General features: G+C 39.1%; 24 protein-coding genes and 1 long non-coding RNA gene across 54 annotated transcripts; 10 read left to right on the forward strand and 15 right to left on the reverse strand.

Annotated features, from left to right (window-relative positions):
• Nucleotides 1-3,477: 3,477 nt before the first annotated feature.
• Nucleotides 3,478-78,979, reverse strand: unc5b (unc-5 netrin receptor B). 3 transcript variants are annotated; one of them, XM_081616271.1, is made up of 17 exons: nucleotides 78,243-78,979; nucleotides 28,788-29,018; nucleotides 28,399-28,542; nucleotides 27,986-28,089; nucleotides 26,455-26,635; nucleotides 24,604-24,771; nucleotides 22,875-23,039; nucleotides 18,937-18,969; nucleotides 15,470-15,664; nucleotides 13,958-14,320; nucleotides 13,787-13,874; nucleotides 13,346-13,520; nucleotides 13,024-13,263; nucleotides 9,519-9,668; nucleotides 8,818-8,982; nucleotides 8,555-8,733; nucleotides 3,478-7,008 (listed from the first exon to the last, which is right to left on the reverse strand). In XM_081616271.1, exons 1-17 carry the CDS (start codon nucleotides 78,325-78,327, stop codon nucleotides 6,843-6,845), a joined length of 2,832 nt encoding a protein of 943 aa, XP_081472397.1. In that variant the 5' UTR covers nucleotides 78,328-78,979; the 3' UTR covers nucleotides 3,478-6,842. The 3 variants fall into 3 exon arrangements, with proteins under 3 accessions (XP_081472397.1, XP_081472399.1, XP_081472398.1); XM_081616273.1 differs by lacking the exon at nucleotides 24,604-24,771; XM_081616272.1 differs by lacking the exon at nucleotides 18,937-18,969.
• A 114,358-nt stretch (nucleotides 78,980-193,337) lies between these two features.
• On the reverse strand, nucleotides 193,338-204,315 carry ly6pge (lymphocyte antigen 6 family member pge). Of its 2 annotated transcripts, none has more exons than XM_008430151.2 (3): nucleotides 198,323-204,315; nucleotides 196,402-196,518; nucleotides 193,338-194,869 (listed from the first exon to the last, which is right to left on the reverse strand). In XM_008430151.2, the coding sequence occupies exons 1-3, from the start codon at nucleotides 198,411-198,413 to the stop codon at nucleotides 194,688-194,690; spliced, it is 390 nt and encodes a 129-aa protein (XP_008428373.2). In that variant the 5' UTR covers nucleotides 198,414-204,315; the 3' UTR covers nucleotides 193,338-194,687. The 2 variants fall into 2 exon arrangements, with proteins under 2 accessions (XP_008428373.2, XP_008428374.2); XM_008430152.3 differs by having other exon boundaries at nucleotides 200,223-203,442.
• Nucleotides 204,316-204,406: 91 nt separating this feature from the next.
• tacc2 (transforming, acidic coiled-coil containing protein 2) lies at nucleotides 204,407-262,913 on the reverse strand. Of its 13 annotated transcripts, none has more exons than XM_081616589.1 (26): nucleotides 262,083-262,172; nucleotides 258,638-258,724; nucleotides 257,913-257,981; nucleotides 251,763-251,980; nucleotides 250,582-250,689; nucleotides 242,719-248,199; nucleotides 240,849-241,439; nucleotides 233,492-233,767; nucleotides 222,474-222,580; nucleotides 219,934-221,353; nucleotides 219,774-219,809; nucleotides 218,712-218,769; nucleotides 218,413-218,620; nucleotides 217,922-217,971; nucleotides 216,852-216,961; nucleotides 215,922-216,075; nucleotides 214,854-215,003; nucleotides 214,439-214,531; nucleotides 213,118-213,177; nucleotides 211,786-211,932; nucleotides 211,615-211,691; nucleotides 209,930-209,973; nucleotides 208,398-208,558; nucleotides 206,451-206,557; nucleotides 206,108-206,228; nucleotides 204,407-205,314 (listed from the first exon to the last, which is right to left on the reverse strand). In XM_081616589.1, the coding sequence occupies exons 2-26, from the start codon at nucleotides 258,668-258,670 to the stop codon at nucleotides 205,249-205,251; spliced, it is 9,945 nt and encodes a 3,314-aa protein (XP_081472715.1). In that variant the 5' UTR covers nucleotides 258,671-258,724; nucleotides 262,083-262,172; the 3' UTR covers nucleotides 204,407-205,248. The 13 variants fall into 13 exon arrangements, with proteins under 13 accessions (XP_081472715.1, XP_081472714.1, XP_081472717.1 ...); XM_081616588.1 differs by lacking the exon at nucleotides 262,083-262,172 and adding an exon at nucleotides 260,880-260,999; XM_081616591.1 differs by lacking the exons at nucleotides 257,913-257,981; nucleotides 262,083-262,172 and adding an exon at nucleotides 260,880-260,999.
• A 150-nt stretch (nucleotides 262,914-263,063) lies between these two features.
• nsmce4a (NSE4A component of SMC5/6 complex) lies at nucleotides 263,064-271,109 on the reverse strand. 3 transcript variants are annotated; one of them, XM_081616600.1, is made up of 11 exons: nucleotides 270,672-271,109; nucleotides 269,198-269,426; nucleotides 269,040-269,120; nucleotides 268,016-268,146; nucleotides 267,139-267,290; nucleotides 265,973-266,072; nucleotides 265,528-265,618; nucleotides 264,526-264,617; nucleotides 264,388-264,436; nucleotides 264,173-264,258; nucleotides 263,064-263,333 (listed from the first exon to the last, which is right to left on the reverse strand). In XM_081616600.1, exons 2-11 carry the CDS (start codon nucleotides 269,400-269,402, stop codon nucleotides 263,268-263,270), a joined length of 1,053 nt encoding a protein of 350 aa, XP_081472726.1. In that variant the 5' UTR covers nucleotides 269,403-269,426; nucleotides 270,672-271,109; the 3' UTR covers nucleotides 263,064-263,267. The 3 variants fall into 3 exon arrangements, with proteins under 3 accessions (XP_081472726.1, XP_008428375.1, XP_081472727.1); XM_008430153.3 differs by lacking the exon at nucleotides 270,672-271,109 and adding an exon at nucleotides 269,626-270,110; XM_081616601.1 differs by lacking the exon at nucleotides 270,672-271,109 and adding an exon at nucleotides 269,504-269,603.
• Nucleotides 271,110-271,339: 230 nt separating this feature from the next.
• On the forward strand, nucleotides 271,340-273,449 carry LOC103477207 (uncharacterized). Of its 3 annotated transcripts, none has more exons than XM_081616599.1 (2): nucleotides 271,340-271,361; nucleotides 271,603-273,449. In XM_081616599.1, the coding sequence occupies exon 2, from the start codon at nucleotides 271,758-271,760 to the stop codon at nucleotides 273,441-273,443; it is 1,686 nt and encodes a 561-aa protein (XP_081472725.1). In that variant the 5' UTR covers nucleotides 271,340-271,361; nucleotides 271,603-271,757; the 3' UTR covers nucleotides 273,444-273,449. The 3 variants fall into 3 exon arrangements, with proteins under 3 accessions (XP_081472725.1, XP_008428386.2, XP_008428387.2); XM_008430164.3 differs by having other exon boundaries at nucleotides 271,359-271,446; XM_008430165.3 differs by lacking the exon at nucleotides 271,340-271,361 and having other exon boundaries at nucleotides 271,396-272,111; nucleotides 272,193-273,449.
• A 3,343-nt stretch (nucleotides 273,450-276,792) lies between these two features.
• LOC103477208 (zinc transporter ZIP9) lies at nucleotides 276,793-281,167 on the reverse strand. The gene is made up of 7 exons (XM_008430166.3): nucleotides 280,730-281,167; nucleotides 279,924-280,029; nucleotides 279,526-279,687; nucleotides 279,369-279,437; nucleotides 278,479-278,564; nucleotides 278,236-278,370; nucleotides 276,793-278,137 (listed from the first exon to the last, which is right to left on the reverse strand). Exons 1-7 carry the CDS (start codon nucleotides 280,823-280,825, stop codon nucleotides 277,874-277,876), a joined length of 918 nt encoding a protein of 305 aa, XP_008428388.1. The 5' UTR covers nucleotides 280,826-281,167; the 3' UTR covers nucleotides 276,793-277,873.
• Nucleotides 281,168-282,210: 1,043 nt separating this feature from the next.
• Nucleotides 282,211-305,987, reverse strand: LOC103477210 (mechanosensitive cation channel TMEM63B). Of its 3 annotated transcripts, none has more exons than XM_008430171.3 (24): nucleotides 305,729-305,987; nucleotides 300,475-300,681; nucleotides 300,155-300,234; nucleotides 296,699-296,761; nucleotides 295,394-295,481; nucleotides 294,550-294,587; nucleotides 294,288-294,430; nucleotides 293,427-293,478; nucleotides 293,207-293,315; nucleotides 293,044-293,114; nucleotides 292,331-292,411; nucleotides 292,072-292,195; nucleotides 290,236-290,369; nucleotides 289,940-290,077; nucleotides 289,548-289,701; nucleotides 288,505-288,611; nucleotides 288,314-288,400; nucleotides 288,135-288,200; nucleotides 287,139-287,301; nucleotides 286,870-286,975; nucleotides 286,504-286,671; nucleotides 286,268-286,383; nucleotides 286,117-286,185; nucleotides 282,211-285,727 (listed from the first exon to the last, which is right to left on the reverse strand). In XM_008430171.3, the coding sequence occupies exons 2-24, from the start codon at nucleotides 300,643-300,645 to the stop codon at nucleotides 285,548-285,550; spliced, it is 2,508 nt and encodes an 835-aa protein (XP_008428393.1). In that variant the 5' UTR covers nucleotides 300,646-300,681; nucleotides 305,729-305,987; the 3' UTR covers nucleotides 282,211-285,547. The 3 variants fall into 3 exon arrangements, with proteins under 3 accessions (XP_008428393.1, XP_008428394.1, XP_008428395.1); XM_008430172.3 differs by lacking the exon at nucleotides 296,699-296,761 and adding an exon at nucleotides 297,062-297,109; XM_008430173.3 differs by lacking the exon at nucleotides 296,699-296,761.
• Nucleotides 305,988-306,093: 106 nt separating this feature from the next.
• Nucleotides 306,094-308,145, forward strand: mrpl14 (mitochondrial ribosomal protein L14). Of its 3 annotated transcripts, none has more exons than XM_008430167.3 (3): nucleotides 306,094-306,284; nucleotides 306,590-306,692; nucleotides 307,713-308,145. In XM_008430167.3, exons 2-3 carry the CDS (start codon nucleotides 306,613-306,615, stop codon nucleotides 308,077-308,079), a joined length of 447 nt encoding a protein of 148 aa, XP_008428389.1. In that variant the 5' UTR covers nucleotides 306,094-306,284; nucleotides 306,590-306,612; the 3' UTR covers nucleotides 308,080-308,145. The 3 variants fall into 3 exon arrangements, with proteins under 3 accessions (XP_008428389.1, XP_008428390.1, XP_008428391.1); XM_008430168.2 differs by lacking the exon at nucleotides 306,094-306,284 and adding an exon at nucleotides 306,294-306,414; XM_008430169.3 differs by lacking the exon at nucleotides 306,094-306,284 and adding an exon at nucleotides 306,320-306,374.
• A 172-nt stretch (nucleotides 308,146-308,317) lies between these two features.
• capn1a (calpain 1, (mu/I) large subunit a) lies at nucleotides 308,318-320,124 on the reverse strand. The gene is made up of 23 exons (XM_017309021.2): nucleotides 319,972-320,124; nucleotides 318,426-318,453; nucleotides 316,742-316,988; nucleotides 315,332-315,401; nucleotides 315,132-315,250; nucleotides 314,888-315,021; nucleotides 314,618-314,786; nucleotides 314,455-314,538; nucleotides 314,289-314,374; nucleotides 313,645-313,719; nucleotides 312,703-312,863; nucleotides 311,244-311,413; nucleotides 311,118-311,129; nucleotides 310,603-310,814; nucleotides 310,475-310,514; nucleotides 310,311-310,376; nucleotides 310,098-310,155; nucleotides 309,880-309,944; nucleotides 309,685-309,753; nucleotides 309,531-309,609; nucleotides 309,327-309,440; nucleotides 309,147-309,205; nucleotides 308,318-309,072 (listed from the first exon to the last, which is right to left on the reverse strand). The coding sequence occupies exons 3-23, from the start codon at nucleotides 316,985-316,987 to the stop codon at nucleotides 309,046-309,048; spliced, it is 2,115 nt and encodes a 704-aa protein (XP_017164510.2). The 5' UTR covers nucleotide 316,988; nucleotides 318,426-318,453; nucleotides 319,972-320,124; the 3' UTR covers nucleotides 308,318-309,045.
• A 3,359-nt stretch (nucleotides 320,125-323,483) lies between these two features.
• LOC103477212 (calpain-2 catalytic subunit-like) lies at nucleotides 323,484-331,468 on the forward strand. Its single transcript, XM_008430177.3, has 21 exons — nucleotides 323,484-323,886; nucleotides 323,965-324,034; nucleotides 325,302-325,420; nucleotides 325,597-325,730; nucleotides 325,820-325,988; nucleotides 326,101-326,184; nucleotides 326,251-326,336; nucleotides 326,889-326,963; nucleotides 327,334-327,494; nucleotides 327,591-327,760; nucleotides 327,849-327,860; nucleotides 327,960-328,171; nucleotides 328,250-328,286; nucleotides 328,379-328,444; nucleotides 328,554-328,611; nucleotides 329,188-329,252; nucleotides 329,357-329,425; nucleotides 330,334-330,412; nucleotides 330,932-331,048; nucleotides 331,166-331,224; nucleotides 331,309-331,468. Exons 1-21 carry the CDS (start codon nucleotides 323,650-323,652, stop codon nucleotides 331,330-331,332), a joined length of 2,103 nt encoding a protein of 700 aa, XP_008428399.1. The 5' UTR covers nucleotides 323,484-323,649; the 3' UTR covers nucleotides 331,333-331,468.
• A 153-nt stretch (nucleotides 331,469-331,621) lies between these two features.
• LOC103477213 (calpain-2 catalytic subunit-like) lies at nucleotides 331,622-345,891 on the forward strand. The gene is made up of 21 exons (XM_008430178.2): nucleotides 331,622-331,947; nucleotides 338,967-339,036; nucleotides 339,873-339,991; nucleotides 340,082-340,215; nucleotides 340,292-340,460; nucleotides 340,541-340,624; nucleotides 340,704-340,789; nucleotides 341,748-341,822; nucleotides 341,919-342,079; nucleotides 342,657-342,829; nucleotides 342,922-342,933; nucleotides 343,441-343,652; nucleotides 343,731-343,767; nucleotides 343,849-343,914; nucleotides 344,003-344,060; nucleotides 344,154-344,218; nucleotides 344,472-344,540; nucleotides 344,629-344,707; nucleotides 344,795-344,911; nucleotides 345,005-345,063; nucleotides 345,154-345,891. The coding sequence occupies exons 1-21, from the start codon at nucleotides 331,711-331,713 to the stop codon at nucleotides 345,175-345,177; spliced, it is 2,106 nt and encodes a 701-aa protein (XP_008428400.2). The 5' UTR covers nucleotides 331,622-331,710; the 3' UTR covers nucleotides 345,178-345,891.
• Nucleotides 345,892-349,808: 3,917 nt separating this feature from the next.
• On the forward strand, nucleotides 349,809-351,871 carry cfl1l (cofilin 1 (non-muscle), like). The gene is made up of 4 exons (XM_008430179.2): nucleotides 349,809-349,962; nucleotides 350,754-351,043; nucleotides 351,166-351,242; nucleotides 351,382-351,871. Exons 1-4 carry the CDS (start codon nucleotides 349,960-349,962, stop codon nucleotides 351,492-351,494), a joined length of 483 nt encoding a protein of 160 aa, XP_008428401.1. The 5' UTR covers nucleotides 349,809-349,959; the 3' UTR covers nucleotides 351,495-351,871.
• Nucleotides 351,872-353,515: 1,644 nt separating this feature from the next.
• Nucleotides 353,516-369,027, reverse strand: rrbp1a (ribosome binding protein 1a). Of its 5 annotated transcripts, none has more exons than XM_081616256.1 (27): nucleotides 368,675-369,025; nucleotides 365,667-366,693; nucleotides 364,289-364,452; nucleotides 364,063-364,185; nucleotides 362,746-362,898; nucleotides 362,486-362,604; nucleotides 362,180-362,333; nucleotides 360,068-360,206; nucleotides 359,805-359,986; nucleotides 359,688-359,722; nucleotides 359,520-359,595; nucleotides 359,393-359,430; nucleotides 359,237-359,318; nucleotides 359,115-359,152; nucleotides 358,358-358,430; nucleotides 358,194-358,271; nucleotides 358,024-358,110; nucleotides 357,840-357,929; nucleotides 357,664-357,756; nucleotides 357,533-357,583; nucleotides 357,369-357,449; nucleotides 356,647-356,730; nucleotides 356,335-356,412; nucleotides 355,728-355,811; nucleotides 355,549-355,647; nucleotides 354,113-354,256; nucleotides 353,516-354,021 (listed from the first exon to the last, which is right to left on the reverse strand). In XM_081616256.1, the coding sequence occupies exons 2-27, from the start codon at nucleotides 366,673-366,675 to the stop codon at nucleotides 353,983-353,985; spliced, it is 3,393 nt and encodes a 1,130-aa protein (XP_081472382.1). In that variant the 5' UTR covers nucleotides 366,676-366,693; nucleotides 368,675-369,025; the 3' UTR covers nucleotides 353,516-353,982. The 5 variants fall into 5 exon arrangements, with proteins under 5 accessions (XP_081472382.1, XP_008428404.2, XP_008428403.2 ...); XM_008430182.3 differs by having other exon boundaries at nucleotides 359,688-359,725; nucleotides 368,675-369,024; XM_008430181.3 differs by lacking the exon at nucleotides 359,393-359,430 and having other exon boundaries at nucleotides 359,237-359,362; nucleotides 368,675-369,027.
• A 4,600-nt stretch (nucleotides 369,028-373,627) lies between these two features.
• Nucleotides 373,628-380,618, reverse strand: snx5 (sorting nexin 5). Its single transcript, XM_008430186.3, has 13 exons — nucleotides 380,461-380,618; nucleotides 378,152-378,256; nucleotides 377,929-378,039; nucleotides 377,630-377,751; nucleotides 377,417-377,540; nucleotides 376,985-377,080; nucleotides 376,779-376,884; nucleotides 376,609-376,684; nucleotides 376,466-376,505; nucleotides 376,286-376,372; nucleotides 375,692-375,851; nucleotides 375,107-375,192; nucleotides 373,628-374,859 (listed from the first exon to the last, which is right to left on the reverse strand). The coding sequence occupies exons 1-13, from the start codon at nucleotides 380,491-380,493 to the stop codon at nucleotides 374,809-374,811; spliced, it is 1,197 nt and encodes a 398-aa protein (XP_008428408.1). The 5' UTR covers nucleotides 380,494-380,618; the 3' UTR covers nucleotides 373,628-374,808.
• Nucleotides 380,619-381,715: 1,097 nt separating this feature from the next.
• Nucleotides 381,716-384,886, forward strand: mgme1 (mitochondrial genome maintenance exonuclease 1). The gene is made up of 5 exons (XM_008430188.3): nucleotides 381,716-382,398; nucleotides 382,657-382,894; nucleotides 382,964-383,096; nucleotides 383,226-383,356; nucleotides 383,904-384,886. The coding sequence occupies exons 1-5, from the start codon at nucleotides 381,885-381,887 to the stop codon at nucleotides 383,938-383,940; spliced, it is 1,053 nt and encodes a 350-aa protein (XP_008428410.1). The 5' UTR covers nucleotides 381,716-381,884; the 3' UTR covers nucleotides 383,941-384,886.
• LOC103477218 (glycine N-acyltransferase-like protein 3) lies at nucleotides 384,140-386,713 on the reverse strand. The gene is made up of 5 exons (XM_008430187.3): nucleotides 386,451-386,713; nucleotides 386,203-386,313; nucleotides 386,018-386,126; nucleotides 384,658-384,784; nucleotides 384,140-384,539 (listed from the first exon to the last, which is right to left on the reverse strand). Exons 1-5 carry the CDS (start codon nucleotides 386,520-386,522, stop codon nucleotides 384,140-384,142), a joined length of 819 nt encoding a protein of 272 aa, XP_008428409.1. The 5' UTR covers nucleotides 386,523-386,713.
• A 98-nt stretch (nucleotides 386,714-386,811) lies between these two features.
• Nucleotides 386,812-389,946, reverse strand: LOC103477220 (glycine N-acyltransferase-like protein 3). Its single transcript, XM_008430189.3, has 5 exons — nucleotides 388,884-389,946; nucleotides 388,700-388,807; nucleotides 388,162-388,276; nucleotides 387,791-387,923; nucleotides 386,812-387,576 (listed from the first exon to the last, which is right to left on the reverse strand). Exons 1-5 carry the CDS (start codon nucleotides 388,956-388,958, stop codon nucleotides 387,177-387,179), a joined length of 831 nt encoding a protein of 276 aa, XP_008428411.1. The 5' UTR covers nucleotides 388,959-389,946; the 3' UTR covers nucleotides 386,812-387,176.
• Nucleotides 389,947-396,996: 7,050 nt separating this feature from the next.
• On the reverse strand, nucleotides 396,997-398,153 carry LOC103477221 (cystatin-like). The gene is made up of 3 exons (XM_008430190.3): nucleotides 397,884-398,153; nucleotides 397,573-397,683; nucleotides 396,997-397,439 (listed from the first exon to the last, which is right to left on the reverse strand). Exons 1-3 carry the CDS (start codon nucleotides 398,079-398,081, stop codon nucleotides 397,365-397,367), a joined length of 384 nt encoding a protein of 127 aa, XP_008428412.1. The 5' UTR covers nucleotides 398,082-398,153; the 3' UTR covers nucleotides 396,997-397,364.
• Nucleotides 398,154-398,728: 575 nt separating this feature from the next.
• Nucleotides 398,729-429,849, forward strand: ephx5 (epoxide hydrolase 5). 3 transcript variants are annotated; one of them, XM_081616014.1, is made up of 12 exons: nucleotides 398,729-399,003; nucleotides 399,102-399,238; nucleotides 424,429-424,477; nucleotides 424,629-424,693; nucleotides 424,781-425,003; nucleotides 425,197-425,377; nucleotides 425,458-425,667; nucleotides 427,361-427,490; nucleotides 428,022-428,233; nucleotides 428,352-428,460; nucleotides 429,207-429,332; nucleotides 429,418-429,849. In XM_081616014.1, exons 4-12 carry the CDS (start codon nucleotides 424,671-424,673, stop codon nucleotides 429,617-429,619), a joined length of 1,416 nt encoding a protein of 471 aa, XP_081472140.1. In that variant the 5' UTR covers nucleotides 398,729-399,003; nucleotides 399,102-399,238; nucleotides 424,429-424,477; nucleotides 424,629-424,670; the 3' UTR covers nucleotides 429,620-429,849. The 3 variants fall into 3 exon arrangements, with proteins under 3 accessions (XP_081472140.1, XP_008428418.2, XP_008428419.2); XM_008430196.3 differs by lacking the exons at nucleotides 398,729-399,003; nucleotides 399,102-399,238 and having other exon boundaries at nucleotides 424,357-424,477; XM_008430197.2 differs by lacking the exons at nucleotides 398,729-399,003; nucleotides 399,102-399,238 and having other exon boundaries at nucleotides 424,416-424,553.
• On the forward strand, nucleotides 418,548-419,596 carry LOC103477222 (cystatin-like). Its single transcript, XM_008430192.2, has 3 exons — nucleotides 418,548-418,820; nucleotides 418,985-419,095; nucleotides 419,289-419,596. The coding sequence occupies exons 1-3, from the start codon at nucleotides 418,620-418,622 to the stop codon at nucleotides 419,385-419,387; spliced, it is 411 nt and encodes a 136-aa protein (XP_008428414.1). The 5' UTR covers nucleotides 418,548-418,619; the 3' UTR covers nucleotides 419,388-419,596.
• On the reverse strand, nucleotides 420,243-421,704 carry LOC103477223 (cystatin-like). Its single transcript, XM_008430193.3, has 3 exons — nucleotides 421,430-421,704; nucleotides 421,039-421,149; nucleotides 420,243-420,836 (listed from the first exon to the last, which is right to left on the reverse strand). Exons 1-3 carry the CDS (start codon nucleotides 421,634-421,636, stop codon nucleotides 420,738-420,740), a joined length of 417 nt encoding a protein of 138 aa, XP_008428415.1. The 5' UTR covers nucleotides 421,637-421,704; the 3' UTR covers nucleotides 420,243-420,737.
• Nucleotides 422,837-424,306, reverse strand: LOC103477224 (cystatin-like). The gene is made up of 3 exons (XM_008430194.3): nucleotides 424,027-424,306; nucleotides 423,337-423,447; nucleotides 422,837-423,098 (listed from the first exon to the last, which is right to left on the reverse strand). Exons 1-3 carry the CDS (start codon nucleotides 424,225-424,227, stop codon nucleotides 423,015-423,017), a joined length of 396 nt encoding a protein of 131 aa, XP_008428416.1. The 5' UTR covers nucleotides 424,228-424,306; the 3' UTR covers nucleotides 422,837-423,014.
• Nucleotides 429,623-432,050, reverse strand: mad2l1bp (MAD2L1 binding protein). The gene is made up of 3 exons (XM_008430195.2): nucleotides 431,629-432,050; nucleotides 430,681-430,937; nucleotides 429,623-430,592 (listed from the first exon to the last, which is right to left on the reverse strand). Exons 1-3 carry the CDS (start codon nucleotides 431,975-431,977, stop codon nucleotides 430,080-430,082), a joined length of 1,119 nt encoding a protein of 372 aa, XP_008428417.2. The 5' UTR covers nucleotides 431,978-432,050; the 3' UTR covers nucleotides 429,623-430,079.
• Nucleotides 432,051-432,812: 762 nt separating this feature from the next.
• On the forward strand, nucleotides 432,813-465,443 carry kif16bb (kinesin family member 16Bb). The gene is made up of 18 exons (XM_008430198.3): nucleotides 432,813-432,969; nucleotides 433,054-433,117; nucleotides 433,203-433,313; nucleotides 433,397-433,513; nucleotides 435,304-435,401; nucleotides 439,061-439,176; nucleotides 439,265-439,407; nucleotides 439,637-439,805; nucleotides 442,435-442,560; nucleotides 442,691-442,866; nucleotides 442,953-443,018; nucleotides 451,394-451,513; nucleotides 451,901-451,949; nucleotides 452,032-452,169; nucleotides 453,498-453,580; nucleotides 455,030-455,118; nucleotides 461,162-461,246; nucleotides 462,907-465,443. Exons 1-18 carry the CDS (start codon nucleotides 432,923-432,925, stop codon nucleotides 465,070-465,072), a joined length of 3,963 nt encoding a protein of 1,320 aa, XP_008428420.2. The 5' UTR covers nucleotides 432,813-432,922; the 3' UTR covers nucleotides 465,073-465,443.
• Nucleotides 465,444-476,151: 10,708 nt separating this feature from the next.
• LOC145555198 (uncharacterized) lies at nucleotides 476,152-485,183 on the forward strand. Its single transcript, XR_014091282.1, has 3 exons — nucleotides 476,152-484,115; nucleotides 484,269-484,391; nucleotides 484,471-485,183. It is a non-coding gene; the product is annotated as an uncharacterized LOC145555198 (long non-coding RNA).
• The last annotated feature ends 200 nt before the right edge of the window (nucleotides 485,184-485,383 follow it).

A 485,383-nucleotide genomic window follows, 5' to 3' on the forward strand; every position in this document is an offset into this window, starting at 1 on the left:
TTCATTAGCTTTTCAGAAATTGCGACCAGTATTGACACTCTTGACAAGTAGGGCACGAAAGTAAAGAAGCAGTCAGCAGATTATTTGGGAAGATTGCGAATCAGTCACAAGACGGGTACTGCAACTACCCATATGGGTCCCAGATAGACACATTTTCCGGGTTTAACTTGCATTTGTCCTAGTATGACCCATGTAGTTGGACCAGGAGGGCCCCACCTGTGTCATCAGTTGTAAAACATTGATTATCCAAGTTTGTCCACAGGGGCCCACAATTACAGGTTAACTCTGAATGATTGTGCCAAACCCATGTAACAAAAACCCAAATGATTTGTGTATATCTCTCATTTTTGAACCAATTGAAACATTTCCAAGAAGGACAAGTTTGCTGAAGCTTAGTGTAACGTTTGCCATCATCTGCTGGTCAGTTCACTGTGTTTTATCTGGTCAAAAGTCAATACTGTGGAAAACCAAGAAATTATAGAAAACTTCCTGCTACCTTTTGGTTGACAACATTAATGATGTTGAATTTATTTTCCAGTAGGACTTGGTACCAACCTGCACTGTCAAAAATAGACCTACTAATGTCTTCATAGGAGAGCAATTTAGCCAATATAACCCTAAAGAGAATCTATTGAGAATTTTCAAGAGAGACCTACGTGAAAGCAGTATGTACAATCAGATGACCCAGATTGCTTTTAAAGCAACCTGGGTTTCCATTACCCTTCAGCAGAACCACAGGCTGATCTCCTTCATCCCATGTGGCATTGATGCAATGATTCATGCAAAAGGACTTATTTTTCAGCGGGTTGACATTTCTCTGTCATAAATCCTTTTATTATTGGTCTGATGAAATATTCAAATTTTCTGAGAAACAGATTTTTATTGTTTTATTAGCTGTGAGTTATATCTGTAATATATTGTAGGTAAACCTTAAAATATTTTACTCTGCGCTTAATAAATATGTGTTTTATATACATTTAAATTTTAAGAGTTACTGAAATACACTTTTCAATAATAAATAAATAAAACACATCTTAGAATAGTGGTTGCCTAACTTCTTATAATAAATAGGGGCTGAATTAATACCACATTTATCAGTTATTCTGTTTGGTAGACTTTTAAAACGGTATCCCAACAGGATTTGGACCTTTTCAGTTCATGATATGAGTAAACTGTTATCAACACAAAAACTGTAACTGAAACCTGAAAGTGAATCTGTTACTATTAAAGTGCTAGTAATTTCACCATTCTGGGCATGTCCTGTTGTTTTTGAAGATTCAGTTTTAATTAAGGTCTAACTCTGTGTGTAATTTATTTAAAAAAAAATACAAAATTTAGGATTCCAGTAGGCCATATAGACCAGAAGATGGCGCTGTAGGACAGTTTGTCCCGTCATTCTGCTCCTATTGGAAGAAACGAGGCTGGACGTTTCAGGCACATAAGTCACAAGAGATGACCTGCTTTGCTGCTGGAAAGGAAAATCTGTAGACTCCTTTCTTCTGGTGAAAATTATGGAAATAACAAGATTAAATCTGTCACCATAAAAAAAGAGAGTGTTAAAGCTGGCTCCTTTCTAAATTATTAATAGAGAGCATTATTATATGTACCCTAAATGTCAGCTAGAAGAATTGGGAGAAATGTTGCTTTTGGGTTTCAAATAAAAGCAGTCATCATGTGAAGCAGTTTGATTTTCCATGTTTGATGAATTCTGTGTTCAGATTCTCATTTTGAGTTATTTTTGGGATTTTTTTGGGTTATTTCTTAAAGCTTCCTTGTGTTTAGATATTTCTCTCTCTGTTTTTTTGTGTAATAAGTCTCCTATAATTCTTGCTGTTTTCAGTATTTAATCACCGATGTTTAGTATTTATACCTCTTCAGTTCCATAGTTCCATAGTTGGATTCATTTGTTTGCTCATCTTGTGTTTCTAGTTTGTGAAATTTTCCCCTCGAGCATGATTTTGCTGGTCTCTTTCCTGATGTTGGGTTCTACCAGTCTGCATAACAGATCATGTCACATAATGCTATTTTAAATGTAGGTGTGATTACAAGGATCACTGCAGTGCATCTACTCAGGCTTATGACACCATAAGAGTCTCACATTATTCTTTTCAGTTCGGGAATCCCTGTTGCGATGTTGTAATGCAGCACACAGATCATGCCATGATTAAACAACAAACAAGAAACTTAGCAAAGGTGGTCACCAGAGGAGAACATCAGACAAAGTCATTATTGATGACCCCCAAGACTTTTGAGAGCATTTCTGTGGACTGACGAGACAATAGTGGAACCATTTATACAGTGTTTGTTGTGTTACATCTGGTGTAAGGAAAAAGAACATGAAATCTAGAGTCAAACATGTCGGTAATGTGATATTTTGGGGCTGCATTATTGCTTCTGGACATGGATGACCTATAGAAATTACAATAATTAACAGGACATGCTGACAGTTTGTCCATCATTTTGCAATTTTACACTCAGGCACATTTGTGTTATGCAACAGGACAATAATCTGCAACACACCAGCAAGTTGACCTCTGAACGTCAACTTGCTGAAAAGAAAAGGAAAATTCCCGGAATCATAGTTCTGCTTCATGCTTGGAAACTTCTAATTAAGCTAAATCAAAATGATTGTGGAAAGAGGAATGGGACGTAAAGTAAAAATCTCATTGAGATTTTTTCACACAGGTTGAGGTTGGGTTGGATGTTTTTTGTCCCCTTTAATAAATTAAATAATCATTTGTCTTTACTTGTCTTTGCCTGATATTTTTTAATGATTTAAAACATTCAATTTTGATACAAATAAGAAATCTTCAAGCAGGCAAATACGTTTTCACAGCACCATACATGCACCAGGTTTGTAGCTCTGTATTTTCACTTCCCACGATTAAGTTGTGTGAAGAATGAAGGCAGCGTTTTAGATATTACTGAAGACCCGCTTCATTTGTGCGTTGCCTGTCAAGTCAGCTCCCAATTAGCAGCGCAATAATTAATACCACAGTTGCCAAGTGTTGCTAGGCTTTGAGGCTACATCCAGGTGCACAATCAGTAAAAATGGGATATTTATTTCTGACAAAATGGAATAATCCAACAATTCCCCACACAGGCTGCAGTCATAAAAGGACTGAGGTTAGAACCCTTGATGTAAATGCCCAAGTCAGTCCTTGAAGGGCACTATTAGTGTCTCCAAGACCTGTTAATGTGAGGACCCGTCGGCCTGCCTGTTAAAAGCCTTCGAAGCTAAATGGACCTAAAGAGAATTTGTCGGCGAGGTGTGAAGCAAAGTGGTGCAGGTTGAGCTCCTTCGCATTTTCAGTTAAAATGGGGTGTAATTGACACAACAGATGCCATTTAGGAGTCATTTTGTCCAATAGAACCATTTGAGAAGCATTCCAAGGGATTTTTCTAATACATTATTTGAAGTAAAATATACAAGTATAATGGAACTAAAGAAAAAAAAGGACAAAACACATATCCATGTTAATCTAAGAAATATAATTTATTGCATAAAAATTATATTTAGTTACAAGTAAGAAGGCTAGACAGGTATTTACAATTGGTACTTCACAGAGACAAAATAATGTCACTGAACCCATTTAGATTTTCTGTAAAAATGTCTGAATATTTGAACAAAGGCAGAGTTTGTCTCCTTCAAGTGAGCCGACGAATCATGTTCAGCTTTAGCAACTCCAGCGATTATGGCCAGCAATCCAGCAGACACAGAGAGATCTGCACGCAAAAAAAAAAACAAAACAAAAAAAACACTGTATAGTCATCAGCAAGGAGGTTTCTGCAACAAGAACGACAAAAAGAGAAACATCCCGCAGTGCTCACTGAACCGGCTGCAGTCTGGTAAAGACCTGCAGGGCATGGCCTCACCATGTAAGCCACGGCTCGTCCTGAGCCCGTTGCACCACTCTGTTTTTTGTTTTTCGTCATGTATGGCATCCTCGGTGAGGCGAGTGATCCAACTCTTCCAGTCCAGACGGAGAAATCTTTGAGCAAGATTAGCATCCTCTCCCACCGCCCCGGAAAAGAAGAAAACTAAATTACCGTTAGACCACTTCAGGATACAAAAATCAAAAACCCTATGAATGCTGTGATCTGTAAAAATAGAAATACTCTTGGAGGAAACAAAAGAAGTTGGAAATGCTTCACTTTTCCTTTGTACTTGCATAGCACTTACAGAGAGAAATGACAGCTCCAAATGATGTATACATTTTTTTTTTGTTTGTGAACACCAATCTGCCCCCACAAATGCATTTACTCACGCACGCTCACTTCATTCACACAAAACAGTTGCATGACTCACAGCTGAAGAGGAGGGATACTGGCGCTGTTTTGGTTTCTATCTTTTTAAAACTATAAACACTTGCTTCTTCTTTCTTGCAGACACAAAAGAGAGGAAAAAACTGAATCTGTGGAGGATGAAATTTCATTTTCTCATCTAACAATAACTGATCGATCGATAATGATAATACAAATAGCTTGAGGAGCCTAACCACAGAGCAGGCAGCTCAGGAGAAAGATCGTCAATAAGCCATCACTGTGAGATAAAGGAGGATAGAATGTCTTACAAGACATAATTAAGCTTGTGTTGCGGTAAATTAACATATATGGTCCCTTGCTGCCAAATTGATTTCAGGTAAGGCTAATTTATTCTATAATCGTCTCTTTTTCAGACGCAGCAAAGCAGGGGTCCTATATATTATGATGCCTCACAAAAGTACTCATCCACCTTGAACGATCCCCAATTTTGTCATGTAAAAACCATAGACATCAGTATATTGTATTGGGAATTATGTCTTATATATATTATTGAGAAGAACGACAAAAAGGATTTATGATTTTCAAAGGTTTTTTACAAATTGTTTGGAGGGATGTCTCGACCAGCTCTGCACATCTACAAACTGGAATATTTGCCCACTCCTCTGTGCAAAATATCTAAAGCCGAGTTAAGTTAAACAGAGAGCATCTGTGAACATCTCTTTTAAAATCTTTGGATTTTGGGTGTGGACTTTGACTGGGCCAGTAAGTTTTAACTCTAAACCAGCTCTGGTGTTACGTTCAGGGTTAGTTGCTAACAGATCCATCTTCCAATCCACTGACCAGTTTTCTGGTCATGCTGAAGAAAACTATCCCGGTAGAATGATGCTGCCACCACTATGTTCCATCATGGGGATGGCGGGATGTGCAGCATTTATTTTCTGCCACACAGTTTTCCATATCTGACCAAAATAATATCATTTTGCTTGTTTGCTACATGGTTTGTGACAAACCTTTAATGGAATTTCTCATAAGTTTCTTTCAGAAATGCCTTTCAGTTGCTCCTGACCCATAAAATACAGTTTTCTGTGAACTTATTGTCCCACCTGAGCAGAGGATCTGTGTAGCTCCTCCCAAGTTAACATGGGCATGTTGGCTGCCTCTCCTTGCCTGGCCTCCCAGCGTAGTTAGAAAGTTGAATTTTGGTTCATTTGAGTAAAGGGGGGTTGAGCACAGATGCATGGCACATTTTCACAAATTCTTATGTGTTAAAACTTTTGAGTTAAAACAATCCTGTGGCTGGGAAAATGTAGAAAAAATTCAACGGGTGTCAATACTTTTGCAAGGCACTGGAAATGTTAACATTTTGAATCGGTGCACAAAAAAATATAATTTTTTTTCCTACCAATAACCACCATCTATTCACTTCGCTGTAGAATGAAAATACAATAATCAAGAGCAGCTCAGTAGCCTAAAGAAGCACAAATGGTAAAACAGGTCCTATATGATAACTCTGTCAGCAAGAATGAAAAAACAACAACAAAAAAATGCAATCCACAAATATGGATAATAAATTAAAAAGCGTTCCCCAAAGGAAACTTTTAAGGGATGATTTAGTTTATTCTCGGCAGAGAGGGAGCGCAGCAGAGCGATGGAGGAACGCACGGAAACATGAAAGAGAAACACCCCGGTGAGTCGGAGCGATATGCCAAGGCTTTGAGGCGTTTGTTGGGACAATAAAAAGAGTCAGTCTAGTTATCTGCCAATCCTGAAACAAACTTTGCAATTTAATCTCCCACCGTTAAGGAGAGGCAGACCCTTTTTTTTCCTCCCTTTTCCAGCCAGAAGCAATATGACTGAAACCTTTAGGATCCGATTCTTATCTGTCCGTAAGACGAGAATTCTTCGCCTGCCTGTTTCCGAGTCGATTAACGACCACTTTGTCCATGTGTGTATTTTGGAGAGCGCGTGTGTGTGTGTGTGAACGGCTGCAGGCAGCTTGGTGCAGCCTGTCATTCACAGCCTACTCTGAATGAGAATGAAGAAAACAAAACCCTGTACCATGAGATGAGATGGTGTTGAATCATTAAATCATGCACTTCCATGCTGCTACTGAAATAATCCCATGTCAGCAGTTAGCTGCGTTTTGACCAAATGGATTTCTGTAGCTTAATTTAAAACAATGTTATTAAATATGTAAGAATAATGTAATTTTCAGCACTTAATAACACGTTACATCACAATCTTGGTAGACTTTGCAGCATTTGTTCAAGTTGGTGCGCCCAGAACGGTTTTCCATCTTGCAAATCCAATATTGCTTTGGAGAGCTGAGGCTGAATCAGGCTGGCAGTTGGACGGCACACATGGGGACGGGTTATGGTTCATATGCAGCTACAATGGCTGGTCAGGACTCAGCAAAAGAGTGGGTAGTACAACAGAAACGCTCTGCTGATGAAAGATCTGTGTCAGCATGTGCATATTCATAGGCAAGGATTCTCATTTTCATCACTGCGGTGGAACGCCCCCCCCCGAAACAAAAGTCCTAAAATGTCTTGCTTGGTCTTGTGTATCTTGGTCAATCAACAATCCCCATCTGTTGTCATGACAACCAGCACTTCGCTTTTGCCCATCTCCTCCAGAGCCGTCGCCAGAGAGACCAGGTCTGCGTCACCTTGGTGACACGCTTCCCATAAGTCCAGCAGAACACCTGTGGGGCTGGGCTTTGTGGCGAAGTAGTTCAAATACCTGTGATGGAGGAGAGGACATGTTGAGAGAAGACACGCAAACTTAATTTCTAAAAACATCATAACAGTAACAATTAAAACGCCTGTTTTATCTTTAAAAAAAAACAACAAAATCACAGGTTAAGAAATTTCTTACGTCTTTGGAAATTTAGGTACAAACACAGATGTATATTTTTTTAGTTGGTGAAAATGAAAACAATACCTTCTATTATATCCAGCTACACTTCAATGATTATGGGTTATGAAAAAAAACCCCAAAAAAACCTGCTTCTCAAAATGTTACCAAAGAGCAACAGAAAAATGTTTTAATACAGAAATGTTAGATTATGATCAACACAACCATGGAGAAGACAGCAAACATAACAGTTGTCCAGAATACAGTCAGTAAAAAACTCCACAAGGAGGGCACAACACAACACAACACAACACAACACAACACGGTCACTGAAAGAGACACAGGCTGTTCTAGGATTAGAAGATTGAATGGAAATTGAAAGGAAAAACTACACAGTTTTTTTCTTCTGATCTTGGTAGGATTGCATTCTCTTATGTTGGTCATTTTTAGGAAAAACTAAATCATAATGCTTTGGTTTCTCTGGGAAAATTTAAAGATGTTTTAAACACTCTTTTACTGGAATAATTTATTGGGTATTCCCAAACAGAACTTTGCACGTGTCCATTCAAAGGAATCGGGGCTTCCTCAATAGCTAGGCAGAGCCACAGGCTGATCACCTGCTCACCACTGATGCAGTAAAAGGAGCCCAGAGTCCATACAGTAGACCACAGATGGGCATAAATCTCTGCAGCCTGACATTTTTATATTGCATATAATTTTTTATTCGACCTGAGAGCATGTAGTCTACTAAAGTTAAACTAAGTAATGCCAGTTGTTCACAGATCTTTCGCACATTATGCATGTAATTTCTGAACCAGATTTACAATTCAGATTACACTCAAGACATACAGGCACAAACACACTTATCAAATCCAGCAAATGACCAAATTTTTATTATTTTTCATTTTTTTTGACAGGTTGCAGCTGTTCTCCTCTCCAGTCCCAATTAGAGAAGATGCAACCTGGATTAAGGAGTTGAGGAAAATAGTTTTGAACAGAGAGTTTAATGTCTTGATAAAGGCTGTTCTCATAACAGAAAGAACATTAACAATCCAGATTATACTGGAAAGGAATCTAGTTTGTAGCTCTCTCTATGTGAAAGGTTGTTTGTTTTAAAACATTTGTATTCTGAATTGAAAATATGCAAATGCTTCTTCTCAAATCTTTCAAGTCAAATGGGATTTTCGTTAACATTAATAACTGGACGCTTTATTTTAATTAGCTGCACAAAATATGGTTTGAACAAATGTAGTTCATACACAGAGCTCTGAATTTGCTGCTCTGGTTTTCGTGCCATTTTTGAGATGGAAAAGTCTTTACACAGATTTATTTTCCTTCCTTCCAAACTGCTGGTGAAACTTTCTCTTGACAGCAAATGTCCATCATGTATAAACCATCTCACCCGGATACGAACATGTGAGATGGACCTGACCTGTCAAAGCCCAGACTGCGAGCCAGAAGTCTCCAGTCGCACCCTCGAGCGCTGGGCGCGTCCAAGCTGGCGCAGATCTTCTGTCGGATGGAGTCGGGCAGGCGAAAGGCATAAGGTCCCACCTGAGAGGAAGGCAGGCAGGTGCTTCCCGACGGGAGTGGTGAGTGAGGTGGGAGAGTCTGTTTTGACAGAGGAGTTCAGATTAACCGCGGTGCAAACACGTGAGCGTCAGTGCAGCTGAGGATCTGTGTCGTAAACGTTACCTCCTGGATGTCCGTGTGCAGCTGGAATATCTGTCCCTCCCCTTCCACCTGCCGGACGCAGATCTTGCAGGCGAGCTGCGACACGGCCAGGCTGGCTCGCTCCAGGCTGAAGGTGCAGTGTAAAGGTCTCTGGCTGCCACTCCAAATGTGATAGAAAGGGATCTCCTGTCAAGCAAAGACGCGTGTTTAAAACCTTCTGCGGCACGGAATCATCCACAGCAGCATCTGGTTTCTATTCAAGGAGCATATGTTTCCTACAACTGTCTGATTGCGATTTATTTCAAGCGCACAAGGCCCATAAATTAGGACCGCTATCAGCTTTCCTGTTTGTTTATTCTGAACAGATTCAGACTGTAATCTTATTTCTGCAGTATCTAGTCAGTGGAGAGGCACGATGTTTACTGCAGTGCTGAAAGAAGCCCCACAAAATATTTTCTCTGATAAGAAAATCTCTTCAAATTTAATATTTGCACACAAAATTTCCAATCAGTGCTTTTTGCTTTTGTGCAATTTTTAATCATTAACATTTCATTGTTTTTCATAGACTTTTTTATTATTAACAAAAAATAAACCATTTCTTCTGCACAGGAAGAATCAGTTCAGACTTACAAATAGCTTTTTAGTTGCAAAATCAAATGAAAGCTTTATTTGTCTCATGAAGAGATGATCCAAAATGAATGCAGAATGTTTTAGTGAAGCACCTGGTACTTGGCCAGAAGTTTGCTCCGCCAGTGATTGTGAGGAATGTCGTGAATGGACAGGCGGAGGTTGTGGTAGCTGTCTTTGAAGGACAGCGGCTTCGGGTCTTCTAGTAAAACTCCACCCAGACTCCTCTCCAGATCCAGGACTTCCTGCGTACAGACAGAAACCACACACAATTAGGAAAATGCTGACTTTATCACTTTAATGCATCGAGTTTTGAAAAATCCATCCATTTTCTTTACACCCTTGTCCCTTAGTGGGTTCGGGAGGGTTGCTGGTGCCTATCTCCAGCTAATGTTCCGGGCGAGAGGCGGGGTCACCCTGGACAGGTCGCCAGTCTGTCACAGGGCAACACAGACACACACAGGACAAACAACCATGCACACACACTCACACCTAGGGACAATTTGGAGAGGCCAATTAACCTGACAGTCATGTTTTGGACTGTGGGAGGAATCCAGAGTACCTGGAGAAACATGCAAACTCCATGCAGAAAGACCACAGCTGGGAATTGAACCCAGAACCTTCTTGCTGCAAGGCAACAGCTCTACCAACTGCGCCACTGTGCAGCCTGTTTTGAAAACTGTTTCGCTTAAATGTAAATGTAAAGTTTGTAGGATGCAGGAACAGAAAGTGCAAACTAGTGCAAAAACAAAACAAAAAATTACCAAGTATCTTTTGTCAATTTCAATTTCTAGTGAAAATATAACTTCCTCACTTCTAACATGAGAAATATTTCTTTATATAATGATCTGTCAGTGGAACTAAATTTTTTCCATCAAAATAAAGGAGTTACTTTCTTAAAACAAGCTCCCATATCTTGCAGAAAAGTTACTAATAAGTTATCTATTGCCTTACTTCAAGTGTATTGAGATATTTGCACCAAAAATACTTGGTATGATGTTGTTTTAGAGGTATAAAAGCTAGGCAAACTTTAATCTCATGTTTCTTTGGTGAGCATTTTACAGAAAACTGACTATATTTGAATATTTACCTGCTCAGAGTTCAGCTTGTTCTCATTTTTAGAACGAAGTTTGTATTATTTTTCTACTCTACTGCTCTGTTGTTTCTTGAGGGATTTGAAGGTTTAATATTAATGTGTTGAAATTTAATTTGGATGCATAGCTGGAGAAAGACTGACAGAGGCCATGTGCCACTATTGCCACGAGCCACTATGGAAATAAGGTATATTAGCTTTTATTATTATTCAGAGTCATGCATCCATATTTTGACCCTTTATGACTTTTGTTTTATTGTTTGAGACTTTTAAAGTAAATTTTATATAACATATTTTGAATGTAATTTTCCACCCTTATTTAACCAGAGGGAGCTCCTCTACATTTACGCAGTATTTGCAATTGTTGGTGCAATTAACAGTTAGGTGATCAATTCAGTTTTCCTTCTCTTCCTTAGCTGCCTCTTTTCTCCATGGGTCCAACTGATACTATTAACTTTGTGTTACTTTTTCTACTTCAGTTCTGGAGGAACGATGTTCTGCATAGATATTTTCCTGCCTCAACACACTTTTCCTTGACTGAGTCGTTGGCATGCAAAATCTGTCAACTGGCAGAAGAAATTTGAAACAGGTGTTGGACCACAGACACACCTAAAGCTTGCAGAACGCCACTTCCTCAAGAACTGGAGTTCCTGGGTTTGACTGTAAAACCCCAAGAATGCGGATGAGTATTTTGATCTACAGAACTTCAGTGCTTCTGTTTTTAGCTGTCTCTATATTCTGGATGGATTTATTGACAAGCTTTTGGTGCCATTAACTATGAAAGATACTTTTGTATTTTTCTATCTTTCGAAGTAATCTTTACTGAGTGCTTCTGTCTCTTTCTCTTGGTCTGAGTCATTGGCAGACATACTATTTTCTGCCATTAATTATTAGAACTCGCTCGGTTTTTCCCCTCTAAACAGAAATCACTGCTTCTTAGAAAGGGTGGAAACTTAATAAAATATTTGAAAGAAAGAAAAATCAACTAATTTATTATAGTAACAGTAGATGCTTTAGCAATAAACAAACAGTGCTTTGTTGTGTCAGTTTGCTCTTCAAAACTCCAAGAATCTGGATGAATATTTTGAGCTATAGAAAGTGTCCCTGTTCCTGTGCCTCTGTGTTTAGCTGTGTCTTATTTCTCGATGAAACTTTTTAAGGTGCTCCTGATACCTTCAACCTTTTACATTTTCTTTTACACAGAAAGTTCTTCTGGGCCGTCTTCCAAGTTTTTTTCCTGCCTTCTGATCTTTGTCTCAAGCCAGTAGGGACAGATTATCACATGCGTTAAACCTGATTCTGCTAAATGTTTCTTCCTGTTAGAAAGAAGTTGTTCACGATATAAACGACTCCATAAACGACTCCATGCGACTTGATTATTAGGAATAAAAGATGAACTGAATTTGAGTGTAGCGTATGCTTTATAATTGGAACTGCAAGTAACTGATGATCATTGGACCAAACTTTATTCAAAATAATTTAATATGAATTAAATCAATCTGAGTTACACTACTGTGTTTGTTTTAATCCACTTTTATAAACACATATATGTTCCATAAAGAAACCATTAAGAGTGCTATGAAGAAACATTAGCGCAACTTTAGCTCTTTTAGAGACAGTCAAACCTGAACATTAATTTTAAGCGTCCCATGTGGCTTAGAAAAAAGCTTTCCGCAGATAAAAGTTACTCAAAGAGCATCTTGGCTGCAAACAGCCGGGATTGGTGAGACAGGCTTTCAGAAGGCTTCAGCAGAGAGGAAAATAAAAGGTTAGAAGAATTTTCTCAAACACAGAGAAGCCGAGTTAGTGAAGCAGTACAGATGAGATCATGCAGACGGAGATTTCTTCTGACGTGGAGTTCATTAGAGACACAGTGTAGGAGACAATAACACCAGAAATGTGAGCCATGAAAGCAATTAGATATTCTGAAAGTAGACCTTTACAATGGTTTTGAACTCATCACCTAATTTAAGACTTGAATGCAAACCAGCACCGGCAATCACAGACGGGATACAGCTACAAAGCGGCCGCCATGGTGTGAAACAGCGTCTTAGTGTTTTATGTGCCTATTTAAAAGCACTTTTAACAATCAAGTGAATTCAAAAAATTATAATCACACAGTTTTGAAAGGTCAGCGTATAATAGTGCCTTTGTTATTTCTTTTTCCCATTTAATCAATCATACTAATAACCCTAATGTGTTTGAGCTCTCAAAGTGATGCCCAGAGGTTCTCCTTCAGAGAGCGGAACGACGCTTCCATCGATTACAGCAAGTCATCCAGGTCCTGAGGCAGCAGAGCAACTCCAGACCTTCACAGCACCACTAACATTTTGACTTTAGGTACAATCATTTTTTTTTTTTTAGATCTAACAGGATGCACACAAAAGGTTCTTTATTCCCTTTAATCTACAAAATATTCGATATTTTCTTCAAGAATACTAAGGCAAGCGAGGCCTGCACAGCTTTTATATGCTGTGGAGGGCAAAATGGGAGAGTCGGAGCGGCACCTTGAGAGCGTGCGGCGTGTCGTGGATGCAGTAGATGCGCAGGCTGTAGTCCAGGGAGAGGCATGGCGCGCGGGGAGCGAACAGAGCCAGCTGCAGGCGCTTGCAGGCCGGCCGCGGAGGGCAGGACTGGCCCACCAGGCCGTACGTTCCCAGCTGCTCCATGAGGACATGGCAGCATTCCTCCTCCAGCTGCAGGTAACAAGGAGACGACAAAGTCTCCTCCCCGACCGTCAGCACCTCCTGGAAACGGCGAGTGGAGTTTGACTTAATTGTAAACAAAAAGATCTTTGAACGATCTGAAAGCAGCTTAGGGATGACTTACCTCCCATGCTCCCTGGTGCGTTTGCGTTTTGAGCGTGAGGGTCCAGTCGGGTGTGGGCGTGTCCAGCTGAGCGCAGTGGGGAAGCGTCAGGACAACAGGCCGGTTCAGCAGCATACTTGACGGACCACAGCTCACCACCGGACTTAGCACAGTCTGGCTCCCCTCTGAGGGTAACCTGCAAAACCCCCAACACATACATGTTTGCAACGAATTGCCAAACTTAATTTATTAAAAGCTAATTGCCCCGACAGCTTGGAATTCGCTCAAATTTCTGACCTCGGAAAAAGAGACTCCAAAAGGACTTTTTTCTCTTATTTTTTTTCATGGCAGCAAGCCTTGCATAGGAGAAGTTACTGATTGAGGTGAGAGAAAGGTCTATGCTGCCCTGCGGCTGCTGAAGGAGGGTGGGGGAGAAAAGGAATAAAGATGAAGGACACTCACGTTGTTTTGTCCCACTTGTTAATAATGAGGTACATCTCGTAGAACTTCCCCTGAGGGATCGTGCCAGGCGGGACCAGCAGGCTCACCCCTTTGGGAGAAGACGTGCCGACTTGTTTAATCTGTAATCAACATCGCTTGACATTGGCTAGTCTTTCTTGGAAGGAGTTTTACCCGTGTTGGGGATGGTAAGCCGTCCGCCCAGATGCCCCAGCGTGGCGCTGGTGCTCAGCCCCGGCTCTCTGGACAGCGTGTGGCTGTGAAACTCTCGCTCTCGGCCCACGGTGCCCACCGACTTCAGGCTCAGGATCTCGCCGTCGCCAATGCCCATGTCAGCTGGGAGCTCCAGGGAGGACAGAGTGGACGAGTTGTACACCTTGATTTTGAGACTGGGGAGCGGGTCCAGCAGGGGGGAGGTGGTCATGTGGATTTTATGCGGGCTGTCGTTGATGCCCTGAGGCAGTGAGAAGAGCGGTCCGCGGAAAGCACCGGCTGTCGCTGTCAGATCTGGAGGAGCCGAGGGGTGCAGAGGATTATCTGCAAACATAGGGGTAAAAATGGGGCTTTTAGGCCTGGAAATGACACAGGCGGGGCTGAGAGCGCTCAAAGTGAGGCGAATAAAATGGATTAATGTTGCTAATTAATATTTGATAGCCAGAGCAGGAGAAAAGACACTCTGATAAATGCTTAAAGTGTGAAAAATGTGATGCATTAAGAAAGGGATCCAGACTTGACTGAGAGGAGGTAATGGTACATGGGAGCTGATTCATAGTAGGATTATATTTAGTAATGCGATGGTGAAATATAAGAGGTGCTTCTTTGAAAAGAATATCAAGAAAAATATAGAAAGTTACATCCATAATGTTCAAAACCAAAAAGTTCACTGAGTGCCTTTCAAAAGCATTAATACTCCTTTAACGTCATATATTTTCACAATAAAACGCTAAATTTCAGTGAATGTCATTGGAGTTTTATTTATTTGCAGATACAGTGTTCAAGTTCAAGGAACTGAATGTTATTATGCATCACCAGGTCCTTTCTGATATTTCTGTTAAAACTGTAGCTCAAATGTGGTGTTTGTCATGCAAAGTCAGGAGTTTATGTTTTTTTCTTTTTAATTTTGCAAAGGTTATTTTGTCAAAGTAAATCTAGTGTGTTTGTGTTTAAATGCCCTACTGGAAATACATGAAAACAATTTTCTAAAAAGAAGACACAAAGTGAAGGTTTTTTGCTCGTAAAGTAAAAACTTTGATAAAATACATCAAAATCAACTGCCGCCAGAAGCATGATTAAGAATTTGCTGTTCTCCATCCAATCAATGAGCTGTTTTAGTAAATCTGTATATGTGCAAAGCTGTTAGAGGAATACCCCAAACAGCCTGCAGCTGTAATTACAACTGTGGTGGTTCTGCATGGTCTTTACTCAAAGAGGCAAAAAGCAAATGCATGCCACACTTTTCAGATTTGTATTTTTTTGTTTTTGTTTTGAAATGATGGATCATTCTCCTTCCACTGAGCAATATATTTTTTATCATCAAAACAAAGATGTATTGAAAATACAGTTGAAATCCAAAACAAATATATATATATTTGTGTGTTTGTGTGCTCGTGTGCGTGCGTGTATGTGTGTGTGTGTGTGTGAATACTTCTCCATGCCCCTGTATGGATGTAATGTGTGCAAACTCACCCTGTCTGGGAGGCTTGTAGTTGCCGGGATGAAACGCTGCAGTAAGAGCAGATGAAGAATCTGTGATGTCTCCGTGGAGATGGCGACATCGGCGGCGATACGCCAGCACACCCACACCAAGAGCCATGACCACCGTCAGCAACAAGGCTACCACCAGGCCTGTGTACACCGCTACACCCATACCAGGAGACAACGCTGCAGGGAAAAGGCAGACAGTGTAAGATGAGATGACAAGGACGGAGATAAATCATGTTGTTATCTACATACTGCTAAAAACAAAAACCAAGTTGTTCGAGTTCCTGCTGAAACTACACAATGACTCTGAAGAAAATATTAGCTTTGATAAAGTAAACAGGGCTGAAATAATTAATTGATTACTGAAGTTGACTAAGGGCTGCACAGTGGCGCAGTTGGTAGAGCTGTTGCCTTGCAGCAAGAAGGATCTGGGTTCGATTCCCGGTCCCGGTCTTTCTGCATGGAGTTTGCATGTTCTCCCTGTGCATGCGTGGGTTTTCTCCGGGTACTCCGGTTTCCTCCCACAGTCCAAAAACATGACTGTCACGTTAATTGGTCTGTCTAAATTGTCCCTAGGTATGAGTGTGTGTGTGAATGGTTGTTTGTCCTGTGTGTCTCTGTGTTGCCCTGCGACAGACTGGCTACCTGTCCAGGGTGACCCCACCTCTCACCCGGAACGCTAGCTGGAGATAGGCACCAGCAACCCTCCCGACCCCACCAAGGGACAAGGGTGTAAAGAAAATGGATGGATGAAGTTGACTAATTTAGTAATCAGATAATCGTTAACTGGAGCATAAAATGGTTAAGTCTTAAAACATGCCATTTGCTAAGGGAACCAAACTACATTTTGTGTTTAAGATGAAAATTCTTCTTTGTCTGTTCTACCCAGAATTCCAAACAATTAAACAAAAATTCACAAACACTCTAAACAAGTTATAATAGAATGATATAAATAAAAGTTTCAGCTGCATTTATTTCACAGAAAAAAAAGTAAGAGCACCAGTTATTGCGCCACCTGTGATTTTGTTAGCAACCATTTTCTATCGCATGACTTTTTCCCTCTGAATTAACAAGCACGAATAAAATAATGGATTGCTGAAATCGCTCCTCGTGTCCCCAGCAGACAGCAGCAATCTCTGCTCATCGCTATCTCAGTCCGACTGCCTCCAAACATTTTACAATACAACAGATTGCAGATGATATCAACAGTCCTCAGTGCAGGCCGGTGGCAGAGTGCTCCGAGCGTAAACCACATGGGCTGAAATACCCCGAGCACCAGAGTCTTTGGTTTGACTTCAGCCGGCCAAACTGTTGCTGTGCGTCATTCTCGACCCTTCTCTCTCTCTGTCCACATTTCCTGTCTGTCTTTGTCACTTTATGAGCAATCCATAAAAGCGCCACAGAAACCTTCAAATAAAAATTTTTTTTTGATCAAAACTAGTAGTTAATTTATTGGAATTTATCACATTTTAATCAGAAACCATATATCGACAATTCAAAAAAATTTTTTTTGCTAAATTGTTGAATAAACCGACATATGAGCTCAACAATAATTAAGTTTACTGTTTTTTATTTGATATATGGATTACTCAGCCATAGAATTAGTGCAAAGTGTGATTATACACATTCAGTTTTCAAGTGTTTTAGGAACCTCATGTAGCTTTAAACACATTTCTTTAGCACTGAGGACGGTGGACCCTGATATTAGCATTGCGGACGTCTCCACTGCTGCAGCATGTTTAGCATTGAGATTGCATTTACACTTGAATAGCTGCGGTGACAGGCCAAATCCTTTTGGCACAACTTGCTTACAACAACAGTCTTTTCCAACAATCCATCAGATCATATTTTGAAGCAAAAAATCTGTTCCCTGTGGGCCACGAGAGTCCAGGGAAACTAAATACAAATCCATGCCACACTTTTCAGATTTCTACAGTTCGAATAAATAGAAACACCTGTTGTTGTCCTCCACTGCACAGTTTTGTGCTGGTTTATAACATAAAATCTGAATAAAATATTCTGATGTTAGTGTCTGTAAGTGTGGCTGTGAGCTGAAACACGTTTGCAAGCAGCTATAGATTTTTGCACAGACAGGCTACAACTGCTCATGCATTTCTTCACAACATGCTGACCGTTAAAATGCACCCCGTGTTCAGTTTAAAGAAAAGGGTTAATAGAGATCACCTCATTAATTAACAGCCTCCTTCTACCGAGAAGAGATGCATCTCATCCCAAAAATAATCACGAACAGAGGTCGGCTGTGGGGGGGTTATTTGGCCCGAGCTTCACCTGTACCCTGTTGAGCTCGCTGAGCCTCCCCTGCTGGGTGATTGGTTTTGACTGGTCAGTGGGCTGTGCACCGCCTGCTTAGCCCAAACTCCCCAACTCTGGCAGAACCAGACGCACGTGAGCCAGTCACACCACAGCAGAGAGGAGTCAAGAAGACAAGGAGCAAAGTTGGCGGGAGGAAAAAAGAAAAACAGAAAAAAAAACAAGAAGACGTAAGACAGGCTAGTTGAGAGGGCTAGATGAGAAGCAATTTGGCAAAAAGGACAGGAAGGAGGAAGATAAGGTTGTGATTTGTGGAGAGGCATTGTACGTGTGTTGAGGAGGGGAGATAAGCATAGCCAAAGACTCTTCAGCAGGAGGAGAAGAAAGCCGGAGGCAGGCGAGCTGGCAGAAGGGAGCCCTGTTGCTCACGTGGCGCGACTCAACCGAATCCGACAGCCGTCCGCGCTTATTACAACAAATGGAACAATAGCGAATTAGGTGCGTTGCTGCAGCTACTCTCCCCTTAGTCCACATCGTATTAAGCCAGAGGAATTACCATCAGTTCGAATGTAAACCAAGTCATACAGATGAACTGAGAAATCAAATGTTTTAATGCCAGAAAATACTCTGAGCTCTGTGTGGGAGTAAAGGAGGGAAACGTGATTAAGTTAAGGTCAACGTTTCAGCAGGGTCCAAGTTTTACTGATTTAAACCTCCGGAGGTTTCAGGGCTTTTATAGTAGTTAGAACATAATTAGACACAAAACGGAATGTGGGTGGATGGATGGATGGATGGATGGATGGATGGATGGATGGATAAACAAATGAATGGATGAACATGGAATAAGATACAAAATAAAATCTTGAAACAAACATTTCTCCATTCTCTATTTCCTTGTCCCATACTTTTTCACGCCTGGAAAATTCCTGAATGAAACTTGTCTAAAAGCTGCCAGACTGTGTAGGACGCCTGTTTCAAACAGACTAAACAACATCAAACTTTTCTGCTGGACAGGAAGGCGACGCATAGGCTTCACTAAGCACCATCTGCGCTGACACAAGACGCAGAAGATGCTGACACACACGTTCAGATTCCCAACGTGTATGAGCACACATTCGCTGAAACACGTAAAGGAGAAGTAGATAGAGTGGAAAGCAAAGTCGTGTGGAAGGTGGACTTACGATGGCTCGCATGTTCTATTGAGACCTTTTTATCTGTTAGAACGAGAGAAAAAAGAAACAAAAACAGAACGTAAGGAAATGGGAACAAAAACATAAAAAGGATGAACTATTTATGCAAATGGAAAGATGCAGTAATTTAACGCTGTAGAAAACTAGAAATGAAGAAAACCTAATTTATGAGCAAAAAAAAAAAAAGTAATAATCAATGATTTAAAAATGACACTTGTATTTGTGTGCTACAAAGTAAGAGACATTATAGATCTAAGCAGACCGCTCTCTATCCCCCGCAGGGTAAATTATAACCTCCATCCCACAAAAAACAAATCCCAACATCTGTCCCTATGGGAGCAGTAACTTCCACCGTGAATCATAACTGAACAGTTGGAAGAATATCAAACCCATCTTTCAGGATTGTGTCACTTAGCAGATCTCAAATCAAATAACTTTCCCTCTGTAGCATCATCAAAGCACCAAATGGTTTCCTGGAGTTCGTCTTTCGTCCAATAGCAATTAGAATCTAGCAGGGATGTAATGAGCGCATCGGGTGGAGATGTCTCACGGCATTGTACATTTATGACGAGGGGGAAAAGCGGGACCGAGCGCCGGTGATTTGATCGTGTGAATTTCATCAGAGCAGCTCGTGACCCGCGGAATAATCATTTAAACATGCAGGGGGAAATCAAGATGTCACCTGCAGCCTGCCATGTTACACATTTACAGATCAGGAGAACAGCGGTTTGTGTGTTCCCTTTAAGTAAAAACCACCGCAGAGACCTTCTTCCTGATTCCCTCCTGAGAATGAGAACAGATCAGCTGTGAAGAAGCCTCTTTCTGTCAGGACTTGCTCGCTTGTCTGACAGATCTGAAGCAGAGAGCTGGGCGCCATCTCGCAATATGAATAATGCTCACAATTTTAGGGAACTTTCTCTGTTGGGTTGGATTTATTGTTTTGTCACTTTCTTGTGAGTTTGTCTATGAATTGAATGCATCCCTCTGCCTTTTTGGTTGTGCAACTGTGAGAGGAGAATGCGCTGTCGGTTGGATTCTTGCCAGCTCGTCACGGGCAGCACATTGGGTGTCAGAGTGAGTCTGACTCACTCTCATATGCTCTCCTCCGCGCTAATTTTTCGACTTGGCTGTGTCATGCTCACTTCCCACTCGATCCGCTCTCTTAGCCCATACTTGCACCGGCTTTCCTTTTCACTTCCCCCCTTTTTTTTTTTTTTTTCGTTGAGCGTTTTAGATCCGGAGCGGTTGCCTTCTCTTTTTATAAAGCTAAACATTTTCCTCATGAATCATCTGTCTGTCTTGCTTTCATCTCTCAAAACGTCGGCGCTTTAGTGGCCTAACACCCTTGGAAAACTGCTTTTTACAAAAAGACAGCTTTGAAATGCGCTTTGCTTTACAAAACGCTGAACTAAGAGCAAAGAAATCACTGCAGGCGAGATTTTTATAGTCATCTTATGAACGGCCACCTGAAGCACCAAACATGCTCTCAGGGAATGGACACCTATGGCTCCGACTGAAATAGTCTTTTTAGTACAGCGGGTAAAAAAAAAAGTACTGATCACACCACACCTTTTCTAGGAAGATATATATCTCTGAAGGTGCATTTGTCTTGAAAATCTGACCAGACGTCGGTAGCAACGATAAATATTCTCAGTAACGAATGAGATAAACAATAATATTGTTGTGTTAAGACCATTTCTAAATAATGTGTTGCATAAAAATGCAAATTTGGTTTGTCTAAGACTGAGTTTTATAAAGAAATATTTACACTAGAACTAGAAGATATTTTGTATTTTAAATATCCAAAATAAAACACAAAACAAGTGAAATATAAACAACAGAAACCGTAAATAAAATGGATCATGACGTCTCTTTATACAAAATTACCCTTTAAAAAAACAGTAATCACCAGGATGGAAATTATCAGGCTAATTTTAATTCCTCATGTGATTAATTAATTAATTGTGTATTGTGACAGGTTTATATATACCCACAAATTAAATTCTGTGTAAGACAACTAGAAATGACACCAGCTGAAATCTGTCAGGAATTAGGAAGCAATTTTGCTCCTTATTGTAAATCAGTATCAGACGTTCAGTCCCAATCTACTGCCTATAAAAAGGTTTCCCATTACCAAAGTGTCACTAAAGGAACGTCTCATGATGGGCAAAACCAGTGAGCTCCCAGAAGACCCTACAGCCTTATTACTGCCAAACACACTGATGGCATCACTGACAGAAGAAGACCAGGAGCCTCCTGCTAGATTTCAGACAAAGGAGTGAAAAGGAGAATCACTTATAGGGAGCTTCAGAAACACCTGGAATTAGCAGGTACCTTTAATTTAAAGAAAACAAGCCACAAGTTACGCACTCAACCTCCATTGCCTTCTCACCGTGCAAGACTCCACTGCTGAAGGAAAATCTGCTGCAATTTCTCAGTTCCAACAGTCTGGTTTGATGAGACCAATATTACATTCTCTGAATGCAATAACAAGCATTCAAAAAATGTGTGGTGATCTACCAGGATGATAAAAGTGAAACCAAGGCACATTGATCCCTGACACAAGTCAAAGAAACTGTCATCTGGTTTCAAAGAAAGAAACTAAAGCTGACTAAATGTTCCACCTAAACACTTGACCCGAATCCTGGAGAAAATCTGTTGGATGAGTATTTTTGTGGAAGAATGGGTGAAGATCAAACCTGAGCAATGCAGGCAACTAGTTCCTTCATACAGAAGGCGACTGGAAGCTGTCTTTTAGAAGAGATGTTTTTTTTTTACAAAGCAGTAAATAAGGTTCAGTAACTGTCTTTTCATGTGTCAATTCATTTTATTACACAAAACTTAATTTATGGGCAGCTAGAGTCTGATTTATTTGTATGTGTTGACAGGATGGGTCGTTACTGAGATCTGGTTATGATTTCATGTCAATTGCACCTTCAGAATTATATTTCCTTAAAAGCAAGTTAAGGCAGATAGTCGCCCACACTGAGTAAGACTCTGCTGGAGGTTTCTTCCCGTTTATTCTTTGTACTGGTTTGAAAAATAAACCATAGTGTTTTATCACGGGGATCAATTTGTAATGTATGTTATTGATTTTAAATCTTTTTGTTTGATTGGACTGAATTGTGTATATATTTCTGCATATGAACTGGATCTGTTTGTCTTCTGAAGTGCATAGAGATGACCTTTGTTGCCAGCCCATATATAAATAAACTGAATTAAATATAAAATTGCTGATGTGTTCAAAATGTGTTGTACACGCCATCTATCACTATCTCAAGGCAGGTGAACTTCAGCTTTTGGCAAGTTCATCTTAAAAAAAAAAGTTTTACAAGAACTTAATTTCATGATGCTAGAAAGTTTGTTTTCAGCTGACAACATCATTTCTACCCCATTATTTCGAGATGATGAGATCTTAAGCTTGTTTTGTTGTGACAACGTTTTAATTATGTGATCATTTTGAGATGACAAACTCTGAGCGCTTGACGTAAGATGACACAGAAATGTTAAGAGGATGTTGAATTTTCCACAACCTCGTAAAACAAGGCTTCAGTTCGTTTAGACCGTGTGAAGGAGCAATATAACAGGAGGGCTAAAAAAGAACTTAAAAAGTTGCTATTTGGAAATTTTGGACTGACAGTAGGCATCTTCTTATTACACACAGAGACATTTGAGTAATCCCAGCTGTGCAAATCAAACTAACAAATAACTTAAGATTGTAAGGAAGTGTGAATTTTGACGGAACATAACAATAGAATCTCGTCTTACAGCGACTGCTCTTTCAAATAATGGATTTTTTTGCAGGAAGGTCAATAAACAAAGACTAAAATCAACCAAAAATTCAGATTGGTGCATCAGTACCAAAAACTTTCTACTTTGATCCACAATCATGCAAAAACCAAGAAAGTTCAAAAAGAAAAATAACTTACTTCTTGCACAAAGGCCCTCAGTGCAGTTTTTGCTCTCCATCATGCTTCCGCTACAGTGCTTCCCTCCATTTATTGGCGGCGGGGCTTGGCACTCGCGACTGCGCCAGTGGGTGCACTCTGTCCCACAGGCGGACCACTTTGCCCACTCTGTCCAGCCTCCGTCCACTGGAAGGACAGAGATGTGAGTCATTTTACAGCCCAGTATTTCCATTAGTCCAGGTAGAGGAGGATTGGACATGACGTTCTCCTGGCATCTAATGTAATGGCTGGAAGTGTCTGAGTTTGCTGAGTTGGACTCTACCCAGATTCTTACACATTTATTCAGACTTTCAGATCATTTTAAACAGGCAAATATAAAAAAGAGTGATTTGGTTTCACTATTTTAATAATGTTTGTGGATTAGAGTATTCTAAACATTAAAAGCTCTAAAACTTTGCACTAAAAGGCTCAAAACATTGTAAATGTGCATGCGCCATATCCTATACTTATATGTATAGGAGTTGTTTATACTATCAACTTGAGATAACAAAAACCTGAACTTTTTTGCCAACATAAGTTTCAATACCCACTATATGAAGATATCACAATTCTGAACTTGTTTTGTAATGACAGAAAATTCATTATCTTGTTTTGTAAGAATAACATTTTTCTTGTTTCAGTGTTTTCAGATATCAAGATCACAAGCATGTTTTTGTCATGATAGCAGTTTGACATTATTATTATTATTATTATTTCTTTTTACTTGAACAGTTACATTGTGTCAGTTATATCATTAGGTTAAAAGCAGGATTTAATGTTAATTAAATGGTATTTACAATATATTTCATTATCTTATTATGTAGATAAATACAATATTGCAGGCTTGTTTTCTCATCATAATATTTTTGATGTTATTATCCTAAGATTTTTAGTTATGATTACAGACTGAGTGGCTCATTGTCATGAATTGAGCCACTCGATTTTAATTCATATTTTATTAGCTTATTTAACTGAGTCAAAATTTCTTGATTGCTTGTTTTGTTGCTCTGTTTTTAATTTGGCTTGTTTTATCAATACAGGTCTCTCTTGTAAATTATATTTCAAAGATTTAAAAAATAGAAAACTAAACATATACTTTTAGATAATTATACAATCAGGTGACAAAACGTTCAATAGATTAAAATGTATGTTTCTTCTCATTTTTAGCAGTTTTTCATGTGAACGTTGCTTCTTCTCCACAAAACATTCCACATTTTAACTCCTTGCACAGCAGCACAAAAAACTTTTCCAGAAGTTTTAAAATTATTAACACTCTTACATGATAATTTCCTTCCTTTACAGAAAATAATGTTTTAAATATTATCTGCATTATCTTTTACCTCTCAACACAATTTGAGCTGTTTAGAATTTCACAGAATCAGCAAACTTCCATATGTCAAGCTGCAAAAATAACGAATACGTTTGGTCTCTATGCCACACATTTTAAATGAATTCAGCTTTTTCATAGAACAGAAACTGCACAGAAAACAGAATACAGAGATGAGTCTAGAAGCCCCAGTTTTTCCCATCTTTAAACTAAGCTGACTCAATGCTTTTAAACAGTGTGTAGGAACCATAGTCTAAAGGAGCTTTCACATACAGCAAAGTAAAGATGGTCTTAATGGTGAATGACTGTATTCCTTCTTCTAGCAGTTACAGTTTTGAGTAAGAAGCCTTTTCAGGCTTTAGCACATAAAGGTTTCTTCTTTACCTGGGCACAGTGTGGTGCAAGTTACTCTCTGCACCGGCGGGCCCTCACAGAAGATTCCTCCGTTCAGAGGGGCCGGATTGGTGCAGCTGCGTGTACGACGTTGCCAGCCACGCCCACACCGAGCGTTACACTCTGACCATTCAGTCCAAGAAGACCAACCTCCGCTTACTGACACAGAGACACACAAACAGCAAAACCTCTCAGTTTTCCTGCTTTATGTTTAGAAGGAAGAAGCCTATTACTCCAAAAGCAACATTAAAAAAAGGTAGATTATAGTTTACAGGTGCACTCAGGGACAAAGATCTTCATTTTTGAAGACATGTCTTGTGATCTAATGATAAAGTGTTTGGTCATAAAAATCAGTAGCTGCCTTTTCCATTTACCATATAATTGTGTAATTTGATATTTTGAAAATATATTGGCATAGTGGAAACATGCCAATTTTGGAAAAACTCCCATTTTTCAATTGAAAGTTTCGGAGACAGGATGAGGTGGTTTTATGGCTGCATCAAAAGTGGTTTAGGTAACACTTTATTTGAAGGGGGGTGAATAAAACTGTCATGACACTTTCATAAACATGACATAACACCTGTCATGAACATGAATAAGCCTTCATGAATATTTATGACTGTTGTCATAAAGCGTCATTCGGTAAATTATGACACTTTTAATACAAAGCTGACATTATTCAAAATGTCTTTGTTATGACAACTTGACATTTACCAAGAAATCATTACTGTTTAAACTTTACCTTTAATAACATAAAATTACCTAATTTTTAAAGTGCAATCAGTAATACTTTTATAAAAAAATTATATCAGTAATAAAATAAAATGCTACCGTGGTTTATTTTGCAAAACTGGAATGGAAACACTTTTTTTTTTGCAACACAGGGATCACATGATCAATAACTGGATGTTGCCACTGGTGCAAGCAGAAGACAACAAGAAATAGTCGGAGGATCACCTCATGTTTTTTAATGGCTTTTCGCTTTAATAAACTTATTCCTATGTGATTTTAATTGTGTTTCTTATTTAAGAAACAGCGCAATTGTAAAATTATGTTTTTCAACAGTAGTGCAACATCATATGTAAGGGAAATGCAGCTACTGTTATATTTGGGGAAAATTGTGGGAAGCTTGAAAGCCCCAAAATACCATTCCAACTGTAATGTGTGGAGGTTGCAGCATCATGTTTTGCAGCAGGAGGGACTGGTGCATTACACCAACTAGGTAGTGGCATGAGGGAAGAGGTAACTGGTCCTTCAGAGCAGACAGTGACACTAATAATCCCACCAAGTTAGTTACAAAGTTACTTAAGAATGACAAAGTCAATATTTTGTCAAGTGACCATCAGAAAGCGCTGAACCCAGTCTGTTAAAAACATAATGAGCGCGAGGCGGCTAATAAACCTGACTCAGTTAAAACATTTCTACGGGGAGGAATGGGCCAAAATCACAGCCAACTATTGTGAGAAGTTTATGGAAGGAAAGTCAAAACGTTTGAGTTAAATCATACTGTTTAAAAGGCGATTCCACTAAGTTAAATAACTGTGTATAACACTTTTCAGTTATTGGTCTGGTTTGATGTCACACAGAGTGAAAAAGACGCTATTTTTGATACTATGTACCTAAACATCTGATTTCAACTGTACATAAACTGTACATAGATAAAATTAGACAAAAGTGTTTCATGTTACTGCTAAATCAAGGAACACAGGAATGATTATGGTGACACAATTACCTCAAATGCTCCTCGACTCCACGAATCAAAGTTGTTGACAAACAATCAAAGATGAGTGAGATGAGGTTTGAGGAATGAAAAAGACAAACATGTGGTGCAGCTTAAGTTACCATAAACAATGAGAGTGGCTGTGCTGCTCCGCCGTCTGGCCACCACATTTCTCGCCACGCACGTGTAGTTTGCCGTGTCTGAGAGTCTGGCCTGTTTGATGATCAGGTCGTGATCAATAGTGATCAGGAAATTGGAGTCCTGTGACGGATCAATGACATCCTCGTTCTTCAGCCAGTCCACCTTTAAATGATGCACGGGAAGAAGAAAATCACTTGCTGATGTCATTTACCAACAGTTATTAACAGAGACAGAAATGATCAATGTAATTTCTTTAATGCTTTTAGCTGAAAGTCCCTAAAATCAACTGCACAAATCAGCAGGTGTTTATGCAGGAACATGACTCAGCACGCCATCCACAGAGCCACTCAGTAAACACGATAAACCTGCAGGGTATTAAGACTCCACAAAACACGGTGATGATCAAACACTTCTGAAACTTTATCATTCTGTCTGTGGATAGAAAGTCTGTTGGTTTGTGTTGATTCTCAAACTCCAGCTTTAAGCCCCTCTCTGATCAAATAGCTGCTTTCCATACACAGGTGCAAGTCAATTAAGTTGACTTGCAATTGATTTTATTTGATGAACTTAATTGAAAATTTTGAACTCTAATGTTTACATTTGTACAGTTTTTTTAAATTATTTCTTGGTTCGGCTGACAGTGAAAAGTCAAACTCAGTTTCTTAGCGAATTACAGAAAACCAATAAAATATGATTTTAAATGAAGAAATGTCAACCTACTGAAAAGTATGTCCACATACGGTATATTATATGTGCTTAATATTTGGTTGAGCCTCGTTTTGCATGAATTACTGCGTCAATGTGGCGTAGCATGGACATGATGAGCCTGTAGTTCTGCTGAGGAGTTAAAGAAGCCGGTGTTTCTTTGAAAGTAGCTTTCAGCTTGATTGTATTGTGAGGCCTGGTGTCTCATCTGCCTCTTGACAAAACTATGTGGGATATTCAGGATCCATGATTAAATTACAATAATATTAGCTAACATTAGGTAAAACATTAATTCCTTTATTAGCTTTTATCCAGCAATATGTGTACGTTTAATTGTCGGTAAGAAGTTTGTTGGCTCTCTACTTTAGTTTTAATTTTCTATTCTGTTTTGTCTCCTATATATAATAAAATTATATCAAAATTTTCTCTCAAGTCACACTGCAGTGCCAAGTCATTGGTATGAAAGTCCAAGTCAAGTCCAAAGCGTTTTATGACTTCTTAACTCAAATCCATAACTCTGCTTTTTGATGATATTCCAATTTATTGAGATGAGCAGAAATTATTTGTCTCCTCAGGTGTTTCATATCACATATGAACATTTGTTATATTACTTTAGCCCAAGAACATAAAGTCTATCTGATATGTTGCTGAAGAAACAGTATGTGTTAACGTATATACCAATAAAAGAGCTCTTTTATTGCCACAATGACAGATGGCTGCAAAAGAAGGTGTAAATATTTCACCAAGAGACGAACAACAGTTAAGTGAACATGTTAAGGTAACGTTGATGAGGAGAGAAACGTGTACCTCCGCAGCGGGCATGCCCTCCGGGGGCCGACACTGCAGCAGCACCTCCTGCTCCAGCCGCACTTCCCTCCCGAGGGGCTCCTGCTCGAAGTTCTTCCTCAGGTCTACAGGGGGCGACACACATACTGTGACTGACACGCAGGCTTTCTTGGTGGCTCTGTCTGCCACACAAACTCTCTTGCATGCTATGCAAAACCTCTTCACCGAATCGCATTTTTCACTCCACAACCTCATAAACATGCAACATGTCAATCAAAGCGCAGCATATATTTCCATGGGGGGACGGCGGCGGGATGCTGCAGCCAATTTATTTGCATTTATGCTTAAGCTGACACATACAACAAGCAGAAAATCAGGAACGTCTCATTTCTTTCTCTGTGTTTTACACAAGGACCGACAGCCTTGATACTGACAGGCAATGCGAACGTAGGCGCGGTTGCTCTTGGTGGTGCCGGCCGAGCTCCAGGCCACACACTGGCACCAGTAGTCCTCCAGGCCGAACAGCTCCTCCACTTGGGTCCGCGACACGGAGATGTCCACTTCCCTCACCACCAGACCTGCACAGAGAGGGCAGAGGGAGGGAAACCGCTGAAGCAAATATTACACAGTGCATGTAAATTATGCAGTGGCTGAATGCCAGAAGCAGTTAACGCGCACATTAAATCCTAAAGGACCTAATGGGTTATATAGCTGAAAATGATGTTGGTAATTAAGTTTGATGTTTATCTCTGTATAATACAAGGTGACATTACTGTGTGTGTGTGTGTGTTGCTGTGTTTACAGTTCTCCGCGTTGTGCTTACCTGTGAGCTGGTCCAGGCTCTCCCTGGTGACGTGGTCGTTCTGATTGACCCACTCGCCGTTACATTTGAAGTAGATCTGGGTGGCCGGCGACGCCCGGCAGCGCAGCTGGACCGGACGGTTCTTCACAATGAAGGCGTCTTCGGGTTCCAGCAGGAACTCCGGGAGGGGCTCCGCTGGAGCTGACGGGAAGGAGTCGGGCAGAACCTCGGCTTCGCTGTAGTCGCTGCTCTCTGAGAAAAAAACCCCAAAACAAAACAAAAAAACACATGCCAGATGTCATTCAGTGTCAACATGCTGCTCCTGGGTTATAAGAAATACAGGATTTTTTTTTTAAAACTCTGCAAATCCAGAGGCAGTAAATGTGCAGCAGCTTATCTGGTGAATCTCAATCCAACTACAGGGTGTTAGGTGTATTTTGGGAAGCCATTTAAGGTGTTGACAGTGTGCACCATAAGTGGTGACATTTTTGCTTCCACATATCGACACCAATCTGTTCAAGGGAGGCCTCCTGCTTTGGTCTCCCTGGAAGAGTCCGCACTTCTCGGCTGAAGAGCAGAGCCGCTGACCTTTCACATATAGGTCCCGTTGATCTCACATTATCCCCTGACATTTCCGAGGTGACACATCACTCCAGGCAGCGCTGCCAAGACTCTTCTGGCGGCAAGGACAGAGATTTTCTGACCTCTTCAGCCAGACTTTTTCACCCTAATAAAGATGGGTAGATCGCACTTATTGATGTCTACTGGGGTTCATCATAGGAGAGGTTAACGCACAGTTCCGCTCACAAATTTAAAGGAAGGACAAGTCTCTGGAAGGGACATTTCTAAGGGACATTTAGACAAATTAGAGCTGCAGCTAACAGTTATTGGCGCATTTGCAGATTTTTCATTTTATGAAATATTAGACCAGATAAAGCTGAAACTTGAGTTCTGGGTGGAACATATTTACAAATACGGTTTTTCATCTTACATGGAAAGTGTAAATGATTTTTTTTTTTTTTTACAGTTTTGACCTTACTACTCTTAGTGTGTTGTTCTCTCATCAAATGGTATGTTTTAGAGTCTACGGCCTTTTATACTCCAGTCAATGATTATTCAATTACTTAATTAGTTGCCGATTATTTCAATAATTGATTAATCATGATTCATCTGAATAATTGCTTCAGCTCTAAAACAAATACAAGTCGGTGTGTGTTACTATGGATGAGTGAAAATTCACAAAACTACAAACTTGTTTTTAAAAAAAAATAATTTCACCCTGAAAAAATCTGCATTTTAAGTAGAAAAGAACAAAATCAATATGACATATTCAAGATTGGTGTATGTTAACTTCTGACCCGCGCCGCAAACTAATGCACTTTTTATGCGTGTCTCAAAAGTTCAGTTTATCTAGTGGCTCTTTTTTTTTACATTTATTGAATAGTTTAATGTTGTCTTTCTTTGAGCTATTATCATCACTTTCCCTTTAGCCTAATCTAGGATATAAATTTTAAATAGCGCTGACCTTCCAGCAGAAAACTTGCTTCAGCACATGAAAATGATCTGAATTCAATAAGCATTAAGTGGAAGACTGGCGCAGACTGACAGCATCAGCTCCAGACAGGAGGCTTCCAAAAACCTACGGGCATATTCATTCCACTCAGCCCATTTTCCTCCTCTATCGTAAACACACACACACGCACCTATGCACCCACATACACACGCATACACACGGATGGAAATGAACACAAATAATAGCTCTGCCTCTCTTGCACAGCAGTCTCACAGTTCCTAAATCTCATTTGCTACACTCTGTGGATAAAGAGGTGTGTGAGCAAACAGCCGATTTAAAACCAGGCAAATTTGCAGAGCTCAGTTTTCTGAAAGCATCAAGCCCCACCTGGTCACTTTGCTAACAGAGTACAAGAAAAACTACCCAGAAAGTAAGATGCCATCTTCAGCTATTGTGTGCCACTATTCCCATGAATAGATTCTGTCTGTCTGTGCTCTGAAAGGCTGAAGGAGGAGCTCCACAAAGCTTGGAGCTCCACTGTAGGATACAAGGAAGGTCAACGGCTTCTCCAGGCTTAAACCAGGATGAACCCATCATCCTGTTTCCATCTCTGTCTTTGAAAACTCTGGCTCACATGTACTTCTTCCTCAGCCAATTCCTGAACTTACAGTTCACTTCTTACCTGTGAAAAAAGATGTCTTTCATCTGCAGTCAGCTAACAGTCACTTTCTGTCATAAAGTACAAGGGTGCTCGGAGAAAGCCACAGCAGCAGGACAGATTATCTCCATCAAAAACACAAAAATGTTCACGCTTTCTGTCAGTAAGTGATTGTAAAATTGTGGATTATTACAAGAGAAATTGACAGGTTGATTTTGTGCCCAAACTACCAATTACACTTGACAATCAGTGAAGATTTTACAACGACTGACACACACTGGCTCGCATCTGTGTCCTGGCCGACTGCACTCTTATCTTGGCTTGGAGCCCAGAAGAAGCAGGACGTTACCTTGAAACATACAAGTCATATGAGAAGAAGCCAGCAGATCTTCTGAAGGAGCAAGTAGAAAAAGACTATCTGTCAAAGGTTACAGATTGCCTGACTACTGTGAAGTCTATAAACAAAACCGATGCCATAACCTTGCTATCCACACACACACACACACATATATATATATATATATATATATATATATATATATATATATATTTTACAAAGACTGACACACACACACACACATATATATATATATATATATATATATATATATATATATATATATATATATATATATATATATGGAAATAGACTCCAACAGTCATTGCATACACACTCACACCTATTGGCAATGTAGAGACACCAATTGATCAATGGTAGGAAGGTGGAGTACCCAGACAGAAACCACGCATGCACAAGGAGAACATATTAAATTCCATATTGTGGATATTCTTCAAATTAAAAACGCTTATCTCGACAAAGCTTCACCCTGAAGCTTCAAAGTCTCATCAAAAGCGTTGCTTCTCATCCATGATCGTTTCGTTTGGTAAATTTCTGCTCACAGCTAATCTGTTTTCACCCTGGCAGCAGCACTGAAAATGGGTCTGGAAATCGCTTCTGGATAAAGATGCCTCATTACAGAAGAATTACCAGAAACTATTCAATCTTTAACTGACTGGAATCAGAAATACTACAGTAATTTCTAGGCTGTAAGCTGCTACCATTTTCACACTATGTAGCTAGTATACGGTTTTTGAAAGTCTGGACTGCTGTGTGGTGAAGAGGAGTGCACAGGATTAAGAGCAAGACAGAAGTGACACTGAGAGCGACGACAAAAGAGAGGCTGAGAGAGTGTGTGTGAGACCAGGGACGCCTGCCGGATATTATCGGAGGCCCACACAAAAACCGTCACTGCACCTGACCCACATGAACACAACCACATCCTCAACGCGCATCGTGTGTGTGGCGCACAAAACCACCACCACCTGACCCACACAAATATAGGCCACATGTATGCCACACATAAACATTGAATCTGACCCACACAAGGACATATACACACAATGTGACCCAGGCACACACATACACATATGCCTGTATAGCCTAGTATTGACAAGTTACAGTACAAACCAAAAAAGGAAAGTGAAGTCTCTTCCTGCTGGTTCCCAGGCTCAGGTACTACACTATTCTTTTAGGCAGATATTTTGGTTTAAAAGTCTGTTTACTTATTTTTTAGTTTTAGTTAGCTTCACTGTACAGTTGTACAGTTATAGAAAAAGTGTCAGCCAGCAAATAACCAATTAGACAATTAGATTTTTGTTTAGGATGGTTTAGGATGTACACAGACAAACTTAAAGGATGTTTTTGGGAATAATAATAATAATAATAATAATAATAATAATAATAATAATAATAATAATAATAATAATAATAATAAAAATTATATATATATATATATATATATATATATATATATATATATATATATATATATATATATATATATATATATATATATATATATATATATATATTTACTTTTCCACTGCAGGAACCAAGGCGCAGATATATATATATATATATGTTTTTTTCCACTTCCTACTTTACAAGGTATTATAAGAAACACAACAAAGTTTTACATCTGCAAAGCACAAGAAGAATAAAAAAACATAACAATGTTAGAGACGTTAGATCAGTGATTATGGTCTAGACTGACAGAAAGGCACGACTGTATGTGAAAATAACTGCATGTCAGGATGTGTCAGAGCACTCAACTGTTTTCACTTCGGGTTCTCTGAAAATAATCAGAAAAGCTTTAAAGTTGATAAGTGAATGATTTTCACTCAAAGAGAGTACCCAGGCAATTACATTGCAAGAATTTTGATGATTTCAGGACAGGCTGTGCAAATAACATCTTCCACCCCATTCCTGATTGATTTGTACAGTCCCACAACATATGGCAGGAGAATACAAATACTGTGCATCCTGCACTGAGGGTTGTGCAATGCAGAGCTCCAGAAGAAAATCAAAATGCATTAACGTGTAGTGATTTGCAAAATTAATAATACATTTCCACCTGTTTTGCACATCTAGAAACTGAAAGGTTTTGTCTAATCTTCATGGTAGAGCTGCTCCTTTGTGACTTGCCTTGTAAGAGAGAGTCTTCAGCATATTAAATAATGTTATTACATGTAATAGTGGTAGTCTCGTTCTGTATAAGTTCATATTATACATATATGCATGATTTTCTATGCTCACCCAGCAATTTCAACAATGGTATCAGGGGGAAATGTGACAACGCTACACCTTTATGATTACATCTAACACAATATATTTGCACCCTGCTTTAATTTCTACTTCAGTCCATCAAAGTCAGAAGTCTAAAGCAAAAACTCTTTAGATTTATAGTGGTTGTTGATTTGATCAAATCAACAGACAAGTCATGAGTGGCAAGTTATGGGTACATTTTTGAGCTAGCTATTTCCAACTTTTGTAAATTCTGCTGCCTATGAGCCACCTACTATGTGTCCAACTTCCACAGATAAATAGCTTCACTTGAACAAGTAGAAACCTTGGCTATACTAACAAGAAACACTTGGGAAAACAATCGCAGTTGCTATGTTCAATACTATCGTCCCTCACATTCGACGTCCGTTAAGGGATCTTGGAGTAGTTGCAAAGGGTCAGAACTTTATTTGTGTTTACAATGATTTTTTTTTTTTTATGGGGTGGGACACCATTATGAACGGGGGGCCCTGTCCCCTGTGTCCCCCCCCTAGGGTTTCCACCTATGCATGCATCAGTCAAAAAGTAGCAGTTTTCTGTTCATAGTCTGGCCAGAGTCGGCCCTGCTAAATTAAACACAATCAGAGCTGCAAGTAGGTGTAAATGCAAGTGAGCACAAACAACTTGGGCAGTTAACACATCTCAACCCGATGCTTAACAATGCACGTGAACTGCAATCAGCGCGATCCTCCCCTCCTCTCTCCCTTCACTAAGCCGTCGCCTCCACTCTTTCAGACTCTGAAATCTTTGTCAATAACCAATTGTGTTGTCCCCCCACTAAATCCCCCCACGCCCCTCACCCTCGCTCCTTTTCTCTTTGTCCGGCATTGATCGGTCCGTGTTCAAACATCGGCTGAAAACACAGCCTGTCAGTCTTCAGGCATGACGGGCGGGAGAGGAAGAGACTAGATGGGAGGAGAGGTCTGCATGTTCCCACTCTGTGCAGTATGTGTGTGTGTGTGTGTGTGTGTGTTTTCTGAGCCCTGCAGGAGTGCACAGTTTAATTAAAATAAGAACACTTTTGGATAACAGAGGTAGGAGACACAAACAGAAAAACAAGTTCTGCCTCAGTCGGCCCGACGTGTCTCACTGTAACATAATGGAGCCAGGAGTTTAAAGCAGAACCTGTGATTTTGAGCCAGCATACAAACATCCATCACAGCTCAGCAGCTGGCAATTTGTGCAAAACAGAGGAGCCTTAAAGACGCGAACTCCTCGCTGTGCAGCACAGCAAGTCTTTTATTACTCTAATGACAGACAGATAGACACCAAACACTGGCTTCTCGCTATTCTTCCTCTCAGAGAACAATCATGTGAACACGCACGCACACAGCCACACTGGAGATGACAACCCATGCTTATGCGGCACCATTCTCACTCTATTTATGCATGCTGAATTCGACCAAAGGTGAGGCGGTCCCTTCCATTGTGTGGCCCGGTCCAGCTGGGAGACGGAAGGAAGGAAACATTAGGGATGGAGACAGGGTTGCCAGATCGGACTGACGGTTTCCATCCCAAACACAACGTAAAACCCGCCCAACTCCAAAAAAAAGGCCCAAATCTCAACCTCTAATGAAACACAAGTTTATAGCGCTAGAGTCATATATATGCATAAACACAATCTCATATGTCCTCTACAATTCCCAACACTTTTGGTTGTCCTTTTTTATCTTCTGACCAGATACCATTAGGATTTTACTCTTTAAATACAATGAGACTTGAATGTTTTGTGGCACTATCTCCTTTTAAATCATGATGTTGCAGTGTAATGTCTGTTTTACAAAACTACGCCTGATTAATTGATCACTAATCACTGACGATGACACATTTGACAAATTCTAGACATTTCAAAGTAAATTAAATAATAACAATACAATTTTGTGCTTTTCAACTTTTTCTAAATTATTTTCACTTGAACACTTTCTAAAAAAAAAAAAAAAAAAACGTAAAATGTTGTTAAAGCAGCCCAAATTCTAACAATCCACCCAAAGCTGTTTTTTTCAGCCCGTATTCAAAAGGAACCCAGTTGGGTGGAAATCCACCCAATCTGGCAACCCTGGATGGAGATGGGAGGGAATGTGGGAAAAGGTGACAGGCTGGGAAGACAAGAGGCGCTGGCCAGAGACGGGTCAAAGAGGAGAGACGTACAGCGGCGGATCGCTACAGCATCTGGCAGGGCGAATGAATCATGTCTGTCCCCGTCTCCCGTCTGACTGAAACTCTCTCTGTTCTTGTCTCTTTGTCTTTCTCCACCCTTTACCTCTCATTCTCACACACACAGACACACGCACGCACACACGGATGACTGTAATTTTCTTACCCCCAGTGCCTCTAGCCAGAGTGGAGTCTAAAGCATCTGTACTTTATCATTACCTTTACAGAGTTAGTCATTACTGTCCCCTCCAGTGCCCTCGCTATCCCAACACTGCACTCTGAAGAGGAGGAACAGGAGGAAGAGGAGGTGGGGGGCACGCAGGAGAGAATAAAGCAGGAAGAGGAATACTTTGAAGCAGCCAAACAACTGAGACGCACCATAACAGACACGAGGTCAAGCTGCATTTGGCAGGATCAGAAGATTTTTTTCCTTTTTTCTTCCTTTAAGTATCCTATGAGGTCAAAAAGAAACAAACAACAGCATCCCCCCCCCCTCCTTCCGCCTGCGACTCTGGAGTACTCTTCTTTTTGCCCTCCCTTGACACCAGTCCTCCTTCCCTCCAGCCTGCTGGATTCAAAGCTTTTGGTCGAGCTCTAGTAGACTTCAAATGGTATTCTATGACCTTATCTGAAAACACACACAGAGATATGCAGTGCCTTGGAAAAGTATTCGCATTGGATAAGTCGCCAGTCCAACACACAAACAGAACAAACAATGATGGATCTTCTTGATGCAAGGTACCAGTGCTACCAAATGCAGCGCTGTGCAGCCAGACCAGTTTGATATTAAGTTGTCTCCTGAGCACCACTAACGACTGTCCAAGTAACAATGGATCCAGAACCTCCCCACTGTAGCCTTGAATGTGTGTTTAGAACTGCTTTTTGTTCCCAGTTTCTTACAGGTTTTCTTTTATGATTTTCATGTTTTTAGTCACTATCCCCACAAACCTTGCATCAAGGGTGTTCAGCTCGAGTCCTTCGGTGCTTTTCTTGTTTGAGATGTCTCCAACAAAACTGAACTCATGTCAACATTCCCTCCTCCGTATGTCATTAAGTTCTGTAGAGACCTGGAGTGAACCATTTATGTAGATGTATTGAAACAGGGAAGCATTTACAAAATAAGGAATGGTAGCTTTTAATGACTGGAGTCGTTCTCAGGTCCTACCAATCTCAGTCCTTTTCCATCTCATAGATCTCTTGACCAAACCCCAACCTTAAACACAGACTACCTTGATAAGTTGTTGCCTTCTAAATTGTTAAATGTTATAATGTTATTCTCTCATCAAAAACATACCTGATTTGACACTTTCAGGCATGTTTAAGGAATCCTTGGATCTCCTGCAGCAGCTATATGGGGGTACCGCATTTTCCACACTATAAGGCGCACCTAAAAACCTTCAATTTCCTCAAAAGCCGACAGTGCGCCTTATAACCCGGTGCGCCTTGTATATGGACCAATATTGAGCCACAACAGGTCTAGCAACTATGGTAAGCAGCCGCCGACTTCATTTTCCCCCGTAGACGAAGAAGTGCGCGGTGCATGCTGGGATAGTTGTCAGAACGCTGGTTTGTTAATAAAGTTTGATAATACATTTAAAGCCAGGGGGGAGGGGCGGGGGAAGAGAGACAGAGACTGCGGCGGCAGCGTGTCAGTTGGTCTGTGTTACCCAGAAAGCAGTTGGGCACAATATCACAACACCGTGTGTGAAACAATGACTGGGGCAGCCTACTATATAAAGAACTCGGGGACCACTTCTTTACAAATGTGGATGTGTAATAATAGAGTACGGAACAAGTTGGCAACCCAAACTGAAGCGTCTATTCTATGCGCCTTTTATATGAAAATTAAAAAGTTTTAAAATAGGACATTCATTGAAGGTGCGCCTTATAGTGAGGAAAATACGGTACCTAAATACTTACATCTACACAAAGCTCCTCTTTGGAGCTGTAGCCTCCAGCCGAGCTTCTGCCTCACGGAGCAGTAGCAATTAGCAAACACCTGGTGTAACCGCGAGTCTGCTGAGCTTATCATAGGAACTTCTTAGTCAAACGTTTCTAAGAATGGTTGTAAACGGCTTATTGGAGGAGCATTCTACTTATAATGTGTGGGATAGAGTTGGATGTTCTTAAGGGGGCAGAAATTATGTGAAATTGACTTGTGCTAGTTATATTGTTATGATGTTACTCCCTCATCAAAAACATACATAGTGTTACTGTGATTCTTTAATGCATGTTTGATAAATCCTTTACTTTCCCTTGGCAACCATTCAGCTGTGCAAAACGCCTGTTTGGACCTATGGACTCAACACATATATTTACATATATTTTTGCACCTTGGCTGAAAAGTCACATTTTAGTCTCACCTTCTTCCACAAGTTTCCTACATGGCATCTTGCATCTCTTCCCTAAAAGTCGCAATTGTGCAATGCACAACAGATCATCCCACCTGAGCTAACGCTCTCTGAAGATCCTCCAGAGTTAGTAAGGCTAGACTCTGTTTACCACTTCCATGAGGCAGCTGGTTGCACATTACAGAAACTGTTTATCCTTCACTTATGCTTCACAACTATTGACTAATACGCGTAACTGTAATCATGGGTTCACAATCTAAAATTGCAATAAATACTTTGAAGATCTAACACGACAAAATGCTTTTGCAAGGCACTATTAGGTGGAAGTGTAGCCCACAGCTACTGCAGGAAGCACAAACGCCTGGATGAGTCCATTAGGAACAAACAGATTTTAAAGGCAGTCATATTATAAAAATGCTCCTGGTGACAGACGCCAATTAATACAGTGATCAGCAGCCATTATGTAACATCGATTGACTGAGCATATACATCATCCTCATCCAATCTACCTCATTACCGTCTCTCTTGCGAGGACGCCCCGGGGTGCGAGTCTCGCACACCGAGTCTGGTCGAAAGAGACAGAGATGGATGAAGGGAGGCAGTCTCTCCTTGCCTGCCTTAAAGGACAATTACGCTGAATGATTGATATTCACACTGACCTCATCTTCATCAGCCTGAAAGAAACTCAGGGCTGCAGGAGAGAGGAGAAACCAGCAGGGGAAAAGATGAAGAGAGGAACACGTGAGGACGGGTGGGGGAAGGGACGAGAGTTGAGGTTTGAGAGAAGTTCTGATGGAAAAAACTGTATTTTTCCGGGGGTGGACAGCTTCAGAGTGCATATGCATGTTGGCATCGGGTGACAGGAGTGAGGGTTGATTCGACAACATCACTTCCACCTCAACAAAGACAGGAGGATCATGAGGAGTCATGCAGTTCGCCATCTTTGCGCACTTAAATCAACACGGTTTTAAGCAGCCCTTTTCAGGCTAAGGAGGGGGGCTGAATTGGTCATCTTTTTTAATGGGAAAAGTCATTAATTCAGTCAGTGAGTGACAGAAATGCCATTATTTTTATGCCATCAAGAGGCGACAGGAGGCAGGAAGGAGAGGGTGACTCCCTGCTATGATGAACACAAATTGAACCTCTTCAGATTCTCTCAGGAAAGCTTCCACGTGTTGGCCCTGAGAGCTCTGCTTCTGCACCAAGACGCTCGCTAGAGGTGGCTCCATATGGCTCTGCAGTCGGCTTCTTTATACTCAGCATGAACACTCTCTAACGAAGAGATTTCTCAAATCGACAGGCGCATAGCTTACTCTTCTCATCCTCAATGATTGATACTTCTGCCTATATAATTTTAAAGGAGCTATACTGTGCTTTCCACCTGGTGCAGAAACAGAAACGAGCAGGTCATCTTTTCAAATAAGGGCAATCCTTGTGCATAAAACTGAAATGTTTCACCAAATATTTAAGCTATGTAAAACTGAAATATTTGGTGAAATATTTAGATTTCACCAAATATGAAGGATGCTTACCATATGCATTCTCCGTATGGTGAGCCCAATCTAAACACAAAGACAGTTTAATGATGTGGAGACGCCTTTTTTTTTTTTTTTTTACAAAATGCTGGTCTTTTCTTTTCTCTTTGAGATGTAGCTCTCTAAAACTAAAGAGGAAGGATGCTTTAAATATCAAAGCTGATCCTAAATTGTTCCTGCACACTTGGTACTGGGTGCACATGCAGGGACATTGATCATGCAACAGCCTCCCTTTAGATCTCAGCATGCAAAGCAGGAGGTGGAGAATGTGAGAGAAAAAGTAGTAAAAATAAAAGTGAATACTCTGCTCTCTTTTATTTGTGTAAATAGAGGTTACATAAACTAAAACCAACTTTATATTACAGCAGAATTAACCTGATGGGGGCTCTGGAAGGGAAATGTTGGGAAATGTCAAACGTATTATAATAAACAAAAGCTAGAAAAATATGGCAATCTAAGTATCTTTACTTGGAACATTCAGTTGATATAAACTAAGCCTGTGTTGTCAATTTAATTGCAAAATACTATTTTTGTTTTTATAAAATAGATCTGCAAACCATTAGAGATTATAACCAAAACAATGGTTTGTTTTCACAACTAAAATATTTTTGAATTTTCAATTTTCTAGATCTAGAGTTTTTTCTGTGCATTTTGGGAACAATAACAGGAGTTGGGTCACTTTTTGTTAGGAAATGGTTAAGTTATTTAGCTAAGTTTTCAAATATTTCTGACCAAGTCTGCTACGTCTTTGTAACTGAGTCTGCAGTGGTGTAAAAGTCAAAAGCTGAAACCAAAGGTAGGAAGACACTGAACTGACATTCAGGATTTTCTTCCTCGACTTTTTTACATGACCATAAAATGCATTTACACAACCCTTTTCAGATTACTTTTCTGCTACATCTTCAACAAAAATGGTTCCTCTGTGTTCTGGTATATCGATACCAAGGTTTCAAATCGTTCTGGTTTCAAATCGCTACAATTTTCCATCATAACATTCCTGTAGTTTAAAGTTCTTGTAGTGAAACATCAGAGAAAGTGCTGGAGTGACACGTTCTCATTGTCTCAATAGAGCATAAAGTATTTCTATAATCAGTCTCCCATCCCCTGCTACTGTGCACTGCTGGTCAGCTGGCTTAAAGGTTTTACTAATTGAGAACAACCTAAAGGTTTGTTTTATAAATTGTAGCTTAAAGTATAAATCAAAAATAACAAATATGCAATATATAACTGTAATAATCAATGTTGTGTAAGTTTTGCAAAAATGGGAGTAAATGTTGCTTTTCTGTTTTTAATAAAAGTCAAACAATTATGTTATTCCTTTAAAAACAACATGGTATTTTTAGACATGGTTGTCATGGTCATGCTAAGTAGACAATCAGAAGAAGCTCAGTCTATCAAGAGGAGCGCTTTAAATAAATAGGAACTAAAATAGAGCCAAGAGGCAGATTGTGACAGTAAAGAAAGTTTAAAACTAATTTAAAAAAAAGTTATATTTACCCACAAGTGACTCATTGTATCTTAGATAATTTAAACCTTTTGCTGTAACATTAAAGTCTGCAATCTGCTCCACTAAGCTCTCCCACATCCGCTGCTTAATTAAACACTTTGCCAGAAACTACACCAGGTGCTGCTGTTCAATTAAAAGCTACAGTGTTACTTTTTTTTTTTGTGCATTCCTGCAAACAACTCTGAAGCTAAACATTTTCAGAGGTTGCAGTCATCGGCAGTGTCCTGCATTGATTATGCTCAGACAGAAAGAGGTAAGCGACCGAGGGCTGGAAAGCAGATTGGCAGAGGGGAGAAGGCCAAGCAGGTGATGGAGATGCACAGTGACAGGAATGCTTCGCTTGTCCATCCAACATGTCTGGGTGGCATGAGGAGAGAGCCTAGGGACGGGTTAACAACACACACACACACAAAAGCACACACACGCACAAAAGCACACACAAACTCACGCAACAATTGCAGAGGGTTGCAAGACCTCATTTGCAGACCTGCTTGTAAATAGAGTGTAATCCCACGCTCGTAGCTGCAAGGTGTGTTGCTCCAGAAGCCTCTAATTGTACATGAAGTGTGACCTGCCCTTTTTCAAAAAAGAGCTCCTCTACCCTGATTTTTTCCCACAGTGACATAATAACGCTTAATCAGCCACGTTGGAGGGGAACGCCATGTGGGATCCCACCAACACACACGTGTAAACATGCTATCCAACCTCATGGTTACAGAAGGCAAATAAGAGACAATTAAAGAGAGGAGTGAGTGGTATTTTTCTCTGATAACTGGGCGAATGCGGCAGCATTTGTTTTTGTTTCACTATATATACACTGCTATAAAAAATCATTTTCCTCTCTCAGGTTCACTTTTTATCATTTAAATGTATCAGATTATCAAAAAATCTTGAAAGATAGCATGATTGTGCAAAAAGTAGTTTTCAAATGATTATTTCATTTATCAAAGCAGAAAAAAAAGTTATTCATACCAACATTGTGAAAATGTAAACATCTTCCTCATTAAACTATGAATCTACTATCATTGATAACATTTTCAGAAAGTTGAGTTCAATTTTATTAATCACATCTAGGCCTGGTTTCTGCCTGTAGAATCAAAAAATCTCTTTTGTAGAAACTGCATGAAGAAGGCCTGAATGTCTCAAGAAAGTAAAAATCATGTCCGATCTAAAGAAAGTTTGACTTGTTGACCAATTGACTAATCCTCAAGTGACTGTAAAAAAGCTAGAGCAGAATTCAAAGAAAAGACTGGGCAGGCATTGTTCAAAAATGGCAGAAGTATCGAGCCAAAACTACTCAAATATTGTTTTGAAAATAAAAGTAAAACAACTTCCTATTGATCTTCACAACTTTAGGGAGAATACTCTATTACCAACATTTTTCTGAAGGTGTGGGTCGCAGTATACTATCTGAAGTAAAACTAACATATTTACCAAAAGTAAAACATAGTGGTGGTAGTTTGATGGGTTGGGTCTTCTTTGCAGCTTCAGGAGATGAACAGGTTGCTGTAAGAGATGAACTTGTGAACCATGAATCCCATTCAAAGTTTCCCATTCAAAAATCTAAATAAAAGTTTAGCACTGGTCTAGTCAAACTGTCAATTTAAGTCTTATTGAGATCCTAAGCAAGTCATTCATGATGACAAAAAATAAAAACCTCCATCAGTTCTTCACAGCTGCGTGAAAAACGAACTTGTTGGCAGTCGTTACTATCACTGGTGGCACAACCAGTTATTAGGTTTATGAAACAATTTAGTTCTTCACATAGAGCCAAGTCCATCTGGATAGTTTTCTTCTTCAATAAATAAAATGATAATTTAAAAAATTGCATTTCGTATTTTCTCAGATTATCTTCGTCTCATATCAAATTTGATGATTGCAGTAATTTAAGCATTTTAAGAAGCAAAAGAAGAAATCTGTAGGATGACACATGCTTTTTCCATATAATCTGCGGATGGAGTGTGTGTGTGTGTGTGTGTGTGTGAGAGAGAGAGACTATGGATTATTCTTACTCAGAGTAGATTCAGCAGACAGTCTCCTCCAAGTAAGACGCTGTTTTTAAGAGTGTGGGTGAATGTGACTGTGGGTGCTCTAAGATGATTTGTGCTTTTTTTCTATATAGCTTCAACTCCCCTGCTGAATTTGAATAGAAAGAGAGAAAGAGAGAGAGAGGCTGAAAGTGGGCACTGTCGCAACTAGGGGGCGCCACCCCCCATGGAGCTCATTAATCACTGCCCATCAAAAAACGGCCCTGTGCTGTTTGTGTGCGCCCTGATGGCCACCTACGGCATGGGAACACGGGTGTGCAGCAGAAGTACTATCAATCACTATCAGAAGTGGAGACTGGGAGAGCAAGAAAAGAAAGGGTGAGGGTGAAGAGGGGGATGAAGAGCCGGAAGAGTGGGTGAGACAATGATGTTTTGCTATTATCCTCTCTAAATTACAGACCAATGTCACGGCTATTATACATGGAGGTCAAACTCGATGGTGCACAATGCGACCGCTTCCCTTCCGGGGTGAGGCTCTGTGTTGAGACGCCATAGCTCCAAAGCTGCAGATCCACTCCACAGTGGCCAGTTGCCATGGCAGGAGTCCACAAGGAGGCGGCGTCTCAAGAGGCCTGCATGTAGACTACACAACTGTGATGTAAACACTGCAGCTGCACTGCAGTCCATTTTGTTTAAAATCTGCCCTTGTTGCTGTCTCTCCGTAAGCACAAACAGCGAATAGGTGAGCAGTGGAGTGGGATGAGTGTTTGGGAGCCGGGGTTGTTTAAATGACCGTAATTACATGAGAAGATGAGCTGCATTCCTTCCTGAGGGCAGGCTGATTACAGGCCTCTCCTCTTAGGGCCCCTGTAATTACACACCCTATCCTGGCTACCCTCCCCAAATAAGCGCCTCACCCTCCACCCCACGGTATTTGCATGGGTGAGGCTACAGCCCCCACCCCTCACTCCCATGTGTCCTCTGATCCACCTTTCTTTAACTTCTGCAACACTCTGCTTCCACCTCCTTTTGCCTCTTTCATGCTGACCGCTTTGATTTTCTTCTAAAAAAATGTATTTATTTAAGATTTCTTGGTGTTAAAATAAATGATATAATCCAAATATTAAAGCTGAAGCAGACATGTCTCTATTGGAATAAGGTGGAGGCTAGTGCTAAATGCCAATCAGCGCTAATGGCCGGCTCTTGACAAGAGACAGCTCCTGCCCTAAGGCTAAGTCTCGGCTCCTTCCCACCAAATTTCAGTCTCTTTCACACTCAGAGTGCATGTGGGTGTGTTTAGATGACACCTTCAAATAAGCAGGTTCATGAGTGTCGTTAATTTTAATGACGAACCGCATTTTTCAACACTGTTGTAAGAGATTGGCAAATGAACGGGAAATAAACAGCTCAAGAAAACCAGTAAGTTCCCAGCAGTCGGTGAGCTGGAGGCACAGACAGCTAGGCTTCACGCACAAACCGAAATCTGAAGGCAACAAAACTTTCCCATTAAAAAAAAAAGACAGAATTCATGTTCGAGACGCCGTCTTTAGGCAGCTTAGCATTATGCTGTGTTCAGTCAGTAGGCGTGAACTACGATTGTGAGAGGAAGGTCTAATGCATCACAACATATGTGTTTTTTATTATATGATACGACAACCCAGCTGCCCCAGGAGACAGGGGAAGACGGCTGTATCAAACTTCCTGTACAAATCACATCAGACACCCGAGCAGGTGATAATGAAGTCGGAGGAGAGCGTTAGAGGGGGGCTTATGGAGCTGCAGAGTGGGAGAGAGATAACTAAAACATCACAGGGAGAAGACGGATGGATTAAATATGAAAAGTCTTGATCTCTTGGAGCATTACGGAGACGGAGAGCAGAAGGGAGGGAGACAGAAATAGAGCCAGTTGAGGAGTGATGCTCAGGGAAAGAAGAAGGACACGAAAATGGGAGAGATGGTGAATGTGTCCCAGCTAAAGTTAGGGAATGATGGAGAGGAGGAGGACGATTAACAGTGAAGATGTGGCTGTGCAGCCATGCAGGAGGGAAGGAAGGAAAGTAGTTAGGAAGAAAGAAAGGAAGGTATGAGGAGATGTAGAAACACTCCCGAGGTGTGGACTGAGTGTAACTCTTGAATGGTGAGCGTAAATACGTGAGCAGTGGGCACCGGCCACGCTCAGAGACGCCAGCTGCCGTAATGTGTTGTGACAGGAGCTGATTCTTGTGACTAACTGCTTTGGCAGCGGAGCTCCTCTGTCATGCTAATGAACAGATGAGGAGATGAGCCGGATTGACAGCGGATCGACGGGCAGCGCTGGTGACCTCTTCCACACACACGCACACACACGCACGCACGCACACACACACACAAGCAGAGGGTTGGACAAACCCACGAGCCGACCTCGCTGTCATAAATGTGCGCTGCACACTAAACACACTGACATCTCCATTCCTGCTAGTTTCCAAGCAAGTGTGACAGAGGTGACAGCCCATGGACAAACGGAGAAAAAAAAAACAAAGCATGATCAAAGCCCACACAAACACAGCAGGGTTGGCGTCACGCCGTTGCTCCATTGCGTCTCCTTGCATCAGAGAGCTCCCCAGATATGCGGTAGACAACAACCGAGAGGCTGCAGGATGGCCTCAGTTGTTTGTGAGCGTGTGAAAAATTGGTAATAAAACTGGGAAATGCCTCGTATCCAAAACATTATGAAAGAGCATTACTATTCTGCAAGCAGCTGCAATAAAGAGGTTTAGAAAATGTGTTTGGGATTTGGATGAAATTATAGTGACAAATTGTCTGGTGAGTGGAATTGGACAATTTTCAGCGTGGCTCAAAAATTCAGTGTTTTTCTGATCAGCGAACGAACCATAGCTGAGAATTACCAGGTCATGCTCACCTCGATACTCTTCAGAGTGGAAGTTGTTACAGAGGGACGAAGATTTCCCTGGCTTCAGGCAGTTAATCTTTGAGGCACAGCAATGGGTGGGGGAGGGGCATCGCTGCATTCCAAACACAGTGGAGAAAATGGAAGATATGTTTGTGGAAACTATGTGGCTTTTTTTGTCTGACTCAAAAAGATGGTGAATGGAAAATGAACAGAGAACATGTACTTTTATGTACATCCACTTTTCAGGCCAGGCTCACCACAACATGCTTCATTGTACCAGAAACACCCAAGTTGTTCGATTTTCCAAATTTAGATTTCTTAGACATGATGTGTGGTGGATTTAGAAATACTGAAAGTTTTTCCTGAAATTTCAGAGGTCAGGTAAGGATCTTTAGTCTTTTAGTAGATAACCGCACTAAGACAGTTTATTCATTTCGTTTTAAAATAGTAAAGCACCGTTCATCTCTGGTAATATTAATAATACATAACCGCTCACTGAAGAAGAGCGAGAAACAAATATTTCAAACACTATGAATTATAATTCTGAAAGAGAAATCAGAATAGGTTTAAATCAATATTAGCAGCTCAGAGCCTTCCAAAACTCAAGATAAAAAAAATAAAAAAAAAACAGCCTAAAATCTCCAAGGTGAAGACATAAAATTGCTGCTTACATCAATAATAGAAGCTTTGAAGTACATTTAGGCAAAAGTCTACTTTTCAAGAAGATTAAAATAAAATGAAAATGTCTGAGATAGAAATAGATGAAGAATGGAAGCAGAGAGACAGGCAGACAAGGATGAGTAAAGATTAGGGCACTAATAGCTTGAAAATCCACGTTGGAGGAGATAGATGACGAGATGTGATGTGGCGATGGCACAGGAGGACAAATGGGGAGGCAGCAGTTAGAGGTGAGATTCAATCTCCCTACTCTGCAGAATGTCAGGGTTCTGCAGGCAAGAGAAGCCCTGTGCAGAGGCTAATGGCTGTTTTATCCTTCTGATCTTTTTCTTTCATTCCCCTTATTCCTCTTCATCATTTGTTCAACATAAATTTCCTCCTCCATGAGCTTAGCTCTTATTAACTGAGCTGATGAACAGAAGAAAGAGACAAGATTTCAAACCAAACCTATAGCTTTAAGGAACAAAAATACTGTCAGTTTTTGATTTGGATTCAGTAATGCCATTAGACACGGGCCAGTATGAGCTTCCCAATGAGATAACTTTAAGTATACACATGTATAAACTTTCTCTGGCATTCAATTAAAAGGATCTTAAAACAATACAATAGCAAATTGTTGCAGTTCTGATAGTGCAACTATTTCATATTTGATGTACTTTGATTTTGGAAACATCCCAAAAGGGCACCTGCCATCGTGATTTTCAAAATTCAACCATAATTTATTCAGTAAAAAAAAAAAATCCAACATCTAAATCTAGACAAAGACGAAAATGTGTCGCTCAGCAGCAAGAGGAAAAATAATTTAAAAAAAAGAGGGAAGGAAAAGGAAATGTCAGTGAACAGCTGCAACAAAAAGCACAAGTCATTCTGACAGAGTATCACTTTTGGTCAGACCAAACTTCTCCCCATTCTTCAATCTCCCTAACGCAGCGTGAAACTGAGAAGTCTGCAGCAAGCAGAACAAAATGGGAACATCTCAGCAACCCCTGCGCGTCTCCGCTTCTCCTCTCAACAAATCTAAATCTTGTTATGTTTCAGGTCAAAATATTGCTGTTTTTCCCCAGTGTGATGAGTCAGCAGTCAGGCATCAATCATTCATGAGCCTCCGATTCCTGTCTTATGTCAAAGTTTTTTTGCGGTTCTCCGCTGCAAGCACATGGTTGTCTCCTTGACCTGAAGGAGAGGACAGAAAGTGGCTCGGACTGGAAAAAGAGGGCATCACAAAGCCTGGAGGGGGGCCGGACCAGAATACGTCTCTGGTCTGGCAGGGTCGGCGGTGACGGCCAGCGCTGACGATGATGAGAGCATGACAAAAGTCCCTTTGGCGTGAAAGAATAAAGGAAGAGGTTGCGAATGTGAGAGAAAACGTACTTGTGTCTGTGTGTATAATCTAGAAGAAGGAGAAGCAGAAGGATGGACGGAGAGACACCCGTCAGACGCCCAGGGCCAACGCTGACGGATGGTGACTCTGCGTGGATAGTGTGTGACACCATGACAATAATGATGAGAGACTCTTTCACAAGCCCTCTGTCTTCTTCTTCTTCACTCTGCCTCCCCCTCTGCTGCCCCCTACATCTACATGTAACCTTGATCCATACACTGTGTCCTTTTCATGGCCCTAGTCAAATGAATTTGACAAGGTAAGTCATTCTTCACAATGTTGAATATTTAATAAAAGTTCAGTTTGAGTACAGTGCCAGATCCATGCATCAAAACATTAGAAAAGAGGCATGTTTACAGCTTTGTTTAGAAGGTACACGTCAGCAAAGCCTCTCTAGAATAAAGCTTTGGTGTAACAAATATTGAGGGCACCACAAAGACTACCTTACATTATGACCTAATTAAAAAAGTTCACTTCAAATCTGGTTCATAAAAAGCAATAGTGTGCTGAGTCAGCTTTACATTTTATAGCTCTGTAGGGATCTATCTGCAAACTGACAATAAAGACATTGAAGGTGAAATGTTTGCTGATTCATGTTTGATGTACCGTCTAAGTCCTCTATAAGCTCTGATTAGCAAGCAGACTTGTTATACACCTGAAGGATTGCAGCACACATTACTAATTCAAACAGTGGGTGTCCATTGGCATCTTTTAAAGGCTATTCAATGTTGGCTATTCCTTGTCCATATTCAGCTACAAAAATATGTAGAAAGTTAGACTTTGTAACCCAAAATTAGCCTCCACAAACATTTCTCAAGACAGGCTTGGTTAGCCCTTTATAGCAACCCCTTAATAAAAACTTTTCAACCACATTTGGATATCAATAGATATATATTTCACTTTTTTTTTTTAGCTTTGTGCTCAGAAAACAAGTATTTTCTGACTGTCACAAGGAAATCCAGGGAGGTGCTATAATTATTTTAATCAAAAATGAAATGATTCCATCTTATGCAAGTTTCTTTGCTAGAGGTGAACTGATATTATACACTAACTAACTAGTGGCAAAAACCTCAAAAATCAAGTCTTTTTCTGATCTGTGAATCCACCGTAATAAATATGACCTGACCACAACACTTCAGTGTGGACGGTGTTACTGAGGGTAGAAGACTCACAGTTACCTACTGCAGTACTAGTGAGGATGAAGTCAAATGTGAAATGTAAGAAGCTTTTTCAAAGCAACCATTGCAGTTAAATCAGACAGTAAGATAGCAAGAGAGAGTGAGACATAAAGCAGAAACAGGAAGGCTCACCATTAATCGCGGTCTCTCATGAAACATGGTAGACTTGCAAATGTCTGCAGTCCTTTGAAACTAAGTGCTGTAGATTAGACACACAGGTTTCTGGATTTTTTATGCTTGGGGCGTTAACCTGTACAAGATGCTACATGCAATTTAAAAAGTAACCTTTGAAATAGTTTTGCCTTTGAAAATAAAATTACAGTGAAACCCGGCATTGTGATGTTACCTCTGCTGCAAATGTAAATACTTAATAACCATTCAAGGCTAAAAAGCTTGAATGGGGAAATAATTTTAGTGCTGCTTTTTTTTCTTTTATACAGTTTTCTTCAAGACAAATCACAGTTATAATTGGTATCAACAAGGATCAGATTCAAATTGTGATTGGCACATCTGCAATTTACAAAATCCAGGATTTACAAAAAAAAAAAAGTTTCACTGGGCAGCTGGGCAATTTTCCCCAATCAGTTAACTCTGTGCCAATAGTGGAATTTCATTTTGTATTTTCTTTTTCCAATATTTGTAGAGTTTTAGATGTGGGCCATATCGCTCACCGTACAAGGCTGCCAGGCCAGAGGCACTTTCCTCATTTTGTTGACTTTCTTCAAAAAGAAAGAGAGTCAACAAAAAGCAAAACAGAATCTGACAGGTTTGATTTAAAAAAAAAGTTTTCTATTGCTTATTTACACATCCTGTCAGTTTGGAATATGCATCACCTGTTTTTGTGCAGAGTGTAAACAGTCTGGTGTGGGTGCTAATGATGCTGATTTTTAGGGAACATAAAAGAAAGGGCTTTCAATCCAAGAAACACAATTGTCTTAAATAACTGTGCTAACAAAGGCTGTCAGTGATTTCATTTGCAGACTTAAAAAGAGTTGTTCTTTCCCCTCTGTCTAATTTTTCTTTTTTCAAATCGACATACTGTTCAAAAGAAAAAGGTAAAAAGGCTTGGAACCAAAAAGAAAAAAGAAGAAACTAAAATGCAAAAATCTCATAAAATTGTCTTACATTAAATTATAAGACAAATATTGAATCAAGTCCAATATTTTCATATATTTTCATAATTTTGCATTAATCTTTTCTAATGCAAGAAAGTGTATTATTCTGTAAAACATCAATATACAGCTGAAATATGTGATGTTTTATACAGTTCAACTGTAATTGCTACGCTAAGTGTGCATTCAGTCCTTCCCCATATTATCTTTGCAGAATCTGGATATTGATTTGTTGCCAGGTAATTTAATTAACCGTACAATGTTAAAGCAGGTGCTTCCTTTTAAACATTGCACAATTTTTACAGGTTGTTTTGCTATTTCTAACTTTTTTAAGGACTGCTGGGTTCAGAGGCTCAGAACAAGGTTTGTCTGTTTCAAAACAATACAGATAAGGCTGTGTACTACAGGTACTAGAGGTTGTACTTCTCCAGAGCCGCAGCTGAGGCTCAGCTCAGGTAGATAGAGGTGATTAGTTTTGAGAAAAGTTACATAGAGAAGCTGTTCTGTTAAAATTTACCTGATAGTAACATTTATCCATGATCTAAACCCAATACTAGCGATGATCAGTGAAGGGATGGTGGTTATCTCCACTGGCCAAAACAGAGATTTGAACCCATGCAGGACCTTTTTCCTGTTCCAACATCTGTGCAACATTGCTGTACAAAAACACAGAAAGTATAAAAACTGATGTGTGTCCTTCAAATGCAATGTATTCTGCAGACGTTCCATAAGGTTTCATGAAACATTTCCTTCTGAACATTGAGAGATAGTCTCTGGGATTTATCTATCATAAGAAATAATCTCAACCATGCACTCAAACTGAAGCTAAGCTTACCTGGGAATTATACACCATGGAGTAATTGCTTCTGTTTCTATTCAGATGTTAAAAAGAGTTTAAAGGGATTGACCTAAAAACAATATTTGAGATATTTAGGAGTTCATGCACAGACCTTTGGACCTCTGCCAGAGGTGAGCCGGGGCACATGTCCACGGTTTGTGTGGACAGCAGGGCATTATCTCTGTCCCAGATCTGAATACCCATGGCTCACTGAATCTCTCACAAACCAAAGACCGCCCAGAGTCAAGACTTGTCCATTTCCACTGGCTCCCAGCAGCGCTGTCATGTTTACACCGTGTATAGTCTGACCCGTGCACTTGTGTATGTTTTTCAGTGTGGTCCTCTGATTGCACACTCGGCCTGGCCTTTTCACTCCTCTTCCTCTTCTCTCTTCCCCTTCGCCCAGCTAAAGCCAAGGCAGCAGTGCTGGTTAAGAGCTTTGTGTATCCCATTAGGATGATGAAGAGCCCTTTCATCAGTCCGCTCCCTCCGGCCCGGCGCTGACAGGAGCTTTACCTCGACAAGCCTCTCAAACACACGGCTCGACGTGAGACAGCACCCAGCGAAGAGGTCCGCAGGCGGCTCTGATAAACAATCACAGCTGCCCACACAAACAATCACACACAAACACACGTACGCACACGCACACACTCAGGGTCGGGAAAAAAGGTTAAAACAGGAACATTTTCCTGTCAACTTTTCATCCTCAATTTTCTATTCACCTCCAACCGCTGGGGCTCATGTATAAGAAAAAGCAACAGAATGAGACACTAATTCACTCATTCTGACTCTGAACTCTGATCTATTTTTAATCACAACTGGAGGAGTAATAGCCCACCGTCCGGGCTGAGCTAAGTCCAGATGGGCAGTCATTTTTCAAGAGTCCGGGAGCAGGAACAAGAAGATGGAAGGTAAGGATAGGAGAACGTGAAAAGATCCAAGAACGGAGACTCTGACAGCGATTGATGGATACAGAAGTGGAGATGGACGAGCCACAGCAGCCAAGATGACCTGGATTCTTCAGAGCAGTATTGATTACTTAGGGATGAAAAGCTGAAGAAAAAACCCTGCTTATAGACAAGATAAAGGAGCTCAAAGACGCACAAATCAAAGTATTATAGGTGCTTTGCCTTGAAGCAAAACAAGTAGGATGAAAAAACTGTCAAAAAATAGAAAATAGTTAATGTTGCAGCAGACTAAATGAGCAATATGAATGATCTTTAGGAAACAATGTGTATATATTTGTGACCTATATGCAGGTTTAAAGCAACAGGCACCCAGTAATATTCAGTGTATCCACAGCCACAACACAGAGGCCAATCTCTTCTTGCCGTAGTCTGGATTATTAAAGTCCGCCAGATTAACTCTCTATAATCGCTTTTGAGACCTTTGACCTTAAAACTGATGCTGCCCAGAGACTTGCCAATAAGAACGCACAAAAAATGAAAGGCAGGTAGTGAATAAACTCCTGGCTTGGCTTCACATAAATAAGCATTTTTGCTATATCTGAAATATAGCTGGAATTATGATAGAAGGATCTAAATGACTCAAGCATTTTGCATCGTTTAGAGGTATTAAACAAGGCTGACTTTTTTAAAACTGTCAGAAGATTTCTAGAATTATTTATGACGTTATCGTGTTCCTGGAAAGTCAATTTTGACCACAAAACAACCTAAACTGCTTCGTAAGGCTGGTGGTAGCAAGTATAAATCTAGTGACTTTCTATTTTATAGCAGGGCTGTGTGAGATAAATTTGGGAACCCAGGGTCCTTTCTTGATGTTCTTCATTATTTTACCAATTTGCCTCTTTGTTTTCTTGCCAATGGATGGACTGATGTCCATTGACAAATGGATGTCCAGTGAATGAACATCATTCATTTTCCTTCGCGTTAGTTGCCTGAACCCCCAACAGTGGAGGTAAAGAAGACTATAAATGTTACTGTGTGGCTTCCATTGCATATTATGGTATATTTGGTGTTTGAACTACTAAAATGGGCGATTATAAGCGTTCTTCAAGGCGGTTTCAAGTATTTATGGATTTGAGGGCAGCTGTGGTCCCCAACAGGAGCCGTCTGTATAGGAAATGCTTTTTACATAGGGAGTTCGCCTGCTTTTATTATATTCCTTTAGTATAACTTAATGTATTCTATGACTGAAAATCTAAAGAATCAGTTTAAATTATGATTTTCTTTTTCATGCCACTGATATTTCTTGAGCCTCTGTTATACTTCTGGTTGCACAGAGCAACAACATCACAGCTCTGTAAAAGCCACACGGCTGCGCTGGAAATTGTAAGAACACAACAGCTTGACCCTCATATGGCTGGGTCATTTGTGAGGCACAAAGGCAGTCAGCAGATATAAAGGTGTTTATACTTCACTCACAATTTACAATCTATTCAGCATGACTGACTTCACAAGTGAAGCTCCATTTTTCACAACAATAAGGAGAACCAGCTTTTGTTGTTGTGCGACTGAGTGCAGAGCAGAGTGCAGATGATGTGCAGAGGAACATCCAAGCAGATTACAGAATCCATGTGGTGTATATGCATTTCTCTTAGTGGTATGAACCAAATTCGACAGTAAAATGCCGCCCTGTTTAAGTAGATCCCAAATCATATAAACAAATGACAGACGGGAGTGAAATTAAACTCTGTTTGCAGCTTCTCTGCAAATATGCATGAAGCAAAATTTATGCCAGACAATGTGGGTTTATCAGCTTTACAGCATATTGAAGTCATTTCCTGAAGTTTAATATTCATGCTTTGTTTTTCTGTGACTCATATTGGAGCAAATCGGCAAGTCAGACGACCTGGTCTTTTATTAACTTCATCTCCCAAACTTTTCTGGTCACATATGATATTTGTGCAATTTTGGATGGCCTGGAAGCACTGCTCTTATGAGGTCCACATGCATTTTGAGATGTATGCAGATGCTTGTTGCTCAAATCTGCTGAAATCACAACACGACCTTCTGCCGGTGAGATTTTCCATCTTTCACTTATGTGTGTTGAGCTGTTGGTCTGTCTGTCTGCAAAATGCAACAACACGGATCCGCCTCTGTTCTTAACAGATTACTGTGTCATGTTCATTCTCGCCTCCCAAAGAGTTTGTTTTAATTTTAGCAGTAAGAAAGTTAAGAAAATTCATCGGAAGTGTGTCAAAGTTCATAAATGATCATTTTCACACTTCTGAGGATAAATACTCCGCTAAGGACGTAGGAAAGGTGTCTCTCTCTCTCTCTATATGACTCTCGTGATTCATAATTCATGATGACCATATTTATATAAGCGTGGCTGCACATTCAGTTCATCACCTCACTAAAGTGAGATGAAACTTTCCGATGGTCTTTCTAAGCCAAATGTGCATTTCAAATCTTTTTATAGAACTACCAAACAATTTTCTTGCTCATGAAAGCCTCAACTTGACTTCTATTGTTCCTTTCAACTGTCATTACAATTTGATCTGAAGAATAATAGGTTGGTATAATGGATACTTTTAATTTTCAGAGTGTGACACATGAAAAAGGGAGCAGAACTTACTACTTTTCTGCACTGCTTGAGGTTTTGGAAAATTTTCTTGTTACCCGGTCCTCTCTACATTTTGAGCTGTGCTTGATTTTTGCTCTTCTGTGCAAACGACTATTTATGCAGAGATTATAATCAGCAAGTAAGTAGCTTTTCTCCTAATCATCAATAGGAAGTAAAACATAAAAAAATATTTCTGCTAAATAGTGAAGATGCACAGAGATATCAGAGATGTTTACACTTTAGGGGATAGTATTTGTGATCAGCCAATCAGAAATAATAAAATCCAGATCTTTTTCCAATCTTTATTCACATGATGATTCCTTATTCATCACGTGAATACTAATGACACTTCGGTGTTGAATTGTCTTCCTATTCATTTGACACTAACAGGCAAAATTTAATTTTTTGGACATAAAATTCAACTATATTAGCACCACAGTTCACACGTCATACCCCACATGCACTATTGTGACTCAAATATTGGAACAATAATAGTAGATCCAATAGCAATGTCACACACTTGGATGGATGCACTAAACTGAAAGTGAAACTGGCAGCAGGACCTACTTGCTTACTTACTTGGCTAATGGTTACCTAACAATAACTTAGAATTGACTTGACACAACATAAGATTACGATTTCCAAAAATTGTGGAAAAATCTTGTGGAAATGGTAGTCCATGTTCTACATATACATGTACTATTCAGAATAGGAACACACTGAAAGCAACACACTCCCAAAAGTGGCCTTGATGCTCCACAAAATTCCCTCCATCTTCTCACATTTACACCCAAGTAACTCCCCAGCATACGCGTCAACAAACACAACGGTGAGACAGCAGCTTCAGCAATTTCAATATCAGTGAGTTTTTATAGGATACCTTAATAAAAGTTGTTGGGAACCTCAATAAGGGAAGGCGTATTTTTTTTACAGAGGCATGTTGATCCTTCAGTCAAGCTGCCACAAGCTGGAGTTAGATGTCAGCAGATAACAACAAGCTGAGCAGAAGTTGCTCGGTTTAGTTGTTGCGAAGAGTCAGATTTGTCTGAACCTGCCGGATGTTTTCATTCTTTCGGAAAACCCTCAGGTGAGATAAGGATCCACTAATTTTACAGTGAATTCACAAAGGGTCTACTGCCGGAAATACTAATGGCGCTAAAGAAGCTAACAACACTGCTATCATTAATCTCTCCTATCATGCTAATTATTGTAATTGCTAAAAGAATATGCTGCAACAGACAAAAATGTCAACTCTGGTTTTAGGATTCCTTTATAGTAAAAAGAAATAAAACATTAACAGTAAATCAAAGCTTCTTCCTGTCAGGTATTACATTTGACGCTTACTTATTTTGTTATTCACAACTATTCTTCATGCATTACTGACATCTTACTTTTTTTTAATGGTTTTCAATTTATTTATAAAGTAGAAACTGGCTTAAATCAGTATCAGCAATTAGAACGTCCATTTCTGGCAGCTCTCAAATACAAACCCTTGCCAAGGTTTCTCTGTGCTGCACTTTACAGTACTCCAGTGCCGCCTTTTTCCTGGTTGCTTTTTCCAATTTAGGATAAATTATAGGATCACGTTGGGAGACAAGGACACAAGGTGCTTATTGAAATGTTACCCAGAGGTGCTCAGTCAATGAGTTAGAAAGAGGGAGAAACAGAGTAGTTATTTTATTCTGCGCGCCGCACCCGCCCGTTCCTAATGGACCCACCGATACGCAGCTTAATTCAAACAAGAGACCTTGAGCATGTTCAAGCAAAGAAGGAAAAAAGAGGGAAGAAGTAGTAAAGCTTGCATTTATTGCTCATTTGGCGACAATGAAGATATAGAGGATGTTGATGACTAGAATATGGACTCGGCTTTCATCAGTATGTTCCCCTCCCAGGGTCTGAGTGTGGGTTGCAGCTCCTATTGTGGGCAGCAGACAGCAAGATGATCAGATCAAGTGCACCTAAGTACATGGATGGTATTGATCTCCACACCTTGTTACACAGAACACCTCATGATGAGTCTAAGACAAAATGGTATGATGAATCACACACCAGCCAAAATTGCCTCTTCTGCTCAGCTAACCGTCTCTTCTTATCAACTTCAAACCCCTTAAATACACAGGTAGCTTCACTTCATCATATTCGTTTTACTTCCTTCTGTCTCTCTTTTCTTATTTGCCACACTGATTGCTTTCTGTGTCTCCACAGCCAGTAAAATGATTGGAGACCATGTAATGTATATTAATGTATTTGTACCTTCAGAAAAGTCTAGCTTATTGCTTCACCGAGGGATAAAAGAACAAACAAAGTTTTGAGCCTGGTAAACAACCTGAGAGTAAGTTCTTATTTTGCTCTCAAAGCACCAAAAAAAGGGTTTTTTGGCACAAGTTAAAAATAATTATGTGACTAAGCAAAAGAAGAAGAAATCCCAAAATATATGTACAAACTGAATATAAGAACTAATGATTTACATGTTAAAGACACTTATTTCACTACAGCACCCTCAATATTTACCTGTAACTCTTGTAAAGATGTGAAAAAGGCCCATAATAAATTCATTTAATTATGCGGCAACATCATCTCACATATTTGGAGATTGTTAAAAGCCTCCTTATTGTGCACGGTGGCAAAAAAAAAAAAAAAAAGTGCCTGAAGAAAGTTTTACAAAGGGGGGTTCACATGGGATTTCTAATTTTGTCATAATATATCAAAGCTAAACAAAATATTCAGGAATTTTTTAAGGCTAATTCCACATTAAAGAAGGGCATTTTCATATGATAAATTAATAGATAATAATCACAATATCACTGTGGTGTGTCTGATACTCCAGTAAAGTAAAAGAGAGGAGATGAAAATTTAAAAATGCAATTTTAGAAAAGCAATAAAAAATCAGATACAATGCCTTGCAAAAAATAACAAAAGACAGGAAATATATTTTCTATCTTCTTCACTTGCAGCATTTTTTTTATTTTGTTTTTACACACAGTAATTCGTTCAAGGGTTCTACATTCAAGATTACTGAGCTTGAAAAACAGCCATTATACCCAGATGGTTTTTCAGCAGAGTCTTGAAAATGCACACTAAACATGACATCTGAATATTAAACAGATGAACATCTTTCTGGAAGCTTTAATACAGATGGAGCATCAGCTTTACCAGCATGAATACAGTCTCACTTTAAGTACGTAGCAGCTAAAGTTACACACTATTGACTGGTTGATAAAGGCAATTTCATTATAAATATGTTCAAATGCAAATACAAGTAGAAGGGGTGCAGCTGGGTAAAGCACACTCGCCATCATTTCTATTAAATTGAAGATGTCTCATTTGCTTCTTTTTTCTTTATCCAGTTCTCTGAGTCTGTACTATCTGGGGCAGTGGTCAGCAGTTTTAATCAATTTTCCGAACACAGGAGCACTCCAGCAGTCAGGAAATCCCAGCAGGACAGTGGGGAATGGACACAGCAATAATAATAACACAAAGTATAATCAGAATTATGGTCTAAAGAGATTAGGTCAAAGTAATCCCCAGAATAAACACAAAACGAGGGAGGATGGGAGGCCGCTTGTGATCAAGTGCAGGGATGGGAGCTGCGTCTCCTCTGCGTTTGGTGCTTTTATTCTTGGTTATGGGGATTTGTGTGAAACCGTGTTTGATTTGAGTTTTGATGGTGTTTATTTTGAGAAACAGGAATACGTTTGGGGCTCAGTCCTGCTTTTATTAAAGAACAGCATAACGCTGCTCAAACAACCAATGGTTTCCTCTGTTATGCTTTGCAGAACTATTTCAGAGAGGAATCCAAACTAAGTGCATCGTTTTCCAACATATTGCAGACATTTTGAAGCAAATACTAAATAAAAAAAAAACTTATTAAAGGAAAATTAGGGCTACATGATATTAAAGCTGCAGTATGCAACTTTTATAATCAATTTGTCTTTTGCATATTTACATTTTTGAGCTTTAAGTCATATTATAATTTTATTCCCTCATCAAAAACCTATCTGGAGTAAGAGGAGCTTGATTTTTTTTCCCACACATCATCTGTCTCATACTATGGTGACAGTTTTTGTAAATATGTAACTAACACATGTTTTTATAAAAGTTACCTTCTGCAGGTTTAAGAAAACATGCAGTACGCAAACATTTGGGCAGACTGTGAGTTTCTGAGTTGCGTTCATTGCAAACTGCAGGTGGTGAGTGGTTTATACAGCAAGTGGAAAACAATTAAACTCATTATTTCTGTTTTAAGAACATGTTTTTATTGAAAAATTGGCATCTGCTGTTTTAAGAATGAAACAACCTTATTTTAATGCCCACTGAAAACATTTTCTGCTTCAATGTAAAACCAGTTACCAATTATATTGCTTGCATAGAGAGCCTGAATGCTTAGAACCTATAAGATAACATCCATAGGAGTCCAAGTATCTCTTTACAATCCAAATATTGCTCACATTATCATTGCTATAAGTCTACATTTGTGCTATGTTGTGCAGCCATACTAAAAACGGAACATTTTGAGTGTACATCACTTTACAAGCTGACAGGCTTCACTTTAACCGATGCATTCAACGATCACAGTCCGAACGGCTCATTCAGCTGATTACTTAGTGCATTTCCAGAAAGAAAAAAAAAGGGTTAGAAAAGACAGATTTCCAGTACCATGCAATATTCTGACCTCATATAACATTAGAAATATTAATTTGCATCATTTCAAGTGGGTGCGGCTGGTATTGTTCAGCTCTTTCAACACTTAATCTAACCATCTGCTCTCTGTTCGTCTTTAACAAAACGCTAATTCTCTTAATTCATTAATCGTCTTTACTTTCCCACTAGAAGCCATTAGAAAAAACACAAGTTGGCAGCTCAAAGATGTAATTTTGGTTGATTTGCCGTGTTTATGACAGGTCTCTGTTGCAGTCCCCCCGGTGCTGACTCCAGGTAGAAGGGGCTCAGGGATCAGAGAGCCACACCTCGGGGTCACTGACCGCCTTTCTGCTGAGCAGGCTTTTGTCCAGCAGCTGTATGCTCTCAGCCTATTCAGCAGCCACAGCTGAGAGCAACAAGAGACCTGAGCCCATTGTCTGACGCCAGATCTGTTTGAGGAGCAGAAGAGGGCTCTCTTCATCTCCCACAGAGTTCAGAGAGACAGTTAAAACTCCATAAACGCAGGCAAATTTACAAAAGGAAAAATACGTGTTGAGCAAAACTACAGTTCTCCTCAATATACTGAGGCATACCTTTACAGGTGAGTGGAAATTGGATTCTAAAATATGACATTTTCCAGTTTTTTCTAAGGCTAAAACATAAGGAACTAATACATCAGAGTGCATAATGACTATCATCAAAACATAAACCTGACAAATACAAAACAACATCATGAAACTTTGATCCAAGAATCTGCAGGAACACTCTGTGTCTCACTTTTGCATTTGCACACAAGCCAATAACGAATGAACTAATTTTTATGTTGCAATTATGAGCTCAGTCTTGTGGAATACATATTAATAAATAATTTTAGGAATCAGAGAGACTGAACTGAATCTGAAAGTAAGAGTTTTACAGAGCTACTAAGCAAACAGAAGAGCAGTCAAGACGAAATCGATTATGGAGAAAAATAAGGGAAAATGACCCAAATCAATTCGAAATGTTACATCAGGGTCCTGATCATGATGTATTTTTAAATTAACCATTGCTACTTAATAAAAGCAACTCTAGATCCCTTCCATTGGTGTCATTTGCTTGATATTTATGCTTCCTGCACTAATGGTGTTAGTCAGTCAGCTGTGAAGTCATATATTAAGTGATCAATGTTTAAAAGTCAGAGTCTTTCTCAGTGACTTGCAAAGCTGCACAAGCTATTCACATTATTTTGCTGATCAACTTACTTTGGAGTTTTTCCTGACAGTTTCAGTTTTTCACCACTTACAACAACAAAGTGGAAGATCAACTTTATTGGCTTATCTTGTCTGTGTTGTGCGACCTGCTCTATGTGCTGTTCTCTATCCTCCTTCTGTTCCAGAGGAACCATAATCATCAAGCATCAAAACATCTAATATGAACAAAAATACAACAAAAAAAAAAGAACAACAACCTGTTTTTTTTTAAAGCTTGGAGATACACAAGAACTGCACTGACATATTTTACAACACAAATGATCAAAATGCTTCAGAAATCTGCTTTGTATGAAAACATTGTTAATTAGGTTTACTGAAGAGTGAGGCTGAAAGGACTGAATCACATAAATGATTAATTAAATCATCAATGGGAAGACTGCTGCAGTCTTCTCAAAGCTGTGGTAATGCTTCTGTCTGAGCACCATTTGCCAACACAGTTTTTCCTTCCATTCAACTTTCCATTAATTTCATTTGAAACAGCTTTCTGAACAGCCGGCTTCTTTAACAACGGTCTTTCATGGCTTACCCTCCTGTGGAGAGTGTCAGCGGCCATCTGGAGGACAACTGTCAAATCAGCAGTCTTACCTACTGTTGTGGAGAACATAAGATTTCTGTGTCAAAAGTGAAATTTTTTTATATTAAGATTTTCTGAGAAGCTGAATTTTGGGTTGTAATAGTTGTCATAATTCTACAAAATTTACAGAAATCAGTTGAAAAAGACAAAAAAAATCTCTGTGTGCAATTACTCTATACATTGTATAATTTTCACTTTCCAAATTGAAGTAGTCACAAAATATACATTTTATCGACATTTTAATTTATTGAAACATACGTATGCTTCAACCTGCAGATAACAGGTTGGAAGGAACAAAAGGGGAACGAGAACAGACTGAAAATTATGATTATGTAACACACTTTCATGGACAGGACCAGCTTTGACCATTTAACACCTGATTCTGTTCTGTTGCATTTTGAATTCGTCTGAGCGCGTCGTCTCAGCAAGCTCTATTTGCATTTGCCCACTATTGCAAGCATGCAATGAGAAGCAATAAAGGAATTATACTGCAATGACCAGTGGCGTTGCTAGAAAGTTAGCAGTTCCCAAAGTACGAGCTAAATGTCTGATCATGCACACAAAATGGCCATATCACACTCAGTAAAAAATGCCATCTGGAGGCATCAGCACTTCTACGAGCAGAATTAAGTCAGAGTGCGGTGACTTTCTCATTTACAGTGCCTCCAAAGAGGCCCATTATTAACTTCCCAGAATGCAAATGTGCTTTGGGCCAATTAGCGATTAAGTCACTACCATTGTAGGCCCATAAAAATCCACCCTTTCCTGATCATTCAACAACATGACTCATGGGCAAGACTAGAACAGCAGCCTCTAAATGTGTCACGATTATGACTGTGTGCCTAAAACGAATCGAGGAGCGACGCATTTCATTCCCACGGTGCTGGAGCCGAGCCATGCCTGTTAGCGTCAGGGCTTCTAATGAAATGAATGGACTTGTGATGGTACCAGGCCTCCATAAGTGGCAGGTAAAGAAAACTGATCAAAGGCAGCTAAGCGTCTCCTTTTAGATCTCCCCCCAATCAAGAGGCATTTAAGGAGGAAAAAAAAAAGACGGGAGGGCTTCCTCTTTTTTTTTTTATGTGCATGTTTTTGGAGACAGACGCCCTCATCCAGGATGTCTCTGTGTAATTACACGCCACAGAAGACCTTCATTCCTCTCCTCTTCACAGAGAGAGATGAAAGACAAGAGAGACACAGGCATGTAATCGCTCCTCTGACTGAAAGAGGGGGAGAAGAGGTGAGGGCCACTAAGAATAGGGGGACAAAAGGATGGTGAGTGCTGGTGGGGTTTTAATAAACCTCCTCTGTCTCTTGTTTACACAGTCTCTCCTGCCGCTCCCACACACACACACACGCACACACGCACACACAGACTCAGAGTTTCTCTTTGACTGAGGCTTTCATTATTCTCAGAGTTGCCTCGGGACAGATGTGTAAATTGTTGTGCTAATGTTAGGCCCACAACTGAGAGCTTAAAACGGCAGGAGATTTACACACTCCACACTGCTGCATAACTGTCACTCAAAACAGCACAGAGAGAACGGACGCCACGCAAAACAGCGGCGCGAACACACGGAGCCGACATAGCCACGCGAGCTTATGCAGGTAATGCAGGTACGCAAACACGTTCGAACTCCAGCGCTGACAGCAGCGTGGGCGGAAGCTGACACTCAGTCATAAATGTTCTATTTCCCTCCACTATTCACAGTTTCCTGAGCTGAACCCGACATAAAGACTCAATCATCTCATCTCACCCACCAAAGGAGCAGGAGTGAAGTCACAATAAGAAGCTATTTTATTATAAAAACTGAGATTTTTTTTCTCTCTCTTTGTTCGCATTTTTTTTTTCTTGTTTCACTTGAAATGGGAATGGTTTGCTTCATAGCATAAGAGCATGTAACACTCTGACTCGGTGTCAGATGCATTTATTTTCACCCCTGGAACCGATGTGTAAAAAAAAAAACCTGAAAATGTATTTAATCCTGCATCACCACATGGAAAAACAAATTAAAAAATAATTCATCTGATTAAATGTATTCAGTGAGGAAAAGAAAATCCCAGCTAATGAGTAATAGTTTTTAAGATACATTCTGTTAAGTAAAGAAGAGGATGTGTGATTCTGTGGGCCTGCGTCTCTTTGCAAAATCTACCTCTACATGAATTTTAAATGTAAACTTTGTCACCTGATCTAATAATAAATAAGTCAGGCAGATAATCATCCAAAACGTATTGAACACTGTATTTAAAATCTTTTTTTCAGTGCTACACAAGAGAAAGGCTTTTTATATCCACTCACTCGTTAATGGGATGGGTGCTGTAGGTCTTGAAATTGTTTTTTTTTCTTGTTATTGTTGTTGTTGCTGTTGGTTTAGAAAACCCAGACGCATAATAACCGCAGTGTGTAACATTTATCAATAAAATTACAATAAATTTGTTTCATGACAATTATAGAATATTGTTCCCACTTTCTGTGAGTTATACACAAACAGAGGTGAAATAATTTAATGAAATAATGTAACACCAGTGAAGTTAATCTCGTTTTAACTGTCCTAATCTTCATTTTAGGAAGCCATTTTTAATAAAACCTGAGTGTGAATGCAGCATAAGATGCTTCTTGCGGCTCGTTTCGAGAGAGTGATTAGTACCATTTTTCATCCGACACAAGCCAAGTGCAAATTTCATTTTTTTCACAGGAGAGAGTTGCCATGGAGTTGCATAATTACATATCTATGTACAATCTGTTCAAACTGTTTTCTTTCTCTATGAACTTATGCCAAGGACGCGTAATACACAACAAACATTTTGCCTAGTTTTTGTGGCTCTTCCTTGTCAGTAACTCCTACAGTTCGACTAATTCAGACTTAAGCTTAAACTTCTGCAGGACATACAGATATTTCTCCTGCTCTTACTGCTGCCAATGACTTTGAATACTTAGTTTGTTTTCTATAGAAGGTACACCTATTAACTGTCTCTCTTTTGAGCCAAAGCAATCAAAGAATTTATTCTTGCCATTAACTTTGTCGTTTTCTTACTTTTCTTTCTTGTAGAAAGACTCCAAGTATCAGTGCTTTAATATATAGCTGCCTCTCTTTCCTGGATGATGCCATTGGCAGATATATAGTTAGCACTAACTTTGCCAACAACTTCTGTGTTCTTGGTCTTTTTCTTTCCATAGAAAGTAAACTTGGCTCAGTGGTATACCAAAGTCAGTATACTGACTTTAGTTTGCCTCTTTAGCTATTGACTGTCATTAACTTTGTGTTACCTCTTTTGTTTTCCTCCCACAGAAACTAATACTTCCTTAGGGCTTTTGTGTAAGGGTGTGTCACGGGGCGGATCTACTGAGTGGGATATTGCTGCTAATTGCTTGATTTCCCCTCCATGCTTTTGTTTAAGGCTGTGTGCTTCTTCTGGGTGCGTTCAGACTGAGCTTTTGTTGTCATTAACCCAGTGTGTTTACTCTGCTGCTTTTTATTTCTGTAGAAAGTACTCCTGACCAGGTGTGTTTCTGGTTAGCTAGTCTGTCTTTCTTGCACAAAACCTTTGAACAAAATATTCTTACCACAAACTTTGTCAACTAAGTGACAACCGTGACACACCGTGTCATAGAAACAACTCCTTACTAGTTGATTGAGATTTTATCTTTGATTCCTGATATTACTGCTATTATCTTTGCATACTCTCCTAGATTTTCTACAGAGTACTCCTGGGCTAGTACTTCAGTGTTTAAAAGTGTCTTTTTCCTAGACAAAGTCAATGAAATTAATACTGGCCCCATTAACTTGTTTTTTTTTTTACACAAAGTGTATCTGCTCCGGTGTATCCGTGTTTTATTTTTGCTGCATAGTCAATAACATGATGTAATCACTTGGGTATCTTTATGCTCAAATTGGCTTGATATGATCAACTGTATTCAGCTGAAGTGTATTAGAATTGAATTATTTGTATGTAATCAATTAAATCAATAGTCCAGTTGAATTGAGAAAAAAAAAAGAACTGAATGGGATTTTATATGTTTACACACGGATGGGCATATTTGTTTTGTGAAGTGCCCCAAGATGAGAATTGTTGAATGTACTAGTGCAACAGATAAATGAATTTAAGCAATAATAATGATAAATGCTTATGCAAATGCTGTGCTAATTCTTTTATTGGTTACAATGAGCCCGCCAACATGTCCTGGCGACTGTCCTACATGTGGCATCAAGCCACTTCTAGAGATGTTTTGATTAAAAATAAATGTGATTTATGATGTAATGCTTCTGGTGTGGGCTTCTTTGCCTTAGTGTTTTATCAGACAAAAATGGGATATGAAAGATGATTTTTTCTTACATTTTTTCTTCTGCTTTGTTGACTAATTATCATTAACGCATTCTAAGGAAGTGAAGGCAGTGAGCGCTTGCCACTTTCATTTGGAACAACAAAGATTCAATATCATCAAAAAGACCATTTTTCTTTTTGTAAAATGAATGATTAATCACTGTGTTATCAGCATTCTGATTTTTTATTTTATTTTGTCCCCCACTGACGTTCTTACTTCTGGTCACGCCTCTAGCTCTCAATTTGTCTGAGTCTGATAGCTGTGAGGCCTCAGAGGAGCTCCAAACAACCCATCTGTCCAGGAATCTGCCAGCCCGTCTGTCTGCCTGTCTGCCTGTCTGCCTCTCCACAGGTTTGCGTCTGTCTGTCCCTACGTGATCCATGTTCCTTTAATTAAGCCACAGAAGATGAGGATGAGAGCTGGCTGTAGTGTGAAGGTTGAAGCCATAGAAAGGGAGACAATGCTTTGTGTTTAATGATCCGCTGTAACTATTCATCTCCCTTAGCAGAGCGGAAGAATGCTGCGGAGACGCTCCCCGGCCTCAAGATGCTGGGTCACCCCAGAGTAAAGCTTCTCTGCTGCCTGTGGCTTGATGGGATGAAGTGTGCTTCACCTGCTGCTTTTTATTTTTTAGAAATAATTCTGGTTTATAAAACAGGGGAGCTCGGGAAAAACATTTAATTTGAATGGAAATAAGCAGAAAAACTATGGAAAATTAGGGAGGTCAAATATTTTTTCTGATCTGGATAAGAAGTCAAACCATCCATCCATCCATCCATCCATCCATCCATCCATCCATCCATCCATCCATCCATCCATCCATCCATCCATCCATCCATCCATCCATCCATCCATCCATCCATCCATCCACCCACAAATAAATAAATAAATAAATAACTGGGGATAATTGGAGATGTTACCAATTTTCCAGACTTCAGAAGTTGCTCCAATGGATGTTTCCAATTGTGATGTCAGAATTTCAATTAACAGTGGAACGCAGCATAATATTGTGCAGGAACAATAGTTTAACCAATCAAGCAGAATTTTCAAGCTCATTCTGAATAGCCAATAAATACCTATAATTCCTCTCTATTTCTACCCATATTAGGACTTTGTATTGACTTCCATTCATTTTAGTAACTGCATTTAATGCATTTAATGACTAAACCAGACATTTTCCCTAAACCTCACAATTACTAGTATACAGCTAACCCTGATCTTAACCAAAACCTAATTCACACCTTACCTCTAAACCTATATTAAAGGGGGTCCACTATATCAGGACCAGATTTTGGTCCCCATATGGCCGATTGGTCTTCAGTAGTTTATTAAATATGCCAGTAATGGACTAAATAGGATAGCTGAATAAGTACACACACACACTCACCCCCACACGCACACACACACTCACACGCACGCACGCGCGCACACACACGCACACACACGCACACACACGTTCTGGCTGCTGAACTAGTTGTGAGCTGAGCCTAAGTAACAGCAGCACGAGAGTCAGAATAGAGACACCCAGAGTTAATGAACCCTCACCAGTCAGCATGTCTGTCCATCTGCTTTCATAATCCCCATAAACAGCAGACTGTGCTGCACACACACACGCGCACACACTCAAAGGAATGCATACGCACAAACAACATATTGTCATCTGAAATATCTAATGTGAAGAATGAGGTCTGCATATGTGCTCTGCATTTGTTTGTGCATGTGTGTGTGGGGAGGGACTGGCCGTTGCAGTGGGGGGTGGTGGGCTTCGTATGTCCACCACGATGCCTGCGTCTTACTTCGGCTCAGCTAATCTAAGCAGAGCGGAGGGGAAAAGAGGTGAGCGTGAGGTCGTCTGCAGAGCCCATCTGGTCAGCAGCAGGTAAGAGGCTTGAAACACACACCCGCTGACACACTCAATGCGCATGTTTGCTCCGACACTTAAATCTAGCCTTAATTACATGCAGGTACATCTGCCACATTATATGAGATCTCTCATCCCTCTGCTTTGCACAAATGGCTCTTTACTCCACAGCGGCTGATGCATGACGCTTTGCATGGTGACCACAACAGGATTCCTTCTGCGCAATCCGAAGAGCTGCCAGAAGAGCGAAGAAGCGGCGCGTCGGTATGAGCAGACTGATTGAGAGAGAGAGTACGACCCCTTTGTGACCCGAGCAGAAAAACGGAGTGATACCTGAGTAATTCAGTTTGTTTCCCCATCAATGTGAAGCACACACACACACACACACACACCAAACACAAGCCAAAGACATGCTTGTCAACCCTTGATTAAGACCTGAATCCAAGTGAGAAGGAAGTCTTTTTTTTCTGTGTTTGCTCCCAGTCAGAGCATGGAGAGGAGAAGTAAGAATTAGGTCCCAAAGCTGAAGATGGGTGGAGGAATTAAAGAGTGGATGAGGCCAGATCCCGTTCTTTCACGCTGCTCTTTGCTATGGTTCCAAGAGTGTTTGCTCAGAAATGGGGATTATTGCCGCAACTGTGGCTGTTTGTATGCATCTGCTTATACTCAGAGGATGAAGCTCTATATTTTGCATAGCAGACTTTTTTTCTACACAAGATCTTAAAGGATCAAAAAATGGGAAAAGGTTTAAGAGAAGCTGAAAGAAGGTAAAATGGTAGAGATGCATGGATTAGGCTTTTCCAGACCAATGCTGATTTCAAATTTTCTCAGTCCAACTTTGACCAGGGATGTAACATCTAAAGGAGAGTTATTGTATCAATCTTCAAAAGCATGGTGGTGGCAGCATCATCCTCTAGGGATGCCATCCATAACCGTTATTAAGGGAACACAAGTATACACACACACTAAGGGACAAATGAAGGGTTTATTTTTATTTTATTTGATTCTATTTGGAGCAATTAGATTATTTAGAGTTGACATTTGTTTGTACATGACTCTGGGTTGTTTTCACTCAAGGTGATCAGATTCCTGGAATCTCATTTAAAATGTTAAATGTTGCATTTGTTAACTAATAATGGATTTTTTTTGTTGTTATGCATTTAATAAATAAAAAATGTACTCAGATGTTTTTAACTAATTAAGCCGCAGATCATGTATCAGAGCCAATCAAGGAAAAATTGGCCAATTTTGATCACCTGCCAACTGATTAGTGTATTTCTGGGTGAAAATAGAAAAAAAGAAAGTTAAAAAAAAAAAAGCAGAAGAGTCAACAAGAGTTTAACCGCGCGCTTTCCAGCCTCTGATTAAGTAGCAGATCAACGCCCTGAACAGACAGGGACAATGAGCTTAAGAGACAAACATGATGCTTTGGCTCCACAACAAGCACTACATTAAATCACAGAGTAGCAGCCATCTGACATGCAGCCAATCACACACAATCCATCAAAGCAGTGCCCCTTTCCTTCTTGCACACACCTACACTCACTAATACATAGAATAGACATAATTCGAGTTAATTTTAAAGCCAAGCAAGGAAAAAAAGTAAATGATCTGAAAGTCCTGCTGTTGCTTAGCTGCGTGCCACAAAGACTAAGGGCGCTAAAAAATTTCCGTCTTCTTTCTTTTGCCAGAGGTGTGCACATGCATGGCCCTCTCTCCAGGGAGGTCTGTGTGTCATTCCCCTGCTTTAAACACACCAGCTGCTCAGTGTGCACTCTGCAGCGTTAAGAGACTGATCACACTTCGCATGAGCCCCCCCAGTGGCTCCCACATCCACTTACACACAGGAATGACAAAGCCCCCCCCCCTCGGACTCCCCTCTTCTGCCCTTCCTCGACAACCCAGACACCTCCCCGCATTCATGAGTACCTCAAGGGCAGATGGGACCCTAATAAGCGTTACACCCAGAAAAATGGGATTTTTCACGCTGCCTTCTAAAGAGCAATTCCCAAACTCTTACTGAAAAAAATTATGATGGAGTGAAAGAGATGGACGACAGAGGTTGGCATACGTGAGGATACAAAGCTATGCATATATGCCCATTAGAGTTTCATGAAACTGAGGGAAGAAGAAATGAGTTATGACAGTGGTAAATTAATATTGATTTTAAGGGTTGTAGCTTTGTGTGAGAAATTGTTAAAAAAAAAAAAAAAAAAAAAACACTAGAGAAAGGATTAGTCCTTCATTTCCAAAGCAGAGTTTTCTTAAACATCGAGATGCAACAGGTGGCTGAAATTGATTTGACCTGGCCAGCGAAAACTCAAAACTACAAGGTTTTCCTAATCAGTGTCGCCTGATCACCATGTGTAAGCAATGACAAGTTGGGCAACACGACTTTTAGAAGATGCCACAGAGGGAAGAAGAGCTAAAGTTATTTGTCTTCAGAATCAGTAGCTGTGTTTCCATCTGACTGTCATGCGAATTCTAAGCAAACATTTGAAATGTCAAAAAAATAAATAAAAAAAAATACATGAAGAAATGTGAATTGGACGGGTTTCAATCTACTGATTTGGAGCGATTCAAACAGATTTTAATTTCAGCAGAAGTTGATAGTACAAATCTCTAGAATAAACGCAGAAGTTGAAAACTAGCAGGAACCACAAAGATGGAGAATTCTCATCTCCGTGCTGAAAGTTTGGCTTTAAAAATGTTGCTTAATTTAGTGCCTTTTGTAATGCAGAAACCCACCAGTGGATGGAAAAGTTTGCCATGTCAGAACTAATTCAGGAAATGTGTTTTCATGTCCCGTTTTGCTCATTAACTCTTTTTTGTAAAACTCAAAAACCATCTCAAGAAAGCATAGAAGCTCTTTTGCAAAACTAAAGTTGCTTTCTTTTTGGAAATTTGCCTTTTCTAGCAACTGTTTCTAACAAGATACTTCAAAATGTGCATAAAACTTGATGGAAACTGGGAACTGTGGTGGTGCAGGGGTAAAGCGCAACCCATCTATAGAGGACTTTGCCCTCAATGCGGCCGCGTTTTGTATTTTGTATCTACTTTGATTGTAAACACTAAACAATGTTGACAGTTTATGGTTCATCTACAAAAGATTGCTAGTACACTGCCTCCATTTATTGTTCTAATATCCACTGACTTCTGTTTACATGCCAATGTGGAAAGGTTTGCAAAAGATAATTCCTGTAGCTGCTATGATGTGGTTGAAATAGAAGTCCACTCTGTTCTTGGCCCCTTTTGGGACTAAATGTTAGCTCCAGCCTCTGGGACCAACAAATCTGAATTTATACTAAATGAAAATACCAAGAGAGTGATGTAACATATTAAGTGCACATAACCACTTAGCCGAACCTCACTTTAAAAATCCTGAACTATCCATTTAAAATTGCTGTCTTTATTAGTGCAGCACATTTTTTCCACTGATGTAAACGGCAATAACAACACAGCCTTAGATATATTTTCCTGCAGTTATCCAAGCCCAAATAACACACTGACTCACACACACACACAAAAGCATTAACAGACTGTGGTCTCAGAGATGACTTGGCCCTTTGAAGACAAAATAAAAACCTCAACTAAGAGGATGAGGGGAATCTATATGTTCTGAAAAACCCTCTTTTAAGACGAGGAGACACGCAGAGAGCTGGACCAGAGAGCGGCCAATCAGGAGCTGACACAGTCTCCGATCTCTGGTCCTCACTGCTATGGCTTTTACAACATGTGTATGTGCCGACTTAGGGTAAAAGTGGTTGCTCTGGATCTGGCTGGATCCCCCGCAGAGAATCCAGATCCTATTGGTCACGACGCTCCGAGTGCCACTGAAATCTTTAAATGAAAATTCCAGCGCTAACTCACTTTTTCCTCCCGGCGGCCAAGCAGGTCTGCCAGTATTAGACACACAAACGGTACCTCTTCATAACGGGACGTGGGTCTGGTTCGCAGAAACCACAGTGGGTGTATGCAAGCATGTGTGGGAGGCTGCTGTCTTCTTAACATTCGATGTCACCAAGCTTGGTTTAGCATATGAATCGTCGAGAGAATCAGACATTTTCAGCTCAAACAAGTTTAACTTGCATGAATTGTTGGGCAATAGTGACACACCTTTTGAAAGCAGATAAAAGGAAGTTGTGAAATCCTGGTGAAGTTGTGAAGGAGTGTGTGTGTGTTCTCTTGCTGTCCCTCTTTACTCCACACAAAGGGGGCAGAAAAAGCCCTTTGGAGTGTCCTATTCATCTAAAGTACAATGGAACCCCACAGAGGTTTTCTTCATGTCTCCATGTCGGCTCCACCCAATCTGCCCCCACAGGGCGTGATGGAAGGGAAGGGGGTACCCCGTCCTGCTGGCAGAGCAGAAACTCAACTCCCATCTGTCACTGAAACTATCCATCCATCCATCCATCCATCCAACAAACAACTGGGGTGGTGATTACCAGATGACAAACAGGTGAGTCTAATTAACAACAGGGTGCAGCTGTGGGAGAACTGGAGGAAAACTGTATGAGCTGAAAACACCAGGAAACAGGAACTAAACAGAGAATAAATAGAGATACGAGAAGACAAATCAAAACAGAGCCTTTAAGCAACATGTCAGTGACTTAAAAGTGCAAAACAAAAGTGACAAAAGAAACCAAAAGCAAACTGAAGCCCCCACTGACACTGAGAGAAAAACTGTTTAAAAAAAAGACACTTTTTGAAAGTCACAAGGTGGGATGCAGTCTTTATAAAATAACTTTAAAAAAATTAGAGGGTATTTATGGAAATTATTTGAAGTCTATGTGATTAAACAGGTCCGAATTTCTCTTTCAACACATATAGGGCGGTTGATGAACGACCCCAAAACAGCTACGGAAAACATTATTTCAGCATAATCTGGATTACTGCAGAGGCATTTAGGCTGAGCCCTCCACATGCATTCCTCCATCATATACATGGACATGGTCAGACTCTGGGCACAACACTATCACAGCTCCATGTCTGAACCTGTGGAGTATTCAAAATGCAATGAGTTTTAATTTCAGATTTTGCTCATTTTCACACATACTTCTTCTGTGAATACTATGATAATGTGAAACTGTTATTCTTACAGAATATTATTATACTCTGACAATTTAATACTGACTCAAACCTGGGACACATTTTAGGAGTCCCTCTAGTCTGAGACAAACAAGACAGTTAAACCAAAAAGATTAAATCACTATAAATACTTTAAGTTACTATCTCTGCAGAAGAAACAGTGGCTCGTGCTTGAAGCTATCTCTCAGCCACGACAGTATCAGCTCAAAGCCTTTCTTCAACTACAACTGTAATTTCACTTCCCACTCTTCATAGTCAGCTCCCTCTCCCATTTACCTTGTTGTTTTGCTCTCTTACAGAGCCCTTTGCTGTTTGCTGCAGATTTATAGCATCGTCTAACATGCACCGTATTGGCAAAGCATTAAACATGTCTGCTCTTAATACTGCAAGCTCTTTCCATCGATAAGAGCCTTAATAAAAACATCCTCTTGGTAGATTTGTGTGTCTCTTTTCACTTTCAACCCCCCACCTCCCTTCTCAACAATATCTTTCTTTTTAACTACTGTTTCTCCTGATGTTGCTAGCAATAACTTAGTTTCTGTGCACATTGAATGCTTCTCCATCTTTTTTTTCCCACCTCCCCCCATCTTAGTACCTCTGAGTCTGGCTTGTGCCAGAGGTTTAATGATGCTTGAATGCTACTGCTATAGTTTTCTTCTTCAGCATTTTCCCCATAAAGAATATTTAAAAGCCTTGCCCTGTGATTAGTCTTTCAATGTCTTTCTCACAGACCCATTTCTCTTCCTGTTCCTCTTTTTTTTTTGCCATGTTTGCCTAAAGACTGAAAACATCATCCTAAATAAATTTTTTGTTATTCAGCTCAAGGGCATCATCTCTAATAGCTCCCAGCTGCGATTGGTTCTCTTGCTCAGACGACACAGTTTATAAATGTGGACTAGGACTTTAAAAATCCTTCACCACCTCCTGCAGCCATCCGTGTCAGTTACTCTAAGGAGAACTCAGCGGCGGCTCCCCTCCCACCTCTTTCTCTTTTGCCATCTCAGATTTCAAGAATTTGAGCATCATAAGCACATTTTAAATATTAAAAAAGACCACTTTGCACATATGAATAATACAGCAGAGAGGGCAGGGGCTGGCCAGCCTTCCCTTCCCCTGCCGCCTGACGGCCATAAAACTAATGCACTGCCTCAGGACGGAATGCGGTCCGGCTTGGTGTGCAAGCAGAACTGGCCCGCGGATCCGGCCTGGTTCGCAGAGAGCTGCTTATCCGCGCTGCCCAACCACCTGTCCAAATCTCTGCAGATGCAACGGCCCGACAGCACTTTTGTTATGACTACATGTTTCAGACACACTCGAATCTAATCTGACATCTCAATCTGTTGAGTGTCTTTGAAGCCAAATCTACTTAGGTATCTGCTCAAGGTAAGCTTTGTTGTCACATTCCTTCCTTCCCGTGAATATAAACCACACGCTCTGGAAGTCTGAAAGTTGCAGAAGTCTCCTGACCCCTCCACAGAACAAGGGCACAAATATTTCAGAGCCTTTTACACGCTGGCATGTAATATTAAAGAACAAGAGTCTCCAGAGGCTTCAAGCGTTGTTCGTGGGGAAGAGGATTTCAAAACTTGACACAAATGAGAAAGCAAGTTGAATTTCTCTTTCATTGTCTGACATGTTGTGCTTTTTGATGCTCAACACCCGACTGCCCATTTAAATCGCACTCGTTCCCCTGCTGTCTTACAGTCTGGACCCTTCCACCTGCTTCATCCTTTACCTGTTGGGAACAGAAGTACCAGAAATTCAGCTGCTAGTCAAAATTGTCCAATTTTCAGCCTGATCAATCCTGACCTGATCAGATACTAAGCTGCAGTGAAAACACCATGGTTACTGAATGCAACAGGATATTCTAAAGATCATAGCATTTTCTAAAACATGTCAAGAACTGCCTGCGGTTCATCGGCTGTGAGAGAGCAAGCGAGAGCAAGACTGTCGTCAGATACGTATTTTCCTCTCTATGTTATTATTTTTAAATTCTGACTTTTATTTTGGCACATGTTGGATTTTTGAATCTTGGCACCCTTGGGAAATCTTAAGATTTGAGGTCATACTCAACTTGGGCTGCAGTAATCACTGAGATGCTAAAGACCATCTAAAAAGTCAACTTCGGGATAATTTTGTCTTTTGTTTTAAAACGGCTTGGCAGATGGGAGTTCTTTAAATGCTGATATTTTACCTTTCTATTATCAGGCTATGAAAGAGCGAGAACGAACTGGCTCTACTAAATACTAATAAAAAAATGCTAAAAACAGTGAAAGAACGGAATAAAGTAAATAATTACTGAACACTACCAAAAGATTTAATCATCTAAACTAAACAAAGCTCACGAGTTTGCCTCTGATTGTGCTGCTGGGAATCTATTCATCTTAAAGACACCAACTAAACATCCCTTTCTTCTTTCAGTTTTATAATGAAGCCTTGAATGGAGCAGTACACACACACACACACACACACACACCCACACGCGCACGCACACGCACACACACACACACACACACACACACACACACACACGCTGCAAAAACAGTGGACATCAGGGTAGTAACTCGAGACAAGTGTTCCTGGCAACACGGTAATTAATGTATATGTCAACACAGAAAAAAAAAGCTCTAAAGTAAAAAGCTCAGCAGATCCACAAAATGGTGAGAAACTGAGACAGGATCGTGGGGAGATGATGCAGCAGAGGAAAGGTTTACCCACAATGGGAGAGAAGATAAATGCAATCCGTCCATCCAATCATGACTGCCATAAATATATCTCTGGCTTCCTCTCTCCCAGACAGAAACTTTACTGGTGCCCACTGTGCTATTGTCTCCTTCACCCTCCTCCCCCTCCTCCTTCTACATGTGCTCTAAGCTTAGATCAGCATGAGATTCCCATGGCATGATAAAGCATATTTATACAAAGTTTTAATAATAAAATGAGTGACTTAGGTGCTTTTACTTAGGATAGACAACATTATTCCTGCACCTGCTAGAGTCCTATAACATATTAACATGGCATATTACAGTTATAATACTATGACTTTAACTTTTCTTTTAACATTCATTCACAAATAAAAACACAAATGCTCTTAATTCAGCTACTTTTGTTGCACTCTTGCTCAAACTATTAAACTTTTATGCTGTTTATGTCTTTACAAGGTTTAAGAAGCTGGTCTCAGATGACTATCTATAGAAGACTGTTTAACAGAGCTTGTTCTCAGCTTGCCAAGTGAAGTTTCAAAACAAATGGGCTGTAATAAAAGTAATGCGAGGTGGTCCTTTAGTTTTCACATCACTGGCCATGTTTTTTATGTATGCCATGGCTTTCTTTTCAGACAGCTGACCGGCAGTGCACTGCAACAGGCAAAGGAGGGGGAAGTGCTACTGGAGGAACTGGCACTTCCTCCAGTTTTTATGGAGATTTTATACATCTGGAAGGACAAGATGCAATTTTTTATTTTACTTTTAAGCATATTTGAAATCATTGATTTTTTTAAACCGTGGTATGATACCAGTAACCGGCCCATGCCTAATCTGGTTCTCTAATCGGAATTCCCTGCAGTCCTATGTTTTTTTTATTTTTTTTTATCAACAATTCTCATGAAAGGATTTCAGAATGGCTAACAACTTTAATAAACCTAAGCTGCTTTTCTGCCCTGCTTCAGGGAATAACAAACCCACAAGGACCTTGGGAGCTATTGACAGCAGAGGTGGTAGTGGTGCTGCTGATGAGCCGGGATATCTTATTGGCCTTTAAAAAAATTATGAACATCTTGGGAGACTGTATACATTTCTATAAAAGATTACTACTATAAAAGCAAAAAAAAAAAAAGAGGATCAGATTTGTTTCTCAGAGTCGTCTAAGATTTTGCCCCCAAAGCACGCTGCATTGTTCTTTTTTTAACCAACTGTACGCCACGCTTAATCCACAATCCACTAAACCCTCTGATTTCGGCCTTGTTTTTCAATCTGGTCGGACAAAGGGAGGGGAGGATGATTCTATACTTGGCTGCAAACAGGCTAAACCGAAATGAGATTTAAAGAGTCATTACTATGACGTCGGAGTCTCAGAGTGTTACATTGACATAGGAGTCACCAAACGTATCATACTGGGGGTTGCGGCAAACACCAAAGCATCCAAACATCCAATTTAAAAAATTACAGGTCAGACTGGCTGGGAACTCTATGGCAACCTGAACGATGAAACTTTTGAACTGTTAACAAATGTTGCGTTTATTTATACAAACTGCAATTTTCTCACGTCAATTCTAGCTTTAATTTCCAAATAGGTAGATAAGTGAAGAAGATTTGAAACCTGCCATTTATAACCTTAATTTAAAAAAGATGTTTCTCAGTTCTGCTTTCAGGTTTCACATATGTTTTAAGTTATTGTCACACATTAAGAAAATGGACTTAAAATCTGAGTTTTTAAATCTTTAGTAACGTTTTTTGCAGTCTAAAAAATATTTGAACCATTCAAGTTTTGTGTTAAACTGTATATAAAAGAAAATTTGGGGGTTTGCACTTTATTAAAGTCTAGTTTTATGTCTGGCAACACGCCTGCTCCAAAACCAAAATGGTCCAACCAGGGATGGGCTGATCACCAGTGTCAAGATTTTAATTATTTTTTAATGTTCACAGACTAGTGCCAAAACATTGATCCAACCATTTAAATTGATGAGATGTCAGGAAAAGTGCCTGAATGCTCCCCTTCCTCTGACCCTCCTGCTGTCACACTTCCAGACAGCTGGCTGAAAGAAGCTATCTACACTTTACAAAAATCAAATTGTTGTAAATTTTGTTTGCATTCCAAATTAAAAAGATGTTAAAAAGAAAGTAAGACAAACTATGCCTCTGTGAAAGCTAAAACCAACATGATGGTGGCAGCATCATACTATGTGAATGCCACCCAACACTTTGAATAAATAAACATCTTATTAAACTACAGTTGGAAAGCTTTGAGAAGTATTTGTTAAGCAGCCAGTTGTGTTTTTTCAACAATTTTGTTTAACATCAAAATAAAATAAAAAAATATTATAATGACATTATTACAATATTTAAAATGTTTTAGATGCAGTGGAAATAGTAGTTGCCCTTAAGATGTTGGGGGGAAAAAGCAATTATGAAAATGTTTAGATTCATTTTCTGTGTATACATACACAGAAAATGTCATGTTGTGGTATTTTTACACAAAGTTATCACAGTGTGAGAACTTTACGCCAGTCCATGTCACTCATTTATAAATCCCAGCCTGTCCCTTCCTCAGTCTGAGCTACTCTGAATGCAACTTTCCAACATGATGAAAAATACATTGAAGAAGCATAAATAGTTTACAATGATAACTTCAGGATTTCATAAGCGGGTTCCCAGGAAATGTAGCAACCCGTGCTTAAAAGATGTATCTTTTATTGAGGATGAGAAAGTTTGTCAAGTGTTATTTCATTTCACATGGCTTTTTCTTTGCTTTTTCCTCTGTGGAGAGGCCAGGAAGGCATGGAGCAAAACCTTAATTACTCCCTGCGCACCGGGGGACTTTGATTTTTCCGCTCCAAGAAGAAAAGAGAGCTCTGAGCTCAGGTTTACTGTAACACTGAGACTTTGCTGTGTGGAAAAGAAAGAAAACGCTCGCCAAGCAGGAGGTCCCAGACCCCCGCGCTGCTTCCCTCCTTCATAGACAACACTCTGGGGTTTAGAGGTAACCTGGATGACTCCGATTTAAATTCTTCAAACTGATTAAAATGCTCGCTTTGTGAGCACAGCTGGATGCTGTGCGCGCGTCTCGCCATGTGAGTTGAAACTTACCCGTGCCAGACGCCACAAATCCACAGACCAGGAGAAGAACCAAAGGACCGGCAATTTGGTCACGCTGCATCCGAAGAGGGCGCATCTTTTCCGGCTGCGCCTCCGCACCGAGGGGGGCTCCTGTCCTGCACGGTCGTTACCCACAGGATGAGGTTGGCTTCAACGAACCTCGAGTTCATCAACTGTACAAAAACGCGAGTAAATCTTGTCCTTTGGTTTAAAAAGCATCCATCGCCCAAACTTTAATTCCGTTCGCATTAAAAGTTTGTTTTTTAGAGGTTTCACGATGCTTAAAGGCAGGATCTGTCAGGTTGGGTTGACCTGGTTCCCAGCCCTTGGCGCACAAATGCACTGAGAGTCACCAAAAACTTTGACGCATCGCTGCGCTGGACGGAGAAATTAAACGAAAGCGACTCCAGTTCTGCGCCAAAAAAAATTAAAAAATGTTATGCTAAAACAAAAACAAAACAAAACAAAAAAGAAGCGCAAAAGATAAAACGCTGACAGGTTCCAGCAAAAATAATAATAACCCAAAGACTTTTACTTCCGAGTTTGTCCACCGGACCCCGGCGTGCCGCGTCTCCTCTCGTCCCGGTCAGCAAAGGTGTAAACATGAACACCGGGAGCAACGAAAAGCCTCGCAGTGCCAACCCCCGGACTACCAGTCCCCGCCTGGCCAATCACATGTCATCATCATCCTCCTCCTCTCAGACTGAGGGCTGAACAAGTGAAGGTGCACTGTAGTAGCAGGAGAGGAGGAAATAAGATGAAGAGAGAGAGAGAGAGAGAGACAGAGAGAGAGAGAGAGAGAGAGAGAGAGAGAGAGAGAGAGAGAGAGAGAGAGAGAGAGAGAGCATGGGGTGAGAGCGCGCAGATAGATTTAAATGCGCAGATCTATCTATCTATCTATCTATCTATCTATCTATCTATCTATCTATCTATCTATCTATCTATCTATCTATCTATCTATCTATCTATCTATCTATCTATCTATCTATCTATCTATCTATCTATCTATCTATCTATCTATCTATCTATCTATCTATCTATCTATCTATCTATCTATCTATCTATCTATCTATCTATCTATCTATCTATCTAGCAGCCCACGTTTTTGACTTTGAGAGTGGGATATTTCCTGTCAATCCAAGCGTGGGTCATATTTTACTCTCAGTGGCCACAAGAGAGCACCCTCTCATAAATGAGACCATCTGCAGGGGAGACCAGAGGTGACTTGATCTCCAGCACTGCCACGCGTCTCTGTGGAAGTCGTTTTTCTATAAGGCTGCGTCTAAAAGTGGCTCCACGCAGAGGACAGAGGATGGAGAAAAAAAGAGCATCGTCTGTCTTAGTGATGGTTCTTTTTGTACTTTGTCCTTTTATTATTATTATTATTATTATTATTATTATTATTATTATTATTATTATTATTATTATTATTATTATTATTATTATTATTAAAATGTATTTTATATAATCATGACAAAAATCCTGTTTGTTTCAATTGGTTTTTTTGTTTTTGTTTCTCAAATACAAATCCTAAATGTTGTCATGTTTGTTTTCAGCCTCTTTTTGTTTGCTGCCCCTAAATAAAATCCAGTGCAGCTCTCAAAAGTAATGAGATTTAGTGAATACAGTCAGAGGCAGGTAGAAACTAGTTACATTTACTTGAGTAATGTTTTGAAAAACAAAACCTATAGTCGTTTGGTAACACTTTTTTTTGAAGCGGTGTTCATGAGACTGACATTATACTGTCATAAACATAACATCTGTCATGAACATGAAAGAGTCTTTATGAATGTCATTCAGTAAATAACGACACGTTTCATGCAAAGTTGACTCTTTTAATTGACTTTTAATGTAAGTTTTAATGCTACTTTGCATAAAGTCATTATTTACCAAATAATGCTGAGTGGACACTTTTAATGCAACTTTTAATGCAAATTTGCATTAAAGTGTCATTATTTACTGAAAGACACTTATTCATGAAGACTCCTTCATGTTCATGACGGTATGTCATGTTTATGTCAGTGCCAGTCTTTTGCACACCCCTTCAAATAAAGTTTTGCCATAGTTGTATTACTGTAAGTTTTACTTTTAATTAAACTAATTTATTACTGCTCTTACTTGAGGAAACTATCTGAACACTCTACCCAATGTGAGTCATTTCATTGGATAAAATAAACAAATAAACGTATTTGAACCCAAAATGCATGAGACACAGAAACGCATAGTTTGTTAATGTGAGACATCTTGTTCCTACACAAGTTTTATTGTTCTCATGTGTTTTTCCGTTCTACGTTAAAAGGAAAGACAGTAAGCATTATATCACTGGAAGAAATATAATCTGTCCTAACGCACATATATACATTACCTTACGTAAGTATTGGTTTGTTACAGTACGTTTCATATTATAATCAGCTTTTGGGGAAAAAAAAAATCTGTTTAGATTTGTTATTTTGTAATTATTTTACTTATTTGCATTGACTTTTGTATTTTAGCTCTTAAAATACCATAATTTACACACAGCTATAATTTTGTCTGCCTGATGACATCATTTTAAAACTGATTTCAAACGTATTTCAAAGAATACTTTTATACTCTTGAGTAATTTCTCGGACGGCTACTTTTTACCTCTACTTAAATTATATCATTGGCTACTCTCCACCTCTAAATATAGTCCAGCTGTATGTAATCCGTCTCAGTATAAATCCAGCTGCTCTCTGAAGGCCTCAGCGATTTCTTGGAGAACATTAACAGCATCGAGAAGACCAAGGAACACTGAGCTTTGAACGTCTGCTCAAACCTACAAATTGTAGGTTCATTATTCTAAAAAGTTTTTATCTTACCTAGAGAGGCGGTGAGTGACAGACAGAGAGATCCTTACAGTCAAAGCAGGAGCAACATCATGTGTGAAACAGAGTTTGCAGTTTGCGTCTGAAACAAATTTCACTGGCGGAGCTGCAAATTTGTTTTTTGTTTGCGTGTCTGTGCAAGCCACAGTTTGTGATTATGTTTTCTTCCACCTTTCATCTCCGGTTAGTATTTTTCTTTCACTCTTAGCTGTAAACATCAAGACTACATATCTGATATGTGCAGTCTGGAAATGTTACAATAAAATTGAGTTTTTTGTAAAAATGTGTTTGTTTCGTAGCTCGTTTTTATCTTTTATGCTTCAAGGTTCTTCATATATATTTCTATCGGTTTCATTTGTTTCAGAGAAAGCTGATCTGGAGTATTTATTTATAAATAAGTTCTTTGCTTAAAATAAAATCTATTTAAAAATACAGACTTCTGCTTTCAGCCACTTCTCCAGCTCTAACATGTCATCCTTGATTTTTTCCACCCTGCACATTTAGCACAACTAGATCACATGTGACACTTCTCCTAAGTATTATTTAATAAATTAATAAATAGATACCAGTTTTCACTGGTATAGTACTTGTGTCCAATGCAAACACATAAACTGCAGAGTGGAGAAGAAAAAGCAAAGTTTAACTGGCTGCATTTTTAAGCTGCCATGGAAAACTATTTATATCGATTTTCTTGACATTTCTAGATTTCATTTACTGTAAATTCAGCTTTTAAAATAAATATTGGAGCACATTTTGAAATGAGGTTCAATTTTGATTTTGTTTTACATCAATTAGACTTTAAAAATGAAGTTTGGAGTTCTGTTTCCTGAGTTATAAACATCAAAAACTCTCCTGGGTGAAGCAGAGTTTGGCTCTAACCTCGATTTTGCTCTGATTTGGCGCAATAGGATGAAGGTTTGGGGAAGTTTAATGGAAAAACACCTAACAAGCGTCCACAAAAACAGCATGTGAGGAAACTAAGAACGCATTTCTGAACTCTTGTTACAGTTAGGCTTGAAATGCTCTCAAGTCCAAAGGGAAATTTATAACTTCCAGCTCATATTTATGTCATCTATAGACACAAAACAGCAGATTGAAGTTTTATGAGCAGCCAAAATAGCAAATGGTCTGTCTGTTGGCACTGACAATAATACACAGAGCAAGAGTTGCTTGACAAGACAGTGTTTTATTTTTAAGCCTCATCATCTGCCTGTGACTCATCACACTTTGGGGGAAAAGAACCTCCTCTGTCGGTTTTACGTTTCTGAGTTTTGTGACACTTTGCCTACCTCGACCAGGCTGACCAGGATGTCAGTGGTTCTGGAGCTCTGATTAAACCAAACGTTTTGTAGCCCCACTTACTACCACATAATGAAGAAGCTGAACCTGCTATAAGTCATAATTTCCCTCTGCCTTTTGTTAAGGCTAACCGATGATATAAGTCAAGGACATTGAATGGAGCAGCGGAGAGAAAGGCTGAGGAAGAGGAGAGGCGTAATCGAGTGGGATGGAGCTCATATGCGGTGCACCACACAGAGGAAGACACAATAAGAAAGCTTGGGCTATTATTAAGGCATAATAGGTTACCCAGCAAGTCTGTTTGGCACCACTGACTCTCTGCTGCTTTGTGTTGCAGGCTTGACATAAAAAGGATCAAATTCCCTATCTCTGTAAAACGTAGGAGGTGGGGCTCTAAAAATAGGAGACGTGCTCTAGAAGTTGCTGTGGAGATAATTGAATATTATTTTCAGGAATGATTAAGTTGACCTATCCAGTAGACTAATTATTTCTTGCAGGCCAGAGCAGAACTTGTTTAATAGATGTTGGTAGCAGTGAATAAGGGAAAATAAAGCAGCCAATCTCCGAGCTGTCTGCTGACCAAGAACACGGTATTCGTGGAAAAAATGAATAATGCCCGTCATTAGAGTTCAACTTGAGGAATGAGCGTGAATTTATCTTATTTTTTTTCCCCTGGTGATGTCCTGAGTTTGTATGGAAGCTGGTGTCCTACTTCCTTTCCCTCAGTGGTTCCCAGGTTTGTGCACATTTACGCAGGTCAGGGTTCTGCTCTGCAATTCCCCATGCTTTTCTTTCTTTACAAAATATTAGGTTATAATAGCTTCACTTCAAAACTTTCACAGGAATTTCTGCAGCCTGTTCACCTGCATTACATTTACATTAAAATCATGTTCATTTGATCCCATGTGTTCATTTATCAATTTTGTGCACAATTTCATTAGTCAAGCTTTGATTCAGTTTTTCTATTACAGGAGTTGGTCAACTGATCCAAAGTGAATTATAGTCATTATAGCAGCAAAACTACTAAATTATATAGCTCTATTTAATTTAATCAATATTAAAAGTCATACCTATTTATTGTATTGATTCACCAGACAGATGTATTTCTTTAAAGCATTTATTCCTGTTATTTTTTTCCCAGTTTATGTAGCATTAAGCTTCTGTGTGTGAAATAAACTTTTCAACAATAGAGTAAAACACATGATGTTTTCAAGCCTGTATTTCTTTTATGATGGGTTTCCACTTGCTTATAATTGAGCAAAACAACAATTTCTTAGAAATGTTATATCATACCAATAAAAAATAATAGCTGTTTGAAGGTTGTTATTTTCTAAAGATGCTTTTAATCTGGCAAACAATCCTTATTGGAATGGATGTACGACTTAATTGAAGATTATGTCTGTCAATAACAAAATTGTTACAAAAGACTTGCAACATCAGATGCAGGATCACCAGACATCAGGATATAAAGTTAATTGTTTGAGATCCTAGAAAGAGGCTTTCTTGTTTCTTTGTGTGTAAATTGAAAAAAGGCAGCATCTTTCTTTACCTTTGACCATGATGATACATTTCAGTCAGCAGAAATGTTCTCAACATCAGTTCTCATTACTTAGTGGCTGCTTTTAAGCACAAAATTTCATTTTAAAAAGAAAAATCATTTCCAAGAAGAGTTAGAAATAAATATAGGAAAAAAAACCCCACTAACATTCATCAACTTACTCATAGGAATCTTTTCATTTACCCTCACTTTTTGATGCAGTGTACTTTAGAGGCATTTTACGTGATTGTCCAACATAAGATAACGGGAAAATAATTCATGGTTTTCAATATTTAAAAAAAATAAAATGAGTTTTGTTGTTTGTATTTTACTCTCTTTTACTTGGAAACTCCAAAATAAAACCTAACCATCTCCTTGCAGAGGTCACCTAATTAGTCAGCCTGTAGTTTAATCTCAGTTTGAATCTATGTTCAGTGAAGGCCTCACAGGTTTGTTAGAGACCATTAGAGAACAAAAATGAGTCTAATCGACATGCATAATCTTACGTGTGGTTGAAATCAAACTACACATCACCAGGAACATACTGTCTCCGTAGTGACACATGGAGGTGGTAGTGTTAAGCATTACTTCAACAGGAACAGGGAAGCAGACCAGAGTTAAATACATGAGAAACCTCCAAGAATTTCAGCTAGAGGCTGTAAAAAGTACTGGGTCAGAGGTTCGCTTCTTAGCAGAAACATCACTAAACACGCAGCCAGAGCGACAGTCAGATGTTTTAGATCAAAGCAAAGGTTACTGTATTGTGTTTTTTATGATGTTGAGCACTTTGAACTGTCTTGCTGCTGAAATGGGCTATGAGAATAAACTTGACTTCAAAGAGCTAAATCCGATCGAGAATCTGTGGCACCACTTTAAATGTGATGCTCACAAATACTCCTTGTTGAAATCTGACTGAGCTTAAGCTATTTTGCAAAGAAATTAGAAAAAAAGATTTCTGTGCTCTAGATGTGCAAAGCCGGTGCAGGCAAACCTCAAAGGACTCGCTGCTGTAAATGTAGTAAGCACACCTCTGCACGTCTCTGTGTTGGTCTGAGAGATGAAACCATAATCAAGTATATTTGTAGTTGCAAGATGAAAAAACGTGAACATGTTCAAGATGAGTGAATACTTTTGAAATGTTTTGAAACAGTTGAAGTTTATCCTTTCCCCTGACCTTAGCTATTCGCTTCAACAGCTAACATGTATAGCTAAAGTATTTAAAACATCTTTTTGATTAAAAGCTAAACATTTTTTTATTTCCAGCCATTTGTTCCTCTGTTGTTGTGTTTTATGGGTTTTTGTAACCATGAATTTTCTGCTACAACACAGCAGATTCGCAGCAGTGCTATTTCTGACTCGCAGCTGTATTGTGTTGCAAGAACTTAATTCTTTTCCTAGCTGTGTTTCTTCACTGCTCCTGTCCTGAAATCAGCAGGGGACTTGGTCCATTTGCAGCATGTGAAGAGAAGATAGTCTGTCTTCTTCTACAATGCATGTTCCTGTTGGCTGCAGACTGTTGTAAATAATTTTACTCAAGCATAAGCCTGACTCACAGAAAGGAGCAATAGCACCAGGATTATTCCCATTATGCTGAAAACCAGTTCAGAACAAACCACAATAAAATTAAACTTTCTTTTTTTTCTGATGTACAGTCAATGCTCTGCACTGTTGCAAAGGGAAAATACTGATTTTGAAACATGGAATCATAAATGCCAACTGATTACACTGATCTTCACGGAAAAAAACCCTCACAATTCTCTCTAAAAAATTAGTGATTCAAAGTTGTACTTCGTGCCTCATCAATAATATGCAGTGTTTATTTTAAATTATTAAATAGCTCAAGGCCAAAACATAAGCATGTGTTGTCTGAATATAGCTGTAAAGCTTGATAATGGTTGAACAGTTACATAAACCCAAACTCTTTATATCTAATAATTCAAAAATTCAATTTCATACATTTTCTATTTGCCTAATGCACAGTGATGTTTAAAGTATTATGCTCGTGATAGATGTTTTATCCAGGTTTTAGACTAACCATTTTCATACAATCAAAGATTATTGCTCTCTTGGTTTGAATGTACTGTTTTCTGCTCCATTCTGAATGCTATGGGCACTGACATCTCCTCATTTCTGTAAATATACAAGAATAACCAACTTTTAATGTTATTTTTTACAAACATTTCTACTGATTTCTTATATATTGGCATATTGACAGGGTGCAGTTGACCTGCCGTGGGTTGCTGTGCACCTGCTAGCTTTAATATTTTCTTGACACCAGCAGAGACACTCCTGCAAGCAGTAAGCTATTGAGAAGTTGTTTTCTCAGTATCAACAGACAACAATTTATCAAATCAAGTCAAGTCATAACTACTATCAGTTCTGAAGATGTACAGGAGCAAAAGAGAATGGAAATTGTTTCTGCATGACCCATGGTGAGCACTACAACATAAAGACATTCACAACAATGAATAATAAAAATCAGTTAAAACATGGTTGATTAGTGTCTATTTACAATTTTTAGAGTCTTAGAGGTCTTCAAATCCAGTCTTCGTGACCAGGTGTCAAATGCTCAGGTCTCTGAAGAACTTAACTGCATACTGATGAGGTATTTCAGTCATTTGACTCAGGTTGTTGGACCAGAGACACATCTTAGACGAGTTGAAGACCTCTGTTATAAAGTGACATTATGAGAAGACGTTTGGGTGGGTGGCGGTGTTTAAATGTGTTCACTGCTTCATATGACGATGTATAAGCTACTTCTCTCTCTGGTGGCATGGCTACATTGGTACCTTCTCTCTGATCAAAGGAGACAGAACTGATTGTGTGGTGGGTGAGTGAAGTCATCAGCAATTTTTGTGGCTTTTTAGGTAAGTCTGTTGTTGTGAGGGAAGGGAGTTGGTGACTAATGATCTTTTCTGCTGCCCTCACCGTCCACTAGAGATGTTTTTGGAGTCTAATGGTGCAGCTATCAAGCCACACTGTTAAGGCTAAACCCAATGTTGCCACAATAAAGGGAGGGACTGAAGATTGGGACTGAAGCTTTTGCTCTTCTGAGTTTTTGAAAAGTAGAGATGCTGTTTGGTCATTTTTAATCAGTGATTATTTATATAAACAGCCCTTGAGTCATAATGCTATAAATAGCCCAGTGGAGAATAAGAGTAAGAAGTGATTAAATTCCAGGGATAAAGGTTCAAGGTAACTTCATGATAGCGCAGGCTTTGGTAAATAAAAATAAGCACAACCCAAAAAACACTAGAATTTTATGATGGCTTCCTTTCGTTTAGCATTAATGATAAAAGACAAACAATAATTACATAAACATTATCAAGGGCAAAAGAAACTACATTCATAGCCATTTATTAGTACTAAATCATTTCTGCACTTCAGTCGTGTAAATATTCAGATCAGAACCTTTTTACATATGAACCTTGTTTATATAATCTACTCATGCGTCAATATAAGCTTTCAGAGCTATGAGGTGGATCCACATCTGTGACACCTTATGAAACTTTGAAAAATTTGTTTACTAAAGCAAAACAAATGCAAAGCCCAGGGAGACTATATTAAGGTTAGGTGGCTTGTGTATGGCTGCGTCTGCTTGTGTGTCTGTGTGCTTGCCTTTGAGAAGACTACTGAACAAACGTGTGCATGTGTCACCATCATTGTGCATTGACTTCACCTGTCCTCCAGCTCTGTAATCCCTGGGTACACCTGGGCCTTTTGGGCTTCAGGGCTTTTAGCAGATTGCATGTGTCAGACTTAGGACAATTACATTGATTGTTGCCCTAGAAACTCTGCTGTGCCTCTGCTGCTGAGGGAAGTAGCAAAAAAAAAAAAAAAAACTTAATAAAAAAAAACTTAATAACATTTAAGGTGACAGAACAATGCTGAAAATAAGTGAGCCTGTCTTCATGTTGCTTTTAATATCACTTCTACCTCTGGTAGGCTGTTCAGCACATTGATTTACAAACGGAAATAGATTCATATAGTGAAAGGTCAGTTCTCCGTCTAACTTTGTTTAGTTAAAAACTTTAGAGAGCTGATTTTATTGTGAGCTTAGGTAATAATGTTCAGAGAACTCTATAATATTGGAAACAGATTTAGGTAAAAACAGTATGAAAATCTGCCTCAATCCTGTCTTATAGGAACGGTTTAGGCTTGTGTTGTAATAGTGTAGGGGGATATTTTGGACACAATGGACCCTTCAGAAACATCCAATTTGTCTGATGGCCCCAGTCTTCCCAAATATTGTTGACAACAATTTTTATCCCTTTAAAACAATGTTGCAGTCAGGAGTGGCGGAGGTGCAGGGGTAAAACATGTGACCCGTATAAGGAGGCCTTGGTCCTCAACGTGGCTGTCACAAGAACGAGTCCCGGCCCGCTGACCTTTGCTGCATGTCTTCCCCCTCTGTCACAACCTGTTTTCCTGTCACTCCACCATGAAATAAAGGCCACTAGAGCTGAAAAAAATCCTTAAAAAAAAATTAATAAAATAAAATAAACCTGCCAAACGCATAGGGGGGCAGTGTGGTGGAAAGCTAAAATATGTCAGTCAAAAAGATTGCTTCAAAACAACTATTACATTCTTGCATGAATTAAGCCTGGAGCCAATTTTATTTGTGTGGACAAATATAGAGGTTGAGCTACTTAGAATGTAAAGCTATAGGGAATCATGTCAAAGCTGGTATGGGGATATATCGACGTATTATTTGTCGCAGTCTGTGCGGAACCCGAAATTTCAATTTAATCAAGTTTCAATCAAATTTACTTGTATAGCACATTTCAGCAACAAGTGTCTTTCCCTATGTAAGTGCTGAATAACTTCTCGGATGTAAGGTCTAGCTCACTTGCCTTATGGTCTGAACCTGATATATACAAGAGTAACTTCATTATTGTCTCCAATACTGAATGGAATCGCTCTTAACAGCAGCGTTTATATTCCAGAGTCATACTGTCTGAGCTAATCTCTGATGGACATCTTGTTGTTTGTTTCTGAATATTGGGGCAGAAGTGTGAAAAGACCTTGAAGAGACATCAACTGATTCATTTCTTCAGCAGGTTAAAATTAAACATGCAGCATGGGTGCACTGGTTGTACGTTAACTGTCTGTGTACGACACACTGGTCTACAATGAACCCAAAATTACAGCTCCTGTTAATGCCACCAAATACTGACGCACTCTTGTGAGATTCTGTAAGTGTTTACACAGCGCGAGTTGTTAGAAACGGAAACATAAAGATGTGCGCCAGCGCTGTAAATGTGTTATTGTGAGGGGGTGAGACTCCCGGCTGCAGAGAAGAGTAGGTGTGAATGCTAATTAAACTTAACATCTGTCAGATTCAGAGGCTCCGCCAGACATCAAACCCACAGTCAAATAATCAGCTACCAGATTATTAATGTTACATCAAGCCTAAATTCATTCTGTATATTGATAACCGGGGGAGGACGCTCTTCCTGAAACATACCCGTAGCGCCGTCTCAGTGTGGAGGAGTTTCTTACTCACTGTGGGCCTTTGTCAAGTAACGCCTCAGTTTATTAGGTCTGATATGAACTATAAACCCAAAATTTGTTTATGTTCGGGGGCATCAGGGTATTGTTGAGTGATAATTTCACGAGGGAAACATTATGTGCACTTCATAATATTGTCTACTCAGCACATAGAGCGGTCGAGTCCAGACTGGTTTTTATGTGAGAGAAGGGCTTTAGGACGCTGCACATCAGAGTGTCATCTCTGAGAGCACCATTACGGCTTCATTGCCAGTATGCACTTTAGTGTCTGAGTTGTGTTGCGTCTGTGTTTGCATTTGTGTGGATTAATGACCACTGGCATAAGCAGTGCCACAGACTAGTGTTTTACACAAACAACAACTGGTTTTGTGACGGCGTGGGGAACGCCTCGGGGTGGAAACACGACTTTTGCTGTCCTCTGTTTCTCGCTCTATATCCCTGTCTCTTCATCATCCGCCGCTCTTGCTCACCTGTGCCACCTCACTAATGATTGCTCAGCGGCTGCGAGTCTACCATGCATCATTTACCAGGGCTCCAGAGGCAGCAACGGGGAGTCGTAAAGGAAGTAAGGGGAGAAAGAGAAACAGAAATATTCTCTCTTAATCCAGGTATAGGAAGATGAAAACGACTGTTATCCAGAAAGAGGTTCTGAGAAGAAGGAGAGAGGATGAGAGATGTGCAGCCAAAAAGTAGACAAGTGTTTGTCACAGAAGCAGAAGAGAAGGTGAGAGAAGGCTGGAGGGGACCAAGAGACCCCTTTTATTAATCACAGCCTTTATCTGGTGGGAAACATAGACAGTTCTGGATGAAAATAAAACTTTTGTCTGTGTAGCAGCGAAGAGTAAGTGCTTATATATTGAAAACATAACTACACAGCCTTGGAAAAGTATTCACGTCCTTTTTTCCCCCCACATTTTGTCATGTTAAAACTAAAACCTTTACTTTTTTGTTTTACAAGGCTTTGGGAGATGAACCTATACATATTTTTATTCTGCCAAGTACAAATCTGAATAAGTTTAAGATGTTTGTATATTTCCGTAAATCTCAGTATAAATCCACCTGTCCTGTACATACCTAAGAGGTTTTCTGGAGAACGTTGGTGAATAAACAGCATTGTGAAGACCAGGGAGCACAGACATGATGCAGAAGAAGAAGTAGCTGAGAGGTTTAACGCAGGATTAGGTTTTCTAACAGTATCCCACGCTCAAAGATCTCATGCAGCATTGTTCAACTGAACACCAGAAAGAGGATGGCACAGCTGAAAAACCCGGCAAACTGAAAGACCAGGCAGTTGTCAAAGAAACAGTCAAGAGGACCACTGTAACTCTGAAGGAGCAGATAAAATCCTGAGCTCATCTGAAAAAAATTTTTTAACAGGACAGCTATTAGTTCTATGCTCTCCTTTGAAAATAAAAATAGTCATTGTGTGAGGAATGGATTCCAGATAGTCATTGGAGTTTAGGGACCACAACTAACTGTGAACAGCTGAAATATGCAAATACTTGAAACTCCTATAAAAATGCTTATTATTACCTAATTTAACAGATCACACACCAAATGCACCTTAATATGCATTAATACAGACTCTTAGCATTGCCATACAAGCTCATCTACAGTCTTCAGTCAGGTGAAACTGAAGGTTGCAACATTGTCCAGGTATTCAGCTTCTCAAGTTACCTTTTTAAATAAATATGTCTTAAAAATGGTCTACAAAAGTCTGTAAATATGTGATTTTTCCATGAATAATGTGGAGTTGGGTTCCAAAAAAATGGAAGAGGTGAATGAGTGAGCATTGAACCATGAATTGCCTGGTCTGAACATGAACTGGCAGACACTGTTACTAATGACTGAGGAGTTAAACTGACTTCTTGATGATTACCTCCAGGCTCTGGCCAGGAGAGAAGTTGGTTACCAAGGAGACTGAATGTGGACCAGTAGATGGATGTTACCACTGATCGAGGAGTTCCACTGACTTTCTGGGCAATGTCACCAGAGTGTTGAACGAAAGAGATAAATTCAAAAGCAGGAATTGGTTTCTTAGGAGTTTCTCTGCTTATTGACCAGCTTAGCAGTTGGTTACCTAGGATACTAAATGTGGGCTGCGAAAAGATGTCACATTCCTCTGTGTCCATCAACACAGAGTTAAAACCCAAAGCACAAATGGATTTTGAGGACTAATGATGTCCACTGACCAGTGGTTGGTTACTATGGAGACTGAATGTGGCTTTATGTCACTGCTGACTGAGTTATTTCCCAACTTCCCCTGTGTGTCGCAATAAAGAGTTAAAACCTGAAGCACCAGCAGATATCTTGAGCACGACTTGCGTTCATACAGTTAACCTGGAGGTTGAACACAAACTGGTGGAAACATGTTATGGTATTCCTAATCAAAGAGTTACACTGTGTTTCCCCTGTGTGATGCATCAAACATAGTGGTAATGAATGTCTCAGGGACCACATCTACCTTTCGGCAAATACAGCAGTTTGTTTCCATGGAGACTCAGGATGCAGGCTGACCAAGGAGTCACAGTGATTTCTTAGGCAAGTTTCCCTGCTGCTTGAGCATCAGGAGATGTCACAGATGCTGCTTCCCTCCCAGATAGTCTTTGATCTCCAACATCTAAAGGAAAATATCATCTCATATTTATCATATTGGACAACGGAATCACTATTTTTATTCTTTTTATATTTTTGATGCAAATAAAATGGACAAAAAGAACTGTTCATAAAGTTATCATTGGACGTTTTAATGCAACAGCTGACTTTTGTCTGGCAGATTCCTGTGTTTTTAAGCTGTAACATCAAACAAACGAGAGCCAGCCTTCACAATGCAATATGTGGTGAGAAAAACAGGAAATTCCAAGTCTTCTCACAAACATCACAACTTGCTTTTCCTTCTATCAGAGACATGATGCAACGTTTAATTCGCCACATACGCGTTACAGGCCCTGACAAGATCCGGTGCCATCCCACGATATGACACGACACAGCGGGATGGCATCATGAGCTTACAGCACACTTCCTGCCTTTCGCAAAGAATTATTATTACTATGTTGCTTTTCAGGCATTTAAAACGGAATAAAAAGTCAAAAACACTCAGTGCCAGTTTTTCCACATTCCCAGTACAAGATGAACACACTATTAGGTGTCTGAGCCGACAGCCAATCAGGATTGTAATGATGGGCAAGATTTGTGCAGACATCACAGATAACACACACGCTGACCCTGCAGTACCGCCATCCAGCGGTCATCTTATTAGGCTATAAAAAGCTCAGGTGTAGGCGTGCTCTGTTTGCCTGCTGGTGGCCTCCCCAACACACCAATTTCCGTTCATTTCTGGAAGAGGGAGCGGTGGGTAGAGGTGCAGGGAGAATGAACAAAATGAAAAACATGGATAGAGAGAAAATAATAGCACTCTCTCAGCACAAAACTATTGTTTGCAACATATGCAGTGCAATAGGTCGTATGTATCTAACTGAAAATCTATAAAGAAATCATGTTCTTTAAGCATCACAACAAAGATGTGATTAGTTCATTACGGGATCATATTACATGACTCTACATTTACTTTAATATTTATATCCAAGCTGCCAAAATGTGTTTCTGTACAGACGGATGCAAATCCCTTATGCTCAAAGTCAAATCCATGCAAAGCAGCCAGTCGAGGCAGGAGACAAAGAAACCACGATGAGTGTGTGCTGAGTGGAGGTCACAATATTGTGCTCATCAAGTGGGTGTTATAACCAGTGCAAAACCGGGGTGCGCAAATTTTTTGTGACACTAGCAAGTTTTAACAAGTGATTTATGCCAATAGATTTATTTTGAATACTTCATTTGCCTAGTAGCTGTGAAATATGACTCTCTCAAAGAGAAAATACAAACGGCAGGGTTATTGGCTCCCAAATAGACGAGGCAAAGTGCAGAAATTGCTATGCAGTGCAATTCAGGGACTTTTATTCCAGGACTGAATTATGGTACAGCAAATAATCTCAACCATTTTTCATGAACAGTTATTGAGTGCAAAAGTTTGAATTTAATGTGGAGTTCCTCAAACACAAACAACAAAACTATACAAAAAAACTAAAATCCGTATACTGCTTGGACAAAAGAAAAAAAAGGTCACGCTCTAACATTTTATTGGACCGCCTCTAAGTTTCTGCAATGTCACAAGATTTATTTCCAACCATTGCTGAATTCATTTTTCACCAAGCTTTTGCATTGACGATGGAAGAGTCTGACCACCGAGCAAAGCCTTTTGCAGAACATCCCAAAGCTTCTGAGTGAGGCTGAGGTCTGAAGACTTTGGTGATCAATCCACGTGTGAAAATGACGTGTTATGCTTCCTGAACCACTTGTTCACAGTTTCAGCCTGATGAAGCTTGGCATCATCATCTTGGAACAACACCATGGCATCAGGGAAGAAACTATCCCATGATGGAATAATCTGGGAAGTCAGTATACACAGGTAGTCAGATGGTCCCTTAATGTTGCCTCTCGTCTTGCTCTGATGTGCCCATCACTCTGGAAGAAGGTAGAGAGCATGAAATTCTTCCATTGCTCTAGATTACATCAGTATCTTTATGCTTCGTTGCAAATTGATGCCTTTTTTCCCTTTAGCCTCTCTGATTAATGGTTTTCTTATGGCTACGCAGCTGTCCAGTCCCAATCCTTACGTTCCCTTTGCTTTGTGTGTGTAAGTAAAAACTCTTACTTTCACTATTAAACACTCCTCAGTTCCACTCTTGTTTTCCTTTGATTTGAGGTCATTGATCACAGTCATTTCCAGGAGTTTTTTTCCAACCGCATTTCTTCTTCCTTCTTTTTTCCTTCCTGTTTTTAATAATGTGTCGGACAGTTCTCAACTCAATTTTAGTAGTTTCTGTAATCTGTGCTTGATGCATACCAATGACTTGACCTTTCTCAAACAGACGAACATCTTTTCTGCAACCACCGAATGTGTCTTTCCACACGGTTGTCTAAGAAATGAGAAGCTACTCATTGCATCAGCTGAGGTTTTATAACTTATTTCCTTGCAGTAACTGTCCAATAAGAGGCTTATTTCACTAAACAATTTGTTTAGTGAAATCCAGGAGGTGGCTTTTTTTTTTGTACATGTAGCTTTCATCAAGGTCTTGCCTTATTCCAACTGAGTAACTAACCACTTTTTGTTTCTGAAATATTAATGTTGTTTAAACTGGTTGGTTCTCAGGCAAATGTTTTAATCATTAAAACTTGTTGATGGTTACAGAAAGCAAGTGGATCACGTGGTTTCCATAAAACTTGCAAAGGGATATTATTCCAAATGTTTGTGAATACATTTCTCTTGTTTTTAGGTCATTGAAGTATCTAATATCATTATTTCATTTTGAAAAAACAACAGTTCAAATTAATAATTAAAACCCCAAAATGAAATGACAGTAATAGCTGTGATTAGTGTGTAAACATTTGACTAACACTCCCTATACAGATAAATATGCACAACATTAATATCTGGAAAATAACACTCAGTGACCTCTCCCTCCAGATGAAAATAACTAAAATGACATTTTTGCTGCAATTAAAAAAATAAAAAAAAAACATACAGCAGGCTGCGTCTCTGGTTATAACCTGATATGAAATTAATGAGCATGTATCGCAGCAGCTTGTCGGGAGCAGACAGGGGTTAAAAAGGTGGGCAAGCGATGCCGGAGACCCACCTGCTCCTCTCATCCTCTGCATGATTGTTAGTTTAAGAATTGCAAGGCGATGGTGTCACCCGGACAAAAACTTCATCTCTCTGATTTCTGACCTCCCGCACCGTGCAATCTCACAAAGTTCAGCGACGCACAGAAAGTAATCCAACAATGTAAAGAGCGAGCAAGGATGTGAAATTGAAACATCAGACCTGTAGTCTCTCTCATCTCATGTTTCCTGGGCTTTAAAGCGGCTCCTTCTGCTGCTAAAAGGGACAAAGGAACGATCACACAACTAACTAACAGTGTGAGCAAGCGTGCTCCCGGGCTCTCACATTCCCTTCGGAGGGCACACCGCAGCCTTTCATCTTTTTTTTTCTTCCCTCTGCATCTATCCTCTCATCTCTCCGCTTTATGTTCTGCTTTCTGAACAGAGTTCAAACACTGGGGACCAGTTTAAATACTGAAGGTTCCCACTGCACTGCTCCAGTGAAGTAGAGCATATAGTGAAACATAAGAAGCTCTGGCCTTCACTCGAATCAAGCTCCTTGGTATTCTTTTTTTCTTTTAAGTTTGAGCCATATTAGACCCTTCTAACTTATTGGCAGTCCTGGTTAAGGTCTGCAAAAATCCATAAAATAAATGAATCTTTTCATACTGTAGCAAATTGTCGCACTGAGAGATTTTGCAAGACGCAGTTAACACTTCTGCAACCTCCAGTTGCTAATAGGACAGCACTGACACAAGCAGAGTCATAGATCCTCTTCTTTTCTTGTCCTCAGTTTGCCCAAAGGTTTTCTATGATGCTTAGGTTTGCAAACAAACAGCCCAAATCCAGCAGCTGTGTTTGTTGCCAGAAAACTACATTTTTCTCTCCTATGAACACAGAAACACAGTTCTAGGTAAAGTCTAAATAGAGTTTAGCTAACTACCTGTTTGAGTTTGTGATGGTTTTCTGGCATCCTTAAACATCACAGTAACAGTTGATAGCCTCTGTTGGGTTCAATTACATCTATTTTAAAAGGATTAATCAATGCCTATACAACAAGAGATTTTATTAAGCAGGATTTTTCCTTTGACAGAATAAATAACTAAGTTAAAGGCTGTTCTTCTTATTTCTTTCTGTGAGTGTATGCCACTGAAATAATTTTTATTTTTTATTTTAAGACAATATTTTCAAAGGGTTTCAATATATTTGCTCACATCTTCATCTTCTTTTCAGTAAAGCAGCTGTATCAGTAACCTACAACTTATTTGCTCGTGCTCCAGTCTTAATATTCCAACTATGCTATACATATCACATATCAGAGGAAAGCACTTCTTTCATTTTGAAGATTTAACTACCAAGGCTGAGAAATATTTGTTTACAGTAATATCAAAGTTCATACTGAGGAAGCCGAGATCATTGCATTTTTCTCCCCACTTTGCAAATACTGTAAAATATTGGAATATGTTTTGATCATATTGCTGTTTTATGTTTTACTAGTGAAGATTTCAAGTTATAAGTTTGATTCTATTTGGTCGGTGAAAGTTGAGGTGTTGTTGACCTGAGTCTGAAGAAAGCAAATCAAACAGTTCCAAACAAGCAAAGCATTTTTTTCTAGCCATTGTTGTCGTCTTCTTCTTTAGAGCAGTTGGCAAAAAGCAGCTGGACTTTCTTGTTAATGGGTCTTTTGGCTTCAGGAAGGAAAATATGGCGCAAATCTTCTGGCTTTGTGAGAAAGCAGTCTGTTCTCTAAAATGCAAGATTTTAGTCTTATCTGCCTAAAAACGTTTGAACAATTGGCAGATCATATCTAATGGTTGTTATGGAGACTTGATGAGCAAAAGATGTCACTACTTGCAGCAGTTCTCTGACAGTGAGCTTTCAAGACCCCTTTGGTGTAGTTTTAAATATTTTAATTGTTGCTCCAACTGCAGACATAAGCAGATTTTGCAGATTAATGCTGTTATTTAAAAATGCCCATGAGAGAATATTCCAGAGAAAACTCAGAAGAAAACCTCAAAATGTGAATTGTAAAAGGAATCTCCAAAGAAACTACAGTATGAACAAGGGCTCCATTTTGTACCCTCCCATGCTCGGACCCATGTAGTATCATATTTGTGCTATTAGTCGCTTGATATTTTTTAATTCATTCCTTAACATATGAGGATCAAAAGGCATACAGTCTATTTGAAACATGTGTTCTCCTTCCCATTTTTAAAGAGAGGCCACTCCTCTCTTTAAAAATGTGTCATGGAATATTTATTATACCCCAGGGGAAAAGTAACAAATTACAGATGACAAATAAAAAATGACTGCGACAGACTGGCGACCTGTCCAGGGTGTACCCCGCCTCTCGCCTGGAACGTTAGCTGGAGATGGGCACCAGCAACCCTCCCGACCCCACTAAGGGACAAGGGTGTAAGAAAATGGATGGATGGATGGAAATAAAAAATTATAAAACATAAATAAAAACAGAACACCAGTGATTTTCCACCTGATTATTTGTTTTTATAGTGAAGAAATGAACTCACATTAAATGTTCTGCTACTAAAATAAAAAAAAACCAAAAAAACATTTATTTTAAAGTTCTCTATAGCTGGAAGACTAATGGGTTAAGAGAGCACTAAATATTTATTCTTATTATTTTAAGCAAAAGATAACATTAAACATATTGAACGGCACACAATTGTATTGTTAGGATAAATCCTGGAGTTACGGTAAAATAACTGCATGGATAAAAAAAGACAAGTCAAACTCAGAATATGATATTTACACACTGTGGAATACAACCTTAAAAACGTCAATGTCAAAAATCAATACAAGAAAAAAGTGAAACAAATGAAAGAGAAGATGTATACCCTTGGATCAATAGACTTCCAGGTGACTAATAGGAAACTGGAGTCCTTGGACATCCATAGTTTGTGAACTCTAGTAGTTACCTATATTTCACAGGTATTGCTGCTTGTGTATATTGAGAATATGTCAATCTTTGTGGAGTTATTCTCTTAGCTACTCATCTCCTGTCTGCTGTTGGGTCTGTTTGAATCTTTTGCAGGAAGCGTTTTCTTTAAAGCAAACCTCTGGCTGAGAAAGGGCCTTGAAGTCTGTCAATAAAGAGGCTGACGGACAAACTGCGGTACAACAGAAAACCCCACAGGACTCCACAGACAGTAGCAAACACAACAAGCCAGACAGTGTCACAGACGAAAGCAAAAACCCACTTTTAGCAGCAAAATGAAACCCGTTTTATCCGTCGCTTTGACTTCAGGCTCACAGTAATATTCTTAGATCCTGTGCTTCTACAAACACAATTTTATGGATTAGGTAAGAAGAAATAATCTGCTGCTCAATCCCCATTACTATGAGGATTAATCCACTGTGATTACCTCATTGTGATTATTGTAATGGAATAAACATCAGCTGTTCTGCCAGCAGTAACTATGATGATTGGCTATGTGTTGCATCCTTGTTGTACAAGGCAGTACGTGTGTGTGTGTGTGTGTGTGTGTGTGTGTGTGTGTGTGTGTGTGTGTGTGTGTGTGTGTGTGTGTGTGTGTGTGTGTGTGTGTGTGTGTGCGGGTGTGTGTGTGTGTGTGTGTGTAGAAATACACAATGAGTTGGCTTCCACCTGGCTGACAGGAACGGTCAGACGCTTGAAATGAGATTACACAATCACAAACGGCCTCATCAGGACTCATGCAATATTCATACTTGGTTTTCATAATTACTTAATTAATTCCCAGCTCTGAGCAGATATTGCCAGTGCTAATCCTCCAAGTATCCCCAAGGGCTTCCTGAGACTGTTATAGATGTTCTGTCCCAGGTTGCAAAATATAAGGGAGACACGCCAAACGATTGCAAGCACAGAGCTAAATTTGCTCTCTTATGAGACTTTGCTTTGTTCTTTTCTTATTTCGCAAATATAGGTTGAAACTCAGGATTCAAGCTTTCCTGCAAAGCTCACAGCTGGAGTTGTCTGCAGGCAAAGTGTTTCCTCCCCGCTGGGAGAAACATCCAACCCACGCCTTGTGCTTCCTTCGAGAGGAAAAAAAAAAAAAAAGACTTCTGACTGAACTGATGCATGCAAGAAGAGTGGAGAGGACGCACCTGCTCTCGTACTTCTACCAGCAACATGTGTTCAGTCTGTTTTAGCAGCTTCTTTATCTCTTTCCTCCTGCAGTGGGGGAGCATGATGTCTCAAGCACTGAGTCTAAACTGGAGGCAAAGAAGAAAACAAAAGGGGAGTCATATTCACTCCCAGATACTTAGGTGGATGCGAATGTCCTGTAAATTTGCATTTTGATGTTCCTTGACTGCTTTTAGTTTCATCAAGGTTATACATTAAGAGGGAAGTAAAAGCAATGCATATAACTGCATCAATTCAGCTGGTGGAACAACTTAAATACATTTCATTTGGACATATTTGATTCAATACTTCTACATAGAAATTGCCAACTTTAAATCCTAAAAGATACTTATTAGCAGTGGAGCTCAATTAAAAATTTAATTGAGTTAATTGCAGGGCCTGTAATTAATTCATCACAATTAATTGCATTTTAATAAAAAAAAATTAAATAAGCTTCATTTTCAGTTCAAAAATCCTTTTGCTGCTAAATTATTGAGTAGACGTATGAGTCCAACTACCATTTATTGTTTTTAATCTGTTACTTAGGTTATTCAACCGTCAAATAAATGCAAAGTGCTATTGTACCTAGTTAGCTTCCAACTGTTTCAGAAACCCCGCAGCATTCAAGTAACTACTTGGGGGGGAAAAAAACACCTCTTTAGTACACAGACATTGGGGATGTCTGTGCTTGCTGCAACATGTTTTGCATTTAGTTTGTATTTTAGGCTTGAACAGCTTCAGTGATAGGCTAGATAATTTTTCACAACTTGCACACACAAGTCTTTTCCAACTTTGCATCAAATTGTTTTTTTTAAAGGAAAAATTTACCTTAAATTTTCCAGAAGATCAAGAAAAGCTGCTTTATTGTGATCAGACAAGGGGGGGACAAGAGCGAGACCGGTAACAGTAGCTTAGGACAGCATCAGCAGGCACCCAAAGTGAAACCAGTCATGTCTTGGGGGGGAACCAATGCTATGGGAAAGGCAGTCAAGCACTCTGTCCCTGGAGTAAGTACCCAAAGCTTTCCAAAAGCATTTGCGTCCTGCCAATCCTTGAGGACTGGGGCCCTCTTCTTCTTTTTAAAAGATGGCTGTTGATGGAGTGGAACCACAAAGGGGCTTGCTCAGGAGACCTGGAGGTTTCTTCCTAAAGGGGACGTATTTTGCAAAATTCTAATTCGGCCCATTTTTGTACTTCCATTTGGGTCTGAACTGCTTCTAAAAATAGCCTAAGCACAAAAAAGAAAAGAAAAAGTTAACACCAAGCCATTTGTCCATACATGAATGATTTGTTGTTCACATGTTATTCAGAAACCACTTACCGAATTCTTGTTGGTAGTGCAGGAGCACTGGACTTTTAGAGTTTTGCATAACTTTAGTTTGACTTATTTTATATATATTTTATGGTAATAAATGTACTTAATTTTTGACTGTGTGATCATTGTTTTGCTTTGCCTTTTCTACCTGGTTAAACAACATGTGCCCCTGACGGATATAATTGTCAATAAGTATTTGTGTTCCACAAGATAAGTGGGAATTTTATAGAGACACTAACATTCACATTACCAACCATGACTTATGGTAAGAGTGATAATCTGTGCCACATTGAGTCCCTTTAGACTGAAATGTAAAGCCTAATGAACCAGAACAAGATTCCTACTGGACCTGGAACCACTTAATCGCTGATGAATGATTATAATGAATATAAACATAATAACATTCACTTAATCACACCTCTATATGACCAGGATGGTCATGGCAAATAACATCTATTAAGGGGAATTATGTTGACCCAGTGAGGAAGACACCACGGCCTTTTCTCCCTCGCATCTACCTGAAAAATGTTCTGTCAAATCATTTCTTAACAAATTAATTATACGTCCACTGAGAGGCAAACTAAGCACAGTCTACGCAGTGTGTCAACACTGAGCTGAAGGACCGGTCACCTGCTGTGCACTGCCTCAGTCCCCACCGCAGGACTCCACTGACCAAGGGTTTTCACAGAGAAACAGCTAGATAAGGCAGCGTGAGACCAGAGACACGTTGAAGACACACGATCAATCAGTACTATGACTCAGGGCTAATTCTGTGTTGATAATTAGCCAGTCGGAGCAGGCTGGGTAAAGGGAGCTCGCCAGACAGGTGCCCGGAGGTCCTCAGGGAGCCTGAACCGTCTCTTCCCTTCATTAACTCTTTTCGTCCTCTCCCCTTGTCCGTCTGATCCTGCGAGCAGCCGGGGCTGCTGGGTAATTCACTCTTCGGTCTCTGAGGTGACCCTGAGCCGCAGGGCTGAGGGAGATGAGGATACAAAACTTCATTTTAACCTTTCCTCCGAATCTCTTTTTCTCCATTTCTCCAGGACCTAAACGGCTTTCTGTACTTAGCTCTTTGTTGCTGAAATGGACCAGATACCATAACCTTTTTCTGTTTTTCTGACCTCCCAGTCTTTAGACATATAGGTCAGAGCAAAAAGACTGCCGACCTTCTCTTTTGTATTTTTATCTTGCTTATTCCCTCAATGTCTCTCTGCCTGTCCAAGTGTCTTCAAAGAAATTGAGAGAAAAGGAGAAATGCATTTTCCATCCATCTCTCTATTTGTGGCATTTTATAGGGTTTTTATTGCACTTCTTAGCTGATTGCTCACATTTATTTACAACAAATGCAGTGATGAGGTACTGATGTGAATGCAGCTGGCATATAAATGCCACACTCTGCTCCTATTTCCCTATAAGAATGTACTGCTTAGCTTTCATCTGAGCATCTTTTTCAATTTGTCTCCATGACTGCAAACTTAAATCACCCGGAGTCCACCCGTTTTCTTTTCTTTTATTTTTTTTAAGTTGTGGCAATGCTTCTTGAAATTAAGAAAAGAAAAAAGAACACAAAGAGGTTTTAAAAATGAGTTAAAGTCAGACAACTGAGCCATCATCCAGTTTTAATAAGAGAAGTGCAGAGTTCCTTGTCTCGCAGTAATCTGCACACACACACACTTATACGTGCTTGCACTTTAATCAGTATGATTTCACATTATGGCTTTGCACATTAAACCAGAGTTACAATGCGATTATTGCCTGTGACAAATGAAGAGGTTATATTCAAACTGTTAAACAGCTCATAGCTTTTGATCAGAGACATATATGACCAGTTAAAATGCTTCATGCATAGAAGTGCCGCCTGTTTTTCTATAGATTCTCATATTTTCCGTCAACGTTTCTCACTGCAACAAAGAAAAAGACACATCCTGTTTTCAAACCAGACAGGATAGAAATCTTAGCAACACGGAGAGGATGGAGTGAGTACTTTTTCTTACTTCCACCAAGAAAAATCTTGGTGGAAGTAAGCAGAGCTAAGGAGGATTTTTATGGACCACATTGTTTTTATATATATTTTCACATTAATTTGATTAGAACCATCATGTGGTATTAGCCCAAACACCATTGGGAAGGAAAATTAGAAAAAAAAATGACAATGCAAGACTCCCTTTTAAGATGCCAGAAGAAACTGTCTCATTTTCACACCATCTTATTCATTTATGCACATGATTTCTTTCGTGTGCAAACATCTCTTCTGATGAAGACGCAGGAACATAATCACCTCCGCTGCCTCTCCGGAGAGTGTGCACCTATCAATACAAACTCAGGAGAAATAACACGGGGCGAGACATGCACACTCAAAGCACACGCGCAGGCTATGACACACTCACAGATGACAGGTGCATCACGCCTCACTGAGTAGCTTTGGTTACTGACAGATTGTGGCAGGCGAGCAGGTCTGAGCAAAGCGATGACTGTCACCTTTAATCTCCTAAAACTGCATGCATAGACGCACACACACACACACACACACCTAAATACTCCCACCACCACTGTGCACTGCATTATTTTTTCTGCTCTGCACCCCGCATGTCTGATTGCTATCCTGTCTGCTGGGAACTGGGATTACCCAAGGGGGGGAGCCAGCACAGAGTCAGTGATTTAACTGATCTGCCTTTCCTCTGGGACTTCTTTTTCTCTTCCACCAGTGCCTGCACGCCTGAAGTGCCACTGCTGTCCCATGTCATCCTGGCCAGGCCTGTGCAGGCTCCTGCAGGGAAGGCTTTAATGACTTCCTCTCTCCCTTTCCTTCTTTGAGCATTTAGGTGTGGCTGCCATCTGAATGGAATTGGAGGGAGGCAACATGAGAGATTAGCATATCAGGGGTCCAGATTAGCACCTCTGTGGTGTGTACACATACTGACAGAAGGTGGTAATGAGAAAGAAAGGACCTCCCTCCCCCATGTCGAATCTCCACCCTCGGCTTAATAGAGGGAGCTCAAATGGAACCGCAGATAGAGATGCGGGGTGTCTTTATCTCGGTTTTACAGGTAGAGGCAGTGACATGTTTTCCTCAGTTTAGATGAAGAGTTAGCAAATAATAAGATGAGAAACCAGCATGAAGACGGGAAATAGCATTAACAAACTTTCATTGTCACAGTCTATGTGTTATGTCTTTCATTATATTAGCATTTTGATTACATCAAGGAATAAATTACTTGTTTCTAAAACTGAAAACTTGTGGGTTTGACTGGTCCAGTTGATCCATCGGCTGCTAACTGCCACCCAACAAGAGGAGCAGGCTCAGTGTCACAAGATACGACAGAAGAGTCCGACCACTGGTGCCCTGTTTCTGCCGCAGGGCCGAAAAGCTGCTCACCCTGATGGATTTTTCATTTGTGGATGTTGCAGAATCAATGTTCTGTGTTGCTCATCTCAGATGGGCTTGGAGGATTATTATTTTTTTATTTTACTACTACTCATTTCGCATATTTTAATTTCTTTATGTTGTAAAACTTTACCTTCCATAGAGTGTCGTGTAGAAATATTTGTACCTTTTCACATTTTGCCGATGGACCAAAGTGGGAACTGCATGCAAAAGGATGAAAGGTTTCTTAAACTCTTTTATAAATACAATCTGCCAATTTTATCCTAAAACACCCCTAAATAAATTTCACTGTAACCAAATGTCTCCTAAATTCACCCTATGATTTATGCATAAATGCAGATGTTCTTTGAAGATCTGAGAAGTTTGTCAGAGAATCTTAATGAGAAAAAAATCACAGTGAAGAAAGTAGTACAGCAGGCAGCTCAGAGATCAAGTTTTAGAGGACTTAAAAGCAGGGTGAGGTTATAAAACAATACCATGAGCATTTAACATACCATGATGTTCAATCCAACATGGGATGTTGGGAGTTCAGCAGAATTGGAAATCCGCAAACACGACCGATCACCAGATTTTCTCATTGCAGGCGACACAGAAAACATGTGCAGCTAGCTGCTCGACATGATGAGAATAGAACAGCGCACTTGTGTGGAAAATGCTCTGTGGTGTCTTAGGCTCTGAGACTGAACTCAAACTGTGCAGATCCTGTGCAGCAGGAACTGTGCAGCTGTTCAGAGTTGATCAAAAGTGGATGCAGCTAGAAGCAGTGCAATCCTGGAAGCAAAAATAGGTAGTAATAACTAGTTGCATTTAGTTGAATAACATTTTGAAAAACATGTACTTGTGGGAGTAGTTTTACTGCACCATACTTTTTGCTTTTACTTCAGTAAAACTTTAATACAAATATTTTTTAACTCATAACTTTACTTTTTTCCTGTCCGATAATACTTTAAACAAATAAATCAGATTTTATTTTCTGTTACTGAGTACTTCAGTAGCTTATTTTTTTAACCAGATACATTTATACTCAGGTAATTTTTTGGATGACTACTTTTTACTTCTACTTGATTAAGGTATATTTAAGTAGGGCTATTCTTATTTGAGGACAATTTCTAGAAACACTACTCACCTCTGCCTGCAAAAAAACCTGTTAGTAGCTACAAACCTGCATCCAGATACTACCAAAATTACAACAGATCAAAGTGTAACACAGAAATGAAGATTATTAAATAAATTAAACCAATGGGTCAATAAGTTCGGCTATCGGAGCACAGTGGGGTGTTTAACTGAGACACAAAGGCAGTTAGATGAATTTAAAGAACAAACCAGCTTTAGTGAACTAAACCATAAAATTGTCAAAAGAGTTGTACAAGACTTAAACAATTATGAAAATAAAATTACACAACATCAAATATAGAAGGTAGTAATAATATATTTGGCTAACTGCTAGTTCTCAGTTTAAATCTCTTGGGTGCACCGTGTTAACCTGAGCTCCAAATCGTGATAGAAAACAGATTCATCAAATCCAGTTCCATTTCTGTTTCAACTCAAACACAGTTCACATGGGTATTTTGCTACACAGCACTTTGTTATAATGTCCCAAATTAAAAATAACTTGTCCAAATAGTACAGTCCAAAAATTCCCGCGATGAAAGAATAGGAGTGAAGAGACGTCAGTGGTCTTACACAAACCACTGTGTGATGACGTGAGTGAACCAGGCCTAATGCACCGCAGGGTGCAGCAGGACTCCAAACTCAGCAAACGTTTACATTTCAACAATTAAATAATTCAGATAAATTCTATTATTCAACACCAATATGTTAAACAGAATAAAAACCTAAGTGAAAGTCAAAGAATATGCTCACCGTGTGAAGGCGACAAGATGGGGACAACAGTATGATGGCTCTTAGTCCGAACATGTGGGGCACTGGATAAGTAACAAGGCATGTTTTTTATGCTTTAACCACAGTAACATTAAAGTAAACAAATACTATTCCCTTTGCGTGGGGTCTCATTTGCCGTCTCGACTTTTGGCATGATAATGACGCCATAGATAAGAGGCTAGCGAAGTAGCTCCAGCAATACTTTTTAAAAGTTGGCTGAAACATTGAAACGCCAATCTGTTTACTCACTTCAGCTACTTCCAGCTCAGAAGTTGGCTGAAAACAGTAAAACAGTTTGTTGAAAGTTTATATCCAGTAATTTTACGTCTTAAACTACACAAACTCACACGCAGTTTAGCAACCTCCTACTCATGTCGGCTCTACCATAGACATAATATATATTATGTCTAGTAATATAATATATATTATGTCTATGGGCTCTACAGACACACAATGCTGGAGACCAGAGAAGAAAGACGGGACCTACAGCGACACTCTGCATTCTGATTGGTTGAAACACACTGGAGTCTGGATATTCTGATTTGTTAGGCAGGCTATCCGGCTTTCCTAACCTCTGTTTTCTTAAAGAAGCACTCTCATTTATGTGCGTTACACAAACATTTCCATCTGTAAAAAATCCAAACTGAACTTAAGTAATGCCCAAAAGTTGTAAATACAGTAAAAAAAAGAAAAGAAAAAAAAAAGCGGTTCTACAAAGACATAACTAAAGGGCGATGAACTGAATTTCTTTTCAGATTGCTTTTTTTTTCTGTAAAAAATGTTGAGTGATAAGTTTCATAAATCCCATTTATTACTCTATCATGCAAAATCTCAGTAACAAAAATTAATATTTGTAGCTTTATTGTGACAAAATGTCAAACCATTTAAAGGATATGAACACGGTAGCAAGAAGCTACACTCCCAGTTTTGTAGATGTTTTATCTTCCTCCCTTCCCTCTGTTCCTTTCTACGTCTTGTCATTGCGTATTCTGTTTATATAAAAATGAGTCAAACACCCAATTTGTGAGCTCACTTTTTTAATATATTCCGTTTTTTTTTTTTTTGCAACATCAAGGACTTTATTTATTTAGATGATTCTCTGCCCCAGGAGCTGTTTTTATCTCACCAAAGACCTGGCGGCAGCACAGGGAATAACCAGAAACTCCCATAAAGCAAGAGAAAGTAGGTCCCCCCACTTGAAAAAAAACTAAGTTGTGTGAACTGTTTTTTAAAGCACAGCATGGGGCAGCTACAGAGCTTTGCTTCTCCACCTGTTCTCTGTCAGACAGAGAAGTCTGGTAGCAGGTTTTTTTTTCCATCGCTACCCTGCGGAGCGTTGCTTCCTAAGAGACTTTCAGTTGGGTAGGATTCATTGTTACGAACGTTGCACCTCACCATGACAATGGCTGCGTAACTGGAAGTCTAGCTGAGCTTTGCTACTTTAAGAGCTTCGCTGGACACAATGTAAATGACTTCTCTCCTGTGCTGTCTTTCGTTCCGCTGCCCAGCAGACCATTGGAAGCAAATAATGAATCACATTTTACACCTCCTCTGTAGCAGAGTGGCAAAGTTAAAGGTAAAAACTTCACAAAACTGCCCTCGCAAAGCACACACATACACAGGCACACACGCACACAAGCTACAAGATTCTGTATCTGGTTCTCACCACACAGCTGACATCCAAGCACAAGACGGAAAATAATTGCATTCTCTCAGCACTCTCAAATACTCCCTGCAGACATTTGGGTCAGTTAATTGGAATTTCACATAGTGCCAACACACCATCAAGTAAAGGCTGGGTTTGTGCTGGCTGCTGTTCATATTGTGAAGCATTAGGAACGGAAAACCTACCACTCCTCTCTAATTACCAGTCTCTTGATGGTTTGGGGGAAAAGTGCTGGCTATGAAGACAAGATGGCTCTAACAATTAGAATAAACCTTCAGATTTAGCTAACACTGTGATTATTGGGTTAGTTGTCAATTACAGTTATTTATTGTTAATTGTTTACCATATTTACAAAGAGCTTCTTGTTTGGTTGGTTTTAATTGATTAAAGTGTAAAAATGTTGAGGGATCATCATTTCTTTGGAAATTATGCCAAAGATGCATAAGGTTGGAATACGTGGCAAAGTCAAAGCACAATCTCTGTACATGTTTGCTGCTGGTGTGACGGATATATTTCTGTACAGCACTGAAAAGGAAAATTGCAATTATCAGAAATATGTTGGTCATTAATGTATATTCTAAAGGATCTCATTTGGGACTCTTTCTGCCCTTTTACATACAAAGACCTGTCCAGATAAAAAATAACCTCATCAGTGACAGAATTTACAGATTAAGTATTTAATGGAAAATTTAAAAAAAGAATTGAAAAGCATTCTAAAAGACTTCAACTACTTCACTTCACTGAACTAAAAAGAAAACAAAGGAAATTAAAAAGTTTACCAACATTTTGCAAAAAGCAGACTGATGTGTTGGAAATAGTTGAGAAGGACATGCCTGCCTGTGTACAGCAGTAAATGCAATCTTTAATACATGTCATAGTTGTAACTAAAAAGCCAAAGAAAGTCTGTGTTGGGATTGATTTATGCTATATAATAAATAATCCCTTTTAATACATTTCTACAACTACTTATGAAAGGTGCTCAAATAAGCTTTTTAGATTTATTCATTGGGGAAATCACGCACAATGAACTAATCTGTTTTCAAGCTGATCCAGTTTGAAAGAAATATTTACATGAGAATTTGTTTTTTATTTATTTTTCCAAGGACAAGCTACTGTACTTACACAAGCTGACCACAGAATTGAAGGTTAATCTTCTTTTAAGGGCTAAATAGCTACTTGATGGACTTTGCAGGGTTTTTTTCACAATAAAAATCAAAGTCTACAACCTGTTGCCATTAACCTCTAGACATTTGATCCCTCAGCATGTGGCAGTTAGGTATTACACCTGTTTGGAATATAAAACAGATACACAGATAAACAGGCAGTTTTTCTAAAGTGTTATTTTGAGTGTCACCCATAGATGTTTGCACAAACTTGCTTGTAGACTTGAAGTATCTGATCTATTCTTCTTAAAAGAAAGTGTGTCACCCTGCAGAGGCTTATTCAAACAGTGTCCACATTTACAGAAACTGCACATTATATTTATTTTTAATATGTACAAAAATGACAATTGCAAGATTATGTGTTACTGATGAGACAATGATGTTACTTGAAAAACAAAATTCACCATTTCCATCATCGATAAATACAAAATTGTATTGTGAAAAGCATTCATCCCCATTTTAGTTTTTATTTCTCACGCATCAGACAAATAAGAACAAAACTGAAATGTTTTCAGGATGATTTGATTGAAGGTCACAGCCTTGGCAGTGACAACTGGAGAAAGTGTTTATGATAATTGACAATGCGGGTTTTTCCAATGTCAACAGCTCAGTTTAGGTTAAATCCAGCTGTGGCAAACAGGTGCCCTGAGGGGAAATTAACAAATAGTAATGGGAGTTGAAATGTGAAGAAACAACAAAATTTTGTAAAAAATAAAAAAATAAAAAAATACCAATTTAAGAAAACAAAATCCAAAACTCTTAAATAACAGAACACAAGAAAAAAGAATACAGAAAACAAACACAAAGAAAGTGAAATGTCAAGATCAGTCTAGCAATTAGAATGTTTTCTTTTCTTCTTCTTCTGAAATAATGTCTTAGTTTCACACAAGATGTAACAGGAAGAAACTTCCAGAAGTTGATTTGTATAACATATTTCAGTAACTAGGCAGTTCAAAGTGCTTTAGATTTGTCTTATTAATCCAGAGAATATTATTCCCGAAGCCTGGGGGATCATCAAGGTCAAAGACTTTTCTGTTGCTTTTGGTCAGCAGTGTTTGTTTTTTAATTCAAGTAGTAAAATAAATTAATGTTTTGATGATTGTCTAAATGAGTGAGAGCCACCTGTATGTTTTTAATACTTGACAATTAACACTTTCTTGTAACTTCTTGTTCTTAAGCCGCTGTACAATCATATAGTGCGGTTTTTCGATGTCAGCCAAGACGAAGTGGGTGTAATGTCACTCACTTTGCTGATAAACAGCATAAGACTTCAAATTATAGCAGGAAGAAAGTGTTTGTGATGCATTTGTTGTTAGCAGGATAGACCTGAATAAAGACATTTTGTTACATCTTTCTTCAATCAGCACCTAATAATAGCCACAACTGTGAAGTCCCTCCATCAAATACCCACACACACCACTGCCAGCGCCAGCCTGAAGGTAAGACAGCGCGCGGAGAGAGATGCAGCTCCACACTTTCACATCACAGAAGCCGTCAAAGTTGTGCAAACAACATTAGTTTCTGCTTTATCTATATCACTACATTTCTGTCAATAGATCTCGTCTGATAAGGAATGGAAGCACATACATATTAATCCTGTGGTGCTTTTCCTCAGTGTAATCTGTCTTCTTTATGTACCTGTTCTCCACCTGGGTGCTATTTATAATTATAGTTTTCCTTACAGCGTGGCCTTTTCTCTCCTCATACCTGCACATCTCTGGTGAACATTTCTTCATCCTGTATTCCCCCATCACACAGCTTACACAGTACAGCCAGATAGCACCGGTGTCCGACATCATTTCCAAGGCTCCTGACTCTATAGCCAGGGGAGGTGTTAAGGGCCAGGAAGAAAGCAGTGCGGGTCTAGTTTCAGCTCTGTATTCTGCCTCCTCCACCATATATTAAATCCCACCTACTCCCTTGGATAGGAGAAGGGCCATAAAAAGCTCTGCAAGGGAGAGAGGAAAGGAGGAATCATTACATGCAATTTATAAACCATTAAGAGCCATATTAAAAAGCCTGCAATCTAATTCACCCAGCAGTGGGCTCTGGCTGAGGGGGAGAGGAGAGTTCATTTAGGGAGTGTGTTTTGGCCGCTCAGAGTGTGTATGATGTTAATAGGCTCCAGGGGGTCACCTCTAGCCAAGGGAGGCTGCTTACCTCCGCATCGAAGCCCAAGTCAGCATAAGGGAGCTGAGAAGAGAGGCTGAAGGCTGACATACACACATACACACGCACACACACACACACACACACACGCATGCATGAGAATGAATGACAGAGATGGAAGGAGAGGGAATAAGAGAACTGAGGAGGTATGATATTGCTCACCCATCCCACCTCGTCCGGTGGGTCATCTTTTTTTAAAGTAATCATTGTGTAGTTTCACAGCTATAACAGTTATGCCAGGGAAGTAAAAGCGGAAATATGCCTCTTTAACTTCAAAGACCTTGTGGTGGGAGCAATATTATATTCCTGCATTGTGTGAAAAGGGATTCAAGAGTTTTATTTAGGGAATAGATTAAACTTAAACATTTCTGGAAGAATAAGTAGAAAAGGTGTGGGAGATACTGTAGAACGGGTCCAGTTTTGAACAATTAGTTTCTGTAAATAAACTTTGAATTGAGTTCTGAAAAAGGAGTGTTTAAGTTCTACAAGAGTGATCTTTAAATTATGAAAAGTAATCTCTAACTTTTTAAATATAGAGACCTGTAAGTTCTAGAGAAGTAACCTCAGAGTTCTGAAAAAGTACACTTTCACTTCTGGAAAAGTAAGAAATAGATTCTCAAAATATAACCTTAAAGCTCAGGAAAGATAATTTCTAAGTCAGGCCTGCTCTAAGTCATGGAAAATTAATCTCTAATTCCAGGAGACTCCACGCTGTAGTATTTAATGCTACCATTGTTTCTAATGTAAAGCCAGCGGTTGTTTTTTTTTTTTTTTCAGATACCAACAGACTTCAATTTTTACTAAAATAGTTTCAGAGAACATAACTTTTAATATAGAGTGGTGATACCTCTCTGCCTGTATTGGTTTTCATTGTGTCTCGTCGATTTAAATTAGGATTTGTGTCTGAGCCACTAAAAGAAACAATAGATAAGATTGATTAAGAATCAACACTTATTCAAGAACACGAGGTCATTAAGATACATCTGTTTTCTTCTGATGAGAGAATATTTAAAGCTCATCAGATGTTTGTTGACAGAAGACACTTGGACCCACACGAACAAGTGGATCAGTATTCCATGAGCGTCGAGGTTCAATAAACATCTATAATAGGAATTGTGCTGGAGAGAAACATTTTCAGCATTCTCGGTCCTGATAAGAGGAGAGTAAGTGGGTCTGTTTCTATCTCTGCAGTGTTGATACAATATACAGGGAGCAACACAGACATGCTTATATTGTCTTTGCAGCGAGAAGGTCAAGAGGGTCAATAATTGTGGCGTTGAGAGCGTCTGGCCGGAGCCTGAGGCCTTCTCCCACCATATCACAACAACACAGTGGTCAATACGCTCCAAAACGAGCCCTCATGCAGAACACTGCACAAATCAATATTCTTAAAAAGGTTACATGTCAAACTATTAAATACGCGATTGATTCAAATGCAATATGTAGTGCCTGGTTAGAGCACTGTAGATGTATTTTCTTTATTTTGACTTGTTCGTGTCACATTACCAATGACTCTCATTAAGACATATGCACGCACGGGTCATTTATTTCTGTCAAAGTCTCAGTTTAAGTGGCAAGACTTGACAGATAAATGGTTATGGTTTGACATAGTTTTCCCGGTAATAACACAGAAAACAACAAATAGCAGAAATGCATCTCAGAGAGAAAGAGAAAAAAAGTTTAATGTCTCCCCTCCCTAAAGCATTCACCATTTTTCACACAGCTGTCAACATTTGGAGAGGAAACTCTTCTAGCTGAAATAACATCTTGCACCAAATGCACCTATCTGAAAGCCTAACATTTCCCTCTTTATTAGACACTGCCTGAATGTTAAGCAACTGCAGCTAGATCCTTGGGTTCAAAGCAGACTTGTCAAAGCTTGTTAAAGCAGGATACTTGAAATTATAAGCGCAAACAAAGAATAAAACAAGAAAATTTGAGTGAGGAGGAACACTTAAAGCGGTCCAGGTGTAAGTCTGATAAAGGAGCGGCAGTATAGATGGTGTCAGAGATCGGCAGTGTGATACTGAGTATCCAGGTAACAGTACAGCCTCCACAGCAAAGAAAAAAATAGATAAGACTAGTTAGGGCAGCTCTTAGTCTTCTTTTGCAACATTTCACAATGTTGGACGAGAGAAGGAAGGATGTTTGACCATTCTTTTTTGAACAGTCTCTGAAGATTGTCCAGAGTTCAACTAACTTCAACTCACCTCAGAGCTCTTTTAAAAGACGTAGTTTTCTTCAGCAGGTTTTGTGTCTGTGTCCATTTTTCTGTTAATTTCACCATATGGTTTGGATTGTTGTCCTCCTAAAAGACCCACTGACGGCCTTTTATCAGTTTACTGGTAAAGTCCACCAGATTTGAAAAAATATATACCGGCATTTTATAAACTTCATGATGCTTCCCACTTGGACAAGGTTCCTTGAGCCTTTGGGAGAGAAACAGGCAGCATCACAGACCTTCTGCTGTATCTAACACTGGACATTTGGTGTTTAATTTTTGATGAACAAAAAAATAACATTCAAAATTACATATTTTTGTTAATCTTTGTTGAACAGTAAATTTAATCCGGATACAGAATGAGTCACTCTTAATAGTCAGGAAAATACTGATGATATTTATTTATTAGAGATCAGATTGTTCCATTACCTTCCTAGAATCTCTAAAACTAGAATGAGAGGCAGATCTATTAGTTATCTGACTCATCTCCTGCTGAACCACCTCACAGTTTTCCAAGAGACAAACACCTTGTCTGCTTTTAGGTCTAGGTTCTGTTCTCTTTAGTGGTTAAACCTTCTTTAAGCTGGGCTACTGCTGACAACAACTTGTCATGGCATATTTGTCATGGCAGATGGCTTCTTACAGGTTTCCTCTCATTAAAGTTGAGTTTGCCTTTCCACTGTCACCATATGCATGAGAGGTTTCTGCAGAGTCGAAAACACAGCCTCAACAGCTTTCTACTGTTGCTACATGCTCATCCAGGAGGAGTAAATGCTGCAAGGGACTTTTAATCATTTTAATAATAAACGGAATTTGCCTGGATTGTTTGCTAACTAGGATCAAACTGGAATGTATGCAATTAACTGCGAGTCTGTCTGTATGATTGGATTGAATTGACTTGATATTTCTGCAGATAAACAAAATCTTTTTGTTTTCTGAGGTGCCTTGAGATATTTGTTGTGAATATGTGCAATATAAATAAACCGAATTGAAATTGAAGAAGTAAATGAAATTAGAAAATGAAAAAAAAACAAAAAAACTTTTATTCTAAAGAGATGCTAAAGCTTGCCAATAATTGTGGCACCATTGCACGAGTTTTTTTTCTCCACTGAATAAATACATTTTTTTTTATTAAAGCTCGGTTTTCTTTAGAGGTTTTCTACCACTTCTTTTCTAGAGGTGCCTATAAATGTAGCCTACACTGCAAATACTGAAGTTGATTGGATCAATAAAATGTACAAAAGTGTTATCAACTGAAAAATAACTTGTATTATCCCTGTAGGCGTTGTTCTGAAATGTGATGCTAATAATTAGGCTGCATCACAGAAGACATCAGAAAGATAATAACAAAGGGCAGAAAAGTGGTAAACAGTGTGAGAATGCAGGCAAGCAAAGGGATATCGAGTGGAAATAAGCGACCAGAGGTGGTTATGAATTCACGCTCAATAGAGATGCGGAGAATGAGCAGGAAAAGGAAAAAGAAATGGGGAAAAAAGGTCAGAAGAAAGCAGGAGAAAGTAAGTGGGATTGAAATAAAAGGGCCTGACAGTGAAGAATGGAGGCAGTTAAAGATATCTGCCATGCGATCTGTTATTACAGAAAGAAGGAAGAAAAACAGCTTCTTTCTCTCCTTCTTTCACTCCAAAATAAAGACACTCATCAATTTAAATCAGCAGGGTTCCCGGACCTCACCTTTTCTCTTTCAGACGCCGGGTGGTGAAGGCGTCTTCTTCCTGCCGCCTGTCCATTCATCACGTCGAGGAAGACGACACCCTCTCACGGGGCATCCTGGGTAATCTTGCGTGGCCGGAAACGCGGCAACAGTGAACGGGTGGCGGCGGGGCCCCTTTGTTATTTACTGCTCACTTAGCCCCTCTGCACCCCGACACACATGCAATTTATGAGGACAATTGTCGGACCCGCCGCGCTCCGCTGGAGCACTCCCTGATGGATGTACACAGAGCCAGGAAGACGGGGCGAAGGGAAGAAGCGAGGGTGGAAGGCAAAGCTAGAAGTTGTGATGCCATCTGGTTTTCATTAAACTCATCAATGAATGAGACCCGCTTTAATAGAGCGGTATGCATTGGGCTGAAATATTTCCTCTTTTTAGAGGATGTGGCTTTATATGACGCCATGAACCGAGCTGCCGCCTAATACGTCTTCCTAAATGCCACCAACACACCAAATGTCACTGGAATGTCAGCAACTCCACCGTTTGTGTTTTGGGATTTTATTTTGGTGCCTTCATTTTAGCAGATCTGTCCGCTCCTCTTCCCACCATCTTCCATCTTGTCTTCACACCTGCAAACCTCCGCTTCATGCTTTTCTATTTTTTTGTTTTTCCTGAATTGGGTGCAGGCGTCTGATTCAGTAAATGCTCAGTCACAATAATCCAGTAGAATAATCGCTGATTACAATTGCATTTTCATGAAAGATGGAGATTAATGAGCTTAACCCTACTTATGTTCCATCCATTTTGTGCTGTAAATCAATAATCCCATAATAATTTTCTTCAGTGAGGGTAACAAAGCCCCCGGAGCAGCGCTGCTTCCCCCCCCTCTCTCTCTCTCCATGAGTTATTTGAGCTGCCCTGCTATCTCCTTTGTTCTCCATGAAGTTGCCTTTTGGGATTGCCAGGACCAAACACATGTATTTTTAGTATTTTCTACACAGTCTGGTGTGAAACAACACAAGGGATTGGTGAGACTCCAAGAAGCAGAGAATGCTCAGGGTGGGAAAAAAGGGGGTGCTGGGGGGAGGAGGGAGAGAAAGCAAATAAGTTGAGAGTGATGTTGCTGAGAGAGCAGGGGAGAACATGAAATGCATCAGAGGAAGACAAAAAAATGGAGGAAACAGTAGTGGTGAGGTAGGCAGTTTTACAAGGCTGTGTTTAATCAGCCTTTCCTCCCTCTGTATAACTACGCTCTGAGGTATAATTGTTCTCTCTCTTCCTCTATGCCCTTTGTTCGTTCATTTAGATTTTAAAGGAGATGAAATCAAAAAGTTTCAGCTGCCTTTTGAAGAAAATGTTGGGCAAAAGTTTGCTCAGATTTGTAGAGTTAAGACAAAGTCATTTTTCTCTTTATACTCTGAACTTCTTCGTATTTTGCCAAGTTCGAATCACAAACTTCAGCTTAATTGAGATGGATGAACACAAAGCAGTGCATAACATTCAAATTTAAAGGTAAGTAAAAAAAAAAAAACTTTTTTAAGCAAAGCTTTGTGATGGAGAGTTATCAGAGATAAAGAGCTCCAGCTCAGTCAGATTTGATAAAGCGAGTATAATTTAGATCTGGACTTTGACTAGCACAGGAGCAAACTTAGATCAAAACCATTTCATTATAGCTTAAGCTGACCTTTGATGTTGTTCTCCTACTGAAAGGTGAACCTCCTCCTCAGTATGATTTCTTTGGCAGCTGATGATTGGTTTTGTTGAAGAATTGTTCTTCCCTGTCCAGTTTCCCTGTCTCTGCTGAAGAAAAGCATCTCCACGTCATGATGATGCCTCCGTCCTTGTTCATGGTTGGGACGGTGTGTTCAAGATGATGTGCAGATTTTGCATGTAAGCCAAAACATTCAAATATTCAAATATGACCCCATATGACCAGAGCAACTTCTTCCACATGTTTGCCGTGTCCTTCTGCACCCTTTAAAAGGATTTCTTTTGGTTTTCTATCAGGAGCCACTTTCTTATTGCCAATCTCCAATGAAGGCATTATAACAGATTGTCTTGTTAAACACGATTTACCACCTGAACCATTGTAAAAGTTTGCTAAATGGGGATGAATACATGTGCATATCTTTTCAGATTTCCTTCCTTTCTCTTCAAAACTATGTCCTGCTTTGTGTTGGTCTGTTATATAAAATTAGAATAAAATACATTGAAGTTAGTGGTGGTGAAAATGTTCAAGGCACACTTTTGTAAAGGCACTTTAATAATAATAAATCTGCAGTTATTTAATAATAACCAAGGCTACACATCATAATGGATTGTGCCAAAAATCCACTGTGAACAAGAAACTTGTGTGAACCAATTAGTAGTTCAGATAAGTTGTCTTGGCAACTTAATTTTTACCTCACAGCAAATGGTAAAAAAACGAAAAATAAAACACTTAGTGCACATGTGGGTTGACAGCAAAACACAATAATTGTTTACCTACCGCTATTATTCTTTGTTGCCTTTGTTAGATCATTGTTACCTTATAGCTCCTGTGGACCAGAGGAACAGTGGGAAACCACTTACTAAATGGTGACTAACATCTACCACCTGACACTCACTAGATGAGAAAAAGCACAAGATGACTCAATGGAAAAGTGTCTGAATCTTATGTTGTGTATCCCAGGATTGAGCTGTTTTTGGCAGAACAATTTTTGAACAAATATTCAACTGTCATTTGTTATGATGCATAACACTATCAACAAAGTTACTTGCAACTTGGCATAGCTGATTAACATCGCAAAAGCTCAAATGATACCTCAACTGCATCAACAAAACAAAAAGAGTTGCCATGGATCCAGAGCAGGACCAGTAATGAGGAGGAGAAAGAAAAAGTTCAAACCATTTCTTCTACTGATCGTAAACAGAAAACACAGGCAAACAAGCTGGATGCTCTGTTATAAAACAACAGTACAGGAGTACAGGAGATCATTCCTGCCAACTGCCATCAGCATCTTCAACACATTTTTAAAGAAAAATTTAATTTTCCTATAATAATAATAGGATAATAAAGTATTTTTTTGAATTAATTAAATTATATATGCAAATTAAAACAAATGTGAAGAGGTGATTTCAAGTCAATGAAGCAAGGACATAAGTTGTAGTTTTAGGAACCAGCAGTATGTTGTAACAACTATGGTGATGAAACCAGAACCAACGTTTTGTTTCTTTTCAGAGTTTGTTCGGCCAAAAATTCTGTTTAGAGTGATAAAAAAAAAAATACTAGCAGGAAAAGCCGTGCTCTGTCGACCGTGGAGAAGATGGAGGTGGAACTAGGGGTTAATTTGAAATGCAGGAAGCATCAGAGTACAAGCAGAGTCACGCATCCTCAGCTGACAACTTCCTCTCTCCTCACTCTGACTCCCTCGCCCCCACGACACTCAGGGAGGGAGAGCTGTTGGAGAGAAAAAAGCTGGCAAATTCTGTGCCTCATGTGCCAACACCAAGCCCCAACACTGCACTGGCTGCCTCAGCAACAATATCAGCAACAGCATTTGGGACAGGAGGTAATAGCCCACAACATACCCTGACGCTGCATTTATTCCGATAATGGATAATGTGAGCACATTTGAATGCAAGGGATCAACATCTCCTTCTGTCTTTCTCCAGATTTCTGAGTATTCTTTGACTAAAAATTCAGCAGATCCTCGCTATCAGTGCATTGGTCCATCTGTGTTTCAGCCGACAGCAACTAAAAGATCCTCAGGTGCTTTTCTTTAGTTCTGCAAACAAAGGAGAAAACAACCCCTTCGATGGAAGGAAGATGTGAGAAAATATGTGGCTTTCACCCCTGAACGGTGTAATCATTTTACAGTGTATTGCTAAAATGTTCATACCCTGGGAACTTTTTCACATTTTTCCACACATAGGAAGAAACATTAGTGTTTTTATAGTTGTTTAATGTGAAAGACCGAAGTAGCAAAGTAAAACTGAATCTAGTAGTGAAGTGGAAGAAAATTAGTTTTAATTTGTTTCATGAATAAAATTCTGAAAAGTTTGGAATCCATTTTTATATTCCGATCTCATCAACTTTGATACCCCTATATGTAAAAATGAATACAGCCCTTCAGAGGTTCCCTGATTAGTAAAAGCCTTTGCCTGGACCCATTTAGGATGTAATTGTCAATGAATTTGGTCTCTGCAAATCTGTGAATGGGTGAATTTTTGGTGAATAATTTGAATTAACGTCCCACAGAAATATGTGTGAATCTGCGAACACTGAACCATGAATAGGCATGGGTCCACCACACTTCCATTTTATTTGTTACGAAATATTAAAAGCCATATATCATTTCTTCCCACCTCACAGTTCTGCTCTGCTTCACATAAAATTCCCCCCTAAAATGCATTAATGTTTGTGGGTGGAACTTCACAAAATGTGAAAAATTTAAGGAGTGAAAAACCTTTTGCAGTGCAGTGATGGTTTAGTCGAGCTCACAGAGCACTAGTACGGTCTTATCCTAATTATTTTCATGAACAGGAATAGTAGAGCGCCCTCATTATAAGTGTTGCCAGACTTTTAAGGCGCTACAGCGTAAATCAAGTGCAGCATCTTAAAAGTGCAACATCAGTTCACCATTTCAAGATAAGATGAGGATAAGAAACAGGCAGTGAGAATGAAGAAGCGCCAGAGGCCATCTGCGTGTGTTATTAAACAGCGCGGACTGGCTTTAAATCCCAAATGCAGGAACAAATCCAGCAATCAAAGCACATATGGTGAATGACCGGTGCTTGAATTATCCTTCAAATGTAGGTTAATGAATTCAGGAGCAGACCGAGCGCGCGGGTGTCATATTTTTAACAACCTGACAGACACACCCGTCAATCCACAGTGGGGTTCTCTGCAGCAGGGGGTGGGTTATGAGTCGGGGGTATTGATTAGCACATCAAAATCACATCCCACTGGATAACAGCCCCCACTTCATATACGGGGACACTCTGGCGCTAATGAAACACATTCAGAGGGTTATTAAGACATGGACATCCTATTACAAGGGGGGTGTCTGATACGTTAATCACAGCAACTTTGTGCTGAGCTGTGAAAACACATGTATCTGAGAAACAGCTGCCACATAGAGGCCCCCAGGTGTTCTACACAACCTTTGTCTCCGCCTATGCAAGGTTTCAGTCATGTTTTCAGACATGTGGAATCGAGACGGGACAATCTTAAAAATGAAATCAGTGCTCATTTTACAGAAAATAACAAAGGACAGGACTGTGACGAAGTAGGAGGAGTAGAGGTTAAGTAGAAACAACTGAGTTTTGAGCTGATCTGGTTGCTGGATGAATGTGAATGGATCTAAAGGCTCGGTGGCGGAGTCCCAATGTGGAGGCATAAGCTGGATCCGTGGAGGTAGGTGGTTTGTGAGCTGATGAGGATCATGTCTTTATCTTCATCTTGGAGAGTGGGCAGGCAGGATGCGGTGGAGCTGAGGACAATCTGGAGCTTGCAGAGCTTAAACCGGCAGTATTATGTACTTTCCAGGCACATAGTGCCATTTTATAGCACAATTAAGTAAATATGTTAACTATAGTTGTTATAAAAGTGCTCTCTCTCTCTCTCTTTATATATATATCTATATATATCTATATATATCTATATCTATATATATATATATATATATATATATCAGTCAAATATGACTTAAAAGAAATTGTACTTATTAATTTAGTGCCTTGAAATTGGGCCTTTGTCTCTTTAAAACGTCCTGCTCTTTCTGAACTCCACCTTAATGAAATCGTCACATTACATCACTCTTCTATCAACCTTTTAACGTTTTTACCTGTGTTGCACTGAGAGCTCCTATCATGAGGTCAGCTGATGCAAAGTACCAAAAAGTGTTTGTTTGCTAACTGTTGATGGCTAGTCTGAAGGAGCTGAATGGAAAGTGCAGGGGAGTAAACTGCAGCTCTAAGGAGGAGATGTGTCTCAAAGGCGACGCTAATCCACCCAGGTATTTTGCACAGGTGAGTGGTTGCCAAGGGAAGTTAAAGTATATCTCAATCAGGCATGACAGAACCAAAGCAACACTCCAGGTATGATGTTATAGCATTATAACATGATTTTATTACTTCCACTTTAAGGCGACATGAAAAGAGCTGAGGCTGGAAAACTGGAACTGGGATGTTATGGGAACCACCAGGCATTTGACCTGAGAAACACAGAGGAGGTGATGAGGGAACAAGGAAGACACATTGGGATTCTCTCAAACTGGATTTTAAGGGTTTCTTTAGTTTGACTCCTCCAGGTATGGCAATCATCAGGCGCCGAATGGCTATGCAGAAGCTCCTTAAAAAGCCACAACATCAAAAGACTTAATTGCTGCCATGTGTGGATGAGGCCTCAGGTGGATCACGCCCTCCTGCAGATCCTCAGTTCAGGAAATGCAAACACTCACACAAATCTTAACAGTTTCATTTAACGCTTGCACATTTGCAACAAGTTCTGCTGATTTAGAACTTGTCAGAATCTTATTCTCAGCATGAATGTCATATTTACTTGAGGCTTAGTGGCTTCTTTTTAGCTTAATTTATCAGAGTAAAAAGATGCAGCTTACATATTTAACAATTTTTTTAAATAAATCAAGTTCAAATTAATTTTGTTTTTTCCCATTAATCACACAGAGACTTAAGGTTCATTAACATAAACATCAACTTGTAATTAAAGCTGGTGTTAATCTCGATCAATGTTAGGTTCCTTTTCTGGTTCCATTCTCTGTTGTTCCACCCTTATTTCTTTTTTGAAATGCACCAATATCACTGTCAGTAAAACAGCCCCACGGCAGTATGCAGCCATCACCGTGCCTGACAGCTGGCAAACTGGTCTTACTTTTAACACTTTACTTGTGTCAGTCATGGTGCTTTGAAAACTGTATCTTGACTCCACCAAACATTCCTCGGGTCATTCAGGTCAAACAAGAATAAAACTTGCTCTTTATTTGGGTTGTTCTCGTGGACTTCTTCAAATTTCAGTGAAAGTCTGGAGCGCAAGCTTATTTTTTGGTCAGCAGCTGGGTTATTCCTGGAAAAAAACTGACCTCCATTTTATTTTATTTCCATGAGAATTACTCTTTTCCTCACAGTTTCTGAACCACAGACAGCAAGAGAAAATATACTGAAACGGGTTTAAATCAGTCAGCTTAAATTTCTGGAATGGCTGCACAATTTTCAGGAAAACTTTACATATGCAGTAAAGTTTTCCTTGCATGGGGAATGCACACTAATAATATTATATGTTAGATATGTTCAGCAAAAAAATAAAAAATCCATGGATCGGCAAAGGTTCCACAAACAATTTAATCACAATCCACAGAGAAATCCACTAATATTGACTCGCAAGTAGACAGGGGTCCTCCATTCTTCAGTAATTATGGCATTTCAGACAGCTCTCAACTTTAAGCAGATATTAGGATAAATATTCTTTTTGTGGCATGTGGGACAGCCCCAGCCTTGACCTCAACCTCACTGAAAATAAAGGGACTGCACACAAAAACTATAACACACTAGAAGCTGGGTAAGGACTACATATGTTTCTACTGGAGAACTGAAGAACAGCTCAAACAGAAAAAGTAAAAGCCACAAATTAATTACCGACTCATGCTATTGATGGATGTGTGGAATCTGAACCCTTCCGAGTCCTAAAACGGCCCACCCTTGTTGAAATGCAATGGAAACGGAACAAGTGTCTGTTTTTATGATGGTAAGAAACTGTTTTGTTTGTTTGTTTGTGCCCTCTGCAGTGCAATATTACATAAGTTTGTCAAAGGAAGTAGGCTGCTAGAGGCTCCAGTGTCTCTTAGGGTAAAAGACACCAAGACAGCAGCCCTGCAACAACTCAGATTCATGAGGTGACTTCCAAGCACCATCTGTGGAGTCACTATCAGAGAGAGAGAGAGAGAGAGAGAAGCTGCACGTTGTTTTTGATGAGGCTTTAAGATGAGACGAGGTTTTAATCGCCTGTTTTATTGCTCAACAAAAGAAGACGGTATGAAGGTGATTTTTTATTTCTATTAATGAAGTTAATTAACGGGACTGGATTTGCTTCCCTCTCTCTTGTTGTTAATTAGATCAGTGTCTACACTGCAGCCCTGACACAACAAATACAGATGTCAGCCCGGAATGGGCATACGTATGTTTGTGCGCACCGGTACAATGTGCGCAAACAATATGGGCCTTAATTATCAGCTCTACTATAATGAAGACAGCATTTAATGCAAACGATCTCACCTTTCTCGTTTTGTACATTAGCAGCTACTAGGCAGACTCTGTTATACAATAGAAGTGAAATATGTGTAATCCCTAAAAATGAAAAAGACATTATCTCTCGTTGTGCTCCATGCGTCTTTGTCCAAAGCAGCCCTGTTCGACCTGCTGAGTGAGCAAACCTGCTCTCTCTATCTCCTTCCCTTCATCGCACACACTCCTGCTGCTGCAAATGGGACGGCGACCAAGGGGTCTGCACTACAAGCAACAGATTAAAGGATTACCATTAATTAGATGTCAGGGACAGAGAGGGGCTTTGCCTGTCTTGGCCATGATACAATATCTGTTAATCTGCTGCGCTCCTGGATAAAAAGAAATCAGTCTGCTGGCAGGAACAAAAAAAGAGAGGCAGAAGAAGAAAAGACAGATGAGGCCGAGAAAGAATTGGAAACAAGAACAAAGAAGTTGAAGGAGTGAGAGGTGGGCTTGGAGATCGGAGGATGAATGAACGAGGCGGAAAACAGCAAATTTGCTCTTGGTCTACTCAAGTATGCATTGAGCTTTTCTTTTAAGGAGAAAACCAGTCGGGGATGATAAGACGCCATGGGGTGTAAGAGACCAAAAAGAAACAGCAATGAGTCAATAAAAGGCTGATTTCAGAAGAAACAAGGGGATAAAGGCGGAGGTGAAGAGGCTGAGGGCTGGATATGCAGTGCCTTACAGAAGTAGTCACACCTCTTGATCTTTTTCCAAATTTGTCCTGTTTCTCCACAACTTCATCCTTCATCTGTCTGCTGTGTTCTTTGGTTTTTGTGATGTTGCTTGTTCTCTAATGTTCTCTAACAAACCTCTAAGTGCTTCACAGAACTTCAACCACTAAAATAGGTGACTTCTGACAACAGTCACATTTATTCCATTTAGGAATATCAGATTTAAGGAGGTTGAATAAATCTACTTCAAGCACCTCTTTTGATTTTTATTTGAAAAATAAAAAACTTAAACTTCATAATTGTTTACTACTTTGTGTTGGTCAATCATAAGTTGAAAAACTTCATGAGGTTTTGCAAGATCAGTGCTTCAAAAAACAACTTTGACAACTTCTAACCTTCCACTGCGTGATTGCATGTGTATAATTTTGCTAAAGGTGTGAAAAGGCTTCAAACTTGCACCTAACAGATACAAGGTGCCCTTGTGCACACGTGCAGCTACTGCTAGAAAGATTGGTCAGATGGATAGGGAGTAAGTCATGTGATTGACAGCTGACAGGCCCGAGTTTGATAAGGCGCTAGCCCGTAATAGGAGTCCTGACCCTTACCTTTGGCGCCATTAACCCAAAGCAGCCTTGTTCGAGTTGACTGTCTTTGAAAGAGGAGTTTGATGCTGCGCCTGAGGCCGGGTGAGGGCAGGCTATCTGAGGTCCTGTTAAACACCCGCCTTCTGCTCGGCTGATAACACCGGCCCTGTGGCCATCCTAGTCAGACGCCATGTTTGGACAGATCACACACATTTAGACTACAAATGGTTCATCATTGTTGCATGGTGACAGCATTGCTTGTAGGAATCTGGAAACCGAGTTTGATTCTACAAGATACGACCATATTTTTTTATTTATTTTGCCGAGTTGCTGAAAAGCCTTAAGGGCAAAGGCAGGACAGTACATTTTTTGCTCCAGTGAGTAGCTGATAGTGTAAATTTGAATTGTGAGGGGGGTAATTGATGGAAAAGGTCTGGGACACCATTTACTTATAGCCAGGCGTAAGGGCATTCCCTCTATTTGAGCAGAGGGAGTGTGGGTGCCCCTGTGAGCCCCACTCGCCTGAGACTCTAATTACTTCAGGGACCTGGAGAATTCAAAGGGTTTTAGATATGGGGGAAAATAAATTTCTAATTTATTGCACCACTTGATGTTTGTCTTTGGTTTTGATGTGACTTGTGCTTTTGAAGGCAAACTGGGGATTCCAGTGGGTGAGCACATGGAAGAAGAAGTGTGATTCCAGTGGGTGAGCACATGGAAGAAGAAGTGTGATTCCAGTGGGTGAGCACATGGAAGAAGAAGTGTGGTTTTGTCCTTCAGCATTCCAAAGCCATCAATTAAATACATTCTGGTTAAGGTTTTATCTACTATGAATTTGTATAAAATGGCAAATGAGAATTAAAAAAATGGGTGAATGAAGAATATTAAATTGAGTATAAGAAGGTAACAAACCTCCTGGCGTTCACGGCAAAGATTTTGCACAAAAACAAGAGTTTAGCCCTTTCCTTTGTTAACACGAGTAGAATTTTAAACAGATTTTACCGGCCAGTGGAACAACACAGCTAACATTTATCCCTGATTAAACTGGCTGCAGAAAATGCAAGTCAGCAAATCAAATTCAAGAAGTATGCTTTTACATCCAAAACATTAGCTTCAAGCTACATCATAGAGTAATTGAGCCCCCCTTACCTCAGACAGCGGTTACTTCTGGGAGAAGAGATCTACAGCTCAGACGGGAGAAACACTCCCGTCTGAGCTGTAGATATTAGTTGCTATTAGTTGCACACACCATCTAATTAGTTTTTTGTTGTTTAAGTTGAGCACACTGTCCCCACCATTGTTCAGGGAGGAGGCAGCATCATGCTGTGTAGATGATTTTCTTTACTGGAACAGAAAAAAAAAATTGTCAAAGAGGATTAAAAGGTAAATGTAGCTACATATTCAACACTCGGTTAAGGAACCTGTCTGGAGGCTGAAAAAGACATAAGACTGGAGTGAAAACTCATCCAGAACTAGTGGAATAGTGTAAATCAAAACATATTCATGTGACAGGATGGCCTAGTCAAAGTACAGACCTTCAATCACTCAGAATAATGGTCACAAAACACTCCATGCAATCTAACTCAGCTTCAGGTATTTTGGAAGAATGGATGAACATTTCAGTCTGTATAGCAGCCACATTTACAACAAAAGGTAGTCCTACAAAGTATTGACTGAATACTAACGCATTCCAGATTTCTCTTTATAAAACATGTAGAACACCATATTACAATTCTTCTTCCACTTCATAATGATGCACAACATTGTGTTGATTTATCACGTAAAATCCCAGTAAAGTGTACATAAGTTTGTGATTGTGGCTATTTCATGTGTCCCTGCATTTTAATATCAACCAACAAAACACAATACAATTAATCTTGCCCTAAATCCAATCTGACGGTGTTGAAGTTTGTGATTGTTGCGTGTCAAATGAGAACAAGCTCTGGTGTTAATCGTTTACATGTTACTGTCATGATGGAACTTTTACGACTGCAGGCTTGGACACCCAGCTCACCTCCACAGAAGGTCAACGGGAAGCAAACAGACACAAAGTGCACATTTCTGATTGTTGATAAAAGTGAAACACTATTAGAGCGCTGTCTCTGCTGTGTTTATCCTCGGGGACTGGGCGCGTGGATAAAAATCTGCGGGTCAAACATACTGTAACCTCACTACCCCACACAGACACTCTCTCTGCAGGCGATGTCTTCATCTCACACTCCTCAGCTTCTTCCTGTCTCGCCACTGATGAGCAAAAAAGTTTAAACATAAATTCCTATTATATCTTGATTGAGTCATATCTCACTCTCTTTTATGACTTTGTAGCTTGGACATTTACACAAACTTGTGAAAAATTCACATTCAGTCCAGAGTCAGGAAGACGTTTTGCATATTTGAGTCTTGAAGACATCCGCCACAGTGGGGATAATGATTACTTTCTCATTCCCAGCGTCTTGTATAATTAGAATTTGGTAATCAAAAACTGAAAAGTGTTAACAAATAAGCAGATTTTTCACATTACATTTTCACCTGACTGAGAACTGTTCCCTGTGGAGGAAAGAAGATGCCATCCAAACATCTTAAACGCAGCTTTATTGACGGCAGGCCTTCTGGAGCATGATAATCAGAAACACATTTTGGTTGGGAGGTCAACCGACAATAATCGCCCCGCAGGTTGGTCAATTAACACTTCTCCCCCCACAAGTATTTGGATTTGCAGGCACATGTTTATGTTTTACCTCCATATACTGGTTCAGAAAGGTGTTAATTTCCTTCCTTTCCATGCCTACGTCAGGCAAATTCAAATCACATACATGAAATTAGAGTACCAGAGAAAGAGATCAGTGTGCATTTCATAGTTATTCAGCCTGACACGCTTTGGAATTACGAAGCCACAAAAGCTTAATTTGTAAGGCAGCACTGTTACCGACTGAAGGCTATAAGAAAGCTTAATAGCAAAATGAGGATTTAATAAAGAAATATATATATCTTCTCAGTGATTCGGTTGTCATTCGCAGAGAGTGCTTCTCTATGCATATGCACAGATCCATGACCAATGAAATGAGAGAGAGGGAAATGGATGGTAAACTCCCCATCATCTCCATTCTTTCCAGTTTAACAAGGTGAGGTATTTTGCTCCACCGCTGAGTGGCACAGACCAGTAAAGTCGCGGTGTTTTACAGCCTCCTGGGGCAGCGTTGACAAAGATTGGGCACCAGAAAGTTCTGGTGAGAACGTCCCAAAGTCACAGAGGTCAGAGAGTGGACGTCCGTCCCCAGTGACATAGTCTTAGTGGTTTACAGGCACAGTTCAGAAGTTCACCTTCAGTACATAACTTTCTTGGAGTCTCCTTTATAATTTGTTTGTTCTCTGACTTTTTCAACCAAACCCATTTTTCAGGGGAGTGTATGTTTGATGCATCCAAAGTAGCAATATTATAAATAAATGTAAAGGTTTTTTTTTAGTTTTTTTTTTTAGATGTTTGACTTTGTTTTTACTGTTTTAAAACTTTTTTTGGTCATCGGATGTAAATGCTACAGGCTACTCATGTTATGCCGTCGGACCAAATAGAGCTGAACAGATTTGCTCTGAGAGAACCTGCCAGTAGTGGTCCACCTGATTGGATGCCTGTCGAGGTGAAATGAATAATAATTAAATTGCCAATATGCTTCTTTAAAATTTAACAGGACAACCCCAAAAAATTACAAAATCAATAATCAATGATAGAAACAGATTAACTCTGTTGATCAACCCACCAACCTTACAAATGTAGAAACATGTAGGAGGAAATAAACAGAAGTCTAGGGATGCACAATATATCAGCACTAATATCGGTATTACTCATTTTTTAACATATTGATATTGGTCTGATGAATAAAACCAGTTTGAGATTATAAAACAATATTTATTGTCGCTGTTTGTTTATAGAGGGAAAGTGTTGGAGCTTGGTCAAGTATTTGTTTGGTCATGTGACAGGTGACAGTGATGCAGCACAGAATTGTGGGAAATTTAACTGGAGCAGGGACACAGTGGTTTTCAAGGTGTTGAAAAGGCAGTGAAATATATATACAATATCAGTTAATATCGGCAACCTGTCATAATAGCAATATTTTAATACCAGATATTGACATCGGGACAAATTTCCATATCTGTGCAACCCTAATAATAATCAATCAAAACAAGTTTCTTTACATTTTCCTCAAAGTAAATCTTTTGTTAGTTTTTTTTTTTTTGCTTTAAAAAAAATCCCAAACTGCCCCATTAAGGCATAAGCGCTGTGCTTTCCTAGTTTAATTGAGCACCTGGTGAGCTGGATGTCAAGCCGCAGCTCCCTAAGGCTGGCATTTGTCGTTTAAGTAAGGTGTGTGCAAGACTGTGTGCATCTATGTATAGATGGATTGGGCTTGTATGTGCGTGCCTTACCTGTGTGGGAGTGTGACAGACAGAATGAGACCTCTCGACAGAAGGTGCCGGGGAGACAATCAATACAGCTCACCAAGGTGTGCGGCTCCAGCCCTCTCTCTCGTTATGGGTCACAGGGGAGTCTGGCTGACGAACAGCCAGGGGAATATGGACACACACTCACAAACACCACCCTCTGCTGTCGTCTTTATATGTGACAAGATAATGACCTTACAGCATCCCTGGAAATATCCCCCACGGATGTATTATCATTTTGTATGTTTTTATGCTCTTTCTTAACATTTAGGGTGAATGGTGAAATCAGACATCATCGTTGTTTTGAGAAGGTGAAAAAGAGAAAATGATTCCTACACCATAGCATACCTCCCTGTACGCTGTGGGGCTCCTATTATCTACAAATAAACTGAATCCCAAAGGTGCATTTGGATTAAATATAACTGTGAAAATAATGGGCATATTTAAAAAATCTGATAATGCAACATGATCCCTTTAGGGACCATTTTCTTGGACTAAGGCTGTTGGATAGTTCTGAAGAGCTGCTCACCATCCCCATCCATTTTTATGCACGCTGCCAGGAAGCTGTGCCAAAGTGCTGATATCCCTCATTAGAAGAGCCGGATCCAGGAAGGAGTCCAACTAATGCCTGCCCCACACTGCCACGGCGATGGTGCAGGGTCTCCACACAAGATTTGAAGGTCAACAAGAAACCTGTTCGTAACAAATTTTAACGGTAAGTAGAACGAAAAAAGAAAAAGCTGGAGTGGTGCTGTTGCAGTGCTCAGATAGGGGAAGTGGGAATGTGCTCTCTCGCGCTTGTTACCACTAATACGATTTGACTGCAGAAGGAAACAAGCTATGCTGATGGAGGCGATTGTGTTTGCATGTGGATCCAAGTGAAGCATGTGTGATTTCCATGCCAGCATTCAATTTATCCACACTAGAGGAGGTGGAGTCACTGCAATGCAAATCCCACACAGAGAAAATGCAAAATGTTTTGTGTAGATTAGTGGAAAAAAAAAGAAAACTAAAAGAACTAAAAAGTGAACTGATTCTAACAAGTATTTATTATGTACTTATGCTCAAGACCATTCACATTGAGCACACCAGCAGCAATGTTTATGTAGCCCTCAGGGCAAAGCCTGCAGGGGGCTTAACTCCAAGTCTGCTGGAATACAGAGAAAATGGGGTGGTTCAGACTTTTACTGTGGTTCTCTGAAACTTTCACCAGTAATAATTAAAACCTGCTACTTCAGAGTACGTATGTGTAAGTCTTAGAAAAAAAAATCTTTAGATTGGGTCTTTACATTGCACCTGGTGTCAATTTTACCTGGTTCTGTGGAGCCAGAACCAAAACATCAGGTTGGTTCTGATGTTTAAACTATAAACATCTGTAAATATTTCATCTTCTTCTGTTTTATAATGACAGAAAACCAACTTAACTATGCAAATCATATTTATCTTAGTATCGCAGCAAATGGATGTTTGCAAGTGTTTCATAATGCAGACATTTTGATCTCTAATCAGTACCAAAACTCTGGAAAACCAGAGTAAAACACAGCAGCTGGAGTAGGATTTATTAAATATATCTGACACAAATATGTCAAAAATTAAAAAACATAGGCTAATTATACTAAAGCTGGGCATACAGGAGTTGTGTAGGAGGGTTGCTCGGTGGGGCAGAAGCTCGGCTGAGGACTGGAGCTCCAAGTAGGGGCTGTCAAAAAAGGTGGCAATTTGTGATAGCAAGCATTTAGACATCCCCAAATGGCTGCCAGGATACATAAAAGAATCACAACACTCCAGGTATGTCCTTTGACGAAGACATAAAATTATAACATGATGTAAAGCTCAAAAAAGTTAATTTTATATCTCTCGCCCCCTTCCGTAAAATTTTTAAACCTCTGTAACATCTTGATGAATTACAGATTACAGTTGTTATCAGACATACATGCAAATGTCCAATCATTTTGCAATGACTTCATTTTATGATTTCTAGCTCAACCAATAACTAATTTACTTCCTGAGGTGTTTATTTGAAAGTATAACTTAGCATAGCAGAAGTACTTGCAGTCCTTTTATGTCCACATAATTCTAAAAATTACCTCACTTTTTTGTATTTTATGACCTGATTTCTTTGTTTTTCCATTTTGTTGATGTGCCACACTGTGGATTCTCTTTCAGTTCTTACTAAAAAGCCATTTTTCCCTCCTGCGGTTCCTTGTGAAATCTCAGGGATGCTATACATACAACACAGGCCTTTTGGCACCAGATAGCACACAAGGATTACACCCACGACTAGATTAAACCACCACTATTGCCTGCTGGGAATCCCAACAATTATCAGCCTTGTACTCTGTGGATATGGTACTGATGGGGGGGACGAGGGGTCTTGAGGCAGAGGAGGGAGTGGTGGTTGGGGGGGCACGGATAATGTCTCCATCTCAAACAGTGGTCTGTCACATCGAGATAAACGCTGCCTGCCAGGCAAGAGTATTGCAACACATAAGGAGTCTCAGATGTGCTGTTAAAAAAGCACAGTTTGAGACACGGCATTGATTATTTTGTTTTTAAAACGCCGCCGCTTATCTTCTTTTGTTGGTTTCTCTGCATCCTCGGCCACAATGTGGGTCACAGATGCGGCTGTTGAGCACCTAGGTAAACATTTCCTTTCACCGCCCACATGAAGTCAGCCTGATCTCTTATTTTGAACGGAATTAAACCAACTGAGGACAGTGGGAAGAGAAAAGAGGGAGAACCATAATGACAGCATTAAAACAACATATGCTACTTTTTTCCACCTCTGCACTCACGACTGGCTTTTATTTCACCCCTTTACCCACTTTGGCACCCCTGTGTTAGATTCCCATTTGCCTATTTTTGGAAAGTCATTGAGAGACTTTGACAAAGACAGAGTAAAGACAATGTAAAAGTGTGCTTCTGGCTCTGTTGCCTTAAAGCAGAGCAGGCCATCTGACCAGCAGCAGTGGGTTGGGCCATGAGGGGCCCTTAGACCCAACCTGGGAGTGACCTGCAGTCACCGCAGCAAAGTTGCTCTACTCTCCTTCAAGCTTCAGACTACTCCGTTCGTCACCGGCTCTCTTCTGTTCTCATCCCTGCAGGTGCCAGCCCTTCTGCTCTGCCGGATCCCACCGGAGCACCTTTAAAGAAATAAAACTCTATCCAGCCAGCACCATTTGTGCATGTGGATGCAGGGGCAGACATGTGAAAGAGCACCGGTGGCGAAATGGGACTCGTGCACGGCAGTGTCGGAGAGGTTCACTCCCCGGAGAGCTAATTTTATATTGTTGTCCAGATGACCTTGAGCTCAGGTACCATGGAAACATTTCTACCTTGACTGCAAGGTGTCTTGGTGGCTCTGCATTCATGTTGTGACAAAGCCCTCTAACCTCCGAACAGAGAGAAATCGCCAAAGGCAAAGGACTGGAAATAATAGCAGAGCGCCTTGGCTACCCAGGGAAGGAGCGAATTAGCAGGAAATCTTTTGAGGTGCCGCTGTTCATGCTCCACAGCTCCTCTTCAGACAGGTCACTGTATTTGAAAGCTATTGACGTTCCTGTTTGGTCGATGAAATAACAAAGTCTGGAACCAAAGTGACTCCAATCAAAGTGAGGGTAAGTGGGTGTGCACGTGTGTGTGAAAGACATGGAGACGGAGAGTGGGGGGAACTTGTGATTGCAAGTTTAATACTCACATTAGAGGTGTTCAGAGTGTAAAAGAAAGATAAACAGAAAGAGAAAAGACTCCTCTGGTAATTTGATGATTCTGTATCGCACTGAAACAACACAGACAGACAGATCGTCATTAGCTAGCAAGTTAGCTCGTTATGGCTCTCCATGGTAACCACTGTGATCTGCAACTATGGGATCCTTGGAACAATGGTGAATCTTTCCTGTTTGTGCCAGCCAACCTAAATGATCTTAAGAGTCCATCAACAGTCCACTAAAATACCCAAGAACAACTTTCCAAAGCATGACTGGACTCAGTTCCCTTAGTTAAGGTCAGTGTTCATAAATCAACAGTTATTAGGCAAAAAATATCCTTCATGTTGGACTTCACGGTCAATACCATTGCTTACCAAAAGGAGTTCTTATCTCACAATTCGCAAACGTCTTTAGAATTTTAAAAATATTCTGCTGACTAATGAGACATAAGTGAAGCTTTTAAAAGCTGTACCTGCTGTTAGATCTGTTGTAAAACTAACAGCATTTCAGAAAATGACTATTATACTGACAGTTGTAATTAATACATTTCGATTCTCTGTATTAAAGAGTCATGGCAGAAATCAATAAAAAAAACTGATGGACCAACTCATAATTATTAATATCATTAATTATCAACATATTGCATGTTATACACATACATTTACATTTATTCTATTAAATTGAATGGCTTTCTAAATTATTTTTAACGTATGACTGTGTAAAAGACTGATATTAGAAACAATAATCTTAATATTGCTGTGACCACTTCAAAGGAGAACTTTGTACTCCTTGCTGTTAGGAAGGTGTGACTCGCCTTCTTGGATTTGAATCTCACACTAAATACTAGAAGACAGGCATCGGATTGAATGCAGTAGGTTTTTGAAGAAAGTCACAACTTTGCAATAGAGGTTTTACTAAGCAGAGGAAAAGTAACTAACAATCATTTCAGATGCTGTCAGAAATGATATGCTTGCCATCGTAGAGTTGACACTTCAGAAGTGTCACAAGCTGAATAATTCATGCATAAGGATCCCTGAATAAACTCAGCACACACACTGTTCAGTAAACAGAAATACCTTAGGCAGACCAAGTATCAAAAATGCTTTTGTCTTGCAATATTCACAGTTTCTGAGAAAATAAATTTCGGGTTAGTTACAAACCATTAAGCTCTAATTTAACAGAATAGACACTTGAAATATAACTCCGTGTGTAATTAATCTATTCCAGAGTTTCACTTTTTGAAATCAAGACCCTGATAAAGAAGTTTACTGAGACACACCTGTGAGTGAAGCTGCGTCTGTGTTCAGAACAACACGTGCGCCAACCATCTAAATTCACGTCAGTCTGTCATTACAGCTGTATTTGTCTGCTGTGTTTTGATGCCCAAATGAAGTCAGCTGGATTACACCAGACTCACAAACATTTACTTCAGGAATTAGACGATATTAGGCTTTGATTAGCAGAAACTGTGCCGAGGCAGGACAAGACAATATTTGTATGCAAATTCAGTCAAAACAACAGTTGCAGAAAATGCTAAGCAGCAGCACGATAATGATTCTTCTCACTCGCCCCGAAGACAAATGCAAAAATCTCAAACTAACCAGGCAAATATTTGTCATTAGAATTTGCAACACAGTTTGATTTGAATGCATTTTAAATGCCTGCACCTGCTGATGATACCTGCCTATGGTGGCTTAATGATGTCACGGCTCATTGTCACAGAGCCCATCTGTGGCATAACGAATGGCAGGTATACGCATCGTCCTTTGTGCTTCATCTGACCTGCCGCCACAACTCCTGCAACGACACGCCAGCCCCGATTGGGTCACCTGTTCGCACCGGTTCAGATGTTTCTGGCATCGTTTAAAACAGATTTGCTGTTGTATACAATTTGCAGAAGTCATTCTGATTGAGAAGGAAGGCAAATGTTTATGTAAACAAGCCCTGATTAATCCTGTTCTCTGCCTCCGTTGCCCATTGAAACATTAATAGAGTTAGATTTTGTTGTTAGTCACTAATTACACAGTGTGTACTATGAACACGGGTTCCTGTGTCACTGTTAGGTGTTTACACTGAGCAAGCATTTGTTGCTGGCATTTCTTTTCTTGTGAAGCACCCTTGGAGCTACGTATTCCATATCTCAATTAAAGTGTTTTCCCCCGAGCTCCCTCGCTCTGAGCATGGCCATTATCACCATGGCTCCCAACAGCCTAATTATGCCAACTCCAAACATCAATCCCCTCCCCTCCTTCCCCGTCCACAACCCATCCCGCGCCCACGCCGCTCTACGGTGGAGCTTTGTGAGCTCACCTCAGCCTCCTCGCCAGACAATCGGAGAGTGATGCATGGAATCGCGGCTAAACACGGCCGGTGTTCTGCTGGGCTCGGTGTCTCCATGGGAGGCATTGATGGAATACCCCTGGGCAGACCGGGCACCGCGAGGTTGCCGATAAAACTGAACCACTTGTCAGTTGCGCTTTGTCTGGAAAGGAAATGTTCCTGTGAGGAGGCAGAGACGCCTCAAAACCTGTGCCCCTCTATGAGCAGCGCATAGGCCTGCAACATTTCTCAGAGTGTCCTCCGCTGTCTTTATGGTAGTGGATCTGTAACAGTGGTAACTACTTTAGAAATAATTATCACATCATTACAGCATGTGGTTAGCTCCTCTTCTTCACACCAAAAAGGTCTGAATCTGCTGCACCTGCTTCCCCTTTCATCCCAAGAAACAAATGTTCAATGGTTCATTTCTTACACTGCCTTTTTACTTTTGATTCTTGTTTTAATACTGTGTTGTGTGTCTTTGTGTTGCCTTTGTGAAGGAGCGGCTAAAATGTCCAAGATTCACACTCTGCTTCTCAAACAGCGACAGCTGAACAAACATGGGGAAAAAAGGAGCGCATTAAGTTCTCTGAGGATAATACCTGGTACTCCACGGAGACCTTTCTCTTTAGATATGTTGACCTAAACTGCAAATGTTTAAGTTAAAACTTAGCATAATGGGAATAAAGCCTATATGGCTGTAGCTATGTTTTAAAGCATATAAATATTGATTCAGTTAGTATATGTAATCAAATCATTGTCAAAGCAACAAGAGTGAGAACTGAGCTACAGTTGAAACTTTTTATAAAATAAATCTGCACAGCCCGCCTATGTATGACTGACAAATATATTAGCTTCAAGTGCAGATCACTTTCCATGTATGTTCAATGTGCAGTGCATTTTTAACCACTTCCCTAATGTTTAGAGTCCTATTTTTGGTAAAAACAAATAAGAACTGAAAAAAAAAAAAATGGTCGCACACAAACTGAAGGTTGCCAAAGGCTGCCAATGTTGCGCCAGGAATGCAGGCCCAGAGGTAAACACAGCTGTCAGATGGATTTTCAACAATCTATACAGTGAGGAAGAGACCCACAGAAGCAGTTTTCCTAAATATCTGGAGGATTTAAACGGAGATTTTTTTTGTGATAAAATAAAAAACAGTAACACTTTATTTGAAGGGGTGTGCATAAGACTGACATGAGACTGTCATAAACATGACATAACACCTGTCATGAACATGAAGGAGTCTTTATGAATGTTTATGACAGTTGTCATGAAGTGTCATTCGGTAAATAATGACACCTTTAATGCAAAGTTGCTCTAAAGGCTGCATTAAAAGTTCATCAAAAGTGCCAAGTTTGCATGATTTTGTAAATAATGACAATTTAATGCAAAGTTGGCATTTTTATTGGACTTTCAGTGCAACTTTTAGAGCAACTTTGCATTAAAAGTGTCATTATTTACCAAATGACACTTCATGACGACTGACGACATTCATAAAGACTTCTTTATGTTCATGACAGGTGTTATGTCATGTTTATGACAGTGTCATGATAGTCTTATGCACACCCCTTCAAATAAAGTGTTACCAAAAAAAACTTGAACAAAGTTGTTTTATTGCCAATCCAGATTGCCATCTTCAGCTGCAGAATTAATCTAGATGTTTCTAAACCCTTCTGGACCATGAAAAAGACACTTTTTCATTGTTCTGACTCAGATTTGTGCTTTTAATGAATACCAGGGTGGCATGTAGATGGTGCACAGGTTTATTGTTAGTAAAGAAGAGAGGCGTGACTGACTGCTATCAAGAAAGCACGCTGATTATGCACAAAAAGACAAAGATGAGCTTGGAAATGGAAGCTGTAAAACTACCTCAAAGCCAGTGGTGATGTATTTTTGTTTGTTTGTTTTTTAAATGTCCCCTTGCAGATTTTTCCTATTTTTTCTTTTTGCTATGCTTGAATGTTTCAAATTATGAAAAAATATATTTCCAGACAAATAGTAGAGAAATTATATTTATAATGCCACTTATTGCACCTGGGGATGGTTACCACCAAACCTGTATTTAAGCAATTCGAGAAATCACTTAAACAACCTGCCTGGCAGCAAAAAGATTTAAAAAAGCAACTAACATTTTCCCCAACAGATGAGAAAGCCATTTCTAAATTATGGTTCACAATGTACAATTATTGTCTGTCTGAGACAACTTTCTTAGGCATGAAAGAAAATTTTCAGTCATCTTTAAATTAATAATGGGTGTTAGTTCAGTCTTCCTTTTTTCAGTCTTCCATTCATTAGTAGACGTAAATTTATGGCAGATCTGACTAACCTGAACCTACTGACGCAATAGGTCATGGAGACTATAGCTTGACTGAGCTATTGCACCCTTATGTTGCAAGGGTACAATAGGTCATTGTTCAGTGTTTAGTTGGAGCCAAATGTTCACAGAATCAGAGGCAGAAAGATAATGTGAAGGTTTTATAACAATGCAAATATAAAAAATTATAAAATGGCACAAAAGAATCAGGAGATGGAACTGGCATGAGTGAATTTTTAGAAGGTAATGTTCAGAAAACCCATTGAAAACCAAAAAGCTTAAATACTGAGACTAAATTAGCTAATCAGAGGCAATGAGGAATAGCTGACAGAGTACAAGCAAAGAAACTAAGAGAGAAACTAATCAACACAAGGTGAACTAACACTCAAAAAACTACAAACCAAGGGGAAAAGAATGAGACTGTTTTAAGGGAACTAAATCCAAATGCACAAAACAACACAAAAAATGAACTAAGAATCTAAACACAAAGGAATTAACCCTACATGGCAACACCAATCTAGCAATAAATCACAAAGAGAAGGGAATTGAAATATAACAAGACCTAACAAACATAAACAATAAGGAAATGATCAAAATACCTGCACAAAAGACAACCAGAATCTAGGGGATTGTGACACTGACAACTTTGATGGAATTCGATATCAAAAATAAAGAGATGATTTCTGTTTTCACCAATCCTCACAGGTTACAGAGGGTAACAGTTTTACTGCTAAAAGTCACAGTTTCTTCCACAGAGACAGAAACACACTTTGCTTCAGTGACTTGCAGCCTTCCATAGGCAGGATGGCAGTTCATTGAAAAAGCAACAAACATACCTGTTCTGCATTGAGAGCACAAATGAGACTTTACTATCATTAATCATAACAGCTACAGAAGGCAGCCCTGAAACAAGGAGGGGGCACACACACTTTAGACAGAGTGAGCACTGGAAGACTGTGTAACTATATATAGATCATTAAAATACAAGGAAGAAATAAAAACAACACTAAACGGCAGTAGGAAAACACCATTGCATACGGAAAGCTAGCTTTACGAGGGCTATAAGCTTAATTGAAAAATATGAAAGACGTAAAAATCTAAGTCACACTGCTGTTAAGTCTTCCAAAACACTTAGCAAAATGTAGCCACTTTGCGCAAACGGAGATGTTATACCTTCCTCAATTACAAGAAGCAATTTTTTAATTTGCTTGCAGTTTGCATCATGTTGTGATCATTTTGCTATATGAGAACATCACAGACGAGCAGCATTAGCACCACAGGGCGTTATTGGTCGTATAAAATAGCTCCATATTCCTTCGCTGTGATGTATTCGTGCAGAGCAATCATCAGAACTAATGGTCCCCAGCTGATAGCTTTCCGTGCTATTACTGCTTGGCAGCCGTGGTTAGCAGCAGACACTACGGATTAAATCACGAATTAACTATCTTTAGAATGAAAAGAAGATGAAAAATGACTCAGAAGATGATGCTGCTTGTAACTTTTGTTCAGGATCCTTGTTTTACAGGAGACTTGTAAAAATACCTGCCTTGTACAGTGGATTGTGTTCCACAAAGTACTTTATAAACAATAAACAGTTTAGTGAAATCTACTTTCTTCTTTTGTTAGAGTTCCATTTTCTGACCTCCCTTCTAATTATTCACAAATAATGCTCTGCAAAAGTCTACACCCATTTAACTTTTCCATACTTTGTCAAATTTGAGTCAAGACAAGTGTTAATCATACATTTGGACTACGTCATGAAGTAAAACCAGCACCAAACATCTCCCTGAACACACCACTGACATGGTGAAACTTTGCCTTGGTGAGATGGATGAGTGTAAAGATTAAGTCAAAGTTAAATCAATTTGAAAATCTGTACCAAAAATGGAAAATTGATGTTCACATATGCTCTTCAACAAGAGAAGCTTCTTTAAATTGGAAAAGACTGACTGCTACTGGAGAGCAGTCTGCTGTTATTTCATATGTAATCAGTTGTGTTTACAATTTGAAAAATTAAGGGGAAGGAAATGCTACAGATTGCAATTTTATCCGGAAGAAAGCTGCACTTTCCAGCTCTGCTAAAATGTCATGAGATTTGAGGATGAAAATGACTCATTTTGAAATTTTACACCTGAGCCTACCACATTAAACACAGGTCAGGAAGACTGACCTGTGTCAGTCGGCCGTAATAAAGCGGCCGTAATAAAATTTGATTTCCAACTCAATTCTTTAAGATCTCTTGATTCTGGTGAAGAGACTCTTTGTTACACAGGTAAATCGTAAAAATGCTCATTTTCAGCCAGAAGAAAAGGTTTGAGCTTATAAATACCAAAGCAAATCACAAGTACAGAAAGTCGAGCAAATTCATTTATTAAAAACCTACCATAGGTGTCCCTTAGTCTTTAATGATTTTTTGTTGTTGTTGTCAGATGAAAAACCAATCTGGAGATGTCTTTGTACTAAATGTCACGAGGAAAAACGTGGCACAATGAGTACAACAATTCATAGAAAAACTAAGTTCAGCAAAACAGTGAAGTGAGTAATGCTGTATTTCTTCATTATTTCTGCTTGACGGTAAACCTCCGGTGACACCACAACGGGCTGACAGCTGTCACTGAACACTGACGTATATGGTGTCCCACGCCTTTCCACTTAGTCTCAGTAAGGTCATCTGCACACACTGTCAAGCTGTACATCAATCCTCAGGCTGCAGACAGACAGCACTGTTAAACCTTCGTCCATCTGCACCTACTGTCGATTGCTTTCACCAAAGAGCCGTGTGACTCACTGAAGGACAGGAATTCACAGAGCAGGAAATTTTAAAAGTTCAAATTGAAAAGTAAAAAAAAAAAAGATAAGTACACTAAGTCAAACACAGAACATTCAAAAATGTAGCTTGTTGGAAGTATATTGTCAAATTAAAGTCCTCATGGACTGGATAAAAGATGACCAAAAATGTAATGTTCTCTGCAAACGTGCAGCCAGAAGAGGCACCAAAAGCTTCAAAAAACATCAATTACGAGATTAAAAAAAATACTCATGTGGTGATGCAAGTATTTGTTCTTTATAAATCCAGTCACTTTTGAGTAGAAAATGAATGATAGTACATATTTCCAACCTAACCAGAGGAGCAAGGTGAGTTCACCTCAGAGTAGAGGTTAACACAAATCCAATTAAGATTGGCTTCTATCCAGCTAGAAGAAAAATGAAATAGCTATATCTCTGCTAAATAACCCTCCAAATAATGCAATTAAATCAAAAATAGTCTTCATAGAGTAAGGTATGTTTTGAAGACACGCAGACCTAAACTAAGCACTGAAACATATTAACACAAGGACACATCCGCTCTGAAGCAGATTTAATTCAGCGCACGCGCCACAAACAATAATAATCTGTTATAACACTGAGGTGCTTGTGTTGTTTGTTTTATGTCTGGACAAGTCCAAGCTTCACGGTAAGTGCGATAATCAAAACAGATAAAAAAAATATATATAATTTAGCTGGGCCTCAAACCAGTTAGCTGAAAATACAACTTTCGACATACATTTAGTTACCAAAACGAAACTCTTTACTGCTGCTGCTGGTGTCTTACCCAAACTTATTAACACAATCAATCTAACACAGCGGCACCACTAGGAATAAGCTAGATACGCTTGAAAACTCACTGAGCTCTGTGCGGTAAAATAAGTCACTACATTTCATCAGTTTCATGGTCTACATTAGCATTTTTCTGCATGTTGTGATTTTGTCCCACCTAACTCAATCACAGAAGGCCGTAGTAGTTACTTCTCTGGACTGGATAGTGGTGGATGTTTTGCCCAAACTTTATTTTCTGCAGGATTGAAACAAATTGCTGCTCCAACAGGCTATTAAGAGAGCAATCATAAAAAGTCTTGACAGTTCCAACAACTTGTGTTTCTTCAACTTGTTTTTATAGGTCTCATTGATTAGGCTTTTAGCAACATGTAGAGTTATTCCAGTTAATGGTGTGTAATCAAAAGTTACACCAATCTTGTCACCAGTTTGATAAACCATTTTTGACATGAATGTCAGAAAATGTAAAGACTTCAGGATCCAACAGCTCTAAGAAGTTTTGTCAGGGACTCCAATACAGAAAATCTGATACCAAACTGCCTAATTCAGCACCAACACCTAAGTCCATTTTTATTTTGTGACAACACAGAGACACACAGGACCAACAACCATGCACACACTTTTAGTTATGTCTATTGTTCGCTGCTCAAAATCTGATATATTGTGTTAATTCAAAGAAAAACAAACATAACACTGTATTTAGATTTATATTTTCCACATTTACACATAAAATCTTATGCTCAGGGTTTCCACATATACACAAGTGAAATGACTAAAGATGTAGGGATAAAACAGAGATATCTCTTTGGGGGGTGGAGAGTGGGAAATAGATTTCACAACTCATGCAGTCAAGCATGTCTTGACAAGTTTTCCTGCAAATTTTCAGTTCAGCAAATGTTTTAGTCTCTATACGCTCACTTCTAAATGAAGCACTTACCATATTTAGGGAGTTGTGAGAATAAACACTGAAATTAGTTAGCAGAACTGACAGCAGATAAATTGTTTTGATGAATATTTTATGTGGGGTTGGCAAAAAAAAATGAAGGAAAAGGGTGAGCATGAAGAGAGGAAGCAAAAACAGCAGACAGAGAAGAAAAGAAAGATTAGAGAACCATTTATTTAATCTCTATTGTTGTTTGCGACTAACAATAATGAGGAATCACACATGTTAATTACTCATTCACAAAAACAGGAAAAAAAACAAACTGTATTAACAGAGCAGCAATATCTTGTAATCAACAATTAACAGCACAGCAAACCACGGCTTATCAAATAATTCACATTGCTACACAACCCACTGGTGACAAACTTAACGAATGAAAATAACATTTTCCTCATAATGTTTGACTAAAAACACTGGATGTCCTCACTTTAATCATTAAGGGTTCTTAATTAATTTTATTAATTTCTTTTGGTGTGTGACTCAGAGATGTATTTCCTCTACAGAATGCTCCATCTTACAGGGCTTGTTTTTTGGGTAATACAGCAAACAGCTGTAGAAGGCTGAGATGGATGATATGTCTGGGAACATTCATCATATGCATGCGTTTGCAAAATGTTCCTGTCCTACCAGGCTGCTGCTGCGTCGGCTTTACTTTTACTTTTGAGACACGCATAGCAGAGGAGCAACAAAATCGGAAAGGCACAGTTACTATAGTTATATTTAAAAGCCCATTTAGATTTTGAAGTCACCATTAACATTGTACAGTCTGTTATATTTCCAGGAGGGTGCAGCTGTTGAGGAGGTGGAGGGGGATTTGAAAAAGGATGTTGGTCTGCGTAACCGACGTGCTTTTTGTGCAATATCAAGTCCGGTCACATTTTTAAAGTAGGAGTATCACTTTTGATGCAAGCCACTCTGAGTAGTGCAGGTATAATGGGATCAGTGCTCTTGTTTATGGTAACCTGCTGTGCAGTGAACAGGTCCTGTCCATACAGTCACCTTCTGGTCTAATGTTCTTCTATCAAACATCAATGCTCTTAATTTTCATCCTATGGGTAAGATGAAATACATGAGATAAACCCATGAGAAAGTAGGCTGGGTGTTATTAGCTAATTAATTCACCATGTCCAGGTAAATATAAGTATTATTACTTGGTAATTGCTGCATGTTCAGGCACATTTTGTTGCAGCATCGCACATTAGCAGCAGCGCTCACACTGTAAAATTGTTTGACTTTAAAAAAAAAAAAGGAAAAATGTCTTCCAGTGTTAAAGCCTACAAAGGTAATGTGTAAACATAATTTTCGACATTATGTTCCAATGCCAATGAGATTAAATATACACAATAGTCTGAAGGTAATATAGAAACCAGGTAAACATTTCAGGAAATGTCTTAATTGACTGTTTAACCGCTTCACATTAATCTGATATTGCCAATAACTGATACTAACTTCACACAGTACACCCAGACATAAACAATGGCGGAAAATTATAACTATAAAAATTCTGAACTTATTAACTGTTGAAACTCTCTGATTTCATGCACTACAGAAAATATTTTGTAGTGAGAGCTGTGTTAAGCTACGTCTTATTCTTGATCAAATTATTTAGGAAACGTTTGCTACATTAGCATTTAAGTGTCCGTTCTTATCTGAATATACCAATATACCAGCATTAAGTTGGTTTTAAATATATTAAATATTTTATAAACTTCCCAGAAAGAACACGGTTCAACTGTCTTTAGGTTTATGTGTAGAAAAAATTGTTGTCTTTTCATTATTGCTATTCTTGTTGGAAATTTCTCCATTTAGGAAACGAGTCTCTCAAATATGAGCTGGAGATTTTCTAACCTGTAGATGAGCAACCAAAGAGTTGACTAAAACTGACAGTGACATAACACAATCTCTGAACTCATTCACCAAGTGAGAGACTTGTGAGCTTCTGCTCTTTGGACCTTACAAAATGAGTCGAGCAGAAGTAGTTTTTCACAAACTGAGGAGACTGCATCTGTAGATGTAGATGAGGAAAATTAGCATATTATTACATCCAAAAAGATGGCTTAGATTTATTTTTTGCAACAAATCTGGAATATGTTGTTTCCACAGATGACGTTTTAGAGAAATAACCTCTGCAGATCAACATTAATGTCCGCGATTCTCATGCATGATTTGCGTGACACTCCTCCATTCAGATCGCGTATGCAACAGAATATTTAACCTAAATGACTCTAAATGTAACGGAATTCCTATGCAATGCAATTCAAAGTGCTTTACAGAGGCAAAACATGTAAAGCATGTGGGCTCCTGTAAGAAGTTTAATCATGGGCCTGGGAATAAAATTAAAGAAATTAAGAGGATTTTCTTTCATTCAAATAATATCAAGAGTTAGATATAGGTTAAAATATTTGCATTTGCTACCAATAATGTTCATTTTCAGTACAACTCAGATGGTAAATTAAAACTTCATCCAACTTATGACTAAATAAATTTAAGCATGAACTCAGAGTGCATTCAAAAAAGTTTTTAAAGTATTTTACGGAAGATGTAGCCACCCCACACCATGACACCTGTCATGTCTTTAGGTTTGAAAGCATTACCTGGACTCCTTCAAAGGCACAGTTCTGCTGAGATGTTCACAGACACTCATTGTGGTCTGATCAATGGCCTTTAATTGAGTCATAAGAGTTGTTGTTATGATGGATTAATCAACCAACAAACAAGCTCTCTGAATGGAATTTGGTGAAGAAGTGTGAATTTATTGTGGATGTAGTCTAGTAAACGGCAAACTATAGTGAAGTAAACTTTACAAGGCTTTTATTTTATTATAGTTACTTTTATGCACTCCTGTTTGCTCAGATTTACAATAGACTTAAACTTGGAGAAGAACTGAGCCAAGATCAAAAGTAAAATAAAACCCAGAGCCCAAAAACCACATTAATCTCAGCTCCTACAGAAGGTCAAATGCCGTTTATGTTCTCTTAGATTGTGGTCGATTCTTTTTTTTACAGAAAACTGGGTGTTATTGATCAGAGTTAGGGCTAGAAATCATTAAAAGAGATGCCGATGTTCAGAAACCCATGTGCTGCCGTTCTGTAGCTGAATATAAAGATGCATTATAGTCTTGCAGAAGAAGTCGGTGGTGTGTGATTTGTAAAAGGATCAGTATCTTCACACAGCAAGAAGTAATCCTTCAGGCATGCCATTAGGCATAAATCAAACAGCATTATACTTCCAGAATAACGCTTCAACAGTGATGGCTTGTTCTAGTAGCTCTATTTATGTCTTATTTCCCTGCATGTTCTTAAGACTGGCTTTCAAATCTCTTTTTTTCTTTCGGGAAGAGTTTTTTTCTTGACTGTACAGTGCTGCCCAGTATCTTTTTTTTGCTGCTGGTACTGAGCCTTTTTAACATCTGTTGTGATTAGAAACTATACCCATGTGAGAGCACTTTATATGCAAGAAGAGCTGACTGAGGAATTTAAAGCACAGCTAATGCCTGAAGTGGGAATTCAAATCTCTGTTAGCTTGAAGAAACATCACAGACTTAAGGCAGAAATAAAACGGAGGATAGAAAAGTGTCTTCGTTTGATGATGTTAAGTCCTTGGCAAAAAAAACCCCTCAACATTTTGGAACGCTGATGAGAACAAAGCAGGTATTTCAGGGATATGAGATTTTTAATAAGACATTTTAACAGGATCACATGAAATGACTGTCAAAGATTTTTTTCCAGACGCCATGAAGAAAAAACGGACAGCAGGTGGAGAGAAAAGGGTAATATTCAATTTTAAAGACAAAAAAGTCGTTAAAATTCACTTGCCTGAACATGAAAACTGGTTTAAAAGTGAAAAGATGTCATCATAGAGACATTCTTATGTAGTTGAAACCAGATGTTTACATACAAAGAATAAAAAGACACATTCACTTTATTTTTTAACTGTCTCAAGTTAAATCAGTCCAAACGCCTTGCTTTAAGTCAGTTAAAATTGGCAAAAATATTTCTATTTGTTAAATGCCACAATAATGACAGATAGAATATGTCAGAGTTTTTTTTATTAAAGTCTTCATGGTAAAGAATTTCATTTATTTTTCCGGTATTTGGCAGAAGTGCCTTTAAACTGTATGACCTGGGTCAAAACTTTTCATTTCAGTTTGCTGAAGTTCTGCCCATTTATCCTCACAGAAGTTCACAGTTCTTTTCTTTTCCAAATAACTGGCTGAGATATACAGTAGATAGTTTCTAATGGTTGCTATGGAGACTTGGTAGTCCCATGATGCCACTCTTTACTTTGCTGGAGTAAAAAAAAAAAATATTCAAGTGCAAACAAATTTCTCTATGTCTTTATTTCTGCACATGGCAGGATTTAAGGAATCCATAGGTTTATAATATGATGAATTAGACTTCATGCATCATTATTACATTAATTTTCTGTCCAAGATGCAGCCTTGAAAAAGTTTAGTGAGTGTGAATGATGGTGGAGGATTAAAGTTACTGTTGTTTTGTCTTCCATGAATAAAAAGGAGATTAATTTGTCTATCAGAACACATAATACAGAAAAAAAGCACATTTTATTTCATCTGCAAAAGCTCTTAACCGGTTTCCTCTAGAACCATAAGTAGCTGCAACTATCCGCTTTATTTATTTATTTTTTCAATAAAGTCCATTCAGTGTAACACTCCAACCTTTTCACGTATTGGAGTAAAGTGACTCATCAAGAGCAATAGAAACAGTTATGTCAAGAACCCGACATGAAGAGCTTTAAAACCACTGAGCATTAAAAGTGCTGCTGGTGATTAGTCCTCTGTCTGCTTCCAGGATGAGTTTATGCAACTCTGTGCCACAAAGAGGAGAGAGAAGAGTCTGAGGTGTCAGAGCGCTAATACAAAGTGAGATGATTATAAGAGGAAAGAATTAACATTGTGGCCTCACTGGAGTCTATACTGTTATATCCACACCTCGCTATCTCACATCCTCTCCTTCTTTTCACATGCCTGCCTGTTATCATTAGCCTCAATGTGTTTTTCTCTCACCTGTTTTCCCCGAAGGAGAAATGCAGCAGGAATTTGCGCGCGAGTCAACCGAGGTTCGACTTTAGGCTAAACCGGAGCAATTATTCCGCTGCTGGTATTTTCCTTTTTTTTTTTTTTTTAAACCAAACAAATGTCCTCAATTTTATTAAAACTTTAAATTGCCTTTTAAGGCATTTTTCTAGACAAACTATTACATTAACAAGGATTGTGTGATGTTGCAGGTTTTTTTAATTTATTTATTTTATTTATTTTTACATATTTTAACAGGAGGTGTTACAAAGTATGTGTTTGTGCATTTTTATTCAGTCCTCAAAACTTTGCTGATCCCCTTTTGCTGCAAGTATTTTGGAGTGTTTCTCAATGTTTGTTTTGACAGATTTTTCTTTGAAAAACAGCTCAGGTTTGGTCAAATTAAATGGAGAATATTCCATGGACTAACATTTTCAGCTCCTGCTACAGACTTTGATTAGGATTTCTGTCTGGGCTTTGACTGGGCCAATCAAATGCGTAAATACGGTTTGATTTGAACCATTCCACTGCAGCTCTGGCTGGATGTTCAGGGCTGAGTTCGAACCTCAGCCCCGGTGATAAATCTCCTGTCGGTGTTTTTCCATGATTGTCCTCCAGTTCTGTTTTCCTAAAGAAAATTTCTCGCAAAGCGTGATGCTGTTGCTGCCGTGTTTCACATGTACGTCAAAAATGCAACGTTATCTGACCACAACAGCTGTTTCCTTTCTATGGTTTGAAACTGTGCTTATTATGATTTTCTTTTAACAATTCTTCCACCTGAGCAGTAGATCCCAGCGACATACCGCGTGCCTCTTGGCTACTTTCAACACTTCACATTATCTCTATTTTTTTGTTGGTCTGACACATAAAATCCCAATTAAATACAATGAAGATCATGGTCATTTTGCCGGGTGATAAAATTAGTTGAAACTAGTATTAAACCTCTCTATTTTGAGCTGCTGGATGCACACGAGAGCCGGTGGAAAGCGTAAATATTTCTGCAGAACAAGGCCCAGCACTCTCAGGTTCCTTCGGGGCCCCACACTGCCTGCTGGTTCCCAAAGGGCCCGTGAAGGAATAATCAGTCATTAACCGGTGCACGCCCAGCTTCAGCTCCAGCTCCAGAGTGGCCGTGTCCCTGCAGGATCAATAGGCCAGGGTAATTAAAGAGCTGGCCAGGCAGGGAGGGGAGCATGTTGCCAGTAAATCCACCGCAGCGACTGGATGCTTGTAGCCAGAATGACTACAACACTGACACTGAGACTGTCTCTAAGGGAGCGGGGCTAAAAAATCCCACCGACACAAGCAGAACTGCTCATCACAAGCCAAATTATTTAAACATAATGATGCATAAAACCAGTGCTTGATTACTTGGCCATTTTCTCCTTTTTCCATTAAAGCATTGAACAAATCTCATATATGATAGTAATTATTGTGATTTAGACTTCTTCGGTGCAATCCGATCACCAGTGGATTAATTGTGTCGTCCTGTGTATCCGTGTGGAGACACAAATCTATTGAGCTGTCAGGACACATGGTGATTTAATTTTTCTAAGCTGCTTTTAGCGTGAGTAATGTTTTATTGTTGAAAAGATAGCAGCAAGGTAAGCTGCATGAGCCATGCTGCTTTTCATATCCCAAACATCACAGATAGATGCCTTTTTTTTGTGGTTTTGAAGTTGCTCAGATGTAAAAGTCCAATAAAGGGATCAAAGAGCTTCCTCAGAAAATCCTTGAGGAAAAGCTGATGTGGATAATGTTGCTTTGCTGCTTTTTGTTTGCTGAGCGGGGTTCAGCGTGCCTCCTAAATCCTTCAACGTTTGCAGGCTTCACTGGTTCTCTTAATCTGATGCATTAGTAACCCTAACTTCATTCTAATAAAGACATGGAGGTCTTGTGTTGTTGTCATCGCTCTGAGGCTCAGAGGGCAATTTAAATCTGGCCCTTTACATTACAGAGCGCTAAACAAGAAAGTGGATGAGCTGTGCAGATCCTTGGTGACAGGACGCTGTACGTTGCTTCTTTAAAATGATCTAATGGCAAATTATTCTTCCTGTCAAGACCAATAGCCAGAGATTCAGAGGGTAAAGACTAAATTACACTTCATTTACTGCACTCTGAAAGCTGCCGGGTTATTTCTTTTATCCAAATGCATAGCTGGGACAGAAATTGAGCTATTTTTAAACAGGAAATGAATTAAACCTGGAGGATCACCTGCTTCCCACCATCTGCTCTGTATCGAGGCAAACAAGTTTTTTTCAAACAGCAAACTGGTAAAACTGTGGAGTGAATCTCTGAGACTCTGTAAAGGTTCCCAAAATCTCAACACCAAATGTAAGAGCAGTTATCTTGCTTCCGTCTCACAGACATTTAGGGTTTTCTTGAGAAAACAAAAAACAATATGATGTTCTACTGTGACTGACAGCAGTGATGCATGGAAAAAGATTCAAACTGGGGCTAATGAGAGTCTTCAGTTTTGTTGCAGAACTCTAAGAAGTCGTGAAAAGATGAAATTAATGTTTGCAGCATTTCTACCAGCTGTCAGTGTTTGATTATCAGCTGCCAGCAACCTGCATGTGATTTAACTGGGTTTCATCAGTCTGTAACAAGCAGCACATCAGGAAAGAAGAGGCAGTGTCTCATCACAACAACCGACCTTCACTTTTTCATGGCATCTTAAATGGTTGAGATTTTTCCTCTAATATAATAGTAGGAGGGGTGTCTCGCCTTTATCAATGCAAAAAACTATTTCCACAGCATGAAAGCTTTGACTTAAAAAAAATAACTTAACAAAACTATTTATCTGGAAAAAAAACAAAAAAAAAACCCAACAATCACTCATTGCAGCTTTGTTTGCTTTAGACTTTCCCTCCTAGCAGCACTACTGCAGCCTTAAAGGCAGGATAAAATAAAGCTTTCCTTTTCCCAGAGGGGCTGCCAGAGTAACCATGACTGCAGGACTGTGCTAATCTGAACCCTCTCTGGGTTAACAATCAAAGAAATATACAACATACTGGAACCCTCACCATCAACATTTACCCACATGTTTTCAGTATGTGTGTTTAAACGTTGCAGCACAAACGGTTTATGGGAGAAAAGCAACAACGAATGTTGAGCTTGCTAAGGTGTGCTTGCCCAAAACTAAAGCTTTACTCTTTTCTTATTTTTGTTCAATCATCTCATGGTGAAGCAAGAATCTAGACAATTTCCGGACTTTGAAACAGTGGTGTTATAATTAATTTTACATAACTTAAGGGAATAATACATGTGATACGTGTTAAGAATGTAGTTAAGTTAAAAATGTCTCATTAATAATTAAGATTGTGGTGTGTAAATCACCACTCTTTTTGTTTCTTTTTCTCTTTTTTGTAACAAAATAACATTAACTTTATAAAGAATTTTACTTTTCCAGTGGTATAATAATGATGGTGGAAATATTTCAGCCAAAGCCAAAACGTGGTGCTTTTATCTGCAATGACCTAACAAACAGATGTATGTCCAGTATTGACTCCTGAGTTCCACCAAGTTGTAACTTGCTGCCCCTCAGAGACCAATGATTATTGGATTTATCGATCCCTTCCTCATGATACAGTAAAAGTTGAAGAGTCTTGCCCGGTGGTAGTAACAGTGGAAGAAGGGTGGAGGCTTTTTTAGTAGGAAAAAGTCTATAGATTTTTTTGGGACGTGTGACTCTGACCACTTTGAACATGCCAGGATCGACAAACCGTCCCCAGACGGAGCAAAACCTCAATCTTACGGACAGGGAAGCAGCCGAAGGGCGTGTCCGTCAGGAACAAACATTCCACAACTCAACAAAAACAAGACAAGCTATTAGCTGTGATGTCCATCGATCGGTCAGTGCTGCACATAGTCAAAGAGATAAGCTGGTCCAATTCGATTTGCTTGGAGACAGTCCCAACGTAATTGTAAGTAACTGAAAACAGCAAAAAGGACAGCACAGGTCAGCTGGACACTGGAACACAGTTGTTGCAGATAAATCAAGATTTAGGCGAGAGCATGGGGAAATGCAAGAAAGACGGACAGGAACACAGAATGAATCAAGTGGAGAAAAACTTGGATCCGTGGGGGTTTGATCTGAGCAGTGTCATTAACAGTCCAGGCAGAGATTTCCTCCTGGCTGGATCGCTCACTATCCACTGGGGGTTATATCCTTCCAGAAGGATGTGTGAGCAGGAGGGACATATATTAGCAGCTTACTGGCAGCTTTATTTTACCGTGTTTGGCAGAATCTCACAGGTGGCGGGTAAGCATCAGCAACACATAACAACAAGTCTGACTCCAGGAGACTGTCTTTTTCTCCCGATTTTTGACACCGTATCACTGAATCCAGGCTGGACTCAGATTTAAAGATGTAACATTTTCTTCCAACCTTTGGCCCATAGAAAAAAAGACATTTTAATGACCAACTGGATGAACTACGTTTGCTTTATTTTATGGTATTTTCTTAGTTTTAAAGATTTTTTTCAGAATTTTATAGAATGGTCTTGTTTTTAGAAATTAAAACAACCCTTTAATGATTTAATATTGTAAATTAGGGTTCTCAAAAAAACAACACCAATATTTTCATACAATTTAAGCAAAAATAAATTGGACAATTTTAAGATTCTCTTTTGTGTCACAATACAAATGGAGATATTTTTATCTCCCTGAGTTGGGACAAATTTTGCACTTCTTCCTCCAACTGTTTGGCTTTAAACAGAAAGAAAACAAAACAGAGGATACTGTTAAGCCCTTAGCGCTAGTGGTGGCTACAAAACCCCAACAAAACCACAACCCCAATGCAGGAGCTTAAAACCCAATGTTCTGCTGTTCCAGATGAATGTAAAAAGGTCAGTAACATTCCTGTACCCATTGCTCCATTGCAGCATTGTTAAGGAATTAGTGGCAAATGTGACTTGAGTAAAGATTAACAAACTGTGGACATAGACTGATTTGAGCAGAAATAGTCAGAAATCTTAAGGATTGTAGTTGATCATCAGAAGAAAATGTGATGGAAAATTACCAGAAACACAACAACTGAACAGGGCTGCTATTAAATATGTTTGCACGGATGAGAGTCATGTCTACACTGTAACAAAAAAATAAATAAAATTCTATGTGAATGCCCCCATTAACACGTCTGCTAAGTGTTAGTTGCCTGTTTTTTTTAGCTATAAACGAAAGCAACACTTATAAATTACAAGTTGTTTTTTTTCTAAATGGGTGCTAAATTTCCTACTGCTTGATTGTTTTACCCTGATTAAGACAATAGAAATATAACCATGCTATAAATGATGATCTTTATAAAGAAGAAATGTTTGTGAGGTATTAGTGCTTTTCACCAGGCACAGTGTATATAGCCCCTTTGTAAATATAAGACAAAAAAATAGAAAATGTTAAATGTTTACTAAAATTATTGACTCAAGTAGAGTTTAAAGTCGCATTAAAAAGTAATTAATCTGACATGCACAGAGTAAAAGTTAATTACATATTTAACTTCTGTGTGGCACACAAAGGACAAGAACAGATTTAACATTAAAACTCATTTTCTAAAGTTAAAGGAAAATATATTTTTTTATTACAAAACATAACAACTACCACACTCAAAACATTTGTGGAACATTTGAGAAGAATAATTTGTCATTTCACTAAAGGTCATCCTGTGAGGTTCAATTTATCCACTAACGCAGCATGCTGAAAAAGCTTGTCACTATGAAAACTCATTTAAAGTGTCATACTTCTTTATGGTTTAATTACATTTCCTTCTTGAGGCTACAATTATACAACTTCTGCTCAATTAGGCAGAAGAACAGATTTAAAATATTGAAGGATATTGATAGATTGTTGTTAATGCCAGACCTCCGATAATAAGATGGTTCAGTTTTTTAACAAAAGAGTTAGGATATAATGTTTGAAATATATAATTATGCCTAATCATTACAGCCAACAGTATTCATTATTTGCTTGTTTGAATAAGCCAAGAGTCACAACTTCTATATATTACCCGGTGTATAAATGTATCTAATGCACCTCACGTTTGGTGGGTGTTAAGACCCTCCTCCTGTATTAATTGTTTTAAGCTTTAACACAGACTCTTCCTCAGTATAAAGTGTTGATGGTTGTAAGCTGTCCCACCAGCCCCCCTTTATGTTTAAAATAACACAATTTCTTTTTGATTTTCATTGCAAGTATTATTTCACTGACCTTCACATGCTGGCAGGTTTGAGACTGAATTTTTATAGCACATGAATTCTGTCTGTCAGGGTAAACAAAGCTTGCGCTGCACAAAAAAAAGCAACAGTTGACCTACTTTAAGTTGGCGCCGCAGCAGTTACCTTAAATAATGGAGAGAGTTCATTTTACTCTACAAGTCAGGCAACTGTTGAGAGGCTGTGCTGGATTTTCGACAATGATTTTTTTCCTGTTCACAATCTTTCCATTAGGAGCAAGCCCACGTCATGGCTGCTTATTTATTTATTTTTGCATTTTTATTTTTCCAGAGGGAACAACAAAAATGATAATTGTAGAATCATTGCCACATTTCACTGGATTGCATGATCTCTGAGTTTAGTGGCAGCTGCTTAAACACCTCCTGAATCCAGGCTGAAGCTTTAAATACTTATGATTTAAAAAGTATTCAAATTTATTTCAGGCCATTTCAACAATCAAAAGTTATTTGAATGAAATACAGTATAAGGTAATGCAGAACTGTTTGGAAATATTTTCTCACCTAATAGCATTTCTCCAAAGCAGCTCATTGCAACAGAGCAGATAGCTACACTGATTAGGCAACCTGCTTAAAACTGATTAGCACTCTCCCAGTTACTTTATTACTGCAATAAGTAAACTTACTTGGAAGTGCTGCTAAATTATTTTAAAATGTTTGCTTAGGTCTATGTGACAAAATCATAATAATTGTTATAGGAATCAATATTATGATTGGAAAGACATGTTTTTAGCAGCAGGGAAAGAGTTTATATTTATTTAAAATTTTTAGATAAATAGTGTCACAGTGTGATTGTACAGTCTGAGCGGAAGTCAGATTTCCTGCCTTTGTTGCAGGTTCTCATCCATCCATCCATTTTCTTTATACCCTTGTCCCTCAGTGGGGTCGGGAAGGTTGCTGGTGCCTATCTCCAGTTAACGTTCCGGGCGAGAGGCCGGGTGACCCTGGACAGGTCGCCAGTCTGTCACAGGGCAACACAGAGACACACAGGACAAACAACCACGCACACACACACTCACACCTCGGGGCAATTTAGACAGGCCAATTAACCTGACAGTCATGTTTTTGGACTGTGGGAGGAAACCGGAGTACCCGGAGAAAACCCACGCATGCACAGGGAGAACATGCAAACTCCATGCAGAAAGACCCCAGGCCAGGAATCGAACCCAGAACCTTCTTGCTGCAAGGCAACAGCTCTACCAACTGCGCCAGTGTGCAGCCCGCAGGTTCTCAGTGAGATTTAAATTAATGCAACGTTTTGTAATTCTAATGATTTCTTTTACTGCTGAATTTAAACTTTGTTCTTCCAAAAAGACACAACGTTGATTCCTCAAATTGACTGTTTGAGGTTCTGAAGGATCTTTTCTAATATTCACAGAACTAAAAACTCCAAATTTGTCTCATCAGTGTCAACATTTTTACAACAACACTTTTTCTTTTTTCAATTTCATTTTAGAAAATGTTCAAGTTGTGTCAAGAACTATAATGTGACCATTAAACAAAGCACTCTTATCTTATTGAAGGATTATACAATCTGGCTTGTCATACCAGAGCGTAAAACTAAAATAATCAGATCTGATGAAGAACATAAGTGGCATCCTTCGAGAGTCAAAAAGTGTAAATTGCTGTAGTGTTTGAACCATTTCCGTTCAAAATATTCATTCAAATGGACAGATGGCAGCTTTTCTCCACAAAAAAGATGAATTAATTAACCTTCATGAGTCAGTGTGTGCAGGCGAAGAGGAGCATTTTATTACTTATCAAATGCTGCCAGTTTATATTCATTTTTGGATTTTCTGTGTGCTAAAAGTTAAATAATTCATCATCGGAGCTGAGTAAGGAAGGTTAAAATTAGACATCATTTAAAGTGATCTGAATTTGCATCTTTGATAAAACAATATCTAGTGTGTTACATACATCCATACATTTAATATCTAACATTTTAGGTGACTGAAAATGAACCATATAGTGTGAGCATTCCTAGTTATTTGGCACAATTAACTAGTAATAAACCGGCAACTTGTGTAAAAACCACAAGAGAGAAAAGCCTGAGAGAAAAGCTTCCAAAGCAGGAAAGTTTTTCTCTGTCTGGCACACGGCCGCTGGATGGTTCCACATTCTGACTAGGTTCAGGTTTTCCGTGGCGGCTTAAGTGGTACATAGCTGTCATAGTTAATCTACATCCTGCTGTGCAATGCTGTTGACTTCTGGGTTCTTATTTACTAAACAGGGAAAATTGGGTTATGAACTCAAATGATAAGTAACAGCATCGGATGATAAAATGATCAACACTTGACACAGAAGCGACTGATGACATTGCAGCAGATGGTGTCTTCTGGCTTTAACGGATGCACAAAACTCTATGAACAATAAATAAATACATTTGCAATTATGCTAAATGTATTCCTCCAGAAAACGTTCTAAGCCCGGCGGTAATGGTGCTAGGACAGGAAATTAAAAATATGACAAGGTAATTATATGTTATTCAAAGACATTATTGACAATACTTTATGATCCAAAACATCTAAGTGACAAAAAACAACTAGAAGAATATTTGTCATAGCACTGCAATGCATCTAGTGTTTGTTCTTGTCGTAAATAAAGATTTTGTTGCTTAGTTCTATTCTGTATTTTCATCTATTTATCTAATAGTTATTATTGTGGAACTTTGTTTAGGATGTTATGGTGTCATTATTCTTTGCATGATTTACCATTTGTTTTAATATTTGGATAAGCAGCTTTTGTTACATGAAAAGTGTTTATAAAAAAATTCCCCCAAATAATTGATCATTCCATCTGTAAGACGGAATGATTAATCAAAGATTCGTGACTGATATAATTTATTAAAGACAAAGTCTAAAATATCAATTAAACCTCCCAGTACCAAAAAGCCATGAAAAGTCCTGTATGGATGGATATGAATGGATTGGCTCAAAAAGTGGCAGATGTAAAATTGACTTATGGTCATCCTTTTATAGGTGATCCAGGAATGAATTAGGCTCAAAATGTATAACTTTATGACCTAGTCCATAATAAGAAGTCACCAATGGTACAAGTTAATTATTATTTTTAATTTAAAATATTATGTTGAAATGTTTGATGAATATTAAAACGTTCACCAGTGAAGGCAGTTATCCATTCTAACAAGCAACATTACAACCCAAACATCTTAAAGTCATTTTTAACTTAATACACGTAATATCAGGGCCCATAAAATTTTCACACCTGTAAAAAGCCATTATTCTAGCTATAATTTAAATGGGGGATTTTGTAACATGGATTATTATAGCTGAATTTCACATAATGGTGAACCAGAATTGCTGGGTCGCAATGAAAGCGAAGTGGCCCATGAACAGATTAAGAGAAAAATCTTTAATGTTTTATCTTCAAGACACATGCAGAGAATAGATATGGTCAGGTTGCCTCTAAATCACCAAGTCAATTACCTCCACCATATGGGACGGCCGTGATTTGGATATTAAGGATGAGAGTGAGGGGAGCGTATCAAAGGAGTCGCCTCAGCCATCCTGAGTCCCTTAAGGCTACACTTATGAACACCTGAGTGACTCTGACTCAGGGTTGTGCTGGTTGTGATAGCTTTGGCAGCAAGTTCAGATGAGATGGAGGATGGAGCACCTGGTCCTAGAACGACCAGGGATTCCAATAATTAGCTTCAGACCCATGTTGGAGAACCTCACAGTTGTGTCCTGCAGCTCAATAGGACTTTAGTTTCAGGTTTTAGAAACAGCTTCACGTGGACTATAGTTGTTCTTATTGGTGTGATTCTACATAATTTTCTCATATAAACTTTCTGGCATTTCCTCATATACTACAAAAAGCCTTCTTCAATTTCCACTAATAAACACCTGGACAGAAGCCTCATTTTTATCTCTTCGGCAATATTTTAGTGGCAGCCTGAGGCACAATTCATGTCATGAAGCCAGGACTATATCTCTGTCCACCTGTCTCTGTATTTATTGAAAAACACTAAAAAACACTAAAACGAAGCTATTTAAGTTTTAGGAGAATGAAATGTGTCCCTTAAATGTTTTGTGCAAGTGTTTCACTAAATGCAATATCAATCTTTTGGGATTTGATTTCAGTTTCCCTTTACGTTTAGAGGATCTGTGAAAATGTGGGCCAGTTGCCCTTCTAAAAGCCCTGGGATTCTATTGGCATGCATGGCATTGTCAAAGGATAATGATCCAAAACAAATACTTAAATTAAATCAATGCAGAAATATTAACTAAACAGTGCAAAGATCCAAATATAGAAAACCTGTAAGGCGAGCTGAAGAAAACAGAGCATAAATGAGAACAGAGGACTCTGAACGACGTGGAGAGATTGAGCAGAAAAGGATGATTAAACACACCTCCATATTTTTTTTAAACAGTTCAAACACATATGGATATAAATGGAAACTGAAGAATGTTGTGGTATTATTATAAAACCTAGTAATCATTTAAAGTAGCTCCACCTTACTTACCAGGTGTTGGCTTGTCATGTAAAATCCCAGTGTGTAGCTAATTATTGTGATTTGATTCAAATGTAGAGAATTGTCAGGAAAATGTCAACAAAGCATAATTAAGCTGGTCACAGAAAATTGCTTTTTTTAAAGACATAAAATCCAACAACTATGCCTATAAGAGGTCAAAATTTCTCCAGTAAAAATATGAGCAAAATTAAATTAAATGTGATTGCTGTACCAGCAGCAAAGATAAAAAAGATCAAATATTTCCTCCATTGACGTTTCCTGTTGAAAAGACCTTACCTGTCAAACCACGGACTGTTCTGTGAAGTTTCAGATTGTGTGGGTCGTTAAATTAACATCTGCGTAATATATTTTACCCGTCATAAATGAAGCCAAGTGTCAAAGCTGACATGTTTTCTGCTGCTGAAACAAGTGTGAGTAGATTTTGTGTCTGAATGAATCAGTAACATAAATGGTTTGTGATGTAGAAATGTCGCAAAAACTGCCCTTTAACTTTGTTTTTACATCATGATCTATTCTCTTGTCAGCTGTTTTGACAGGATTTATATAGCTTTCTGTGGTTTATTTGTCATTATGCAGATTCACAGCATTACTCTATGTAAAACACTTTGAAACAGGCCAGTTTTATCCATAAATAAAAATGCAATGTTGTTAATCTGTCCTGGTAATTTTGAAGAGAAATGCCATGTTGGAAATGTGTCATTAGTTGAATTTAAATCTATAGAACTCATGAATGTTAGGGTACACAAAAATTACAGCTCTGTATGTATTCAGGTTTTAAAGTCAAATTTCTTATATTTTCAGTATTCTTTCATCAAGAAACAGATTGTTTTCTTACTTGAGTCAGCAGCTTTTAATTAGAATTGATTTCTAAAATTAATTTCTCTTTATGTTCTGAAACTTAAAAAAAAGTAGTAATATAGAACTTAATGTAGATTTGCATGGACAGACAGGTTATACAACAATGTAACTAGCTGAAAATGGTCACATTTACAGTTTAAATTTTTAAAATAAGATATATGAAAATAAAGCGTGCTCAAACAACTTTGGAGTTATTTTTGACTAGTGTGTCCCAGCTGCACCTGAATGCAGCATGAGCAGCTGTTTGGAAAATCGCCTCTAATCAACAGGTTTTCTTCCGACTTGTGTTTTACACTACAATAATGAGTATGACGTTTTTGAAGATTGGATTCCCCACGTAGCCATATTTGGACACCAGAGGCTTTTTCTCCAGTGCTAGGAATATTTACATTCAACTTGACGTTGTATCGGGTGAGTAATTCAGAAACGCATTCACTTTCATAACGTATTGGTTCGGTCCACCTTTGTTTTTCCGCGTAGCTGCATGAGAAACCTTAATGTTACTTTTTAAAACAAACTGCGCATCCCAACGTTGTGTTACGGTAATGTAACTGCGCATTATGTTAGCTTGATTTCACGCAATTGTGGCGGGATTTTCGTGTAAGTTTTTTTTTGTTTGTTTGATTTGACCAATTTTTCTTTATTTATTAAGCTACCTTTGCTATTTTCTTGCAAAGGTAGGTGTTTTGGACCAGACTGTGTGGAGTGCTCACTGCTGTTTCTTTTGATGTCTCAAATAGGTATGGGTTTTATAAAAAAAAAAAAAAAAAGGACAAATAATATCAAGAGCTTTGCTTTGGTTTGTTTTTAACTGTTCCACTATAACAAGGATGACCGAATGTCCTTGTTAAATATGAAAATATAATATTTTTTGCAAACACATATAAAAAAAATGCTGAACTGGGCTAGCAGGAGGGAGGTGTTTTGGACCAGACTGTGCAGAGTGCTTACTGCTGTTTCTTTTGATATCTCAAACAGACAAAATAAAAGACGGTCGGCCCAGGTCTGGCTCCTGTTCTATTTGATACACCTATAGAAACATACAGCGCAGAGTTAAAGACTGGACCGATCACACACTGAATAAGTCAAGTACAAGACTATGTACGAAGCTGAAGGTGGTCTGTCTGTCTGTCTGTCTGTCTGTCTGTCTGTCCGTCCGTCCGTCCGTCCGTCCGTCTATGTATACATATAATATGTGAAGAATACATCTTCACTTGTTTCTGATTGACTTTCATTCCACGTATTCAGACTTTCTTTATATCTTTTAAGCCGTTTAATGAACTATACTCAAATTTTATTTACATTTTTCTGTTCATTGTAACTTTTCTGCTTTGTGGTTACAGTCTTTACTGTTGTGTGTGTTTGAGTTTGATACTATTTGACTCTTTAAATAGTTTATTTTTCATGGTCGTGTGAGATCCCAAAGGGTAAGAGATCACTTCCAACTCGTGTGTGTGTGTATGTATATGTATATATATATATATATATATATATATATATAAAAAATTCCCTTCTCACCCTCCGCGGGTGGTCTGTTTCATCCTCTGAGCTCGGGTCCTCTACCAGAGGCCTGGGAGCTTGAGGGTTCTACGCAGTATCTTGGCTGTGCCTAGAACTGCACATTTCTGGACTGAGATGTCTGATGTTGTTCCTGGGATCTGTTTGAGCCACTGCTCCAGTTTGGGGGTGACTGCCCCGAGGGCCCCAATGACCACAGGCACCACTGTGGTCTTCACCTTCCAGGTCTTTTCCAGTTCCTCCCTGAGGCCCTGGTATTTCTCCAATTTTTCATGCTCCTTTTTCCTGATGTTGTAGTCACTTGGTATTGCTACATCCACCACAACAGCTTTCCTCTGTTCTTTATCCACCACCACAATGTCCGGTTGGTTCGCCATTACCATCTTGTCTGTCTGGATCTGGAAGTCCCACAGGATCTTAGCTCGGTCATTCTCCACCACTTTTGGGGGTGTTCCCCACTTTGATCTCGGGGCTTCCAGTCCATATTCTGCACAGATGTTCCTGTACACTATGCCCGCCACTTGGTTATGTCGTTCCATGTACGCTTTCCCTGCCAGCATCTTGCACCCTGCTATTATGTGCTGGACTATCTCAGGGGCCTCCTTGCACAACCTACACCTTGGGTCTTGTCTGGTGTGGTAGATCTGAGCCTCTATTGCTCTGGTGTTTAGGGCCTGTTCCTGGGCGGCCAGGATGAGAGCCTCTGTGCTGTCCTTGAGTCCAGCTTTCTCCAGCCATTGGTAGGTTTTCCTGACATCAGCCACTTCAGTTATTTGTCGGTGGTACATCCCATGTAGGGGCTTGTCCTCCCATGATGGTACTTCCAGCACCTTGTCTTCTGTTCCCCATTGCCTGAGACATTCGCTGAGCACATCGTCCGTTGAGGCTTTGTCCTTGATGTATTTATGGATCTTGGATGTTTCATCCTGGACAGTGGCTCTCACACTCACTAGTCCTCTGCCTCCTTCCTTACGGCTCGTGTACAGTCTCAGGGTGCTGGATTTGGGGTGGAACCCTCCATGCATGGTTAGTAGCTTCCTAGTCTTAACATCCGTGGCCTTCATCTCTTCCATTGGCCAGCTAATTATTCCGGCAGGGTATCTGATTACTGGTAAGGCATAGCTGTTTATTGCACGGATCTTGTTCTTGCCATTGAGCTGGCTTCTCAGGACTTGCCTTATTCGTTGGAGGTATTTGGCTGTGGCTCCTTTCCTTGTGACCTCATCGAGGTTGCCATTTGCTTGTGGTATTCCCAGGTACTTGTAGCGATACCGTAGCGCCGCATCGCTTCGGTCGGACTCCGATACCCGACTCCGGTCGGCGAGGAGCGCCTTCCGTGACTGGGCTGGGGCGTGGCCGGACGATGGTCACCCCTCTCCTATCGCGCACAGCATGTTCGTGGAGAACGTGGTGCTAAATGACTTGCAGACGACCTGATATATATATATATATATATATATATATATATATATAGGCTATATGTGTGTGTTATTTATTTTTTGTCTTTTTTTTTATTAGCACCTCAATATTGGCTAGCAGCTCAAAGTGATCTAAGGAGGTCCCAGACAGCAGTGGATAATCCAAGTGATCAAAGGGCCTAATGCAATATGAGTTTTTTTTAAAGGTCAGCAGCAGATCTGCCATTTCTTATAAGTCTTGTGCACTCCTCAGGTTTGCCAGCTATTAAAGGTCACATCATACTATACTCTCCTACAGACAAAAAGATGGCAAAGGGCTCTTTGTAAAGAGGACTGTTCTTTATCTAACAAGGATGACAAGAGAGTGCACTTCTAATATATTACATGCTGTCATACCTAATTTACATTAAGCTCTCTGTGAGTTGTGCAAAAGGAGGTTTGGCCTGAGGCAGTTAAAATGTTAAAAATCATTTCAAGTCTTCTGCAATTTACTATTAAATAATGACGGTCCACGGTGTGGTCTTTAAATCTTACTTTTTTCAAAGATGAAGTCAGGATATCACTGCTACATTTATTAATTTCTTAAAGCACACAATAGCAAATGATTCACCTGGGAGGATATCTGCTATTAGGAATTTCTGTAATGACATTGTGACTCTGATCCCAAACTATGAATTGAGGAACTCAGGACAAACAAAACTAAAATGAGGCAAAGCTGAAATGATTGTACCAACAGCACATTTTTTAAGAGGAACATAAATTTAAGAAATGATCGTAAAACTAGAATCTGGGAACAGAAATGGAAATTTGTGTTAAAACGTTTTTTTTGGGGGGGTAATTTACAATGTTTTGGCATGCACTACACTTACTAGTTGTAAAATAGGCATTTGAGAGAGGAAAAAAAACCCTTTTAAAAGCAACCCGGCTCTATGTGGAAAAAGTAATTGCTCTCTAGATCTCAAAACTGGTTGTGGCATCCAGGTACTGAATCAGCAAAGCAGCCTTGTAGACATAATTTTTGCCTAATCTCTTCATTGTTATTGAATCATAAACATTTAACACCATCTGAGAGGCAAGTGAGACCTACAGTGCTTTAGATGTTTCTGACTTTTTAAATGTGTCGAAGCAGTTTTGGTTGGTCGTCCTGGGAAGGTTCACCACTATTCCGTTTTCTCAATTTGTGGTTTGATCGTTTCAAAAGCTTAGATGTGGCTTGGTGGTAAAATTGTCAGTGACTTTGTCCTTGATCCTCGATATTTATCCATATTTTCGCTGGGTGTGTTACTTTTTGAGATCTGTCAGTCTAATTTATGTTGTCCGACAGTCAGTGATGTTTTTGAAATGTGAGAGGAAACTGGAATCCCCGGCGAGAACCAACAAATGTATAAAGAGAACATTCAATCTCCATGTAGAAAGACGCCAGGACCTTACTGCTGCAAGGCCACAGTGCTGCCAAATGGGCTGTGCAACCCACTGTCCGAAATATTTTTCTTTTTCTGCAATATCCACCAAAAGATCAGATCCATTATTAGATTATAAAGTTTTAAGCTGCCACCTGGCGCGTAATAAAAACAATGTATTTACTGCAGAACAACTTCAGATTAATCATAACACTTTTAAAATGTGACGTTTGCATTACACTGTACGAAAGCAAAGAGAAAAATGAATCCAATTAAGACATGAAATGGATTTCATTAATCTGTTGTGGCTTGTGGCAAAGCACTGTGAAGGCTCCACTAAATGCAGCTTACATATTCAGGAATAGATGTACATGGTACTTTTCATTGACCTCAGTAATTCTTATGTTGTTTCTTCCTATTTTTGACTAAGAATAAAATAAAACTATTTTAAAAAGACAAAAATATTTGCTTGTTGAATTTTATATTAGTTTTGGAGTAGAAAACCTACGTTATTTATTGAAATTTGATCTCCTCATTGCTTGTTGAGAGAAGGGTAAGGTAAGTAATGATCTTACCTTTAATGACGTGTCAGACACACCGACAAAAGCCTTTTGAAGTGTCAAAATCATTCTAGTTTTTTGCTTTCTTACCTAAGAAAGAAAATATTATAATATGTCCACATAATCTGTAAAATTCTTCTAAAATAAAAAAAAATAGATTGGTTTTTGAATGTTGGCTTCATCAAATTTGCTGTTAAAGGAAATCATGGAAAATACGAGCTCACTTGCCTGGCCAGTGCATTAAGCAGGCAGTGATTAGTATATCAGTGACAGATGCAGCAGGACATTCATCATCAGTGAAAAGGAGAGGTGGCATTAATGAATAATGCTGCTCTAATCACAAATGTATGTCGTATCACCTTAAGCATAATTATAAAAATGCTTGCTGAGAATTTTAATCGGATATCAGATAACAACTAATAAGCATCCTTTATGTTCCCCTCTGTGAATATAAGGGATGCAGATTATTCAGCATGTTTGTGAAGCCAAACAGTGTCTGAAGTCACCGTTTGACTTCAGAAACTGACTGAAGTCAACGTTTCCAACATAAAAGTCCCAACGTCAAGTTTTTGTAATAAAAACATTAAAAAATACCAATATTTAAAATATTTGTAGTTTCCTGATGAGACATTTTCATGTAACTGTAGGCTTTTAATTGGTTTTGAAAGTTTTAAAGTAGAAAAAACTTACCGTAGATGAGAGACCCTAATTTAAAGCGTAAGAAATGGGGATTTTCAGTTTAAAATGTACCATCATTACAGCCAAGGCAGTGCTTGCAACACAAAAGACATTTTCCACTTGCAGTTTCAGTGAAAAGCAACATGCGGAGAGACAGAAAAGGGTCATTAAATTAGAGAAGGAGGTGGAGAAAAACCTCCTCCGTGGTCATTTCTTCTCCATTCATCACACATTTGTTACAGATGTCTTTATGCAGTGTGGTGTGCTGCATTTGCATGTAGGTTTTTCACCCGTGTGCTCTGAGACAAAGTTCCCCGTTAGCTAGACAGCCACGCTGAATGTGCGCTGATTGCCTCCCAAAAACACTCGCCACAGATGACATTATTCAGACACGAATCAGGAATCGGAGAGGGGTAATGTTTCCCGAAAAAACACTCAAGTGTTGATAACTGACACCTTCAGTTATGCATATTGATTAAGTCGCGAAGGCATTAGCAAACTCAGTTGAACTGGAAAAAGGAGAGGTGTAGTGACTGAAGGTGCCACAGAAACTGAAAGACACTGGAAGACATTTCAATGCAAGGGGCTGGGCTGTGGTGATAGGATATGTAAATAAACCAGCAATCAGGATGCATTAGCGTCAGCCTGAGCAGCCCCGATACACTGCGGTGATGGACTGTTTGTTAAATGGGAAACAGTGCAACCAAATGCAGGTGTCGTTTAGAAGCCATGCCCTTGGCAGAAAGCGTCAAGGTCCTCTGCAAAAATATCTTATTTATCAAAAAGTCCATATCTGCTGCATTGGCCTTCTTCATTTCTGGACATTATCCTGAAGAAGAGTCTTCCTCCATTTAGGTGACTACAATTGTCTGAGGGTCTAAACTGCCTTCACTATGGACTTCTTCACTTTATATCACTTTCCTCACTTTCAGTGGCCACAATGTTTGTGTTTTATTGGGATTTGATGTGGATTGTACAGTTGTAGGAAATGGAAGTCTGACTTTCAATTTTGCATACAGTAGAAAAATCAGGTTTAACACTTATAGCACTTTCAATGAAGCAATTGTTGCAGAGCTTTCAGAGTGATTTTTTTGTCCTCTCAATTGCCTACGATTACTCAGATTAGATGGAGGGAATCTGTAAACAAGATCTTGCAGTGTTTAACGCCACATTTATGTCTATCTAAGCGAGTGGTGTCCAAAGTCAGTCATCGAGGGTCAGCATCATGTTTTAGATCTTTTCCTGGTCGTAGTAACAATCTAGGCCTTCTAATGAGCCATCATTTGATCCATGTGTTTAAAATCAGGAAGAGAACTAAAACATGCAGGATGCCAACCCTTGAGGATCGACTTTGGACACCACTGATCTAAGCCATTCCTTTGCAGCTCCAGCTGTACTCTTAGCGGTCATGGTTCTGTTGGAAGGTGAACTGAACTGAGTCTTTTGCAGCCTCTTCCAGAATTGCCCTGTTTTTAGTTTCCCCCTTATTCACATTATTCACACATCCTCACATTATTTTTCAGTGAGAGAATCTGTGCTCTGCCACACAAAGTATTTAACATACTGGCCAAAGAGTTACATTTTGACTAGAACACCTTTTATGAAGTTTGCTGTGCCTGCAAGCAGGACTTTTTATGGTTTTCTTCTTGACCCACTTCAATAAAAGGCCAGATTTGTGGATTGCACAATCAATAGTTGTCCTGTCAACTTATTGTCCCACCGGAGTTGTAAATCATGAGGCCTCTTGACTACTTCCCAAAATGAGGTGGACATCCATGTTTTGGTAGAGGTGGTAGGTGGTAGAGATGCACAGTGTATTGAGTAGCAGTTGTTATTGTAATATCAGTGGCAACTCCTGGGAAACTGAATGGATTCCAAATGTTCTTGATGCCACAGTCATATTCAAAAAAGTTAAATATTATTGAATTTTGAGTTACTAAAAGTTATTTTAGTAACTCGGTTCACAGAGTACAACACATTATTTCTTAAGTACATAAGCCTTTATTTACTGATAATTATGAGTTTATATCTGATAAAAACAGCATTTTAAGATATACTGAGCTTAAATTATACATTAGATGACTTATGCTCTATCTAGCAATATCAAAGTAAAGCCTGGTACACACTTCAGTTTTTTTTGTTTTTTTTTGGGAAAGACAATATAATTTCCTTCCTCTTCTACATGTTGGTCGGTCAAATAAAATCCCACTAAAATTTAACAGTAGTTTGTGTTTGTATTATGAAACAAAAATGTAAACAAGTTCAAGGGGTTTAAATACATTTGCCAGGCACTGTATTAAATATAAGACAGTTATGTGGTCTATAATCTGTAATCAGGGCAACAATACTGTAGAGCACTTGTGTCGTTCACACCGAGCGACTGCAGTCCAGGTAGAACTAGATCAATATTGTGCAAAAGTCAAAGGGACAGAGTGCGTTTGCAGCAACACATTTATTTTTTCCTGGAAACCTGTCTCTGCCTTCCCAGCAACCACCTCAGCAGTGAGGAGAGAGGCACCTCTTCGGATTTCCTGCTGAAATTCAATGTGCCATCTTCAGTTTCCAGAAAGACGCTTTCATGGCTTTTCACTTGTGATGATGAGGTAACCACCACCACAAGCAGGAGACAGAGACCACATGAAACTAAACGCCACAGTGACTGTACATAAAAGGCCAAGACAGCCGCGAGCAAATGGGCTTCTCAAGTGGACATGTGCTAAAAAGCCTCACGGACACATACCAATCACTTCTCCACTGAGCGCTGAAGCATTTATTATTAACAGAGGAAATCATGGGGGGCTTTTAATTGGAGATGCTCTTGTGGGTGTCTCCAAGGTAAGCGGGGTGCTGTCACTGTCGATCTGCAAACTTCCTTGGCTCGGAGAAAATCGGCGGGATGTCACACTTTCATGTCTACCTCCTGTTGACTGTGAAGGATGTAATTTGAATCCGTCTTTCTCCTCTCACCACCGCCTCTGATTAGCAGCCATGACTCCCAAGCTGGAACATACTAATTCAGGAGCGGCAGTCTGGGAATCATCGCCATTAGTGGCAGGAATGGAGAATATACGGCGTAATATGCAAATGACAGGAAGCATCGTTTTGGCTGTCAATCACCATAATTAAATAATAAATTCTGTATAGCCGCTAATAATACCTTGCTGGGGGGATGAAGATAAAATGGAGAGACAGAGTACAGACTTGATAAAGCAATGTAGAATCAAAGGCAGATCAACTGTGCACATTAGATCTTGCTTTCATTTAGGCAATCAGTGTGAAATTAATTGAAACACTGATGGCAGTTATTGACAGGAAGGGCGGAGCTGTGAAGTCCCTCTGTACCAGCTGTCTTGTCATGTTTGCCCCCCACAGGACAGTGGTGTACCTCAGCAATGACAAGTTCTACCTGAACATCATTACACTGCACAACTCTTCCCTCTGGATGATGCATCTATTTTCATCGTCTCTCCTAAAAAAAGTCAGTTTTGTCAAAGGAAGCAATCAGTAGAGAGGTTTAATATTACATTTTCTTTCGCAAAGATTGAACATCTTGTTTTGATACAACAGACTGTGAGTGTTATGGGCACTCCAAAGAATGATTGATTTCTATCTTATTTGTCAAACAGCAGCTTTTCTATTCATCTGGGAACACATTCTCAATCTGTGCCTCTTGGCTTTGCTTTAGGCCTTATATTTTCATTGTACACTGGGCATTAAATGTGTTAAAAATGGCATTATTTTTCTCAGTAAAAATTATTCTAATGAGGCTGTTGGGAACAGTCCTGGTTCCCAACAGCCTCATTAGAACACACATACATACAGTGTATGTATCCAACAAAATCAAAATAAGTCAATTTCTTTAAGAATTTTGTTTGAAGGAACTCAGTGAATTAAAGATGAATGTCTGACAGATGCATCCTAGCAGCGTTTTACTTTCTTTCTCTGAAACTCTACGGCTGTGTTCGTGCCTTCCACTTCGATTCATCTTCCGATTCTTACCAAGAATACTCCCGGTACTTTTTTCCCATTCATCCGTCCTTTTTGTTAGATGAATTCTGCTAGTAACTTGTGCTGAAAAATATCCCCAGACCGTGACATTCTTAAGTAAAAACTTGATCCCATTGTTGGCGTGGTGTTTTTGGAGATGTTGTGTATGTATCATTCAGTGATCATTTAACCAGAATACATTCTTCCAGTGCTTGTTCAGATCTCCTGTGGCAAACTTAAACAGGATTCAACAAACTTTTTCAGCAGTGGATTAATGAGCTGTGAGTGTTCTTAATATGAGAGACTCTTAATGCCCTACTTAGTTCCAGCACTCCTCTATGAATGCTTCTTAGAGAAGGATTGTGATTATTCTTTTTACTTTTCTAACAGAAAATCTTGCAAGGAGTATCTGGTTTCTGCCGGTTTCTGAAACCAATGTCATCAGGTTGCAGAGCTCTCTTTCTTTGGAAATATTTGCTTTTATTCCTCATAAGATGCTTCTTGTAAAGTGACTCCCATTAGGACTAAATAAACTGTTATTACACTGCAGGATATTGAATTGCTCACTAAATACTCACAGATTTCAGTCTCTATTTTGGCTTTCTATTACTTTTTAATAGAAAGTTTAATATGCCTTTTGTGTGTCATTCCATTTTATTACCTATATTCTTTGGACTTAGTTAATTTCATTTCTTTGTATTTGTTGATTACTTAAGATGTTGAAATCTAGTATGGAGTTTTATTTCTAATATATTTTTTACTTAGAAAAACAATAAAAAGTTTCCATATGTTGTTCCTGTAATATTTGCTACAACCTCAGTCAATAACCAGAACACAGGAACAGTGAACGCTACAGGTCAGTGATAGAAAACTGAATTTGACTGCATTGTTTGATGTTGAGGATCAGTTAGAATGTATATGATTGGATTTAATTGAATTGGCCTTTTTTTTCTTTTTTTTTTTTTAGCAATGTGCCTTGATATGACACGTGTTGTGAATTGTTGTTATATAAAAAACTGAATTGAAATGAATTAAATACACTCTATGGAAAAATCTGCAAATAGGAAAATGTTGTGTGAATACTGAGCTGTGACTAGAAAGGGATAATCTGCCTGTACTTCAATTTTATGCAACTGCAGGGGGTTTGAATTTCCTCTACAAAGCCTGGACGTACCTTTTCTTCTGCAGCTCTTCAGGGCTTCGGCACCCAGCCCCCTTGAGTCACATTCCTGCTGGTCGATCACACTCCTCTGGCAGACATAAAGACTACAGAGTCCCTCATGTTTGCCACATATTGACCTACATTGCTTGTCAGCCCACAAATCACCACCATCAGTCCACGTGCTCTGAGAATGTAGGTGTGCTTTGTTTACACACCCTGCAGCAGCAGCTTCCTTCTCAGCGCTCCCCCTAGAGGATTCCAGGGTTTTACCTCATTCGCACTCATCACACCAACTTGGGAGTGGACTGACAGGTTCATTTTCCCCACTCTGCATGAAGTAGCACAGCAGCAATACCTACGAACAACCAGGCACCCAGAGTGGTTTTATAATTAGCTGCTTGTACTCTGCCACTAATGCAAGGAGAGCAAAAAAGTCCACTGTCTGAGTGTGCGGTTGACAGAGACTCCATATGTGCGAGACCACCCCCTTTGAGTGTGGTGGTATATGTCGTCTCAGGCCACTGTAACACACAGGAACGAGGCGAGAGAAGGAGGTGGGTGAAATTGCAGAGATGTTTAGAGTGCAGTTACCTTCTCACCGCTCAGCAGGTCGGGATTGTGCCTCGGGTGGTGGCTGATTGCTTTGATGTGAAATTATTGTGTTTAAAGTGACTCCGAGGTACATGGACCACAGGCATGGCCCTGGTCTTACAGTCACATGGTCGCCCGGGTGTATGGCTGGGAGCAGGTTGTAGCTGCTGGTATATATGTGCATCACAGTGAGTGTGAACCCAGCTGCTTTCTGCTTCTCTAGATAACGTCTCCTGTTGAAAAGGCCGGGCCCTGGCGAGGAGGTGTAAATGGAAAAGGGAGGCATGCTCCGTCTAGCATTGGTTTACAAAAGGACCTTCCATTATACCAAAGAAAGTGCAAGATTGTGGCTACAATACAGCAATTTACCATTTCTAGCTTAGTATTCACAGTTCTTTATATTCATATTGATATTCTTTGAACTTTTCCACTTTTCTGTGATGCTAGGCTCAAACTTCAGTGTAAATATTGATAGACAAAAAATTATACAAACTTTCCTTATAAAAAGTTTTCAAAGTGTTGAACAGTTATAATAGCGGTTCTCAACGTGGACAGTACCACCCCCCATGGGGTGTCAGAGGACTGCAGGGGGCGCTGGCGGAAATTTATATAAAAGGGGGGCGCTGGGACTCCTTTGGGGGGCATTTGGTCGAAGGTAAACTTTACACCTTATATGCACAACAATACCAGTTTAGACTTTGAGCAACTTGCTAAAACTGTATTGTGTAACATTAAAACATGCTTGGCTGCAACGGTATCGATGGCAGCTCTCCTTCTCTTCAGTGTTTGTAGCTTCTTGGCTCAACTCCGCTCCTGCTACTGGTAGCTTCACCGCATCAGTTCAGCTTTACACTGGCTGATGACGTTGCTGTGATTCACTTTGTCTGGTATTTTTGTACATATGTTTTAGCAGTTCTGTGATCATGTTAAGCAGAAACTTATATTAAAAAGTGTTTTATTTCCGTTTGAAGGCTGCACGCTTCCATGGAAGGACAACAGAAAATCGCTCATAAACATGTAATAACTAAAATCACGATACCCTGACTTTGTATCCCTCTGAAAAATGAACCAATTTAAATAACGAAATACCCCATAGGTGATACCACGGTAGAGGGCGTTCATTTTGTAGCGTTAACACCGGTGCTGTAAGTGGTCCGGTATGAAACGGGGGAGATAGAACAACGGTACCACAGCACTTTTAAATTTCAGTAATTGGAATACAGAAATTGTTTTCATTGTGTTAAAAGGTTTATGTCAGTCTGCCTTTTCCCCATCGATACGTTTCCCGACTGCCCTGCACCATAGGGGGTAAAAAAAAAACAAGAAAAAAACGACGCGCACATTGGACAAAACTCTGAAACAGGAGAAGCGGGACATAAAACGGAGCGACGAACTTGATGTGAATTATGGCATAAAAACAGAAAATCCGACGCTGAACAGTGAAAAATCAACACATGATGTGAAACACATGACGATTAGGCGGCGCAGCAGGTGATGAGTGAAGATTACTGGTGGTGAGTGTCAATAAACGATAAAATAAATGTAGCAACAGGAAAGAAACTAAAGTGGACATAGCAATAAACCAAGAGAGGATAATACTAATCAAAGGAAACTAAATGGAAATGAATGAAGAACAAAATGCAAGAATAAACTAAGAAACTAAAGTGAATACAGAGGAATAAACTGGTAAGGCAAAACCTTTCGAGCAATAATTAATACAGTGGACTGTATGGCAAGAATAAACACACTATTTCCAGATAAAAGGTCAAATAATATTGTTGAAGTGCCATGGGTTTGTTGAGACCACATCTAGTACTGAGAATAAATATATCTTACAAACCATAACAGTAAATAACTGATCACTTATTTATGTTTTTAATTAGATTTGATATATTTATTTCTTCAATATTATTTTTCATGTCAGTGTTAATGTCATGAGGCTGACGACTCCATGACACTTTCAGTTTGACTCATTAGGATTTGATTAAGAATCAGATTTGTTCTTTGTAATTTCTGTCCAGTAAAACTATTAATCTATAATCAATAGGCAGGTTTATATAAAGATATAATCCATGTTTCTGTCTCATATTTGTATGGCATTAAAAGGACCTGGAACTTTTGTTTTTCCACTGAAAGCTCTGGTTTGCACAATAAATGCCATGTGAGTGAAATTTTATGGATGATACTCTGATGTCCCATTCTCCTGAAGGCAGCACAGAGCTGCACCACCAGAAACGGACAAACACTGAAGAGAAGAAGAGCTATGATTAATGTAGTTACAGTTCTATCCATGTTTTAATGTTGCAGAGCTCAGTTGTTTTGCAAATAGTTCAAAGTTTAAACTGGCATGTTGAACATCTTGTATCTGGTTATTTTGTGGAATATTTAACAACTAGAAAATGGCACAGAACAAGAATATTTTTCCACTCTGATTGGCTGCTGGCTACAAATTCTTTGATGGGGGTCGGTGAGGGACCTGGATAAAGGCTAGGGGGGCGCTGGCCCAAAAAAGGTTGAGAAACACTGAGTTAGAAGAACATAAAAACCAAAAAGGAAACAAGAAAAACAATAAATCTATTGGTACAGAGAGAATAATTGTTTGTAATAGATCTACACAAGATATTGTATAATTACAAAGTAGAAGTAAAAGGTTGCAAAAAATAAAACTTTCAAAATCTATACAAATACAAATCTGAAAAGTGTCGAGTGCATGTACATTCACCCCCTTCCGGGTCAATCCCTTGCAGAACTACTTTTTTAATGCCATCACAGCTTTAAGTTTTTTTTTATCTATATTTCTAGCAGCTTTTAGAAGTAAGGCTTTGCTTATTCATACAGTATCTGTGGAACAGTTAAAGCTTGGTCAGGTTGGACGGAGAGCATCTGAATTACAAGTTAGGTTTGAGTTGGCCGAGTGGAGTGACTTTAGAGTTGTCCTGCTGAGAGTCTCTTGCAGTTTCTAATAGTTTTTAGCTCTATCTCTGACAACTCTGATCATCATCCTTGTGTCTGCAGAATAAAAGGCTTGTCACAGCATAATGCTACCTCTCCTATGTTTCACCATAAGGAATAATGTTCAGTGTTATGTGGAGTGTTGGCTTTCCCCAATGAGGTTGGCTTTTGCATTGAGTTTCTCCTTTCTATTCTTCTATATAAGCCAGATTTGTGGAGTGCATCGAGAGTTCAGCTCTGTACACATTTCCAAAACTGAGCCGTGAATCTCTGCAGCGCCTGGTTACCAGGGGCCTTTTTGCTGCTTACCTGATTGATGCTCTCCTTGCCTGACCATCAGTTTAGAAGTAACGTGGTATTGTTTTATAACCTACCCCTTCTTTATCAGACATCAAACATTTAAAATATTTATTTTTCAAAAATGTTAAAGCCAATCTATGCCTTTCCTTACTTTCAAAGTTATACACTAATTTGTTTTGCTCTACCATGCTCTAATAGAATACAAGAAAATGATTTGTACAGCATGCTTGTGTATAACAAGTATGTTTAAGGCACACAAGGCTGCAAGGGTCTCATTTCATTCTGCCCTCTTGCCATTTCCCTCTCTCTTTTTTTCCATTTCATTGGGACATATGTCATCTGTTGTTCAGCCATGCTCACACAGCGGACAGAACAGCTATCAAGTGTAGAGCTGGAAATGGAGCGATCAATTAGATTTTAACAAATGACTTTCTGTGTATTACCCAGCAGCTGTTAAATCGGTCAACCTTAGAGTGCCCCTCTCTCTGAGGGGACGAAGGAGAGGGCTTGTCTACTCCATGCAACCTCATTGCAAACTGCAGAGAAAGTCAGCAATTGCCCCGGGCTGGAGCCGGCTACGTGTGGCGTGGATGTGGACAGAGATGGAGGAGCGAAGGGTGGAGGATGGAGATGGGTCATTTGGATCCCAGGGGTCCTTGCTGGAGATTATGCCGGGCCAAGGGGCCAGGAGATGTGTTTTCTACAGATGGAGGACCATAATTACCTGAGGCAAGGGCTGGGCACCTACATTTGTTTAGCTCCCCTTCTAAATGAGAAGATAAAATAGACCACCCCCAACCCACCACCCCTCACACACACTGTCTGTTGTAAGAAATTATAGTCTCATAAATGATGGACCTCTGAATGTAGCAGTTGAAAAGGGCTACTTAATTGTATTTATAAAGTCATTAATCTCAAATCAAACAATAATCAGTTCTGACTGGCATGTTTTTTTTTTTTTTTTTTACTTTGTTACTGAGGTATAATTTATGACTTTAGTCACTGGTAGCCTTTAATGAACCGACAAAAAAATAGAGTGGAGAGAGACACCAGGACAACCACATCGAGATGTGCAGTCTCTGCCAGAGTTGTGTAGTAACTAGTTACATTTACTCAGTTACAGTAAATTTCTGAAAAAAAAGTACTTGAGTAATTTTATTGTACAGTATCACCGCTGTTCTATGTAATTTGGACATTGCTGACGTACTTTTGAGGACAGTTTGGAAGAGAGAAAGAAGGAGAATTCAACAGATGGAATGCCCTCAGGGGCCGACGCATTAGACGACAGAACCATCTTGGATTTCTGCTTCAGGTTCTGTTTACTCTGTCTCTCTCTGTCAGCCTGGGATCCAGCAGCTGTTCTTTCTGCCAGGGGAGGTCTGTCTGGGCCTGGAAGGCTGTTGGTTCTGTGATGGAGTCTGGACATCTCAGTGCTTCATTAAAATTAAACCAAATTTTGAGCATTAGACAGTGAAGAAATCAAAACATTATTTATTTGAAAAATTTCAGCTTTATCTCAGTCGTTTGAGTGGCATTATTATATTAAATAAATTTTTTGGGAGCTTTACATCATGCTACACTGTTATTCCCTCATCAAAAACATAACTGGAGTGCTGCTTTGATTCTTTCATGCATGTTTGAGAAATCCTTTAATTTCCCGTAGCAACCATTTAGGTGCGCAAAATGCTCTCTTTAAGCTATAAAATGTGGCTGGAAAATGCATAATACTGTCCCTTTAAGACAAAAATTTTACATTTTGCTACTTTTTTGATGGTTGTGTGCTTCTCTGTTGCTCATGTCTGAATCTCTTTTTCTAAGTTCATGCCATGCATTCCCAAACCGTACAATAGGATATCATAGGTGTACGCCTTTAAGGTCTAAGACATAAATTAATAAGACACAGACAAGAATTCATTCAGTTCAACGCGGCAAAGGTTATGACTGATCATGAATTAAATATGAAAAACTATATCATTTGAAAAGCTTACTGACTTCTAAACTTGCAGGATTACATCTACTTTGAGAAATACATGTCTAAATTAAATTAATTTTTTTAAATTCACAACAAAGGCCCTTAACAAAAATAAATCGGTTCAATTGAGGCAAAAAGGCAGATTCCAGGTGAGTTACATGCATTCTACATGTATTGTCTAGATATGCGGTTCTGTATGGTAGCAGCTTCAGGTTAATGAAGCATTCTGTTTTTCAGACTTCAGGAGAGTTGTGTGCTAAATAAAAGCTCAGTCCAATGCCATGATGACTTTCCACAGTCATAGTCAGGGTGGGAAATGTGTACAAAATGTTCCATAAAACTGTTTTTGCTCAGGAGCACAGGTCTTGAACATAAATACAGAAAAAAACGTAGGCATACTTGGTCAGAAACTCACTTTGTTCCTTTTAGTCTCACTCTGCAACTTCATTTAAAATACACGGGCAAGAGTCAGCGAGTCAGCTTCCTAAATGATGCAGTTTTATGATGAAGTGCTGCTAATGGCTTAGCAGAACATCTTTACAGGCCACTTAAAAGCTAGCAGGCCCATAAACTTTGTGACACTCCAGTAGGGTCAAACCACACAATAGTCATCTGAGTGACTGAATGCAGGGTGTGGTACATGTTTGTGCACATGAGTGCGTGTACATGTCATCTGCGTAGATGCACATGTAGTGGCTGCACCATCTCATTTGTTACTTCTAGGTTCAGTCATATATTTTCAAGCACCGAGCGGTTTTCAAATGGCTGTGTGATGAAGCAATTCAGTCTCACCTTTCATGCATAGATGGGTCCAAAACAGATCGTCCCTCTAACACCACGTGTCCTTGTTTAAGGTTAGATTTTTTTGGCACAAAAATAAAAAATCTGTACTTTGGATACCCTTTATTCTTGTTCCATTTAGAGCTGCAGCCAGTAGTTAAGTCAGTATGAAAGAAGTGCATTTCTGAAACTACAAATTACTGCATAGGCACTGTAATCACTGAGCACAATAGAGCAGAAAGCATCCACTTATGGAAAGTACTGTATAATGGCAGAGAGGTTGTTGAAGTCTCCATTAGGTTCTGAGCGGATGGTTGCCATGCTAACCCTTATGGATGTAAAAAGTAAACAAGTAAATAAGAAAATAAAATCTTTATTTAGTGATACAGTAACAAGTTAATTTAAGTTTCAGTTTTGTTACATTTTCAAGTTTTGCTTCAAGGAGGCAGCAGCAATGAAATTGTTTAACCTTAACGTGGAAGGTTTAACACATTTATTGTTTTTGTAAGTTCACACTTTTAATTATATAGTTTGAAGGAGTTTGGTGATATAATCAGACTGATTATTGAAAACAACACATTTACCTCATGCAATATAGCTAAATCACCACTATGTAAGAAACAAATTTTCTTTTGTTTCTTTGCATGGAAGACGTAAACTATAGTAACATTATAACATTATGAACACCGTCCTAATTAGTCTCCCTTTTGTTGTTGAAATATCCCTGACTAATGGAGGCGTGAGCCGCTAAATTTGGGTCTATAAGCCCAGTGTAATATAAGACCTCCATGGATTAGACATATTCAGGATATTCAGCAAATACTCAAGTGTATTGAGAATTTTGAGGAAAAATAAACCCTTCAAAAAACATTTCTGAACCATTTGACATGACTAATCAACAGATCAAGAGTTTGCACCTTCAACCACATGACGTTAACCCTAACGAGGTGCTCCATCAAACTACCAAGAGAGTATTTTGATCTTTTAATATGAACAAATGCAAGCTGAAGATGAGTCACTCTGTACTGATAAACTGCACAGGTGGAAAATGTCATTATTACCACATTTGAAAGTCCTTTATTACACCTGACAAACTGAATTTGTGCACAGAGTATCAAAAATGACCAGAGTCACAGTGGTGGATCAAAATTACAGCAACAGTTTACAAGGAAAGCTTTTGTTATCTGGAGAAACCAGCTTATTTAGAAAGAACAATTTTAACAGCTTAACTAAAGATGCCTTTTGTCTACATAATACACTCCAGAGGACTGGCTGAAATGGGCAGGAGAGCAGTGACTTTATAAAGGTGAGGTCAAAATCTAATGGTTGGTCTGTGGAACAACTGCAAGATTTTGTAAAATTGTACAATTCACAATCTGCTTTAGTCCAACTGAATAGTCCTCTTGAGTGTTTTGTGAATCCACATCGTTGTTTTGCTATTGTGTGTTTCAGTAGAAAGCAATGTTTGTTCCAACATGGATCAAAATAGCTCCAGATAGAATTTGTTTTTAATTTTTTTTTATATTAGTGATTTAATTTGTTTTTGGCTTTTCCACTCTTTCAGCACACGAACATGCGCTAGAGCTCTGTTTGCGTCTTTGTTTAGACATTTTCATCAAATGATTAAGCGTACATGTAATGACTGACCCGCTCAGATGAATTTTTCATCCTGGCATTTCCAAGCACTGAAATTAAATAGCAACCTCCTAACAGATTGGATGAAGTCTGCGAGTTGTTCTGGCCACATGACAGAGGTGTCAGCGAGCGGACATCCGCGAAGCGAACACTGCCGCTGTGACTCATCCTGATAAAGCCAGAGGTAATTCTGTTTTTGATGAGAATTACTCTCTAAATTAATTTCCATAGCAATTAATCTTGATGCAACACCTATGGGATGCTTTCTGCTCTTTGGAGGAGGTGATAAAATGCAAAATAATTGAATTGATTCATTTATATTTTTGTAATGACCAAGCTGAAATGGTTTTCTCTTTGTAATGGATTTTTTTTTTTTTTTCATTATGAATGGCCTTATGTTGTCTGCCATATTCAGCAGCCTGCAGGCTCAGAGATATTTATTAAATATCTCTTTGTTGTGCTTTATTCTACTGGTGCAGCTTGAGTATTGCCTCTCGTATTCAAAATGTGTTTCTTATGCCCCTCCTCCACTCAGCTGCCAACCCCGAAGCACAACAGAGCAGCATATCTTAATTAAACCTTTATTTATCTACTTGATGGGTTTATAGGAAGGGACAGGGTTAAGTCTACAATTCACTATCTCATATTGGGCCCCGAGTAGCCTCAACCCCAGGAGAATAGTTCTTTATAATCTGAACATCGGTCCCACTGGGGCTATAGTTTGCACTGGGGCTTCATAATAATAAGGGAGAGACAGAAAGTTGTCCTGTGGAAATACGGAATCTGTAAAAGAGCGCATTAAATAAATGTAGTTCAGGGGAGCGGATGGTTGAGTGGAAATAATAAACACGAAAGAGCAATTCACTCATGACAAAGATTTTCATATTTTACCTGGTTCATGAAATAATGCAAAAAAATGCACCACAGCACAGTCAGACTGCAAAACCAGAGAAGGGAAGCAATCCTTATTACCTGGGACATTTTATTTCTGTGCTGGAGGCAGAAAGCAATTACATTAACAGCAGTGAAGAACGAATCTTATGAAGGTGAACAACAGAGAATTTCTGTGGTGGAATTCATCCGCATAGCTGAGATGTGAGGAATTTTCTCCTGAAACCTTTCGCATTGAAATGTACAACAAGCATCATTTTTGGCTCGGTTTATATGTTTCCGAGTGGCACACAAAGCTCATCTCATGCCTACCGCATAATCACTCTGATCAATAGCGAAGAGCTAATTTTGAACATTAATTGTCTCTTCCTTTGCAGAGGGACTATCCAAAGCAGAAGCTGGCCAAACTGAGTGTTTAAATAAAACAAATTGAAGTCACCACGTCCGGTTATTTCTGGATACATTGAAGGAGTTATTTCAATACTCTCCGATCATTTTTGTCGAAGTTAATGGCAGCAGTAGATCTATTGTTGCCTCCATCCAGGACGGAGACAAAATTAAACACAGAAGCACTGAGCGTTTCGATGAGAAAGAAAATCAAAGAGTAATGGTATTATCTCCATCTGCTAAAGAGATGTTTCTAATCATCTAAATTACAAGAAGTAAGGCTTAAAATATTTCACTTTGTGTGTAATGGATCTATACAATAACTCACTTTTTGAAATGAGTGACAAGTAAATACTGAACTTTTTTATGATGTTCTTTTTTTTTAAGATGTGCTTGTATTTCCTGTTGCAAGAAAGAAGAGTAGGAATTATTGTAGTTACTCTTTTGCTACCTGTGAGCCCATACGACATGACAAAATAAACCATAAGGGCCTTTGTAGAAGACCTAGTCATTTAGAAACTGTTACTTGTTAATTGATACCAACATCCAGACTTTAGTTCCTTTTGGAGAGACGGGAGTCAATATGCAACATTTACTTTTTTTAAATTTTTTTTTTTTACTTTTTTGAGCTTTACATCATGTTATAATGTTTTTCCCTCATCAAAAACATACCTAGAGTGTTGTTTTTATTCTTTTATGCATGCTTGAGAAATATTTGATTCTTTCCTGGCAGAAATTCAGGGGAGCACTCCTCCTCTGTGACTCCTCCACTTAGCTTCGCCATGCTAGCAGCAGCAGCAGTAATTAGCAAACACCTGGTGGAACTCAGGTGTTTGCTGAGGTGATGCTGAGCTCGTCATATGAATTACTTCTCAGTCCAACGCTTTTAAAAACGGTTGCAAATGCCATAAAGGCAGAACATGCTTGTGGCGACGTGCTGAAGGCAACATGTCAGAAAGAGATTCTCTTCTTAAAAAGACAGCCCAATTTCAAGGCATCATATTGCAAAGTCAAATTTATTTTGAGGTAAGTTTGATACATCATTGTTACAACATCTATATTGTTATAACGAAGAGCGATTTGAATAAGGGATAAATAGGTGACATAAGAAGTGATACTACAAGATGTTGACCACCCACCAGAACATTAGTTATTTGTTTTGTCCATTTCTGCCAAGTCAGTATACCTGGTTATGCTCGTGATGTTATGGCTTAATGTTGTGCATTTTCACTTTTCATAGTTCTACGATATATGCGTTCACTTTAAAGGAGAAGCATGCACAGCAGCGATGTGATAATTTAGCTTCTCATCAGCTGTTCAGGTGAAACTAACAGATTGTGTTATGAAATAACTGAATCACAGCAAAGTCCAGACTGTTCACTGTCAGGTTTTACCTGCGTTAATTAACTGCTGCGCCTAATTGCGCCTTCACAGCATCTGAGCCAAACGATCAAGCAAAAATGCTTTTGATCTTACAGCTGAATCTTTTGCTCTCCGTCTGATTACGGTTCAGCTCTAATATTAGGAAATATTATAAGTAAAGTGGATAAAGCTGATCTTGTGATGACAAACTGCCCTGCCGGGGAAAGCTTATTCCTGCTTCCTGAAAAAGCTTTTCTCCCATTTGCATGATTAACGCTCTTCACCATTAAGTTGACCTCCACTAACTTGGCTTATGAAGAGTTACCCACAAAAGCCCAAATGATCTTTTGCTATAATCCCGGTACCAAACACACAAAGATGTTACTTGTCCATCAGTACTGAGCTGGTTGTTGCATTGCTGTGGATGATTAGTGTGGTGTGGGCTACTTAGCTGTTTGTGTGTGACGTACATATGCCTGCTGTTTCCCTGGTGATAGCTTCTTCATCTACGACTCATTATCTCAACAAACTGTAGAACAGGTTCCTGCTCTGCACTTTATCATATCCAGACCGATGCTACTTCTGTTTTTAGGTTTTTTTTGTTTGTTTAGACCTTACTGTCAAACTAATGTCAGACCTCTCCTTAGCTTTAAGTGTTTTGCATTAAATTTCTACCATTTCATTTACAAACAGTAACTTTGTAACTTTCTGTTTAACAAAACTGAGGTCAAGAATTGTTCTTGGGATGTACAGATTTTCTGTAGGCAGAATGTGTTGGTTAATAGTTGTAGTAGCGACAGTAGCAGTAGATAGTAGTTACTGGAGTGAGTGGTTTGGTATTCATAGAATTTTAAGCTTAAAACGACCTTAAGGCCTAAACCTGATCACTCCCACAGTGGACTATAGTCCTGTACGAAAATTATTGGATTGCAATCTGGCTGGGCTGTGCTGGTTGCTAGGAGACAGAAAGAAGCTGCAGTTTCAATGTTTAATTGCACCAATGTTGTTTACAAGACTCCGTCCAACTAGATCTACTAAAGCACAGTTTCTTCAAAGACTACTTAGGTTGAATTTATTGAACTAGATGGATGCTCAGTGACTCACAGCTGTCTGAACAGAGAACACCATTGACAACATCATAATGGTTGTCTCTCCTCCAAAACAAGTGGTGACATCCAATGTACAACAAACTTGATAGCAATGGTAATTCTGCAGGCGCACACCCACGACATCGTCATCTTTGAACATCCAGGGAGTGGACATTGAGATAGTCAATCTCAATGTCCACTGGACTGGACTTACAATACTCATGCTCTTTACAGGAAAGGTCAGAGCAGATCACCTGCTGAGGAGGCTATGATCTAATTGGAGCCCCTGAAGTTGTGTTTCTTTAACTCTGCGGTGGCTTCAGCCACCTTCTATGATCTTGTCTGTTGGAACAGCAGCAAAGCAGTGTTCCTGCTCTGTTGTCTAGATTGAATGATTGCTATTGTACCTGTAAAAGCCAAAAACAAACACCAGTCTCTTATTTATGGATGCACATGGTGAAAGTGTACTTGCAGCCGTAAATAATCCATCTTGTTATTCAGGGTGTCATGTGGCTAGTGGCCTTCTTCAACGTGTTGGTGTGATGATGCTTCAGGAAGAAAGGTTCTGCAGACACGGCTTCTGTTTAGGGCTGAAACGATTAACTGGATTGGTCACGATTAATTGATTATTGAAATAACTGTCAACTAATTTAGTTAGCGAATAATCATTAACTTTATTATCCAGGCTGTAAAACATGCTATTAGTTGAAACAACACCCTCAGAGCAGAGCCAAAGCTGCACAAAACTTATATACATTAAGATAAAAACAACCTTTTTGTCTGTAAGTATGTTCTAACCAGAACTTCTCAAGTGGCAAAGCCTCAATTGATTCAAAATCTATATAGATAGATCATATTAAACACATTTTGCTATTTAATTATTTATTGGTTAGTCCAAAAATAGTCAATAGATTAGCCCTACACTCTACTGATGTTCAGCCAAGCAGAAAGAGCTGCGTTTTTCACATGTTTATGTTAGGATGTATAGTTAAAGTTCCGGTACTGTCAGTCACTGCAAGGGAACCAACCTTAGCAAGAAAAAAAAAGCTGCATCAAGCCATTTGTGTCAATATTTCTGCTTCCCAGTCTTTGTTTCCAAGCACACCACACTCCATGAGTCTTCACTCTGTCAGCTTCAGCTTTCAGAGTTCAGACTTCCAAGGCAATTCGAACAAACTATGAGATTTGTTTCAAGTTCAGAGGCCTCCAATAAACAGTTCCGGGTCTTATGTTGGTACCTGACTGCGGAGTCAATAAATATATGTATTGATTTTCTCAGTACTGATAAGCAGAAAATGTGACATGGTTTACTTTTCGTAACTGAAAGACTCCATGTGCTTCTGCTGCTGCGCTTGAGAAGTAGCAAGACACAGCGAAAAGGGAGTAGAAGCAGGAAGAAACGCATGTGAGGCAACATGGAGGTGTCCACTAATACAAACTGACGCATTTTAAGCAATTTGCTCATTTTAAGTACTTCTCTAGGAACAGGAATAAAACTTGACTTAAAATGTAGAAGACTTCAGCAGTAGACAGCACAATCTGTTGAACAAGAGTACATTCAGTGAAATAATAATATTAGACAAAGCAAGACACAAGTTACTGGAGTAAGTTGACTTCCAGAACAAGCCAACCCTGAGGGCTATAACATAAAACCATTGTGCACCGAGAATTGTTTCTGAGCAGTCCGGCACTCGACATTCCTCCTCTGTCTCACACCCCGCCCAACTATTTACCCCAACTACCTCCTGCAGAGAACAGCTTAGGTCATTACAGTCTGCTGTCAAAACCTGTGACCGCTCGGCGTCGGAGCCGCCAGGATTAGGGGCTGTGAAAACATGAACAAGGGGGGAAAAGAGGTGAAAGCTGACAAGGGGAGCAAGGTCTTAAATATTTTCTCTCCCTCTTTCTTTTTTCCATGACCACGTGCTGATTCTTGCAGCTACTTTGTGCACTAATATGAAGCAATGTTGAGTCATGTTGAAAACATGTAGAGGAAGAAAGACCATCATTTTAACACTCAGTTAATCAGACTTGAAAAGGTGTTGCTCTTCCAAGGCACATAAGGATGAATAATGTTCTTAGAAATAGTACCAAGAACATACTTTGTACTTTATTGGCTCAATTGGGAGATTTTGCACAAAAAAAAAAATCTAAGTGAATCAAACTGTCTACTTTTGAAAAAAGTGGTGCGTGTTAATATTTGCCTTCAGGGATTATAAAGGATGGCAACAAGAACAAATTGCATTTTAAATGCTGCAGTCTTTCAGAGGTAGCATTCTTGCATCAGACCGGCATGTCCTTTCTCTTGCCTTATTCTATATGTGGTGCCATCTCGAAGAGAGAATATCTGACTTTAACTCAATCATTTACTTCTGCATCAACACCATCAGGAGTTCAATTTTTCTTTTTTTTTTTTTTGCCTCTGTAAAATATCACCCTCCACCTCGCTTGCATTTTCTCTTACTTTTGCTTTTAAGCCTATACCAGTAAACGGTGCTACTGAAAACCAGACTCCATCATCTCCCAATATCAATTTGAAATCAGTGAGAAATTACCTGTTTGGACCTGATTTCCTGTGGAGTGGTTACCCAGAACTCACTTTGTGATCAAACACAATTGGAAGTTGTTGTGCATCGGGCCGTCTCTGTGCTGACTGCTGTGAGCAGTCTGGTCTGCTGGCTGTCAGACGAAGTGATCTGGGAGGCAGCTTGGAGCTGAGTGCTGCGCCTGATTTCAGAGATATGTGACAACGCATCACGGAATGGCATAATCTGCCTGTTGTGCTCCACAACGTTTGCCTTTCTAAATATCTACTTGTCTGCTACTGAGCACAGCTGTCCTTCATTCTGTCTATCTGCCTCCAAGCTATAAAGAATATCTCAAAAGGAGATATATCACCCTTTATTACAAGCTGGCTTTATTTTCAGAGGTCTGTGATGTCCTTTGGGTAAATTACAACAGGATTTGACCATCACAGCTCTCTTCTTTACTACTTCTTCATAGGTGTTTTTTCACAGCAGTCCTCCCTAAATCAAGGGGTGACTCCATGACTCTTCATTTCTGTGAGTCGGGTCTTTCAATATTGTTACTCTTAAACCATTCATGCTATATATATATAGTGACATGTCCTGTGAAGCTTCAAAATTTCTGGAGATACATTATATGCATCATAAAGTATATATCTGTAGCACATCTTCTAACAAAGCTTTAGACAAAAGAGATAAGCCAGTGAACAACACCAAATGTCAAAGAATGCCACCATCAGGAGTTTTTTGTTCTTAATACCAAGTCATTTAAGAAGTGTAATTTGCGAATACCAAATCTGACACTAAAGCTATGAAAAGCAGTGCAATTACGCTGTTAAACGAGGTGAGTAAAATTTCATTAGTAGCTGTGACGTGAACTACATCAGTATTGTGATTGCATACCAAATAACAGGCTCATCAATGAAGTTCTGGACCCTGCAGTCTGTTCTATCCATCTTTTCTGACAGTAACAAATATTTGCGTCACTGGAATACTTTTCACACATCAGGCCCATAAAGTTGTTCCACTAGAGTTTGGGAATCCGCGATGATAATCAAACGGTATTATGTTTTGTTTCTGAGACTCAACACTTAATACAGTCCCCAATAAACATGTTTGTAACATGATTCAATGTGCTTGCAGACGTATGCTCACACAAAACATTCAGAATTGGTTGCTTCCCTGTTTCATCAACTTCTACTTTTAAATCCTAAAGTTGCTCTAATTTTATAAAAACTACCGATTAGTGTTGCACCTGTATTTGCCACATCTTTCCTACAATGACAGCATGTCACATGACTCAGACAGCGAGATGCAACAGCACACAGTCTCTGTCCCCCTGGAAACATCACTATAAAGTGTCAAAACCTCTTATATTGTTACAGAAAATTCACATTTGTACAATCAAATGATGTGTAATCTATAACACACGTTTTCCAGCTGTGGGTGTGGAAAAAGGCCATGACTGTGAAAAACTGTTGCTCAATATGACACGGCATGTCTCGCTTAGAGCTGAAATAATTCATACAAATAAGATGACATGATCACAGACGCACACAAAAAAGGAATTTGGAGTTCAGTTTACTTTTGGACTTGGATGCTGATCATTTAAAATGAGGATCTTTGAGAATGCTGTGTGTCTTTTCCAGTCAGCGGGAGGTGTAGATGTCATCCAAGGCGGGTAGCTGTTGGTTTTTGAATTTTTGTGCAATCTTTCTGATTCTTTGTATTGCCTTTTCATCTGCTGCAAAGCTCCTGCCTTCACACACCAGCATGCAGTACGTGTCAAATGTAGTTCTAGAGATTTTCACAAGTCAAATTTCTAAGACTGAAATTAATGTTCTTTCATCAGCTCATTTAATTGAGCCCTGAAAGGCATAATGAATGTTGCAAGCCTGATTTGAAACGCAAATTAAAGCAGGAATTTTACCTTGTTATTAATAAAACTCTGTCTCTTATAAGCTCTAAAGATTTATTTTACAGAGCATTACGGGAGTTTGAGGTGAAGGGGTCTTGTTAAAGATTTTCCAAAATGATTTGATCATAGATGTTCATTTGTATTTCCCCTGTCGCCCCCTATTGGTTGCCCTTGTGCCCTTGTTCCCCTAGAGGTCATCAGGAGGCCCCAGTGTTTCTGGACTGGGTCCTTCCCCTCACTCCTATCCTGAATACCACCCCTGATTATCTCATAGTTCTGCTGGATCGACCCTCATACCTCTTTTAAAGGACTGCATTACTTCCACCTCCCTAAACTTGTCCAAACCAATTAGGTTTCCTATTATTCCCTGAACTAATTTCACCAAAACCCCTCCTCGGAGCCCTCTCTCAAAATCCGCGACCTTCTGCTTCCCCTGGATCGAAACTCCCAACACGACCTGTTCAACCCCTAAACTCCCACCAGCCTCATCCTGGTGGCTGCTGGGGGGCTTTTTTTGTTAGAAAGGCAAAGAAAAACTGCCCCAAAATTTTGAATTTACAGGTAAGTAATAGAAGGCTTTCTGTAGATGAATCAGTGGTGAATTTGTTCATCATACACTCTTAAACGTGAAATCCGACCGGGTCACACACTTCTAAATAAAACTCAGATAGCAGAGCAGCACAGTCGGCCTGATGAAGTTTCGCTTGTCGACTCGAGCAGCACTTCCATCATGATATCCTGCACAGCCCATCCCTCTCCCGTCAATTAGCGCCTCAATAGTAACAACACAGAGGATCTTCATTAGTGAAGAATGCTCAATTATATCAGTTGATATTCCTTTCCAAAACTAATTATCCCAGTTGCATGGTACGGCTGACTGAGCCTGCCCTCACCCCGGGGCGCAGCAGTTACTGATGTGATTTGGATTTGGCTCCAAGGTCTGCTTCCTTCTCTTCTCTTTTGTTGCCCCTGCACCATATAGTAAAGTTGCATAAAACAATGGACTGTCTTATTAAATTGTTCATAATAACTCAGCATGTTCTTGCATTATCTTCTCTCTGCTGGAGCTTTTGCCTTCAGATGCAGATTTAGTTTCAAGATGGAATTAGAAGATGGGGTAATGCTACAGAGAGGCTCGTCTGTGTATAATCCCACTTCTTTTGTTCGTCCTGTGGGGGATAACAAAAATAGACACCCTGCGCCACGGCTCTATCTGATATACAGACATGGTGCGTGCATGTCTTCTCATGAGAAATCACTTGGAAGAAGGTAGAACGGCTGCGAGAAAATGAATAAACTGGATGTTTCATTGGTTCAAAGCTTGTCTACCTTCAACTTATTGGCCAGTAGATAAAATGTAGTAACAACAATCCATTTTAAAAGCACTAGATTAACATGAAAATATTTAAAGTTCTAACAATTGTTGCGTACATCTTATTCATCGACCCATTGCCTTTCATTTATCTCCATTCGGGTCATAAAGGTAACAGGCCAAGGAGGCAAATTGGACTCCCAAATCACCTCTGCTGACTTCTTTCAATGCAGAGGAGCAGCAACTTCACTTTGAGCACCCTTTGAATAACAGAGCACCTTCTTCCATCTCTAAATCAGAGACCAACCGCCCTGGAGCAGTGGTCTCAAATTGCATGACTCGAGGGCTGGCCAGAGTCTTGCAACTTTTAGATGTGTCCCTTGTTCTACACACTTCAATTAAATGCCAAAACTGTTTTTAGCATGCAGTCAAGCTCTACGGAGCTGTGCTTAAAGTTGCAGGACACCAGCCCTTGAAGAAGTTCATATCGGCCGCTTTTCTGCGACCTAGAAAGCCATCAGGAGGAGGTGTCCACTTAGGCAGACTCCTTATGATGCAGAGGACCTACAGATTTGCTCCAATATTCCGTGGTTGATGGTTGGATGCTTAAAATAGTTCAGAGATGTAAACTGGACTTTTCTGAGTATTTATATAATAGAAGAAGCTAACATAGTTTCTTAAATTTGCTATAAAATGGCACTATGCCCAGTTAATACATAATACAAACCCTTTTCAAATTTAGGAAGAAATTACAAATTTGCAAAAAAAAGTGAATAGAGACCTTTTGTGAAGCTTATAAGATGCACGCCACTGACATCTGGTCAGTGTTTAACGAAGAGCCATTGATCCTCTGCAAATGGCTGTAATGAGTTTTCTTCCTGGGTTGGTTGGGATCAGATGTAGAGTTGGGTGAGGAGGTTCATCCTCAGGGCAGAGCTTGAAAAAAATCTGATCGTGTTTTGGGCATCTGACCAGGTAACTACCTTCCTTTGGAGGTTTTCAGGGCATTATACAAAAAGCTGAAATTAGTTTCTCAGTATATGATGGCCAGGGTCAGCCATGCAAACAGCATGAGGAGTAGAGCAGCTACTCCTCTGCATCGATAAGAGGGGAGCTATATATCCCTTTTGACAAAGGCACGCCTTGGGATCACTGAAAATGAGCTGCAGAGTGTCGCTGGAGAGATGCTTCTTGACCTGTTGTCACTGATGCCTGATCTCGCATAAAAGGCAGACAAAGGTTGAAGGGGTGGGATGCATTTTTACTTTACTTCAATTTTTCTTACATTATTTAAAAATCACCATCGGATTAATGAGTTTATAAATGTCTTAGCCTGCTGTACACTGCGTCATGCCAATTTCTTTTTTCTCCTGAGTGAACTCCTTGTTGTCTTGTTATATGGGCCCAGGCTCACAGAAGGTGGGCCATTTAGTAATTTCAAAGTAGCTGTGACTGACGAACACACTCATTGCACTTAATTCTTCTCTTTCTCCAGCCTCCGTCTGCAGCTGACCCCTCCACTCCTTCTTACTGCGTCTTTTCTCTTTCCTGTTTCAAAACCAGAAACAAAAAACAACTTGCAGCCTTGTGTCCAGAATCTGGAGGTAGATCATTTTAATTCTGCTTCACAGATCTTTTTCAAAAAAGAAAAAAAAAACAGACCTGGAGACCCCAGAACCGGTGACCGCTTGGTGAACCTGGGCCGACCAGCCAGGACTCAGGCACTTGTAAACACAGTCATCGTCTAACACGCACCCTCCCGCTTCCACCCCTGAATGCTTTTGTTCCCTTCCCACATTAGCACAAGTGCTTTATGTTCACCAGTTCATGTTCTCTGATTTTGTGACGCAACCAGTCACAGCGTGTCCTAAGTCAGTGATCTGTCCATTCAGGTTCATTTTGAGCTTGTTTTTTGTTATTGTTTACTTTGTAATGCTTGGTCATTTCTGTGGCGGAGTGCATCCAAAATTCAGTGCTCCCATGAAAGCTCGACTGAAAACCGCTCTTTCTTCAGAGACAGGACTGTCCTAGATTAACAGGTCAGCTCTTGTGGGCAGGACCTGGATTCCACTGGTGGTTCATAAGTTCATTTCATTGTTTGGAAAGACGCTCTCAAAAATGTTGAAAAACGTCCAGCCTGTAATTCAGTGCAGAAAAAGTTTAACGCAAACAACTTATTATTTGTAACAAAATCACCAGCGGCAAAATTATTTATATTCCAAATAATTCCTTTAAATTAAATTTAACAAAAGAACATTTTGGATTTTTATCTTTTTCTTTAGTAAGTGAATCAGAGGCTATAGGCCCTTGCAATCCATGATTTCAGTTTTTTCTGAGGTATAAATACGAAGAGACACTGAGGCCCATATCTTTTGGCCACCCAGTCCTATTATACTGGATAGCAACTGAAAAAAAAAATTCAGTGTTCACAGAAAAAAATAGCATCTGGGCATCCTCAAAGCCTTTTTCACAAAGTGCAGTTCCAATACAGATTTCTTCAAGCTGCCTCTAGCCTTGTAAAAACCAGCCCTTTACCCTTCACTTCACATATAGAAGGTTGAGAAATGATTGCTTGCTGGAGACAAGGATTCTGTTGAACCTTTAAATTTTACCCAGTCACTAAAATTCGCCCGTGGCGGATGTGATGCGCCAGTTTGACGCTATGAAGCTTACCGGTAATTGCCTGCCCATCCTCCATTACGAAGAGAGAAGTGTCAGCCCGAATGTCAGCTGTTAATGTTAATTTGATATTTAGAAGCATGGACAACACAGACTGTACGGCTTCATTCACTCCCTACAGCCCCTAACTAAAATTACAATTTTACAATTGTAAGACAGCTGCAATCCCTGTGTAGCGGAGAAAATCCATGTCATCGTTAACAACTTCTCTTTCTGTTTGCTGATTGACTGGGTTGAAATTCTACCAGAGAAATCCAGCTCAATGGGGAAAATCCCAGATGGAGCACAGACGGGAGATGAGAATCAAGGCAATGGCCTGGCTAAACTGTCTCTGGTCCTTCACAAATTAAGGCAACAACGCCCCTCACTTCTAAGAGGATCGAGAAACCAACATCGGCTTGGCATGGAACTTACCAGTGTTGATATGTGGTATTGCATTTAAAATGGGAAACCAAAAACTCCTAAAACAACAGGCTTAAATCAACAGGCTTAAATCAAAGGCTTCTGGACTCGCTCAGTCCAACACGACTCGCTCTCTAGCTGCGTGATTTTAACGCAGCTAGAGAGCTGCGTTAAAATCACTGACAAAATATGTTTAAGACAACCCAGAATATGCTTTTGTCTTCATTTCACAAAAAATAAACTCCTATGATATCATTACTTTTTGGAGTCTCGCATAACTTTTTTCCTTTGCTCATAAATAATTAATGATAGTGATGAATAATGATTGATGGTAACATTAGAAATACTCCCTAAATTAAGTCGTTCAGGTGTGATTTTGTCGCCTGCAGTGGCAGCTTTTCAGACTGTTTCGCATTTTAATTTTACACCCCCATGAAGCCACTTAGTTGATAGCAGCAGTTTTTATTATCATTAATTAATTTATTAAATCATTAGGTTCAGAAGGGCCCCTGTTATGTCATTCCTAAACACTGTTTTATTGTCTTGGGCGATGATCTCATGGTGTATTCATGCACACCTTGTAAACTACATTATCCTGTTGATTCTCAGAAGGTTTATGAAATACCTTTTAAAATATTTGAAATGTAAACCAATATCTTTCACAAAAAGTCGATTTGTTGTTGTTTATTTAAACTACAGTCTGTTCTGAAGTAATGGTTCTGTGTAAATGAAGTGATGGTTGAAATTTTCTGATAATAGAATTTTTGAATTTTGTAGTAAATTTTAAAATAATTTGCAGGACAGACTAGGCGTTTGATCAGGTTTGATCAGTTAATACCAAGACAAAACGGTAAGTCACCTGGATATATTCAAGTGTGTCATTTATGCAGTGATAAGATATCACTGCATAAGTAACTTTGACATGTTATCCAGTGAATGACTTGACTTGAATGCAACAGTTTGTGAAGAAACACATCTCAAATGAAACCTCCCACTTCTACTCAACATACTCCGTCCCTGTTGCTTTTTAGAAAGGAAAAAACTCTTTTAGCCTCTGTCAGTAAAGTGAATAAGGGTCATTTTTGCATCTGTAGTAAGATGACGATGTTACAATCTCATGAAATGTTTTGAAAGCTGTCCTTTTGACAAATGGGTGCCTTACAAAGCATTCACAGCAGGAGGGCCAGTAATTGTGCTGCCAGTCAGATTGACCTTTTCTGCAACAGTCACTCCAGGTAGGTTTAGTTTAAAACAATGAATCTATGTGGAAAAGTACCTCATGTCCACTGTTAAGCATGGTTCAGAATCTGTAATGCTTCTTCTTTGCCAAATATGAATCATCATTCGGTTTTTCAACAGAATGACAACATAGAGCAAGGTCAACCCAGAACTAAATACTCTAGGAACAATTAGGAGAGTAAGGAGAAAAGATAAATGAACTGGACACACACGACTCTGGACAATGTAGAAAAAACAGAAATCTACAATGTGTTAGGTCTATCGATACAAGCTAAAGGTTTTTTTTCAATTTGATAGTATGATACAGTAACATATGTCATATTTTTGTGGCACTTTTTGACACATCCTTGCAAGAGGTGTAGGTAGTTTCTTCTCCATGCCCACACACATATTTTAATTTGTCCTAAATAATCTAACCACTGCTGCTAGAGTTTGTTATAATTACAAGTGCCATTCAGTCAGCAAATTTACTGTTACATTTTAAGAAACAATGTGTTGAAAACCATAAAAGAAGTTCTTTAAACCAAAAGTAGGGAAGTGGGACTTCATATGATGGAAGATGGCTATTGCAGAGAAACGTCAATCTTTTCAGGTCGAATGAGAACATTTTCACAAGTGTAAATCCTTCCTATTGGAAAAAAAAGAAAATGCACACCAACCCACACACTAAGACAACAATCTGTCAGACATGTCAGTGTGAGAGACATTCAGTGACATTCTAGCAGAAAAGCTGTTTGGTTTACTTTAGAAAGCACTGTACTGCAGGCAGGACTTTTCCACAGCTTTGCTACTTTGCGCATCGCCTCCCTTAAAGGGCAGCCAGCTCATCTTTTTTGATGACTGACAGTGGGATTTGCGGCGATAATGTCTTCAGGTGCCAGAGGATTGGGATTAAACATACTTCAATTTTAAAAACGGCAAAGTTGCCATGACAATGACCTTCAGTTTTTAGCTCAGATGGCGGACATGTGGCGAGCCGGCGACTGCCTTGATATTGCCCAGAGACAGCTCCAATCCAGCGGGGGCTTTTGCCATGATTGCGCTTTCAAATCCCGTGTTGAATCTGAAACTCTGTCCTCACAAATGTGTGTGTGTGTCTGTGTGTGTGTTGGTGAGGAGAGAAGATGATATTTCTGCAACAGCCATGCAGTGTAGAAACAGGGCAGTCTCACTTCAAAGTGAAACATGAGAAGAACTACGAAAAATTTAAAGACACCTGCACATAATCTGTGACCCACTGACCCACCATCAGAACTTAAATGTAATAGCAACTGCATCTCTTTTCAAGAGTCTTTCCAAATAAATCTGATGAGGGCTGACGAGGGGCCTGTTTGCGGACGTGAAGAGCCTGGACCGAATGGGCTTCATAAACTCACGGTTTGAGGTCAGTGTCTATCCCTCTGCAGGGCAATCCCTTCACACTCTCACACCTGCCTGTCAAAGGAGAGAGCAGCAGGACATCGCGAGAGGAAGCGCAGCAAAAGGGAAAACAAAGAGTTGTGGCAATACAGAAGAAGCAGAGAGAAAGCAGTTGCAGTTTTTTTTTTAAATAACGTCCAAAGCCCAGCAGACAGCAATAAAACTGTACAATGATTATCACTATTGACTAAAGCTAATCTCTGCTGAGCCCACGAGGCGTGGTCGGTCGATATGAATTGCAAGAGTTTTGTAAATTTGATGGCGTGTGGCAGCTGGACGTTCAAGTGTGACTAGACTGCCCCACAGTGGAGGCTGGGAGAATTACAAAAGCAGACATGCAGGAAGAGACGTGGCATAAAGAATTCCTACACAGTCTGGAAAAGTGTAGAATTTAACTAGTATTTCACAGATTTTAATAGATATGGCACAAGTCATTCCAATATGGGAAAATTGTTTTATTTTCAAACTTAATTACCTATCCCGTTCCATAAAGGTGATGTCCATCCGTCCATCCATCCATCCATCCATCCATCCATCCATCCATCCATCCATCCATCCATCCATCCTTTAAACCTAAGAACACTGTACCAACTGCGTCAAGCATGTTGTTGGCTACAGGATAATAAGGCAACTTCGTGTTGCATAGTTTGTTGTTCAAGTTGTGTTGTGCAATGGCACAAAGTGGTTGGATTAATGAAGATGGAAGATTTCTTCCAGATTGTTCTACCCAGAATCAACAGTTATTCAGAAGGGGTGGGTATTTGTTGTAGTCTTACTGTGAAAACTGTTGATGAACTGCGACAATAATAAATTCCAATTAAAGATAATTAAAACCTCCGCACCCCTCCAAAATATTCAGCATAGATACCAATTTTTTTCCAAGTTGGAGAATATGTAGTAATTTTACTTCAGTTTTATTGTTTTAGTGTTATGTCCACTATGAAAATGAATTAACTTAATCATTAAATGTCTAAAGTTAAATAGACGTAATGATCTGATGAGTAAACCTTTAATACTCCGCAGAGAGGACAAGAGGGTCTTTATATCTTCACACAATAATTCACTGGTGTATTTAAAGAATCCACAGTAATAAATGCACATATTGACAGGAATGAACACTCTATTCATATTACATTCACCTTTTCATTATTTCAGATTAACAGCTCTAAACATAAAGACACAAAAAGTGACATACTTTAATGTAATGCACATCAAAACATGAATTCCTTCAGTCAGAAATGCTGCCACCTCTTTGTGAGGTGTGTCCAGATTCTGTTCACAATGTCAGAAACTCTGTAAATAACTTCAAAATGCAGCAAATTTATCTCAGAGTAACACATCTGGCCACAGGCGTGAACAGTGTGTGAGAGGCTTCTTCTCACTTCCTACCAGGAGCGTTGATGTGACTCAGGTTGGTGATTGGCAGGAAGGAGGCTAATAACAAAAAAGCACAGAAAACATGCCAGCTGAGTACACTCCTTGGTGCGATTTTAAACACAGGACTGTTTATTTCAGCGCAAACTGTGCTCAAACACTGGAGTGTTTAGATGTGGTAAAGCATCTAATATGGGGTTCATCATTTTTACAAAACAGAAAAGGGAGCGGAAAAGCAGAATTATAAAATGTTTATATACCTTACAGTGCGTTTAAAAACAGGCCAGAGAAAATGGCAAAATGACTAGCTTTTTCTGGCTGTCGGAGAGCATCGCCCCTCCTCCACTTGTTGCTGCACTGTTGGCTGAGATAAAGCTTTGTAACAAATGATGTTGACAGGAGCTAAAATCTTTGAAGCTGATCTATTGTTGTAATTTTCATGCGAAATTTGTGAACTTGTGTCGGGGGTTAGCCTCACATCTGGCGGTATAGTTCAGGGTTAAGTCAAAGCCTTGAAATCCTAACAGTAAATAGATTTTTTTCTGTACAATATTAATATAACTAAAAATCGATATTTTGAAGCAGCAGCAAATAATTGTTGCTTTTCACTTTATAACTAAAAGCAATTAGATCCATTTTCTTTCAAATGTTGAAAGAAAACGTGCAAATGCCATGACAACGTGGTATTTTTACTCAAGATTAGCAAACTGGGCCATGCCTATCTGCCATCAAGTTGACTGATTTATTTATACGGTTCATAAGCATTAATTCACTGCTCGGTATGCAGCTTTTTCTTAATGTCTTGCACTCCAATAAATACATTAACCAAATCTAAGTGGAGTAGTGGTCAGTAGGATGTCATCAGGAGTGAAAACAGGCAGTCTTTTTGGCATTTTGTTGGCATTTGAATGCTGAATGGATTCTTGTTGGCATGATCAGGTTGTCTGTGTGTCCTGTGAAAAAAAGTCAGTGCAAAAGTAGCAGAAGAGACAGCAGCCAATAGCTGAATCCTGGCAGCGGCGAGGCGAAGCTTTTAATGTTGCAGTCGTCACTGTAGCAGCAGTGAACTCTGACTCCTGGCGCTCTGTATCCCTGGCTGCTGACCTGACTGCAGAAAGACTTGTAGGAACACGACTTCATCACGCCGCCTTATGAGACACACAGAAATATATGTGAGAGACGCATCCATTTAACAGCTGTCTCACAGAAGCCAATCAGCACACCACAAGTGAAAACAGCTGTTGCGAAAAAAAAGTACTGCGTTGCTACTGACAACCAAATCAAAAGATTACTGCAGGCATCTGGGATGAAGGGATATTTTAAAATCACTGCAGGTTTGATAAGAAACTGTTGCGACCACAGGCAACAGGATTTGACATTTCACACACCTTAAACATCTTGAGCTTGGACTCTTACAGGTAACTAAAACACCTGTATTTGACCCAAACTGTTTACAATTAATTTATGATTAGTTCTAACTTTAAATAGTTGGTAATGTGTTAGACTCAGTTTTCAGTCCTGGGAAAATAATTTCCACCTCGTCTACTGCTGGCTTATATTTCTCAACTATCTCCCTTAGTTTTAAAGAATGAGGCAGGAAAGTATAATATTCTACTGGTCTAATTGTTTTTTTTTTTTTTTACTACAGATTGAGTCGGGGGGAAAAAGTAACAAAAAGGAAGACTAGTGTAGCATAGTCAAAATCGAGCCTAATCTGCTTGAGAGATTTCAGTTGCATGATTTTGTCATGTAATTATGTGACCACTTTAAAAGATAACTGTTGCAGAGATATTACTGTGTCAGTTGATCTGAGAAAGAAAGCAGTAAAAAAAAAAAGAAAAAGAAAACGGATCAAGAGACCCAGACTGGTTCACTGCAGTGGTTTTCTTTTGGTGCTGAGAGTGACGTCCCCAGGCGGTTAGAACACTTCCCTCTTTGTTTTTCTCTCCCAACCTCCCTCTCAAAGCTAGCGTTAGATATTATAGCTCAAAATTTATTGTCCAGGCAAACACCAGTTACAACTGTGGGTCAAATTTTTACTTTTACCAGTTTAACTATCAAAATTCAGAACATTCAATCTCTTTAAGTAAGCTGCCCTTTAAGTAAGCTCTTTCATTTCATTTTTAGGATATAAAAACCTTACAGTTCTAAAAGTAAATATAATATTAATATCATCATAATCCTTAATCATGTGTGATTAATCTGATTAAATGAATATTAGTTGTGATAAATTAACATCTCCCCAGTCTTTCTTTAAAATGCACTATAAGCTTGCGCCCCAAAATGGAAACAATTCCTCCTTCAGATTAAGATTTAAACAAGCGATTCTTAGTTTTGTAAAACTTTAATAACTTATCAAATACTTCAGTCTTTTTTCTAAATAAAAAAAATGAATAAACTAAAATGTTTATGCTGAAGCACCACATGGTGACCTAATTAAGGGTATTTGTCAAGTAGAGGCAAAAAGCTTCATTTTCTGCAAAACCTCAGACCCCCTGCAGGTTGGGACGTTTCTCCAGACAACAGCAGGTTGGATTTCAGCAAACACCATCACACACAGTCATGTGCACGCAGGCAGAACCAACACAAAAACGTAGTGTAAATGCCGTCTGAATGACAGAATGTAGAAACTAAATGCGCAGAAGGAGATCCTGACACCTTCAAGAAACAGCAGACTTACTGTCATGGCCCACCACCACCGCACAGGCGTCAGAGTAGCTGGGACAGGACTTGGAGCCTTGTCGGTTGCAGTTATCGTTATTAGAGCCCATGCAGGTGTAGCACTTCAAAGCCTCGCCTCGATGGGACAAAGACAAGGTCAAAACAAGATGTTATGCATGTTTTATTTATATACATATATATTTATATATATATAAGGGTTCAGGATGTCTGAAGTAAGGTTCTGTTTAAAAGGTTATTGGCTAATAATACTTTATCTGGAGTAGAAAATTTTGTGTCTGCAAAATCTAGACGGACCCAGAGGCTGAAGCTAATATCTAGTCTAAACGGTACCAAAAATAAATCATTTTCAAATATTGTCAACCCATTTATGTCAAGTATGAGATGCATTTATTTAATTTGCCATGCAAAAGTGGATTTGGGCTTATGTGACGATGCTTCTAGGGTTCATAAAACTGTTGCCAAAACCGCTATGATAATTTTGAGACTGGAATTGTTTCAAGATGAGAAAGAGAGATATTTACTGTGAGTAAAATACTAACTGCTAGAGATGTGCCGATCAGGTTTTTTCCTGCCGATACCGATCACCCATGAGGGCCGATCACCGATACCGATCACATAATTATTATTTTGTTTTTTTTTATCATAAACACTACCTGTTACATTATGTGGAAAAAGGAACCATGAATTCACCTTAATTTAGACAAAAACTTGTTTTTAATAACTTTTTCCAAGAAGAAAACTAAACAAAACAGGCATTCTGCAAATTGTACTGCTATCAATAATACTATCTTTAACAGACTGATAACATATGAAGGCTCTGAAGAGGCTAAATAATGTAAAGAGTCAAAATAAAACCTCTCAACATTGCCAAAAAAATTCAAGTATAAAACTTAACATTCAAAGGCAAATACAGGATCCATTACAATAAACAATCCAGAGTTACTGAATGAAAACTTCCTGATAGCATGGCGGCTAGCTGATTACTGCTAGTTCTGAGTGGCTGTTTCTGACTGAGCGGAGTAATTATGCAGAGCAGGGAGGAGATCGATTATTTTTTTAGAGATTATCTGTCTCATGTTAGGACAGCGAAAGTTTTAATACGCATGTAAAATGTATTGTTTTTAGGTTAGATGCTGCAGCTTTAAGCAGAGGTTCGGTGTGAGAGTCACTACCAGGTGGAGCAGAAGCGGCGCTCCGTCTGCGAAATATTACTACCTGTAGCGCATAGCAGCGGTTCAACAGTGAGAGCAGAACCAGCGTCTTACATCGCCGCTCAAAGACTTAAATAATTTTGCGGGTTATTTGTTTAGCTTTCTGACCGTCATGCTAATCCGGGTGAGTGTTTGTAGCTGTGCGCTGCTTTACCTGCTATCTGATCCTCCGCATGTCTTTTTTACTGCAGTGAGCCTCGATGTAGCCAAACTCCGTCAAGTATAGCATTGTTTTTATGTTGTATTAGCTTCGTTGCGTTGATGCATTTTGACCAGCTTCAATTTTCCATCGCAACACGCAAACTTCCCCATTCACTCAGTGCGTTATAGTTCCACATCGCTTAGGATTTGTTTCTGCGCGTTTGCGCAGTGTGAAGGAAAGAGACGACCAGCTGCACAGGCAGGCTGCGAAATGAGATGCAGGTGATCGGTATCGGCAACAAGAACCAATGATCGCCGATCACCGATCATGCACTTTTTCATGAAAATTGGCCCGATTATGATCGGTGACCAATCGATCGGCACACCTCTACTAACTGCTAATTACCTTTAAACAGAACCACACTTCAAAACCTAGCAACCCCAATGAAGCCCATCCTGTTACCTAGAACTGAACCTCAGCTCTAGAATGTTTGGTCAGCTGGTTTTACCGTTGTATGTGCTGTACAGTGGCTGCTGGAAGAGACAAATGATTTGTTGCTGACTTACCATTTAGAGACCAGTTTGCTGCATCCTTATTGGTTGTGTAAGAGGCTCTACTTATGCTTTTCAAAGATGTTTGGTTATGTAAATAGTGCATCTGTTTGTTTCAGTAAATGTGGAATTGGGACGGGGGGTGTGGCCAGCAGCAGCTTATTTGGATTTAAAGTGACAACAGGCCCTAAAGCAGCTCATTATAAAAGGAGCTCAAAATCGGCCAAACTGAGCAGACTAAAATCTCATTAAATAAGAATGATTTTGTGCAAAAAATGTAATAAGCACGTTTTGTCCTAACCTGTTCAAGGAAGCATATCAGGTCACTTTTAAACTACTGTTGCTATTTTATTAAACCGCTGAGCAGATCTAAATTTTGTCCTACATTCTGTCCTCAACAATCTACCAAGATGATATCGGTACCGATGATTTTAAAGAGAACATTTGCAGGTGCCCAACGCATTGCTCTTTTTTCAACAGTTAATGCGGTATCCAGGGCATGGCCTAGAAACCTTAAAGCTGCAGAAACGGAGAGTTGGCTCCAGTGATGCAGGTGTAAAGCATGACCAAGTCAGCGTCTCAGACAGACCCCGACTCTTGATATCTCTATTCACACAGGATGTACTTGATGAGCGTGCACATGCAAGCTGTGTAAATTTCCAATGTGTGACAGTCTTCCGCTGATGCAGTGAGACTAAAGCGAGGAGATGGCGTTAATTAATCCCTTCCCTCGTCTCGCACAAATCTTCCCAAATCTACCGGAAAGTTACAGCAGTTCTGTCCACATGTTTAAAAATACTTATTTTTCCTAAACTTCTAATGCCTCGGGAACCAGTTTCAGCACTTAAAGCACTTAAATGCCTTTCTGTGCCCTGATTTCTTATCCTAAGGAAGGAGCAGCTATTTGAAAATGAATTGACCTATGCAATGCTATAGATTTAAACGGTTCCTTTTAAAGCCCTCCATCCCCGTCTCCTTTATTCCAGACATGCAGTCTCAAACGCTGCTTCCTAAGAGGATCAGAGCCGAAAGGCACTAAAAGCTTCAAACATTCTTCACAGCAGCACATCTCTTGTATTTCGCCATCAAAGTTGCTTCCTTTCACCTCAGATGTGTCTCTCTGACAGACGCAGGTTTGTCCCTGTACAGATATAGTTCAGACAGTAGACGTACAAATCAAACCAGAGGGTCGACTCTGTCACTATAAAGGTAGGCTCTGTTAAAGAAGGAAATCACAACTTGAAAAGTATAACTAAAACACTAACAGGAAACAAAGATTTCTTCATTAAAATGGTCCTTGTTGCTGGTTTTCTTTGCTGCTTATCAGTGCTCATCTGTGTTTTGGCTTGGCATTAAATATCTCCCACTGAGTGTTGCTGACCCCAATCTATCCCCACTGCACAGCCGCTTTCCACACATGCTAAAAGTATTAGTCTCCAGGCCTGTTAAGAGATTAGCTGCTTTTGCATGTTGGTTGCAGGAGAGGAGGATGAACTGCAGCGAAGCAAACAATTATTAGAATCCCAACAGAAATCAACCTCCAACAACAGTCATAACAGGAAATACCATTTTACGTTTTAATGTTGAATATTTTTTTAAGCAGTTAAAAGATACCTTTTTCATGGAAATAAAACAAACTGTCGCGTTGTCCTGTCCAACCATTACCTTTTAAGTGTCACAATGTAAAGGGAGTCGTCCACCAAAAAGCGGAGACTAATGTACAGAGAAACGGGTAGCTAAAGAAGTGCCTGGACTAATGTACAGAGAAACAGGTAGCTAAAGAAGTGCCTGAATGGAACAAGTCAAATAACAGGTGGAGAATTGTTTTAAAGTTCCTTATTTAGACAAATACTAAAACCAATTTGTAAAAAAAAAAAAAAAAAGGGTGGAATATTAAGAGTAAAATAGTTCTTACTGTAAGTTGGCAGCAGGAACACAAAAAGCAGCAATAATAGACAGTAGTGGACGATCGTCATGGTGCTGCCACTCGTCTCTCCTTCTGATGCCACAATGAAAAGCAGGTTGTTTGCTCTCTAAGCCCTCTGAGCTTTATCTTGGTATTTAAACGAGCTAATATCTGGTCCTGCCTGAGCAACAGATGAGCAGCTAGCATTCACCAAAATGATACTAACAAATGCATAGTTTGGATAACATTCTTTATATTCCTGTTACATAGTAGTAACATCGTACTATTACTTTTATAATCCTTTACAAACAAGGTTGTGCTGCACAAGTAAAAGAACAAGGCAATAATTGTTGCAATTAAAAACGTCTAGATTATATTTTGTAAATATCATGAAACTGTGGATTTTTTTTCCTCACAATTATCATACTGTGAGCATCTCTACTGGTCCATGCCCAGGGGCGGATCTAGAAAAATATCTATGGGGTGGCAAGAGGGGGGCAGGGATTTTTTCAGGGGTGGCAGCATATGCCTATATCCCTTCTCTCTTGGTCTCTCTCTCTCTCTCATCCTCTGAGCTCAGTCCTCTACCAGAGGCCTGGGAGCTTGAGGGTTCTGCACAGTATCTTGGTTTACCTATTCTTACTTAAATTAGGCTTATATGCTTTACTCAAGTCTCACTAAATTGTTTATTCAACTCAAGTAATGTGAGTAATGTACATGTTTGGCCTGAGAAAAGTACAAGACTACGTATACATATAGACGGTCATCTATGTTTTGTCATCTTTCACAAAACTTTAAAAGGATGAATTTGAAATAATGGTAAAGTACCAGCGGGATACCAAACCGTTTTCTAAGTAATATTTCCAATTGTTTAAATAATTATTTTAATCCCAAATTCTTCTCTGCAAAATAAGAGCATGCATTTCAATCCTTAGACATCCCTAACACGATAATTATGAATAATTTTATTTTACGTTGCTTATTTTAATGAAAATGTAGGTTTTACACTAATTTTAAATCCTAAATGTAAATTTAAATTTAAATCCTAAATGTAATTTAGGTGATATTAAGTCATCCTCATATGAAAATATAATTAAAATTTTATATAATCTCATCCTCATCCTTAATATAACCCATGTTATAATAAACAAGTAAAATTTTTATGTTGCCCCATCTGATTCTAATGCCGACACTTCAAATTAAAACAAAACAGTTTCAAAGTGATCTTCATCCTCTTTGATTCTAAATAAACCCAAGTTATAAACAACCAGGCAACATCTGATTTCATCGTCTTTGGTCAAAATTAAACATATCAAAAAACCAAGTAATTTCTGAAGTTGATTTTCTCTTTTAAATGCATATTTAAGGATAACAGGACAGTGTAAATCTTCACTCTCCTCTTCGGTCACTCGCCAGTGGACCAGCAATAGTTCTTTGAGTGGAGAGCCGTTCAGAAACATCTAAACTAGCTGTTGCTCTGGACATTGTCCTCTTTGGTGTCAAAAGTTGAAGTACTTGATACTTGAGTGAAGTTTTGCTGCTCACTCTGTTGCTGTGTCAGATTTAAAGTCATGATCTAAATGGACGTTACAGACAGGTCATCCTTCACAGTGGTTGATGTGGATTCAGGTTGTTCCTTCCTTTTCGCCCCTCTCCCCCAACCTGTCGCGGCGTTGCTGCAGCCAAATCCTCCCCCGTCTTTCTCCTCTGGCTTCCTGTCAGTCCAACTGGTTTTGGCGTTGGATCTTTGGGTTGTCCAGATTGTCCCTCAGGAAATGTCCATGTTGTCCACAAATGAAACAAGCGTCAACAGTTCAGAGTCCTCTTCTCTCACAGCTCTGAAGCATGTTTAGCTTTTCTTCCTCTACGCTGATACTGGACAGCAGACCAGCTGAGGTTGTTAAAGCTCAGTTTCACGCAGTTTTCTGCCCAAATGCCCAACAGGAGACTGACAGTTGTCCCCTGCAGGTGATGGAGGTCTTTTTTGTCTTCTTGATCCTCCAGACCTTCTCGATCATTTTCATTGGCTGGTTTTGTAGGAGGGACATCATCTGGTCCATGGAAGGACAGGTTTGAGGAGTTGAGGTCAGAGGTCAGAAGCACCACGTGAGGCTCAGACAGAAGAAAAGAGAGAAAGCAAATAGAAATCGATTAGGGTTTGTTTTGTCATTTTCCTTGTTGTTTTCTATACATATATATTTATATTTATGGATCTTATTTTAAACTTCTACGTGATCGTATAGTTTTAGTCATTTATTATTCATCCAGTATTATGCCTCCTGAATGTGGAACAGTTTGTCTGAGAAACCTGAGGGCTTATTGTTGGTACAGCTCTTAGAGCTGCGTTTAGTATGAAAGGGTCCTTTATAAATAAAATTAATTAATTGATTGATCCTCTTAAGAAATATTTATTTATTTATTTATTCAAACCCACAAAAGAAAAATTAAACATATTAAGGCCTGTAATTTATCAAAGAATTATGTTCAGCATTTTATTCCAAACAATTCACCCTGAGGAGGAGATTGTGTGCTGGAACCACTAAGACCCATTCTTCCTGAATTCGGTTGGATTTCCTCTTTAGGCTGCAAATGTCTTCACAGAATCCAACAAATCAACTTTGTGGTCGCTCTGCCTCTTAATCCTCTAAGACGGGCCTTTATTTCCAATAAAGGTCTTTAGGATTCTCTAAAGGTTTGGTTCCCTCAATTTAAAAAACCAAAACTCAAGGAAACACCTGCCTTATTGACCTTCCTTGCGGCTCGTGTTTAGTCAGAGTGCTGGATTTGGGATGGAACCCTCCATGCAAGGTTAGTAGCTTCTGAGTCTTAACATCTGTGATGTTTATCTCCTCCATTGGCCAACTAGTTATTCTTGCAGGGTATCTGATTACTGGTAAGGCATAGCTGTTTATCGCACGGATCTTGTTCTTGCCATTGAGCTGGTTTTTCAGGACTTGCCTTATTCATTGGAGGTATTTGGCTGGGGCTTCTTTCATTGTCACCTCATCGAGGTTGCCATTTGCTTGTGGTATTCCCTGGTACTTGTAACTGTCCTCAATGTCTGCTATTGTTCCTTCTGGGAATATATATATATATATATATATATATATATATATGCATACTTTGTCTGAGTATCTTCAAGTAGGTTTGATTTTAACCAGTGTTTCACCTTGCAGTAAACTACATTATTTTTTTCTTATGTGCACAACTATCAAATGTTTCAATGCAATGTGAGCCCAATGTGAAATACAATGTGAGCCCAACACTGACACTGTGAGTTTCTGTAACAGTATATGTTGAGTAACTCAGGGAAATAACATGAACATACAATATTTAGGGCTCTCCAACAAGCACCATGATGTGCAGAAGTGCTCACATCCCATAATTATTTCTAGCATTTGCAGTGCTGCAGCCACAAATTTCAAGATATTTTACAACAAAGGTGATTACTACAGATCAACACAAAAACTGCTGCATAACTGTAAAGTGTAAGGAAAATAATTTGCAAACCTTCTACCTTTCTGATAACATTTTAAAACTTAGAAATCTGACTTGTTATCTGGGCCCCGTCAGAGAACTTGGGAACAGGAAATTTAACAAAGCAAGTGAGATCAGATCTGAACCTGTCCGAATAATATCAGATGATACATAGGGTGCTCACAGAAAGTAACATTTTAAGGCTGCTTTTAAAGCGGGTGTTTCTGCTTTTTAACAGAATTCATTTAACTCAAAAGAGTTCCAGCCAATTCTTAGGAGTTTAAGATAAACAGTGTTTTTTTCTCATTTATGCCTTTGCAATGATTCTGCTTGAACATCTCTTTCTGTAAATATTTCTGTCTTTGTTCTGTAGACTATACTCGTTATCACAAAACATTAGGCAATATCAAGAACAGTTCGTTATAACTACAAAATTTCTGAAGAAATTTAAACGGGACCTGCCAAAGTGTGCCCGTCGGTTGGAACCCAGCACTCTGATGCTAAAAATTAGCCTCAATGCTAAAGTAAGCTACAATGTGCTAAATAGCATGTGGAGAGTCACAAGCATGATTAGTCCATTGATGCATCAATGTGTGTCTGCGTTCTTCAAGAACACAGGGTGAAAGTCAATTAAAATCTTATGTTTTTGCAAAATCCCAGCATAACAGAGCAGTAAAGTGATGAGCTAAAGATGAAGACCAGAGTGAACCTTCAGCTGTATTGCCATCTTTTATTGCGCTTTGTAAGCTGATGCTGTACAGTAGCTGTGAAGAGGAATTATTCCTGTGAAAAATTATGAATGTAGTCCTCCAAAATTTAAATCGCTTCTCCTCACAACTGAATACAGTGATGATTAGTTTTGCTTTATATCAAAATAAATTCCCAAATAAAATAACAAAGTTCCACAATTTCATCAAAAAAAGCTATGACAAGTATAACAAATATTTAAATGTTTACACGAGGGCAGCAGGGTGAGGATGATATAGTAACTACATTAAAATGCAGACAAGTCTTTTGTTTTATACTTGGATTTTCCACAATACAGTATATACAAACAATAACATTACAAGGTTTTTCTTTCTCTCTTACATGCAACACTATCATGACAATTGGTGTCTAAGTGTTTCAAGACTGTACAAATAAATCTAAACATCTGCGGCTAAATTTTTTCAAAATCTACCTTAACCTTGCATCAAGAGGAGGAAACTCACAGGAGCGGGTAAACAGTCTTCTCCCTCAGTGGCTGTCATGGCAACATCATAAACACAAAACTCAACCCACGAGTAATCCTTGCACTTTTTCGTCACCGTACACACACAGTCACACACGCAACACTCGTCACTGATATGATAGATTTTCTAAAACTTTAAACCAGACCCCTGATACAGTACGGTACACTGACACATCAAAAAATGTACAGAGTAATAAGAGGAGGTCATTTTGGTGGAGACTCAGTAGGAAGCAAAACCCCAAGACCTCTTTGGCCTTAAAACGTCCATCGTTTCTTGCAACAGTGATCCACTTTGTGTTCATAAAGTATTAGCTTGTGGCGTGGCTGCTAACTCTTCCCCATTTTGGCGATCAGCTCGTCACAGATCTTTGTCAGCTCCTCAATCTCCTTGTTCTGCAAAACATTGTAAAAGCATTAAGTTACCTAAACTGTGTATACACAGAGTCTTTGTCTTCATATGGGTTGAACTTTTCTGAGAAATTGGAACTGTAGACCTATTATGATACAGCTGTTAAACTGCTTAGAGAGCGATTATCTGACAAGCAGCTGAGGTAAAATGGCAAATCTGGGTGAGGTGCAGGGAGGGGAGAAATACCAAACGTGGAAGAAGATGCTCCGGTCATTCAAAACACCAATGAATGGTGCAAAACCGTCAAGACACTTCACCCTGAACACAACATCCTCACTATGAAACTTTTTTTTTCAGCAGGAACGGGAAAGCTTTTGAGAGTAAAACTGCTAACAATCTACGAAAGACATCAGACTGAGGTAGAGATTCACCTGCCAACAGGAAAATGACCCTAACCATGGAGCCATAATGTAATGATTTGGATATATTGATGTGCTATGATGGCCTAGTTAAAGTTTAAACCCTAAATCCAATTGAGAAACTAATATCCAAAGATGCGCTCCACCATTGTGACTGAGTGAGAATGGCCAACAGCTTCTGCAATCTGTAAATGCAGCAAAAAGATGTTCTTCAAAGTATTGAGCAGCAACTGAGCATCAGACATTTAGGATGGTATTATTATGCAAAATGCTCAAATCATGTTTTTATTTAATCAACAATATAAACATAAACCCCTCATAAAGTACATTGAGGAGGTTGTAAAAGGTTCAGGGGATATGAATACTCTTTTACAAGGTACAGTATTTTTTTAATGCTAGTGTGTTTGTCATCGCTGACCTTTTGCTCCAAAGTGCGCTCCAGAGAGTCCACCTTCATCTGCTCTTTCCTCAGACTGGCTTGGTGGGCAGCCTGCTCTTGCTTGGTCTTGGATCGGACCTGTGCGATCTCTGCATTGGCTCTGGAGATAAACAGTGAAAATAAAACGATACAATTACCCTTCAGTACTTGTAAAGGGATAAATATCACTCCGAAGAAGTCAGGAAAGATTGTAATGCATCTCAAAAACAAAAGAAATGGAACTAACCTATTATAAAAAGCACATTTGGGAGCTTGTATTGGTTGGATGCTTAGAGCTTTTTGGGGTGTGAAAAACTCATAATTTGAATTTGTTTATACTCACTTGTCTAGTTTCTCCTCAGCGTGGATCTTCAGAGCTTGATACCGCTGCTCCTCCTTGCGGACTCTGGACAGATACTCCTGGGCACATTTCTTCAGTACTTCTTCATTCTGAAGTAAGACAGATTTATTTAAATGTCTTGCCCTTAAACTACACTACCCTTCACATTTACCTCTCCATGTCTAAAAATCCTTAAAATGAAATAATCTTTCATTGTAGCGGGACAACTTCACCCTGAAATTGCTTTCTAAATTCAATATTTAATTTGGGTACATTAACTGTGAGAAAAAGTGGAGGAAGACTTTTTTTCACATCACAAATCTGCTAAAATAAATGCAACTGAGGCATACTTTTTGTGTCTAGTAATGGAAGAAAGATCTCACAGTGACATCTTGGGGTCAGCGAGTCTGTAACAAACACAGAGTTTGCCAAAATACTCAGAATTTGATTGAAACCAACTGCTTTGGTCAGCTCAGCCGCCTTAAATGCGTGTCATAAAATATGCCGCCCCTATTATTACCTATCAAACAGCCCACAATGGCTGTCGTCTTCTAGGCACGGTGATCCTTTTTAAATGCGTTTTGTTCAGAGGTGCTGATGCTTCTAATAAAACTGTCCAAGGATGGAGTCCAATAATCTGTTGTGTCTCAGTGCACCTCAGCATCGCATGCATGATTTGACAAGGCGACCCGAGGCGCTGCCAATGTGTGTCCCCCTTTCCTGCACCACTCGGCCCAGGTGGGTTTTGTGTAAAAACACTGTTTGGATGTGCACAAAGTGAACTTGTGCCTCCTCTCAAGCAAAGGTGGAGGATTTGTGATGCGGCAGGTCCGCTTCTCTTTGGGAGTTCAGGGAAACTTTTTAGTGTACGGCCGCATGAACACATTTTCAATTTATTTCAGGACATTTTCAATAAAAATCTGGTGACCTCTAACAGGAAATGGGTCATCACCGTGTCTCTCGGTGAGATATTGTTCCAAAACAGGCGACTGAAACATCACAGAAGTGGTTCACTAGAGAGAAAAGTCATCCTTCTTCATCTTTAGACCTAAATCATACAGAAAACCTCTGAATGGAGCAGAAGAGAAGACAGGAAACCTCACACTATGTGTGCTACAACTATGGGACATGTTTTTGGAGACTCTAACATTAACCTGTCCCTCCAGGATGTTGTGATGTTGCGATCGCAACTGTTAATGCAAATTTACTCCATTTTCACAAATTTTGTACAGACTTGTGATTTTCACTTCTTTTCTGACCAATCACTGCAACTCGGCTCAATTTTGACCAATCCCTCAGCCTCCTTCTAATGTAACTTCCTGTTTCGTGACGTCTCATGAGAGCTGAACCTGCAAGATGAGAGCATCTGTGCTCCAGCCTTTGAGTGTATTGTTACAGAGTAACATTTGCCATTTTGAGATGTTCTGTTGGATTTGATTATAAAGTTCATGTTAACTTAAAATCTTCTTTTGCGCTTTGATTTTATTTGTATTTGACCTACTATTTCAAGAATAGAAAATACTTATTTGCACCTTAAGTATGAACTGTTAAAATCTTGTCTTTTGTTGGGAGGGTAATGTGCAACAATTTAAACTTTTTTTGTAAGACCATGTTATTGCAAAAGCAAAGTTTAAAAAAATGGGAAACTTTTAGAAAATGATGAAGCAAAATCAATAATTTTAGGCTAAAACAACCACAAAAAAACTGAAACATCCTGGAGGGACTGATTAACTGCATGCTTGTCAGTAAGTGAGATGATTTTTTTAACACTGTTGTTTTCCTCTACTGAATACACTCAAAGGCTGGATTTTTGTCAAATTTTCGGCCTGAGATTATCCTACTGCAGCAATATAGGAATTTCTTTATCAGTGCTAATAACTGTGAAGGGTGATGTTTAAAGTGGCTTTAAGGGCATTTTGACTTAGACGTTTTGAGTAATTAGTGTGGCACCTTGCGGAAGCCCTCCAGCACATCTTTCATCTTCTCATAACGACGGAAGAGGTCAGCCAGGGACTTCTCCACAGAGTTGAGGTCGGCCAAGGCCTGGTCCTTCTCTATGATCAGCTGCTGGATGGTGTGGTGCGACAGAGACTTCTCCTTTTGATCATCCTCTAATGAACACACACAGATTTCCTAAATCATCAGTCTATCCACTAGAGATGCTGACGTGGAAGGTACAAACATCTTCCCACAACATACATCAAAATATACACCATTTATACAATGCAACAAAGTGGAATCGAGGGTAAGAGTGATTTTTCTACTTCAGAAAATCATCATTTTTATTGCATGCAAACAAAATGTCACAATGAGGAAATCAAAGAGGAGAGCTATGTTTTATAAAGCTTGGTTTGTTTAGAGCGACACTTGCTTGTCTTTTAAGTAACTTACAGTAGATGATCTACTTGTGTAAGGAAAGCTGCTTGAGTGGCTTTAGCACCCACCTTTAGTCAAGAATCGATGCATCTTTAAGATCTTTTCTTTGTTTGTGTGTCACTCAGATTGATATAGCATTATTTTCAAAACAAACAACTTGACAGATCTATAAAAAAAAAGTCAAGTCTTAGCCTTTATATGAAATGCAACAGAATGGACAAACAAAAGCCACTAGATGAGATGAAGAAAAGGAGCACACCTGCTCCCCTCTCTGACGGACGGATGGAGAGACGCGAGCTGACACAAACAAGCAAAGTACGGCTCTGTGTTACTCACCTGGCATGCCTGTCAGGGTTATCAAATAGTAAGGGGCAATGATGGGAGCAGAACAGAAAAGAAGGGAGTGTGTTAAGTCAAACCGGGAGGGTCAAGACATGTGAGAGAGCCGAGCGTTAGACATGAACAGAAACAGATTCTGGCCTTTTAGTGGACGTGATCTGAGAAGAGCAAGACATTAACTTAAGACTGCAGCACAAGCCAAATATTCAAGAACGTCTGAAGGTGGCAAAAAAGGATGTAGGTGAGAGCAGGGAAAATGTAAAGTGAGCAAAGTGGTGACAAGGGTGCCGTCAATGGATAATTGTGATGGTTTCCACCACCACCAGTGTCAGAGTCTCTGCCGCAGCACAAGATTAACAAAGCTAAACTAGAGATGAACCAATAAGTCAGATTATGACTGACTGATAGGAAGTTAAATAAATCAAGGAGCAGCACCTGGGTGTGGACGTTGCTGCTCAGGAAATAAGGCTGCTACTATGAATAAATTATGGTCTTCTACAGCATATTTTGAATGTTTTCTTTTTCTAAAATAGTTCTTAAAGAGAGATTGCAAATTATTAAAACCGGTATTAGCAGGTGAACGTTTTCTAAAAACTTGAAAACTCTGTTGCGTTTCTGAAGTAAACCATTTGAAATCATATCAACTTCAACAAGACACCAGAGAGCAAATTAAAGCGTCAGAGTTTGATGAAAAAGATTTTCTGATGCATGGTAAATTGTGCACTTAGAGTCAATGATTACATTAAGTGAGGAAGTGAAAAACTCACCTATCATCTGTGCAATAGTCTTCTCATACTCTGCAACAATCCTCCTACAGACAAAAAAATGATTACAAATTTACTGTCAGCACAATATCAGTGTGTGCAATATTAGTAATGAAAAGAAAGGCTCGGATTGGAATAAAATTGAGAAAATTATATAAATGCCATTTCATTCACTATTTAGGTCTGTGAGTGCAGTTGAACACTTAATGTTGGTCAAAATGTCTTTTTAACTTTTTGTTTATTGAATTAAAAGTAAATAATAATAATTTAATTTATTTATTTCAAACAAGTTTTAAAAAAAAAACAACAAAAAAAACAAACAAGCAATCAGTAGGACAGAGAAAATGTGCAAACATAACCGATAACAAAAATAATTTGTTTACCACGACTTTTCTGTTTGAAAAGGAGTAGGAAGAAATGAACACTTATTTAATCCAACCCCTTATCTCAATTTAATGAAATACATTACTCACTTATTCAATAATTATCAAAAAAATGAAAACCATGTAATAAAGCAAAACATAACACAGCAGTTTGCAGAAACTACAGCCATGTTCAAATGTCCAAAATGACATCAACATGAAGCTGGAGCACCCTGAATCAAACAAATTGGAGTACAATGTTAGAAAGCCTTGGTTCAGTCCAATCAAAGCATTTTAAAATTATAATCACTGCAATCCTAATAAAACTAATGCCCGACTGTCACTCAAAGCTATCCAGCAAGCCATGCAACCACATTTTAAGTTGTCATTTTAAAAGGACATAACAGCCAATTTTCATGTGTACAAAAATGTACAGTAGCCCAAAAAATCTGAAAATAACTTCTAAGAAGAAAATCTACCCAACGTATCCATTTTAATTTGTTTTCTTTCACACTCTTTTTCTTATTCTTGTTCTCTTTCTTATTGTTGTAATTTGTTATTTTTGCTTATTTAATCGTTTGCTAGTCTGTAAGGTTTGTTTCGTATGAGCTAATTTGTGAATAAAAACAGGAAAAAAAAAACTTTACAGTAGGTCATGAACATCTTAGACTTCTCTGTTGTAGATCTGTGCCTGTTCTAAACAAAAAAAGCATCTAAATTCTTACTAAAAGTAAAATAAGTAGGTTAACCTGTCATGTGTAATAGATTTCTTCATGCTTGCATTGTTTCTTTAGAAATAACTGGACCATTTTTGACTGCTCCAGTAAAACAGGTTGTTCGGGGTAAGAGGATTGATTAGCCTTGCCTCCCTCTTAGTCTCTTAGCTCCTCCTTATCCAGAGCACAATCAGTTAAAGGAGGTAAGCTCTGTCTTATCCGTGCTAAATGACCCAGCTGCACTCACACTCACCACCTGCTAACCGACAAGAAGCTTCAATGCTGCTTATATCCAGTTTCCTGTCTGAACCTAAAGCTGTTTGCTGACTGTTATTTATTGGTGAGTTCAGAGCTGCTGTTAGCAGGTTTGGTGTAATAATATCTACAGTAATTAATTATTCAGTCATCTTTTCTATCTAAAACATCTTAAAGCACATCAGTCTGATGTGCGCTCAGTGCAGACGGGCATACTCTTTAACTGGTTTTCCATTCTGGACCCAAAGGTGTCTTTGTTTCAGATAAACCAAGTAAGAAGTTCAAAAGAAGACAAAGACATTTGCTAGATATCTATAAGTGATAGACTTGACAACAACTCAATGTTTCTTTTTACCTCATCTCCACCACTTCCTGTCGACTGTCCTCGTACTTCCTCTGCCACTCCAGAACCTCTTTCTCCTTTGACACAATCTATGAAATGGGGGCAAACACTTTTAAGTAAAGTTCTAGACGTTGAAATGAAATGACTTTTGCCACTCAAAGAATAAAAAGAAATAAAGGGAACCTCCTCTCGTGCGATGTCCAACGACTGGTCGAGATCTCTTGGCAGATGTGGACTCTCGTCTTCGATGTAGCTGCTGCTGCTGGTGATCTTGGCGTAGAGCGAGCTCTTGGGAATGGAGCTCTCCACAGAAGACAGCATGTCCCGGTGCTGCTTCCAGGAAGCAAAGGAGAGCAGGGAAAGGAACGGAAACATGGCGAGTTACAAACCGGACACCAGAACAGATGTAGGGGCTCGCACACGAGCCCAACAGGTTTCCTGAACCACAACCTCAAGGCAGCATGGAACCACAGAAATCTGTTCCACGCAGCAAAACTCTGCTGGCGAATGCTGCAAAGCTGGTGATGTTTCTGAGGACTCGGGTCGGCCACTACATGATTGGATGAAACAGCCTTTATCGCTACAGTAATTACTGTGTAATTGGCTGATGCTGGCCCCGGCTGAGCGATCATGAGCGCCTGCTGCTTGCAGAAGCTTGAATGTGAGTTGGTCTGAGCAAGACAAGAAGGAAGGAGAACAGCAGCAGGTAGTAAAATAGAGATGGACGATAAGGGAGCTCGACTGGGCAGCAGGGGCATTCCTGTTAGTGTTTGGTTGTAAAAGATTAACTGGTCTGACTTCACAGTTTTTACTAAAAACTTGAAAAGTTTCCAAGATGTGCATGGGTCCATAAAGCTATGACAACATTTATACCGCAAGTTTTTGAATACAAGACTGTTTCTGGTATCACTATTTCACCTCCAAAATTTGGCCTGGAATAAAAGGATTTAGTCATCATCGGAAGAGCTGGATTAAATGAGGATTTAATAAAACGGTGGGGGCTCAAAGAGAACAACAAGAAGGAATGGAGCTAAGTGTTGTGTCTGGCTCGCGAACTAATGCGATTACTCTCGTATAAAACGAACGACTAATTCAATTAAGGTAAATAGTAGAAACTCGGATCAGTGCATCTCCATATAAAATGCTGTCTAGATGTAGCACAGCTATGATCTACTGAGACTCAAGTCTGCAGTGCAGTCTGGATGTATTTGGACTAGATTGGAGCAGCTCTGTAGTTCAGAACCAAAAGGGGCAAAGTCCTCATTTTGAACTTTAGAGAAAGCCAAACAGCTTAAATCTACTGTGCTCATTTATTTTCTAAATATTCAAATCAAGGGAAATATGTTTTAAGAAGACACTTTAACTAAAAAGATATAACAATGGTCATATCATTGAATCCAGTGTGCTGTTGTGTAACTGGGTCAGTGAAACAATGAAAAATATGTTCTTGCCCAAATACTTGGACTGCACTCTAGCTGGGTAAGAACAGATCACAGGGTGTCTTGTTACTCTTACTTTGAGTAAGGGTGAACCGTTGATATTCCACCGCCGTGTGCTGGGTTTCTTGAGTCGAGACTGAAAGGTGTGGAGCAACAACATGAGACTTGGAGGGACAAGATTGGGGACCAGAAGTCCTACTCTGACTCTTTCAAGGATTTTTCCCCTTCCTGACTTCCTAACTCAGCTGCATCTTTAGTTCCAACAAAATATATTCCTGGCACATGTTTTTTATGTTGAGAATAGCTTCGATAAGATACATTTGTCACTTTACAACCGTAAGCGGCAATGTATTTCATTAGGATTTCATGTGATGAGTGCATAATTGCAAACTGGTAGGAAAAATTATACATGGCTTTTCAAAGTTTTTGAAATGTGTATTCAGAGAAATACCTCTCATTTACAGCTTCACTGAAGGGCATAACTATCAGATGGCTGAAAACAGATCCTGCAACATACAAGATATTGAACCAAAAACATAGGACCTTAAGGCAAATTAGACTCTGAGGATACTGGATCCCTTTGCTTCATTATGGATGCTGAGGCTAAAGCAGTGGTTAACAAATCTGCAGAATGTGCCAATTTCTTTTATCCCGTTAACTGATTCATCAACAAAATAATCGATACAATAATTGATTACTAAAATAATCGTTGCTTACAGCTTTAATTTCAATTAGCAAAAACTTTGAAAACCATAAAGAATTTTTCAATCCGCTTCATAGTTACCCTCTTGTGTTGACCACATAAAATCCCAAAAGGATAAATTAAACTTTGCAGTTGTAAAACAGCAAAATGTGGTAAATTTCAAAGGTTTTGAAGATTTTTGCCCTGCGCTGTAATATTCTGTGTTGCGTTTGTGTTGTTAGTTTGGGGGGAAATAAAAAAAAACAAACTTAAATGTGACTGGAGATTTGAAAGAAACAGAGGATGATCAAATACACCAGGGAGAGTTGCAGCCATGAAACTGTGCAGCTGCGGTTTTTAGGTTATCGTGTTACATCCCCAGTCACATTCATGCTGATGTAAGCCTCTCATGAACAGGCAGAAAACAGCTCGTTGCCAGTCTGAATGGGAGCCAGATGGGTTAAGCATTGTTAGCAGTATCGTGTGGAGTGGGGGGGGGGACGCCGGGATTGTGGATGCTGCAGCACAGCCGCCATGCCGAAGGGGCCGATCGGCAAGCCGAGACACACCCATGCAAACACCGCAGTCTACAATGACCCACTTAAGCTACACCTGCTTTTCCCTAATCACTCATTCAAGATGCCTATTTTCTGCAGCGAACACGCTCTCCCACACACACTGAATACAGCAGGTGCAGGCTGACTCAGCGTAGTACCTGGGGGGTTACAGTGGAGAGGGAGGGGCACTGAGAGATGCTTTGGGCTACTTGCAGAGCCTCTAGCCTCAGGGCAGCAAGCACCAGCTCCTCCTTGGCCGCACACAGGGGGGCCAAATATCAGAGGGGGAGAGGAGTCAGCGGGGTAAGGGAGGAGGGATTGAAGAGAGCAAAGGGAAACATACAAAGACTTGAATTGAGAGCACACATTTGCTGCCGTCTGCATTTTACCAATCATTAATCTACTTCACGCAGCAAGCCTAAAACTGCAAGTACGGGGAGGAGGAAACATAAAAAGATGAAAGGGATGAAGTACGCTGACACAATGGGAACGATGTGGAAACAAAAACACACAGAGACACATTTCCTCCCCAGAGCCAGGACCTTCAAGGTTCGTCGAGGTGGGGCAACACACCTGTAGTTTTTGGGCGAATGCGGTTGGGTTGGTCTCAGCCAGGTCAGGCTCCAGGTACTGAAGGGGGTCCTCACACTCTGACAGCCTGTCTAACAACAGGGGCATGGCCTGGGCTGGAGCAGGGGCCACCACGGGGCCCTGGCCAGAGGGCTACAGGGGCACCAGGAGGAGTGGTCAAAGGGGTGGGGTTGAGGGAGGGGGACGGGACAGCACAGCAAAGCAAGCGCTGAGTGTTTGAGTGGCAGCTTATTTCCTGAACCAAAGCTGGGAAAAAGTGTGTGATGGGGCTGATTTTTGGAGAATCACTGTGATTTGAGTCCTGGGATAAAGTCTCTGGATAAAGATGCTCATTTCTGATTAAACAACAACGTGGAGTAAGATGCAACTAAATAAAAACATGACATACAGGTGCATCTCAATAAAATGGAATATAAATTAGAAGATTCTTTTTTTACGATTGCAGCTTACACCTAACGAGAACCTACAATTCAGATTACTTTTTTTTTTTTTAAATATTACAACATAAAAGTATTAAAGTAAGGAACAAAAGCAAATTTCTAAAAAACTAGGTTGTTAATGGAGTGCTGTATCTAAGTATTTTAATAGAAAGTTTAGTGGAAGGGTAAAATGACAGAAACAGGTGCACAAGCCACAAGGATAACCATCAGTTCTGTGAGACCCAATCTAAAACTGAAATATTAGTCTACTAAAAAGTAAGTATGAGAATTGAGCAGCAGCCCAAGTAAGTCATATTCGGATAAATTCGTTTCAGAAGTACAGTTGTAGCCTACATCCAGGACTTTTTCCTTCCACTCAACTTTTTTATGAAAATATTTGACAGCACTCTGAACATCAAGCTTTAAAAAAAACTTTGTGGTTTACTCTCTTTGTGGAGGGTTTCAAAGTTCACTTTTCCATGTAAGTTACTGAAATAAATCCCCTTTTTATTACAGAATCTACTGAGATGCATCTGTAATTCCCATACATGATGATGAGTACACAGATAAATGAAAGCCAGTTTATTCTTTATAACACATGTGATCCATGCCAGCTGTTTACTGGTCTCACCTCCTCATCCCTCTCTATGCTCTGTGTCCGGCTGAGGACATCGCTCTCTCTCTTCCTGCCCTTATCTCCAGCAGAACCTTCGGGTCCAGGCCGCGGGCTCAACACCGGCGTCTTCATGCCTGCAGATATCTGGGCTTCCATTTCTTCAAAACTCCTGTGCAGAAGGACAACAATCTGAGGTCTGAGTAAAAGTGTCAGGGAGTGTGTGAGACATCTATATAAAATAGAAGTGATAATTAATACTTTATTTTACCAAATAAAATGCATTAAGTACTCGACCCAGACTGTTGATCCATACACTAAAAATATTAATGAAAAAAACTGTGGAAAAAATTCACACTATTATGACGTTACTGATTTAAAGTTGGTTGGTTGAACTTTTTTTTTTCATAAATGTAGAGGTAGTCAAAATTATTTAAATCCAGTCTATTAAAGTACAAATATTCAGTAAAACAAAATTGAATATTGCCATAAAAATTAATTAAAATAAATTATTGTTAATTATGTAGAGTACATGATGACTGATTTTGGTATTTCCTGCTAAAGGCATAAAAAAAAACTTATAGCGCCTATAAAAACTTTTCTAAAAAACTTTTCTAAAGAGTGTCGAGGAAATGTTTATCCCACTGAAATAACTTAAATTTACGGCTGAGATGTGTGTGTTTTTGTGTGACATGATATCTATTGTAATAAGATACATTTATTTCAATGCTTTTTTTAAACATATTTTCACCAGCTGAGGAAAAAAGTGGTGAGGACACTCAATAATCAACCAATAAATATATTACAGTTTTCAAATGCATACAAACATCATGACAGTATGAAAATTTAAATCACAGACATCGACATGAAATATATTATGCAATGCTGTAAAGTAACATATCTAGTAATGTTGCAATGTGTGGATAAGTAATGTAAGGCATGTTTTACCCGGTGCAGGGGGAGCTGGGCTCAGATCCATGTCCACAAGAAGCTTTGGTTAAGTTGTCAGATACTGAGTCCAAGTTCAAGTACAGAGATGGCTTTTTGATAGACACTGGCTGCAAAAGACAATTAATAAAGAATGCTGAAAACTGAAATATTTTATCATCAATAGAGATGCTCAGAAACATTAGCTGGTACGTGGAATCTAACAGTTTTCAGCTGGATCAGCCTGGACTGGTCTATCAAATTAGTAAAAATAAAAAAAACCTTTTTTCTAATGAACATATCAGACCCAACAGTTACCACAGAAAAATATGTAACTGCAAAAATGTGATGACACTACTGATTATAATTAATGCACATTTCTACTTTCTATTCCTACAACATTTTCCTGACTGATATGAAGAGTGTGAATGCATGACACTTAAAATTTAGCAAGTTGCTAAATATAGTGTCCAAGCAGTCCATTACCACTGGGATATTGCACACACTGACAATGCGTTGACAAATGTGACTCCTTATATAGTGCAGCTCTATTTTTTGCGCTTTTGTCTGGAATGGAAGAGAAGTTTAGAAATGTTGGGAACCCCAGAAGAGACGAGGACTTAAGGTCTGCTGGGAATACAAATGAAGCAGCTGTTTGTGTTATACTAACTATGATAATCTCTATTACGAGATGTTAAAGACCAATAAAAGAAATCTTGGCAGGGAGAATTCAGAAGAATATGCTTAAAACAGTTGTTATATCTTATATGTGCGGTCCTCAAAAGGGAAAAAAAATACAGTTAGAAAATTAAATAAGTTACAAAATTATTTAAATAAATTACATTTTATAGGTTAATTAGACACAGGCTGGTGTTTACCAGGTTTTATATCTGGTAAATACGATGATTTTCTGAAAAAATGGTACCTTATCCAAACTCGTATTCCAATTTATTGAATATGGCCATGTGTTCGCTACAATCTGTATCAAAACAATTTGATTGGTGCATCTCCAATCAACATACACAAAAACATCAACATGCATAAAAACTGAAAACAAATCACATCTGTCAATATGCCAAACAAATACTTACTGGGGAGGAAGAGCCGATCTTCTCCATGTACTCAATTTCATAGTCCAGGACTGAAACAGACCAAGAAACAAAACCAAGAGTTACAACCAGAATATGAGGTGGACAACCACAGTGATCAGTGTTTAGGGCAGTCTGATGGTGATCAACCAGTGCTGTCTGCTCCCTGTTTCATCTACGACCCAGATGGATGGGTTGAGCCAGACAGCCTCTGGGAGGAGGTGGGTCTTTTGGTGGTCAAAGGGCAGTAGAGAACTGGGCCAGCCCTTTTATTTATTTATTTTGTTTTACTACTAGAAGAAAAGTCAATACACTACTGCTCTATGAATGGATAACAAAGTAACTGGCTGCTTTACATGAGCATCTATCCAAACAAAGCTTTGAGTTTCACTGAATAGCTGTACGAGAGTGGTTCGCTTTGATGTTGCATGAACACAGGTGCCTGGAGCGGACAAAAAAAAAAAGAAAAAAAAAATCAGACAGTAAGGCCAAACCTGGATTCTCCTGAGGGAGACTGTTCTCGTTTACGAAAGTTGTAACATCGCAGGGCTGCGGGAAGTCTTGGTGGTCAGTGTTTAAATCTTGGTCCACCTCGTGGCGGACCGCCCACTTATGAACGGTGGAGGAGGCCAGCTTTTCCTCGTCTGTGGCGTGATCATCCTGCTGATGAAACGACGAAGATTCATCTGCAGATGTGGGATCCTGCAAGAAAACGGCAAAGAGGGAAACTCTAAAAATCAGCTAGAACTTTAAAAGTGAGAAAGAACCCCAAAAGAGAGCAAATTAAACACACCTGGGATGTGTCGGACAACGGGGATTTCTTTGGTGACCTCTTCACTCTGAAAGTATTACTGAGGGAAAAGATACAACAAAACATAAATTATTAAAACCCAAACACAATGTTAGATCCGGCATCTATGGTCTTAATATTGTTCACTGGTGAAATTCCAAGTACTCTGGAAGGAAAGCGTCTTTCTTCACGTGAAAGGTTGACATTACTACATGAGAAACAACTGAATTCACTGTGTCAGAATTACAGCTCAGACAAGATGAATAATTAATATGAATTCTAATTTAAAATATTACAAAAACTTCTGCAGAAAAACAAATCCTTTTATATACCCTAGTAGATGGTGACACAAAAGTTAAATGTGTATTAGCTGTTAAAGGCATGTCAATATATATATATATATATATATAATTTCTGATTTTTTTTATCTATAAAATAAAGCTATTGTCATAATTAATTGAATCATTAGTTTGTTAACTCACCTTTGTATTTTTATTAATACATGTTCACATTCTGTATTATTGTGTATGTTATTTTACCGTCTGTGTGTCATTTACTTGCACTTTTTGTACGCTGCTTTGACAAGTGAATTTCCCTATTATGAGATAAATTAAATCTCACATAGCAATAGCTCAAAATGAACACAAGGGGGAGCTCAAGCACTGTCTTCTGTTAAACATTTCCCAATGTGAATATAAGCTTGTTGTTACCTTTTAGAATGAAATGTTAGATTTTTGTTTTTTACGTTTTTCAGAGTGAGATTATTCTACCAAAGTAAATTATTAAAGTATTATACTTTTTTCACATATCTTCACCAGGAGTGCTAAAAAATCTGTTCATGTCTATAAATAAAGCTTATTTCTGACACAGAGCTATAAAGAGAATTTAAAAGATAACTAAAAACATGTGTCCTCATATTTGACTTTAAAGTTCAAATGCATTAGTTAGATAGTAGGTCCAAAGGATGATGATGTCTCTGTTAATAGGACAGGGGACAACATGCTGCTTTTTAAGATGGAGTTTAGGGTTGGAAAGGGAAGATGGCTGTGTTGTCCCTCTACTTACAACAGACAACAAAGAGAGGACACACCCCTGGACTTCCTGTGATACATGAGAATACACAAACACAGGTGACAGAGAGACAGACAGAGGACACTGGCATAACAGACACAAACTAGGAGTGTGGACTCTTCCATCAGCCTTTCAGAGGACCATGTGAACTTACGATTTTAAGGGAGTTTTCTTCTTCTTAGCCGGTTTGTTTTGGTTCTGGTCCTCCAGCTCCCCGATGTTGTCACTGTCGTTTTCATTATCATAGTCATTGGACGACGTTTCAAAAGAGGCAGGCGCCCTGGGAGGTGAGGCGGTCACTTTGTTGGAGGATTTAAAAGGGTTTGTAGACTCTTCAATGTTGTTTGGGTCAAAGCTGTATGATGGCCTGGATAAGGTGGGGGAGTTGGACATACTTTTCTTTGCAGAAAATGGATTGAAGTTTGGGTCATCCCACTTGTCGGGTTCAATGTTGTACGACACTTTAGAAATGGGGATTTCATCCGATCCGTTGTAGGCTGCAGGGGGTGTGTTGTCCAGCTGCTCCACCTGTTGTGGAGCCGCTTTTTTCAGCCCCAGCTTTGGTTTTCTGGACAGCATCTTGCCAGGAGGCTTCTTGCCCAATTTCTTAGGTGGAGGAGAGACCTGCTGTGGCACCTCACAGCTTTCCTCAGAGTAGTCAAACTCCAGCCTTACTGGCTGACGCTTGGGTAGAATGGGTTGCTCCTCAGGATTGGTGGAAAGCTCTTCCAGAGGGGCGATGGCAGTATGGTGATGTGGTTCTGCAGCAGGGACAGGGGGGCTCAGAGGAGGAATAGATGCAGGGCCATACGCAGAACCCTTACGACCCAAAACAGGAGAATTGGCGATTTTGCTACCTCCAGTGCTGAAGGGGTTGATGTTCTCAAAGTTTTCTGGATCCCATTTGTATGAGGCACTGGGTGGGATTGGAGAGGCTTCTTTGTCTGCTACGCTCTCTGCAAGAAGGACTTCCTCCTGGCACAAGGGTAAGGCAGGGACCCCTTTGCTCTCCTCTTGGCAGGTTTGATTGGTTTCCTCTAAGAGAGGAGGCGGAGTTTCAACACGGCTCTTCCTGGTTTTTCTGAGAGTGCCTCCGGGACTGGGAGTTGCAGAGCCAACCTCCGAATCCTCCTGAGTCAGGAGAGGGCTGGCCGTCCGAGGCTTTGCCCGCTTTGTGATTTCAGGGGTGCTGCTAGAGGAGGCTGGCTTTGAGCTATCAGGGTTGGAGTTTTGTCTGAGGAAGGGCTTCTTCTTCACCGATCCCGGGCTGACTTTCTTAGGTCTCCGGAGCTTCCCTGGGGTGTTCTCTGTGCCAACGCTGAAAGACTCGGAGTGCTGACGGAAAGCTCCAGAAGCGGATCCTTCCAGCAGACTGGAGTTATCGAGCTCCCCCCCTTGGAGGCTGAGAGAGCGAGTCAGAGTGTGACTCGTCGGCTCTACAGCAAAAAAGTCGAAGTTATACGTCCCGCTTGCAGCAATGGGTTTGTTCTCATCAAAAGCAATGGAAGGGGACCGACAAGGTGCATCGGTTGCAGTGATGTCCAAACTAAGATCACCTTCAGAGCCGTTAAAACCTGCAAAACATTAAAATAAGATGAATCTGTATCAGAAATATCACCCTGCTATACAAGAAATTGACTTCAAGTAACATCCACACAGAGAAACGGGGATCATTTCATTAAATCTTCAACGAGTAAGAAAGCATGGTTGGTCAACCTACATTAAAAAAGTATTTACATTTTGCCACATTTCAACTACAGACTTCAGACTAATTATTAAATAGTGTTTACTTCAGTTTAAACGCAGCTGTTCTATGAAGGTCTCAGAAGAAAAACAAACAGCATCATGAAGACCAAGGAATAAATCAAACAGGTCAGGGATGATGTTGTGCAGTTGTTTTTAGCAGAATTAGGTTTTATCCCAAAGTTTGAGCATGTCACAGAGTTCTCTGTTCAATTAATCCAATATATAAAAACAATGGAAATAGTGTGGCTCAACTGTAAACCTACAAAGACATGTCAGTCCAACTCAACCAACAGGTTAGACAGGGACAGCATTGATCAGTGAAACGGCAATAGCACACTTATGAGATTTTTTAATTTTTTTAAGAAATGTGAAAGTCATTTAAAATTGATTTTCACAATCAATTTTGTGATTGAAACTGAAGTTACATAAATTTCATACCTTGAAGTTTATGTAACAACACAAAATGTGTCAAGGACCATGAAGGCATTATACACATTTTCACTATTTATAGTAACTGTGCCACATACAGGCTACTAAAAAGCATTTTTGATTTGTTCTTATTATTATTGGTGATCATCGAAAGGTTTATATAAGGTTTATATTTTATATTATGTTGTGAGAACCACTGTACAATCTAAGAATCTGGTCCAAAGGATAACATGTAAAAAGATCAATAAAAATCTGTTAAAATAAGAGGGAAAGCACAAACAAAATACTAACAAAATCCTGTCATCTTTTAAAAAAAGACTCATTTTTTCTTCAGTTATCTTTATTAAAAATGAATTTTCTAGTTTAATTGTCTGTAAAGAGTCCAGAAGATTTCAAGGGATTTTTAACCCATACTGTTTTGAAGTGCAGTTCAGCTTCCCACCACTAGAGGATGCAACAATCTTTTCAATAACAACAATTGAAGCAGTTGAGCTTCTATCTCAGCATCTCCTACTGTACCTTTGTCATCAGATTCCAGCAGCTCTCTTTGGGGTTCAGCAGGAGAAACAGCTTTCACTGGAGTTGTAGATTCGGGAGTTTCAAAAGCACCATCAGAGTCTGAGCTCCTAAAGCAAAACATAAGTTACACCTGATGTTAATAAGGCTGCGAAATATTCAGAAAGATTAAGTAAGAGCTTCACAAAAGGCCTGTTTATTTCCCAAGTAACCATCGATGCAAATGAATGAATGAATAAATTATTTAAAAACAAAAACAGAGAAAACTTAAATGTTACTCCAAAGATAGAGGAGATGTTCTGGCATCAGGTCATTTGCTGCCTTTATGTGAGCACCAATATTTCAAAATTGATTCTGAACTGCACGAGAACACACTGTACCGTAATACACTGTTAATAAAAGTTAATAAACATTTTACTTTTTATGCAAAAAGTTAAATTTTTGCATAATTTAACTTTGCAGCTACTAAATATTATCGCTAAATATGTGAAGCTATGAATAAGCTTTATGTAACTGCTTGCATTGTAGTTTTATCTAAAAATGGTTTAAAGGTTCAAGTCACCATGAAAATAAATGTATTTCAGTAATGCAATTATAAAAAAAGAAACTTAAGTAAAGACCTGCAGTGATTGTAAATCTGTGGATTATGGTTTACAGCTAATTAAAAACTAGAATGTAGTTTTTCAACACAGAATATTACATAGAGCAGATAAAAAATTATTCTTACAAAGAAATGTTATGCTACTGAGACAACTGCTGAAAATTAAATAAAGGTTAATATCAACCAGTCAGTCCTTCACTAGAATGGTGGACATCGTAATGAACTGGTATGACTTAAAAGACATGTACAATTGAATATTGTCAGCATGTCATGCAAAGACTGAATGATAACCACTGAGTAAATAAAGTGAAAATAAAAATGGACAAAGTATTGGAGTTTGGGGGACTCCTCAGTATGAAAAGCTATAATAAAATACAACTTTTATGTATAAACTGGCCTTCAATTAAAAGGAAAACTGGTCCAGACACCAGCCATATGTTCAAGTTAATCGGGTAAAACGCTACATTACGCAGCACCAAATGCTGCCCTGCATGAAGACAAGAATAGAACAATTTCCAGTGCTGGAAAACAAAAAGGTTGTCATAACTTTAATCAGTCGAATGCTACAACAGTGTTATACAGATGCTTAATCTGAATTTTAAAACACTAAATATTAGAGGCTTTTTACATTTAAACAGAAAAAGAACACCTGAGAAATATTCCAATAAATGTGGTTTATAAATGACATCAATAAGCGTAGTAAGCGTTTCCGTTTCTGGACTTTATTGGCAGAAATGAAAAAAAGCTACATCTGCAGAAGGGTATGAAATAACACACCAGAGACACATTTCCCTACACAAACACATACACCTCCATCCATCTCAGGGTACAAAGATTTTGTGTTAGAGAGGATATAGCGAGAAACACTGGAATCAATGGAAGTGGAGCTCACAGATTAACACCACCACTACGCATCAGTTCAGAGCATCATTTCGTGGCATGCAGCCCAAGCCCGTCTCACCTCTGTCTGGCTGCCTCCCCGGCAGCTTTTAATAAATTATCATGACGAGAACCCCACGAGAGACGCTGCAGGAGCCCCAGAGTCGGATCAGAACCCGGGCTGTTCCCGTCTCCTGCCCCTCCCAGAAGCGTATCCCAGCCCCATCGGGCCCACTGCAGAGGAGACAGAGCCTGCCACGTACTCACTGCCATGGCTACCAGCAGTCTGCACTGCGATGCTACCGGCAGCCAGGTGCAGCGACACTTCTTCCTCCAAAGACGATGCTCCAAGATCTTCGTTCCCGCTTTGCTGCCTGATGTTCAGATTTACCTGCTTTAGGTCAGCTTACTCTGCTTCTCTCTTTGTCATCAGCCACCATCAGTCTGTCCCCTCACCACACAAGTAGTGGATGCAGAATGAAAAAGATCTCCTCTCTCTTTGCCTCTCTCTCTTCCTCACCCTCTCTCTCCCTTTGTCTCTCTCTCTTATTGATCAATGAAAAACATACAGTCTAGCGTTTATAAAATTTTCATTCAGATATTTAAGTATTAGACACCAAGAACCATGGGTTAAATTCTGAAACTGTTCCTACATATGATGATGATGATGTCATCAAATGTGTGACAGTACAAGAGAACAAAAGAGCCAATAAAGACGACAAGACAACATCAAGACAACAACAAGAAGCACAATAACAAGGTGCTTCTCTGTCACCTTATCATGGCGTTATAGAAGCATGCCATCGTTTCAGAGCAGGGGGGAGGAAAAAGATGTCGAAGAACAGCAGAGCATTAATCAGAAGTTAGCCTTTGCTTCAGACCCAGCTGAGCAGCACATGAAGGATGAAGAGCAGGACAATACATCAAAAACTAATTAAGGAAATGTAAGCCAGCTCACTCTGTGAATGCCCGTACGTCTTTCAGGGTTTTGGACTGTTTTCCCAGTTATGACAAGCATCAGACACATGTCAAAAAACTGCAACAGGAAGAAATAACCATTTATGTCCAACTGCCAAAAACAAAATGGTCTTGATATATAGTCTGCTCCTTTTTAGTACCTTCTCACAGCTAGCTAATAAATTACATAAATTACTTATAGTTATTTTCCCCCCTTAATATTATTATTTTAGTAGTTTTACTTTTTTTTGTTGCATACTTTAACTTAGCAACTACTAAATATTATAGCTAAATATGTGAAGCTATGCATAAGCTTTTTGTCACTCCTTGCATTGTAGTTTTATCTATAAATGGTTCAAAGGTTCAAATTAAGGTCATGGTGAGTTCCTAGTGAAGAAATCAGAGCCAAGTTTAGCAGATAACATTAATCTCACTGCAAACAGTGTGTTTCTATGGTAACCAGAGAAATGGATGCTATTCTCTCCATATTATTCAAGAAGGAAAATGCACAAAATTCCACGCTGTAAAGTAAGGTAAATTTTAAGGAAGTTAATTAAATGGGCAAACATAAATTTCTGCCTTCTGTGCAAACAGATTTTACACAGGAGCCATATGGTTGAATAGTCTGGGTGAGGGGGTGAATATAAACAAAGAGAGCAGCATTTCACAGCCCTCTCTGATAGGCTGAGGAGGCTGCCTGGAGACAGGACGCTTTGCGGAGCCAGGCAGAAACACACAGGCTGTCAGACAGCCAGACATGTCTGCTGCCGGCAACACCGTCTGATGCCGACTGCCAAAACAACTTCTAGTGCCTGAGGAAAGCCAGTGGGTAAAACAGGTACACATAAAACCAAATAAAATACTGAATTAGTATTTAAATGTGATTAAAAGATAAAAGAAGATGGAAGCAGACTGACTGATGACTGGCAGACTATGGGATATAAAAGGGACAATGCTAATACGGGAGCACAGTGGGAGAGGGAGGTAAAATACGGTAGTTTCCCGGAAAAAAACAGGAGACTTGACAGGTATGAGGTTCCCTTCACCTTCATCTTCATCTTTAACTTTGTAGTTCAATATTTCTGTCTTAGCTTGCTAATTCAGAACTGGAGTTTTCAATGGTTGGGATTTATTGTTGGAACTTTATTAAAAACAGAAGTGTGAAGAAAAAACAGGGACAAAATTGTATAGTTGACAAACAAGCCAGCAGAGGGAGCTCCTGTGCTTTTCTGTCAAGATGAATGAATATTCATAAACTGTGCAGCATCTGAACAGTCTCTATGTAGGTTTTAGAACATGCTTCGCTAACCACAAATGTTCATGTTTTTTAAAATGGTGTATGTTATCAGCTGGCACAAAACAGTACAAAGCTGAATAAAGGTTTAATAAAAGAGCTTTAAGAATTTTAAAAGAAAAATCTGAAATATTTGGCTTGCATTTGTATTCGTCCCCTTTGAGTCTACCTTGCTTGTATTGTACTGCAGCTCCAAGTGCTTTGGGGTTTGCAGCTAACAGCTTTGCAAAATGCCTGCAGACTGAATAGTTGAAATGAAAATGCAAAGTACCTTAAGCTCAGTCAGGATGTCTGCAAAGAGCAACTGAAGGTAGTAGAGTGTGCTTTAATTCAGATTCCAACCAAAGTTTGTGTCCAATATTGATATTTGATTAAAAATATGATCAACAAAGATCATTTAATTCCAAAGCATCCCCCCACTAATTTAAAATAATTATGGTCTTAAAGATTAAATTCAAATTTGCATAAATTGGTATCTGCAGGAAAAAGCCTTACAGAAACTGCAAGACCATCAAATGTTTTTTCTTTTTTTCTAATGGAGAATAAAAATATTCATCTTCCTGTTCTCCTCAGTTCACATCACCATTGAGCACCAGAGTGTCTGAGATGTGGAGCACTGATCCACTCCTGAATTATCCTCCAACCCCCCCACACAGCGTGTTCTATTTCAACACCGTCACCGACGTCAGCTCCCAGCACGGCAGTAGCGTCCTCCTACTTCCAGAACAAAAACATCACCCCACCAGCCTCCCTGTGCCACCTGACTCACTGTATTCTGATTCCCAGGGACCCCTCTGTAAGCACTGTTATGGTTTTTCTGTAGCCACTATACAGTATTGGCAGCTAAAGAACGTGCGTGTGTGTCCACACGAGTTTACATGATCTTATTTACATCGCAAAATCAAATCAGACCAGCATTTAAATGCTTGTTTTTTAATATCTATGACTGTTTATTAATAGAGAAAACAAGATGAAAAAAAAACAAAAGCGATTAGTGTTTTTCCAACGTCTTAATCTAGAAAATGGCATCACCTGGCAGCTATAGTGAACATCTATGCAGCATAAAAAAACACACTAAACCCATGAATAAATAAAAAAACATCAAGTGACACAATTTTGTGTTTTTTTTCCCTTCCAATCAGAACAATAAACACAAAAGTCAATAATTCCAAACTCACATGTGCTCTTGAGATGGACAGCGCATCTGTCCTTGCTCCATGGACTCGTTGGCTCCCATCCTTGACTATCTCTGCCCACCCTGCCCCCCACCCCTGCCTGCTCCTGCTGTCCAGCCACCAACCACATCCACCTGCTACCTCCAAAGCTCCCTCTCCTTGTAGGCTTGCAGAGCGGGCAGCCTGTGTCAGAGGAGGCGAGCGCACCGTGCTGCAGTGCAGAGGATGAGAGCGGGCTCCTTGCATTAGGGAGCGAAACGGTGGCGGACGATTTAAGAGGCTCTTCGCTTCATGTACAGCATCCTCGGTCCTCTGCTCCTCAACTTACGGGGAAGCATTCCTCCCTCTCATTGGGTGCAAATGCAAACAAATTGATGCAGCACCCAGTGGGGGGAGGAGGGGGATCTAAACCAAGCTTAAAAATAAAAAAAGCATAAAAAATATTCCAGCTTTCTTGTCGTTATGGATGTGACTGAAGAGCGTTTTCTCTGCTCAGCTATAGAAATCGCTGAGCTGTGTAGCTGCTCTCACAGCCTCCTCCCCCTTTTTTCCTTCATTCCCCCTAAACTCCAGACTCCTGCGCCTTTAAAAAGACAAGCAGCTCTTGACACCCCCCTTCATCTGCTAATGCGACTATGCAGGGGAGCCAAACAATGGATGGACCCTGAAACTGCCGTGATAAAGTGTCTCTTTCTCCTTCGCTCTCAGTTTCTCTTTTCCACCATCCCAGACGTCTGAGTTAACAGACCTCGCTAAATGGCTGTCATGGTGCCAGATATTCACTCTATCAGCCTACGACCTGTATAGAAAAATATATATACTTGTCGTTCCCTCTTTTTCACACAATGGAAGGATCCAACACAGTCTAGCCAACCAGGGAGATGCCTGAGGTAAACAATAGAGTGCATGAAACCAGAGTCTCAGAGTCTTTTCTTTCTATATGTCTATAAAGTTAGCAGTAGTTTTTTACAAGAAAAAAAACTTTAAAATACAACTGCATTTGTTTCCAACTACAGAATGCAATAATATGTGGGGAGAGGCGGACACTGTAAAATCTGAAGTTACAGATGTCAGTTTCCTATTTTTAGTTTGACGCTCCTCTTATTAAAAAATTAGAGACCTGGTAAAAATGTGCAAAAAGCCTTACAATAAATTAACCTTTTATTGTGGTCGGCGGATGTCACTTAAAAATTAAGAAAAATCCTACTTTCCGTTTGAATGCATTTATACAGTGAGTAATTTAAATCTACAATAGTAAAATATTGTCAATAAAGTAACTAGTTAAATCTGTTGTACCTCATTCTGCCAACAGTCCTCTCCTATTTTTACAATATAGAAAGAAATTGTGTGTGCAATTCCTCTTTACACAACCTAGCAATTTGTTTCGGATCATTATGCTACTGAAAGACCCAATCCAAAAGATTTTAAATAAAATCTGTTGGATTTTGGTATTTAAAAAGGTGCATGATGCTGTGCACTTGACCACTTTTCCCAGAAAAAAAGGTCCCACAGCATCACAGATTCTCAGCCGTACTTTAAATGCTGTGATCCTTTTTCCAGATATCCATCTTTCGTTTCAACTCCAACTCAACTGCAGTGTTTTTTTAAAAAAAGGATCAACTTTAGTAACATCTGAAAAGGCACCAGTTTTCTTTTTTTTTTGATAAAACTGGGTCTTCATTCAGCCTTGTGGCTATTGGCTAAAATAAACTTTAGTTGTTGCCCTCCCTAAAGGGACTTTCAAAGATTGTTGTTTTTATTGTTTTTTTTCCCCCCATCAATGAGTAAAAAAATAAAAATCAAGTTATGGGTTGGATTTTTCCCCATTTTTTAGAGTGAGATAATGCTGCTGCAAATAAAGTTAATTCAAATGCATTTTACACGTCATATTCGGGAATGTTAATAAGTATTTTCATATCTGATTTCATCTGTCTCTTTCTTGAAGCCCTGGTTTTCTCTCAAGGAGTGGCTTCTTAAGTCATCTCTGTGACAGATGCAAAGAATGTGTCCTGTGGGCTTTGGATGGGGGGCAGGATCAGTTTCATCAAATTCCCAACTGATTTCAGCTACAATGAGGAAAATGAGGCTAAGCAACTTGAGAAGAGTAAATCTATTGTGCCTCCCTGGAAAGTTGCGGGAATACTATCTCTCTAGCATAACTTGAGCTGGCAGACGCTCCAACTTTCTGTGCTAAGCTTTCAGGTGTAATACCTGTGTCTGTCAGGGCAAAAAATAATTGTTCAATTTGCTCAGCACAACCTGAAACACAAACCCAGGTGTGAACATCAAGTTAATTTATTATTTGATGAGTGAACTTGCAAAGCATACTGAGAAGGTTTTATTCTTGATGGTTTGATGGTTGATGATTTACAATTCAAAGAAACCCATTCAATTGTAGCCGAGTTCGAAAGTCAAAGCACAGACCCAGCTAAAAGAAAAATCATTGATTATCATTTCCCTTTAGACCGCCCACCCCCACAGAAGCTCAAAGATGTATCTAGGACACAGAAGTCTGTCCAATATCTGTTCCAGTAGGTTCATTGAATGAAAAGCCTGTTCTTTTACAGTCGAGTTTTGCCCCTCAGTTTCAGCTGCAGAGCAGAAAGAAATAAAGAATTCAGCCTACTCATGCACAGGAAAAAATGGCTGTGACAGGGTTTCCTGAAAGATTTATAAGTGGGCTATGAAAGATTCAACTCAATATCCATTTTTGTATCCCGTTTCAGACTCCAGAGCAACACATAAAACTCCACAAAGAACATTTTGTCCTTTAGGGCAAAATGGACATAAATGGTTAGTTACCGTGGTAACCTTTATTCTCCACTTATGGGATGTTCCTTCTGCCATGACCAGTCGCGCTAGCTAAACAACCAAAGTTGTCAGCATCAACCTCACATTCCTTACACTGTTTTCAAAGAAACGGGTGAATTCTTGTTTATGGATTTTTTTTTACAAAATTTTCATTTCAGAATTCTAAATAAATTTCAAGCTTAGTTTCAAAGTCAATTTGCAGGCTGCCAACAAACCACTTCAGTATGAGCACTGCGCCCTACCTCTCTGGCAGCTTTTGGCTTTATGAACCAGGCAGACTGTATGCAACACTGTTCTGATGTTGTCATCTTAGAGAAATTTCTCTCCACCTGACACTGTGTAAACATTCTGGTCTCAGGCCTTTTTGAAATGTCTTGACCACCAAAGCTCTTGGGGGAAATTTTAGCCAGTTCATATTAATCTGCACAGATGTTTTGATGGGGTGACAACGACCCAGGCGGTAGAAGTTCGTCTTGTTACCCATAGTTTGCCGGTTCAAAGCCCCACTCTATCCCTCTACGTATTTGTGGCGATTGTACGGCAGACTTGCTTCTGTCAGCCTGCTCTCCATCAGCATATGAATAACTGAACATACTGTGAAGTGCTTCGGCGTTCTCTGACTTGATAAAGCAGTATACAAATACACTGCGTTTACCATGTAATGCCCAACAAAACTGGCAAAACTGGCCAATTGTTAAAGCTGAACTTAAGTGACGTCACTTAAGATATAAAGCAACTGATCAGACTATATTTACTGTGTGTACCAATAAGAAATATAAAAGTGGCTTGTGAAGAGGACTGAGTGAAATGTGAATGAATGTCAGTTAACAGTCTAGGTGAAAACTCGTTAAAAATCTCTCATCCCGCATATTGTTTACCAATGCCAGGTGATTGGATCGATTCTTGTGCCTTGTGTGATGTCATTGACAGATTTTTCTTAAATAGTTTACAGCTAAAAACTTTTTAATATGGTGAAACGCTGCAGTGGAAATCCATACTTTAGTACTCTGCTGTTTTTTAAATTTTCAGTATTATTTTAAAAAACACACCACTAATATTCTTGAAATATTAGCTATAGGAAAGAAACATGCTGCTGTTTTGCTGTAGCAGAAGATAACGATAAAAAATAACAGTCACAAGCAAAATAAGTAGAAGGTTTTCTGTGTCAAGTATGGCAATTTTAAAAACATCTTAAATGACCTTCAGTTGGACCTTTCTCCTAAAAATTTAGAAGGCACTACTAGAAAATGTAATGGTCACAGTTGCTGAAAATTAAGGGGTGAGAATAGTTTGAGAAGAAACTAAAGTTTCACTGCATAAATTAACTGTAAGCCACTATGGACAGAGAAAAACCAACAGATTTACTGCCAAAAATAAAAGTCACAGAAAGATGTGACAATCTCTTATCAATTAAGAACATTAAAATAAAGAAATAATTTTTCAACCTAAAAGAAAAACTTAAGGCTCAGATTCAGCAGCTACCATCCTATTAGCTCAGAGTAAACAAATCAATGAACAAAATTACCTGAAACTGAAGTGGTAGGTCTACACATGCTCTGCCATAATCGTACATATCTTTGATCAAAAATGAACATTTGTGGAGTCAAATGTTACGTTTTTACAAAGCTCTGGATTCCTCTTCAGTGCACTCGAACAGGTCACTCAGAGACTATAAATAATATAACATTATATCTCACTGATTTTTTTTGTTTTGTTTTTTTAATCCTTCTGCTCCTCACTAAGCATGGCTTGTTTTCATAAAGCTAAATATTCACACAGCTGCTTCAAATAAATATGTACCTGGCTAGGACTCCCTTGAGAAAGAGAGTCCTCTCTTTTGGTAAAATCAAGGTCAAATAAACTTCTGCATATTAGAAGCTTCTTGTCTAAATCATAGAGATCTGTGTATCGTGTACTGCATCAGCACTGATTTGTCCCCCTGTGTTCAGTCATGCATACATGTGAGCACTTCAGCGTTCATCTGCACAGTTTGCAGAAAACACCCTCTGGTGGTTGCACAAAATCATTACACCACAGAAGTGGCTGAGTCATTCCTTCCAAATAAACTTTATGCAATAAAATGCAAAGCCAAGAGGGGCTGCAGAAGAAGGGTGTGGATTAAACAATGAGAACTATTCACACTTTATATATTGTGGCTATAATTTAGCAAGAGTTTCATAAGAAATACACCACTGTGTTCCAGACAAACAAAAACGCAAAGGAGCTTTATCGACCTATGATTGCACATATAAAAGCACAGTAGTTATAAAGAATACATGTAAGTATCGGTTGCTATGTTCAATTTTAAAAATCCAGTTTGATTTCACTTTGTGGTCAGCATACATAGCAGTGTCATGCTGTCATTTTATAAGTGGGATAACAAGCCCAGTTGCTGACAGGGCATATAGGTTTATATGAAAACCTGATGCTGCTTTATGACAGAAAAATGCTTGAACAGAACAAAACCACTGCCTTACAAAATTATGTATACACCTTGCCCTTTTTGTCATTTTGTCACATAATAACCACAACAATTAGATTAGTTCTATTGGCATGTTATGAGACAGACCAACATAAAGTAGTGCATAGATTTAAAGTAGGAGGATCATTATATAGGAACAAAGTCTTATTAAAAAAACTCAAAATTGCAGTGTGCATTTGCAATCAGTACACCAGATAAAATACACTTAAGATTGTGGTTGCAAATGAATAAAAATATTTGAAGTATAGGAATAATTTCACAAAGAATTATAACTTTTGTACTAAAATAAACTCATTTAAAAATAGACATTTAAAAATAGAGGTGATTTTCAACAGGACAAAGCTGCATTTTGAACATCTACTGTGACATATGTGCTTACTTTGTAAACTACTGGATAGAAATGTCTTCAGATATTTATTCCTCCTCCTATTTTAAGAGCTTATTCTAAGATAAAATACCCGTTCAGCTGCATACTTATCATGTAAACATACACATAAAATGAGCTTCACCTCTGAAATGTGCTTTATTTCTTTGAGTTATGCAAAAAAGCCTTGCTGAATGGGTATTTCAAATAGCTCTCTGTTAAAGAATTGCAAGATCAGGATCTACAAGTTGAGTAAGTGTGTCAGATGTCAATTTAATGGTATCATTTGACCAGAGCTTTGATGCTGAAATTTAAGGGTTTTTGGCTTCGGTGTCGACACAGGACAAATTCCAAGGTCCAAATTAAGTTGCATTGCATTTGCCAATGCTGAATTTTAAAGCTAAATGATAAAATGGCTTAAACATGGAGATGTTTAGAGGCAATGATGTGTACCGTACCTTAACAGAACCCGGCAGGGTGCAGACACAGGGAAAAGGTCCTCACAGGGTTCAGCAGGAAGTGTACAGGGGTCTACAGAGACAGCAGGAGGAAAGCAGGGGGATGCAGGTGGGGTTGGCAGAAGTGTCTCCAAAGATGTGAGAGGGGCGAGCGCTGGGGTTTTGTGGAGGTGAGGAGGGACGGCAGGCAGGTGAGTAGTGCTGTGATCGTTGGGGGCAGGAGTGGGAGAAGTGGGGACGGGGTGGCCGCTCTCTTCCTGCTCAGCGAAGGAGAGTCTGCAGAGGGAGGGAGGGCACAACATCAACGGGCAGACCAAAGAAACAAACTACATCCTTTGTCGTGTTTCTGTTCAAATGACTTATGAAGCAGACTTGACTAAAAACAGAAGGCGACAGTATGTCTTCCTATTTGAAACTCAATCTTCAGCTTGTCTCATTATTGCCCAGACATGACAGTCTACTGTTTCAGAGACTTAGCCTGTTTAGCCTGATGGTGCAGGCTCTGTCATCAATGGCCACCTGGTGGAGTGGATTTAGACCCTGATCTGTTCTGGCCTTATCACAAGTGGTAGGCTCTCTAATCTGACAGGCAATGCCTTGGACACCCATGCAGCTGCTCTGCACCCGGGGAATGCCTCCTGTTTGGCTTCAGAAATAGCCCAGCAGCCTCTTCTGACAACTAGAACCTCAAAATACCTCATCAAAAGCACAAATTCAGCCAAATGTAATGTTCCTTTTAGATGTTCCTACCAAGACATGTTATACTTTCAATAGGAAATCTTCCTTTATTTTCAGGTTTGACAAATTAAAACGCATTTAAAATGCAAGAAATAAAAATTTAGATATATGACCTACAATGGGAAGCTAACAAAAAAAGCCTCAATTCTCCTCTCCGTCTTATCTACGTGGAGGTTTGTGGGTGTTTGCTTATGCACAGAAGGGAAGGACTTTGACTAGATTATACTAATTCGAGTCATTTTTTTTCTTTGTTTTAACTTGCCTGAATGTCTAAGCACTGTTTGTCATTAATTCTACTATTCATTTTAAGTGCTTTATTTTTCTTTCTATGGAAAGTAATCCTGGTTCAATGCTTCTGTATTCAGTTTCGCTGTTGCTTTTCTGAAAGGAGCCATTGATAAAGCAGTTTGGTTGAATAACTTTGACTACTCTTATTGTTTTTCTTTGCCATAGAAAGTACGCCCGATCGAGTGTTTCTCTTTTTTTTTTCTGCACACAAAACTTTCTTTGTACTGTCGCCACATGCTTGCTCGGGATGAGAAACCGTTGGAAGTTCAATCACCTGAAGTCATGAACTGGGCTTTCCTTACATAAACTCCCTTTGACCACCTGGCATTTTATGATCAGCAGAATTAGTTTTTATGCAATTAAATTTGAATCTAACTATAGGACTGGACTGTGACTGAATAAACTGGATTCTCTAAATCTGGAACTTAATTGAATCCTCTGAATAAGCTGAACTAGTACTTGTGAATTCACAAGTATGATGCTGAAAAGTTGTGGAATAAGCTCTGATTAGATTTCATTTTATGTAAGTTCAGTATCAGCTGACCCACTCAATGTAACAGCTGATGATTTCTAATTTAGCAGTGCCCACAGATATGATGAGCACAAAGCAGAAGCAGGATAAATATAACAAATTAGAGCAAAAGAGCTGTTTCAAGTGGGACAAATTCAATCTTATGCCTTATCCCTGCAAGCTGCCCGATGCGTTCTTACTGCCATCAATTCATCTGGGAGCTGGGCAACACACTCTTAAACTTAAAGTTAAATAAAAAAAAGTGTTGTAAGAGCCTTTTTAATGAATAATTGTACAATCTTATCATTCATTAATGAATGTTAATAAGCACATTTGAATGTGCTTTGGAAGGATTTCTGGCCTTTTTGGTTGCTACTACTAAAGTAATCTACTGGAAACATCTGGGTTTGAGCGTCCAGGTGTTTTATGCCAGACTTTTAAATGAAACCAGCTGCAGTTTACCAGAGAAAAAAAAAAGAGTTTTTAAATTGCTGTAAAGATTGGACCATATCACTCTTTCTGCAGCCAACAGCCAGCTCATAATGCTCACATAGAAGCGCCTAAAGAAAACATCTATTGTTTGGCAAATTTGTACTTTACCCTACTTTCTCCTGCCATTATATTTTAAATGTCAGAATAAGTTGCAGACAATAATTTATCCAGTCATGCAAAGCAAATAAATCTACAATCACCAGGGCAACCAGTCTATTTACATCCAAGAGTAGGTTTCAACACACTCAACTTCTCTTCAACACTTTACTTTTTCTGTTCAAAACCTCCAGAAAACCAACATATTCAGTCATTCTGCCCTCAAAAGAATTGTGCTCCTGCTTTACATTTGATGTATCAGATAAAATAATACTAATTTCTATTTCTTCTCTTGGATCTTCGGTAGTAACAGACCTAGAGTCATGTAATTAACTGCTCAGTTACAGAGGGGCAATTTCTAACTTCCTAGAAAACTCCATTACTCCCAGTTTCTAAATCTGCTGAAGGCACTTATTAGTGATTTTAAACCCGTCAAAATTCTTCCAGCAGAATCCAAATTTAGTGTAAAAAAAAAAAAAAAGAATAAAAATTCTAGAAAATATGAAAGCAAACAGTGGTGGTGTAGTCGGGGGCCATTTTTCTTTCACACAGATTAAAAATTATCTCAGAGGGTGGATATTAATGCTGGTGTACCTCAAAGCTCTGCCATGGATCCTCTGATTTTTACTCTATACTCTAATGTAAAGTTTTTACCTAATGCTCAGATGTTTGCAGATGAAACTTTTGTTTATTTACAAGAAAAACCAAAAACCAGTCGGCAGAAAAGTGATCTGCTCTGATGGTTAAGATCTCTAGCTGGTTATGTAACTCATGCCTGCTTTGTGATGTTGATAAATCCTTTTGAAGTTTGCAAAGATCCGGAGTCAGATGTTACAGGGTTAGGAAAACATTTCAGTACTAATGGTAAACAGTTTTGCATCTCACTTTAAAAGACATGTTTAAAAGTTAGCAGCAAATTTAAATTTAGTTTGGTGAATTTCAGAAATACAAAATAAGTAATTTAACTAATCAGGCTTCAGAGAATTACACAAATACCATGAATTGGTCACATATAAATGACCAATACTGAACAAAACGTCTTCAATTAAATAAAATTATATATTTTGGGAAAAGAAGATAAAATATCTGTATATTTTAGTAGTGTGTAAAATATGACATGATTACATAAATAGACTAAACACCTCAGAAACCCTTTTAGATATAACAATGGATTGGATGTACAGTTCTTTGTAAAAGTATATATACCCTTAAATGTTTTTAAATGTTTTATCCCGTTACAACCACAAACTTCAACAGATTTTACTGGCAGTTTATGTGGCAGAACAGCACAACAAATAAAAAAGCAGAGCCCAATTTTGAAGTGGAAGGTAAAGAATACATGCGTTTTAAAAGTATTTTACAAATAAAAGCAACCCATGTATTTGTATCCAGGCGCCTTTACTCTGATATTGCTAGTTAAAATTCAGAGCAATAAAGTGGAGGGACAGATTAGAAATCAATATCACCGGCTTTGAGGTTTAATCAGAGATGCAGCCAAAATGGTCCATTGTAACTTTGCAGGAGTTGCAGAGATCCACAAGACATATGTCAATTGTGAACTCCATAAATCTGATTTTTACAAAATAAGTCAAGATCCATTGTCTTTCGTTTATGCAAGATCGAGTCTCAGAGGTGAAACATCCAGGAGGGCCAAGAAATAACAAGCACTGTGTCTAGAAAAACCAAACCCGCAAACTACCATAAACACACTATCCACTAGGAGTGGGAACCTTTCACTATCTCACAATTTGACTCAAAATCAGTGTTTGATTCAAAATGATTATTCGTAATGAATTCTGATTTAATCTATAGGTGTGCAAAGCATTCTCATGATCTACTCCATTCTGGTTTGCGAGGCAGAAGGACTAAGGGATACATTAAAGTGTCTTTTTCACATTTATTAAATTTTAAATATGCGTGCGTGGGATGTAATAACTCCCTTCCTCCAATCCTCTGTCTTGCCTTTAATAAATTGGTCAAGGAGCGAGCACCACATCATTCTGCAGACAACCTCCTCCAAAGAGGAGTTGCAATTTCAGAAGTTTTTAGCCATTTGACAGTGTTTGTGATCATTTATTCAACAACTGTAAAAAATGACAATTCCTCACCACGTCGGACATTTTAAATTGATTCTGAATACTAGTAAATGAGAATCATAATTCTTATGTGAATCAAATTTTTAGCACACTCCCACTATCTCTGCTGCTAAATATGGTGGTGACAACATCATGCTGTGGGGAGGCTTTTTTTTCCAACAGACAAGAAAACCTGTTAGAGGCTGGAATAGACTTGAATCAGTATCATCTTGCACCAGGACAATGATCCTAAACATCTGTTAGACTGGTCCAGTCAAAGTCTAGACCCAAATCCAGTTGAAACGCTGTGCCAACTGCTCTCCGTCAAATCTGACGGTGAAGAAGAGGAATAAACTTCAGTCCCTTGATGTGTAAAGCTGGAAAAGACCAATCCCAAAGGCCTACAGCTGTAATCGCAATGAATGGTGAAGCCCACCACTCTTTTCAGATTTTTGTTTGCACAAAATTTGTGATTGTAATGCAATAAAATGTTCAAGGGGTGTAATTCTAAACCTGAAGAGCCGCAGCTAGTTTTAGAAGAAAAAACTCCAGTCAACTGTTTTATGTGGTAATGCAACTTTTCATAATAACAATTTTCAAAAGTACTTTGGGTTCAAACTGAAAACCCAAAGTTTCAGTTTGAGGTTACTAAATTTCCTTAGTAACCTCCAAAAACACTACAAATACAGCAGTTGATCACTCCAGACATATTTCTGGAGAAAACATTCAGGATCAAGTTAAACAACTTTCCAGTTTCTATAAATTACAGGTAAACTCTCATCCAGTCGTTGGAGGCGGTAGTCTAAACATGCTGATACTTGTAGACTTTCTTAAATGGAAGGCAGCAAACTCTATGCTCAACTTCACGCCACAAAATCCTTCCATACTGTCATGTCTCTGTCTGTCCCGCCCCTCTGCCCATCTGCTGGGGTCAACAGTGGCACAGAGTAATTAGCACAAGTTACCTCCAGACCATCTGCTGCGTCCACCTGGAAGGATTTAAGCACCAACACACTTGTTCTACAAAAAAAAAAAAAAAAAAGAAAAAACAACCAAAAACAAAACAGCAGCAGCTCTCTGTCAAACTCACCCAGAAATCCCAGATTTCAGCTGTGGAAAGGATCCATCACAGAAAATGTGACTTTAATATTGAACTTTTACTCAGTTTCTTCTTTACTCCACAAACAGGGGAACCTGCGACTACACCTCCTTCTCCTCTCTGTCTGTCTGTGACTCCGTCGCTCACTCTCACACACGCTCAAGTGTTTCTCTGAAGCCTGGCTTTTTGTTCCCTGCCTGTGCGCTCTGTGAAAATGACTTCAGTGGGACTGTGTCCTGCCCAAATTCCTCCCACTGCAGGCTTCAGCTCACAAAGCCGCACAGACTGAGCAGGACTGACAGCTACGTTAGCCTTCGGGGGCGGAGGAAAATACAACATATGCCCAACCTCACACACACATCATTGGCCAGGCAGTCATATTTTTGTCAGCCACATGTTTGCATGTGTAACCTTATCTATCGCTGACATATGGGAGTGTATATCACCGTTATTCTTTCTCTGAGAGAAGTTGTGGGTTCTATGATGGGACAAATGCCGAGACTGACAGGCAGCAAGTGCTGCTCCGGCATGTAATCGCCTCTTCGGCATGCAACAGGCGGCGCATAGGAAGCATGAACGAGAAGGTAGTTGGTAGAAAAAAAAGAGTGAATAACACAAAATTAATAGAAAGATCCCTACATGTTTACACTGGTTTGTTTTACTTGTTTTCATACCCTATTAAGTGTCTAGTATTTGTTCTAATAAAATTTTTTTAAGTATTATTTAATGTGAAAGACCAACTAGTTGTGAAGTGGAAGAAAAATGATATATGAACTTTAAAAATCTGAAAAGTGTGGCATACATCTGTATTCAGTAACCCCTCTCAACCAGAATCAGATATATTTAATGAAATGGGTCAATGAGTGTTAATTTTTGAGTCTTCCCACAAATTCTTCATTTGGATTTAGGTCCAGAGTTTGACTGAGTAATATGAACACGACTGTTTTAATCTAACCCATTTTATTGTAGCCCGAGCTTTTTATCCAAATGTGCTGTCCAGCTGGATAATGAATTTTTTGCACCAGTTTCAATCTTTTCCCAATCTCAAACAGGTTTTCTTCCAGTATTGGCCCATTTATAGCTCCACCCATCTTCCTAATAAGTCTGACCAGCTTCTCTTTATGAATTCCCGGCTTGTCTTGCACCAATGTGAACTTCATTTGCTAACAAGTTGACTTCTAACGTAACTGAATGTCCTGGGTTTTATTTATGGATGTCAGGGTAAAGGGATTGATTACATGGGTATTTTGTACTTAAACTTATTTTTAAACAATGTTAACTTCTACTTCACTGTTCTGCACTACAATCCCAATAAAATATATTGAAGTCTGTGGATGAAACGTTGACAAAGTGCTGAATCTTTTCAACAAAAAAGCAGTAAATAATTAAATTAGTGAACTAAGAGCTGATAAAATGATTTAAAAAGTGAAATCAGACGAGTCACATAGAAGCTGAACTAAAACCAACAATGGCCTCAGAGGCAGAACAGACTGGCAAGGCTCCTGCTAATTGGTTTGATCAGACACGGTGAAACCGCTGCAGACAGAGGAACCTGACCAGACACCCTCCGAGGCTCTGAGAGCCAAACAAATTCATTTTAAACACATAAAAGGAAAGGAAAGAAAAGAAAAGGAAAGGAAAGGAAAGGAAAGGAAAGGAAAGGAAAGGAAAGGAAAGGAAAGGAAAGGAAAGGAAAGGAAAGGAAAGGAAAGGAAAGGAAAGGAAAGGAAAGGAAAGGAAAGGAAAGGAAAGGAAAGGAAAGGAAAGGAAAGGGGCTGAAATTGATAATAGATTCATTCTAAAAAAAAATAGATAGGAGATCAAATTCATGAAGGTTTATTGACCTAAATATATTAAGAGGTATGTTTCTATGCTCCAGATCCTGTCTAAGTCCTAGAGGAGCAGTCTGTTGGTTGGTGCCTATAGGAAAATATTATGGACCAGGTTACTGGACTACAAATCACATCTTGTTTAGCTGACTAATTATATTTTTAAATGTTAGACTTACAAAATCAATTAAGCTACTGACTGATAGCTTAATTTTTAATATCAGCTTACCCGCTGTCCTGTAGCTCTGTGGAAAGATGTTCGACTGTTTCTGGCACTTCAGTTTTCTCAACAGGGACTCTGAATGGCTCCACAGGTGGGACCTCGATGGGTTTTTCTTCTGGCTCCTCTAAAAGCTTCTGCTGCTGTTGTACAGTCTCTGCTCTTTGCTCATTTGGTTGTAAATCTTCTAGATTTGGCGTTTCTCTGACTTCTACCTCATTTCTGGTTGGCACTAGAATCTCTTCCGTCTCTTGAGCAGGTTGTAGGAGTTCAGTGTGCTCTGTTGCAACAGATTTCCTGTCGAACAACTTTTGAGATGACTCTTGCTCCAAAGGTTTTGTTGTTGTGGATGATTCTCGTGGGAGCTCAGCCTTCGAAGTCAGGTCTGTCGAATATTGTATTGGTTCAGGAAGATCCACCTTCTCTAAAGGTTTAGGAAGATCATTTGGCCTCTTTACAGCACTTTGACATGAGCTTTGAGCTGTGTTTTCCTCTGCATCCTCTGGTGGTAGGATCACCTCGTCTGATATCAGCGCAGAAGGAATCTCCTCAGTGGGAGTTACAAACTCAACCTGAGGAGACTCCAGAGATGGGAATGGTCTGGGAAAAGAAGAATAGAAGAAGAAAAGGGTTAACGGAGCTGTTGCTTGACAGCAAAAGTCCAAACAAATGACACGTTTGCGTGGGTTTGTGAAGGTTGTGTATACAGAGATGTTGACGTGTGTGTTTTGTGTGAGAAGAGGATCGTTGTCTCCCTGGAGATCAGGGACGATGTTACAGCTGATGTCATCCTTTTGAACATAATGGGCTGCTTTAGTTTCATTAGAGTTCAACCAGCAGTCATATGACTCAATTCAAACACAAAGTGCAGCTCTGTGTTTACATCCTCATTCATATTCATTGTCACGATGCTCTCCTCAATAGCGTTCCAGACAAGGCCTGGACAGGGTGTTACTGTTATGTTGATTAAAAAACAGAAATTATCACAAAAACAAAAGTCTGCCTGAATTCAAAGACACTACAGATTCTTTTGTTGTGATGCTTTGTGATGATATTAGCAGTAATAGTTTCCTGGGGTTGAGGTTTTAAACTACTTTAGCCATTTAATAAGACATTTAACAAAATTTTCTAAGTGTGTAGGACACAAAATGAATTAAATAAAAATAATATAATTTTAAAAAGTTGATACGTGGTTTTAATCAAAACAAAAATATATTAAGAATATAGTAAGGATTATTATTCACAACTACCAGATTCCCTAACTATCTGATTACCACTTTATCAGTGAATATTGGATTTAGGATGAATTTTTTTAAGAGTTTCTCTAAAGTAATTCTGTCCACCATTTTATCTGTCTATGTAAGTAATTTTCAAGCTGAGTTCCACATAAGATTGTTGAAGAAGCCAAAAAAAGCCTTAAAATCCCATTTTTTGAGCCTGCACAAGTAGAATAAAGGTTTAATAAAACATATATAGGTTTAACAATTGTAAATATCTTTGACTTTGAAATTATTCAAATCAAAATAGAACAAATTAGTTTGAGGTTTTTGTGGGGGGGTTTGCAGAGAACGTGAATATAATGCAAACAGCATGGTGTCGTCTTTTAGACCTGTTCTAAACAGATGAACTGAAGAACTACCCACAGCTGAAGTCCAGTATCCTAATCTATCTAATGATGCCTCCCAGTGATCACAATGTGACTTTAGCCTCCCACATCTCTACATACTTACTAAAAAAAATACTGTCAGCTACAGGTAGGGGAACCAGAATGAATACCTTTGACAGAATCTGACCACAATAAATCCAAATCCAAACTAAAAACTAATATGATCCCCTTAGAACAATTTTAAAAACTGTATGAACATGCTATTGTGTTTACCTCAAGGCATCTTGTGTATTCACTTGTTCGCTCTGAGAGAGGTGTGCAGCGTCTTTTAGGACTTGAATCCAGTTTGTTTCTGGTTCCTGGGATCCTTGCTCTGGATCAGGACTCTCTGAGACTTTTTGCTCAACAAGAGAGCAGCAGGCAGGAGTCTTTTCGAGAGGTTTAGCATCACGCCGAGAAGCAGTGGCAGGGGGCTTTACCTCAGCCTTCTCCTGGAGCTCTGAAAACGCCACCTGATCATGGCGTTTCTCTGACTCATGAGGAGACGGGATGGAGGTCGAAGTAACAACAGATGGGATGATGATGGCATCAGCGCTTGTTTTATCTATCACACTACCGTCTATTTCAGTTTCCCTAGCACAGCTAACGCCCCCTCCTGAGGGACAAGCAGGGGTTTCTATGCTGCTCTGTGGCGCGTTGTTGTTAAAGAGACTGGACTCTGATTCTGCTCCACTTTCTTTATCATTTAAATTTGAAGTCACTTGCTTTCCTGCACTATCAGCTACTTGCACCCCCCTCTGTTCCCTCTCCTCTACCAAATCTGCCTCGTCTTCTTTAGGGATTTCCTCATCATTAGAGCTTTTTATGGCTGCTTGTACTACTTGGCTGCTGTCTGTGTCAGAGGTTTTATTGCAGCTTTGCAGCTCTGCATCCTTAATGTCACCCCATTGGCTTTTTTTAGCTGAGGCAGCACTAAAGTCCTCTCCCCTCGGTTCTGCTTCCCCAACATTTTGCTGTGTGCTGAACCCCTTTAGATAAACTTCATCAGCTTGGTTTGCACTTGAAATATGAGTGTCTTGACTGTCTGTGCTGACTTTTGATGAAACTGAATGTTGTCTAGCTGAAGTCGAAGCAAACTCGACAGATGCAGCACTGTTTTTTAACATTTCACATGTTCTGTGCTGGTCCATGTTAGTTATTTGTTCTGGCTTTTTGTTTCTGTTTGACTCATCCAGCTCTAAGCCAGGGTCTTTATTCACATCTAATCTCTGCCCAATCTCACCTACTTGAGAGCAAACAGTTACTAACCCTGCGTCAACTGATGCTTTTCCATCTGCACCATTTTCACTTCCATTTAAATCTACAGAAAAGCCAGATGGCACCTTTTCTTTCACTGCAAATCTAAACAACTCATCCTTGTTAACTGATTCAAACAAACTCTGATCAGAGCAGTCTCCCTCATCTGGACCTGCAGGTTGGGTCCAATTGCAAATATTTTCTTTGTCGTCAGTGGTTCCACCTGACATCTCCTCTGTGGAATGTGTGGATCCCAGACGCTGCTCCCTTTGCTCTGGTTCTTGAGCAAAACTGTTTAGATCTCGCAAGTCCTGCGATTGGCCAAAAGCTGGGCTCAGATCTGGTGCAGCGTCAGTGTCAGAGCTACATTCCAGCACTGTTGTCACAATTTGGCTCAAACTCTGGTCGTAAACAGCCTGAGTTTCAGTGTTGGACTCCAACTCAGGAGGTAAAAATCTTTCAGATGTTCTGCTGGAAGTTGAGGAAGTTTTACTTCCACATTTAGATGGAAAGCTCTTATTGGTTTCTTCTTTGTTTGCCATTTCTGTTGGGGGTGATTCAGTCTCCATATTGTGTTTACGTTGTGGCTGCAAAACTGCTGCTCCCATAAAAACAGCCTCTTTATCTGGTCCATTATACTGCTGCTGCAATGTTGGGTCTGTCTTTCCTGTCTGCTGCATTTTGTTATTTGCTGCTTCCTCTTGATTATCCATGGTTATGTCTTCATTTAGTTTCTTTTTTTCCCCCATACTATCATTTTCAGTGTTAACATGTGTCTCACTAGTAGAGTAGTTGACACATGCTAGGTCATCTCTGTTAGATGTTTCAATAATAGTAGAGTCTGGCTTATCGAGACATGTTGGCATTATATTACCAGATCTTTCCTTTAACAGTACATCATCTGCAGCTGAAGACTGGGCTGCAACAGTCAAGTTTTCCGCTTGTGAACAAGGATTATTCAAATTCTTGGTGCGAGATATCAGGAGTTCATCATCAGAGTGCTCAGCACAATCGCTATCCTTCAGCTCCCGACAGGTTTCATCTGTTCTCAAACTGGCAATACTGTGATTCAGATTCTCTATTAAAGGCATTTCACCATCCTGGTTGCTTGCCACCTCTCTGGAGATGCTGATGCAGTCCCCATCAGTACTGTGGCTACCTATGTTCTCTGGAAAAGAGACATCGCAGTCGGTAATAAACTCCAAGTGACTCATCATTGGTCCAGGAGGCTGTAATGCAATGGGTGGGTTGATGACATAGCCAGTCTCTTCTTTTGTCAAACCAGTAAAACCACCCATCAGTACCTCAGTAGACTCCATGACATCAGTAAAGACTGGTTCAGTTTGAGGGGTTTCATCTAAACAAGAAGGCTGAGAGGTGGGCTCCAGAGGTTTTGAACCTGAGCATGTAGAAGGGTCAGCTTCAGATACATTATGCTGGTTCACTTGTTTTTCTTCAAGGGTCACAGTAGCATCATGTTTTGAAGATAAATCTTCCTGCAGGCATTTAGTCTCACTGTCAATGTCATGTTCTTCCTTACCCATCTGCTTCTCCCCAGTGGGAGAAGAAAGTTGTTTTGAGCATGCCTCTTGTTCGGCCATTCCCTCTGAGTGTATAGCACTTCTTTCATTGTGATCATAATCTAAGGCCATTTTCTTAGCATCACCTTCACCCAAACTGGCCATCCGTTGTTCTTGAATCTCATTTGAACCATGTATTTCTTCTTCATCCTTCATCAAACCTGTACTTGTGGAGTTTTCCGGCATATCAAAGCTGAGGTGATTGGGGAAGGTGTAGCTGGCCTCTGTCACAGGATGGTGCAACGTCTCATGAACAGTCAACGGAGGCAAAGAAGCACAGTCCAAACCTAGAACTGGCATGTTTGTAAGAGTCTCTGAGGAGCTGAGCTTAAAATTAACATCATCAGCAAAGTGAACTCTGTTACCTCCACTGCTGGTGCACAAAAGGACACCTCTTCCAGTCATGTTGGGACTGCCACTCTCACTCTGGGTACTGGCTGTACTTTCGGCTGTTTTCTCTTCAATGCTACGAGGTCCAACCTGTTGATCCGATCTTGCTTGTTGCTCACTTTGCTGTGATGTATTCAAAGGCTGAGGAGAGGTAAAAGGCTGGAAGACGTGGTTGCAGTTCCTTTCCGTGATGATTGATATCTGACAAGGTTGTTCCAAAGACAGTGCTTCCTCTGAAACCAGTTCTTGTATTGGTTCGGTCTTTATCTCAGCGTCTGTATGGCTGGAGCCCTGCTGCTGCTCAGAGTAAGAGGGAAGAGGTAAAACTGTCACGTCATGCTGCTTGTGATAGAAACGCTCCTCTTCAGAGCCCTCAGGAATGGTAGCGATCGGCTCACCCCGGCACGATGACTTCAACTGTGACTCGGCAACATCACTGGGCGGACTTGCTCCCGTCTTGACTGATGACACCCCTCCAACAGAGCCTTTCGGCTGGCTCGGTAAATTGTGCTCTCCAGCAAGCCCTCCTTTTTCTCCTACCTCCCCTCCTCTTCCTTCCCCTCCCTCTTCCGATCTTTCTAAATGTGCACCACTCCTGTGATCCTGGAAATGAGGACCAAAGGTATTCGTACAGCCTTCGGAGAATAGTAGCTCCTTTTCAGCGTCCGTCTCTTCAGCTGGTGAGATCTCTGTGTCTGTGCTGTGAATGCACGCCTCTCTCGGTCCCTTAATTTCAGCCTCAGCCAAGTTGTGTGGCATTTTGCTGCTGCAGCTTTCCTCACATTCAGTCTCCCCCTCTTTGGCCGAGAATGGAAGCGTGCAATTTCCTTGTGAGCAGTTTAATGAGATGAGGTGGGGGCTCTCCTGGAGTTTGTCTCTTTTTACATCCGCAGAGGCAGGATAGCCTGCTCTTCCATCCAGTTTGCCTTCTCCTGCTCCTTTCTCACTCTCTGCAACTGCTACAGTAGCTACCGTCTCCTGTAGATCACGGCTCACACTTTCTCTCTCTCCCTCGCTTTCTATCACTTCTGACAGTGTGGGTGTTGTCAGTGGCAACGTATTAACCACTATTACAGCGTTTCCAAGGCCGCTCTCCACACAACCGTCTCCCACACAAGTTCTACTTTTGGAGAGTACGTTCTGATCCTCTGCTGTGGGTATTTTTGTTTCTGTAGTAACTATAGCCTCCTGTCTCTGTGCATTCAATCCCTTTTCACTACAATCACCTTGTCTGGTAGCTGCAGTTTGGAAATGTGTTGCTGGTGTACAGTGGATGCCATTTTCTCCTTCAGTTACATGTTGCTCACACTCTGAGCTCTGATCATTAACACTCATATCCATATTGTTGTGGTTCTCTGACTGATGGGTCCCCTGTGAAAGGGACTGCATGAAGTCAGGTGAACAGGCTGAGGCAGTAAGATGATCCAGACTGCTTTGAGGGGAAGACTTTTGCATTCTCACGGGATTCAGCTGTTGCTTGTAATCAGTCTCTTCCCCACAAGTCAGAAGCTCAGAGTCTAGCTCCGACTCAGATGTAGCATTTTCTGCTAAATCTGTGTGAGTGCCAACATATGATAGTGACAGAGCCTGTTTTTCAGTTTCGGACTGGCAAATCTCTGTCTTTGCTTCCTGGTCACTCTCGGCACTCTTTTCTATCTTCTTTTTCTTGTGTTTCTTTTTCTTTGCTTCTTTGTTCTGTCCAATTTGTTTGTCAGATTTTGATCTTGACTGATTATCCTCCCTTTCCTTGTCTGTTTCTTTTTTTGATCCTGATCCTGTTACATCTAAACCATTTGACTCGTCTGTACAAACATTAATATTAAACTCATCATGTGTATTTTCTTTCCATAAGGTTGCAGCCTCTGCTATTCCTCCTGGGCTTTCTTCTTTAATCTCTGTATCAAAATTATTTGAGCTGTTTATCTCAGCAGTGACATTCAGACCAACATGTTCATTTAAGGTCTTTAAGTCTCTCTGTTCTTTTGGAGATTCCCTATTTGTATCCGATTTCTCCTCTTGTTCATCCATCTCCATTTTTGACTTAAGCTCTGAACATTTCTCCACGTTCTGATTTGCTTCTACTTTACTTTCCATCTCTGTTTTCCTAGAGTTATTCTCCTTTCCTAGAATGTAATCCCTAAAACTAAACACAACTGTGTCCGTCTGACTGTGTGCTGCCTCACTGTTTCCATGTGTACTCTCGTTTCCACGGCCACCGTTGCTATGTCCTGGCTGCACTGCAACTGGAAGTGGCAAGAATGATTTGCTGGACTCATTAACCATCCCCTCATTGGTTGCCTTCCCTACTACATCCTGAGTCATTTCAGACTCCTTAGAAGAGAGCATGCCCAGCGACGCCATTTGTTCTTCGCATTCTTGGAAGGCCATTTGGAGTTCCTGGTCCAAGAAGTTGGTTGGGGAAGGTGTCAGGGGTCCCGGCTGAGGTGAAGAATGGACATCTGGGCTTACTGGCTGGGTGCCATCTGGCCTGAGATGAGGGCAGGGCGACACGGTTAGGACGAGACAGACAGCTGCTCATTCCACGATGCCGTCGAGCATTGCTATTGGCAGAGCAGAAGCCCATGCTCAGCAAACACAACACCCAGTTGCACTTCAAGATGCGTGGGATGGCCCTTCCTGAGCAAGAACTGAATATCAGCTGTTTCTAAGATTATGGGAGTTTTAAAGAACATGCACGTCTTTTTACAAACAGACCAGAGCACAAACTACATCTAATTAACTTCACTAAATCAGTTCTCACTGATCCTTAGTGTCTCCCTATTTAAAGATGTGCAACGTTAATAGCTTCATCAAACTGTTAATTCAAACACATTCAGGAAATTGCATTGAAACTGTGACATTTTTGTTCATGTTTACCCTGGATTCATGCAGACATGCTTGTGGCAGGAAGTCACAGTGAAATTTAAATTGACGTTTCTTATTTTTGTCAAGATCTATATGGACTTGACAGTTACTAACAAAAATAAACAAAAAAAATCTAATCTTTTAAAGATCAGCGTATGCATCAGAACCATAACACTTTTTGGTGTGAACGCTATATTATGGGTAAGGTGTTAAACAGAAAGTCAGCGGAAGGAAAAAGATATAACAGGCATGAAAGGAAATTGTATTTTCTACAACATGTTAAGATGTGTCTTCACTTCATTATGGCTGCTACTTAAACACACTGACACATTAGGCAAAGTTTCACCATGTGTGAGAGTAGTTGCTTTACATTAAAAAAAAACTGTTAAATAAATTGGAATTTGTGATGGTAAGAGTACAAAATGTGGAAAGGTGTATCAATACTGTAAATAGAAGCTTATATTACTAGTTAAAATGGCTGTAAAGAAAATTACAAAAAAACTTGAATGAGCAAGGGTGGGTGCATCCATATGAATGTATTATTTATTAGCCTTACTTAAAATTATTGTTGCATTATATGCTGTGTCCCGAGTTTTGTTCATCTCACTTTCTAATAAGCCAACTAAAAAGGAAGAGCACAACTACATAGCTACAAAGAAAATGACTGTACAACTAAACTGATGAGTCAGTCGGAGGAGCATTAAGCAGTAGCCAAGAGGCCCATGATAATTATCGGGGAGCGGCAGAGATCCATAGCTCAGGTGAGAAAGATATTTTTTAGTTGTGCTCTCCACTAATGAGACTGTTATGATAAAAGTCCAGTTTAAAGTCTGCCACAAGCCAAGTAGGACACAGCAAACGTGGGGGAAAAAAAGGTGTCTTTGTCACCTATTCTCAAAAGAGAACAAATTAAAAAATGTTGGCCATGGTAACACAAGAAGGAAACTGTTTAAGACTTAAGAATTAATTCCAAGCTGCACTTTACATAAGAAGTAGTGTATTAAACTTGAAAGAAAACTGCTAGAAAACTGTAAATAAGTGGCTTCTAGTCAAAACTCCCTATATGTTTCTCGTTTTAAGAGACTTTTCAGCCAGACAGATGAAATTGCCTGAGTCCCTGCTTAGCTTTTAATTAGAAGTACAAGAAATACCAGGTTGTGTCAGTTATTTGCCCTCAGTTTTCTTGCTTATTCTGTTTGGGTTTCATCGTGTGTACCATTTCATTATTTTCAACTCTATACCAAAATCAACTGACAATAAAACAGCTTTAAAAACAAACTTCTTTCATGCCAATCCACAGAAACCAAACCAGTTGTTTGTGTTTAGTCTGCAGTAAAGTTTAGGTGGAGGAAAATCATTATTATTCCCTTCATCCGTCAGCTGTGATTGCACTCCTTGTATTCTTGTAAACACAAAGTCTCTTCCAGCATGCTGCTCACTAACCAACCTGCCATTCAAGGCTGTATCCAATTCTCTTGGCACTTTGCACTAAAGGGCAGAGCAGTAAATAAACTCTAGTGTTTCCAGCTGGCAGGCATCAAAATGATTCCTGCTGCTGCCTGAAAAATAGAACAAAGCAAATGTCTCAAACAGCAATGCGTCTTCAGACTAATAAGTCTGCAGTGAGTAGGCAAAAAAAAAAAAAAAGTTGGATCACTGTCTGCCATACTTCTCTTTTTGGAGTTTGAGCTGTTAAATTATAAAGTCAAACATTATCTATACTGCAGCAGGGTGTGTGATTTTCAGTAAACATTAAAGCCTTGACGCAGATCATGGAGGGGGGGAATGTGTCCACAGATAAGCCACTTGATCATAAGGAAATTAATCACCACAAATCAAAGTAAAACCTGCCTCAACTGGCAGCATCACAGCAGCAACGTCATCGCAATCAAGCATGAGTTAGAAACATTAGATTAAACCCAAGCGCCCTGATTTATAAAGCTATGATCTCATTTACAGCTGACCACAGTCCCACGGCAGAGACGCATGCCGAATCATGTGCTACCTCCCGTCTAAAACCAGCAGTGGTCCACCGACATCCATGTGATGCTGCAGGTCCACCAGTAGGGGGTTCACCTGCTCACATTTTCTCCCATTGGAGCAAGAATGAGCTCTGCTGACACAGGTCCATAAAGCAAACATGGAGACACGCATAGATCATTATCGAGTTAACTTTCACCTCTGGATAACTTGCACATATGGTATTGTTTGTAACCGGTGCATCATTAGACAAAGTTATTTTATTACTTTATCAGTGGTGTAAATATTTTAATGAAATGTTTCTTTATGAACTGCACATATTTTATTAGATAAACTTTTCTGTAGTGATTAATATAATCACAGGGTTATTAGCAGAATACTTTGTCACCTCAGAGGGACTGGAGCCTCTTGTGAGGATTGGTTGAAACTTCACCTGGTTGTTAGAAATAATTTTCTCACAAGCACGAGGAATAATTGGAATGTTTTTAAGAAAAGTAAAATCCAACCTCTGTTCTGTTTTTATAAATGAAGTAAATGTTTCTAGAAGGTCAAACTAGAATCTGTTCAGCTTTGATTAAACTTATTGTCGTTTGTATGTTTCTCACCTTAAGGAGGTCTCAATACCAAAAAGAAATCCTTTATGTCACTTTTCTAGTGGCATCAAGTGACATCGTTTGAAACCCCAACTTTCTCACTGTAAGGCTATTGCTGTATTCACACAGAAAGTTCTGGAGTGGCCTAGTCAAAGTCCGGACTTAGATCTGACTGAAATGCTGTGTCATGACCTCCTTCTTGAGAACTTTCCAGTAAGGTTAAATTAAGACATTTGTTCCTCCACAGTGACGTAAAAGACTCACTGCTCTATGTTTAATTGTCAGTTGTACCCAGTAGGGGTATTACTACAAGTTATTGTGTTTTATCTAGGAACAGGGTAGCTTGAATAGTTTTTTTTCCTTAATAAATATAATATTCATTAAAAACCTGCACACAATAACTTTCTTAGCTAGAAGCAAACCTACATGCTTCCCGCAAGCAAAACCAATCAAAGGGAGCGAGGGTGTTTACTTGTTTTTGAACAAAAATAAACTTTTTTATATGTAAGTTAAAGTTTAGTGTGATTTATTTATTAGCTTGAGAGCTAAAAACATCCGTAATTTCCTCTGAGGTCAAAAAAACAGTTGTGGGCAAGGACACGTTTCTACATACCCCAGTGAAGACTCCCAGATGTTCAACTCGCTACTGAAATCCAAACTGGGCAGCAGATCATGAGGAAACTCGAGCTCCTCCTTGTCCTCCTGGTCTGCAGATCCTCTGTCCTCCTCCACTCCAGTGATGACTGGGACCTCTGGGAGCACTGGTTGGTAGGTGGAGGCTTCGGTCAGCAGCGCTTGGTTGTCCCGTCCACTCAGACTCTCTGCGTCAGTCTGCGAGACAGTGGAGACATCATGTTGGTGCGCTACAACCTGCAGCACATGCGCAGCATGTTGCAGCATGTAGTTGAACAAGCATGAGCGGGTTGGAAGCAAACGTAGGAAACACCCAGAGATTAATGCTCAGGCACAACATGTGATCAAATAACTCCACCCATGCGTTAAACTATTAAGCAAACAGCTGGTACAGCAAAGTCACAGCAGATTACCTGGAGTCTGTCCAATCACTAAACACATATTAGATCTGCTTTTCTTATGTTGATGCAGGTATATACCAGCCTAACATCAGTTATTAACCGATTCGTACCTTGTGTGCTGCTGTCAGCTTGTCTGACAACAAGCTAGCAGAACGTTAACTGATCTCGGTGTCGGATTCTTATCTGCTGTGTTCAGTATGGCTTTGTTATCAAACTGACTATACTTATTTGCATGAAATTGAATCTTTGCCTATGCACATAAAAACAATGTAAATAAGATAGATAAACAACGGATAGATATACAAACTGATGGATGGATGGATGGATGGATGTCGGGCTGTAATGATTAATCAGATTAATGGTGATAAATCAGTTATTGAAATAAGTGTCACGTAATTTAGTATTAAATTAATCGATAATTGGAGTACACAGACTGAAAGAGCAACAATTAAATGCCTGAAAGGCAATAACTAAGCCAAAACAGTCAAAAACAAGTACATATTTTGCATTTATGCTAAAAAAAAAAAAAAAAAAAAAAACATTCTTAGTCTGTAAATATTTTCTACCCATAAATGCCAGTTTCAGCTTCACCTGGGTCAAATTCTGTAAAAAAAAAAAAAAAAAAAAAGAACTCTTCTATTAAGCTCTTCGGTAATCCAATTATTAATTGGTTAATCTAAAAATAATCAAAAGATCATCCCTCCTCTGTGTTAATGTTGAGTCAAGCAGAAAGGCCTGAGCTTTTCACGTGCTGATATTAGAAGTATTTTTTAATCAAGCTTATGGAATGCAGTTGTAGCATATTAGGCAATAGAATTTTTCGAATTGACCGCGGTTATTCGTTTAAGCACTTTGTATAGGCTTAAACGTGCTATATAAGTAAAATTACCTTACCTTATTTGCATCCTTGTATAAAAATGCTTAAGTGGTTGAATGAAAATTCTACACAATGTGCCAATTTTTTTTTTATCCAATTAATGTATTAATTGTCAGAATATTCAATTGAATAATCGATTATTGAAATAACCGTTAGCTGCAGCCCAAGATGGATAGATGGATGGTATTCAGATTAGTCATGACTCCCAACACCATCTCCAGCTTCAAAGCAAAAACTCCAACCTCACTGTCTAGACTTTACATCTGCAGCTTCATTCATGCTTTGCTGCTCTGGGGCTTTGAAATTACAACCATTAAATGCATAAAATAAAGTAGGTGATTATTACAGCCTGCAGCTGTCCATCTAATACACACATCATAAGGAAGTACATTTCTTTTGCAAGGCTTGAAAAATAATTTACCAGGCAGACAAGTCTATTCACAGATGACAGAACCAGTCTTTCCAGATGTGTAAAGCACAACAGACACTGGCTATAACCATTACACAGAAAATAGTTTGCCCTTTTGTTTCAGGAACTTAAAACTCCTCCAGTCAAACTTTGAAAAAATCTTGAATTTTGTCAGGATTTCTGTCAGTACGTCTGGGAAACAGTCCAACCGCAGACACACATAAACACACACATACACAACACTTGGCAGTGTCGTCGTGTTGCGGCAACGTCGCCCTCGTAGCATCCAAACACCCAACTGTCACAATTCAGTGGAATTTCTCCCTCATGGAGCTGCTCAGTTAATGGAGCCTGGAAAAGTTTTTTCATTTCATGCATCTTGCTTTGTTTTTTTGTTTTTTTAAGACCATGGCATGCAGGTGCAGGAGCATAATAAAGTGTGCTTATGTAGGCACCTACAGAAATGTGCAGAACTGAAGGAACTTTATAACCATGTTTTTACAACATCAGTGTATGACCTGTTTCTCAAGTTTTAGTGTTATCTCTTTAAATCCATGCTGTCTGGCAAAAGCCTGGAACTTTTCCACATTTTGTGATGCTAAAACCTTGAACTTCAATGTGCTTTAGTGGAGTTTCATAACAAACAAAGTAGTGCATAACTGTGTAGTGGAAGGAAAAATGCAAATGTTTTATACTTCTTCCATGTTCACCTTCTCATGTTTGAAAAATATTTTAATCTCAGCCAGGCTGAAAGGGCAAACATTAACATTAGTGTCTTTGCACACAGATACTAAATAGGATTTAGGTCTTGACTTTGACTAGACCATACTAACATACATGTACATTAATCTAACAATTCTGGCTATATGCCAACTATTTTCTAGTTGGATAGTCATCCGACTAAAACATACAATACTTCTGTAGCCTTTAGCAAGTTTTATTTCCGGAATTAGCATGGATTTAGCTCTATCCATCCTCCATTCAACTTTGACCAGCTTCCCTGTCTCTACTAAAGAAACAAATCCCACAGCATGATGCAACCTGTGCCAAGTTTCACCATATGAATTACTTTACAAACATATCTAATGAACTCTGTTATCCTGTGACTTATAAAGGAAATTGGTTGCACTGGATTTCATTTTGGGGTGTTTCTTTAAAAAAAGGAAGTGAATATAAATTTAGATTGTAATCCATTTACTATTTCGCTTCCACTTCACAAGTATCCACCAGAAATATAAAGTAAAGGGGAAATGTCTAAATGAAATACGAGTTTGTGATCGTAATGAGAAAATTTTTTTTAAAAGTTCAACTGGTGTGAACACGTTGGGTATAAACAGCTGTAGAAAGCATGCGTCCATGTGAAACATACAGAAAAGGTTGGCCGCATTACAAATGGCTGTCTGCACACTCGACTGGTTTACTAACTGAACACAGATGCTGAAATCAGACTAACACATCTTGTGTGAGATTCAGAAGCCTCACCTTTGTCAATGTAACACAGATCTTGCTACGCTCAACACATTCAGAACAAGAGCAAATATTCAAGATTTCTCATGCACTCATGGAAATATTTGCACAAAAAAAGTCAAGAAAACTGCCATATAAATCTGTGTTTGCATGTTTTAGTTTAGCTGGTCTCTGCAGTGCTCCTTTACCAAAAGACAAAAAGATAAAAGAGAATAAAAGGAATTGAATGAAAAAGTGAACTGGCAGGAGTAGCACTTTGAATGCCTGTGATCGCACTGCTTTCTGTATCATTGTTGCATAATCAGATTAATAAAAGACATTCTTCTGCACCTGCACGTAATGCGATGATAAGCCTGTATGAAAAGAAGGCCCCCCACGCTTCAAAAAGTTTACAGCCAGCAATGATTCACCTGCTTACTGGTCCTTTAAAGGTCACCAGAGGGGTCAGTGAGGTGGAAAACCACAGTCCTTATTTCTGTGTGGTTTCAACACCACACACACATACTAATTAACCCACAAGAGCAAAGCAGAAAGCAGGGCTGAAGTCGCCTGGAAATCTTCGCCATGCGGAACGTCACGTTAATCCAACATGTCATGTGCTTAAAAAACTTTAATAGACCACACATGACTCCCGTTAAGAGGAGGAAAAAAAAGGAGTTTGTTTCCTCCTGTTATGAAAGTGAGTGCTGCACTTACCCAGCAGTGCGCCTCGCTGTGCTGAAGGTGACTCCCCAGTGCAGCTCCTCTGCTATCCCTGTGTCATGCTCACAGTGTGGGCAGCCACTGCAGGACTGTGTGTTTTGATGGGAGGCAGAGAGCGGCACCGAAACATGCTGCAACACATGCTGCTGACGTCCCCGCTTCTCTCCCGCACTGACTCAGCTAAGTTCCTCCTTCTCCTCCTCCTCCGCCTGCTCAGCTGCTGCCTCTCCCCTGCTAAATTTCCATAAGCCGCCTCTGTTTCTTGCAGAGCGTGTGTGAAGAGTGGAAACACTACACTAGCCCGCACTGACAAACACAGAGCTCCTCGCTGCTGAGACAGTAACTGGCCCGAGTGGGCTGGTCTCAGGGAAGTGCTACGTGTTCTCCTCCCCCCATCTACTGTAAACTCTTCCCCACTGCTTACTCTCTTCCCTTTTTGTTCCCTCCTCCCAACTACAATCCCATCTTTCTATCACTAATCCTGCCCCAGGCTTCCTTCTTTCATTCTCATCATACCTCCTGTGTCTCCTGTGCCTTTGCAGGTGAATGCTAGGAATCAGGCCAAAGGTTGGGCATGCAGTGAAACCTTTAAAGGGGACCAGAATGTACTCCGGAGTCAATCCGTGGTAGATATAAACAATCAAAAAGGCGAGTCATTCAAGCATGCTGATGTTTGATTAGTAAGAAACTTCCCAAAAGTGAAAAAGAGAAAAGATAATTGAGAGAATGAACCATGCAGGAACAAGTGGCGACGACTACTTATAGTGAGCTCAGCTCCAGTTTCTAGTTTAGAAGCCAGTGGGATTTCTAATTGATATCCTCAGTAGCCAGGCTAGCTACTATTAGCAATGCAAGATAATGTCAGTTTTCACCATCAAGATATAGTAATGGCATTAAAACGCCTTAAATTAGAATAACATAATGCTGACCTCCAAACTTGTCAACTAGCTCAAAGGCAGTCATTTAATGTTTTCTACACTTAAAGCAAATGCAAATTTAACTCTTTAAAAATATTTCTGGTTGTAAAGAAACACTTAAATAAAGATGTGGTACCTGTTACATTTATCAAAGTAGCACCATATTAAAATGAGAGTCAACAAGACGGTTAGCTAATTTTTTTCAGATTATAATGCAACTTTGACCTAAAAAATTGTCCTGAGTTCTACCAGAAAACTGTTATCTTTTATTAAAATTATCATACTGTGAGTATTTTCAGAAGCAGAAAGAAACAAAAGAACAAAAAAAGAAAGTAACAACTCTCAAAACTGTGGCACAAGTACCAGGTGGTACTGGGCTGCTCTTAGTGGTATACAGAAAAGGTTTTGGCAATTATTTAAAGGGTAAATAAGACAAAAACCTCTACTGTTAAAAGTTTGAACATGAGAAAAAACATCCAGCCCAACTGGGCTGCTGTAAAAGTTTCAAGTTTTAAACTAATAGAACTTGATATTTTATGACAGAAAGAGAAGGCAAACTTTAAATGTTAAAGCTGCAGCATGTAAATTTAGAATTTTTTTTTTTCATCTGTTAAAACTAATGACAGTATGGTGTGGGACAGATGATCTGAGAAGCTTTTTTTTTTACAGACTATTTGTCTCATATTGTATTGTTAGAACATAGAGAACAAATATGTTTCTTAAAAAAAATTATATAAAAGTTACATACTGCAGTTTTAAGTGAACAGAATTAAGTGTTTCAGGACTGGTGTCTTCTTCTTTTTTAGAAATAAAAATATAATCACCCCAATTTACACAAGCTGGAAAGTAAAATTCCTGCTGTACTAAACACTCACACAACAGTATGAAATGTATTACTTCAACTTGAATCTTTTTTGTAAAACTGATAATCAATTATTATCGCCACAATAGCACAGCTGAGTAAACTGAGAGCTTCCATGTAGTCTTGTTGGTTTATTGACAATGTAGGGTTTGGAGGATTGTTATTTATTTGTATTTCTTTCAGGTCACTACAGGTTACAGTAAGGGACATAATAAAATGTGACTATTTGAATTAGACATCATATAGTAATAATAAAACATCCAAGTAATAACAGAACATCTATTAAGCCAAACCACCTGCTTTCCAAGGATATCGAACAAATGCACACATTCTTAGCTTACACAACACGGTCAGTTTCCTCTTTGTGGACCAAACCGGCAAAACACTGTAGCATAATTAGCGGTGTTCACAGCAACAAGCACTCTAAGCATCTTACCTCTATGGACTGATGCTAAATGCTTTCAAAAGTGACAAGCATTCAAAGATATTGTGTACCTGCAGGGTTTCAGTTTGGTTCTCTCTGGGTGGAAACAGAACCACGTTTTCTGGAGCGCCCTCTTCTGGCTGTAACGGGGAACAAGACGGTTCACCAAAAGGGGGGAAAGCAGCTAATGTGCAACCAAGAGAAGCTGGAGTTATGAAGTTTCTTTAATAGTTTAACAATTGTTTTATTCCCAAGGCAATTGGTTGTTGTTAGAAAGTTGGAGAACTGCTGGTTTACAATTTTTCAGGGTTTCTTCAAGTTTCGGTAAATTAAATTTCAGACTTTTTAAGACTCTTATTTAAGACAGATGAATTATGAAACAAATATTACTCAATAATCAGTTATCAACTTCACTTCATCAGGAAAACAGGAATTTAAACTAAATCTTTAGTAGGTATTGGACCTTGATTATAAGGTGGTCATGAGACAAACGGTTATTTTAACCCTTATATATTAATCCAAAGTTCTCCACCTAAAGTCTTCCAGTCACGTGCAAATTACTGTTTTGCAACGGACCTTCTCTTTAAGTACAAAACTGAAGCATCAGAATGCAAGTAGGCACATTTTAGTGGCGTAATTAATCAAACTTTAGGAAATCTTTTCAGTCTGTAAAGAAATAAAGCACAATTTTAATACTTACAGAAATTAAGTTAACTTTGTTAGCAATCTGTGCTAAGAATACTTTGAGAAATGTGAAGCAGCACAGCGGGGGAGCAAGTAGCAGTCTTGCCCTTACCAATGTCTCAGTAGTGCTGCTCTCGTTTCCCATGGCTCAGCCAGGTGCAGGGCCACAACTGCCCAGACCAAAGGCCTCTCACATCATCTGTGAACAGAGAGACCATCAGCGTACGACCGTTCTGGTGCTCAGTACAGAGACAAAATAAAACTGGGGATCTGTGGGCCGCTCAACACTTAGAGATTTATGTTCTTGGCAGGATTAGGGACCCTTTGGTATGAGCTTGAACGGGCACAGGGTGAGAAGGAATGGAGAATTTGAGCGCAGACTGATGCCAAAACCTGCCTGCAGGGCCAAAGTGCAAGTGGTGGGATTTAAAAAAGTAGGATAATAGCATCATGATCGATAGAAATATTGGGAATGTTTCTGTTGTAGTAAAAAAAAAAAAACATTCCTAAAATCAGGGCATCTGCAGCCACAATCAGAACGTAAATATTTTAACAAAGTCCAGGCATAAATCTAGATGGATATATATCACATCTAATCATAAGCTGGAAGACGTTAGATTACCAGATCTACTGTTCACAGTGAAGCCAGTTTCATATCACCATGGACTGAGAGACTATCAACGATGAAAGAATCACCTACTCTACAACCTACACCTTCAAACTTGACTGAAATTAGCAGTTTCCCTCACTGATCAACCAAATGTCTTCTGGAGTTTTAGAGTTAAAAAAGGAAAAGATTTAACTATTTGACCACAATGACAAAAAAAAAAAGACCAAAAAAATTTTTTTTGGAGGAGTCAAGGTTAGGACTTTAAAACTTAAGAACACTGTACCAACCTGTTGGCAACATCATGCCAAGAGCCTGTTTTGCTAACAGTGGTTATGAAGTGTTGTACAAAGTGGATGGGATAATCAGGAGGGAGGACTATCTTTAAGTTGAAATCAACAAAGTGGTTGAAACAGGATAAAGATCCCAGAAGCATTAAAACTGGTTTTGTAAAGAATCAATCAGACTAACGTTAAGCTTCTTAAGCAGCTCCCAGATCAACCTTATTGAAAATTTGTGAACAACGCCTAAAAACTGAGTGTATGCCAGAATATTGGGAATTAATTTTACCATTTAGATAAAGTTAGATTAGTGTATTCCAAAGATAGTTGATGTCTACAAAGCATTTACAAAGCATGTGGCTTTTCTGTTGCTATTTAAGCAACTTTCAATCAAAACATATCCAGAGCACCATGCATATAGTGTGCATGCTTGCAGCACACTGACACAGTGACTGCTGTATAAGGTAATCCCTACAGGGTAAATAACAGATTGACTCTCAGCAGTGTTGCTGGAGTTGTCTGGGCGGGGAGGCAACTCTAATCCGAGATTGGCAGTATAATGCACAATTTAGATCCTTCCAAGTCAGACTTTGTCACCAGACACCGACTGATATTACACAGCAGCATTTTTAGCTGTGGTAAATTTACTCTCTGACATTTCCTTTTTATTTGCATTTCTTCTATGACTGCAGGGACTGAATGCCAGCTCAGTGTTCAGTCAGAAAGCACTGACCTGAATGTGCAAGACTTTATAAATAGAGTTGTCTCATATTTACTGCTTTATTCCAGCCTAATGCACAGTTTGTCATGCGTGCTCCCCCAGCTGGGCCCGTGACCTCTCTTTACAAATCGTTTTTCTCCAACAATTATTCGTTACGACAGTGATAACTCTGCGCCCTCACATCCTAATTCTCACCTGTTCAACGGTGTGGCAGCTCATCTGCTCTGCCTGCTATTTGTGTGAATGGGGTGTAATTTCAGCCCCCCTCTTTACGCCAATGTGCGTGCACTTTAGCTGGCGGCGGCATTTCAAGGCGTTTTGGCAGCACACAGGGGAAATCATATGATTCAACCGCTGCCAGGTCACTTCTCACCTCATCACCGTCATATAACATGAGTCCTGAAAGGTTTGGATGGAGGAGCATGCGTGTGAGTTTACCATTTCCTGCCCCGTTTCTGACCTCCTCTCACAATAAGAGTGAGATTTCTACTTATTTTTCTACAAATACATAATTTTATGCTGTACAATATTTCTAAAAGTAGATTTTAGTCAGTTGTGTAAATAAGTAGATTAAAATAAAATAGCTGTAGGAAAAGCAATAAAATCCGTGCGTATACCAAATGTACAAATAAAAGTGAAGTAGCAACAAAAGTTTGCACCGTTTATCACCTTTTTGTTCCATTTTCCTCTAAAAATGCTATAACAAAAATAAAAATTGCTCAGATGAAGCTTACAAACTACTCACCATTGCAAACAACAGGGCAGTTTCCAAACCTCAAGTTTGACCGTCCGGCGTGTGTTTACGGTCAAACTAATGTTTCTGTCCTCCCTCCTGAGGAACCCCGGTTTCTCTGCTGCTATTTTAGCCCTGGACGCAGGGCAGGAGCAGACGTGGGGACAAGTGTGTGGGGAGGGGAGGGATTGGTGGGAGGGGACCAAACTGGAGCTGGAGTAGCCATGTCTGCTGAGGGAGGTGGTAGGTGGATGGATTGCAAACAAACAGGAACACTAACAGCAGGATGCAGGTGTAAGGCCTCTTCGCTCTCGTTCATACCCCTTTAACTTTTCAATAATACAACCACTGTGAAATGAAAGAAAAATCATACAAACTTCTTTTTTTTGTTCAAGTTGTTTTGCTTTCTTCCTCACTCCAAAAATATGCATGTCAGGTTAATTAGTCTCCCTAAGCCTCTTATAGGTATGAGTGCATGATTGTTTTCTCCTGTAATAAAAATGCCAACCTGGTCAGGAAGTATCCTGCCTCTTACCTAATGACAGCTGGAGACAAACTGTAAATATGGATCTTTTATTTTACCTTTTATTTTGCAATTATCTGCAACTTTTTCATTTGGCCTGCGACATAAAATCCCAAATAAAACACGTTGATGTTTACGTAAGGATTCAAGAGTTGAGAACACAACCAGAAGGCAACGTAACAAGCTACAAGGGTTTCAGTGCCCATGCCACCTGTAGCCACGCTTCACATTTACACCGAGTTGTAAGGACACAAACCTTCTGAGATAAACTCAGAGAGAAGCGCCATCAGACTAAAACCTCATCTCCACTCTGTGACAGCAGAGGGTTGGAAGCAGATCTGGTTCCTCTATTATCTGCCATCTTTAAAGGCCACTTTAAGCAGACTACACATCATCCCTATAAATAGCATGAATCTGATCAGCTGTTTCCCACAAACAGCCTCCATACTCATCACTTGTCTTCTAGGTGCCTTCTGCTACTGGAGGTTCCTTGCTCAACTTGAGCTGACAAGTAGCATCCCACTCTTGCCTCCAATTATCCTCTACAACTCACACCATCCTTTCACTTTTATAAACTGCTGCTCTTTTCTCCTGCTGCTTTCATCCCTCCTCAAGCACAAGAACACACTTCGCCTCTCCCTGAATGAAACGCCTCCATTCAACACGGCGCCTCCGCCCCCCTCCGTTTTTACCTGCTTGTGCGAGATTCCAATGCAGCTCCCCATCCTGTATTCCATGTCCTCCTCCGGTGAAGTGACCCTGGCGCTACACGGCTGGCACAGCACCTTCCTGCAGAACTGCATCCTTATCAGTCAGCCTCAGCATCACCAGAGTATCACTGCAGAAGCTTGCTCGTGCACGCCTCGATGTCGGTCCGTATGAGTGTGCATCACTGCCTGTGATGCCTGTGGTCTTCCCGTGACATATATTCTCCAGTCACTGTTACATAACGCTCCCTCCAATCAAGTGAACGTGCCAGAAGCAGGGGTAAAAAAAAAACAAAAAAACAAAGAAAACAGGAGACGCTCTCTGCAGCCTGAGATCCAGCTGAGCTTTAAATCACAGCAAGGGAGAGCGGATGGAGGCTCTGCTTCAGAGGGAAAAAAAATCTCAGCGAGCGGAGAGAGAGAGAGGAAGGGATGGGAGGGAGCGTGAAACGTGCCTGTCTCTTTAAAAGATCGAAGACAATGAAAGGATGCTTCTGGTGCTGCTGGAGTCAGGATGTATCCGCTGTTTAAAGCGGAATGCTATCTGACGGCTCCAGACGAGGGCTTTGGCAAATAATGACTTTGTGTTTGACAAAAACAATTTTTAATTAACAAAAACATGCAACAGGGACGCTGCTTACGTATTTTCTCAATGAAGCACAACAGTGTAAACAAAGTGCGAGTACTGCATAGAGGCATAAAGTGGTGTGGGTAATGTGGATAAGATGAAAATAAAAGAAAAAAGCTTTTAAAACAGGAACAGATGTCAGATGTATTCAAAACTAATGTTACACTGAATCTTTCATCAAATAACATTAAAGATTAAACTAATCTGTTACTTTTTTTTAAATTAAATGTCTTAATAGTTTTAAGAAGGACTGTTTCAGACCGTCTCATTATTATCAAAGCTATAAAACACAATGTAAATCATGTTTAATTTCTGACATGGCACAAAAGAATAATCTGTGAAATCCTAAAGAGGTTTATTTTTCTGCATGAATAAAAAACAAACAAAAACAAAAAAACACGCACACACACAAAAACCTTACAGACCAAAAACAGTAAAAAGATGAGTTGGTCCCATGAAACCCAAACAAAGGTGTTTGGGATCAAACGGGCGTAGAAAGAAGCTGCTATTTAAAACTGGTGATACAGGACGAAGCGCCGCTGTCACTCGCTCTGCGTCTCTGGAGGCTGAATTATTGTCTCTTTGATTTCAAAAACATCTATTAGCTCCTAAAACAAGAACATAAACAACAAAAGATGCATTAGGAAGAATTAAAACTACTGTACAAAAGTATCCACACCCATAAACTATTTCAACAATATATCACAGCGCATAAAAAAAATAAATAAATCTATAAAGCATTAGTATTCAGTCATCCAGAGTTAAAACTTATATCAGTCAAAACTTACAACTATAATTTTTTGTGTGTCTAAAATGTCGCTGTGAGGATGGTGTGTTCAACACAATATGTAGTGTTAAGTTTTCTGGAGGCTACCAAATATTATTTCCTCCTCATCTTACCAAAGCCTCTTCTTCCACATGTTTGCCATTTCCCCAACAGGCGTCATCACAGACGGACATCAGGACTTTTTAACAGCTTCTTATCAGTAACGGCTTTGATATCCCTTCCAAAAATGGCAGATTTATTGGGATGAACGACTGATGGGATTCTTCCACCTGAGCTGTGGATATTGGCAGCTCCTCCAGATTAAGAGCTTGGCTGCCATCCTGCTTAATATTCTCTTGCTCGGCCACATCTAGGTAGATCTGCAGTTGCAACTTCCTTCCTGATCTGTCAGGTGTGTTTCTTGGTCTTCATGATGCCGTTTGATCATCTACCTTCATATTCACAGAACAGCTGGATTCAAACTGAACTTCTGACGGAATTTATGTTTTGGGTCTGGAAGTAAATGGGGCTTAATATCATTTGTGAAAAAAATGTTAAAACGATTCTTTCCCTTTCATAACTATTAGTACTTGGTGTTGATCTGTCACAGCGTAATAAAATACATTACATCTCGTGGTTATGACGAAACAAAATTTGTAGTTGAAGCTCAAAGCTGCTCACCCTCCATATTTTTGGGCTGATGGAAACAATGCACTGTTTGCGGCTGAATGAACCTGCAGCCTCCACCTCTCCCTCTTCTACTGGTTCTGAAAGATTAAAAACATAAAAGGGTAAAAAATTATTTGATACCGTGAGATTTTCCTTGTTATTTGACAACCAAACTGTATATAAAAAAAAATTAAAAAAAAAAAAAAAAACATCCATCAGGCACTCACCTATACAAGGCAACTTGTCACTATCCAACTTAAGCCGTGCCAAACCATCCTGAAAAAAAAAACAGAAACAATGTTATACCTACACAGAATCACTAGAGGGCGACAAAGCTCGGTTAGAAGAAACGGTACATTTCTCACCCTGATGAGAAAAGACGTGTGGAAAATGTTCTCCACTGTCCGTGAAAACGAGTTGGGGTCGATGACAAATTCGTAATATGATATTGGTGATGCTGTATTGAAGCAAACACACAGTAATTATGAACATAATTCCAGACACTCAGGTGTTTCAGACAGAGTACCAACATGAGGCACTAAATTACAGAACAGCTCTGAATACAAGCGTGAACAGACTCGGGATGAATGGAAATCTGACTGATCAGATCACAGTCGGAGGTGATCCGAGACCCAGAGATCCAACACCGAGACGTCACAGAGATTGATGAAAAGATGTCACACACTGTCAAACACTGGAGGTATTACTGCTGGGTGTTTTTAATTCTTCACTGACTGGTCAAACATAGACCAGAGATCATAAAAGTAGCAGCTGGAAACAGTCATTATTTACATCGCAATCTCTTATTAGAAGTTATTTTTTTTATTATTACTTTCTATGTTTTCTATAACAAAAAAAAAATAGAAAGTTACAGCAGAGGTTGACGACACATTTAAAGACCTGAAACTTGGCATGTAAATAAAGTTGGCAAATGTTATTGTAATATTTGAATAGAAAGCCTCACATATCAAGATGATCTCACTACTTTAAGTTTGTACAACAGATCTGGTCTCCATGGCAGAACTATCTACCCTTCACGCAGCTGCACAATTGTAACTCATGTTTGAACACAACGGCCACAATTTACTAATGGTCAGGGAAATCCCCTGCTCAATACTTTGCTCCTTAAATTTGATTTTAAATTGTGTCCAAAAAAAAAAGAAAAGAAAAAGAAATGCTTTGGAAGATATTAGGTTGACAAGGTATCACTTCTCCCCCTCCAAAAAATCTTGTTTCTTCATAGAAAAATAAAAATAAAACTTGGAGCTGGGAATCAGCGATGCCGCTGCAGAGGGTCTCTACCTCTCTGTACCCCAACATCTGTAGATCCTCTTAGCAAATATCAGTAAAGATGATTTCCAACTTACGGTCATCTTGATAATAACTCTTCAGATATCCCAGGATTCTTTCAACCTCTTTCTCTGTAGCTTCTTGATGAGATTCTTCAATTTTCTTTAGCTAAAATGCAACATGATCTTGTTAGTAGCCGAGACTCGACGTCAATCATTTTGTAATGTATGAGTAAGCTCTAGATTATGAAATAAAAGTAAACATTTTAAGAAAATTTGACACTTTAGGTGGGTTTAAATTTGTAAAAGATGGAAGAAAAAAGTAGCCAGGGTAAAACTTAAGATATTCTGAAGCAGAAAAATCTGATTAAATGACTTTTAAAGCTCATTAGGAGACTGCTAAATGCACATATGAAAGAAAATTTAATAGCGGTGAAGCGATCCTCATAATTCAAACTGTTTGCCGAGATCCGCTCAGATGTTTGTATCAAACTGCAGCCATGATGGTGCAGCCTGGAGCTACCTGAGTGGGCATTATCCTCTTGGCTTCTTTGCTTGGTGCTTTCCTTTGTCGCTCTATTCTCTGCTTCGGAGGCGGTGGCTCTGTGTAGAAGGATCCCATCCTGTTGAGAAAAATTCAGATAAAGTCAGCGTTTTGAGATTCTAAGTAATAATGTTTACAAATTAAAGAGAACAATTACAAATATAAAAACTATTCAGATCAGATATTTCAAGAACTCAAGTGTTTGATCCCTTTTTAAATCGCTAACTCACTCTCATGTTAATAGACGAGACTGAAGACAATCGTGAAATATTTTTCCTAAAAAAAAGATTTTTCTATTTTAATAAATTCATGCAGAAACGTCTGAATGTATTTAACCCAGGTTTGTGGCACGTTTGGTCAAAAATGTAGCTTTTTAACAACATTGGAAATTAGAAATCATGAATGAGAATTAACTAAATATTGACTTTTCTGGCTCTATTTTGTGGAAGAGATCACTTGAAGCTGAGTTTTTCTGCCAGCCATTTGCTTTGTATGTTTAAAAATCATTTGCCCATTTTTTTCAATTCATTCTGGGACTCAAACCATCTGACATGTGAAGCTGAAATCACTTCACATGTGCACAACTCTTCCAGTTTGTACGAATCTATTAAGTACAATCACTGAGAATCATTTACAGCTAAGCTTTGTTGTCTTGCAGGAAGATTCTAAAATAGACTTCTGATACAATCTGATAGAAAACTTAAATTTACAAATTACCTGAGTGCAATATTAATTTAAGACATTTTTATTGTCATCCTTTAAGACAAAGAAAACAGGGAATTAACTCTTGAAAAACATACTAATGTTCTTCCAAACTTGATTTTCTGCTCTTTTTCTGGAAAATATTAGGAGTACTATTACTGCTTCAAGTATTAGGAAATCGCTCCTGTCCATCCGAATCATCCCAGATGCCAGATACGGAAATTAATACATTTCAGTGGAAGCTCTGATCTACAGCGACTAATATGAACATTATTAAAATCTGAGGTAAATTCAGGAGTTTGGTGACTTACTTCATGTTCACAGATTTTATGGAGTTTTTGTTTTCACTCCTGATTTCCTAATGTGAGAACCGTAAGCCAAACCCGAGGGTTTTTTTTTTTTTTTTTAATCTGTGTGGGTGCGTTGAACTCTCTGAGACTCACATGTAGTGGAAAGAAGGCGCCGTCCTGAAACAGCACTCGGCTTTCCTGGCCAGCCGGTGCCAGGCGTCTTTGGGGAGGTAGCCATCGCCGGCACAGCCGTTCGGCGGCTCATCGTCCTCGTCCTCCAGACGGTTAAGGCCCATGAAGGACAACTGTTGGAGAAGAAGAGATGTTTTCCTGTGACAACAGATCAATTCAATGAACAATTTAAAAAATGTGCTCCAAAGAAAAGGGCAGCGAATTAGAGAACAATGCAAATGTGATATTATTGTTAAACGCTCAGATGATTTCAGAAACTTTTAACTCGTATGTTCCTCACTCATTTCATTTGTCGTCCACGGTTACGTTGTGATCGTTAGCAACTTGGCCACCAAGGTTTTCAGTTCGTTTAGAAAGTGTGCAGCGCTTCAATTTTTCCACATTTTGCTTTATTACACACTTTTTCTACACTGTATTAAATTTACATTTTTCCTCAGCATTCTACAAACACATACCTTATAATGACAATGCGGAAAAACGTTTTTGAAATTTCTGCAAATTTATTATGCAAGTATTTCCATTCTTTGCCAAGAAGCTTAAAGTTAATCTGTTTCCACTGATCGTCCTTGACGTGTTTCTGTAGCTCAAATTTGACTTCTGGAGAAACATGTCAAGGAAGATCAGTGGAAACAACTCGAGTTTGAGCTCCATGGCAAAAAGTTGTGAATACTTGAGTAAATGTGATTTATTGGCATCAGGGTAGTGAGAACTCTATCAAATGGCAAAAAAAAAAAAAAAGACAAAATAAAATATTGCATTCAAGCAGCCCTTTGTAATTGATATTGATAGCTATCCAGTTGATTCTGCAGCTCTCCCAGATCCCAGTACAAACACTCACCAGATGTTCAGCAAAAGCAGTGGGATCAAAGGCGCTCCCCTCAGAAAACAGCTGGCTGGCTTTCTCTTTTCCCAAGTCTGTAGCCACAACGAGAAGCTGAGCATCGAGCGCTGCCTCTCTTGCCTGTCGAACTGTCAGAGAGCAAAGTCACATCTGACCAATTAATCCAAAAATGATAGATGTATACCGGACAAAAAAAAACCATCTAGTATAAATCTAAACATAGAATATTAAAATCAAACTATCAAAGCATCTATTAGGTATGGGGAACACACATAAATGTTTCATTTCTGATTCTGGTAATGTTAGTTTCCCAGACTGATTAGACAACTATCAAGGTTACATAACTACCAGCTGTACCAGGCTGTAGCTTGAAAAATTTCTAATAATGTTCAAAACGCCATTTGTTTTTGTTTGGGGAAACAAAGCCATGTTTAAGTGAAGACGAGTGGACATTTTTAAATGAACTAAATAGTCTTTTATTTAACAACTTCAAACATCAAAATACCAACAAAAAAAAAACTTACTTCTAATCCTCAAAATTTAACAATATTTTTAATCAAAGCGTTTAGAGTAACATTTAAAAAAAAAAGTCAAAGATATTTTACGCTAAGCTTCTAATGTGAAAATATAATTGTACAGTAATGAACTTAACCTCTGTGATAAATACAGAATCATTACGAGTCAGTTATCTTCACTCTAACCACTAGAGAAATGAGAACTTTAATTTGAGTGACCAGTTTCATGGCAACATAAAAACATTGCAAAAAAATGTATGTTTTTGCTATTTTGAAGAGCCACCTTTTACAGGTTTTAATTTAAACTGATGTGCATATGTTATCCCAGAATTTCAGCATTTGAAAAACACAACTACCGTCTTAATTCTCAATCTTCACATTATGCTGATTTCATTAAAACTTCTTGAAGTACTGTTGCCTTTTGACATTCAACTCTTTGGTGCAGAAGTTACATTGCCACCAAGTTGCAGCTCCAAATCAGAAATACCTCGTTATTTCTCACGTACCATCTTTGAAAAGTTTATTGGCCTCTTCTAAGACTTCTGTGAGCTTGTTGTTGGAAGGACTCAGCATGTCTTCTCTGTTTTCTGCAACAGAAAGAAAAGTCAATGAGCGCATTTAAGCTTTGTTAAATAGTTAACGCTGCCTCTCAGTAACAACTCACGTTGAACTGAGTTGATGAGGTCCCTGTATTTGCTTCGGATTTCTCTCCTGAGGCCCAGATCGTTGTCATCATCGTCGTCTTGCACACCACCGGAGCTCGAGTCATGGTCCTCTCCATCACCCTGGTGTTGATCGGCTCTCCTCCGGCTGGACGATCCGTTCTGCCGGACAGCTTCATCATCACCGCCCGTTCTGGCCTTTCTCATCACTAGTCTGCTGCAAAACGGGCTCTACGAAAGGGCAACCACATGAAGGCGAAAGCAAAACGACAAAACGAGGAGGTGTGGGAAAAGTCATCAAAAGTTACCTTCAGCAAGTTTGGAAACGGGCTATGATTACAGTAACGATGGGGTCGTAGATGTTCAGTTTAACTATAAACATAGCATAGCATGCAATATTTAAGAAACAAGTCAAGACAAAGTCATTTACCTTTGAGAATTGATAAACCCACAAGGCCAACTGCGAATAAAACGCTCTCGATTCGTGCTAAATGAAAGCTAACGCTAGCTACCGGTTAACTGCTGATGCTTTCGGCTAACGTTAGCCGTTAACCTGATTTTAGCGGTTTTGTTTAACTATGGTAATGCGAACAGAATAAAGTACAAAAAAACACAAACACGAGCAAAAATTCTAAAAATCTGTTAAAAGAATACCGTCAAAGCTATTTTAAAAACAGACAAAAACTATTCAAACTACAGAGTTCTGGCGTGCAAACACAGGAAGTTGACGTGAAGCGTCATGCACAACTTTTCAGAATAAAAGCAAAAGGAAAACGCCGATTCTGTTGGACTGAAAAAGATGCACTATTGCAGTGCAGGGGTACCCAAACTTTGTGAGACCAAGATCTACTTTTTCTTGGTCAGGTGGCTGAGATCTACCACATATCACGAATATATAATAATTGTAAATGAAACTCTATTGACTTATTTGATGTTTATATGCGAACATCAATTAAATACGAGACATATTAGAAAACCTAATGCAGTTTCTTCCACAGTGAGATTCTGACACTGGGAAGAGGTTGCTGGTTTCTCATAGTGAGAAGCTGGTTGCAAACTTTGGGCCAGCAGGTATCAATCAGTTATTTTGGTGCCATAACTGATGGTAGATTATCATAACTAATTACCAACTGATAGGATTACCAGAATACTTTTTTAATTTGCTGAATCACAAAATGATATTAGCATGCCTTTAAACAGTTTGGTTTGAGTTAACTGGAGATGAACCTAGTATTTCAAGGCAATTTACTGCTTCCTTGTGATACAATATGAAATAATTAAAATAAATTAAAAAAAAATATCTGAAAGAGAACTCTTGACCTCCAAGTCTGGTTCATTGTTATGTTTAACATTCTGATGCCTGAAAGGGCCACGTTAATCTGTGCAAAAAACTGCATTTACTGGAGATCGCCATAGAAATGGCCAGCCATTATGAGCTGGCTGAAATCTAAAGAGTGAAACAAGTTGTCTACTAACTTCTTCTACTTCTCGTTCAGGGTTTTCCTACTGGGGTCACCGTAATGAATCATCTGCCTCCTATACTCTCAAGCCAACCAACTTCAGGTCCTCTTTCGCCAGATCTATGTCCTTTTTGGTCTTCCACTAGGCCTCCTGCCCAGGCGTTCTATACTAAAATGGGCTGAAATGCCACTCAGCAAGTAAGAAGTCATTAGTCCATACAACGGAACAAGGACGTTCATTTTTTATAATCATGTCCTGTGGTCCAGTATTACTAAAGCTGGCTAGACAAAAGGGGGAAGCCAGCCAGTTTTCAAGTTATGTATTGCAGGCAGCAGAAACATGTTATGTGGGATTTTTGTTGCAGGAGGGACTAGTGCACTTAAAATGTCTCTAGTATTTGACAGAATTGCCATTTAAGCTTGATGACTTGGGTAAAATGTTTTGAGAATTCTTCGGTAAAGGCTAAAAATGTTGTTCATCCTGGGCTACCTGTTTAAAGGCCACACTCAACTTTTCAAGCAGCTTCCATGTCTCTCTAGGGCAAAAGTCAGATTGTTTGCATTGTTTTCCTGTTTTGTTTTTTTTTTAATTGAAACCATTGTTGCCTATCAATTGCCGTGGTTACAGTCACTAGATGGTGCTAAAGGAGAATCCGTTGGGACAGATAGCTGGTGTTTATTTGTAATTTGCTGAACCGTTGTCATGGTAAACAAACATTTCCCTTGCCAGATTGCAATCAGTTTCTCTTCTGAGTTTTTTTTTTGTCAGATCATGGAAACGAAAGTAACCGGTAAAGTGTTTATATGCAGATTTGTCGAGTTACGTCATTTAAAAACACATTTCCTGGGATATTGACTGAGATTAATTCCGAGTTTGTTGTACCAAAAAGTTGATAACCTGTGTTAGAACTAATTAAATGTCCTTGGATATTTAATCAACATTGTAGCTCCTCCTGGGTGTTATCAGAAGAATAAATCCATCCCACACAGCGAGAGATCAGGTGATCTGATAATCCCCTCCTGAGCTCCACATGCAGGACAGACGCTCAGCTCAGCAGCCTTCCTGAGCAGAAGAGGCTTTCAACCAGGTTAAACTTTTACAATGGAGAAACTGAGGTCTAGTTCACCCGCTCTCTGTCTGGATCTGAACCACTCTGAACCGCCTGGAGCTGGTAAGAGCAGCTGCGTCATAACAAGTCCCCACTCACTGGAGTCCAGGACTCAGCCAGGTATTAAACCGGTTCAGCTGCTAATTAGGTCTCTGAACGAGCTGATTGCAGGGCAGCAGGCTGCGCCTCATGAGGCCATGAGGACTCTGCATGAATCCTACGAGAAGGAACGATCGAAGCTTTTCCCTGTGCCTGTGTGCAGCAAGGAGCAGGAGAGAATTATTCAAGCCGAAAGGAGCAGATGGCCGAGAAGTAATGCAGCCTCGAGCTCTGCAGTTGTAAAGAAGGTGAAGAACCACTCAGCAGAGCCAGTTGTCTATGCAGACCTTTGCTTCAAAGCAAAATCCTGTTCCTCTGTTTCTCCAAAGAGAGACCCAGAGAGAAGCACAATCAGCAGCTTCAGCCTGGGAGATCTGAGATACTCTCCGTCTGCTGAGAGGAAACTGCAGAAGATCACCTCAGAAATCAAGAGGAAGACATGCATCACCGTGCCAGAGAGGGATCGCAAGATAGCAGCTCTGATGCTGGTCAAGCATCAGAAGGAGCAGGAGCGCCTGAAGCTCTGTCTGCAGGAGGAACAGGAACGGCAGGAGGCCCGCAGGAAGGAGGAGGCCAGGCAGGCCCAAGCAGAAAAAGAACGAAGGAGGAGGCTTAAGCAGAGGATGAAACACTGGCACACGGAGCTGGAGGCCCGCAGGCGGCTGAGGCTGCGGCTGGAGCAGGAGAAAGCAGCACAGCTCCAGCAGGAGATGCTGCTCCAGGAAAACCGATGGAGAAAGCTGAAGGAAGTGGTTGAGGTACAACGCAGAGAGAAGCTGGAGGCTGCTCTGAAACAGACAGAGGAGCGTAAAAAATACCAAGAGAGACTGCTTAGGGAGAAGATGGAGCTGGAGAAAAGGGAACTTGAGAAGGAGAAGCAGGCGGCAGAAGCGAAGAAGGAGAAGGCCTGGAGGACCAGAGAGCTGCAGGAGAAGAGGGAGCGGAAACGGCTGCAGGAGGAGAATCACAGAGAGATGCTGCGTCACATCCTGCTTAAGAGGCAAGAGGAGCAGAAGATGGCGGAAGATGAAGAGCAGAAGAGGAACTTGCTGGAGAAGAAGCTGCAGCGTTCCTCCGAGAAACGAGCCAGAGCTGCGGAGGCACAGCACAGGCGGCTGCGGGAGCGTGCTGCCCAGCAGGACGTCCAGGTCCAAAGAGCACAGCTGAGGGCCAAGCTGCAGAGGGTCCAGGAGCTCACGCACAAGCAGATCCTGGTCCAGCAGAGCCAGCGTCGCATGGAGAGAGCCGCCAAGAACGCCTCGGCGCTGCGCAGGAGCCGCTCTCAGCAGAGACGAGACCAGAGCAGACACAGACAGGTCTGCCACCAGCAGCTGAGTGAGAAGATCCAGAGAGAGGCGGAGGCCAGCAGGAGGCTCAGAGAGAACTACGTCTGCTTGAAGGAGGGGAAGAGAGAGAGGCTGCAAAAACTGAAGGAGCAGATTCAGGAGGAGGCGCGGAGGCTGGTGCAGGCCTCCTTTCACTTGAGGGACAGGGTCAGGCAGCAGACACACAGCCAGACCTTCCACCAGATGGCCCTGGACGCTCAGCTGACTGCCTCCATGAGCAGAATAAAACTCTAAAACAACTCAGGGTTTTATTTTTTTCTTAGATATTTAATTATTTCCTTACAGCACATTTAAGTTTGTATGTAGATTTACTGTAGCAGGGCAATTTCTAAGTGCTGCATCACTGTAAAGTGGAAGGAATTGTTTCCAAAAATTTTTTTTAAAGAAAAACATCCAAATTGTGGGATGTACATGTTGCCAACCCCTTTACTCTGCTACACCTGAATAAAATCCACTCGAAGTGCCTCAAAAGTAAAAACCCGTCATCTTTACTGAATTTATTTTCAGTATGAAACACTATGTTTGAACTGCAAACACGGCCGAACATCAAGCCTGAGATCAGTCAACGAGGGCATTTCTTCAGGTTTTCAGAAATCAGAAAACTTTTTCCATGAAGGATTTTAGACTTTTATCACTAGATAAGGTGAGATGGTTTCTGACAACATACTGACTTTTTATGCCAGTGAAAAAGCAAATATTTCAAATTTTTCTGGATTTAAAATCCTTCCTTCTGGGAATAACAACAGGGTTGTTGGGAATTCTGCTGCCGCATCCCAGAAAATATCCTTTCGTATTAGACTAGAGGTCTGCAACTTTTACGATTCGAAGAGTCATTTCTGCCCTAAGTGCAGATAGAAACCAGATAAACTTCCTTTCTGTAACAACTAGATAAGAGAAAGGATTTCAATGAAGTGTAGCCAATTGAGATGAACATTTTATAACTTGGGTTTCTACATAGTATACGGTAAACACTTACTGAGTCATAGAAATATCAACATTTATGTTTTCAGTCTGCTTATAAAATGTAACAAAATATCCTTCAAGTTATATTTGATTAGTCCACATTGTGTCTCACTTTTTATTTATTTACTTGCGTCATTTATGCCTGTTAAAATCATAAATATTCCAAAGGACAGCCAGCATCTTCACTGCAGGTCAATCTCAAGGCTGTATTTAGATTTTGCGAAGAAAACTTGAAACTAGAGAGAAGGTTCAACTTCCAGCAGAACAACAGTAAACAGAAAGTCGGAGCGGCACTGGAAAGATTCAGATCAAAGTACTGAATATGTTACAACGGCCCAGTCAAAGTCCAGACCTAAACCCAACTTTAACGCTCAACTTACAGTCTGAATGAGCTCGAACTCTTTTCAGCGAACTTTTTTTTTTTCTAGTTTTCAGATGTGCACAGCTGGTGGAGACAGATATACAAAAACAGATGCTGCTTTTATTTGTAAAAAAGAAAAAACTAAACTCTGTTTTTCACTTCACAAATGCTACTTTGTGCTAGTAAGCGGAATTAAAATACACTGAAGTTTGTGTTTGCAACTAGTGACAACAGAAAAGGGTCAAGTGGCACGGCGAACTTTTTTTGTTTACAAGTCCTGCAAGTGCATAGTTTACCAGCTTGAGGGTATTTCTATTAGTTTGGATCAAAACAATGTAATTCAGGGCAGCTAGAAGGTAGAATACAGAGTTATAAAACATTCAGAAAAGTGTGTCTTCTTTCACAAAGAAGACACCACTTCCCTGGGCCGCAAAGGTGCGCAGGATTCCAGGGATACTTTCTGAGGAATTACAGGAAATAACACACATGGGGGTAAATCTCTATTTATCATGTAATCACAGTAGAAGTTCCTGCTTGTTTTCATATTTACCTTCAGGAACTATGTGAAGGTTGTTTTTTTTTTTACTCTGTTTTGAAAAGGTCAAGGCAAGTATGAGTCCAGTCTTACGCAAACCCTTTCCACTCACTCAGCCAACAGATGTGTCACAGTAGCTGTTAGGGAGCAGAGTTGAGTTCTTCCACCGTTAGAAAGTTTAGTGTTTTTTTTTATTCTTCTTTTATTTTACAGACACCGGGTGCATGAATGCTGACAGGAAGGCCATAAAGCAACGCTAACAGTGCAAATACAGTATAAAGAAATAAAAGTTAATGTTTCACCAGTCCTCGTTATGCACACTTTACTGAATAATCTGACATGTCTTACTGTTGCAGTCTCTTACTGCCGGCTTTCATTTGAGGTTAAAACAGGAGAAATCCAGCTAAGCTACATGATAATCATGTTCCTTCAAGTAAATGGAAACTATTAGCCTCATTGTTGTAAAGGTTTATAACAACGTTTTATTACTTATGTGGTATGTGGATATGTTCAATAACTTTTAAAGAATAACAGAATGTGACTAAAGTCCATGCCTTAATATTTTTAATGTATTTTTATATTAAACTTTGCTTAATGTATTTTAATTCTGATGCAGCCATATTTGTTAGTACCCCCCAGTAAAAAGGCAACATATCACACACACAAAAAAACCTGAATTGAGGATATGTATCCAATGGAGATAAAACTCAAGAGAGAGATAATTATTGTTTTATAGGAAATTACAGGGAGGCAGTTATTTGTAACAACTGAAGCTATTTTTGTTTTAATTTACAGTTTATTTTTATTTTGAATGATTTGGATTACAGTTTCAAATGATGCGTCTCCAGCACACATTGTAAAAGCTTGCCGTGTCCATAGAAAAAGAACCAAAATGGCTTAAGTAAATTAGTAAAGCACTGCATCAAAATACATAAAAACCTATCAAAAATTAACATTTTTATTACTTCATAATTATTATTTTTTTGTTGTTCCATCTGTTGTTTTGATCAGCTATGAAGAGCTTCCAGATCCCTGCTCTGTAACATCATCTCCTTTAGTCTACATGCCAGAAAAAAAACATATTTTCTATCCTACCATCACAATCATAAAGGAGTAAACCCAGAGGCATTTAGGCTTTAAATGGAAATCTGTGCTTTGGTCATATGAGACTAAGGACAAAGCTTTCAAGTAATAAACGCTACATAAAAATATGTAGAAAAGTATGAAAGTTCACAGTGGAGGACATGTGATGCTGTGAGCATTTTCTCTTCTAAAGACCCTGGAAACCTTCTGAAGAATGGAAAATGGGAACTCATTCGAATATCTGAACATTTTAGATCAAATCAACCTGTCTTTATGACCATCTTAGCTGAAGAGAAGAGAGCAGAATCCATGACTCAGAACTCTGGATGATCTAGATCAGAGGTCGGCAGCCTTTGCAACCTTAATAGACATCTTTTCCTTTTCTTCAGCTAAACAAAGTTTGTTTGAAGTTACAAAAGAAACACAACTCTAAAACAAAAGAGCTTATTTTTTTAAGATATCTATGACAGAGAAATTCAAATTCAAATTAGAAATTGTGCACAGAGGAAAAATCCCTCTCTGTAGGATCAGACCTTGTAAAATGTTATGGGAGACAAAGAACCATCTTATTAGTAAAATGAGGTTGTACAATGGAGTAACAACAGAATTTTATCACCAATGATTTTGCTGAACAGGTGTACTCCAATTAAAGATCAGATTTTAATAAACTTGTCAGTGTTAAATTTATGGTGTCGCAGTTTATTTTAACGATTATTGCACATTTTCAATAGAAGCAGCTTTATAGAGTCAAAACTTTTAAAATGCACTCTTAAAAATAAATCAAACATCCACTGTTGAAAACTATTATAAGTTATGAAATAATATGGCTCTAAAAAATGTTTTCATGTAGTTCAGGCGTCACATTTGGCATTTCGGCTGAGAAAAGAAATAAAAGACAACGAGTTTGTTTCTGAGGAACCATGAGGAGGAATGTTTCTCTCCGATTCTCCAATTTGACCCTTTTCCTGTCAAACTCTTAAAAATAAACACAAAACTAGTACAAACTGTGCAAACTAGATCGCATACTGTGCACACGACAGTATCAAATTATTATCTTGTTCTTCTTGTAAATCTACCCTCCTGGTCACGGTTTCGTTTTTAAAGAAAATTATACATCTTCGTAACAAATAACAAATGTCCCTCTTTTTGTTTACTCGTGCTGGAAACTCGGCTGAAGGACAGCGACGTATAAAATATCCAAGTCCTTTCAAAACCTGAAAAGCTTTGTTGATCCAAGGACAATGGCAGTGCTCAGGGGTTAGGCTAGTCTGAACCAGCAGCACGCCCATGAGGAACAACCTAACGCTGAGATACTTGGACGGGTTTTCATTCACTCTGTCTTCACTGCAAAAATACTACATTTTACCAAGTATTTTTGGTCTAGTTTCTACTGGAAATAATATCTTAGTACATTTGAACTAACTTACAAGTAACTTTTAAGCACAACAAATGAACTTATTTTCAGTCAATAATTCCATAATACAGATGGAAAGTACTAGATATAACTAGACGTTTTAATGTTTTGTTCGACTGGCAGTACTTTTCCATCGATATTAAGAAACGACTGACTTTAAAACCACCTCCGATATCTTGCTTTAACGTCACTTGTACATTAGTTTTGTCTTATTTCAAGTGTAAAAAAATGATACTTGACCAAAGAATACTTGGCAAGATTTTGTTTTGGAAGTGTTATTCTGCATGGTTCGCAGTAAACACTCCCGTTTAGTCATCGTGCAAGCTGAGGGCCAATATGACCGGGAGCCCCACGCCAAGGATGAGGGTGAGGCTCTCCAGGAGACCCAGATATCTCGCCTTGTGGGTTTCTGCTCCTGTTTCCTCCTGCAGGTTAGAGAAGGGTTCTGCTGCGCTGCTGCTGCTGCTGATCTCAGGAAGAACGTGCACGGTGGCAACATAAAGGAAAGTCCCTGCCGAGAACAGCATTCCCACTCCGGTTGCACTCAGCTGGTTATGAGAGGAACTTCCAGTCTGTCGACAAGCACAGACACACAGAAGCATGTAACGGGTCAGAAGCAGACAGCAGAGACTGACGGGGTTATCAATGTGAAGGATGTGTGCTCTCCCACCGCCTGCAGTATGAAGTAAGTGCTGATAGCGACTATGGGCGCTGCTGCTGAGAAGGTCAGTAAATGTCCCTGAATGTCTTTCTTCTCAAGGCCTGCATGCATCAGGAAGGAAACCAAACCAAAAGCAGCAGGAGCCTGTGAGTCAAGAAGCCCCCCCAAAAAAACAAAAACACAGATGCCATCAGTTGTGTCACATCTTGTTAAATATATCTACATCTTCATCCAGCTGACAATTTCTCTCACCTTGTGTAGAATGACTGCAAAAAAAACAATCACTTGCACAGTTGCTTGACCTGTGGCGACGGCAGCACCCAGAGCAAATCCATCGGCTGGACGCAAGAGTCATTATTGTTATTATAAATCACGGCCAATATCTAAAAAAGTGGTTAATGTGATTTAATAACGTGCACTAATATGGGTTTAAGTGATATCTCAGCTCAGCAAATGCTTGTTTAAGCAATTTGGAAGCAAAGCCTCTGAGCCACGCTAAATATGACTTAGATCTCACAGAGCGCAGGAACCCCATGATAAGTCACATGAAGGAATGAATAACTGGGTTTTGTTGGAAATTTTTCATGCTTTCGTCCCGGATATCCTTTTGCAGCTTAAGCAAACACAAACCAGCAGATCAAGTGGTTTGCAACACATTTTTGTCAGAGTACAACCACAAACTGCAATTCGTTTTATTCAGATTTTAAGTGATGGTCCAATACAGAGCGGTGTGGATGATTTTCAGTTATGTCTTGATAGGCCCTAAAATGGTTTCATTTTCTGTTTTCAAATGAGAGATTGAATTGAGCTCCATGTTATTGCCGTCATGTGTTTCTTGGCCTCCAATATGCTGTCGGTTTATTAATATTCTCTGAAAAATACGTTACACCTTGATAGAGCAGCTGGATTTATACAGTGACAAAATTACAAACGGACTGAATGCATTTGGTTATACTGAATTTATTTAGGGGTGCAGATTTTTCTTTTTTTAATCCACCTCACAAATATGCCCTACTTTGTTTTGCTCTGTCTATCACATAACTTCCCAATAAAATATATTGAAGTTTTTATTTTGCAAAAGAAAAAAAAAAACTTTTAAGAAATATGAATACTTCTGTCCAGAGGGTATTTTATGAACATACCTGCAGCATGGATAACCAGCCCCAGAGTGGCTGTGATGTGTTTGTTATTCAACAAATGCGCTGCTTGACCTGAAACCAAACATGTTCAAATTATCAGCATACAAATGGAAAGCATGATATGAAAATGAAGCTTGAAGTGAAAGTTATTTAAACTCACCATGCATGGAAATGTATCCTCCAATCTGATCAACCACAAACATGAAGGTAAACCCGAACGTCAAAGACACGCCGATATAAAAGCGAGGTGGGGCGCTTTCCTTTGTGGGAGGTGCAGTTTTTTCACTAGCATTCGGGCCGGACAGAGCATCAGAGGAGGACTCTGCAAAGAGAAGATGAAGACGAGAGGAAGGGACAACAAAGCAGGCGAGGACACGTTCAGACAACTGAGCCTGCTTTCAGCTATGATTTCAATGGTTTACGATGAAACAAACACTCATGCAAATTTAATGGGAGCAGATGGACTGAATCACATCACATCTGTTGTCAAGACAACTAGGGACAGAGAAGGCAGAGTGGTGCAAGTCAGCTTCTTTAAATTTCAAACAGTGAGCTCACTTCTCCACGAATCCTCCAGTAAGCCCACACCCTCCGGGATGGTGATGGCCAGTGCTGTCCCGCACAGCAGACCCGCCCCCAGGATGGACACAAACTGCAGGCTTTTCTGTCAGGAGTAAAGGAGGAGCAAAATTCAAATGCACTCAGTTGTTTTCCAATCAAAAATCTAATGTAGTATATTGAGACATCAGGTCAGGTGAGGCAGTTTAAGTTAGCCATAGCTACTATCCACAAATATCTGAGACCAATATAAAACATTAGTAACAGCCCAATCTAATAGTTCAGAAGCCAATATCTACAGTTTTTTATTTCAGCTTTAGGAGTACAGCCGATCAGCACCATGGAAAATGAATGGCGCTGCTGGATTGGTTGCTTTGCATGTGTCAGCCAATAATGTGTCAAGTATTTTGCATCCCCAGCTGCATATTCTTTTGAATATTTTAGACATGCTCTACTGAAAAATTTGCAAATAGGTGGGGTTTTCTGCAAATAATTTGGAATCACATTCTGCAAAATGGTGAATCCGCAAATACAAAATAAATTTGGTCGCATTAAGCAGCAAAACGCTCAACATCAGTGCAAGAACAAAACAGCCCTAAATACCCGACTTGGAAACAATTAAGCACAGTGCTGCCTTGGTGGCTGATGGGTTCCTTAGTCACTTCCTGCTTTAGGGCCCCACTCAATCCTTGACCGGCCCTGGAAGACCGTCATTGCTATGAACTATATTAGAGGACTTATTTAAACCAGCCGTGATAAATCTGCCTGATGACCTTGTTTAACGAGGAAGTTAAAGTCATACTTACCTCAGAGAGTCGGAACAACAGTGGGATGAATCCTAGTAGGAAGGTGCCCACAAACATCGCTACAGATATACAAGTAATAGTCAGTCCCTCGTCCATGGCGACGGAATTTTCCTACAAGTTCTAACTCCGTTAGCCGAGTCTCATTTCATGTCAGCAGATCAGATTGTTCTGAAAACAGAAAGTCTGCTCTCATTGTTTCACCGTAACTTCATTTGTTTACTTCAGGAGATAGAAACTCGGCGCTGCGGGTTTCCACGTCGCACCTCCGTCTCCCTGTCCCTCCTCCAGGAGAACCTCCTTCACCGCCACAGCCAACCTCCACACACCATCTCATAGAACCAAAGAGCAACTGCCCGTGGTTGCTCATCTCCCACCTCTAAAAAGGGCTGAGGTCTAACCGCACCTCACTCGGTTTCACTATGCGCGATGGTACGCTGTATTACGGTAACCTCGCTTAGCCGCTTTCAAAATAAAAGCTTACTTCCGGTTCATTTTTGTCACATTTGTAGTACCGAACATATGAATTTATCTTGACCCTGACAGATTAAGATAAAAAAAAAACATTAATAAAGAAATTTGTCACTGATAGGAAATAAAAAAAGTTAACTCTATAAAATATAATAAAATGATACAAAAAGGGTATCAATTTTGAAAAGAACATTTTTTTTTTACATTCAATGTAATTAAAAAATACTTCATTAACTCCAGTGACAAATTAAATGTGTTTTAATTCAGGCTGTGAGCAGGTAGGGTCACAGCCAGGGACAAAGTGTCCTCACTTCAATAAAACCAGGATGACTAAAAGCTGACATCAGTAACCATTTAGGACAACGACATTGTTTTGTTCTTTCCTAAGCTTTTTGCTCACTGATAACAGAAAGAGATACAGTAGCTTTAGCTGTTGGAAAACAAAAGTTCAAAGGAAAGTAACAGAAAAGTTTACTAAATTACAAAGGTAGAAAGCATTTTATAATTGACAAAAAAAATTTTTGTAAAGTAATGTCAGGTCAGCATCTGATTTGTGCTAGCTTGGAGAGCCAGACTACTTTCAAAATTAAGTTTCATTCAGTTTGGAATGTATTTTCTCAGCTTTCAAAAACTAGGTGAAGGTTTCATGGCACATAATCTTAAATATTTATTCAGCCTAGAAGAATCTGGTCCAGGTTTGCTGAATTGCGGGTTTTACATATACCCGTCTAAACAAGTCCAGATATCAAAAAGAGCTACTGAAATTTTTCTTTTTTTTTTTTTAAATAAACATTTTTGGGGGTTAAAAATAAAACTTGAAATGACTTAATTACCTCCACAGCATGTTTTGTAAATGAATAAGAAATTCATTTGGAAGAAATGCATTAAAAGTGACAGTATAGTAGTTCTAAAAGCCTGGAGTGCAAATTTAGTGAAATTCAGGCTTTATTCACCATAAACCTCCATTCTTAAAACATTACAAGTGAGAGATGAACTGAGACTGACAGCCAAAGTTGATTAGATGCAGATTTATTGATGAGACATCTCCATGGCAGAACAGATGCATACAACAAATATCTGCATGGGTCAATGGAGACAATGACAGAGTTAAAGGCTGAAATCTGCCGTTACTTTAACATGTAACATTAATCTACAAAACAGACATTTAAATATATTTAGTGCACACACACGTTTTAGCAGTTTTTCTAAATATATAGTGGAGACATTATGATGATCTGCTGGCTGTTGATGAAAACAAAACCTCTCTTTCCAGTTATTCCAGTGATTTAAACAGAACTAAATGAGTACAAATGAAACAAACAATCGGCTTTAAGAATCCAATGAAATGCGAAGACAAACAACTAGACATAGATGAGTAGCTACAGTATAAAATGTTCAATTCCTGATTAGCAGGGAAGCAGTTCTTTCAGAGATTCATTAGTAACGTTTTATTTATCGAACAAAGACTACATTCGGCGCTAAAAAAAGCACACACACATCTCCCTCACAGTGTGACAGTGTTTGTTATCCTGACTGGACACATTCAGAGATTTGCAGTCATCTCACATGTATAAAAGAGGTATAAAGCAAGTCACCTTATCATGACAAGAGAAGCAGCAGATAGATACAGTAGTGTCAGGTCAACAGTCTTACTCGAACCGTGATGCGTCAACGAATGGTGCCATCAAACCAAACGGAGGCCGTTTTGGCCTGTTGCAGTTCCCACGTGCTACTCTTTGTCAGTCATATCAGTGAGAAAAAGATTAGTGCATTCCACCCAACAGTGACTGACTAGTGGTTGTTGTTGTTGTTGTTTTTGCATTATTTACCAATGGTTTCCTTGAAGGTTAATAGGGCAAGTCATGGTGTGTTTTAAAAAATAAAAATAAAATTAAAGTAAAATTTCAAAAGATCCTGAGAAACTGCATGGGCACCAGATTTTTTTAAAATTATTTGTTATGACATGTTAGCATTTGGTTAGTGAGAGAGAAGATACTTCAGAGAAGCAGATTATGAATATGTTAAATTAATCTGGATGATACGTACGGAGACATCCTTCTTCTTTTATAGTTAAATTTTTTCTTTATAAAGTGGTACAAAGATGTAAAACTTCTTCATCGGAGCATCTATAATGTGAGCGCTTAACTATTGCAGCCAAGACCTGACATGTTATTGGAAAAACTGCTGACCTCTGTGCCTACTGCTTTAGGTACGATGAGAACTTGTAACAGAACTCAAATACTATATGAAATTAACATTTCCAACATACAGTATGAGTCAGTTGTTCACAAACAATTATCATTGGCGTGAATGCTTTTAGGTTGAGTTTTTTTTATTTTTTTTTATGCATGAGTCTATTTTATTCTAGAGGGAATTGATTAAACGACAAATAACTCCAAGGAAGTTTCAAAAATAAGAATTGGGAGAACAAGTTTGAATTACCAAGGATTTGTTTTTCTTTATGTTCATTAGAGTTGAGGTCAGTACCATTCCAGAAGCGTAATGATTTAAGCTTTATCCATTACAAGACCAGTTTTGATGAGTGTAAAGGATCGTTGATGAAGCTAATGAAGTCCAAGTTTCAACCACCTGGACTTGTTAACGATGTTCAGGAGCCAACAAGGCTCAGGAATATAAAACTGGAAGGTATCAAGATAAAAAGCTCCTGCTCCAATCTGAACTGAAATCTGATCACGATGACAATGTACCAACTGTCGTGCGTCATGCCAAGAGACCGATTCCCTGCCAGTCTAAGAGGCTGATTGTGTGAAATATGAAGAAGGCTACCTCTAAACTCTTCAACTTCACCTCAAATTAACAGCTTGACGCATATTCAGGAGTCTCAACAGGGCAAAGTTCCCAAACATTCATGGAATCGACGCAGCAGGAAATTAAGCTTCTGTAACGGCGCAAAGACCTCATGAAAGAAAGCCAAGCCAGCTTATATGAACTCAACTGTTTCTGATATGAAGAGTGGGCAAATACTGAGACAAGAAAAATCCATCAGAAATTTGTTCATGACAACAAAAACTGAGGTTTTGCTACATCTTGCTTTAGGGACATGTTTTGAAATTTGTCTAAACCCACAAACTTGCACACCTAGTTAGCTTTGTTTAAACACTTTTGCTGAATTTGCTTGTCGTACGACCACATCGTCTGCTTCACTCCGATGACGTGTTGGATAAACGTCTGACTGCTACTGTACGTCACAAAGTGTGTAAATAAAAAGTTAGTAAAGAGGGATGGGGTGAGAAATCAATTTAACCAAATCATAAAACTTTAAGCAGCCGTCTAAATTCGATGCCTATCCTCTAACCTCTACATAAAGCTGTAAACATTAACGAGAAGATTTAAACAAAAACGATGCATAAAGAACTAGTCATAGTGTCGTCTGAAAAGGCCTCCTCTGAGCAACAGATTCTCAGCCTCCAGTTTCTGCTGCAGCAGCTGTGCAAGGAACCCTGCCCTATTCTGGAACAGGGAGGGCAACATCAGGAGCAGCAGTCCCTACAAAGGGCCAGAGGCTGGGCATTGGGCCAGTGTAGTGTGCTACCAATGAATTAAATACCGTATTCCACAGTTCAAAGTAGCATCAGGCTGGACAGAATTTAAAAATATCATGCTTACAATAAATACCAGGTCAAACAAAAGGCTACCTTACAAATCCAGAGTCATATAGATGTAGTGTCAAAGCCTCCAGGAGTGTTAGTAGCATTTTTTTTTCTATCTTTAAAGGCTCCTATGGAATAGGAAGAACCATTTTAAATCCGTCGCTAAAGCTCCAATTAGGCCGACATTAATAATCTGCTAATTCATGGGAAGCATCTAAAGCTGACAGTTAGACACACCGATGAAGCGTTACGAGAAAAAAAAAAAAACAAAACAAAAAAAACAGTTGCTCCATCCTTTGAATTTGCATACGATAATGCAGTACCTCAGAGAAACCTGAGCTCCCCGGTTCTAACATTCAAGTACAATAAAGTTAAGGAAATACAGAGAACTTCTCTCCCTTCACAAAAAAAAAGGCAAAAACTCCTCATTTGTGCATCAGCATCTTCTTCCATTTGTCGATATGCAGTGTTTGGGTAGAGCCTTGTCTTTTCCACTCTTGCCTCGTCGAAGTAGATTCCCACTCGATGTTTCTTTTACGAGACCTGATGAAGAAGACGTCCTTGAGAAACAACCATTGAATCCTTAGTAGACGGTGTGCTTATATGTTAGTCGGGGGAAGGTCCCTTGATGGAGGCTGAGATGCTTTGGTGAACTGCTGGTTCACTTCCATGTTAACGTCACACATTTAGTGCACTCATCAAGTTTCGTTTGACGTTAGTCTTCGTGTCCAGGACTGCCTCACTGCCGCACCTCGTTCTCAATGAGACTGGCCTCCCCGGACTGGAAGTCGCCGGTCAGGTTGTTTCCAGCCTGGATCATTTCCTCATCCTGCGAGGACCCCTGCCCGTCGTCCTCTCCGTTGCCTGATCCGGCCTCCTCCGACGAGGGATCTTGAAGTACTTGACATATGTATGTTTGCTGTGGAAAAACACAACACAAAAGTGTTAATTACGTTAATTACTTAATATTTAAAACGCCTCTCAAAAGCAAACAAACAGAAGAACTGTGTGCTTCATTTGCCACTTTGAGACCAACTGCAAACTTGATCCCAGCGTTCAACAGTCTATGAGAAAACTTGCTACATAACCATCAGAAAAGATAAATCTGATGTGTTTCATTAATTACATCCGTTTCAATTTATGTAGTTTCTCACTGTCTTCTGTATTTAACTTTCTTAGGTTTTATTGCCAAAGTGTAAGAATTGAAATAATTTGCGTCACAAGTTGTAGGTTGTAGTTTCAACCTACAACTGTGCCTTCTTTGGAAACCTGTTTGTTTGAGATTAAGGAACAAGAATTAGTTTCTACCGTTGTCTTGCCGGCAGATGAAGGGCTTGCTGAACGTCCGTCCTCCATACCGTCCACTTCCAGGTCAATCTGAGGCAGAAAAAAAAAAAGACACTTACCAAAAGTAGTAGGTGCATACATAATCATAATAAGTATGAAAACATAAAATAACCTTGTAGTTGTGAGCACTTAAGTATTTAAAATGCCCAAAGCAGACGTGAGAAAGGCAAATGACGATTGTGATGATCAGAACCACAAAAGTAAACATGGATGTTGAAGCAGTAAACCCTGAAGAGAAGAGAGACAACCTACATTTAATGGGTTCTCACTCATTTATAGGTTTGAAAAAGGGCATCATAAAATATCTGCCCACAATTACGTGACCAGCAGAGGGAGCTGTCCTCTTACCGGAGCGAACTGTGGAAAAGAACAAAAGCCAAAAGAGGCAGAGGATAGGAGCCGCCACCACCTGGTTAACAGCTCCATAATGGATCTTCTTGTCCAGTTTTGTCGGCAGATAGGCATAGTACATGTTGTACCTATCTGCTAGGTGTTTCAGCAGCATGTACATCAGCCCTGCACAGAAAGAAAGACAAGGAAATCAGCAGAACTAATCCAATTAGTCCTGTAGATAAGCCTCTGGACACAGAACAGAACCCCTGCATGTGGCCTGGCCTCTGCATGCCTAACCTGCAGCCACTCGATCAGCGCGCTCTGTCGATATGAAAACGAGACGGAGCGAGCAGTGCACAGAGTTCAAACAGTACGACTCACCAAACGGGACGATGATTGGGCAGGTGATGCTGTAGGTCATAACCACAGTGAAGACACACATCATCCAGGCGTAAGCTGCCCCAAACTGGAACTCATAAGCTTGGTGCTAAAAAAAACAAACAAGCAAGCAAAAAAAAAAAAAACAATTTTCTTACTTTTTTCTTTTACATCTAACTTTTTGTAAAAAAAAAAATAAAACAAAACAAAACAGATTGTGTAAAAACTTATTTTCAATGTGCCTTGTTTGGATTTGTAGGCTGATGACTGACCTTCTTGACGTTCCTCCTCTCGGCTGCGGAGCGGGCCAGGGACAGGCGGATCATGTACATCAGTAAGCCGGGGATCCTCAACAGGTCGTTAGCATTACCAATGAATGCAGACGCAATGACGTAGTTCACAAAGAAGGCTCCATTGTCAGGGAGGAACACACACCTATAAAAATCCCAAGAGAAAAAGGACAAAACTTAGAAATATTGATGAAGGATTATTGAAGTTCATATCATCAAACGGTTTAATTAATAGTGGTAGCTCCAGTTTCAAGTTAGACATTAAACAAAAACAACTCCTGATGCTGGAAGTCTAACTTTAAAAGTCTCAGAGAAGTCAAAATTTCAACATTCAAAATAGATGATTGGCATTTAAACACAGGTGTGAGAACTTCAGGCAAAAACTCCTCAATCAGCATCCTGACTGTGTCTCATTTGACCAGTGAAGCTCTTAACACTGTACAAGCTTTATTTGTCTTATTGTCTTGTATTTAGTCATTGTAGACATTAAAAGTGTTAACTTTGCTTAATTTGGTAAATAATGACACTTTTAAAGTAAAGTCAAACTTGTACATGCATTAAAAGCCCATTAAAATGTTTAACTTTGCATTAAGTGTCATTATTTACCAAATGACACTTCTTGAACACCATGTCAGTCTAACACACATCCCTTCAAATAGTCTTACCATTTATGCCTTTAACTATGCAGAAAAGTATTTATGTTTTCTCCAAACTTACTATTAATCAAACGGGTACATCCGCAGTTTTTTAAGGATATATGTGACGTTAGAACACTTGAGTTTTTTGGCAGAACTTTACTCCTCAGTGGTACCTTAACCCTCTGTTGTAAAGTTGGCATCACAACAATCCCACTGATTTTCCACATCGCACTAAGCTTGGGTATGATGAAGTCTTGTATGCAAGTTTTTACTTAAAAAAAAAAAATCAAAACCAGCATAAAAAAAAATTTAAAAAAAAATCCAAGCCCACCGTACTTACTCAAACCTCACTGTAGCTTCATCCAAGAAACTTTTGTCAAATAGCCAGCGGAAGAAAACATCCAAACTGCAAAAATGAATGAAAGTCATTAGCTCAAAAATATAAAAAAAAAAAGTTTACAAAATAATTTCCTTATTTTACATAATTTGCTACAAAGCAAAAAATAAAACATGTAACACCTGCTGAGTCCAAGGGAGGGCAGCAACAGGACCATAAAGATCAAGAAAGTGTAGCATTTGTGCATTGTGGTTCTGTTCTCTCCTGACCTGTACAACAACATAAACCATTCACACACATTAAAACATGATGCTCCGAAAACTCAAATGCATAAGAAAACAGAAGAATTGAAAGTAGTGAATAATAAACATACCGGGTCCAGTGGGCTTCGAAGAAAGCGGAGTAGTAGACAATGGTGGGAAGCAAAGCAGAGAAAGACCACAGCAGGAGGGTGGGGAAGAACTGGGTTACGATGGGGTTCTGGGATCAGAAAGACATGAGAGGCGTTAGTATTTAAATCTATTTGACTGACATTTACCTGTTGGGTTTAAGCCAGATCAAATATAAAAAAACAACAAAACAAAACAAACAAAAAAAACCATGGATCCGGATTAAAACTCTAATCTAAGATAACCTGAAGGTCAATACAAAAAGGATATTTTTTTTTGTATTTGTGATAATATATGGTAAGTTACATATGAAAATAAACTAAGGTAAAAAAAAGGTCCCTACTGATAAAAACTGTACTTAATTTTTATTTTAGATATTGGAAAAAGCAGTTAATCGTAGAAACTTTTTAAAAGTGACATAGATATCTAATTGAAGCCATTCACTTTCTTTTTATAGTTACTATTCATTAAAAAATATTATTCACATTCTCATGAGAGAGGTTGTGGAGTCTAATATAAAAATAATTACTATATTTGTTATTTTTTTGTATGTAAAAAAATTCTTATCTGCCATGTTTTACAGCACAGTGGAAAACTTGCAAATGTCAGAGGTCACTACAATACCCTCAGTTAAATAGATACAAATCTGAGGCATGTGAGTAAACGTGTTTCAAAAATGTCTTGAGACACTCCCATGCCTGAAAGTGCTTGCAAATTGCAACAGTGTTTCTACAATATTTCCATTTACAAATTGTGTACTTTTGTAGAACAAAAAAGTTGGATGGTTGGATTTTCTTATTCTTTTTTAATCTAAACTCCTGAAACAGGGGAGAGCTGTGGCAGGATTTGGTTTCAGCATTTCACCATTTCCGCCATGTGGACAAACTTAAATCAGTTACAGTGTATAATAATAAGATAATTGTCTGATGACCAAGATACAAAGCCTAGAGACTCTTTTTTTAATATTTATTTTCTCCAGACTTGGGGGAAGGAAGAAATCAAATTAAATTACTCTTTGGATACTTACATTTAAGTACTCCACTGGTTTGGTGACGTTAAACTTGTCCATGGTGGTGATGATGATGGCTGGGGTGGTCAGAAAGAACAAGAGAAGGAAGAGGACGCAGTTGATGATGAAGCAGCGGACCCACCATTTGATCCCTCCCACTGACAGATGCTCCCTGTGGGAAAAGGGGTCACACAGCGGTAAGACAGACATGGTGTGATAACCTGCAGAGATGGACACAGCTGGCCAAAAAACTAATACACTAGTTAAAAAAAAAAAAAAAAAAAAAAAACACATTATCAACACATTTCCCCCCAAAAAGTTCTAACGTGGCATTTAGGTTAATGTGAACTAATCGCATCAGCCAAAATGCAGCTATTGTTTTCCGTCTGTGACAAAGTGTTTGTTCTCACCAGTAGACGTTTTGTGGATCGGGGGCGTAAGTGACGGTCCAGTTAGAGGTGTGCAGCCTGGAGCTGAACTGAGAGCTCTTGGGTTCACGACGGCAGTAGCAGCCTTGGCACTTGCAAGCATTAAAGTCCTTTAAAATTCTGACAGACAAAGATCCAGCGATTGAAAACAAACCAAAGTAAAAAAAAAACTAACAAACACACAAACAACACATTGCAGCAAAAATGACTAACACATTTCAGCAGTACAGAAGCCAATTGACAAACAAACATGTCTTCACTTATCTATATGAACTTACTTGGCAGTTGTGGCCTCATTTTGAAAAGTGACGAAGGCCATTCCTAAAGGCTTCTTGTTAACTTTCTCTCTCTCTTTCCTGTATTCATCCCTTAATTGCGCCTCCAGCTTGGTATAATAACTCACAGCTTCTTCCTAAAGGAAGAAAACCCAAGTCCATCACAGTAAATTTAAATATAAAAAGTTATAGTAGTCATTCAATTCAGAAAATTACATTTTAAAATCAGAGGAATTTTTTTGTACATCGAGAAATGCTTATATCTGTTAAATTTGATGGTAATGGATTAACAATAAAAAAAATCAGTTCCTCAAAGCAAGTTAGAAAATTACATAAAACCTATACAAATAAGTTTTTTTCATACAGAAATATTATGGGTAGTGATTTGGCAGTCACAGTAATGACTAAAGAGATTTTTACTCAAATATTTGGCAGACATGGAATAATTCCTCCACAGAACCTTCCTAAAAACATTAAATGTGATCTGATTGGATATTATACAAACCAGCACACATGTGTTATTCCTTAGATCATACAAAAAAGGCATTGGAGCCATGGTCCAAACGCAACAGGAAGTCGGCCATATTGTCTGTTGTACTGAAGTGGCATGTGAGAGAACGACTCCGTCAGCTTTTAGTAACATCCTTCAAAATGACTCAGAACAAACACTCAGTATAGTCTGAAGACACTGTTACGCAGCTAACGGAGGGTTTTAGTGGATCAAAAGCATGTGGGCGTGGCCAAGTGCCAAATCCGACTGTGCAACATAAAAAAAACAAATCAAATAACTTCCACATGTCATCGCAGACATGGCATCAAATGAAACTGAATCCAATTTTGTTTTCAACAGAGATCACTGCTAACTGGGTCAAACCTGTATCCCTTCTGTACCAAGTCAGATGGTCAAACAAGCATAGCTTTAAGCAAATTACAGATATTTCCAATACATCTTTTAAAAATAAGCATTTTTAAATAAATCACATGGGATTCATTGGCTGTTCCTACACTTCTGCCTTATATCAGACCAACCTGCTCCTCTCCCTGTCTGTCCTGATTCTTTCTCTCTTCTTCCTCTCTTCCTTCTCTCCAGCCTGACAGCTGAATGAAATGAACTTTGTGTTAAGTATGCTTTTTTTTAAAATAGAATGCATATAAAAACATTAAATTTTAAATTAAAATTATATAATTAGTGGTCCATCCAGGTGGATGCTGGATGCATTACAACAGCAGTGCAGTGTTATACTGAGGGAAGACATTTAAACTCAAGTGTATCCCTGCCACCTTCTACAATGTTTTATAATTCACCATCTAGTTAAACAAATGATTAATGTCTTTACAACAAAATAAAATTTTTCCTACTGTAATCGCTTACATTATAAACTCGGTACACAGTTGCAGTACAACCGTGTCATTTTACAACTAACTCAAACTAACCTGAACATTCACAAGCCTCGACTTGATAGATTCACATGACTTACCTACTGTTTTTTAACCACTTTGAAAAGCTTTTTTCATCCCTAAAACGTCCTTATCATTCGCCCTATTCCCTACTACATTGATCACATCATTTACACATGCACAAAGCTGTTAAATACAGAAAATCCCGACTAGAAATAATTCTTACGCCATTGTTTTGGGCGCCTTTTGTAGCACAGCACACCTATGAATTGCATATGGTGCATACCCACTTTTTTTGCTTAAAGCCAATAATATATGTCGTAAAAGTGCAAAGCACTTTCAATGACTCTGTTTACTGTATATATAACTGACCTCTTTGCATACATAGGAGAAGTCTCACTGGAACAAACCAGTATATCACAAAAAATGCAAGTTTCTCACCTGTTCGCAGCCTTTAATGATGCAACAGCAAAGGTGTCCACAAGGCTTGGGGTTAATCATGGTTTTCTCATGCTCCTTATCTTGCAGGTCAAGAAAGAATTTCTTGTTACGCTCTGCCTTCTTCCTGAATACATAAATAGAAAAAAATAGCCATGTCAGACAGACAAGGATCTATTTCTGTCAGAGAATGAATGAGATAATTCTCAAATACAATTAAAACAACAGTTGAGGGGAAACAGGCACATCCTTCATCCAGTACCTTTCAGAGCTGAGATACATCAGCTTCGATACATCGAAACAGATACGAGCGTCCAAGACGGTGCAGTTTTCGTATGCAAGCCTAACAGAACAGGCAACGGGGGAGAAATAAAAACACCACATCTGTTAATACATTAACCAGCATATTTTTATTCGTCTAAAGGCATTTGAATTTACAGGATCAGTTTTGTAGGACAAGAACAACAACCTCCTCACAGAAACATGACACATGACTTGCCTAATTCTACTCATCTGATTTCGATTAGAGACAATTACACATATAGGCCTGGCATTGTCCACTCCCAGACATAGGGACGAGGACAACGCAGATGTTTTAACAGGGGAAGCCATGGCTGTCATACATCTTAACCCGACAACCGCCGTGTTGCTTCCACATCGACATAGTAGCTTAGCTTGAACACGAGCAGGGCTTGATATGAATTAAGTCATAATTCATCCAAAAAAAAAATATATATTTTTTTTTTCATGTTGCAACCACAGACCTCAATGTATTTACTGGGATATGATGTAAGGGATATGCAAAAGAACTCCCCCAAAAGCTTCAAACAACAAAAATGAATAAAAATTGATTGGCACATAAAGTCCCAACAAAATACAGTAAAGTTTAAATTTCTGGTGAGACAAAATGAGAAAGCATACATACATTTGCAAGTGACGGTATTAAAAAACACACACAAAAACATCCCAACTTACTCAAAGTGTTGCTTTATCTCCCTCTCTTCTGCATACTGTGAGATGCCATTAACAAATAAAGTGCGTTTCACCTTCATGGAAGAGGAAAAAAACAGAAGCAATTACAAACAACATGCAACTGCTTGATGTCATGTGACAACACTCCAAAATTAAGAATCCATACCAAATCGTCCTCTTTGTAGCGCATCTTTGACGTGTGCCGCCTCATGCTATACACTGTTAGCAGCAGGTAGAGAAATGCAAAGGTAGTGTGTAGCCATAGTAGTTTGTTCCTGTAAAAACAAAGAGCAAAACAAATCAAACATTAGCAAAATAAAGACTTAAAGTAAATCCACAAAATACAGTTTATATCTATACAAAGGGACAGTTTATGCAAGACTCACTCTGTATCTAGATTTCCTATAGTGGTTCGTGGAAAACTATAGGCAGTGTCATCTGTTGGAGGAAAGAAAGAAAGAAGCTCAAGTGCAAGTTAAACCTCATTTATTCCGCTTTACACTTTCAACATTTACTACTTCTATTTTCCTCACGGTCACAGGTGTGGCTCACCAGCAGCTTAAATAGGAATAAAAGTCGATTCGTAATTAGTTAAGTCGTTTTATGCCCATTTAAATTAACGAATTTAAAAGGGCATCTCTAGCTAACACTAGTCTAGAGACTAGTATTAGCTAGAGAGAACTGACCAGCTAACCAGTGTTAGCTAGTCAGTTCTCTCCTCATTTGCCAATGCCGATTGCTAAGTCACTGATTCTGAACAGTTTATCGGTTCTGAACTTGAAAATGAAGAACTGGAGAACCGTTTCCCTCTGGTCAGAAGTGACCAACGTCTGGCAACAGCTAATCTGAAGGAGCAGCAGCTAATCTGCAGGTTGGAGCAGAAATTAATAATTGATGGCAATGTGGAACTAAAAACATGAAGTAGGAGGAAAAGCAGCGGCACATAACTGCTGTCACAAGAAAAATCACAAGAGCAAAATAGAATGTGGAATGCTTACACTCAAAGTTAATGGCTGCAAAATGTCAACCTGGTGTCACAGATTTACATAATTATGTACAGTGTGCATTTACACAAAATGTGGAAAATACATGTAGCCTCTTATACAAACATAACAAAATGATAAAAATGAAATGAAAACAAAAAAAGAGGAGTTATAGGACTCTGTCATACTGAAAACATAAAATATGCAAGACAAAAAAAAAAAACATGTTTGAGTTTTTGCATGAGTAAACTTCAATTAGCTCACCCAAAAGGTTCCCCGAGAAGTTAACAGGCAAGATTATGCCCACAGAGAGCACACCCACGACTACGAGCAGGCCGATGATGTGCCGCTGAAAAGACAAGTAGTGAACTGCATCTTCACCACACTTGTCCCTTATTTCCTCTTCCCTTCAGAGAGAAAAGAGAAACAGCAGCAGTTACATAAGAGCCATTCAGATCAGAAGGAAATGTTCTTTGCCAGAGGTACAGCGGCTTTACTGCGACAAGCAGCGAGGAGGTGGACTCACTTGATGCGGAAGACGGCTGTTAGCCAGGAGCAAAAGCCCTAAGAAAGGAGAGTTGAATCAGTGTTTACAGGAAAAGACATTATGTTCTGCTTGAAAGAACAGTTCAGGTGCAGCTCAATAAAATAGAATATCACTGAAAAGCGTGTTGTTTAATTTAATGTAAAAAAAAAAATTATATATATATATATATACTAATAAATTCATGACTCCCAGAGGGATTAATGTTAAGCATTTATTTATAACCTTGGTGATTACAGCTTGCAGCTTTTTGAAAACTCAAACAAATCGTTTCTCTGAAAATTAAAATACCATTAAAGACCAATTAAAATGATTTTTTGTAGCTCAGAAATGCTGGCCCATGCACTACACAGTGGATGTACACAGAACTTAGTCAGGCCTCCTTTTGAATGAATATCTGCATAAATGCAGCGTGGCATGGTACCGATCAGACTGGTTCTGCTGAGCTGTTAAGGAAGCCCAAGTCACTTCAATAGCAGCCTTTGACTTGTTTGCATGGCTGGTTTTGAAGCCTCTTACCTTCCTCTTGAAGGTAATAGATTCATTGTGGGGTTTAGGTACAACACAATCATATCGTGATCATTAAAGGTATTGGTACTTTTATTAATGTTTGCACCGGATCGGGTGGGAAATGAATTCACTGACTGTGGAAACGTCTTAATGCTGCTGTTCTGACTGTTGGCTCAGCAAAAAATAACCTGAAACGACGATTTGAAATATAATCATTCTGTGTAATAAACTGACATGAGTTTTATTTTATGGAAATAATCCATTTTTCATTAAGATGCACCCATATTTCATCCTGTAATAACTACAGGTTTCTTACTGTATCTCTCGGGTCCATGTCCATTGAGCTTGATACGGACGTGAGGCGCGCATAGCGTTCATTTGGTTCTGGCAGTGGGGAATTCACGCTGCAAGCAGAAACACACAAGATTTGCATGCTGCTGCACAGAAACAGACAAAGGTGACATATGTGACACCAGCTGTGTTTCAGTGCGTGGTGTCATAGAAAGTAAAGTATAGTAAAGAAAAGATGAAAAAACTGCTCAGAAACACTTGCCCTGCAACCAAGACAGGAAATTTTACCAGAGGGATTCATGAGAGGAACCTCTGTAGTCACATTTCATGCTGACATGCTTTGTTATTGTTGTTAATAATAAGGACTTACAAGCACTGAAGGTTCAATGATAATAGTCGCAGAAGGACATAACGAGAGATAAACTTTAGTGATATACCAGGAAAGGAGCCATAACTGGAATTAGGTCATTTTCAAAAATTTTATGCAAATACACTATATTGCCAACCTGGCAACACTCTTCAGTATCAATGATTTAACAGAGTTAAGAAGACTTAAAGTAAGCCATTTATAGTGTAGTTAAAATATCTACTGGTGAATATATAATTTTGTGTTTGAACACAGTGAAACTATGTTGTTTTCAGCTTGCAATTGCTAAAGGTGGTTGTCTTCCAACCAAATAGCAAACCTCATTTGTTTCAAGCTTGCAAGGTCAGTGTGATGTCATTTTCTTAATGCATTGTAACTCATCGTAAATGAACGAATAGTGAATGGAGACACTGGTCTCTCACACCTGCGCTATGACAACACATCTACTCCTCATATAAATGGGTACTGAGTTCTTATAGCAGTAAGGTCAGGAAAAAATTGCAGCCTCCTCTTTTATAGTTTTATAATACATTTATAGAGTGCAGAATTGAATCAAATTGGTATACAAACCTATTAGAAGCTTCTCTAATAGGTTTATTGAGTGTTTCCTCCAGAGCTTCCAGCATCCTTTAATATAAATCAATGTGATCTTATTTAACATTTATAAATTTGATAGCACGCCCTCTGGGAGGTAAGAGAAACAGTACAATATAAATTCAGATGGAAAGGTTGAAGAGCACCATGACTCTGTTGGAAGTAGATCAATCCTACGTTCAGGTATGAGATCACTGAAGGCTCTAACAATTCTAAGGAAAAGGAATGAGGAGAGAGCCTGAGGCCTCCTCTCCAACATTCCTGTGTGGAGAAATAACTCATCTAAGTTCTGCTAGCCTAGACACTGAACAACCACCACATACAGGGCCAGACCCGTCTATATACAGCTGCACATCAGGGAAGTATTACCTCTCCCCGTCAGTGTCCAGTCTGTGTGGCTCATGCGGCACGCTCACACAGAAGAACTTCAAGCTTCATAAAAGGAGGTCAAGACACAGATTAGCACACACAGATCTGATTAGGACAGTGACAGAACAGGGACACCCGACACCAATAGCACAAGTGTGACATGGAGAAAGAACTGCCAGCAGATTGGTACTGAGAAATGAATCAGAGAGGAAGAAAAACAATGAAATCATCAGGACAAAAAAAAAACCCACTACAGCCTCAGCAGAATGGATACGAGCGGCGAGTTCGGTCAGAAAAAGAGACAAAAACAACAGAGAGGAAAAGGGCAGTAAGGAGCTCTGCGATGCGGCGAGATGAACATACTATTCCCGATCATCCAGACGACTATACCGTTGATCCCTCTCTTTTGTTCTGATAAAAAAAAAAACATACAAAACAAAGCAAGAAGCATTAAGCTCACTTAAAACCACAAGGAACAAAAAAGAAGAGGGGTGATCATTTAAGAGATAAATCCAGCAGCCATGTTGCACCACAGGTATACCAGTGAAGGCTCTGTTCAACATGATACAAATTATTTTATCTTACAAAGTTAATCATGTTCCGTGATAATGCAAATGTCTACCACAGTTTTGCTTGTTTACGTTACAAAGTTCCACCACATATTTGGAGGCTGTGTGAATCTACAACTCCATATCCTGTCTGTTATAAAAGCCTCCCGTGCTGCCGCCTCCTCCCATCCTCCCTTCATGCTACAGGCCCATTCCCTGCTCATACGCAGCTGGAAAAACAGTGTGGCTGTGATGCAACACAATCACAGCTGGGGAACGTGGGTAATGGAGCACTGTGTCAAGGACTCTGTCCGAGGTCCGCCTGACTGTCTTTTTCCCCTCATTGTGAGGTAGTGGAACACCTCTGAGCTTTGGGCGACTCAGAACCTGGAAGTTACCCAACTATTTTCATTTCTTAGTCTCGAATGAAACATGGGTTAAGTTCCTAAATGTTAATAATAAAATGTGCTTTGCATTTAAACCTGTATTGATGAGCCTTGAAGATCTAAAAATGTGTGGTAGAGCTCACTTGTTGAGTAAATGCAAAAAGTAATTTTTAAATAATTATTTAATTTTTTAAAGGAAGAAGAGCAAACTAAAAAAAATAAATTAACCTTTCCCTGTGAAAAAAAGGTTAAGTTAAATCTTTTATTAGCTTATTCACATCAGCCACACCTTTGCTTGTTTTCAGCTCACATTTAATCATAAGCATTTTATTTGATACCTATTGCATCAGTCACAGCCACCATAATTATTGCTTGACATGTAGAATCAAGAAATCACTTAAATTCTCAGTCCTATCTGGCCACATGAAATTGCACGACCTCAAAAAAGCAACAAATTCTTGCCGAATCTAAAGAAATACATGCAAAGACTAAAAATCAAAGTCGTCTCTGACATCTATCAGTTTAATTTCTAAGGGGATTTTCACAGCTATAGTTTGTTTACTTTGAAACAAATCAGTTGATGAGTGGCTAGGCTACCAAATATTTAGAGCACTGCAGAAGTCACAGGCTTCATGAAGGACCAGCGATCATGATTCAGCAATGAGAAAGACAGAGGGGGCGGAGGGAATTGCTGCCATGGGGAAGATCCAAAGGGAAAAATCATTGTGCAGTGTTCAGTTTGTTGGGCAATAAACAACACTGCAACGGTGCAGAAACTCGAAGAAATTCCAACAATTATGTAGATTTAATCTAGAAAAATCCCTTCTTTAGAGATTTAAATAAGAGGTCTCAAATGGGAGAACTATTGGCACATTCAATAAACGTTTTTCAAAAGAAACACTTTTAAGTTAGTCACTTTTCAGAAACTTTTTAGTATTTTGGGGTTTTCTGCAAAGCAACCCCTGTTTCTATGGTAAGTAGTTGTTTTACAGTGACAACAAAAACCCTTTTATATCATACCATCACAAATGTAAACATGCAGCGTTTACTGAACTCTACGGAGTCTTTAACTGAAACCATGCACTTTGATCTGACATGACTAAAGTTGAACTTTTCAGCAGCGCTGAATGTCTGTCAGATGTTAAATAAAGCGCAAATATCAGCAAAATCACTACCATCCCTTCTGTTAAGCACAGTGGAGGATATGTGTGTTACTTCTCTAAAAAGCCCAAAAAAACCTGGTTAGAGATCAGATTATCTTGCACTTTTGGAAACATTGGGACATAAAGTAAAAAATAAAACAACAACAACAAAAAACCTGCCGCCCTACTCTGTAAAACTGAAAACAAGTCAACTTACAGGATAATGATCTCAACATGCAGACAAATCAAAACAGAAGTGTTTTCATCTCAAAATGAACTTTCTATACTCATCATAACCTTCAGTCCTAAAACTTATAGATAACCTGTGAGGTGTGCTCAAGAGAAGAGTGCATAAGAAAGGAGCTCGACTCTGGACAATATAGATACATTGTTTAAACAAGAATGGTAAAAGATAATTCTCTCTGTATGCTAAGCAGCAGGAAATCCAATAACTGATCAACTGTGGCTTAAAAATCTATTTCTTTATAGAGAAATATTGAATAAACGCTCTTATATTAGAGGTTGTTTTTCAAAAATTCCCAGTGTGAGATTGCTTTAACTTCCAACAAATCTTTACCAGGGGTGCCAAAGAATGTGGCTGTGACTCACACAATGAGTGTCAAATCCATAACTGATAAGTAAAGGCTAGCTAATGCATAGCCCCATGACTGAAGCATATTGGTGGTTTTCTTTGCTATTGCAAAAGTCATTTTAATATTTGTGAGCACTATACCTGGGAAATGAACTCAATAAAAGTCCCTTCACATGCGTTTCCAAATGAATTTTATGTTTATATCTGCCAAGTGATTTATTACAGTTCAGTTCAAGCAACAAAATGTAATGTTGCATTCATTTCTGTATGCAACACAATCATGGTAGCATCAGCCTTTTTTTTTTTTTTTATGTGAAAACGCCACAGGATAAATTCTATTCAAAACATAAAATGTTCAGGAAGTGTTAAAGAATTTGGTATTCTGTATATGATGTAATCCAGGATTCTTTAATAAACCTCTGTTGAGGTAAAATGCTTATGTTATTATTACAGTAAAATGCAGCAGGAGTAAAATTTTTGCATGGATTAGATCAACAAAACAAACTACCCATGGATATCACAACAGCTTCAAACAAAAGGAACTACAATGCAAATATATTAATAAAAATTAAAAGAAAAAAAACAAAACAATTGAATTTCCTTTTAAAAATCCTGAAACTCCCCCGACCCCAGGAAAATGCATCTGCTTTTTATACATTGATAATTAGTTATGTAATTGTGTTCACAAAACACGCGCTATGAATACTCCAACGAGTAGTGACGATAATTCTACATTTCCCATTGTTTGGAACAAGTTATTCCAGGAACCTTGGCACGTGTTTCATTACCTGTCAGCGTCAGTCACCAGGGCGAGGCGCCCATAGTCCCATGCTCGCTTCCTCAACACAGAAAACACGAACAGCAGCAGCTACAGGGACACAACAAACAGCGCTTGTTAGCACCTTCACTGCCTTCATTTACACTACCGAAACCAACAACATAAAAATTACACAACAGCTTCACAAAGCCCATCATTTCAAAACACTTTCCTGGAAGTATCTCATTTTAATAAGGAAAGGTTCAAGTAGCTGTAAGTCATCGCAAGGGCAAGTTTCTGAACGCTGCGCAAATGTTTTGGGCTCCTCCAATGAATGACATAAATACTCACCAAAAAGCACATAAAGTCAAGGGCAAGGACAGTAGGGACACCACCAAACGGTAATCCTTGGAGTACGGTGCTGCGAATTCGGCCCGAGTAGCAGAATTCTTTGGAGCTGTTGGTCGAGCAGTTCCCATTGTTACACTGAGGCCCCAAAGAGGAGCCCATTGTGATCTTCATCGATCTGTAATTCAATTACTGCAGCATGCTGACACCCTGCGAAGGAGAAACACATTTTCACAATACTGACTTAATTAATGTTAAGTCAGTATTAATGTTGCAGTAAAGATATGTTCTTCCCATTTTTGCATCACGATTAGTTAGAAATGGAAAAGGTAAATCAGAATATATTGGATCACACACGAGAAATGGTTTTCTACTCAGATCTTTATGTCATCAGTATCAAGGTGCATTAATTTAAAAAGTTAAGAAATTTTAACAACAACCCTGCTTCGGTTTGAAGTGCTTTAAATGAGATCTGAGAGAAAGAGCAGAAGTGACCAAATTTTCCTCCAGCTGCATGCCGGTTTTTAGCCAACACTGTAATACTGCGACCATCGCATGCGAATCCATGCTTAGCTGTCATCAGTCACATGTTTAGCTGTTGTTATGCTCGTTGTTTGACCACAAGCATAACATAAGCAAAACTTAGAAAATTATTTTAGAGAAATACATTTTTTATTCCTGAATTGTGTCTAACATACAACAATGTAGATTTGGGAAAAAACACAAAAGATTATATTCACCGCCTAGTTCTTAAATTACTAAAGAGATGTGGGTTCTCCCCACAAAAAATAAACAGTATCTTTCCAGCCCCTGTAATTTGTTCAGATTTGAAAGTAGGGAAGTTGACAAGTCAGCCTGAGCAGATGAAACCTGTTGGAACAAGCCTGCTATGGGTTGGCCTTATATTCCTCCAGGTTCTTTCCTTTTGATGACACATCCCTCGTCAATAAAGGACTAGTTTCAGCAGAGTATTTGGACACCAACACAGTCCGAGTTGTTTCTTTTCAATTGGACAAAACATTTTTAAGAACATTGACATGTAAATAAAAGAGACCATAACTAGGTGACTAATTTCCAGCACTAGTCTTATAGGTAGATTTGTGTCAAATATAAAATAATAACAAAAAACCCAAATATATTTTAACAAAATATATTAACAAAAATAGAATATATTTTTAAAAGTTTATTAAAATGCAAATAGGTTCATAATGATATCCTGAATAGATAGCGAGAGTATAAGAGGATTATATCTGAAATGCACCCGACAACAAAGCTAGAGTCTAAATGATTTGCATTTTTGTTTTAGAAATCCTCAATTTCAGTCTAGCAGTAAAACAGAAGTAGCATGTCCCCTGAGCAGGCACACAGCATAAATAATGCACAATGCACTTCAAAACACTGTAATGGATCTAAGTTTACGTGAGACTTTCCAACACTAACCTCCATGTTCAGGAAATCAACACAACTGGCGATTTAAGGTTAGGAGCAAATTTCCCGTTTAGCTACTAAAAAAAGTGTATTTCCATTTTTGAACCTTATGGAAAATACTTAACTGATTTAATGGTTTAAAGTTAAAGGCTTTGAACTGAAAAACGTTCAAAGATATTGTCCGAAGGCTTCAGGAAGTAATGGCTTTCTACCCGTTTCGCAGTTGCACAGCTCGACTTGTGCCTTTCTGCCCACTACTATCAGCCGAATCCACAATGCTACTCATCTGCCCTAACACTAACTCATTTATCTTCTCCCTGGAATGCTGTGATATCACTGGAGAGCCACAGCCAGAGTCGAACAATAAACTGATAGAGACTACAGGGTTCAAATGGACCGGTTTCAACCCAAGCAGCACACAACATGCCCCCGCTGTGTCTTCCCCCACACTGATGCCCGTCATGGGTGCTTTGCAGATTAAAGACCTGCAACATGGTGAAGCACCTGAAAAAGTTTTTTTTTTTTTTTTTTTTAATTTCAATGTTTTCAAGAACAAATGAATCTGTTTGTAATGTATATCTGCAAAGATTTAATTTTGCTTCAATGTAAAAATAAAGGGTCATTGCAAGCACACAAGCAAGTTTATTTCAGAGAAATGGTTCAATGAAGTTAATATATGTGTACAAATTACACATCAATTCAGCAGTTTTATGTTCTAGTTAAACATCTCTATTCGGATAAAGATCTGACACAGATGTTTAACATCAAGTACAGCAGAAACAGGCATTGGAGTTAAAAAGGCGTGCTGAGTAGCGCATGATGGCTCACGGCACGAGCTCGGGGTTATGTCCTGTCATAGAAGCTGGACTTGCAGTTTCATTTCCTTCAAGTACTTCTTTATATTTGCGACTTTAGGTTACTAGTGTGTGCCAAGCTCCTCTTGCCCAAAACCACAAAAGCAGAACATTTGAAAGAAATGCTTAACTTTATTGTGTGATCAAAGGCTCCAATAAAAATATAATCCGTCTACGTGAGTTTATGTGAACCAACTTCTTACATTCATTTCTGGTGGTTTTCTGACGGTTCTAGGAAAATCACCAAGAGATTTTTATCTATTGTGTTTTCCATTACTGAGTGAGTCTCTGTTTGATAAAGTCATAAGGAAACTATTTGACCAAGCCTTGTTTCATGCATTGAAACCACCAACAATCCAAGCACCATCACACTAACTTTCTAGTGCAAACTTATTTATAGGATTATAAACCAAGAGGAACGAGGATAAATACCTGAAAAAAACACTTGGGAGAGAAATTTAAAAGACTAGCTGTTCAACTTTTTTCTTCAATAATTTTTTCCAGCATGTCAACTTATATTTTAGCACATAAAATACCAATTAAAATATCCTTCCAGTGGTAAAATATGTGTCATTTCTTTAAACTACACATCTTTGCATCCCTGAAGGGAAATTAATGCTTTGACATTGCAGATACTACATTTTTTTACCTACTATTTTTAGCTTTCTTCATCTGCTTTGGTACTAAACTTTAGGATGTGAAATTGTGAATAAAATAAATGCACACCTTATTAGAAAGTCATCTGGCTTGTGTAAACCAAACATGTCCACCATAAAAGTAACGTATTCTCTGTAATTGACATGGTTTCATAATTGCAAACATTATTAAATAGAATGATTAACTTTAATTAAAATCTCCAAGACTATATGCTAATATTAGCCTGGTTGGTAAATCACTGTCAGCGCCCTGAGATTCAATCAACAAACCTTCTGTATATGTTAGACGTTACATAATGTCAAAGAGTTATGCAAAAGAGATTAACTGCAAACATGGAAAAAGTTTAATAAAGTTAAGGGAAACTTTAAACATTAGTGGTACATTTAATTAATACTTCTTACAGTAGGAATTAATGAAATAATACTTAATATTAACATTATTGGTAGATTTAACTACAGAGTGAACACACTAATAAGTTTCATGTCATGTTGCAAGCAAATTAAAGCTGAAGAAAAGTGACAAACCAATTAAATTAGCCAGAAGGTTTCACAGATTTTCAATGATTTAATCTAATACAGAGCCATCAGCAGGTGAAACAGAAAAAAAATGTTTTGTGCCCTTTAGTAATTGCTTAAGACAGTGTGTTCATTGATTCTCTTTGTTTTGAGTTTAGCAAAAAATAAAAAATCATCAATACATGACATAAAATAATGAATAATGCACAAAAATCTTCTACTGGTTTCATTTTATATTCACTACAAAAATATCTCCATCAAATAACCGCTGAAAGCTTGTCCTTTTTTTTTTTTTTACTTTTACAGTTGGTGTATCTTATGTTCAACAAAAATTAGAGGCCAAGAAATGATCAGAAATGAGCTAAATCAGAAATAGCTGCTCAAACGTTAAAGAACAAACACGTGCTCAATCAACGGCTAACATTGTTCATGATCTCAGGGAAAAAACATTTAGCTGATATAAGCAAATTTTGAAACTAATGCTCCTTGAACAAAAAATGAAATAATTAACAATGAATTAAATGAGTATTCCAAATGATTTTGCTTAGTACTAAAAACCCAATTATGTACCCTGATCACCAACAGAGCTAAAAAAGCAAAATACCACACACAAGTTCATAACAATAGCTGTAACAATGTAAAAGATTTGCCAGAATGAATGTTCACTACCTACTTCAGATAAAAATAAAATACAATTTTATCACTTCTTGTGTAAATTCTCATTTTCTGAGAAGCTCAATTGTGGGTTTTCATGAGCTTACATGCTCAAAGTACAGAGAAAAAAACACTTGAAAATATATCACTCTGTAAGCAGTGAATCAACAAATTTCAATTGGTAGTCTTCTGCATTTTAATGCACAACTGGAAAAAAAAAAAAAAAAAAGAACATATCATCAAAACAGAATTTACTTGTAAAATTTAGGATATATTTTTCTATTGCACACTTATAATTCTATTTATTTAATATTATCTTTGATGCTTTCCCCCACTGGGGGACAAATGTACGATTCAATCCAGTTAATCAGGTAATCCATTATGAAAGACTGATGCTTCTGGAAAGTTTTAAACAAATACCGACACTGTTTATATAGTGCACTATGGCTCATGTATTCAAACAGCTCACATGCATCTCTTATAGGCTCTCAATATGTAGGGGATAACTCGGAGATTAATTATCTCAGTCAAGCTCCAACTAGTCATCCGTCCATGATGAAACCCAGGTCAGTAAATCCAACAGAGGCTAACAGACCACTTGCAAGATAGCTGGAAAAAGACAATAGTATACGAAGACGTGTTTAAACGTCGCCCTTTTTTCCTACTGCTGTTGAGATAGACCACAATTCTTGCTTAGGTTGTTGCGTTCATGCATGACGATCTCTGAACCCTTCTAAACTTTTTTAAAATCATTTAATCGTTACAGCAAGTTAGCCTTTAAATCGCTATTAAAATTTAATTAGCAACAAATATCCGATTGCGTTAGGCTGGCGAATCCATGGGTCATGTAATCCGGAGGTAATACTAACACAAGTATTTAATTTGTAGTCATATTACATCTATTTATATAGGGATGTGTTTATTTATACCTTAAAACATAATTTGAGCAGATAGAGAGGAACAATTTGTTCATATGTTAGCCTAACGCTAATGGTAAAGAGATGGCTTTACGCCGATATTGTTCTGACAGCACCGAAAAAGTTATTTACCAGACAGAGCTGAAAAAAAAATCGTCTCTATCAGAGAACACATCCTAAAAATTACAGTGGTCACTGATATATATCTATATATATAATAAAAACAACTTACTTTCTAATAATGCGCAGCAGTGAGAAAAACTGCCCACTGTTTCCAAGCAGAAGCTAGCGACTTAGCTCTTCGAGAACAGGTTGAGACTATCAGGCAACTCTTTTGACTCGTTTGACTATCAGGCAAGTCCAACGAGTGTCAGCGACAAAAACTGAAGCAAACTAAACAAAATTAGAAAGTGAAACTATATTTTTAGCTGTTAGTACACATAAACATTGCTCCGCCACCGCGGCTGAGTCAGTCTGTATGCCGGTGGGACAACAGTCGCTAACTAAAACCAGTCTAACACCAAGTTTAGCGATAGCCCCAGACATGTGAGATGTAGATTGCGCATGCGTCTTAGTCTTAAACCCATAGACCTCTTTAGTCTCTATGTGTAGTCCTCCTTGGGGCAGGATGAGTAACATCTAGTTTATTGTATTTCTTTACACTGTTGCGCATGTCTGTGACATAGCAACAGACGCCTGTGGCTATTTTTCCCATCTTCTTCTGGCCTTTTTCCGCGCACAATCAGGCAACATTTATGATTAGGATACTACTACAAGTTCATATTACGGTGAGTAATATTGGTTTGTACTTTGTAGCATTTTGTTAACTCGCTAGCTAAATTTATTAGTCGCTTCCAGATGACGTACGCTTGACATTGGTATGGAGCAGAAAACAAGGGTTACCTTATTTTGTTAAATGTACGCTCTTGTACCCAATCTGATGAATGTGTCAATTTAATTATATTCTTTTTGTCCCAGTTATTATCAAACTGAGAAGCATTTAGCATATTTAAATCTTATTACCTTCCCACGTGAAGTTTGACACCGCTAGCATTAGCATATTAGCTGCTAACCGTTTGCATGTTTTCCACAGGCCACAGAAGATTAGCTGTAATCATGACTTTCCCCCGGCTTTTACAACAACTTCCTGTGCTGCTAGTTCAGACGTCGTCAACAATCCTTCAAAGAAATTTTAGGTAAGAATATCTTTTTGGGGAAAAAATGTTTTATGTACGTAGTTTTTGAAAGGTGCAGCAAGCATATTGAAAGCATATTATAGGATCTTTAGTCTTGGTATTCTTTTTCGAAAAATAAGCTTTAGGTGAAATTTACAGTGCCTTGCAATGCTAATGCAACTTTTTGAACTTTTTTTACATGTTATAACTAAATGGTTAGCTGCATTTTTGGCATTCCTTCAGCATCATGCAGCTACCACCTTGTTGCAAGGCATTGATGTCCTTTTTGATTTGTTTTGGTGACAGACACATTTTCAGGCTTTCTTACAGCAACTTCTTTTTAGCTGACACTTTCATAAGAGAAAGTTTGTGAAGTGCAAGCTCATATTTGATATGGCCTTGGTGGCTACTACCCTCATTACCAAGCTTTTAGTTACTCTTTCCATTTTTAGATAATGTACTCAACAGTGTTCAGAGATTTTCAAAGCTTGGTAAATGTTATAGAACATAACTGCTTTAAACTTCTCCTCACTCTATAAAAGCTGTATGTTTTGATCTTTATGATGCCATTTGTTCTCTAAAATAACTGCAAGGCCTTCACAGAACAAATGTATTTATACTGAGATTTAATGACAGAGGTGGAGTCTGATTTCTTTTAATGAGGTGACAGAGGTCACCTCTGATGTTCTTCCACAAAGATGTTCTTTGTGGAAATCAGAGTAAAGAGGTTGAATTCATCCATCTTTTCAGATTAATTTGTAAATAATTTTGGAGAAGATGTATTTTGTTCAGGTTCGTCATTATGCACTGCTTGGTGTTAGTCTCTTACTTAAAATCACAATTATGTTGATGTAGTTTTAGCTTGCAAAGGTTTAAGCTGCATAAGGAATATACTGTACAGCAATAATTTTTGCTGCTTGCTTTTTTTCCATTTTCAAATCAAAACTGAAAACGAGTGGGACCCTTTAGAATAACTAGTATGAAGTACTTTTAAAAAGTTGCTTAGTTTAGAATTACTGACTTAATTTTTTATCTTTCCAGTGTCACAGTTGCTACGGCTGCAATTCAGAAAATGACGAGAGTGCGCGTGGTAGACAACAGCTCTCTCGGAAATACGCCACATCACCGCCCACCGAGAGTGATCCATGTCTACACTAAGAACGGCATTGGGAAAGTCGGCGACAAAGTGCTGCTGGCCATTAAAGGGCAGAAGAAGAAAGCGCTCATCGTTGGACACAAAATGCCTGGGGACCGCATGATTCCACGCTTTGATTCGAACAATGTTGTTCTGATTGAGGACAATGGCAACCCTACTGGAACAAGGATTAAGGTTCCTATACCAACAAGCTTGCGTCAAATGGAAGGCGATTACTCTAAAGTTCTGGCAATTGCAAACACGTTTGTCTAATTTCATCATGTCGAATATATATGAACATTTAGCTCTTGAGTTTTCAATAAAATGAAAAATGGTCAATTTGCAGTTTTCTGCATAGTATTTTGTTGCCACCCATCAAATGCTAAAGTGTTATTTTACATATTTGACATTTTACTGAGGCTTCAAGTTTACAGCAAATATGACCTTTACTTACATCATAGGATCATCTGCTGATCTGCAGTTTAGTGGGTCAGAGCAGATTCTAACACCATTTTGGGGTAAATATTTATTGAAGGCACAACATACATTCACAAAACATGACAAAATGGCACATAAAATTGCTGTTAGCAAGGCAACACTTACATAAAAAATGTTAATGTCACATACAGTAAATGTGATTAGTGTGAGACAACATCACTGGTGGCTTCCTTCAGCTGAAATTTCAGTGCAAAACAAGTTTCTTCAACTTCAATACTGAACTAGCTTAACATAAAAGTGAAAAGTTGGCACCAGCTAGGACTCTACTGCCACCTGGAGGTAGGAGTTAGGAGATACAGATGAAATTCTGAGGTGATTATTTTTGATTTAAAAATAAATAAAAATTATATTGACAGGAAAAATATGGTGGGGCAGCTTTTAGTAAGTAATAAATGACAAAATTAGGACATAACTTGACAGTAATAATATTAAAATAAACTTAGTAAATAAAAATATCAAATTATGATGCAGATTCCAGCTGGTGTATCATGCAAAGGCACATGCTGCTATTTCTAGGACTGGAGATGACTGATTTACATGACTTTTTTTTTTTCTCGCTGTGGTATTGCATATCTTCAAAAATATAATTAGGACACATGTGGCTTTAATGCACCTGCGCTTTCCTATAAAGCTCCTATGTTAGGTTGTGTCTGCACTGAGGTGGGGTGTTTCACAGCCTGAGGGGTTCTCAGAACAGCAGGCACTATATTTTTGCAGCTTCTCTTGAAACTATAGGGCTCCTCATCCACACATGGTCAGATAAAGCCACTGAAAAAAGAATCATAAACAAAAGTTAGACACAACTGAAGTTTTAAATAATATTTTTTTACAACATCACTCACCTCTGTGAGATTTATCTCAGCAACTCCTGATCCCTCCTTGTCCAGCTGCTGGAAAGATCCTGTTAAATTGAAAGTTTTTACTAGGTTAAGTTGTGCCATGGTCCAGATATTGAGATGAATCAATTGAGCAAAACTCTGAGGTATTTCAAGTTTGGATATATTTTGTGCAGAATTACTCACTGAACATGGCTTCAAGCTTGACCAAGCAGCAGATGAAGTTATCAAAGTCAATCAGTTCATTCTCTGCATACCGCGCCACCAGAATCTGGTGCAACCGATTATTCAGTTTAAAGCCTGCGCAGAGAAAGGGTACAGGTTTAAAATATGAAATCATGATGTTTCTTGAAAGTATTAATGTCAACAAGAAAGCTGTGGACATTAGACCTGCTGCTTCCACAGCGAGTCGCATCTCGTATGAGCTCATGGCTCCTGACTTGTCAAGATCAAACTCTCTGAAAGTGACCTGGGAAACAAAGAGGCAAAAATGTGAATAAAAACACAGGGATTAAGAGTACACCCCCATTTCTCTCATTCTTACCAGCCACTTCCGGATTTTGTTCCACAGGATCTGAAATTCTACCAGTCCCAGGCGAGCGCTGCCATCTTTCTGGCAAAGTATGTGTTAAGGCAGCAAATGATACTGTACATCGAGGCAATTTATCATGCACCAAAAATATAACCAGCAGAACTGGAGTTAACTAGTTTATTTTTGTGCAATAGGTCATAAGGATACATCCATCAGGTTGACCATGGTTCTGCATGACTCTATGCTGAAGCCGTCAGTCTTTAGATCTTTGTCTGAAACAGCAAAATTGTGATTTTTTTTTATTTATAAACCATAGACACACTGCAGTTTGTAAGCAGCCTGGAAAATGGTGCACAAACTACACACAAACTGATAAGACTCCATGGGAATATTAAAATTACTCCGAGGTTAAACAGAAAACTCACGTCGGGTGACCACTCTGTTGAGAATTGTCCTGAGCTCACGAATAGAGATTTCCATGTCCTATATAACCACAAAGAAAGAAAAAACAGCAGTATCAGAGCCATGTTCTTTTTTAACTGCATTAAAATCCTGCTTTTTGTTTAATAAAGTTTTACACCTGAGATTAATGAAAAACACTACAATTATCAACACCATTCCGTTAAATTTCAAGTAACCTCTCCTGCTAGCTGGGCAAACATGGACTTAAACGAATCATCAATATCATCTTCCGTTGTTTCCTCCTGCAAGATGAAAGTAAACATAAAAATCAGAGATCTATATACTTCAAACAATTAGTTCCAAAAAGAAAATGTTTGGGCCATTCATCCTTGATGCACACCTCTTCTCCAAAATCAGCAGATATTTCATCATCCAGTTCCCTGCAACAAAAAATAAATATGAGATTTCCCTTCACACTTTCTGCTAATGGTGAAAATGAAAAAAAAAAATAGATAAAAAAAGACACACTCTGTCTCTGATTGCTTTTCGGTGAAAACTCTGAGGACAAAGTCGGCCTCTTTGCCAGGCTCGAAAGTGGAGGGCACGATGAGGTACTCCCCGGGTGGCAGCCGCAGCCGAGTGCTCACCTCACGGAGGTTGATGAAGGTCTCAGATCGAGCGCACGATGAATTACTCAAGAAGAAATTTTTCTTCAAATGGACATTCTGGCAGCCTCTGTACTGAGAACAGCAGGAGACAAATGACTTAACATGGATTTTCAAATTTCCATGTCAGTTAATTTAAAACAATGCACTAATTACCACCAGTTGTGTTTAAAATATTTGAGCTGCTTTAGTGAGTAGTTTGGTTGCTCTTGTAAATGCATGCAAAATGTTTTTTCTGTTGTTGTGGCGTTTCATGTACATAATCCCAACACAGACCTTTCAAAGAAACTCTTCATTTAGCATATGTGAAGATAGATTTTGAGAATCGCTAAATGAGTACCAAGTAAGAAGGTTCTCAATAAGAGATCCTGTACCTACCTCCTCTGGAATCTGCAAAAGGAACAGAAGGGAAGATTTTGTTAATGGGTGGCATGAGGGAGCAGACATTTTTTATAAACTACAGGAGAACACAGGGGGATCCATGCACTCCATCATGGCTCTCACCTCATAGACAGCAAAGCCGATGGTGTGCATGTCCTGACCATGGCGTCGGTATCTGCGCCGGTCCTTCTGCATGAGGGCTACAAGGAAACTGCACGCAACTTCATCATCCTCTGGGTCATCATCCTCCTCCAGCAACGTGATCTTATACTGAGGATTTATCCAAAATGTGTCTACAGAAATGGAGCATTTATGTCAAGCCAGTTTTGTGAAAAATTACACATATTATAGAGTTTCTACAAATAGTCACTTTTACTTATTTATAAAAAAATGTTTTGGAAATCATGACTTTGAACAGTAAGCATCTCTTAGTATTTTTAGTTTTCAGTGTTACTGAAACACCAAAATGCCGACGCTGGCCTGTGATTTTCAGTGTGGTATACAGCAACTACTTTTATTCCATCTGGAACTACTTAAATTGGCCCTATTTTAAACACTATAACTCTTGGACAAAGCAGACTCTACAGAAAAGCTTTGTTAATTTTGTGTCTTTGTTAGTACAAATTTCCCTCCACAATTCTAAGCTGTTTTTTTTTTAATAAAAAAAAGTTTTTGTTATTAATTTATTAGGACTTGTAGACACAGTCTAAGAACTACGGGTTCTGTTCAACCTGAACAGACCTTGTGCTTGGTGCTGTATTTTAGCACCAAGCACAAGACAATCAAAAGTGATTTCATTTCACATCAAAGGAAAACAGTAAAAACCTTAAAGCTTTGCTTAAAAAGAGATCAACATGTCAAACTCATAACAGCATTAATAAGAACAACTCCTAATTATACATTTAAAACAGATTAATCACCCGTCTTCACTGATTGGGCAAGCAGTTCATTATTGGGACTTTTTGATCAAAAACTTCAGTGAACTAAATGTTTTATTGGTCCCAACTTAAAAGAACCAACAGTTTGTCTGAATATATTAGGTTTTCAGGGAGTTTGTTCCAGAGTTTAGGAGCAACACTGAATGCTGCTACATCTTGTTTGATTCCAGTTCTGGGAAAGCAGCGTGTGAAGACTTTAAAGGCTCATCCTGGGTTATACGTGACAAGAATTTTGGCTCATGCCCATTCAGTGATTTATAAACCTATATGAACACATTTTTAAAGTTGTTCAGAGACTACATAGGTAGTAAAATGGTACTTATTTGATTGGAATTTGTACACATTTAGTCAATAAATGAAAAGTCAAAAAGTAGTGGGACAAATCAAAGATAAGAAATGTACATTTCAAAGATATTAATGTGAAATCACTGCATTTATTAAGCACCAGTACACATTTGTCCCTCAGAAAAATTGAAGACTGAAGAAAAAGTCTGGGAAAATTTGGCCATACTAAATTTTCTTTTTTTTTCATGATCAGGAAAATGACACCAGATACCTATACTATTCCAGCCTCTTCATGACTATGAAGAAACCCTGATGTTAATATTCTGCTACATGTTTTTGGATTTTTGCTGCTGACTCACTGGGATGGTTCCTGCAGCCCCCGGCCGTGCTGCCTCTCCTCCAAGTGCCGTAGAACTTCATGGTGTTCCAGTGACTGAGGCTGTCCTCACTCAGGACGTCTGGAGTCAAGTTGCAGATTTCCAGCCGGGAAAACTGCCTCAAAAAATCACTGAAGGACATCCTGAATGAAAAAACAAAACAAAACAAAACAACAGAAACATTGTTACAATGTACAAATAATTTCAGTAAAAGTTAGATTAGAAATAATCATGATAAAAAAATGTTTTTTTTAATTAATCACCAGTGCCACACTTCTTCACCTTGTCACACCTTGTTACAACTATGCAAATCTCTTTTTTTGACAATAGAGAAGCAAACTCTTTTCCTGTGACATTTCACAAGTTTGTATCATACAGACAGAGGAATGTTTGGCTACTGAAGTGTGTTGGAGCAGGGATGTACCTAAAAATTGCAGGGCAGTGGGTTTCCAGCACTGGATTTAATGTACTCTGGAGCTAAGCCATTATTCAATTTGAAATTTTCTTGTTGAGTCCTAGAGATTTTACTCAAATGCCCTGATATTTTAAAGAGTTCATGATAATATGCAGTCCAGCAAGGTTATCCAGGGCCCACAGCATCATAGGTTCTCCATTGTACTTAACAGTGGGCATGAAGTCCTTCAGCAAACTAAGAAAACCAGAGCAGGACAGGGAAAAACTGTCTTCTCTCACTGTGTCTGGTGGCCACATTTCTCCTCTCAATAAATTAATATGATTTTATTTTTCTGACTTTTTCAGTGCCAGATTATGTTATTGTATTGTAACATGAAATAACTTTTAAGGTTTTTTATAAACCTTTATAAAAGGGGACCCTGGGAGTTGTATGAAACCAAGCAGTTTGCCAAATATTAACGTATATTAATCCTTTTAACTTCTTGTTGTATGTGAAGATGTAAATCTTACCAAAACTCTCCATCTTCCATGCTAAGATGCAGGTCTTCCCTTTCAGATGGGTCGATTTCATCCCATTCACTAGAACTATGAATGACAGACATAAGAAACAACCCTCCAAAGCTAAATGTTCACAAAATTTAAAGGTACATCTCAATAAATCTGAACATCACTGACGTAACTGCTTTCAGAAGTTCAATTCTAAATATGAAACTCATAATTAGATTTACTGCAAAGAGTTGCATATTTCAGCTTTTACAACTGTTAAACTTAGATGATTATGACTTGCTGCTCATGAAAACCTGAAATTCAGTTTCTCAGAAAATTATGATATTGCAATACAACTAAGAAAAATCTGTAGAAGAGTGTGATTTTATAGCCTATTATGCTAAAATAACAAATATCCCATGAGACAATCAGTGATATCCTCAACAAGGACGATAAATCACAAATGATAACTGTTAATCAAGATGGGTATTCACAGGGTGCAGTCTCCAAATATGTGAATAGAAAGTTTAGCAGAAGGAAAACACACATCGCGAAATACGCCCTGTGTGTTTAATGAACCTACATTATATACAGCTTTCACTTTTTGAATTCAAGTGCAGAAATAAATTCCCATCTTGAGATGCACCTGTAAGTTTGAACACACTCACTTGTCACTCCAGGCTCCAGTCCACTCCACCTGGCCCCAGGGGTTACGTATTCGGATAAGGCGCACCGTGTTGCCAGCGTAATCGACCTGTCACACAGCAAAGCGGTGAGGAAATATCAAACCACAACTTTAATGCTTTGTGCTGACCGAGTCGCAGAGAGACAGACCTCCTTCAATGCGGTGACGGAGTAGGCGTGGCCCTTCACAAGCTTCTTGAAGGTCACAGCCTCCATGTCGAAGGCACTGGTTATCTGTTTCAACATGTGAGCAGAAATTTATAATGTAGAATTAAATTACCATTCCAGATGAATAGGCGCAAACGACACTTACGTCAATAGAGCAGCCCAGCAGGGAGCCCCTCTCCAAGGCTTTACCGATTATCCTGTAGAGATCTTTGGGAGCCTTACGCAGCTCGTACATCTCAGACACCCCCCCTGTGAAGTCCTCAAAGCCCTCGGTGGTGCTTCCTCCAGAGAGAGCCTCATAAGAGCCATTTAGCCTGACGGTAAATAGAAAAACCCTTCAGACTAATTGCTTTTAGCAGCAACACTTCAGAATATCCCTCTGAACAAACTAATGCAAGCGATTTTTAAAACCTACTTGGCATAAGCTTTCTCTAGGAGTGCACTCCAAAATTCATTGCCCTCAGCTGAATGGACAAACATGAGCTCTCCGTCTTTGACAGGCAATCGATCGTCAATCACAATGTCTACCCACTCGCCGAACTGCCAGAACTGCAATGCAAAGCAGTGCATTAAAAAAAAGAGATCCATCTGTCGAGTCAGCGTGAATAGGAATGAAAAAAAAAAAAAAAAGGAAGGGTGGAAAATTGTAAGTAAAGAACCTGGAAGTGGAAGATTCCAGCGTAGTCGTCTTGGAAGGACTGGCCGTGTGGAACAACCCGATGAAGGAGCCTCTCATTCAGGGTCAGAGAGGCAATGGCCGCTAAGAGCCAGCAGTCGCCTGGAGGGAAAAATCAGAGGCCAGAACCTCACATCAGAATCTGTTCTTTGAGCTTATTTTCACAACAAATTCATAACTCACCAAGAGCACCCTGACAGATGTCTGTTCTGGTGGCTCCGCCCACAATAAACTGAGGGTCACTTGTCAGCTCCTACAAAGACAACAGAAATGAGTCAGGACAATCAAACTCTTTCAAAGAAATCAGCTCTTTTCCCGGCTGCCACCCTCCCATGAGGTTTAACTGTAAATATCGAGGAGCTGTAAACAAATGGCAGAGAGGGGAGAGGTCCGAGATGCCGACAGCTGCAGAGGTCTGCAAAGCGCCTGTCCCTACAAGTCTGATTCTGTCCAGGTTTGCAACATGTAAAGTGAGACATGATATGCCTGCTTACATGCAACAGTCAAAATCAAATTCCTGTCCATGAATTATTACATGACAAGCATTCAAAACAATAATCAATCTGATCTAATTCTGGTCTGGAATGCGGAAAATTAGAAATTATTACCCAGGCTGCACCGTCTACCAGTAACAAGAAGACATTAAAAAGTAATTTAAAAAAAAATTATTATATTACTTTGTTTTTTAAGATATACTTTTTCAATTAATGTAACTTCTACTAACTTTAGTTATTTTTATAATTATTTTAAAATTCCTCTGGTTTAACAGAGTGATTATTAACACTCTGTAAGTGTTGCGGCACACTGCCATTCCCCTGGCTGAAAGAAGACTACAAAACTTCCTTTCTTCACTTACCAGAACAACAAATTTGGCAAATTTCTAATTACAAAAAAAAAGCAGTGATAGACATGGTGTGTAAACTACAATGGACCCATTCATCACTGTTTTAAAACCACAATTTTCAACTTAAGCAGCCTCTTAAGCAGTAGGCTGCAGGCTGGCAGCCAGAGTAGATAGTCTGACTTATTCACCAGCCTGTTAAGACTCATTTTATTATTAAAAGAAGCAGTAAATAAGCAGTAAACGTAATGAACAAAAAGATGTTTAGAACTGCAGCTCATTTTAGAATGGATTTATATAATAGATTATGTCTCATGTGTCAAACACAAGGACCGCGGGCCTGATCCGGCCCGTCATAACTATTTATGTGGCCCACAAGACAAAGAGCCTCATAAATAGAACTTTAAGATAATAGTGGCGTGCTTAAATATTATTTTATCAGTCAAATCAAATCGTTTTTTATTTGTAGTGTCAAATTGATGTTCAATGTTATTTAATTTTAAGAGGTACTCATTGAATACTGAGAAAGCTATAATTTAATAGTTTAATATATAGTTTTATTAATGCATTTATGATCTTCATATGGCCCAAAATGAAAAGGATTTTGACACCCCTGGATTATATTATAGATAAAATTATTGGCTAATTTTCTGTTTGACAGTTGTAAATACTGTGATATCAGTTTATTTTCCACTCACTGTTATCATACCAACTAGCAGGAAAGCATAGATTTTCCCTTGATACTTTCTTACCGTGGGTCTCATCCACTCCACATCTCTGGTTTTAGATGAATTGGGTGCAAGCTCTTTGAAGCCCAGAGATGGGGGCTCAGCGGGGAAGCAGGGGTCCTCAAACAGGCAGCCCGCCTCCACACACTCCTGCTTCAGAGCCTCGTAGTCCTGGCTGGCAAAGTGCACGGCCTGCTCATTGGAACCCATGCCCTCTGACCGGAGCCTGTTGGCGTATATGCTTGCAGATATCCCACCAACCGGATACATACTGGGCGCAGGACAGAAATATGGAGCGGGTAGGCGGGTGCAATTTATAAATAGAAGCAAGTTTAACAGTGACACGCTCTTGTCTGAATGTTACAACACTTCATCCAGTGGTATAAGTCTGGTTGGAAAAAGAAAATATAAAAATCTGCTTATAGCAAAAGCTTCTGTACGAAGCTGTAGCACTTAGATTTTTTTTCTTCTCCACATTTTCTTATTAATGATTAAAGCGTGGGTTTGCAACTCCAGTCCACGAGTGTCACTGTCCTGCAGCTTTTGGATGAATCCCTGCTCCAACACTCATCAATCAAAAGGCTGAAATACCTCTTTGGCATATCAGGAAGTTTTGCAAATGCCTGATCATTAACCATGTGTTTGAGTCGCTGTCCTGCAACTTTTGCATCCAAAGGACAATAAAGGACTGACGTTGCAAAACCCCTGGACTATAGCTTTGAGTTGCACACACACAAAACCTTCCAAAGCTGAAGATTTCACAATAGTACTCCTGAACAAATTTATGCACCTACTCTTTTTTCCTGTCAAATTTGAAAGTGAAAAAAGCTGAAAAAATTTGAAAAAAGTGTTAGGTGAGTGTATTCAACCCTATTTTGCTCTGATACCTATGAATAAAATCCAGTGGAACAAAGCCTTCTGAAGTCACAAAATCGGTACAGTTTCACATGAGTGTAATTTAGTCACAGTAAACATACTGGAAAGGAACCTCTTTAAGCAGAAAAATGATAAACCTACAGCCAGAACTACAGAGGTGGTTTAGATCAAAGCATACTTGTGTGTTTGAATGGCCCGGTCAAAGTCCGGACCATTAAATCAAAATCCAATTAAGAATTCATGGTTAAGAATTGACATTTCACAGATGCCATAAGTCGAATTTGGCTGAGCTTGAACAATTTGGCAAAGATGAACGGGGAAACATTTCTGTCTCTAGAAGTGCAAAGCTGCCAGAAACTGAACCTAAAAGACTTGCAGCTGTCATTGCAACAAAAGGTGGGTCTACAGAGTACCGATTCAGAAGGCTCAATTTAAACACACACTGCACTTTTGTAAGTGGAAATTACTGAAAGCTGTTCACTTTGTGAATGTGCACTACTTTGTGTTATTCTATCATAAAAAGTTACAAGTAAAGCGCAAAAGTTCGTAGCTGTGAGCATTTAGCTTTCAGAAAAACCTAAAGATTCCAGTAATTAGATTCAGACCTTTTTGTAACAGTACCTTTCATTTTAAGTTGAAACATGGCCAAGATGTAGCCATATATCAAGAGAAAGAAAACTGACATGGAAACATTGGTTAGAAATCAATAAAAAAAGTAGAAGCCAGCAGAGGATAATTAGCAAGCAAAAAGCATGCACTGAATAAATACAATTTAAACACACCAAAGCCCAAAGTAAAAATAAAAGTACCAAAAAACATGTATATGTGATACCTTTTCTTTATGGACAGGCTGAAAGGGACTATGGGAAGGAAGGGAACAGAGAGAAATGGTTAAGCATTGATTTAGAGCTGGAAATTAATCAAATGACCAAATATATTCACTATTTTAACTTGAAAGATCTTCTTTCACACTAAAGTTTCCCCACAAGTTACAAAAGCCTAACATAATCAATGCAAAGATTTGGCTGTGTTGCTTTCTGGACCTGTGCTAAGAGAAACTTGAACAATAGCGCATCTCTGCTCTACCTGACATGAATCCTGATGAGCAGAGTCTGTGCAAAAAATACCTGTTGGGAGGTTCTTTACGCAAGTATTCACATCAAATCACTGACAAAGAGTGAATTTTATTGAGATTTTAAGTGATAAACCAACCAAAAAAATAATATATAATGTTTAAATGAAAGAGGATCAGGAAACAGAGCAGTCATGTGGAAGATGTAGCTCTGTTCACACAAGACAAAAACTAGACTTTTTGGCTCTTTGGCAGTAAGCTAATACTGCACATCAGCCTGAATACAACATCCCCGTCATAAAACATGGTGGTGGCAGCATCATGCTGTGGGGATGGTTTCTTTCAGAGTTGACGGGGAAAAGGAGCTAAACACGGGAAACAAGTAGAGGCTCCAAAACATTTGAGATTGCATTAAAATACATGTAACACTTTTGGACACCATGTTTACTTCCACTCCATAATGATTCACTACATAAAATCTAAGTACAATACATTAAGTTTTGTAACCTTACCAAATATGAAAATGTTCAGGTGTCATGAATAGTTCAGCAAGACCCAGGAAGAGGAAAAAATGATTGAAGTGAAGGATGTGTTAGGAGCCAAAAGAGGCCATGCTTGTGATAAAATAAAAAAATAAAAAAGTGGGGGAGAGGGGGGTATTGTTAAAAGAGGCCAGTCCCCAAACGGAGGCCCCTCACGCCTGTGGAGACTCTGCAGGAATGTCCCTCTGTCAAAATCACACCAGAGCTCTGAATGGGTCTGGTTTTTCTTCAATAATGGGGGAAGGACAAAAAAAAAACTGATCCCTGCAGTAACAATGCTAGTGGTATCATTCACAGGACTTTAACCCTAAACAACATTGTAAAAACAACAAACCACCTCCCTGTCAGGTGACTGACAATGCTGCCCATACAATATGTTGAACACTTTGTGAAATCCTCAGTGGATTCTTTCTTTCAGCTGCTGTAAAAAGTCACGTTAAGTGAGGCCTGCAGCTTGAACCAGAACTGTTCTGCAGCACCTGTTCAGCGGGAACATACAGGCCTGTCTGTAAGCGGCCTGCATGTTACACAAAAGATTCTCACAATTATAGATGAAAGCTGCTGTGATTTTACATCTAAAATCGGCAGATGAACTGATTCTTTCCTCCTCATTGCGCAGCTGTCACTTCCGTGTCTATTCTTACCGGAGCGACAAGGTGCAGCAGATTAAACCCAGCTCTCCGCACCACAATAAACCCATCGGGCACCGTTAATCACCCACTGTGTAAATAAAGTGGTTCACTAAAGCGACGCGATCAACTCACCACCGGTTAAGTAGACGGCTTCAGGGACCCAGAATATGAAACAGAAAGCGGTTATTGTGCTTATCTGTGAATCAGTGACAGGGGGACAGTCTGAGTGGTCCACCCTCCTCTCAGTCTGCGCTCACTGCAGATCAGACCAGCCCACCTCTAGAGGAGGGCACACTGCACGCCGCCAGTACCGCACCGTGGCCGCTAGGGGGCGCCAAATACCAAAAACATGCCCTCTGACTTGAGCGAAATTATGAACCAGGAGAATTTTGAAAAGATATGAGACGCTGTTGAAAATAAACTACGTATGATGTAATTCTATGAACATGTAGATATTTTAAACTACTAACAAAGTTAATAGTTGGTGGAAAAATTATTTTCTCATTCACAAACTGTTGGAAAACTATAAATGCACCAGGTTTTGATAGTCATTCCCCTGTACTGGAGATCGGAGAGTGGGGGTTGGGTGTCACACCTTTTGCTTAATCAGTCCTATTTCTTTGTGGCCTACATAAGAGTACCTGGTCAGAATAACCTGTCCTTCTTAAGAGAAATTCTTTCAACAGGTACGCACCGCCAAATGCAACTTTGATTGATTATCTCAACTATACGTCAATTAGAAAAACATTCTTGAAAGGAACTTTTCTGAAAATTATTATTTTAAAATTCAATCTTAATTTTATATCTTAACAACATCTCATAGAATCACCTCTATAATGTTATGAACTGACAAAATATACATTCTAGAGTTAAATAAAAAGAATCCTCAAGGATTAAACTATTTCTAATGGATACAGATAGAAAATCATTTTTATTGCTGCACATTTTGTTAGGGCCACAAACTTAATTTTATTTCGGTGGTATAAATCACAAAATAGCACATAGTTGTGGGGTAGAAAGAAGATGATATTGGTTTAGGATTATGTGTGTTTAAAAAAATTACAAATAAAAATCTGACGTTAACTCTTTTCCAAAATGACACAGGCTCAGTCAAATTTTTACGGGGAATGTATGTGGGAATTAATTTCCAGATCTTGTCACAGATCCTCGATCACTTCGACATCAGGTACTAAACTGCTGAATGACAATACCTGGTCTGTGGCATCTGTTTGGAAATGTACGTGCCAACATTTTGTAACAGAGCCTCTAGGGGGAGAGATTTACTGTGACGTCCAGCCTCGTCCTGCCCTACATACGCAGTGCCTTGCAAAAATAATCTCACCCCTTGAAATTTTCCATATTTTCACACATTACAACTACAAATTTCAATTTTATTGAGATTTTATGTAGCAGCTCATCAAATTTGTAAAATTAAATGAAAGTGATGCATGGTTTTCTAAATGTTCTACAAATAAAATCTGACAGGTGTGACATTGATTTGTATTGAGCCCCTCTAAACATTTTGCAGATGCAAGTTTTTAGAGGCCTTTTGCTACTAGCTTTACTATAGCAGACACATTTTCTGCAGTTGAATACAAACTTTTTTCAATTCAGAGAACGGTTCAGCTCACTACTGCAGAGTGAATCTGTTTTTTTATCATCTGAGGTATAATGTGTGATAAACAGCAGCAAAGGTTAAAAATCGTCAAGTTCATCAGGCTGTCTTGTCATGAGATAAATAAAACCTTTACATCTGATGTTTATTTAAACTGTTGAGACTTGTTGTGAGAGTAAACAGGATACATGCCTGCAAGAATAGCTATTTGTAAAATAACCAAGCCTGCCTTTTTTAAGGTTTGATATTTTTACAATTTTTCTGTACTTTTTTTTAATATATGTGATTGGTTTCTTTTGCTTTAGACAGGCAGCTAACCCGCCCTCAGATCCGGCCTGCTGTTCATCTTAATTTCTGTTGCTTCAACAGGTTCTCTGTCAGGTTCCTTTGCTCATTTATTGTATCTTTGCTTCAGCTTCTGTATTGTTTCTTCTTAGTTTGATTGTCTTTGTTTTGATTCATAAAGCCTCACCTTTTGTTTTGAATTTGTGCACAGCTGAAACAAGTTTTTCATTTAGGTTCCCCCCTTTCAGTTCCTCTTGTGGTTCCAGCTCACCCAAACCTCTTTCATGACTTCAAAGACTGAATACATCTCCCCAGACTTATTTGCTCTAAGCAAAACAGGTCACACAGATGCTAAATGAGGCCTTTGAGTTTTAAACCTATAGAAGGATTTTGAAGGGAGACAAAAGATTAACTTTGATCTACGTGGAATGTGATTAGTTTCATCAGGTGATTCCATTTTGAGATTTCTCCTTCCACAAAGAACTGTTTTCCTATTAACTGATTTATTGTCTGTCTTTGGGAACTATTAGTTCATTTAACCATGTATTTGCTTGTTATTGATACCAGACAGATTGCCCTCTCTTCTACGTTATCTGTCAGGAATCACGGTGGGTTTGGCAGCTGTCCCAACAGAGAGCAGGGGGGGAGTGGTGTAGACCAGAGAAGCACCTGCTTTGTCAAGTGACAATGCTTTAATCACTGCTTTTTCAGATTTCAGAGTGAAAATTCAGAGTGAAATCTGAAAAATATTCCACTCTGTCCTCTTCCAGTTTCACATTTGTTTCTAAAACTGAGATACTGAAATTCAAACTTCATAAATAAGAGTTTTCACACAATATAGACTCCATTTCTTTTATGAAGGCTTTCCAGTCATGAGAAGCAGCTGCTTGCTCTGTCTCTGAGGAATGTTGAGCTGATAATCACCAGATAGATTTTATGCAAATGTGATGGAAACAAATAAAGGCAGATAAAACATGAATTCACAAACTGTGTTTTGAACATTTTACTCAGTAATCAAACATTTTTCTAGGATATATGGTCATCTTTGTTGATGTCTATGGACATTTGCAAATAATTATTAAGAATTTTTTATCATAATACCATATATGCACTACTTTACAAAATAATTTCCATATTTTGTCATCTGAAGGCCACAAACTTTATTGTATTTTATGGTTTAGAACACAAATCTGACGCTGTACAAAAGGATCAGTTTAATTCCTGATTAAACTGAGTTACTATAACATTTGTTTAGACCTATGGTGCTCTATATTTCAGTTGGAGGATGTAAGCACAAAATGAGGATGTAACACTACAACTCCTGACTGGGTGTGTCGGTGAGTGCCTCAGGTTATGAAACACAGTATCTTAAATTTGACCTATTTAAACTGTTGCTTCAGTATGTTGAGGGATCTCTTCCTCAACTCCCACCCGTATTTACAGCATGCAATCTGTTTCTACCACCAACTAGTCTCCGTAAATGTACTTTTGTATATCATTTGTATTAATTTTCATAGTGTATTAGCGTTTTCAAAGCAGAGAGATGCTTTGGCAAACATTTCCAGTGTCTAATCTATACATTTAGTCCTGGAAATGAAATGACAAGAGGTGATAGTGGTGTTGTTACTTTAAGGTGTGTCCTTGTTTTGTTTCGGCTGTGGTCACAGCGAGCTCATCGTGGATTTGCTTACGCCTGCTGCTGTCTGCACCACCTGTCTCACCTGTCCACAAGCAGCTCCTCCCTGTTTGTTATCCGACTCCATCTTTCATTCCCTATAGGTCGCTATAAAGGAGTCCCGGACAAAAGCACTTCTGGGAAGCGTTCCTTCATAGAAGAGCATCTCACAAGGCAAACAAGCCCTGTTGTTAAATAAGGAAATCCTGCAAGCGAGCGCTCAGAAAGGGTGAAGATGACCTCCACAGCAGATCGACTGGCCCACCAGCAGCAGAGGGCGGAGGGCATCGGCACCAACCAGAACGCAGTGAAGTTTTGCGGTCAGGACTACGAGGCCCTGCGGCAGCAGTGTCTGAGCAGGGGACGCCTGTTTGAGGATGGCAGCTTTGGTGCCGAGAGCAAGTCACTCGGCTACAATGAGCTGGGGCCGAACTCATCCAAGACAAGAGGCATTGTTTGGAAGAGGCCAACGGTAAGAAGCAACTTAAAATAATAAGTCTATTACACGTATATAATTGATTTTTTTCAAAATTTTCCATCTGTCCTGTAGGAGCTGTGTTCAAACCCAATGTTCATTGACGATGGAGCCACAAGGACGGATATTTGTCAGGGAGCATTAGGTGAGTTTTATGCTTCCATTTTTAAAGCGTCAACAATCCGTCTGTAATAATCCCTCCCCCCAACTGCTGCCATTAAATTTGCATTTGAGAAAAACCCAGTCCTGATCCATTTACAGCGTGTGGTAACACACAATGACTTTTCGTTTCCCTTTAACCCTTTAACCCTGAAGGCTGCAGAAACCTTCATGTTATACACTAAAAGGTCAAACCTACCAGTGACATTTCAGTACTTCTGATAATCGCACATTTAGTCTCATATCCTGAAGCTCAGTGCTGTAAATTTTATTTACAGTCATGTGAAGTTAGATGTGCTTTCATAATTTGATAACAAATAAATGTTAAAATGTCTATCTTATGTGCACACATCCTATATTTATGTACTTGCTAAGACTGATTCTAAGTTTTATTTGGTGAAAATCAGGGCAGTTTAAAAATGGTAGTTTTTCCTGATTGTATATTTTTCATTTCTCTCAGCAGTGCACAGATTTAAGCTTAAAACTGTCTGGTTAGTTAACATTTTTTGTGATTGTTTTTTGTTAAAAAATTTTTTTTTAAAAAGCAACATATTTAAATTTTTCATCATTTCTTAACTCTGAAAACACCCTGACAGATCCAAACAAATCTTTATCAATGAATGAAAAATGTAGTTGGGTTTTACTTTTTATAATTTGTTCTGGGTTACATTAACACCAGAAATGAACAAGTTTAGCTTAATTAGTAGAGGTGATGATAGTAAAGCTGATCCTACTAAATCACCCATACACGATTCAGCCAGATGTTCACAAAGCTGCTGCAGTTTTGTCATTTTTGAGGGTTAAGGTTTATTAAAAGTATCATTTAAAGTCATATAGAATTTTTTTCATTATAACATTTACCCTTTTTTTAGCTGAATGTTGCTGGTTATTAATTACCTTGCATCACTAAACTCAATTTTTGGTGCATATTTCATTGTTCATCCAAGACAAAATTAGCATTGGCAAAGTCATGACTCAAATTTTAGTTCATCTGTATGTATATTAGTGTATATTAATTTTACAGAAGTTACATATTTACTTTAATCTGAAAATAGTGTTATAGTTTGAAACAGAAGTAATGGCCCCTTAATGAAAGGAGTGTGTGTTGGAGGAAATAACACAGAACACACAAGATGGAAATATTATCATTTTTTGTGTTTTCAAAATGTAAATAAAATGCACAGCAGATCACAAGTGTCTATTTCAATCTTTCTGTGTATTTTAATTCACAATTATTTGCCCTTATGTTTCAGGGGATTGCTGGCTTCTGGCTGCCATTGCTTCTCTAACTCTGGACCAGCGGATCCTTGGACGGGTGGTTCCCACTGGTCAGAGCTTCACTGAGGAATACGCTGGGATATTTCACTTTCAGGTCAGGAAACTTAATACTAACATTTACCCAACAGGCTTCTTTCTTTGGGTATTTTTGATAATGTTTTATTATATTATTAAATATTATTAAATATTTGAAGGATTCCAGGTTTTCTTTTTTTGAATGAGACCAGATTCATATTTTTGTGTGTGTTTTTAACACATCGTTTCTTTCAGTTTTGGCAATATGGTGAGTGGGTGGATGTCGTGATAGATGATCGTTTACCCACCAGAGACGGGAAGCTTCTCTTTGTTCACTCAGCAGAGGGCTCCGAGTTCTGGAGCGCTCTCCTGGAGAAAGCTTACGCGAAGTACAAACCACTCCGCCTTGTACGTTTGTTTATTTTAGTGGAGCGCAAACTGAGGAGCTAAATTTGTTCCTCCCCCTTGTGTCTGGCAGGGTGAACGGCTGCTACGAAGCTCTGTCTGGAGGAAACACCATCGAGGGCTTTGAGGATTTCACAGGAGGGATTGCTGAGATTTACACCTTGAGCAAAGCTCCACCGGAGCTCTTCAAAATCATTCGGAAAGCCCTGAGCCTGGGTTCACTACTGGGCTGCTCTATTGATGCAAGTCTCATTTTCATATTTAACTGCACTGCAGTTTGAACACAGACAAAACACGCAGTCATGAAGGCACCTGATTAAAGTGTTTATCTCTGATGCTTTTTTTTTTTTTTAGATTACCAGCGCCTATGAGACAGAGGCAGTAACAGCTCTGAAGCTTGTCAAAGGACATGCATACTCTGTTACTGGTGCAGAAGAGGTAATTATTTTAGTTTCTTGTTTTGTGTTATGCTCAATTATACTCTCCACACTCCTGTTCTTCTAGGTCAGCTGCCAAGGCAGGGATGTTCAACTGGTCCGCGTCAGAAACCCATGGGGACAAGTGGAATGGACAGGCCCTTGGAGTGACGGGTAAATTCTGACAGTTCAGCAAATTGATAACCAACGGTCTGTTTTTCTTTAATGTGGACACATATAAAAGAAGAAGGAAAACACAGAACTGGTTCATTTTTCATGTTAGTCTGGTATAAAAAAGTGTTTGCCCACTTTCTGATTTCCTGTATTTGTTTGTATGTTTATCACACTTCAGGGTTTCAGAACATCAAACCAATTGAAGTTTTAGTTAAAGACAGCACAAGCTAAGATAAAATGCAGGTTTAAAATTACGTTTTTATTATTAAGGGAGAAAAAAAAGCCAATCAACACTTCTTTTGCACAGGACCATTTTTTTCTGCATTAATAATAAAATCGTTATTTTAAAAACTGTGTTTTGTGTTTATTTGTGTTGCCTTTGACTAATATTTAAATTGGATGTTCTGAAACACTCAAGTGTGGCAAACATGCAAAACATAAAATTAGGAAGAGGGCAAACACTTTTTCACACCGTTTTGCTTTTAAACTTTTCTTTAAATAAAATAAGCAAAACATTCACTGCTTGTTAACGGTGTTATTTTTGTAAAATAGATCCCATGAGTGGAAGTACGTCAGTGAGGCTGACAAATCAAAGTTGAACAACATGTCGGAAGATGGAGAGTTCTGGTATGTAGGAATTTAAGTCAACATTTTGTATGTTTATGAACTGCATTTTCGTGGGATGTCATGTGATAGATGATACCGCACATACGTTTCTATATGGGTTTCTAGATTTCAAGATAATAGTTGGTGTGCTTAAATAGTTTATCAGTCAAGTCACAGCAGTTTTGTCTGCATTCTGCCAAATTTCCTTAAAGCGAACTTTCTGTCACATCTGGCCCTTTAGAAACATTTTTGATCTTGATGTGGCCCGAAAAGAAAATAAGTTTGACGATAAAATACATTAAGTATTTGATAATTTTTTTTGATAAAATGTTAAGCTTAAGGGCAGTGATTATCTCTGCAACACGTAGAACAACTTTGCTCTTGATTTCAGGATGTCCTACTCGGACTTCATCAAGCACTTCTCCAAGCTGGAGATCTGCAACTTGACCCCGGATACTCTGGAAAGCAATGAGGTTGGCCACTGGAACAACTACCAGTTCGAAGGGATGTGGAGGGTGGGATCCACCGCTGGCGGCTGCAGAAACAATGCAGGTTGGACAGAAACCTGGAAAGATTGCCGCATTTCAGAGCTCAAAGCTCTGTGTCGCTTCCCTCTGTAAGACATTTCTCCTCCTCGGTCTGTTCCAGCCACGTTCCCCTCCAACCCTCAGTTCGTCGTGCGTCTGGAGGATGTGGATGACGACCCCCTGGATGGGAAGGACGGATGCACCTTCCTGGTGGGGTTGATGCAAAAGGATGGACGGCAGAAGAGGAGGCTTAATGGCGAACTGGAGTCCATCGGCTTTGCCATTTATCAGGTCTCACGAAGTCATTTGACACCCAGTTTAAAGATATTAAACTTTATCAAAGTAATTTTTCTAAAACATTTGTCGTTTTGTTTTGCAGGTTCCAGATCAGGTTTGTGTTCGCTTAGTCTTTCAACTCTCTCTCCTTCATTTCAGTCTCAATCTTGTATATAAGAAATTACTAAAGAAAAACAAAACCTTCCCTTCTAAGTACAAAGGCCGCAGCAACGTTCGCCTCGGCCCAGACGTGTTGCTGCGTCAGAGAGCCGTGGCGATGAGCAGCACCTTCATCAACACCCGCGAAGTGTGCGACCGCTTCAGACTTCCCCCTGGAGAATACGCCATCATTCCCTCGACCTTTGACCCTCATAAGAACGGCAAATTTGTTCTCAGGGTCTTCTCAGAAAAAGAGGCCAACACCAGGTATCTGTGATACTTTTGTCTGTGTTGCTGTTTTTCCAGTTCATTAATAACAGAAATAATTCCAGATTTATATTTCAGTCGACTGGAGAAGAAGATTGATGTTAAAATTGAAGAGGTAAAGTTGCAGCTTCTTTTATCTTCAGCAGAGCCTTTGCTGAGCTTTCAAAAATGCTGGTGGTTTCATTTGTTTTCATCACTCTTTTATAGGAGAAGGTGTCTGAGAGTGACATTGATCCTCACTTCAAGAAAGTCTTTAAGGAAGTTGCTGGCAGTGTAAGTCCAGAAGCACACATGTTCCCTTTAAATCAAGGTTTCAATCTTCTTTCCAAACTCCATTATGGAAAACTAAAAGGTCATAATTTGCCTTTTTGTTGTTGAACAGGACATGAAGGTATCTGCCTTTGAGTTAGTTGAAATTCTGAACAACATTGTCTCTCACCGTAAGTATGCCGAGAAGTTAAATATAAAGTGTCTCGCACGTGTTACAGAATTCCTGCTAAGAGTGTGTAAAAACCTTAAAGTGAATCATTTTTTCATTGCAGTGGAATAACTGCACTCTGAGCTTGACGAGTTTGTTGTGGAAAATCTTGCAACAAACTCTGTCTCATCTGAACTCTCATCATTGTCTGAGCTAAAGCCCTTTCAAGCTGCACGTTTATGTTTCTGCTAGGCCACAAACAATGGCACAGAGACAGCATCTAATGGTTGGCATGGAAACTTCGCAACCACAAGATCCCACTCTTTGTTGCGCTTCTCTGAAAGTGATCTTTGGAGATGTTTCCTGGAAATATAAATATTTGTTTTCATGCAGCTTTATGCCAGAGGCTAGAAATATAATAAATGTACTGATTAAGATTTGGTTTTTCAACATTTGTCAACGTGTGGTAATGCAGCTGTGATAAAAGATTAATTCATTCTAAAGTTTGATACACATCTGTAACAGCGGTGACAATTACTGCTTCTTTTGGGGATTTGGGAACTGTAGTGAGCAACTCATTGGTGTCTTTCTTTTCCAGGCTCTGACATCAAGACAGACGGATTCAGCCTCGAGACGGCCCGTCTCATAGTCAGTCTGCTGGATGTATCCTTAACTAAAGATGGCACTCAAAGCAGTAATTCTATAACAATGTAAAATTCTTGATGTTAACATGAATTGATAGACCTTTAAAATCTTAACATTGTCAGAAAAATGAAAGTGCCAAGTTGGGACTGAAGGAATTCCATGTTCTCTGGAACAAACTTCAGAAATACCTGGTATGACATGTTGTTCTCCTCTCATAAGGCATTTATAATCCTTTTTTACAGCTTAACCCAGGGTTAAGCTGGGTTAAGCATAACTGGGTTAAGCTTAACCCAGTTTTTGATATCAAAAACTGATATCAGTGTTTTGATATCAAAAACTGATATCAGTGTACTGAGAAATATGTAATATTGTGTAAGAAGAAGGGTGAGTATGAAGATATCAGAACATTGCCAAAGGTTGATAAAATTGTGTTTGAATTGCTGAACATGGGCATCAGGGCATAACACAACCATCACCCAAGTCAGTGGCAATAATAGCAAAGTTTCCATTTGAGTTAATGAAGTGAAAACATATATAGAGATTTATCCAGTACGAAAAATGGAGTCCTAACAGACAGGCACGCTACACAAGCATTTAAAAGCTCACTGTTGTGAACTAAGTCTGTTAGCCACCACTATGAAAAGAAATGCTTGTGAATATCTATAATTTACACTCTTACCTGTTTATGTATATTTCTTCAAGGTGGTGCCATTACATACACAACATCATCATCCATATGGTAGAGTTTTTGTTTTGAAAAAGGTTATTATAAATGACTGTGTCTTGTGGCCCAGTGATACAGCAGATAGACTACAGGCAATTTCCCACCTGCTTCCTGTCAAGTTAATAATAAATGAAGGTCTTTAAATAAATAAATAAATAAATAAATAAATAAATAAATAAATAAATAAATAAATAAATAAACTGTTTATTTGGTCTGAAAACCACACAATGTAAATTGTAATTTATGCATGTTTCACACCACTCAAGATTTTTGCATTTCTTGGCTTTCCAGTGTGTTTTTAAATGCCTTACAAATAGATGTCAGCCATTCTATAAAACCTGGCCATGTGATCAAGCTGTTAATGTGTCGATGTAGGAGATCTTCAAGAGCCACGACACAGACCACTCGGGTACGATGAGCTCCTTGGAAATGAGAGCCGCCGCTACTAAAGCAGGTAACAGACATGTTAACAAATGTTCACCGCAAAAGCTTGAGATGCAAAAAAATAGCTGAAATAAACTGCTGAAGGATTATTTTCATGGTTTTGTCTTCTCACTAAATTACTTGCAAGCCTGCTTCTCCAGCACAGCTTTGCAATCGCGTGGCGGTGCTTCTTTTTCTGAGTGTTTGTTGTGTCTGACGAAGCACTGCAGGAACAAATAGCAAACTACTGACTCAGATGTTTGTGTGTGTGCGTGTCGTGTGTGTGTGTGTGTGTTTTCAAAAGACATGCGAGTTCAGTTACAGCAGAACTGGAAAAGCCAGTTAGGCAGCTCCCGCCCAGCACTCAAGTTTTGTTTCACGCATGTAAACTTTGGCACAACAATAAAATGCACAGCACAAAACTGTGCTGAAGCCCGATACCTTTCAATAACCACACCTGACCAGCAGGTTGAGAACTAACACCCCTTTATCTTTAAGAGTGACACATATCAGCTACACAATAACACACAGCTCGTCTTTCTTTTTGCAGGTTTCAGTGTGAACAGTGCTGTGCTGCAGGCCATCGTCAATCGCTATGCGGATGCTCAGTTTGCAATCGACTTTGACAGTTTTGTGAGCTGTCTCATTAAGCTGGAAATGCTCTTCAGTGAGTGACACCAGAGCAAATAGAGAAATTTCACAGCAATGTTTTTGCAATTGAGCCGACGGAGAGCTTAGTGGTGTTTGCATTAGTAATTCCTCTGTTTGTCCGCCTCTCCCACAGAAATGTTCAAGGCCCTGGAGAGAGGAGACTCGGGGAAGATTGAGCTGAACATACAACAGGTGGGGGACATAATAAAATGTCTTTACATGATTGCTATTTAAGAGATTTTTGAGTTTGTTTGTTTGTTCCGTTTCCTCTTGCAGTGGATGTGCCTGGCGATCTATTAGCTCTGAGGATAAGCACAAGAAATATTCAAGAACAATAAAGAGAAGAAAGAAGAGTTTGAAAAGTGAATCTAACTAATAAATTTTTTGCGCTGTAGATTTCACTAAATAAAGAAAAATAAAAATACTAAGAAATGTGTCTCTTTATGTCTGATTTTGAACAGTGTTACCTGTTTTCTATCTCTACTCATGAGAATTATGGTGACTGAACTGGCAACAAACATGCGAACCAGAAAGGGCTGTCTGGCATGAACAATAAGGGGTGTGGAAACATTTGATCTGCACAAATCACACAAAGCCTGTTTAACCAAACACACAGTCACATACGAGGGAGAGGCAGCCAGCCACAGGTAGACGGAAACTGTTCAAAACCCCTTCAAGATGTCAGGCATCGCAACCAAACTTCAGCATTTGAGAGAGAAATCCAAGGGGATTGGAACCAACTCTCACGCAGGGAAATACTTGAACCAAGACTTTGAGGAGCTGAGGAGGAGCTGTCTGGAGAGAGGACAGCTGTTTGAGGATGACTGCTTCGAAGCTCTGCCTTCATCCTTAGGCTTCAATGAGCTCGGACCAAACTCCTCCAAAGTGCGGGGAGTCACCTGGACGAGACCCACCGTGAGTGTTGTTAAATGGACATTTATGGAAAGCTACTGCAGTCAGAGATTGTTAGAGCATAAATCGCGGATGAAAGAAGGCTTTCATGCTTTTAATAGGGATTTTTGCAGGTAGGGAATTGTTATTCTCTATAATCTTGTTTTATAATACTTTTAATTCTGTCAAAAGTATGTGCATCACTATCATAACACTTAAAGGGTTTACAGTTCCAAATAGTTCTGCATTTCTTCAGTGAGGTTCTGTTAAAGCTGCAGTATGTAACTTTTATTTTATTTTTTTTAAATATGTTTTTCGTTTAAATTATCATTATATCATGACAATATTTCTGCAGAAAAAAGATAATCCAATAAAATAAAAAAAATCAAGCTCTTCTGCCTTCTCCCTGGTACTAACTGCAGAAATACACCACTCAGTAGGAAACAACCAATCAGAGCCAGGAGGAGGGTCTTAGTGCTGTCAATCACTCTTGCACTCACACCATTCCCCTTGATCTGTCATGTTTGGTTCCAGTTTACGAACCCACATGCACAAACACAATCAGGAGACGAGTGTTACAAAACAACAATAAAGTTTATTGAAAGTGGGAAAGGGTAGGGGAAAAACACGGAGCAGGAATCTGGAATGGATAACCAGTTCAGCCACTGTCAATGAGAGGAAGCGGTTAGTAATCAGTGAATCCAAGGCGGGTGGATGAATAGATATACTGAGGGGGGAGGCTTACTAGGAGCAGATGGAAGTTTCTTAGGAGAAGAGAAGGATCCAGGGGCGGCGTGGAGAGGCGATGAACCGTTGGAGGGTGGACAGGTAAGTCTTGCTGAGTGGAGAAGCGAGCTGGCGGCTGACAGCGGTCCGGGATTAAACGAACCACGGAGGAATCCAGGTAAACCTGACAAGAGGAAAAACACAGGACGAGATTATCTCGAGAAAATGCTCAGAGGGCCTTTCTCTGGAACGATTTGTTACCGAGGTAAACAAACACTCAGGCAAAGGGGGCTCGACCGGACTAGTTTGACCTGCGAGACATGGAAGGTGGCATGAATACGTAAAGAGGGGGGCAGACGAAGACGTACAACTGTTGGACTGACAACCGACAAAATCTCAAATGGGCCAATAAATTTAGGTGACAGCTTCCTGGACATGGATTTCAGGGGGATATCTTTAGTGGACAGCCAAACCTTTTGACCCGCTGTATAGACCGGAGCAGGTGTCCTCTTGCGGTCGGCCAGACGTTTGTTTCGTGCGACTGTGTGGTTGAGTGCGGTTATAGTTTCCTTCCAGATTTTATTGCAACGGCGGATGTGATGCTGAACTGAGGTTACCGAAATCTTGTCTTCGTCAATGGATAATAAAGGTGGCTGGTACCCACCCTCCGTTCGAGGGAGACCTCGAACAGAGACAACCCGGTGGCAGCAGAGATGTGGCTATTGTGGGCATACTCGACCCAAGGGAGATACTGAGCCAAGTCTTTGGGGTTGGAGGAGGAGATGCAGCGTAGGGTAGCCTCCATCTCCTGGTTCATTTTCTCGGTTTGCCCGTTGGCCTGGGGATGATAACCGGAAGAGAGAGCAGTTTTGGCACCCAAGGCAGAACAGAACTGTTTCCAAACCTGTGATATGAACTGGGGACCCCAGTCCTGAGGCATGCCATGCAGCTTGAAGACATGCTTAATCAACAACTGGGCGGTCTGAGCAGAGGTGGGAAGCTTGCGGAGAGGAATGAGATGGCAGGATTTCGAAAAGCGGTCAATGACAGTAAAAATGGTGGTCATACCTTTAGATGGGGGTAGTCCAGTAACGAAGTCTATGGCGATGTGCAACCAGGGTCTTTTGGGTGTGGGAAGGGGCTGTAATAATCCTGCGGGCGACTGGTGAGATGACTTATTTCTCGAACAGACGGGGCAGGCGAGAACAAACTCCTTTACATCCTTGTGAACTGAGTCCCACCAAAACCTTCGGTTAATTAGCCCAATAGTGCGGCTTATATTATTCCAGCTCCTTCAGGGAGCTGGAATAAATCAGAATATCATCCAGGTAGACAAATACAAAATCATTTCTAAAGTCTCTTAGCACATCATTCACTAATGCTTGGAAGAAGGCAGGAGCGTTCGACAGGCCGAAGGGCATGACTAAGTACTCATAGTGACCCATTAGTGTTTTGAAAGCGGTCTTCCATTCATCCCCTTCACGGATTCGAAGAAGGTGGTAGGCATTTCTTAGATCCAATTTGGTGAAAATGGTGGCTCCCTGAACGGGTTCAAAGGTGGAAGAGAGGAGTGGTAGTGGGTACTTGTTCTTAATGGTTATCTGATTTAATCCTCTGTAGTCAATACACGTTCGTAATGACCCATCTTTCTTTCCGACAAAGAAAAATCCTGCCCCTAGGGGCGAGGTGGATGTTCAGATGATGCCTGCTGCTAAGGAGTCATTGATGTATTTTTCCATGGTTTGGCGTTCGGGCCGGGAGATATTATACAAGCGACTGTTGGGTAGTGGGGCGCCAGGCAGAAGGTCGATGGCGCAGTCATACGGATGATGAGGTGGAAGTGACAGGGCTTTATCCTTATTAAATACGGGCGCCAGATCATGGTATTCTACGGGTACAGAAGAAAGATCGGGGGATTCATTCTCAGAAGGATTTCTAGTCGGGGAACTCGAGGGAATAGCTGAACGAAGGCAAGTGGTATGACAGTTGGGTGACCAAGACTCTATGTGAGCTTTAACCCAGTTAATGTGAGGGTTATGGGCTAATAACCAGTTAAATCCCAGAACAATGGGAGAACTGGCTGCACTGAACACAAAAAAGGATATTGATTCTGAATGATTACCTGAAACAACGAGACAGACTGGCTTGGTTTTGTGTGTGATGTGAGGTAATGCTTTACCGTTAAGGGCAGCAACTCGGAGGGGAACTGGCAGTGGTTCTACCTCGCTAGCGCTGAATCGATTAGATTTTGTTCGCAGCCGATAAGTGCTGACAGGGGAAAAGACAAGTGATTATTAATTAGAGATGCCGGTAGGATTAGACGAGATTGAGTTGTGGGTGTTGGGTTCAACAGTTTCCTCGTCGTTACTGTCGGACCTGGGGGTTTAAACGGACTTGACAGTTGGCAATGAAGTGGCCGGACTCACCACAGTATAGACAAAGACGTGAATTTAACCTCCTACGTCTCTCCTTTGGGGTTAGGCGAGTATGCCCCAGTTGCATGGGTTCTGGCGTCGGGGAAAGGCGTCGATGCTGGAGACTCAGGAGAAATACCAAGTGGGTTCTGAAAGTGAGATCTAAAAGGAGAGTTACGACGGTTTGGTTCTCTGGCAAGTGATCTGATGCAGTTATCCATCTTTATGGTAAGACTTATGAAGTCTTTTAAAGTCTCTGGTTCATCTAGAGTGGCTAGTTTGTCCTTTACCTGCTCACTCAGAGCGTGGAAATAAGCACTTTTTAGTGCGGCTGCATCCCAACCAGATGCTGCAGCTTTTATTCTAAAGTCAATAGCGAACTCAGAAACTGTTCTTTGACCCTGCTTGAGATTCCACAACTCTCGAGAAACTGAAGTCTTGTCGGTGTCACGATAAAAAACCTGCTTAAGTTCCTTCAAAAACTCTGAAAATGTGCAGCCAAAATTGGTGGGGAAGGGAAACTTGGCCTCAGCCCACTCCAGAGCACGTCCAGTTAACAAGGATAACATGCAAGCTATTTTGGCATTATCATGGCAAAAAACTCTGAGGTGAGTGGTTGAAAATGATTCCACATTGCAAAATAAAACCTTTACACTTCCTCACATCACCACAGAATTTTTCAGGCGCTGGCAGTCGTACCTCCGAAGACATGGAGGTACTATGGATGCGGAACCTGAGATGAAGCTGATGGTGCGTTCAGGACCTGTTGGGCAGAGCCTTGGAGGAAATTAGATATTTCAGCAAGCCGGCGTTTAGTTTCTGCTTGCCGGCTACCTAGCTCTTGTAGGGCTGCATCATGTAGTCACATGACTACATGGCCGGACTCACCACAGTATAGAGATTAGAGACACAGTATAGAGACAGTATAGAGATTGTTGTTCCGCCAAGGCTCTCCTAATTGCGTCTGCAGGGGAAGACTGTTGGCCTGAGTGTTCTGTCATGTTTGGCTCCAGTTTACGAACCCACATGCACGAACACAATCAGGAGACGCGTGTTACAAAACAACAATAAAGTTTATTGAAAGGGGGAAAGGGTAGGGGAAAACACGGAGCAGGAGTCTGGAAAGGATAACCAGTTCAGCCACTGTCAACGAGAGGAAGCGGTTAGTAATCAGCAAATCCAAGGGGGTGGATGAATAGATATACTGAGGGGGGAGGCTTATTATGTCAGTTTTGGTCCTCCATATACTAGGAGCAGATGGAAGTTTCTTAGGAGCAGAGAAGGATCCAGGGGCGGCGTGGAGAGACGATGAACCGTTGGAGGGCAGACAGGTAAGTCTTGCTGAGTGGAGAAGCGAGCTGGCGGCTGACAGCGGTCCGGGATTAAACGAACCATGGAGGAATCCAGGTAAACCTGACAAGAAGAAAAACACAGGACGCGATTATCTCGGGAAAATGCTCAGAGGGCCTTTCTCTGGAACGATTTGTTACCGAGGTAAACCAACGCTCCGGCAAAGTAGTGTCAGCTCGCCGCTTCTTAAATATCCCCATCATCTGTCAGATAATGCTCCACAGGTGTGTCTCTGGATTCGACTACACCAGGGGTGTCAAACTCCAGTCCTCGAGGGCCGGTGTCCTGCAACTTTTAGATGTGCCTCTGCTGCACCACACCTGAATAGAATAATTAGGTCATTAGCAAGGTTCTGGAGAACGTATCTACACAAAGAGGATGTAATTAAGTCATTTCATTCAAGTGTTTTGTACCTGTGGCACATCTAAACACTGCAGGACAGCGGCCCTTGAGGACTGGAGTTTGACACCCCTGGACTACACGCTTCTCCAGGGGCTCTGCTCCTGGGTGGCATCTGGTGGAGGAAGTGGGAAGCAGCAGGCTTCCAAAACGACAACAAAAAAAGAAAAGACAAAACAAAACAAACCACCGATCCTGACATGCTCTCTGCTAAGCTACACTGATTCACAACAACATAGCCTGCCACGAATGCTAAGGCTAGTTAGCACGGACACTGATGACGGTGGATAAATGGTAGTGATGGGCAAATGAAGCCTCATGAAGCAATGAATCTTTCCAGCCCTTTGCTTTGCAAAAAGGTTCATTACTCGATGCTTCATTCTCATTCATCACTCCCTAGTGACATCTGCTGGTGAAACTCTACCAGCCTTGTCAGTCAGTTGGATCATACTTCCAAAAACTACTAAATGCAATATTGTCACAAAGTTTTCATCAAACTCATGTTTAGTAACAGGATAATCAATGAAACCATATTGAATTGTCATATCAATCAATCAAATTTTATTTGTATAGCACATTTCAGCAGCAAGGCATTTCAAAGTGCTTTACATAATCTAAAAAAACAGCATGTGACATTGAATAAACAGTAAGAAAGAGAAAGAGATTTTTGAAAAAAAAAAAAAAGATTAAAAAAGATAAAAACATTAAAACCCTTTTAGGATTTCAGTTAAATGTCGTTTAACTGGGTTAAACGACGTTTGTTTTAATTATTAAAATTATTTGTAGCCGATCTAATTCTGGTATATGTTGAACGTCAGTGGTTGTGTTGGGTTTTCTTTCATGTCAGACGGATTTAACAGTAAAGAGATTTGATGTTTTTGAGTCTTGGGAGTGCAGTGCTTGTTGGGACATTCGCTTTTTCTTGGATTTCTAATTGGCTCTCATCCCTTATATTTGGCTACATGTTGAATTTTAGTTCTGCAACAGCATTAAATCTATTTCTGCTGTGCAAGACTGATATATCTTTACTGATCAAACTATAAATAACAGTGGAACTTTGCAGAAGGCAAGAAATTGGGAGGTGGACAGGTTAATTATTGTTATCTAAGAAGAATTTTATTGTGAGGATAATCTCAAAGTATTCCCAGATGTCAGAGATTTTACTCTTGCTGGCTCCATTTAAGACAATCAATCAAGTTTATTTGTGTAGCATATTTCAGCAACAACACAGTTCAAAGAGATTTACATCAAAAAAATCACAAAAATACAGTTAAAAAAACAATATAATCTACAATTGAGAAAACCAGTAACAAACATTACATTTTGATTAGTGCTATCATCAATACACATCAAATATGTTGGTCAATGTTAATTTTATTTGGCCACTGACAAGTGGACAAATATTCTCCTCTGAAGCGCGACCAAATGGACAACCCATGAAGCAGCACGGCTCATAGCGCTTTTATTTTGAAAAGCCTCGTTCATTTTATTTTGAACGAGGCTTCAAAATAAAATGAAGTCTCGTTCATTTTATTTTGAAATGAAGCAGCCTCGTTCATTTTGAAACAAGGCTGCTTCGTTTGTTGTCAGTCACGTGGTTTTCAGCAAGACTACACAAGCCTCGAAGCGGGGCTTCATCGGACACGCCCCCTTTTTACTCGGTACAAGCCTTGAAGCCTGGATTCAGAGAGCCCATCACTAATAAATGGTTTTCTTTGAAGACTAAGTTGCTTCTCTACCATTAGCACGATTGGCAGCACATGGTTTGTCCTCCTGACTCTGATTGGTTCTTCTTGACTAGTATCTTATTATAAATCCTGTTTTGAAGCCAAGCTATGGCTAACATAAGAAATTGTGTGGCACACTACCTCCAACCTTCAGTTTTCATGTAAATAACAAGATTTCATAAAACATTATTTGCATAAACAATTTGAGCTGTTTGGAGACAGTGGAAAATGGCTTTGGCCCCTGCTGGAGTAGTAGTCACCTGAAGACCTCGGGACAAACTTATCTGGATTTACCTTAACTAAGTTAACTAAGGCCCACTTCAAACATAATGAACTGTCACTTTAAAAACTTCTTAAAAGGGTTAGATAAGAAGGTTAAACAAGGATGAACCACAGTTTGACTTGTCTTATTGACCCTTTTTTGCAGGAGTTGTGCCGAAACCCAAAATTCATCTCTGAAGATGCTACAAGGACTGATATTTGTCAGGGAGCACTTGGTGAGAAGCACAAACACATACATTTATTTATTTTATTATTTTTCTTTTTAAACTTGACCTACACATGTCAATTCTCTTTGAAATGAATCACATTCAAAAGTTATTCACTAGAAAATTAGACTATCAAAATTTTACATGCAAAATCTTTCTATCTTGAGCCCTTCAGATGTGTTTGCATGCTTTCAACAGAGACACATTCACTCTGACACAGACTATCTGTGAATACCGATACTCTTAAACCCGGCATCATGGCTCGATAGCCTCCTGCTTCTTTTCTGTGTGCAGGAAAAACACCTGAAGCAAAATCTCTTTTAAATATTTGTGTGCTGACATCAGCCGTCACTGATCACAGCATCTCAAATCTTGTTGCTGTGCCTTCGCCCAGTCTACCAGAAATCTTCCACAAGCTGGTGTTACTGAGTTACACTGAAAGATGAGGCTGACATTTACATTTTTTTTGTGCAACCAATCACCACAGAAACCACCTGAAAATATGTGGATGGTAGATTAGCTTTTAACAGTGCAGTTTTTCTTCTTAATTTAATTTGATTAACTTATGTTATAATTTGTGTATTTGTCTTGTGTCCTATTAGTAATTTGAACAAATTACCATTACTGTCTGTCTTCACTTCATCCTGTAATATGTTTTCTACCTGTATTTTCTGTTCCGTCTATTTTGCGTACGAGTCATCTCTAAATTAAAAGAACATTAGGCCTAGCAGAAGAGATCTGTTTGATGGAAATGACCAACATGATCACTAAGTTTTTTGGAAATATCTTGCAGTGAATTGTCCCATGTGCTTCATTAGGCCTTCACTGGTGATTTTCTTTCCCAGGCGACTGCTGGCTCCTGGCGGCTATTGCCTCCCTAACTCTCAACAAGCAGGTTTTGTCCCGCGTTGTGCCCCATGGCCAAAGCTTTACTGAAAACTATGCTGGAATTTTCCACTTCCAGGTACAACACTGCCTCAGTTAGAGTCTTGATTGAGTTTAAGAGATGAAAAAGTTGGATTTGGGTGGTAGGATCATCTTTTCTTGCTCTCAGTTCTGGCAGTTTGGTGACTGGATAGATGTGGTTGTTGATGATCGCCTGCCCACCAGAGACAGGAAACTCCTGTTTGTTCACTCAGCGGAGGGCTCTGAGTTTTGGAGCGCCTTGCTGGAGAAAGCCTATGCTAAGTATGGATGACTATGAATATTTAACTGTTGGAGCTTTTTATAGGTGTGGTCCTTACCTAAGCTATTTTGCTTTTAGAATAAATGGATGCTACGAGGCTCTCTCTGGAGGCAGCACCATTGAGGGCTTTGAAGACTTCACTGGGGGCATCGCAGAGCGACATGAACTGGCGAGACCAGATCCACATCTCTTCAAAATAATCCAAAAGGCCTTGAAAAGAGGCTCTCTTTTGGGATGCTCCATTGATGTTCGTCTGGGTTCTTCTATCACTACTGTGGTTGCTATGTTTGAGGTATTTGTTTCACATTATCTCTTTTTTTGTTGCAGATCACCAGTGCAGCTGATTCTGAGGCGATCACACATAGCAAGCTGGTGAAGGGGCACGCTTACTCTGTCACAGCGGCCGACCAGGTGAGACTCCAGGAGTTATTTGGTCAAAACGTGTCCTCCTACTGGAAGCAGAGTTGTTTGATTTTCTGATCTGCATTAGGTTGAGTATCAAGGAGACATGGTGCAGCTGATCAGGATCAGAAACCCGTGGGGTCAAGTGGAGTGGACGGGTGCATGGAGTGACAAGTAAGAGCCAGCATGTTCTCTGAGAAGTTTGCTAATCAGAGTATTCTGGTCCGCACAAACATCTGAGGTGCAAGGATGATGTAGCTTCACAACTTTACTGATCCTCTGAATCTTGCATGAGGAGAACATTTGATTTTCTCTCCTCTCTCCATAGAATAGCACAAAAACCTTTTATCAAAGAATGTAACTTTTAAAAAATTGGAAGGTTTGTATTAAGCAAATTTATTTACATAATTCCAATTTGCGCAATTTTATGACCAATAGAAACGGAGCTTATGATGTTGTTTCCCATCTGTAGTTGAGCCTACTTCGTGTTGTCAGACAGGTTCCATTAAAGCAATGTCTCTATTCTACATGTTGAGGAGTTGTCAGGCCTGGATGTGGCTAGTGAAATGGAACCAAAGAAATCAAATTAATCACCGCTGATTCACATTTTAACAAAAGAACACATCTAGTGCTTTCTACTTTCTATCTAACATTGGAAAGAGGACTGTACACCAACTTTGCTGCTTTTGAAGGATAACTAGAGCAGTAGACAAGCATGCAGCAAATTTAGAATTGACTACAACCTCAATACACAGAGTATTCTGCAAGATGACGCTGCAATCCAATGGAAGAACATATAGGGTGAAGACGAATAATGCCTATTTGATGCCTCTATGAACAACAACCCCAACTCCAAATCCAGTTTGAAACATATTTGTCAAAAAATTTTTTATTAAATTTCTTAAACTGCTTCTTCTAAATCTCTTCCTTTCTCCTTCTACTCCCAAACTGCCCGAACATGACACTTGCTATAGGTGTGTGTGTCATGGTTATAACACATAAACAAACACACCTATTGGAAAGGGTGGAAAATCTTGAACAGCCGTGTCAATGTGTTTATGGTTGCTATGTAGGTGTGGAGCCACCCCCACCACTTAGCGCAAGTCTCACTCTTTATGTTTCTTTGTTCCAGCTCTCATGAATGGAGATCTGTTAGCAGTGAGGATCGGGAGCGACTGACTAACCGATCTGAGGATGGAGAATTCTGGTAACTAAAAAAATAAGAAATCTTTTTTTCTCTCTCTTTTCATGGAGGAAACCATTTTTGCTTTAATTTCCTGTTTTTTCACCTTTGCTTTCACAGGATGTCCTTTTCCGACTTCCTCCGTGAGTATTCCCAGCTTGAGATCTGCAACCTTACCCCTGACTCTCTGACAGATGATGAATACCAGAAATGGGCGGAGACAGAGTTTGAGGAGACATGGAGGAGAGGTGTGTCAGCTGGCGGCTGCAGGAACTATCCAGGTAGGCCCAGTTTGACAGCGGCACATTTACTGATACTGCTTGTAACAGTGCGTGCGCTAATTACTCCGACTGCTGCAGTCTTGAACTCAGTTGATGAATGTAGAGATGAGAGGCGTACACTAAAAAAATACAGTAAAAAATAGGATTTTCAGCAACATAAAAAAAAGTTTTAGAATTGATAAAATTATGACAGCAGCAGCAGCAGCAGCTTGTTTCTGCTGCTCTGTTCAGTCATCATAATTTTAGTGGAACTTTTAGGGCTGCAGACAGCTGTGGTATAAGCTGTATATAAATAAATGTATCTCAGTATGCTTTTTAACCACTGATTACATTTAATTAACTATGTAATTAAATTAAAATGTTGGATTTATTTTTTTAGAGCAATGTACTACTACAATATATTTTTTATTTAAGTACAAGTAAAGAATAAAATATAGATTTTTTCTGAGATTATTTTGCTCATCTTTCCCAATAGAACAAATAAGTATGGAAATGCTTTGTTTTATACCAAAACACAGGGTTGGCCACGTTAAACCTGCCCTTCAGTTGTTCCACTAACACTTGCTCCCCTTTTTAGACACCTTCTGGACAAATCCTCAGTTTGTGATAAAGCTGGACGAGGTGGACGACGACCCCAATGATGGTGAGGAGGAGGGATGCACGGTCATTGTGGGCCTGATGCAGAAAAACAAGCGCCACAGGAGGAAAGTGGGAGAAGACATGGAGACCATTGGATTTGCAATTTATGATGTGAGGGGATAAAATAAAAATGAAATCAGTATTTGAGAATGTGTAGCATTTTATAAGAGTCTAACCTTGGACTTTCTTTCCTTTTTTTATAGCTTCCCAAGGAGGTATATCATCCAGAGAGTCTACTGGCTGCACTGGGATATTTCAAATCCTAAAATACTTTTATTTCTTAAAGGATGTAAATTATCATTTTCAAAATGAAAGTGTGTTCAGGGATGTTTTTTCTTTTAGATATCTTAATTGAAGGACCAAAACAGACAAATATGTAAAAAAAAGTAAAACAGCACAAAGTTGTCAAAAGCACTCCATATGATGATTAGAAAAACAAGAGAAATGTTGTGTAACAGTAATATTTCTGGAGACCTAAACAAGCCAGGACCCATGTACAAATTACCTGTTGTGACAAAAACATTAGTTTGAAAGATTAAAACTTATAGCATTCACATAGACATAAATTCTGGTCCACTTCAGACCAGCGTTGTTACTCTGATAGGTACAGGAGTGTGTCAACATGTTCCTCCCAGTGAAATGTGTCACCAGAAAATGCTGCTTTATATTAGCGGATCGTGTGGGCTTTCTTACAAAAGTACACTATCTGGTTCTTTTTGCAGTACTCTGGCAAGACACAAGTGCACCTGAAAAAAGATTTCTTCCTGTACAACCGTGCAGCAGCACGCTCCGAGACCTTCATCAACCTGAGGGAGCTGTGCAACCGCTTCTGTCTTCCCCCTGGAGAGTATCTCATTGTTCCCTCCACCTTCGAGCCCAACAAAAACGGGGACTTCTACGTGCGGGTGTTCTCTGAGAAACAGGCAGATTTCCAGTATGCCGCCAAAATATATAGTCATACATAAAATAATTTAGTTTCTGCAATATTGATATAATGTTTTGCATTTTTCAGAGTGATTGATGAACGAGTAGAAAGTCATGTGGAGAAGGTATTGTTTTCAATTTGCATTTGCGGTATGATGTTCATTTAATTTTGACAGCAAATGAAAGCTCGCCTTTATTATATTTAGATCGATATTGATGAAGATGACATCAGTGACAAATTCAAGAAGCTTTTTGGACAGCTTGCAGGAGAGGTCAGCATGCTAAACAGTTTTTTACAGTCTCATACTCTCAAATATCTGCTTTTGAAATTAAAATAATAGTGTTTGTCTCATTGCTCAGGATGTGGAAATTTCTACATATGAGCTGCAAAGAATCCTCAACAGAGTGGTGATGAAGAGTAAGAGATTCCTGCTTCCTTAATCGCCCAGATGTAACATTAACGATCTTTAGATTCAGGCACAATTCACATTTTCTTTATGCATTTTTTCAGGAGAAGACATCAAAACCAGCGGGTTTAGTCTTGCAACTTGCCGCAATATGATTAACCTGCTGGATGTATCCTTTCTAATCAAAATCTCTGAAATTATCATTTTTCTGAAATCACAGTTTATCAGAGGACGCTTGAGAAAAATGTGAATTCATCTTTAAAATAATGAAAGCATAAGCAGAACTGGTCTCTATAACAAGAAAACGACCCCCAAAAATACCAGTAAATCTACAAAATACTAAGAATTGAGGAGCGGGAGATCATAGAGAAGTTTTTAATCTTGTGATCTTGGTCTAGAATTCCTTAACAATTATGTAAAAGAAAGATGGAACTGGTAAGCTGGGCCTGGTAGAGTTTAAGATCCTGTGGACAAAGATTGAGAAATTTATGGTTTGTTATTTATTTTTACCTCTATAATTTATCTGCAATAGTAGTTAGCTACTGATAGCAGACGCTAACTTCTTGTTTTTCCACTCAGGATCTGTTCAAATCAAGAGATGTAGATCAGAGTGGGTACATGAGCTCCTCCGAGATGCGGGTGGCCGTCGAGGACGCGGGTGAGAAACCTGTTTATTAAGTTATATTTCCACTTGTGAGATTTAAGTAAGAGGAAATACAGTTGTGTGATTGGTCTGTTTCTACAGGTTTCTCTCTGAACAACTCTCTCCATCAGATCATTGTGGCTCGCTACAGTGAAACGAACCTCACCATTGACTTTGATAACTTTGTGGGCTGCCTGATTCGCTTGGAGACACTTTTCAGTGAGTTTTGTTCCCCTTATGGAGATTTTGTTTCACTTGGTGCCTGGAAGCTAACATAAAAGTTATGATCTTTGTTACTTCACATCTCTACAGACACTTTTGAGGGGCTGGACAAAGATGGTTCTGGTACCATCGAGCTGAACTTCATGGAGGTAAGGGCTAGGATGTGTGTTCAATAAAAGGAAAATGGCTGGTTGGAAGGAAAAGCTGAAAGACTAACTTGCTAATGCTTTTATCCACAGTGGCTGAATGTGACGATGTTGTAGCAGAGCTGCAAGCAAACAGAAGAATCAAGATGTTTTGTAGGACCTTATTTGGATTAAATAACTGCATAAACAAAATTACTTAGTCATCAACTCTGAACCTTTATTTGTTTTTCGCTATCTGCAGACAGAGGTTTGCTTATAAGTTAATCACTAGGGATTAGTTTTGAGGGAACAATTATTGCTAATGCTTGCTTAAAAAAGGACAATCAGCAAACATCAGGTAATTCTTTGGAAGAAGAGGGATCAGCTTGGGCTGAAAAATACAACACCTTTCATATTTTTCTCATTTAGACTGGAAAACCTCCACAAAAGAGCATTAAATTGGGTAAAAGCTACTTTCTCCAATATCTCTGAAAGAATGAAAGCTTTGAGATTGGTACATAATGTGAAAAAAACTGATACGTTTTTATTTTTTTTTATCAAACAATTTACAGTTGCATGTACCATTGGGGACCACACAGGAAGTAATGCTGCTTTTAATAACAACAGGGACTGAGGCTCAAATAGCAGGAAAATCTTGTTTGAAGAGCCATGCAGGTTTGATTTCAGCAGGGTTTCATTTAACCATTTAACCATGCCTTTAAGAATTGTAAATATAACAGGATGAAACTGATTTAAAACAGCTGAGCAGGGTGAAAAAAATTACTAATAAACAGTAATCAATATTTCAACTGTCACCTGTCTTAAGATTTATTAAAATAGCTGTTGAATCACGATAGTAGTTTTTGTATTTTGAATTATTTTCCCATGTATTGAGGTAGGATCATCTGAGTCAGTGAGCTGACCAAACCGGAGCTGCCATAACTGATTTGCAGAGGACACCTCATAAAATAATGGAGTTAACGGAAACCCCAAAGCATCCTCTGCTAATGAAGCAGCAGAATGACTGGAGTCAGATGATTCCTCAGAACCGCTTCACCACAGACTGCTACAGGAGATCCCTCCTACTCACAGCAGTAACCACGTTTCAATTACTCATTGAAGAAACCTATGTAATGAGAACTACTGTAATAGTTTATTTCTCCACTAGGATAAAGAAGGTGTCATTGAATTGAATTAAATGTACGTTTCATTACAGCAGCTTCACCAAGTCTTAAATGTGTGGTAGTTCTATTTTCTTTTGAGGTTTGGAGTGGGTGAGAAACATCCTTGCACCAGTGAATAAAACTCTTTTCTTCAAGAATAAAACACAAAAAGTGGATGAGTTGAATTTCTCTTGCACGTAAATTTTACAACACCAGTGCTAGTCATTCGCATTGCAATGCTGTTTAGAAAATTGTCTACCAAAAACAAAACAGATGTTAGAACCATCTCTCTTAAATTGCTACAAGTTTGTGAGATTTGAACTAGGTTGTTCCTCTTTAATCAAACAAAATTAGAATTTACAGATTCAAACTCTAGAGTTTATATTTGAATCATTTTTTTTCTTTTATATTTATTGGCCCTTACTTATTAAGGTGCCTGGCTTAATTCTCACAGATATAAACAACAAAAAAACAGAGTTCAGTACTGCGATACGCCAGCAGATGTCCCAGTTCTCACAGATTTGTGAAGCCGTTGCTCTTATGTCACTGCCTCTGCTGGGGCCAAGCTCCCAGAGTGCTTGCAGCAGCATGTAGGCTTCAGCCCACAGAGAGCTATGCAGCAGTCATTTCCTGCCCTGCTGCGCTCTGGCTTGCATTTCCCCTTTTGGTGCTTCTAATGTTGCTGCCGTCTGCAATTTAAGTCCAGTCTGACCACATTTACACAAAATCTTTTCTCTCATCATTCCTTTCCTAAACAAATGATCCACTGGTCGACATATATAAATTGTGTTTTGCTACTTTCATACTGTAATGATGACATTGTTGGCAGGTAAGCTCGGACCTAGTGCTTGCAGTAGAACCGTTGCTTTTTGTCCGGATGTGGGGCGGGACTGCAACTCTGAAAACCATAAATCCACCCTTAAGGGAAGTAACGCCGCTGTGATGATGAGGCAGAGGATCTGTATTTAGTTTCTGCTCAGAAAGAGGCGGGAGCTCCACCAAAGCTGTTGGTCTGAATAAAAAGAAGTGAGCTCTGCCTACCCTGCAAAGATAAGGAGCATTTTTCTTCCAGCGCTCCTTCTAATTAAGGCTGCTGCTGGTCAAGGAAATTACAACTGAAGCATGCTAGTTATAACCTGTACCTCTTTTTATAGTTTTTTTTTCAGAAAGACTTTGGAATAAAACAAAGAAGTGTAAAAACAAAACTGATTTTCATTGTGCACTAATGACGATGTTGCTCCATTAGTAGATTGCTAAGGCTGCTGACATTTTTCCCCTCTTCTCAAATTCGTCCCGTGAAGTTTACTTCTTCTCCTCCTCAGGTGATCAAAACACAACAGAAGAGGAATGTTTTGTTCTCAGTATTGATTTTAAACTTGAAAAAACCTGTGAGCTGTTTCCATGGTGGAAACCATTTCTGTTGCTGCTGGTCGAGAACCAGTCCTCTCCTGTCTAGAGGGTGTAATTCAGGGGGATGAATTAATTTTGATTCATTAAGACATTTTTAATGTTATGATGTTTAGTCATCTCCTATCAAAGGACTGAATCACCTCCTACTGCGTCCAAGTCCCCCAGAGTCCAACTCATGACCTGATTTTATGATTTAGGTGTGTTGACAGAGACAAATCTATAAGTTGCAGGACAATATTTTGTGTTACTATTGTGAAAACAATAAAAGTAACGATAAGGTAACTATAGCTGTGATTTTATGGTGCAGAAATCATAGTGCCACAATTAACTCATCTGTTGTTTTTTACAAATGGGAAAAAATATTCCTATTTATAATATGTTTCTTTAAAACACCGGTCACATAAAGAAGTGTAATTTGTATCACTAAACTGCACACAATAACTCAATTTAATCATATATTAAAAAGTATTGAATCTCTCATTAAACAAACAGTGGAAAAAATTGTAAAACTAAAATTCCTGACAATACGGATAGTTTTGGAGATTTTTAAACATTATCAATTAAAATGTATTTGATCATGATAAGAAAATTCATCATGATAAATGAAAACACAACAAATGCCCAACTCTAGTCCTAAGGTTCCATAAATGACCAAATGCATGTTTGAATTTGTTATTTGGAAACTGATCATTGTATTTTTACCCAGGCTAACTTTATTCAATGACAATATTATTGAAATTTTCACTTTCCAAAGTGAAACACGTCACAGATTAACTACAAATAGTTAAATTGTTTCAAGTTTTTATTTCTGTTAATTATAACTTTCTGCTTACAGCTGATAAAAAAAGACAAATTAAATCAAATAAATTTAAATAGTACAGAAATGTGAATGTGTGTCTAATAAAACAGTATATTTAACACCTGTTTAAAGGTTGTCATTCTCATAAATTATTTTTAATCTGATAAACAAACCTCGTCAGAACTCATATTCTACGTTGTTGAATATGATGGTATTTTATGAGAAAAATAAATACATGTTTGAGGTGAGGTACTTCATGGAACATTATAGTAGCATTCATAATCTAGAGCTACAGAAACTGATGCTAAAACCTACATGATATCAGAATAGGACTTCATATCAGTAAGCGCCTCATTGCAGGTCACTCATATTGACACCACTTTGTATCCCTGTGTTGTAAAAGTTTATAAAATGACCTTATTTGGATTAAATAGCTGTACTGCATAACGTCAGCTACTTTCAGTAGGACAACGGTTCCATAATTTAACCACATCCTACAGCTAGGATGTGGTGGAAGAGGAGATTCCATCACATTCTTTAGGTATAAAACTCCTAAAGGTGTGGTGTAAAAATCCACCAACGCATCCTAAAGGTGTGGTGTAAAACACCACACCTTTAGGATGCGTTGAAAAGGGAGATTCACGTCACAGATATGCAGCATCTGTGCGATACGATCAGGTAAATAAGACCAAAATATCTGAGGAATGTTTCCGACACTGGGACACAGACGCTGAAGACAGCTCTGAAGGCAAAATGGGTACCTAATAAAGTGGCCTGTAAGTGAAAATTGCAATCAATGAAAGCTGTCAGGTGCTGAAACTGAAACTACATCCAGAAACTGTGTAAACCTACAGTGATTGGCCAAATGTTCTTTAAACTGGGATGGAGTCCAAGACTCCCTTTCAGTCACAAAGAAGCAAATGTATATAAAGTTTTTATTTTAGCTGCAACAGTGGAAGGGATCTTTTGTTATTTGCAGACATGTATGGTCTGTTGGAACTGAACCATTCATGTTCTTGTTTATCACCAGCATGTGCCGTCCCAGTTTCAACAGGTAGCTTCTTAAATTCCCTAACCGTCTTGTCTCCACTTGTCCTACCTTTTACCTTAAAAGGAGACCTAGCTGCATCTCAGCAGCAGACGGGTTAAAGCGTGAACAGGTTTGCTTTCCATATAAGGTTATGAGTTGCTAACCTTCAACACCTGGAGTTTTACTTGGAAAACCTAAGTCAGTTTATGGATTTGCACCACTGAATCAAATCGTAATGGGGACTTGAACGTCTGGACTTTGTAATGCACTCCGAGCAATGGCAAAAACTGTGATTCAGGCTTTGCATGAGATATAATTAAAAAAGCCGAGGTTGCAGCTGTAACTGTATCACACCTGCGCCGAAGTGGGTGGGTCTGTTGTTGGAGGTGTGCTCACTTAGTGCAGCCCCTCCTCTATGAGTCAACCTGCTGCTCTTCCTTCTTATAACCCGCTCAGCAGTCTGACTGCAGCTGCCATTTTTTCTCTGCTGCCTCTTTCCTTCACACATCACAAGCACAATGGTGAGTGAGTGAGTGAGCGAGCACACTTCCTGTGAGATTGTGGTGGATTTTTAGATTCAATGTGATCTTGAATAAGAGTTCAGTTTTATTTGTTTGGCTCATAGGAGATGCAAGAATTATGTCTTATTTTTTTGTTGTTTTAGTCACTTCCTTATTTTTTAGAATATGTGGAACATGTGAGTTTGTAGATATGTAGTTTTTTAAGTAATTTAAAATTAAAGGGGGTTTATAGTCTGGAGCTTCTCGGGCGTGGACTATTTAAGGGGGTGAAAATGAACCTGGTGGCGAAAAGGGTTTGTACAAGGTGTGGTTTGCCTCCAAAATGGAGGGAGCTCTGTACGTGTTTGAAACTTGTTGAGGGTCGCCGAGGGCAGAGTTTCTTGTGCTAACTTGTTCCAGAATGACTGGAATGCAGTTGAACCAAGGCCTAAGACTGGCTGGGAAGCAACACTTTTAATTCAAAGAAGAGAGAAGTTCATGAAGCTTTTGTGAACTTCATCGCCTCAACTGGACTGACATTTTTACACTCAGTTTTGAAGTTGTGAAGAGCTTCCTGTTTCTTCATCTCTCTGTTCTGCTTTTCTTCTCAGAACCAGAGTAGCTGCTGAAACTCCAATCCAGGCCCAAATTTGACAGAAGGGTCTGGAGTGTGGCAGTTTCTAAAGTATTAGTAAATTTTTAGAGCACAAAACTGATCATTAATCTCGGCACACTCCTTTAGAAAAGCATTTTTTTTTTTTTAAAGGAATACCTGTTTCAACCCTAAAATGTGCATTTCTGTTTTTTCTCAGGCATCTGGAGTGCAAGTCGACGACCAAGTGAAGGACATCATCAGTGACATGAAAGTGGTGAAGAGCGACGCGGATGCAAACGAGCGCATCAGAATTGTGGTCTTGGAAATCAAAGAGGGTTTTATCAAAGTGGAAAATGTCTTCAGAGAAAAGGATTTGAGCGGGGAGAGCGACGTCTTCAAGTTCTTCTTGAGTCAGCTGGACAAGGATAAGTGTCGCTACCTGCTGTACGACTGCCACTTTGAGACCAAGGAGTCGAGCAGGAAAGAGGAGCTGGTCTTTGTGATGTGGTACTTGCAGATATTTCTTTCAGGCAAAATTTGTCATTTTTAAGTAGTCGGAAATGTGGGGCTACTGTGTTTATGAGAACTGAACAGGATTGGCAAGCTGGCTGACCATTTCTTTGTTCCAGGGCTCCTGAAACTGCACCCATCAAGTCCAAAATGCAGTACGCTAGCTCAAAAGACTCTCTTAAGAAGGTTTTGACAGGTAGGTTTTTGCGTTCTTAATCTAGGCAGTGTTGTAAAAATCCCATGTTTCAACTCTTGAGCGACTTGATGTTTCACATTCATTTGAGGAAATCTTTTAAATTTAATGTGTGTGTGTGTGTGTGTATGTATCTTCTCAGGCATCAAACACGAGCTGCAAATGAACGACCTCTCAGATTACGGCACCAGGGACCAATTTGCAGCAAAGATCAGCAAAAACGTTCTCAAAGTAGAAGGCCATGATGTCAAATAAATAAAATCAAATCCTGTTTTTGAAAAGCCGAATCTGATCACAACAGCTTCTAATCTTCTGATTGTTTAATCTGGTCTCTTAAAAAAAAATAAAATGGGGGCGGGAGGAAATTGTCAGATCCCTCCTATTCCTCTAAAGCTTTGTACATATGGTTAAATTCTTGCATGTTCATGTACAATTGATCTGGGTACATAAGCTGTAAAATACTTTCAGGTTTACAAACTCGGTATGACCGGGCTTATAGTTTGACCCACAACTGCATTTCTTAGACTTTTACACTGTGGCCACGTGGAAATACTGTACATCGTTGTATCTAAAAGAACTGAAAATTACAAGAAAGTCAGTCAATGCATTGTCAAATAAAGTAAGTGCAACAACTTTTGTATACTTTTATTTGAAGTCATTTGTCTAGTAGGTAAATTTGCACATTGAGGCTCAGGATCTTGCATTTTATACCTCCAGAAAGCTCGCTGTCCTGCAGAACGTGGATACCGCAGAAAAAGTAAAGTGCATTAATTGACTTTAGCATACTAACCCAAAAACGAGTAATTTTGAGATTTGACCTGACTTTTTAATGCAATTTAGTGGGAGAATAACTGCAGTGTTCTGTCTTAAGCATAAATAACAGAGTATAAATGTGACTGCCTAATTTATGTCTTAATGCATCTGATAAACTTACGTTTTCTATTACGGCAACTAAAACCTTTGTGCTCAACAGCTAACTTAACTTCCCAAAAGTCATTGCATCTTTAAGGAAATGAGATTTCCTGCTTCGAACCATGAAGGGCTGAGCAAACTAAAAATGCAACTGATGTGTGGCAGTGTCTCAGTGATGTCACTTCTTCTCAGATTCAAACCATATAAGGAATAGTTTGGCAGGAACTCGTCTTCGATTCAAAATGGATCTGCAATTTGCTTTTAACTCTGCATCTGTGTGAAGCTGTGCACCACAATGGCTTGCTGTTGCAAGTTGGTGAAGTTTAAACAATGCTGGGTTTTAGTTTCACTTCTACAAAGAGTCTTTTAAAAGCAGATATGGATCAAGCCTGAAACCAAAGCACACAACATTCATTGTGCAAAACGTTTCCTGGTGTAACTCGAGCAAAAAGAGGCCGAAACCATTTTAACGTTGTGCTAAATTTATGACCAAATTTGACATGTAGCAAGAGCTTTGCAGTGTTGTAATACTTCCTGACAACAGACCTGTGACAGTTTTTTTTTCTTTTTTGAACCCAGGCAGGATGTGCGACTGTTAATGGGGGTGTTTGTTGCATGAATGCCATACAGGGCAAATTCTTCTAGGCCCCATTCAAAACCACACACAGCCCAGTAAAGCTCTTTAAGCATTAAAGCAACTTTTTTTTTACATCTATAAATGCATTTTAAAGTTTCACATTTATACAAACATGGCACAAAAAGTAAGAATTTGTATTTAGTTGATTTATAATGGTTATAGAATAGCATGAAAACCAAGTTCTGATTACATATTCTGTATATAAAAATACTTTTTAATGTTTTTTCTATTAAAAATGCTTGGTTGTAAAATGGAATATCTGGATTATCAGAGAAAATTTTTTCATTGTAAAAAAAATTTTTAAAAAATTGCATAAACAATATGATTTAGAGCACATTGGTTTCAAAGTTTGAACTTAGAGATTTTGTCTGATTTGACATCCGCATGCATAACTTACAATCAAGAAATAAAAAAATATTGAGAAAAGTAGGAATTTTTTTGTCTTATTTTTACAATTTGCAAACCATTTTACAGAATCTAACTTTTTTTCTCATTTCAATTGAAGGCTATGTCCATAACCAACTTTTATTTTTTATTTTTTGCATTATTTAATGTTCCAGCTTTATATTTCTGTGCGAATTTTGACATTTTTGTGCAATTCTTTTAGATCGGCATTATTTTTACCTAAAATGTATATTTGTTACAGATGTACGTCTTGGTACAACCGGTATATTCTCTCACTCACTCACAAACACACACACACGCACACACAGTCGACAGCAGCAGGTAGTGCTCAACTGTAGTTTATTCATTCATACAAATCTGATGTGTTTGTCAGCCAGCTGCAGAGGAAAAGCAGGCTCTACAAAGAACCATAAAGTGTTCCCATCATTCAACCACATAGAAAAGACATACAAAGTAATTGCACAGATTGAAGCACGTCTGACGTGCATTCACATTCCCTTTTTAACACTGAACTATGGGGGAAATGTTTGGACTATAAGGCAAAGGGATAAATAACTTCTGACATAGTCAGAGTCGTAGATGGAATGTGGGCTTCAGTAAAGACTGCAGCAGGATACTCTCCTCTAATCTTGCTTTGAAATATTCATTACACAAAAATATTTGATCCCTAAAAGTTGCAACGAAATGCAAACAACTACAGTACAAGAAAGAATAAATTTGGAATGCATAACTAGGTAATTATAAGGCATATTTGGCGGTTTTATTGTAGCGTTCCTGGTGAGCTTCAACTCAGACAGATGTTCCTTCCTTCAGTTCCACAAATTCCCCCTGAAAAAAAAAAAAAAAGAAATATGAAATACGTGACAAAATATGTAAAGATTTAAAGCCAATCTGTGTGTTATAGCAGTAGGAGACGTACCTTGACCTCCAGGTGTTCCTGTAGTGTTCTCACAGTCTCTCTCTCTTTGGTCAGCTGCTCCTGAGTGGCTTTAAGAAGCTGCTGGAGCTTAGTGGCTGCTTGGCCAAGGTCTTTGGACAGCTTCTTCTCCTTCTCAAGACGCTCCTGTTCAAATTATTATAGCAAACATAACTATGAATGGTGTAAAATCTGTAAGATGTTTCAAAGATTTGAGGAAAACAAACTAAATGGCTCAAGCTTCGACAGATAAGTTTGTCAAATGTAATTAAGATTATTAAGTCAAGTATATACAATTTTTTTTATACCAGTTAAAAGTGTTCCCATGTTTTTTCACAACAAGCTATAAGAAACTTCATAGGAAACAACATAAACTGGTTGTTTTTGAACACCTATAATCTGAAAAATGTGGGGTAGACTTGCACTTAGGTTTCTACCTAACCTGACAGGACAGGAGGGCTTTAGTCTCTAAAGCAGCCAAGAGGAACATGGCAAGTCTGGAGGAGCTGCAGAGGTCCGCAGCTCAAGTGGAAGAAGATTCCACTGACAAAACGACTTAGTCTTACGCAGCGCTACACAAATCTGGTCTTTATCTGGCCGCTGTTCAAAGTGCCACAAAAAGTCCTGTCTGCAGTTTCTCAAGTCAAATATGGAGAACAGCAAACATGTCGAGAGATCAAATTTGACTTTTAGGAATATGAGCAAAGCTATGTGGATAATCCATACTTCTAGGTGAAACATAGTATGGGCAGGATCATGCTGTGGGGATGCTTCTCTTCAGCAGGTTGTGGTGGATTCTCAGTCATCCAGGTTATGATAGTCCTGTGTGCTTCAAAGGTTCTCACAGAACTTTTGAGAATTTCCCAGTGGAAAAACAAACTTGCACCCAACAGGATGACAGAGAGAGACTTGCTACAATATGGTAACCATGGTGCCGGTTTTTTTGTCTGTTTAATTGGTTTTTTTCTTTTAAGATTGTGACCTGCTGCGTGTTTGCCAATTCTGTTGAAATTGTTCATGTTATGAGAGGGGGAAACGTTATATGCTGTAACTGACAAATGTGTACAGTATGTATAACGTACGATATGCACTGTTCTCGATAAACATATCTTTAAAAAAAACAAAACATAAAAAAGAACTTTTCGTCTTCTCTTGTATGAGAGGTGAATCGTCTTTGAGAAATGGAAGAAATCCAGTTACCATCTATTTAAACACTCAAGATTTACTTTAACAGGGACAACGAAGCTGGTCAGAGCTAATGGAAACGTTGCTTGAGATCGTACAGCACAGCTTTAGATCAATATACTCTCACTTGTACATTTGGGGCTGGCTGATTTTTGTGGCTTCTTTTGAATAATAACTAAAGGAAAGTATTTATCACAGCAGAATGAAAAGCTGCTGCACTGAGCTAAACGTTACATCCGGGTATCTTAACACACCTTGAGCTGAGCTACGTCTTCTGTGTCAGATTGCGGCGCGTCTGCAGAAACTTTTAAAAGATCCAGCTGGGCCTGGAGTTCCCCCACAGTCTTCTGGGCCTAGAAGTCAAAGAGGCGTGTCAGTGTGACTCACTACAGCTTCACACGAACAGCGAGCGCACAGGTGACTTCTCTGCTACCTGCTCGAATTCCTCCAGGAGCTGCTGCCTCCGAGTCTCCTCTCCGCGCAGCTTCTCCGTCGTCTGGTTCAACTCGTTCTGAACCTGGCAGCACACACACACCATTACAATACTGTGAATACACACTTTTCCAGATACGCATGTGTCAAATCAGCACACTGAAGCTGGTCCAAGTTAGTTTCTTGTCGATATGTTTTAGCTGAAATGTTCAAGTAGAGAACTTGTGTTCTACTCTGTTAATGGAGGAGAAAATTAGTTAAAACAGGATGGAGGGGAGCATGCTAACATAGAGGAAGAGCAGCGGTGAGGGTTAAGTGTACTTAGCCGACGCAAACAGTGGTTAGCATACAGAGCCGCTGTCAGAGGAGTACTGGACAGACTGGAAATGAAGCAAGCCCTGAATCTAAACTCATCCGTTTGTGTTTACACACGCTGACTTTTGGCTTTATTGTTTAGGACGTCAGCTAAACCTGATGGCAAATAAAAAGGTTCTTTATTTCAGATTAGACCGAGCTCCTATGGGACGAGTTCTGGGCTGCTGTTCCAGTCGCTGTCTGGTACTTTCTGACAGGAAGCGGAGGGTGCCCTGTGATCCTCGCACCCTGACCTGACTGGGTTCGGCCTCAGCCGGGCCGTTCTGCTCTCCCTGAGTCCGCTTCGTGATCTCGCCCAGCTGTGCTCTGACCTGAAACAGGAAGCCGTCGCCAGTCACTCGTTATGCAATCGCCGTGGGTGAATCCCATGACGTCACCGACACCTTACAGAGCAGGTTGTGAGCATAAAGCAGGGATTTCCACTAATTCCTCACGCCTCCCCTCTCAATGCAGTCGCTCAGGTATTTGGATTTGTACACGTTTGTCTTTGAAGGTCAAAATGAAAAAGAAGAAAAAAAGAAAGGAGCATTGAAATAAAAATTCACCTGTTGGAGCTCCTCCTTGTGTGCCCGGACATCCTTCTGGGCCAAGTCCAACTGGTTCTGGCAGTGTGACAGCTGCAGCTTCAGCTGGGCACAGAGGAGGCAAATAAAAAATATGAAACAGATGGAATTCATTTGGGTTCAGCTTCTTCGCTCATATTCCTAAAAAAAAAATCCAGGGCAACAAATTGCCTTGAACATTAATGAACAACCAGCATCAGGGCTTTGAACCTCTGATAGAGGTCTGCGCACTTCATCTAAATAATAATAATAAAAAAAAATTTTAAAAACATGAAAGAGTATGGCAGAGGAAAGGAGCTCCGGTCACACGAGAAAAAAAAAACTGAACCTCAAAAAGATATTTTAAAAATTCAATTTCAAACTTCCATAGTTTGAAATTGGAAAAATAAATTGAGTACAAAACATTTAACATTCAAATGTGAGTTTGGCTTCTTTCACAGCTTTTTAAGGCTGGATCTCATTTAGAGTCAACATATCTGGAATGGTTCATCTTACACTGAGATTCTTTTAAAAATGTCAGTGTATGACAACTTTATGTAGCTTGAAAAAAAAGGAAAAAGGGAAATCCAAAGATTTATAATCACAAATTCAACCCTGATGAAAAGGGGTTCAAAGTTGTACGAGTAACACATGGAGATTTAATAGAAAGAGACAGCTTGTATTTATTGTGTATTTATATAAGAGATTGGTTCCTGCTTGCGTACCTGCTCCACTTCCTCTGAGGTCATTAGGTTGTCTGATTGCTTTTCAAGCTGAGCTTCCAGAAGCATCACTTGTTCCTTCAGCTGTACAAATACACAAAACAGAACATTTCATATTTTCACTCAAAAACTCCCTGAAAATGTGAAGTACAGTAAGAAAAACTAACCTGTTCTACACTTTGGTTTTCTGCTTCCAGCTTGCTGACTTTCTGCAAAGCCTGTCAAGAGTCACAGAGGGAAGAGCGACGTCTGAGACGGAACCAGACTGATCATGACCAAAGGTCAGGCTTCCACATACCTCCTTCAGCTGTTCTTCTGAGTTTGCCATCTTTGACTTCCAAACCAGCTCCTCCTCTTCCACGCTTTTCTGCAGATCCTTCAGCATTCCTTCCTGCATCATAATTACACGAGTAGTATTTATTGAACACAAAAAGCTAATGACTGTTCCATGTTGTGCCGATTTCATCCACTTACAGTTTCAGCCAGGACCGTCCTGTACTGGTCACATTCAGCCTGAAGGGAACTGTAGCTCTCCTCTGATTCCTTCAGTTTCTCCAGCAACTCCTGTAACAACAACAACAAACATCCAAATCTACTCCTGGAAACATTTTCATCAACTTTATATTCATTTGTGAAAAAAAATAAAGGAAATGCTTACTGGCGATGCTGTGCTTGAATGAGACTCCTTACTCTGCTGGCTAAGGGCCTCCTGAGCTTTCTGTGTAAATGCTTTTAACCAGTTGGGCTAAAGAAAAAAGGAAAACAGAAAGATCATCACTGTAAATTGGATCACTGTCACAGTATCGGTTAGTAATCTCCGTTACTTACCTGCTCTGTCTCCACTGGAATCTGTGGGAAGAGCGACTGAAGAGCTTCTTTGGCTTCGTTCTGAAGAGCGACACCATTCTGCAGCAGAGGACGATCTAATCAGTTGGCTCATAAACACCAAGTCATAAAGTCATTCGTGTAAAACAAACAAAATGAAAGCTTACAGCATCTGTGGCAGCTTTTGCTTCCCTCAACTCCTCTTGCAGTGATGTAACAAGGGAATCCTTCTCAGACAGACTGACAAAAAAACAACAGCATAGTTCCTCAGTTCTCAGTTCTGTTGAACCCAAATTAAAGCACAGATACAACAGTTCTCTATGAATTTATGGCAGATGTCCCTACAGTGGTCAGGCAATAAATAAAAGCAATAAATACACCAACAAAAGCAACTTTTGACCATTACATAAAAGGAACAAACTCTGGAGATAGATAAGATATAGACATTCCTGTATCATACTTCAATTATACATAGTATAATGTTTTCCAACAGCACAAAAATCAGAGACCAAATAGAAGTCATGAGTGTATCTCTTTAAGAAAAAAAATGTAACAGCAACAATAAAAGCTATAACCAAAAACATTCAAGACTTAACCAGTACGGAATATATTAAATATATTCAGACTGGCTAAATTTAAATAACTTGCAGAACCTCTCAAGCCCTGATCTATGAAGGTTTACAAGACAATAAAAACAAAGTAGTAGATTGTCAGGTTTTGCTTTTAAAAGATTTTCTGTGGACGTTTCATCTAGTCGGAGGCTAAATGAGTTTTTCCTCACATGTTTCCATGTTTCAACACATCCAGACTTTGAGCAGAGTGAAGGAACCCTGGACCCTTCATATAATCTTCACACATATTACCAAATCACCTTTTAACACTGAACAAAAACGAATGAAGTAAAATCCAGGTGCAGTGTGTTACCTGTTCTGCAGTTGTGTGACCTTTGCTGAACTGTCCGACTAGAAAAACACAAAAAGATAATATTTATTCAGCAACACCCCGTCGGCCATAGAATAATTCACATTTAACACGAGGAAACTTACTTTTGCGTTTTCAACTTGCACCATCTCTTCTTTGAGGTTTTTGAGTTCTTTCTGAAGTGAGCTGACGAGGCTGGCATCCTCACTAAACAGATCAGCATCAGTTAATTTGAGCCTCGCCAGCAGGATCTCAGGGATAAACAAAGGAAAACACCTTACCTCTTATTTTTTTGCTCAAGTTCAGTAATGGTGTTCTCCTATTGGATCAGATTCTCATTGTTAGCATCAAGAATAACAGTGGCTCCACTGGACAGTGGATTTTGTACTAATTGATTGTAACACTCACTGCAGCTTCCTGCTTTATCTGCAGCTGCTTCAGTTCTTCATGAAGTGAACTCAGCTGGCTGTCCTTTTCTTGAAGGCTGTAAAAAAAAAAAAAAAAACTAATCAGTAAAAAAAATATCTTCCCTTTCACATGTCATGCCTGCAAAACACAAAAGACGACTCCACTTACCTGAGCTTTAGATGTTCCAGTTCTTCTGGCTTGACCTGCTGATATAGTGATAAAAATCACTCAGCGTTTTGTCCAAGCAAAAGTTACAACTGAAAGATCAAAACAAAAATGTCCTACCTGCTTGCCATCCTCATCCTGTTTGCTCTGACTAGCCTCCAGCAGTGAGTTGATGGAGGCCAGCTGCTGTGTGAGCTGGCTCTTCTCCACCTGCGTCTCCCCGAGCTGGGCAGTGAGGGTCTCCACCTGACCAGAACGCTCCTTGACCTCTGCCTCCAACCTCTCTACGCGCACTTGGTACTCTGCACGGACAAAATGAGACTTACTCTACACCGCAGCATGAAAAAGGTCATGAACACGTCCCTGCCACGCCTTTCTCTGACCTGACACCGCGCCGCAGTCCTGCTGGCTCTGCTCCAGAGTGGCCTGCAGGCTGCTGTTTCTGCTCTGCGTCGTCCTGAGCTCCTCGCTCACCTCCTCCAGTCGCTTCTGCAATGCCTGCTCACTTTCTGCACGGCTCGCCTGGGGGATTTTGGTTAAAACGTGTCAGACAGCAGGGGGCAGCAAAGGCTTACTGAATCATTGATTAAGATATGAACTTAGAAAAAAGTGAATTAAATAATATTTTTTTATTATTTTTTTTAAATAATAAAAAAAAAAAAACATCAAAAGCCATACCCTGAGTGTTAGAATCAGTTTGGCAGGGAGGAGTTAGCATTTTAACACTTTTGCACAACCGTCTTGCAGAGGGCGCACTGAACGTTAAGGAATTTAGAGATGATTCAGACAAACGGCTCCCGCGCTTTTAGAGCGCCTGGTTGCAACATAGCAAGAAGCTCGCAAACATGAAACAGCTGCGATGGAGAGCAGGTTAATGATTAAACAACAAGGCATGTCAGCTGTGCTGACAAAGTCGCTACAAATAACCAGTAATAGAGGAAGAGCCGCAGCATGTGAGCCACCGGCGGTACAGACAAGTTGCAAATGAACTGAGACATACTTCCTTTCAGTAAGCCACAGGGTTTGACTTGAAACCAGGAAGTGAACAAATATTAAACCAGTTTTAAAGTCTACATGGGCAATTTATTTATGTACAGACACATTTTTAAATATGTTTAAGTGTAATAAAAAAAATGTAAAAAAAAAAAACCCCGTCAAAATAGACACTTAACATAAAAATGTTGGGCACAATGCAATTTTTTTTGTCTTACTTTTGTTTTTAAGAGTAAGTAGGATCTCAAACTCGACACACCCAATTATTAAAGCTGGCTTAATACAGCAAGCGGTTTCGCTGTGACTCATATCCTGTTCTTCCTGCTGAGAATAACTTAAGATTTCTAGAACAAGAAAACAATGTGTCCAAAAAATTCAGGACATCAAGTGCCTTTCTTTGATAAGATACTTTGTTTTATTAAGCTTATATTGTTGTTATTCATTTATTGTTGAGCAGGTGAACATTTTAAATTGTGCATGAAAACCACAAAGAGCCTAGTCATGTTTTCTGTCAGGCTTAAAGAGTTAAGCTCTTTTTAAACACCTACAAATCCCTTTATTGCCCGTCATATTTATTTGAGATGTTTTTAATCGCAAGAGTCCTCCAGAATCCTCAAGTATGAGGATGGGTTTAAAAATAAAAACGTTAGAATAAAACATACAGGACGCTTTCGCACTTTTTTCCTAGAAGGACACCTGACAGTGTTGGTGAGTTTAAAAGCGAACGAAAGATGCCTTTTTGTTAAATTTAGTATGTTTCTTTACATTTCATTGCATGTCATTTTCTTTGTTTACTTTTAAATAAGCTTTTATTTTGATCTCAATTTTAATTGTGCAAATTCATCTTTGATTAACTATTCAAACCATTCAAACTATAAAACGTTGAAATTTTTTTTATATACCGATTTGTATTTTATCTTATTTTGTTTCTTACTGCCATCATATCTTAAATTACTTCCATCCATTTCTTAGTACCATCAGGGGTTTTGTTGTTTGCTTGTATTTATGCCCAATTTAAAAAAATATATTTATTGAATTTGATTGATAAAAATCATTTTAATATTTGGTCAAACATACATTGGGCCATTTAAGCCTAGTTTTTAAATGGTTTTCTGTGTTTTGGTTTTGACATGGTAGGGGACAGGCTCGTTTCTTGTGAAGCAAAAGTCGTCTGAAGGGTCCTTACAGAAATATTTAATAAAGCTTACCAGATTTAGAATCTTTACAGTATTTTCCTTGAAGGCGAGTTATTGCACAGCTACACCGATTCCTAATCCCTGCAGTAACCCATTCCCTGAACACGAGAAGGTCAGGGAATAGGTGGGAAAAGGCATACTTTTTTTGTTTCCTCCACTTCATAATCAAGTGGCTACTGAAATACGACACTGGGTTTAATAGAAAACAACAAGAATAAATCTGCTTCCACATGGAAACCCGAGTACGTCTCCTGTATATGATAATAATAAAAAAAAAAAAGTGCCGTTCCCACAGGCCGGGCCAACCTGCAGCAGTGAGAGCTGCTTCTCTACAGCAGAGAGCTTGGACTCCAGCCCTTTCCTGACGTGCTCATCAGCAAGGAGACTTTCCGTCTTCTCTCCGAGCTCTTTGGTTAGCTTTGCACATTCCTGACGCAGCTTGGCCAGCTCTGCATTTTGTCTGAACGGAGAGCGTCGGGGAAAAAAAAAAAAAAAAGAAAAAAAAAAGGAGCGAGATTAAGTGAAGAAAAGTTTAGAAACCAAGTAATTCAAACACAAAACACCAGGTGTACTACATATAAGGTCTATAATTAAATGTAGTTAGAAACTCACTTGCTCTCAGCTTGACTAGTTGCCTGGTTTAGAGCATCGCGGAGGATTGAATTTTCCTGCTGCAGACGAGCAAGTTGGGCATTAGGACCTTTTTCCAGCTGGTCCTGCAGGCTCAGGATCTGCAGTTTAAAGTTTTTTTTCTATCAGTTACACTGCAGAAAGACTGGCAAATAAAAACATCTATACAACAATATATTTCAGCAGATAAGGATCCAAGATCAAGTTCTTACCAAATGAACAGTGATATTAAATGAACTAACCTTTGCATTGAGCCTCTGGGTCTGGGCTACATGGTCCTGGTAACTGGCCTGCATGCGCGCTTGCAGAGCGATCATTTCTTGCTCCCTCTTGCTCAGCTGAGAGCTGAGCCGCGTCTCCACGCTGGCCACCTTGGATTTCTCCGCCGACAACTCCTGGTGAACGCAAACCACAGTCAGACCCGTTCACTTTACGTTTCTGAGGCTGCAGAGTCACTTCAGTGTGAAGAAATGTGAAAATAGCCATCACACCAATTTCACTTTTTAATCTTTAAGACTTTGCTCTGGTAATATTATTAAACACATAGTTGTTACAAATGTGATTCGGTGTGAAACAGTGAGGCAACATTTAGATTTTCAATTCCAATTATGGTAAACATTAAAGCCGAGTACTAGCAAACCTCCCGCCTCCCTCTGGATGGATTCTTACTTTAATACAGGAGCTTTATAAAGATTTGTTCCAATAAGAAATCTGGTTTTAATCAGCAAGTTATTTTCTGTGCTTTATTCTAGCGCCACCTTCAGGACAACAACAACAACAATAAAAAAACAACAACCTAAATTTAGAGTCAGTATGAGATTCTCTGATAACCTTCAGTAAAAACATCACTGCAACAGCACGTTAAAGCAGAAATGTACACCATCAGCCAACTGCTTTTATTTAACTCTTTTGGCTTCCTTGATTTTTTTGTTTCATCTTTACACAATACTGCGTTGATTCAACTAAAATGTAGTCAGATTGTGTGATTAAGGGTAGTTTTAAATGTTTGTTATTTTCCTGTTTCCTTTCAGCATGTTTCAGCCATTGACTCATTCAAAATCTTTTTTCTGGATACAGAAAAATTGCAATCTGACTCGTTTTCCATATTTCCGAGTGGAAAAACCCTCCAACATGTCATGCTTCATAGTTATCTAAAAGTTGAAGATAGCTTTTTTCATGTATTGTAATTCTGCAATTTTGACTTCAAAGACTAAAAAAAATTATCAAAATCTGATGAATCAACCATATGATGAGACTTATTTTTTAAGATGGGATTGTTTATGATTTATTTTCCTAGATCGGAAGGAAAAAGTGAAGCGTCTTAATCTTTGCCAGCAGGAAGGGGAGGGACAACACTGTATGGAGAAATCTCTGATTTCCTAAAACTTTCTCTAGTATCTCAGGACTTTTAAATCACAGCAGTGACTGACATACATTTTTTAAGTTGGGTTCGGTTTGTACCTTGGTTCACCTCGACACTGAGCAAATCTGAACAGCAAAACCTGATTTGAAGGATCCCAGCACAGAAAATGTGTCGTGATGAGTATTTCAGTTTGAACCTTGGTCATTTCTCGAAGACGATTCTTAGCTGCAAAAGCATCTTCCTGCTCTGCTGCCAGCTGCTTCTCTCTCTCCTCCAGCTGCTTCTTCAGCATGGCGACCGGATCTCCCTTCTGAGTGGCCTAAAAATTCACAATACACAGAAAAAAAAGTACATACCTCTCTTTATGTTGTGGTTCTTTTTTTTTTTTTCCATCCCCAATCACCAACTGCTGAGTTTCATACCGTGTGCCAGGTATCCTGGATGATGCCGACTTTCTCAGAGAGGATCTCGATGAGCCCGTGCGCCTCCCCCTCACTGAACACCATGCTGCTGATGGTGGAAACCAGAGATTTATAGGGCAGGTAGAGCGGAGCATCAGCAGAGTCGACCACCGCCGCCGCTACAGCTGATGGAGAGAAATAAACATGATAGCAGCAAATTGAGAGATAAGAACAAACGGATTTATTATTTTTGGAAAGCTTCGGGCTTTCCTGAAGATGACTGCGTATGAGGAAAAAGGACAAGGTTGAGACTTGTCCTTTGGGTCTGTGGCACTGGGCAGTTTCAGATGGTAAAATGCTGGGCCGCTGTGGCACCAGGCGGAGACGAGCCGCAGGGAAAGGAGAAGGTCAGCCCCTCCTCTCTGCTCATTGTCAGAGGCACTGAAAAGCTTTGTAAGCTAACCAAACAGGGCCAACAGTGTTTGGACAAGCTGCTGCGCTCTACGCCCCTCAGAGCGGCGTGCCAGACGTTACCCACTGCTGCCCCTTGGTACTGTGGGTACACAGCTGGAAGCTCATCAGTACTGACAGGTTGTTTCTGCCTTAAACTAGACTGCACAATTATGTAACTCAACTATGCAGGCATGCCTTCGCTCTCAATTCAGTGGCACAAAATGCATAATCACCAGTGTTGTGGCTAATGTAGTTCCTGGCTCCATGACCGCTTCCTGCACTTCAGAGAAGACAACTAATTTCTGCAATGGAAGCTCTAAAAAGCAACAGCAGCTCCGAGCTTTTGGTAAAGGATCAGAGACCATTTTCCCTTTAGTTATTCATATATGTTCCCAAACTAAGTAAAAAGATATAGTGACACATTTAAAAATGGAAATGCAGCCATACTGACATCACTAAATCAGGCTTCCTACATGTTTTTCTATTTCCGATTCCAAGCTGTTCCACACTCAAATTTACAGACTTCCCAATCCTTCCAGCAAATAAAAAAAGAATGCAAAAGGTTCCTGTGATTTTATGGCAGATAATTATTTGAATGTAAAAACTGTGACTGCTGAAAGAAGTAAGGTGGATAAACATAAAAGACATAGATAGGTAGAAGAATTAGACAGATGAATGCGATGGACAAAAGGACAAATGGACTGACAAAACAGAACGGATGACATGATGGATAGATTTCTTTAGACAATGTGAAAAGAAATAAACATTTCCATAATTTCTTTTCTCTTTCCGCGATTATCAGATTTGGAGAAATCTTTAATCAAATGCTAAATTTTTCACAGACTGTGTACGAACTCTAAAATGTTTAAAATATAACCAAACCTAGATATACAACATGGCTTCTAAAGCAGAATGAAGTAAATTTGTCCTGATCATATTTGCCTACCGGGCTCAGACTTCTTCTTGGAAGCCTTCTTTTTGGGTTCTTGTGCTTTGGCTGGAGCAGGAGCCTGCTGAGACCCCACTGGAGGCACGGCCATTACTGGGACATCTTTGGTGACCACCTCCAGCACTGGGGCAACCTTGGATGGAGCTGCTGCCGACTTGGCTGGGGCTGTAGCGGACTTGCTTGGTGCCGGGGCAGATTTGTTTGGTGTGGGGTTCGAAGATTTAGCCTGGACATTGGTGGATTTAGCTTGGACATTGGTGGATTTAGCTGACGCAGGGGCAGGAGCAGAGACAGAGGCAGGTTTGGTTGACGGAGGAGCCGAAGCGGATGCAGGAGTGGATTTCGAAGATCCAGAAGCAGACTTGGTTGAAGGCGGTGCAGAGGACGAGGCAGCTGCTTTGCTCTGCACAGCCGGGGGAGGCTGGGTTGCAGGAGAGGCTGCTGAGGACTTTACTGGCACTGCAGCAGACACCATTGGGGCTTGCTGAGTTGAGGCTGGCTCAACCTTCGCCACCTTCTTCTTCTTTTTGTCCTTAGGCGAGGGCACAGGCGACGGCTCAGCAGCAGTTCGGGGTTGTGTCTCCGCAGCCACTGGGGCTGCAGACGGTTTAACTTCGAGGACTAGAGCAGGCTCAGGGGCAGGAACAGCAGATACAGCTGGAGCAGATACAGCTGGAGCAGCAGCAGCAGCAGCAGCAGGCTCAATGGCTGCTTCATCTTCAGAGTCAGCAGCTTCTTCAGCCTTCTCCTGTTCCGGGATTTTTCCATTTGGCTTTTCCTCCTTTTTCTTCCCACGGCTCTTCTTCTCGGCTACTTTGTCCTTTTTCTTTTTCTCCGAGCGAACTGACTGTATTTTACCCAACTCTTTGCGTTGTTTAGCGAGGGCCTCCTCATAAGAGGTTTCCTTCATGGAGAAGGTGGAAACAAGGGCGATCCCTACAGCAGAGATCACCATGAAACCACCAAATACCATAATCCCAAGAGTCTGGGGGTCGTAGATGTCCATCTTTTGATTTCAGTAAACCTAAAAGGAGAAATAGGAACCTATGAACATAAGCAATAATCAAACATACTGTTTACAGCAATAACATAAGCCATTAATTAGGATAGTATGGTATGGCATGTCAGGCTAAAAATAAAAAGACAGCAGAAAACATAAAAAGAAATGCTCTAACAAGATCTTTACTTATAACAACCTCAAGGTGTCGCTAATATTCCTAAAACGTTTGAGTGAAGGCTGCAGTGATCAGACTGTGCAGCTCAGATCTTACCTAAAAAAGATACACACTTCTACTGGGGTAAAGCATCTGCTTAAATAACTGAATGATCCTCTGTGCACTCTTAATGCTGTTCAACAAAAAGAACAGCATCAATACGCATTGCAAGAAGAAAAAAACAACAGAAAAACAAACTAAGCTGGAGTCTGTATTGCCCAACAGCTTATTAGCCAATAAAAACTTTTTCTTTGGTGGTGGTGGAGAGATATACTTTGTTTATTTGTAATTAAAAAAAAAAATATTTATACTTCTTATATACATGTGCATGCATGTTTATAATAATGTTTACGCTTCCTCTAAAAAAAAAAAAAAAAAAAAAAAACCTCTCAAAATATATAAAAAAGATTAATTAAAAGTGCAATTTTTGTGGGCATGAATGTAAATGTTACCACACTTAGTTTTTATAATAATGTCAAAGATGTAAACCGTTTTATGAGATTATGTTGAATGTTTAATAAAACCAACAAAAAATTCCCATAAGATAGAGCATGATCTGTTCCATCTTTAATTTCAAATTCAATAATTAAAGTAATGTAATAAGTATTTTAAGTAGCAAACACTCTATAATTTGATGCATTAATAATTACTAATGAGTAGCCACACAAAGCAAGATGTTTTCCACAAAGGTTGAGTGGTGGTTCGCATTTATTTTCTCTCCTGTTAACTAAAAAAGGCCTGGAAGGCTTTCAACCTACAACTCCAGTCACAAACCAGAATGCTGAGCCTGCAGGGCAGGAAAACCTGCCTTAGATACACTAAAGCGCCTTCTTTACTTTATCCCAGTCCTGGCTTTATTTGTGTCCATCTGTATATTGAAATCCAGGAAATTAAAAAAAAAAAAGCATTCCACAAAGGGGAAAAAAAAACATAAAGAACGTTTTCTGCAAAAACAAATGTATATCCACCTTTTTAAAAAGGTAACTGTTTAGCAATTTTAGTGCAATCAGAGTCCAGAGCCCTGTTCATTACAGGGAAGGAGAACGCTGAAAGGAGAACGGGCTGCTTCCTGATCTGCGGTGTCACACGTCAGTGCATCTCCACTCAGACTGAGCAGAAGAGGAGGACTTCAAGAAAACCCAACCAAGGATGATTTCAGCCTCAACAGGAGACTCAACCTACTGATGTGTTGTTACATGCTACGTGTACTTTCCAACTCCAAACTCCCTGCCTTGTGTTCGTGTGCACCGGATTCCCTCTGTGGGAATTAAAATAAGTCTTTGTCCGCTATTTATTTCTCTCTCTGGCGTACTGTTAGCAATATCTGAGCATAACTCGTCAGTTTTTTATTACACAATAAAAGCAGTGTTTCCACGAAGTTTTTGACTAGTTCATTTAACACATTTAAAGAGACCCGAGGAAAGAGGGGTAGAGGGACTTAAGAAATATTATATGCACATAATCCAATATAACAATGACATGGTGCAAATTATCACAAGACATAAAGCTTTAAAACGTTACTTAACAGCTAGCTGTAGCGCTATCAGTATTTAATCAATGGATTTCGCTAATGTCCAGCATACCAACTGTTAGTCTACGCAAGAAAACGCTACAAAGCCCGCAATGAAACCTGAAAATAAACCAAGAACCAAAAGTCTAAATAATTCCTCTTAAGTTTTACCCGCAGTCTTTCAGTCCAAGTAGTTATTTAACGGTTCAGCTCGAAGATAGCTGTCCAAGCTAGCTAAGCCTGACTCAATGAATAAAATTTTCCAAGAATCCCATACTTACTGCGCTGCTGCTCCTAGTAAAGATACAGCTGCTTGCTTCAAAAAGGTACTGGTTGAGGGCAAAGAACAGGCTCTGGGTTGGAGATGATGTGACTTCTGTGGAAAGCTCCCTCTATAGTCCAGCTAACTTGAATCTTATTCTTTTTTTTCCTCTAACGGCGCTCTCCCCCCCTCACTCCGCTGGATCCGTGGTCTGCTGTGAAGTCGTGGCACTTCGAGCTGGCTAGACGCGCTGGCCCCGTGCCCCTTACAGCTACCATAAATCTAGAAGGGCTCTGATTGGCTGAGAAGGAGCTCAAACCGGAAGAGGCTCCTGCTGGGAGTTGTAGTCCTTCACTGTCAAGTCAAACAAAAGCGGTTTAGAATCTAGGGTTACAATACGTAACCAACGTTTTTGAATGGAGACCCTCCACCATCACATCAACACAGTGATCAATACTGTTAGACTTTTCAAATACTTTAAGTTGCGTGTAGTAGTCTTTATAGAAACAGAAATAGAACTCCTTACAAAGGAAAGATTAAAGGGTTTTACAGACTGCAGAACGGGTTCGTCCTGCTGTAGTCTTAAGGACGTCAATGTGAGAAACCTAAAGATTTCTAGCTGCAATCTGACAAATTAAGTTTTCAGAATATCAAAGAGTCATATGTTAAAATGCATATTTAGAATAAATAATAGGATGGGATTTTAAAAAATTGCATAAAACCATCTTAGAAGAAAGAATCTATTATATTTTTCCCTGAAGTCTGACTATCTGTTTGTCCGTCCGTCCATCTATCACTCAAAACATGGCAAAATTACTCATGAAACTCTGTATATGATTAATCCATCCATTTTCTAACACCCTTGTCCCTAGTAGGGTTTGGAGGGGTGCTGGTGTCTATCTCCAGCGAGTTTTTCGGGCAAGAGGCAGGGTACACCCTGAACAGGTCGCTTGTCTGTGGCAGGGCAACAGAGAGACAAACAGGACAAACAACCATGCACACACCTAAGGAGAATTTAGAGAGATCAATTAACCTGACAGTCATGTTTTTGGACTGTGGGAGGAAGCCAGAGAACCTGGAGAGAACCCACACATGCACAGGGAGAACATGCAAACTCCATGCAGAAAGACCCTGGGCCAGGAATTGAACCCAGGACCTTCTTGCTGCAAGGCAACAGTGCTACCTACTGCACCACTGTGCAGTCCAGGCATTATGAACATTTCAGTTCATATTGAGTTTTTCAGACACATTCACAGCTATCTCTGGATTCAATGAAAGCGTGATTTATAATCAATCCTTTCATTAGGGGATTTAAAGTTTGAGTTGAGCATACTACTACATCATACTCTGTTACGCTGTCTATATATAAAAAAGGCCTCTACATCCAGTGCTAAAGTTTTAATATAGAAAAGGTAAGTTTCTGTGCGGAGTGAGAAGTGGTCCTTTGACTTAAGGAATTACATATTTAAAAGTCAATGTAGAAATGATTCCAAATTGAAGAGAAATAGTAAACAATGTGTTTACTAAATAAATAAATGAAAGGCATCTATGATGAAGATGCAGCCTTCAGAGAGAGATTTGCTGCCACCCAGATAGCGCCTTGTTCAGCAAAATCCTTGGCCATGTTGGAGAGAAAATGCCAAATCACATTCTGTACACTCCATAGCAGCGAGGCTCCGCTGTAAAAGTGTCTGCATACTGAACATACCTGTCTGTACAATTTACAATACAAAACCGATTTCTTGTCTTTCTTTTTTTGTCACAACACAATGTTAATATCAGACAAATGTACCCAGAATAAACTCTTTTCAAACAGTGCAGATTTGTTAATTAAAATATACACTTCACACATTGAAGCAGGTAAATAAATCATCTTTTGGAACCATTAGCCTCGTTTTACTTACATAAATCTCAATAAAGTTCTGTGATCAGGTCACTTGAGACCAAAACTAATCTTCTTTTGTTCATATAAAATGCTATTTGTGACATCAAACATCCCCACTGTAAAATGCAGTTGTGGCAACATTATGCTCAGAGGAGGTTTTCTTTCAATGGGGACAAATACGATTTTCAAAGTTGATGGGTGGAATCAAACCTTACAAAACTCAGTTAGACATTCACTTTCCAACAGGACAACACAAGCCATATCCATGTGTTAGGGTGGTATAGTCAAAGCAGACCAAAAACCTGTCAAGAATTAGTGGCAGGGCTTATTAATTTTTGTTTACCGGTGCTTTCAACCTAATGTAACTGAGTTTGGGGTGATTTGCAATAAGGAAGATGTAATTGCAACAAAATTATCTCTGCAAAGTATTGACTCAGGTAGCCTTAATTCTTGTACACTCCACACTTTTCTGAATTCCCATGTATGACGTGTGAAAGCCATGTATTTTACCCTACCACTTCACAATTATATATAGCTTCATGTGCTCAATAAAATATATTGAAGTTTGGGTTTGTAATCTAAGAAAAATAAAAATTCAGTGATGAACATAGTCAGGGAGAAAGGCATATCTTTTACTCTGACTTGAAAGAAACAAGAAACTAAAAAGTAGGTAAATCTGTATCTGGATGAAACATCTGGTTGTGTTTCAGTAAGGAAGCACAGATGAATCAGTTTTATCAGCAAACCCTGCAGGTGTACCATGTCTTTAATAAAGGCCCTTCAGGGGACACAGTTTCTATTTGAGGAGGCTTTTATGCATAGTTTCGGCAAGTCCTGCTTCAGTACTTCAGCCTGTGCCTCATGTAGAACAGTGGGACATCAGGAGAGCACTTTACTGCCCCTATCAGAGCATGATGATGGTAGAGGTCACTTAACCATGAAGCAGACCAGAGTAGTACAAGCTTGGGCTGCTTTTCATTCAACAACATGAAATAACAGACTGAGACTGAGACAGTCTTTGTCTTTTTAGATTTCACTGTCTTTGTCATAATTCATCACAACAAAGCAGCAACAAAAAAAATGAACATGAAAAGACCAAATTTAGAAACTTCCAGGACTGAAGCTGCAGTGATGTGAAGCAATAGCTAAAAATAAAAGCCTTTGTTTCATGGAGTAAAAACAGGCTGCTGATTTAAGGTCTGCGCCTCATTAATCTTGATGTTACAAAAGAAGGCCTTGCTCTTTGGATCCGGCATGGTAATATCTCTTTAATGTTGGACTTTTAAATACTGTTTGCTCTGAGCACAGCTGGCAAACTAATATGTTTGCGCAGATAATTTGTCATCAGCTCATTGGCTAGAGTCTCTGGTGTTATCCAATCAGTGAATAGACCAAACCGTGGAGGTCATTGTGACTGCAGGACTTGGGTCATCACTATTGACAAATTCATCAGGCACATATATTCTGCTTGTGTGGGAGTCACAACTTTGAAAGTCTCACACATAACCTTTTGCCACCATAGTCCTGGAATGTAAATGTCAGCCATGATTAGATAAGTCAGTATAACCTAAAACATTAAGTTTCAATTATGGTAAAAATAATAAAATATTACTATATGCTGCTATCATTTAAATTAGACTAGTTAATGTTTCATACAGTAGACAAAAACGTTTTAGCCTGTCCTGGGTAGCAGTTGTTCATGAATGAGGACATGCAGTGTGTGCAGTTTGCACATCATTCCCATGAGATCCTTGGCATTTCCTTAAAGTTTACCTAACACACCACGGTGTCCCATTCCGAGATTCATAGTGGTCAATGGATTTAACACAAGCATGCACACAGCTGTGTTAAAGGACCCATATGGTTAAACTTAGTGGGAGCAGGATACACTGCAGGATAAATCGATACTGCCCCCTGGTGGAGAATGTAACAACATTTTCCATCCATCCATCCATTTTCTTACACCCTTTTCCCTTAGTGGGGTTGGGAAAGGTGCTGGTGCCTATCTCCAGCTAACGTTCCGAGCGAGAGGCGGGGTCACCCTGGACAGGTCGCCAGTATGTCGCAGGGCAACACAGAGACACACAACCATGCACACACACTCACACCTAGGGGCAATTTGGAGAGGACAATTTACCTGACAGTCACGTTTTTGGACTGTGGGAGGAAACCGGAGTACCCGGAGAAAACCCACGCATGCACAGGGAGAACATGCAAACTCCATGCAGAAAGACCGGGGCCGGGAATTGAACCCAGAACCTTCTTGCTGCAAGGCAACAGCTCTACCAACTGCGCCACATTTAACAACATTTTGTGTAGTGTAAATTAGAATGTCACCAAAACGTTCAATTATTTCAGGGGTTGAATCCAAAATGTTAAACCTTCACATAAAAATATATTTTAATCCCATAAAAGTAATGAAAAATATATGCTTAATACAGGAATGTTATGCAATTGCCATGTTATGTTCCACACATCGTAGGGCAGACTGTTGACCTGACACCAAAACCACCCACATAGAGGGTAAGCCACAAAAGGTTGTTGCTAAGGAAGCTGGCTGTTAACCACACTAATGTAAAGTTAAGTGAAAGTAAAAAAGTGCAGTAGACAAAACTGTTCTCAACCTGTACTGCACAGGGTGTTTAAGGGGTATTAGGTACCAGACTTATAACTATTGAACAACTTGTTGAAAAACTTGGGCATCTATTACAGCTCAGCAGTCACAGGCTGATTGCCGCCATGCCATGCTGCACTGATGCAGTAATTAATGCAAAGCAGACACAACCAAGTATTCAGTGTATATACTGTACAGCACATTGCTATACTGTTTAGTAAGTCAGCATTTCCATGTCACAAATCCGGTAATGATCTTACGCATTATTAAATTTGTCAGAAAACTGAATTTTGGGTTTCATAATGTAAGTCATAATCACCAAAGACAAGAAAAAAAAGGAGAAATATATCACTGAATGTAGCGCATCTTTGAGCTTCACTTTTAAAATTATTTACTGAAACAAATCTGTTTTAGTTAGATGAACCTGTGGAGTCCACATGGGACACAGAAAAATTGACTCAACTTCACAAAGATTATATTTCTGATAAATTTATTCAATGCCTTTACAAATCCATAAAATGCAGGTTTTTTTGTAAGAAAATGTGTTATGAAAAAGAATGTGAACAGTTGTAATCTTCTAGAAATACATTCCGTTTCTTTAAAAAACTATAATGCATTGTAACACTCCAAAGAGTAGAACGCGATTGTAGAGGGCCCATTTCCATCATAAGTGCATTTTCTTCAATTCACAATAAACAAACTGTTTACAGGATGCTCTACATATACCTGGTTCATTTTGTAAGACTAATAATAATCAAATGAAAGGGGGGAAGTAAAGACAGACCAGTTACATTGTCAAAACTAAAGAAGTAACTGGCAAAAAAAATGGTTGCGTGAATAATATTTGGCAGTGATGGTGAAGTGAATGTCCTCAAATATATTACAAACTGGTTATTGTTGATTTTTCTTCCGGTTTGTTTTATGCTGCTCTTCAAAATTTTGCGTAAACATCCTTAATAAATGTAGAACATGAGGCGACTTCCGTAAGAAACGAGGACCAAGTGCGAATCTAGTTTTGAACATTGAAAGGTTAACATTTTTATTCACTTTTTCCAAATTCAGTCATGATTTTCTTGGCTGTAAATCAGTGTGTGATTTTGAATACAACCATTTTCTAGGCACTCTTATGTAAGAGTTCCATTGGAAAACAAAACAAGAATCCTCATAAAGCACACAAACGAGGAAAAACAAGACTGGTCTAAGTTTGTTTTTAAAGTAATCTAGAAGCAAAAATGAAGGAGAAAGTTAGATGGTAAACTGAGTTCAAGGAGAGAGAAAAAGGGCAAAAAAAAACCAAAACAGTATGTGGATAAAACTCAAGAAAAAAAAGATTTCACATCCATTAAGGGTGCATATTTATGGAAGGCCTTCATGATAGCAACCTAATTCTCAGGAGACATTCACATTGAGCTACAGCTCCACATTAAATAAGACAGATGGACCAAAGGGCAGAAGACATGGACTCTGTAAACATGAGGACATTGTGCTTAGAGAATACAGGCGTATCTTGCGGGGCTTTAAAGTCGCATCAGATCCAGGTTGGAGCAGACACGGTGTTTGGAGGCATGTCGATGCAACATCCCTGGGATGCCGGGGTTCCATTTGTAAAGATTGGTCACTTAGTGATGCTGGAACATTAATGCTTGAAGACATGTCAGTTGTTCTTGAGGAGATCAATGCATCCTTGCAAAAGAGCCACATTGTTCTGCGGAAATAGAAGAAATTATATGGTTGATCTGAAATAAATGTTTTTTTTTGTTTGTTTTTTAACTTTCCAATCATGAATATTTTTAATATTCAATATCACAGCGTATATGGTGTTCATAAATAGGACACAAATAATCATATGAGAACAATGACTATTCAATGACTATTCATGGTCCAAGCAAGAGGTTTCAACTACAGACAGCTAGAGAAACGCAGAGGAAAAAAAAAAAAAGGACACTGCTTACCTTGGCGTGTTTTATCTCAAGCTCAGCCATTTCTATGAGGTTTTTCCTGAATGCCACAACTCGTCTGCCCTTGAAGCTCGTGAGTTCTGAAATAGATTGTTGTAGAAAAACCGTTTGCTCTGTGTCAAGTATTTTACAGTTAAAGAAACAACCACAGAACAAGTCTGTGTCCTTGATTAGAGCTGTACCTAATCAAGGATGCAGACTTGAAAATGTTGCAGGGAAAAAGGGAACAGGCAGGTTAAATCTTATTTGTCCAAATGATTCCAGTTTGCTTATGTACATGACAAATCTTCTTCAGTTACTTGTGGAGTACCACAGTGTAGAGTGCTTGGGCCACCAATTGCTTTAAAATTTCCGCTGCTATGCTAATGACTTATTAATCTTCAGACAGACTTTTGTTCTGTTAAGCTGCGACACCCGCTTAATGTTTTCCTCTAAATTATGCGATTGGCTTTATCTTTCTAACTAACTTTCTTAACTCTGACTAACTGTGTGTACTCTCTTTCATCCTATTGCCTTTAAAACTGGGGCTATATAAATAAAGTGAACTGAATTGCCTCTGAAACACATTAATACACAAACCTTTCTTGGCAGATTCTGACAGCTTGTCAAATTTCTGCAGGCACTGTCGCTGGTGTTCCTCTGCCTGGGGAATGTCCTTGCTCTTCAGTCTGGCTTTATCCAGAGCCTTGTTCGAGTTCTCGTAGTCAACCAACGCTCGGGCTCGCCGGTACAGAAGGTCCTTAAAATTTTAAACAATTTCACAAGATGAAAAAGGAAATGCAAAGAGCATTTAATTAAACACAATTCCAATTAATCTCATTTTAGCTTTTCAGTGTAAAACAGCACTGTGTCCGATGTTTTCAGCTTGGGTTATTTTCTTATAACCCAACCCGATTTTAAACTTCTACACATCTTTATTCCTGACTTGTATGGTTGCACTTAACTTGATTTAGGGGAATCAGAATGAAGGCAGGCTGAATATATACCATATTGTTCAGATTTTTATTTGAGAAGGAAAATGAATATCTCCATCTTTTTCCTTCTAAACAATTATAAATTACTTCATATTAGTCTGCCACATACAATGCATTGAGCCATGTAGATATAAGCTAAGTAAATGTGTAATGGAGTAAAATTAAATGAAGGATTTTTATTGAGGATGGAACGACATACCTTGGCCGCCTGGATGTCCCTCATGTAGTATCTTAGCAGCTCTGTGAGTTTCAGCTCTTGGTCTGATGCTACTCTTCCCTCCACTTTCTGCAGATGCATAAAAAAGGCAAAGTTCAGCTTCCATAAATCTGTAGGCAAATTATAGGCATTCAGATTGCTGTGTGACACAGTTATACTTACTCTGAGTCTCTCAAACAGGTCTGACAGCTTCTCCAGGTTTCTGAAGCGAACATAGAAAAAAGTCTGAGCAGTAGCACTAAAAACTTATTTTACTATGTGCAAAATAAGCCTATGCACAGCAGTCACATATGTATTAACCTCACTTCTTATTTGGTGTAGTGTCTTCAGCACAGAGGCTGTTCAAAGTGGCAGAAATGTGAATGTAATCATCTGCAATATCTGCAAAAGCAGAAATCAAAATTAGAATTATGCAAACGTAACATATCAAAGCAGATTTTTCTTTTTTTTTGGTGATGTTAAAATGATCAAATACTTTTGTGTGAACGAGTCATTTTCTCCGCTTTGGCAGTGGAATCCTTTATTTTGCTGTAGTAGTCAAGCAAAAATGTTTTCTCCTGCTCAAAAAAGTCATCTACTTCCTGTTCAGGAAACAGAAACATAAAATGTTATATGAGGAAGTTCCTATAAAACACCAACTGCCATATTAAAACTAGGTAGTCAATCATCCATGAACTCTACCTTTATTCCTGAGATGAGGACTTCATCTGCAGACTTCACCATGTTTTTGAAGAACCCTCCAAACATCTCCTTGGCATTCTTTCTCCTCACACTGAGCTAAAATAAGAAAATTCAGAAAGCCTTAGAAACGAGTGTGTATTTGACAAACTTATGTGTATGATAAAGTCTTCAGAAAATTAAATTAGATAAGGTTTTGGTATCCAGAACTGAGTTATCTTGGCATAGTTATATTTAACAGTAGCCAATGTTTTATTATCTCGCTGCATTCTTCATTACACCACATAAAGTGTCCGAGTTTGGCCAGCAAACACAGATAAGTCTAACTGCTGATCGCAGCAGGATGCACGCCATGTGTCACATGTTTCTGGTAAACTCTTCCTTTCTTTCCAACCGACGGCTCGGAAAAGGAAGTCAGCAATATGAGAAACTCACATCCTGGTCATACTCTAAGAAAATCTGGAAGTTTCTGTCCTTGCTTAAAACAGGGTGAGAAGACAATCTCTGCAGGAAGACTTCGTGAACTTGAACTGTTTTCTTGAAGACAGCCAGGTATTCACTGGAAAGCGACAAGAAATGATTGAATTTAAAAATATATACATTTGTGTGTTTTAACAATATTTTGTAAAATAATAATGTTAAACTCACGCCTCCAACTCCTGCTTCATTTTGGTATATTCCTCTTTAGTCATAGTGGCTTCACCTTCCCCCAGTTTGTGCATCTTATCTCTTGGACTCTCAAAATCCGGCTTGGGGGGAGCTGGAGGGATCTAGAAATGTTTGAATAAGGCATAAGATCGCTCAAGGATTCCAACTAAATCAAAAGCACAGTAATAACATGAATGCTTTATAATTTGCATGCAAAATATCTGCTTCTTTTGTCGTACATGCAGCCACCAAAGACAAACTATTATGCAGTAACTTCAGTCCCTATAAGTCCAACTTACGATCAGACCAGCATAGTCCTCGGTTTCAACCAGAGCATCATGCAGCCAGATGAAATCTTCATGCTGCCTGGGAACAGAGAAGTCTGGCTTCTGGAAGTTGGTCAGTGTAGTCTGAGAAAAGGGATAATGCTCTTTGTTAAAAATATTCTTGATAAATACATTTAATAGAATCAGATTAGAAAAAAAAAAGTGCAGCATTTTCATGTTGGGGATTTTTTTTTACCTTCGTATGGACTGTGAACTTGACTTTATCCCTTTCACACAGAGCATCGGGAATGTCAATGAGAAGCGCGGTGTCATTGTTCAAGTCTACCGACACAGAGCGCAGCTAAGGAAAAAAATAACCTGTTAACAGAGATATCCATTCATGTTTGCTACACACAGTGATATTTTCCATGCGTTTATTTCTGTTAATCTTGATGATCATGGATTACAATTAAAGACAAAATGACATGAATTTAAGATTTAGTTGGGACTCCTTTTTGCAAATCTGGCCTAAAAATCCAATTAGCCCAGCAGTGGGCAATCCTGGTCCTCGAGGGCCGGTGTCCTGCAACTCTTGGATGTCACCCTGGTCCAACACATTTGAATCCAACAGCTGAATCACCTCCTAAGTGCAGTCAAGTTCTCCTGAGTCCTGCTAACGACCTCATTATTTGACTCAGGTGTGTTGAAGTAGAGATGCATCTAAAAGTTGCAGGAGACCTGCGGTCCTCGAGGCTTGGAGTTGCCCACCCCTGAATTAGCATCTCAACATTTCCTTGAGACTCTGGGCTGAGAGGGCTTTGGACAACTAAGCAACAGTCCAGTTAATTTTCTCCTTAGCTCAGGTACGATATTCCAGAGGTTTCTCTGGTTCAAGAGGTGCTTAACACAAGCAGCATCCCAGTTCAAGCTATTGTCATGAATATGTCTGTCGCTCTCAAAGCACCAACTCTGGCTGAAGTCTGAGCCCAGCTTTGTTTCACAATCCTTTTAAGTCTAGGTTATCTCCATTGTGTTCTGCCTCACTTTTTCCTCCCATCCAACTTTCTATAAAGCCAGCTACTTCAGCAATCATCTTTTGTGGCGTACCATCGTTGTGGAAAATGTCGACGACTGTCAGCTGTAGAAGTGTCAAGTCTTCCAAATGGTTATGGAGATCACAACAAAACACTTCAACATCAACTTTTTTTTTTTAATTGGCCATGTTCTACTTTTCTAAGTAGAACATTTCCAAGAGTTTTTGTTAGTTGTGAGCCATAATAAGTAAAATTAGGAGTAATACAAACTTCACCTATATTTCATTCCATATAATGGACTTTCACTTTCAGTAACCAATTGTATTTCTAATTGATTAAGATGTGTAATATAAATGTGTCAAAATCTTTGTAAAGCTTCTCTTCAAATCTTCTCAGCCTGCTTATTTTTGTAGCCCAACAATGCACAAGCTCTTCACAGAAATGCTCTGTTTGCAGATACTAGTTTCACACACCAAAAGCCATTTCCCACCATCACCATCCGGTATTGTTGGGTAAGACAAATACAAAAACACACTTCAAAGTGAAATACAAACTAACCTACTGGCTCCAAAAATGAAAAACAGTGAAAGAGACTTGTGACCCCTATCCACGGAGTATATCAGAATGTGCTAAGAAAAATAAATATGGTTACAAAAGAGAGGTGGGGGAAACAACATGATTACCAAATATCTACATCTATTTCAGGGTGCTGCTATAATTTATACAAAGGTATGCTGCATCACTGTTATCTAGTTTATTTTCTGAAGATGGTATCTAGACCCCACACTTGTTGATTCACTACCTCAACTCTGAGAAACCACTGGTTAGCCAACCACCACCACCACAGGAGGTGCATTAAACTAACACTTCCAAGTACTTCATCCCTAAAGTAAGCAGCAAACATGGAGGAACTTGCTTGAGCTTAGAAGCAAGGCCCACACCCTTTTTGTGCAAATCCAGCTGAATTAAGTGAGTACTTTTATAAATGGAAAAACATGCTACTTATCAACTTTCATTATTTGACAAAAATGTTTCACTTGGATACAAAGTGCAACTTCTGCTGCAGCTCGCCATCATTCTTTGATTCTCAAAGAGGAAAGAGTAAAACCCTCATATCATCTTAGACTTCACTGGTAACACTAGATAGGCGACAATTTTTGAATTATACAGAGTATTAAATATTTAATCATAAAAAAAGAGTAAATTCTTTGAGTTGAGCGTTCAAAAAGATAGCCTGGTATTTTTTGCTACTTAACCGCTAATCGGTGTTCACAGCAGGAAAAAACAATAAAAACAAGGGATAAAGTTTTCAGCACTGACATTTTCATTCAGTGGGAAATCAAAAGCAATCAACTATTGTAACTTACAGACATTATAATGACATTTCACTCATTGATTAGGCCATCAATATACCGTTGGCGAGTTTTAGCCAGAGGCTAACACCACCAGTCAATAACTTTGCTACAAAAAGAAGCAACTGTTAACATCAGCTAACCGTCTCAAATTACAAATCACTAAGCAGTTACCGTACCTTTTCTTTGTCACTTTCGTCTATGGATGTCATGTTAGTGCTCAAATTGACGAAAAAGAGAGAAAAAAGAAGGTCAAACTAAATCCAACTCGATGCAGGAAGCCGTTTTCTAGGTGGCTGCGTTAGCTTCCTAACAAACTGTCAAACAATTTTTCCGCCCCCTTCCTGGTGATGAAAGCTCAAAAATCCCGCCTTTGTTCAACCTGATTGGTTAGAAATCTGAAACGCTAACGCTGCTATTGGATGAATACTTAATCAATCACGTCACATGCTCGCTTCGCGAGAACTTTTTTTAAATTGTAGATAATGTTTTAACATTTGAAAACAATAAAAATGAAAAGCAGTGATATTTGAAAAATATAAGTAACAAAAACTCAAGGAGAGAATGTAATAGTGCTACATAAACACAGAGGTACGTGAACGTCGCCACCATAGTGTGAGTGGCCTTTTTACACTTGCAACAGTTCAGAGGCGGGGGGGTTGAAGTTTAAGCTTTTTTGTAAGTCAGTAATGTAAGGCATTAGTAGCATACTTCTATTTCACATGAATTTATAAATAAATAATAAATACCCATAATGTGTTTCTATAATAATAATAATAATAATAATAATAATAATAATAATAATAATAATAATAATAATAATTTTAAATCATGCACAAAGCTAGAAAAGGCCCAAAAATGTCTAAAGTTACACTGTGCAGCCCACTTCAGTGGTGATATATATTTAATTTCTGAAATCATAAATAAAACACTGAAGAGTTATTAATTATGATAGTCCTTAATTGTAGGAAGCTACTACACAGAATTTTAATTTCTTTAAGTCAACAACAACTCTTTGAAGAATATGAGTTGGAACAACATATAATTTATCCTTGGGAATAGTAAAGTATTTTTTAATGGAATTTAATTTCTGCTCAAATGAGTGGTTTGGTGGATTTTCAGAAGTTAGACAAAATGCTCATTTTAACGTAATCGTTCTGTCAGGTTTATATTTGTTTTTTTTTTTTCCAATTATCATTATTATTAATTTATAATCAAAATAATTTTGACACTCACAAAATAGCGCTTTACGTTTAGTTTCGATAAGGCGATTGGCGCCCACTCTTTTAATCGTATTCAGGGATGCATTTCAATGTAACGCCTACCCACATAGGGAATGGTAGTTTTTACTGTATCAAACTACAACCAGAAAGCAGCATTATGAACTTCACTTCCCATCTACAAGTTGTTGTGCCACCATAAAGGCGCGCCGGCTAGAAACACAATTGTTTACTTGGCCGAGTTTTAGCTGGAACATGTTGGGGCAAGAACCCAAGTTGTATAAGTGCTAAATTTTGATTTAAAACGCGAAACTACCCGAGACTCATACTGTTTTGCTGCGAATAGCATCGCTGTCTGAGTGTGTTGTGTTGAAGTCGCAAGAATGTTCGTTTTGAACCGTGTTTTGTTTGCTGGGAGCATCATCGTCCCTGAGAGCACCTCCCTCACAGCGTGCCACTTCTCCGCTGTCCACCGCCTGACATGCCCCAAGAGGAACAGTCCCTACAGTTCTGTGGACAGTGAGCGCTACTCTTCTCTGGTGAAATCCGTCATGTCCTCCAGGGTCAGCTCTCAGACCCCAGAGACCCTCCAAGCGGAAGATGACCACGTTTATGGACCAGTTGTCAAAGCTCAGACGCCTTCACGGACCGAGCAAAGGCTCCCCAAAACTCTTCATCCTTTCATAAATTCTGAAAGGACTGTAGAAACGGAGGAGCCAGAGGCGGGACCCCCAGCCCGGATTTTGTTAAATCGGGGTAAGAGTAGGCCGTTTTTCCCGAGTGTGACTCGGATTCTTCAGCAGACACTTTCTCCAGAGCAGATCTTCTACCTGGAGAGATGGAAGAGGAGGATGATCGCTGAGCTGGGAGAGGAGGGCTTCAAGGAATACAGTCAAAGTAAGATTTTTAAAGATACTATAAAGCGTTTTTCCCATAACCAAATATACTCTTAAAAACATCTCCACAGCATGATGCAGCCACTACCATGTCTCACCTGTCTCAGTCAGGAGATGTGTTCAGGATGATGTAAAATCATTGACAAGCAGTATAAATGCAAAAGCAATCGAATGCACCCTGGCTACTCAAGCAGATAAATATTGTGAAATCGTTATACATTATACCTTGCAATCAAAGCTGATACGTTTTTTTGCCCAGATATATTTAAACAAGGGAAGCTTTTCCATTCGGCTCTGGAGGACATTCTGACCTCTGCGGACACATGGAGGAACAAGACTCTCTCAGAGACACTGCAGTGTCCTCCTGAAGCGCAAGGATACATGCAGAGCATCTCTCACGTACTGGAGGACGTCAGTGCAGTGAGGGCCATTGAAAGCTCTGTGCAGCACGGTTCCCTGAATTACTTGGGAATTGTGGACTGTGTCGCGCGTTACAGGTAAATCTCCTCTGGACTTCAGTTTTTCTTACCGCCTTCATCTCTCTCACAGTCCACTTCTCTCCACAGGGGTGTGCTGTGTGTCATAGACTGGAAAACCTCAGAAAAACCCAAACCATTCTTGAGCAACACATATGATAACCCTGTTCAAATTGCAGCATATGCCGGGGCTCTGAACAATGATGGCAACTACAAATACCAGGTGATCTACCTTGATAAATGACACATCTTATATTTACTCGTGTTGTAGTAACAGGGTGTAGATAAATTCCTTTTATCTTCTCTGAATTTCTTGTGCTTACAACACTTGTCTCATGTCTTCTCACTGCAGGTTGAAAATGGCCTCATAGTTGTTGCCTACAAAGATGGCTCCCCTGCTCACGCTCACCAGATAAACTCGGAGCTGATGTCAGAGTACTGGAAAACTTGGTTGATACGCCTAGAGGACTACAGAGAGCAGAGGTAAAGAAAAAACATGATGAGTTTTTTATTTATTTATTTTGTTTTTTTAAGCCTCTTAATGCTTTCTTTACACACCCAGGGTGGCAGTAAGTGTAACACTTTACTTCCTAATGATTTTGTAAAAAAAATTTTTTTTTGTAAATACCATTTTGTGGCATAACTGTTGTTAGCAGACTAGTACATAATTAATATAAAGCTGACCAAACAGCTTCAAGCATCACTAGTCGTTACTAATCCTTTAAAGCAGAGGAATAAAAAACATTGCTTAAATACAGATTTTAGCTCTTACTGTGTTTTGGTTTGAATCTAGAGTGTTGTTAAAGAAGCATGACTTTCTTGTTTTTATTTATAGTTTACTTCTTACCAATTATCTGGGTGTAACCAGGAAGATGATTGTTTATTAAATGGCACCACATCCAAACACAATCCCCTCCCCACCCCACAAAAACCCCCCCACATTTTTTGTCTCTTTTCAAACAGCTGTTTATTTGTCAATAATCAAGCGATGTTTCCCATAGTCTCACATTTTCTAATGTTTAATTTTCAGGTCAAGTGCTTCATCGAGTACGTCTCCTGAAAAGTGATAGATCTGCACTGAAAAGCTCCAGCTTAACAACTGAAGCCTGAATTAGAAATGGCAAATAACAAGTTAGGAATGATTTTTACATTTCTGACTAATTCTCCTGTTATTTTTGAATGAAAGTCAAACAACTTTCAAACACCTTATAATTATACATAAATGAAATGTATTATTTATAAGCTTAGCTTTTCTCATTTAAGCATTTAAAAATCATTGAATCCGTACCATGTTTCTCTGTATGAGGGATCCTCAGAGAATCCCATGCCTTTAAAGAGCTGGTAAGAGGTTCGGTTCTCCTCCTCTATGAAACAGAACACGGGGTAGCCCTGACCACTGAATTTTTTAGCCATGCTGCTAATCAAGACTTTAGCGTAGCCTTTCCCTCTGTGTTCTGGCAAAGTATACAACATTCCTACGGCGCAGTAGACGTAGGTCAAAATCCAGGAAACAGGCTTCCCTTTGGAATCCAGAACGCAGCAGGATGGGAAGTTTGTAACCATATTGCGGATCATCCTGGCAGCGCCTTCGTTACTTCCAAACTTCCACGTCTGATTCACCAAGTCAAGATGGGATTCATCCAGGGAGCTGAGGCAGAACCCAGAGCTGATGCACAGAAGAACAAACTGGCATGTCAGAGGAAGTTTCTGCTCTTGTAATAAGATGCTATTTTATTAATAATTTTTTTTATATATAAATAAGCAAAGTGTATAGTTAGTCATACCAGTCTATAGTAGGAAGCTTGGATACATCTTCCAATATCATCATGTGACAAAGTGACAGTTGGTTGTTGGGAACATTCCTTTCGGCTGCAACTGCTTTGACTATCTCCATGTGGGGAAGAGTGATTCCTTTAACACAAGCAATCATAGCTCACATGAGTAAAACTTAGTTTGCATTTTTATTTCTTTGCTTCACTGATAAAATTCAAATAAAATCTTATTCCGACTGCAGTGCATTGTAAAGGTTATTTCAGTTTGTCACCTTGCAAACACAAATTGCAACGTGTTTTACTGGGATTTGTCTGTGATGGACCTAAACAAAGTAGTGGATAATTGTGAAGTGGAAAGAAAGTGATGCAAAGTTCTCAACCATTTTACAAACATAAAATTGTTTGTAAAATGGACTGCATTTGTATTCAGTCCATTTTAGTCTGATACTCCTGAATAAAATTATCTTCAGAAGCCACGTAATTTATAAACGGAACCCTTGTGTGTCTAATTTAGTCTAAGTATAAACACAACTTTTTTGTGAAGGTTTTAGAGGTTTATTAGAGACATAATTAGGATCATACAGATCCTAATTATCCTAAACATCACACAATTTCTATAGGTAGATAGTTCAGTCTCTAAATGTGCAAAGCTGATAGAAGCAGACCTAAAGAATATCTTTTTAAAAAACTTGCAGCTGTATTTAGTACACATGGTGTATATACATCTATATCTCCACTCTACAATCATGAACCTCTTTCTTGTGGTTTTTCATATAAAATCCCAATAAAGCAACATTTAAGTTTCTGGTTATGTTACGGGAGGTGTGAATACATTTGCAAAACACTGTATATATATATATATATATATATATGTGTGTGTGTGTGTGTGTGTGTGTGTACAGGAGAAACCATCCTACATGATGGTGGAAAGAAAGTGCATAAAGAGTGCGGAAAAACTACAAATTTTACGCAGTGAACATATAAAGAAGAATCTGGTTCTTCTTTGTGAAACAATCTGTTTCTGTTTCACAAAGGAAACAGAACCACCAGCAAAACCTCTGTAATAAAGGCATTTGAGTACAAGTGAAGCATTCCAGCATAAATATGAAAAGGCGTATTGAAACCTAGCAGATAAGAAAACAATATGCTCCTATATATTATCTTTCTAGTAGTTATATGACACAGGGTGAGATTATAACAGATATATTTTCCTATCTGTGAATTATCCACAGGGAACTTTGAACACAATGACAATTCAAACCAAACTAACATTTTAACTTGAGCTCTGGGGTAATAAAAACAAATTCAGTCTATCACAAATGTGTTGATTCAGTGTAATTTAATAAAAAGAACAAAAGAAACATGTTATTACCAAGACAAAGGAACCTGCTCCAGTCAATCACAGAAGAGTTCCTTATTGTTTCGGTGAGAATAGCTTCATCATTTGCAAAAACCAGTGTGTCTTTGAACAGATCCGTTTTCTAGAAAAGGTATGTAGAATTTAAAAAACTGACATACATAAAAGTCTGCATATATTTGTTCCAAAAGAGTAATTACCTGTTTATACTTGGGTTTGCAGATAATTACGCTGAATTGTGGCCATCTGTCCACTAAAACGATGTAAGGATCTGATTTCACTCTGTTTCTGAGCACCAAGAAACCATAAATCTGTAAAATAAAACAGTTTTAATCCAAAGTCTAGTGAAGTTAGTCTGCTGCTCAAAGTTAACTGAGCGGCAAACAGTTGAGAAATGCAGTCGCTAAATGAATCCACGTGCAGATCATAATTCATGTAGCAAACACACCTTTAGTGACTGAGGAAGTTGTTTTTTCAGTTCAATCTCTGCAACTTTCAGCTGGTCTTCAGTCAGCTCCATGATGTTTAGATAGGAGGATTTGAAGGAAAACTTAACGTCAGTGTCTCAAGGTTCAGTGGCGAGGGGCGGGGCTATGGAACTTCCTTCCCCTTTCGCACTTTCGAGAAAAATGACTTCTTGATCAAATAAACGCACCAGCTATGCGACCGTTTCCAAAAGCATAGTAATAATAATTATTATTAATAACTGCATTATATTTTATTTTTTTAGAATATGCCATGTTTTAACAGTATCCCAATCTAAAACAGTTGATCATAGAAATGCTCTGACAGATAGGACCCTGAAGACATTTTCAAATCATGTAAAATCTTTATTTTTGAAAATTTGTAAAAAAAGAAAAAAAAAATCATAACAAGTCCTGGAGTAGAATGAAGTTCTTGTTGGCTTACTGAAGATTGCACAGGAATAAACAATATGCCTGATTAGAAACTACTGAAAAGCGTGTCATAGTTTGCATTCATACATCTGGTGCTTTTAGAATAAAAATGCACTTTACATTGAAAGTGCCAATGATAGCTATGAATCATGTTTGAATCAAAAATATTATTTAATATGATGCAAATCCATCTTTTAATGCATAATTGGATAATACACTTTAGATTAATCACATTTTGACAAAAATTAAAAGCTGCTGCTTCATAGTCATTTCCAAGGTTAGAAGTTAAACTCAAACCATGCTGCTCTGTAGGAAGTATCCTCAACGAAGCCCATGTTTTTGAAGAGTTTATAGGACACCATGTTGTCTTCCTCTATGAAACAATAAACCGGGTAGCCATCTGCATGGAGCTTTTTGGCCATGGTGCTGATCAAAACTTTGGCATAACCTTTTCTTCTGTGCTCAGGAAGTGTGTACAACATTCCCAAAGCACAGTATTCATACATGAGGATCCAGGCCACAGGCACACCATGAGTGTCCAATATGCAGCAAGTTGGAAAGTTGCTAATTATGTTTTTAAAGTGCCTGTAACCCTTCTCATCCCCACCAAACTTCCAGGTTTTATTCACCATGTCAATGTGGGAGAGGCTGAGAGATGAAATCCTTGATTCAAGTTGACTGTTTGGGGAAAAAAGAGAAAACAAGGTTAAAGTTTTCTTATTTTATTATGTTGAGCTGTGATGAACTGGCGACCTGTCCAGGGTGCACCCTTTCTCTCGCCTGAAACGTTCACTAAAGATAGGCACCAGCACCCCTCCTGACCCCACTAGGGATGAGGGTGTGAGAAAATGCATGGAGGATTATATTGAGTTAATTGTATTTTGAAGCACACCTGTCAACATCTGGTTCACGTAGATGGCTGATGTCTGGAAGATACATAAGATGCACCAATGTGAAGCTCCTGTTGTTCACTCTTTTTTCTGAAGAAACTTCTTTGAGTGTGGGCACATGGGAAATATCAAATCCTAAGGGGGAAAAAAATCTTAAAATATTCTCTTCTTATCTTGCTGCTTCAGTTCAAAATAGCAAAAAAGCACAGAGAAAATGAATAAGAGCGGTTTGATAAGTTCCTTCTTTAGCTAGTAGAATTATGCTACTGAAGTTATGTATAGCATACTGAAAGCTCATCAAGCTATATACTGCACCCTGCAGGATTTTTATCTGAAATAATGACAACAGCTGCTGATTTTCAGCATAACTGACCTCCAATTAGGAAATAAGTGCTCCAGTCAACTTCTTCGCTCAACAGTTTCCTTAAGACTTCCTCATCTGTGCTAAAGAACGACACACTCTTCCTGAAGTCCTCGGATCGCTTGTTCTATATTAACAACCAAAAGTGCAAAATTCCAATAATAATAAATCATTAAAAATATTTAGAAATGTGATAAATATATTACAGTAAGACATGTACATTGAATGAATAAACAAATGTATCTATGCTTATATGATAGTGTTTTAATAAATTATACTTAAATAATAAAATGCAGAAATTAATAACATTTTAGCTTTAAATATTCATGTTGTAATAATAATAATAATAATAATAATAATAATAATAATAATAGGCAAATAGTAACAACAACAAATTTCAGATTGTTATGATTTTATTTACATCATTACATATATCAATATTTATTTGTGGCTCTTTTGAGCCACGATAATAATGTTAATGTAAAATTATGCAAATCAGTGATACCACATTTTTACAGCGTTTCCGCATTCGCGCTGTCCGTGAACTCACCTTAGGATCCACACGCAAAAGGATCACTTTAAAATCTGGCCACGAATCAACAACAACTTCCGCAGTGCTCGGCTTGTTCCTATTACAAGTGTAGAGGGAACCGTAAACCTGAAAACAATCAAAACAGCTGTGATATGTTTTTCTTTTTTTTTTAAGCAAAAAAAGTGCCACTAATAAAGGCTACCTTATAACTCCTCGGGAAATGTTTAAGCAAAACTCCCTCAGCGATCTGAAGCTCGTCTTTATTTAGCACCTTCATGTCTGGTTTACGTGTAGCTTTCAGTTTCTATGGCGTGTCTCAGGTTGAAAACCCTTTATGAACTCGATACTTTAGCTTTTTATATACGTATATAAACAAATGATTAACAACCGGTTCATGGTTTTTTCAAGTTGTGGAGTTTAAACAACTTCCTGTTTTAAGTTTTTTAAAATAAAAGCCTTGGAATTTTTTTTGTTTGTAATGTTAGTCTGGCATAAAATGCCTTCCTTCTTGCCACTTGCTCATAAATGTAGCATGCATGACTCATTTGTAGAGTGAATGAGTCATGCTACATTTGATCTGTTTTGAAGCCGGAATGTTGTCAAACGAATTTAGTACTTTCTACCAGCAGAAAATAATGAGATTAACTGTTGGCCATGAACAATACGAGCCCAATCACAATGTATTACTCTCTGTTAGACGTTTTCAAACACAAATAGAAAATGTTCACGAATAATAGAGATTTAACGGTATGTGTGCAATTGGGTTAATAAAATACAAACTGTCAGAAGTAAAGGCTTATAACATTGTATTATGAGTCAGCCATACTGGGTATAAAACCTGTGACAGCTGGCAAACTCTAATTTTACCAAAGAGAATTCCAACTTCAAGGAAATTTTTATGGTTTTTCCAACTGGTAACACTGAAAACGCACCATAAAGTGTCAGCAGGGCAGATTTTTTAGTTGTGGGTTTGTCCGTATCTTTAATTTTTCCACAACTATATCGCTGACCTACCCAGACGCCTTCACATTGTATGCAATTTTAATAAATAGTAAAATTATTAAGGCACTTAAAAATTCATACTTTTTAGGTACTTAAAAATTATGCCTACATATTACATTAAACACACTTTAAAGGTGCCTAAAAGACATACTTCTGCATATGTATTAATTTGTTTTATTTTGTAATCAGGTTACTGCGTGATGCAGACTTCTGCCCAGCTCCCTCTTGAAAATGAGATCTAGATCTCAATGGGGTTCACCTGGTTAAATAAAGAAAATTAAGGCTTACTTTATTAGCCTAAAATTTACACTGAGATGTAATTTAAAACATACTGAAATTAATCATCTAAAGTAGTGTTAAGTGAATTTAAAAAAAATTATATTTTGAGCATGTATTTTTAAAAATACACAAATATATTTTAAATATACTTGAGAAAGTGGATATTTACACTTGGGCAAATATATATTTTGTTCAATTAAAGTATACTTTTATTTAATATATTAAAAGTGTATTTTGGTACAATTATGTTTAAGTGTGTTTAAAGTTCTAATTTCGAAATTGGTACAAGTATACTTTTAGTATATTTGTAACCTTGTTTTCTACACTTAATACTTAGTATACTTAAAGTGTACTTTCACAAATTTAAGTATGTTTGACATATACTAAAGTATACTTTTTTTTCACCTGGGTGAACTGAGCCATAGTTTGTCATGTTTCACCTACTGGTTATTTATTGTAGTTTAATTGCTAGATCAAATCACTGCAGCCTGATATTTTATTGGGGAATCAAAATAATCTGATCATTTTACTTATTTATTTTTTTATTTAAAAATCTGGGGTGCATTTGAGTACAGCTTTATTACTCAGATACCCCAAAATAAAAATGAGTGAAATCAAGCACTTTCAGAAGTAACCTGTAATAAACAAAGTCCATCTTTGTCATGGCATAAACACCAATGTTTACACTGTTTTTCAATGCTTCCATGAAATGCATGTAAGGCACCTATTGCTCTACACCAGTGTTTCCCAACCCTGGTCCTCAAGGCACACTGACCTTTTATGTTTTAGATGTTCCCCTGTGACAGACTAGCGACCTGTCCAGAGTGTACCCCGCCTCTCGCCCGGAATGTTAGCTGGAGATACGCACCAGCAACCCTCCCGACCCCACTGAGGGACAAGGGTAGAAAGAAAATGGATGGATGTTCCCCTGCTTCAACACACCCCATTCAGATGATTGCAAATCAGCAAAACACTGTTAATCAGCCATCAATTGCAATCATGTGTGCTGATGATGCAGGGGAGCATCTAAAACATGCAGGTCAGTGTGCCTTGAGGACCAGGGTTGGGAAACACTGCTCTACACCTATAATTAATTTGGTGTTAAGAGATGAGCGTTTTCTAAAGGTAACGAACTGCAATGAAGTGCCACAAAGTGAACATCAGATTTTTACTTTTGCTAAATTTGGCAACAGCAAATGTCTTGTATCTGATCAGGTAAGCATTATTTCGAAAGAGCTTATGTTTTATAAACTATAAAACTTGTTACTAATTTGGTTTTAAGAGATAAGCGTTTTCTACTGGTAACGAACTGCAACAAAGTATAAATCGAGATTTTTACTTTTGTGTTGAATGCTTGTTTTATAAAATATTTAAAACTAATGACAAAAAGAATTAACTTTTCTACAAAATTCACAAACTACACAATTCTTAAGTATAAAATAAGTGGTATTTCCAAAGAGCAGAAGAAATCTTATGTTTTTTGATCAATAAGAATTTTTGTTGCTAGCCTGTTGCTAAGAGATCGGTGTGTTTACTGGTAACTAAGTGCCACAAAGTAAACTTAAGATTTTCACTTTTTCAAAATTTTCCAATGGCAAATGTCTTCTATCTAATCAGGTAAGCATTATTTCGAAAGAGCTTATGTTTTATAAACTATATAACTTGTCATTAATTTGGTTTTAAGACATAAGCGTTTTCTACTGCTAACGAACTGCCACGAAGTATAAATCAAGATTTTTACTTTTGTGTTGAATGTTTGTTTTATATATTTACCACTAATGACAAAAAGAATTTACTTTTCTTCAAAATTCACCAACTACAAAATTCTTAACAGGTATAAAATAAGTTGTATTTCAAAGAGCAGAAGAAATCTTATATTTTTTGATCAATAAGAATTTTTGTTGCTAATCTGTTAATCTGTTGCTAAGAGATGATCGCGTTTTCTGGTAACCAAGTTCCACAAAGTTCCACAAAATAAACATCTGATTTTCACTTTTGCAAAATTTGCCAACTGTAAATTTCTTGTGTCTAAGCAGATAAGCAGTATTTTCGAAAGAGCTTATGTTTTATTAACAATATTACTTATTATTAATTTAATGATAAATTAACATCTAAAACATAACAAATCTAAAACATAACAAATTATTTAATTTGTTATTAATTAATAACTACACAGAAAGGGGTCTCATTCCCAGAAGGAACAATAGCAGACATTGAGGACAGTTACAAGTACCTGGGAATACCACAAGCAAATGGCAACCTTGACCAGGTCACAAAGAAAGGAGCCACAGCCAAATACTTCCAACGAATAAGGCAAGTCGTGAGAAACCAGCTCAATGGCAAGAACAAGATCTGTGCGATAAACAGCTATGCCTTACCAGTAATCAGATACCATGGAGCAGGTGTGGGCAACTCCAGGCCTTGAGGGCCGGTCTCCTGCAACTTTTAGATGTGTCTCTATTTCAACACACCTGAGTCAAATAATGAGGTCATTAGCAGGACTCTGGAGAACCTGACTGCACTTAGGAGGTGACTCAGCTATTGGATTCAAGTGTGTTGACCAGGGAGACATCCAAGAGGTGCAGGACACCGGCCCTCGAGGACCAGGATTGCCCACCCCTGCCATGGAGGAATAACTAGTTGGCCAAAGGAGAAGATAAACACCACAGATGTTAAGACTCGGAAGCTACTAACCATGCATGGAAGGTTCCATCCCAAATCCAGCACTCTGACTAAACACGAGCCGCAAGGAAGGTCAATAAGATAGGTGTTTCCTTGAGTTTTGGTTTTCTAAATTGAGGGAACCAAACCTTTAGAGAATCCTAAAGACCTTTATTGGAAATAAAGGCCCGTCTTAGAGGATTAAGAGGCAGAGCGACCACAAAGTTGATTTGTTGGATTCTGTGAAGACATTTGCAGCCTAAAGAGGAAATCCAACCGAATTCAGGAAGAATGGGTCTTAGTGGTTCCAGCACACAATCTCCTCCTCAGGGTGAATTGTTTGGAATAAAATGCTGAACATAATTCTTTGATAAATTACAGGCCTTAATATGTTTAATTTTTCTTTTGTGGGTTTGAATAAATGAATAAAAAAAATTTCTTAAAGGATCAATCAATTAATTAATTTTATTTATAAGGGATCCTTTCATACTAAAAGCAGCTCTAAGAGCTGTACCAACAATAAGCCCTCAGGTTTCTCAGACAAACTGTTCCACATTCAGGAGGCATAATACTGGATAAATAATAAATGACTAAAACTATACGATCACGTAAAAGTTTAAAATAAGATCCATAAATATATATGTATAGAAAACAACAAGGAAAATGACAAAACAAACCCTAATTGATTTCTATTTGCTTTCTCTCTTTTCTTATGTCTGAGCCTCACGTGGTGCATCTGACCTCAACTCCTCAAACCTGTCCTCCCATGGACCAGATGATGTCCCTCCTACAAAACCAGCCAATGACAATGATCGAGAAGGTCTGGAGGATCAAGAAGACAAAAAAGACCTCCATCACCTCCAGGGAACAACTGTCAGTCTCCTGTTGGGCATTTGGGCAGAAAACTGTGTGAAACTGAGCTTTAACAACCTCCGCTGGTCTGCTGTCCAGTATCAGCGTAGAGGAAGAAAAGCTAAACATGCTTCAGAGCTGTGAGAGAAGAAGACTGAACTGTTGACGCTTGTTTCATCTGTGGACAACATGGACATTTCCTGAGGGACAATCTGGACAACCCAGAGATCCAACGCCAAAACCAGTTGGACTGATAGGAAGCCAGAGGAGAAAGACGGGGGAGGATTTGGCTGCAGCAATGCCAAGACCTGTTGGGGGAGAGGGGCAAAAAGGAAAGAACAACCTGAATCCACATCAACCACTGTGAAGGATGACCTGTCTGTAACGTCCATTTAGATCATGACTTTAAATCTGACACAGCAACAGAGTGAGCAGCAAAACTTCACTCAAGTATCAAGTACTTCAACTTTTGACACCAAAGAGGACAATGTCCAGAGCAACAGCTAGTTTAGATGTTTCTGAAAGGCTCTCCACTCAAAGAACTATTGCTGATCCACTGGCGAGTGACTGAAGAGGAGAGTGAAGATTTACACTGTCCTGTTATCCTTAAATATGCATTTAAAAGAGAAAATCAACTTCAGAAATTACTTGGTTTTTTGATATGTTTAATTTTGACCAAAGATGATGAAATCAGATGTTGCCTGGTTGTTTATAACTTGGGTTTATTTAGAATCAAAGAGGATGAAGATCACTTTGAAACTGTTTTTGTTTTAATTTGAAGTGTCGGCATTAGAATCAGATGGGGCAACATAAAAATTTTACTTGTTTATTATAACATGGGTTATATTAAGGATGAGGATGAGATTATATTAAATTTGAATTAGATTTTCATAGGAGGATGACTTAATATCACGTAAATTACATTTAGGATTTAAATTTACATTTAGGATTTAAAATTAGTGTAAAAACCTGCATTTTCATTAACATAAGCAACGTAAAATAAAATTATTCATAATTATCGTGTTGGGGATGTCTTAAGGATTGAAATGCATGCTCTTATTTTGCAGAGAAGAATTTGGGATTAAAATAATTATTTATTTAAACAATTAGAAGAAAAAGGTTAATTAATTACTTAGAAAACGGTTTGGTATCCCGCTGGTACTTTACCATTATTTCAAATTCATCCTTTTAAAGTTTAGTGAAAGGTGACAAAACATATAGATGACCGTCTCCCTGGCAAGGAGAGGTTACAGGGCAACTTTTCCTACTTAACAGAGGTGAAACGATAAAGGGATGAATGCCAGTGGGTTTTTCGTATCCTGTGTATATGATTTTGTTTCATCATACAGAATAATGTTTCAATGACTGAATAAATATGTAATGTCTTAAAATGTATGGGATAATTTTTCACTTACCATAAAAATTGTAGAAATGTCCTTTTATATCAGACTCATGTTGTCTCTGCCTGGCAGAGCTTTCCATCCAGAATTGCTTCATGATTGATTGTCCTACTCTGTATTGTGCACAATTCATAAATAAACCTGACTGAGTGATTTTACCTGAACAGTGCTTGGTAATAGTTTTTTTCCACAACAATGGACAAAAACATTAAAGGCTCTCAAGTAAAAAGGCGTGGCGGTTTTAGCTAATGTTGGACCCATGAGCAACATGCTAACATTAGCATATTAGCCTGCAAAGACTTTTATGTGTCATTCTTTTTAAAGAAAAATCAACCTTTAACCATATATGCGAGTAGTAAAGGCATACATGACACATGAAAACATACTGAAGACGAATAACTCGCCTTTAAAGAACCTCTGCTTCATCCAATGTTCAAGTCCACAAATGTTCTAGAACAGTGGTTCTTAACCTTTTTTGAGGTACCGAACCCCCCAGTTGCATATGTGCATTCACCGAACCCTTCTTATTCCAACCCCCCTCCCCCGACACACAAAATACTTTGTGGTATTCGGATTTAGTAATGTAATTATATCAGCTGTGTTACCACCCCTACACCACTAGAGGCAGTACCAACCCCGAAAAGATACGACTAAGAAGCAGAGTTTGGTAAAAACTGTGAGCTTTGCTGAAGTAATTAAAGACAAAAGTTCAAATCCATGCTGAGAGTGGAACTCCTTTAATCAGGACTCCTCCACAGCACTAATTAGCTAAGCAATGTAACGTGATCCTTTGCAGCAAGTGATAGCAAAGCGGGGCGTCATCACGACATTACATAAGTGTGTCTTTTCCTCCGCGGCAGAGGCTCTGCTGAACCCCTGAGACAGACTCACCGAACCCCTGGGGTTCGATCGAACCCAGGTTAAGAACCACTGTTCTAGAAGCTTCCCACACTTTCCTGTGCACCGCTGAGCTGAAGCGTTCACTCCAGTAACAAAAATGGTCAAATCCAGTTTACTCAAAATAACATAGTCTTGTACTTTTCTCAGGCCAAACATGGGTTTGGCCATTACTTGAGTTGAATAAACAATTTAGTGAGACTTGAGTAAAGCATACAAGCCTAATTTAAGTAAGAATATGTAAGCCAAGATACTGCGCGGAACCCTCAAGCTCCCAGGCCTCTGGTAGAGGACCGAGCTCAGAGGATGAGAGAGAGAGAGACCAAGAGAGAAGGGATATAGGCATATGCTGCCACCCCTGAAAAAATCCCTGTCCCCCTCTTGCCACCCCATAGATATTTTTCTAGATCCGCCCGACGACATTAAAAATCAACACATTGGAGTTTATGGTTGTAATGTTACCAAATGTGAAAAGAAGTCTGATGAATACTTTCGTAAGACTGTGTACTGAATTGTTTACTCCCCAGGCAGTTTCACAATCATTTACACCACAAAAAACACCTCATGTATTTGTTTGTTAGGAATAACTGCACAGCAACCCAAATGACTCAGAGGATGAACAGCTGGGTCAGAGGATCATGCGACCTTAATCATGCTATTAGTGAGATTGTTCTAAGCAAATAAGTCCCAGTGCATGATGAGAACTGAAGAAACATTTTGGGTAAGAGGTCAAATGTCCTAAAAAAACTAAGAGTTCCAGGTGTTCTTATACTTAGAACTTGACTTCTACACAATAAATGGTTCTCTTTATACAAATTTAACCTTACAAAGAAAGTCTTTTTTATTAAAAACATAGACACGAATCTACTGCACTAAAACTTAAGCTTGTGATGAATTGTTTCCTCAGCAGTTGGCAAACAAACAAAAATGGTTCTGCTGTCCTTTTACAACATATTCAGCTTAGCTCTGGTAGCTCAATAAAGTTAAAACAAAAAGCACTGTCCAATCGCCTCCTACCCTTTATGAACTTGAAGTGGCTGGTAAGTGTATGTCTTTACTGGATTTTGTAAGTAACGGTAGACCACATTTTCCATTCTTGATAATTAACTGCATCCTGTTTGCATTCACATTGCCATTTAACATGCAGAAAGTCTGACAGATATCTAATAATAAACTAATTTGTGAAGCAAAAGAGGAAGATGTATTTGCATGGAGACTCTCAAAAACAATCCAAGAGGAACTTTATTTCAAAACAATTTGATGATGTTTTCCATGCCGCATTACTGTGCAACATAATGTGTACAGTGCAAACAAAGAATATATTTATAATAATTTCATTTAGACATTTATAAAAGTTCCAAAGCAACTTTATTTTAAAACTGTGTGGGGTTTACAAGTTAATTAATCAATTTAATGCTTTATTTAAATTTTCATGTTGGTTTTTATAGTAAGTTTTTTAAAAACAGAAATTCAATGAGGTGGGAAACAGAAAGTAATATAGAAAATATTTCCTGTGATGGGTATGTTAATTCATCTAAAAGAAATGTGTTAGATGAAGTTTGCTCTACAAACAGTGCTGAGAAGTTTCCTTTCTAACATTTCTCGTCCGTCATCTCGATTTTATTGAGCCATGGGCGGCTCCACACGGTGAATTTGCACTGGTAAGACTGAAAAAAAACAAAAAACAAAGCCCAGTATGAGAATGAGTAATACAATAATTTTAGCTAAGTGACATTTGTTTTGTACACTTCCCAATGCAGACAAAGGGAGTGGCCTTGCAGGCTCATCAGCAAGATTTACCGGAGCATTAGCTGGCAAGTTTTTGACGTCGCACACTTGATTAAAATCGTTCTTTCTGCAGGAGGTCTTCACCATCGTCACAGTCAGGATGTACTTCAAGCCTGCGACCACCTTAAAAGAGAAGTAAAAATAAAGTCGGCAGACAAAAAAAAACAAAGCTATGTATCTCAGACGCTTTACTAGTTTTAGAGACCCAATTTTCAAGCAGTTAAAAGGCATTGTTTACGGGTGGTAACCTGTAATAATCTTCTTATCGGACTTAAATAAAATAAATAAATACAAACATTTCAAAGTATTAAAGGATAACATACCTGAACCTGAGCCTTGACCACTTCAGCTGCTTGACGGAGGAACATGTCGTTGGTTTTTCTGTTGTGTTGGGCAACAGCGAAGTTCAGCGCATTTTGGACACCGTCATTGTGGATGTCTATATCTGTCGCGCCCCCAACCAAAGACCCCTCCACAGCTACAAGAGCTGAAAGTAAAGCAAAAACAATCTTCCACATCATTGTTATGCGTGCCGTGCGACAGAAGGGAAATAGGAAAGCACTGGCGGAAAGTCTTTAATGTTATGTAAACAAGACCCGCCCGATACATGAATTATAGGCAGAGGACGCAGCCAATCAACAGTCTCTGCGACACAAATCCCGCCTCCCTATTACATCCTGGTTATTACATTGTTTTGATTTAGCATTTTCCGCTTTCGCAGCACTAAAGTGAATTAAAGCATGTTGTTTTATAAGGATCCACGACTAGTTGAACATGTTGGCCTAAATATGTTGCACTTTTCTTATTTAAAAAATGCTTTGATACGCCAAAACTCATCATTACTTCAAAAATGTACATTTTTATTATATTTTTCACCCATGGAGGTCGCCATTTTTTCACCGCTGGATTGATGACGTCATCAGGTCAATTCTGTACTGAAGTCTATAGAGTAAACGCTGGAATGTTAGCTTTACCTTTTATGTTCTGGGGTTCTATTTAGTTCCTTGGTGTTGCTGGGTTATTATTTCCCCACTAGATGGAGTCCTAGAGGCGGCTGGGCAGTGGCTTCATCGATGATGTCATCCTCACACCGGGGATCGATCATCTCATTACCTGCAGGCTGCAGCATAGGCGTAGGAAGCAGGGGGGACGGGGGGGACATGTCCCCCCCAATATTGGAGACAGTCACATTCGTCCCCCCCAATAATTTCACCGCAGTTGCGAAGAATTTTTAAATCTTCCACTCGCATGCTTTTATTTTGAAGACGCACAACAGCACATTCAGCAGAGCGCTTGCTGACATTTCTGCTCAAGCTAATTTACTGAGCTGTCAGGTTTCCGATATGCATCCCCCCAATGACAGACTCGTTCCTACGCCCTTGGGCTGCAGCATAAGAGAGGTGGAACGCCGGTACTTCGACGCCGCAGTGTTGACCTTTGATGGTACCTCTAAGCCCCTCCGAGTCTACTCCGAATATTTTTGTGAGCTGTTTCCTCATTTATTCTGAAAGTAATACTTTTTGTGATTCTGCTCTTCTTAGGATTCATTCGAATCTGGACCTGTTTTCTGTTTTCCCTCGAGACGTCGTGACGTCCGAGTACCAAGACCCACCTTCATCCGTTGTTTCTGCCTGCAGCTCTGACTGGTCGTTCCACCAAGCCTCCGCTGCCTTCAAGTGTAAGTATCATTCATTGTTTCATTTATGAAGCTGAAGGTAGCAGCAAAACACCAGCTCCTACGGCCAACTCTGTCTGCTTCCTCTGTTTGTTCCTCCTTATTTTTATCACCTCTTGCTATTTCTGTGTTCCGATCATTTTCAATGCGCTCCGGTTCAAATTAAAAAGGGTAAATAACGTTACTCATCACTGTTTTGGCTGGAGGATCCAGGCAGTTGGACCATTTCACGTCATTTACCCAGAATGCATTGCAGTGTGAAAAACATGGCGACATTCCTGTGAAAATATTTTATTAAAATGTATAAAAACTAAATAGCCTACAGTGTTATTACTGTGTTTTTACATCTGAGATAAGTATTTCCCAAATAAGGTCTATTTTTATAACTAGTTCCCTTAAAATGGAACGGAAAGGCAGCAGCTCATAAACACTTTAGACCAATACATCTTCATAGTTATTTTTATCATGTCTGGACTTCTTTGTTCTTGTTGTGGATAGGTGTAGCACGGGATCACGTGGTGTTATTAGTGATTGTAGATCACCTGTTGCTCAGCTGGTGACTTCAGTGAGTGGGTGATAGGGGAGGTCTACTTTTTTGCTGACCGCTATGTTTTCTCTTTGATGACTGTTTAATTCTACGGATCCGTTTTTATGCTGCCTTTGAACACTGTTTGCTTTTTGGATATTGACAATAAAATCATTGCAACTGCAGCTTGGATTTACGTTTTGATCAGCTAGCGCGTCAACAACCACTTCCCTACTCAGCCGCTCAGCGACTTTGGCAGTCGCTACATTATTGTCAGCAAAAAAAAGGCACAACGGAGTTTCTCGCACAGCTGGGACGCCAACGCGAGCCACACACCACCGCCACTGCACCCACGAAAGATGATCTCTTGACAGAGAAGTAGAAGACGACAGTGGTATGTAACCTGAATGTTTGGTGCTGCGTATGGCTCTTCTAAGCGCAGTTTGGTTCTGCCATGTGAAGCTATTGCTGTGACACGCCCCCCGCTACGTTTTGCTGTGGACTATGGCTACGGCATTTTGGTGTGCGAGTGTGTGCTGTGGCTCTGCGTGCGTTCAATAAAGTTTAAGGATTTGCTGTAACCTGGAAGTTTCCTTTATTTTGGATTAAAATGAGTGGATCATCTGCTGTGTCTGTTGAAAAACCTGAAAAGAATAAAAGAACGATTGTTCTCACTGAGAAAGCTCTTGCAAATAAAATTGAAACTATCCAAACAGAGCGGAAGAAGCATGTAAAGAAAATGAAAGATGAAATATCATCTCTCAAAGAGTTGATGAAAGATGATAAAAATTATTCACAAGTAAAATCACAGCTGGATGAGTTAACGCACATGTTTAATGATGCTATTGTGTTGCATGAATCTTTGCTGCCTTTAATTCCGCTTGATGAGAAAGATAAACAAAATACATGGTTTTCAAGTATCATTAAATACAACAAAGGGTTTATTGAGGATGTTGAAATATGGCTTTCTGAAACAAATAAATACTCAAGCAGGCCATCCTCTGACATATTACAGTCACAGGAAACTCCACCAGGAGAAGAAATGGAGGTTCAAGAACAAATGGAGCCTCAGTTATCTGCTAATCTCCAGCATGACGTTCAAGATGATGTGTTGCCATCTGATAGTGTTTCAAATCAAGGAAGCAAGTCAAGCTCCAAAGTATCATCAACTTCATCTGCACGTCTCAGGGCAGAAGCTGAAATGGCTGCCTTGCTCACACGTCAAAATATGCTGAAAGAAAAACATGCTATTGAAGAACAGGAGGAGCAACTTAGGAAAAGAAAAGAACAGCTTCAACTGGAAGCAGAAATAGCTGCAACTGCTGCAAAAGTAAACGTGCTGAAAACTGGATCTGCAGTGCGAAGCTCAGCTTCAAGGAAATCCAATGGAATGGAATCATATTTTAAAACAAAAGGAAATACTATTGAAACTCTTAATGCAGATGCTAATAGTTTTGTTCTACAGACAAAGAGGAAAATGATTAATGAAAATGCAGAGCTTCAAATAAAACCAATGCAACAAAAGGTGAAAAAGTCTGCACCTCTACTTGGATCCTCTCACCCTGTAAGCAGAACAATATCAAATATGCCTCTGCAGCAAGCTGCTCAATCAGCAACCAATGGAAATCTGTTATCCATTATGGAGAAACAAAATGAGTTAACTTGCATGTTGGTTCGTCAACAAAGTCTCTCTTCACTACCTAAAAGAGAAATTCAACCTTTTGATGGCGATCCGCTTCATTTTCAGGCCTTTATACGCTCGTTTGAACAGGTCATTGAATCAAAGACTGGCGATCCTGACGATTGCCTGCATTACCTCGCACAGTACACCAGGGGGCAGCCCAACGAACTTGTCAAAAGCTGTCAACATATGTCTGATGGTGGTGGATATGCAAAAGCAAAGACTATGCTGTATGAACATTTTGGAAATGGACATGTTATTGCATCTGCTTACCTGAATAAAGTTCATTCATGGCCATCAATTAAATCAGAAGATGGAAAAGCTCTTCAGGCATACTGTTTGTTCTTACGTGGGTGTTGTAATGCAATGGAGGAGCTCCATGATCTTTCTGAATTAAACACACCTGCTAATATGCTTGCTGTGATGAAAAAATTGCCATATAAGTTAAAAGATAAATGGCGAGCAATAGCATGTGACATTCAGGAGAAGCAGCATCGAAGAGTAACATTCATGGACATTGTTTTGTTTATTGAGCGTCAAGTCAAAATTACTACAGATCCTGTGTTTGGAAAATTAAGTGATGCTCCATCAACAAATCCATCAGCCAAGAGCACAGATGGAGGGAAACGTTTTTCTCGCCCAAGAACCACAGGAAGTAGTTTTTGCATCACTACTTCTGCTGTGGAGACAAATAATCCGTCAGAGGCTCAAGACCATCAGACTGACGTGAAGATTTGTTTGTTTTGCAAAGGTGGACACAAACTGGAGTTATGCTCTCTGCTTGAAAGGAAACCTCATAATGAGAAGATTTCATTTCTTAGGAGAAATGGCATCTGTTTTGGTTGCTTGCGCACAGGGCACATCAGCAAAGAATGCAGAAAACGCCTTTCATGTAAAATCTGTGGTTTCAGACATGCAAGCATACTCCATATTTACAACCAGAAGAAGAATGAAGTTCAATTAGACACTGAAGCAGTGAAATCTCCTGTCACAGTCCAGTCTAGTGGTCTTACTGGGGCCGGTGAACAGGACTGTCGACTTCCCATTGTGCCAGTCAAGGTGAAATCAAAGAAAGGTCAACGAACACTGGAAACATACGCCTTTTTGGACCAAGGAAGTTCAGCATCCTTTTGTACAGTGGGTCTTTTGGATAAGCTGAATCTCACTGGGAGAAAAACAAAGATTCTCTTGCGCACCATGGGACAAGAGAAAGTTGTGGACAGCTTCATTGTACCTGAACTTGAAATTGCTGGATTGGACAGCTAACTGTATTATGACATGCCTGACCTCTTTACTCAGCATAAAATGCCGGTAGATCTGAGTAATATCCCAAAGCAACAAGATTTGGATATTTGGCCACATTTGAAGCGTGTTCATTTGCCAGAGATTAAAGCACAGGTGGAGCTTTTGATCGGCATGAACATGCCCAGAGCCCTAGAACCTTTAGAGGTCATCAGGAGCGAAGGTGATGGACCTTTCGCCATTAAAACCATGCTTGGCTGGACAGTGAATGGGCCGATTGACCGAGAATGCTGTAAAAGACCAAATTGTCTGTCAGCTGTCACGATGAACAGAATTTCTGTTGTTACATTGGATAATCTATGGAAGCAACAATTCAAGATAGATTTTCCCGAAAGCAGCCATGATGAGCAAATGGGGCTGTCAAGGGAAGACTCCAAGTTTCTAGAGTTGGCCAGTAAGACAGTAACTTTGCGTGATGGACACTACAACATTCCCTTGCCTTTGAGAGACCAAGACATAAAAATGCCTGATAACAGAGCAATCGCTGAACAACGGGCTTTAAGCTTAAAGAAAAGGTTCATCAGAGATAAAGACTTTCACAAAGACTACACTGCCTTCATGAAAGATCTTCTATCCAAAGGTTATGCAAAAAGAGTGCCAACCACAGACTTGGAGCGCAGTGATGGAAAGGTTTGGTATATCCCTCACCATGGGGTGTACCATCCTACCAAGGGAAAGATTCGGGTCGTTTTTGACTGTGCTGCATCATTCCAGGGCGTTTCTCTCAATGCACAACTTCTGAGTGGTCCTGATTTAACAAATAGCCTGATCGGCGTGCTGACTAGGTTCAGAAAAGAGCCTGTTGTTTTGATGTCTGATATTGAAGCCATGTTCCATCAGGTGCGTGTGCCAGAGGAAGATTCTGATCTATTGAGGTTCCTCTGGTGGCCTGGTGGTGACTTCAATCAGAGCATGCAGGAGTACCGCATGGGCGTTCATTTATTTGGCGCAACATCATCTCCGAGTTGTGCTAACTATGCCCTGCGGAAATGTGCAGAAGACAACAAAGCAGATTTTAGCCAGCAGGTGATTGACACCATTCTGTACAGTTTCTACGTGGATGACTGCCTTGCCTCAATAGACACTGAAGAGGAAGCCATATCTCTTTACTCAGACCTCAGACTCATCTGTGCCAGAGGTGGCTTCCAATTAACAAAGTGGATAAGTAACAGCCGCAGCGTCCTGGCAGTAATACCTGAAGAGGAACGAGCCAAAGAGGTTAAAAACCTAGATCTGGATTGTGACCTTTTGCCTGTTGAACGTGCATTAGGAGTATGGTGGTGTCTACAGTCAGATGCATTTAAGTTTTGTATATCCATCCCAAACAGACCACTGACCCGAAGAGGGATCCTTTCCACTCTTAGCACCTTCTATGACCCCTTGGGATTCCTAGCTCCTGTTATTTTTATAGCTAAAAGAATCCTGCAAGACCTGTGTCAGAAGGGAATAGGTTGGGATGATGCTATTCCATCAGCTGTTGCTCAAAAGTGGAAAAGCTGGATGGAGGAATTGCAACTGTTAGACAACATTAGCATCAAAAGATGTTTGAAACCTACTGATTTCGGAAAAGCAACCACTGCTCAGTTGCACCATTTTGCAGATGCGAGTGAGAAGGGGTATGGTGTTGTTACCTACCTCCTGCTGCAGAACAGTCTCTACGAGATGCACAGTTCCTTTATAATGGGGAAGTCCAGGGTAACACCTTTAAAACTGGTCACAATTCCCCGTATGGAATTGACGGCAGCCGTGTTGGCAGTTCGCATGGACATACTGTGGAAAAGAGAACTAAGGCTATCTCTCCTAGATTCAGTGTTTTGGACAGACAGCACCTCTGTATTGAAATACCTCAATAACAAGACTTGCAGGTTCCGTGTTTTTGTGGCAAACAGAGTGTCAGAGATTCTCAGGGCTTCTGATGTCTCCCAGTGGAGATATGTGAACACAACAAATAATCCAGCAGACCTTGCCTCCAGGGGTATGAAAGTACAGCAATTTCTACATGACACTACATGGTTATCTGGTCCTGCATTTCTTACACAGCCAGAGACAGATTGGCCTGTAAACCCAGAGAACCTACGGGAACTTCTACATGACGACCCTGAAGTCAAAGTTTCTGCTTTTGTTGGTGTTTCTCCTGCACAAGATGAGAATCATCCTTTGGCTCTTTTGATTCATCGTGTTTCATCCTGGACTCGTCTTGTCAGAGTGATGGGGTGGATTTTAAGATTCAAAACAATACTCCTGCATCACAAAAGAAACAAGACACATTTTCAGCCTGTATCTGAAACAACCCAGCCTGAAGATGCTCATCACAGGGGTGAGCTGTGTACTGACTTTCTCTCATTGGGAGAGATTGAGGATGCTGAGATAGAGATAATCAAGTTTTGTCAGAAGGAAAGATATTTTGAGGAAATTTCCTGTCTCCAAAAGGGAGAGAACGTCAAACGAACCAGTCACCTATACAAGTTAAATCCTGTTCTGGTAGATGATGTGCTGCGTGTTGGAGGACGTCTCAGCAGGGCTGTCATGTCTGAAGATTCTAAACATCCTATCATTGTTGCTAAAGATCTTCATATTGCTTATCTTATTCTCCAATACATCCATAAAGAGGTGGGTCATGGTGGCAGGAACCACATACTCTCAAAGCTCCATCAGAAATATTGGATTCCTGGTGCTGGTGCATTGATTAGAAAGATCATGTCAAGGTGTGTGATCTGCAGACGGCTCCATGGAGCTGCAGGCCAGCAACAAATGGCTGACCTGCCTGAAAGCAGAGTGACACCTGAGAAGCCCCCCTTTAGTTTTGTTGGAGTGGACTACTTTGGTCCATTTGAAGTGAAGCGTGGAAGAAGTCTTGTGAAGAAATATGGAGTTATCTTCACATGTTTTTCAATCAGAGCAGTTCATATTGAGGTTGCCTCTTCTCTTGACACAGACTCTTTCATTAACGCTTTACGACGTTTCATTGCAAGGAGAGGCCAAGTACAAGAGCTGTGGTCCGATAATGGAACCAACTTTGTGGGCGCAGAGCGCGAACTGAGACAAGCGATTGAATATTGGAATCAAGGAAAGATCTCTGATGTGCTGTCACTGAAGGGAGTGAAATGGATCTTCAATCCTCCAGCAGGGTCACACCATGGTGGAGCATGGGAGAGATTGATCCGTTCAATCAGGAAAGTTCTCAATTCTACCCTGCAGACACAGCATCTGGATGAGGAAGGACTTCAAACTGCTCTCTGTGAAGTGGAGTCAATTCTCAACAGTAGACCTATTACACTGGAATCCACTGATCCAAATGATCTGGAAGCTCTAACACCGAACCATCTTCTCTTACTCAAGTCTAATCCAAGTTTACCACCAGGTTTATTCCAGAAAGATGATATTTATGCACGAAAACGATGGAGACAAGTCCAATACATATCTGATCTGTTCTGGAAGAGATGGATTAAAGAATATCTGCCTCAACTTCAACAGCGCCAAAAGTGGATGAAGGTTAAACGTAACTTTGTTCCTGGAGATGTGGTCCTTATAATGGATGACTCTGCACCTCGTGGTTCCTGGATCATCGGTAGAATCACAGAAACTATGCCAGATAAAAATGGACTTGTACGTCGGGTCTGGATTAAGACCCCAACCAGCTGCTTATGCAGACCCATCACAAAGATATGCCTTCTTCAGGAGACATTCGATCAATGAAGATAACATGTTTGATTTAACTCTTGACATGACCTTTTGACTTGACTTTACCACAACTAGATGTACATCGCAGACTGACTATATTTAGGTTAGTGCTGGTAACCTCTGGCCTATGACTGACCGACTATGGATGGACTATTTTGAAGAAAAGAAGAAATGATTGACTATTTGCTTATGACTTTCATGGACTGTTTGAATGTGTTATGTTATCTCATTGTGTGTTTTGATGTAGTGTATGTCTTAGGTTATGGTGTCTGAGTAATTATTACGGTGTAATGATGTAATAATTAGGGGCCGGAATGTTGTGGATAGGTGTAGCACGGGATCACGTGGTGTTATTAGTGATTGTAGATCACCTGTTGCTCAGCTGGTGACTTCAGTGAGTGGGTGATAGGGGAGGTCTACTTTTTTGCTGACCGCTATGTTTTCTCTTTGATGACTGTTTAATTCTACGGATCCGTTTTTATGCTGCCTTTGAACACTGTTTGCTTTTTGGATATTGACAATAAAATCATTGCAACTGCAGCTTGGATTTACGTTTTGATCAGCTAGCGCGTCAACAACCACTTCCCTACTCAGCCGCTCAGCGACTTTGGCAGTCGCTACAGTTCTCATAAACAGACAAAATTCAGACAAACTTTTAAAGAGTTTTTCTGTCAGGTTGAAATACTTACATTCACCCTGTGAATAGAGGGAGAGGAAATAAAAAAAATTAATAAATACATGTGGATGCATCTCAAAATGCTGCTAAACTGTAGTCCGGTTTCTTTTTTAAAATTTTTTGCAGTACTTCAACTCGGCGGGAAATTTAATGTTTTTGATTGTTTATTCAATGTTGCATGACTCTGTTTTTGTGTTTAATGATGTAAAGCACTTTGAAATGCCTTGCTGCTGAAATGTGATATACAAATAAAATTTGATTTGATTAAACGCCATGGCAACAAACAACATATTTATCCCTGAGGTAAAAACATCTAAAACAATGTCATTATATTGGTCAGAAAGCAAAGCTTATATCTTATTTAATTTATTATTATTCATTCATTTATTCATCACAAATTTAAATATTTCTAACATGTCTTTGCTGTAGCTTTACAGTTACAAAGAACTAAAACCTAAAAGGCATTTTCTCAGAAAATTACAATTTTACATCAGATCAATTTTACTAAAATATTCTGGATGTATGAATATTATGGTCTGCACAACCACTGTCACCATCCATAAGGAGAGGAAAGGTCATTGCTGAAGAAGCTTAACAGTTCTGCATCCAAGCATGTTCATTAAAAGTTGAGTGGAAGGAAAAAGTGCAGGGATAAGCGCAGGTTTGAGGGGATTGTCAAGCAACATTTTTTAGTTTTTATTTTCTGTCAGCTAAGATCATCAAATGTACGCGAAATAAAGGCTTGAAACATGATCTGTCACTGTGAAGAGCTTCAAGTTAGAGTAAAGGAAGAAGATGACAGACTTACAAGCATCCAGCTCAGACCGATGAGAAAGACGGCATGAAGAACTGAATCCATCTGTGGGGAGAATCACCAGAGAAATGAGGACCAGAACCTGTCAGATGTTTTCATACCCTTAAATACGTCCAGGCTTTGTCACTTTACAGCCACAAACTCTCAGTTATTAATATTAATGTGACAGAGGCAAGGCAAGTTTATTAGAAAAGCACATTTTCAGTATGACAATCTAAAAGCTAATATTCAAAGCTACATTTGCAACACAGAAACCTCAGATTGGATGCAACTGATCACTGGAAACGCACCATGAAAAGGCAGCACCTACATTTCCAAATGTTCAAAGAAAATCAACATCATCATCTTGGTATCCAGAAAAACCTTTCTGCACGTTGACACATGGCAGCTCAACGTTTCCTCAGTCTCATTTTCAAAAGAAGGAATCAAAAGAAACATGCAAGTCATGCAGGATGAACACGGAGTTAGCCGTTTCCTTCTCCGTATGAACAGGAGCCTGACAACGTCTCAGGACTCAGCTGACAATTTTAACTTCATTTTCATGTTGCTTCAAAGCTTCCTGACTCAGAAACCACCCAGTCATCACCAGCACGTGGACATTTTGTCTCATTTCTTGGTCTGTGTTTAGTATCCAATGAAATAAATAGCCAGTTTGAATTTGAAAATGTAAAAAGAATTGAGATGAGGAGCTCCAACATTACCGTTCTTTGGGTTGAGCAGTGAAGTGCGTCTCAGCAGCAGTACCTGGTACCAGGGTGTTCAAGGATGGGAGTGCATCCTTTAAATACCCTCACTGGGTGGTGTGACCATAATCTGTCAACACCATCAGGTCAAATATTTCCACAGTCTACATTTCATAAACGCATACAAATACAAAGGTATCAGCTAACATGATGAAACTTCCACAGTACACACAAGCTGCTGCTGTTGATGGAAGTGTGTGTGTTTTACACACAGAAATGGTTGGTCTGGTCTCAGTAAATAATTATTACATGGTCACTGCAGTTTTCATAATCACAAAAATATACATGTATGAGACAAACTGCTGGTTGAGCTGGGTTGTTGACATCTGCAGAATCTCAGTTTCTGTTTCCTGGAGGTCGTTGCAACATCAGCAGCCAGAGCAGCTTTTACTGAATGCCTACTTTAATGAAGCCATGACTGAAAACTCATCTTGAGCTGTGATAAAACTTTGAGTTTTTTATTTAAAACTGTTTGATTCAAAAAATTAGAAAAATGTTTAACAGTATTAGTTTTTATCACATAATGACAGCAGATCAAATCTGTTTGCCTTGAGTTGATCGTCACAGTAACCTGGGTGTGAGCATCACTCGGAGATCATCTGTCATCCAGATATCAGATTCCATCCAGAACAAACGGACTGTTTTTACAGTTAGCTTCCTCTTACTGCTGCAAAGTTTAGACTGTCTACAGCAGCCGACTGCAGGGATGCCAACACAAAATCCACACCCAAACCAAATTTATTTAAAGTATTCCACGTAGGGTGAGAAGGGAATTTTATATATATATGTGTGTGTGTGTGAATAAAATGCATCTTTGGCTGTATCTTGCAAAACATGTCATACATTAAAATATTGTATTCCACTAAGATTATTTAATCTTAAATGGGCTGGCCCTAAGGAGAACATCCCCAATGGAAGGATTCAGAGGGAGCGATTGATCAGAGATCATATTAATCTGCTGGAAAATGTTAATGATGGTTTATTAGCGTTTAGATTAACCCAGACTGATCATCCTGGATCTCTGAGCAAAACTTGAAGGAGCCTTGAGGTACCGGTACCGGTGCAGCTGCAGTCATCCTTCAGTCGAGCCACCTGCTTTGAATGCGCCTTGTGGACATAAAGCATCTTTATTCTGCAACTGTACAACATGATTCTACTATTTAGAATAAACGTTCACTTTCCCCACTCAAATGATTCTCTGACTGTCTGTCTATCCCAGCTGAATGCGCTACTGTTCAGACAGGCATTTGCAGGATCTTTTAATATTTTTAATTTGGATTTTTTTTCTTTAAAATGTATTTTTATTTTTGTGAGGTGACATTAAGTGTCCTCAAAGCACACTTTAAATAAAATATATAGTTATTATTATAAATACTTAAACTGCTTCAAACAAGGACGTTGCCATGGTTATTGTCCCACGTGGTGGCAGACTTCCGGGTATTTATACTAATTTATGTATTTGTGGGTAGCGACAGGGCGGACCAGCAGCTGTGCCCTATTTCTCGCAAATTAGGATTTATAAAGGAAAGGTGCTCAGCCACGTGCGTGCGCTCGGCTTTATGCATCTGATTTCTTTTTTGTGCGCCGCACTTTTCTAAATTTTTCCGTACTCCAAGTTCTAGTGTCAAAACTGAGCACTCTTTTATGCATGAGTCCCCAGGTCTGTTGGTGTCTCCAGACCTGATGTATCTGCAGACGTTTCTGTGAAATGTCTCCATCTATAAGAATTACTGTCAGTGTTTAGAGTCAGAATGTGAGGTTTGTTCACCTGTTTCACCCAGACCGATCAACAGATAAAAAAAAAAGTTTATCAGGCAGAGCAGCAGGCCTTCTCTTTTTATAAGAAGTTGAGTCTTTCCAATCGTGTGTTTAAAAAGTAAAGCATTAGATTATCTTGGTCTGTTTAGGAAGCGTTTTTGTGGGAGGCCAGTCACCATTTTGATATTGGTAATTATAAAATGATCGTCAATCCTGCAACTGATGAAAACAGTAAAGGTCTACTAACCAATGATTATTGATTTCTAATTTAGTCCAACATAAATAAAATATTGTTTTCCAAAAATATTATCTTCTGCATTGTGAAATGGTTATTTGGAATATATATGATGTCTTTTATCCAGCTGATTAGTGAGGTGTCATGTATGCTGATGTCGTCAGATCATATTTCTGTTTGCCGGAGGCGAGCCAATCCTCAGGATCTGGATGTGAGCTTCGCTCAACAGATCATCTGACATCCAGATATCAGGTTTCATCCAGAACTGTTTCTCCAGAACCGACACTATGTCTACAGCCAGCTTCCTGTTTTCTTTAGGCCCAATTATTTATACAGCACATTTAAAACACAAGTTTAACCAAAGTTCTGATAAGCAAGAAACATTTATGAACTAGAAAGTGTGCATTTCCTATGAAAATGCAAGTGTGAATGCTCAATGCTGAATGCTTTTGCTATGCAAAAGCATTTGAAGCCAACTGCTGAAGACTTGCAGAAAGGTAAGAAATAGTCCGTGCAGCGTGAAAAACCCACGTAAAAGCCAAAATTAGCTAAAAAGCTAAAACTAGCTAAAATACTAATTATAGCAAATAGGATCCCACTAGCATGCTGGGTTACAGTAATTTATTCCATGAAATGTAAAAAATAAAAAAATAATGTAAACCCTAAAATTTGAAAAGGACAGAGAAACATTCCCCTATTCCTTCTGATAAAAACGGTGGGAGAATGAAATCCATACCTTCTATGGTTCCTGAGATATCAACATTTGCTTGGAGGCATCGTTTGACACGGTGACTACAAATTAGAGTTAGAATTAGAATTACAACGAACTTGGAATCCAGAAATAATTTACAAGAACAGTCACTACTTACTACTACTTAGAAACTGTGACTACTCACTTTTAACCCAGAAAAGGAATTAGATTAGTTACTCTTTAGCTTTTTTTTCCAGAAACTGTAGAGTACTCACTATTTAGATACAGAAAGCCCAGAGGACACTTTTTTGGATCAACATTGCTAGACTATTTTCAGACCCTGTTCTCCTAATCCAGAAATGGAATTAGACCAGAGGATACTTAGCAACCCTGAACAGGAGCACTTGGTTTACATACTTGAGATTGAACTGCTGTTCAATTGTGTTAGAATATTTCACAGCTCTCTAATTGCCTGTTTAAAATTGCTAACTTTCGAGCTAATTCCACAAATTTAGAATAGTTGAGCTTTATCTTTGTCCATCTACTTTGTCTGAGATCACTTCTTGTTGAAACACCCAGCTGTGTCAAAACTTCAACTGTCTGTTTTATCTATAGTGCACTGTGCAGGTTTGAACATAAAACCAGTTTTAGGAGAAAATTTCAAGCAAGCTTGAATATGTTCTTTTTGGTGGGTTCGCACAGTCCATAGAAATGTAAAACTGGATTACTGTGGAAAGCAGGATTCAAGGATTCCTTAAAAGTGTCTGTTTTGTTACACTTTCCAGTTCATGGCTACAACGTAAGATTACAGGACACTAAATAACAAAAAGAAATTAGACTTTTCACCCCTCAGAATTCTGACTTTATTGCAAGTTTTATCATTTCAAATGTGTCATTGTTAAATTGCACATTTAATAACAGGAACATTTCACAGCCAAACCGTGCCCTTTAGAGGCTGAAAAGCATTTTATTCTCTGACCTCACTGCTAACCTTCTGGAACGTCCATTTATGAAAAGACTAGGGGGCGTTTACACGACAACGATCCAACAAAAACGGCACTTTTGTTCCGTTTTTGTTGGATCGTTTACACGATAACGTTCTGATTACGATCTGTGTTTACACAGTAACGGTGCACATCGAAAACGTGTAATGCTCTTGCTGCGCCTAGTTGGAGCTAGGTTCTTTGAAACTTTGAAAGTGTGCATGTGTTTAAAAAAAAGTTGTACTTGAAGGCATGTGGATTTCCGTGAGAGAACACGCATTGTGTGCGTCTGATTAGGGCGCATGCAGTTGGAAAAAGTGGGATAACTTTGCCGAAAAACCTTGTTTGAGCTTTCACGGTGTCTAGCGGCCCGGACTGGAAGCTGTTTATTGTTTTTACCTTGGAATGGCCAACAGTCTGTTATTCCTATATCAATTTGATAAAATAGGAGTTCCCGCACGTCCCATATCCGTGTCCTCTGTTACCTTTTTCAGCATTTAAAACAGTTTTATCCGTCGCTAACAAGTCGTAACCTGTTTTTCCGAGCCGCCTTCAAACGCAACATGAACGCTGAGACGCTTGCGCTGGGTTTACACCTGTGAGGCAGCGAAGGAGACCTGCTGCTGCTGCGCAGGTGTGTGTGTGTGTGTTAGAATCATGGCAGCAAACCAGCAAAACGTAAATAACTTGGCACAGTTTTTCCCCGAACTAACCGACTGAGTTGAGTAAAGTTGTTGGATGCAGGTGATGTTAGCTAAAAGATGACTGGCTAATATCAATACAGCACGTTAAGCTTGTTAACAAGTAGCCTGTAGGCTGCTGGTGTTGTTGTCTATGTTCAGCTACGTAGACTCATTTTGCCCCCCAAAATAAGTCGGTGCCCCTCCTGTTAAACTCGTCTGGAGCCGGTGTTATGCCCAGAAAAGCCCCCCTGCCCAAATTTGCACCCCCTGTCGCGGGAGCGCGCATCGCTCTAAGCTCTCGCATATTGACGAGGAAACGGATAAAAATATGACCGAAGAGGAAATTTTTAAGATATTTGTAACATTATCACGTTTCCTAACCATGTAATCCCTAATACGGTGGGTTTTATTTCGCAAATTATTTGAAATAAATACGGTTTTTACACTTTTATTGACACATATGAGTCGAACTTTTTTTCAGTCCGTGTCTGTTGTAAACGTTCTCCGCAAATGGTTTGAAATTCTCTGCTTTGTCTTTTGATATCATAATAGCTCAAAAGCATTACAACAGAGACCCATTATGTAGAACATTTTATATCATGCTTCACTTCTAGTCTGTTAATGTAGGAGGAAATGCAACTTAATTTATGAGCCTGAAAATATTGGCATCCGTCTTGTTGATATGAAACTTATAGCATTAGCTCAGAGAACAAGTGTAATTACGTAGAAGAGATTAAATCATTTCAACTCTTTATTTCCCCCAATTAGCACAGGGATGCATGTTTTGGCAATATAGATTTTGAGCCTGCCACAATATGCATCCCTTCTTTATTCCCCACAAATATTATCCTATCGATATAAAACATGTACCAGCAGTTCTTGGAACTACTCAGATTATGTAGAAAAAAATATTTCACTATTAACTCTTGAATTCTTTAAATTAGCACAGGGATGCATTTTTGGACAATATGGATTTCCAGCCTGCCAAAATATGCATCCCATATCTATTCCCCTCAAATATTATCCAATTGATTTAAAACTTATACCAGCATTTCTTGGAGCTACTCTCATTATGTAGAAATAGTTATTTCATTCTTAACTCTTTAATTCTTCAAATTAGCGCAGGGGTGCGTTTTTGGGCAAATTTCCAGCCTGCCAAAATATGCACCCCTCTCTATTCCCTTCAAATATTATCCTATTGATTTAAAACTTATACCAGCATTTCTTGGAGCTACTCTCATTATGTAGAAATAGTTATTTCATTCTTAACTCTTTAATTCTTCAAATTAGCACAGGGGTGCGTTTTTGGGCAAATTTCCAGCCTGCCAAAATATGCACCCCTCTCTATTCCCTTCAAATATTATCCTATTGATTTAAAACTTATACCAGCATTTCTTGGAGCTACCCTCTGCAGCACAGACGAAGAGCGCAGAGAGAAAAAAAAGCGACAGAGCGGCGAATCAGAGGGAAAAAAAAGAAATTACAAAAAAACGTCATATTTTGGCAGGCTGGAAATCCATATTGCCCAAAAATGCATCCCTGTGCCAACTTTGAGAAATAAAGAGTTAAGAGTGAAATAACTTTTTCTACATAATGAGGGTAGCTCCAAGAACTGCTGGTATAAGTTTTAAATCAATAGGATAATATTTGAAGGGAATAGAGAGGGGTGCATATTTTGGCAGGCTGGAAATTTGCCCAAAAACGCACCCCTGTGCTAATTTGAAGAATTAAAGAGTTAAGAATGAAATAACTATTTCTACATAATGAGAGTAGCTCCAAGAAATGCTGGTATAAGTTTTAAATCAATAGGATAATATTTGAAGGGAATAGAGAGGGGTGCATATTTTGGCAGGCTGGAAATTTGCCCAAAAACGCACCCCTGCGCTAATTTGAAGAATTAAAGAGTTAAGAATGAAATAACTATTTCTACATAATGAGAGTAGCTCCAAGAAATGCTGGTATAAGTTTTAAATCAATTGGATAATATTTGAGGGGAATAGATATGGGATGCATATTTTGGCAGGCTGGAAATCCATATTGTCCAAAAATGCATCCCTGTGCTAATTTAAAGAATTCAAGAGTTAATAGTGAAATATTTTTTTCTACATAATCTGAGTAGTTCCAAGAACTGCTGGTACATGTTTTATATCGATAGGATAATATTTGTGGGGAATAAAGAAGGGATGCATATTGTGGCAGGCTCAAAATCTATATTGCCAAAACATGCATCCCTGTGCTAATTGGGGGAAATAAAGAGTTGAAATGATTTAATCTCTTCTACGTAATTACACTTGTTCTCTGAGCTAATGCTATAAGTTTCATATCAACAAGACGGATGCCAATATTTTCAGGCTCATAAATTAAGTTGCATTTCCTCCTACATTAACAGACTAGAAGTGAAGCATGATATAAAATGTTCTACATAATGGGTCTCTGTTGTAATGCTTTTGAGCTATTATGATATCAAAAGACAAAGCAGAGAATTTCAAACCATTTGCGGAGAACGTTTACAACAGACACGGACTGAAAAAAAGTTCGACTCATATGTGTCAATAAAAGTGTAAAAACCGTATTTATTTCAAATAATTTGCGAAATAAAACCCACCGTATTAGGGATTACATGGTTAGGAAACGTGATAATGTTACAAATATCTTAAAAATTTCCTCTTCGGTCATATTTTTATCCGTTTCCTCGTCAATATGCGAGAGCTTAGAGCGATGCGCGCTCCCGCGACAGGGGGTGCAAATTTGGGCAGGGGGGCTTTTCTGGGCATAACACCGGGCTGGTCCTGGTCCGTAGTTCTCTAGATAAGAGCGCTGAACAAGCAGCCTGTATTTTGCCACCTGGGCGGTGCGGAGCGGTGAAGAGACGCTGAGGGAACCGAATCTGATGGGGAAACAGTAACACCAGCATTGTGAGTAGTTTCTTCTTCTTCTGTGGATTGTAGGAAGCAGCTATGTTTTGCGTCATACTATGCATGAGCTGGTCTGGAACCCGTTTTCAATCTGTGCCGTTGTTGGAGAAAACATTCGGTGGTTTCGTGTAAACGCACACTACAAACGCAACAAAACTCTTCCGTTTTCCCCCGAAATCGTTGTCGTGTAAACGGGGCCTGACATGTGACTTGGAATTGGCTGAGTGAATACTCTTTCTTACAACAGCAAAATAAGTGTGGACAGAGAAATGTGTCTTAAAACACTGCATCTATGAGGTGGAAAAGAGCTGTTAAAGACACAGTAAACAGTAATGTCTCCATCCTTTGCAGTGGACTAACACACAGTAAGTTGTCCACATGGAGTTGTTTACTTTTGAGCTGATCACATGGTCAGGTAATCTCATGCACCTTACACTCTCTTTCCTTGGCTGCACGATTCCTGCACACTGTTTTATTCAATATTTATATAACTGTGATTATTTGCCAAACTGTTTCCCGTAAGAGGTTTATCAAATTTAAACACTGAACTGGGTCACACAAATAGCACAATTTTTGTGGGAAAGGGAACACTTTAGATATTCGTTTAATTTGCGGACCCACAAAGTAAACAGTGAAACATCAAAGGTTTCCAAACAAGTTGGTGAAACAGCAAAATTTGAAGTTTGAGGGCGTTCACATACACTCTCTTTCCTTGGCTCCACAATTCCTGCACACTTTTTTATGCAATATTTATGTAATTGTGATTATTTACCAACCTGCAGGCAGGTATTCCTAAAACAATAACTCAGACTGAAAAAAGTTTGGCTGTCATTTCCTATTAATCAGGAGGTGCCCAACTTTGTAATTTTAACCTGAAATACTCATTATCTTAAAGACTGCCATGGCATTTATTTAAATTGTCTTTTTTATTCAAAGAAAGCAATTTCATTTTATCTTGTTGTTTATTTTCCTAGCGTACATTGGAAAGATCTATGTTCAGTGGAGGAAGTGGAATATTCTAGTATATTGAAGAAGTCAGGAAAATCTTTATGATCAACTCTAGTTGGTGTGTGCAAAAGTACAACCACAGCCTAACTCTATTCTAAATAATTTTGTATTTATTGCTTTTTTGCTGTTGTTAGTATTTTACAAGAGAGTAGGATGAAATTAAAGAAAATATTGCTTATTAACTGTGTACAATTGTTGTGATTCACGCTATCTCATAATCACCCATTCCTCATATAGGAACTGGTTCAAAAGCTGCTGCAGGTCTTCAACAGGAACACATTATTCCTGTCCTGTCTTTCCTCCACTGGCTGCTTGGGTATTTAATGTTCCCTTTAAAGTTCTTTTGTTTATTTTTGCAGTTCTAAACAGCCTTATCACACTTTTTTTCCCTCCAGAGCTTCTTCTCTATTACGCTCTCAATTCATCACTATGGCCTGTCCAGCTTGTTCCAGTCCTAAGCAGAAATGTCCTAAGGACACAAGGAGTCGATGTCCTTCAACTTTACTTTGCTCAGCTGTTGTTGGTTCTGATTTTATATGTGTACTCCTTTACTAGGATTAGTATTAAATGATGATAATGAAGTTTTGAATATTTGTTTTATCCCTTATGTGAAATGAATTAGAATCCACTACAGTACTTTCTCAGGAGCCTTATTGGATATGCAATTATAATTCTTCCTCAAAAGTGTTAAATAACCAAAAGACCTCTCACTTCAAACATTGCTGTGTCATCGATTTGCTGGTGACGTCTTGAGGGGTCAGTGTTGATTTTTGGTTTGTGCAAATGAAACAAAGTTCTTAAGTGTTTCATTATCCTCAAATATTTGTGTAATCCAATCCCTATCAGAACTTGGTGATGCACTTACTGGAAAATGAGCCGATGAATAATCCGAAATATATGAACAGTGAATTAAAAAAGTACACAGGAGTGCATTTGATTACCTGATTATACAAGCACAATAACAGTAGCATGGTCTATATGTGGTGTGTTAATGAAATGCCGTGTACTGAGACATTACCTTGGAGAAACGGCTTTTATTCAATCTGTTCATACCCTGCAGCACTCTTTAACCTTTCCTTGCCCCTCTTGTTCTACATCTATTTACTTTTCATCGTTTTGTTTTTTTTTATTGCCATATTTTATCTAAATCTCTGTCTCTTTCCAGGATGTCATTTTATTTATTTTCTTCTGTTAACGTTTGTGGTTTCTATGTTTTGAGGGTTTCGTAAATTCATTATTTTAAAACGTGGGATAATTTTTTGCAAAAATCCCTATTTGTTCAAAGCTAGTGTGTGATATTTATTTTTATGAGGTCATATTAACCCCTAAAACTTAAATTGCACAAAAACATAGGAACTAAACAAACTGGTTACATCTATTGGTTGGATGAGCTACTTCAAAAACCCTCATGACTCTGAATACATACTTGTGTGTGCGTGTTTGTGCATCTCTGTGATGGACTGTTGACCTCTCCAAGCTGGATTTCCACTCGGGCTTGTTGACCGTTGGAGATAAGTGCAAGCCCACTTGTTTGACAGCTATTTGATTGTTGATTGGATGTCTGACAGGCGTGTCATATCTGTAAATCAATAAACAGTAATACCATTTATGACTTAAAAGAGAAGGCAGAGGGCTTCAGAGGTTCATTCCTACTTGAACACTTTTGTAGTCTCACTTCTGAAGCAAAGATGTGGAAGGCAATTTTTCCTTTCCTGGCCGCTCTTTTTGTCGGGTTGTCTTGTGTTCCTGGGGGCATAAATAAGATAAAAGATGCAGAAAACGATGAGATGTTTCAGACAGCGTTGAAGTTTGCTGTTGTCCAACACAACAACGGCACCAATGACACTGTCCTCTACCAGGTTGTTAAGGTGGTTTCGGCTGAGGTTCAGGTCAGTATGCTGCAGATATTTCTTTGTTCAGTGTTGAATCAAGGCCTACTATTAGAAATAAATGTAAACATTTGACACAATCAGGGGCCAGACGTCACATATTAAAAGATTTAATTTAAACCCAAGTCTTTGTGAATAACTATCTCGTCTGTCTCTCCTGAAAGGTGGTAGCGGGACTCAAACACATCATGACTGTGATTTTGGGAAAGACCAACTGTGAGAAGGAGGCACCAGCAGACAACTGTGGCGTCCACAAAGAGCCAGGATTCGCTCGGGTAATTAGACCAGATCATGAAAATCTGATGTTAAACTCTGAGATTTAAAGATAGAAATCTCAAACACCAATTATGAATAAGTTAACATTGTAAAATATGTCATCATAGGCACTCATCCAGACAATTGACATTTGTTTGGATGAATGTACATGTATTCTCTTTTTATTAAAATTTTGCACGCTTTCTTTTTCAGCATCACCGGTGCAAATTTGAAGTGTGGACTCGCCTATGGCTTAATGATACCCAGCTAATAACAAATGAATGTGACAGTGTTGAACGTACTATAGAGTGAAAATCCCTTTCCTCTGGAATATTTGCAAATGGTTACTACCTTTAAACCCTCTCAAGGTCACTTCTGTCAATGCTGCAAAACAACTTTCAAACTTTCGAACCTCAACAAAGATCTGTATTGTGCAATGCAAAACAAATGTATCACACAGCAGAAAGGATTCATTAACAAAACAAACTAAATTGTTTTCAATAAAGTAACATTTGAACTTCTTTGAATGGTTTTGTGTGGTTTATATATATGTGTATGTCTTTGAATACATTTTTATTTATGTAAACCTCTTTTATTCTTCTGATGTTGTCAATTTTTATGTTAGAAATTTAACGTTGTGAGATACAGATTTGCGTGTTTTTGATTTGACAACCCCTGCTCATTTTTAAGGAGGCACTCTGCTCAAACACAGCCAAGATCGGGGTACGATACTGGCGGTCCAAATGCAGTCAGACTACTAGCCTGAGCAAACCCGAGTGCAAAAAGGCCCTAAAAGGAGGCAAAACGGGGAGGAGAATGTGCAGGGTTAATTTTACTTCACAAGTTACGTTTTGACATTTTGGAAATATAATTTTATTTAGGCAGATCAGAGTAAAGAATTGAGAATTATCAGTTTTGTTCTACAACATAAAATACTGACAATCAATTAAAGTTAGCCACAAAACGTGAAACTGGCCAGCAACATGAAAACTATTGCAAGGCACTGCAACCAATTAGAGAGATTTTACATTCTTTCATTAACAAAACTTGTTCAATGCTGCATTGGTAACCCTTTCATTATCCAGTTAAAGAGCATTCAGATAAGACTCAACAACATATCTGCAGCAGCTAAATAGACTTCATACAAACCACAAAAACACATTCTGGGAAGTTTAAAAGTTACTTTATTTGAAACAGTGTAAGTCTTTTGTTTGTTTCTTTGTTGAATACTTTCATGGTGCTATTTTGGTTTTGAATTGCAGAATACAGATCTTTGTGGAGGTTCTTGAAAATTTCACAACAGTTAGAGTTGTGAAGTAGCATTTGCTGAAGTGACCTGAAGGTAGTGACACTGCAGATCTTCAAGGGAAAACAGTTTTTCACTCTGAAGTACGTTCAATACTGCTGCACTCCTCTTAGGTCAGCTGGTTGTCATTAGGTCACACTTCCAAATTGCACCAGGAAAGCCCTTCAAATCCTTCAATAAAACGTCATTGGAGTTGCTTTATTTACTTTTGTGTGCTAATGAATACTTTCATAGTGAGACTTTTGTTTTGCATTGCAGAAAAATTTAATAAAGTTTGAAAGTAGCATTTAGTGAAGTGATTTTGAGAGGGTGTCAAGATAGTATCACTTCATAGATCTTCAAAAGAAAAATGTTTTTTATGGTGAAGTAGGTTCAATATCACCGCATTCCTCTTTGGTCAGCTGGGTATCATTGAGCCATGGGCGACTCCACACTTTGAATTTGCACTGATAAGGCTGGAAGAGAAAACCCACAAAATATGTCAATAAAACTGAGAATACATGTTCATTTATTCAGACAAAGATTACTTATTAGTACTCTAAAGGAGTGCCTACAATTCAACATTAGACAATGTTAGTTTAACAGAGTTGGTGTTTTATGTGTGAGATTCTTTTTCTTAAATACTAAAGTCAGCTTTTTATTATCTATTTTATTTACCCGAGCGAATCCTGGCTCTTTGTGGACAGCACAGCCATCTGCTGGTGCCTCCTTCTCACAGTTGGTTCTTCCCAAAATCACAGTAATTACGTAATTGGTCCCAGCTACCACCTTTAGAAGAGGTAGGCAAGACAAAGAAAATCCATATTATTGTGACACAGTGAAAATACTCTTATCAGAAGTGAAACATCAAAGACAGACAAAAAACAGTGTTAACATATATTTTTTTATATATTTGTTATTCACAAAAACATTATGTAGTTAATGAGTTCAAATTAAATCTTTTAATATTTGACATCTGGCCCCCTAACTGTGTCAAGTATCTACGTTTGATGCTAACAGTAGGTTTTGAGTGAATAGTGAACACTTAAATCTGTATAACATTACCGACCTGACGCTCAGCCGAGACCACCTTAAGGACCTGGTAGAGGACCGTGTCATTGGTCCCGTTGTTGTGTTGGACAACAGCAAACTGCAGCGCTCTCTGGAAGCCCTCATCGTTATCTGCATCTTTTATCTTGTGTAAGCCTCCAGCTATCATCTGACAAAAGCCAAAGGCTAAAAGAGCGGCAAAAAAAGGAACAATAACCTTCCACATCGTTGTTTCGCAGGTCAAACTGCCAAAAGGCTCAGAACAAGAAGCTTTGATGCTTTCTGCCTGCTCTCTGAAAGCAGAAGTGATGGAACTATTTATATTTTACCAGAGGACTCATCCGATCGATAATCAGCTGTCAAGCACTGAGGCCAGAGCTTATCTCCAGAGGGCAAAAGTCTCTTAAGGACTAACAGACAGTCTGGACTTTGCAGTCAACTAACATGTTTTTGAGATTTGGAAGTACCCACAGAGAAGTCTCTGTCCTGCGTATACCTGCTGTCATTGTTGCTATTATGTTTATATTGTCTCCATTTTAGTTCTCTTTATTCAAGTTGCATTGGGTCTGGCAATACTGTTGGTTTCTTACCTTCCTGGAGGTGACCACAAATGGGAATGAATGCATTTTCTGCATAGAACATTTAACTGTCCTTTGTTAATCACTTACTCTGTCTTCTGTCACAACTGGTTGACAGAGCATCCTTTTTTTCTTTTCTTAATGTTCTGGTCCAAAAATGACCACTTCACTCTTTTCTGAATGTAAAAACAGAAAATTAAATTTTGTCCAGGGTTTTATTTCTTCAAGGCATTCCTGTAGGCTTGAATACAGTATTCATCAGAACTACAGGTTTCACAAGACTTGCAACTGGGTCCAGGTTTAAACTTATAGTAGGACAAATACCCTGATTTGATCAGCCAACCGTAGTTACATGGTTAAATCAAAGCATTTTCATTGACAGAGTGCCCCAAACACAAGGCCATTAATTAATAGGAAATTTAGTAGAAGCACGCCACCTAATGACTTAGAGATGTAATTGCAGTGAAAGGTCGTTCTACAAAGAATGACTATGGGGCCTGAAATCATGCCACAATTATTATCATTAACATATTGAGCACCATACAGTTTTACTTAAAATTATGATTAAGGCAGTGTTGCCCAAGAGACATCTGTTCACTCAGAAAATGCAAACTCTGTGCAGAAAGATCCCAGACCAGGATTTGAATGCAGAAAACTTCTTGCTGCAAGGCAGCAGTGCTCCAACAAGCATCCACACTTCAAAAAATGAAATAGGACACCTAGCAGGACCAATTACCACAACTTGCTTCCCGCTGAAGAACAATCAGCCAAAAATATGTTTTATATCTTGCTCACCTCACAGAGGGAGACAAACAAAAATGATTATTAATCACAAGGACAGATTCTGATAAGTCAAATTTACTTTATTTGTTTTAATTTTTAGGTTTTACCAAGTCATTAAACAATTGATCAACTTTATTTTTGCATTACAGCATTTGTAGTTGTGAAAACAGTGGACTTCATCACACAGAGGATGGAAATATGTTTACACTGTTAAAAGTAGCGTATATTTCACGGTGAGTTAAGTTAAGGGTTCGAGCACTGCTTTTCCGTGACCTGAATGTCATTGAGCCACGGGCAGCTCCACACTGTGAATGTGCACTGGTAAATCTGAAAAAGAAAGACCAGAATACAATTACAATAGCATGTCATTATATAATAATTTATGCAGACAAACATGAGATGCATTTGTTTCCAAAGAGTGTTATTTTTTAACACAATCAAATGATAATCATGTCACAGTTTTACAGTACTTCATTGTATTTATGTCTGAGAGAAAAATTGGAATAAAATTAACATTTTCATCCCTAAAGTTTACAACATATTTTTAATAATGTAATATAATGACCTGAGCCTTAGTTGGGTCCACGTAGACAGTACATTCTGTGTTTGCTTCGCCTTTCTTGCAGTTGGTCCGTCCCAGTTTCACAACAATCTTGTAGTTAGCTCCTGCAACCACCTATTATGGAGAAGAAGAGTAACCATAGTGATTTATTTTATTGAAGACATATCATATATGGTTGCAGTCATACAGTACACATACATAATGTACTTGAAAAGCTAAATACTAAAGCTACAATTCGGGTTACCAAGAAATTTCCATTTCTTAAATCCTATTTCCATTTAATTCTAGCATAATGTAAACCATTGTGCACTTTTTATTGTCAGAAAAGTATTTACATGGAGTGCAAATACAGGAGGTCGCAAAAATGCTTAAATCTAAAGTTAAATTTATTTATTATACATAAAATATTCAATAAGTTAAAATACGCTCTTTAGTCAGATTAGAACTAAACCGTGCACGCATACCTAGGGAGAATTTAGAGAGGTTAATTTACTTGACAGTCATGTTTTTGATTTGGTTTCCCGATGAGAACCTACGCATGCAAGGGGAGAACATGCAAACTCCATGCAGAAAGACCCCGGGCTGGGAATTGAACCCAGGACCTTCTTGCTGCAAGGTAAGTGCTACCATCTGCGTCGCTGTGCAGCCCACAAGTAACCATGACAACAGAATGTTACAGTTTACGGCACTCACCTGAAACTGTGCGGAGACGATTTCAACCACCTTGTGGAGGAACATATCTCCTTGGTTGCCTCTGTTGTGTTGGGCGACGGCGTAATTCAACGCATTTAGGAAATCCTCACCCTGGATGTCGGCGTTTTTCCACCCCCCAGGTATGCCACATTGCCCAACGGCGAAAATAGTCGCAACAATTGGAACAACAATCTTCCACATCTTCCTTCTTTAAGGTTAAACTGCTGAGTCAGAGGGAGAAAAGTCCAACTTGGACACTGTTTGATTGTGTATAGCGGTCTGCTCTTTATATAGCAAAAGTGACACTATCGGTCACAGATTAGTAGAGGAGTGACGCACCACGCTGTCAATAAACAATCTCTGCAGGACCAACCCGCCTTGTGTTTTCTTCTTTCCTTCCAGGAGCTCGTCGAGGTCTAACCGCATTTGGATAAACGGATAATCTCCCAAGGTTTGTTTTGGCTTTTTCAGACGTTAGAAGCGTGAACCCCATCTTCATCAGGAGGTGGAAAAACGCGACAAACAAGGTTTCTCAAAGCAAGGTCTAAACTTTTAAAGCTGTTGCACTGGAAATCAAACTTTCTCGACCTTTATCCCATTAGCATAAAGCAACCTGAGCGAGTGCTCACCTTTTGAACTGCACAATGCAGAGACTGCAACTTTTGAAGTAAGCGCTCTAAAATCACAAATTGACAAAGTGTAAGTGTGCTTACTTTTACCTGCATTTCAACACTTTTTCTCTCAAACTTTGCAGGGACACGTTTTTTGGGCTGGATGTTCCACAACAGCAGCTTCTTATTGGGTGCGCTGTGGCAGCAGCTGCAGCAGGTGGAATCCTGACCTATGTAATGCAGAGAAGAAGCAAAATGAGAACTATCCCTGTTGGTGAGGGATGGTGGGGAGCAGGAGAAAAAACACTCTTAGAGGATCAAAAAATATACCCCTTTACAGTGGAAACGTCAGATGAAGAGATTGAGGTAGTTTGGCTCACACCAACTTTTAGAAAACGTGTAATGCTTTCCTTACTCACAATTTTACACAACTTTCCATCACAAAATCCTAATAAAATGTGGAGGTAAAATGAGAGAATGGGAGAAAGTTCATGGGGTGAGAACACGTTTGCAAGGCATTGTTTTATGTAAAGGGCTCAGTTATGATTTTGCTTACCAGGATCTCCATGAACGCATTGACAAAACCCGGTTCACTGACCCTTTGGAGGACAGTGGCTTCCAGTATGGCTTCAATTCCACTTATCTTAAGAAGGTGGTTTCTTATTGGAGGAATACGTTTGACTGGAAAAAGCAAGTGGCCATGCTGAACAAGTATCCACACTTCAAAACCAAAATAGAAGGTACGCACCGCTACATAATGAGCAGCAGCTGGTTTAACTTTCTATCTGGTGAAATCCGTTTGTCTTTTGTGGCGGTGCAGGACTGGACGTGCACTTCATCCATGTGCGCCCACTACAGAATGGGGACCAGAGGACTCTGCCGCTCATGCTTGTTCACGGCTGGCCTGGCTCCTTCTATGAGTTCTACAAGATTCTTCCACTTCTCACGCAGAACCACAACGGAATTGCGTTTGAGGTCGTAATCCCCTCCATACCTGGCTACGGCTTCTCAGAAGCCCCTCATAAGAAAGGTAGATCATTTTAGGAAAAGCGCGTTTATTTGTGTTCCATCATTCATGCACAGGCCAATTCAATGACTTTAGAAAAAGCAAAAAGAAAGCTACCACAAATACAATCTATACAAATGAACTGCGAATGGCAATTTGGAATAAATAAATAGTGATGACATGCGATAGTGGAACTTAACAGAAAAGTCCTGCTTTAATATTACCAGTAGTTTCTGCACATTTCAGATTTTAAGGGCGTTTGTTCCTGTGCGGAGGAGCATAGAAACTAAATTTAGGATCTCTTTAGCTCTGGTCCCTTGAGTTTTCTGGTTTCTGGTGAGATAAGGGCTTTCGGCATTCCTGACGAGCAACTCTGAGACTAATTCAGGACTTTATACCCATGTCAGGAATAAGGAGATGTATTGTACTGGTGTTTGTCTGGTGTCTGGTACCAGCGTTTTTTGACGAGCTGCAAAGCCAATTAGAATAATCTAGTCTAATAAAAATAAAACATGCCCCATTTTTTCGGCGCCCTATTTTATCCAGACTCCCAAACTACATTTGGTTAGTACTGCCAACCGTAGTTGGACTCTTACAGATAGGGTGAGGATCTCCATCATCCAGGGGGAGCTGACAGTAGAGTCATTGCTCCTTCTAATCAAAATGAGTCAGTTTAGTTGGCTTAATTGGAAGTATTTACTGTGGTGAAACACAACTAAAATCCTTTATAAAAACCTGTGGGCCAACATTAAGGTTGTGGATTTCATGTCATGAGTAGTTTCTGTCAGATATATAATTCATGCTGTCTCGGCCTTCCCAAGTTTCAATTAATTGTAGAAAATTAAGATTGCGCTTAACAGTAAAATTACTGGGTAAGAAGTATTTTTTCTTTCCTTTATTTACTGGCTTGACTTTGTCTTTTTACATGAATTGGCACTGAAGTGTAACATTAAATTGTGTTTATGTAATCTAGATATTCTTTCTCTGCTGGTAGTCATGACCTGAATCGAAGGGCATTCCTGTAAACTGGGCCTCAGCCGTTTCTCAGGACAGATAAAACTGACATCCTGGACTCAGAACACACCAGTTGAAGATATGAATGATTGAGGTATCCGAGTCCCTGTCTGAGGGCACAGGACGAGGACAGCTGTAAGGCCTTAGTGGATGTTTGCATGTCATACTGTATGTAGTGGTGGAAACTGAGGTGCTGGGGTTTTCGGTTTAGTTGTTGGATTTCTGGGTATTCGAGAGGGTGGGAATGGTAGTGACGTTTGGGGAAGCTAACCTCTTTGTCTCTTTGTGTTGTACTCAACTTTATCTTTAGTATGACTTGTTTCCTGTTTTTGGATTCTACCTTTGTTTTGGAGTTGTAGCTAACCTTATCTTCCTTTATGTGGTTTATTTCCTGTCTTTGGATTCTTCTTGGCTTATGCACTCGACAGGAGTCTTGCTCTTTAGTTTTTAATAAATTAAAGAAGAAAAGTTGTTTGAGCAACTGTTGCAGGTTTTGTTCCAATATTGCCTTATATTTAGTTCCATCCATCTGCCCTTCAACTTCAGTAAGCTTGCCTGTTTTCTCTCCTCACAGCATAATGGTTTTCTTCTCACAGCGTTTTTGAAACTAACAAAAAAGAAAAAAATAAAGTTTTTAGGTCTGACATGACAAAATGTGAAGAACCTTAAAAGGTTGAATAATTTTGTGTTGTACTTGTTAAAGGTTTTAACAGTCTGGCTGCTGCTCGGATTTTCCTCACACTCATGGAGCGCCTGGGCTTCTCCCAGTTCTACCTACAAGGAGGGGACTGGGGCTCGCTCATCACCACCAACATGGCTCAGATGAGGCCTGAGTAAGTGTGTGGTGGAAAATTACTACACGTTAACATCTGCTGATCATGTTATATGAAATGCTTGTGAACTCTCACCAAAAGAGCTATTTGGGTTACATGTACAAGGTTGGACGTTGTTTTCTACAGCTGCATCAGAACCAGACTGTCTCGCCCCTTGTTTTGACTTCCTTATCCTTGTCATAAAACTCATGTGTTATCTCTGCCTGGCAGAGCTTTTCACCCAGACCTGCTTCATTATTGATTGACCTACAAGCTCTCTGTGTTGTGCACAATATATGAATAAACCCGAATGAGTGATTTCACCTGACAGTGCTTGGTAAAATAGTTTTTTTTTTCCACAACAAAGTGAAAAACAGTTTATCGGAAGAAGCACATCATCATTTTAGTGGAATTTCCAAAGCAGACATTGTATCATTATTAAGCTCTGAAATGAAGCTTGTCCTCTACACACAGATTTTTCCAGGACATTGGGGACAATAGGCATGATTGTTTTGGGGTGAAACTAACTTGTATTTCTTTTTTCTGTTCCAGCTGTGTCAAAGGGCTCCACCTAAACATGTGCATGTCAAATAGCGGTTTCAAAGTGTTACTCTCCATAATCATCGGGCCTTACCTTCCCTTCCTGGTCGGCTTTAGCCAGGAAGACGTTCGCAGGGTGTTCCCTTTCTTTCAGAAGAATGTGTGGGAGATGCTGCAGGAATCTGGCTACCTCCACATTCAGGCAACTAAACCTGACACAGCCGGTGAGAACGTACAAAAAATATCTAGCTTAATACTATAAAGACCGCTAAAGCTACTGGAGAGTGCAGCCTGCTGTAGTTTTTCCCCATTACCTCTTATTAAAATTGTATGTTTGTGTAGGACGTGGACTGAATGACTCGCCTGTGGCCTTGGCGGCCTACATTCTGGAGAAGTTCTCTACCTGGACTCAAAAAAAGAACAGAGATCTGGAGGACGGTGGGCTGGAGAGGTAAAACAGCGAAATATGTTTTGTTTTGAATGACACTCATTCCTCGGCTCCATTTTACTTCAAGTTTACTAAAAAAATTTACTGACGTTCTCAACTACTTCAATAAAATGATGGACCTCTGATAACTAAACGTGTAATGAGCTGGGTTTTTACTAAAGCTAATTTTTCCGCAAATTAGCTTTTATTGACAGTGTGGCAAAGGGTAATTGGTTCTATTTTGGCATTTAAACCGACTTCAATAAGAACAGTTTCAAAATCTAAGACAGTCATATGTATTATTTGCTGATTTTAATAAAATTTCTGTGCACTTGCAATGTCTGGCAACAATATTCATACCCCATAAACGTTTGCCATGTTAGAATCATAAATTATAAAAAAAAAATCTATTATAATAGTTTTTATAATAGACCAAAACAATTCTACAATAAGTATTATCAAGCAGGCTGATTATACATGTATTTTTAAACCATTTAATGGATTAAAATGGCTAGTCAAAACCCAGAGCTAAAGGCGTCCTGAAGGCGTCTGAGAATCTGTGGTAAACTTTCTGTGCAGAGATGCTTTCAATCCAATCTGCCGGAGTTTGAGCCATTTTCAAACAAAATGTGGCAAAAGTGTCATCATAGAGGTGGCTTTACAGCATATTTAATTGTATGGAACTGATTGAAAGTGTATTCCACACTTCAGATTTTTAATCCCATGCATCATCTCAGTATCTAGCTAATCAGTTTGTGTCTTTTGAACAGAAAATTCAGCCTGGATGATCTTTTGACGAACGTCATGATCTACTGGACAACAGGCTCAATCATCTCCTCCATGCGGTTCTACAAAGAGAACTTTATCAGCAACCTCAATAAAAGGATTGACTTTAGGTAGGAGTGTAAGAGTTTGTTTTTTTTGCCATTATCCAAATGTGACCAGAATTATCTCTAATAAGTGCAATTAATCACGTTTTAGGACGGGGATATTTGTGCCCACTGGACTGGCTGCTTTCCCCCAGGAGCTCATGCACTGCCCCAAATCCTGGGCACAGATCCGGTACAAGAACATCGTCTCCTACGCCTTCATGCCCCGAGGTGGACACTTTCCCGCCTTGGAGGAGCCCCGGCTGCTGGCCAACGACGTCATCCAGTTTGTCAAAACAGTAGAACATTTCTGAAAGTGTTCTGACTAAAACAGTTGTATGGATTTTATTACAACCAACATATTAAGCTCCACAAATACAGAAAACTGATTTTTTTTGTCTTCCATGCAACATTTTGCTTTTTGTTATTAAAATTGCTAATGGTTCAGTACATGTAAACATGCTTGCACATTCAGATTTCCCTCAGAATGTAAAGAAAGCAATAAACCTTTCAAGTTATGTTCAGTAAAAGTATATTGCACTGAGTCGTGTGTGTTGCTGCGCTTAATGTGTATGAAAGAAAATGCTTTATAAATATAGACAATTCAGGTGCTCTCAAAACTGCAATAATGCCTCTTGATGAAATATTAACTGAATTAAAGACTTTAAAAAGATCCTTTTACACTTTTGAGCAAATCAGAACATTTAAATTCACATGTTCTAAAACGGAAAACTTTAAAATACGTAAAATTCTAAATTTGGCGAATGACCTGGGTCAGTTGGTGAAGCCTTTAATGGCCATGGGTGCCTGAAACCACACATAATCCTGCCAGTCTTCCCCCTCGGCTCCATGCCCCTCCGTAGACAGAGTAATGATTTTATTTTTCACTCGAGTCGGGACTTTAAACTGTAGTTTAGGTCGGAACCAACCGACGCCACATTCCCTGTGAGCCAGCGCCAAGACCGTGGTGGGCATCATGCGAACAGGATTGTTGTCGGACAACAGGTCAGCAACGAAGAGAGTGCGGAAGAGCTGCCTCAAGCAGGAGGAGGCTCTGAGAGACTGATCCCCGGCAGCCATTGCCAGGGCCTCCATGTTGACCTCATACATTTCTTTAGGTAGAATGAGTGAGCCGCCCATCAACAGTAAAACTCTGGGTACTCTGCTCAAAGAAAACAGCACTTCCAGCTGCTGCAGAAGCTCCTCCAGCTCCTGAAGAGTCTGGTGGCATTTGCGCAGATCCAGATCCGCAGAATGCAATGGCCTTCGAGTCACTGCGCCTCTTTCCTGAAAAGCAAAATGTTTCCAAGCAGCGAGTTACTTTGAAATCAACAACACTTTGAGGAAAACGGCTTCAAGGCGGCTTCCTTCAAACCTGCTTTGAAGTTTGCAGCTTTTTCTGGGAGTAAACCAGCTGGTCATACGTCATGGGCAGCTGCTGTCTCTGATAGAGGATGCACTTGAGGATCTCGCTGACGAAACGGTAGCAGCCGTCCTGGGTCACGGCGCCGGGGAAGACCACGTCCACGCAGCCTTCTTCCTGAGCTTGTCTCACCACCTCAGCGTCTTGTTCCTCAGTGTTGGTGTCCTTTCCGTCATCTGGACCAGAAGTCTCTTCTGTTTCCGTTTTGTCTGAACAGAACCAGAATATCATCCTTACAGTGAAGTAGAATTTTTTGTCACTTCACATTTTAAGTGGCTCTGCCTCGAAATATTAATGCGTTTCTGTGAGTTCTTGTTAGCCTATATCACAGCACAAAGGTCCTTTAGTGGTCACCACTCTTCAAAATGGGAAAGACAATGGAGAATGACATTACAATAGTCCTGCTGTATGTGTTGATCACTTAAGCTCATAAAATGGCTCCAGAGAAACGTCAACCTGCCCATAATAGCTTCAGCCTTAAAAAATATACAGTAACGTTGGGTATCTAGGACAATAAAGGGAATTTAACAGGGTATTTATATTTCTGGCCTGAAGAATTTGCATGCAAATTAAATGTCAAAATGGCAGCCTGTGATATTGCAAAGAAATTATACTGCAATTCAACATATTGTGCAGCTTCATCATAAAAATAGTGTATAATAAGCAGCGTAGAAACCGTAGAAGTATGGGATGTTTATGAAAAAAATATTTTAGAATTGTTTGACCAACAAATTGATATAAACTAATTTGTTTTCTTACAGAAACAAATAGGCCCACAGTGCTTAGCAGTGTTTAGTTGTTTACTGTTCTAAATACTGAATCACCTTGTATTTAGCTGGCAACTGAAGAAAATTCTAAAATTAACAGAATGCAGAATAGACATGGAGTTTAAATGCGTACCTTGAATAATATCTGAAGGTTCAGAAGAGTTTTCCTTTTCTTCTGTATTTTGCACACTGTGCTTTTCCTGAGGTACATCTTTAACATCCGTGCCATTATTTGATTCAAAATTTATTTTGATCGAGTCTGTTCGGAGTTCTTCGTCTATTTCCGAATTTGAATCGTCGGACACACTCTGTAAGCTAAGTAGTGTACATGTCATACTGGGCTCCTCGGCGGTCTTGCTGTTCCTCTCTGAGGAAAAGGAGAGTCTCCGCTTTATTCTGCCGTCTCCGCTGTGGACAGTGGACGAACCTTCTGTCTCATCTGAGTTCAGTATTGGCTGTAAAGTGTCACACAGGTCTGCCATTATTTTTGAAGGTCCGCGCCTGGTTTGTTCTTACCGCTCGGAATCATGGGAAATCCACTGAATGTTGCGTTCACGTTAAGCGGAAACATTGGGAAATAGCATTCCTCGCAATAATGCAATTTTTGAGATATAAAAAAAAAAGTCCACATATTTTATGGAATTGACAGTCTTAGGTATGCTAATAGTGTTAATTAAATCTACCTCATGTTTTGATTAATTTAATTTATTCATTAATTTAATTTAACTTAATAATTAATCTAATATATTCAGAAACATTTTGAAATTATGTAATTTCACAGAAAAAAATACAGATGTTCAAATTCTAGTGTTTTATAGACTAAAATAAAAATGTTATGAAAAAGAAAATAGTACCAAAATAAATTCAGGCAGGAGAAACCCTTTTCTAAGTCTAACGTCAAACGTTTGAACATAATACTTGCTAATAGTGGGCTACCTTTGTTAGAACAGTACAAAGTACTTCCAAGTGACGATATATTTTTTACTGTACATCCACTTGACCTCGAAATGGCACAAGAACCTCAGCAAGTTGAAATAACGTTAAAACAACAAAGCTTGTGTAAAAGCAAGAAGTCTCACTTCAACATAAACTTTCTCTAGTCTCTTGTGCATTTTTGGGTAAACGCCTGTTTTTTCAATCAGTAAAGTTACTGACTTTCTCGGACAACATGTCGGCAAGTACCAAAGTAAGCGTAGCGATACTTCATAAAAGTAAGGTGTAGTAAAACTCCTAAAAATGTGTATACTTTTTCTCTAGGAAAGGAAATTATGTCGATGACATAAAAATTAGGACGTGCTTTGCCGCCCCCTCTAGTGGCTAATTTCTAGATCACATGGGGGAATAAAGAAAGCCCAGGTGTGAATAATTAGGAAAGACAAACGTTTTACCAAAGAAGAAAGAAGGAAGAAGCATTTGTTTGGTTGATAATGTCTTCGGTGAGAGTAGCGGTCCGAGTCCGTCCTTTGAATAAAAGGTGGGTCCAATGGAATTTCTTTTTTTATTTTTATCTTAACTTTTTAAAATTGAACGTCACATAACTCCAATTTATTTTCGACAGAGAAAAGCGGTTATCTTCAAAGGTGATAATTCACATGAGGGGGAACACAACATCTATTCATAAGGTACGTTATTAAAAAAAGTGAGCGAGGTTTAGAATGGGTTTAATTAAGTTATTACCTAAAGTGGACTGTTCACTTTACATTCCAGCCTTCAGCTGTTCGAGGGGAGAAACTGAAGGACAGAGGAAAAATGTTTTTATACGACTACTCCTTTGACTCAATTGATGCAGACAGTCCCACATTTTCATCACAGGAGAAGGTGAATTTTATTAAAGTTATTATTTTGCGTTGTACAGAAGTGAAATAACTTTTTTTTTAAAATAAACTTTTCATCTCTCTCAGATTTTCAAGGACTTGGGCTCAGGCGTTTTGAAAGCAGCATTTGACGGTTACAATGCTTGTGTGTTTGCATATGGCCAAACGGGCTCAGGGAAATCTTACACCATGATGGGAAATAAAGTAAGAATAATTAAAAAAAAAAACATTTAGATCCCCTTTTAACCCTCTCACATTCTGTCACATTAAAACCTTAAATTTAGATAATTATTATTATTTTTTTTGTAGATTGAAAGTTTGTATTGGATCGACACCAGACAGTGAACTGGATGGAAACAAATGCATAGTTTTAGTCTCAATTCTTTAAATATGTATGCGTGTTTTTTTTTTTACTCTTATTTATATTGAGAGTAAAAACAGAGTTGACCACTTTTCTTTGCAATTACTGTTGCAAATTTATCACTATCTGTCTGCCATCTTTGCACATCTAGTGTCATTTTTGTTAGTTTCATAAATTGGCTTTAGCTTTGTCAGAAAAAGTAGCCTCAAGCTTGTTTTCTTGAAGGATTTCTCCTTATTTGAATGCATTCATCTGTCCATCTACTCGAGCCAGCTTCCGTTTCCCTACAGCATGATGTTGCCACCACCATGTTTCACAATGAGATGGTGTTGGAACTTTTTCTTTTAAACCAAAAATGGCTTCTGCCCATAAAGATTATTTAGCTGGTGTCTGATAGTTGTCATGAGTTTTCACCATAACTGTGAAACGCTGCAGCTCATTCAGAGTTACTAATAAAAGTTTTGCTGCTTGATGTTCTTTGTTCAGCTTTTCAGTTTTGGTAAGTGGCCATCTCGATAGATTTATAGTTGTACCATTTTTTTATTTTCCTTTTCTGTGACAGCTTGATTAGTGTTTTACACTGATGCGTTTAAGCTGAAGTTATTGTTTTATAACATATCCCTAATTTGTCCACAATGTTATCCTTGAGCTGTCAGTCGTTTCATGATGTGGTTTGCTCACTGAAGTGGTCTAACCAATGTCTGAAGTGTTCACAGAACAGCGGTTCTTATACCGAGATCAAATTAAACACAAGTTGAAAGCAATGCATTGCCCTGGATTTTATTTGGAGAATTTGCAATAAAGAAGCTTAAATGCTAGTGCATTATGAATGTTTCAAACTTTTATTTGTAAAAAAAAAAAAAAAAGAATACTGTGTAAAAGTTTCCCAGAGCTATGCACTACTTTGTGTTGCTCTATCACATAAAATCCCTCATTTGATTTCAGTCCAATTTATAGGGCCAATTCACAACATGTTTTAAGGCACTTCACAAAAAAGTACTCTGAAGAGTTGAAAGCACTGTTGGCTGAAAGATGATTGTCATCTGTTCATTTAGATATCACAACTGATTGTGTTGGCACCGACTTCCAATAAAAGTGAATTAATTTAACACTAGTTTATAGCTACAATTCCCAGGAGGCTGGGAAAAGCTGGGTTTGCATGCATTGACCTCTTGCCTGCTAAACTGACAGTCTGCAGCCTCATTATACTGACTTCTCACTTTGCACTAATCAGAAAATGTGATGAGTGTAGTAAAACCTCCATTCCTTTTACCACAATGAGATTCTTGCATTATGATGGAGGATTCTACTCGCTTGCTGAAGGGACTCAAGCAAGGTCATCAGCAGAGTTGCTGTCAACGCCAGATAATTATATATGGCTCTTAATGCCTACTGTCTGCTGCTTTGTAATTAAAAACAAGAGGGCAAGCAGCTCAGACTGAAATTGCTTTTATGCATCAATGACTCCATATCAGATGCGGTGATTGTGTTGTTCAGCAGTCTTTGCATGTGCTGAGTTGTGGTTGCAGCAAAGTGTAAACACTTGGATTATGTCATAGGATCAAGATGTAGCTAATTTTAATGCAAGATTAAAATTGGTGTTTTGATTCTGTCAACAATTTCTCAATTAAAGGTGGATAAAGGTTTAATCCCACGGATCTGTGAGGGATTTTTCCTGGAGATATCCAACAGAAGCGGGAGCGACGGCATGTCATTTCATATGGAGGTCAGGTATGCAGATACTCCCATACAGTTGAAGTTCTTGTTAAATGCAACAATTCTTCGTGGATACTGCTGCTTACAGACATCTGCCTGGTAGATGTCATTAATTTTGTCTTTAATTTATTTAAAGTTTTTCCCTGGATGAAATAGTCTTGTAGCTTCAGTGATTTTTTTTTTTTTGAGTGCAAGTTCAGTCCTTGAATGCCACTGTCCTTCAATTTTTGGATGCATCACTCTTTCAACACACCTGAATTAAATGGCTTTGCAAAATTTGCCAACATGCCAAGGAGTTAACACAACAGAAACCATCTTGGCACCACCACAAAAGCTAATATCCACAGTCTCATCTCTGCTTTTGGTGGTACAGCCAATCAGCAGCAAGGAAAATGAGTGGAGCTTCTGGATTGGCTTCTCTGCAAACACAGGCCAATGGCAGCATAGAAAGCTAAAATACCTTGATGTTTTAGCTTTATGAAATATTTTTTAAAACACTTTAAAAATATATATTTTATATGCTCATTGAAGAAATTTCAATGGTGAACAATAGTAACGTTCCACTAAACGGTATGTTTTGTGGAATGTTACCTAATTGGTAAATCCTCAGTGATTTGGAGGGAAGGGCTCATTGTAGTCTGATGGCATTTCCACTTTACAGATGATTTATTTTGACTGAAACTTGCAGTATAATTTTTATCACTTCTGTCGGTCTGCTCCTAAAGGGCAGTTTGTTCTGTAAAGGTTAAAGCAGGTGATCAATTAGTTGACTTCGACCCAATTCAAAACTATCTAGTTTACCTAAAAGCAAGTTCTGTGGTAGAAAACAAATTAAATGAGCTTCTGGCAATGAAAGCTAGAATTGTTCCATAAGTCGTATGATGGTTACAAAAGAGCTGGAGGTGACTTTTAACCAAATATTTATCTATGCATATTGACCTTGTGTGTAATGGAGAAAAAGCCTGGATTCTTATTTAAAATTAAATTAAGTTGTATAACTTCACTGCAAAACTAAAGAGCCAAAAATGAACCTGAACTTTAAACTTCTTACCAGAACAGTTTACAAACTTGAATTGATTTGCAACCTGATCTTGGAACAAAATGGATTTAAAATTCTTCAATTAGAGATGTGTCGATCTGGTTTTTTCTTATCGATACCGATCACCCATGAGAGCCAATCACCGATACGATCACATAATTATTTTTTTATCATAAACACTATCGGTTACATTATGTGGAAAAAGGAACCATGAATTCACCTTAATTTAGACAAAAACTTGTTTTTAATAACTTTTTCCAAGAAGGGAACTAAACAAAACAGGCATTCTGCAAATTGTACTGCTATCAATAATACTATCTTTAACAGACTGATAACATATGAAGGCTCTGAAGAGGCTAAATAATGCAAAGAGCCAAAACATTCAAAGGCAAATACAGGTTCCGTTAAAATAAACAATCCAGAGTTACTGAATGAAAACTTCCTGATAGCATGGCGGCTAGCTGATTACTGCTAGTTCTGAGTGGCTGTTTCTGACTGAGCGGAGTAATTATGCAGAGCAGGGAGGAGATAATCTCTAAAAAAAATTATCTGTCTCATGTTAGGACAGCGAAAGTTTTAATACGTATGTAAAATAATTTTTTTAGGTTAGATGCTGCAACTTTAAACAGAGGTTTGGTGTGAGAGTCACTACCAGGTGGAGCAGAAGCGGGGCTCCGTCTGTGAAATATTACTACCTGTAGCGCGTAGCAGCGGTTCAACAGCAAGAGCAGAACCAGCGTCTTGCATCGCAGCTGGAAGACTTAAATAATTTTGAGGGTTATTTGTTTAGCTTTCTGACCGTCATGCTAATCCGGGTGAGTGTTTGTAGCTGTGCACTGCTTTACCTGCTATCTGATCCTCCATATGTCTTTTTTACTGCAGTGAGCCTCGATGTAGCCAAACTCCGTCAAGTATGCCATTGTTTTTATGTTGTATTAGCTTTGTGGTGTTGATGTATTTTGACGTGCTTCAATTTTCCGCCGCAACACGCAAACTTCCCCATTCACTCAGTGCGTTATAGTTCCACATCGCTTAGGATTTGTTGCTGCGCGTTTGCGCAGAGTGAAGGAAAGAGGAGACCAGCTGCACAGGCAGGCTGCGAAATGAGAAGCAGGTGATCGGTATCGGCAACACGAGCCAATGATCGCCGATCATACACTTTTTCACGAAAATCGGCCCGATTATGATCGGTGACTGATCGATCGGCACACCTCTACCTTCAATATTTTGCGTGCAGGGAAGAGACTCCCCAATGGTTCCTTTTCTTGAAGGAAGCAGAAAATCGATAACTAGACATTTTTACTGAGCAATGACGGAACTTGACAATAGCCCAGAAAATATTAAATGATCACGATTTATTGGATGAGGCCTATTTATATGAATGAACTGATTAAAACTGGATCTAAAGGGGGGGATGTGAATAACAGCTTCTTAGCAATTAACATGCCAAGAATGTTTGGAACAAGGACTCTCCAGGGGTCTGCGTGTTGAGAATCCATTTAGACTGAAATGATTGCAGTGGACTCGAATACAAACGGTCTAATTTTATAATGTTTAATTCATCCTGTGCTGCATTGGATGGTGGTTAAATATTTAGCCTGTGAAAAGATGTAAAATCAGCAAAAAGAGGGTGATAATTTTACACTTGAGTGTAGCTTGAGCTAATCATTTCTTTTCCTGGTTTGTAAAAATATGTAAACTCATCTGGTGGGAGATTTTCTTGCTGATCATTGCTTCATTCTGTTGTACACAAAGAATCACCATTTCCTTTGTCTTGTAAATGTAATTTTATTTATATAGCACATTTTCAGCAGCAAATCAATACAAAGTGCTTTACAGGAATTAAAGGGAAATGCAAACAAAATAACAAACCAAAGGAAAGACCAAAAGATGAAAAAGCTAATGTTGATTCAAAGTAAATAAACTAGATAATCCTATTCGGGGTTGGTAGAAAAGTATAAGTAAGTATCCTCTGGTCAAATTCCTTTTCTGGTTTTTAAGAATAGGAGTCTAAAAAGTAGTTGCTAAGGTAGTTTTTCTGGGTTCCAAATTATAATCCCTGTTCTGGGTTGCTAAATAAGTGTGGACTTCTGGGATGCTAGATAAGTATAAGTATCCTCTGGACTTTTTAAGTGTGCTCTAAATTTGTAAAAGTAATGATCACAGTTTCTAAGTAATAAAAAAATAAATGTTCTGTTTTTCTGGATTCTATGTTTGTTTTAATTCCTTTTCTGGGTTGCAATAATAGGAGTTTCTGCATCTAAATAGTGACTACTCTACAGTTTCTCAAATATAAGCTAAAGAGTGACTAACAAACTAGAGTCTCTGGATTCCAACTTTGTTCTAATTCCTTTTCTGGGGTAAAAGTGAGTACTCCCCACTTTTTCTAATAAAATAAAATAAAGGAAAGGACGCATTAGGGCAAATGGCAACATTCAGACAAAACAAAGACATGAGTGAAGGCGGTGACATCACAGGGCCGTGAAACCATGTTGCTCAGCCTTCCCTGAGAAGTCTGATAAAGGTGTTATCAAGGAATGTCCTTGGGAGCGCTCAGCTCCACAGCTGCATGGATAACAGAAGGGGGTGAAGTGGGAGGAGCATTGTTTTTTTTTTTGTTTTTTTTCCTCACCAGTTATCTGGAGATTTACAATGAGCGTGTACAGGACCTCCTAAAGAAGAGGAGTGGAGGCTCAGAAAGTGGGGCCTTGAAAGTGAGAGAACACCCTACGGATGGACCTTATGTTGAGAGTAATGCACAATTTTAATTGTTAATCTGAGTCTTATTGATAGTGTCTCAAATGCCATTCAGAATTTTCATCTCTCTAATACTGTATAGATCTATCAAAGCATGTGGTGCTCAGTCAGAGTAATGTGGAGAGCCTCATCACGCTTGGGAATGACACCCGCACCATCGCCAGCACCGGCATGAATGACTTCAGCAGCCGTTCACACACGATCTTCACCATCATCTTTACCCAGGTGTGACATGTGAGCTAGCAACACAGAAAGCAAGCTGAATTGCTTGCTTTCCATGATTTCTAGAAACATTTATTTGAAAACTGTTTAAAGTCATACTTCAACCCATATCACTGCTTATTAAACACTTATTACATCTTTACTTTTTTTTTTCTAAAATTCTAAAGCAATATTTTTCAGTTTAAAGTGTGTGCATGGCTGTATGAAATGCTCTTTGATCCTCATTTTTCAGGGATGGTTTGATGGCGAGTTGCCCCATGAGAGGCACAGTAAGATCCAACTGGTGGACCTGGCTGGCAGTGAGAGAGCTGATGGCATGCAGGCCGTGGGCAGCAGGTTGAAGGAAAGTGCAAACACCAACAAATCCCTGGTTACCTTGAACAGTGTGATCTCAACTCTCGGTAAATTCAGCTTGACTAATAAATTAGCTTTATATTATACTGGTTAGAAATATATTATTTCATTTTGAACAAACTTAAGTATTTTAGCACTTTTATTTCAACTAAATGCAATAATATTGTATGCAATTCTTTGCTGTTCTATTGTTTTATAACGTAACCCTCTAACCGTCTCCACAACTTTCTCTTGCCTGGCCTTCACAGAACTGGATTTTTACTGACATATTATTTACAGATGATTTGATGACTGCAATTGAGTTTAAGGGTATGGGAATGAAGAGGGGTGAATAAAAATGTCCGACTTATTTTATTTATGTGCTACATTAGGGGTTCTTAACGTGGGCAGTACCGCCCCCCAGGGGCCGTTCAGAGGACGGCAGGGGGCGCTGGCGGACATTTTTACAAAATGGGGGGCGCTGGGATTCCTTTGGGGGGCGTTTGGTCGAAGGTAAACTTTACACCGTATATGCACAATGATGCCAGTTTAGACTTTGAGCAACTTGGTGAAACTGTATTGTGTAACATTAAATCATGCTTGACTGCAACTGTATTGATGGCAGCTCTTCTTCTATTCAGTGTTTGTTAGCTTCTCTTAGCTTCTTGGCGCAGCTCCGTTCTCCTGCTACTGGCAGCTAAAATCACGATGCCCTCACTGTGTATCCCTCTGAAAAATTAACCCATTTAAATAAAGAAATGAAGAAATCCCTCCATGGGTGATACCACGATAGAGATCGTTCATTTTATAGCGTTAACACCGGTGCTGTAGTGGTCCGGTATGAAACGGGTGTGATGGAACAACACAGTACTTTTAAATTTCAATAATTAGAATACCGAAATAGTTTCCGTTGTTTTGAAAGGTTTATATCAGTCTGCCTTTACCCCATCGATACGTTTCCCGACCGCCCTGTACCTTAGGGGCTTAAAAAAAAATACCCAAAAGACGCGCACATTGCGCAAAACTCTGAAACAACGGAGCGACAAACTAGATGTGAATTATGGCATAAAAACAGAGAATCCGACGCTGAACAGTGGAAAAAATCAATACATGATGTGAAACACATGACGATTAGATCGAGCAGCAAGTGATGAGTAAAAATTACTGATGATGAGCATCAATAAACGATAAAATAAATGTAGCAACAGGAAAGAAACTAAAGTGGACATGGCAATAAACCAGGAGAGGATAATACTAATCAAATGAAACTAAATGGAAATGAATGAAGAACAAAATGCAAGAATAAACTAAGAAACTAAAGTAAATACAGAGGAATAAACTGGTATGGCAAGACCTTTCGAGCAATAATTAATACAGAGGACTGTACGGCAAGAATAAACGGACACTATTTCCAGATAAAAGGTAAAATAATATTGTTGAAGTGCCATGGGTTTGTTGAGACCACATCTAATACTGAGAATAAAAATATTTTACAGACCATAACAGTAAATAACTTATCACTTAGCTATGTTTTTAATTGGATTTTATATATTTATTTCTTCAATATTATTTTTCATGTTGGTGTTAATGTCATGAGGCTGATGACTCCATGACACTTTCAGTTTGACTCATTAGGATTTGATTAAGAACCAGATTTGTTCTTTGTAATTTCTGTCCAGTAAAACTATTAATCTATCAATAGACGGGTTTATATAAAGATATAATCCATGTTTCTGTCTCATATTTGTATGGCATTAAAAGGACCTGGAACTTTTGTTTTTCAACTCAAAGCTCTGGTTTGCACAATAAATGCCATCTGGGTGAAGTTTTATGGATAATGCTCTGATGTCCCATTCTCCTGAAGGCAGCACAGAGCTGCACCACCAGAAACTGACAAACACTGAAGAGAAGAAGAGTTATGATTAATGTAGTTACAGTTCTATCCATGTTTTAATGTTTTAATGTTGCAGAGCTCAGTCGTTTTGCAAATAATTCAAAGTTTAAACTGGCATGTTGTTCATCTTTTCTCTGGTCATTTTGTGCAAGATTTAACAACTCTGGTCATTTTGTGCAAGATTTAACAACTAGAAAATGGCAAAGAACAAGAATTTTTTCCACTCTGATTGGCTGCTGTTAGGCCTACCAATTTTAACTTGAATGTTCATAGCATTTTTTGCAGACACCTGTGAAAATAATTTCTATTCCCATGACTTTTTTGTTCTCTGGGAAATTATTTTTGACGATAAATACAGAAACAAGCATAAAAATCAAAACATCTACAATAGTGACGGTAATAAAATTAGTCAGTGCAAAGTAGCCTAAAAATTCTTTGGTGGGGAGCGGTGAGGGACTTGAATAAGGCCTGGGGGGGCGCTGGCACAAAAAGGTTGAGAAACACGGTGCTACATGGTGTTTGTCACACAATCTTCTGTGAAAAACATTGAAGTTTGTGGTTGTAGCATGACAAATTGTAGATGGGTTTTAGGTTATGGATACTATTGAAAAGCAGTGATGCAAGCATTTTTATTTTTATTGTAAATGACCAAAAGCATAACAAAACTTTGACCAGACTGGTCAATAGAAAAATTAATTGCTAAAGACATTTTGGTTCCTAAAATTGATCTCTAGAGCCAAAAGATGAAACTTTTCTTTCCTTTGGGTTATTGTGTACATTTTTTTCTTCAATGTGACTTGTAGCTGACCTTGCAGTGAGTGGACAGTCAACAAAAAAGAAGCAGGTCTTCATTCCTTACAGAGACTCTGTGCTGACATGGCTACTGAAAGACAGTCTTGGTGGAAACACCAGAACTACAATTATAGCAAGTATGTGTTATGAAGACATTTTCACTGCATTTATTTGGATCCTTTTTTTTTTATTGGAAATGCAATAATCTTTATTCACCACCTTTACTCTGACTAATCATCATTCTTGCATGGTGACCTCTCTTGGCAGCCATTTCTCCCTCTGATGTGAACTATGAGGAGACCTTAACCACTCTGCGCTTCGCCAGGCGGGCTAAAAACGTAATAAACACCCCAACAGTGAATGAAGACGGCAGCACCAAGGTGGTCAGAGAGCTGAAGGCAGAGGTCATCAGGCTTCGATCACTTCTAGCTGAAGCCGCTCAGGTTCTGCAATCTGTCAGGAATACAAAACGCCATCCAAAATGCCAAAGTGTGCTAATTCTTTTATTTGGTTTCCTCCAACTATGCAGGTTTTTGATGTGCATTGGGCTACTTCTGTAAAGCAAAGGGAGAAGTTGCAATGCAATCAAGAAAAGGTGAGTCAAATATTAGAGACGCACTCAAGATTTCTTTTCAGATATCATACAGGATATTTTTGCTTTTTCCATCAGGTCAAAACACTTGCCAAACAGTGGATCATATCTCGACAGATATGTTGTATTTGAATCTATTCATTCATGTATCTGCATCTTTTATTATACATGATTCAATTTAACATGGAGGGGTGCTAAGAGCTTTCTGGAGGTGCAAAGATTACTTAATTCTTGTTTTAAATTTGTCCATTTGGTTGCAATATATATGGTGCAATTTTGACTTTGCCTTGATTAGATTTGGATGGAATTTTTAACAGAAGAGGGTCTCTTTAAGTCAAATGTTACAAAAGATGTTAAAGAACAGGCATTCAAAAGTAAGACCAGGATGAAATGCTCCAAAATAAAGAACAGAAGAAAAATTGCATTACTATTTATTTTTTTTATTGAAACAAAACATACACAAAATATTGTGTAAGCATCTCTGTATGTTTTGTATGAATGTTCTTATACTTTTGCATTCTTGAGCCATCCTCAGACCTACAGGGGACTGCTGATACAACGGTGCAGCTCATTTTTACAGCAGAAAAAAAAAGTAACATATCCATAAATATAAAGCATAGAATCATATCTTGTATCCAAACTAACTAGATTAATAAAATGACTAATTAGACATTAACTAAAGAAAGTTGAAACTTTTTGAAAACAAGGATGCATATAAAATGGGTGAATTTTTTTTTATTTTGTCATGCCAAGTTAAAGATATGCATTTTGGTTTTGGAAACGACTCCACTCTGCTCCCCTTAGCTGTACGGGAAGGATCTGAAGTACATAAATGATGCCTCGGATCCCCTTCCTGCTTTAATATTTCTGCTTGTAGTAACCAGCTCCTGCCAGCTGGTGTCACTCTGAGCCTTGTGAATAACTTCCTTTTATAGAGGGGTCAGCTGAGCATCCAGCCTGATTTTCTAACTATCTGGATTTAAACGGCATCCAAAAGCAAACTTTTTGAGTCAGTTGCTGGAGATTGTGTGTTTGGGAAGCTTGTATGAAGATTTTTAAGCAATCTGCATGTCTTCTCTTGAGGCAGGGACAGAATGGTATCATCCAGCTCAAGGTTTCAACAGAGCCACTGCTGCCAGCCCTGAGTTTACACTGAACTTCCCCTTTCTTCAGCTAAATTTGTGCCCAACTCTTGAACTAACGCCAAATGTCACTTTTTGGAACTCGCTGTATTCAGCGGTGTCGCCTCTTGAATTATTTATCGAACAAAGTGTTCCAGTAACTGTGAAAAATGTAGAGGGACTTTTCCATCATACATGCTTCACTGTAAATTCTTCATCAAATTTGAAACTATTGTGAAAGTCCTGTAGCTAAGTTGAAATTGTCTTTGAAAAGTGTTCAGCAACATATTTTAGGGCCCTGCTACTTTTTAGGATCACATTGGGGGGGGTATTTTGTGTGCCCAGGTCTCCACGTGGATGTTGGTTAATTAGCAGGTGACTTTTAGTAGCTTGACAGCCCTGGACTCATTAGCTGCTGTCACTGCACCTAATTAAGAGATCTTGAATATTGACACATGGCACTTTGGTCGCTGAATGTCTTGCATATAAATTAAAGCTCTGTAAATGTGTCTGCGTGATCTTGCAGTTTCTTTTTGCTCAGAGGGAAGGCTGGTCCATTTTGACTCGGAGCTCGACAGATATGTTGTATTTGAATCTATTCATTCATGTATCTGCATCTTTTATTATACATGATTCAATTTAACATCCAGGCGAAAATGCCACTGTGCTGATGACTGGTGAGCCCACTGATGTTGCAGGATCTCCAAGTGTTTAATGAATGACTTTTTGGATTTGACATTTGTCTTCAGGTGGATTTGCATTCTGCCAAGGAGGAAATGAATAAATGGCATTGCTGATGTAGAATCCTTTTACAGAGATGCATACAAGCTTAAAACGTGCTATTAAAATGCCTACTTTTAAGTGTTATGTGGACATTGGCTGATATTTTTTTACACTGTTAGCCATGAGTAAAAGTACCTCTGTTTCATGGCATTCCTTGGAAAGCAGGTCTGGAGTAGGTGTATTAATAGATGTGGTGTTTGTCCAACTTTACTGGGACTTTTATTTGAATTGTTTTGGTCTGAGAATTCGATCAAGTTTTTTAGTAAAAAGATCTCCAGATGTCTTTGGTGTGAAAACATGAATATATTGAAAAGCATTTCGTTTCCAATCTTAATTTTGGATACGAGATGTTGGCGGATCTGTGATGCTCTGCCCCTTTCTTCCAAAAGTCCAGGGGTCGTTGGAGTGCATGGTATTTTAGGTCACAACCTGTGACTTAGGTTTTGCAGCATTGGATCCAAAGCTCGAGTCCAAGGCAACACAAACTTTTAGCCACTAAAAGAATCCTCCTCCTTCCAAAGCTAATTCATGTCTTGCGTCCACAGAGCAGCATGCGTTGATTCAGTTCTCCATTTTGTGATCTGGTGTATTCAGAGCATTTCCACTGCCAGTTGGTCTCTCTGGGCTGACAGAGTTCCGAAATGTTACTTCATAATAGTGTGACAAACTTAATTCACCAGCAAGTCACTTGTGTTCCCCCTCCCCGAACTGGTTGGTGCCGGTAGCTCAACTCTTCTTGTACCATTGTCCTGTGGACGTTTAACTGAAGGAGATCCAAGTATGGTGCAGTAGAGGTTGGTTGTATGGTCCGATTTTACAGTGTAAACAGAAGATGACATGCCTAACCGCTGCAACCCATACCATACCTCTCAGTGGAAACGAGGTGCAAATCCTGCTAAAAATTTACAGGGGCACTGAAGAGAAGAGCATAAGTGAGGAGATCAAGACTCTGGACAATCTAGGGATTGTGTTTAAAAAAAAAAAGAAAAGAAAAAGGCAAAGTTCTCTTGGTATTTAGCAACATTTTACAAGGTTAGAACACAAAGTAGTATCCTCTTAGCTAAAATGGACTGTACTGAAATTAAAAAAAATTTTGAGGCTTTTTATATACCTTTACCTGGAGCTCTTGTCTAAATTCAAAGATGGCCTTTGATATGTTTTAAAATATTCCAGTCCAGCCTGCATGTTTGTCTTATGCAATGTTTATGTTCTCCATATGACATGTGCATCCTAGTCTCTAGCCATTTCGTGTTTAATTCAGGTGATGCTCTTGGCAAAAGCAACATTTTTGAGCACTTGCACAAGAAAAGTTGACCGAGAGCGTTGTAAACTGGGTTTTGGATTCTATATTCAAAGCAGATTTGGAATGCAAAGTTATGCAGTGCCAGCTTCCAAAGATTGGTTACAGGGCATGTGGCGAAGAGAAAGTAATTAATATGAGAGATTTCAGAGCAGCCTCTTACAAGTCAGAGGCAGTAACAGATTGGGAGAATAAAAAAGGAACAGGATAAAGTGAAATCATGTTCTACTGCAGGCTTATATATTTGTAATATAGAGATACACATTCCTACACCGAGACAGTTTTATGTTGAGTGGAGTTGCATCCAGTTCTCCAAGCAATACTTTCAGGTCCCCTTGCGACACAGTGTGGGAGGATTCTCCATTTCTGTGAGATAAATGAACCAAAACCTTTCCTTGATCCTGATGTTCGTTGCATTTTCAAAACATGCTATAATCAGCACAACTTAAACTGTGCATGCTCAGAACCTTGCTCTGGTTTGTCAGTTTGAACCACATAGTCAGCAAATTTACATCATGGTCTTTATAACATTTTATAACCTTTGCATATTCTCAAATTTTATAAAGACTAGTGTTTCCTCCTTATGGGAAGTTAGTCTAGCCAAAAATTGAATCAGCTCTTTTAATTAGATCAAAGAGAATTGGTTACCTATAAAACATATGAAGCTCTGCAAGCACTTGAAATATAATTTTGCTGGACCTCAAAGTTCAACAAAACATTGCATTTCTGTCATTCTTTAAATTGAACAGTTTTATTATTGAAACTGTTAGAATTTCATTTGATACTATCCATGTATACTGACAACTTTAACATACACGAAACTGTAATATTGAGGAAATGAAGAATTTGAAAAATGATCAGATGGGAAATCTACATGTTGAGCTCTTCTGCCCTCAGCTTACCCATCTTCCCATTAATTGGGAGATACAAAAATGTTCAACTTGCTTAAAATCTTTTGATTAGGCAGTTTGGAGTTTTACAGGCTGTCAAAATTCCCACGTGTAATTCAAAAGGTACATGCAAAGGTTAGCTTTACAGTGATCCCTCGTTTTTCGCTGGGGTCGTGTTCCGAAAATAACCCGCGATAAGTGAAATCCGCAAAGTAGTTGCCTTTAGTTTATAAAAATATTATACAGCATAATACAATACTCTACATTGAAACCAAAAAACAAAACCTGCTTTCAGGTCAGCAGGTGTGTGTGTATGTGTGTGTGTGCACATCAATCACGACAATGTCATCTGGAGTCATGTCATTAAAGCGTCTCCTCCAAGCTGCTTTGCGAGATTCATAGCTGTCTACGGCAGAGCCTCCGGCCAAAGTTATTTTTCAGCAGGCATTCAAAGTTTCAGTTTCCATCTCCTGAATGGCCAATCTGTATTACATATATTTTAGCCAATCGGGACGCAGAACACAATGCACTGTGGAAAAAAAACTGCAAAAAAAATCCGCAAAGCAGCGAGACCGCGAAAGGTGAACCGCGTTATAGCAAGGCATCACTGTATATCTTAATTTTTGCTTTATCTGATCAGCTTGCAGATTGTATAAAACTGAAATGTAATCTTTTCTCCAGCTGCTAAAATCTCAGTGCTTTGCAAAAGGCAGTTTGCTAAACTGAATTTACAAGCACAAAATGATTTGTGCCAATAATGTTGGCCGTGCAGCAGAAAGATTTGGGCCAACCAAAATAATCCCAGAAATGTGCTCCTAGATTTTAGTCCAAGTTTAATTGCATTCTGGTGGCTGGAATTAATTTTCAGGCTAATTTGACGACAGTCTATTTTACTATCAAATGGGTTTCTGGTTAAAATTCTGCTCTTGCATGTAACAAACTAATGAAAAGGAGCATGAAAAAGAAATGGCCGTTAACAAGGTGACAGTTCTTTAACAGAAGTATATAATCAATCACTCCAAGCAAAAGGCCGAGTCACTTTGAAAGCTGGTCACGTAATTGCTCTCCCCTTTATGTAGAAGCTGTTTTAACTTCTTTAAAGACAAGCAATCTGGGATATTAATGCAATTCGTTTAGGGAAATTAACCTTTTAATGTGACACAGCAATTTAAGCATGAAGGTGTTTCCATTGTTCTGAATTCTGTATTTTTCTGTTCTCTTGGCAGATTGTTCTACTTGACAAAGTTGATAGTCGGGAGATTTAGCCAGCTTAGTGCAGTTTTGAAATGCATGCTGCAGCTCCAAAAGGTTAAAAAAGAAATTAATTAAAATTCTAGCCAACTACAAAATGATGGCTTTTAATGGAAGCCTAAGCACTTCCTGAGCTTGGCTGCTGGTCTAGGCCACATTTAATTACAGTATGCTCACCAGCTGCTTCAGTCTGAAAGCAAACACTTTTTTTGCCCATGTTTTTGATAATACTGCGTTTGCTATATTGGGTAAACTTTTATAGCTTTTGGGAATGAATATAAGTAGATCTCATCTGTTGCTAGGGTCTAAAGGAAAGTGACATACTGCATTAAACTGTCAGGCTGCTCCTCACCTCTAATGAAGTCGGTGAAAAATCCCTTTTAATTAAGTACAGGGAGATCTGGTCGATGCCTCTCCCTCTTCATTAGAAAAAAGGATTTCTCCCATCTCGCAACTGCCAATGAATGAGGTGCTAGTGGTGGACATGTCTCTCTCTTTACAGTCCAATCTATATAACAGAGCTGGTGGAAGGGTTAAAAGCAGGGGCGATCAGTTTATGCAAAGCATATTTTCTGTATTCACCATGAGATTTTTCTGCTGTTGAAGTGCCTCTTTAAAATCCATATTGATGTGAGGCATTACTCCATCATCTTAACAGAGGGATACTTCTGGTAGCGGCACATTGCAAAACTTTCGATTATTGAACAGCAGCAGCACATGCTTTTGTGTAAAGGTTATCGGTGCCTAAACACTTGCTTGGAGACTTCTCTCATGGTTTATATTGTTTGAACCTGAAGGTCACCTCTGGGTTATGCATTTTTTCTTAATTCCAAATTAGCAATCATCAAAATGTTTCAGTGTGGAGCATATTTGGTCTTTTGATTATTACAAATGTATTTAAACATGATTTGAAAATTAATACTGCCTTTTCTCAACCACATGCTTTGTGACTACCATCAGATTTCCACAGCAACCATTGCTAGAGGGAGTGAAATGGTCTAAGCAGATCAGTCATTTTAAGTATGGCTTTCCAGTTCTTTAGAAAAGACTTTCGAGGATTAAATCAGTCTATGCCATCACTTCTGTCTGGTGTGGGAATGTAACGCCATCTTAAAGTTTAGAAGGGATTTCAAACAAATATGGGACTATTGCTTTGCTACAAAATTTATCAACTTTCAAATATTTAAATGCTTCCCCCAGAAAACTTGGTAAGCCCGGTGGTTGGGGCGCTCAGCAGTCATTCATCCAGTGGCCAGCCATGTTTGAGTTGAATGTTTAAAGTGGACAGGAAATTTGAAAATATCACTTAATTATGCGTTATTGGAAGATTATCTGAACACCCAGTATAAAGTTTTAAATGCAAACACAAAAAGAAAAAACAATCTTAACCTTCCTATTGTCCTCATTTTCTGTGTATAGGGAAAACGCATACAAATCTCGGTCATTTTGACCCGAGGACAACAGCAATGCTAAGCCTAGCTGCCCGCCAGGCTTAAAATACACTATTTGTACCCTGTAAAATGTTACAAATACCCTGTATTTGTAACATTTTGAATGTCTAATGTTCAATTTACAGGCTTTAGAATACATTTCTGCCATGAAGGTACAAATAAAAGCCCAAAAATAAGACTATGAATTTTGCGTAAAATTTGTTACTCGCTTTTAAATCCACATGAAGTCTCAAATTGTGTTTGTTAAACTAATGTACACTCATACCAAATCAGATTCTAGAATGCACAGTAGATTCAAACGACAGTGGATTTATCCGGAAAAAGCTAATATAATTACAACTTTTATTTTAATAAATATGACTAATGGTTGTACTTGTAATTTTCTGCTGGGCTTTTTATTTATTTTTTTTACAGCAATGGGCGTTTGCAAAAAAAAAAATCCATTCCCTTTTTATTTTTGATTTACACTTGTAAATGATTTGAAGTAGTCTCCCCTTGTGTATATTTTTGTACAATTACAAATGTAATTGAACTAACAGTGCATGTGAGGTCCCTCAAGGCTCCAATCTTGGCGTACTTTAAATTCTGCCTTCCGTCCATCTTTGATTCTAGTATTGTAGCATCTCTCACCATACCCAAATTAATTAACATCCATGTTGTCATGTGACAGGATGCCTAGAATATCAGTGAGCCGGCCTTTCCTAAAGCCTAATGAGGAAATTAAGCTATATTGGCAATCCAGTAATCAAACTTTTCCTATAATTATACTTGTTTTGCATGTTTCCATTGGTAGTTTGATCTTTAGTGAAGAGCCCAAAGTCTTTGGAATTGGAAGAGCTCTTTGCCATCTCTCTAATCTTTGCCTCCTTGTATTGATTTTTCTATCAAATTTAAGTCAGGATTCTGGCTGGACCACACCAAAATGCCAACATTTGTTGAAATTGAAAGACAAAATCTACCTGAGGGAGTAATACTTTCAGGCTTAATAGTAATTTTTTTTTATACCAGTACAACCATTTGAAATTCTTTGGGTGATTGATGCTACACAGGTAAACATGCCTCATTTGGCATTGAAATTGAAAGTAGGATCATTTAAAATATATTTGGCTTTCCGTCTCACTTACTAGAATATAAATTCTATTCACTTTGACCTTCAATATGATGCTCTTCACTGAATAACTAATGAATCTGAAGTTTGCTGTAGTTTGCATGTTATTAAAATACCATAGTTTTAAAAGCAAGTCAACTTCAATATACCAATAAAGGCAATGGTGCATGGTGTGTGAGAACAGTTGGTGGAAATGCGTCAGTCTCACTCACTGAACACAAAATACAGTTTGACTTTCGCCATCATAATCTGAATGATTTATGTTGTCTCTTTTGCCGTTGGCCTCTCTGCTGTTTCATGGTGACACATGGCTGGAACCATGATATTCTTTGTGGCCTTCAGGCGTCCAAGAGCAGTCATAAAGAATTCTGTTTTCTGCTAGCTGCCTTTAAATGTCTGTCAGCATTTTTATTGTGCATCATTCAGCTAAAGGCTCCTAAATTAATTTGTTTTTCTTTTGGTGTGTTCCCACAGGAAGAAAGTGTTGTTCTGAGAAAGGGGGGGAGTAGGGTCATCTTGGACTGCCACTTGCCTCATCTGATAGGCCTCAGTGAAGACTGCCTCACAACCGGAATCCTCCTGTATTATTTGAAAGTAAATGGATTAATTTATGTTCTCAAATTGTTACATGATTTTTCTTTTATATAAACTGAGTTCAGGCTTGTAGCTTATGATGGGCATATTAATTTTGTGTTGGAGTGGATAAATATGTAAACTATAAATTGGATAGACAAACATGAAGTCAAAACTTCCTGATAAGTGACTATGCACAACATAACATTGGTCACCTAGGGGAAAAAAAAGCAGCAATAGCATCTTTCTGTTTGAGGCATGACTCCATAGGCTTTTGTTAGAAAAGTTTCAGAATTGCTGTATTTGAAAGAACCAACATTGATTTGTTCTACTTTTCAAGGATATTAGGTCTTATGGCACTAAAAACAATATACACTAAAATCCACTAATTCCCCCCCTTCACCATAGGAGGGCAAAACCTGGATTCAAAATGAAGCTTCATGTTATCAGGAAACTGGTGAGGAAAAGTCACTACACTTAAATCTTCATGTCATATCTTCTGCTGCTGGGGTATCAAAGTTTTCTCAACTGTCTTCTAGTGCTTTCTGGACCTGAACTCCCCCGTGAACATTGTCTGCTTGAGAACTGTGCTGGGATTGTTACTCTCTTCCCTCAGGATGGCGCACTGTGTTCAGTTAACGGCTCTGTGGTTACACATCCCTGCCAGCTGACTCAGGGTAAGCATTTCAGCTAAATCTAATTTTCCTCCTGATATTCTTGCATAAATATGGGAAAAGGATGGTGCAAGACATGACTATAATAATGATTTCCTCTCCTAGATTCACAATTATTTGGCTTGTTGAAGTCAATAACCCTTTTATCCATTTTGAGTGAGGTGAAATGACATCACTGGATCTCATCTGCAAATGAAATCCACTTTGTTGCTGGCTTCCCCATGGAAACACACTTAAAGCATGAGTGGATTGTGAACGCTGCTCTTCACAGGGCAGATGCCATTTCTCTTACTAAACATTTTTAAGGGCGAGGGGCCCTGGACAAAGCTCTAGACAAAGCTTGAAGCCCTCAATTTAATTGGCAGATGGAGTTGATAGGGGCAACAGGTTTTGAAGTGGGCCAGAGCATTAACCTTTCAAAGGATAGAAGAGAGTCTAGTTGAAACTCTGGCCCCCGGAGCGGCCCCTGTTTGTTGAGGCTGGGAGCTTGAAGTACTTTCTGACTCCTCATCCATATTTCTTTGGTTTTCAAGAGATAAAAGCTGCACACAGAACCAGCCAGAGTACAGCCCGTCTATAGTAGTCGTTATTTTTGTAAGGTTTTCAATTTATCCTGTATTCCTGTCAAAAACGGCTGCATCTGAAGCTTTTTTCTTTTTTGCACAAATGATAGTAATTTTCAGTCCAACAGCAAGTAGAATCTATCACAGGTTGTTCTCTGGTGCTTTGTCACTCGTCAGAAGTCATTAGTAGTTGCAGGATTAGTATTTGCTGTGGAGGAGGAAGAGAAAAGACCTAGAGAAAATCTGTGGATACGGTTGTATGAATCCAGGTCTGATATATAAACCCCTATATCACCGAAATTCTTCAGCTTTACAAGACTTGGGAGCTTCCTTGGACCATTTCCTCTGACAACTGATCCTCCTGGTCAAGGCCACTGTCAATCACATTGGAGGGATTATGTTCTTCATGACAACTGATTCATTTTCCTTCAGCAGTGAATTCACTCAAGGAAAAACTCAACAAATGTCAAGCGAGTTCTCAAAGTTTGGTGTGTAGACGATAAGTTACTGTATCAGTCATGGAAAGCTTTCCATGCTTCCCCTGGGTCGGATCCCTGCTGTTTCTATGCATTATAGATACTAGAGATGGAACTCCTTTTCTCCAATTTAGAAAAATCATATTAGCAATGCTTATTTCAGCATTTAGAGCTGCATTTATAATGAATTACAAGGTTTAAGATCGTAAGTCTGTGCTGTGAGGGATTCCTGCTGCTTTTCCACTATCATTTCTTCTGACTTTTCACGCTTTACTTATTTGGTTCCCTTTAGGTGCAATTATACAGCTAGGAGGAGGACCCATACTGCGGTTTAACCACCCAGCTAAAGCTTCACAACTGAAAGAGAAACAGCAGGTACAGTCGGTACCCAAAACGTCCAGAAACATTGCTGCGTCATCTGCATTGTCTAATCTTAATTTCTACAAAACAAGTCAGCATTCTGTGCTCTATTGCCATGACTAAAAGCTGGAAACCTGCAACCTGGAGTGAATATTAACACCATAAACTCTGTGATGAGCTACAGTGTCATTAGTATAGCTTTGTCATCTTATTTTCTTGTAGTGATTTGTTTTAATCATCGCTGTTTAACATCACAATTGCAAAATCATACTATTGTGGAGCCGATTTTGCATGTTATAAAAAAGCACAGATGTTTTCTATAAAAGGACCCAGGTGCAGAAGACTCAAAAGTTGTTTTCGCTCCTCCTTGTTGTATCTGGTTTTCAGTTGTTTATATAGAGGCGTTGTAGGATTGAATTGGTGCAGCAGAATTAAATGATTTAATATAGCTTCCTCCTTGCAGCTCCTTATCTAACGAAACAGTACATTTTTAAGAAACCTTGAAAGTATTTATTTCTCAGCGTTCATTTCCACAAAACAGAGGAGTTTGACTTTGTAAGAAAGGAAAAAGAAATCGCTTAAAATGAATCGCTACAAAGCTTGGGTCGATATGAGGTTTGCAGAGTATAATGGCCTAGAGTAAAAAGGCAACAGTTTCACTGTATTGATGCAATAATTTAAAAGCAAAGGCATACAGCATAATGACTGCTTTAATACAAAACGGTAATTATATTCCTATTGCTCCTAAAATGACTGACACAAAATATTGAATTTATGCAATTTTTTTTTATACATATACCTCTGTACATTGCAGTAGTTTTCAGGTGCTGAAAGCTATAGTACATTACTTAAAAAAAAAAAAAAAAAAACATTAAAACTTCCTATGTCATGATGGTATGAGACAGATGATTTGAAGAAAAAAATTTAACCCTTTTGCCTCCACTACACTACCAGCTGTAGCAGAGCGAGGGAAAGGGTATGAGCAGTCAATACACAGACATGATTGTGCTAGTAGGATCTTTATTTTGCTTTTTGTGGTTCCAGTTGTTGGTATTTAACATTTGCTCTAAATAGGATATCTGCAAGAGTTCTATAATTACTCTTTAAGATTATCTTAAACACCCAAGCTGTCCTATTTCAGTAATGTTTTTCATAACCAAAGGTTTTTCTGAATTTTGACCAACTCTAATCTTGTTACTGTCTAAATATGGGAAAAGCACAAGACCAAAAAAAGATTTTATATTAACAGGTGTAGAGGGGCTTAAACTATATTTTTTGACATTTTTCTAAATGTTCGTTATTTCAGCTACATTCTTCTGTGAAACTGTCAGGAATACTGATGATATACAGTATATACCAAAAGCAAGGCATTGTATAATTTAAATCCACCATAGACAGTTGTCAGTCATTTCAAACTCTGAGACAGGTTTTTATTCTAGTTGTTTCTCCCTCTTTTATCTGCAGAGCGGGCTGCTGTCTTCCTCTTCCCAGTCTTTGACTGACTTGTCCAAATCTGCAGAGAATCTATCCGAAGTGAAGCTGCAAAACTCTGGGTAAAACATGCAGTATTCTGGCATCTTGTAAAACTCTCCTCACTCTTTCCTCCTCAGTCTGCACAATACCTACTCACAGCACCATTCATCAGGTATGTGGATCAAATCAAAGCCATAAATCAAGGCGGTATTATTGTAAGAGGGAACATGCAAAAAGTATTTGTTCAGCGCTTCATGCTGAGTGGGAATCAACCAAGTTCCAATATTTCTTGTTTTTTTTTGTTTTTTTTTAAGTGAACAGCCAAATGTGACCTTTCCAGAATCACCTCTTCATTCAAATCTCTGAGAAGGTTCAAAGATACAGCATTTATGCTTTTGACTATTATAAAATCTCGCTAGTAATTGGCAGGACCTTCAGTAAAATAGTTAACCAACAACTGACCTACCAAAATGCCTTGGAGATATTCCTTTCTTCACCATTAATAAAGTATTTAACAATTTTACTCTGAACTTTGTGTAGAACAGTTTAATCAGCAGCAGTTGCTGCTGGTGAGACTCGCCATGTAAACTGTTCTGTAAAGGAGCAGTACTTTAAAAAAAATAAAATAAAAAAATACTTGGCAAGAACTGAAACCAATCCTGTCTGGAGAGGACTTTGAATGGTCAGAACAGTCTGATCTGAGCCAGTTTTTTTGAACATAAGCTGCTAACTCTCTAGGATTGCTCGGTAAGGGTGGGATTGATTGATTGATTCATTGGCAGAAACCCAAAATCGGATCATAGATTAGCACGATTTTCATTAGTGGGCATGCTAACTAGCCTTTGCAGTCGTAGCAGGCTCCATTGCAGAGAGCAAGGAGAAGGGTGAGGGAATTTTCAAGTTGAATAAAAACGTTGTTTATAAAAGTTTCGTACTGGACCTTTGAAGGTGAAATTACTTCTGTCAAGTCATCGTTTATAGCAGAGACCACAAGTTTTAAGACATTTTGTTGTTCAACTTTACCTTAAAAATATATCAAAGTTGCATAGTAAATTAATGTGCAATATTAAATTGTAAAACCAGAAGAAGTGCCTGAAGTTTTTCAAGCATACTTATTTACAGTTTAGATCTTAATATTTCAAGACTAATGCAAATCATCCTGGGTGCTGGATATTGGTTCATCTTGTCTTCTCCAGGTGTCCCAAATGGTCGAGTGGGGACCATTTGGGACCCCACTCGACCCCACTCATTTTTTGAGTGGTGTCTTCAGAAAAAATCTCAGGCCTCTGTTGTCCAACTCTTGTACTTTCTGCAGAAAGTAATTTAGTTTTTTATGCTTTTCTGGGACAGGAGTGATTTTCTGTCCTCCTTTACACCAGACATGCATTCTAAGACCTCTGTCCTACAATGACTTAAGAAATCTCTTGTAAACCTGCTACCATCTTCAAGCAAGCTCTGCAGTGGTGGCAACCCAGTTGCTTGTTTCCTTTGGAATTATAGAAGTTTCAGATGTGAAATTGTTGATTTGGATATGCTTTGAAAGAAGTGGTCTTTCTTGGATTTACTTTGTGGTAACAATAGTTGACTGAAGAAGGCTTTCAAGGCCTGGTTCCTTTAAAAGCAGTCATTTTGTTTACAGATTTTCATGAAGTTTCATTGTCATTACATTCAGTGTGTTGGCTTCGCATTTTGTCTGACTCTTAATGGCATCTTATACCCAGAACAAACTGACAAACTTCACTGCTCTAGTTATATGGTGACAACAATGACATTCAGCACATTAAATCTTTTGATCACCTTGGACTGTGGTTAATGATTAAAGGTTTGTTTGTTCTCGCATCTCCCATTTATATGCTTAATGATAAAATAATAAATCAAAAATAAAATGACTGAGATGGATAAAAGCGCTATAAAAATGTGACCCAAACCTTTTTAATGTGTGATTAATTTGTCACACCACGGCAGTTGTGAAATGGCGTGTCAAAGTTCAAATACCCGGAGATGCAAATTTGAATTTGGTATATATATATATTTTTTTTTTGCTGTAAAAGGTCATCTTTGTACATAATTAGTTCTTAGTTCTAAAAATATCTGAATAATTGAGCTTCCAGACTGATAAAATGTGTTTTTGACAGTTTTTACAAAAGCTCAAGGGACAGAGTTTTAGTTGATTGTTATTTCTACACACTATACCAGACAAGTCTGAGGCATTCTGTGACATCTTTATGCCCTGCCACGGCCTTGGCATTGTGTGACAGTTCATTGATCTGTCACTGTCTCAGTGTTCACAGAATTAGTGTCCACAATCCAATTCTCCCGTCGGTGATTCACCACTGCCTGAGGTAGCGAGCAATTTGAGACACCTCCCCTTGTCTCTCTTGATCTGCTAGCCCTGATGTTTTACAGCATGTGGGGAAGTTTGACGTGTAATTTCCTTCACACTGCAGCAACCCTCCAAAAAAAGTTAACCTTCTGCTGGTGTGATTAATATAGCTTTCACTTTGACACCTCAGCGCAGAGATCTACTGCTCTTTGATTTAGATGTGAAATGGTTAATTTACACATGGTTACTTCAAGGCTGTTGCAGTGCCATCCAAATGTATTCGTACCTCTTGAACTGCTTATATCATGGTATTTTTATTTGGATTTTATACATGCCTTTCTGTTTATACCGAAGAGTCATTACTTTATAGAACCACCTTTCCTTGCTGTTACAGCTGCAAGAATCTACTGGCATTGCAATTCTAGTGATTGAAAGCCCCTCATTTTATTTCATGGTGTCAGAGGAAAGGTGGCTGAATTATTTTTTTTCACATTAAATTGTAATGTGTTGAACCTGTTCTTCCTCCAATTTCACAATTAGGCTGTACTTTGTTAGTCTCGCATCAAATCCCAATAATGTCTTAGTGATGATGTCTGGGGAAATATTTCAATGAGTGTGAAAACTTAAGTCATTGTATTTATATTGATGAAGGAAGCCAACCCATTTGAAGCAGATTGAGGATGTTTAACAGCTCGGCATCAGCACTTTTAGCTCAGCTTTTCAATTTGAAAAATATGATATAATCTTAAAGACGGGAGTATTCCAGTGGTGGTGTCAATTTGTACTGAGGATGCAACATTCAATTTTAAACTATTGCACTTACTTACTTTTCCTTCTCTAGCCTTCAACATCTATTTAGGCTCTCGAGATGAGCCTGGAGCTCGGATATATATTCTATTCTTGTTCCACTTCTTGCCTCACTTGGCATAAACTCCCTTGCAGCAAGGGCAGAATTGATCTCAATAATCTTGGAAATGACCCTTGGCAGTAAGAGCAAATTTGAATTCAAACGCCGGCTGTGGATGTGTTGCACTCTGGGAGCGACACAAGATATCAATGAACTGACCCGCAGATGCTCAAGGAAAGTGCTCCTTTGCAACAAAAGCAGCCTGACGAGTATTGACCACATCACTTGAATTCCTGATATCCCCAAGTTGAAAGTTGAGATTAAGAAGGTAACTCTGTTTAAAGTCCAACTTGCTGTGAACCAATAGTGATGTTTCACTTTAAGTGAATATCCAGATGTGGTTTACTTTGGTAAGCAGAAATTCAGCACAGACTTGCACACCTTATTATGCTTTTAGTGGTGACGGATGTAATCAAAACCTCAGGTTTTTGGTCAAAAATCTCAAGCAGCTTAAAAATTTTTTTTTTAAATTCATATAATTTAATTCCTTTTGTCAGATTATAGCAAAATTCTGTTTAGTAAAGTAGTGGTTTTTCTTTTGTGATGAATTGGTAATATTGCCAGACATGCATTGACATCCTGTTAGCTAATACCCAATATTGGACCAAATGTTGCAAATGACCCAAATTTAAATTGTCTCCAAACTACAGAGAAGTTAAATTTATGTCAAAAAAATTTATTTAAATCAATTAGGTGTACCAGTGGGTTGCTTGGTAGGAGGAGGAAAAAACTTTTGTCCAATTTAGAGTAAAATGTTTCAACTAGAGGTGTGCCGATCGATCGGTCACCGATCATAATCGGGCCGATTTTCGTGAAAAAGTGCATGATCGGTGATCGGCGATCATTGGTTCTTGTTGCCGATACCGATCACCTGCATCTCATTTCGCAGCCTGCCTGTGCAGCTGGTCGTCTCTTTCCTTCACACTGCACAAACGTGCAGCAACAAATCCTAAGCGATGTGGAACTATAACGCACTGAGTGAATGGGGAAGTTTGCGTGATGCGGCAGAAAATTGAAGCTGGTCAAAATGCATCAACACAACGAAGCTAATACGACATAAAAACAATGCCATACTTGACGGAGTTTGGCTACATCGAGGCTCACTGCAGCAAAAAAGACATATGGAGGATCAGATAGCAGGTAAAGCAGTGCACAGCTACAAACACTCACCCGGATTAGCATGACAGTCAGAAAGCTAAACAAATAACCCTCAAAATTATTCAAGTCTTCGAGCTGCGATGTAAGACGCTGGTTCTGCTCTTGCTGTTGAACCGCTGCTACGCGCTACAGGTAGTAATATTTCACAGACGGAGCGCCGCTTCTGCTCCACCTGGTAGTGACTCTCACACCAAACCTCTGTTTAAAGCTGCAGCATCTAACCTAAAAAAAAAACATTTTACATACGTATTAAAACTTTCGCTGTCCTAACATGAGACAGATAATCTCTAAAATAATCGATCTCCTCCCTGTTCTGCATAATTACTCCGCTCAGTCAGAAACAGCCACTCAGAACTAGCAGTAATCAGCTAGCCGCCATGATATCTGGAAGTTTTCATTCAGTAACTCTGGATTGTTTATTGTAATGGAATCTGTATTTGCCTTTGAATGTTAAGTTTTATACTTGAATTTTTTTGGCAATGTTGAGAGGTTTTATTTTGACTCCTTGCATTATTTAGCCTCTTCAGAGCCTTCATATGTTATCAGTCTGTTAAAGATAGTATTACCAATAGCAGTACAATTTGCAGAATGCCTGTTTTGTTTAGTTTTCTTCTTGAAAAAAGTTATTAAAAACAAGTTTTTGTCTAAATTAAGGTGAATTCATGGTTCCTTTTTCCACATAATGTAACCAGTAGTGTTTATGATAAAAATAATAATAATGTGATCGGTATCGGCAATGGGCCCTCAGCAGGTGATCGTGATCGGTATCGATATCGGCAGCAAAAAACCTGATTGGCACATCTCTCACCTTCACCTTTTTTGGGTTGGTTGTAAGCTCATCTACCTGAATCAACTATTATGGGAATGTATTAAATGAGACGGAGAGGCATTCACTACAGATTAACTTTTCAACCCCACTGAATTTTGAAAGGGAGCTTCTGATAAAGTTGAGGAATGTCTGCCTAATCAGATGCAACTGTAGCATCCAGGTAAAAGTGAAGCCAGCTGGGAAAAAATGTTCTGTGATGCTGTCAGGGAATGAGCAACTGTTGGTCCTGAAGGACAACACTGCAAACCTTTGCATCTAAGCCTCAGAATTTGGACATTTAAAAAAATAAAATAAAATCACCACTTCCTTTTTCTGTGAGACAAGCATCGATGCGTACAGGACATGCTCCGAGCTGATCCTTAGGATTTGCAAAAATCCTTTAATCGTTACTAGAACGTGAACTGTCCCTCTTGTTGATGCTGCCAATGCTTTACTTCTGCTGCTTTCACAGTTTGGCAATCTGGTGATACACACACAAAGCCCTGCTAAAGCTGTGGTTTACTGTCAAAAATCATTCTGGGCTATATACTTGGTTCCTGCTCCCTCCCTCTGGAGTTCTGCGCATTGTATGTAAATCCTCAAATCATCATGCACAGATTCTATTTAATTTCATAGCTAGTAGAGTGTCTCTAATCTCATCCAGCCATTTGGGGTGTTTGCTTTTCAAATCTAATGAATATTTTTTTTTTGTGTGTGGTGTTGAGGGTTATTGGTTCTTTCTTTTGCCAACTTTTCTGGGTCTCTGGTGTCAACACTACATCACATAATTAAATTTGCTTAAACAAAGACGGTAGCAACATAATAATGGGACTTCAGAAGTATAATGCTCTCATCTCATCAGAATACAGTTTTTAGTCCTATGAAATAATGTAAAATGTATTTCTCTCATTTGTATCTTTAATGCAGTCAGATGGATGTGCTGGGTCTCAAAAGCAAGTCCAAAGACCTGAGAATTTGTCTTGGATCTACGCCGACAGAGATCCAAATTACAGTATGTATTTTTTTTTTCTTGCGCTGGTCTTGTGCAAACTGCACTCTAGGTAAAGTTAATGTAAGGAATGGGCTTATCAAAGTATAGCAACGTTTTAAATGGGTTTTCAAAACTAGTAAATTTTAAATTAACCTGAAAATCCACCCTTTATATTTAAGTGAAGATGTTTGTTTAGGGACTTGTTATGAAATAAGTAGTGACTAATTGTGGGCTGGTTACTGGTTTCAAGTTATAGCGAGATATGAAAAAGTCACTGTTTAAAACCACAAAAATTTGCAGATTCATAATTATTAGTTCTGCAAGTGCATTTTCTATACTTATAAAAAAAATGTCCCAGTCCTCTTTATTTAGACACAATCATGGTTCATAAACGGAACAAGAACAATAAAGGAAAAAAAAAACAATCACTGATGTATAAACTAATGCGCCAGTGATTCCACAAAGTGGAGAAGAACCTCACTGAGCTTTGAATAGGATTGGTCAAATTGATCCATATTTGATTGAGTGAGCCGTTTGTGTGCAATTTTATCTTTCGCAATAAAAACCCCGTGATAAATTATATCAAGACATTCATGCAGGATAACCTAATTTGTGTTGTGTCCCCTTATGCTTAATGGAGTGAATATTGGACCTTTTTAGAAATTTTTAAAATATTACAGCTGTTGGTAATTTATTTTTAATGTTGAACTGAATTTTTTTAGAAATCTAATTTGGCCCAACAATAATGATTCAACCTTCAGCAATGGTCCTTAGACTAGACTGCTGATGAATTAATTTCAGTCATTAGATATTTAGATGGTTAAATCAGCTTAGCCAGCCTATTATGAGTTTTGTGTACTTGTGTTGACCTACATAAATTGCCTACCGATCTGTGTATAAATGCATGTGCATTTGTGTGCGAATGGGTGAATATGACTGTAGTGTTAAGCACTTTGGTCAAAATGACTGGAAAAGCACAATGCAAGTTCAGTCCATTTACCATTTTCTAAAGAGCAGATTAGCAAAATTGTATTGATCAACCGAGACCATAGAAACTACAACAAAACTTTAATTATGGCTGTAAAAAAATAGCCAGAAAATTTAATTTCAGTTAAATATTTGAGTACAAGTAAATGGTTTACTCTTTCATTGTACATTGAGGATCTCATACTGCCAATGCCTAGTTACTAAAGGTATAAGAATTGGCTCTAAAAGTGAATCTCCATTACTGGTGTTTTAGTTTCATTTGTCTTGGCAGAACCGAGTTTCAAAGACTTGCCCATCTCCATCGAGGCCCAATACAGATTTATGAGCCATGAAGCACTTTCTCCCATTGCTTGTTAGGCACATATTCAGACCTTCTACGTGTTCCTGTAGGGCTTTAAAGGAAATTATGCCTTGTGATTGCATAGTGCAGTGAGTGCACACGAGTGTTTCTGTTTTTATAAATGTACCGTGTAATTCCTCACTTCATTTCCCCTCATTTTGTTTTTGTGCATCCAAATGTAATTGAATGCATAAATAAAAGTTAGCTTCCAAAGTGAACTGAATTAAATCAGTTCCTTCTCAGCAGGGCCAGAAATTTGAAATCATTTACATAAATCAGGGTTTTTGTTTTTGGTATCTTTGAGAGTTTAATTTCCTTTTAATTTCTCTTCTCTACCCTCACTACATAAACTAGGCCAATCCTGAAAGAGACCCCGTCCCTCGAACAGTTTTCCAGTCGGGCAGAGATGCACTTCAGGGTCAAGGAAGCATCTGGGATGGCCAGAAGCAGGAGAGGGACTCGTGTCATAAATCAGGGCCAGGGCTCGTGTCTGAGAGCCCGCAGAGGACGTCTCGGAGTGGAGCTGGTGTTGCAAGTTGTGAGACGGAGGAAGTTTCATCAGGGGGTGGCAGCCTCCAACAGACATGTGTCCTGGGCCCCAGTGATGGATGTGGCATGAAGCCAGAAGGGAATGCTAATGAGATCCAAGGTGTCGACGCAGACTGCTATAAGGGGAGACCCAGCTCTGGTGGGAACTCATTAGGCAGCATGTCCCACCTGCAGAGTAGTGGAGGAAGTAGCTCCTTTTCGGTCCTCCCACAGACCAGCACTTATTCTCAGTTCAACAGAAAACCACTTAGCAAGCAGGTGGCCTGCTGTCCACTCAAAGATGCTGCTTTCCAGGACCAGCACAGTTGTGGTGAGATGGAGGAAACAGGAATTTTGAAGGAGATCAAAGGAGTTGCAGAAAACCCAGTTAGAAAATTAGGGCTGGGCTCTTTGTTTAGCAAAGTGTCCTGTATTGTCCGTGATGCACACAGTCTACTTTGGAGGTCTCCTGCACTTTTGCACCAACTGACAACTGCAAAATTACAACCTGTTGGCGCCTGCTTGTCTAGCCATGTTCTGTCTATAGTGAAGGACAGCCATATCTTCATGGTCGGAGGGAGCTTTGCTTTTTCGCTTATCAGTAAGAGTCCCATTTTCTCTGTTGTGAAAGCTTTGCCCCTCATACGGCACATCCAAATGAATACATCTCACCCCCTTCAGCCCAAAGAGGCAGCTCTTATGATTCAGGACTTCAATAATTCCAACAACACGCAACTCTCAACCTTGACACTAAGACAAAGCATGACAGAACAATTGGTAGGTGATGTGCTGGAAGTGTCTAGGGATTTCTGCAAGAGAGATTTGCAGTCACCAGAAAAGCAAGATGGGAATAATTTTCAAATAAAACAAGATGCAGTCATTTCAGAGCCTTTGATGCCAAAACAAAGAAGCCCTCAGTGTTACAGCAATGGTTGCAAGATGGATGTTATCCAAGCGACTGAAGATGTAGATCAGGCAGAAACTGTTCATGTTTGCATTCAGACATTGATAAAATTTCCTAATCCACTTCTGAAGCTACAGACTCTGCCTTTGGGAGATCTGATGGGTGTTGTACAGTCGGTCTCTTGTTCAGTGCCTTTCTCCCAGAGGATCATAGCACTTCACTGGTTGAAAGTAGCCAAATGTAGCCAACCTGATCCCCAGCCTGGCCTCTTGATTGTGACAAAAACAGATCTCTACACACTGACTGCCAACTCTGGGGCCCTGGTCTTGTTCCATCATCTCCCCTTGTTGCAGCTGAGTGATGTACTGATAGGCTTTGCTGGCCAAAGTTTACGTTTAATAGACACTACAGAGGAAAGCATCCTGGGTGTTTATACCCACAGCCAGAAGCAAACCAAAGAGCTGTGCGGTGCCATACTAAATGCTGTCTGTTCTGGGGACAGCAGGCTTCATCAGTACCAATTGCTGCATGACAACTTGATGGAGTTGTCCCTAGACTGCAAGGTCTATGTACCCGACATGCAGCTGGACTCTGGCTTGAGGCTTTACTGTCGATTTCAGAACAGTCTCATTGATCTGCTTGATCTTATTCATTGTAATATTGATCAAGCGACAGTCGCTCTTGGAGAGTTGCAGCTATTGATGTACACCAGTGTGGCCATGCACCTGAGTTGCCATGTTCATAGTGAACAAATGGCCCAGTTCTTTCTCACAGATACCCATTTTGGTCTGGCAAAGGAGGATGTTGTGTTTCCAAAAGCAATATTTTCTCAGTTTGATGTCTTGGCTCTTTGTCGTTGCTCAGATGTGCACTGTTTACTGATGCATGATGAAGACAGCAGCGGATCTGTCATGGTGGATGTAATCATTGCAAAAGCAAGGGCCAAAGGCCACCCTGAAAGCATGGCGAAGCCAGATACCCCATCTGAACATCTTTTCAATTCATCTCCGCACACAGAAGTGTGGAAATTAACTTTCAGTTGCTCCACAGAGGCCACCTGCCTGATTAATCACTTGTCAAATGTCTGATCATGGACTAAACCGTCTGTAATGAACAGCCCAGCTTAAAAACTCTCACTGGGAACAGTGGCAAAAAATGCACTTTGACCAGACACTGAAGGGTGACTTCTCTATTAATGATGGTGCTTTAATTTTTGTCATATTGTCACATGCCTTTTCCACTCTGAATTTTGTTTTTAAAACACATGAATTTCTTTATCTTCACTGCTCTATTTGGTTTAGTTATGCTTTAGATAAAGGTTTCATATTTTTGTATTGAGAATTAATAAGTAACAGGTTTTGTAATTTATATATATTTTTTTACTAAAATGGAAATTAATGTTCTGCTACTGCATTGTCTAAATTAAAGTTTTGAATATTTGAAATAAAGGTTAAACCCATTTCTGCTCTATTGTTTACTTTTGTATCAGAAATAATCTCTACAAGTTTTAACTTGGGAAAAAGAAGTCAGTTTTCTCAGATGTCTCCCCATCTACTCAGACCTTGCCTCTACATCTGGCATATTATCAGAAGCAGGTAGTCGAAGCTTTTTTTTTTTTTTGAAAAGCTTCCACTTTAGTCCCCTATCACAAATCTAATCTACTCCTGAAATGGAACCCATCTCTGTTGGTACAGTAGACGGTCTTTGTATTTTGGCTGATTATACAGTTATGTCACATGTGCACAAACACCCATTTAATATTTGGTTAACTTTATTTTGGCAAGTCATTCTTTGACCGCACATTTTGTAGTATTTAAGCTACAAAATGACTGAACTTTAATCAGGAATTTCAGTTCTGACATGTTCCTAATTGACTTAATTTGCAGACGAAGTTCTATCTTGGCATTAGAAAAAAGGGTATCAATCTGAATTTTTTTACTGAATGTCTACTTGTCAATGACAACACCCAGGTGCTTGTAACATGCAGTAGACCCAGTTTATTCTGCTCATTTCCTTGACTTGCTGACCCCCTTAAACATTGTAAATTGCAGGAGCAATGCAGTGCAATCAGCCCTCTTGTCTGCTGCTCAAGCATGAAGGATGCAGATCTGGCCTTGAATCAGAAAAATGTCTCACATTGCTGCAGTACAATCTGAGAAGAGATGGGGGGGGGGGGCGGGAAGACGTGGAATCGTTTCCCAATTTTCCTTTGACATTATGTAAGCATTCTTGCCATCTGTGCGTAAAATGTGTGAAAACCAAGAAGCTGAGCAACTTTTATAAATTGTATGATTAGGAGAAAAAAATTAGTTTATAGATAACATTTGGAGTAGCATGATTGTCTGATGTGCCTGCATGGTGTCAGCTCAGTTCTGGTTAGTTCATATCAGTTAAAGATTTTAATGATTCATTTTTTTGAATAACAGAAGTGCTTATACAACTGCTTGTAGTAATGGATGTAAAAGCAGGTGTTGAGGTTTTTGCTCTTGATCAACAATATTAAGTTTTTTAAGGTGGTTGAATTCAGAAACTTGATTCGTGTTACTAAAACAGAAAGGAGCCTTTGTTGGACAGTTTTGTTAAAGGAAGTTCTTGCTCCAGATAATGAAGCATCACCACTGTCCAGTCTTCAGTCTTTAAATCCAGTGACCTCCCACTGAGTTTCCAGCTCCAATGCACTTTGTCATTGACGGCACATAACTGGATAATTTGTTTACCTCCTGCTTCAGAAGCATCTGAGCGTGAGCTGGTCACATGTGTCGTTGCTTAACTGCTGATGGGGTAAATCTTTAAACTGGGGTAAATCTTTAAACTGACTGGGATCATTCTGCCGCTTTGTGATAGAGCTTCAATTAATTGTTCACTTATGTTTTCTCGATGTTCTGAAATTGCACTTAAAGCTTACTTTGATGGATAAATTGGTCCAGAGCTTGGTTGTAATCCATTTGAAAATTGGTTTCCTATTGATGAATGAAACCCTACAATGTTTTCTATAGTTTAATATGCTTGAAGAACCATCTGGTTTCAAATCAAACGGAAAATTTACAAATCTTTCAGAAATGCTGGAGTACTAGGGAAAAAAGTAAGCACTGCATTCAAATGCAATACATTATAGTATGAACATTTTCTTGTAAAACAGCACATTTAGTTGCTACTCTAAAAGATCGTTGTTTCTGGAGTTTCCTGTTTAACGATCTCATCAGTCATGTTAAACGACATAGTTGGAAGCAATTGTCTGTGTTTATGGCTTTGGGCATGTTTAGATTCACAATGCACACAAACATGCAGTCGATATGAGAACTAAAAGGATTATGCATAATACGGCAAAAAATTTGAAGCACACTGATCAAAGATCAACTGCAATGTAAAATGCCTTTTAGTGTTAGATTTTTTTAAGTTCTACATATTGTTTTACAGTGTGCTTGTTAAATGCATATAAATGTATTTCTAATGGCAAAAATCATCATAAACCTTTGTTTGAAAGAATGGTTTTTGAATCGTTTGTTTTGTTTCTCTGAACATTGAACGGCCCGACACTGGAGAAACCCATTTGGACGTCTCCTGCTTGGAAGATGGGGAACTGTTTCCTTTTATCCATCCTTTGGGCTCTTTGGGGAAATTTTGAGGAGCATCAGGCTACATTTACGCAGCAGGTCTTGATGCTCGATCCGATATTTTTATTTATTTATTTTTGTCTTTGCATGTTCCCTCACTAATGCAACCTCAATCTGATTTCGGTGTGAGTGGTTTACGACAGAAACCAGATTGAGGAAGAACTCTTCAATGGCTCTATTTAAAGGTCATGGTACACACTGAAACACTGCTGTGCTGATTAACTATTTGTATCTTGGAGGAAATGGATGATTATATTTTTCCACTCAGTGCAAAGAAAACAAACTTCTAATCGTTTGAATATGACCTTATAACACTTTTCAGATTGATTGTACACAATCAAAAGCTCTTCAAAGTTATTACTGATGTCTTCCCACCCTAACATTGATTGTGTTGACACACATGCTTCTTCAGACCTGAAGATCAGAGGAAATCATCACCCAGCTATTTGCTGCTTAGCATAAAGTGTGTGGTTTTCACTTCATCTCTGTATAAAAGTTGATGGATGTGTATCTCCTGTTCATATTACATTTGGGGTGTGTTTTCAATCATTTTAAAACTTCATAAATACATCTTTATGTCCTGATATCTCAGAATGTGCTTGAATGTGAAAGCACATTGCGTTTTCCTAGGACTGCATACATTTTTAGTTTTTCTTTTATCTTGCAGGATGAACTCGGAGCATTTAGATGAGTTGAGCATCAAAGACAGTCTTGCAAGGTCTAGGGTTAAGTGAACCTTTTAGCTCCTACATGTCAAATAAAATATAAATGTATAGCTTTATAATTGTGGGTTTGCTCTGCTTCACATTTTTACTGGAGTAAAGTTGTTTCAATTCCAGCTTAGTACATCTCTTTATTGCATCTATTTCTACTAATACTGGCATTGTCACTTTATCAGCTCATTTTACCTATAAAGAAGCTACTAGCAGGATTTTTTATTTTCCTTTTGTTTTTCTACATGTTGCCGATGTGCTTTCTGTGCGATTTTAACAGAAGGTTTTTGTTTCTTTTTTGCATAACTTCTGCTGCTTCACTTATCTGCATAACGCTAGAAGCCAGCAGTGCCATGTATTAATAATTGTTTATTATGCCACGTAACTTTTGATGAAACGAGATTATCTGCTCAAAACCATTAATTAGTAACTAGCAGGCATGAATAAACATATGAGGCACCTGTGGACGTACTCTGCATATGAAGTGCTTCGTCTTAAATTGGATGGACCTATGCAATCGGATAAACTTTCATTTTATTTTCTTGTATCTATTATTTTGCTTTCAGAATGGAAAAATGGAAGATTAAAAATTGAGGATCAAGGCAGGTTTTATCATAAGTTGAAAATGCAAGCTTAAGCGAATTTATTTGCACCCCGGCACAGATGTATAAAAAACACAAGTGTTTGTCGGAGCAAAATTTTGCACTAAAAATTAAACCCAACCTTTAATTTGAGAACCTTATCTTTAGTAGGGTAGGAGTACTATTGGCACTATTTCCTGTAATCTGTAAAAAAAATAAATAAAATCTTGTAACTGTCGGAGAGCATAAAGAACCCAGGAATTTGCATCATCACCGATGTGCAAAGAACTTTTTTTTTTTCTACAGCTTAATACATTTTTATTTTTCTGTTTCTCAGTGTGAGATTATGGTACTGCAATTAAAATAAAAAAACATAAAAATGTGTTTTTCAACACATCTTTATCAGAGGTGCCCTATCTGACCTTTTGGTGGTAATGTAGAAAGTTTTTTGTATTGTTTTTTTTCTTCTTCCACAAAGGTCATGACCCCTTGATTAGCAGGACAATCCCCAGGACTTGCCAGTTTGCTAAATCTTTCTGAAAATCTTTCTCAGTCAGTTGCTACTTTAATTAGTTTTTCCAGCAATTCTACAGGCAGTTCTTTCCAAAACTACTTCTTGGTGTTCTAAAGCTGAGCTTCCAATGGTATTATTAGTTGGTGTTTCTTAATCAGCCTGAATTACAAACCGAGGAAACGGATACCTAAAAACCCTATCTTCTTTTAGCCTCATCCTTCTTTGAGGGCATCAGTAATTTTAGTTTCAGCTGGCGCCGATGGGCTTTAGGAGCAGCCTGTAGGTGGTGATTGTTTGAAGAGTCTGAGCATTATAGACTTGAAGCACCTTGCCTTCCCTAATGAAGTCTGAACAGGCCAAAGCTCTGTAAGCTACCGTAATTAAGCAACTTTTGCTGAAAGTTGCTTCTGAGCTCCTCAAGTTTTTTGGTTCTGCTAATTAAATGCATTCTTTTAAAGAGCCACAGAAATGTTTGATTTTCATACTCTACTTTTTCACTGAAACTAACATTGACCAGATTGTGTACGGGAAAATAACACATTATATAGAACGTTATGTGACGGACCAACAACACACCATTGGTTATTGTGAAGTTGAAAAGGATTATGGTTTAAATTTCTTTATTATATTAACATAGAAACAACAAAAACCCTGAGCACAACTTCCTTTCCAAAGAAATGGAAACAAAAATTAAGTAGTATATGATTTTTACAATTATACGTCATCTTATTTTTGGGTAAAGACTATGAACCATTTCTCTCTCCATTTTTGTTTTGGTTGTGTTTACCCAGAATGCCTTGTGCTGGAATCCACTTCCTGCTTTCGAAACGGTCGCCAGTCCTCTTGGCATTCAAATCTGCATTCAAACTGCACCAGAGTTTACTTAAACCCAACCAAGACCGAGGTTTTTGGGTGGACCAAAGTTCGCTTTTCTGGTCCGCAGTACAGCCTGATTGGGCTTTCACACCTCCCCAAACTCCCCAGTTTTATTAAAGCGGACTAAGCTGGGCTGGTGTGAACACAAACTCGAAAGTGTGGTTTATTTACCAGTGTTCTCTAACAAACCTCTGAGGCCTTCAAAAAAACAGCAGTGAATAATCTCCTGCAAGGCTGTAGTGCCAGCATCTGTCAGTACATTCAGTTTTTTTTTTTTTGTGTGTGTTTTTTTTAAAACTTGTTAAATAAGATAAAGCCACATCATTACTCCCCTCTTAATGCTTTCAAAGCCACTTTGGAAGTTCAATTCCGACTGAGTGGAGGTCATTAAGTTGTCCAATATGAGCACCCCTACTTGTTTAAATTCATTTTGCTCAATTGCAGGACAACATAATTAACATCATCCACATACTCTGGTCTAATGAGAGCTAACGTTTGCCAGCAATGGCAGGTGTTATCCAGGCCTGTGGTGGAATGTGTTTTGGGGAGGGGGTGACTCTCAGAGGGGACAGACACAATGGCAGTCTGAATGTCACTGGTTTCTTCTTTATTTGTGTGTGAGATTTTGTCTGCAGGCCAGAAAAAACAAGAGATCTCTTTGCCCCCCACAGGAGGAAGAGATTGTCGGTGTCAGTTTTAAATTGGACTCCATTGTCGCCCTGCTCAATTCTGGACCTCACATGAGCTCCATTAGCATTTGCAGGAACTGCGAGACATTTACCACCATGGATTGTGACAGATTTCACAAGCTCAGTTTTAGTGTTGCCTTGGGGGGCGGGAGGGTGGGCAGTACTCACCATCTGTTGATTGTGACTGTACCCAACACTTTCATAAGTAGCTGGCTTTCTGCAGTAACCAATAGTCCATTAACAGAGCTGGCGTATGCAAAAGTTTAATTTGCAAGTTAAATATACTGGTCATTGAGAAACAGAGATGACTGGAGGAGGAGGGGTTGGCAATGTTGTGACTTTTCTTCATGAAGTTAAGTTTTAAGCTTTTATTGGCAGAGTAATTAGTTTTAATTTTGGACAATGCATTAAGTTTTTACTCATTGTATAGTTCTGATTGAAATTTTGTGTCCACAAATGGTTACTGAACTAATAGTACTTTGGGTTTTTTGTGATGATGCTTTTAGCCTACTTTAATTTGTTGTCTTTGGTTGTTTTGTTGAATTCTTTTGGATATTTAAAGTCTTAGTTCCAGTGTCAAGTATTCATTAGAAATCACAGTTTTATTAATCTTTGAGAGGATGTGCTTGCATTATTATGCCATTATCATTATGTTAGTTGAAAATGGTCTCAAAATGACTACCACAATTATTTCTGGAACAATTCATCATCAAGCATAAATTAATATGACAGGCTAGCTTATGGTCTTCATTGTTTCTTCTGAACATCCCCATTTCAGAGCAGAGGCTTGGGTCCTAATTGGTGCACTCCGTCCATGTTGAACTAAACATAATTTCTCTGCAACTTGCTAAGAGACCAAATAATCTTTAATGATAAAATGAATTCTTGATTTGTGCACATTACGCCATCACATTTTTAATCACGATTTCATATATTAAACCTTTTTTGTGTAATCATTGGACTGAGTTTTAGTGTTTTGATTGATGTATGTGAGCAGGTTCTGTATCATTTCGATCCTGTGGATTGGATAAAATCCACAATAACTTAAAATGTGCAATTCACACTTTTAAAAATCCCTGAAGTTGTATGTTGCACAGTCGTTCCACTCTATGTGAAAAACACAAGTATTCATAAAACTACTTCAGTGTAATGAAACTATTATTTTAAGATAATTTAAATACACACAAAGATTACAATTAAGCATTAGAATAAAAGACAAAACTGAGATTATTTATATTGCTCAAGATTTCCAGTTTGTTGCTTTAAAAACTAACAGCAACAGATTGTTTTGGTGACACTCTGCTAATTATGTTTCAGCTTAATTTCCCTTCATGGCCTGTTTTTATGTAGCTCCTTTAATCATGAAATTAAATTAGAAATGTGGCAACTACCACCTTGACAAAGCAGGACTTTTTATTCAAGCTGGTGCCATTGAAGTCTGAGAGTTAAAATATTTCTGATTATGCTTGGATAAAAAGGGGGAAGTGCTGTGGAGCCTGTCACACACGAGAGTGATCATGATCTGTTAAATGTAATAAATAAAAGTGCTGGAATTTTAAAGATTTTTCATTAGGGCTAGACAGAAAAGCTTTTCTCTTATTCCACCAAAGCATGTAATGGAGTCGAGACTTCTTTTTCTGCAAGGAACATGCTTTGATTCAGTTATCTAAATGAACATGTCTTTGACAGCTCGGCATAAACCAACTGAGAGATTAGTGAGCGATAAGTATGCTTGACAGTCCGAAAGCATTGCTGTTTTCATATGCGCCCCATGTCGATATCTTCCATTTAGGAAGATGGCACATGACTCTTTGAGCAGCAGCTGGGTTTCAGCGTCTCGCTTCATTATGAATCAAATGATCATGCCGTTGCTGTGTTAATGCTGATTCAGTCGGGACTGAAGTCACTGGAGCGCTGTTGAGTTAGATCAGTAAATTGTCCAGAAGAATACTCCGGATTGTCCCTTCTTTTCACTTTCATCTGAAGCCTCATTTTTTCCAGTTCACATCTGATGGCATCAAATGTGAAGACACGACCGCACTGTGTGTGCAGTCAGGTGAACATGCAGCAGATGGGCAGACTTTAATGGCTTCTAATCGTTTATCACTTAGAGGATGGGTTATTTGAGCCCCATATCGGTTTTATAGTTTCCAAATAATCGCTGATGAATATGATGGCATTTAAAAACAAGCTAAGATGCAGCTATGCAGAACATGGCATAAGTGAACAATCACAACAGTGTTGGATATGATCAAAGGAGAAGCATGCCGTCTCACATTAACTGTATTGCTGGTTTAAATTTCGGTTAGTGTTTGGGTTTGCTCTTATTCTGTGTCAGACCAAAATTCAATTCAGAATCTGCGGAAAGAATTAAAAAATAGCTGTATACTCTTCATGCAGGATGAATGGGCACAACAAATCTATTTTACAAAGGGCTAGATACATGTCACACTTTTTCAAAACATTTTATAGGTTTTATTTGTTTTCATCCATCACATAAAATCCTAATGAAATACAGTGAAGTTTGTGGTTGTAATCTCACAAAACACGAATAGGTCTAAGAGATATGAAGATTACACTATAAATTAGAAGCCTATGCATTTGTTTTGACGATAGTTTAGAAATGAGGCAATGCATATTAATGAACCATATTAATTACCATGTAAACGCATGAAATTGTAGCCAAGTGGCTAATTTTCTGTCTGGTCCCTCATGATTAGTTAATAATTGTACGATTATTAACTAAAGACTTACAAATGGCTTGAATGCACTGTGCCTCAGCTTCCTGTTTTGGTGGGATAACAACAAAGCATTACTGATCTGTGGGGAAGAAAAGAGGGTCATCAAATAATCAGTTGGCAAATGGCAACAGCATTGATAAATCACTGCTCATAAAGGCCTGTAATTGAAACAAATGATAACGGCACATGTTAACAATGGAGATGAGTAAGCTGCTTACAGTGCCAAGAGAAATGGGTTGGGGGGGTGGAGGGGTACTGAATCACAAAAACTGATCCTCTGCTTTTCATGCAGCACCTTCCCTCCAGGTGAATTATTAGAAATTGTGTACCCAAACAATCTCCAGTTATAATTGACGGTAATGGTATTGATCATTCACCCCATCAGAGCTGTGCTGATTTGATTCAGCGTTGTCATTCATTGAAGCTTCAGACCATCACCTTGCACTGCAGCGAATTATCGCTATCTGAAACAATCATTTGCACTTGGCGTAGCTGGCACCGGCAGATGAGGTGCTATGGCGATGATGAGCGCTATCACCACAGCTTTCTCCTCTGGGGCTCGACAAACACGATATTTACGACAAGTCCCACTCCCTGACAAACCGGACAAGGCTGTTTTCCAAACCTGCCGCATTTTAGTTTTATGGGGAGTGGGGAGAGTGGGTGACAGAAGGAGTCGATCCAGAGTGCTGATGCTGGCAATGTGAGTCTCCTTCCCCACACCTACTATTTCTGGGCTCCCAGCTTCCAGCACGGTGCCATTAATCAAGCTCCAGAAGTTAAGTGTTACTGGAGGCATTGCTGTGTTATAAATTGCATGGGAAATGCATAATTAGTTAGCAACAAATCTATTTTACAGTCATGCTGTAGTCAGTTGGGGATGCATTTTGTTCCAAATGTTTTTCTGCAGGGATAATGATCACTCCTTTGGATCAGAAGTATTGTTGGCTCACCTGACGCAATTCAAATTTAAGGATCCTTGGGAGAACAACAATGGTTTTCCACCCAGGCAGACATCCTTTGCAGATCTATATTTTGTGTAAAACAGGAGGCATGTTTGCACCCAGCGAATCCCTCTTGGCAGGACGCAGTAGAGATGCATTTTCCTTGCTCTCTGCAGTGTCACAATGCCAGATTTAACTGACATACAGTTGGGGAAATTGCTTTTTGTTGCCTAAGATACACAGGCAATTTTTTCCCAATAAGTTCCTGATTTCTTTGACAACTTGACAAGGTATGTCCACTTCTGCAAAGTTTTCATATTTCACAGGATCATTAAGATCCGTGTTCCACTTTTCATATGTGCTCTGAGAAGTCTGTTTGGCTTAAAGTGAAAAGAAGAAAACGGGAAAGCATTCGCTCATTATTCCCTGCCGTCTCGAGCCTCTCACTGGAACCTTAACCCAGCCGCTGACGGTTTTCATGTAATTGGCGCGGGTGTTGCTCCTGCTGCCATTTTTGTGTTTTTGATACAGCACGGCCATCTGAACAGAAGGAATAGGGTGCAAAGTGTCCCGCACTGCAGGCGGCAAATTACTTCTTAGAACTCCACTAACACCCCGGCGCAGCGCGGAGCTGCCGTAAAGGCAAAACAATTTGTCCAACATGAATAGGTTCCCTGGAGACTGTCTTAAGTGTTAAATGACCTGAGTGAACTCGATACTAATCCACGGCTGGGAAGATATTCAGGCACAGACGGCTAACACTTATACCCTCTGTGCAGCCGTTTGAAGACTGTTTATGTAAATTCAAGGTGATCTGATTTTTCTCGTGGTTTAGTTTACTGTCTCTTTCAGCCCCCCGGAGACTCCTTGCAGTCACTTCTATTCTTCTTCCTCCTCTCCTAACCAAACATGTCAGTGGGAGTGGGCATGAATATAATATGATAAAGCTGCTTCATACTTAATTAAGCAGCTTGAGTCATAGTTTGAAAATTTCTGAAGATTTATTTGACAGTATAAGTATATGGAAACCCATTTGTGCCACTCTGACGGCAATAAAAGAATGAGTAGCACCAAGATAACTAAATCAACATTTTGAGAAATATCTTCTACCTATGACTTGGGTATCTTATAGCTATATTTATCTCAAATTTATAAGGTAAAAATCTCTATTCTTTAAAGAATAGTGTGTGATATCTGAGTCAATTGAGATGACTTTATACAAACCAGTATTGTTTTTTTTTTATATTTCATAACCTAGGAAGCTTCTCCTATTGTGCCCTCCAGCCACCACTACCTCATCCCTGCAATATTGCTGCAAATAAACCACCCTTGGCATGAAATCTATTTAATTATAACTTTTCATGTATCAATTAAGAACTAAGAAAATGTTGATCTGCTTAATTTACAGTTTGATAGGAATATTTTTCATGGTGTAAGCTAATTTAAAGTACATAATAAGGTTGACATTTTATATTTCACATCATTCTGTTTTTTGTTTTTTTTTTAGATGCATAGCACAGCTTGAATGTGAATAAACCAGAGGAATGTGTAGTACATTGAATCAATAAAACTGAAAGATTTGCATTATCAGTTCTGTTTATTTTAATAGCAAATATCAACATGCATCATCCTGTCTGGTGAAAACACAACAATCTGAATGCTCATTGCAATAAAACTTAGCGTGTAACAGCCCTGTAACTATAGTTTCAACACATTTGAACAAAACCAGTATCAAATTACACACACTGATCGTGAAACTATGTTTTTGTGTAGTTAAATCCCTACTTGAGTTTAGAATAAAGAAAAGAAAAACATATTTATTTACTTGAGCCACCCCATGGTGGAGTGGCACCAAAGTAATAGACAGTCCAGAAGCAAAAACAAATGGGTCTAAATTAAAAGGCTGCGGACTACAATACATTCTGTTCTCTGTGATAAAATATTTTTGGCAATTTTATGCACAAATAAAGCAAACCTGAAGTCTTAACCTCTCTAAAAAGTATTTAAATGGTTGTGTTTTTTGTCAGTCTTTCAGCTTCTTGGATTTCTATAGGCTTTGTTATTACAGTAGGGGGCAGCAGTGAGCTGTACTGTGGATCAGGTTTGACTTGCTTCCTTTCCTATTCTTTTTCGTCTCCTCTTGTAAACAGGATTGTGCTCTGCCCTCCAGACATCTGGTAGGTTGTAAAGGGAACAAATAAATAAAAATAAAGGGTTATGAATGACGCACCGAGAATTTATGTTTGCCGCAATTGCATAAATGTATTATGTTTCAATAATATAATCCTTATTGGTACATGGCCTGTTTGTGTCAGCGCTTATGTTTAAGTGTGCGTCCTGTTTTTGTGGTTATGTCTTTGTAAAATGAACACAGGGATGCGAGTAGAGATGGAGTGAAGTTTGACAGGAACCATAGCTTGACAAGCAGTCGCTTTACAATACAGAGAACAGATCATTAATTAATGTTGCCGACGGTGTGAAGTGAATTGATTCACCCCCTGAGCACGACACGCACTAGCACCCCCGAATAGCAGGGGTAGAGGAGTGGTAAGGGTAGAGTGGGGGTAGCTTGGGGAATCCACACTCCCCTTGTCAGCTCACCTTCGTTTTAATCACTTCTGATTGTTTCCAATGGCACGCAGTAAATATCCAGCGGGAGCACTGCAGCTCATTCAACCCCCACGGTTCTCCTAGTCAGGCCCCCTTTCTGTCTTTCATGTTCTGGCCCAATCATTCACTCCCTTACTGAGTGCTTTGATTAAAGCAGTTGTTTCCAAAGTGTTTTGTCATGCTTCTGTTTTGTGTTTTCACTGAGCCCGAGTTATCAGTGCACACGGTGGAGCGCCTTTGCTGCTGTCAAGGGGTGACAGCTGGCTCCCCCACCCCAGACACAAAGAGGCTGCGACGACTGGTGTGTGACCAGAATCTCACCCGCCTACCCAACCTCCCATCCCCGCAGCCTGGCCTGCCCTGATACTTTGCTTGTGGCCCTCTCTCTCTCTTTAGAAGCCGCATCGCATATGGGTCTGGCCGGCCATGGAAACCTACTCAGGCCAATTAGAGGCAGCCGCCAGCTGGGCTTCTCCTCCGCACTGCCACCCCTCCACTATGGCCCTGCCTCGTCCCCTCTCTGGTCCTCTCCAGTGGCTTCGTGCTCAGGCTTCCCAAAATCAGAGCTTCTGTCATGCTCTTAATCACTCTAAGCTGATGGGCACCCTATCCTCGGCACGAGGGTGGAAGCAACGATTTGTGACACATCTCTTCTCTGTGGACCCCAAAAGCACGCACTTCCACGCCGTTCCATGAACACAAAGTAAGTCAGGCAGATGCACGCAGCAGCAAGAGGTCTACAGTCTCCCCTGCCAGATGCTGTGTTTTTGTCTCTAGTCACACCAGCTGCTTTGAATCAAAGGGTTGGAGAAAATAAAGCAGTGTGCCGTTTAGTTTGTATCTCAGTGGCTGGACTCTTGTGAGGACAAGCTCTGCTGGTCTCTGACACAAGCTTCCTGTCACTTATATATAGTAAATAATTACTCTGTAAAATCACTACAAAATATGCAGATTTACTCTGTAAATCAAGGTTTTTTATATTTTTTTTTTGCATTTATAATCGCTTGAAATTACGTCTCATGGGATTATCTTTTTAGGAGAAAAACAATTTTAATACATGGTGACAGCCTAAAGTCATTTTGAGTCTTCCAGCAGAACATAATTAGTGATTTCAAGTTATTTTCTCATGCTAATAGCTTTCAGTTAACTCCTGTTGCCTCACCTGCAGCTCAGAGAGAGACATGACAGGTTTCATATTGCGTAAAAAAAAGAAAAAAGTTGCTTTCTAACAAATAAAATGACAGACCCTGCTAACATGTTTGACAATATGTGTCATTATCACTCGCACAAGAAACAATTGTCACAAAAACAAAATCTGTTCTGGGTTCGGAATGAAAATAGATGGATTGTAGCAATGTTCTCATCAAACATCTATCTCTCGTAGAATAATAGCAACATTGTTGGTGGATGGAAATAGTTTTTTGTTTATTTTTATTTTTTTTACAAATATGCATTCAGCCCATCTGCTTTAATATTGTAATGTGTGCTGCAGCTGGAGCTCCAAGCCTTGTGTGGTATGTTTCTATCAGCTTTGCACATCTCAAGACTGAAAGTTTCCCTTTTTTTTTTTTTTTAAATAGCTTTAGCCCAGTCAAGTCAGATTAGAGTATCTGTAAGCATCAATGTTTACATTTTGCCACAGGTTATCCTTTTGATTTCTTTTTTTCTTCCTCTAGTATAAATATTTTCTAAACTATACCGATGCATTTTAGGCCTGGCTGAATGTTCAGTGTTAATGTCCTGCTGCAATATGAACTACTGGAAATAACAACAACCATGACGAAACAAAAAATAAAATGAGATTACTACATAATGCAAGCAATATTAATGGTAGAAAAAATAAGTATTAAAATAGCAGCAGACAGATTAACCAAATCTCATTTCTTCCCCAAAATCATTACAAGTTGGAAATATTGAAGATTTCTGTTTTATGCTTCTTGCGTGCGCACTTAACTTGCTGTTGGTATCTGCCTTTGTGCATTTGTGGTGTTTCCCTGTTTGCAAGTGTACACAGAAGCAGATGATGTGTGGAGAGGCTGGATGTACCACCATACACCTTTCCATGATGTCTGAAACTTGTCCCTGCTTAAGCTGCTGCCATCACCAAGCTATTCTAGGGATGATATGTTGGAGGCAATGTAGATTGCTGGTTTTCCACCACACTGTTGTTTATGTTAGCCAAAAAGTTAACTTCTTTTTCTTTTCTGACCAGAAAGCCTTCTTTCACATGCTGGTCCTCTACACAGCTGGTGGCAAATTGCAAACAGAGCTTTTTCTCTGCAGTCACTGTTTTTTTAAGGCTGGATTTGTTAATTCTTGACAAATTGTTGTCCTGTGGACAGATTCTCCCACCTGAGCTGTGGATCTGTGTAGCTCTAATTGGTTTTCATGGATCTCTTGGTTGGTTTTCTAATGATGTCCTAGACTGGGCTGCCAGTTAGATGGATTGCCATGACTTGGTAGGATTGAGCTCGTGGGATATCTCATTGTCGGATAATACATTCGTGTGAGTTGTTCAAATCTTAGAATGTAATTTTATAACTTAACTCTGATGTTTGATCAATTAAGTTTAACTTTTACTCTGAGATGTTTATAGAACAGCTGTATTTACACTAAGATTACATTGCGAACACATGATCTCTATAGGTAACGTCTTAAAGAAAGTAGTTATAGTTGACTTCATTTAGGGGCATCCGAGTAATGGCACTGGATTTAAAGGCAAACTACATTATATTTTTATTATTTGTAAAGTATATAACCATAACCTTTTCTGAATTTATTATTTATTCTGTTTGTTTTGGTCTCTGACTTAAAAACCCAAGAAAATATGTTGAATTTTAAGGACGTTGTGTCAAAATCTAAAACTTGTTCTATATACTATATAAGTTTTTATTTAGCTTCTTGCTGTAAAATTCTGCTGTATTTGTTAACTCGAGCTGGTTTCACCAAACTGTCTCTGCTGTTTCTCTGCTGTCTTGCCTCATGTTTCACTTTTGGTCATCAATCACAGATCTTGGTCTGATTGCTCATGAAGTGGCCCATTCTGAGGTGTGACAGGAGCCTATTTTGCACTGCAGGCATTGATGGCTATGTGTCAGAGCTTGTGACAGGATGCTCTCTGCCCTGTCTCTTGAGGGTTTTGGTTTGAGGGGCCACCAGACCCCTTTTTGTCCTCCTTTTTGTAGATGCTCCTCGACACGGCTTGTTTTAGGCAGAGGCGAAGGCGGTAATTGATTTCTCTCTCATCTCTGATGCTGCCCCGGGCTCTCGGGCGCCGGCTGCATCTCTCCTCCAAGAAACAGATGAATAAAAAGACGGAGCGTGAAGTTTATAGCCAGCAGCCTCGGCGCTGACAGATGGTCAAACCTCACGTTATCAGGGCCTGATAGAAGTCCGGAATGTGGTGGTTAGCTTTTGAATTGGCTTCTGAAAGGATCGGTCATATATATTAGAGCGGGGTGTATTGAGCCGTGAAGAGCTGGAGAGATGGGAGATATAGAGGAGCGCAGATGCTGAAAGTTTGAGGGACCTGAGCTTATATTTGACAGGTTGCATTAATAGATTGGTGAGCTGCTAGATGCACAATGGAGTAAACGACTTCTACCCCAGAATCAGGTTCATCTCAGTAAATTAGAAAATTGTCAAAAAAGTGAAACTCAGATTTATTAGAGTGACACATAAAAGTGTTTTCTTTTTGTTAACTTTAATTCTTTACTTAAGTACATAACCTAGCATTCAAACATGAATGTACATGGAAGAAATTAAACAAATCCGTGAAGCCGGACTAAAATTTCCTGGTATGCAGGTGCACTGACTTTGAACTTGATTAAACACAGTAGATTACCAGAATACATTTTCACTTTCTGTGGAAATTTCACTACTGATCTTCACCAGGTTGGATTCTGTGCCTCTGAAATCTTGGACCCTGATTCATAACTGGAAAGTAAAGTTTACTTTTATCTGTAAAGAGGAGATTGGTCCACTTTTTCCTTCCAACCAACTTTCTATTTCTGTGCTTGGAGACAGCGCTCTGTGAGCAACCAGTTTCTTTAGCCAAATAATCTTTTTTTTCACTTGCCCTCCATGTGAAGGTTGTCAGTGACTATCTGCATGTCGTTTTTGGTCTCACTTTCCAGGTAGCTGCAAGTAAGTCATCAAAAATAATGTGTGAATCGATGAAGTAACTAATCCGGGCAGTTTGAAATGCAGCAGTGTATTTCTTTGGAAGAGCCGAGCAGGAAAAAATTGTCAGCATGTTTGGAATTCATCAAAGCAAATCTTCTAAAAGATTGATTTCTCCCAAGATGTATGTGAATATGCTACATTAATGCATGTTGACTGCCATTTAATAAGAGGACGTTCATGAAACGCTCTCCAGAGTCTCTATTATCAAAGGAATCAGTGGAGCATTCATCATAATTGTGACCTTGTGTCTTCTTGTCAGCTAGACTGACTTAATCAATCGCAAAAGTTGTCAGCAGTGACAAGAGGTGTTTAGCTCCGTGACAAGAGAGACGGGTGGCGTGGACTGTCTGCAGACACTCCGGCTTCCCTCCATTAATGTCAACGCCTGATTCATTCCAGGCAGCTCCTTCTTGCGGACGTGCTCCACAACTTTGTTGCCCAAGTTTGTTTAATCCACCGCAATTTTTTTTTTATTTCTCTCCGCGCACAAGAATAAATCAGCCAATTAACAGTGAATGAGAAAATCTCCCTGCATGCTGCAGCGCGAGGTGTTTGTGGGTCGGATCTTGCAGAGAAACCGTGGCTTTGTGTGACAAGAAAAGCCTAAAAAGTGACTTTGGTTGTCACGTTAATCAGCTTGTTTGAACCGTTAGCACCTTTGCAGCAGGCTGGGCAATTTGACAATGATGCTAAATGAATCATATTTATTAATGAAGTTCATAGCTCTGGATTGGGAGAATAAATCAACACCACAGTTTAGCACTCTGGATTGTTTTCCCCTACTGACAAAGAGAATAAGTAGTTTTTCAGCGCAAGAGGAATATAAGGTGTTAAAAGGGACAACACATAGGAGTGATGTGAGCTAAAAAGCAAGCCGATGCAAACAAATCCCCTCACTTTGTTTTCCTTACACCACCACCTACCCTGCAGCACCTTTGAGAGATGACGAGAATGCCTGTCTGCAACCATCCGCACTTCAGAGCTGAATGATTGGTGGCAAAATGGCACATTTAAATTGCATGCTGTGCTCAAGTGATTTTTCTGCCTACCTTGATGCCTATTTTGTTATGGAAATTCAGGATACATTAACATAACCAGCAGGAGTTCGGAACAGAAAATAATGAATCCTGGTGGGAAGGAACAGTGGTATCCACCCTTAGCTGTGAATCAATAAATACACATACAGTGCGCGCTAGAGCATGGGTCACACTATCTATGCATATTGCAGTTTCTTATTGTTACTTTTCTTGAGGAATGAATGCGAAGTCAATAGTATAATACAGAGGAGAGTTTCAGAAGGAAAAGGGAGGCTAAACAGCTCATGACCGAATTTTTTTTTTTCTGTCACGAACAAGTTGTGAAATTTTTCTCTTCAATAGAAACATTTACTGATAAAAACCCCTTAATTCAAATTTCTTAATTGAGTTGGACATATTATAAAGGATGTTTGTATTCAATAGGTCTCATGGTTGGGCTAAAACCAATCTTACAGGGACAACAAATGAAAATTGATCCAATTTGTGTAACAGAAACTCGTCCAAATGTGTGGAAAAAAGAGGACACCGCGCAATTTATAAGGTTATAAAACAATTTTTATTTCACAAATTTAGTTGATTCATAAAGCAATTTGCAACAAATAAAATAGAACTATTACTGTACAAGTTGAAAAGGACCAATTAATTACTTCAGACACAACTTTAGGTAATCACATTGAGATTTAAGTTTTTTAACTTGAAAATGGTTGAAATTTTGTCCCATACAAAAACTGTATTTTTCAATGTATTTTTTCTTGATATTTACTGTGAAAACTTAACACTGTCCAGTTATATAGTAAGAAATTCAGTCCAGAATCATTAAATTCACTCCAAGTAACACAGTTAACATAGTTCATCTGATAATGCCAAGTGATAAAAGGTTTTTATGTAAGATGTCCCATCTGATTGCATGCAGTCATGAATTGCAATCCATCATCCTGGCCAAGAATGTGGCGACAGTGGAAAAGAATAACTAACTTTTAACTGGAGAACCCTTTGTTGCAACCAGGCTCAAAATGAGCGGCCATTTGCCACGGCCAACTAAGGGTTGAGAGGACAGAGAAAAACACAGCAGCTCTGGGCCATTAGTATTAGTACTTTCAATGGGAACAAATGTCGAAGCATACACAGTTAGCATCACAAACAGCTCTGCTGAAACACAGCTAAACACTAATGCAGTGGTACAGGCATTGTTTCTATGGTACCAAAATATCTGAGCGTACACGGAGGGAACAGCAACAATATATTGGTAGCTTTGTACAGAAAAGAGACACGGCTGAATGGAGACACTGGGTGCAGCTACATTTTTACATTAGTGCTTAAGTGATTTCTAATCTAAATGTAATCAGTGTGAATACTGCACACCCACATCTTGACCTTTTTGAGAAGTTTGTTCAGAAATGGAGATAAACTAGATCTAAGTGCTTTTTATTGTTGTTTGGCTAAACTCCATTCACCTGTCTTTGAGTACGCCCTGGACTGACTTGCTTTGTACAACCTGTTGCTACAGCAACAATTCTCTGAACCACTGAAGAACCCTAAAGACTCAGACAGGGCTGACAGGCAAGATACTGAAATGCAAAAGCAATCAAGCTCATCAGTTCCCTGTACGTTACAAGAGAATAAACAGGTAAATAATTCATGACAGCGTTGTCAGCTATCAACACCAGCTCAGTTATCCAACAGATTTTATATGATATGAAAGAATCTGTGTTGAATTTTTAAAAACTCATGGCAGGATTGTTTTTGTGTGTGTTGGTTTCTCTCTTTTTTTTGGACATAGTGACTTGCACCAGAAGCCAAGGAGTTGCTTAAAGTGGTTAGGGTAATCACACAAGCAGAAGCTACTGCCAGGATTCATTTGAACAGCTTTCAAGACAGTGACTCATTTTAGCTAATTAGTGTTGTAAGTTGGCCTCTCCGCAGCAAAGAAATCTTCTGTTGCACACAATTACTGAATGGCAATGCTAATTTCTGTCTTTTAGGCAAACAGTTCCAGCCACACTGATGAAAACTGTGCATGACGAATTATGCAGCGAACGCGTTCGGCAAAGTCCAGACTGATGATTAACCTTAAATGACACGGTCAATAAAGAACGTGATCATAACAAAGCAAGTAAACTGCCATGTAAAACACCTTAACAATAGATATAAGGTGTGTTCTTAGATAGCTTATCTTTTTTTGTTTTGTTGCTGTTTTGATGATTGAGTAGAAACCAGAACAAGAAAGCAGAAATGTGTGCCTTTCACACATCAGGATGCGACTGCATAAAGACGGTAATCAGGCTCTTTTATGGCATGTTCAGTTACTTGTGTTCACTGAAAAACACTAAAGAGGGAGAGGTGTTAAATATTAAATAAAATTATATATTCACTGTCTGTGTGTGATCACAAGTAAAGCACTTATTTAATGTTCTGGTGGATGTCGATTGATTGGTGCTGCCGTGATAGATGCAGTGTGTTGTTGAAATATGAATAGTGCCTCAACTCTTTTTAATATTTTCTCCTGTTACAACCGCATACTCATTTGAGAGTTTTTATGGCTAAAAACAAAGTACAGCATAATTATGAATTAGAAAATGAGACGTGGCTTTCAACATGTTTTCCAAGATAAAAAGTGTTAAACGAATTCAGATTCAGATTTTTTTCTAATTGCAGTACAAGTATTTGTCTTTTGCAGGGCATCAACTTATTAAATTGAATCAACCTGTTTATTTTAACCTCGGAATAAAAACAGCACTTCGGTGGAGGTGGAAGAGGCTTATGGTAATTCTGGAGGAATACGACATATACTACATAAAAGCATATCCGTGTGTTGGTATGGCCTAGTCAAAGTCCCCATAATAAATTTAATTGTATGTCTGTGACAAGGCTTTAAGTTTGAGTTTTCAAGGAATT

Source organism: Poecilia reticulata, chromosome 15, assembly GCF_904066995.2.
Source record: "Poecilia reticulata chromosome 15, P_reticulata-male-v2, whole genome shotgun sequence".
NCBI lineage: Eukaryota > Metazoa > Chordata > Actinopteri > Cyprinodontiformes > Poeciliidae > Poecilia > Poecilia reticulata.

Bases quoted from the DNA above. Each gene is read 5' to 3' on its own strand.
- unc5b (XM_081616271.1), bottom strand. From the start codon at position 78,327: ATGCGCCCTCTTCGGATGCAGCGTGACCAAATTGCCGGTCCTTTGGTT. The intron at 28,090-28,398 runs GTCAGTATCAAG...CGCCCCCTGTAG, and splicing joins CGCCTACGTTCGCATTGCCT to ACCTGAGGAAGAACTTCGAG. The intron at 13,521-13,786 runs GTGAGTGTCCTT...GGGGTTTTGCAG, and splicing joins AACAAGTGGGACAAAACAAC to GTTACCCTCAGAGGGGAGCC.
- ly6pge (XM_008430151.2), bottom strand. From the start codon at position 198,413: ATGCACTATTTACATAACCAAACATCTTTGAAAAGCATAAGTAGAGCC. The intron at 196,519-198,322 runs GTAAGTCAGCAA...TGTCCCATCGAG, and splicing joins AGCAAACTGGTCTCTAAATG to GCGAGGCTTTGAAGTGCTAC. The intron at 194,870-196,401 runs GTAAGTCTGCTG...GTGTCTCATAAG, and splicing joins GGTGGTGGTGGGCCATGACA to GCGGCGTGATGAAGTCGTGT.
- tacc2 (XM_017308945.2), bottom strand. From the start codon at position 262,193: ATGCAGTTCTGCAGGAAGGTGCTGTGCCAGCCGTGTAGCGCCAGGGTC. The intron at 251,981-262,082 runs GTAAAAACGGAG...ACTGTCTCGCAG, and splicing joins TTGGAATCTCGCACAAGCAG to ACTGACGCAGAGAGTCTGAG. The intron at 214,532-214,853 runs GTGTGTTGCCCC...TGTGCGGCCAAG, and splicing joins CATTCGCCCAAAAACTACAG to GAGGAGCTGGTGCTTGCTGC.
- nsmce4a (XM_081616600.1), bottom strand. From the start codon at position 269,402: ATGAGAAAGGCCAGAACGGGCGGTGATGATGAAGCTGTCCGGCAGAAC. The intron at 269,121-269,197 runs GTGAGTTGTTAC...TTTCTGTTGCAG, and splicing joins CCTCATCAACTCAGTTCAAC to AAAACAGAGAAGACATGCTG. The intron at 265,619-265,972 runs GTAGCTCCAGGC...GTTGCATTTTAG, and splicing joins AGAGGATAATGCCCACTCAG to CTAAAGAAAATTGAAGAATC.
- LOC103477207 (XM_081616599.1), top strand. From the start codon at position 271,758: ATGGAGAAACTGAGGTCTAGTTCACCCGCTCTCTGTCTGGATCTGAAC.
- LOC103477208 (XM_008430166.3), bottom strand. From the start codon at position 280,825: ATGGACGAGGGACTGACTATTACTTGTATATCTGTAGCGATGTTTGTG. The intron at 279,438-279,525 runs GTGAGTTTAAAT...GTTTGGTTTCAG, and splicing joins AGGATACATTTCCATGCATG to GTCAAGCAGCGCATTTGTTG. The intron at 278,371-278,478 runs GTGAGAGAAATT...CTTGACTCACAG, and splicing joins TTGCAGTCATTCTACACAAG to GCTCCTGCTGCTTTTGGTTT.
- LOC103477210 (XM_008430171.3), bottom strand. From the start codon at position 300,645: ATGAAGATCACAATGGGCTCCTCTTTGGGGCCTCAGTGTAACAATGGG. The intron at 292,196-292,330 runs GTACTGGATGAA...TTATGTATTCAG, and splicing joins ATGTATCTCAGCTCTGAAAG to GAAGAAGGCAGAGCGTAACA. The intron at 285,728-286,116 runs GTAGAAACTAAT...GTTTTTCCACAG, and splicing joins CATCTGCCGGCAAGACAACG to CAAACATACATATGTCAAGT.
- mrpl14 (XM_008430167.3), top strand. From the start codon at position 306,613: ATGACTTTCCCCCGGCTTTTACAACAACTTCCTGTGCTGCTAGTTCAG. The intron at 306,693-307,712 runs GTAAGAATATCT...TTATCTTTCCAG, and splicing joins ATCCTTCAAAGAAATTTTAG to TGTCACAGTTGCTACGGCTG.
- capn1a (XM_017309021.2), bottom strand. From the start codon at position 316,987: ATGTATCCGGTTGGTGGGATATCTGCAAGCATATACGCCAACAGGCTC. The intron at 315,251-315,331 runs GTGAGTTATGAA...TTTTCCCTCCAG, and splicing joins CATCTGTCAGGGTGCTCTTG to GCGACTGCTGGCTCTTAGCG. The intron at 309,945-310,097 runs GTGAGTTTTCTG...TTGCTGTTTCAG, and splicing joins CAACAGAGTGGTCACCCGAC to ACAAAGATCTAAAGACTGAC.
- LOC103477212 (XM_008430177.3), top strand. From the start codon at position 323,650: ATGACCTCCACAGCAGATCGACTGGCCCACCAGCAGCAGAGGGCGGAG. The intron at 328,612-329,187 runs GTAAGTATGCCG...TTTCTTTTCCAG, and splicing joins GAACAACATTGTCTCTCACC to GCTCTGACATCAAGACAGAC. The intron at 329,253-329,356 runs GTATCCTTAACT...TAACATTGTCAG, and splicing joins TCATAGTCAGTCTGCTGGAT to AAAAATGAAAGTGCCAAGTT.
- LOC103477213 (XM_008430178.2), top strand. From the start codon at position 331,711: ATGTCAGGCATCGCAACCAAACTTCAGCATTTGAGAGAGAAATCCAAG. The intron at 339,037-339,872 runs GTGAGAAGCACA...TTTCTTTCCCAG, and splicing joins TATTTGTCAGGGAGCACTTG to GCGACTGCTGGCTCCTGGCG. The intron at 344,708-344,794 runs GTGAGAAACCTG...CTGTTTCTACAG, and splicing joins GGTGGCCGTCGAGGACGCGG to GTTTCTCTCTGAACAACTCT.
- cfl1l (XM_008430179.2), top strand. The intron at 351,044-351,165 runs GTACTTGCAGAT...TCTTTGTTCCAG, and splicing joins GAGCTGGTCTTTGTGATGTG to GGCTCCTGAAACTGCACCCA. The intron at 351,243-351,381 runs GTAGGTTTTTGC...GTATCTTCTCAG, and splicing joins TCTTAAGAAGGTTTTGACAG to GCATCAAACACGAGCTGCAA.
- rrbp1a (XM_008430180.3), bottom strand. From the start codon at position 366,675: ATGGACATCTACGACCCCCAGACTCTTGGGATTATGGTATTTGGTGGT. The intron at 362,899-364,062 runs GTTCAAACTGAA...TGCGTTCACCAG, and splicing joins GTCTTCGAGAAATGACCAAG to GAGTTGTCGGCGGAGAAATC. The intron at 357,450-357,532 runs GTTAGTTTTTCT...GTATTTGTACAG, and splicing joins AAAACCAAAGTGTAGAACAG to CTGAAGGAACAAGTGATGCT.
- snx5 (XM_008430186.3), bottom strand. From the start codon at position 380,493: ATGACATCCATAGACGAAAGTGACAAAGAAAAG. The intron at 375,852-376,285 runs GTATGTCGTTCC...TAAAATTTTAAG, and splicing joins GGGACATCCAGGCGGCCAAG to GACCTTCTGTACCGGCGAGC. The intron at 374,860-375,106 runs GTAAGCAGTGTC...CTATTTCCGCAG, and splicing joins TTGAGATAAAACACGCCAAG to AACAATGTGGCTCTTTTGCA.
- mgme1 (XM_008430188.3), top strand. From the start codon at position 381,885: ATGTTCGTTTTGAACCGTGTTTTGTTTGCTGGGAGCATCATCGTCCCT. The intron at 382,895-382,963 runs GTAAATCTCCTC...TTCTCTCCACAG, and splicing joins GACTGTGTCGCGCGTTACAG to GGGTGTGCTGTGTGTCATAG. The intron at 383,097-383,225 runs GTGATCTACCTT...TTCTCACTGCAG, and splicing joins ATGGCAACTACAAATACCAG to GTTGAAAATGGCCTCATAGT.
- LOC103477218 (XM_008430187.3), bottom strand. From the start codon at position 386,522: ATGGAGCTGACTGAAGACCAGCTGAAAGTTGCAGAGATTGAACTGAAA. The intron at 386,314-386,450 runs GTGTGTTTGCTA...TTTATTTTACAG, and splicing joins AACTTCCTCAGTCACTAAAG to ATTTATGGTTTCTTGGTGCT. The intron at 384,540-384,657 runs GTATGACTAACT...TCTGTGCATCAG, and splicing joins AAGCTTCCTACTATAGACTG to CTCTGGGTTCTGCCTCAGCT.
- LOC103477220 (XM_008430189.3), bottom strand. From the start codon at position 388,958: ATGAAGGTGCTAAATAAAGACGAGCTTCAGATCGCTGAGGGAGTTTTG. The intron at 388,808-388,883 runs GTAGCCTTTATT...GATTGTTTTCAG, and splicing joins ATTTCCCGAGGAGTTATAAG to GTTTACGGTTCCCTCTACAC. The intron at 387,924-388,161 runs GTCAGTTATGCT...TTTCCCCCTTAG, and splicing joins CACTTATTTCCTAATTGGAG to GATTTGATATTTCCCATGTG.
- LOC103477221 (XM_008430190.3), bottom strand. From the start codon at position 398,081: ATGATGTGGAAGATTGTTTTTGCTTTACTTTCAGCTCTTGTAGCTGTG. The intron at 397,684-397,883 runs GTATGTTATCCT...TTCTCTTTTAAG, and splicing joins TGGTCAAGGCTCAGGTTCAG to GTGGTCGCAGGCTTGAAGTA. The intron at 397,440-397,572 runs GTAAATCTTGCT...GTTTTTTTTCAG, and splicing joins ACTTGCCAGCTAATGCTCCG to TCTTACCAGTGCAAATTCAC.
- LOC103477222 (XM_008430192.2), top strand. From the start codon at position 418,620: ATGTGGAAGGCAATTTTTCCTTTCCTGGCCGCTCTTTTTGTCGGGTTG. The intron at 418,821-418,984 runs GTCAGTATGCTG...CTCTCCTGAAAG, and splicing joins TGGTTTCGGCTGAGGTTCAG to GTGGTAGCGGGACTCAAACA. The intron at 419,096-419,288 runs GTAATTAGACCA...TTTCTTTTTCAG, and splicing joins AAGAGCCAGGATTCGCTCGG to CATCACCGGTGCAAATTTGA.
- LOC103477223 (XM_008430193.3), bottom strand. From the start codon at position 421,636: ATGTGGAAGGTTATTGTTCCTTTTTTTGCCGCTCTTTTAGCCTTTGGC. The intron at 421,150-421,429 runs GTCGGTAATGTT...CCTCTTCTAAAG, and splicing joins TGGTCTCGGCTGAGCGTCAG to GTGGTAGCTGGGACCAATTA. The intron at 420,837-421,038 runs GTAAATAAAATA...TTTCTCTTCCAG, and splicing joins AAGAGCCAGGATTCGCTCGG to CCTTATCAGTGCAAATTCAA.
- LOC103477224 (XM_008430194.3), bottom strand. From the start codon at position 424,227: ATGTGGAAGATTGTTGTTCCAATTGTTGCGACTATTTTCGCCGTTGGG. The intron at 423,448-424,026 runs GTGAGTGCCGTA...TCTCCATAATAG, and splicing joins TCGTCTCCGCACAGTTTCAG to GTGGTTGCAGGAGCTAACTA. The intron at 423,099-423,336 runs GTCATTATATTA...TTTCTTTTTCAG, and splicing joins TGGACCCAACTAAGGCTCAG to ATTTACCAGTGCACATTCAC.
- ephx5 (XM_081616014.1), top strand. From the start codon at position 424,671: ATGCAGAGACTGCAACTTTTGAA. The intron at 427,491-428,021 runs GTAAGTGTGTGG...TTTCTGTTCCAG, and splicing joins ATGGCTCAGATGAGGCCTGA to CTGTGTCAAAGGGCTCCACC. The intron at 429,333-429,417 runs GTAGGAGTGTAA...ATCACGTTTTAG, and splicing joins AATAAAAGGATTGACTTTAG to GACGGGGATATTTGTGCCCA.
- mad2l1bp (XM_008430195.2), bottom strand. From the start codon at position 431,977: ATGGCAGACCTGTGTGACACTTTACAGCCAATACTGAACTCAGATGAG. The intron at 430,938-431,628 runs GTACGCATTTAA...GGTTCTGTTCAG, and splicing joins ACCTTCAGATATTATTCAAG to ACAAAACGGAAACAGAAGAG. The intron at 430,593-430,680 runs GTTTGAAGGAAG...TTTGCTTTTCAG, and splicing joins AGCTGCAAACTTCAAAGCAG to GAAAGAGGCGCAGTGACTCG.
- kif16bb (XM_008430198.3), top strand. From the start codon at position 432,923: ATGTCTTCGGTGAGAGTAGCGGTCCGAGTCCGTCCTTTGAATAAAAG. The intron at 451,514-451,900 runs GTAAATGGATTA...CCTTCACCATAG, and splicing joins TCCTCCTGTATTATTTGAAA to GAGGGCAAAACCTGGATTCA. The intron at 453,581-455,029 runs GTACAGTCGGTA...TTTTATCTGCAG, and splicing joins AACTGAAAGAGAAACAGCAG to AGCGGGCTGCTGTCTTCCTC.